Below are 576,716 nucleotides of genomic sequence, written 5' to 3'. Positions count from 1 at the left end.
GCTCCTCTTCAGCTTCCTGCCTTGTTGCATTTCGTTCATTTCTCGCTCGCTTGACGTCTTGTTCTCCCCCCCTGTCCACTGTAAACCTTTTGCTCCATCTGTATCTTTGCCATCTTTCTTGTCCTTCTCCTTCTTCTTCTTCTTCTTCTTCTTGACCCCAGTAGACGCTACACTCATTGTCCCACCACGAGGCGATCTCTTTCTTTCTCGCTGTTGTCCTACATGGGGAGAGTAACCATCGGATTTCTGTTTGGGCTTTGTCTTCTCCTCTTCTCCTTTGCTCAATTTCGCTCCTCTCTGTTTTTCCACTTCCTTGCTGCCAGTCTTTTCCCTGCATCCTTTCAATTTCCCATTTTTCTTCTCGACTGGTACTGTAGACTCTGCGGTGATTGAGACAGTATCGGACGCAGCATTTCCTTGTGTGTAGCCAGGCCTCTGCACTTGCAGACCATGCTGTGACGACCGTTGCATCATCATCAATATACACTGTGGCGCACAGAGTGGTGCACAACCTGCCCAGGAGCAACTTGTCTATCTGCAACACAGCTGAAACTCTCTTTGGATCGGGATCGCAGACCACCGGTGACGATTGGTAAGAATAGCCGCAACGCTGACACAACTCAGCCTTGTCTCGGTCACTCGGGAGTAGACGACCATCAACTCTCAACCTCGCTGATAGGTTGTTTAGCTCGCGTGACCAACGATCCAAAGCACCGCTACACAGAGCTGTGAGGATAACAGCCCAATAGGGAGCATGTATGACGTCTTTGGTACCCGTTCCTGCCGCCGACCTGGTCAACTCTAAACCTGCGCATGTTAGCCTCGCTTGCAACCACCGTTTGGAAACCGGGACGAGTGATACGTTGGCCTGTTGTTGGTTAACAGTTCTACGTGAGACAGTGCGTAGGTCAGAATCAAACTCCCATAAGACACACGTCCCCCACACTGTGTATCGCGGATCAGGTATCTTTTGAATCTCTTTGTTACCCCCCTGCTGACATTGCAAGCGCTCCAGGGTTAACCTGCTCTGCTCATGTAGGATCTTGAACGCAAGCGGAGCCCCAAGAATCGACAATGTGTTGCCTAACACTTCCAGGGCAAGAGTATCCCCCCCTTCTGTAGGGCCACATGTGTGTGACGAACATACAGCAAAGGTGTTGCGGACATGACGATTGAGACTGGCGTATAGCCTCGAGACAAGCATCTCAGGTTGGTAACTGCCGACCACGGTACCTGTGAATGATGGACGGGATCGGTGGTCAGCAGTTTCCATGAGAAGAGGTGTATACAACTTCACCCAGGCTAAAGGCGCTCTGGCCAGAACGCTGATCCTTTTCACCTTATGGCCCTTGCCGTCACAGTGTGTGTCTGAAAAGTGTTTTGCTGTAACAAGACCATAACTGTCACCACCTTGCGTGAATACAACCCGGAGGACAATACAAAACATGCTTGCAGTCACAGCTGACTGCACGGGTATTCGAAAGAGCCCATCAAACCCAGGCTTTGTTAGGGTTATAGACATTGGTATCCGTTTCTCTATATCATGCATTTGCACCCAGATGTACTCTACATGCATTATGTCATCTATGTTGTCAAACCTCACAGTCATGTGGCTTGTACAGCTCCAGTCACCTGTCTGGCAGGGTTCCATGTTGAACTGCTCTCTGTTAGAAGTAAGCCAGTGAGTGGACTTTTGTTTTTTGTTTTGTCTTTTTGGGAAATGAAACACAGACGGTACTTTTGTTTTAATTAAGAAACTTCTTTATTACTTTTGAGGAGAATGTCATAATCACGTCAATAATACTAGTACAATATAATATAATTTGGTGGTGAGATCAGTATAGACAACAGAGCCATGTCGCCTTGGTATGGGAAGCCTGAGGGTTTCGTTTTCCGGCCACAGACAGCCTCCTTGGTCCTCTCTCAGTGAGATAAAGAGTCTGTCAGATACCTTTGGAAGTGCATACTGCACAGCGTGAGTAGAGCGTCTCCATGTCAACTAGTACTTCGGAAAAGATAGGCTGCTTGCATTTCCTACAGGAGGAATACATCTGTTTCATCTCGGTGAACGTGCAAGTGTTGACAGCTGTGGTGCTGAGAGGTACATTTATCATGGTCGCGGCACAGCACGAAGATCCAAATTTCATTTGCTCAAAGTCAAATTCAACATTGATGTTTCTCGGATTACCTTTCACCTCGGACGAGTGGAAGGTTTGATTCTTGAGACACCTCGAGCATCTCAGGTCCCCCTCCATGCAAGGAGGCGGCAATGGGTTGGGTTGACCTGGCACGAGCAGTATCTGCTTGTGGTTGTGGTCAACCCAGTTGATGAGACAATTCAGCACGGCATACAGCAACATTTGACACTGCGGGCTCAGTTCCGTTTGCAGCCTCTGAAAATGTCCACCGTTGATGATGTCTACAGCTTGGCGCAGTTGAGGTAGACAGGCCACAGCCATCTCCAGTGGCTGATCTGTAGTGTATGCGACAGCTAGGCTGTAGAAACAGCTCAGACCCCATTCGGAATTTAGTGTAAGCATAGGGTAGCCTACGGTCTTCACCACTTGGAAGGCTCTTATCAGCTTGTCGTAGTATGATTTCCTACGCACAGAGAAACTTAATTTTGACCACTTTACTGAATCCACTTCCCCATGTTTGGCTTGTTCAACATACTGCTGTGTGTAGAGCTTCTTCTTACGCCGATTTTTCTTCTTCTTGGTCTTGATCTTCTTATTTGCGATCTTTTTCTTCTCTCCATTCTTATTCGTTTTCTTAAGTTCCCCTTTGTTACACTTGCTCCTACATGCAAAGGTCGATGGGGCAGCCTTTGGTGGATGCTTCTGCTGCGGCGGCGAATCACGGCTCAGCCTGGTTGCTATTGGGAGACTGAGCTCGGAGTGGGGGTGTGGCTCCTTCCCTATAAATCTCAACGCTTCTGCCCTGATGTTACACAACTTCTCGGTGCACTCTGTGTCATTCAAAGCCAGATCCTCTTTTTGGTACCTGTAAAAGTCAGCCAGGAGAGCAAGTCTGATGATCGCTTCACGTCCCTGCATGCGAGCTAACATTTCCTTGTTTGGAAGCACAGCACTGGAGTCTGTTGATTCTATTATCGCTGACGACAGTTCATCCCACAGCTCCAAGCAAAATCCGTAAGCATTGCCACAGTCCAGGATCTTTGCGTTAGACGTCAACATCTTGACCAATTGCGACTGCAGTGTTGACGTAGACCCGCAGCCTTTTTGTTTAGAATGGCACACGCTGTTAAGACACTCCAAGTAGGCCTGCAACAGGATGGATTTTGCGTGACAACGGGACCGCACGACTCTGTCTTCGACTACCCATACCCTGTCAAGCCATTCGCGCCGGTGCTTCTCGACTCTCCCGTGGTGCTGCATCTGCACTATCCCAACCTCTTTGGTGATGAGGTTTTGAAAGTGCACGCGGAACACCTTGGCTACTTCTTGGCTTTGCAGAGTGTGCCTCGGATAGACGAAGAGATTGAAAAAACACTCTTTCTGGGTCTGTGTAAATTGTTCAGTCGGGAGACGGTCCTCCCGCTGTACGAAAAGACCCTGACTGACGACGCTTTATGTGAAGACGTGGCAGATGTTGTGGCAGCTTCTTCGACAAAGGAGGGGGATTCTGATGCCTACCCACGTGTTTTTGTCAGCCCCCGCAAAGATAAAGTGGGTGAGATTCTGTCATTGCTGCAAAGACTGCTTGAGCTCTTTGACATTGATGAGTTTCGCAACAGCGATATAGCACACAAGCGTGGAGAAGAGCCTCAGCACATGCTGTTCCTCTACCTGATTCAGCTGCTTGCTATATTCGTAAGCAGCTGCATCCCGGAGAAGGACCTCGCTACCATCCTAAGCATCGCATCTGCCGTCTTTCTGGAGGCCAATTTTTGCAACCCCTTGTGCGCTGCAACTTTGCTGAAGCCCATGTTCATCCCCCACTATGATCAACAAGTGGGTAAGAGGAAGAGAAACCATGAATCCGACTCGAGCGAGCAGGATACCCCAGAGGCGAGGTTGAAATATTACAGGCTGTTCACTGGTTACGAACTGGACACAGCGGGCTCCGACGTCTCAAATGTGACAGATGTGAACCTCGGATGGACTGAGCACAGCCTACTGCAACGTATGCTGGGGTGCAACATTGTAGAAAGTAAAACTAAAAAGCTTTGGTTTGTGGCTCCCCAAATGGGCGATAGGATGCTCATGGTCAAGGGCTCTGGCTTGAAAATGATGGGTGGGGATACCGGAGATAGAGCGCTGAAGATCTGCTCCTACCTGATGTCGGATAACGTAATGGCATACATGCAGTGTGCCATTTTTGGTACAATCTCCAACATGTTGCCCTGTCACAACAACAGTGAGTTGACCGAGGCCGTCATGGCCACCATCAAAGGCTCGATGAGTGTGTTCTCGGATGTGATTCGTCACCAGAGCGCGAACCTGATGATGGAGCTGTGTAAACTTACAGAAAGTTGCCTCTACGCCAATGGGGTCGGGTTTATGGGACAGGACAAGGGTAACATGCTCTATTTTGGTAGAGTCTTCATAGGCCCTGAAGAAAAGAGACCCCCGCCTCCTACCCAGCCAAAGCCCGGTGTCTTCACTTCAGTGACACAGGGGTTTGTGAAGGACACCATGATCTACACTATGCTGACCAATGCCCTGATGGAAGACAAGCGCAACACTACACGCAGTATACTCGCCACGAGTTACAAGCCTGTGGGGGTTAGCAGGGTGACGACCAGTTCCTTCTTTTACGGTCGCTATCACTATTGGTTTAATGCAGGCGAATTTACAGAGGTGGCGTGCGTCAAACCCTGCTCAGACCCAAAATACAACAGCCTGCTCCACGAAGAGTCTCTGAGCGTAAACAGCAAGTATCAACTAACTCTGTCCAACGGAGCCTTGCCTATGTGTACGCTCACCCTGGCCATGACCATAAGACAGACTGTGATGATGGTCATGGGATTCATCTGCGCAGAGCTGGCCCATCTGATCTATACTCCGAGGGTGAATGACACAATTCTGTGCAAGCAAGTCATCTCGCTGTCTATGATCGGAAAGTTCAGACACCAAAAGGACGAAGAAGGCACCAATGTCTTCGACGCAACATATGGCGAGGTGCTGAAGCTAACAGGACCAGTCTTTGGTAACCAGGGCAATGGTGTTAACTCCTATGAGCTGGATACAATGGAGTGGCTGCAAGCGACCGACCCAAACATTCCTGATTATATATGCCAGTCGCTGAATAAGATCGGGGACACAAGAAAAAAGGTCGAAAAGATCATGGCAGAGAAGGGTGTCCCCTACAACAGGGTGCAGATGGTCGGCGAGGCGGGAAAGACGATGAAGTTTGCTTCTCTATTTGCTAATGAGAAGTTTATGATCCACGCGCCCCTGATGGTGATGTCTAACATCAGGGTGTTCTCAAGCAACAGCAACACTAACAACAAAAACTACGGCTGTCTCAAACTGTGTAGACAAGGTTGTTACTACTATGTGAAGGCTTTCAGCAACAGCTGTATCAACACAGAGCTCTTCAAGGGAAAGCGTCTTAGCTGTATCAAGGATGACAGTGAGACCAAAATTGAAGAAATGGTGGAGAGGATCAAGAGAAGTGCATCACGCGTGATGCCCAGGATTGATGTAAAACGCATCTACATGATGGCCCCTGAGCTGAATGAAGAGGACATGGGATTACTATTGTCACTTGTTAAAAAACAGAACATCGAGGTGATTGGCCAAGAGGAATCAACTCTGGCCTCGGCTTCGGCTTCATGTTCCACATCCTCAACAGGCAACGGCTCTAACAGAATGAAACGAGTCGGAGAGAAAATTGATGACCACCTCCCAGAAGAGAAGAAAGTTAAGGTTGATGGCGACTTGACAATATTTGACAGTGATATGGAAGTCATATTCGATGAGCCTGACTCTGATGCCTCTGAATGAGAGTGTAGTTTTGAATGCTTCACATCTACTTAATCTGGGTTTGCTGTGTGTAACCTGTGTAATTTCTGACATTTGTAAAGCAAACTGTTGAGACATTATACTGTATATATTTGTGCTCTTTGTAATCATCATTATTGTATTCAGCAACATGTGTGAATTGACCAAAATGTATGTAGTCAATCTTGATTTAACTGTGTACCCTGTGTATTTTACGCTGTTTGTAAAGCAAATTGTTGAGAGACGTTACATAGCTGTTATTATACTCAATATTTCATATGTGGACTGACAAAAATGTATTTACTTGCTTTGCAGTAGTCATTTAGTGTTTTAAAGAAATGAAGTAAATAAATGAAACATCAGAACCAAGAACATTCTCCGTTATATATTCTTTATTACACGTGCACACACCACACATTTTCCAAAAGGGGGGGGGGGGGTCACTTAACATAAACTACATTAAGAATATATGAAATGAAGCATGTTCAAGTGTAACAGTTCGACAATCACCATAATCTGCCTATAGGAACATCCAAGTGTGTGCAAGTCTTCCCTCACAGTGAACACAAATCTACTCTCAAGGCTGCCAATTGAACTCCCTAGGTTGCCCTTGTACACTTTTGGTACCCTCATTTTACTTCTGGCATTTAGTCTTACAAACTCCTCCGTGGCCCTGTGGTAGTCTGGCTCTCCACAGCGAGTGAGTTGTAGCTCCCCGCCGTCCTCAACCCGTGCGCTAATCAGCGGATTAATAATCCCGCTGACTGAGATGAGTCTATGGGAGTTTGAGTTAGAGTTGTCACCAGGACAAGTGATTTTGGTGAATTTGCAACTATGATGCTCCGAGGTCTGGTGTGGAACCCTAGTTATGTTGGGTGGGTCAAAGGAACACATTCCGTATATGTTCATGAAGTCAAAAGAGGCGGAGACAGTGCTCAGTTTTTCTACGTGTTCTCTCACCAGATTCCTTATGTCTGAGAGTGCTTTATTCCTCAATTCACAGTATAGGTGTCGATACTCAACATCGATGGAGTTACAGGGTTGCTCTCTGGGGACAGACTCCTTCCAGTCCTTCTTCTGTAATGCAAGTCGTTTAGCAGGTGGCAGCAAAAGGTCTTCATTCTCTGACCTCCCTGTCCGCTCACTCCATTCCTCCCAGCAAGGCAGTTTCCCGTAACACGCTTTTATGGCAGTGGCCACAAAGAACAGCTCGGGGATGCCTTTGCTTGACCCCACCGTAGGATGCCGTGGTCCGCATGTGGACATAATAAGGTATGATATTTTTCTTCAGTACCTGGTGGATGAGCTGGAGGATTCGGCCAACGTGACCGAGATCCGGCTTGCCAGTGAAGCCTTACTAGAGTGTCTGGTGAAGCACAGACAACTGATCTCAGGTCCCACAGTCTGGTCCCCTAGAGCTCGAGCCTATGTTAACTTTCAGCAGTCAATCCACGGAGGATTTGCAGTTTTAAAGCCTAAAGGCCCCACGATGGTTCGTTTTCTAGGAAAGTTATTACCCGTCTACTGCAGGCTGTGCTTATTGTCCGAGTGTCACGACCAAGCCAAGGCGGCAGCACAGGCGTTGCTCGTTAGGCTTACGAGTTGGACAAAGTCCAAGGATGAAGTTTATGAATTTGAAATCCAAACGCTCAACTTCCTGATAGACAACCTGTCGACGACACCTCCTTCTGAATGGGGGGAGGTGTGTCAATCGTCTGACGTTTCAGTCGAGATGAAGATCGCTGTTGAGCTACTGTGGACTCATTTGGTGACACTTTATGCTGGCAATCGAAAGCTCCTGCTGTGTAACCTGCAATTGTTCTTCACGAGACCACAGGACTCCCTCAACCTGTGTCCGAGCGTGCTCAGAGCTGCGCTGTTTGTACACGGTAAACATGACCCATTCGCTCACCGCAAAGGACGCCACCAGAAACAACGCTTTACAAGAAACAGTCCCGTGTCGTGGCCTGACTCAGACCCCACGTCTAACAGAAGCGATACGTCCAGAGCCACTGCTGTCAACCGCCTGTGTGAGTCTCGAATGTCCCGCCTTTGCTGGCTGGCGGCCCTCTGGATCCTCGACATCGATTGCAACAAGGACACACTTCACTGGGTTTACAAACCCGAACCACATCGTAGAGTGTAGCCGAAGAAGAAACGTGACTGGTAGACCCGAGCACGGGTCGCAGAGCAATGTATCCTCTCCCCACGCTCCAAATGAAATGTTAAGGGATGTAGGCAGCTGCGTGGTGGAGCTGGAAAACAATGTGCTCCTCCACGTGCTACAGGTGAACACTGTCGGCAATCAGAAATTCAGTGCCACCGTCTTCTCCAAAAGTCTTCGACAATATGCACAGATACAGTCAAACACCACTAAAACCAAGCTGATCAGCAGACTGAGGTTCGTCTCAGATAAGAAGAAGCTGTGCTCCCAACATGGCTATAAAAACACCCGCATAGAGTTCTCTTCCAAACCCAGTCGCAGTGCCAACTACACCTCTAACGCTAAGCACTTGCTACAGCCCTACTTCAGAGGGGTGTTCGAGACCATCGCCTTGTCACAGGGAATTTGCATGACATCCACTAAACCTTTTAGAGTCAGCAACGAAAACCTGACGTCTTACATATACGGAGTGGCCAACCCTTTGACTGTGGTGATGCGCATGAAGAACACAAAGAAATATTTTCACACGCCCTTCTTCTTCTCATCCGTCAATGTAACAGGAGAGGAAAGCAGGCACCAGTTGTTCTCGTCCATGTCCATCAACTCGCAAAAAGTGAGCAACGCCGCTGAGGAGCTACGAAAAGCGTTGGGTAAAGTGGCGACTCTGGTGGAGATGCACGCTCATCTCAACAGGCTGTGTTGCGAGCTGGCTCAGGAGCGGCGAGGAATGTTGACGTCGCAGGAGAAAATGTGCGTGGTGTACCTCACGGAGACGTTCTTCGTACATGTGAGAGACCGGAGCCATCCCAAGTATTGGCCTGATTACAGAGAGGCTGTCAGAAGTGCATTCGTCGAGCGTTACCGTAGCAATTTGTCTGCATTTCAGGATAAGATTCTCACCTATTACCATCTGAGGAACCCAGAGTTTATTCACTTGGTGCCCTGGCTGCTCGACAATCCATGCTCTCTAAATGAGAAACTGATTGGAGCACACGAAGCCTACCTTAGAGAGGAGGGTAAAGTGCATGCGAGAGTTGAGCTGATTGCCGCTGTTGCCATTCACGTCAACCGAAACCCCAACTGCTGCCCACCTCACGGATTCCCCAGTCTCAATGACATCGATTTCAAAGACCTCGGATACAGTGAAGAGATGTTGCATTACGCCTTGAGCAAATTGCTCTACTCCACTCACACACCCCAACAACCACTCTCTGATGGCAGCAAATGTAATAACAAACCAGCACCCAGTACAGCTACAGTGCTGTCATCTTAGAGTAGCTACATCTCACGAGAGACATATTTAAGAGATTTAGTGTGACACGTAGAGTAGAGCGTCTATGCTCTTTCACCAGCACCCATGTCAAGTGAATACTCAGACACACAAGAGGGGACAAGAGCATCCGCCTCGGCAGCTTCTAGAGAGTCAATTGTGATGAGAGTGTGGGATATAGTAAGCAGACATTTTGACACTCTACTAGAAACAGCCAACCGCTCCGCCACGAAGAGCAAGGCTGAGACCAACATAAACTCTCAGGTTAAGGAGCTGAGAGACATTCTGACATCGTGTAGCAGGCGAATGAAGATGATAGAAGATTACATATCGGAACTGCAGCATCAGGAGTCAATTGCTACCGACGTCAACTATCCGTCATGTCAGACGACTGACTCTTCAGAATTGTCAGGTGAATGGCATTTTCTTTACATGGAAAACAGCAACGTTTTTGGTTACATGAAGCTGATTCCAGAAACACTCTCGGTTACTAGCGAACATGGTCACAGTGAAGGAGTAGCCACTTCTCTCAAGAGAGCCGAATTTACTATCCCATCAGGAGTGCTGAGAGAGGTAAATGCTGGGTTGTCAGACGACGATTCCATTCAGCCAGACCATGGTTGCGACTACGTAGTGTGTCCCTGTTGTCACATATCGTTCACGACTTCCCACTTCTGGAGGCACGCGTTGTTTGAGATTGCAGAAAGAGGCAATAGAGTGCCAGCATGGCAGTCCCTGATTCGCTCAGAGACACCTAGGTGGATAGTGGATGGCAGTTCAGGATGGAGCACCCCTATTTACAGACCCCGAACTCTAGAGTACACATGTGAAATCGGGCAAAGTCTAACAGAGCTAAACCTGAAGCATTTTCTGTCTGACTACGAATTCTCTCAAGCTCTCGATGGTACATTTCGGTGTTTAGCTTTACAGCTGAGAACTTGAACCATGTTATCTTACTCGTACCAACCTCGCATGATGATGTTCTCTCCTTCCCCACCTCAACCTCATAAGCCTCCCCAATCTCAGCAGCAACCCGTTCAAGAATGCAACAATAGGATTTTGGAAACCATAGGAGAGGACGTGGTGATCCTCGACTACCTAGTCGGAGTAATGTTGACAGACCAGGACTACCGGTACTCCTTTGTGCAATACAGGCCCACTGAGAAACATAAAAAGTGTGCAGGGTTAAAGATTGACCCCGTTGAGCAGATCAACATGTTCATCCAGACGCTGCGAGACAACTCGATATCGATAGAGACATCCCTCTGTACGCTTATGCCAGCTATGAAAAAGTCTTTGTGGATAAGAGTGTCTTTAGATGGCCTGACAGAGCTTAGCTTGGAACCTCTCTGGATGATTAAAGGGAAAGTTCAGCTCTACTCAAAGGAGCAGTGGGTCACAATCATGATAGACGACAGTTCAATGGAGCCCTGCTTCCTCGACCCTCAGTCTCACCTCCTCCTCCTCCTCTCTGAACCTCATAGAAACAGGATGGATGAGTTACTCGGATTGTCAAAAGACGCTATTGTTGATGATAACGATGATGATGATGATGAAAGTAATGATCATGATGATAACGATGATGACATCCAGCGAGAGGAACGTCGTAAAGACAAATACAAGGAGGTGAGGGTTAAAGCCGTACAGAAGCGAAGGATGTGTAAAGTCAACAATGGTAATGGTGAGGGTGAAGGTTCTGTTCCATGTAAGAAACGTACACCAACAAGGGATTACACGAGCCGCAGCTGTGAACGAAACTACCAAGGGGACAGGGAAGACGGCAAAGAAAGACATGGTACAAAAAATGTTTTGTACACAAACTTTAATCGAGGAATGCAACAAACCAGGATGACATTGAGACAACGTGCTAAAAAAGGAATGCATGTCAATAAAACGGCGAGACGACTTCCTCGTGTCCACAATAAGTCAAAGTTGTTATGCTTGCCCAGTGAAGGCAGAGCAGAACACTCGCATCCGTTTCCCTCGTCCGAGGTGTGCCAACCGCCCAACCACCATCGATCATCACCGGCCGTTTTGGGGATCACGTCCCACCTTGAACCTTCTGCTGTTGCCTCTGCTTCTCTTGTTGACCATGGGACTGCGCCACGGAGTAACGAGGAGTCGCCAAGTGCTTGTGTCTCCGCTGCAATGGATCAAGAGGTGGATCATCAGGTAGATAACGTCGTTGATGGTCAAAAGAAGAGTCGCGGTTGCTTGCTGATGTAGCCAGGCCTTCCCCTACCACCCCCACTCCTCCTCCTCCGCTATAGTACCCCTGATCTTGGTTGTGGTGCTGGTCCTTTTCATCTTCACATTTCACATCGGAAGGCCTGAGACCAAGCTTGTTTGCCAGTAGTAAACCGTATGCAGTTGGATGCAGAGACTCCCTCGTGAGCATAATCTCGTTTACTGTTAGTGAATGATCTGGCTTTCTACCCGCTAGGCTATCTGCAAACGTTACACCTGATGTGTTGAGCAGTGTCACCAGCATACAGTGGAATATGTGCACAGGTGACCCAGATTCTAACTCGCTCACAGTGTCCCTGTTGTTATACTGGATAGTATTGTGTCTCCTGTTGAACTGACTGAACCCAGAAAGAGTGCTCCTCCAGAAGTTTGTCCACAAGCTCAAAGTCTCCTCGAGGTGGGCCACGCTAACAGAAGATGGGTAGCTACACACAAGTTTAACATCAGACCCCAGCTCTGTTATGGGCAAATGAGATTTCGCATCGCCACCACCTTCGCAAATCGCCGGTTCCAGCTGCCTGACAATGTTCTCAGCCATGTGTAACAACCCCCGATCATTACATTCAGTCTTTAGCTGGTCCAAGGCTGCACGAGGGTGCCTGATCACCTCCCCGAGAAACTGCCTCACAAGCAAAACCTCCTTGCCTTCGGAGATCATCGAAGCCATCATTTTACTAAGACTGTGTGAGACGTTGGCCGACTTGTGCTCCGAGACCGTAGTCCCAACTCCGGATCTGAGAAGTATCTGGGGCAGCTCCATCATGTTCAGCCCAAACATGTCTCGTTGCTGCTGGTCAGTGGCCAAGAAGCGCGATAGGTTGTCAACTAAAGGCTTGTCAAACGCATTGCCTGCGACCGAAAGCCCCACGTGTTGCTGCTCTCCGCGAGATGAAAGCATCACATCTGCCAAGTGTGTCAATGATGAGCGGTCTACGCCTGTGCTGGTGTACACGTGTCTCGTTGAAGCTGTGATCAGCCCCTGTGTGATCCTGTCGAAGAGAGTAGCCCAGTTCTTTACTGTTGGATGAGCCCTCTTGGCCAAGGAGGAGATCTTGGAACCCCAAGACAAGCAACTGTCGCAGACGGAGATATACCTGTAGAGGACCCCATCGACCACGGCTGTCACAAGATCTGTCTGTGTGTCGTAGAATGCAAGACAGGTGGAAGCTCTGCATTCGGGTATTACTGGACACCGGCCGTGTTCAAATGTCTTCATCACACCCCAGAGAGCCACAATTGCCATTTTAAGCTCCGTTTCCTTGGTGGGGTCTCGTCTGAGAGAAACATCCTGGTCAATCCAGTCACGAACGATCCTGCACACCACAGAGACCTGTGTCTCGGGGACCGAATTTTTCATCAGCAGTTTCAGCGTGTCTGGCAGCTGACCGAGCGGTACGTCCAATATCAAAGGTAGAGCACGCTCATGAGCTTCGCGTTCTTGCACTGCTTCAGACGCCGCATCGGGGGGGCTGAGGCCATTGCACACTGTCCTGAATAAAGGTTCACGCTGCTTGTGTGGCTCTCGGCCGCCAAGCTGAGACTGACCTAGTGCTGCGTTAGCAGACCTCCTCTGCTGTCTTTCACACCTCTTGGATTTCCTTCGTTTACTTGGATTAGACCTTTCTTCGTTATCACAACCCGATTTCCAGTGCGCATCCCTGTGGACTACCGGCTTGAAGGAGACCAAGTTTGTCACAGTTGCTTTCCCCGACAGCCCGAGGCTGAGGACTCTAAGTTTCTTCCATGGTAAGAAGACGCAGGGTACGAAACCTGCCAATACTGTCCAGCAGATCATGTTCCTCAGGGTCGTCTTGATGTGTTCGGAAATGTGATTTGTTGTGTAGTAGTTGATGAGGTACCGTACCAAGCAAGTGGCACTCTTGCTGTTACTCCCCAAGACGTTGTATAGCAGCAGCTCCACAGAGAGAGCCGGACTGAATGTGTTGACAATCTCCTCTATAGCTACGGCCAGCTGTGGATCCTCACTCACGTAGACCCAGGAGTCTACATCCCGATGGATAGGAATCAACCCGTGATGCTCATATTCAACATCGTCAGACTGACCCCGTTCCCGTTGACGAAACTTTCTTTTCCTGAAAATCTCTAATTCGTACGCATCCCCCCTGTCTTCCAAAGCGGCCTCAGCTAGCCGCCTCTCGCAAAGAAGAAACTCTTCTCTGGACGCACCACTCGTAGCAGCCTTCATTATCCAAGACCGTTGGGTAATACAAAGTGAGTGTTGGTTAACACCACCAACATGTTTTCTCTTGTACTTACAAATGTGTCCGGCTTAAGGGTTAAGTGTCCAAGATGTTGTTGATGCTGTTTAGAGCCTGCTGTTGTCTGTTAAGTAACAGACAGAGTCTGAGTGACGGTCCCTACCACCACCACCGGCAGCAGCAGCAGCAGCACCACCACCACAACCACCACAACCCCTACTACCAGTATGACAGTGACGACAGTGACGAAGAGGACGTGACCGATAATGAGGTGAAACGGGCCAGTGTGGCGCGGCTCTCGACTCTCAAACGCAATGCTATTGATGTGACAACAGATGTGGTTGTGGCGGAAAACCTGCTGAGACGACACGGCGATGATTCCAATTTACTAATGTACCACAAAAACTGCTCCAAAGAAATGAATCGAGCTCTCGATAAGCTTCCCATCGCATCCCACAGCGCGCAAGTCAAGTGGCCCTATAGGACATATCGTCATTGTGCCAGATACACTAGCAACATTGTGTAACCGGCAATGTGAAACCAAACACACGTCGTCCCCGTCCTTAGGTTTTTTTTTGTATTAGCATTCACTATTTGTAGATACAGTATAGTTCAAAACAGCTCCCCTCCTTCGCAGGTCTCGCCATCACACATTTCATGCATCATGAGTGTGGTAACCATGGAACCGAGCAGCTACATGCTGAAACCACTGGAGACGGTGGAGCTCTTAGTGAAAGCTCCTGCATTCCTTGCCGACCCGAGTAGCGCATTCGCAGAGTACATGATCGACAACATTATCCGACCCTCTGCTGTCAACAGTTCCATTTCAGCTAACGCGATTGTCGTGATATCGCAGGCTCACATGGGAGTTGCCCTGTTCAAACAACAGAGAGACACAAGTCGCTTACTCGCTGGCCTTGTATACAAGTTGTTGGTCCCCGATAAGACAGTGCCCATAGGTACTAGGTTCTGCAGGCGCTACAGGATTACAGACCAGCGTGAAGCTCAGCAGGGCCTCTATGATACGATAACCAACAGCGTTCAGACCAGGGATTATAGTCAAGTGTTTCACCACACGTCTAAGGTGGTCACGATGCAATTTGGTTGCCTCCTGGGCGTTACGGTACGCTCGGTGGCTATTGATCTGATTAGAAGAGAGTTGGAGCGGGTCAGCACTTCATGGGAGCTATCGAGGACCATCGATTTGTTAAGATATTGCGTTGCCCAACCAACTTTGACAGACAGAGTCGCGCAAAGGACCAAGACCGCCAATCGCGGTGAGAAATTGGACGCTATATTGCTCATGGCAGAACTCATGTGTGGCATGATCAACATACAACCCGACGCCTTCATCTGTGCTCTGGAAAACGCTCGAAGGGTACTCGGGAGCGATAAACCCGAGGTCTTGATCGTGGGCGACACCCTGTTCCGTGTAATCTCCCAGAGAAGCTCGCATGGTACGATATGGTCTCAGATCCTCAGTGAGGACACAACACTCACCCCCGAGTTCTCAGTCTACACCATGGCGAACGAGACCAATAGAGGCGGCGGAGACTATGAGTTCACCATGCAGCAGGTCACCCAGCAGGCCCTTGGTGACAAGGACCTAGCTTTCACAGATGACTCTGCCTTCCGTGACAGTTCGACCAACATGAAGGTAAACTACATTAGAGTCGGAGGAGGACCCACTGATAAGATCCCCATAGTACACATCGACGGGGTGCAGATGGAACACGGTAGCAATAGAGACACCTCCACTGAACACAAGGCCTTCTGCAACTCTGAAGGGTTCAAATGGGAGTATTTCACAGTTGGGTGCATGGCGCCTGCCTTGAGTCAGATCAACCCCTCGCATGTGCTTTCCACGACAAACTCTGAGGACATCAACTACAAGCAGCTTGCCCAGAGGTCACCTTCAATCTCCTACCTGCACCAATATGACGGGGCTGTTGCCAGTGTCACTCTTCGTAGCCTTCACGCTGCAGGTAACCCGAAAGAGCTGTTTACCCGTGAGCGTAGGAATAAACTGCAAAACGATTTGAACGTGCTGATGAGAGCAAATCCCAACGCCGTTCCTGTAGACAAACTGGCCTGTCTAGCACATAGCAAGGACTGGTACAGTAAGATAAAGAACCCCGCTTCCGTGCTTGAGTTTGACACCCGTTGCATGGCAGTACCTCGTCCACCAAACAGCGGTCCAAAGGGAGAACATGGTGGTGTTGTCGCCCCAGAGCGATGGGTGATTAGGCCGCGGGTGACTCTTTGGAACTCATCACCCATGAACAATATCGACAACGAGGTAGCGCAGATTGGCAGTGAGTTACTCACTCACTTTGGTGACACCGAACACGCCAAACACGTGGGAGAAAACTTGACATTCCTCGATCAAGCGCTCCATCACGAGCAGGGTCTACAATCAATGCAGGACATGAGAAACGCTATCTTTCGGGGAGATAAAACTCACAACAACGTGCTGGATAACGACAACTGGACCAAGGGAAGATTATTTTGGTCTTGGATAGCCGACCCCATATGCGCCGTAAACATACGCCGTGTTCTGGCAATCAAGGAGAGTACAGGTGTACTTGCCGCTCAGGAACGTACCGTCTTGATACAACTGGAGGGGTTGATGAACGGCATCATTTCGCTGTTCAAGGGCATAGTGGGGAATAGAAACAACTCTGTTATAGCATCAATGCCTGCAGTTTTCAGTGGACCCAGAGTCGATCCACCTACAGTGACCGACCATGGTTACCCTCATTCTTTCACCTTGGATGATGTTGACTATTGCAATCTCATGTACTGGATTATCCTCCCAGCTCTAGGAGCCCGTGTCTACCGAAGGGCTAAGGAAGGCCAATTGACCACTGCCCCCACCCCACTCCAATACAGAGAGCACGAGTTAAATTTGACCAACGAGTTAAACCTGCAGAACGACAGCGCTCTCACAGCGGCGTGTTTGCCCGCCGACTGTGTCTTCTCCAAGGTTGTGCCACAGGACTCTGTAGATGTGAGCGAACAGTTTGAGCCTACTGCGTCAACACACAAGTGTTGCACCGACGCTGGATTCAGTGATACGTCCGTCGTCACATACTTGTGGGCGATCAGACGGCAGAAACTGGCGTGCATCAGTAACAACCTGGCTAAGGTGTTACTGGGGATGCATTACAGCACCCTGTTGACCCACAATGTTATACATGATCACTATGACACAAAATACTATTCAGGTATGTCCTATCTGCTGTTCAGAGGTGTGCGTTTTACCGGATGTGGTGTCTCTCTCATGCAACAAAAGTCTGCTCTATACACACTGGGCACTGAAATCATCTGCAAACCCACGGCTCACAATACACATCAGGTGCACACGGTGAACCAATACTGTGAGTCTGCCGTGATACCAGACACACTAGAGTCTCCGGGAGTGTACATACCCAATCTCTACATGAAAGACGTACGAGGCGGGGATGTCACCATAGACACAGGTGACTGTTTTGATGTGGTGGTTGCAGAGGCGTTCAACGGGTTCTGTCCAGAGTCAGACAGCGCGAGCGGCTACCGCAGACCTCATATTTTCACGACCGGTCGCTCGGTGAGGCTCAACGGGTCGGTTACACGTGACCCTCTGATGCGAGTGGATGCCTACACATGTATGCCAACTCTACTCCATCCATTCAGCTCCGTACTCCGGGCTAAGAACAAGCCCAACAACGGAAGACACCGCCACAAAGAGGAAAGTAATCATAAACTCTTCTGCAACGCCCTTCACATGGGCGAGTTTGAGAAAGGTGTACTCGACCCCATCGGTGACCCATTCAAGGATACCGTGGAGAGAGTAAACGGTGATAAGCGTACCACAGACATAATGCAGCCAACTCTTGGAGTGGCCTTCTGTGGTACTTACAGCATAGGGTATACATCTGACAAGAAGCTCATGAGCGTCAGCGACGAAACGCGGGAATCTCTGGTCGATAGGCTAGCGCCCAGAATCAGCGGAACGGGCATATTTGCCTGCAACCCAATCCACACTACCTCTCGTTTGATCAACCCCATTTTCAACAGGATATTCGAAAGCACTCGATACTCCCGTGTCCTCCAGTGTTAAAGGAGGGAAGGGGCATACTATCACATACCGTGTTGTGTTGTTGATCGGAATCAACATGAACATGAACATGAACGTGGTGGTTCGTGTACCAACGTGGTGGGGAGGATGAACAACAGTAATGCATTCTCGCAAAACGTGACCAGGGGATTGTGCACCGTGACAGATTTCATACTCTCCTGCGGGGTTAACTTTTTCACCACACTGTTCATGCACCCTTTGGAACAAGAGAGCAACTTAACTCTGATCAGAAAGAAAGAAGAGGCTGAGGTGGACACGGCAATAAACACGGTTTCAAGATCCATAGCAAGCTTGGATGCTAGCATAGCTTTACTGAAGGAATCTATGCATACAATTACTGTGGAAACGGCCGAGTACAACAAATTCAAGAACGAACTGACTTCTACCCAGATGCAGAGAGCTGACTTGCGTTATTTACTTGGAGCACTTCGAGGAAGGTTGGATGTGCGCAGGTTGATTGGTGCGGTAAAGACTCTAGCTGACAATGCGGGACTACAACTGAATGCCTCTGCTTACATAAACAGGCAGGTGTTAACCCTGGCTGTGCAAAGAGACTTGGATGATAGGAGACAACCTGTTACTAAAGTCACAGTTGAAGATGCTTATGACGAATATAGGAGAATGAAACCTACAACTTTAGAGAATGTTGTTTAAAGAGTGGCGTTAAGCTGTCTAGCTGTCTTGGTGTGTGAATTTTGTCTTCTCGTGTATCATGATTTGGCTGCACTGTAAAATAAAAAATTGCATCCTGGTATACCTTGTCTGGTAGGTTAGGGAAAGAAAGAGAGAAAGAAAGATTATTGAAGGTGTATGCCAGCTGGACTGCTAATTCCCTTAACCTTTCTCATCTTGCTTGTGTACTATCTATAATTTGTAATAAATGTCCATGAACTAAAGTAGTTGTTACGTTATTATTTGTGTACATTCGATTAGTAACCATTCATGATGTGTGGAGTAATTCCTATAACCAAGACTGACAGTTTGGCCATTGATCCCTGATCTCAGGGTGGTGCCCCAAAATTGTTAGTTTGTTCCCCCTCTCTCTCTGCTCTGCTCTGTCCAAATCTCCTCCAACCCCAACTCCGTTATCAACCGAGCTACAATTTGTGGCTTCCTCACAACATCCTCCAAAGAAACATCCTCTTCCTTGGGTAACACTATCAGCTTGATCCTTCTTTGGCTTTCTGAACTGTTCTCGGGTCAAGTCAGCAACCACCAACACACCATCAACCATGTCTGATGCCATTACAATGGGTCAGAGAAAAAGACAAACGCCAGCCCTGCAACACACAGGTCTCCCTATGCTGTCCTGCCACTTCAACCCAGTTCACTGTCCTGAACTCAGCAAGGCATAACTGCCACTTCAACCCAGTTCACTGTCCTGAATTCAGCAAGGCATAGCTGCCATGGTTAGAGCTGTCGCTAATGGTAACTGACTCTGTTAATGAAAAGGTCCAGACTCACTCGGCCAATTTGAGACTAAATGTATACCCCTGTGACAAAGGGCTTTGGTTCCAAAAGTTGTGGGTTCAAACCTCAACTGGTGCAAAACGAACATTATAATGTCATCTGTCTTAACTTCCTATTCTCCTGTTTGTTGCTCAGAAATTTTGCCACAAATAGCCCGGACCTGACCCATTGCTCTGCAGCAGCTGAAATTGTTGGTTATATTTTCTGTGTGGATAACTATGGCTTCCAGGACCTATTTATTGCATATTTCAGTCACACTTTTTAAATTGATATAGATATATATCGCTGTATTTGCGATAGTGCTACTTTAACACGGTTATGATGATTCTTTTGGGACTTTTTTTTTCATCTCATTCATTGTTCAGTGTGATGGTGATGACACTACGCCCCAGGCTAGGAGAACAGAGGTGCAACATAAATGAGGCAGACAGGTGACTTTTGTAACAAGAAAAGCTGGAATTTATTGTTAACAGCTCAAGATGATCAATGGTCATGGTACAAATGTATGGACAAAGACAAAACAAAGTATAACAGAAAATAAAGTGAAGCTTCTCATCAGGGTAAACTAAGGCCAAAATAATAAACAAAAGAAACAATTTTCTCGACCAGTCTATCTAGCCCTGAGAGAAAACAAAAGAACAAACAAAATTACAATAACTAAATATATGCCATGATCGATCGAAAGTTGTGTCCGAGCCACCGCACACTTGGCCTGCCGGTACCCGTCAGCTGCCTTGGGAGTCCATCGAGCTTGCCCTGCTTGATAGGACTCCTTCTTCAGCTTGGCGGCATCCCTTACTTCCAGTGTCCACCACCGGGTTGGGAGATTGCCGCTGCAACAGGCGCCGGAGACCTTAGCTACGGCCACAGCTTAGGACGGCTGCGTCAACAATAGAAGTGGTGGAGAACATGGTCCACTCGGACTCAATGTCTCGAGCCTCCCTCAGAATATACAAAATGAAAACAAAGAAAATGATGTTGATACATGTAGTAATGATGAGTAACAAAAAAACAGTGTGGCTTTAAAACACAAACATCATGCAAATCGCTATCGCCAATCACTTTTATATAAAAGTTGCATTGGCTAGATCGATCGAAAGGTGTGTCGGTGGGATTGAGGAGATCCTCGAAGTATTCCTTCCGCCGCCCGACAATATCCCAAGTAGAGTTTAAAGGCTCCCCTCACCTCCACTGTAAACAGTGTTGGCGGAGCACTGCTTCCCCCTGGTGAGGCATCGGATGGTTTGCCAAAATTTCTGCGAGGCCGACCAGTAGTCCTCCTCAATGGAATCCCCCCCCGAACATTTCCCAGACCCGAGTTTATGCTTCCGCGACCGCCCGAGCCGCCGCACACTTGGCCTGCCGGTACCCATCAGCTGCCTTGGGAGTCCATCGAGCTTGCCCTGCTTGATAGGACTCCTTCTTCAGCTTGACGGCATCCCTTACTTCCAGTGTCCACCACCGGGTTGGGGGATTGCCGCTGCAACAGGCGCCAGAGACGTTAGCTACGGCCACAGCTTAGGACGGCCGCGTCAACAATGGAAGTGGTGGAGAACATTGTCCACTCGGACTCAATGTCTCGAGCCTCCCTCAGAATATACAAAATGAAAACAAAGAAAATGATACATGTAGTAATGATGAGTAACAAAAAAAACAGTGTGGCTTTAAAACACAAACATCATGCAAATCGCTATCGCCAATCACTTTTATATAAAAGTTGCATTGGCTAATACAATCACACAGCTGTAATGATATGCACTATACACGCTTGTGAAAAACTGAGGTGTACATTTCCATACTTTTAGGAGTAGCTGCATTGTGGTTGTTGTTGTTGTAGTAGTTGAACTCACTGACAATATTGATCAGGTTCTCTGTATCTTCAGGGGGGCATGTGAACAAACTGTTGGCCCTCTTGAGGTTAAGATTGTAGGTCATGTCATCTCTGACCCGACTGCGGATTGGATACTCTGTCACTTTTTCCGTGCCACATTTTGAGGCCACTAAAGCTATGAGGTGGACAAGACTAGAGCCCTCAGAAGGTTTGCAATCTAAAACCACTTTCAGCCGCCTGCCTTGTGGTGACACGTACTGAGCAGCGAACCACCTTGATAGATAAAACACCAGTCTTTTGAACTCTACGCATGTGGTAACATCTTTTAGCTCATTATCAACAAGTGTCACCTCCCTAGGCTGTCCATTCTCGAGCAATGAACTGCACCACATAGGCAAGATAATCTGTTTCTTCAACACAAAACAGCACCAGTGAAATCTGTAGTTATCAAGGTGCACGTTGAATAATTTTGTCAGATACTTGTCGGGACTGATCATCTTCTCAATGTTGGGCAGAGGCCGGGTTCCCACCAGAATGTGATCCCAAAAACCCGGTACGTGAGGGATGCAGACGTATCTGTGAGCCACCTCTTCTGGCATTGTTTCATTTTCCCAGTACTTGAAGGACATGCTGTCATTCATGTTGATGAGACGGTTAAAAGCTGAGTATAGAAGAAAACAGATGTCAGGCACTTGAACAAGTATTAGCTTTTACAACAAGATATGGATGGATGGATGGATGGATGGATGGATGGATGGATGGATGGATGGATGGATGGATGGATGGATGGATGGATGGATGGATGGATGGATGGATGGATGGATGGATCAATCTACTACATCTACCTTGTTGCAGGTTATCCTCGTGTAGGGCCATGTTCTGTATGGTTGAGTACACATGTTTGTCAACTTGTTCGTCACTCTTGAAATGGTCATTGGTCTCAACCTCCAAATCCCAGCCTCCTACATCCTCCAGATCAGGGCAACTCGCTATGTTGCTGATGGTTGTGTTAATAACCGCACGTGTGGACAATAGGTTGTGCACACGACAGCCTCCTTGTTCACAGTAACAAACTGTGCACATCACACAGCCACAAGCACATTGAACGGGTGTGTTCAGCTTCATCAAGTATTCGTGACAGATGACTGCCCTGTTGAAAGTCTTTTTACAGCTACAGCATATGATTGACTCTTTCAACAATGTCAGCAAATTACATGTCAACTGTGGTTGTGGAGGTGGTGGTAATTCTTGTGACTGTTGTAACACCATGTCCTCAGCAAGTGATTCAGCCCCTTGTTCTTGGGATGATGTCGTTATTTTCTGCTGGGGCTCGACAGGCACTTGTGAGCGCTGGGGCTCTTGGGTCTCTCTAACTTCAGGAGGTAAAGTGGTGTTCTCAAAATCACAAGAACTATCATAACCATAAGGATGTAGGTCTATAGGATTCATATCCGATCGTAGTAAATCTTCTACATTCACGGTAGTTACCCTGTAACAACAAACAAACAAAAAAAGGAAGAGGTCACCACCTTAACCTGACACAAATTATGTCATTTTGAATCATAAAATGTGTGAACGATACATACGGTGGGCTAGGTGGTGCAGACAAGGTCTTCATATCTGTAGAGTTATACCCCGGTGCATCAATCTCTGCTGCTGCGGTTGTAGAGAGCGACTCCCGCTCAAAGGACGCAGCTTGGGTCTCGGAGGAAGTGACCGTGACCGTTGTGTGAAAATCTCCAGACTCTGTTTGCTGCATAGTGGATGCAGCCTCCGTTTCCTCTCCATCGTGTGACTCGGGCTCAGATGACATTCCCTGATCATCGTCATTCTCATCATCATCACTTTTTGACTCGCTGGAGCTGTCCGAATTTGTTGAACTGTCCGAACTTGTTGAACTGTCCGAACTGCAGCTAGAGCTGCTTGAGCTTCTCCGCCTGTCGCCTGAGTGGTTTGAGATAGGGCTTATCCTGCCACTATCATCTTGAACATTTGTTTGTGGTGCATGTTCAACATTGTCATCAATAGAAGGCACAGACTGTAACTGAATGCATCTGGTGTTCACATGTCTAGTGTTTTTATTTGAAGTGTAACGTCTTACTGGTCGGGAGCTAATGTCAACACGATCCTCACGCGGCCTTCTTCCAGGCACGTTACAATGATTTACAGTGTTACATCTGCTCTCTCCATTGCTAGTGTTAGGTCTGCTCTCTCTGCTGCCACTTATGGGAGGATACTTGCTGCTGTTAGCGGTTTGTGATATGCTGCCGTTATTCCCATGTCTGTACATCTCACCTGTTTTAAGTGGCCATGCTTCTGGCCTACGACGTTTCACCTCTGTGATAGAAGAAGTGGGATGTGGCCTTCTTTTGTAACCCTGGGTCCGACCACAATGCTGAGACCTGCCCGTTGTGTTGGAAGCTGATCTATTGTCAAACAGTTGAGGTTTCCTCCAGTGCACAGCAGCATTCTGTCGAGGCCGACGATCTCCCCAACGTGAAGACTGAGTTATCTCCTCTTCTTCTTTGTATTGCCGATTGTGTTGAGCCAAATATTCTCCTTCATGCCGTATCCTCTTCTGTATGTTACGCAAAGGAGCGGGAGTCAAACCTCTCCTCTCTCTCCTCGCTGTGTTGTGTGAAGAATGATGTCCTCTGTCTGCCATGGCTCTCCTCTCTGCCATGTTGTTTGAAAAGTAATGTCCTCTGTGTGCCATACCTCTTGTCTTGTTATTCATTGCTTATTTTTATTTTCTGAAAATATGCTCCTCTACTAAAAACGGGCTATACAAATAAAATTGCCTTGCCTTGCCTTACTACTACCACTACTACTACCAAACCTCCTCCTTTCTGATCTCCAAACTAAAGCAGAAGCTACCTTTGTAGGGGTTGGTCTGGAATGTCCAAAGGTGATGTGACCAATCACTGCATCTGAGTTGCTCCTGGTGTCAGCACCCAACCATAAAACTATGACCCACTCACTGCATATGTATGAGGAGGGACTGGTTTTTGTCTACATTAATGGAATATGTAAAAATAAAAATAAAAATAAAAATAAAAATAAAAGCTCTTCAGCAACCTTGGGTTGAACAGACTGGTTTCTGTGTGTGAAACTTAATGGAAAGAGTCTAGTCTGTCAGTTTCTTCTCAAAAATGTGCCACTTAATTGAGGAGAAATTGGCAAAATGGGAATTGTACGACATTCTCCCATTACTCTCAGACACAGACACTGAGAAATTCCTGAAATTGGACGAACTGACGTGTGAAGAGTTGTGTGATAAGTATGGGAAAAGGGGTTTACTGTTAGCCAACAGAATCACAGGCTTGAAGAAGGAAATGGGCATCATCGAGAATTATCTGTTAGAATGGAGGTTTAGCCATCTCGTTTCACATTTCCGTGATAGATTAATTGACATGGAGACATTCTTGAATCTGTCATATTGTCACTACTTCAGTTTTCTGCGTGATCTGGGCGGGAAGATCGGCCCGGCTTCCAGGCAGAGGAAGCACATCCGAGATGTAAAGGAGGACATGATACAAAAAAGGTGAATTGTGTAGCCTATCGGTTATCTGAATTATGTGTAAACTTCATGTGAGATGTCTAACAGTTACTTTTTGACTCCTCACAGGTGCACTTCTTTCCGAATAGAACCCCCCAGGAGTTTGACAGAATACAACCCTACAGACCAGAGTGAGGGATCCTCTGCTACTGTGTGCTTAGGAAAAAGCAGGATGCAGAATCTACCTCCAGGCCTCCATGGTTGTATGAAGGTGACTGTAGGAACCGGTCCGATTGGAAATGTCTTCAGGTTGAAGTATCTGAAGGGACAAAGATACCAGTCTCCCTACATCAGGTTGACCTGTCTCAATGATGCCATACCCGAAGGTGAATATTGTCATGTCACAGATGCTTCAAATATGAAAATTCGAAAGGTGGTATGTATACCGGTTAGAGTGTTGGTGGATCTGATGCATATTATGCTTACTGGAGATCGAGGACTTGTGCCAGACAATGTGTACCACTTTGAAATGGATGACACTGATGGACTAGTGGGAAAAAACTACACCATGATACTGATAAACAGCAAAAAACTCGGACAGCCAAAGCCAAGACACCCTCTGATTGGTCCTGTGCATACTGCACATGCTGAGTGTCCACAAATATCAGGGCAATGGAGCATTTGCAGTTACCAGCGAGGAGGCCTGTTCATTTGTGCCCAAGAAGGTGTGTGTGACATATGGGAAGACATGTGGGCACACATATTCCCTCTGTGTCACAGCAAACAGGCAACTGTTGTGTTTGCAGCGGTTGACCACTGGCTCAAGGAGCGGTTTTACACCAGTGAGCTTTTATTGGAATGCCGTGTGCCCGAACAGATGACGCTGTTCCCTATGCCACGCCACAAGGACGGATATGTCTACACAGAGCACACATTGGAAGAGTTCTGGCCGACACTGTCTAATGAAGAAAATGAAAACCTGATGAAAGTAACGATAGGAGAGTGTTACGTCCCAGTAGACAACAATGAAGATCCCAACACAGACTTCACTCATGTTGAAAACTGCCAAAGTTATGAGGTAGATGACGACGATGTTGATGATTGTAGACAACCATGAGAGGATGAAGAAAGTGATGAAGAATTGTTGTGTGTTTTTTATCGAGGTGACATTTTACATTTTGGTTTGAAACCACTCAATAAAATGTGTTATGAACTTACTGTTGGCCTTGTGTGCTACTATCTATATGACATCCCGAAAAAGTTGAAAGAAATACATGGCACAGATGAAAACAAACAAACAAAACAATGTTGAGTTGTACGGGCAAGTTATCACACTTCAGAATCAGAATCAAAAGTCATGAGAGCTGGCCCTGAACTCTTTCACAATGTGATGGTCCAGTTTGGTAACAGCCCCATAACCAGCATTGTCATTGCAAGGGATCAGGGTGTGCTTTGTCCTATGATTGCAGAAAATATGACGTACTCTTTCGAAAGAAACAAAAACACAGATTTTTCGTTCACACAAAAGTTACTTTTTTATTTAGTTGAGGCAATAGTCTTCTTGTATACAGATGCAGAATTCTTTCATAGAAGTCACTAATGAATGCCATAACTGAGCTTTTTATATTTGAAAATGCAGTTTCAAAGCCAGAGTCTGAAAAAGGTTGTATTCAGAATCCTGTTGCTTCTTTCTTTCTTTCTTTGCATCTCATTCGCAGTCCACTGTGATGGTGACTCTTCTCGATGTTGACTGATAAAATCAGTAGCTCCATTGGCCTGTAGGAAACACTCTTGCTTTGGATGCAAGACACCATGGGATTGATTCCCAGTGTGAGTTTTACCATTTGATTGCCCCCTGCCCCCGCTGTACAGTCTCACAGTCATCGTTATTGTCTGAAACACACATGACTGTTATATAAAAATTGTAAATGTGTATAAGGCTTTCCAAGGTTTTTCAAACAAGAAGCAGAAGAAGACTCTATGGGGAAGGGGATTCAGTTCAACACACTGAACTTGTCTTCCCTGCGGGTCCTGAGTCAGGCTGCCAAACAGAGAGATGTAGGACATCTCTCACTTTTTCCTCACCACCAATCACTGAGGCATCTTTTGCATCAATGACATATTCATGGTGTTGGGGAAGGAGATTCAGTTCAACACACTGAACTTGTCTTCCCTGCGGGTCCTGAGTCAGGTTGCCAAACAGAGAGATGTAGGACATCTCTCACTTTTTCCTCACCACCAATCACTGAGGCATCTTTTGCATCAATGACATATTCATGGTGTTGGTTGATCACTTCATACTCTTTATCATCCAAGGCGCATGTTGTGGAACCATAAGCAGAGTTGAGGGATGGTAAATATATTGGCGAACACGGTCTGTACATATGGAACGATGACCGCTTGTTACAGATCCTGTAAATGATCAGTGTTAGCCCTAACACAATCATCACCGGAGCTGCTACTAAGGTGACTTTCAGCCAATTGTCCTGTTCGTAAATCCACCAGTAATTATTGTAGTAGTCGTTGTGGTCAACCATTGTTAAGTCAGACTGGTGGTCTTTGATCAGAGCTATCTGATATCACAAAAATGTGTCAGTGGTCTAGACGTAGAAACAAGTCATGTTACACTTTTCAGTACCCGGGGTAAGAATTTGACAACGGACACCCGGTTAATGGTATGATTACATGTTTTTCTTTATTGTACACATGAAACACAAATCATTCAGATAGATCAATACACATGTCATAACAGCGCGGGACCATTTTGGGTTTAGTATGTGGTTCGGCTGAGTTGTCTCGCCAGGTCGTCTCGCCCGATTTGAGTGAAGATCAGACTCGTCACATACAATGCGTGTGTAGTATACATGGAGATAATCCGCCGTGTGAGGACGTTGATGCTGATCACATCCATATGGTCGTAGCAGGAAATGCCATTAAAACCCTCGATGATCTCCCATGAGAGCAACAGTTTCACTCGTTTCACATCCACTTCACAGAGGTCCTTCAGTGCCTCTCGTAAGGGTCTCTTTAAGTTGGTATAGTTAAAGAATTCCACGCACTCTAAGCTGCTGTGCTCCTCCAGATCAGTCACTTTGATACGAGGGTCCTGGTGTTGAAGTAGATCAACTATGACGGTCCAAGCGACATCCCTTGTCAAGTAGGACCACATCATATCAATCAAACACTCAGGGTATTCCTCACACATGTTTGACCACTGATTCTTAACCATCTGGTCAATTTTGTGTGTCAGATCACTATTCAGAGGCAGTGTCCCGTATTCTTTTAGATCTGTGACCATCTTAACAAAGACTTCAAAATGTTTCCTTAGATAGTTGGCAAGTGTGGATTTCCGAGTTAGTTTCATTGTAACCTTGGATAGTCTTGTCTCTGTGATCACTGGGGTGGGGTGTTGTCTTATAGGAACTGTCCAGAGGGAGGAAGGGCTACTTTGTCATCTGCTCAAGGCTGCAAAGCAAACATTCGACCAACCAGAGGTGAAACAACCCACTGCTGTATCAGACCAGGTTGAGTTAAAGTATATAGCATATATATGTAGTCTAGAATTTCACACATTGTCTTACAACAACTTTAAACTTCTCATCTGGTTATTGGAATTACACACTAGCAAGACATGGCTGTACAGTCCTACCTGGTCATATGGAACCAATCTCATCTGAGTGACCGATTTAAAAATGTCAGCTTCGATAGGTTTCTGGCCATCCCACACAAACAGGCAATGGCTGCACACGGAGAAACCTTTGCAAAGCACCACCAAAACCTATGCGATACTCTAAGAAAGGCGCTAATGGGGAAACTCTTGATGGATCGGATGGATCTTAACCGCTCCCCTCCACCTGCTCCATGGAAAAAGAGAGCTTCTGACATAGACAAACTCGAGCTGAGCTTGAATAGACTTTCTATCAAGGATCGACTTGGTCCTCGGCGACGTCTCTTCAAGTCTACATCCCTTGCAAAAGAAGAACCACATGCCACTCACGGCTCCCACAAGGAGCAGTGTCGGGTGTCGGTAAAGGATCGGCTGGGTGGTCATGTGAGAGTGGCTTGTAAGAGGCGACAGAGAAGAGTCCGCGTCAGGATGGATAAACACAAGGAGTATCCCTACGTGGAGGGGGCCTTACATTGAGGCATTGCACTGCAGCTCTAACTCCAACTAACTTTTTTGGAGAAAATAAAGTGTAACTCTTCTGGAAAAAAATTCATGTCTACCCCCCAGGCCCCAGGTCTTCAGTCTATGTGACAAGCGTAACCCCGTTCCTCGGTTATGCCTTTAAAAAATAAAACATGAAAACTAAGATATTCTTTGTGTCTCTGTCTCTCTGTGTGTTGGTAGCACGTTGTTTTACACATGATAGAGGTTTATTCACCACACAGTCAGTGATTCCTAATTTAACTTTAGGCAAGGCAAGGCAATTTTATTTGTATAGCCCGTTTTTACAGTTTGTTGATGCAGGTGGCAGTTGGTGCAGCCTGATAGAGCTCAGATGGATCTGTGCAAACACAGACAGAGTGCAAGACACCATGGCCAAAGTACAAAGTGCAACAGACACATGATAATGACAGTTCAAAATGTGCTAAAGAGAGAGGAGAGGAGAGTAGAGGAGGAATGACATGCAGGAAAGGGCTGCTTGCTGCAGGATTTGAACTGGGGCTGCCTGCAGTGAGGACTGCAGCCTCAACACATGGGGAAGCTGCTCTACCAACTGTGCTTAACCAGAACCCTAAAATAATGATATCTTGATAACGCATTTACACATGATGGAATGGAAGTATAGAGTGCAAAACACAAAGTAATGACACATTCCAGAATAAGACTTAAGAGGTTTATTCTCGTAACACACATACACATAATAAAGGTATGTTCACAGCGCATTTGGTGCTTTATAACAAGACATAGAAGATTATACAGCAAAATACAAAGAAATAACACACTCCAGAATACAACTTTATGCTGATAATGCATTTACACATGATAGATGTTTATTCACTACACATTCATTCAGTGTTGTAAGAAATCGTTGAGTATACAGAAAGGAGAAAAAAAAGAAAAAAAAAAGCTATTTGTCAAAGACAGCCAATTCTTGGTCTTAACTTGTAAAGAGTCTGTAGGGCAAAAACATTTGTCTGCCTAACACAGCCCCAGTCCTTAGAACCAGATGGACAACATGGCTTGTACCATTTGCTCATGAAGGTCATTCTTCTCCTCCATGTTCTCAGCCTCTCTGACATCCCGTCCCCTATAAGGCCGAACAAACAGCGACTGTGGCTCAGCTCCCTCTAGCATCGTATTTCTGTAGAAGGGAGATGGCGGGCCACTCTTCTCTGATACCACCGCCTTGGCTGAAGTTTTCCCCTCCGGGGCCGACTTTCCCCTCGGAGGCCGATTTTCCTCTGGCAAGTCATGATTGTAGAAACACTTTGTGCCTAAAAGGCAGATTCCATGGCCTGCACGGAAGTTTCGACACGGTGTGTTCTTCATATAATCCCTATGGTTCTGAATCAGCTTCTGTTTGTAGTCTTTATCTACAATCCAGTACTTGCTAGAGATGTAGAAATCTGAAAATGTCTTACACACTGGACAACATTTCACAGTGTTGTCAGCTTGGTCCTTTACATTTCTCCATGCTTGGATGCACGTCAGACAGTAACAATGGTTACAGTTAGACAGAATGCCGAATAAGCGTTCTTTGGGATACTCCTTGTTAAACACCCGCTCTTTGCATGCACGACATATCATGTCTTTACTGCGCTGCCAGGCAAGCTGAAACCCTCCATGTCTCTCAATAGCCCTCTTCTCGCACAACAATCTTTGCAGGTCCATGGATTTCACTGCTGCTGTTGCCATTGTGGTGTTGAATACCTGATGACAGATGTGAAGACTATCACTGTTAGTCGTCTCTTTTATCTAGGTGAACCATCCAATCACAGACTGAGTATTTGAATATCAGACAACCCCTGGGCCAGTGGATGTAACTTATGTCATTTCAGTGGTGGGGGGGAGTGTGTGCGTGTGTGTGGGGGGGGTAGTAGTATTGTAGATTGTATTCTATTGCACCGAATAAAGAAATAATATCAGTAAATGTTAGGGGGGTGAAAAAAAAACGTATCCACTGTCCCATAGGACCGAGACAGGCAGTCCATTTCAACATTCAGAATCACTCTCAACATTTGATGTGTTACCTTTGCCTATGACATGCTTTGAAGTTGAAGTTTTGTGTCCCCCACTTTTGTTTTGTGCAATGAAATGTTAGATTTTGGCTGAGTAACTTCTGAAGATAATGACTGTTTTTTCTTCTGTTGCAACTGGAGCCGTTGCTGGGGCTGGGGCTGGTGTGACTCCGTTCCGTGAATGCTGCATTCCTGGCATTCCTGCTGTTTATGAGGCTGCCCGTGGTGGTGGTGTTGTTGTTCTTGTTGTGGCTGCTGCTGGGAGAAGCCACTCGCATTTCCTTTTTGCATAGGTGGAGCCGAAGGACAGATAGTAGACACTGTAGTCTCAAACCAGCTCCCAGGTACATCTAATAACAAAGTTGTAGCATATCTCCTCGGTGGCCACTGACACCTGCGGTTAAAGCAGTTATCCACAACTTCAGGACCCGCAGAGCTCATGCAGTAACGAAACAACAGATAGATGTAGTATCTGGATAGTTTGCGAGCATCCATGACTATCTGGTCGGGGATAGGTGCTTCATGACCCACCATCGCCGCCTTACATTCCATGCGGTGGAGAGACTCTAGATCTGCTTTGGGTACATACAACATATCGGCTCTCTGCCACATATCTCGCAAAAGTTGCAAGGTGATCTGAAGTTTACTTCCATCTTTGAACACTGTGTCACACAACAACCCTGTTGCTGGCCCACCTGCCACTATCAGACACTCGAAGAGCAGCACAGAGGCGTGTTCAGAAAACACAATCTCTCTACGAACACAAGCATTCATCTTGACTCTACTACCCACAGATGTGGTGGAGGAAGATAAACAGTTAGAAGAGTCAAGTAAAAATTAGAATGAGAAATGGAGCAGGTGAGGAAGGAAACCAGAAGCAGTGTTGTCGAAAGGTTGCTAAAAATGGTTATGGAGCATGATCTATATCACGTCAAGACTCTGCATTACGATGACTTGCGAGGAGTAACGGAGTGGCTTGGGGTAAAACACGACAACTTCCTGCTCCAACACGATGAAGACATTGTTACAGGACTCAAGATGTTTGTGGAAAAGTATAACCTCAAAAATGTAGGCGTGATGAGTATCAACGAACAACCTCAGATTACGGGGAAAAATCGCCTAGTGGTTTACATAAAAGAACCAGGGAGCAACAGCAGTAAAAGGGACTCCGTGGTCCTGTTCCTAGTGCTCAAATGTGGTGTGAAAGCACCCTACACCCAGGAGTCTATTCAGCTGATCAGGGAAACAAAGGAAATACTTGAAAATCCCATGACTGTGATATTTCCCTCCTTTGCAATTCATCCGCCAGAAGAAATACAACTCATTGCTCAGCAGGATCGGCCTGTAATAGACCTCTTCCTGCCCTCAACGTACAATACAACCAAAACCAGAATACCTGCAGTCACCGTAGACAACTTTAGGCGAAAATACGAGCCTCTGCAGTCTACCACTACTCCAAATCCATGGAGTATTTTCACTAACATCACAACAACAACAACAACACAAGGTGACTTGAAATGTGAATTGGATCTGGAAAAAATTATGACTGAGCCGTGCAAGATAATAGGGCGAGGAGGCTTCGGGGTAACCGTTAAAATCAACAAAAATCTTGTTGCAAAAACAAACCTCTTTCCAGAAATGGTCGACTGGAGCTTACCGTTCATAGACAATGAATTTGATCGCTATGCACACATTGCCTCGCAAATGGAAGAGCTCATGATAGGGACATCGATGAAGCACCCTAACATCCTGAGCACATTAGGTGGTTTCTGGTGTCACATCCCGGGCTATCAGCTTGGAGGTAGAGCCGTAATTATTATGGAACAAGCCTTGTTTTCGTTACAGGAGTTCATGTGGTATGTAGATACCTGTAACACCTCAGTTCTACCCGCCGTGGAACTGGACACCCTGCAAGGCTTGGATTACTTGCGATCCAGAACCATCCAACACAGGGATTTTACATGCAGGAACGTGTTGGTTTGTCACCAACCGGATAGAAAGCCCATACCCGTCACTTTCAAGATCAGTGACTTTGGAACATCTAGCAACTTCTCCACGCCAGATCATCCGCGGGGCAATCAGACTAACATGGCTCCTGAGACGCTGTGGTGCTTGGACACAGCCACCGGTAGTGACATTTTTAGCTGGTACTGTGTGATGTGGGAGTTGCACAGCAAGTCGCCCTTAGTGAAAAACCGGGGGTCTGATCAACACTTTTGTAAAAGCACATATGCTGAAAATCTATCCAGTCTTGTCGGGGTTTACAGCCCAGAGAATGAGGAAGCGTTCGAGCTGAGCTACATGAAAGCGTTCAACGCACGTGAGCTTCATGCTAAACATGAAAGCAAAAGGCCAAGCATCAGCACTATAATGAAAAGTCTGCAAGATCTCGGCTCAAATATAGCGGACCAAGAATTTATCACTATGGGGGTGCTCTGCATTACACTGTTCCCTCAGGAGAGATGGTCTCCTTCCAAACTCCTCAACCTCGTCCGATACCAGCACCTGAGTAAAGACATCGACGACGCTTCAAAGTTCCACATTTCCAAACAGATGCCGCTGGCCGTACGGGTAGGGGAGTATGAGCCGACTGACATAATAGTCAATGATAACTGTGTGCCAGAGCGACTTCAAAATCTGTTGAGCGATACATCCACTGCAGAATCCCCTGTTACGGTGATCAGATCAGATTCAAAAGTTTATTATGGTTTTGATTTTGTGAGACTGGCTCCTGGTCTTATCCAGCCTTATGACTGGTACTCAAAGAAGGTCAAAGATCTTGGAGACCTACACACCAGCAAGTACAAAAAACGTAAGGCTCCCGACACTGACAACCCCGTCGAGGCTAGACGAGGCAGACATGTGACTCTCAGGCCCTGTGAGGATGAAGAGGGTAACATCTCTGCTGCTGCTGCTGCTGCTGCTGCTGCTGCTGCTGCTGTTACTGTTACCAATAACTCTAACCTGACTTTAGACTTAGTAAGTGCCCAACAGGCTCCGCAACCGCCAAGCCAAATTGCCTACAAGGTGGGCCCGGACAAGGTGGTGAACAAGCTACAGGATAGGGTGATTTTACGAGTAAAGAAGACTGAAGGGGAGCTAGACACCATCATTGCCATTCTCAAAAGCAATGATGAGAAGGAAATTACACTTTTCAAAGAAAATGTAATCCTACTGTCACAAAAGTTGACCCGTATGTACCCTCTCATTTTTGCTGGTCCCTCTTATGATTTGTGCAAGTACTCCAGGCACACTGATATGTTCATGTTCCAGTATGCACAGCTATTTGCAGACTACAAGCAGGTGTCTAACTGGGACTTATCTGACTCACCTAACTCGGTTGAGGCCTTCCTGCTACAGATCTTTCTCACATTGAAGACAGCCTTAGATGTAAAGCTGTTACCCAGACACATGACAGACTGTAGAGATGTTTTCATTGATAACGGAGCAGTAATGATAAACGTTCTCACTTATCTCAGTAGGAACTTCAACAATAATGTAATGTTTGGTGAACAATGCAACAGTCTGCACAGTCTCTGTACTACTCTGGTGGCAAAACATTTACCCGAGTCGGATCTATGCACACGACTTAGCAATCTAAGCACTCGGTCGTCAGCCTCAGATGTGCTGAACAATGCAATTGAATGCTTGTCGTCGTCATCGTCAAATCCCAGGAGGACATTCCCACGCCTTTCAAAGCTAGAAGGTGAAGGATTTTCGCTCAGGGATTATTTCGTCGACATACCCAACTGGTTGAACCACATGGGTGAAAAGGAGGAATTGCATGATAGAAGCAGCGCAAAACTGCTGTGGTATGGAAAAGTAATGCCTTTCAGAGGCAACCAGACTGCAGAGAGTTTGGGCAATACCATGCTGAGTACAGTGGTGAAGAACATAGTGCTGAGAATGAGAGTCAAAATATTCAAAAACACTAGGGTAGAAGTGACAACTCTTGATTGCACACAGGGTTTGATAAAGGTGACTTTGAACAACTCAGCACTCGCTGGGATTTCTAACCTTGACAAACTAGACCAGGCAATGCTACTCAACGACAACTGCTGTTTCACACATGACGCTGCTTCACTGACAGAGTCAAGGTGGGCCCCTGTCATAATGGTTGCAAAAGTTAAGCGACTGGGTCCTCTGCAGGAGTTGACTGTTGAATATTACAGGATGACAATCCTCGTAGTTCTACTTAGCCCATGGGGATCTGTGACATCAGTCAGAGACTTATTCCAGAGCGTAAAGACTTTTGGCAGCACAACATACTAAATTCAAACCAATTCGTTCTCTCTGCTGTCTGTCAAGAACCCGATGTATGAATGCCTACTCTGTCAAGAAAAGTGTGTATGAAAATGCTGCATACCGTTTCAATGAAAACAAAACCAAAAAAAAACAGACATGACAGAAATGTTGTTACATTATTTTTTTATTTTATTGTAATGATTTTGTAAAAGTCACTTTTGTATTTAGTAGAGACGGCAGTCCTGTTGTACATGCCCAGACACCTCTTTTGTTGAACTATTGTGTGATGTTTCTTCTGCTGTCAATAAAATGTCCCATTGGTTCACATCCTCAGTTTCGTGTGGTATTCAACTTGAGGTTTTCATATAATTATGTGATGTTTCTTACACCATTTGAAACTGCTCAATATACTCTGTAATGAACTCGGCCAGTGTCATGCCTTTATCTTTTTTTTTTTAACTGGAGAGGTGTTGACTGTAGCTCGGTCAGAGGCAGACTGAGGACGCTTCTTGTGTGAAGCTGAAGAGGGGGCGTGGTTAAGACAACTATTCAGCCCACTTTTTTACACTCCTCCTCTTTTTTTGAACGGTCCAAATTTTTCTTTTTCTCTGAAAAACTACGCTGTATCTGTCTGCCAAACCCATCGCTCTCTCCGTTGTCAGTCAAGAATCCGATGCACAAATGGCAACTCTGTCATGAAACTTTGGGGAGTTTGAATGAAAATGTTGCATAGTGTTTTAATGAAAACAAAACCAAAAACACTGTCAAGGATTTTAGGACATGGGACATTATTTTACGTTTTATTGTTATTATTTTTTCCAACTTGAGGTTTTCATACAATTGTTGTGTGATGTTTCTTACACCATTTCAAACTGCTCAATAAACTCTGTAATGAACTTGCATTGTCTGTCAGTGTCTGCCTTTTTTGGAAATGGAGAGGTGTTGACTGTAGCTCGGTCAGAGACAGACTGAGGACGCTTCATGTGCAAAGCTGAAGAGGGGGTGTGGTTAAAGAAACTTTTCAGCCCACTTTTTTACACTTCTCCTCTTTCCAAGAGATTTTGTGAAATCCTTTTTTTCTAAAAAACTGCAGTGTATGTGGTTATGAAAGTCTGCCAAGTATGCCTACTCTGTCAAGAGATGGTGTGGTGTAGTGTGCTTGAAATGTTGCACACCTTCTCAAAGAAAACAAAACCTACACATAGTATTTCTGAAATGTTTCTTCTCATAATGATTTATTTTTACACAAGGATGACACATGCATACATGGGATTCACACTAAATACATGGATTTTCAACTTAATTTCTTCGCACAAAGATTAATAGTCACACAAGTATAACATTTCACCATTTCAGATACACATGTAATCATCATTTCTTCTTAGCAAAGTACCTATCCAGAGTATTCAAAACAGCATTAGATTTCTCTGCTTTATCAGCTGGATTCGAATATGTGGATGAGAGTGTCACAGCGAGGCAAGGTTGTTCTAACTGATTCATACACACACTGTTGGCCAAGCTCTCCAAATATTGTACCATACTGCCACTTTTGTGTCCAGCTACAGGCTTGTTTCTTTTCACCACATGGCAGGACATTATTCCATATATATCTCTTCACGTCCGTTGTGGTCTTGTTCGTCGTTTATGTCAGATTCCACGTTTGAATCCTCCTCAGACAAGTCTGTAGAAGATGTAAGTTTTGCAGGATGGTCGGTGTGATCTTTTTCATCTACCGGTTCCTTGTCATGCTCACAATCAACCTCTCCCTTCTGCACCTGTAACTGAGGACTAGATTTCCGAAGTGAAGATGTGGTATGGTTGTTGAGTTGTGGCTTCACTAGCCCGTGCTGCTTGCCTCCTTTTCCACTGCTTGGCAATCTTCTCTCCTCGTGTTCAGAATCATTGCCACTGGTGGTTGAGAAAGTGGGGTCTGCCTTTACAGAACCATTTCTCCTTCCACCTCCTCTGGTTTCCCTCTTCTGTTTGTAGTCACGATTTTCTGTATATGAGAACTTTCTGTCTGTAACGCTCCTGGGCAATCTTCTCTCCTCGTATTCAGAATCACTGCCACTGGTGGTTGAGACAGTGAGGTCTGGCTTTAAATAACAATGTCTCCTTCCCCCTCCCCCGAATTTTCTCTTCCGTTTGTACAGCTTACCTTTGTAATCAAGGGAGTGTTGTTTCTTGGAGGTGACTTTGTTTTTCTTTTTAGCATGAGTCTTTTCCTCTCTGTGAGAAAACTTGGCCATCCTACTACACTTGTCCTCGTCAGACCAAGAGTTTCCCTTCCTCTCTGACACTCTGACACGTTTTACATGGGGCTCAATTGAGTTGTGATCAGAGTCAGATAGTAATGTGCGCTTAAATCCCTCATTCTCCCCTCTTCCGCTTCCAACTGAATGAGAGACTTCATTGCCATCTTCAGACTCTGAATCCACCAAGCGTTGATGCTTGCGCACAGCCTTTTTTGTCTCACACTTGGCCTTTTCTGTCCTCCTTTTAAACTGTGAGCATGACTCTTTGTCCTCCTCCTCGTCACTGCTGCTATTTTCCGACTCAGTAGATTTGTAACTGCTGCCAGATTCCGGTGCAGTAGATTCGTCAGTGATGCTACATTCCTGCTTAACAGGTTTGTCGTTTATGAAGCCGTCATTGTAATCGTAGTCATCAGAACTCTCACATTCATCATGCTCCATAGTATCCGCCAAATTTTCACTAGGGATACCAATGTCATCAAAATCACCATCATCAGCAATGTTATCATAAGCATCATCACCATCATATCCTTCTTCCGCATCACTCCAGGGGTAGCAGTCGTCGTCGTCGTGATCATCAAAGTGTCTGTGGTGAAGTCCGAGTGCTCCAACATCACTTTTAGAGTGGGATGACTTGGAGGCCTCTGACTTAGAAACCAAGTGATCAACCTTATCCGCTTTGGCCTGCTGATAATGTGATGATTTTTTCATGGCACCAATGCGGTCGTCTTTGTAAAGCTGATTCCTTTTCTGACTTTGATCACCTCTCGTTTTATGTGGTTCATCCACCCACTGCTCCTCTGACCGTTTCCTGTGTTGATTCTGGATGTCTTGTAAATAAAACACTTTGTTTCGCCAGTTGTCTGTAGACTCCAAGCAATCAATGAGAGCTTTGCTAAGTCTGTCCTGCAAATGGTAGTTCTTGAGTGTGTTAACAACTGCTCGGTTGTCAATTACCCATTCCTTCAGGATTGTGGCGTTCTTTTGGTTTAGCAGAGTGTCATCTAATCCTAGTAGAAGACAAACAGCATCTCTCCTGAGATCATCATTGTTGGTCAACCAGGCTTGACTCAGCAGCAGGACCGACAAATTTTTTATCCAGGTCAAAATCGGAGTTGATTCTGGTATGATGATGGTCGAGGACAGACTATCCTCCTTAGCGTTGTCAGTGGTCACAACTTTGTCTTCCCTCCTCTGCTCACAATCTTTACCTTGCTCACGGGGAGTCGATTTAGCATCCAGGGACTTTGTGTTAGAGTGTGAAGAGGACGATCCCTTCTGACGGTTGCAGCTGGATCCTCTTCCTTCCCCCTTCAGCTGCCCTTTCTGCAATCTGTTGTGACAGGTGCGGCGGCGACTGTCTCCGCTCCCCACTTTCAGTCCTTTCTTTAATTTGCTGTGATAGGTGCGGAGTCTTAAAAAGAGCACCTTTACCATAGCATGCATCTCTATCAACTCCCTGTCCTTGATCTTTCTTGAATCGTGTTTGATCTCGTCGTGCCACTTCTTGTGTAGTGCATTTAGTGTGCCCAGGGTCTGAGGTTGGAACCATGCTCTGCAAGCTGTTGTCAATGCACTGTTTTCCCCAAATCGTTTTTTACAGTAGCTGGATGTGATTTCGGCCATCGCATCCCAGTCCTTTCTACCTTGCCGAGTCACCATGTTGATACGCAGCTTTCTCAAGGCTACGCTAACTCCGTTTTCAGAGTTGCATCGCTTCCACATCGCCACGTTCTTTTTCACCCTCTCAATTGGACAGTGTAACAGCTCAGCCACAGCAAAAGCATTGGGGATCTTACTGTCCATGAGTTTAATGCTCAATTCCAGCAGTTCCACCATGATAGGGTCACTACTGATCTTGCTCTCCAAGTGCTTTGGTAAATAATTGCACCAGTTGCTGGAATGTACACGCTTGATGAATGCTGTCAGTGCAGTGTGGTACAACTCCGGATACATGTCGGTGCCGGAGAGGAAGGTATTCCTCGTCATTTCATTTAGAGTGTCATTCCAGCAGCTCACTGGCTCCCCGTTACCCAGCATGCGACAGTGATGCACAGCCCTGCAAAATCTCAATGTGGTGGACGCGTACAGCTGAGGAGCCTGAGTCTGATCCCTTCTCAAAGCCATGACCGGGACCAGGTTCACCCGCTTGCCTCCCGACAGCTTACTGATGCTTCTGAGGTAGACAGTGCGTGTGTCACCGTTGTCGTAGTGGAAATGTCTCAAATCGCATCTCACTTGGCTCTCGGTGAAACAGTCCGAATTGGCTGCACACAACTTTTGAGCAGAGTTTATCACGCAACACATGGGGTTTACATCTTCCACGTCAGAGGCGAGTGCTTCCTTATTGTTACTCTGCGTAGAACGGTTATTGTCATCAGTGTGCAGTAACTGGAATGATTGGATTTGTCGAAAGGAAGGAGCAACAGCTGTTATGTGTGATGGCATTTCAAGGGCCATGTCCCAGAAGTCAAATTTGTTACTCGTGACCCTCTTCAGCAAGTTGAGGCTCTCCAGACCAGGGACAAACAGAATCTCTTGTAAAAAATAAGAGGTGCCAAAAGTTCCTCCCTTTGTTATCATAGCAACCGTGTAGGTGCCGATCATAGACCTGCTCTGATCACAGAATGCTAGGTTGGATTTGTCAAAGTACTGTGTGACCACGGGAATGATTTTCCTACCGTTGCCGCTTGTCAAGTCTTTACTCGGTATCGAAAAAAGTGTGTAGCTTCCGCTTGCTAGAAGCACATGTTTGACACCGGCTTTGTCTACACCAGTCATGGACTCAAGCTCGCCGCCCTCTTCAATGTCCACCAGGTCCATCAGGGCAAGGAGGAGCCCATGTGAAGGCTTTTGCTTTATGCTACCAGCAGTCTGGATCACTTTGTCCCTGAGAATCCTGTTGACGGTTTTAGGTTTGAATTTCCCCTGTACTCTGGACATTTCCTCTTGCTTGCATCTCATCAGATTCCACACTTCCTTGTACAGTCCTTTGTCGCTTTTACAACTGAAAACATCTTCGCTGCTGAAGAAATCATTTTGGTTACTGGTCGTGTACCAGGGAGGATGTTGAGTTACAATCACCGTAGGATTTTTATCGCCCATGTTGTTGTTGTTGTTAGTTGTAGTTGAGTTGTGAATCACTGAAGAAGCTCCCTTGGTTTCCAGAAGTGTTGTAGCTATGTTTAAGTCAAGGCTGAACTGAAGCGCCTCTTAAAGCCTCACTGGTGCTACCGTCAGTGTCGACTTGGGATTCGCTGACGTTGTTTGGAAAAAAAAACTCCCCTCCCCTCAACACAAATTTTTCCCCTCTCAACTAAATCTTGGTGGAAACATGACCTGAAAGCGGACAAGAGATGAAATGCAAGTTGTAACAGTGGCACTCCTTGCATTTGACATCAAATTGTGAATTCTGAGATACAGTTTGAGTCAGTTTAAGCACTGCCATTTGTAGAGGACAAAGGAGGGTAGCCTACTCTGTGTCAAAATATGAAAGCCCTATCATGAATACTCTACAAACTATGGGACCTGAAAAAATGAAATGAAGTATAATGTATAAAAACTCTGTCAGTGTTTTTTTGGGGTTTTTCATTTGTTTGTTTTCTCATTTAAGACACACTATAGCAGCACCATGATTTGAAAACAGGTCCAAGAGAGCGCGATTGTGCACCTAACTTCTGATTGGATAGAAGGAAATGTGGAGGGGAGGAGACAACAAAACCACGCCCACTGCAGGTCTCAGACACACTGATCTGTTTCAGTGTGTCTCAGGCCGGGGTCGAGTGAAGAGCTCCTGCAGCTGACATAATAGGGGAGAGGGGTGACAACAAATTGTGAATTCTGTGATGCAGTTTGAGCCGGTTAAGGCACTGTTGTTCATCTAACTTCTGATTGGATAGAAGGAAATGTGGAGGGGAGGAGACAACAAAACCACGCCCACTGCAGGTCTCAGACACACTGATCTGTTTCAGTGTGTCTCAGGCCGGGGTCGAGTGAAGAGCTCCTGCAGCTGACATAATAGGGGAGAGGGGTGACAACAAATTGTGAATTCTGTGATGCAGTTTGAGCCGGTTAAGGCACTGTTGTTCATCTAACTTCTGATTGGATAGAAGGAAATGTGGAGGGGAGGAGACAACAAAACCACGCCCACTGCAGGTCTCAGACACACTGATCTGTTTCAGTGTGTCTCAGGCCGGGGTCGAGTGAAGAGCTCCTGCAGCTGACATAATAGGGGAGAGGGGTGACAACAAATTGTGAATTCTGTGATGCAGTTTGAGCCGGTTAAGGCACTGTTGTTCATCTAACTTCTGATTGGATAGAAGGAAATGTGGAGGGGAGGAGACAACAAAACCACGCCCACTGCAGGTCTCAGACACACTGATCTGTTTCAGTGTGTCTCAGGCCGGGGTCAAGTGAAGAGCTCCTGAAGCTGACATAATAGGGGAGAGGGGTGACAACAAATTGTGAATTCTGTGATGCAGTTTGAGCCGGTTAAGGCACTGTTGTTCATCTAACTTCTGATTGGATAGAAGGAAATGTGGAGGGGAGGAGACAACAAAACCACACCCACTGCAGGTCTCAGACACACTGATCTGTTTCAGTGTGTCTCAGGCCGGGGTCGAGTGAAGAGCTCCTGAAGCTGACATAATAGGGTGACATCAAATACAGTTGGAGTCGGTTAGGACACTGCCATTTGTATAGGACGAAGGAGGGTAGCCTACTCTGTGTCACAATATGAGAGCCCTATCATGAACACTCTGCAAATTATCCCTTGTGCTGTCCTCTCATTAAACACACATCCTGTGTCTCCTTGGGTCACAGTGTCCCCAATGATTGATTTTTTTGTCCATGGGCAAAACTGACACCTCTTCCTTTTCCTCGCCGCCCCGGTGAGGTTATTTGCTTATCAGGGAATGCTTTTGAAAACATGTGTTGCAGGATGCCTAGAAAGCTAAATTCTTGACTAATGGCTACAGCTTTGTATTATGTTGTTGTTGTTATAATGTTTGCTGTATTAGGACTAGGACTGGTAGCAGTACAATGTTTCTTCCAATTAGCACGGCAAGGTGGCAACAAAACAAAAGTCAATTTTATTTGTAGCCTACAGCATTTTACAAGTATCGACCACAATGTGACAACTCCATCATCATCATCATCGTCATCATCATCATCATCATCACCACCATCATCACCGTCATCGTCATCGTCACCGTCACCGTCATCGTCATCGTCATCGTCATCATCATCACCATCGTCGTCGCCGTCACCGTCATCGTCGTCATCGTCGTCATCGATGTCATCGTCGTCATCGTCACCGTCACCGTCATCGTCATCGTCATCGTCGTCATCACCATCGTCGTCATCGTCGTCATCACCATCGTCACCGTCATCATCGTCATCGTCACCGTCACCGTCATCATCATCATCATCATCACCATCGTCATCGTCACCGTCATCATCGTCATCGTCGTCATCATCGTCATCGTCGTCATCGTCGTCATCGTCATCGTCATCGTCACCGTCATCGTCATCGTCATCATCATCATCATCATCATCATCATCACCACCATCATCACCGTCATCGTCATCGTCATCGTCATCGTCATCGTCATCGTCATCATCATCATCATCACCACATTCCACAATTTTCTGCCATGAATGTGTTCTGCTCTGTCACTGAACCAGGTGCAATCACTCATTAGCTCACCTTCCTGACTAAACTGCTGTGCTGATTGAACTCAACTGGTTTTGTGGATGAGGAGGAGAAGAAGAAGAACAAACTCATGGCATGGAGATGACTTGATGTCTCCACTTGAGCTTTATTTTACATGTTGAGACGGTCACTTCAATAATTGAGAGGAGAAAAGCAGTATCGGTATGTGTCTGTCTGTCTGTCCTTGCAGCTGGTTTGCGAATCACGAGTGAGTGGATCGAACGTGGATTTCATTTCAGTGCATGTTTTTGCACACAAACAACACACAGAGTGATTCCTCAAATCAGCAGATGCAGCAGTCACTGCCAACACTGTCTCGGGCAGTGAATATTTTTCCAGTTGACTTTTTTTTGGTAGGCTACGTCACTCAGATTTCTGTGAATCAGATCTCAGTGGAATGGTTTGAAAACATTTCCTCCATATATTTTTTTTCTTCCTTTTTTTTGTTAATTGCTACAAAGAGATGAATGAGTGAACGAAAAAAAAAAACACTGAGTGTTTTAGGAAAGGATATTGGTGTAAAAAAAATCATCACAAGAGTAGAGAAGAGTAAAACTTTATTCATCCCTGCAGAGAAGTTCAGGTGTCAGAGAGCTCACAAAACATATGACAACAGCCACACTACCAAATGCATATAGATGAGCACAGCCTAGCACAAAATGAAGACATCACAGTGGCAGGACAGAGCAACGAAAACTTGAAGCTACTGTATAATAACCTTGCACAGGAATCACACACTGTTATGGGCGTCTTCCCTGTATGGCTCCTAACATCTAAACTGTCCTGAGTAGACTCTCTGCTAAATTTGAAACTGATGTCATCAAAGGGATTAGGGACAAAGCAGTACCACATAACACAGGGTGAAAGCAAATCAGCATGTTATCAAAGACGATTCTATTCATAATGCACTTCTCATACATGCTACAAGCAACACTAAGTGCCTGACAGAGTCTGACCCCCATCCCTCCCTCTTACAGGTATGCTACAAGTCCATAGCAGTTGTGGCCCCAACTGCATGATCAACCCCTCACCACCGCTTCACAGACACAGATGGACACACACACACACACACACTAAAACTGCTGTCTGCCTGTGTGTTAGCAGCAGAGTTGTTTCAATAATGTAAAGATGTAACTGAAGGTATACGAGGAGAAGAAGGAAAAGAGAAGCGACCACACTGTTCATGTTGTGTTTTGCCAATCAACAGATTCAGCACACCTGGGTTTATTGTACACATAATCATCACTTCAAGTGTCCTATACAAAATAAGAACACTACCCAATAGAGAGTAAAGCCCTGGGGACATGTATTGTTGATCTGCATAATGTACTCCTGTTTGTCATCTGCTGTTTGTTGCTGTGCCATGGTTGTTGTTTGTGTGTCTTCTTTTTTACGCCATAACTGCTTGAACTGACCTGAACTGAACATAGACCAACAGGAGTCATGGGTTATGAGTTACAAATTTCTATCCACACTAGGGGGGGGGTGTTTCTGATCCACTGCTCGGGAATCATGACGGTTAGAAGTCTCATTCCAAACTCACTGGGTCTTTTCGACCCGCTGCTAGGGAATCATGACACTTAGAAGTCTCATTTCAGACTCACTGGGTCTTTTTGACCCGCTGCCAGGGAATCATGACGGTTAGAAGTCTCATTCCAAACTCACTGGGTCTTTTCGACCCGCTGCTAGGGAATCATGATCAAAAAATAAAATGAAAAATAATGAATAAAAACTCTGTCAGTGTTTTTTTTTCCCGTTTGTTTGTTTGTTTTCTCATTTCAGACACACTACAGCGGCTGACAATGCGATTTCATTGCAGAGTTTATTGAGCTGTTTCAAACGGTATAAGAAACATCACACAACAATTCTATGAAAATAGTCTGTGTGAAACAAAAATCAGTGTTCAGTGTTTTTTTGAGACTGTATGCAACATTTCAGATACACTACACATAGTTGACACACTTTATTATGTAGAACACAGAAATTACAGATCATATTTCCGTAGGTAGCTATTTCACACAACTTTTACATTTCATGAAATTTCATTCTGTTGAGTCCAGCAACAGTGAGTCACTGTTGCAGTCAAAGTGGACTTTGCCTTCATGCACAGAAAACCCATAGTCAGGTCCAGGACTCGGTCTCTTCAAATCCCATATTTCTAAAGCATATTTCATCGTCTTGACCATAAGTCCGCAATTCACCTCGGTCCAGTATTTAGACTGCGTCTTCATGGGGACCTTGGTAATACTGGCCAACTCCACACCCATCTTGTAAAGGTCACTGTCTCGAGGTGACTCAGTGTCCCACATGAGACTCTTCATCTGTTGGCACCAAGAGAAAAATGACTTGTAGTTGATCACCACCCCAGTCATCAATCTCATGACCCCCAGCCCCATGGGCACTATGTTGTAGTCACTCCCGCATAGTGCCATGAAAAACAGTTTTGTCATTCGCTCTGTCTCGTCTTGAATCACATTGAATTTTATGCGCATGAAAAGATGACGCCCTGCTTGACTCAACTTTAAAAAGCGGCCGTAGCTGCTCCTGGGCACCTTCCCATCCATGTAGGTCTTGCTTAACCTCTTGAGGCCGTTAAAGGTCTTAACCTCGTCTTTGCTTAGGACCACCTCGTCATCTCCACCGTCATCCAGGTCAAGCTCAGGCACACCAGCCTCTGAAAATGATCGCTTCTCACCAGTGCATGGATGACTGTTACCTTCTGACTCACTCTGCGGAGTCTTCTTGGATGTGGGGCACAGTGTTTCAAAAATGTAACGGACCGTGTTTTTTCCAGCAGAGTATATAGAAAGTCCCAGACCGTTCACTATCAGGTCTTGATGCTTTGACTCAAAGAACCTGGACATAAACAGGCGGTAGAGGGATCCCCTGATCCCGCCCAAGAACAGGTACCTAGCTACATCTTCCTTGAGATTGATTCTGCTGTGGTTATCCAGAATGTCTTCAAATGTGGAATGCTGCTCTCGAGTTAGCAGAAGCATGTGTTCCTCTTCTGCTGTGATATCGCAAAGCGCTCGGAACCTATTTTCACTTGAAGACAGGTCGAGGGCTGACGGCGTGGTTGAGTTGCCGGGAGGTGCAAATAGCAACTCACCAAAGGGAGACATGTGCATATCTCTCCCCTCGCGGTAGGTCTTGTTGTCCATCCTCATAGTGATGCTTTCGCGACCACAAGCTGTCAGCACCGCCACTATGTCAGAGTCTCCAGTGCAGATGGTCACACTGCCCTGCAAAGCATTTGCCAACTCTACCAGCAGCACATCAGCCTCTGTACCACTGCACCGCTGGCATATGTCATGCAAGATAGACACTTGGTGAGTCTCGGGGTCTGCAAAAGTCACCAGAAAGACACCGTCGACCCCCTCAGGTCTGATGGTTGAACCGGCGATGTAACTGTGATTTGACATGTCACACCCTGGCAGTTCCAGATTGACAAGTGCCTCTGTGTCATCATCATCGAACTCCTGGTAGTCCAGGTACTTCTGGTGGAATGACACCAAGTTACTGAACGAGCTTCCCTCGGTGAGCTTGTCTTCAGAGCAGTTTCCCTTTGCGCCGGTCACTAGAAACAACTTGTTTTTCATCCCCATGTCTGCCAACAGTTCCATCATCTTGTATTCTATGGCGTGCATATTATGCTTACAAAAGTCAATATGAGGTACAGGTGGACGTTTGTCTCTCATCTCCCTCACTGCTGGCTTTTGAGCCCCTTCGCCGTCCTTTACAAGCACTACACATCGGCTGCCTGCATTCTCCAATATGTATCCAGATGCCAGTGTTTTAGCCATGTTCACGATGGAAGCCTGCGGATCATCCTCTATGTAGTCACTCTTCTTGACTTTGTGGATTATCATAAGATGGTCTATCAAAGTCCAATCCTGACTCTCACATGGTTTGTCAATTAATTCGAACGGCGCCAGGTGAGGGTTTGCAAGCATAGCGTGGATAGCCTTGTGTTTCAAGCCCATTTTAACAAATCTCTTGGTCAAATTTACTGAGAGCAAAAGGGAGAGTGTAAATGAGTATATAGTGTCTGTATCCAGCCCCCCTTATATACTGTAGGCAGAGGCATGTTTCATAAATGTTTACGCTCGGCATGATTGGAAAATGCTACATGCATCACATCCAAGTTTCCTCCTCCTCCTCCTCCTCCCCCTCCTCCTCCTCCTCCACCTCACCATCATCATCATCATTCAGGTCTTCTGTAGCCCTCCTGAATTTCATTTTCTCCTGATTAAAAAGTGTGTTTCTGTAGCACAAATCCAGTGGGTCTAACCATGAGCCGGTTCCTTTTGTGGAGGATAGGTTAGTCTCCACTCTCATGTTCACGCACATAGGAGCCAGACAGTTAAGTACTTGGGGGCAAAAACAGTTCAACCATGGGAACTTGTTGCGTATGCGCCTGGAAATAGTTGGCCTTAGACAGCTACGTATGGTAACCTGGTTGGTCCCCGGCCTGATTATCACCAGGTAGGCAGCCGACCGCTCTGCCATGCTGGGGTAGGTGAGTGAAAACATCAGCCACGTCAGCCACAGCTGTGTATTATATCGCCACAAGGTTTCCCTGCTCAAAACGTCCTTGTTCCTGGTCTTCACCTCCAAAAGTGCCACGTTGTTCCTAACAGTATCGTGGGCCACAAGGTCAACCTCGGTGTAAAATCCCCACTTTTCCCTGATGGACGTGCAGCCCTGCTTACAATTATTGTGGTAGGTGTAGTGACGACCACTTGACATATCAGGTGTTGGAATGCTGGCCACTTTGAGCCCCGCACAAACAGGGGTCAGATTCAGAGCCTCGAGCTGTGTGAGAATGAGGCGAGAAACAGGACCTACATCCATTTTTGTCTTCCTTCCATTAAACACATCTTTGCACTGCATGTCAACTCTCGTACCGATACAGGTGGACATACGATTCCTGTCCCACAGGCGTCTGCAGGCTACTAGAGTCAGAGCTTTAGACCTGTGCAGTTTCAACAGTGCATCCTTCAATGCTGATGCTTTACTCTCAGCAGCATTCAGGTTGCTAACATAGCGGGTCACCCAATCCAGCTCACTGTCTGGGTTGGTGTGCAGGTCCTTCACCACCTTTGAGAACAGAGCCATGATTATCATATTTTGACCGGTTGGGCACTTCTTTTGGCACATGATAGAGTCTAGGTTTCTCGTAATACCCTGAACTTTATACCAACGGTGATCCGCTTTAGACCTTGCACTAAGCATTGCACCTGAACCGCGGAACTCAATCACCGGCTCCTGGAGCTTCATTGTATTAAACTTTGCGTTGCAACGTGGCTAGTGGGAAATCGTGGGAAGCCGATGACCTAGGCACCAGAGATATGAATCGCAAGAAAACAGTCCTCGGTGGCTTTGAGTCATTGATATCCACAAGCAAGGATATCTTTAATAACAACAGGATCTCGGCAGCAGCTTCTAATGTTAGCATCCTGAATGCTGCTCGGTACAAGGGCAAGCTGGGTGCTGCCATTGCTGTCATCACCTCTCTAATTGTGGGGTTTCTGATCATTCCAAACAACATTCTGTACCTCATTGACAACAAGCATGCTACAAGGACCGTAGAAGACCTCGCGTCATCGCCTCATCCTCCTGAGGTTAGACAAAATTATGACTATGCCTACATCCACGCTGGGATAGCGCTTGTTGTTCTCGGGTGCATGGCCATGGTGGTCAGCATAGTGCTCAGCTACTTCGCTGCCCAGAGTAAACGGAAAATGGATTACTCAGATATCTACAGGGGGCCGGAATCCCGAAAGACCACCAGGACCGTTCTAATGTGCCTCATCCTGATGAATATTGAGCTGTTCTTGGCCGTCCTGGCAGGCTGTATGGAGTTGCTGTACAGACCTCTAACCAGTAGCTCCCAGAGGTTGCATAATGTGGAGTGTGCAATTGCTGTGTTCAATATCATTATCTATATGATGTACGTGGTGAGCATGGTGCTTACTTCGACGGTCTTAAAGGGAAAACATGAGGGGATCCCGGTAGATGTAGAAGGAGATATCCCAGAAGTCGTTACTGCACTCTCCTCATCCTCCTCCTACAAGAGCAGAGGAGTCAACCCTTACACTTCACCATCTGGCTACATGTAAGGGACCCCTAGCTTCTCTTCTAAGAAGCTAGCTGCGTTCCATAATAGACACGGTGATCGCTGGCCAGTCAACTGCCAACTAAGGAGACTGTAACAGTGTTGAATAAGTTGCTGTGTGATTCAGTATTTCTTATGTTTTTGTAAGATGTATCTGAATAAAGAAAAAAGAACCAAGCTCTCAATATCAGTTTGTCTTTATTGCCGAACGTTCAACAGGAAAAAGTAATATCAAAAGCAGAGAAGTCATATAGAAACATCAACATGTTCAAGGCTGAAAACATACAGTACATGTCCAAACTCTCCATGTCGCTGCTCCACTTCATCATTGCAACCAGAGAGATTTTACAGATAGGGCAGGGGTACACTGCGTCCACATTATGGGCATTATTGTTGAAGAATGGGTGGATAAAGCAGACTGCCCGCCCAGCAACTCATGACTGAGATTCATGTTGTGACCTTCATAGTGGCAAAAACATCAGGTGCTCTGTGACACATGCCTCAATTATCGTGTTCACTTTTCTTCTTTTATTCCCTCTTTTGCTGGAATATATACTCTCAATTCAACAAAGGGAGACCGTAACAGTGTTGAATAAGTTGCTGTGTGATTCAGTATTTCCTTATATTTTTGTTGTATGTGGCCTACCCAAATAAATGACAAGTAAGCAAGCTCCAAGTCCATTTGTCTTTATTGACACACGTTCAAAAGGAAAGAAAATATCAAAGATGAAAGGTGATATAGAAGACATCAACAGGTTCAAGGTTGAAAAATGTATGTAGCTGCTCCACTTCATTGAGACCAGAGAGATGTTACAGATAGGGCAGTGGTAGACTTTTCCGGACTATCATCACCATTGCTGAAGAAAAAGTGAATGTAGGAGTCTGCCCAGCTCATCGCAGATAGTCATGCTGTTGCTGCCTTCATAGTGACAATATGATGTGATGATTATGAATGAAAAATACTAACCAAAATTACTAACGGAGCCTAGCAATTGCCATTGGTCAAGGGGGACACAGACCTGTGTAGTGTATTATACACCAACAAACTCCTTTTTTGAATACAAGCGAAGACGTGTCAGCGATGATCCCTTCTTTTCATCAACACATCAATATACCACACCTGCAGTCTACCAGGCGAGGATGAAATGGATGACAAGAATGAGAATGACAAAGGGGGAAGTAAGAAACGACAACAACACAATCGGGTAAAATTCAGAAAACCAATACACCAGATCCACTTGGTGTCAATGTCCAAAGATGCCAAGGATTCACGTAGGTCATATTGGATGCATCTCGCAGCCGACAACGCTCGGTTTCAAAAGCGGATAAGTCAGTTAGAGCCGATCATACAGAGATGTTTAGACCACGATCACCGGTGCCGCATGAGAAACTATATTGACAGCAAGCTGGAAAACTGAGCATCAACCGCACCTCCCCATAGTTACGAAAACTTTACGCCACTCATTATGCCCATGGACTGATTGATGCAATGAACTCGTGGTACGATTGCCTCCTCCTGAAAAACAGGACCCTGACGGAATTCCAAATGGAGCAATTGAACCGTGTCAATGTCACATGTCGCAGTAGCGAAAAAGGAGTTGGTGTGATGATAGGACCCAGGGATAGTTCTTTCGCCAGACCCATGTACATAGAGTCGACACACTACTACCATCTCAACGCCATAATAGCCATGGTTGCCTGCTACATTGACTCAACCATTGACAGCTTGTGTGACTACCCTGCGAGACATGTGCAATTTGCAGCAGCTCAGCAAGTCAGCTGCAAGCCGTGATCAGCTGTGGATTCCAGGCTTGAGAAGATGATGATGGCGATGACGATGATGATGATGATGATGCACACACACTGCTAGAGGGAGCCAGAGGTGTAAATATTGATGGTGGCACGGCCGCTGCTTGTGGTGCTGAAAGACTGGTTTGCAGTGTGAGTGATTGGCCAGTCACCTGTTACTAGGGTTGCCACCAGAACTGATACCACCCCGGTACCAAGTCGATGCAGATACACCAAAAATACGTAGGTACCTGCATTTTTCAGTACCCGACATGGTGACAATAGCAGTTCTCTCAAGTGGCTGTGTGTGCGTGTGTGACCCATTTCAGATTCTGACACTCTGCAACATAAAAGCATAAAAATATGGCAATGTAATATGGAAATGTAAGGTAGGTTCAAAGGCAGGGAAGCAATATCATCTGACTGAATCATCAGAAATATGTTTGGTTTCATGCATACTGTACCAATTAATACCAGCAGATGTCTGCAATACACCCGCCTGCCTCGACAAGTTACTATAACCCTTGTGCTGCCCAAGTGGGTCAAATGGACCCAGTCATTCATTACTGGGTCAGACAGACCCAGTCAGGGTGGATTGTGATTTGTAACCGTCATGATTCCCTAGCAGTGGGTCAAAAATACCCCCCTGGTGTGGATAGAATTTTTTTTTTTAACTCATAACCCACGACTTCTGATGTTCCAGCCTGGGTCAGACAGACCGATTGAGCGTGGATTGAGAATTCTAACCATCATGATTCCCTAGCAGCGGGTCAGAAATACCCCCCCCTGATGTGGATAGAAATCTGTAACTCATAACCCACGACTCCTGATGTTCCAGCCTGGGTCAGACAGACCCAGTCTGTATGGATTGAGAATTATACCTGGTGCTGCCCTAGCTGGTCAAATAGACCCAGTCAGTGTGGATTGAGAATTTTTAACCGTCATGTTTCCTTGGCAGGTCAAATAGACCCAGTCAGGGTGGATTGAAAATTATACCTGGTGCTGATCTAGCTGGTCAGACAGACCCAGTCAGTGTGGATTGAGAATTTTTATTCGTCATGTTTCCTTGGCAGGTCAAATAGACCCAGTCAGGGTGGATTGAGATTTTTAACCGTCATGATTCCCTAGCAGCGGGTCAGAAATACCCGCCTGATGTGGATAGAAATCTGTAACTCATAACCCGTGACTCCTGATGTTCCAGCCTGGGTCAAACAGACCCAGTCCGTATGGCTTGAGATTTTGTAACCGTCACGATTCCAGAGCAATGGGTCAGAAATACACCCTGGTGTGGATAGAATTTTTTGGCATGACTCCTGATCTACCAGCCTGGGTCAGAGAGACCCAGTCAAGGTGGATTGAGATTTTGTAACCGTCATGATTCCCTAGCAGCGGGTCAGAACTACCCCCCTGATGTGGTAAAAATCTGTAACTCATATCCCACGACTCCTGATGTTCCAGCCTGGGTCAGACAGACCCAGTGAGCATGGACTGAGATTTGTAACCATCATGATTCCTTAGCAGCGGGTCAAAAATACCCCCCTGGTGTGGGTAGAAAATTTTAGCATGACTCCTGATCTACCAGCCTGGGTCAGACAGACCCAGTGAGCATGGACTGAGATTTGTAACCATCATGATTCCTTAGCAGCGGGTCAAAAATACCCCCCTGGTGTGGGTAGAAATTTTTAGCATGACTCCTGATCTACCAGCCTGGGTCAGACAGACCCAGTCAGGGTGGATTGAGATTTTGAAACCGTCATGATTCCCTAGCAGCGGGTCAAATATACCCCCTGGTGTGGATAGAGATTTTTAGCATGACTCCTGATCTTCCAGCCTGGGTCAGACAGACCCAGTCAGGGTGGACTGAGATTTTGTAACCGTCATGATTCCCTAGCAGCGGGTCAGAAATACCCGCCTGATGTGGATAGAAATCTGTAACTCATAACCCACGACTCCTGATGTTCCAGCCTCGGTCAGACAGACCCAGTCTGTATGGATTGAGATTTTGTAACCGTCATGATTCCAGAGCAACGGGTCAGAAATACCCCCTGGTGTGGATAGAGATTTTTAGCATGACTCCTGATCTTCCAGCCTGGGTCAGACAGACCCAGTCAGGGTGGACTGAGATTTTTAACCACCATGATTCCCTAGCAGCGGGTCAGAACTACCCCCCTGATGTGGTAAAAATCTGTAACTCATATCCCACGACTCCTGATGTTCCAGCCTGGGTCAGACAGACCCAGTGAGCATGGACTGAGATTTGTAACCATCATGATTCCTTAGCAGCGGGTCAGAAATACCCCCTGGTGTGGATAGAAATTTTTAGCATGACTCCTGATCTACCAGCCTGGGTCAGACAGACCCAGTCAGGGTGGATTGAGATTTTGAAACCGTCATGATTCCCTAGCAGCGGGTCAAATATACCCCCTGGTGTGGATAGACATTTTTAGCATGACTCCTGATCTTCCAGCCTGGGTCAGACAGACCCAGTCAGGGTGGACTGAGATTTTGTAACCGTCATGATTCCCTAGCAGCGGGTCAGAACTACCCCCCTGATGTGGTAAAAATCTGTAACTCATATCCCACGACTCCTGATGTTCCAGCCTGGGTCAGACAGACCCAGTGAGCATGGACTGAGATTTGTAACCATCATGATTCCTTAGCAGCGGGTCAAAAATACCCCCCTGGTGTGGATAGAAATTTTTAGCATGACTCCTGATCTTCCAGCCTGGGTCAGACAGACCCAGTCAGGGTGGACTGAGATTTTGTAACCGTCATGATTCCCTAGCAGCGGGTCAGAAACACCCAGTCTGTATGGATTGAGAATTATACCTGGTGCTGCCCTAGCTGGTCAAATAGACCCAGTCAGTGTGGATTGAGATTTTGTAACCGTCACGATTCCCTAGCAGAAAGCATGTATCAGAAATACCCCCCTGGTGTGGATAGAAATTTGTAACTCATAACCCATGACTCATGAATCTGTTGATGTTGGCCAAACACAACGTGAACAGTGTGGTCACTTCTCTTTTCCTCCATCTCCCCAGCCAGACCATCAGTTACTTTTTTTTCTTTACATTATTGAAACAACAACTCTGCAGACGGTCACCTCATTCATACACTGGACCCATAACCTTTTAGCAGAGTGAAAGAGGACATTATAGCAATGTGGCAATGTTGAGTCACCAAGGCTTTTTGCCAAGGCTGATCCAGTTCCTGGATAGACTTTAGACTTATACTTTTATTGTCCCTCTAGTGTGCCTGTGATGCAGAGGTTCAACAAAGACCCCATGTCAAGCAGACATCAGGCCTGATGATGGTCGACACACGGGCGACTTCTCATCACATCATCAATCATCATCACAGACATTTCGAGATTCAAGAAGTTCCTCGACCATGACAACGTTTCGGTTTCAGTCATGCCGAGACTCACTTCATGGAGCTGGCTGATGAACTGATGAACGGAAATGCAGCGGGGTTGCAGAGCGCAGGGGAGATGCAGAGATGGTGCTGATTGATGACAGCAGGGGGGCAACGCCACAAAACTATACCTTGACATACAAAGGCGTTGGTAGCTACATCCCCACCTATCCACAGGGCATCTTCTCTGTGCAAGCTGTGACCACCACCGGAGGAGCCACCGTCGTCATCTTTCTCATAAAAACTTTCTCAAGTGCAAAGACGTCGGTACAAACTTCAACATATAGTATGTGTGTACAACAGTCTTTATTATTTGAACACTGTACATGATTGATGAGTGGTGGATGACCAGTGTAATGTGTGTTATGACATAAAAACATGGCATGAAGTCCTTGGCTTCACAAAGTTCTGTCCTCTTTTGTTGTTGTCGTTGTTGTTGTTGTTAGGGATGAATGTCTTCCACATTGTATCTCTACTGAGATGTCTGCGGTGGTGCCTCTATCTGGGGGCAGTGTCCTTCTATCTTAACTTAACTGTAACTTGACTTACCTTATTTTATGTTTATGTAACTTACTGTTTTATCACCTACGTCTGTTTTTTTAGTCCTGTCCTCCTCTCGCAAGTGCTTTCCAATGCAGATTTTTTTTTGCAAATGGCAAATAAATGACTCTGACTCTCTAACTGACTCTGTAATTATTATGATGATGTACTAAGGTTACAAAGTGTGGTTGAAGGAATGTAAATCAAAGGGAAAAACTGACAAATCTGTCTTGCATGCACTGTGATGCATGTAGCTACTGAAGGTAAATTTGTTCAAACCAGGAACAGGGAGCCAGATGCTAGAGCCAGATCGGTCTTAGAATTGGTTCATAGCTACTGATCTGCAAAAACACACATGTCAAAAAACACACCTATCAAAAAACATATCAAAAAACACAGGCAGGCTAGTTAAATGTGTGACCCGCAACCATTGCAGAGCACCAGACACAGACAGATATGTCTGCTGCTGCTGCTGCTGATGATGATGATGATGATGATTTTGAGGTTACTACTGAGGTGGGTTGATAGGACCAGATGAACTCTCCCCTAGCTCTTACGGACAGGACATGCGACACAGGAACAGAAGTCGTTCCCTTACAGTTGGGCCTCAGACTCAGAGAGGAAGGATAGAGAAGAGAAAAAGCTCAGTCACAGAGCTCACTCACAGAGCAAATTGCAGGCCCATGCACAGATAGGAACACAGACTCATTGCAGGCCCATGCACAGATAGGAACACAGACTCAGAGAGGAGGAATAGAGAAGAGAAAAAGCTCACAGACCCTGAGCTCACTCACTCAGCACACTGCAGGCACACGCACAGATATGGAGACAGACTCCGAGAGGAGGAATAGAGAAGAGAAAAAGCTTGCAGGCCCAGAGCTCACTCACAGAGCAAATTGCTGGCCCACGCACAGATTGGGAGACAGACTCAGAGAGGAGAGATAGAGAAGAGAAAAAGCTCACAGACCCAGAGCTCACTCACAGAGCAAATTGCTGGCCCACGCACAGATTGGGAGACAGACTCAGAGCGGAGAGATAGAGAAGAGAAAAAGCTCACAGACCCAGAGCTCACTCACAGAGCAAATTGCTGGCCCACGCACAGATTGGGAGACAGACTCAGAGCGGAGAGATAGAGAAGAGAAAAAGCTCACAGACCCAGAGCTCACTCACTCAGCACACTGGAGGTACACGCACAGATAGGGAGACAGACTCAGAGAGGAGAGACAGAGAAGAGAGAAAGCTCACAGGCCCTGAGCTCGCCTCACTCAGCAAACTGCAGACACACGCTCAGATAGGGAGACAGACTCAGAGAGGAGGAATGGAGAAGAGAGAAAGCTTGCAGGCACAGAGCTCGCCTCACTCAGCAAACTGCAGGAACACGCACAGATAGGAACACAGACTCAGAGAGGAGGAATGGAGAAGAGAAAAACCTTGCAGGCACAGAGCTCACTCACTCAGCACACTGGAGGCACACGCACAGATAGGGAGACAGACTCAGAGAGGAGGAATAGAGAAGAGAAAAAGCTTGCAGGCCCAGAGCTCGCCTCACTCAGCAAATACACGCACGGATAGGGACACAGACTCAGAGAGGAGAGACAGAGAAGAGAAAAAGCTCGCAGGCACAGAGCTCACTCACTCAGCACACTGCAGGCACACGCACAGATTGGTAGACAGACTCAGAGAGGAGGAATGGAGAAGAGAGAAAGCTTGCAGGCACAGAGCTCGCCTCACTCACAGAGCAAATTGCAGGCCCATGCAAAGATAGGAACACAGACTCAGAGAGGAGGAATAGAGAAGAGAAAAAGCTCACAGGCCCAGAGCTCACTCACTCAGCACGCTGCAGACACACGCTCAGATAGGGAGACAGACTCAGAGAGGAGGAATAGAGAAGAGAAAAAGCTCACAGGCCCAGAGCTCGCCTCACTCAGCAAACTGCAGACACACGCTCAGATAGGGAGACAGACTCAGAGAGGAGGAATGGAGAAGAGAGAAAGCTTGCAGGCACAGAGCTCACTCACAGAGCAAATTGCAGACCCATGCAAAGATAGGAACACAGACTCAGAGAGGAGGAATAGAGAAGAGAAAAAGCTCAGTCACAGAGCTCACTCACTCAGCACACTGCAGGCACACGCACAGATTGGGAGACAGACTCAGAGAGGAGGAATAGAGAAGAGAAAAAGCTCACAGACCCAGAGCTCACTCACTCAGCACACTGGAGGTACACGCACAGATAGGGAGACAGACTCAGAGAGGAGGAATAGAGAAGAGAAAAGGCTTGCAGGCACAGAGCTCACTCACTCACAGAGCACGCTGCAGGCCCATGCAAAGATAGGAACACAGACTCAGAGAGGAGGAATAGAGAAGAGAAAAAGCTCAGTCACAGAGCTCAGCTCACTCAGCACACACACGGATAGGGACACAGACTCAGAGAGGAAGGATAGAGAAGGGAGAAAGCTCACAGACCCAGAGCTCACTCACTCAGCAAACTGCAGACACACGCTCAGATAGGGAGACAGACTCAGAGAGGAGGAATGGAGAAGAGAGAAAGCTTGCAGGCACAGAGCTCGCCTCACTCAGCAAACTGCAGACACACGCTCAGATAGGGACACAGACTCAGAGAGGAGGAATGGAGAAGAGAGAAAGCTTGCAGGCACAGAGCTCACTCACAGAGCAAATTGCAGGCCCATGCAAAGACAGGAACACAGACTCAGAGAGGAGGAATAGAGAAGAGAAAAAGCTCACAGGCCCAGAGCTCACTCACTCAGCACGCTGCAGACACACGCTCAGATAGGGAGACAGACTCAGAGAGGAGGAATAGAGAAGAGAAAAAGCTTGCAGGCCCAGAGCTCGCCTCACTCAGCAAACTGCAGACACACGCTCAGATAGGGAGACAGACTCAGAGAGGAGGAATGGAGAAGAGAGAAAGCTTGCAGGCACAGAGCTCACTCACAGAGCAAATTGCAGACCCATGCAAAGATAGGAACACAGACTCAGAGAGGAGGAATAGAGAAGAGAAAAAGCTCAGTCACAGAGCTCAGCTCACTCAGCACACTGCAGGCACACGCACAGATTGGGAGACAGACTCAGAGAGGAGGAATAGAGAAGAGAAAAAGCTCACAGACCCAGAGCTCACTCACTCAGCACACTGGAGGTACACGCACAGATAGGGAGACAGACTCAGAGAGGAGGAATAGAGAAGAGAAAAGGCTTGCAGGCACAGAGCTCACTCACTCACAGAGCACGCTGCAGGCCCATGCAAAGATAGGAACACAGACTCAGAGAGGAGGAATAGAGAAGAGAAAAAGCTCAGTCACAGAGCTCAGCTCACTCAGCACACACACGGATAGGGACACAGACTCAGAGAGGAAGGATAGAGAAGGGAGAAAGCTCACAGACCCAGAGCTCACTCACTCAGCAAACTGCAGACACACGCTCAGATAGGGAGACAGACTCAGAGAGGAGGAATGGAGAAGAGAGAAAGCTTGCAGGCACAGAGCTCGCCTCACTCAGCAAACTGCAGACACACGCTCAGATAGGGAGACAGACTCAGAGAGGAGGAATGGAGAAGAGAGAAATCTTGCAGGCACAGAGCTCACTCACAGAGCAAATTGCAGGCCCATGCAAAGACAGGAACACAGACTCAGAGAGGAGGAATAGAGAAGAGAAAAAGCTCACAGGCCCTGAGCTCACTCACTCAGCAAATACACGCACGGATAGGGACACAGACTCAGAGAGGAGAGACAGAGAAGAGAAAAAGCTCGCAGGCCCAGAGCTCGCCTCACTCAGCAAACACACGCACAGATAGGGAGACAAACTCAGAGAAGAGAGACAGAGAAGAGAAAAAGCTTGCAGGTCCTGAGCTCACTCAGCAAACTGCAAACACACGCACAGATAGGGAGACAGACTCAGAGAGGAGGAATAGAGAAGAGAAAAAGCTCACAGGCCCTGAGCTCACTCACTCACAGAGCACGCTGCAGGCCCATGCAAAGATAGGAACACAGACTCAGAGAGGAGGAATAGAGAAGAGAAAAAGCTCAGTCACAGAGCTCAGCTCACTCAGCACACGCACGGATAGGGACACAGACTCAGAGAGGAAGGATGGAGAAGGGAGAAAGCTCACAGGCCCTGAGCTCGCCTCACTCAGCAAACTGCAGACACACGCACAGATATGGAGACAGACTCAGAGAGGAGGAATGGAGAAGAGAGAAAGCTTGCAGGCACAGAGCTCACTCACAGAGCAAACTGCAGGCCCATGCAAAGATAGGAACACAGACTCAGAGAGGAGAAATAGAGAAGAGAAAAAGCTCAGTCACAGAGCTCACTCAGTCAGCAAACTGCAGACACACACACAGATTGGGACACAGACTCAGAGAGGAGAAATAGAGAAGAGAGAAAGCTCACAGGCCCAGAGCTCACTCACTCAGCAAACACACGCACGGATAGGGAGACAGACTCAGAGAGGAGGAATACAGAAGAGAAAAAGCTTGCAGGCACAGAGCTCGCCTCACTCACTCAGCAAACTGCAGGCCCAGAGCTCACTCACAAAGCCAACTGTACAGCAACGGGCTACTGTAAAACATGTACTTAGATACTTAAAGAGCACACAGGAAAACTGTTATGTTACAAAAAAGAGTGACTTGGGTTGGAAGCATTCATGCAGTGATACAAACTGGGCAGAACATGAAACTGACCACAGACATAGTACTACAGGTTCTTGTGTCAGCTTAAGCCAATTCGGTCCCTCATGGAAAAGCAAAAGGCAAGCCACAGTAGCTCTTTCAACTTGTGAAGCTGAATACATGGCGTTCGCTGCAACTATACAAGAATGTACTGTATGTATTTGGTTCAATTGTTACAAGGTATTGATTGGTCTCATTACAGGCAGTCAAAGGTTTATGAAGACAGCCAAAGTGCTGCTGCTTGTATGTATGTAAAGTGCCATGTGAATAAAAATTGTTTTTGATTTTGACATGCTGATTTGCTTTCATCCTGTGTTATGTGGTACTACTTTGTGCGTAATCCCTTTGATGACAACAGTTTCAAATTCACCAGAGAGTCTACTCAGGACTGTTTAAATGTTAGGAGTCATGCAGAGAAGACTCCCATAACAGTGTGTGTGACTCCTGTGCAAGGGTATTATAGTTCTTTGTTCGTTCGTTTGTTCATTTTTATTTTCATGTAGTTTAGAGTTTAGAGTTTAGAATTACTACTTGCTACCCTGGTCATGTGGAGTTTTTTCCCCTGGTGTGTTGTGGGGTGGTGGGAAACCTAACCCACCCACCCATTACTTTATAGCTATAGAAATGTAAAAAAAAAAAATAGAGTTTCAGGTTTACTTACAAGGCATTACACTGCATGTAGAGAGAGACGAAGAATACTTAGGAGGATTAAAAACAAAAACAGTAAGTGCTCTAGGAAAGGATGCTGGTACTATCAACAAAATTCCATCACAAGAGTAGAGTAGAGTAAAACTTTATTCATCCCCACAGAGAAATTCAGGTGTCAGAGAGCTCACAAAACAGATAACAACAGCCACACTACCACATTCATTTACGTAGATGAGCACAGCCTAACACAAAATAAAGACAGCACAGTGGCAAGGCAAGTGGCCACTGTGCCACAGTTTGTCCCAAAGAGTTTTACATAGCATCATAATAACATCATCTGCCCTTAGACCCTCGACTCATCGACTGAGGAAAAAGTTGATCCAGGAAAGCCCTTTTAACTGGGGAAAAAAATCATCAGAGAAACCTCAGGGTGAGCAACAGAGGAGGGATCCCTCACCCAGGACAGGCAGACTTGCAACAGAGGTTCTATACAGACAAAAACAGTTTAAACATAACATATAATGTGCAGAACATGAAGTGGTTAATGGGAGCTGAAGAAGGCAGTTTCTGCTGGGAAGGAAGGATGCGATACAGGCGGCGGTTGGTGCAGAGGGACGAAGCTCTGGAGAATCAGTGGAAACACAGACAGAGAGAGAGAGACAGAGTGCGGGACACCAAGGCCAAACGACAAAGTGCAACAGATAATCATAATGACAATTCAGTCTGAATTAACACTGCAAAAGGAGAGGAGGGGAAGAGGAGGAGGAGAAGAGAAGACCATAGAGCTCTATGTACTATAACCACCAAATGTGGTCCACCAGCAACAGTCTAGGAGGCCTATAGCAGCATATGATTCAGAGCTATAGGCTACCTGAACCAGCCCTAACTATAAGCTCTGTCATAGATTTAGTTAGAGTGTTTGCCTCGCTGACCCATGGAGAGAGAGAAAGAGAGAGAGAGAGTGAAGTCAGCAGAAGGATTTTGAAGTCTATTCTGTAACCTACAGGAAGCCAGTGGAAAGAAGCTAAAGTGGGAGAGATGTGCTCTCTTTTACTAACTCCAGTCAATAACCTCACTTCAGCATTGTGGACCAGCTACAGAAGGCTGTGGAGATAGTGTCTGCTATAGCTCCCATTTTGTTTGCTGTGCCCCTCTCCACCACAGATTACAGTCTTCCCCAGCACTGAGCTCTTTTTTGGAGAACAATGAGGAAAGCAATGAATCTGTGGCACATTGAATGTTGCATTTTTTTTTTTGGTCTTCCTTGAAAAAAAAATAAACAAATAAAACAACCTGAAACATGTTGAGTTGGGTTTGTCTTTTTAGAGCTGTCAAAACATAGAGCTTCAGGTTTACTTACAAGGCATTACACTGCATGTAGAGACTAAGAATACTTCAGGGACTAAAAACAAAGTAGAGTAGAGTAAAACTTTATTCATCCCTGCAGAGAAATTCAGGTGTCAAAGAGCTCTCAAAACAGATAACAACAGCCACACTACCACATTCATATACGTAGATGAGCACAGCCTTAGACATTTTACTATTTTTCAGTTTCAACTCTCAGCTTCAGTGTTTTCTCAGTGTGTATAGGATGTGCCATATAATTTGTCTATTGGAACATGTTTGGGAAGTATAAAGACAATGAGCCTGATATACTGTAGCTATATATTTTACAAAAGCAATGAACCAGAGACACATTGAATGTTGTATTTTATTTTTTCTCCCTTGATGAAAAATAAATAAATGAGCAAACAAACAACCTGCAGCCAGGTCTGGCTGTCCTATTCTTATTCAGGAGTATAAAGCTTAAGCATACATGTGTGTGGGGTGACCTTCATTCATATAAGAATATATTTGGACAGTAGTATAGCTACAGCTAGCAAGATAGAGATGAGAATATAGAGCAAAAGTGTAAGTGGTGGAAGAAAACAGTGTGCCCTGGTTTACTGAAAAAAATGTTTTACTGTTCTGTACTGCGTTCACTGATAGTTTTACTGATAGTTTTTTAAAATTTTAATTTGTTTCTGCAGCCGGGTCTGGCGGCGTGGACAGCATGTGCATTCACTGTTCAAAGCCAGCCACCAGAGAAATGATTCAAAGAAAGAAGAGGAAAAGTTTGATGTAGTCTTGGGGGGCCAGCAGTAGCAAAGTGTGGTGGACACTGACAATTGCACCACTGTCTGAGCTGCAAACAGCCACTACTGTGCTGAGCAGCTATAGAACAGTACCTACAGTACATTGATTCACCGCCACTACTGTGCAAAAGCCAACTAACCCCAAGCTCCTTCAGCTTGTGAAGAAGGAGAAAAAAAGAACAACATTACAGGAACTCTCCTGCTGTATGAGATGCATCCAAAAGGGTGAGTGGTGGAAGGTTGGGAATTGTGGAGTCAACAAGTTGTCTTGACTTTATGACTCATGACACATATCCCACCAAACCCAAATCCACAAAGAGCTGAGGAAAAGTTTGATGGAGTCTTCATGGAGTCATGGTGGACAGTGTAACTCTGACTATTACAGGACAGGACAAAGCAGAGGAGCGCTCAGTGTAACCAGACACCTGCTACACCATGAAGTTTTATTACAGTGGGTGAAACCTGAGTAGTGGGCAGCGGTGATGGACAGGATTGGCTGCACTTGTCATAAAGAGGCACAAGGGCTGTAAATACCTTAGTCAGAGAAGTGTAGCTGAACACAAAACCAAAAAACTCAGCTTCCATCAGCAGCAGCCTGAAGAAGAAGAAGAAGAAGAAGAAGAAGAAGAAGAAGAAGAAGAAGAAGAAGAAGAAGAAGAAGAAGAAGAAGAAGAAGAAGAAGAAGAAGAAGAAGAAAAAGAAGCAGAAGAAGAAAAATGTTGATTTCAAACCATTGACTGACTGCAAACTGCCACTGCCGAGTGGTGAGCAGTGAGCAGAAAGAAGAGGAAAAAGTTTGTCCAGAAAGCAACACAGAGGAACAGAGAGGAAAAGAAGCAAACACAGGTATGTGTTTCTTTGTTTGTCTGTGTGTCTGTGTGTCTCTGCGTCTGCCTCTGTGCATATGTCTCAATTCAATTTCAATTTTCACAAGCTTTATTGGCATGACTGTCATTACAATATTGCCAAAGCATTACAAAAATGGTAAAATAACACATACAACATAGATAAATAAACAGATAATATAATAATAAAGATGATAGTAATGAACAAACAGTGTAGATATCATTTAGCAGGTAAAACTCAACAGGAGCAGCAGCAGCAGCTGCTCATATAGAGGAGCTCATGTTGAGCAGCTCTTCTCTCTTTTTGTGACAGGCACAAACATATTTTGCTGCTTCTAGAGCAGTGGCTCTTTGTTCTCCTAACAAATGACAGAATTTGTCCTGGTCTGAGAGTTGGGTGAAGTTGGGTGTTGTTAGTGTGATGTTAGTGTATGTCTGTGGCGGCCGCTCTCTAAGGCCAGGCTGTGGCCGCTGAGTCTGTACATAGTCAAGGTTTTCCTCAGTCTGGGGTCAGTTACTGAACTCAAGTAATCTGCCCTGGAGTATTCTCTGTTTAGGGCCAAATAGCATTGCAGTTTGCTTTGGGTTTTGGTTGTACATGTCCAATAGTTGATGTAATTGTCTTTTTGTTTTTCTATAATTTGGTGGGGCCGGATTGTGTGAGGGTGGTCTCTGTCTCTGTCTCTGTGTGTGTGTGTGTGTCTGTCTGTCTGTCCGGGCGTGGCCCTTGAAAGGCTGGTGGTTTACTGATAGTTTTCTTTAATTTGTTTCTGTCCAATTATTCAACAGTATAAAGCTTTGGGGTGACCTTCTTTCAGATATTGATATTTTTGGACAGTAGGCTAGTATAGCTACAGCTATCAAGATAGAGATGAGAATATAGAGCAGAGGTGGCAGTGGTGGAAGAAGAAGACAGTGTTGGCTGACCCAGCTCCATGGTGAAAGCACAGGGAAACAGGCAGGCCCTTGAAAGGCTGGTGGTGACCCAGGTCAAAAGATTTTTATTTTTTTTTATCAGTTTTGTTTTTGCACAAAGAGCTGAGGAAGTCTTCATGGAGTCATGGTGGACAGTGTAACTCTGACTATTACAGGACAGGACAGAGCATAGCAGAGCTCTATGTAACCAGACACCTGCTACACCATGAAGTTTTATTACAGTGGGTGAAACCTGAGTAGTGGGCAGCGGTGATGGACAGGATTGGCTGCACTTGTCATAAAGAGGCACAAGGGCTGTAAATACCTTAGTCAGAGAAGTGTAGCTGAACACAAAACCAAAAAACTCAGCTTCCATCAGCAGCAGCCTGAAGAAGAAGAAGAAGAAGAAGAAAAAGAAGCAGAAGAAGAAAAATGTTGATTTCAAACCATTGACTGACTGCAAACTGCCACTGCCGAGTGGTGAGCAGTGAGCAGAAAGAATTGGAAAAGGTTTGATGGAGTCTTGAGGACATCAGTGTGGAGTGTGGAGAACACCGCCATCAGTGACTATACTAACTAGGCAGCCCACAGTCCAGAAAGCAACAAAGATGAACAGAGAGGAAAATAAGCAAACAGTAAGAAGTATATGTTTGTTTGTTTGTCTGTGTGACTGTGTTCTCTGTGCGTCTCTGTGTCTGCCTCTGTGCATATGTCTCTGTCTCTGTCTCTCTGTGTGTGTGTGTGTGTGTGTGTGTGTGTGTGTGTGTGTGTGTGTGTGTGTGTGTGTGTGTGTGTGTGTGTGTGTGTCTGTCTGTCTGTCCGGGCGTGGCCCTTGAAAGGCTGGTGGTTTACTGATAGTTTTCTTTAATTTGTTTCTGCAGCCAGGTCTGGCTGTCCAATTATTCAGCAGTATAAAGATTTGGGGTGACCTTCTTTCATATATTGATATTTTTGGACAGTAGGCTAGTATAGCTACAGCTATCAAGATAGAGATGAGAATATAGAGCAGAAGTGGCAGTGGTGTAAGAAGAAGACAGTGTTGCCTGACCCAGCTCCATGGTGAAAGCACAGGGAAACAGGCAGGCCCTTGAAAGGCTGGTGGTGACCCAGGTCAAAAGATTTTTTTTTTTTTATCAGTTTTGTTTTTGCACAAAGAGCTGAGGAAAAGTTTGATGGAGTCTTCATGGAGTCATGGTGGACAGTGTAACTCTGACTATTACAGGACAGGACAGAGCATAGCAGAGCTCTATGTAACCAGACACCTGCTACACCATGAAGTTTTATTACAGTGGGTGAAACTTGAGTAGTGGGCAGCGGTGATGGACAGGATTGGCTGCACTTGGTTGTCATAAAGAGGCACAAGGGCTGTAAATACCTTAGTCAGAGAGGAGTAGCTGCACACTCAAGACACACAAAACCCAACTCAGCTTCCATCAGCAGCAGCCTGTGAAGAAGAAGAAGAAGAAGAAAACGAAGCAGAAGAAGAAAAATGTTGATTTCAAACCATTGACTGACTGCAAACTGCCACTGCCGAGTGGTGAGCAGTGAGCAGAAATAATAGGAAAAGGTTTGATGGAGTCTTGAGGACATCAGTGTGGAGTGTGGAGAACACCGCCATCAGTGACTATACTAACTAGGCAGCCCACAGTCCAGAAAGCAACAAAGATGAACAGAGAGGAAAATAAGCAAACAGTAAGAAGTATATGTTTGTTTGTTTGTCTGTGTGACTGTGTTCTCTGTGCGTCTCTGTGTCTGCCTCTGTGCATATGTCTCTGTCTCTCTCTCTCTCTCTGTGTGTGTGTGTGTGTGTGTGTCCGGGCGTGGTCCTTGAAAGGCTGGTGGTTTACTGATAGTTTTCTTTAATTTGTTTCTGTCCAATTATTCAACAGTATAAAGCTTTGGGGTGACCTTCTTTCAGATATTGATATTTTTGGACAGTAGGCTAGTATAGCTACAGCTATCAAGATAGAGATGAGAATATAGAGCAGAGGTGGCAGTGGTGTAAGAAGAAGACAGTGTTGCCTGACCCAGCTCCATGGTGAAAGCACAGGGAAACAGGCAGGCCCTTGAAAGGCTGGTGGTGACCCAGGTCAAAAGATTTTTTTTTTTTTTTAATCAGTTTTGTTTTTGCTCTCACGCCACAATAAATGGTTTACTGAAAAATGTTTTACTGTTTACTGTTCACTGATAGTTTTACTGATAGTTTTTCTTAAAATTTGTTTCTACAGCCGGGTCTGGCGGCGTGGACAGCACCTACATTCACTGTTCAAAGCCAGCTGAGAAACGATTGAAAGAAAGAAGAGGAGAAGTTTGATGTAGTCTTGGGGAGCCAGGACATTCACTATGCAAAAGCCAACTAAGCCTCAGCTCCTTCAGCTTGTGAAGAAAAAAAGAGAACATTAACTCCCCTGCTGTATGATATGCAACCAAAAATGGTGAGTGGTGGGAGGTGGGAATTGTGAAGTCAACAAGGTGTCTCCGTGCCATACATGTGTTCTCTTCATGCACTGAACCAGTTGCATTCACAGATTAGCTCACCTTCCTGACTAAACAATTGTGCTGATTGGACTTAGCTGGTTTATTGTGTGAGCAGAAAAAAAAATGTATGGCACAGAGATGGTTTTATGACTACACATATCCCACCTAACTCTAATCCACAAAGAGCTGAGGAAAAGTTTTATGGAGTCTTGAGGAGATCAGGCGTGTGGACAATGAAACTCTGACTACTGCTCTCTGAGCTGCAAACAGCCACTGTTGATCCACCCCACAGAGCTCGGCTTCTCTGGGCTCCTTTCCCCCCACAAACTCCTTGCTGGAAAGTCATTGCATAGAGCAAAAAAAGGGTGAGTATAGAAGTTGTGGAGTGAGCAAATCATCAAGTAACTGCACAGGCTGCAGTCAGAGTGGAGGGAAAGCAGCGCTTGGCTTCTCTGGGCTCCTTTCCCTGCACAAACTCCTCGCTGGAAAGTCATTGCATAGAGCAAAAAAAGGGTGAGTATAGAAGTTGTGGAGTGAGCAAGTCATCAAGTAACTGCACAGGCTGCAGGTAAGTGACAGGATCTGCTGAATGAAATTTCCATGTCATTTCATTGCAGTGCATGTTTTTGCACACAAACACAGAGCGATTCCTCAAATGGAGAGATACTACTTATTCTCCTCTCAACTATTGAAGCAAAACAACAAGGAATGGAACGGAATGGAATGGAGGAACAAACAGCTACCTGGATCTGTGGAGGAAGGAGTCTTACCTGGATCTGTGGAGGAAGGAGTCTTACCTGGATCTGTGGAGGAAAGAGACTTACCTGGATCTGTGGAGGAAGGAGTCTTACCTGGATCTGTGGAGGAAGGAGACTTATCTGGATCTGTGGAGGAAATTGACTCACCTGGATCTGTGGAGGAAATTGACTCACCTGGATCTGTGGATGAAAGGAACTCACCTGGATCTGTGGAGGAAATTGACTCACCTGGATCTGTGGAGGAAAGAGACTTACCTGGATCTGTGGAGGAAAGAGACTTACCTGGATCTGTGGAGGAAGGAGTCTTACCTGGATCTGTGGAGGAAGGAGACTTATCTGGATCTGTGGAGGAAATTGACTCACCTGGATCTGTGGAGGAAATTGACTCACCTGGATCTGTGGATGAAAGGAACTCACCTGGATCTGTGGAGGAAATTGACTCACCTGGATCTGTGGAGGAAAGAGACTTACCTGGATCTGTGGAGGAAGGAGTCTTACCTGGATCTGTGGAGGAAGGAGTCTTACCTGGATCTGTGGAGGAAAGAGACTTACCTGGATCTGTGGAGGAAGGAGTCTTACCTGGATCTGTGGAGGAAGGAGACTTATCTGGATCTGTGGAGGAAATTGACTCACCTGGATCTGTGGAGGAAATTGACTCACCTGGATCTGTGGATGAAAGGAACTCACCTGGATCTGTGGAGGAAATTGACTCACCTGGATCTGTGGAGGAAATTGACTCGCCTGGATCTGTGGATGAAAGGAACTCACCTGGATCTGTGGATGGAATGGAAATGGATGGCCCTGATGTACCCATCCCACCTGTTGATCCTGTTGATGCCCCAGTCGGGGTGGATAGTTCCACCCCGACCAATGAGGAATCGCTCTGTGTTTGTGTGCAAAAACATGCACTGCAATGAATTGACAACGGAAATAGGACAGACAGATAGATAGATAGATACATAGTACTTTTTCTCCTCTCAACTATTGAAGCAAAGCAACAAGGAATGGAACGGAATGGAATGGAGGAAGAAACAGCTCCAAGTCACAGGACTCTGAGCAGCGCACACAAACAAAATGGTGGTGATGATGATGATGGACTTGTCACATTGTGGTTGATACTTGTAAGTGCTGTACAAATAAAATTGACTTTTGTGTTTGTTGCCTCCTTGCCTTTCTTCACTGCCCGAGACAGTGTCGGCAGTGACTGCATCTACAGATTGAGGAATCACTCTGTGTTTGTGTGCAGAAACATGCACTGAAATGAAATGACAAAACAAAAACACAAACAAACAGAAATAGGAAGGACAGAGAAGAGGGGAAGCTCACAGGCACAGAGTTGGCCTCACTCACAAAGCAAACTGCAGACACAAGCACAGAAACAGCCACAGACTCAGCGAGGAAGGACAGAGAAGAGACAAAGTTTAGTCACAGAGCAAGCTTCTGACACAGGCACAGACTCAGACTCAGCGAGGAAGGACAAACAATAGAGAAAGTTCACAGTTAGAGAGCTCACTCACAGAGCAAACTGCAGACACAGACACAGATACGGACACAGATACAGAGAGGAGGGAAAGCTCACAGTTAGAGAACTCAATCACAGAGCAAACTGCAGACTCAGACACAGCGAGGAAGGACAGAGAGGAGAGAATGCTCACTCACAAAGCAAACTGCAGACACAAGCACAGATACAGCCACAGCGAGGAAGGATATAGAACAGAGAAAGTTCACAGTTACAAAGCTCACTCACAAAGCAAACTGTAGACAGAGGTACAGATACAAACATAGACTCGGAGAGGAAGGACAGAGAAGAGGGAAAGTTCACAGTTACAGAGGTCGCCTCACTCGAAGAGCAAACCGCGAACAAACGCACAGATAGGGACTCAGCGAGGAAGGACAGAGAGGAGGGAAAGCTCACAGTTACAGAACTCACTCACAGAGCAAACTGCAGACTCAGACTCAGCGAGAGAGGACAGAGAAGAGGGAAAGTTCAGAGTTACAGAGGTCGCCTCACTCGAAGAGCAAACCCCAAACATGCACAGATACAGACTCAGCGAGGAAGGACAGAGAGGAGGGAAATCTCACAGTTACAGAACTCACTCACAGAGCAAACTGCAGACTCAGCGAGGAAGGACAGAGAGGAGAGAATGCTCACTCACAAAGCAAACTGCAGACACAAGCACAGATACAGCCACAGCGAGGAAGGATTTAGAACAGAGAAAGTTCACAGTTACAAAGCTCACTCACAAAGCAAACTGTAGACAGAGGTGCAGATACAAACACAGACTCAGAGAGGAAGGACAGAGAAGAGGGAAAGTTCACAGTTACAGTGGTCGCGTCACTCAAAGAGCAAACCGCGAACACAGGCACAGATATGGACACAGACCCAGTGAGGAAGGACAGAGAATAGAGAAAGTTCACAGTTACAAAGCTCACTCACAAAGCAAACTGCAGACAGAGGCACAGATACGGACACAGATACAGAGAGGAAGGACAGAGAAGACAGAAAGTTCACAGTTACAGAACTCACTCACAGAGCAAACTGCAGACTCAGACTCAGCAAGGATGGACAGAGAAGAGAGAATGCTCACAGTTACAGAGGTCGCCTCACTCACTGAGCAAACCGCGAACACAGGCACAGATAGGGACTCGGCGAGGAAGGACAGAGAGGAGAGAAAGCTCACAGTTACAGAACTCACTCACAGAGCAAACTGCAGACTCAGACACAGCGAGGAAGGACAGAGAGGAGAGAATGCTCACTCACAAAGCAAACTGCAGACACAAGCACAGATACAGCCACAGCAAGGAAGGATATAGAACAGAGAAAGTTCACAGTTACAAAGCTCACTCACAAAGCAAACTGTAGACAGAGGTACAGATACAAACACAGACTCAGAGAGGAAGGACAGAGAAGAGGGAAAGTTCACAGTTACAGAGGTCGCCTCACTCAAAGAGCAAACCACGAACACATGCACAGATAGGGACTCAGCGAGGAAGGACAGAGAGGAGGGAAATCTCACAGTTACAGAACTCACTCACAGAGCAAACTGCAGACTCAACGAGGAAGGACAGAGAGGAGGGAAAGCTCACAGTTACAGAACTCACTCACAGAGCAAACTGCAGACTCAGACTCGGCGAGGAAGGACAGAGAAGAGAGAATGCTCACTCACAAAGCAACTGCAGACTCAGCGAGGAAGGATATAGAACAGAGAAAGTTCACAGTTACAAAGCTCACTCAAAAAGCAAACTGTAGACAGAGGTACAGATACAGACACAGACTCAGCGATGAAGGACAGAGAAGAGGGAAAGTTCACAGTCACAGAGGTCGCCTCACTCACTGAGCAAACCGCAAACACAGGCACATATCGAGCCACAGACTCAGCGAGGAAGGACAGAGAGGAGGGAAAGCTCACAGTTACAGAACTCACTCACAGAAGAAACTGCAGACAGAGGCACAGATACGGACACAGACTCAGCGATGAAGGACAGAGAAGACAGAAAGTTGACAGTCACAGAGGTCGCCTCATTCACTGAGCAAACCGCGAACACAGGCACAGATATGGACACAGACACAGCGAGGAAGGATATAGAACAGAGAAAGTTCACAGTTACAAAGCTCACTCAAAAAGCAAACTGTAGACAGAGGTACAGATACAGACACAGACTCAGAGAGGAAGGACAGAGAAGAGAGAATGCTCACAGTTACAGAGGTCGCCTCACTCACTGAGCAAACCGCAAACACACGCACAGATACGGACTCAGCGAGGAAGGACAGAGAGGAGGGAAAGCTGACAGTTACAGAACTCACTCACAGAAGAAACTGCAGACAGAGGCACAGATACAGACACAGACTCAGCGATGAAGGACAGAGAAGACAGAAAGTTCACAGTTACAAAGCTCACTCACAAAGCAAAGCGCAGACAGAGGCACAGATACAGAGAGGAAGGACAGAGAAGACAGAAAGTTCACAGTTACAGAGGTCTCCTCACTCACTGAGCAAACCGCAAACACAGGCACAGATAGAGTCACAGACTCAGCGAGGAAGAACACAGGAGGAGGGAAAGCTCACAGTTACAGAACTCACTCACAGAGCAAACTGCAGACTCAGACTCAGCAAGGAAGGACAGAGAAGAGAGAATGCTCAGTCACAGAGCAAACAGCAGGCCCACGCACAGATACAGGCACAGCGAGGAAGGATATAGAAGAGAGAAAGTTCACAATTACAAAACTCACTCACAAAACAAACTGCAGACAGAGGCTCAGATACAGACACAGACTCAGCGATGAAGGACAGAGAAGACAGAAAGTTCACAGTTACGGAGGTCGCCTCACTCACTGAGCAAACCGCAACCACAGGTACAGATATGGACACAGACCCAGCGATGAAGGACAGAGAAGACAGAAAGTTCAGTCACAGAGCTCACTCACAGAGCAAACTGCTGCACACGCACAGATAGGGACACAGACTCAGAGAGGAAGGACAGAGAACAGACAAAGCTTGCAGGCACAGAGCTCACTCACTGAGCAAACCTCAAACACAGGCACAGATATGGACACAGACCCAGCGAGGAAGGACAGAGAAGACAGAAAGTTCAGTCACAGAGCTCACTAACAGAGCAAACTGCTGCACACGCACAGATAGGGACACAGACTCAGAGAGGAAGGACAGAGAACAGACAAAGCTCGCAGGCACAGAGCTCACTCACTGAGCAAACCGCGAACACAGGCACAGATACGGACACAGACCCAGAGAGGAAGGACAGAGAGGAGGGAAAGCTCACTGTTACAGAACTCACTCACAGAGCAAACTGCAGACTCAGACTCTGCGAGGAAGGAAAGAGAAGAGAGAAAGTTGAAAGTTACAAAGCTCACTCACAAAGCAAACTGCAGACAGAGTCTCAGATAGAGACACAGATACAGAGAGGAAGGACAGATAAGACAGAAAGTTCACAGTTACAGAGGTCTCCTCACTCACTGAGCAAACCGCAAACACAGGCACAGATAGAGCCACAGACTCAGCGAGGAAGGACAGAGAAGACAGAAAGCTCACAGTTACAGAGGTTGCCTCACTCACAGAGCAAACTGCTGCACACGCACAGATAGGGACACAGACTCAGAGAGGAAGGACAGAGAACAGACAAAGCTTGCAGGCACAGAGCTCACACACTGAGCAAACCGCGAACACAGGCACAGATACGGACACAGACCCAGAGAGGAAGGACAGAGAGGAGGGAAAGCTCACTGTTACAGAACTCACTCACAGAGCAAACTGCAGACTCAGACTCAGACTCAGCGAGGAAGGAAAGAGAAGAGAGAAAGTTGAAAGTTACAAAGCTCACTCACAAGGCAAACTGCAGACAGAGGCTCAGATACAGACACAGATACTGAGAGAAAGGACAGAGAAGACAGAAAGTTCACAGTTACAGAACTCACTCACAGAGCAAACTGCAGACAGAGGCTCAGATACAGACACAGCGAGGAAGGATATAGATGAGAGAAAGTTCACAGTTACAAAGCTCACTCACAAAGCAAACTGCAGACAGAGGCTCAGATACAGACACAGATACAGAGAGGTAGGACAGAGAAGAGGGAAAGTTCACAGTTACAGAGGTTGCCTCACTCACAGAGCAAACTGGTGCACACAGGCACAGATACGGACACAGACTCAGAGTGGAAGGACAGAGAACAGACAAAGCTCGCAGGCACAGAGCTCACTCACTGAGCAAACCGCGAACACAGGCACAGATATGGACACAGACCCAGAGAGGAAGGACAGCGAAGACAGAAAGTTCAGTCACAGAGCTCACTCACAGAGCAAACAGCAGGCACATGCACAGATAGGGACACAGACGCAGAGAGAAAGGACAGAGAACAGACAAAGCTCGCAGGCACAGAGCTCACTCACAAAGCAAACTGCAGACATGGGCACAGATACGGACATAGACACAGAGAGGAAGGACAGAGAACAGAGAAAGCTCACAGACACACACAAGCAGACTCAGAGAGGAAGGACAGAGAAGAGGGAAAGTTCACAGTTACAGAGGTCGCCTCACTCACTGAGCAAACCGCAAACACAGCCACAGATACGGACACAGACCCAGCGAGGAAGGACAGAGAAGAGGGAAAGTTCACAGTTACAGAGGTCGCCTCACTCACAAAGCAAACTGCAGATACGGGCACAGATACGGACACAGACCCAGAGAGGAAGGACAGCGAAGACAGAAAGTTCACAGTTACAAAGGTTGCCTCACTCACTGAGCAAACCGCAAACACAGGCACAGATAGGGCCACAGACTTAGCGAGGAAGGACAGAGAGGAGGGAAAGTTCACAGTTACAGAACTCACTCACAGAGCAAACTGCAGACTCAGACTTAGAGAGGAAGGACAGAAAAGACGGAAAGTTCACAGTTACAGAGGTCGCCTCACTCACTGAGCAAACCGCGAACACAGGCACAGCTATGGACACAGACCCAGAGAGGAAGGACAGAGAAGACAGAAGGTTCAGACACAGAGCTCACACAGACTCAGAGAGGAAGGACAGAGAAGAGGGAAAGTTCACAGTCAAAGTTCAGGCACAGAGCTCACTCACAGAGCAAACTGCGGACACTGGCACAGATACGGACACAGCCACAGCGAGGAAGGAAAGAGAAGACAGAAAGTTCACAGTTACAGAGGTCACCTCACTCACTGAGCAAACCGCAAACACAGGCACAGATACAGACACAGATACAGAGAGGAAGGACAGAGAAGACAGAAAGTTCACAGTTACAGAGGTCACCTCACTCACTGAGCAAACTGCAGACAGAGGCACAGATACGGACACAGATACAGATAGGAAGGACAGACAAAGCTCACAGGCACAGAGCTCACTCACAGAGCAAACTGCGGACACAGGCACAGATCCAGACTCAGCGATGAAGAACAGAGAAGCGGGAAAGTTCACAGTTACACAGTTCACTCACAAAGCAAACTGCAGACAGAGGCACAGATACGGACACAGACACAGAGAGGAAGGGCAGAGAATAGAGAAAGCTCACAGTTTCAGAGCTCACTCACAGAGCAAACAGCAGACACTGGCACAGACTCACAGAGGAAGGACAAAGAAGAGAGAAACAATCCACTGAGATCTGCTTCACAGAAATCTGAGCACCACAATATCAACTGCCCCAAGAGCCACTGCAAAAATTATCACTGCTGAGACAGTGTCGGCAGTGACGGCATCTGCTGATTGAGGAAGCACTCTGTGTTTGTGTGGGTGTGCAGAAACATACACTGAAATTTAATGACAAGACAAAACAAACAAAACAGAAACAAATGTCTGTAGCTAGCTACAACTCTGTCAGTTGACTGCACAACAGACCAAAAAACTGCCGGGAGGGGGATGAGTATTGGAGTTTTGGAGTGCACAAAAAAAATTACAGAAGAACTGCTTTCAAACCACTCAACTGAGGTCTGATTCACAGAAATCTGATGTAAATCTCAGCATGTGAAATAAAGGTCTGTTGTGGGAAAAGGACAAGTGGAGACATCAAGTCATCTCCATGTCGTGAGTTTGTTCTTCTCCTCCTCCACTAAACCAGTTGAGTCCAATCAGCACAGCAGTTTAGTCAGGAAGGTGAGCTAATGAGTGATTGCACCTGGTTCAGTGACAGAGCAGAACAAATTCATGGCACAGAGAAGACTTGTCGACTCCACAATTCCCACCTCTAATGTCTCAAAAAAAAAAGCTGAGGAACAGTTTACTGATGTCTAGGGAGAAGAAGAATGTGGACTGTGATGATGATGATGATGTTGGATTTCTCACATTGTGCTTGAAACTTCTAAGTGCTGTACAAATAAAATTGGCTTTCTATATCCTATTGCCTTGTCTTGCCTTGCTAATGGGAAAAAAAGTTGTACTACTACAAGTCCTAGTCCTAATACAGCAAAACATTACAACAAAAACAACACCACCACAATACTGCGCTGTAGCCATGAGTGAAGAATTAGGCGCTCTAGGCCGTCTAAAACAGATGCTTTCAAATGCATGCCTTGATGATGATGATGGTGATGAACAAGTGGAGGATGTGTTTGAGGAAGAAGATTGTGATGAATGTAATCCAGAGCACAATATGTCATGGTCTGAAGGAGAGGAAAGTGGAGGATTGGAAGAAGACGTAAGAGTAGGAATAGAAGAACACAGTGAAGAAGAAGAAGAAGAAGACAGTGGTGAAGAAGAAGAAGAAGAAGAAGAAGAAGACGTAAGAGTAGGAATAGAAGAACACAGTGAAGAAGAAGAAGAAGAAGACAGTGGTGAAGAAGAAGAAGAAGAAGAAGAAGAAGAAGAAGAAGAAGAAGAAGAAGAAGAAGAAGAAGACAGTGAAGAAGAACACAGTGAAGAAGAACACAGTGAAAAAGAAGAAGACAGCGAAGAAGAAGGAGAAGACAGTGAAGAAGAAGAAAGTGAACTCGTGGAAAGAGAAGAAGAAGAAGAAGAAGAAGAAGAAGAAGAAGAAGAAGAAGAAGAAGAAGAAGAAGAAGAAGAAGAAGAAGAAGAACAAGAACAAGAACAAGAAGAACAAGAACAAGAAGAACAAGAACAAGAAGTGGACAGAGAAGAAGAAGGTTTTTTCTCAAAAAATGGCAAAATTAAATGGTCCTCCATAGCATACAATGAACGGCAGCAGGGTAGAAATGACGGGAGGGTGGAAAGCAACATTACACCGCCATCACCACCACCACCACTGCCAACAACTGGCCCACCGGGACCGACAGAATATTCACTCGCCCTCGCCCACGACATTGTCTCCACATTTCTCATGTTCATCACTCCGTTGATAGAAATTATAATCTTGAAGATGACAAATTTGGAGGGGCGTCGGAAATACGGAGACGACGGCTGGAAACCCATGGATGCCACCGATCTTCGCGCCTACGTAGGGCTGCTGCTCTTAGCGGGCGTTTACAGGTCCCGAGGTGAGGCCACGGCTAGTCTATGGGACGCAGAGAGCGGACGGGCCATCTTTCGTGCCACGATGCCGCTGAAAGTCTTTCACGTCTACTCCAGACTGCTGAGATTTGACGACCGCGAGTCGAGACCCGCGAGAAGTGCCACTGACAAACTGGCGGCCATAAGAGAGGTCTGGGACGAGTGGGTGGGTCGGTTGCCGTACTTCTACAACCCAGGGCCTGAGGTAACGGTGGACGAACAACTGGTTCCGTTCAAAGGCCGCTGTCCCTTTCGGCAGTATATGCCCAGCAAGCCTGCAAAATATGGGATCAAGTCATGGGTGGCGTGTGATGCAAAATCCAGTTACGCTTGGAAGATGCAAGTGTATACGGGGAAGGCCAGCGCCAGCGCCAGCACCAGCACCGCCGCCGCCGCCGCCGCCGCCGCCGCCGCCGCCGCCGCCTCCGCGGACACCACCGTCACCACCGGCGTAGGAGAACGAGGAAGAGGAAGAGGAAGAGGAAGAGGAAGAGGAAGAGGAAGAGGAAGAGAAGGTCCAGGTCCAGAAAAGAACCAGGGGATGCGGGTTGTGCTCGATGTCACGGAGGGACTGAGGGATCGCAATGTCACATGTGACAATTTCTTCACCTCTTATGAACTTGGACAGCAGTTGCTGAAAAGAAAGATGACCATGGTCGGCACCATTCGAAAAAACAAGCCCGAGCTTCCGCTTGAACTGCTCCAGGCGAAGGGAAGAGCTGTGTTCTCGTCGAAATTTGCCTTCACACCAACCACCGCTGTGGTTTCTTATGTGCCCAAGAAAAACAAAAACGTGATACTGGTCAGCACGAAGCACACGGAGGAGGCCGGAGTGAGCGATCGCCGTGACAGAAAGCCGGTCATCATACTAGACTACAACTGCAACAAAGGAGGTGTCGATAACCTCGACAAGGTGATTGGAACGTACAGCTGTAGAAGGATGACCGCTCGCTGGCCCTTGGTCATTTTCCACAACATAATCGACATTTCCGCCTACAACGCCTTCGTGATATGGAGAGAAATGAACCCTGACTGGATGTCTCAGAAGCGGAACAAGAGGAGGGTGTTTCTCGAGCAGCTGGGAAAGGCGCTGGTGAGTCCATTGATAGAAAGGAGGGAGCGTCTCCCCCGTACAACAGCATCAGCAGCAATCGTACGAGGGATTCGGATGGGGGCTAGATCTAGATTTTGCGATGGACGTGAGGATGCAGCAGCAGCAGCAGCAGCAGCAGCAGCAGCAGGAGCAGGAGCAGGAGCAGGAGCAGGAGCAGGAGCAGGAGCAGGAGCAGGAGCAGGAGCAGATAACCTCACCGGGGGGGCGAGGAAGAGGAAGAGGTGTCAGTTTTGCCCGCGGAAAAAGGACAACAAAACCTACACTTTGTGCTGCGGGTGTAAAAAATATATCTGCAAAAGCTGTTCGCTTCCATACTGCGGTGAGTGTGCTGCTGGGAATTTGGAACTTGATTGATTGATTGATTGATTGATTGGTGACCAGATTGATTGGTGACTAGAGTGATTGATTGGTGACCACTCTATCTATCTATCTATCTATCTATCTATCTATCTATCTATCTATCTATCTATCTATCTATCTATCTATCTATCTATCTATCTAAACATAACTTGTCATTGATCATGTTTCTGTGTAAGCTGTACAATAAAAATATGAGATAAAAAAAGATAAAGGTATGGGATATTTCTTATAATAATAATAATTTTTTGATTGATTGGTGACCAGATTGATTGATTGGTGATCTATCTATCTATCTATCTATCTATCTATCTATCTATCTATCTATCTATCTATCTATCTATCTATCTATCTATCTATCTATCTATCTATCTATCTATCTATCTATCTATCTATCTATCTATCTAAATGGTAAATGGTAAATGGCCTGTATTTATATAGCGCTTTACTATACCTGTAACGATACCCAAAGCGCTTTACAGTACATCACATTCACCCATTCACACACACATTCACACACTGACGGCGGAAGCTGCCATGCAAGGCGCTAACCACGACCCATCAGGAGCAAGGTGGGTAAGGTGTCTTGCCCAAGGACACTACGGCAGCAACCGGGACAGAGCGGGATTCGAACCGCCAACCCTCTGATCATTGGACGACCCGCTCTACCACCTGAGCCACTGCCGCCCCTATCTATCTATCAAATATATATGCAAAAGCTGTTCGCTTCCATACTGCGGTGAGTGTGCTGCTGGGAATTTGGAACTGGATTGATTGATTGATTGATTGATTGATTGGTGACCAGAGTGATTGATTGGTGACCACGTTATCTATCTATCTATCTATCTATCTATCTATCTATCTATCTATCTATCTATCTATCTATCTATCTATCTATCTATCTATCTATCAAATATATATGCAAAAGCTGTTCGCTTCCATACTGCGGTGAGTGTGCTGCTGGGAATTTGGAACTGGATTGATTGATTGATTGATTGGTGACCAGATTGATTGGTGACCAGAGTGATTGATTGGTGACCACGTTATCTATCTATCTATCTATCTATCTATCTATCTATCTATCTATCTATCTATCTATCTATCTATCTATCTATCTATCTATCTATCTATCCATCCATCTATCTATCTATCTATCCATATACACATAACTTGTAATTGGTCATGTTTCTGTGTAAGCTGTACAATATAAATATGAGATAATAAAGATAAAGGTATGGGATATTTTTTTATAATAGTAATAATTATAATAATATTTTTTTTATAATAATAATCCCCCCCCCCCCCCCCCCCCCCCCCGCCCCCCCCTCCCCTCCCGACCCCACGCGCGTGTATATCGGGATGAGCCCCTGCGTACGTTCCTGCATGCTTGTCTGTGTGTGTGTGTGTGGCAATCGTAATATCAGGACAGCGGGATCAATCATTGGGGACAATGTGACCCTAGGAGACAAGGGATGTCTGTTTAATGTGAGGACAACACAAGGGTTAACTCTACCGTTTAACTATTGTTTGGTTAAAATTCTCGCCAATTAGGGCGCGGAAACGTTGAGTGACAAGTTCAAGCAGGTCCGTGGACAGCTGCTTCGAGGCCAGTGGGCGGGTTCTCGGCCGGTAAATCCAACATGGCGCTGTTCAGGCCGCCATATCTGAGTCACAAAAACGACTCCCCAAAATCAATGGGTGACGTCACGGATGCTACGTCCATATTTTTTACAGTCTGATTGTAGCCTATGTTTGTGATGTTTTTTCTTTCATTCTTGAGGGAGCAACTTTAATGTAACTTCATTTTAATTGATGACAGTCCATTTATCTTTCTATTAATTGGTTTGAAGAAAGTTCATCCAAAATACCAAATAATCCTAGTCTTAAAGCCATTCAGAGGTTTGATTGTTGTGTCTTGTCCTCACAGTGCCTGTGGTGCTTTGCCACCAACAACTGCACAGATTATCCAGTGAGCTGGGTGCTGCCTCCAGCCTCAGTGTGCCAGCTGTCCCAGGCACGGTGGGGAGTGTGTTGGTGTGAGTACATCCGCCTGATTTTGATGTGAATCACCGTTCCTTCAGAATGGATCCTTTGTGATGACTAACATTTTTACTGGAGAGCGCTGTAGAGGGAAACAGCTGAAAGAAATACTGACCTGAGTAAATAGTGTCAGCAGTTCTGGTTATGAGTTTCAGGGAAACTGAGAGGTAATATAAGTTGATATGTTTCAGTCCTGTGAAGCGACTTCAACATGCAAAATTAACACAAGTTATATAAAGATAAATGCAAATTTGAAAAATAATTTATTAAATATATTTCACAGGTGGAAGCCCTAAAATAACCCACCTCTGTCAAATAGACATTGGTTTAAATTTAGGAGGCCAGTAGCTGAGGGCTATGATGATCTCATAGGTAATAAATACTGAATTGTTTTAACAGGGGGGGACAATTTGAAAAGATCCCTGATTGTATGAAAGTATTTGTCCAAAGCTTTCTGTTCCTCTTACCTCCTGTCGCATTGGTGTCACAGAGGTTTCACTCTACCTGTTTTCCTCTAAGGAGCAGTACCACATTACAGGCTTCAACACTATAAGAGCAGTGAACCACACACTCTTTTTTTACACACCAAAACATTGTCATTTGGTACAAAAGTAAAGGCGGTGGTGGGCATGGAGTCCCCCGACTTCACAAGTTGACAGTCAGAAGGGAAACAGCAACAACTTATGCCCTTCATCTGTGGTTATTTTCAACCAAATCAATAATCGAAGCTCAAACAGGTGTTACACATTTTTTCAAATACCCTGAAACTCATATTTCATACATGTTAACACAGAAAAGCAACCCTACATTTAAACATGGACCAAACCTGTCTGAGAAAATATTAAAATAGTGGAAGTAGATTTGGCTGCAAGTTAAAAATACTTGCCCTGACACTCTTTTACTTCTCTTGTTAGAAATGTTTAGACCGGATGAAGCATTTGACTTAACAGAGACCAAAGAGCCCTTGATGAGACAAGAGAGTCGGCCTAATTATCGTAGTATATAGAAATATAGAAATATGGTAATCCAGTCAAGCCAAGTATACAGTATTGTAACAGTAGGGTTGTAAACGAAGAATCAGGGAACATTTTGTTCTCTCTCTCATTGTTATGACCTGATTTCTACTGCTAGTGTTTTACAAGACAAAGAGATTAATATGTTACCAACCAGAACTGATAATGAAGCAGTAAATTTACTGCTGCTGGAAGACATTGAGCCTCAAGTCCCGTTTGATGTCTTAGTTATGTTTTCTGTGGAACTGAAAGTGCAGTGTCTAGTTTTAACGTCACGGTGTAATAACCTGCAATACCACAGAGAAATCAGCAGGTGGCACCATTGCCAAACAAGTTAAATGCATAGACTGTAAAAAACATGGACGTAGCATCCGTGACGTCACCCATTGGTTTTGGGGAGTCGTTTTTGTGACTCAAATATGGCGGCCTGAACAGCGCCATGTTGGATTGGCCGGCCGAGAACCCGCCCACTGGCCTCGAAGCAGCTGTCCACGGACCTGCTTGGACCTGTCACTCAACGTCTCCGCGCCCTAATTGGCCAGAATTTTAACCTAATAAGTGCCAGAGTGTGTGCGGGGGTAGAAACTATCGATTGAGACCAAAAAACTTTCTGACACCAGGCTTTTAACATGTTTATTGAGGATGTAAAGTCGGCGATTTTAACATGGGGGGGTCTATGGAGAATGCTGCTTTCTGACACCAGCCCCCAGAGGAAGCCGAGGGGATTGCAGTTTTTTGAACGCGGAAGTGAGCTTCACTTCTCAGACCGACAACTGCCCCCTTGGTTAAATGTTAAAGCTGTTGAAGTGAAGAGAACCCATTTAATCTATAACTGAAGTAGATATTATGAAAGAGTGAGGATACCAACTGTTTGTTCTTCTTTGTGATCAGTGAACTTTGAGGCCCTGATCATCGCCATGGCCGTGCTAGGTGGAACCATCCTCATCAGCATTGTTGTGTGCTGCTGCTGCGGCTGCTACTGCTGCTGCTGCAATGAGCAAAGGTGAGTTCAGTGATGCATCTTATGTCTCCCAGTGAAAATGGCTCAGAAAAGAGCTGTGACTTGTTTAGGTGTTAAAGCTTTTACTGCCACAGGTTGTCAACCTCCACCACCCAGACCAGTGGTGAAAATGAGCTGGGTGGAATCAACTTCATCAGCATTGGTGTGCGCTGCTGCTGCTGCTGCAATGAGCGTCCGTCAAGGTGAGTTCAGTGATGCCTCTTCTGTCTCCCAGTGAAAATGGCTCAGAAAAGAGCTGTGACTTGTTTAGGTGTTAAAGCTTTTACTGCCACAGTCAGTCATCCTCCACCAGCCAGACCTCAGATGTTATGTTAAAGCAGAAGTAAGCGATCCAGTCGTTTTGGCTAACTTCTTGTCAGCAGATGGAGTTAGCAGTCCCTGCCCTCGTCCCTACGTCACCACATTCACGCGCATCCCCTGGCTGCACACACAGAGAGGACCGGCCCTTTATGCCGTTCTCTCTCCTCATTGGATAGAGGTTGTAGGATACAAGGAAAGTTTTCTCCTCGGCTTACAGCAGAGCAGAGTGACTGACAGAACCGTGTTTCAGACCAAACACTCTATATAAGTGATTGCTGTCAGAAGATATAACTATTTAAGACTTATATTAAAGGGATAGTTCAACATTTTTGAAAATTAGTAGTAGCAGTAGGTTCGTTACCTTTAATTGTTGGTCCAAGCTGCTTTTAGATCGGGGGAGAAGAATACCGAGCGGCGCAGCTACACTACGGAGGCTAATGGAATTTCTTGGTTTTGCTCATCAAACTCAGCAAATACACAACCAAAAAACTCAAAAACGCTGTGGTGGACAAGTTGTGACCTGCACATTTACCACGCTATGAGATAATAGCGGAAAGTTAAGAGAAGTGAAGCAAATACTCGGAACTACTTTCTTCAGTGAACCACTGGTCGGAGGGACACAGTGTGCGCACCTCAGCCAGTGCCGTAGTATACGGACGTATCTGCAGTAAACAGGCGCTTTTGAAATCACTCCGCCGAGCAGCCGTCTAGAGTGTAAAGTCCGACTTTGCCTCTAAAACAACTCCATCTCGCAACTTTCCGCTATTATCTCATAGCGTGGTGAATGTGCAGGTCACAACTTGTCCACCACAGCGTTTTTGAGTTTTTTGGTTGTGTATTTGCTGAGTTTGATGAGCAAAACCAAGAAATTCCATTAGCCTCCGTAGTGTAGCTGCGCCGCTCGGTATTCTTCTTCCCCGATCTAAAAGCAGCTTGGACCAACAATTAAAGGTAACAAACCTACTGCTATTACTAGGGGGATCATGGCGATGGGCCAATTTTCAAAAATGTTGAACTATCCCTTTAACACAAATATTCCGCTTACTTTTAAAGGAGTATTATCGCAAATCCAAATCCTTAATTCGGCCACTAGATGGAGCCAGGCGGAGCTTATCAGATATAAACAAGTGGGCAGCTGTCAGAGAGAGAGAGCAGCCTCCTTTAGTCCTCCCCCTCCTCCCCTCCTCCTCCCTCACCAGGCTGAATGAACGTGCAATCGCGGGAAAAAGAAAACTCGCTAGTGGAAGCGGCAGCTCTACGTCGCGCACAACCACAACAACGACAACAACAGTTCTGCAACTTCCTCCTCCTTAATAACGCTGAGAGGACAGCTGAAGAAAGACATGGGACGTGGAGACAAAGTGTTCTACCAGCGATTCAGTGACTGTGAGCACCCTAACACTGCTACATTACTTACTGTTGCATATTTGTCCGGTTCGGGGGTCGGATTTGCGAGTTCCGAGTGCATTTTAACGCAGCAAGCGCCGGGCCGGCTTGGATCATAACAAAGACAAATGCTGCATTTGCCCCACGGACACTATACTGTTGGCGATTTTTTTTGTACATTTAGTTATGGCTCCCCCCGACCCATCTTTTGCATATTTCATCTTATTTTATGCCATTACTGCTGTATTTGCGATAATGCTCCTTTAAATACATGATTCTGAAATTAATTAGTTATTTGTTTATCCATACATCCATCCATCCACACACCCTTTCTTTCTTTCTTTCTTTCTTTCTTTCTTTCTTTCTTTCTTTCTTTCTTTCTTTCTCACACAACACATACCCCTGCCCAAATATGGACAAACACACACACACACACACACACACAAATAATTGTGGATAGACAGAGTAAAAATGATTATTTTAAAAACAAACAAAAAAACAACAACCATGTTTAGAAAAAATAAATAGGTGCAGTATAAATAAACAATAACAGAAAACCAAGACAAAAGAAAAGAGAGGTACTCAGAAATTATTGTTGTGGGTTTCTCATAATTTTTTCAACAACTTTATTATTTATGTCCCAAGGGGCATAGTTTTCTAGCATGAGAGGAACAGACACATAAAATGACACATACCCAAGTACAGAGGTCCAGAGATGGTGGTCAGCCATACAAGGAGACACAACCACAAATCAACAGCAAGGATGATGAATGACAATAAATGCATTAAATATAAAAGATATAAAGACATTTCATCCTCTTAGTCTTCATGGGTTAAATAGTCAGTTAATTTTATTATAATCACTGTAACCTACAGCTAGGTGCTTGATAAATGGTTTTTGCAGTCAGTGTTCTCTGCTGTCTGTCAGTCTGTCATCTTTCAGTTGATCGATGTAGTATTGGAAACACTTTCAATTCAACTGCACCATGCATTTCTAAACTTAAACAACATGCTTTTTAAAATGGTTAACAATGTCATCTAGTGTTCCACTGTTGGGCTTCTCCAATATTTAATAAATACTGCCCCCTATCAGTATGATGACAGAAAAGGAGATGCAGGCACTTTGATTGCTTCATTGACCAAGAATATATGGAGGAGTTATTATCAATCAATCAATCAATCAATCAATCAATCAATCAATCAATCAATCAATCAATCAATCAATCAATCAATCAATCAATCAATCAGGCTTTATTTGTATAGCACTTTTCATGCCCATGGCAGCTCAAAGTGCTTCACATGTTAAAAACAAGCAATATAGGGAACACATATTTGGAGACATAGGGAACACATGTTAGGGAGACACACATACATTCGCAAACACATACACAATAATTTTAGAACATTGGATTTTATCGGGGAAACACTATCTTACACTCAATCATTTGCAGTGGGGAAAACACTAGATCAAATGAAGTAAAATAAATAAAAATGAGAAGATGAGAAAGACACTAGATAAAATGAAGTAAAATAGATAGAATGAGAAGATGAGAGAGATACTAGATAAAATGAAGTACAATAGATAAAATGAGAAGACGAGAAAGACACTAGATAAAATGAAGTAAAATAGACCGGTGTAGTGGGATAAAATAGAAAGAAGAATGGAATATTACAAATATTGTGGTAATTTTTTGTTCTGTACCTTTACTTTGTAAATGAGAATTCATGTTTGTAGGATTCTTATATTAAAAAAGTGAATAGTAATATTACAAGTTTATAAAATGTAGAACCAGGTGTCTCCTTGTCCTGTGTGACAATGTTTTTCTGGACTCTGTGGATGTCATAGATGTGTGTGTAAGTGTGGGAATGATCCTCATTTCATTTCATCTATGTGCAGCCAGTTGTATTTTCTCATTTGCTGATTGGTCATTGGTTTCTGACACACTTTATTATACACCAAGTTCTTTTTCTCCAGCTGCAGACCTAATGAATGAATCATGAGCACGTGTATGAAGTGTAAAACATTTGTAGATTCATGTAATTCATCCCATGCAGGTGAGTATGGTTGCTCTTGGGCCTTACAGTCATAGTATTTCTGACAGTGTGACTGTGCCTCCTTGTGTCTTCAGGCCTGACAGAGATGAAGAGAGATTTGCCAGGAATGGAGAGGAGATCAAACAGCGCTCTGAACGGTAAGAGTTTCACCCCAGGCCCGAGTGAAATAAGCAGCAAATGATAGCCATGGTTATTTAGATAACAGCGTCACAGAGCAAGATGTTTCTCTGCAGTTAATAACTTCCTTTTATGAGAAGAGGTCTTTATCTGTCTTTTTATGTTTGGTAGCGTAGTGAGTAGAGTGCAGAGCAAAGCTACAAGGAGAGGGAATAATAGACAAACATAGGCGCGTTTCCACTGCAGGAACTTCGGGGTAATTTTAAAGTTAAAGTTAAAGATACTTTATTAATCCTTTGCAGGAAATTACAATGTTACCAGCAGCGGAAGACAACACAAGACCACAAACACGCATCATGCACAAAAAGGGGCCTGCCCCGTTGGTGTGTGTCTCCACTGCAGGAACCTCCCCCACAGGGCCATTTACAGGAACTTTTACGGGGGCCAACGGAGTACCTACAGTACTCCAGGTTAGGTACTCCGTTGGCCCTGAAAAGCTCCTGGGTGGGGCTCGAGGTTAACCCGGTTAACCCGACTCACTGATCATCAGGGAGCGGTGCATTGGGCTGGTTGAGGTGAACAGGATTTGCCCATTCCTCTCTGAACTCCTCACCGTGGCTCTCACACAGATTGTGGAGCACACAACATGTGATCACCATTGATTTGACCAAGTCTGTGTTACAGTCATTTCTTTTGAGAAGGCAGCACCACCTGCCCTTTAGCCGTCCAAAAGCATTTTCCACCACCACTCTAGCCCTGCTAACTCTGACATTGTAGTTTGTCTGTTCTGCTGTGAGGCGGCCATTGTCCATGAAGGGTTTCATGAGCCAGCTGGTCTGAGGATATGCAGCATCACCCAGTATATAGTAGCCCAAGTCATGTCCCTCAACAGCACGTGTTTGTCCTGAGAACCTGCCTTCAGTGTACAGCATATTCCAGAGTCCGGACCTGTGCATACTGTAACTCTGGTGTCGTGCATGCTGCCAGGGAGTCCTGCAAAAACATTCCAAAAGAGTCCTTTGCCATCCACCACAGCTAAGATGGGGATGTGTGATCCGTCTATGGCACCGACACATTGTGGCAGGCCCCATCTATTTTCAAAGTAATTTGACATTTCGAAGTGTGGCTGCATCTGGAAACTGGATAACTTCAGGCCACAGTACAGTATATTCTCTACAGCTGAACAAAAGGCCTTCAAACACTTGCAGGCAGTTGAGCGGCTGACTCCAAACAGGTGGGAGATGCTCCTGTAGTCTGCATTTGTTGCCAGCTTCCACACTGCTATAGCAACCCTTTGCTGGAGGGGCACACAGAGGCGAAAATTTGTGTCCTGCTTTTCCATCGCTGGTTGCACACGTTCACACAAATACCGGAAGGTTTCCTGTGACATCCTAAAGTTCTGCAACCACTGGTCATCAGAGAAGGTTGGCACCACATCTTTCCCCCATTCGTCACTTCTCTTGTGAGCCCAAACAATAGGAGCGGCACGTCGCGCGCATTGGAAAAGAATCTGTAACACGGTAAATTGCATTAAAGTTAATGATTGAAACTAAAGCAAAAACACGACTGTAGTTCAAACATGCGCTTGGTTTTGAATTAAACAAAAGTATCTTACCATTCGTCTTTGTGTGCGACGCCAAAATGCATCCTCAGTCAAGGAATGCTCCAACAAAGCAATTCTCCAAAGAATCCTTTGTCTCTTTTCTTCCCTTGCTCTCTCAGCTTTCCAAATCTTCTTCGAGACGCCTTCTTCTCTTGTTCATACCATCAACCGCCATGTGCACGAACACACAAACCAGAAATGCGGCTACTGCCTCAGCTCCTTCCATCCTTCTTCGTTGTTGTTGTGTTGTTGGCCGTTGTTGTTGTTATGGTTTTAGTGACCCGCCTGGGTGACGTCACAATCGAAACTGTCGCACAACGATTACGCGGCAATCGAAACTCATAACGTCGCCGAGGGGTCCTACTCTGCAGTGGAGACACGAACACTGAGAGGGCCGAGTGAGAGGACTGTTCCTGTAGAAGTTCCTACCCCCTCCTTTTACCAGGAACTCCTGCAGTGGAAACGTGGCTCACGACTCTGGGCTCCAGGCAACTTTTCAGCCTGGTCACACACAAGCTATAAACCTGGTGGCCATGCCTCAGCAGCTCCTGACCCTACTCTTCCAAATGTACTCAATAACTTTTATTCTAGATTCGATGTAATGAACTCTGTGGCTCCTGTTTTTACTCCTTCTAACCCCAGCGATCAGGGCCGTCTTATTGTGTCAGCAACTGAAGATCGCAAGGTTCTGTCCAGGACCAGGGTGAGGAAAGCTGCTGACCCATGACAGCATTCCTCCCCGGGTTGCTAGACTATGCTCTGAACAGCTTTGTTCTGTGCTCACAGACTTGTTCAACTTATCACTGGAGCTCCACTGTGTTCCTTGCAGTTTTAAGGAATCGATTATTATTCCAGTACCAAAAAAGTCACGAGTGACAATTCACAATGACTATAGACCAATTGCTCTCACTTCTGTACTTATGAAATGTTTTGAGCGGTTAGTACTGGACTATATTAAGAGCCAGATCCTTGTTTCTGTGGACCCACTTCAATATGCTTATCGGGAAAACAGATCTGTGGAGGATGCTATTTCTTTTGTTTTAAATTCTGTTTATGAACATCTAGATAAAAAAAATGTTTATGATAGAATGTTATTCATAGACTACAGTTCTGCTTTTAATTGTATCATTCCTTCTAACCTCATCGGCAAGCTCCAGCGTCTCAGTTTGTGTGATGCTGTGTGTGAGTGGATTTTTAGTTTTCTAACCTTGAGACCTCAATGGGTCAGAATTGGGGACTGTGTGTCTGACAAAGTTGTTTTAAGTACTGGCTCGCCACAAGGCTTAGTCCTTTGTTGTTTTCTGTTTGTACATGACTGCACTGCCTCTTTTCTGCCTCTTCCTCCAGCTGGGGATCTGTGTTTCACCTGTCTCTCATGTTTCCAGTCAGCTCTCTCTGTGGCAGTGAGAAAACCATGACCTAATACATGGCATTAATATCAGTGACTCCCAGTAGTAAAGGGACATTTTTACCTTTATGCTTAAAGGGATTCAAATGTCTCTGAAACAAAATGTGAACAAAATTAACTAAATAGATCATCATGTAGGGTTGCGTTGCACAAATCACTTTGAAACTTCAGGCAGTTTAGCACAGTGACCTACATAGAAGAGGTTTGTGTTTGTGTGTGGGAAGTTCAGAACAGACAGGACCCACTGTGGAAGTGGAGTGCAAGTCGACTCACCGAGGAACAGTCTGGAGGAATTGTCCTCAAATCCCACGGGGAATTGAACCCTTCATGTTTTTGTGTGCTAAGTGATGCAGTTTTCACCATTTCTGGCGTGGAAGGAAAGCATATTGAAACGATCACATTTATCAGAACAACATGGACAGCTTGAACACACACCTTTTTGCCGTGCCTCTCACAGACGTTTATAGAATTAGAGCTGTATTTATTTATTTATCCTTTATTTAACCAGGTAAAACTCATTGAGATTTAAAAACCTCTTTTACAAGAGTGACCTGGCTAAGAAAGCAGTGCGCAAAATAACACCACATAGAATTTTACAAACGGTAAACATTTACAAATTACAGAGGGCAGGCACAGGAGTCAATGGATCTTCATTCTCGATCCTTTAGGACGGATCTGAATTCCCCCAGGCCAATAAGTTCAGTCAGTCCTAGATCCCTCTGCAGATCGTTCCAGCTTGAGGGGGCAGAAAATTTAAATGCCTTTTTCCCCAACTCAGTCGTGACTATTGTGACCTGCATCTGTATGATGTTCTGGGATCGCCGACTGTAATGGCTACATGGTTTTACGCATGTATACTGTAGGCACAAATATGGGGGGAGAAGACCAAGTATAGATTTATATAAAATGTATGTTTAGAGGAGAGAGCTGCTGAAAGCCCAGCTCACACTGCTAAACCTGACAATCAAATGCACATCACTGAATAGATTGTTGCATTAACAGTGCACTTTAAAATGTAATTCAATCACAAACTTTAGTGGTTATGTAAGCACACAGGCTGAAACTGTCTTATCTGATCCCTGTAGCTGACCAGCTTCCTGTATCGACCACGTGACATAAGGGAAAAGAATGATGCACGGAGGCACGTTCAGGGTCTCACCAGGGCTAGGGTTAGAGAGTTCGGTAACACTTTACCTGAATTATCTTTATAAGTGTGTCATAACAGTGTCATAACACAGTCATAAAATGTGTCATAATCGTTTATGACTGTTGTCATTAAGTGTCATTCGGTTTTTGTAATTTTGTAATTTGTAACTTGACATAGTTTGGGTTGTCTTGATTATGACAACTTGACATTAATCAAAGTGACATTACCAGAAAATATCTTTGTCATGACAACTTTACATTAACGGAATATGCACCTATTTTTGTGTTTATGGCAAGTTGACATAATGATAATTAGATGTGCAAGGTTACAGACCATGATGTTTGACAGGATACCCAAAACTGTCATGACACCATTATGTGTAATGAAGATATTCTGCGACCTCAAGTAAAGTGGTAGCATTTTGATTGGTCATTAACATATCATGAAGAATAAACTGACTGTCACAACACAATTATGACAATATAATGAAGATATTCTGTGAACTCAAGTAAAGTGGTAGCATTTTGAGCTGTCATTAACATATCCTGACCTGACTGTAGGCCTGTGACAAGAACAAATTTTGCTGGACGGTATTGTCCCACAAATTATTGCAGATAAACGATATTATTGTCAACATTATTTAGACCAAATTAACCACTAAGTAATAATATTTCATAATAATGCAAAGTACACCCTTTCAAATGCAATACACTTTTATTTCTCATGAGTATTTCTTTTTACCACTTTTAAATATTCTAACAAACAAAAAACTATGTGAAGCTCATCTGTCCAATACACACCGGAAGCTCCACTTTTCATTCAAGCAAACTAATGTGACTGCCATAGTTGTTAGATTTCATCAATTAGACCAGCATTTATCTCCTAAAAAGTATTTAACCAACTGGTGGTAAACCTCTAAAAACCTGCCAATAAGTTACTCTGCTCGTTTTCTCCCCCGGGATGATGAAGAGGTTGACAGAATGGCCGCTGCTAACGTTAGGCAAGGCAAAGGAATTGTATTTGTATAGCCCATTTTTACAAACAGTTTGTCTCAAAGGGCTTTAGATGGCATCATAACAACATCCTCTGCCCTTAGACCCTCACATCGACTGAGGAAAAACTCCATGGAAAACCCTTTTAACAGGAAAAAAATCGGAGAAACCTCAGGGTGAGCAACAGAGGAGGGATCCCTCACCCAGGACGGACAGACGTTGTTGACAGATGTTGTTATAGACAAGAAAACAGTTTATAACAGAGAATGATAAAACATCACGGTTCATGCCGAGAAATCAGCAGTTTGTTGTAAAACTAATGTAAAATAAAATTCAGAAGAATCCGTAACCAGAAAAGACTGCAAGTGGCGTATGGCGCCCTTTCCCATGTCAGTTGGTGACGTATTTTTAGTGGGACACCAGATCTGTAGTCCGTAGAGCGTCTTAACACAAAATACATTCTTCTGTTGCTGTTTTACAACAAACTGCTGATTTCTCGGCATGAAACATGATGTTTTAAACAGGTAGAGGTCATATATTTTTCTCATGGCACATTTCAATGTTACAAAAATCGAATGACACTTAATGACAACAGTCATAAACGATTATGACATTGACATAATGTTTATGACACGTTCATGACTGTGTTATGACAGTGTTATGACACGCTTATAAAGATAATTCAAGTAAGCAGCAGGGCGGAGGGGACAGATGGCAGCCAGAGCTCAGCAAAAATTAATTATTGACATTTTGACAATTTTTGAAATCTGCTTCGACAACTGCTGCCTGGCCAGTGACTCCCTGAGTCTATTTGAGAAGCCACAAATGTGGTTCTTCGTGTCAGAGGTTGTGAGTTCAAACCTAGGCTGAGACAGAATGGACATTGTAATGTTGATGTTCTTGTTGTTTTTCTATTTTGTCTCTTGTTCCTCAGAATTGCCTACATTTTCCTAAAATTGCCCCAACCACTGCTGAGAAGCAGCTTTAATTTTCACCAGCAGTTTTAGTGACTCAGTCATTGTCATGATATTTTTTACATTTATTTGGTATTTTTACATACAAGTTGAGGTAGAGTCTGAGCTGTAGTTTGCTCCGTTCATATTGACTCATTGGTAACCTGTGATGGAGCACGACTCAGAGTCTGGGTTGCATCAGATCAACCATGTTACAGGTGAAAAGACAGATATGAAACATTGATCCTCCATCTGTTTTTCTTGATACGTGGTTTCATGGTACGTATGAACCCGAGTTTACATTATATCACTGTATGTTCTCCATTCAACCTCAGTTGACGACAGTGTGACACTGAGTACGTGGTGTCACTCACCATGATGCATGAGCCAGTGGACCTGCAGTCCAGCACAGTGCTGGATCCTGGATGTGAACCTCCTCCTCCTCTGCTCTCCTCAGACGCTTGTTTAACCACTTTAATTTTCCAGGACATTGTCATTGACTTTCATTTCCATACTCTGTGCCAGCAATGCATTATTCAACACTAAACGCAACTCCCCCAGCAAGGCAATGCAGGTCACATGTAGGTTACACCAACTCCTGTATGGTTAAATCAATGTGAGCATAATTATCATACTCTGGTGCCACATGTGAGACCTCTCATGACTATGAGCAGGACTTTACAGGTCACCGAAACAGCAGGATAAGGTCTGTCTCTGAACAAAGAACAGTTTTTTATTTATTTATCACTGGATGAGCTTTTGTTATCAGAGTCAGAGTCAGTTTGCTAGTTAAGATCTCAGTCCTTAACAAGAAACTCAAGCAGCCAGGGGAGAAGACAGGATGGAAACATGATGTGTACTGTTTCTAATAACTGTGTAAGAAGCACATCTACTGTGGGAGCAGTGATGTGCAGGCTGTGATAGATTCACCTTTACACCAGGTCACTTTAATCGCTGGCTCTGTTGAGCATCATTGAATTGGTTGAAGAAATGGTTTTTGGGTATTTCTGGTCAACGATCCCAACAAGTGAGAACATATCATGGGATTATTGGGCAACAATAAAACTGGTGGTGCAGAAATAGACTGTTGTTATAGTGTTAAGTTCAAGTGTGAGCAGTTTGCCAACTAGACGCTGCACTAAAATGAGAACGTTCATGACTCACAACAAAGTGTGTTCACTGTTTAAGGTTAGTATCTCCAGATACAGCAGCACAAAAATCAGAGCTGCTGATAGTATGAGGTTCAGGTCTCATTCTCAAAGGAAAAGAGTCATTGCAGAGGCAGTAGTGTTTAAATACAGGAGTATGTTTTTAGACTGTTCCTCACAATGTGAGGTCAAGGTGTCAGTTATCAAACATATGTGTGGAAATTAGGGATGTCACATTTACTAGATTTCACAATTAACCGCTGTATTAAACGCCACAATTAATTAATCATAAAGATTCCTAAATACCTTCACTTTCGAAAAAAGATTATACATCGGAACCATATAGGCAGATCAGTGTAACTTGCACGAATGAAAACAAAGTGACACAAAACAACCGCGTGTGTAACTTTGCACGCCAAAGTAAAGGTACATGCACAGTAACTGGGTTAAATTACGTTAATGTCAATTTACATAATGTACAAAAAAAGGGCAAGAAACCCGCACAGAATCACATCTGAAGATCTTCAGAACCAAAACGTTTAAATGTTGCCTGCTAAATATAAAATCATAGGGAGCCCCCGCAGTATGCAGATTTCTTGGAAAGTTTACACCTTTTAATCCTGCACCTACACACAGCCCTCTTTGGATGTTAGCACTCTTTGCCCTCAATGTACATAATGTATCAATGAGTTGGTACGAATGTAAATGTGTAATAAAAAATAAAAAACTTGAACATTTGGTATAGATGACAATTAATGACGTTAATATTTCAAACATAGTTCAATAATCGGTCATGCATTAGCAGATACTTGAAATATTTTGTGTGATTTGATTCGATTCATAGTGTTGTGAAATTAACTAATCCATAATAATCGTGATAATTGTAATACTGTCATTATTTCTATGGTAATAATCGTACTAAGAAAATGTATAATTGCGACATCGCTAGTGGAAATCTATGGGAAACATAAGGGATGTAAGAGGAATGCAGCTCATCACCATGTGCCATGTGTTTTCATGATGTCTCCACTCTCTGTAGGTGTGATTGTTCAGCCCCCCCATACAGAAGGTTTGAGAACGAGTGAAGCAGCTGTGCTGGAGCAGATCCACCATGTTGAGCTGCTCATCCTCTGGTTTTAGTTTGGAGCGTTGCCTCTTTCTCACACGAACCACAAACATGACAAACCACAGAACGCCGTCCCCGATCATTCAACCCTGACAACAGTCTTTATTACACTCTTTTCAAATCACAGTCCTGATTGAAGAAAATCTGACATTTATTGTTTTGCCTTGTCGTAACTGATGGATGCTGCACCTTGTTTAAAAACTTTATGCAATTTCATTTGTTTTCTGATGTTTAATGATGTGATTTTCTGGCTTTTTAGATGTTTCATATCAGCCTTTGCACTTCTTATGTACAGTATTGATTCATGAAATAAACAGTAGTGACTGTACTGATGATGTAGTGATGTGTCCTGACACATTAATTAAAATCTGTTTCTTTTATCACTGTGGTTTGGTTCATTTCTAGACATGAAGTGCAGACAACAGTCTGTCCTGAGGAGCTCTTAGACGTTCCATTGCAGAAACTTCACATCACTGCTGCGTCCTCCAGCAGCCACATGCTGACTCATAATGACAGCAGCACCCAGAGGACACACAGGGCAGGACAGTTCACCCTCAGTCCCAGGACCCACTGACAGCCTCACCTGTTTTAGGGTGTTTTCACACCTGCAGCGTTGGTGCGCACTAAATTTAGATCGCACTAAATTTGTGTGAAAGCACATCGCACTCTAATGCGCACCAAAACTAGTGCGGCCTGAGGAGGTGGTCTCGGTTCAGCTCCAGCTGAACTCTGGTGCGCACTAGTTGATGTGTGAAAGCAACCGCACTCTGGTGCGACCCAACTGCCAGGCGAACTCAACAACTTTGAGCTAAAGGGGCTCCCGTAGTCACTGACAACGGGTTAACGCAGCGGGGAGACAGCCCGGTTCCCTGGTCCTACGGAGCTCTGTCCCCACAAACGAAGCAGCAGCAGCAGCAGCCGGTCGGTGCGTGTCCGCTGAGTCCGCTCAGACACCGGACAGGTCGGCGGCTCCGTCCCTCGGGTCCACGGAGCAGCTGATTACCGAGCAGAAGAGCCCCGCCCGTGTTTAATGTTTAACCGGGAACTAATGGGACCGAGCTGGGTTATCGGATCTATCGTTTGCCAAGAGTTATAGGCTACAAACAATATAGAAATAAATGACCAGAGCTACTAAAAACCGGCTCTTGAGTCTCCATCATGAAAGTTTTATCAATCAGCGCTTCCAGATTTCAACCGGTAGTCATGGAGACATGACGCTCTCCAAGTTTGGTCCCGAGCAAGGAGGCAGTTGTCGGTCTGAGAAGTGAAGCTCACTTCCGCGTTCAAAAAACTGCAATCCCCTCGGATTCCTCTGGGGGCTGGTGTCAGAAGGGAGCATTCCCCATAGACCCCCATGTTAAAATCGCCGACTTTACATCCTCAGTAAACATGTTAAAAGCCTGGTGTCAGAACGTTTTTTCGTCTCAATCGATAGTTTCTACCCCCGCACACACTCTGAGGGGGGTGAATTTTTTTTTTAACTCTACCGTTTTACTGTTATAAGGTTAAAACTCTGGCCAATTAGGGCGCGGAAACGTTGAGTGACAGGTCCGAGCAGCTCCGTGGACAGCTGCTTCGAGGCCAGTGGGCGGGTTCTCGGCCGGCCAATCCAACATGGCGCTGTTCAGGCCGCCATATTTGAGTCACAAAAACGACTCCCCAAAACCAATGGGTGACGTCACGGACGATACGTCCATTCTTTTTACAGTCTATGGTCCCGAGTGACCAAAAGCAGGTGTGAAAGCAACCGCACTAACTGAAAAATGAAACAATGTATCATTTTAACATTTGGTGTGCACTAGGGTGCGCACTAAACATGTGTGAAAACACCCTTAGTGATGACTCCACAGTCTGTGCAGCATCTCCATTCTGCCTCTGGGGAACTGGAGGTGGTGGACGTGGAGGTCACTGTGCTCACATCCACATGTATTATTACTTACTAACACTAGTTCCAGATTAACATAAATGCCCACAGATTTGTTTTTGAGGACTTTGGTGTTATAATAGTTAACTTACATAACTTATTAACATGTTCTAGTACAGTATGTGTGTGTCGTTACTGTCAGTCTGCTGCCAGTGCTGATGAAACTGATTAATAAAACAGAACAAAATGTCACATCTTCACCAGCCCAGACTCTTGTAGCCATGAAGTAGCTTCACTTAACTCATTGGCTGCCAGCCATTTTCAGAACAGAGAGCCCCATACTGCCAGCCGTTTTAGAGCATTTTGAACGATCTTATAAGACCCACAGAATATTGTGTTATTGTATGTATGTAAACACCGAAACTACCAAGAGAAAGAGTAGACTCTCTTCGTTCAATAGGAAAAAAAAGTTTGTTTCTACCTTTTTCCGTTCTTTTGTAAACAGCAGTAGAACATAGGCTGGTTTCGCCAAAAACACCAGTTTTTGACCAAAACACTGAGAAAATAAGCTTTTTGTGGAAAGAAACGTGTCAAGCAGAACAGTGACTTTGACGTTGATATTTTTTGCTTTAGTGACACCTCACACATCTGAACAGTGTTCTCCTTCTATAAAACAACAAAAACAACACAGAGAAAGGACTTTTGATGGCAAAATAATAATTTATTTACAAATATCAGTAAAAATATTATAAAAAATAGCCTATATAAAAACTTTTTTGTACGTTTGTAGCTGTCACATGACCTCTGCCCCATGGTCGACCACTGCTTGATCCACGACCTGTAAATTATAGAAATATATATAATTACCATAAAAATACATCTCTTATAGTTGTAGTCAAGTGTGATGTGGAGTTTTTTTTTTTTAAGATTTCCGCCGGCGATCAAAGCGATCCGCCTTTCTAGCAGTAAAAGTTAGCTCGCTAGCAAGTTAGCTCGCTAGCAAGTTAGTTTATTTTATTTTTTTTACCATTGATGTATTATATTATTACCTTCATGTCTTTCTGGAGCGTGGGGACGAGTCTCTGCTGCTCCTGGTTGATCCGGACGGAACCGCTCATCTGACGAATCCGGGTCACCGAGCCGTCAGCTGCTGACTCTCTCACCGGCCGCTCGGCCCGGCTTGATCGCCGGTGTCCAGCGTCGGTGTCGGTCGTCGGTGTCTTTTTCAATGATCTCCGTCGTTTTCTCACGATCGCGACCCTCTTCCTCTCCGAACTACCGCGACACATACGGTACATTATGTGCCAACGTGCGGAACACATAGGCTCCGATAAGTTTCTTATATCTCTTGTCATCTCGCTTCTTCTCATAATCAATGCTGATCTCTCATCCAAAGAGGGCACTGCTGCCACCTACAGGACAGCTACACGTCTTTACACTAGTTTACAAGCCTGATATTGATGGACAAGCTCCACCAGACCATCCTCCAGCCCCTCCCGTTGAAAAACGCAATTGACGTCTATCGACGTCAATGGCAGTGAACGGTTGTAATTAGATTGACGTCTATAGACGTCAATGGCAGCCAATGAGTTAAACCAGATGGAGAAAACATCGACACTGACACTATAACAACTGGCATGAAACATTATCCACACACCTAAACAATACAGTCTGAAGAGTGTAGCTACTACAGAGCAGACTTGGCTGAAAATACATCACTAAAGGTTAGGTAAACCTCCTTAATATCGTCACATGTGGATTCCAGCGTGTTCCTTATAGAGAGCTCCTGTACAAAAGCAGTCGTTAAGTGATAAAGTAAGTGTAAGAGAGTAGAGCTGTCACCACTGATCACAGAGACTCTGCAGATCAAATTAAAATCTTTGTGTTTAACCAAAGTTTACAGTCATGAGTTATCAAACTGACGATTAATTACTTGATGTGTGGGTGAATGGGATGGATGGATGGATGGATGGATGGATGGATGGATGGATGCAGGGCTGGCCCTAGGATTTTGGTGGCCCTAAACAAGATTTTTGTTTGTGGCCCACTCTAAGCGCAAACAACAAATCACTGCTTAAAACTGAATACAGACATGTTTATCCCCTCTGAGGTTTGAGGCCATTTTCTCAACTTTTACATATTTTCTTAAATTTATCTTGTGTAACAATACTCAAGTGTTTTATGTCTAAATATTAGAACCTCCGCTCTAAGTAGCCTACACTGAGGCCAATTTGTCCTAGAACACTGTATAAAGAAATACATTTCTTTAACCCAAATGCTGGAAATTTGAGGTCTGCTTTTTGAAAAATTTCAAATCCCTTGTTGTTACGCCCCAGAACTTCGTTGGCCCAGAGGAGCATAACAATGGACCCAACAATGACCACAAACTAAACACAAAGACACTAAATTAACTAAAAGAGATTTAATACAAAACATAAAGGTACAAACAAGATAATCATAAGCTAACACAAACAAAAGCCATGATGGGAGGCAGACAAGCCCAGCAGTCCCCAGCACTGCCCCCGCTCTCTGGTGTCAGCTGCAGGGGTCTTAACTCAGTGGACCAGGTGAGCCTCGTTTCGCTGATGGGACCTGGGTGGAGCTGTGGGGGAACAAGGAGAAGGGAGGGAGAGACACACACACACACAAGGCCAAACCCCTATCAGCCGTAACCCCCCCCCTTATGACAATGAATAAATAGAATATCATACTGTCTATGCATTGACATTTCTAAACAAAAAGGACTACCGAACCTGGCCTCAACTAATAACACCAACAATACATTTATCAAAAGTAAACCCTGGGACTGCTGTCAGGACAAAACAAAGGGTCAAAGTGGATCCAACAAGATCAAAATACAAAAAGGCCAACCAACACACTGCCACTCGATTTAGAAGAGTGAGCAGCCAACAGTAGCCATGCAAGTGGGTGCCACTCCCACCAGAAAACAAAATGGCTACTACCATGAGGGAAACTACGAAACAAAGGTTAATTTACTCAAACACTGCAGGTGACCAAACACAAAATCGAGTACAGCCACAACCTAAAGGGCCACACAAGTTGCTATCTATCAACACACAAAGACCCGAACAAAGTGAACTGCCACTGCAACAACACAAAATGGCCACCAAGCAGTCTGCCATTAACCAACAAACACAGACCTTATAATTCACTAAGTCAACTCCATCACACAAAGATCCACTGATCTATGGAGTGACGTACACAAGGTCCAAACGAAGCCACAACTAAGCAACCAGTAACATACACAAGTGACTCAACCGAAAGTGGACTGCAACAGCACAACACAAGAAGTCACACAGTAGCCACTGCTACACAAAATGTTGCCAACTTGCACCTAAACTGCAACCGAACGACCCAACCAACGTACTGTGCAGGTACCACACAAAGTCACATCCCAAAAGTTACTGTTACTATTTTACACACAGAATCCAGACGAAACTAGAGGTAGAGTCAACCCACAAGAGATTGTGATATGCTGCTGTGCAACTCTGTAGAAGAGTAACGTTGTGGAGAGGCACCCTGTGATACGGTTAACCATCTAGTCTTCAGTGGCTTCCCAGGAGGCTTCTTTAAACGTTGAACTCTGCGAGTGAACAATGGACCAAGGCAAGGTCCACGGACACATTCACACACACAGCACAGCAACAGTTTTAATAACCAGTGCTGCTGGATCACAGTCTCATCTACTCCACAAGTGTCTCTATGCGCAAGATTCAGATCATAAATGTGTAAACCCAACTCGAAAAAATAAAAACATGAACAGAGCATGATGAATATAAAATATGACATTAAAAAGTCATAATTATGAGATGGAAAGTTAATTTCATTTTATTGAGATTAATTCAATCTCATTTCCTAAACGGGCTTGTGGCTGCCGATGACGGCGGACTTCACCGTGGTGCATTGTGGGATTTATACTTGGCCAAATACCGCTCGGATGCGGTCTTACCTTAAGTGTGGGTAAAGTGCAAATCAAGTGCGCTGCACTTTCGGTCGTTGGAAAAATGGGACACACTTGCACACTGACACTAAGCCCATGAACACGCACGCCAAGTGCCCAAGTGTGTAAGTGTGATCGAATGTGCATATTGGGACAGGCCCAGTCACACACACCACATACACACCTGCACACATCTACCAGATAACGACGGCAGTCGTAACACCCCACATCCCCAAGAGCTAGGCATTCACCCCTACGATGCCTAACTCTCAGAAACATCAGGGGTCCACACTTTCAGTCTTGAGAACGAACTGTTTTGGTGCTTGAAATAGGATATGAATACAGTAATAGATAGGAAAACAAGTCTAAAATGAAATTTTGTAAAATCGCTTTTTGAGCATAAATGTTGTCATTCTGCCATTCCATTTTCACCAAATGTCTCAAATGTGAGATAAAAGAAACTGACTTCACAAAAGCTTGTAGTGCACCCGTGCAGACCTCAGGATGTTTAAATGACTTGAATGAACCCCAGTACCTTTTCCGATCATGTGGCCCCACCTACAGCTGTGGCCCTAAACAACCGAATAGAGTGTTTATGCCAGCGGCCGGCCCTGGATGGATGGATGGATGGATGGATGGATGGATGGATGGATGGATGGATGGATGGATGGATGGATGGATGGATGTGTGGGTAGATAGATGGATGGATGGATGTGTGGGTAGATAGATGGATGGATGGATGGATGGATGGATGTGTGGGTGGATGGATGGATGTGGATGGAGGGATGTGTGGGTGGATGGATGGATGGATGGATGGATGGATGGATGTGTGGATGGAGGGATGGGTGGATGGATGGATGGATGGATGGATGGATGTGTGGATGGAGGGATGGGTGGGTGGATGGATGGATGGATGTGTGGGTGGATGGATGGATTGATGTGAGACCTCCAGCGTCTCCATCACCTGTCTTTTATTCCAGTGATGAATCTTTCACATTCTCTCAATATTTGAGTGAGAGGAACACAGACTGTGCAAAATCATATCGGTCCCTCTTCCATGGGAGACGTTTCAACATTTTGAAATCAAATAGTGAACCTCTCTTCTTGTATAGTATACAGTTAGTCAAATTAGTCACAGTGGAAAAAGCTACCAAATAAAACACAGTGACAGTTCATTCATAACACAGACTTGGAGTTTCACACACATCAGTTTTCTGGATGTGAAATGATGCAGAAAATGAAACCACTCTGCATCACCACATGTGTTTTGTTTCTACAGAGAGAGTGAGACCTGCTGGCTGACTCTGCACCGAGGACAGTACAACAGACCAGGCTGTAGGTGACAGTTGAGCGTGTCTTGTTTGAAGTGTGCAGTAGTGAAGCAGTAGTGAAGCACCTCTCCGGCATCCTGTCCCCTCTGGTGGGGAATACTCTACACCACATCCATAACTCCATAGATTTCACAAACAAGATCCAGAACCTGACGTTTGCACCAGATGAAACCATGGTCTTGTTCACCTGCATTCCCACCAATGAAGCAGTGGAGACGGTCAGAAAACGCCTACAAATGGACAGCTCTTTACACACCAGAACCAACTTTAGCCCAGACCAAATTTGAACCATTCTGCATCTCTGCCTTTCCACAACATATTTCAAATACAATGAAGTCTTCTACAGACAGAAACATGGGTTCTCCGTGTCTCCCATCGTGGCTAACCTCTACATTAGTAGGGGGGCCAACGTAGCCAGTATCATATAGCCGTCATTTTTTCTTGTTAATTTTTGGTGATTGTTATATCTTGATTCTTGGAGTTCCTAGCAAGACAAATAAAAGTGTCTCCATTTTTCTTCCTTTGGACTTAGTGGTAATAATTGTAGGTAAAATACAGATGTATTTTGGCCGAAAATCCTACCTTTCCTTATGGACATCTAAGGATATAATCCTGAAAATCCACAGAAGTACTACAAAATAATGCACAAAATAGATTCAATTTCATAAAATAATACTACTTATACCTATAATAATACTTCTGGGCTGATGACTGCTTCCTTTTCGCAAAATTATATGAATTGTGACATACTGATTTTATAAACCTAAAATGTTAAATCTGTACAAGGAAAATAATACTGGTTCATTATTATTCATCACTCATATGTTACAATACCCATTTATTTCCCATAGCCTATTTTTGAAATAACAAGAGTTGACAGGAATTATTTTCATTGCTTTTACCATTTCAAAACGGGCCATTTCTCATCTCATAGACTACACAGGTAGCCTAAGTTGCATACTGCCTGTACATTTTTTTCCACTACTAGTAGGGGGGCCAATGTAAAATGTAATTTTGGAATGTACATTTTTGGAGAGTGGTTGGAATGACTTCTTGGTGAAAATATGTCTCCATTTTTTCTGACTATTTTTTTTTAATACTTTTCTTTCAAAGTGTATATTTTGAACCTACTTACTACTTACTATTTTCATGAACAAAAATTAACACAAAGTCCTCTTTTTAGTTATGATTATATTTAATATTATTTGACAGATGCCATTACAAACAAACATTTTAATAAAGGACACAATAGCTATTGATCTTGCTGAAAAAAGAACAAAATTTGAAGTCAAGTCATATCATTTTTGACCTTTGCAAAATGTCAAAGTTATTAATATATTAAACAAACAAAAAAAACATGACACAATACAGTCTTCATGCTGTATACTCATCTTCATCAATACCCATCAGATGTCCTTGGCTGACATTTGCACAAACCTCTTCATCTGCTCCACACAGGGGCACATTTCGGTGCAGTTGAGATTTTGACACCTGCAAGAACAATGTGACGTGCAAAAGGTTTTCTTGCAGCCACATTTGATGATGGTGGCTGGGGCTGGGGGATCCTGTGTTGTGACTGGCACCAGTTTACCTCCCTCTGCCTCCCATCCATATCCCCCCCCCCCCCCTAATTAGTTGTTTCTCAAACTTTATGTTGTAAATCAGAATCAATGTTTACAGTTTGATGTGAGTGCACACAAGGGTTTTAGAGATTATTTTGCAGACTCCACTTTGGAGGCCATGAGCAGAAAACCAGTGCCCCCTGGTGGTGAATGTAGATGTGAGGCTGTGTGTGGGACTGAACGAATGAAGACTTTATTTGCAACATATGAAAATAACACAATAAAAGAAGAGTAAAAAAAACAAATCAAATAGTTCAGACAAGTGTTACAACAAATAAACCAAATCCAAAAAGAAAAGTGTGTGAATGTGTGAAAAGGAGCAGGAATTAGTTCCCAGGTCACCAATTAATCATCTGTTAAATTTGCTTTATTCATCAACTGCTCAAAATGTTTTGAGCCTACACATCCATAAAGAGCTTCTTTGCCTATGTTCATTTATAAAACAATAAATGATGTAATAAGGCAATGAATCAATAAAGTCAGAGAACAGCAGGTGACTGTCAGAGCCCTTCTTCCTCCCTGTACTTCATCAGCAACATGTTGCTCTTTGAATTGACTCATGCTTGGACATTGCTTTAGCTCTGCACTCAATCCGTTCCACAGCTTCACTCCATCCATACGGACACATCGATGTGTACGGACCCTTAGATTTTTACGTAACATTTACATTTTTACATGTATTTATTTTGTGCATGTTTTAGACTTGCAGCTTATTTTGTCGTCTATTATCACACCAAGAAACTTGTTTTAGTGAACTCTGAGTCAACACCGTCTGCCTGTATCTGTACTTGACTATTACATCATGTTAGTTATATTTAGGCTTAATGATCATTTGATCCCATATACTGTTCCAGTTTATTGATCAATATGTGATGATTCAGTGTGTTTAAAGCCTTTTGTGAGATCAGTGAATACTCCAGTTGGATACTGTTTGTGGTACAGTGACCAACATTGTCTATCCCCATGTAGTGCTACAACTTCAGTCCTCGGTGGTTCTAAGTAGAATAATTAAAAAGGAAATTACATCACGTGTAAATTTTTCTTGCTTCATATATTATAGAAAAATACATTCTTTTTCCAGGTTCAAATTTGACAAGGACAAATTTGATGACTGTGATTGGATTTGTAAACATAAGAAATGTGCACTGGAAGTTTGTGGGGAGTATAAAGCTACTTATGTAGTATTATGTACCTTTATAGTATTTAAGTGGAAGTTGCAAAGAAAACTAAAACCAATCATTTACAATCAATTGGAGGAAATTATTTTAAACACTTAAAAAAAGAAAAAGAAAAAGGAGGTTTAACATTTGGCTAAGCAGCGGCGTCCTGACATCAACATCACACGACGACTCTGATCTCCGTTACTCTGCGTTCAAACTGTCCGGAGAGTCCTGGCGGCGCTGGAGGAACCGGACCAGGACGCCGACGTGGTCGCCGAGACGGAGAAACTCAGAGGTTTTTTTTTTTTTTTTGTATATTTTTCGGCTTTTTGCCTTTATTTGATAGTGATGACAGTAGAGATAGACAGGAAATGGGGAGGCAGAGAGAGGGGGAATGACATGCAGGAAAGGTCTGCCCGACGCGGGATTCGAACCGGGGACGCCTGCGGTGAGGACTGTAGCCTCTACACGGGGCGGCCGCTCTACACACTGCGCCACGCACCGCCCCGAGAAACTCAGAGGTTTGATGGCATCTCTGCAGTTCCCTGACGTCTGGACGGCGCCCGAGGTGGAGGTGAAGGTGGCGGCGATCATCATCAGTCACCGTCTGGACGACTATCAAGATGTTGCTGCGTTATTCGGACGGACAGTGAGACAAGAGTCAGAGACAGTTTGCTCTGGCGGTGTCTGCAGGACGTGATCCAGAACAAATCGCTGTAGGCCGGCGAGAAGGAGCAGCTCCTCCAGTTCCTGAGTCTCCTGATGATGCCCGACGCCCAGGAGAAGGAGGAGGAGAATTAAATAATCATCTAACATTATGAGACGGAGTGGTTTTGGAGGTAAATGCAGACTGAACTGTCTGTTCAACAGTGAGAAGGTTTGTGTGAATCAGGTGACTCTGATTCACTCAACACAGAGACACTGAGGACTCAGAACAGAGAGTAAACCCGGGATACAGAGGTTGAGTGAAGGTGGTGTTGAAGGTGTAGAGGTGGATCAGTGAGTCAGAGGAGACTCTGTAGAAGGACAGAGAGCCAGCAGGACAGTCCACATACACTGCTACTCTGTTAGAGGCAGAGGAGATGGAGGAGGAGGAGGAGATGGAGGAGGAGGAGGAGAAGGAGGAGGAGAAGGAGGAGGAGGAGGAGGAGGAGGAGGAGGAGGAGAAGGAGGAGGAGGAGGAGGAGATACATGTCTCTCTGTTGTGGTGCCAGACACTGTAACCACCATCAGAGCAGTTCAGACTCCAGGACTGATCGTTCCCTCCAAACCAACAGTCTCCACTGCCTCCTTTCCTGCTGATTCCTCTGTAACTCACTGATATATTAACGTCTCCTCTCCACTTGACCTCCCAGTAGCAGCGACCAGTCAGACCAGTTGAACACAGCAGCTGAGACCACCGGTCAAATCTGTCTGGATGATCAGGATATGACTGATGCCTCTCCACATGTGTCGCCTTCCTGTTGTTGTCAGACAGTTTGATCTTTGTGTTCACTGTGTTTGTGTCGATTGTGAGTCGACAAGAATCTGATGGAGAGAACAAGACACAGCTGCAGTTATTGATCATGTGATCAGTTATTGACAGTTTGATGAAGACTCATGACGTCAGTGATGTGACAGTGTGAAGATGGTTGAATGTGCTGCTCAAAGTAAAAACACACTTACACTTCCTCGGACCTGGTGTCAAGAACTGGACTCCAGCAGGCTCCACCCTGAAAGGAGGAGGGGGGTCAGAGCAGCACGTTCTCTGTCAGCATGCACACATGGACATTACATGGCTCTCACACACACTTTGGTTTATCACTGTGTTCACATGGAGGTTGGTATGTATGGATGAACACTGAGCACAGAGAAGAAGGAGCTGGAGTCTTTATCTAGTGATGATACAGAGCAGGAGGAGACGAGGAGGAAACACTTCGCACATTTACATGTTTCTTATATGTACATTGATGTGCGCTGTCCCAGTCAAATAAACAAATAAAGTAAAAAGTAAAGCCACTCAGAATTAATTGCGTTAATTTTTCTAACGCGCTAATTTGCAGTGTAATTAATTAATCTAATTAACGCGTTAAACTGACAGCCCTAGTTTCTATTAGAGCTCCTTTATCCACTCACTGCTCGCAGCAAAATAAAAACAGAGTTAAAATTCATTTTTTCCGAACAACTTTTTCATGTTGTGGGCATGGTGTTGAGGCTACAGTCCTCACTGCAGGCTGCCCCGGTTCGAATCCCACATCAAACAAGAGATGTGCGACCAGGCAGACCGGTTAACATGGGCGCCGATCTGAAACTGCCTCCACTCCAGGGCGCTGCGCTTTGGTTCCTCACCTGGCCTAATTGGTTTGCTGGGATGTGCTTGACCATTTTCTTTTAAATTTCATTTATGAAACGCACTTCACCAATAAAAATGTGAATTTCAAATCTTCTCTTCTAAGTGTATTAAATTGATTAGTCATGCAATACAATTTTGTAACGTCCTAGAATTTGAATTCTTTATTTGGGTACCTTTAGCAGATATAAGATTAAAATGAGATTAATTAGATTAATTAATTACAAATTTTTATAATTAATTAGATTAATTTTTTTAATCGCCTGACAGCCCTAATAGAAACCATCTGATCACAGTGACAGGACGGATCAGGATCTCATGATCAATGACTCTGTTCTTCTCTGCTCTTCACAAAGGTCAGCTGCAACACACTGACTCACTGTGATCAGTCACATCATGTGGAATAAAGCAGCCGTCCTCAGGACCAGCCCTGAGCTCCATCAAACCTGTCCACACATTTTTACTGGACTTGAAGTCAGAGTCCAGAGGAAGCAGAGAAACTGTAGAGCAGAGAGAACCAGGCTCAGCTCAGAGCACATGGACTCAGACAGGAAGTGAAGCTCCAGCTGCCGGAGACTTTCTTTAAGGAGCCACTTTGTGGCTTCATCTGATCTGGAGTCAGACGTGTTTGAGCAGCACACACACAGTCTGAAAACAGCTGTTTGATCACACACACATTCAGCCACAAACACTGATTATTACACTGTTCACTACACTCACTTTCTTCTGATTGACAGCTCCAGGCCTCTGGACAGTGAGGACATCTGGATGTCACACTTGTGATTTACTGTCTCCTCAACACAACAACAGAGCTCATCAGGACAAGATCAGGATCTCAGAGAGTCTGAGCTGATTATTGATCAATATCTGACCAGACAGAGATATGATGGTGCCGCCTGATTTCTGTCACTTATTTCCTCCTTGGTTGGAGACGCTGGGAGACGCTGGGAGACGAATGTATTTGAGCAGTGGACATGGTTTGATTCTTGTTGCTGTGTTGTTATTAGTGTGTCCACACTCAACAGGTGTCTACAGTCTCTGGGACTGTTCAGGTCAAACAATCTGTTGGTTCAGGAGCAGTTCAACCAGCTGCAGCTGAAATGTTTCCTGATACACTCTGAAATAAAGACTGATCCAAACATCTGGAGAGACTCAGAGCACAGCTGCTGACAGCTGGTTTTATTATTATTATTGTGACTGATGAAAGCTGCACAGCTCATGTTTGAATCACTCTGAGATTTTGGCTTCAGTATAAACTGTGTTGGGACGAGTCAGACTGCGACAGAGGACGTCAGTGGAGTGGGCGGAGCTTCACTGTGGCCTAGACCACCTCTGGATATGGTCTGAGTGATGAGATCTGATGTCATCAATGCATCGATCACCTGAGACAGATGTTAATTCCAGGTGTGAACGGGGTCATAGAAAATGTTCCAGCTCCTCCTCCTCTATCACACAGTGTGTGTGGCTGCAGCAGCCTCTCCATACCTGAGAGAGTCCAGTCTCCAGTCTGGATCCTCCAGTCCAGCAGACAGCAGCTTCACTCCTGAGGCTCCTGGATGATTGTAGCTCAGGTCCAGCTCTCTCAGATGGGAGGGGTTGGAGCTCAGAGCTGAGGCCAGAGAAGCACAGCCTTCCTCTGTGATCAGACATCCTGACAGACTGAACACACACAACAACACACAGGAACCCTCTGTCAACACCTGCTGCTGTGTTCAAGTGTCATCAGATGGATGGATCCTCACCTGAGAGTCTCCAGTCTACAGTGTGGACTCTCCAGTCCACCAGACAGCAGCTTCACTCCTGAGTCCTGCAGATTGTTGTTACTCATGTCCAGGTGTCTCAGACTAGAGGACTGGGAGCTGAGGACTGAGGACAGAGCTTCACAGCTTCTCTTTGAGAGGTTACAGCTGCTCAGTCTGAAGAGATGATCATGAGGAATTAAAGAGAATAGAAGAGTTGAAAACACGTAACTGTCTTTCTATAATAATGAATAAATCCAACTATCTCAGGCTTAGAGATACTTTATTGATCCCAAGGGAAATTCAAGTATCTAGTAGTGCAGACATACAAATAATATAAGTGCATAAAAAAGCAATACTACACAGAGATAAGAAAAACACACTATATACAGTACGTCTATAAAATCTTTGTACATCCATATCTACACTTACAGAGCTTTGTTGGAGGCTTTGACCACTGGCAGCAGCGTCAGAAGAGCCTCCTCTGAAGCAGAGTATTTCTTCAGGTCAAACACATTCAGATGTTCTTCTGATGAAAGTAAGATGAAGACCAGAGCCGACCATTGAGCAGGAGACAGTTTATCTGTGGAGAGACGTCCTGATCTCAGGGACTGTTGGATCTCCTCCACTAGAGAACGATCATTCAGTTCATTCAGACAGTGGAACAGGTTGATGCTTTTCTCTGCAGAGGGAGTCTCTTCAATCTTCTTCTTGATGTAATGGACTGTTTTCTGATTGGACCGAGAGTCACTTCCTGTCTGAGTCATCAGACCTCGTAGGAGAGTCTGATTGGTCTCCAGTGAAAGACCCAGGAGGAAGCGGAGGAACAAGTCCAGGTGACCATTTGCACTCTGTAAGGCCTTGTCCACAGCGCTCTGATAGAAATGTGTTGATTTGTCTCCAAACACTTGAGACTGCCTTGATGTTGTTTGTTGTCGTGACATCAGGTTGAGTCCAGATTCGATGAAGGTCAGATGGACATGAAGAGCAGCCAGAAACTCCTGAACACTCAGATGGACGAAGCAGAACACCTTGTCCTGGTACAGGCCTCTCTCCTCTTTAAAGATCTGTGTGAACACTCCTGAGTACACTGAGGCTGCTCTGATATCGATGCCACACTCTGTCAGGTCTGATTCATAGAAGATCAGGTTTCCTTTCTGCAGCTGCTCAAAAGCCAGTTTTCCCAGAGACTCAATCATCTTCCTGCTCTCTGGACTCCAATGTGGATCTGTCTCAGCTCCTCCGTCATACTTGACCTTCTTCACTTTGGACTGAACCACCAGGAAGTGGATGTACATCTCAGTCAGGGTCTTGGGCAGCTCTCCTCCCTCTCTGGTCTTCAACAGCTCATCCAGAACTGTAGCAGTGATCCAGCAGAAGACTGGGATGTGGCACATGATGTGGAGGCTTCGTGATGTCTTGATGTGGGAGATGATCTTTCTGGCCTGCTCCTTATCTCTGAACCTCTTCTTGAAGTACTCCTCCTTCTGTGGGTCAGTGAACCCTCTGACCTCTGTCACCATGTCAACACACTCAGGAGGGATCTGATTGGCTGCTGCAGGTCGTGTGGTTATCCAGAGGCGAGCAGAGGGAAGCAGCTTCCCCCTGATGAGGTTGGTCAGCAGCACGTTGACTGAGGTGGACTCTGTCACATCAGTCAGGATCTCAGTGTTGTGGAAGTCCAGAGGAAGTCGACACTCGTCCAGACCGTCAAAGATGAAGACGACCTGGAACTGATCAAACCTGCAGATCCCTGCTTCTTTGGTTTCAGTGAAGAAGTGATGAACAAGTTCTACCAAGCTGAACTGTTTCTCTTTCAGCACATTCAGCTCTCTGAAAGTGAAGGGAAATGTGAAGTGTATGTCCTGGTTGTCTTTGTCTTCAGCCCAATCCAGAGTGAACTTCTGTGTTAAGACTGTTTTCCCAATGCCAGCCACTCCCTTTGTCATCACTGTTCTGATTGGTCGGTCTCTTCCAGGTGGGGCTTTAAAGATGTCTTCTTGTCTGATGGTTGTTTCTGGTCTGTCTGGTTTCCTGGACGCTGTCTCAATCTGTCTGACCTCATGTTCATCATTGACCTCTCCAGCCCCTCCCTCTGTGATGTAGAGCTCTGTGTAGATCTGGTTCAGAAGGGTTGGGTTTCCTGCTTTAGAGATCCCCTCAAACACACACTGGAACTTCTTCTTCAGGGCAGATTTGAGTTTACGTCCACAAACTGGAGCAGCATGTCCTGAATGAAAACACATGATCAATAAGAAAATATAACATTTTAATTCCTCTAAATAAAGACTATATGAACACGTTTTCCTCCATATGTTGATGCCAGTGAACGTCTCATTTGTCCATCATATTGAATCTTTAAAGAAATCATCTTACTGCTCTGCAGACACTCAGCCAGCTCCTCCTGCTTCATCCTCCTCAGGAAGTTCACTGTGATCTTCACTAATGCCTCTCTGGTGCTCCACCTCTGCTCTTCATCCTCACCGTCCAACACCTCCTCATCCTCCCTGTGACTCCCTGAGCATTCTGGGTAATCTGGACTCAGAAGCTTGTGTATCTTCTTCAACTCCTTCTTGACAAAAGTGACCATGTTCTCCTCCAGCAGCTGGAACAGAAACTCTATGAGTGACAGCATCAAACTAAAACCATGGAGCCAAACATCAGATCCATGTTGGACAGACTGACAATCCACTGGTGTCAGAGTGCAGCATGGAGATGATTGTGGACACCACAGATGTAACAGCAGCTGTTGGACATGTCCTCACCATAAATATGGAGTCCAACTGTGTTTGATGCTGCTGGGCAGACTGACCACTGGGAACCTCTGAGCTCTCCTGGTCCACTCTGTGGAGGAATCAGTGTCAAGTGAACATCAGTACAGAGAAATAATACAAGATGGACTTTATATGTCCCATGAGGACGTGTATGTACGTAAGTATGTATGTGTATATGTATCATGTATGTATCTGTATGCTTGTATATTAAAAAAAATGATAGGGACAGAGCACATGAGTTTTAAATCTACTGATCATTCTTTTGGTAAAATTAGTTGATTTGTTGTTTAAAATGGCACAGGCCTACATATTGTATTCATGTATAGTATTCATGCAATTGTGCTTTTTGGTTTTCTATGTCAGTTTTGATTGATTGTGCTCCCTATTTCTCAACATTTCCACACCCTTTTCACTATATTTCAATGAAAACTCAATATAAAATTCACAACTTATGTGTGAATAATTTTACATTTTCAAATGAATAATCTGCAAAGGTAGTATCAAGTTACAAATGTGAATGTGACAAATGTGCTCAGATTTTATAGAGAATCATTGAAAAAGCTTTGAAATTTAGGTTTGTCTTACATCTGATCAGCTGATCCACGTCCTACTTTAAAGTCAGCGCCTAAGCCCTTTGAGTAGTCGCTCTTTAAAGACAGACAGCTGGGTCCAGGAGAGTCTGGTCTCTGCTGCTGGATCCTGAAACATCAACACAACTGATAAATCTAAATGCTGGATAAAAAGCATGATGAAAAATATCTTATTAATAAACACAACAACTGACTTTTAGAGAGAAAAGTCTTTCTGACTGTTTTAAATTCTGACTTTTGACCTCTAGTCTGGCTCTGACGTCCCCCACACTCAATAAAAAAAAATCACAACTTACTGTATGTGTGAATAATTTTACATTTTCATAAGAATCATCTGCAAAGGTACTATCGAGTTACAAATGTGAATGATTTCCTTTTCTCAAATTGTTAAACAATCAAGCTGTTCTCTCTCCTCATTGGATAAAGGTTGTAGGATACAAGGAAAGTTTTCTCCTCGGCTTACAGCAGAGCAGAGTGACTGACAGACCCGTGTTTCGGACCAAACACTCTATATAAGTGATTGCTGTCTGAAGATATAACTATTTAAGACTTATATTAACACAAATATTCCGCTTACTTCTGCTTTAAATTGTTAAACAATCATCAAGTGCTGCACATCTTCAGAAAAAGGACAGTCTGAGCAAACTATTTAATAGTTCATATCCTAAATAAACAACAAGCCTTGATTTGTTCCTTTTTCCTGTAAAGAAAAGCTGTAAACTATAACAATGATGATTTCACCTCAGTAAATGTCATTTATCTGTGTGTTTTGTTCTATAGATGAGTTGAAGTTTCAGTCTTTATCTGAGTTTTGCTCGTTCTCTTTTTCAGTATTTATGGACGTTTGTTCGTCTGCTCCTGTAAAAGGCTGCTGCTTCAGCTCCTGTAACTGATGTGCTCCTCTGTCTCTGCTCTCTGTGTCTGACATCACTCTGAACTCAGAAACCACTAATCAGCCCCTCGTCCTGTTGCACACCTCAAAGCTGCCACCAGGAGGCGACTTGATGCAGCCAACATCACCATATTCTTTCTACCAGGTGGAAACAAGACCATGAACATTTAGTGCAAATGAAAGGATGATTTCAACCAAGTGGTTTCTTTCTGTTATAATTAGATGGTTCTGACATATTTCCTGTTGCTACTGGGCTGCACTGTGAGCATCACTGAATATTAACATGTGGATGTTCAGGCAGGGACTCTTTACTGCAGCTGGACAATGTGTGTCTGCTCAGATTTTATAGAGAATCATTGAAATTTGACTCCACAGGAAGAATGTTAAAAAGCTTTGAAATTTAGTTTTGTCTTACATCTGATCAGCTGATCCATGTCCTCCTTTAAAGTCAGCGCCTAAGCCCTTTGAGTAGTCGCTCTTTAAAGACAGACAGCTGGGTCCAGGAGAGTCTGGTCTCTGCTGCTGGATCCTGAAACATCAACACAACTGATAAATCTAAATGCTGGATAAAAAAGCATGATGAAAAATATCTTATTAATAAACACAACAACTGACTTTTAGATAGAAAAGTCTTTCTGACTGTTTTAAATTCTGACTTTTGACCTCTGGTCTGGCTCTGACGTTCCCCACACTCAATAAAAAATTCACAACTTATGTGTGAATAATTTTACATTTTCATAAGAATCATCTGCAAAGGTACTATCAAGTTACAAATGTGAATGATTTCCTTTTCTTAAATTGTTAAACAATCATCAAGTGCTGCACATCTTCAGAAAAAGGACAGTCTGAGCAAACTATTTAATAGTTCATAACCTAAATAAACAACAAGCCTTGAGTATTGCTCGTTCTCTCTCTCAGTATTTATGGACGTTTGTTCGTCTGCTCCTGTAAAAAGCTGCTGCTGAGATTCTGCTTCAGCTCCTGTAACTGATGTGATGCTCTGTGTCTGACATCACTCTGAACTCACTAGAAACCACTAATCAGCCCCTCGTCCTGTTGCACACCTCAAAGCACATTGTTTTTATATCTTAATTGTGTTGTTATTCTGCATGGTTTCTGTATTTTAACTGTCTTGTTATTCTGCATTGTTTCTGCATTTTAATTATGTCGCTATTTTAATATAAGCGTCCTTGAGCACCTGTAAAAGCGCGTTATAAATTAAATGTATTATTATTATTATTATTATTATTAAAGCTGCCACCAGGAGGCGACTTGATGCAGGCAACATCACCATGTTCCTTCTACCAGGTGGAAACAAGACCACGAACGTTTAGTGCAAATGAAAGGATGATTTTAACCCAGTGGTTTCTTCCTGTTTTAAGTAGATGGGGCTGACATATTTCCTGTTGCTACTGAGCTGCACTGTGTGCACAATGTGTGTCTGAGTTATAGCTCAGATTTTATAGAGAATCGTTGAAATTTGACTCCACAGGCAGAATGTTAAAAAGCTTTGAAATTTAGTTTTGTCTTACAACTGATCAGCTGATCCATGTCCTCCTTTAAAGTCAGCGCCTAAACCCTTTGAGTAGTTGCTCTTTAAAGACAGACAGCTGGGTCCAGGAGAGTCTGGTCTCTGCTGCTGGATCCTGAAACAACAACACAACTGATAAATCTGCATGCTGGATAAAATGAAATATATCTTAATAATAAACACAACAACTGACTTTTAGAGAGAAAAGTCTTTCTGACTGTTTTAAATTCTGACCTTTGACCTCTGGTCTGGCTCTGACGTTCCCCACACTCAATAAAAAATTCACAACTTATGTGTGAATAATTTTGGAAGACTGTGAACAGCTACCTTAAGTATGGTAGCCCAAGTGGAAGTCATTTTCTTTTTTTGTTTTTTGTATTTATATTTTATGTTTCTACATGTTTTTTTGGGTTTCAAAGGTTTCTCGAGGATGTACTAAATACTTTCTATATAAATAAGTCACTTAGGTTTACAGGATATATGTTGAATGAACTTGGTAGACTTAAAATACATGGATTTGGTAGATGTCCAACATATGAACTTGGTAGGCTTGAGGTACAAATAGTGGAAAACAGAATGTTATGTGTCCCTGTATGAATATTAATTTAATTTCATTTAATGTGAATGGACTGAACAAGCCAATTAAGAGGAGTAAAGTGCTTGCAGACATTGTATTCATGCAAGAAACACGTCTGTCCAAAATGGAACATGAGAAATTAGCTAAACTGTTCAAAGCTCAAGTCTTTCACTCATCTTACCACACAGCTAGAAGAGGTGTCACAATAATGATAAGGAACCATGTTCCTCTTGAGGTAGAGAATACAATATGTGATAAAGAGGGCAGATATGTTTTTGTGGTAGGGAAAATCGATGGAGAATATATTACACTATTAAACATATATAACCCCCCCGAAGAAGGGACAGGTTTAATTGAGAAAATTATTGATTTAATTACAGTGCAAAGTAAAGGGATAATTGTAGTAGGGGGAGACTTTAATTTACTTATGAATGAAAAGATGGACTCACAAAGTAGTAGAAAACACAAGGCGCAAAAAGACGCTCATTTGATGAGGAAATTTTCCAAAGACATGGGATTAATTGATGTATGGCGAACTTTAAATCCAACCCAAAGGGACTATACCTATTATTCCCCATCTACAGGAAACTACTCAAGGCTTGACTATTTTTTTATGTTCTCTAAAGACCTACCACTAGTTAAAAATATAAAAATTGGACATATACATCTTTCAGATCATGCCCCCTTACAGATGACAATAAAGAGTAGCATGGAGAAAAGTCCTGGTATCTGGAGGTTTAATAATTCTCTTATTTTGGAAAAGGAATTTAAAACAAAGATAAGAAGTGTGCTACAAGAATATATTAGACACAATGATACAGAGGATGTAAATCCATTAATATTATGGGAAGCAGCAAAAGTTGTCTTACGGGGGGAAATAATAGCATACGCCTCATTTAGAAAGAAACACAAAGAAAAGGAAAGGGTTTCACTTGAGAAGAAAATTGAGGAGTTAGAAAGAATACACAAAGCCTCTGGGGAAACATCAGTTTTGGAGAAACTTAAAGAAGCCAAAGGGGCAATGAATGATTTTTTAAATATGGAGATAGAAAAATCATTGTCCTTTCTGAGACAAAGGACATATGATGGAGGTCCCAGATCAGCCAAAGTGTTAGCCTATAAACTTAAAAAACAGCAAAAGAGAGTATCAGTAATGCAACTTAATTGCAAAAATACAAAAACAGTAATTAGAGGTCGAAATGAGATAGGGAATCAATTTGCAAAATATTATCAAGAATTGTATGATGCTGCCCAAAATCCGGTACATACAACAAATCTAAATAATTTTTTTCAGAAACTGAATTTACCTAAAGTGACCGAAGAACAGAATTCTACACTTGTAAAACCAATAACAGAGGAGGAAATTTATAATCATATTAAAAAATTTAAACTATATAAGTCACCTGGGAGTGACGGTTATACAAATGAGTTTTATAAAGAATTTCAGATGGAACTTGTCCCTCTGTTGTGCAAAGCATATAACTGGGCACTCGATAAAGAAAAATGGGCAACAACATGGAATTCTGCTATTATAACCGTGTTGCATAAGACAGGGAAAAATCCGGCAGAATGCTCATCTTATAGGCCAATTAGTCTATTAAATACAGACCATAAACTTCTATCTTCAATTCTAGCTACAAGATTAACACAAATTATTCCTCATCTTATAAATCCAGATCAGACTGGGTTCATCAGTCAAAGGCAGCTTGTCGATAACGTGAGGCGAACATTAAACCTCATCGAGATCGCACAGAAAAAGAATTTACATGTGGCATTAGTTACCTTAGACGCCGAAAAGGCTTTTGATAAGGTTCTATGGCCATATCTTTTTGAAACACTAAATAAGTTTGGTATACACAACATGTTTATAAGATGGTTGAAAGCTATGTACAAAGAGCCAAATGCCAGAGTTAAGGTTAATGGGGTTATTTCTAACTGGTTTAATATCCTTAAAGGTACGAGACAGGGAGATCCCTTATCCCCATTGATTTTTGCATTATGTATAGAACCACTGGCAGAACGCATTAGATTAGAGCAGAAAATAAAAGGTATAGCGATAGGAGGAGTTGTCCATAAATTGTCAATGTACGCAGACGATATAATAGTCTATCTGTCAGATCCTGAACAGTCAATGGAAGTATTGATGAATGTAATTGGGGAATTTGGAGCCATCTCGGGCTATGTATTGAATGTTAATAAATCAGAAGTAATGACCATGGGTGGCATAATTAGCAAGGAACTCAAACATAAGTATGCATTTCATTGGGAGGTGGAAAGGATAAAATATTTAGGGATTAATATAACAAAGAACCTTGATAATCTGTTTGCAAAGAATTTTGATGAATTAATAAACCAAATTAAGCAAGACCTAAACAGATGGTCTGTAATCCCATTCTCCTTATGGGAAAGAGTAAAAATTATACAGATGAATATTCTGCCAAGATTTTTGTTTCTTTTTAAAGCACTACCCATATATATTGTCTCTAGCATTTTCAAACAGTGGGATTCTATTATAAGGAAGTTTATATGGAATGGCAGGAAACCAAGAATTAAAATGAATTATCTCAAATTGTCAAAAGAAATGGGGGGCTTAGACCTTCCAAATCTGCAAGCTTATTACCAAGCAGCGCAAATTAGAAATGTCAAAATTTGGATGGGAGAATCTTCACTTACAAAATGGAGAGAGATGGAAATAAACTGTGGAGGTATACCATTAACAGTCCTCCCCTTTTCTAAATACAAAAAATCCTATGTTGATAATGTAGACAATAGGTGGGTAGTAGCTACACTCAAGGTTTGGAGGGAAGTCTGCCACAACTTAAAAATAAACGAGGATGTAATTTTTTTGAAAGAAATGGGGAGTGATCCAGACTTCTCTCCCAACAAAATGGACCAAACATTCAATATATGGGCATCCAAAGGTTTATGTAAATTTGGACAAATGTTTGGGGATAAAGAAATGAAATCCTTTGAACAGCTATCGGGGCAATATGGTTTACCAAAATCTCATTTATTTCGATTCTTCCAAGTGAGAAGTTATCTTTTTGATGCTGTGAAAAAGAAATCTATTCATGAAATAAATCCCCTCATAAAATGTATGCTTAAAATGTATGACTGTGGTACTGAAATAAAACTGTTAACAAAACTAGTCAAAATAATACAAGCTGAATATCAAGATAAACAAATGGATTACAATGTAAAAACCAAAACAGGCAAAATGCAGGCAAGTAACAAACAGGTGAAAATGATCTCTTTGATATCACGTGCTGCAAATACTCAATACAATACAATGGAGGAGTTTTGAGGGCACATTTCATGGCTGTAATATGAGAACTAGTTCAATGCTTTTGATTTCAAAAGGCAGCATGTGTGTCCCAGCCTGGTTCATCACTCTTTAATGTCCCTTAGAAACACTGTTTGCAGCAGGCTGTTTGTATATAGTCTACAGTGTTTGCAGTTGCATTGAGCTCAGAAATCACTGTTAAAGGGGATTTATTTTTTCTCAGTTTAATGAAAGCTTCTCAACAGGAAGAAATAAACTGCTCAGATAAAAAAAAAAAAAAAAATGTGTGAATAATTTTACATTTTCATAAGAATCATCTGCAAAGGTACTATCAAGTTACAAATGTGAATGATTTCCTTTTCTTAAATTGTTAAACAATCATCAAGTGCTGCACATCTTCAGAAAAAGGACAGTCTGAGCAAAAATAGTTCATAACCTAAATAAACAACAAGCCTTGATTTCTTCCTTTTTCCTGTAGAGAAAAGCTGTAAACCATAACAATGGTGATTTCACCTCAGTAAATGTCATTTATCTGTGTGTTTTGTTCTATAGATGAGCTGAAGTTTCTATCTTTACCTGAGTTTTGCTCGTTCTCTCTCTCAGTATTTATGGACGTTTGTTCGTCTGCTCCTGTAAAAAGCTGCTGCTGAGATTCTGCTTCAGCTCCTGTAACTGATGTGATGCTCTGTGTCTGACATCACTCTGAACTCACTAGAAACCACTAATCAGCCCCTCGTCCTGTTGCACACCTCAAAGCACATTGTTTTTATATCTTAATTGTGTTGTTATTCTGCATTGTTTCTGTATTTTAACTGTCTTGTTATTCTGCATTGTTTCTGCATTTTAATTATGTCGCTATTTTAATATAAGCGTCCTTGAGCACCTGTAAAAGCGCGTTATAAATTAAATGTATTATTATTATTATTATTAAAGCTGCCACCAGGAGGCGACTTGATGCAGCCAACATCACCATGTTCCTTCTACCAGGTGGAAACAAGACCACGAACGTTTAGTGCAAATGAAAGGATGATTTTAACCCAGTGGTTTCTTCCTGTTTTAAGGGGCTGACATATTTCCTGTTGCTACTGAGCTGCACTGTGTGCACAATGTGTGTCTGAGTTATAGCTCAGATTTTATAGAGAATCGTTGAAATTTGACTCAACAGGCAGAATGTTAAAAAGCTTTGAAATGTAGTTTTGTCTTACAACTGATCAGCTGATCCATGTCCTCCTTTAAAGTCAGCGCCTAAACCCTTTGAGTAGTTGCTCTTTAAAGACAGACAGCTGGGTCCAGGAGAGTCTGGTCTCTGCTGCTGGATCCTGAAACAACAACACAACTGATAAATCTGCATGCTGGATAAAATGAAATATATCTTAATAATAAACACAACAACTGACTTTTAGAGAGAAAAGTCTTTCTGACTGTTTTAAATTCTGACCTTTGACCTCTGGTCTGGCTCTGACGTCCCCCACACAGAGCGGTTTTAGAGGGAGGGGCTCCCTCCTCTCTGTCCTCACACTGATCCATGCTGCTGAGGTCACATCCACATCAGCTCACACACACTTTGTAGCTTCACCTGCAGAGGAAACACACATCATTCTGCTACAGCTGATTATTCAACACACAACAACTGGGCCTCAATTTATTTCACCTCACAGCTCCACTAACACAACATTCAGTCATTTCACTCACACTGGAAATTCAATGATAGAAAAAGACTCTACAGCTGCCACTGACGCTTATTGTCTCTGTCAATTCATTCATTGCCTGCTGCTCAAGTTCCTCTCAGTCTGAGGCCACGTCTTCAAATGTCTCATTTTGTCACAGCAACAATCACAGAGGCAAAAATACTCAGTTTACAGTCAAATCAAACTGAGAAATCAAGGAAATCTTTTTGATGCTGAACACTTTAACAGGCAAGTTAACAGAGTTGTGATACCATATCTGATGCGTGACTCAATTGACGCCCTATAAAACAACACGATTTCTTTGTTAACAGCCTGAGAGACTACGTAAAAAGTGCAGACGCTGATTTATTTTTGAGCATACATGCTCTACCTGATCTGTCCATCCGAGATGAGAATCATAGTACAGTCCTAAATATTTGAATGTGCTCACTTGTTCAACGTCCTCCTGGTTAATGAGCACAGGGCTGTGGTCGCCTACTGACCTGGGGTCGAAGAACAATAAGTTGTGTTCCTCACACCATTTAAAAATATCAGCTAATTCTGATCTGTAGATTGATATGTCTGAATCCCGGGTCAGTAGACTTAACAGGGCTGTGTCATCAGAGTATTTTATGATGTAATTACTAGGGCTGTCAGAGTTAACGCGTTAATCGCGATGCGATTAATTAAAAAAATTAACGCGATTAAATTTTTTAATCGCGGCCCATTTTGTCCTCTGTCTGCTGGACTGGAGGACTGGAGTGTGGGACCTCCAGTCCAGTAGGTGGCGGTAAGGCACCTTCAAGTTGGTTGCTACACAAATATACACAGTCTAACATATATCCACAGCTCCATCCATTGATTTTTTGACGGCTTTGTTGTAAACAAATGCACGTGGCCAGGCAGAGGTGTAGCAAAGTAACGGGCAATTTCCACTGGATGCAATTTGTTTCAATTCTGTGTGAGTTTCATGCATCATGTGTTATGATTAGGTACTAGGCCTACTAGGTCTGGTCTAAAAGTTGTTTGTCTAGAGATTATAACACTTTGGAGTGTTGAAAGTCCAAAGCGCCATATATAATATTTTTAATAGAGATTAATCGCGAGTTAACTATGGAAAAAATGCGATTAATCGCGATTAGAAAAATTAATCGTTTGACAGCCCTAGTAATTACATGAATGCTGGCTTCGACAATTATTTACAATGTAAATAGAAAAGCAGAACTTACACATCCTTGTTGGGCCCCTGTGTTTATTTCCAATGTGTTACAGAGGGTTGAATTTCTGCTTGATTGAACAACTGTTGCAGCTCTAAAAGAATCTTCAACAAAATATTGATGATTTTTTTCCCCAGTTACAGTGGGTACTAGTTTCATTTGGACGATTTCACGCGAGATTCACGCGAGAGTCACGGGAGACTCACGCGGATTTTTTGTGGAGGAGTAATTGTGTTTTCACCAGAAGCTGCAATGTGCCCAAACAACCGCCAGGTGGCATCTGTGAGCAGCAGGACGCCTCTATAAGACAGCAGCACGGAGCAGTGAGGATATCCTGAAATAACATCCCCTCGATATCCTGAAATAACATCCCCTCGATAGAAATATGCTACAAAGTTGATAGGTTTCATCCATGTTTTGACAGAAAACACAAACAGCCAGTGATAATGAGACCGGTGACACCGTCAGCCAGCCGGCCTGTACTGCGAAGGAGATCAACTCAGCTTCATGCTCTGTGCGAGTTCACATCGAAGGAGGTGTGTGTGTGTTTTATTGAAAGCGAGGCTGGGTGTGTGTATGAAAATCGCCTTGGACCACGGAACGCATCTTATTTCCAAGTACAGTATAAGGAAATAAAAGTAGCGAAGCTCCGGACAGAGTTGCGGTGATTGTATCCACTTTATGATAGGCATTATGAAAACACATATATATTCCAGATCAAATCCGTTGGATTATCAAGGTGATTATCCATACGAGAGGTAGGCTGCCGGTTCTCACGGCCCGGACTTCTGCCAATGGTTTTTTTTTTTTTGGAGGGTGTGTGTCAGCGGCGCCGGATTCATTTTAGAGGTGGGGGGGTCATGGAGTTTGGGTTGTTACGGGGCACAGATTTACATACTCACTGTCAGTGCAATAGTCATATTGTAGCGTGCGTAATAACAGCATAATACGTAATCCCCCCCCATGCCAGCGTTTCCCAGACCATCATGCCTACCGTAACTTCTCAAAAAAAAAAGAAGCTGTGCTGGTCTGGCTGCATGTTTGAGCAAATAAAATGTTGTGAATACACCTCTTAAAGCCCGTTTGAGCAGTTTCTATAAACTGCTAGGTTCTCAAAGACCCGACCCGGTCCGATCCAGGTGTTGAAGCCTGGACCTGATGCAGCCGGACTCACGAGCAGTCTCTCGGCTGGACCACGGCAAAAAAAAAAAAAAAAAAGATAAATAAAAGAACCCCGTGGTCCGACCTGACCCAATTTTTAATCAGAATTTTAATAATAGAAACACCATTTGTGAATTTGAGATCTCTAAAATATTAGTAATATTACTTTTACTATGCATTTAGTTTTTCTGTAGGTAAATTAATCATCATGGATCAAGCAGAAAATCAGCCTTTGCAAAAGCCGAAGTAACAGTTTATGAGCACTCAGGTCTGTGGCGCATCAGTCTGCAGCGGCTACTTTTCACCTCTTATTCTTGTCATTCATGTTTTAATAATAGGAACAATGCTTAAGGACAACGCCTGCTGACGTTTGGACTTTATGTAGCTAAATAACTTTGTCTCAGTCCGTGACTGTGCTCGCTTCATGTAGACCACACAGACCACTCGTCCAGCTGTGGTCACATGAGTTATTAGGCTACAATGTTTCCATTTTGTTGTTTTCGCGCGTCTCTTCTTTTTCTCACAAGTTATGGTTTTTACTGGCAAAACGAGCCAGTTAGAAATGAATAAAGGAAAAGAAAAAATAATATCCAGGAGACTTTTGTCCCGTCCTCAGGACGTGAGTGAGGGAGGATCAGCTGGTAGAGATGTCTGTCACTGTCAGCTGCACATCTGTCAGCAGGTCCGCTTGACCGCTCCACACTTCACAAACTTTAGGAATAAGCTAGATGTTGATTCTGTAAACAGACAGTGACATGCTGGAAATAAGCAGACACCATAGGCCTACTCGCCCTCGTTAATATTGATTATTGAATTACGTAACGTCATAAATCTCTCGCCGCTGTAGTCCGGTTCATCACCTGTCTCTGTGGGTGTGTAGGCTACGTCATCTCCAGGTGAAACAACTGTAACAACTGTAAAACAACTGGAATTGATAATAACTAAAGGCATATCACCAAAGCTGAAAGGCTATTAACACGTCCTAATCAGGTTAATTCATTTTTTCCTCGCATTTTTCAAAGTAAACTTCACTTGCTCACCGGCAGAGCAGAAGTTGCACTTTATGAGATGGTGCACTTGGTCCACAGTGTTTGTTGATGAAGCCTGAGAAGGTGACGAAGGTGAAGGTGACACTGATCGGACAATAATAAGCGGAGGGAGGACGACGGAAGCTGCAGAAGCTCTGCTCAGCTGTGCATTCACGTGGGCACCATATGGCCGGAGAGACTTGAATTGAGACTATTTACTGGGCTGCACTACAGGCAGAGCATTATATTTGATTTAAAATGAAAGATTATTCTATGTTTTACTGGTTTATTTCATTTGATGTGGGTGGGACCGGGGGAATTATTGAAACCGGGATAGCTTGTTGCAACTTTAGAAAATATAAGGGGAAATTACAAACATGGACCAAAACGGCTCAGTACGCACAAAAATCCAAAAGAAACGAAAAAGAACTAAACATCATGAAGTGGTCTCAATCTGTGTTTTATTTTATTTTATTAGGCTACATGAAACACAACGAAATTTCTTCTCTTTTTCCCATCGGCTTCTGTGTACATTTTTGTCCTCCGGCTTATGAAACTTATGAACTGAGAAGTGTGAGGAACCGGTTTTTCTGTTCAAAGCAAACAGCTGTGTGAAGTAGCCTACTGTGGGGGGCAGGACTTTTGTCTGACAATGTACTTGAGTGAAGTATCCACAAACACACCCATTGGTCAGAGATAAAGAGGATGCTAATGTGTTACAGTGTCCAGCTGTCGTCACAGCAAATATTACAAGCACATGATGCAGGTGCTAATGTGTCGCTAATGTGTTATAGACAGTTATAGACCCTTGTGTGGTCACAACAATTATTACAAGCACACCTATTGGTCAGAGATAATGGAGGTGCTAATATGTCGCTAATGTGTTATAGACGGTTATAGACCATTGTGTCCAGCTGTGGTCACAGCAATTATTACAAGCACACCTATTCGGTCAGAGATAATGGAGGTGCTAATATGTCTATTAAGCTCATTACTTTCAATAGAGCGAACATGGTTCGTTTGGAGCATTTGTTTTAAAAAAAGTAGTATTTTCTTCTTCTGGTTTTCATCTATTGATATTAGGTAGGCCTTCTGTTATGATGTCAGATGTTATGCTACATTTTAACACAAATATTTCTGATTTTAAAAAGAAATTAATATTATTCAATCTAGTTTTAGAGGCTGCATTTTTTTGATGAATAATGAATGATTTTGATGAAGTTATTACGTTACATCACGTTAATAAGATGTGTGGTATTGTTTCAGACTTCCCAAAAATATATATCTGTAGCCTTACTTTCTTCAAAACGTTTTATTTAAAAAAATTAAAAAAACATGTCACAGTACAGTAGACTACTGTATGCTATTTACAGCAAAATGAGTCCCTTGGATGACTTTCTCGGGGTGCGGAGACACTCATTGATCTTGTCAATGCAGTCTTTCAGTTCATGTATTTCCATCCCAGGAAATCTTTTCTTCAGGCTGTCCACCACAAAGTTCTTTACATTCTGTGGCAGTTCCTGCTTGCCCCTTGAACCATCCCAATTTGTGGTTTTACTCCAGGCTTTATAGTTGTCCTCAGAGATGATCCTTCTGAAGAGCAGGCATCCATATCGGCCCACTTGGCCGTAGCTCTGTTGGTGGAGTCGGGCATGTTCCTCTGGTGCGACCATACGCAAGCTCACGTCTGGGTGCTGGCGGCAAATCTGGACGCTGTCGTCCATGGTGGTCAAGGAAAGAGCCAACGGAGACATCTGTGCCTGTGAGGATTCTGGAGTAGAGGCGAATCTGGGGATTGGTCTCACAGGCGTAGCGAAGACCTGGGTTCTCTGTTCAAGAGCAGCTTGCAGTTGTCCAAACCCTGCTCTCACCTCTTCCACAATGGCTCCCTCTCTCTGTAGAAAAAGGCAGTCTGAATTCCAGTCACTACACATCTGAAACGAACGTGATGTAAAGTAATAACTTTTTTTTTTTTAAATGCAGCAAACCAGAAGAAGAAAATACTACTTTTTTAAAACAAATGCTCCAAACGAACCATGTTCGCTCTATTGAAAGTAATGAGCTTAATAGACATATTAGCACCTCCATTATCTCTGACCGAATAGGTGTGCTTGTAATAATTGCTGTGACCACAGCTGGACACAATGGTCTATAACCGTCTATAACACATTAGCGACATATTAGCACCTCCATTATCTCTGACCAATAGGTGTGCTTGTAATAATTGTTGTGACCACACAAGGGTCTATAACTGTCTATAACACATTAGCGACACATTAGCACCTGCATCATGTGCTTGTAATAATTGCTGTGACGACAGCTGGACACTGTAACACATTAGCATCCTCTTTATCTCTGACCAATGGGTGTGTTTGTGGATACTTCACTCAAGTACATTGTCAGACAAAAGTCCTGCCCCCCACAGTAGGCTACTTCACACAGCTGTTTGCTTTGAACAGAAAAACCGGTTCCTCACACTTCTCAGTTCATAAGTTTCATAAGCCGGAGGACAAAAATGTAGGGGAGAGCAGGGTCGAAAGTAACATTTTTCAAATAAATGTCATTTAAAAAGATAGTATTACAGAAAGAGACATTTTTTTGTTGTGATCACCATCTCATATGTGTTCTCTATCAGGTGTTATTTTGTAAAAATGTGAAACGACGTCGGTGTAATTTGACTTTGAAGAGAAGCTGCGCTTTGTGACTTTCGTCCCTCACGGCAGGTTTGTGAGGTGCAGGGAAAGGATCAGGCGGTTCTTTGGTTTCAAAAATACTCTTACTTTATTTACTACAAAAGATTAAAACTTTGGGGAAGGGGAAGAATAGGGTCGTGGTTCCTGGAGCGCGCTTGGCCGCGTCCACAGCTCGGCTTTAATTAAGGGGGGGACACCCCCCATTCAGGGAGTGACGACACATCCAGCTGAAGGTGATTCCCTCGTTAAGCCGCCGCTGCCAGTAGACGCAACAGCAGGACGAAAGTAACAGGGGGGTGGGTCAAAAGTAACACGACAATATAAACTGGACTTGTTCTTATTTTTCTTGTTTTTATTTAAAATGTCTGACAATGCTCTTGTTAATATGTGATTACAAACATATTGTGACCTTTATCTTATTTAAATTTTTTGGGGAGAGCCGGGTCGATTGATACACTTTTCATTTAAACGTCTTTTTCAAAGATGACGTTATGTACACAAACATTTTTATCATGTGATCAACAACTCACATGTGTATTCTCTTAGTTACAAGTGTAATTTAACACAAATGTTGGATGATCGCGCTGTTTTATAACTTTGAACGTAAGTTGACATTTGTCTCAAACGCCCCACCTATGCGGGTCGTTTGAGACACAGAGGAGGGACGGTTGAAACAGCATGTTTTAAACAGAAACTACTGTCATTACTCTCGTTTTTATGCAGCATATCAGACAACATACTAGTGTACTCGTCATTGCCAAAATGTCACATAATTTCTCACAATATAAATAGGTCAAATAAATATTTTTGTCCCGTGCGTAATTGTCAAGATCCGCATTTCGATTAAACTCACCTTTCTTCTTTTGTACGAGTTGTTGGACAACTGCATTTTCATTTCATTGACTTATTTCCCTGCCCTAAGTCATGTTTATGGATACACAGTTGAACATATTGTCATTTTACCCTCGGCATTTTCCCCTCACTTTGCTGAATATCTGTTGATTCATGTCATAAACACGAACATTAAAAATATGTGGTGTTTATTAAAAATACATGTTGTTCATTCAAATCGGTTGTTGTTCATTGCAAAACAGTTAGGCTATTAATTTGGTGATTTATATACAGATATTGATCGCGCAGTGTGACCACAGTCACTACGCACGGTGGCGTGAGGGACATTTGAAACAGCTGTATCAATCGTCCCTGCAGCGACTACTGACACTCCAACCTGTTTTGCCTCTAAACTTCAAAACTATGACATTTCATAATTTAGGACCTGTTTATGTACGAATTCATCTGTTGTTAGGTCATATTATTATTGCATGAAACACACAATACAACTTTTGATCACAAAAAACTACCGCACCTAACATTTTACTTTCCGTAGTCAAAAACCGGTTCGCGCTAATAACTTTTGAATGGCGTGACGTAATTTCACAAGCTTTCCCAGGATTGGTCGGTGTTGAGTGCTGAACACAGTGACAAAATCTGACGGCTCAAGCTTGTGTGGTTTTCGAGGAAATCGCTGTGTATCAATCGTCCCGTGTATCAATCGACCCGGCTCTCCCCCCTACATTTAATTTTTAGAACGAACGATCAATGACGCTCATTTGGATTTTTTTTTTAAACGTTTGTAGATCGCTTATTAGCATGCTCATTCTCTCAGCATTCTCAGTTCAAAAGTTTCATAAGCCGGAGGACAAAAATGTAGAAGCCGATGGGAAAAAGAGAAGAAATATCGTCGTGTTTCATGTAGGCTAATAAAATAAAACACCGATCCTGTGAGGAAGAAGAGAAAAAGCATGTGGTCCGACCTGACCCGAGTTATTGAATGTTTAGCCTACGTTTATTTAGAAGAAGTTTGATTAAACTTGTAAATGAATGCTGCTCTGGATCGATCAGATTCTTTCCTCATATTCTGATTATTTTTAAACTGTGGCCAAACAGTCTCGCTTTCAATAAAACACACTCGCATTCTATTACAATCAGTGAAATATATGAAAACAATATAAAACACAGTTTTTTGTTTGGATAAGCTTCATTTTTAAAAGCGCAATGTTCAACTGTCAGAAATTAAAAGCAGCCTCCTCTTGTTGTATTTGCAGCAACACTGTTGATTCAGGCTGTGATCAGCTTTTTTGTATGCTCGAGCCTAGGCTACTTTCCATTAAAACAACCTGCTGCTCTTGGCTGAAACAAAGTCACTGGTAACAAAATCAGCATCTAATCTGTCCCTTCAAATTGTGTGTTTGGAGCAGCTGCTGACAGATGTGCATTAATGCTTCGCTCTTGAGTCCAGCCGCATCGGGTCCAGGCTGCTGGCACGGACGAAGCAGCTTAGAAACTGTTAAACGAGCGATCGTCGGCTGAGTGGATTGTTACATTCACCAGAACTTGCAGAAAATAGATATGAGACAATTTAGCCTGCTCAAACTTGGAGCCAGACCCGGCCAGGAGAGATCAAAAATATGGAGGAGTCCAGGACCCCCATGAGAACCACTGATCCTGTTGAACGTAGGCTACAGACCACTGTGGTACAATATAAACAACACCATTGATCACCGGCGTAGCGGTCCCTCTCTCCATTCATTGTCTAGCTCTCTCGACCACAGCTGCAAATGAAGTACCTATGGCCTATGAACAGCGCCACTCTCCATTGCAGCTACGTTGTGGTCAAACGTGGAATTACCCCCAAAATCTTTTGAGCTGCATCTCAGTACGATGCTTCCACCTAGTGGCTACAATGTGACCTACAATTTCACGCAACGCGTGAATCACGCTTTCCGTGAGGGAAACGTCCAAATGAAACTAGTACCCACTGTATCAGTGACCCAGAGTGTTTGTGGGTGTTAGTTTTCTGCAGCTGAAAAGTGACCATTAGCTTCACCTACCCATGAGCTGCAGTACAAACAGGAAATAGGACAATAAGGAAATACTTAGGGAAAGTGTAGAAGCCAAAATATATTTTTGCCTGCCATTTTGCTTTAGGTTTTACATCATTGCGTTGAATGAGAGGGTGTGGTTATTTTCTTTACTTATTGTGTGTGGTGGTGGGAGTTTTGAACACAAAGAGAGAGAGAGAACTAGAAGTTCATATATTTTTGTTGACCGTCAATTCACCGTCATTTCACTTTACCATCTCACCATTATCATTATTATAATGTATTGAAAGGGCACGTGTCATTTTCCCTTTTGCTGCTTGTTGGCTCTTTTTGACTTTTGTTACAATAAACACTAAACTGATGGTGGACCCTTGGAGTTTTTTGGATGCGTCTCAACAGAGCTTTAAGTTCCTCAGCGGCTGAAGTTTGTTGAAAGACAGCCACAACATAAAGTAGCCTACCTCACAACTGTGTATTTGTAAAGCTGTTTGACCCACTGGATAAAAATATCTTAATAGGTGATAGGGACTCAAATTGCTCCGTTTTCATGGAATGACTCAGCTACTGCACTAAATGTACTCAGTTACTGTGAAGATGCTGAACATGGATCCACCACTGTCAAATCAATAATCACTAAAGTCTTAGGAAAACCCTGATAACAACATGAACTGTTAAGTAGGCTATTAATCAGTGATGGTTGACATTCAGTATCAGTAACTTTAGTAAGCTTCTGCTCTTCTACCGACAACATCCACACAACATGGCGGACACGGTTCTGTCGGTCCAGACTTTACAGTTACAGACTCAGCTACAGTAACATTATAATAACACAACAACAACAACAACAACAACAACAACAACACAACACAAGTTGACGGGCAGAGAACTCAGGTAACGGCAGGTGTTAACGAGGAAACATTAAAGGGTCATTCCATGAAAACTGTTAAGTTTGGGTCCCCAACATTCAAAGAGGTATAGGAGGCATAATAAAACTGTCAGTAATACTTTCAGTGTCTGAAGCCATTAATTAAAGTTTACTTTCTAGCATGAGGTAAAATAAAAGTAAATAATAAATATACAATTTGCACATATATAACTTTTTGTGTTAAACTACAGTCATTTTCTCATGTCCGCTCTGACCATTTTTCTCATTCATGTAATGTAAAACTTAAAAAATATCAAATAAATCTCAAACATTTATTGTTCTTATAGTTAGAAATACTTTCTTCTTAATAGGAAATATGTTAATTATATTAAAATGTCATATTTTTTTATTAAAATAGCATAATTTCTCCATGTCCATCAATTTCATATTCCACCCCGTCACACCAATGTAATTTTGCGCCAAAATGCAATAAACTTCCTGTAAGGAAACAGGAAACAGGGAGTGACATCATTCAAGAGTTTGAAGGAGGGAAGTGCAAACAATGATGAGTTCTGATTTTTCTTTTAGAACATTTTTGGCAAATTTTTCTTTCAAAACCTTCTCCGTTAAGCATAGCATATCCACCCCGTCACACACAAAAAGTGGGGAAAACAATTTTTAAATCAAAATTTCAAATTACATTTGTATAAATCCTTAATTTTACGATGTAATTCCATGCTAACTACAGTGTTAGCTTTTAGCACATCCAGGAATTCGGCCATATTGCTTTAGATTTTCCACCCCGTCACATTCCACCCCGTCACACACTAAAGTGACGGGGTGGAATCAATGGCACTGTTCTTCATATTGAATTAGTATAAAATATTTAAATCTCTATCACTTTCACACTTCCCTCCCCTGCAGCATCAAATTAAACACTTTGTTCTGTGTTATCAGTATGTTCTTAAATTTTGTCCATTCCACCCCGTCACAATATTCCACTCCGTCACACTATATTTCCACCCCGTCACAGAATGCTGTACATGAAATAAAAAGATTTTAAAAAAATAATTTAAACAAACTATTGGTGTTTTTGAACAAAAAGACAACTTCTGAAGTGAATAACTTTTTGTTTGTCTTATTTTAATCTAAAATTACTGTTCAATTTGTTAACCTTTATCCTGTGACGGGGTGGAAAAAGAAACTCTGATTTTGGGGTTTTAATGTGCTAAAAGACCGTCAGAAAAGGGTGTCTGAGCTTGAAAAATATGTTTTTTTGCAAGTGTTACATGTTCTGCATGCAATGAAACAAACAAAAAAAAAACCGTTGAGATCAAAAAACTCAAGTTTCCAAAGCCCAAATTTAACAGTTTTCATGGAATGACCCTAAAACTGTGTTCACCTTACCTTCACACGAGAATATAAACTGCGTCACTGTTGGTTCAAAGTGAAACTTAAAAAATTGCCACATCTGGGCGTGGACTTACCCGTATAAACATGCTCTAGTGCCCTTTGCTCCCTCCCCCCTCTCTCTCTCTCTGCATATTTATGAATGTCCTGAGCTCTGGGGGGGAACACAATTCAAGAGACACAATAAAACAACTAAACAGCTGCGGTTGAGTCTTGAAAAAAGATTTGTGACTATTTTTCCTTCACTTTAAACCGCTACATTAAAGCTTTTATTTTGTTACTTCCTTCTAAAATAGGCTATGGCTATGCATTACGCCTACGGACGTTTTATTTTGAAGTTCTTCCGGTAGTCGTAGCTCTTGTTTTGGAGCTTATTTTCGCGGGCAAAAAGACAAAGGGCAGTGATCAGATTTGACTCTGTGATAAAGTTCTTTATTATTTCCCAATTAAGCTCCTCGTTGTGAAGGGAATAAGGTATGTGTGATTTGATTTATTGTATTTTATTTGCAATATTTTATTTGCAATAAATGTGATTAGATCAATTAGCTGTTTTAATGCAGCGACATGTTAGCAGTGATTGTACTGATGTGCAGTGATTGTTAGCAGTGGATGTAGCTGATAAACTCTCTCTGCTCCTGTGTTCATGGCAAATGTCACATGTCTAATTAATGTGGGACAGAGTTAATAAGCATATTTGACTGTTTGTTAGCTCATTAATTAATTTCTGTGTCCTGTAAAAATGGCTAAAAGTAAATTAAATTTATGTTAAAATCAGGAGGCTTCTGGAAACATCAGTGTACTTCACCATGATCTGACTGGAGTTCTCCTTCATCCCACATCCTCCCATGTGTCACAGCTGATCTACAGTGATTGAGGCCGGCAGCGTTCACACAGACTCAACGCAAAGGTCAGATACATTCACATCCACCAATACTGATACACAACTGTGAGTATTGCCCTATAGAAAATCAGATAATCCATAATTGAAAAGTAAAGTAAAGAACCTGTAAATCTGCTGTCTGCAAATGAAAATGGAGGGGGGGGGGGTTGACATCAGATCATCATCACCTGATCATATTATCAATTAAACGTAGTGCCACCTAACAACCACAAGGGGTCAGGGCATGAACATGAATGAACTCTCATATGAAAGTGATGTGTTCAGGTAGAAGGTCACGATAATAAGCATATTTGACTGTTTGTTAGCTCATGGATTCATTTTTAGGTTTAACCTGTAAAAATGGCTAAAAGGAAATTAAATTTATGTTAAATTCAGGATGGCAGCTTCAGGAAACATATGTACTTCACCATGGTCTGACTGGAGTTCTCCTTCATCCCACATCCTCCCATGTGTTATAGCTGATCTACAGTGATTGAGGCCGGCAGCGTTCACACAGACTCAACGCAAAGGTCAGATACATTCACATCCACCAATACTGATACACAACTGTGAGTATTGCTCTAGTAATAGAAAATCAGATAATCCATAATTGAAAAGTAAAGTCAAGAACCAAATCTGCTATCTGCAAATAAAAATGGAAAAAAAAAATTGACATCAGAATCAAAATACACTCACTTGATCATATTATCAATGTAACGTAGTGCCACTAAATAACCACAGGGGGTCAGGGCATGAACATGAATGAACACTCATATGAAAGTGATGTGTTCAGGTAGAAGGTCATCATAATAAGCATATTTGACTGTTTGTTAGCTCATGGATTCATTTGTAGGTTTAACCTGTAAAAATGGCTAAAAGAAAATTAAATTTATGTTAAATTCAGGATGGCAGCTTCTGGAAACATCTATGTACTTCACCGTGGTCTGACTGGAGTTCTCCTTCATCCCACATCCTCCCATGTGTCATAGCTGATCTACAGTGAGGCAGGCAGCGTTCACACAGACTCAGCGCAAAGGTCAGATACACAACTGTGAGTATTGCTCTATTAATATAAAGTCAGATAATCCATAATTGAAAGGTAAAGTAAAGAACCTGTAAATCTGATGTCTGCATAAAAAAAAAAGACATCTGAATCAAAATACACTCACCTGATATTATCAATGTAACGTAGTGCCACCTAACAACCACAAAGGAAACAACAAATGAAACACATGAAAGTGATGTGTTCAGTGATTTCTGGCTCTAGTGTGAGCAACATGCCTGGGAACACAGTCAGTCCATTGTTGAATAACCATAATAAACTACATGAGTATAGTAGTTACATGATAACCTTATGGGTTGAGGTAGAAGCCAGCCAATCATCTTCAATCAAACACTACGTATGACAGCTAGTATCATATATCACCGTGACGACAGGACGTTCGATCTGATGTCAGAGAAGTGACATTGTCACCGACACACACGACTACAACAAAGGATGTAAGGAGCCAACAGAGCAGCAGAGAGAGGTGAGTTCACTATTCACTACTATTAATGATGCACAGTAGAGTCTGTTGAAGAGCAGCGTCCATGTCAGAGATTATAAGAGTTTTTATTATAACAACTATCAGAGCTGCTCGCCTGTCGCATTCACTGAAAAAGCTTCTGACTTTCGGCGTGACCTCCATGTTATGTGGCCTACTGAATATGACAGTAGTGTAACTCCCATCATGCCTCTGGCCTGAGCCAACGGAGTTCTGTATTTGCTGCTGCGTGTTGTTCATGAATGCTACGCTAATAAGACTTTTACAGGAACCACATGTGGCTTTGAACCATGGATTTTCATAAATGACAACACTGACAAACAACAAAGATAATGTTCAGTTAAGTCAGATGTGTTAAACCTTCAGTCACTGATGTTGTGGTTCATTTGTTTTAATCATAATCCGGAATCAGTGTTTAGTTGAAACAGTTTCCATTTTTACTAACACGTGAATATTGTATGTAACAGACTACAACTTGTTAGAAATTAATATGAAAGCCTCACTTTTTTATGTTGAAATATATATTCCCATAGTATGTCTGCTGACAGTGATATTTCCTCTACCACTGTGTAGACATCAGTCTATCACTGTTCTCCACAGTTATATGCTACATTCAGGATTAGCTAGAGATAAGTATTATAAACTCTTTCATATTTATTCTAACATTGTCATTGTATATAGTAGAATTAGTGTAAGAAATCCTTCAGTGTGTGTCCAGATGTACGAGACATCTCAGAAATACAAGTCAGTAAAAATCTGTTTCTAAGAAGTGATTTTTTTTCCACAGTCCAGGTGCATGATGGGAAAACAGACTCTTGACTGAGCTGCTGGACAACCTCAGACTGCAGTGTCGTGCATCAACACCTTCGGATTAGTTGTGAAGTTTACAGATGATGAACGAGAGCGTAGTGAAGGAGGCGGAGCTACAATCCTCAGGCTGTAGGAGATGAGTTTGATTGACAGGTTTGACTTTTTTTGTTTTTGATGTGATGATCAAAGGTGATTTCACATGTAGACGGATCGATGTAATTTATGATCAATGAGCATCAATGACAGTGAGGTGCTGCCAGTGCGGGCACCATGGTGATCCAGATGAGTTCTAAACCTCTGGTCTCTGTTTCCCAGGTCTTTAAAGGTGAATTTCAGCTCCCAGATTTCCTAAAAGAACAATCACAGGTACAGTAACTCTCCTGCCTGTTGCTGAGCTTCTTCTCTTCTCCACATTCAGCTTCTCATTTATTTAGTTTAGTTTTTTTTTTTTTGTTGAAACCAACTGTGGCTCGCTTCAAGGTCTCATTTCAGATTTCCATCTGCTCTCAATTCATGTCTTGATTTCCTTTCAGCCAGCCAGAGAGTCTGCCTCGGCGGACGGACACTCCGCGGCGGGCAGCTGTGGCATGACTGTGTGTGTCTCTTGCACCGCGGATGAGAGCGGGGCGACTAGTTTCTGCTCTGTCTGATCCCTCAGCGGGGGGTCAGACTCGGCTCATTTTGGTCAATGGGAAAGGGGCCAAATGCCGATTGTTAGCGGGTCGACCCGCGTTTAAAAAACCCGCGTCGACCCGCTAATTTTAGTGGGAAAACGGCTTCAGTGTTTTGTTCTGTTTGAGTGTGTTTGGCAGTGCTGCCCTCTGCTGGTCATTAGACGCACCTGTTTCCTCCATGTTTTTATTTACAGTAAACTCTTCTTAAGAGACTCTGCTTTGTGTTTGATCATACTGCACTTGTTGGGCCAGTGTGGGATCTTGATGGAACAGGTGTCACACTGATGTTTCCTGAGCAGATTTGACCTCTGACCTCTGTCCTCCTTCACAGATCCAAAAGTCTGCAAAGAAACCCAACCCCAGTTAGGAGCAGAGGGAGGAGGGGGGCATCACCTCAGCACACAGGTACGACTGGACATAACAATAACACATAAACATAAACAATAACTTAAAGGTTTACAGAAATGGCCGTTTGTCCTGTTTGTCGCGCCGAGTTGTCACGAGCTGCAACACGAGTTTACCCGAGTATGGAAAACGAATTTGATTGGTTGTTATCGAGCGGGCGGGATATTCAAAGCTTGGGGCGAGACCGAGCTCCCTGTGTGTGTGCGTGTCTCAGACGTGAATGACGGATTACGGATCCAATAGCAGTGGCTGGTGAATCGTGTACAGGCTGACGTATAATCCGTCCGCCTGCATTATCCAATGCGAAAAAAAAAATACACACTTTCATCCCGTATTTACTCAAAAATAGAATTTTGCACAAAGTTTGACCTACATCGTCTGAAAGATGAGTTATTACATTAATTTTATGATCCAGAGTGGGCTCAAATTCAATTTTCTTCTCTGTACACCTTTAAACATGGAGGATGGACATGTGGAACAACTAAACAACACAACTATATGTTATTTCAGTAAAACCTGAGGCCTGAGCCACACAGACAGTTACTGTAAACAAATCCAGGATATCTCTAATTTATCGGGGTTAACTGAACCTAACATTGACCCTCCTCATCACCTGTACCGTGATGCTGGTTGTCAGTTGGCTCAGGTGACTCTGGGTTTGCTCATTGTGACAAAACTCTATATCAGTGGTCCCCAACCCCCGGGCCCTGGACCAGTACCGGTCCGTGGGTTGTTAAGTACCGGGCCACACAGAAAGAATAAATAACTTACATTATTTCCGTTTTATTTATTATTCGAGTCTGAACACAACAATGTTCTGATTGACTGGGAGTGAATTGTGCCGGCGGTCCGTGCGGGTCCGGTTCGCCAGGTCCGGCAGTCCAGTATTGGTGAGTGACAGCGTATTATCATCATGCTGCCTTTATGGTGCTGGTCTGTGCATTCAACATGTTTATTTATTTTATTCAAAGGGAATTGTTATAGATTTAAGGCAGCGGGATAATTCACCTTTGTAATTAATTGAAATAGAAATCCGCTATTGTTGTGCTGGATCTCTATAGATGGTGAAGAGTGTCATAAGGTTGTTGTTGTCATGGAATGGATCTGTTTCCCTAACAGTCATGTGTGTGTCTCCGTTGTGGCCTTCAGTATTGAACTCTTTGCTGCTCCCTCCTTGTTCTCTCATTTGCTCTGAGTTTGGTTTTGTCACCTTATGTGGAATCTCAGCTTACATTCTTCATTTCGACTTGTGTGATTGCTACAATGCATGGAGCTCTGGGGTCCGTTTCACAAAGCAGGTTCAACAAACACTGAGTCTAATCCTGAATTCTGAGTTGATCTACTCGTAGATAGGAAACTCAGAGTTTCGAGTTTCAGAACAGGTGATAACAGATAGTTCATTCAACTCTGAGTAACTTGACCCTGAGTTATGGGGAGATGAAAAGCCCTCATCAATGGAACAAAGAGAACATGATTCACCATGGCAACCAGCAAAAAAAAAGCCTGGCCCCACCCACTTCTCACGGTGGAGTGACGTAGAATGCTGATGCAGAATCACGTACCCCCCCCCCCCCCACCCCCAAAAAAGATTCTGCAGCGCTGCAGCAGCAAATGGACGTGAGCTTGTTTTTCTTTTTTCTTTTCTTTTTTTACCGCGGGACAGTACGTGAGTATTAATCTAAAAAAAAGAAATCTCGAGAGTTATTCAACATTGTGTGTTTGAGCAGGTGCAACTCCAAATGTGTGTTTGATATGTTCAAGTTTGTGTCCATTATAACGTGACAGGGATGTGCGTGTAGTCATCAATCACACCTGGAAATAATCCAGAAGTGGATCGACCTACTACGAAAAAAATAAGAGAGACGTGCAGTTTTCTCTGAACTGCGTGCGTGTCCATGTCATTTCATGTGAGGGTTGTTCAGATAAAGCGACGGTGCAGAACAACGGGAACGATCAAACTAATCCTCATGGAGAATAAAACATCCAGCTGAGGTCTAATAATCCTCCTGATGGAGTTTACACGTCCTGTCAGCCGCTGCTTTCAGTCTGCAGCTTCAGATAAAAAGGAGAAACTCAGAGTTAGTTGGAGAAAACCTGCTCCCGACCAGGGGCCTCAAATTTATCATTGTGGATACACCTTTTTTTTTACACCCTTTCCCCCCCGTTTTGTGCATACGCACTTTTCTCCGCCAAATTTGGGATTTATCAAGCCAAAACCTGACGGGGAAAAGTGCGGACATTTACACCCATTTTGACCCTGGCGTACGCCTTTTTTGAGGAACAGGAGGAATTGGCGACACCGTTGCTGAGTCAGAGAACTACAGTGTGAGAGGGAGAGAGGAGCGGAGTACATTTAGAAGAGCACAGTAGGATTTTTTTGAAGTAATTGTGGTAGTGGTGGACCGTTGATGCTGGCAATCCAACCCGCCCTATAATAACACTAGGCTCTATGTTCATTGATAAACAGAGCGGATTGTGGATTTTGCTTTTTTGATTAGACTGTGTGACGTCCGACAAGGATCAAACCATCCAAGTTTAAAAACACACCAGCAGCAGCACACACTGATCTGCAGCTAAACTGTTATTAATCTGTCACCTGAGTTAAAGCAGATATCAGTGGAATGTTTTTGTTAATATAAGTCCTAAATAGTCATATTTTCCGTCAGCAATCACTTACATGAAGTATTTCAGCCTAAACACGAGTCTCTCCGTCACTCTGCTCTGCTGTAACCCGAGGAGAAAAATTTCCTTGTGGGATACAAGTGTTATCCAATGAGGAGAGAGAACGGCATGAAGGGCTGTGTGTGCAGCCAAGGGATGCGCGTGAATGTGGTGACGTAGCACGAGGACCAATTGATGCCTAACAAGGGCGGGGGCTGCTAACTCATGGTGCGTTCAAAGAAACTCGTACTTTGTGTTTTTCCTTCCTGTGAAGTCATACCAGTTCGATCTGGTACGAGTTCACGGGTCGGAAGTTACGAGTGGCCGTTATAGGGAACTTTCACAGACAACAGGATGGTAAAAACACGAGCTACGGGTTACCTGGAACGCTACCAAGTCGTAGTTGTGACTTGAAGCTGTAACTTACGGTTTCAAAAGCCTGCCTTGAACGCAGCATTAGCCGAAACGGCCGTGAAGCTGATATCTGCTTTAATTGATCTGTTGTTTGGCCACTGTTTGAAAATAACCCGAATTATGAGCAAATAATCTGATCCAGAGCAGCAGTCATAATCAGACTTCTTCTAAATAAACCTAAACATTCAATAACTGGGTCAGGTCGGACCATGGGATTCTTTTTTCTCTTCTTCTTCACAGGAGAAAATGAGGTGCGCTGCGCTCACGGACGCGTTGATGTTTTGTGATTTATCTGCTGCCTTGACTCTGCCCTTGACGTTATGTAAACAAACATTTTTATCATGTGATCAACAACTCACATGTGTGTGAAAGTTATTTTCTTTAGTTCATTTTCGTTTCTTTTGGATTTTTTTTACAACAATGTATCAATATAATATTGTTTTCGTTTCATTTCGTTATAAAAATCAATCCCTTTTCTTTGAAACAATGAGATTGAGCAGCTAAAAACCAGACCAGTTCAACTGTAGCGATTTTCATAACACTATCGCTCCGGATCAGAGGTACTAAGATGCTGATTATTAACTCAATAAACTCAACCATGGCTTGTCTTATTGTTAATCTGAACGCACATGTATAAAGGGCAGAGTCAAGGCAGCAGATAAATCACAAAACATCAACGCGTCCGTGAGCGCAGCGCACCTCCTCTTCTCCTGTGAAGAAGAAGAGAAAAAAGAATCCCATGGTCCGACCTGACCCAGTTATTGAATGTTTAGGTTTATTTAGAAGAAGTCTGATTATGACTGCTGCTCTGGATCAGATTATTTGCTCATAATTCGGGTTATTTTCAAACAGTGGCCAAACAACAGATCAATTAATTATTATAGACTATATTTTCCATTTTTGCTAAGCGGTTTGTTCTGAATTAAATAAAAGCCTGTCCCATACAGCCGCGTGTGTTACGCCATGTTTTGTTGATGCTATCATCTTTGCCTTGCGCAGATGATCCTTCATAATTTGTTTTTTTTTTAGATTTATATTTTTTATTTTCCAGCATTCTCATTCATAATAACAAAACAAGTGACAAACATCATTCACACACACAAAGATAATCATAAAAAGAAAGACAACCCACCCCCATCCCTCCCTCCCACCCACCCACCCCGAGGAGCCGTCCCACTAACACATTGGTCGCATACGCCTCTACCTACATAAATACCACATGGCTTGAGGCATATAAATAGAGAAAGAAAGAAAAAGAAGAAGACAAGAAAAGAGAGAGAAAATAAAAGGAGAAGCATTTCTATGTAATAATAAAAAAATATATATATATAAATGTATAGACACACATCCATGCAAAAAAAAAAAAAAATAATGGTGATAAGGTTAAAATAAACAAACTCCATTCAAAAAATAACTTATGATAATAAAATTAAATAAAGGTGGCAAGAAAATTGATGAAAATAAATAGGTAAATACATAATCAAAAAATATACAACAAAATAATGCTAAATTCATTTTGTGTCATTCATATACTCCAGATATTTTCCCCATTTCAAAAGGTACAGTTCCATTTCATCTTGTATCCTGTGTGTCATTTTTTCGTATGCTGCTATTTTTCCCAGTTCTACCATCCATGCCTGGAACGGAGGCTCTCCAGATTCTTTCCAGTTCCTCAGAATAATCTGTCGACCAATCATAATTGCAGTCTGTATCCACTGTTGAATAGGTTTAGGGAAGGCAGCAAGCCCCCCACCATCTCCTAATATGTACAGTTTCGGGCAAAATACAAAATCTTTTTTCACAACATTAACAATAGCACAATTAATCTTTTTCCAATATTCTTTAAGCTTAGGACAGGACCATAGCACATGTACCATTGTACCTTCTTCTTTCTCACATTTCCAACATGTAGGTGTGTCTTTTAAACCAAGTCTATACAGTCTATTTGGGGTCCAATAGAAACGGTGCAGTATTTTAAATTGCATGAGCCTGACTTTCAGGTCTCTTGACATAAATCTTGAATTACCACAGACCTTAATCCATTCTTGTTCATCATACACAACCCCCAGATCTCTTTCCCAGGCCCGTCTCAGGGCCATCACCCCGGCCTCACCATCACATTCAACTAGCATCCTGTAATACTTGGCTGCTTCATGACCTTTGCCCAATATCTGGAGAATTTCAGTAAGCTTATTTGCTGATTTTGGGGGATGAGAGCTCGACCCAAAAGTCTTCTGTAGTAGATGATGCAATTGGAAATATCGCCAGAGTTGATTTTGGGGTAGGTCATACTCTTGTCTAAGAGCATCAAATGTTTTAACTGTATTGTTATTATTATATAGATGCTCTAAATTAAAAATACCTCTTTCCACCCATTCTTTCCAGAAAAATGCATTCCTGCAATCCTTCATAATTTGTGATACATAATCATCAAGTCATAAAGCAAGACAGGCTTTATCATATTACAATAGTTTCTGTGATTTAGGCAGGGTATACAGTAGTTAGTTCTAGTTTAATAGCCTAGAGTTTAAGCTGTGGATTACTGCACAGATCACTGAGTCATCCGCCTGTCGTCCTCCATTCTCACAGATGCCACCTGGTGGTTGTTTTGGCACATTGAGGCTTTTCATTAAAACCTCTTGTCTCGCCAAAGAAAAAAAATGCCTGAGTCTTGTGCCGTCTCGCGTGGACCACGCGTGAAGTCTGCAATTTTGAACCAGTAACATCTGTATGTGGGTTATGTATTTGTAATTATTACTGGGGTAAGTGTAATAATTATGGGGCCGGAATGTAGATGCCAGGTAGTGTTTGGTGTGTGTGTGGGTGTGTCACATCCGGGGAGGAGTCAGGTGGGATGCACGTCACCAAGCATAGTAAAATCAGCTGTTCCTCACCTGGGGATGAATGAACTGAGAGGGTGAGGGGGGAAGGTCTTACTTTTTGCTGACCGCCAATTTACACTGTTTTTGGATGTTTTTAGGCTTATGTGGGGTTGTTTCACTGATATGTTTTTAGCTTAATAAACTTTTGTAAAACGACAACCTCTGGAGCTTAGTTTTATTGTTGAAGCGCGTCCGACAAGTAAAAACACACTTCCCTCGCTTAGTCTCTCGGCGACCATTAATTCCATCCATAGTCGCCCTAACACCACCTCTGCAGCTGATGTCAGTTAAGCCAGTGAGGGTTCAGGGCCTGAGTCTTCAGGGGGTGAAGTGGAACTGGGCCTCTGACTCTCAAGCTGCACAGCGATGAAGATACAAAAGGTGGTGCTAACCAGCCCAGGTGTCCCACATGGCACCAAGGAAGAAGAAGAAGAAGGATGCAGTGGATGTTCTTTGAACACAACTTGTTTGAAAAAAAAACTCCACAGGAAGCTGAAGAATGGGACTGTGAGCAGGTTTCCACAGGTGACACAGCAGAAATGACTGGATGAAGGAGCTCTAATAGAAACCATCTTATCACAGTGACAGGATGGATCAGGATCTCATGATCGGTGACGCTGTTCTTCTCTGCTCTCCCAGAGTGACACTGAGAAACTAGTGCATGCATTTATCACTTCTAGGCTGGACTACTGTAACTCTCTCCTGTCAGGATGTCCGAAAAACTCTCTAAAGAGTCTCCAGCTGGTCCAGAATGCCGCAGCGAGGGTTTTGACAGGAGTTAGGAAGAGAGAGCACATCTCTCCCACTTTAGCTTCTCTCCACTGGCTTCCTGTAGGATTTAGAATAGACTTCAAAATCCTTCTACTGACTTGTAAGGCTCTTAAAGCAGTACTAAAGAACTTTCAGTTTTGGTTGAGTTTGGCGGCGCCTGTGGACCAAAGCGGTAGTGTTTTGCCTGAAGGAAGACTCCATTTCCCATGAACACTAGCGTGAAGCCCTGTAAATATCCTGCATTAAAATTAACAGAAGACATCAAAACTAAGTTTGTGTTTCCAGTGGATCATTTCAAAGTGAAAACACAAACATAATCCATTGCTAAAGTGCCGTTTTGCCTGTTGCCTTGTTGTGACGGGTTCCTACCATGCTCCTCAAAGCTGCTTAGTGCCAGAGAAAGAGATACAGACCCCTTCAGACCACGACAGAGGTGTCATTCAACTTGTTGTAAGTCGATGTATCATCACAAAAGTTATGAAAATATTTTATGAAGGTTGAAAAGTTACTTAGTGCTGGTTTAATGATAAAGCTCCATCCTATCTGAAAGAACTAATCATTCCTTACTGTCCTACCAGAGCACTCCGCTCCCAGAATGCAGGTCTATTATGGCGCATTTCCACTAGCACGGTTCGGCTCGGTACGGCACGGCTCGGCGCGCTATTGCGTGTTTCCACTAGCACGCAGTACCTGCAACAGGGTACATTTTTGGTATCACCTCGGCCCTGGTTCCAAGCGAGCCGAAGCGTTACTAAAACGTGACGTCAGCCGACTGCCTTCCACTGATTGGCCGATGAGTGTCATCACTGGAAGCGACGACCGACAACAGAAATGTTCCTGCTGAAGCCTGAAGCCTGTTATTACCAGAGAATTTCTAATATTGAGACTGGCTCTGTTATTACGTGACTTTATTAAGTTTTAATATTTTTTCATGCGAGAAAGTAACTGTTTAGATCCCCATGTGCGGTTAGTTTATCCAAACGACGGCTGTTTAGAAGTTTGCCCCGATGTTTTTCGAGTGTGAAGCTCCAGGTCCGAGCAGCGACCGCGACATCACAGAGGCAGCAGCCCGGCTCCTGACGTGCTCCGCCGGCCAGCCTACCATCGTCACCCCGAGGAGAACAGACCGCTAATTAACTTCCCCGATGGCTTTTAGAGGTTTACCACCGGCTGGTTAAACTCTTAAATGTTGGTCTCATTGATGAAATCTAACAATTGTGGCTGTAGCAGAAGTTTGTTTGTGGTTAGACAGAAGAGCAGCACTGCCTTGGGGTCTGTACGCACAGAAAACACCACATTTACATCAATAAATAAATGTTTTACAATGAACCAGGCCGATCTCAGAGCTGGCAAGACTCTCCGGTAAGGCATATTGAACGGTTAAATGCCGTTAACGGGACGAGAGCATAGGAGTCAAAACGGCGGTTTAAAGCTAGCTACAGCGAGGGTAGGTTCACTTCCTGTTTTCAAAGTAAAAGCACCAATTCTATCGTAATGGCTTTCCTTATGATAAAAGGCAACGGGTATTTTATTTTGTGAAAATAACCGGAAGTGCGTTGCTCACTACGGCTAGCTTTAGTAACGCCGACTTCGTTGAAACAAAATTGTAAACAGCTGGTATTTTGTCAGATTTTCAACACGTTGGGGATCTAAACGACTACTTTCTCGCCTGAAAATGTTTCAAATGTTGCTAAAGTTATATATTTACAGAGTTTAGAGCGTTGCTCGGCGACGTGTAAATGACGTCACGGCGGTACTAGTGATACTCAGTTGTAATGGAAACACAACCAAACCGAGCCGAGCCGTGCCGTGCCGAGCCGTACCGAGCCGAGCCGTGCTAGTGGAAATGCGCCATTAGTGACTCCCAGTATCTCTAAAAACAGACTGGGAGGTAGAGCCTTCAGTTACCGGGCTCCTTTAGCCTGTGAAACCAGCTCTCTCCATGGGTCAAAGAGGGTCAAAGAGGCAGACACTCTAAATACATTTAAATCAGGCTTAAGACCTTCCTTTATGACAGAGCTTTTAATTAGGGCTGGTTCAGGTAGCTCTGAACCATTTTATAGATACGCTGCTATAGGCTTAGACTGCTGGGGGACACATCTGGTTACACAGAGCCCTCTCCTCTTCTCCCCTCTTCTCTTCTCCTCTCCTCTCCTCTCTGTACATTTTTGAACTGTCATTTTCTGTTGCACTTTGTAGTTTGGCCTTGGTGTCTCGCACTCTCTCTGTGTTTCCACAGATCCACCGGAGCTCCATCTCTCTGCACCAGCCACCGCCTGCATCGCCCCCCTCCTGCCCTTTCCTCTGTTGTTAAACCGGCCTGCCCTCCCTTCCCATGAACCAGTCTGCCATCTAGTCCTCCCCATTAAGCTGGCCAGCTCTGGCCATGGAGTTTTTCCTCAGTCAATGTGAGGGTCTAAGGGCAGAGGATGTTGTTGTGATGCCATGTAAAGCCCTTTGAGACCAACTGTTTGTAAAAACGGGCTATACAAATAAAATTGCCTTGCCTTGCCTTGACACAGATCAGCTGCAACACACTGACTCACTGTGATCAGTCACATCATGTGGAATAAAGCAGCCGTCCTCAGGACCAGTCCTGAGCTCCATCAAACCTGTCCACACATTTTTACTGGACAGAGTCCAGATGAAGCAGAGAAACTGTAGAGCAGAGAGAACCAGACTCAGCTCAGAGCACATGGACTCAGGCTGGAAGTGAAGCTCCAGCTGCTGGAGACTTTCATTAAGGAGCCACTTTGTGGCTTCATCTGATCTGAAGTCAGACGTGTTTGAGCAGCGCACACACAGAGTCTGAAAACAGCTGTTTGATCACACACACATTCAGCCACAAACACTGATTATTACACTGTTCACTACACTCACTTTCTTCTGATTGACAGCTCCAGGCCTCTGGACAGTGATGACATCTGGATGTCACACAGACAGTAAATTACAAGGATTTACTGTCTCCTCAACACAACAGCAGATCTCATCAGGACAATATCAGGATCTCAGAGAGACTGAGCTGATTATTAATCATCAATATCTGACCAGACAGAGACGTGATGGTGCCGCCTGATTTCTGTCTCTTATTTCCTCCTTGGTTGGAGACAAAATATCTCTGAGCAGTGGACATGGTTTGATTCTTGGTTCTGTGTTGTTATTAGTGTGTCCACACTCAACAGGTGTCGACAGTCATGAAGGCAAACATGTGAAATGGATTGCACGTGCAATTTTGCACATTTGAGAGACGCAATCCTCGGCGTGCCTGGTTAGTAGATCAGCTTCAGCATGTGTGCAGTCAAGTTTGCATACGTTTTTATAGACGCAATCCTTTAGTAGATCCTAGTGTGTGTGGCTGCAGCAGCCTCTCCATACCTGAGAGAGTCCAGTCTCCAGTCTGGATCCTCGAGTCCAGCAGACAGCCGCTTCACTCCAGAGGCTCCTGGATGATTGTAGCTCAGGTCCAGCTCTCTCAGATGGGAGGGGTTGGAGCTCAGAGCTGAGGCCAGAGAAGCACAGCCTTCGTCTGTGATCAGACATCCTGACAGACTGGACACACACAACAACACACAGGAACCCTCTGTCAACACCTGCTGCTGTGTCCAAGTGTCATCAGATACACAGCGTGATGGATCCTCACCTGAAAGTCTCCAGTCTACAGTGTGGACTCTCCAGTCCACCAGACAGCAGCTTCACTCTTGAGTCCTGCAGGTTGTTGTTACTCAGATCCAGGTGTCTCAGACTAGAGGACTGGGAACTGAGGACTGAGGACAGAGCTTCACAGCTTCTCTCTGAGAGGTCACAGCTGCTCAGGCTGAAGAGATGATCATGGGGAATTAAAGAGATGAAATGCCTTTATTTATTTCTATCCTGGTGAAAACACAGAAGTGTCTTTCTATAGTAACGGATAAATTCTGCTATCTTAGTCTTAGAAATACTTCTTTGATCCCAATGGAAATTCAAGGATCCAATTGTGCAGACACACAAATAATATGCGGGCATAAAAAAGCAATATAACACAGAGAAAAGAAAAAATACACTATCTACAGTTGTGTTCAAAATAATAGCAGTCCGACATCACTTGCAAGATAAATCACTGATTTTGTTAGAATTTCAACTTTTTTTTTTCAACTTTTTCTAGAAGGTTTAGTAAAGGTATAGAAAACCAACAGACCCAACAGGCATGACGTGCATGCTGCTGATTCTGTGAAACTGAATCATTTACTGAAAGGGGCGTGTTCAAAGAAATAGCAGTGCCAGGTTCAATTATTGAGGTCATTGATTATGTGAAAAAAATAGGTGTTAAACAGGTGGCCCTTATTCAAGGATCAAGGCAACTGATGCTGCATATGCTGGCTGTGCATTTGTCCTTGAAAAACAGAGTAAAATGGGTAGTTCAAGATACTGTTCAGAAGAAGAGCATTCTTTGATTAAGAAATTAATAAAAGAGGGGAAAACCTATAAAGAAGTGCAGAAAATGATAGGCTGTTCAGCTAAAATGATATCAAACGCTTTAAAATGGCAGCCAAAACCAAAAAGGCGAAGAAGAAAAAGAAAAACGACTATTCGAAGGGATCGGAGAGTAACCAAAATGGCAAAGGCTCAGCCAATGATCAGCTCCAGGAGGATCGAAGAAGATCTAAGATTGCCTGTGAGTACTGTAACAATCAGACAACGTCTATGTGAAGCCAAGCTACCGCCAAGAAGCCCCCGCAAAGTCCCATTGTTAAAAAAAATACATGTAATGAAGCGGTTACAATTTGCCAAGTAACACATTGACTGGCCTAAAAAGAAATGGCGTAATATTTTGTGGACTGATGAGAGTTCTTTTTGGGTCTAAGGGCCACAGACAGTTTGTCAGACGTCCTGCACTGAATTCAAGCCACAGTACACAGTACACCACCATGCTTCACCATAAGCATGGTGGTGCAAGCATCATGAATGGGGATGTTTCTCGTACTATGGTGTTGGTCCTATTTATCGCATACCAGGGATCATGGATCAGTTTGAGTACACCAGAATACTGGAAGAAGTCATGTTGCCGTATACTGAAGAGGAAATAACCCCAAACAAGACAATGACCCCAAACACACCAGCAAGCGTGTAAAGAAAGATGTCAACACTGCTATTTTTTTGAACATTATATTTCTTGACTATCTGTAAAATATTATCAAATTAAATAACTTTTTCCAATTTTCTTGGTTTGAAATAGAATGTGCAGTGTCCCCAATGCAGTTGTGTTCCTTAAAATACAATTTATTTGAAGAATTTTGAGGTTTACTCACCTTTTTAAACACACTGCTATTATTATGAACATAACTCTACATCTTTGTACATCCATCTGTACACTTACAGAGCTTTGTTGGAGGCTTTGACCACCGGCAGCAGCCTCAGAAGAGCCTCCTCTGAAGCAGAGTATTTCTTCAGGTCAAACTCGTCCAGATCTTCTTCTGATGACAGTAAGATGAAGACCAGAGCCGACCATTGAGCAGGAGACAGTTTTTCTTTGGAGAGACGTCCTGATCTCATGGATTGTTGGATCTCCTCCACTAGAGAACGATCATTCAGTTCATTCAGACAGTGGAACAGGTTGATGCTTTTCTCTGCAGAGGGAGTCTCTTCAATCTTCTTCTTGATGTACTGGGCTGCTTCCTGATAGGACCGTGAGTCACTTCCTGTCTGAGTCATCAGACCTCGTAGGAGAGTCTGATTAGCCCTCAGTGAAAGACCCAGGAGGAAGCGGAGGAACAAGTCCAGATGTCCATTTGGACCCTGTAAGGCCACGTCCACAGCACTCTGGTAGAAGTTTGTCTCTGCAGATTTGACTTCTGTTGTTTCAGTCCTCTTGGAGGTTGTTTGTTGTTGTGACATGAGGTTGAGCCCAGATTTGATGAAGGTCAGATGGACATGAAGAGCAGCCACAAACTCCTGAACACTCAGATGGACGAAGCAAAACACCTTGTCCTGGTACAGGCCTCTCTCCTCTCTAAAGATCTGTGTGAACACTCCTGAGTACACTGAGGCTGCTCTGATATCGATGCCACACTCTGTCAGCTCTGATTCATAGAAGATCAGGTTTCCTTTCTGCAGCTGCTCTAAAGCCAATTTTCCCAGAGACTCAATCATCTTCCTGCTATCTGGACTCCAGTGTGAATCTGTCTCAGCTCCTCCATCATACTTGACCTTTTTCACTTTGGCCTGTACCACCAGGAAGTGGATGTACATCTCAGTCAGGGTCTTGGGCAGCTCTCCTCCCTCTCTGGTCTTCAACAGCTCCTCCAGAACTGTAGCAGTGATCCAGCAGAAGACTGGGATGTGGCACATGATGTGGAGGCTTCGTGTTGTCTTGATGTGGGGGATGATCCTTCTGGCCTGATCCTTATTTCTGAACCTCTTCCTGAAGTACTCCTCCTTCTGTGGATCAGTGAACCCTCTGACCTCTGTCACCATGTCAACACACTGAGCAGGGATCTGATTGGCTGCTGCAGGTCGTGTTGTTATCCAGAGGCGAGCAGAGGGAAGCAGTTTACCCCTGATGAGGTTGGTCAGCAGCACGTTGACTGAGGTGGACTCTGTCACATCAGTCAGGATCTCAGTGTTGTGGAAGTCCAGAGGAAGTCGACACTCGTCCAGACCGTCAAAGATGAAGACCACCTGGAACTCATCAAACCTGCAGATTCCTGCTTCTTTGATTTCAGAGAAGAAGTGATGAACAAGTTCCATCAAGCTGAACTTTTTCTCTTTCAGCAGATTCAGCTCTCTGAAAGTGAAGGGAAATGTGAAGTGTATGTCCTGGTTGTCTTTGTCTTCAGCCCAGTCCAGAGTGAACTTCTGTGTTAAGACTGTTTTCCCAATGCCAGCCACTCCCTTTGTCATCACTGTTCTGATTGGTTGGTCTCTTCCAGGTGTGGCTTTAAAGATGTCTTCTTGTCTGATGGTTGTTTCTGGTGTGTCTGGTTTCCTGGATGCTGTTTCAATCTGTCTGACCTCATGTTCATCATTGACCTCTCCAGCCCCTCCCTCTGTGATGTAGAGCTCTGTGTAGATCTGGTTCAGAAGGGTTGGGTTTCCTGCTTTAGAGATCCCCTCAAACACATGCTGGAACTTCTTCTTCAGGGAAGATTTTAGTTTATGTCGACAAACTGGAGCAAAATGTTCTGAATGGAAACACAAGATCGATAAGAACATAACATTCTAACATTTTAATTTCCCCTTCAAGGGGGCGAAATTAAAATGTTAGATCAATAAAAAAATATAACATTTTAATTTCCCCTCCTTGAACCGCCACCTTACCGTGGTGGAGGGGTTTGAGCACCCGAATGATCCTAGGAGAGCTATGTTGTCCGGGGCTTAATGCCCCTGGTAGGTTCTCCCAAGGCAAACAGGTTCTAGGTGACGGGTCAGACTAAGAGCAGTTCAAAGCCCCTTATGAATAACCTACTACCAAGGAAGTTTACGTTGCCCGGACTGGCGTTACCGGGGCCCCGGTGAATGAGAGGGTCGCCTCTAGGGCTGTCCCGATGATCATATTTTGATAATCGAAGCTTCGCAGACGTAAAATTGATCAAAATCGAAGCTTTGACAGCCGTGGGGGTGCACGATGGGGGAAGGGGGGGGGGTTGCGCGTGATCATAGTGGAAATAATGAAAGTCATGGCAAACAAGCACTGCATATCTCCAAACTCAGGATGGAAAAAATCAGGAAAAAAATTGATTACCATGGCAACGAACAAAGCTTTGATTTTTTGGGGTCAGCCCTAGTCGCCTCCCTGCGCCTTTGGGTCAGGGATAGGTCTCTCACCGTTGGTTCGGCTTACGGGCCCGAACAGCAGTGCAGAGTACCCAGCCTTCTTGGGCTGCGTTCCAAAAGCGTGTTGAGTCGCCCTCAGCACTTGCCCTCAGCACTTGCCCTCGGGGAAATCCCCGCCGCCATCATAAGGGCTGTTCCATTTCTCTAAACAGCTGAAGTGAACTTGGTGAGATCGACCCTTGAGGGCTGAGTGATCAAGTCAACATCGATGGTCACTCCAGAGCTGTATATCACCCACAATGCATTGCAGTGGTGCACGAAAAATACGTCCATGCGGTGGCGATAATGAACCTCAAGCACCAGTTGTGTGTTTACCACCAAAGAAGAAAATAAATGAAAGGGGTCAGTAAATATTCAATTCAATAAACTAGTTTAGCAGTGACATGTCAGAACAAACAATTTACAAGTGGTAGGCTAGTAGAGATATATAATAGGCAAACTTATTTGTCACAAAGAAAACGTGTCTAAAGAGCCTTTTTAATCTGACGTTTCATATTCACATAGTTGCTGTGCCTGTGTTGATGTGTAGTTGAATAAGGAATTTTAATCAGGATTGGTCTGATGAAGCAGAGCTCATCATCAGTGACAGACAGAGAAAGAGTAGTATATATTGATATTATAGAGTATTGAATTCCCCCCCCCCCCCCCCCCTTAAGAGGCAGTACAGCGCTACACCTACGACATGTGGTCGACCAGTGATTGTCCCAGCTGTTAGTGAACGAGGGCAGGTGCGTTCCGTTTACCTCTTGTACTCCTCCCCCGCCCACTTTCCCTCCACTCTCCAAGTGGCCTCCGTGTGACGTCATAGCAAGGGCTGAGGGCCAGAGATGTTCACAAGTCTTTTTTTGCAAGTCCAAGTCAAGTCTCAAGTCTTTGGTCACGAGTCCAAGTCAAGTCTCAAGTCTTTGAGGGGTGAGACTTCATCAAGTCTCAAGTCTTTGGTCACGAGTCCAAGTCAAGTCTCAAGTCTCTAAAAAATAAAAGTCTCCTGTCTCTTCTGGTTGTAATGACCCTTCTATCATCTGCTGCTACCCGGTCTACTAAAGATACTGCACAGCTATATCTAAAAGATTCAAAGCATTTACTGTATTATTATCACTCCTTTATCTATACAGTATTGATTAGTTGTTTATTATATGATCACTTTAAACAGGATATTGCAATGCAATATGAAGAAAACACACAATGAAAGCTTTCCTTTAAAGGAAACTGTATTCTGAGTCAAGAAAGAATCAAGGCTGCTCTGCCCCTCTGCACTGGCCTTTTCTCTCTTTTTTTGCTTTGTTGAATTCAGAAAACCCAGATGAACAACATGGAAAATGATTTAGGCTGTTAATTATAGGTCATTAGATCTGGGTGGTACCTATAGCTCACATCTTTATGTGCAGCAAAACCTTTCTGGATCCGCATCGTTGTTATTATTTTTTTAATTAGCTCCGTCAACTCATGGGGGCGTGTCGACGCGTACAGACTTCCATACGAGCCTTCAGTCATATTTCGCAGCAAAAACATAAATAAACAGGAGGATTTAGCCTACAATAGCCTGATATGTGCCCGTTATTCAGCAGCTAGTCCCCGTGAAGGAAAGTTTCACAACAAACGGGCGTTGTGCATGTAGGCTACGGACGGTGCCGCTATTAAAAAGGAAAAAAAAGCCGGTTCACAGTCGCCTGTCACTCACCCGCAGCAGCTGACTGCGCTGTCAGAGGAGCTCTGCTGTTCCTCTCTCTTTAGACACTGGTGTTTGGCTGCACTCTGTAGGAGTTAAATATGAAGATCTAACCTCCATCTGAATAACGTTACCGGCCATGTGGCGCTGCTCCGCTACTGTGTGTTAACGGCAAAAAAAAAAAGAAAAAAAAAGGTCGTCGGTCGTCCTGTCAGGAGGGAGACACGAGCCAAAAAAAATAAAGATTGTTCACGAGTCTCAAAACACGAGTCCGAGTCGAGTCTGAAGTCTTTAGGGCACGAGTCCAAGTCAAGTCTGAAGTCTCTGTGGGTGCGACTTAAGTGCGACTCGAGTTCGAGTCGCAAACTCGAGTCCCCATCTCTGCTGAGGGCAAGTGAGCGAGGGAAACTCAACCTGTTTTTGGAACGCAGCCCAGGAGTCCCTGGGAGGGGTGCTGGAAAGTGCTCCAGCTGGGGACTCCATTGTTCTACTGCGGGACTTCAACGCTCACGTGGGCAGCCACAGTGTCACCTGGAGGGGTGTGATTGGGAGGAACGGCCTCCCCGATCTGGACTTCTGTGCTAGCCATAGTTTATCCATAACAAACACCATGTTCGAGCATAAGGGTGTCCATCAGTGCACGTGGCACCAGGACACCCTAGGCCGGAGGTCAATGATCGACTTTGTAGGGGCGGTGTGTGGCGCAGTGGTTAAAGCGGCCGCCCCATGTGGAGGCTACAGTCCTCACTGCAGGCGTCCCCGGTTCGAATCCCGCGTCAGGCAGACCTTTCCTGCATGTCATTACCCCTCTCTCTGCCTCCCCCTTTCCTGTCTATCTCTACTGTGTATTGAAAAAAGCCCCCCCAAAAAAAAAAAGATCGACTTTGTTGTCGTGTCATCTGACCTCCGGCCGTATGTCTTGGACACTCGGGTGAAGAGAGGGGCTGAGCCAGTGGCGAAAGTACCATTAATGCAAGTAATGCCGTTGCATTAGGGCCCGTGGCCAAAAAAGGCCCGCGGTGAACGGTAAAAAATAATAATAATAATAATAAAACATAAAAAAAAAAAAGTATCAATTGGTGGTATAGGCTACTGTATTAAATCATCTTGGCTTTTACATCATTACTGTAATTCATTAACGTTATTCTGGATTATGAACATGCGCGCGGGCATAGCCAGGTGACAGTTCTCCTGTTGTCGGCAGCGCGGTGGCGCAGCGCCGTCCTGACCGTCTCTCCCTGTCTCTTTCTCTCTGTGTCTCTCACGAGCAGTGACACGTTCAGCACCGAGACAGCGGACAGCGCTGTCACTCACTCAGGGCCCCGGTCCAGACGGATACGGCTTTTTTGAATCTGGATAAATACTTTATTAATACCCGTTTTCGGGGGGGTGAAAACGGTATTTTTTTAAACGTGTCCCAGAGTGGGAAAATCTGAAAACGCCGCTCCAGTCTGGACGCCCAAAACAGATTTATCTGAAACGATGATGTCATGCCCCCCACCACTCTACCTGTAACCTGAGACACACACACCGCTGCAGCAGGCGACACAGTCTATGGACGTAACAACAACGGCCGACTGCCGTCGGGTCGCTCAGACGCTGCGGCTGAATCACACCTGTTTAATCATCAGTGATATTTACTCTGACACAACTCCCTGTCAACATTTAATCCATGTTTGAGTTTGAATACAGCGGGGGACTTTCCGTCTTCTTCTCTGTCTTTAGTGTTTATGTGTGGCAGCGCTACAGCGCCACACACGCTCCACACAGGCCTGGAGTAGCCTACATACTACAGTCTAACACCCCCCCCCCCCCCCCCCCCCCGTTGTTATTATAGGGCCCGCAGATTTTTTTTGCATTAGGGCCCGTAGCAGACAACTTTCGCCACTGGGCTGAGCTGTCAACTGATCACCACCTGAGTTGGATTCGCTGGCAGGGTAGGAAACTGGACAGACTTGGCAGACCCAAGCATATCGTGAGGGTCTGTTGGGAATGTCTGGCAAACGTGAAATCTGGTGTTTATCGTGCGCTCCCTTTTCACACTCCTGCCCTCAATCTGCATAGAAGTTAATATTAGGCCTACTGTATATGAATACAACTAGTGAGGGGGAAAACAACTAGTGAGGGGGAAAAAACAGACACATGGACACTACAAAAATGAAACACTGTAACTCCTGTGACAGTGACTACAGCTGGCCACAGCTGGCCACGGTACTCCAGGTCAGCCCCACGTGTCAATCACGGGCTACAGAGGTTCAGTGCAACGTGTGGGCACGTGAATTAATATTATCATTGATGACGTTGCCAGGAAAGATCCGATTTGTCTGTTTAGACTGCAGACGCACTGGCAGATATCCGATTTGTATCTGATTTAGTTCCACATATAACGGGGGCCTGAATCTGATCTGACAATATCCGATTCCATGCGTATTTGTCCCGTTTACACATACAGTTCCGATCTGAGCCACTTGAGAGAAAAAATCGGAATTGGGCCACTTGAACCATGCAGTGTAAAGTCAGCCTAAGTCACCGGTTCTGTTCATTATCTTTATGGACAGAATTTCTAGGCGCAGCCGGAGGGGGTCCGGTTCAGGAGCCACCGGATTTCGTCTCTGCTTTTTGCGGATGGTGTCATCCTGTTGGCTCCCTCGAGCCAGGACCTTCAGCATGCACTGCGGCGGTTTGCAGCTGAGTGTGAAGCGGCTGGGATGAGAATCAGCACCTCCAAGTCCGAGGCCATGGTTCTCAACCGGAAAAAGGTGGCTTGCCCCCTCCAGGTCGGGGGAGAGTTCCTGCCTCGGGTGGAGAAGTTTGAGGCCTTGTCCACATGAGCCCGGGTATTTTTGAAACTGGAGTTTTGCTCCGCGTTTACACGAGTGGTGTAATAAAAGATTCTCCGTACACACGCAACCGTGGAATCCGCTACCAAGTGACGCAATGCACGTGTGGAAGGCTGTTTTAACCAATCAAAATACAGTGGAAACCGCTTATGGATCAAAAGGCTTGGGACGGAATCATTTCTATACAAATGCTGTTTAAATAATTCGTTATCAAGAAATCCGCTTATAGTGTTCATTTTTGGTCATTTTATGGATGAAAACATGCGCAAAAACAAAATTTAGTTTTGTCTTACATCTGATCAGCTGATCCATGTCCTCCTTTAAAGTCAGCGCCTAAGCCCTTTGAGTAGTCGCTCTTAAAAGACAGACAGCTGGGTCCAGGAGAGTCTGGTCTCTGCTGCTGGATCCTGAAACAACAACACAACTGATAAATCTGCATGTTGGATAAAAAAGCATGATGAAAAATATCTTATTAATAAACACAACAACTGACTTTGTTGAATGACCACACTCTATAAAAATCAACAACTTAAGTGTGAATAATTTTACATTTTCATAAGAATCATCTGCAAAGGTACTATCGAGTTACAAATGTGAATGATTTCCTTTTCTTAAAGCAGAAGTAAGCGATCCGGTCGTTTTGGCTAACTTCTTGTCAGCTGATGGAGTTAGCAGTCCCCGCCCTCGTCATGGATCTATTGGTCCTCATCCCTACGTCACCACATTCACGCGCATCCCTTGGCTGCACACACAGAGAGGACCGCCCCTTTATGCCGTTCTTTCTCCTTGTTGGATAAAGGTTGTAGGATACAAGGAAAGTTTTCTCCTCGGCTTACAGCAGAGCAGAGTGACTGACAGACCCGTGTTTCGGACCAAACACTCTATGTAAGTGATTGCTGTCGGAAGATAGAACTATTTAAGACTTATATTAACACAAATATTCCGCTTACTTCTGCTTTAAATTGTTAAACAATCATCAAGTGCTGCACATCTTCAGAAAAAGGACAGTCTGAGCAAACTATTTAATAGTTCATATCCTAAATAAACAACAAACCTTGATTTGTTCCTTTTTCCTGTAAAGAAAAGCTGTAAACTATAACAATGATGATTTCACCTCAGTAAATGTCATTTATCTGTGTGTTTTGTTCTATAGATGAGTTGAAGTTTCAGTCTTTATCTGAGTTTTGCTCGTTCTCTTTTTCAGTATTTATGGACGTTTGTTCGTCTGCTCCTGTAAAAGGCTGCTGCTTCATGTAACTGTGTGTAACTCATGTGATCCTCTGTCTCTGCTCTCTGTGTCTGACATCACTCTGAACTCACTAGAAACCACTCATCAGCCCCTCGTCCTGTTGCACACCTCAAAGCTGCCACCAGGAGGCGACTTGATGCAGCCAAAATCACCATATTCTTTCTACCAGGTGGAAACAAGACCACGAACATTTAGTGCAAATGAAAGGATCCCCCAATTCCAATCCGCCCACTAAAGACTCGAGCCCTGAACCCTCACTGACTAAAGTGACGTCAGCTCCAAGTGACAGAGTGTGAGAGTCTGTGAGGGTCCAGATGCTGTAAATATGAATGGAACAGCACTTACACATTCTCACAACACGTTACCTTGACAACAACATGTTGTTGACTCCGGTCTTGGGCCGATAATTTACCGTACTTTCAACACGCACAAGGTGTGTGAGGTGGACGGACTCAAAACAAAATGTTCCCGGATCAGATCTGCTCAAATCATCATCAATAATCACAAACTGCACACGTTAATACTGACAGTAAACTTATTCTTTTTTTTCTTTCTTTCTTTTTTTTGGTTGTTGCTCTTGTCCATTAACAATAAAGAGACAGCGGAGCTCTCTCTGACTACGTGTGGTTTACTTTTTTTTTTTTAACACTTGCGTTCCGACGGCATCTCATGTGTTTGACTCATGGATGTATTATTATTATATATATTTGACTTCACAACGCTATGAACTGTGGGTAATTCCCCTACCCAAAGTCAGCATCGGTGCTGACTTACGGTAAGGGGGCAGTAAGGCCTCATTCACTGACTCACTGACTTGATGATCTGACAATGGAACAGCCCTCACACACTCACGGACTTCCCGTGAACGCGCCTCTAAGTCAGTGAGTCCGTGAGGGGTCGGATTGGAATTGGGCTAAAGATTTCAACCCTGTGGTTTCTTCCTGTTTTAAGTAGATGGTTCTGACATATTTCCTGTTGCTACTGAGCTGCACTGTGTGCACAATGTGTGTCTGAGTTATAGCTCAGATTTTATAGAGAATCGTTGAAATTTGACTCCACAGGAAGAATGTTAAAAAGCTTTGAAATTTAGTTTTGTCTTACAGCTGATCAGTTGATCCACGTCCTCCTTTAAAGTCAGCGCCTAAGCCCTTTGAGTAGTTGCTCTTTAAAGACAGACAGCTGGGTTCAGGAGAGTCTGGTCTCTGCTGCTGGATCCTGAAACAACAACACAGTGATAAATCTGCATGCTGGATAAAATGAAATATATATTAATAATAAACACAACAACTGACTTTTAGAGAGAAAAGTCTTTCTGACTGTTTTAAATTCTGACCTTTGACCTCTGGTCTGGCTCTGATGCTCCCCACGCCGTTTCTTAGAGGGAAGGGCTCCCTCCTCTCTGTCCTCAGACTGATCCATGCTGCTGAGGTCACATCCACATCAGCTCACACACACTTTGTGGCTTCACCTGCAGAGGAAACACACATCATTCTGCTACAGCTGATTATTCAACACATAACAACTGGGCCTCAACTTATTTCACCTCACAGCTCCACTAACACAACATTCAGTCATTTCACTCACACTGGAAATTCAAAGATAGATTATAGCTGCTGTGCAGCAATGGGTCGGGTCTGGGCTAATTTTGGCAAATTCTGAGCAAAAAACAGGAGAATAGGAAGACAAGACAGTTGTCCTTATAATGTTCAATTTGCACCAGTTGAGGATTGAACCCACAACCCGTGGAATCAAAGACCGTTGTCTATCACACTGAGCTAATTGCCAAGTGGCAGTTCAACAGTGGCTTCACAAATTGAGTAAGCCATTCACTGTCGTGTAGGCAGATTTGAAACCACAGTAAAAAGAAAAATCAGTTTTTGAGGTAAAATTCTGATATGTATTTGACAAACATCTACTGTGACTCTAAGATGTTAGGAGCCTTCGCACATGGTCCAGTCCAAGCTATTTGGATTTTTAAATTTAGAGGCTTGCTGTGATGCCACCATCAGTACAACTGTCTTGTGTTTCGTGTTGAGGACATCTGACATTTTGATCTGTCATCATCATCATCACCCTTGCTGGGTCTCGAACTCACAATCTCTGACACCAAGAACCAGCTCTTAACTCGCTGAGCTAATTAGCTGGTAGTGAGACCTGCTGTGTAGCTTCATTTATCCACTCAGGGAGTCAATGCCCGGGCAGCTGTTGTGATGAAATGGTCAAAATGTCAGAAATTCAGTTATCTAAACAAAAATCTGATAATACATAAATTGCATCTTGACAGCATGGAAATGTTGGTGATTTGTTTTTAATGATACGTGTTTTGCTTCATAAGAGAAAATATGATGTTTAAAAATTCCAGTCTCACATTGACTGCAGTTGATCCCATGAGAGCAGAATTCAAAATGTTCTCAAAAATTCCTTTTTTGAGATAAAATTCTGATATTTGCTAAACTTCATCAACCATGACTCCAAAATATTCTCATTTTTTTAAGGAAGATTGAAAATGTATTTATCAAGAATTGGATGGTATATGTTTACAGTAGTGTTTACAGTCAAACGTTTTCATGCACTGTAGGCTCAATTTTTGCTTAATCAAAAATCCGAGAAACAAATTTTGTGGAGGACGGTCTGGAGATGCTCTGTAGCAAGTTTGGTGTCAATTGAGCAAAAACTGTGGGAGGAGATACATTTTAAAAGTTTTACAGTTATTGAAAAAAACAGAGTGATGGACTTCATAATTTGTAATGAGTTTAAGTGGACAAAAGTTTCAGCAGTATTGAGGCTACATTGTGGTGAAGTTTCAACACTGTAGCATCTACCGTTGGTTTGGTAGGAATTTTTAAAGTTTTTAAATTTAAACGCTTAGGGCACATGTCCTTGGAGTTGAGTGAATCTGGCATGGGGTCGGATGTTTCTGTTTGGTGAGTTTTCACCCATGGGAAGTATGACTTCCTTGGAAGAAGAAGAAGAAGAAGAAGAAGAAGAAGAAGAAGAAGAAGAAGAAGAAGAAGAAGAAGAAGAAGAAGAAGAAGAAGAAGAAAGAATTCCTAGGAATACAATAGGTTCCCGGCAGCTTAGCCTCAAATGTCAGAAAATACAGACAAATGACGCATTCAAGTTCCTCTCAGGCTGAGGCCACGTCTTCAAATGTCAATCAGAGAGACTAAAAAAAATTCAGTTTACAGTCAAATCAGAGTAAACAAAGAAATCTTTGGTCTTTGAAGCTGAAAACTGAAAATTTCTGTTTGTAAAATGTTGATTGAACAACTGTTGTTGTTCTAAATGATTATTCACAACAATATTGATCATTTTGATCCAATAATGAAAAACTTAATAAGTGTGGAAAAAAATACTCAAGGGAAGTACAAGTACTTCAAAACTGTACTGCAGTAAATGGCTTTGATTTGACAGTGTTCAGCATCAGTCTTCAATCATCAATAAAATCTCAGGAAAACACTGATTACAACATGAAGTGTTTGGTATTGATCAGTGATAGTCAACAACATTCAATATTGATCAATAAAAGTCAGCACTGATCAGACTAATATTAATCAATAGACTGTAGCTGTTGAAGCAGCAGCCTCTGACTCACTTGATGTGGTGTTCACTGCCACACTGAGTCCACATCAGTCCTGTAGTGTAAATCTAATGACAGACCACTCACCACAGACAAAGTCCCAGCTGTTCTCCAGCGGCTGTCCGGACGGGCTCAGGCCGCATTTAGTGGCTCAGACAGCGGGAGAGCAGCGGCTCATCTCCGCCTCCTCCACAGGCTGATTCAGGTGGTAAAGCTGCCTCCAGTCACCAGGAAGTGGAGCTGCACACAAAGAACCACTCTGTGTTCAACTACTGACCATCCACTAACTTCTGCTTTTCTACCGACAACATCCATACAACATGGAGGACACGGCTCTGTCGGTCCAGACTTTACAGTTACAGCTCTGACTCAGCTACAGTAACATTATAATAATATAATACAACAACAACACAACGACACAATGATAAGTTGAAGGGCAGAGAATAACGACAGTGTTATCGAGGAAAGCATTAAGACTTTTCACGTTACCTTCCCAGGAGAAAATAAACTGCGGCACAACCGCTGGGTCAAAAGTAAAAGTAAAAAGTAACAGGAAACTTAAGGCGACGAGGGGCGGGGGGACTGCACACAAGAGCAGAGACAAAAACAAATTAGTTGTTTCAAATTAGTTGTTTCTCAAACTTGACGTTATTAAATCAGAATCAATGTTTACAGTTTGATGTGTGTGCAGTGTGCACACAAGGGTTTTAGAGAATATTTTACAGGCTCCACATTGGAGGCCATGAGCAGAAAATGTCTTGTCTTTTTTTTCTTTTCTTTTTTCACATATCAAAGTTAAAAAAGATATAACATATAAAATCCAAAATAATGTGAAGGGGAAATGCCAAAAAACCCTCCAGGGTGGCATTCTCCGACTACAGTTCTAAGCTAATGAACATACATTTCTGAGGTACAAAAATCATTCATTCGTTCATACATAATAAATACAAACATGGTTTAACATGATTTAACATTGTACAATGCAATACAAAAGCTTGATAAACATATGATAAGAAATATAAAATAATCCCACTGCCCCCTGGTGGTGAATGTAGATGTGAGGCTGTGTGTAGGACTGAATGAATGAAGACGTTTGCAATTGCAACATATGAAAATAACACAATAAAAGAAGAGTAAAAAACAAATCAAATAGTTCAGACAAGTGTTACAACAAACAAAACAAACCCAAAAAGAAACACTGTGAAAAGGAGCAGGGAGAAGCAGAAGCTCATCTGACCCCTTCTCCACTGCTCAATAATTAGTTCCCAGGTCACCAATTAATCATCTGTTAAATTTGTCATATTCATCAACTGCTCAAAATGTTTGAGCCCACACACCCATAAAGAGCTTCTTTGCCTATGTTCATATTTATAAAACAATAAATTATGTAATGAATCAATAAAGTGAGAGAACAGCAGGTGACTGTCAGGGCCCTTCTTCCTCCCTGTACTTCATCAGCAACATGTTGCTCTTTGAATTGACTAATGCTTGGACATTGCTTTAGCTCTGCACTCAATCCGTTCCACAGCTTCACTCCATCCATACGGACACATCGATGTGTAGGGATAGCCTACTTGGATGTTTACAAAATATTTACATTTTTACATGTATTTGTTTTGTGCATGTTTTAGATTTGCAGCTTATTTTGTCGTCTATTATCACAAACTACCTAACTAACTATTATCACACCGAGAAACTTGTTTTCGTTAACTCTGAGTCAACACTGTCTATTGATCAATATGTAATGATTGAGTGTGTTTAAAGCAGAAGTAAGTGATATATTTGTGTTATAATATAAGTCTTAAATAGTTATATCTTCCGACAGCAATCACTTACATAGAGTGTTTGGACCGAAACACGGGTCTGTCAGTCACTCTGCTCTGCTCTGAGCCGAGGAGAAAACATTTATCGTATCCTACAGTTTTTATCCAATGAGGAGAGAGAACGGCATGCAGGGCTGTGTGTGCAGTCTAGTGCAGCCAAGGGACGCCGTGAATGTGGTGACGTAGGGACGAGGACTGTTATGGTGCGTTCAAGGAAACTCGTAACTCGTGACCTGTGAAGTCGTACCAGTTCGATCTGGTACGAGTTCACGGGTCGGAAGTTACGAGTGGCCGTTATAGTGCACTTTTCACAGGTAAAACAGGTCGGAAAAACACGAGTGGGTTGCCTGGAATGCTACAAAGTCGTAAGTTGTGACTTGAGGCTGTAATTTACGGTTTCAAAAGCCTGCCTGGAACGCAGCATTAGCCAAAACGACCGGATCGCTTACTTCTGCTTTAAAGCCTTTTGTGAGATCAGTGAATACTCCAGTTGCATACTGTTTGTGGTGCATTGACCAACGTTGTCTATCCCCAGCGCTACAACTTCAGTCCTTCTAAGTAGACTAATTAAAAAGAAAATTAAAAAGGAAATTACATAACGTGTACATTTTTCTTGCTTCATATATTATAGACAAATTAATTCTTTTTCCATTTTCACTCATTTTGATCAGGACAAATTTCATGACTTTGATTGGATTTGTAAACATAAGAAATGTGCACTGGAAGTTTGTGGGGAGTATGGTACTCATGTAGTACTATGTACCTTTATAGCATTTAAAGCAGAAGTGAGTGATATATTTGTGTTAATATAAGTCTTAAATAGTTATATCTTCCGACAGCAATCACTTACATAGAGTGTTTGGACTGAAACACGGGTCTCTCAGTCCCTCTGCTCTGCTCTGAGCCGAAGAGAAAACATTTATCGTATCCTACAGTTTTTATCCAATGAGGAGAGAGAACGGCATGCAGGGCTGTGTGTGCAGCCAAGGAACGCCGTGAATGTGGTGACGTAGCGACGAGGACTGTTATGGTGCGTTCAAGGAAACTCGTATTTTTCCGACCGTGAAGTGGTACCAGTTCGATCTGGTACGAGTTCACCGGTCGGAAGTTACGAGTGGCCGTTATAGTGACTTTCACCGGTAAAACAGGTCGGAAAAACACGAGTGGGTTGCCTGGAACGCTACAAAGTCGTAAGTTGTGACTTGAAGCTGTAATTTACGATTTCAAAAGCCTGCCTGGAACGCAGCATTAGCGAGAACGACCGGATCACTCACTTCTGCTTTAAGTGCAGTTAATTGTTTGTGTATTTAAATTATATAAACCTTACAATTGGTCGGCTATAAGAATTTATAACCACCAATAATCATGTAGCCAAATACAATAAAATATACTGTATTTATTTTGGTAATTTCACCTCTAATAGTGACAGGTTAATTTTCTGACATTTGTATCTTATGCAAGATAAATAACATTAATTATCAGTGTGTCATTTGTAGTCCCTGCTCATTTGTCAGCAAGTTATCACTTCTCAGCCTAAGAAATGACATGTGTGAGCATGAGACTTGAGAGCCCTGTCTAAAATATGACATTAAAGACAGTTTACAGTGTGTCTGGTACATAAATTAAATATAAAGTGTGTCCTAAATATGTTGTGTCACTAAAGTCGGTTAAAGACAGTACTAAATAAATGCCATGTTGCAGTTGCACCAAAAGTTTGCACATGGATTCATGTTGACGCCGTCAGTTCCCGGTTCGTCCTGCGGCGGCGCTGTGACGTCAGCTGGTTCCTCTTGTTTCCGGAGTCGTTGACCCGGAAGAGCGGAAGCGCTTTAATACGAACATGTTGACAGCAACATGCAGCTGCGGACTGAAGTAAAAACTGAGTCCAGCTGCTGAAATGTACTAAATTATGTTTATGTGGATTAACAGTTGTTTATTTGACTAAATTCTCTCTGCGGAGAAAATGATTAACATGAACCGGAAGTGAAAACAGGACTGAACTAAGCCCACGACTTTAATTTAGCTACTATTAGCGGCTAAACTGAGACATTAATGATGGACAAAGGTAAGTTGTACTTTTTATTTTCTCCTCCTACAACACTGTTTTTAAAGTATTGTTGTGTATTTCATGTGCGCTGTTTACTAATATATTAATGGGTCAAATAATTCAGTCACACAAATGATTCAGGTTTTATTATAATAATAATTTGAGTGGAAGTTGCAAAGAAAACTAAAGCCAATCATTTACAGTCAGTTGGAGGAAATTATTTTACATGCTTAAAAAAAGAAAAAGGAGGTTTAACATTAGACAACAACATTGAAACAGACTTTTTAGATATAATTTAGGTGGACTGTAGACTCTAATATACAAGTGTTAAGCTGAAATCCTGTCGACTTATCACCAATAATTAATAGTCAATTAATCATTTCAGTTACTGTGACATTTTGTGATTTCCACTGTGATTATTTTACTGTTTTTAAATTTGTCACATATCAGCCACTTTTAACAAGGCAATTTGTTGACACCAACTTTGGCGTATGGACAATATAATGATTATTTTTCTCTCTTTCTCATATTTTATAGGCAATATACTCGTCAGATTCAGATGATTCAGTTCATTATTCAGTTATGGGGGCGGGACTAGATAAGCTTTTGCTTCTCCCGCTTTCCCTTTCGGCCATGTATTGACATGCCCGAAATAAACAAATTGATTGATTGATTCATCAATAATGAAAATGATTAGTTAAACTGTTCAGATCTTATCATAGAATTAAAGACTAGATGACTGCATGAAATAAAAATTGTCGGTTTCTTTGTCTTACAGTGGGGAAATACTCTAAACTAAGTCATTAGGAACTAGAGAGATTTATAGTAAAAGCACAAACAAATTAAAGCAGAAGTAAGCGATCCGGTCATTTTGGCTAATGCTGCGTTCCAGGCAGGCTTTTGAAACCGTAAATTACAGCTTCAAGTCACGACTTACGACTTTGTAGCGTTCCAGGCAACCCACTCGTGTTTTTCTGACCTGTTTTACCTGTGAAAGTCACTATAACGGCCACTCGTAACTTCCGACCCGTGAACTCGATCGAACTGGTACGACTTCACAGGTCGGAAAAACACGAGTTACGGGTTGCCTCGAACGCACCATAACTTCTTGTCAGCCGATGGAGTTAGCAGGCCCCGCCCTCGTCATGGATCTATTGGTCCTCGTCCCTACGTCACCACATTCATGCGCATCCCTTGGCTACACACACAGCCCTGCATGCCGTTCTCTCTCCTCATTGGATAAAAACTGTAGGATACGAGAAAAGTTTTCTCCTCGGCTCAGAGCAGAGTAGAGTGACTGAGAGACCCGTGTTTCGGTCCAAACACTCTATGTAAGTGATTGCTGTCGGAAGATATAACTATTTAAAGCAGATATCAGTGGAATGTTTTTGTTAATATAATTCCTAAATAGTCCTATTTTCCGTCAGCAATCACTTACATGAAGTATTTAAGCCTAAACACGAGTCTCTCCGTCACTCTGCTCTGCTGTAACCCGAGGAGAAAATTTTCCTTGTGGGATACAAGTGTTATCCAATGAGGAGAGAGAACGGCATGAAGGGCTGTGTGTGCAGCCAAGGGATGCGCGTGAATGTGGTGACGTAGCACGAGGACCAATTGATGCCTGACAAGGGCGGGGGCTGCTAACTCATGGTGCGTTCAAAGAAACTCGTACTTTGTGTTTTTCCTTCCTGTGAAGTCATACCAGTTCGATCTGGTACGAGTTCACGGGTCGGAAGTTACGAGTGGCCGTTATAGGGAACTTTCACAGACAACAGGATGGTAAAAACACGAGCTACGGGTTACCTGGAACGCTACCAAGTCGTAGTTGTGACTTGAAGCTGTAACTTACGGTTTCAAAAGCCTGCCTTGAACGCAGCATTAGCCGAAACGGCCGTGAAGCTGATATCTGCTTTAAGACTTATATTAACACAAAAATATCACTTACTTCTGCTTTAACAAAGACAATAATATGTTAAACAAAGTAATGACATTTGTAATATACACACATGAAAGCAGCAGTATTGTTGGGGATATAATGAGAAATATTTTTCCTTTTTTCTTTTTTGTGTTTTCAGACTCAGCAGTTCTCCATGGCGCCTTCCTCTCGGCCAATCAGCTGTGCCGTTCCTCCTCCTCCTCCCTGTCGTCCCTTCAGAAAGCCGACTGGAGCAGCGTGGGCCGTCCGGTCCTGGAGGCCGTGACAGAGATCTGCGGTCGGGATGCGACCGGCTGCTGGAGGTCGAAGGTCGTCTGTGCCGTGTGGCTGAAGCTGCTGAGCGGAGAAGCCGAGGAGGACGACGACGTGGAGACGGCGTGGAGGGAAAACCCATTCTTCGCTCTGGTGAACGGCCTGCCCGACCTCAACCGCGTCGTCCTGCTGGAGCTGGTGAAGTCGACGGCGGCCGCGGACGTTTTCGCCGGTTTCCTGCTGCGGCTCCCTCGGCCTCAGATCTGCGCGGAGCTGGAGCGGCTGGTTCGGTTCGTGGCGAGCAGCCCGGTCCGAGAGGAGGACGTGCAGCTGCTTCTGGACGTGTGGTGGGAGCTGTGGAAGGGAAGAAGAGAAAACAGAGACCAGAAACCAGGAGGAGGAGGAGAAAGCATCGAGCTGGCGTTTGCCGCCCAGTTTGCTCGTCTGTCGTCTCAGTCTCCTCCTCGTCAGGCCGCCAAGAGGTTAAAGCTGGACACGACGTCGACGACAGATCAACCGACCGGCGCCGACGACGTCCTGCAGCTTCTCCTCCGGGCGCTTGGAGACGTGAAAGATCACGTGACCTCAGCGGATCTCCGCCTGCGAGCCGTCGCCGTCGCCCTCGATTCGCTCTACACAACCTCGCTCATCGACAAACAGGTGCTGAACATATTAACACTTTTTGGCATTTTTCTAGATGTCTTGGTAGTGTTCGTTGTTGTTGTTGTTGTTGTTTTTTTTATTCTTCCTGTGTTTGTGTGCTTGTTTGTTTACTGTTTTCAGCGTTGTGTTTTTGTTTTTAAAGGGACAACGAGGAGTTTTGGAAAAGCGAAGCGTTTTCTCACTACATTTATGAGCCTCCGCGCACCGTGAAATTCTTTGACCGGCGCAAGACAGACTCATGTTTTCATTCATCAAGAATTAAAGTCAGAGGTTCGAAGACGATCACATACCGTCGTAGTTCCGACCATAAACGGCGATTCGGCGGCGTTATTCTCATGACTCGCCACGAAACCGAAAGTAAAGAAATGCTGGTCGGCTCGCCCAGCATTTCCGCCACCACTAATAATAACAAAATAACGATAGAGACAGAACGATATATTTATTGAAAATGGGCCCATTAACAAGTGTGGGTAGCGGAGATTCATCCACAATAACGTGAGACTTTTTTATAACCAAATAGAAACTCCTCGTTGTCCCTTTAATTGTTTTTCTTGTGTACTTGTTTGTTGTGTTTATTTTCGATTGACTTTTTAATATAATAAAAAAATATAATTGACAAACAGGTGACGCTTCCGACTAAAGAGAAGATGCTCGTGTTGTCTAAAGCCGTCGGCCTCAGAGAGAAGAAGAAGAAGAACGGCGAGAAGCTGAGCCCCAAACTCGTCCTGGAGGCTCAGAGAGACCTGCACGCCGCTTGCACGCCGTCTCAGTTTCAGCCCAGCAGCGTGAAGCCGGCTGAGGCCTTGAAGCTGATCGCAGAGCTGACGCAGGTTTGGCTCGGCGGCGGCGGCGTCCTGACATCAACATCACACGACGACTCTGATCTCCGTTACTCTGCGTTCAAACTGCAGCAGAGTCTCCGGAGAGTCCTGGCGGCGCTGGAGGAACCGGACCAGGACGCCGACGTGGTCGCAGAGACGGAGAAACTCAGAGGTTTGACGACGTCTCTGCAGTTCCCTGACGTCCGGACGGCGCCCGAGGCGGAGGTGAAGGTGGCGGCGATCATCATCAGTCACCGTCTGGACGACTATCAGGACGTCGCTGCGTTATTCGCTGGCGAGACGAGCTGGGCCGCCGCCGCCGGTGACGAGCGCTGGTTGGACTGCGTGGAAAAGAACCAGGCGGCGTTCCGGCAGCACGCCACGCTGCTGCGCCTCGTCTCCACCCTCATGAGTCAGCTGCACAGCGGCGGCGGCTCGGACGTGGACGTGAGCCGCTGCAGGAAGCTGATGAAAGTCGCCGCAGACATTTTCTCGGCTCTGTCGTTAGACGACAAGAACAAGTTGCTGGCGGCCATGTTGGCGTTGTCCCCCCAGGGTTTCTGCGGGCGCTCCGTCCCCTCGGCCGTGACCGACGGGTTCCAGCAGGAGCTCAACATGGCGTTCAACTGCATCATCCAGGGAGGGGGCGGAGCCTCGGCAGCTCTGTCGCAGGGTAACCTCAACACAGCCGCCGCTTTGGTGGCTCGAGTGGCGTTTCAGAACCCGGAGGCGGCGCTCAGGTCGTGTTGTCACTCCGCCGTTTTCAACAAGGGGGCGTTCGCTCTGATGGCGAAGATCCTGCAGCTGCTGCCGGGACTCGGAGGACGGACAGTGAGACAAGACGCCGACGAAGGAGAAGACAGTTTGCTCTGCCGGTGTCTGCAGGACGTGATCCAGAACAAACCGCTGTCGGCCGGCGAGAAGGAGCAGCTCCTCCGGTTCCTGAGTCTCCTCATGACGCCCGGCGCCCAGGAGGAGGAGGAGGAGGAGGAGAAGGAGGAGGAGGAAGGTGACGAGAGGAGGCGGAGCTTCCTGTCGCCTCAGGAGGTCGTGAACACGTTCGTCCTGCCGAACCTCTGCAGCACGAGTGAGTGAGCGAGCTGTGACGTCATCACTGTGGTGGTTAATGTAAACACAAAACACTGATGCTGCTCTGTTGTCCTGCAGGAAACGTGTCCTGTGACTCGGAGCTGAGCGTCCAGCTGCTCCACGCCGCTCTGAGCGTTGACGTCCAGGACGCAGCGTCGTCTCCTCACTGGGTGATGAGCTGCTCTCCCTTCCCTTTGCTCTACGTCCTGGCGGAGCTGCACAGTCAGACGCTCAGGTTGGTTTCAGCCTCAGACGGTCAGGCAGGAAACTAGTGACGTGATAAACAATTGATAAAATAATTGAATATAATTCAACAAAGTGCATAAAGGAGATAACCGATATAGCATACTATATATACTGTATATATAAACAAGTGTGTGTCAAGACTTTGCCAATATAAACTGTGATTTTTCTTTCAAAAAGTTTATTTGTATAAAAACTCTGAATAAAAAGAACACACTGTTTATTTTTTACACTTTTAGAGTCAGAACAGTTATAATGGCAAGGCAAGTTTATTTGTACTGCCCATTTTTACAGTTTGCCTCTTGTAATAAATAATAATAAACTTTACTTATGTAGTCCTTTTTTAACAAAGTTACAAAGTGCTGTACAGGTAAAATAAAATAAGATAATTAAAACAGACAAATGGCGATTCATCCAATGAAAAATTACATGTAAAATCCTTTGGCTCATGGTATTTAAAACTGGAAAAGAAAATACTGTATAAAGTCCCCAAAAATAAGTTGCACCAAGATTTGTATTTCACACTTCCTATAATATCATACATCATTGCAAAATATAATAATAATATTTTCCTCATCATGTTTGTATCTGTAGGTTCGGCGAGCAGCCACCAGGGAGCGCTGTCCACCACTGGTCCATGGACACCACGGAGCTGCTGGTGCTGGTTCTGTCCAGACTGGGTCGGGTGGTGGGGGCGGCGGTGGCGTCGGCCCCTAGCCGCTGGTCCAGAGCTCTGTTCTGGATCTACAACAAGACGGAGGATCTGGACTGGACGGTCCGGTTCCACCTGAAGCCCGTCTGGGGTGACCACTTCAAGAACGAGGTCCCTTCGTCTCTGCTGGACGTGTGTGATTTACCTGAGCAGGTAAAAACCTCATGTCAGGTTTATTCTGGGATATGTCTACAAAATAAAAGCTTTTCACAATATTATACATGGATGCAAACAGCGCGCCGAAAAGCGAAACTCGCTTTTTTCATGACCAATTAGGTGACTTGTGTGAATCGTTCAGATCCGAAGAGTTTTTGTTTTTGGGAGGGGGGGGGGGTCTCAGCGTCTCATTAAAGCGGCGTGTATCCGCATACATCGGTGCGACGGCGACGCCGTTTTTCCCCCCGTGCATGTGGAGCTGTGCGCCGCGGACATGCACGGTTCCCTACGTTGCTGTGTCAGGCAGGTGTTTCCACGGAGCTCTGCCCCGTTTCAGAGGTGAAGGAAGCCCTAAAGACGTCGCCTCCGCGATGTAGAATGTGTTCAATTAAAGTGAAACTAACACATTATATAGGCCTATATGTCCATTACACACTGAATGAAACATCACATGTCTTTATTTATTCAGTTTATTTTAATAGTAATAATTATGACTAACATTCAGTGAAGACCTAAAAATCAGTATCTCCAAAATAGAAATGGAATTTTGTAAGCATTTTTAATATAGAAATGTTGACCTTCTGGAAAACTATGTCTATATGCACTCAATACTTGGTTGGGGTTGAACTACTGGAAATTGCCTTTCCGTGATATTGTAATGTACTTATTTGTTAATGGTGAGTTCAGCGTGAGAATTTGCCTCATTAAAAACGTTCGAACGTCAGTTTCCACCTTCGAATGTTCTCATTTTGACTAACATTCGAATTGTATTCGAATAGCGAAGTTCGTTCTGACAGCCCTAGCGGTCAGTGTGATGAGTATTTTATAATGAGTGCACCTGCTTGGTTATCAATGAAAATGTATGGCTCACTAATAATCTATGAATATAATTATTTCTTAATTCATATATAGAAACTGTATATCAAGTATATAGTAAATATAGAAACAGTCGATCCATCCATCCATCCATCTTGTTCCATTCATCCGGTCCCGGGTCGCGGGGGCAGCAGCCTGAGCAGGGACACCCAGACTTCCCTCTCCCCAGACACTTCCTCCAGCTCTTCCGGGAGGTTCCCTAGATGTTCCCAGGCCAGCCGGGTGACATAGTCACTCCAGCGTGTCCTGGGACTTCCCAGGGGTCTCCGACCGGCGGAACATGCCCGGAACACCTCCCGAGGGAGGCGTCCAGGAGGCATCCGATACAGATGCCCAAGGCACCTCATCTGGCTCCACTCGATGTGGAGGAGCAGCGGCTCTACTCCGAGTTCCTCCCGGGTGACAGAGCTCCTCACCCTATCTCTAAGGGAGCGCCCCACCACCCTGCGGAGGAAGTCATTTCGGCCGCTTGTATCCGAGATCTTGTTCTTTTGGTCATGACCCAGAGTTCATGACCATAGATGAGTGTGGGAACGTAGATCGACCGGTAAATCGAGAGCTTTGCCTTTCGGCTCAGCTCCTTCTTCACCACGACGGACCGATACAATGGCCGCATTACTGCGGCCACTGCACTGATCCGCCTGTCAATCTCATTCTCCATCCTCCACCTGAGGCAGGAACTCTCCTCCGACCTGGAGGGTGCAAGCAACCTTTTTACGGTAGAGAACCATGGCCTCGGACTTGGAGGTGCTGATTCCCATCCCAGCTGCAAACCGCCCCAGTGCATGCTGAAGGTCCTGGCTCGAAAGAACCAACAGAACAACATCATCTGCAAAAAGCAGAGATGAGATCTAGTGGCTCCCGAACCAGACCCCCTCCAGCCCTTGGCTGCGCCTAGAAATTCTGTCCATAAAGATAATGAACAGAACCGGTGACAAAGGGCAGCCCTACTGGAGTCCAACATGCACTGGGAACAGGTCTAACTTACTGCTGGCCATGCGAACCAAGCTCCTGCTCCGGTCGTACAGGGACTGTACAGCCCTTAGCAGAGGGCCTCCGACCCCATTCTCCCAGAGCACCTCAGAATGCCACGAGGGACACAGTTGAATGCCTTCTCCCAAGTCCACAAAGGACATGTGGACTGGCTGGGCAAACTCCACTAACCCTCAAGCACCCTGTGGAGGGTGTAGAGCTGGTCTAGTGTTCCATGGCCAGGACGAAAACCTGCTTCCGAAAACGAGCTTCCGAACTACCTCAGTGACTTCAGCTTGGGTGATGAATGAATCAACCTCTGGGTCCTCCGCCTCTGCTTCCTCTACGGAAGGTGTGACAGTGGGATTGAGGAGATCCTTATTCCTTCCACCGCCCAACAATGTCCCCAGTCGAGGTCTACAGCTCCTCACCTCCACTGTAAACAGTGTTGGCGGAGCACTGCTTCCTCCTCCTGAGGCGTCGGATGGTTTGCCAGAATTTCTTTGCGGCCGACCGGTAGTCTTCCTCTATGGTCTCCCCGAACTTCTCCCAGACCCAAGTTTTTGCTTCCACAACCACCCGAGCTGCAGCACGCCTGGCTTGCCATTACCCGTCAGCTGCCTCAGGAGTCCTTTGAGTCAACCAGACTCGATAGGACTCCTTCAGCTTGACGACATCCCTTACTTCCGGTGTCCACCACCGAGTTCGGGGATTGCTGCCGCGACAGGCGCCGGAGACCTTACGGCCACAGCTCCGAGCGGCTGCGTCAACAATGGAAGTGGAGAACATGGTCCACTCGGACTCAGTGTCTCCAGCCTCCCTCGGAATCCGGTCAAAGCTCCCCCGGAGGTGGGAGTTGAAGACCTCCCTGACAGGGGATTCTGCCAGACGTTCCCAGCAGACCCTCACGATACGCTTGGGTCTTCCAGGTCTGACCAGCTTCCTCCCCTGCCAGCGGATCCAACTCACCACCAGGTGGTGATCAGTTGACAGCTCAGCCCCTCTCTTCACCCGAGTGTCCAAGACATACGGCCGGAGGTCAGATGACACGACTACAAAGTCGATCATTGACCTCCGTCCTAGGGTGTCCTGGTGCCACGTGCACTGATGGACACCCTTATGCTCGAACATGGTGTTTGTTATGGACAGACTGTGACTAGCACAGAAGTCCAACAGCAAAGCACCACTCGGATTCATATTGGGGAGGCCGTTCCTCCCAATCACACCTCTCCAGGTAACACTGTCGCTGCCCACGTGAGCGTTGAAGTCCCCCAGCAGAACGATGGAGTCCCCGGTTGGAGCACTTTCCAGCACCCCTCCCAAGGCCTCCAAGAAGGCCGGGTACTCTGCACTGCTGTTCGGCCTGTAGGCCAAAACAACAGTCAGAGACCTATCCCCGACCCGAAGGCGCAGGGAGGCGACCCTCTCATTCAGCGGGGAGAACTCCAACACATGGCGGCTGAGCTGGGGAGCCACACCAGCTCGCCGCCTCTCACCATGGGCAACTCCAGAGTGGAAGAGAGTCCAACCTCTCTCAAGGAGTTGGGTACCGGAGCCCAGGCTGTGCGTGGAGGTGAGCCTGACTATCTCTAGCCGATACCTCTCAACCTCCCGCACGAGCTCAGGCTCTTTCTCCCCCAGCGAGGTGACATTCTATGTCCCTAGAGCCAGAGTCGTTGTCCGGGCATTGGGTCAGCGGGGCCCCCGCCCACGACTGCCACCCAGAAGACATCGCACCGACCCCTTATGATCCTTCCGTCACTCCTTTGGGCTGCACCCAGCCGGATCCCGTGGGCAGAGACCCGGCCACCAGACGCTCGCCTGCGAGCCCCAACCCCAGGCCTGGCTCCAGGGTGGGGGCCCGGTGATGCCAATCTGGGCGACGTGCACTTCCTTGATACTTTCTTCTTCATAGGGCTTTGGAACTGCTCTTAGTCTGATCCGTCACCTAGGACTGTTTGCCTTGGGAGACCCTACCAGGGGCATTAAGCCCCGGACAACATAGCTCCCAGGATCATTCAGGTGCTCAAACTCATCCACCACGATAAGGTGGCAGTTCAAGGAGGAGAGAACAGTCAATATTTTGCAAAAATATGTAAATAAGTCCAAGTAAATCGCTTAGTCCAATAGTACCACTAACAATACAATAACATAAAATAGTTGAAGTTTTACCTTTTTATATTTTCTTTCTTAAGGTTTCTTTTTTCTTAATTTGTTCCTGATTGTAATACATTTTTAATGTTTTTATTTGTAAGTTTTTAATCTCTGTGGAGCTCTTTGTGTTGCACTCTGAATGAAAAGTGCTATATAAATAAAAAAGTCTTTAAATATCAGTGTTTTCCATGTTTATGACTGACGTCTCACTCTCTCTCTCTGCAGGACTGGTCCGGTCTGGACCTGCCTCAGTACGGACCCGGTACCGGCCTCCTGGCCTGGATGGAGTGCTGCTCCGTATCGGACGCTCTCCGCTCCACCATGTTGTCCCGCCTCTCACTGGACCGGCGCCGTGCCGACCACGTCAACATGTTCAGCAAAGGGCTGCTGGTGGCTCTGACCCAGACTCTGCCCTGCTGCTCCCCGGCCCAGTGGACGCGGCTCCTCGGCGCCCTGAGGGAGCTCGTCTCCTCCGGCCGCCTCCACGTGCCCTTCTCCCTGGAGTACGTGGACTTCCTGCCGCTGCTGGACCTGCGGCGGTTCTCCTGCGAGCTGCGCGTGTCCGTCCTGCTGCTGCGCGTCCTGCAGCTGCTCTGCGGCTCCAGCTGCTCCCACTGGCTGCCGGCGGACGGCTGGGCGCACGTCGGCCGGCTGTACGCCCTCGCCGTGAGGGAGACCATGAGCTCGGTCAGAACCAAGCTGCCTCTGCCGTCTCCTCCCGGCGCGTGGACCGCCTCGGCTTCGTCATCGCCTCCTAAAGCGGCGGTGGCGGCGGCGGCATCCAGAGACCCGGCTCATCCTCCTCCTCCTCCTCCCTGCGGCTCGGTCCTCATCTCTAAAACGTCTCCGGTAGGGCTGGGACGATATGCTTTTCTCCCGATTCGATTCCTCTACGATTTATTGTATGCCGATTCGATTTAAATTGCGATTCTACGATATTGCTGATTCTCTCGATTTTTAGTCTGCAATTTTAACATTTATCTGCACACAAATACTGTAGGAGCCTATAAATTAACATACTCCATTATAAAGTGAACTTAAACCCTTTTCAAAACCTGGACTCTCTGTATGTAAAAAAGGCTAACAAATGCACATTGCACAATATTTTTGAAAAAAAATTGATTTAAAAATCGTCAAAAAAGATATCGCGATATTTATGTGAATCGATTTTTCTCCCACCCCTAGTCTCCGGTGAAATCAGAGGAGACGCAGATGAAGCAGGAGTTGGAGACGGACCTCAGCCAGGAGGTTCTGTTTGTCCTCAGCCAGTTGTTCTGCCACGTCCAACACGTCCAGGTGAGAATACGTATCAATGACACTGGATTCTGATTGGCTGGAAGCTGTGGACTGACGTAACATTCGTGAACGACACAACACTGGCGTTTTCTTCCTGCAACTTTAGTCATTTCTAGCAAATAATAAAATTCACGCTCTCCAGCAGCTGAAGTTTACTCTGCTGAACTGAACAGGACACATTTTTATCTTCAATTCAGTTTAGTTTTACATTATTTATTGTAGTTTTTATTTATTTATTTGTTTTTTAAATAAGTTTTCTTTTTTTACATATTGTTTGGGGCTTTTTGCCTTTTAATTGATAGGACAGTTGACAGTTGAGGACAGGAAACAAGCTGTGATTGGCTGTTCCTCCTGCTCCCTCTACCTGACTGGTGGAGAATCTTCGGTCTGCTGTGGATTTTGGCAAATACGATTACAGGCTGTAGGTGGAGCCAGAGGAGTCGGATTTTGTCCTAAATTACCCATTTAATGTCTGACCATCAGAATATAGTGACAGTTCCAGCAAATATGACTGAATAATTGTTATCAACTGAAGCTTTAACTGCTAGTTTTAGTTTTAGTATTAGTTTTAATAACCCTGATACATCACCCCCTCATCTGTTCCTAACAACAGAGCAGCTAGAGGTAGACATATACAAACACCACAACTAAACTGCAATAATTCACTGTCTGCATCACAATCTACAAAGTTGTTGAACAAAGCTGTCAGACAATTAGACATGAAAATATGTAAAATTTCAGGACTGTCGTGGGACAACAATGTCAAGTCAAGTCACAGTTCATTTTTCATAAAGCACATTTAAAGGGACAACGAGGAGTTTTGGAAAAGCGAAGCGTTTTCACACAACATTTATGAGCCTCCACGCGCACCGTGAAATTCTTTGACCAGCGCAAGACAGACTCATGTTTTCATTCATCAAGAATTAAAGTCAGAGGGTCGAATACGATCACATACCGTCGTAGTTCCGACCATAAATAGCGATTCAGCGGCGTTATTCTCATAACTCGCCACGAAACCGAAAGTAAAGAAACGCTGGTCGGCTCGACCAGCGTTTCCGCCACCACTAATAATAACAAAATAACGATAGAGACAAAACGATGTATTTATCAAAAATGGGCCCGTTAACAAGTGTGGGTAGCGGAGATTCATCCACATTAACGTGAGACTTTTTTATTGTCGTGGAATTTTTCGTTCTGCCGACGGAGAAACTCCTCGTTGTCCCTTTTAATAAACAACCTCAGTTGACTGAAGTGTTGTACAGTTATACAAAATTACAATATTTAGTCTGACTCATATCTCTCTCTCCCTCCCTCTCTCTCTCTCAGGTGATGATGCCTGGCGGTGAGTGCGAGCCGCTCTTCCTGTCCAGTCTGGAGATCCTCAGCCACTACGAAGCCGTCATGGCCGCCTTCCCCGACAGCAGCAGCGCGTTGGAGAGCGACAACACCCGGCACTTCTTCAGCACCATCACCGACAACCTGCAGAACCTGGAGATGAAGCTGGTGCTGCAGCAGAAGATCTCACAGCTGGTGTCGGCAGAAACACAGTGATCCTCACATTTTGTTTCAGTGTTTTCAGTCAAATCAAAGAGTTTTTCTTTTCAAAATAATGTGTTGGAATAAAAACCCACATTTTCACAGCAAATATCTTTTTATGCCTCTGATTTATTTCTACTCTAAAAGTTAAACTGTTACAGTTAATTGAGTTTAACATAAACATCACCACAGATAAAGACGAAATAAAATAAATATGTGACACTGCAGCGTTGAGGTCAGCTGGTCCTTTATGTTCATGTGTCTCCTTAAATGATAAGATATCTTTATATACGTGCCACGGTGTCGAAACTCACAATAACAAATAATAAAACCTATAAAAAGGAGTTTACGGTGCTGAGTTCAAGTGTTCTTAGGAAATGTGTGACTTCCCATTCAGTTAACCAAAGTCACAGAAAGAAACAACACACTAATCCTCAAACCAAATAACATACACCAGAAGGAAAATAATTTATAATAAAAAAAATACATATAATGTGCAGTTTTTTTGTTTTTGTTTTTAGTTTTGCAATTCTTTTTTTTTTCTATTTTCTGTGGAAACTTCCCACTTGCACACTTTGCCCTGTTTTTCACCCAGTTGGCTTGTTTCCTAAATAAGTTGCAACTCTTTTTGACTTCACATCAAACCAACACAGAACAACCTCACTGCTCTGTATAAGCTGCAAAGTAAAACTATTTCACCTTTGTCCTCAGGCTGAAATGTTTGAAATCTAATCCCCCTCTAAAATGTTGAAATCCTTCTTTTCCACAGTGAATTGTTTGTGAGGAACAACGACTGCTTGTGTGAACACAAACTGTGATGGGAATAATAAATTGTAGTCTCAGGCAGCAGGTATAATTTAAGTTTTATTAATCAACACACGAAAAAAATAATACAAAAATATTCTCTTAAAAGTTGCAAAGCATCAACAATGTCATTTCACACAATGTTGTAATTCACACATAAGAAACCACAAAAATGTAGTGCAAAGAATAAACACTGAGAATAAAAAACAAACATTTATGAGGAAAAAAAAGTCAGAAACTGAGAAAAAATTTAGTGTTTCACAACAATGTACTTGTAATAGTTGTAATAAAGAATGCTATTTTTTCACGTGAAAAAGCTAAGAATTGAGTAAAACAACTGTTTGTTTTTTTTGTGTTGACTGTGAAAAAAGTTTTTCTAGGAAAACAAGTTATTTTAGGATTCAAAAAAGATGAAAATTTGAGAAAAAAGATTTAGCTTTGAGAAATACAAAAATGTGTATTCTGTAAAAACAATCATCAACTCAAAATATTTCAGAGGAAGTGTAAAAATGTCTTTAAAAAACTTTTAATTAAAAATATAAATCAGGTCTAAAATTTTACCACTCTTTTCTCACAGTTTCTGACTTTTTCCTTCATTAATTAAAAAACATACTTTCATTTTTTTCCTCATAAAAGATTCTCAGCGCGTCAGAGCAGCGTTTCTAACAAACATCAGACCACTTCCTGTTTGTGGTCAGTTTGTCTTCAGTCCGTCTTTGTCTTTGTCTCCGTCTGGTCCTCGTCTCCTCTGTCTCAGGTAAAGTCTCCTCGCCTTCTTCAGCAGCAGCGTGAACCAGTACAGCTGTGGGGCCAGGATCACCAGATTACCCACGTTGCAGTGCAGCGGCAGGTGGGAGGGCACCCGGTGCAGCGAGAGGCCAAACTGGCGTCCGTACATCCAGTACATGAACGGGAAGATCAGGATGCGACAGGTGAAGAAGCTCAGGAGGACGACGAGGCCGTTGAGCTGGTGAAGCCTGGAGCTGTCGAGGCCGAGCTGGACGACAAGTCAACATGACGCAACACGTTGGATTTAGTAGTTCAATCTTACAATCTAAGATAATAATTGAATAGTTTTATTAATAAAAGCAGAAGAGTATACACAAACACATCCTCCTAAATAATAAAGCAACAATGTGTTATGTGATGTCATAATTCACAGATAAAAAGGCACACAATCACGTAGAGCAATGAAATAAACTCTAAGAATGAAAACAAACATTTATAGGGGGAAAAAAGTTGTAATATATGAAGATGAAGATAAAATGTGAAACTCTGAGAATCTCTGTGAATTTTGAAGAAAAAAAATACCATCAATTTTGAGAAAACTGCAGGATTTAAAAGCAAAAAAAAGTTGAACATTTACAAGAAAAAAAGTCGAGATTTGAGAGAGAAAAATCTGTATTTTAAAGGGATAGTTCAACATTTTTGAAAATTGGCCCATCGCCATGATCCCCCTAGTAATAGCAGTAGGTTCGTTACCTTTAATTGTTGGTCCAAGCTGCTTTTAGATCGGGGGAGAAGAATACCGAGCGGCGCAGCTACACTACGGAGGCTAATGGAATTTCTTGGTTTTGCTCATCAAACTCAGCAAATACACAACCAAAAAACTCAAAAACGCTGTGGTGGACAAGTTGTGACCTGCACATTCACCACGCTATGAGATAATAGCGGAAAGTTGCGAGATGGAGTTGTTTTAGAGGCAAAGTCGGACTTTACACTCTAGACGGCTGCTCGGCGGAGTGATTTCAAAAGCGCCTGTTTACTGCAGATACGTCCGTATACTACAGCACTGGCACACTGTCCCTCCGACCAGTGGTTCACTGAAGAAAGTAGTTCCGAGTATTTGCTTCACTTCTCTTAACTTTCCGCTATTATCTCATAGCGTGGTAAATGTGCAGGTCACAACTTGTCCACCACAGCGTTTTTGAGTTTTTTGGTTGTGTATTTGCTGAGTTTGATGAGCAAAACCAAGAAATTCCATTAGCCTCCGTAGTGTAGCTGCGCCGCTCGGTATTCTTCTCCCCCGATCTAAAAGCAGCTTGGACCAACAATTAAAGGTAACGAACCTACTGCTATTACTAGGGGGATCATGGCGATGGGCCAATTTTCAAAAATGTTGAACTATCCCTTTAAGAAAACGTCAAAACATTTAAAGTCAGTATTAATAAAGATAAGTATTTTAGAAAAAAGTTGGGGAAAAAAACTACAAAAAGGGTTTCAGGACAAACCTCAAAGTTTGCAGTTATAGCTCGGAAAAAATGCTATTAATTTGATAACAATTTGTAATTGATTTAACATTTTTAAGCAATTTTATGAGAAAAAAACAAAATGTGAAAAGAATTGTAGTATTTTAAGAGTTGATACAGGAATAATGACAAAAATATTAAGAGTGAAATTCTGAGACAGTCTATGATCTTTAGATGAAGTTATATCTCAAAGATTTATGATTGTATGATTGATCCAACTCCAAATAAAGCCTCCGTTTTCTACTTTTTATTCCACGTTTTACATCTTCTCATCAAGACCCTTTGGCCCTGAGGTCACTGAGGTCATAACCTCAAATGTTTTGGTCTTTTTAAGCCTCATTGCAGCTTTTTATTTATTTATTTATTTTTTAATCTTTTTAACACAAAAATGAAGAAGAAAGAAGAAAGTCCAATGTAACATAAAGTTAATTGTTTACCTGGATCAGGATCTTCCCTACAGAGACGAACGGCGTGCTGAACTCTGTGATGAACATGCAGCCGATGAAGAAATCACCAAGACCTCTCCTGAAGAACTGGAAACACGCACACACAATCAGTCATGCTGCAGGGAAGTATGTGTGTGTGTGTGTGTGTGTGTGTGTGTGTGTGTGTGTGTGTGTGTGTGTGTGTGTGTGTGTGTGTGTGTGTGTGTGTGTGTGTGTGTGTGTGTGTGTGTTTCATGTACAGATATTGATCCGACCAATCACAGTGACCGTACCAGAGTGATGGGCATGAAGACGAGCAGCAGCGTCAGGTGATGCAGGATCAACATGGCGTCCTTGCGGAGGAACGACGTCACCGTCTTCAGGGAGTGGCCGTCGTGTTCGCCGATCTGACCTCTGACCTTCTGACCGTAGAAGTAGCTCAGGTACATGGCGAAGATGTCGTAGGCCATGTACGGAGCTCCGAACACGGTGAAGCCGTTCACCAACCAGTGACTGCGATGAGACGAGAGGCAGCGTCACCGATTAACATGAACCAGCCACTATGGGATGTTTTAGTACGGTGGCCTTGAAGGTTCAACTCACTGCATAGGGATAGTCCAACATTTTGGCAAATTGGCCCATTGCCATAATCCCTATAGTCATAGCAGTAGGTTTGTTACCTTTAATTGTCGGTGCAAGCTATTTTTAGAACGGCGGAGCAGAGCCGCGAGCTGCTCAGAGCTACGCTACGGAGGCTAATGGGATTTCTTGGTTTCCCTCATCCAACTCATCAAATACACAATCCAACAACTCCACAACGCTCTGGTGGACAAGTTGTGACCTGCACATTCACCACGCTATGAGATAATAACACAACGTTACCAGACAGAGTTGTTTTAGAGGGAAATGCAGAGACTGTTTGATGAAAAACCGACCCTGAAGGCAACGTGCATCAGTGGTTTTGCATGAATTTCCCTCTAAAACAACTCTACTACTATGACTATAGGGATTATGGCAATGGGCCAATTTGCCAAAAGACATGCAAAAGACACAAATGTGCAACAACTCGATCAGTTGTGAGTTTTTGCAGCATGAGTTGAGCCTTCAGGGCCACCGTATTTCAGTGACATAAATACTTCAAACTTTGCTCAACCTGTGTCACACCTGTTTATGACACTGACCGAACAAACCGGTTTTTATGGTTAGTGTGTGTGTGTGTGTGTGTGTGTGTGTGTGTGTGTGTGTGTGTGTGTGTGTGTGTGTGTGTGTGTGTGTGTGTGTGTGTGTGTGTGTGTGTGTGTGTCATTATCGCACCTGTCCGTCATGACATCACTGCATGACGTCACCACCCTCACTCCAGCTGCAGTGGCCAAAGATGCATGAATGGCAGAAACAAGCCTGAAGAAAACAAAGAGTAAATATAATAAATAATACAATAAATGGCTATTATTTATATGCCTTTATTATTTATTTATGACATATTATGATTTATTGTCGCCCCTTTATGCATTTGAAAGAGATACATGTCTTTTGCTTTATAATAACTTAATTAAAAGGATCAATTGGGTCGTTATATCAGAGCCGAATTGACTAACTCTGCATAATAATCCATATAACAGTCAGTAATAATCGATAATCTGACCTCTCGCTGACACACACCACGTCCGCTTCAGTCCAGTGAGTGAACCACGACCTGAGGATTTTCCTGAAGCTGAAGAACAAACCCGGAAATACCGCAGCTCCACAGGTCAGCGCCGCCAGCATCATAACAACACACACACAGAGAAACACACACAGATACACAATGCACACAACAAATAACCGATCAGAACCGATCGATAACAAAGACTCCTGAAGCCCCGGGAGGACGCAGCATAACGGAGAGAGAGAGGAGTGACAGCGGCTTCAGCCCATTCAGCCTTGTTGCTTAACTTCCTCGTGTTGAGGTTAAGTTTCATTTGCAGGGCTCTGATTGGTCGGAGGAGACGAGCTGTGAACCAATAGGAACGATCGACCTCAAATCACCTCTGAATGAGTTCATATCAAACACATGGACTGTAAAACCCCAAATTATCAACACCATGTAAACACAGACTGTGAATAATGAGCAGAGATGTTTTTATTCATATTTTTTATGTTTTTATAAACAAAAAGTACAATGTAGCCTATATAAAACTAAATCACATTATATTACATTTATTTACATTTCATGTTCATAAACTGGAACAAATATTACATATTTAGCTATTATGGGTGTTATAAATATAAATACATTATTATTATGAAATTTTATATAAATTATATATATATATAATTATTATTTAAACCTTTACATTAATGTTAATACAATTATTATTAACATTATTGTTGTTATATTTGTACTGTATATATGTAGACAGACAGACAGACAGACAGACAGACAGATAGACAGATAGATAGATAGATAGATAGATAGATAGATAGATAGATAGATAGATTTTATATACATTTTTATATATGATTTGCATAATTGTTGATCTTGATCATCACATTTTAATATAAATACAGCATCATTATTACATTTATATTATTTTAGAGACTAACATGACATACTTATATAAATAACATTGTGTTATGTATATATAATACACTGTTGCCCATCAATTTGGAATAAAATATATACATTTCTTTACCTCTTCTCATGAAATGTTTGTGATAATGTGATTTTTTGTTAATAGATATAGTCTATATGTATATATCTTCTTAAAACTTTATTGACCAACCTTTTCCAAACATGTCACTGTGAAAATTAAACCACAATTAACCTTTATAATAGGGATAAAAAGAGGAATGTGTCTGAAAACTAAATAATTTATGGGCAACTGTGTCTATAAAATATAATATACAAACATAAACTGAACCTCATGTGTAAAATATATTTACACATACATATCCCTCGTCCTCGTGTCTCTTCATGTTTCCTGTTCCGTCTCTTCACAATCTCCACTAGGGATGCCACGATTACTTGTTTTCACAATTAATCGCGGTATTAAACACGCCACAATTAATTAATCGTAAAGATTCCTAAATACCGTTACTCTCTGGAAAAGATTATGTCAGAACCGTATCGGCAGATGTGCGCAAAAATGAAGGTAAATGCACCGATACTGGTCCATTTAACTAATGTAACATTGAATTGGTAGGAATTTAAATGTTAGCATGTCATTTTTTATTAAAAACAACAACAAAACAAAACAAAAAACGATTAAAATAAACGTTTAGTATTCGTATGACAATTTATGACCTGAATATTTCAAACACTTCCTCTGGGGATTAATAATTGGCCATATATTAATAGATACTTGAAATATTTTGTGTAAACAATGAGTAATGTAATTATATTTTGACAATATTTGATTTTACACATTCATAGTGTTGTGAAATCAGAGATGGACAGAGTACTCGACCCCAGTACTTGAGTAAGAGTACAAATACTACTGGTCAAAATTTACTCCATTACAAGTAAAAGTAGCTCAGTCAACATGTTACTCGAGTAAGAGTAAAAAAGTACTTGCTTTTAAAGGTACTTAAGTATCCAAAAGTACATGCTTTTACATTTACTTTAAGTAAAAGTAAGAGTAAGAGTGAATTTCTTATTTTACACATCAGTGATTTACTATAATTTTTTCTAAATGAATTTAAGGACCTTTTAATTCTTGTTTCTGAGAATTAACTCTTTGAAACCAGCTGCACTGATGTGCTGCTTTTAGGGGTTATAGGGTTTCCTTCTTTGACTAACAATGGTATTTTAGAAAAGGAAAAAAAAGAGCAGACCTGAAAGTAACGAGTACTTTTCAGCCTTCCTAGAAATCAACTCGAGTAAAAGTAAAAATATTTGTCTTGGAAATGTATTCAAGTAGGAGTAATAAGTAGGCTACCAAAGAAATCTAATACTCAAGTTAAGTACAAATCCTCTGGATATGTAGCTACAGTACTCAAGTACATTTACTTCGTTACTGTCCACCACTGTGTGAAATTAATTAATTAATACATTTTAATTAATGCATAGGCTAATAATCATGATAATCGTAATACCGTGATTATTTCTCTGACAATAATCTTACCAGGAAATGTATTTATAATCGTGACATCCCTAGTCTCCATGGTTACAGTCTGTCCACCGTCTCCAGCAGCTGTTGGACTTCGGCTGCGTCTCCGGTCAGAAACACGTGATGTCGTCGTCCACATCTGTCCAGCAGCCGCCGCAGAGGCCCCTCCCCCTCCCCTTCCCCCTGCCGCTCCAGCTGCGTCTCCACCGACCGGCCCCTCAGCGCGTCCCCGTAGGTGAACACCGCCACCGTGCTGCTCCACGCCTCCTCCCCCAGGACGCCGCCCAGGTTCGACTCCGCCGCCCGCCGCTCCCTGTCGGAGAACGAGTCCAGGGGGACGACCAGCAGGAAGACCACCCTGCTGCCGCGCGGACACAGCTGGGGGCTGCGTCTGATCTCCGTCCTCACCTGCTCCGGCCGCGACAGCCCGAAGAGGCTCCAGCCGGGCGTGTCCACCACGGACACCGACCGCCCCGACACCATCGCCACGGCCGCCGCATGGCAGCCGCTCGTCCTCACGCCGGCCTCAAACTCCTCCCGGTCCAGGATCAAGTTCCCCACCGAGCTCTTCCCCGACTTCCTCCGTCCCAGTAAAACCAGACCCAGGGGGGGTCGGACAGCGACGCCGACTGGGAACCGCAGAGCAGATTTCATTTCATTTCATTTATTAAGGACTGCACAACAAGTCGGCAGAATTTGCTTTCGGCACAGCATACGTAGTAGCAACACATAGTACTGTGTGGTAGGGCTGGGACGATATGCTTTTCTCCCGATTCGATTCTTCTACGATTTTTTTGGATGGCGATTCGATTTAAATTGTGATTCCACGATATTGCCGATTCTCTCGATTTTTAGTCTGCATTTTTAACATTTATCTGCATACAAATACTGTAGGAGCCTATAAATTAACATACTCCATTATAAAGTGAACTTAAACCCTTTTCAAAACCTGTACTCTCTGTATGTAAAAAAAAAAAGGCTAACAAATGCACATTGCACAATATTTTAAAAAAACATTTAAAGGGATAGTTCACTCAAATTTGAAATTTCATTATCTACTCACCCTCATGTCGACTAAGGGCTGGGAGAAGTTTCAGAGTCCTCCGTACCTTCTCTGAGTTACAGCGGGGCTCCGTGCAGCAGTATTTGTCCATATGACGGTTGCGAACAGGGCTCACTTTTCTTCATCCAAAAAGACACACCAAATACCTCCATACTGCTCGTCTGTAATGTCCTTCTTGTATTGAAGCCCCAACATGAGAAATTGTTCCAAAAAAAATTAAGTAAGTCTATGTTTCAAGCTTGTTTGTGGCGGAAGCTCCCAGTGTCTCAGTTCACTGCTTTGCCCAGTTCACGGCTCCACAAATCGCGCAAGATTTCGGCAGAGCAACACTGGGAGCTTCCGCTACAAACAAGCTTAAAATATAGACTTACTTAATTTTTTTTGGAACAATTTCTCATGTTGGGGCTTCAATACAAGAGGGACATTACAGACGAGCACTATGGAGGTATGGAGGGTGAGTAGATAATGAGTGAAATTTCAATTTTGAGTGAACTATCCCTTTAAACTACATAAACAAACATCAACATCAGACCAGACATTTTACATACAGACTATACATTTAACACAGACGGAGTTTGGAGATGAGTGGAGTTCAGTAGCCTGATGGCAGTGGGAAAAAAGCTGTTTTTGAACCGGGTTGTTTTGTTGATATGGACCTAAAGCGCCTGCCAGAGGGCAACAGTCGAAACAGGCGGTTGGATCAGAGATTATCTTATGTGCTTTGTGCGTTTATGGTGAAGTGAGTCAAGTGATGGGTGTTTGTGATAAAAGATGATTTTTTTATGATACGTTGGAGTTCAGTTTGCTGCGTGAGTGAGTGTCCAGACTGCCGTACCAAACTGTGATGGATGCTGTGAGGATGCTTAGATAGATATATATTTATTTGTGAACAAAGTTGGGCCACATAATCAGAGACGACCTGTGATGATGATGATGACGTTCAAACTCTATGCACAAGACAATATGCTTGCATGGGAATACAATAAGTGTACTGAGGATGTTAAGACAGCTTTTTTTTTTTTTAGATCATATTGTACTTATACATATTGATAGCTTAAGTGCAGTTAAAAAAAGATGACAAATAAATAACTGGGCAACAAATTGAATCGAAGGCAGCTGGACTTGTATTAGTATAAGGAAGATGTTTCGCCTCTTATCCAAGGAGCTTCATCAGTTCGCAACGCATCGGTCTGACTAGTCCTCTCTAGTCTGGCTAGTAAAATAACTCAACATATTCACTTCACTACAGAACAAATGCTGACAGATGGCCTCCTCTTACCCATAAGCCCCAACTTTTTTTAAGGTCATTGTGTTCTGATGCTTTGTAAACTAAACAAAAACCAAACCCCGCCTACCTCTGGACGTCTGCTGCTGTGTTGAGGAAACGTGCCACCCGGGTCTCGTCCTCCTCCCATCATGCACGTCGTCGCCCATCACCGTCATCTCTGTCTCCTGTTGCCTCCCCCTCCACCTCCTCTCCTCCTCCCTCGTGCTCACCTCCCGCCGCAGCCGGGCGTACAGCCTCGCCTGCACCTCCGGGGGGCGTCGGTTCCCCTCCATCATCCTCTGGATCTTCTCAAACAGCTCCGTGATCTGAGCCCTGGAGGCTCCTGAGGGTCCTGAGAGTCCTGAGGGTCTCGAGGGTCCTGAGGGTCCTGAGGGTCCTGAGGGTCCGGGGAGGTTGGACACGACCTGGTACCGGTTCCCACATCGCTCCAGCAGCCAGTGCAGAGTCCGGCCTTGGCGCCTGATGTGCTCCTGGATGGACACGCCGCCTAAAGGATGAGATGGACGAGATCTATGTCAGTGGATGGAGATATTAAAGCAGAAGTAAGCGATCCGGTCATTAATTTTTGAGAAGGAACTCAAACAATACTTAACAACTATTCAATATTCATCAAACAAAAAAGCTATTAAAACCACTGAGTTATGCATTTTATATAATATTTTATTGGATTAATAGCAATGTTTTGTATACTATTTTGAATACTGCGACCCCCTGGCATTGTATTGTTCTTTCTTTTTATGTTTTACTAAATTTAATACCTTACATTTTGACATAACATTTTATTTTACTAATGACATTTTGATATAACATGTTACAATAGGTAGTATACAGAGCTGAAGTTTAGCTCTAGACAGTACAGATTACGTGTGTGTGTCATTCCGCTTACTTATGCTTTAAATTCCTACATAATCCAGTTATCTTAATGGTATTCACACCAGGAAAGTCTGATTGTTCATAGGTGGTAGTAGAGGAAGAAGGCTAACAGCAGAAGTATGGTAGTAGTAGTAGTAGTAGTACACATAGAATTAGTACAAAGAGTACACGTAGTAGTATAAGTAAAAGTAGGCTAGTTGTAGTAAAAGTAGTTTTTTAGGGTGGTTGGACCAATAATGGAGGACTCACCTGGAGATGCTAAGTTCTTATATACTCCAGTTATCTTAGGGCAAACTCACACCAGACTTGTTTAGTTCACTGGAAACTGACTTATTCCTCAGTGCGGACCTTTTGGGTCGGTGTGAATAAAAACTGGACTCTGGTGCGGACCAAACAAGTGAACTGAGACCACCTCTTCATCTGGGGCTTGGTTCACTTGTTTGGTCTGCACCAGAGTCCGAAAATAATCCTGGTGGTACGATTTGTTTGTGGTGTGAATGCAATTCAAACCTTTTCTGAACCAAATGCAAAATCCAAGCGCCTTTTTTGGGGGGGTTCAACAGCCTTCAGTTGTTGTTGTTAGAAAATACAGAAATCATCTCTTTTTAGAAACGTGCCAGCCAAAATGAGCCGTGGGGTCAAAATTTGGTCCACACCAAAGCAAGTTAACTATAGGACTTTCCTGGTGTAATACTGTAATACTTTATATACCGTTTTTATTTTTATTTTAATGATTCTATTGATTCTTGACTTTACCGTTTGTGTTTAGCAACATTAGGTTCAATCCTTTTAATTTCATTGTAGGCCTACATGTTCCAATGACAATTATATTCTATTCTATTCTACCTGTACTACTACTTCTTCGATTTCTTGTTGCCTACTACCACTTCTACTAGTCTACTTGCTCTTCCACTACTACTACTACTTCTTCTTCTATCTGTGTTTTATGTTATTGTTTTTCCCCCCAGTTCTTACTGTTAAATGTTTTGTTTTTATGTAAAGCACATTGAGCTGCCCCTTGGTATGAAATGTGCTATATAAATAAAGCTGCCATTCCTTGCTTTTTACTTCTACATCTACTACCTCACCCACATCATTTGACTCACTGAGGAATGAGGAACCGTCGTTTATTTACCTAACTTGTCTCCGTGTGTGAACAGCACGATGGCTCTCTGCCAGATGTTGGTCTGCAGCAGCTGGAGCTGCAGCTGCATGTGTCCCCACCGCTCTGGGCTGAAGGTGGCGGTGGCCGGCAGCACCAGCAGCAGGACGTCCGGCTGCGGCCGACAGAGGCCCAGACCTCGGACCAGCTCCTGGGACACCTGGTGCGGGGCGGCGGAGAGGGACGGCCAGCCGGGGGTGTCGACCACCGTCACCTGGGGGACGAGACACAGCAGATACCGTCAGAACACACTCAGGTTTGATGATGAGTTAAAGGGATAGTTCAACATTTTTGGCAAATTGGCCCATTGCCATAATCCCTAGCAGTAGGTTTGTTACCTTTAATTGTCGGTGCAAGCTATTTTTAGAACGGCGGAGCAGAGCCATGAGCTGCTCAGAGCTACGCTACGGAGGCTCATGGGATTTCTTGGTTTCCCTCATCAAACTCATCAAATACACAATCCAACAACTCCACAACGCTCTGGTGGACAAGTTGTGACCTGCACATTCACCACGCTATGAGATAATAACACAACGTTACCACACAGAGTTGTTGTAGAGGGAAATTCAGAGACTGCTTGATGAAAAACTGTCCCTGAATGCAATGCACATCAGCAATTTTGCATGAATTTCCCTCTAAAACAACTCTGTCTGGTAACTTTGTGTTATTATCTCATAGCGTGGTGAATGTGCAGGTCACAACTTGTCCACCAGAGCATTTTGGAGTTGTTGGATTGTGTATTTGATGAGTTTGATGAGGGAAACCAAGAAATCCCATTAGCCTTCGTAGCGTAGCTCTGAGTAGCTTGCGGCTCTGCTCTGCCGTTCTAAAAATAGCTTGCACCGACAATTAAAGGTAACGAACCTACTGCTATGACTATAGGGATTATGGCAATGGGCCAATATGCCAAAAATGTTGTGTGAAACCTGTGTATCCGTCACCTGTTTCCCAAAGATAATCCCGGTCTCCCTGGAGCTGTGGGTCGTTTTATTGTGAAAAGCCGGGCGGCCCAGGATGGCATTTCCTGCTGAGCTCTTCCCACTCAGCCTCTCGCCCAGTAACAGAAGAACCACAGAGGACGGGGACGACCGTGGACCTGGAAGACATTTATATACAGTATATAGTCCCATCCACACACACTCGAACACACCTGTCTGTGTGGATCAGTCACAACAACAACAACAACAACATACCATGTGAGGCGGCCATCCCTTCTTCTCCTTCTCCTTCTCCTTCTCCTCCTGTTATTCCAGCTCTGACTCTACGTCCCGCACACTGAAGGTCCACATGTACCGCCGCGGCTGCGTCAGGTCGAACGTCACACGTCAGGCTCAAAGTTCACAGCCTGAGGAGTTCCTGAGAAGTGGTGTGGCTCGGGTCAATAAATGACTCACACACACACACACACACATACACAGTGACACAGAGTATCACAGTAGTTCTGTGGCTTTAGTGTTTTCTGATTATACGTAAACATGTCAAATAATAAAGTAATAAAACAACAATAAAATCATAAAAATGTTAAGAATAAATAAACGTGTAAATGTGGAGCTAAAGTCTGATGTTAGATTACAGATGTTATATTACAATGCATGCGTGCACTGCACTTGCCTTGTTTTTTTGTGTGGGCAATCGTTTGGTTTTCTTGTTATTGTGCAGTGCATGCCTACATATACGTATGTAGGCATGCATTGCACCTGTTTTTTCTTTTTTCTTTTTTTTTGAATTTTCATCACTTTATTACAGTAAATAAATCCATATCATACATACATACACACACACACACACACACACATACAGAACAGGCAGAGACAGGTTTGTGTTTGTCTCTCTCTCAGACCAACGTTCACAGCATCGGAGTAGAAATAAATAAAACAAAGGTGTTATAGACTGTCTTATTTTTTCTATAGGGGAGAGTGGGGTAAGATGAGCCAGTGGGTAAGTTGACCCACCCCTTGTTTCTAGGAAACTATGGGAAAAAGTTAGCATGTGACCAAATATTTGGGAGGCAGGCATCATTTCATGGAGTCTGTGAAGATTAGAACCACGTGAGTAAAGTGGTTTAACATTAATGACCAAAAAATCATTTTTCACTCTCGAGAGTGAATTTTGTCGATCATAAGTTTCATGAGAATTGTGTTTAGACCAAAAGAGATGATTGCAAATTTGTTTTATACATGGGTTGTGGTATCTATGAACTACAACATGAGGTAGTAAACCTAGCATGAAACTGCACCATTTTATCTGTGAGAGCAATAAACCCAAGCTAAGGTAGCTGTGGGGTAAGTTGAGCCACCTATCGTATACACTTAGTGAATATATTTTGGCTGTATATGTCCAAATGATTAAATCAAGATTCTGTATGTTTGTGATTACAGTAAGTATGTTCCTATAAACAGGAAAAGTTGTTTATAGTGAGGCCAAACTTTACTTTCAAAGAAAAATCTCTGGGATTCTTCCCAAGATGCCACGTAATTGCAAAACTCCCCAAATCTCAGTGAGTTGGTGGCTCAGCAGGAAGTCCCTGCAGTTTGAGTTCACCTGTAACCCTGGACAGATGAAATATTAAGTGAAGGGGGAGGTAGGAGATGGATGGAAGGAAAGAAGGGGGGGTTGATCAATTTACCCCACTCCTATGGTCAACTTACCCCAAGACCACTTTTTTTGAACATGCTATATTTTAAAAACAGTTATATTTACACTCATTCTGTTAATTTGTAGGGATGCAAAACATCCTGAAATATATGCAGATGTGTTAATTAGCAACAAAACTATAATTGTCTTGATGTAGTGATCCTGAATACAAAAAGTGGCTCAACTTACCCCACTCTCCCCTACTGCACGTTGTCCTTGTAAGTATGTGTGTGAATGGGACTTACACACCTGCTGCTACTGTAGTCTCCAATGTCTTGGTCCACCCCAAGCGGCCATCACATCTGGATCCATCCCTTTAGACATGCACTTTATCTATTTAAACTTGCACTTGCACTTTAAAAACTGGCACTTTATACCCGGCACTTTATAGAGCTCAGACTGACATGCATTTTATGTATATGTATGAATGTTTATATGATGTGAATCACTGTATAATTAGGGTCCGGGCAGCGCAGCTGACAGGACACTATTGTATTCCTAGGAATTCTTCTTCTTCTTCTTTCTTTCTTTCTTTCTTTCTTTCTTTCTTTCTTTCTTTCTTTCTTTCTTTCTTTCTTTCTTCTTCCAAGGAAGTCATACTTCCCATGGGCGAAAACTCACCAAACTTTGCACAAAGGTTCAGTCCCATGCCAGATTCACTCAACTCCAAGGACATGTGCCCCCCCCTCCTAGGGGGGGCACAATAAGCGTTTAAATTTAAAAACTTTAAAAATTCCTACCAAACCAACGGTAGATGCTACAGTGTTGAAACTTCACCACAATGTAGCCTCAATACTGCTGAAACTTTTGTCCACTTAAACTTATTACAAATTATGAAGTCCATCACTCTGTTTTTTTCAATAACTGTAAAACTTTTAAAATGTATCTCCTCCCACAATTTTTGCTCAATTGACACCAAACTTGCTACAGAGCATCTCCAGTCTCCTCCACAAAACTTGTTTCTCGGATTTTTGATTAAGCAAAAATTGAGCCTACAGTGCATGAAAACGTTTGACTGCAAACAGTACTGTAAACATATACCATCAAATTCTTGATAAATACATTTTCAATCTTCCTGAAAAAAAATGACAATATTCTGGAGTCATGGTTGATGAAGTTTGGCAAATATCAGAATTTTAACTCAAAAACTGAATTTTTGAGAACATTTTGAATTCTGCTCTCATGGGAACAACTGCAGTCAATGTGAGAGTGGAATTTATAAACATCAGATTTTCTCTTATGAAGCAAAACACTTATCATTAAAAACAAATCACCAACATTTCCATGCTGTCAAGATGCAATTTATGTATTATCAGATTTTTGTTTAGATGACTGAATTATTGACATTTTGACCATTTCATCACAACAGCTGCCCGGGCACTGGCTCACCTGAGTGGATAAATGAAGCTACACAGCAGGTCTCGCTACCAGCCAATTAGCTCAGTGAGTTAGGAGCTGGTTCTTGGTGTCAGAGATTGTGAGTTCGAGACCCAGCAAGGGTGATGATGATGATGATGACGGATCAAAATGTCACATGTCCTTAAGCTGTTTTGCTGTCTAAATGCAATTTATGTATTAACAGATTTTTGTTTAGATAATAGAATTTCTGACTTTCTGAAATCTGCCTTGACAACAGCTGCCTGGGCATTGACTCCCTGAGTGGATAAATGAAGCTACACAGCAGGTCTCACTACCAGCCAATTAGCTCAGCGAGTTAGGAGCTGGTTCTTGGTGTCAGAGGTTGTGAGTTCGAGACCCAGCAAGGGTGATGGTGATGATGACAGATCAAAATGTCAGTAGACCTCAATATGAAACAGAAGACAATTGTCCTAATGGTGGCATCACAGCAAGCCTCTAAATTAAAAAACAACAACAAATAGCTTGGACTGGTCCATGCGCGAAGGCTCCTAACATCTTAGACTCATAGTAGATGTTTGACAAATATCATTATTTTACCTCAAAAACTGATTTTTCTTTTTACTGTGGTTTCAAATCTGCCTACACGACAGTGAATGGCTTAGTCAATTTGTGAAGCCACTGTTGAACTGCAACTTGTCAATTAGCTCAGTGTGATAGCCAACGGTCTTTGGTTCCCGAGGTTGTGGGTTCAATCCTCAACTGATGCAAATTGGACATTATAAGGACAACTGTCTTGTCTTCCTATTCTCCTGTTTGTTGCTCAGAATTGCCTAAATTTGCCCAAAAGTAGCCCGGACCCGACCCATTGCTGCGCAGCAGCTATAATTCTTTGTGTATTTTCTGTCTGTTTGTTTATTACCTGCCAAGGGACTGCGGATGCAAATTAGCAGGCTGCTAACTCTGACGCATTTACATCTGTAGTACACCCGTACTGATGTTCATTAATGTGTAAAAAAAAAAAATAATAAGTAAAATAAAAAAAATAAGATTTAAAAAATCAAAGTGAGTAAAGTTTTAGATTTTCTTGCAGGTTCATGTTGCAGCTGCACAATAAGAAAAACTGGAATTTGAAATAATTATAAAATATTTTTTTCTCGGATGAAAACACAAACTCATCAGGGTGATCTCACCATGAACCTGTAGTTACCACTGGCGGCCACTGAGGGCGCTGTTGGGCACAAACTAACTAACTAACATTGGCCACAGATTACTGAAGTGTCCAGATTATTCTTCAATCTGAACTCTGACTCGTCTCGTGATATAAACCCAGACTCACACACAGTGACACAGAGTATCACAGTAGTTCTGTAGCTTTAGCGTTATCTGATTATACATAAACATTTCAAATAATTAAGTAATAAAACAACAATAAAATCACAAAAACATAAAGAATAAATAAACTCCTTACGTAAAAGAAAATATGGAGCTAAAGTCTGATGTTGTTACAGATTTAGAGAATCAAAGTGAGTAAAGTTTTAGATTTTTTTCTTGCAGGTTCATGTTGCAAATGCACAATGAGAAAAACTGGAACAGTTTGTGTTTTCATCCTAGAAAAAACTCTTTTATAATTATTTAAAATTCCAGTTTTTCATCACACAATGAACCTGTAGTTACCACTGGCGGCCACTGAGGGCGCTGTTGGGCACAAACTAACTAACTAACTAACATTGGCCACAGATTATTGAAGAGTCCAGATTATTCCTCATTCTGAACTCTGACTCGTGTCGTTATCTAAACCCAGACTCACACGGTGAGAAACAGAAACTGAGCTCATTGTTTGTTCTACATTTCAGGATTAAACTCTGCTCTGTCTCCGTCTCCATCAGATGACGACGACATGATGATGGATGCTCGTCCTCCCGGAAGCAGCAGCTAATCCTGTCAAGATGATGGATCACTGTGTGGACGGAGGATCAGGTTCATCATCATGTTATGATCTTTATGGTCTGTAGGTCTATTCCTGTCTGCTGCTGCTGCTGCTGCTGCTGAGGCTCGGACCTCAGGAATAAAATAGGCCACGCAGGGATAATGGAGCAGCAGGAAGTAGGCCAGGCCGACACACACACACCTCCATAACCATCAGCTGATCAGAGAGCTGTGTGTGTGTGTGTGTGTGTGTGACATGAATTATAGCACTTAACAAGTGTGACTTCAGCCCAGGTCTGTAAAGACTCAGCTGGCAGATGGACGCGTTATTCAACCAGATTAAGACTTTTTTTCCCTTTTTTTTTATGTCATGGTCAGAAGAAACTTCATCAGTTTTATCACTGTGAAACTCCTTATGAATAAAATCTAAGAAAACACTTGTATTGTATTATTTCAACATTATGGAGAAATATTTGTTATGGCAAAGTTGTGTAATGTTTGCCTTTCTTTGATTTTAGTATTGTAAGGTGCGAGTAGCAGCTGATACGTTCTGTTACTGCCAGTTATAGCAGGACAAAAGTTATAAATTATTTTAGCGTATCTGTACGCCGGAGTATTAGGGCCACATTGACAAATTAAAAAAATCACAAACTTCGAGAATAAAGTCGTAAATTTACGTCTTTATTCTCGTAATGTTATGACTTTTCTTGTAGGAAATGTACGACTTTATATTTATGACTATATTCTCGAAGTCTGAGGGTTTTTTTTCCCTCATTGTGGCCCTAATACTCCATCGTATATCTGATCTGTGTAATGCTGCTTTATGTTTCCTTTGAAAAATCAATAAAAAAGTGAATTACAAAAAACAAAAAAAAACTCACACTGTCTAAAAACTTCACCATCTCCTGTCAGTCAATACGGACGTGCAGTTCCTCACCTGTCCACTAGTCTCCACTGTTGTTTCCTCCTTTAAACATCTTTACATGCTGATAAGAGTGAAGCCAAAAAAAAAAGACAGAGTCGAAGTAAAACCACCATTTTGTTGACTTTTATTCATATATATATATATATATTTATATTTATATATATATTTATGTACTCATGTGTTTGACTGCCACTGTTAAAAAGTGTGACTCATCACATTATCACCTGTAAGCATAAATAATAACTTTTTTTTCTCTCTTGAAACCTGGTAAATAAACCAACTGAAAACAGTTATGGGTCATTTTCAGCACCATTGAATAGTACATTCTCTATATTGCATCAGAATATAAAAATATACAGATATAGTGTTTTTTTTTTTGTTTTTTTTTAAATTCTTTAAAACATTCTTTCCGTGTTGTTCAATGGCATGAAACAAGAGAGGAAGAAAAGACCCCGACCTGACGACGAGGATTGTTACCGTTATTATCGACGTCTAGTTAATTCATTAACCCTTAGCGAGCGGATCGGCGCTGGGACCGACCGCTCATCCACTCATTCACAGCACTTTTTTTTTTTTTAAAACATCAGTAGCAGCCACACGTGGGAGAAACAAAAAAAAAAAAATTAAATTAAACACAAGTTAAGAGGGGTTTCGTCCTCTGAAAACAGGTAACGCTCACAGTGCCAATGGCCTCCCCCCGATGAGGACCACGCAGAGAAAAAAACAAAGAGGAGGTGAAGAAGATGCCGTCGACGGAGACGTGGGAGTGTCATGGTGCAGAGGAGGAGGAGGAGGAGGAGGAGGAGGTGTAAGCTCCTCCCACCTGGACCAGGTCTGAGCAGTTTATTCACAGTCCAGAGTGGAAGTGGAGGAGGTGACGATGATCGAGAGTCTCATGATGATGATGATCCTCCTCCTCCTCCTCCCTTCCCCCCCCAAAAAACAAACGAAAAAAATAAAAACAAAAACAAAAAAACCCCATAAAAACGACATAAATTCAAAGCAGAAAAAAGTCACAAAAAAAATGCAACATGTCAGTTTTAATGGTTCGAGGCAAAAAAAACGAGAAGAGAAGAGAAAAGAAAGAAGAAGCGAAGGCGCAGTCAGGAGAGTTCGGTTTGCAGTGCATAGAGAGGGAGACGGATTCACCGGCTGGTCGCTCAGACGGGATTATTGCCCTGTGGTGTCAGCCTCGCACACTTACACACGCACGCACGCACGCACACACACACACACACAAACACACATACACACAGTGAACACACACACACACACACACACACACACACACACACAGTGAACACACACCTCCACCCAGAGTTGAGACAGACAGAGACAGAGAGAGAGAGCAGCGCCGGTCGATCAGGTTCCCGTGGCGTCCAGAGTCTCTAAGAAGCAGCCTCCAGGTGTGTGTGTGTGTGTGAGAGAGTGTGTTCGTGTGTGTGTGTGTGATTTATGTCCAAGTACAAGTCCACAACAGGCCTGGCTCCACCGTCACTCTCATTTTCCCTCCATCTGTCCGTCCGTCAGTCAGCGTGGTGCTGCGCCCGTCGTCCTCGGCGACGCTTCACATCCGCGAGGAGGAGGCGAGCTCGTAGAACAAGACGTAGGCGTCGCTGCTGCGCACTTGGCTGGAGGACATTGGCGTTACTCTGGACGGACGGACAGAGGAGACAGACAGAGGAGACGGGTCAGAGCTACTGCATGTCGTTATTGATATTTTCAAAATAAAATCACAGTGGATGCTACAAAACTGTATTTTTAAACCCTTACAATCTTGTTCTGTGTGTTTGCTGTGTACGTATCACCACTGTGCAGCGTTAGCAGTTAGAAAACACTAAACTGACTGAAATAGATTCATTACTAATATTTCTAATAAATATCTTATTGAATTATTTCATCTAGATTTTTCCGGAGCTTTTTCTTTCAGCTCAGTTTCATTTGTCTTCCTCCAGCCTCTGAGTGTTGCATTGTGGGAGAATAGCTCTGTATAAGTCTGATGAACAGAGATGGAATAAAGGCATTGTAAATAAATTGCGCTACTTTTTTCAGTAACAAGTAATCAAAAAAGTTACTGTTTCCCCTGTTACAACACTGTTACTGTTGCTGACAATAAAACTTGCCGTTACTTGGCTCAAGAACTCTCGTTCATGAGAGTCACAAAATCATCATCACAAAAAATGAATACACCTGTTATATCTATGCTTTTCTTTCAGTCCATCAACTTGTCAGAAAAACGTGGAGTTAGGGGGCAGAGTCCGAGTAATTTGACATATTTGACCATTTTATAAAAAAGTAACGCAATAGTTACTTTTCCTGGTAATTAGTTACTTTTATAATGTGGTACCTAAGTTATTCTTTGGGGGAGAAAGTAACGAGTAACTATAACTAATTACTTTGAAAATGAATCTGGGATCAGCTCTGTCCTCGTTGGCGGAGCTACTTTTAAAATCAACTCAAATCAAGTTTCAGTTTTCAAAGCAGGTTTTGTGACGTCATCGTGACGTAACCATGGGAACAGCCTCGTCAGTTAAAAAAAAAAAGCCCACCTGGAGTCATTGAAGGTGTACCATTCCCCCGAGTTGGGGTTGCGACAGTAAGCTGTGTAGTGGCCGCCCATCGTGGTGCCTGAGTGGTTGGACACTGCGTACAGGTTGTAGACGGCGTTTACTGCAGGAACGGGAACCGGAACAGACCAGTTAGACACGGATTCATGAAAACAACAGAGGTTTAAACTGAAGCAGCTGGTTGTTTTAAATAATACTGCAACATTTATAAAGACACTGTTGTAACATCTTACTGCTGTTTTCGGAGGCGAACTCCCGCAGGTCGAGGTCCTTCATGGGGAAGTTGACGAAGGTGGACAGTTTGCTGGTTCTTCGTGCCTCGGAGAAACGTTTCAGGTCTGGACGGGACGAGGAGTCAAGGACAAATGACAAAATGCTCCCTGACGTTAAATCAACGCTTTGTACGACTACACACAGACAACAACACGTCCTCACAGGTCACTGAGGTCACAGAGTCACTGAGATGCCATCAAAGCTGAGTTTTCCTAGCCATGTTTCCATCCACACGTTTTTTTTTGCTCATTAAAGAGGAACTGAACAGGATTTCCACCTTAACTCTTCTCCATTTTCACCTTAATTAACCAGCGATATCTGCAACACCAGACCAGGATGTATTTGAGATATTAGTTTATTATTCTCTGTTTGAGAAAAAGATGACAAGCTGTTATTGATACAGTTTCTTTAAAGGGGAAGTATGCAGGATTTCCACCTTAACTCAGCTCCATGTGTCCCTCAGCTCCCAGCTCCAGAGTCCTAGTGCTGGTTAAATCAATGAGTTGTAACTAGCTCCAGGGAGAATGGAGGCTCTCTGCCTTCCACCTAGCGTCTCTTGGCTGAAAACCAACCTTGTAAGAACAGAGCCTCCGACCCGGTGTCCCACCTCTCGTCTCCATGGCAACACCGCCACACAAACATAACGCGCCCCGTAACCCGTAATCTCTTGTTTATGACAGATACGACCACACAGATATACACATGGTAACATGGTAGATGATAAATAATGTTATCCACCGCTCCATGGATTGATTTCTCACCGGCTTTGTTGTAAACAAATGCACGTGGAGAAGAGGAGGGTTAGAGACACAGAGGAGGAGACACCAGACCTGGAGAGTTCAGATTTGAATTATATCAAATAAATGGTAAAATTTGATTAAATGTCATAAATATTAACAAAAAGTTTGAGCTGTCGATCTCAACTGGAAACAGTTCAAATGTTGCCTCGGTCCTAAAACGCCTCAACCACAGGCTTTCCCTCAACTTTCGTTCAACCGTGATCTCCGAGAACTGTTTGAGTGCTGCTGTTTGCTCCCAAACCACTGGTCGCCTCCGGTGTCCTGTAGCATTTAAACTACCACTAGGTGTTTTCACGCCGCTGTCTTCTGGCAACAGCTCGGTATGTTGCAGTTCATTGGCGCTTAAACACTGTTACACATTATAACTTGTGCAATATTTACCCTTTGTTACCCGTTGTTGAAATTGCAAGAAATCTATCCGATACACCAGTTTGATTGCAAAACAGCGTGCAGACTATTACACACAGATTTTTGTTTGTTGTAAAGCTCTAAATGGAAACACACTTTCACCGTTTTTTTTCACATTAATTATATTGTGATCTTCAGATAATTCAAAGTGGATGGAAACATGGCTACTGACTGTTTTCATACTGTAGAAGCAGCAGGTTCAAGATGCCACCACTCAACTGCGTCATTTAGATTCTGTGTGTGTGTTCGTTGGTGTGAGCCGACGTTTCCACTTTAAACTGATTCACATCCGACTGTTACTTTATAATCCAATAGAAAATAATGCACAGTATTAATGTCCCACTAAGTCTCACAGTGATTCTTGAACTGCAGCAAATCCATAATCCACACACACATTATCCCTCTGACACAGACAGTAACAACCCCCCCCCCCCACCCTGTGAATTAATCCTGTGTTTCATTCTGAGCTTTGGACAAAAGGATACGCAGCACTAATATCTTGGGGAACTTCTGTATCGTGAACTTCTTTGTGCATCTTCTCCGAGCTTTACACCTGTAGCAGGTCTGAGGACGAGGAGACAGGAGACAGGAAACAAGGAGACAAGGAGACAGGAGACAAGATGCTTCGGTCAGTGTGTGGACTGTGGAGCTGCTGTCAACCAAACACCACAGCTCCTCTGTCAGCGAAATGTAGAACTGACACCAAAAATTTTAACTAACAGATATCACCATGAAACCTCCTAGGTTTATCACTTACATGTAAGACAGTTATTTTTTGTATTACAAGTTTTGTCAATTTTTATCTTTAAATAAAATGAGGCAATATCTAATGAAATATGCGCTAATTTGCATATATTTCCAAACCAGAAATCTGAACAATGGATAAAACCACTTTTAAGATTCTTGTTATATTTTGTTGACACATTAGAGACAGAAGTTTTAACAGAGGGGGATTTTGGATATCTAAGAAAATACTGTCACCAGCCCTAAAAGAAATCAAATTTCTCCATGTTTTCAGGAATAAAATGTTGTATAAATCAGGCTGTGAATAATATACCAACAAACCCCTCTGTAAAAACCCTCAGAATATAGAAAGGGGTCAAACTGCTGTGCTGACTAAAGGAAACAGTAGATTGCATAGTTCATTTTAATATAACCTGATTTGTAGGCAAGGCAAGGTAGGGAAAATAAGCTCAGCTTCAGCCTACACCTAAATGTCTATCGTACACTTTCTTTATTTACTTATTGTTTGCGTATTTTCGGTTTTCTTAGACCTTGTCCAGCTGCTGTATTTATGTTGGGCTGTAATTTCTTTTGTACAATGAGGCAACGTGTCAAGACCCAAATAAACTAAACTAAACTAAACTAAACTAAACTAAAGGTCATGAATAAAACCCAGGAACCTACCGGCTTCTCGTCCCCGTCCAGGACGTCCTCTTTGGTGAAGAGTCGCACACAGTCCATCAGGCTGACCTCGCCGTGGCCCTTCTGGACACAAACATAGATGCAATGACATTAGCACGCACACACAAACACACACATAAACATACACACAATAACAACACACAAACACAGAGCAAAGCACAGATAGAGACAGGGAGGAAACGGAGAAGCTCGTGTTAAGAGCTGTGAAGAAGGAAACAAAGAGAAAGGAAACTTCTGACGTGTGAAGGTGTCGGACAAGAACTTAATCTGTGTGTGTGTGTGTGTGGTTACCTTGGCGATGGGTAGAGAGAGATCCCAGAAGGGGTCGAAGACGGTGGAGCAGAAGCCGCAGTGGCTGCAGGTCAGAGAGCTCTTCAGCTGCCCCACGAACAGATCTGAGGAAGAGACGCAGGTAAATAGATCAATAATGTATCAATATATTAACTGTTGTCATCTTCTTAGTGTCTAGATCAGCTTTCCAACCTGTGGACTGGTGCCCACTGGTGGACAACAGAGGGTCTTACAAGTGGGCTGACAAATGTGTAAGACAGCTTCTAGTGGAAACGTGTAAAAACTAAACATAAATCATGTTTCTTGAAAAAAAAACCCATCTTTAACACATTAAAGGTGATTAAAAACTAACTTTATACCAGGTGATAAGACATTTCTGTCTGCACTTTTCAAGGTAATTTAAAACTGTGCATAATCTGTCACGATGCACACTGGGAGATGCAGAGATTTTCAATTTGATACTCCCTTGAAATTTGAAATTTAGTAATTGTGTATATTCTGCCACTTTTGCACATGACGATCTCCCCTGTTATTGTCCCTGTGTTGCCCACTGTTTGTATTTTATTGTTTCGCAAATGTCTGTTTCTGTCCAATGTGTTTGGGTTTTTTAGGCTGCATTAAACAATAAAGATTTACTGCTACTGATAGGAACTCTGCTGCTGTCTCCAGTCGGACGACGTCATGTTTTAGGTTGTTATCTTGTCTCAGGATTAAAGAATCAGTGTGAAAGCTGATTTTTGTTTCATCTTCACTTAAAAAAATTATAATCTATAACTGATGATTTGATGTTTGTTGGATCTTTTACCAAACAAACATCTTTGTGATTTTGTTCACACTGTGATTATGTCCATGGTAAAAACAGGAGGGTCACTCCATTAACAACTTTTGTCTCCAAAAACAATCCCAGCAACAAATGCTGGAGGAACTGTGGCCTGGTCGGCGACCATACTTATATATTCTGGGACTGCCCGAAAATACTAATATTTTGGAAAAATGTCAAAGAAGAACTGGAAAAAATCTTTTGGCAATGAACCTTCCCATGGACTCTCTGTTATTTTTTATTAGATGTGTTTCCTGACCAGCTGTTTACCACAGTATTATGTTATATATTACATGTTTTGTTGATGATTGCAAGGAAAATTATTACTATTAACTGGATGAAACCGAACCCTTAGACTCTTATACCTCAAAACTTCAATTGTATTTAAATAACTATTGTTATTATTAACATTTTACTTATTTTTAATCATTTATTGTTTTAAATATCCCTTTTTTGAGTTACAGAACTAGATAAGGTATACATGCCCTACATTTATACAGCGATATCTTTCCCAGGCTCAAGATGATTAATTATTAAAGGCAATAAAGTTAAAAAAAAAAAACTAAAGGATCACAATAAAGAGGTTTTTATAAAACATTAAAACAAACAAAAAAATCTCTGGGAGTTGTCTTCGTCCTCTGTGTTGTCCCAGCGTTGGATGTGGGCCACCAGCGTTTCTGAGATTTTCCAAGTGGGTCACGACTTAAAAAAGCTCAGAAACCACTGTTCTAGATTTTAAACCTGGCTGGAAAACGTCGTTCTGACACTCGAGGCTAAAATATTCTTTACATCCGTCTGGTCTGTGAATCTATTTCAAGACGTGGGGGTGGGGGTGGGGAATGTTTATTTGGTGATTTTTTTTGTTGGTACTCACCGACGACCTTACTGTCCTCTCTCTCCAGGTATTTACTCCACATCTTCTTCCCTTTCTCTTCGTCCCTGCACACAGAGCGATCAGAGAGACCAGACGTTAGACTGTTTAGTTTTTCATTCATAAATCCAGAGGGACAGAGACAGAGAGGAAGAGCCGGGACAGAGGAGGACACGCCGGTGACACGGTAAATGGACGGACGGTGTGATGGATTATGGACCTGACCTACTTTATTTAAACATCCAGGAGACTCAGTGTCACATTAATGGGCTTATAAAGACACTTTCCTGCCCTTAAAACACATTTCCAACCTGGAAATCAACGTTTTGGGTTTTTTGTGTTTGTTTTTTTTTGTTCTCCATTGTTCCCTCTGTTGGACCTGTTATGAGGGTAAATGCTGAAATTTGCAGAGATTAACCGTGACCCTTAAAACAAGCTGCTGTTAGATAACTGATAATTATAACCAAGAAGAACTGGAGCATCCAGCTGATCCGGGCCACACACACACACACACACACACACACACACACTTAAATTAAGGCTTAATGATGAAGCCTTAACGACGTGGCTCTGTTTACATCTCTACACCAGCAACTTGTGTAACTGCCGGTGTTGTGAAGACTTTAACTACAGAGCTTCACTACAATTTGCTGGAACTTGCTGGTCGTTAAACCACATTCATATTTGTGCTGCATCAAGTATTTGAACTACTTTTTGGGTCATTTTTTGTAGTTTAACTACTTAGTTCACAAACTACAATTTTGGCCAATAACATGAATTATTTTTTATTAAAAAAAAGATCTATATAATATAATTTTTATTTTACCAATATTGTACCATTATTGAGAATATGTCGACCTCTTTGTATTTCTTTTATTGGGGTAGGATTTTCATTTTCTCTTTTTATTACCCAACATGTCTATGGGGAACCTACAGTATGTTGACCAACGTCAGCTTTTTTTCTTTAAACAAATAAAACTGAGTGTAGAGGCATATTTCTGCTAGCATGTAAATATTTTGTAGGCTATTATATTTTGTTTCACATACACCACATGTTGATTTATTTAACACTGAGTTAAATGAGTATAATGAGTGTATGTACTTGCTAAAAGCTACTTTTTTTCCAGCTGTAATTTTACAAACTAACATTTTCCAAGGGTAGAAATGTAGTTTGTTCAAACGACTGTCAGGCTGAACTACATGTAGTTTTACAGGCTACGCTTGCAAAGTAGATTCCCCAACACTGGTAACATCGCTCTTGGTGCAGCGAGAACAAACGTCCCCGTCAGGATGAACTCCTATTATATATAATGGTATATAAAGCAAAAAAATTGACTTTTACCTAAGTATTTCGCTTAAGTTTCACAAGATGTCAGTCATAGAAGAACATTTAATTTCAAGTATCAAATGGCGAGGACCAAGTTAAAACAATGTGTATTTCTGTGGTGGGGGTTGAGCTGCGTTAACAGTCTAAGAGAAAAATTGTTCAAATGTTTTTTAGTTTAAGAGGGTAGATAAGAAAAGGTGGTGAATGTTTATATAAACATGTTGTGATGGGAGGTTCTGGTTGTGGATTTTATTTCTCTTTGTGTATTGTTCACTGTTAATCTGCATTTCATCTGATGTAAGTGTTCTGTTCTTTTGTTTCAAGAAAGGAGCAGAGCAGGTGTTGTAAGTTTCCTTCATCCTGCTCATTTCCGATTCCTGGGATTGGAACGAATAATAAAAGGTATGAAATTAAAATGAAATGATGTCTGTGGAGGTCTGCTAATCCTGTTCACACACCTACACACACACACATACACAAATACACACCTACACACACAACTCGTCTGTGAGGCTGATTACTTACGGCAAGTGGTCGAAGTCCTCCACCGTGCCTCTCGGCCTGACGGTGACCCTGTTGACCTCGTTGTGCAGCCCGTCCAGGAGGAAACGCAGGAACTCCTGAGCGTCCTGTTGGCTGCAGGACACACACACACACACACACACACACACACACAAACACACACAGTCAGAGCTGGAAACACTTTGAGCTCTCAGGTAAAAGCAACATTCAGACCAACTCTTTATAAGCGCTGAGCTTTTTTTTTTTTCAGCAACTGAAGATACAAACTCTCAAAGAGGATAATTACAATACCGGTAATACATAACAGGTGAAAAAACAAATGCAATACAAAAGTGCAAAAACAAAACATTGCAGAGCAGTGAAATAATAATAAAATAAAAAGAGTTATAAATTAGAATAACAAAAGGCGTGCAAAGTTCAGGCTTAATTTCTTGCCACATTTGTTTTCTATCTTTTTGAGAGACATAAAATAACTTAAAGTCGTTAAGAAACCCAGGGAAGGAAGTCTTGCAGTTCCTCCAAGTGAAACTTACTTGTATCCTACAAATCTGGGAGCGTATCTCTGGATCTGAGTCTTGAACTCTGACGGGCTGACGGCCTCGCTGCTGGACGACGTCCACATGGTCTGGATCAGCTTGGCAAATTCTGTTGACACAAACCGACACTCGTTTGGTTTAGACAGATTCTTACGGCTTCAATGAATCTACATGCGTTTGTTTGTTTTTTTAATCATTTCAGCGTTTCGTCCAGACGGAAACAGCGTTTTCCGGAGCGGGAGGGTGGGAATGCCGTTTTTTTGGAAATAGATCCCCGATAGTGTTGGGCACGTTACTTTAAAAAAGTAATTAGTAATAAGTTAGTAAAAAATAAGTTACAGTTACTCGTTACTTCTCCCAAAACACAAGTGAGTTAGTAACTGAATTACTGCTCAAATTACTTGACTTGCCCCCCCAGCGTTTTCGTGTAGAGACCCAAAAGGGATCTTTTGTGAAACAATGATGTCATACGTCCCACCGCTCTCACCTGTAACCTGAGACACACTTCTAGATGTTACAGTCTATGAACGTAACGTAATGTAACAACAACAGTGGACTACTGTCGCTCCCTCGGACATTGCGGCTGAATCTCGCCCGTTAAATCATCATCGATCGTCATATTTGCTCTGACACGACTCCCAGTCAACATTTAATCCACTTCTGATGTTTGGAGTTTTTGAGTCGTTTTCAGTGGATCCATGTGAACGCAGACATTTCTTGAAATGATGGCGTGTTTGCGAAGATTTTTTTCAAAAGGTTTGTCTCCTCTGTCAATTAAAGGACCTGAGGAAACGTGTCGTCACCTTCAGACCTGCTGTCCGCGATCAGAACCAGTTTGTGTCTGTTTTTTAAGCCGAGTCGAGGGAAGAGGAGGGGGAGTGTGTGTCGTGTGTGTCCGGTCTGGTCTCTCACCTTCCATGAGGGCTGTGTTGGTGCGGCTGTTGTTGTTAAGGTCTCTGCGGTGCGAGTTGTGCAGGCAGTAGTCTCTCAGGCTGTGTGTGTTGCTGAGACACTGCAGGATACTGTTCATGAAACACTGAGAGGAAAAACAACAACACACACACACGTTAAATCAGAGCACAGGGAATAAAACACCTGGTTCATTTCTCCTTCACTGACTCATCTACAGCCACGTTATATATAATACATACTGTTTCTGTGAATCAATTACACTGTTGTGTCTTTACAATCTACTTCATATATTCCTCACCTGCTGATCTGAGTCCACACTGAAGTTAGTTCGACATATATACTTTCCTTCCAAGAGATCGATAAGTACATGTACATATGTGAATTATTATTATTTTATTTTCTATTTATTCTTATTCTATTTTATTCTGCTTTTTATTTTAGTCATAATATTTGATTTACCTGTGTTGATTTTTCTTACAATTCAGGAGTTTGTAACAAAGAAAAATAAAGTAAATCTGAATCTGAATCTGAATGAGGAAACTCACATCTGTAAACTGAAACTGAAACAGCTGGTTGGTTTAGTTTAGTTTAGTTTAACAGAGAGACGGCAGCAGCAGGGGGAGACAGTTATCTCCTCTTTGTTGTCGTCTCGTTGCTCTGTACAAGAGCAACAACACGTGACGGACTGAATCTTGTCTGGGATCAGTGACTTCCTCGAGTCTCGGCCGGTTGCCTGGCAACATCACAGCGACGACAAGAAAACTCGTGGGAAGTTAAGTCAGTGCGACAGTCCAAGAAATAGTCCAAACTCTTTCATTTCTGTTTTGTGTTGAGGTTTTCTGAGTGTTTATAACAGGCTAAGCTGATCAGCCTGGTTCATGCTGAACGTCCAGATGTGAACGTGTCACTGATTTTATTCATTTTTGGATAAGAAAGTGAATAAACGTGTTTCCCAAACCTGATCTAACAAACTAAACACCTGCTGCTGTTGCTGCACCTCGTTGTGAACATGTTGTGTGTCACCTCAACACATCTGCTCTGATAAACCTGAAACACATCAATGACTGATCGATCCAGATGTTTCCTCAGCTCTGCCTCTAGAACATATCAACATTCAGCCTCAGACGGCGCCGAGTCTCTGGGCTGGAAATGTGAGTTCATACATTCACCATTAACCACTGGGTTTGTACACATACACTCTGTCCGTGTGTGTGTGTGTGTCTGTCTGTGTGTGTGTGTGTGTGTGTGTGTGTTTGTGTCTCCTATCACGTGTCCACACACCAGGCACGTGGAGGTTGGTGAGATCAAACCAGTCAGAGAGAGAGAGAGAGAGAGAGAGAGAGAGAGAGAGAGACTGGTCCATAGTTCAGAGCTCTGATTAGATTACACCACACACACACACACACACACACACACACTGACAGCCTGTGTGTGTCACCAGGTCCCAACAAACTGCTGTCACTCTGACGCTAGCACGAGGTGTGTGTGTGTGTGTGTCCAGATGTGCAGCAGCAGCTGTCACTCACAGTGTTTCCCAGGTTCTTCAGTCCCACCAGGCCTTGGGCACTCTTTGAATTCTGAAACACAGAAACAGAAACAGAAACCATCAGATCAAACCCACACAACTTCTCATCATCTCTCATTGTTTTTCTTTTTTTTTTCTTTTTTTACATTCATTCACTCAGGAACAGAGAGACGTCGTCGTAGCGTCGGCCGTGTTTTCACCGCCACAGAGGAAACGTTCAGATATCCAGAGACTGGTCTGACCGACACAGACAATCAAAGATGAATTTACACTGAACGGTCATTTTATTTATACAGTATCTATTTGAAAATGTTGAGCGTATTGAAACTAAACAGGAGACAAAAAGTTTTTTTCCTTTTCCCTCTCGTAGTTTGAGATTTCCTACATTTCCCAAACTGTGTGTCAGACTGACTGGGCTCAGTGATATCCATAAAAAACTATTCAATATTGTGATTATTCTGTATATCACTTATACAGGTTGGATATTACGACGGAGTATTAGGGCCACATTGAGAAACTTTTTTTTTCACAGACTGTCATAATATCACGGTTTTTCTCATGATATTTTGACTTTATTCTGGTAAAACTATTGTAATTTTATGAGAATACAGTCGAAAATTTCAAATTATGAAACTATGGCTTTATTCTCGAAGTCTGTGATTTTTCTTTTTCTCAATGTGGCTCTAATACTCCCTCGTAGGATATTGCACTTTTTGCAATTGCAATAAATATTCAGATTGAACGTTCAGCTTCCTTTCCTTCCTTCATCAGCTGTTTTTAACATTTCCATGTTTCTCACATTCTCTGTTGTAAACTGTTTTCTTGTCTATAACAACATCTATTGCACGTCTGCCCGTGGGATCCCTCCTCTGTTGCTCACCTTGAGGTTTCTCCAATTTTTCCCTGTTAAATGGGTTTTCCATTGGGTTTTTCCTCAGTCGATGTGAGGGTCTAAGGGCAGAGGATGTTGTTGTGATGCCATGTGAAGCCCTTTGAGACAAACTGTTTGTAAAAACGGGCTATACAAATAAAATGGCCTTGCCTTGCCTTCAGCTCAGGTTGTAGTATTTGTAGCTTTTCCCCCTTTAAAAGCTTGTGAAGTGAAACATCCGAGCCTCGTAAATAAAATAATGTTTGATGAAGATCACACAGGGAGAAGAAAAAGACTCTGATGTCTCATGAAGCTGTCAGTTTACACACACACACACTCATCCACTGTTTACTTCACCACCAGCTGTTCTCTGTGTGTTTCAGGCAGGTGTGTGTAGCGTAATGACTTCTACCTCAGTGAGTGTGTGTGAGTGTGTCGAGGAACGACAGGCAGACAGAGGAGGCAGCAGCTTTGTTCCTGGTGAGCGTTATCTCTGCTGAGGAACTTGTTTTTGTTATCTCTCTGGGTAATCGCTCCCAGATGGCAGAGATCTGATCAGCGGCAGCCCATAACGCACCTTCAGGATTATCTCCACCGCTGTCCACTACACGTTTTAGCCACGACGACCGAACACAAACACAAACAGATGGCGGAAGAATTTTATTGAGCTTTACCCAAAATCTTAAAATGGTACAAAACGGCGCGCGGGAAGCTTGAACTTATGTCACCACTCGCCGCGGTTAACTTGCGTTACATAAGCCGAGCGGTTGGTTATATAATCGAGCGGCTGGAGGAAGAAGAAACGGAGGAGACGGGGGCGGATGAGGAGAAACGCTGCGCTGCCCCTCGAATAAGAAGCAGAGGCAGCAGAAACAATTACACTTTAAGAAAAAAAACACACATTTATATCTGCTAGAGTCACTGAAGCTGAAATTCAACTGTAATTGTCTGTAATTTTTGAGAAAACACAGCGACTTTAAAGAGGGAGAGACAGGATTTAGTCAATCGATTCAGTCCGGTATCGAGATATTTCAGTTTTGATACCAATTTTGCTTCTTTATGGAGGAGATTTTCACGGAACTAATGCTGCAAATGGACAAAGATGGAAATTTTTAGGCTTTAGGTGTTTTGGTTATAACAAGTTGTTATAACCAAAACACCTAAAGCCTAAAAACACAACACCTAGTAATTGACATCCAAATGGTTCCACTACTGGTTATTTATGTTTAGCTTTTTATTGTTGTGCTATGTTGTGAGAGCAGTTGAACATCTGAATTTCCCTCAGGATGAATAAAGTACATATCTATCATTAAGTACATATCAAAAATGGTATGTTTTTTTATGTTTTTTTGGTTTCCAATTCTTACTGTTAAATGTCTTTTTTTATGTGAAGCACATTAAGTTGCCCCTTGGTATGAAATGCGCTATCTATCTATCTATCTATCTATCTATCTATCTATCTATCTATCTATCTATCTATCTATCTATCTATCTATCCTGGTGCATTATTAAAAATATTAATGTTTGCATTCTAAATTGACCTAAAATCAATTACATGAATGCATATTTATTCAACATGACCCACTCCAGACATTAAAAGTGCAACTCTTCAGTACAATAGGCTATATGCCGCTGGCTGAAATCCAGGAAGTACCACTACTTCCTGGATTTCAGCCAGCGGCATATAGCCTATTGTGGGTGAATTCAAGTTCTTCAATCAATGATCTCATCCTGTTCGTCTCGCGATCTAATGACGGTCTGAGGATCGATAACAGATCTTTCAAATGAAGATCGATATGAGTCGGAAAATCTTATTTATTTATTTTTTAAACCCAGTGGCAGAGAAACAGAAACGGGCCTGGAAACTGGAGCCTGTGTTTTCTAGGCAGAGTCCAGCAGCTTAACACACCAGTCACCTGATCTCTCTGCCAGTCAGAGGTAAATCTATCTCAGCCAGCAGCACCTGTGGTGACGCTGGAGCCCGTTGTGCACGCCACATCAGGACCGCCGAGGAGAGACCACACAGGCGCTACCACCGCTTAACTGTTTAGTGTCGAGGACCAGAAATAGATTTTAAAGCCTTAATTTAAAGATGAACTCTCCAGGTCTGGTCTCTGCTCCTCTGTGTCTCTACCCTCCTCTCCTCCATGTGCATTTGTTTACAACGAAGCCGGTGAGAAATCAATCCATGGAGTTTATTTTGTTAGTTAAAGTTAAGGGTTGTTTTGGTGTTAATTCTGAGTATTATTTAGTTTATGTCATTATTTTAATAGCTGGTCCCGTGATTGTGGGCGGAGTCTAGAACTTGTGATGTTATATATTAGATTGCCGTACTTTTTCGTTGATCACTGTGATCACTTTGGTTATATTTTGTTCACTATATTATGAGTTAATCTCTTTTTTTGTTTTGTTAATAAACACTTTGATCGTTAGTCTTGAAATTGCAGTGAGATTTTTGTCGCAACAGTTACGATGTGTAGGCTATATTATTTTGTGTAGTCTTATCTGTCATAAACAAGAGATTACGGGTAGCAGGGCGTTTGTATGGCGGCGCCGCATAGACGAGAGCTGGGTCGGAGGCTCTGATCTTACAAGGTTGGTTTTCAGCCGAGAGACGCTAGGTGGAAGGCAGAGAGCCTCCATTCTCCCTGGAAATAGTTACTAGTCATTGATTTAACCAGCACTAGGACTCTGAAGCTGTTTAATTAAGGTGAAAATGTAGCAAAGTTAAGGTAGAAATCCTGCATAGTTCCTCTTTAAAGAAACTGTATCCATAACAGCTTATCTTTTCCTCAAACAGAGAATAATAAACTAATATCTCAAATACATCCTGGTCTGTGTGGTGTTGCAGATATCGATCCTGGAGGAGGCTCACACTGACGAGCACCGCGGGTCAAAAGGACAGCGTGGTGGACTCCTTTGCATACAGGACTGACCATGTGGTTTGACCTCGTTGACCTCGCATGTGTCACTTATTATCTTCTGATAATCCATCCTTAATCCATTCACTGTGATGTAGAAAACAGAGAGCGGACAAATTTCACACTTGGCCACTTTGAACCGGCTCTTTTCTTTCACTTAAAGCTGCTTTAATGTTTTTTTTCCAGCTTCTGAAGGAGAAATCTGTCTCTGCTGCTGAACGCTGCTCTGGGCTCAGCAGCTCACTGTCAACTCTGCCTCTCTCTCGCTCTCTCTGTGTTTGGTGCAGCCGAGGTTTGTTTTGTTTTTTAGGAAAAAACACTCAATTAGGACGTGACAGATGAAGATTTTTTTTTTTTTTGTTAGTTTGTTTTTGCAGGACTGAGGTGAAGCTGTTGTGTAATCCTTTTCAGCCTGGTTGCTGTGCAGGTTTACAGAGGAAAGCCGAGGTGAAAGCGAGTGAGCGAGCGGCCGGTCCTGTCCTGTCCTGTCCTCAGCTCCTTCTGGACGTTTGCACGATGCCGGGGAAGCGTGTTCGTGTGTTCGCCGGTAACGTGAGCCCCGAGGCTTATCTAGTTATGATGAGCACTGATACAGGAAAGGCTTTTTTTCTCCTTTTTTTTTTACTATTACATAAATAACCTCGACCATCTGTCTGGAATTCAGCAGAAAGGCAGCGTCAGTACACGAGAAACACACACACACACACATCTACAGTTCAATTATCTATAGCTTTTCTAAATCCTCTGCAGTGGAGTGAATGCAGCTCTTTATTGGCCACGTAACACACACACACACACACACACACACACACAAGCACACACACACACACACACACACACACACACACACACACACACACACACACACACACACACACACACACACACACACACACACACACACACACACACACACACACACACACACACTTTACAGCTTTACAGGATAAATCCTCTCTGGTCACCTCCAATTTTCTTTTCATAACACACACACAAATACAAACACAAACACACACTCTTCCCCCCCTTAACTGCTGGAATGTATATGTGTGTGTGTGTCTTTGCTGCACTCTGCTGAGTAATGCCACGGCTGCTCCCAAAAATAGCAGCTTTGCATTTACATGTAATAACCCCGGCCGCTGCCTGTCCACTCGCCATTGGCTGCTCCTCCGGCCGTCGTCCGCCAGACGTCACCGCCACGACAACCACTACACATCCCTGGCTCTGTCTCCGTAGCAACGCTATCCTTGTATATATATATATATATATATATATATTTTTTTTTTTTTTTTGCGGGATGGATAAAAGGAGGCAGAGGACACGGTGACATCACGGTGACGTGGATGGAGCAGATGTGACTTTAATGCTGAGGCTGAAAACAGACGCTATTTTGTCCTGATGTTCCCTCGTTTCATCCAACAACAACAACAACATCAAGGATTCGGTTTAAAAAAAACAAAACAATTTTCTGATTCATATCAATCTCCATTTGAAAGATCTGATATCGCTTCATAAAATCCTTCTATCGATCTCTTAGTCTACGTTATTTCTTGAGATCACAGAGCAGCGTGAGATCTGTTCTTGTTGTGTCCATTGTGGATCATATTAAACAAATGTGCATCAATGTAACTGCTTTTGGGTCAGTTTTTGTTGTAAACATTAACATTTTTCATAATATACCAGGTTACAAATCAACAGCGATACCCAGCTTCCTGCAGAAACCCACTGATGACTGATTATTTTTAGTGTTTTGCAGCTTTTACAAACTGCTGAGGAAAAACAGACACGAATTGAAAGGAAATAACAACATGGTTTCATCACCGCTGTGTAAATGCACTGATTACTCTGCTATTGAACCGTTCTACGTCTGTTCAGTCGACAGACACCGTGTCGAATCCAGGTCTCAAAGCGGTGTGTCAAACAGGCTCCTGTAATACTGTATGTGTGTGTGTGATGATCCATGAATCCCTGGCTCGAGCAGTGATCGCAGCCTGTAGCATGACTGACTGTAACATAACGACGGCTCGCTGAGTTATGCAAATCCTGCTGGGGCCCGGCGGCGTCCACGTGAGCGGTTGGACATTAAGTTTAACATTAAAACAAAACGGTGACACGTTCAGTTAAAAGCTCGTTGTTGGAGACGTGTGTTGACTCACAATCAGCTTCTTACTGTAGGCAACAGTCTCATACATCAATGTAATATCTACTGCCTCAGTGACTTCAATCTTCATGTAAAAGTTCCTTACATAATGTTTTTGTAATTTCACAGTAAAAGTAAAGTAAAACAGAAATGGAGGCTTATTTTGAGTTTTCATTTCTATTTCTATTTTTCATTTTTCATAATGAAGAACATTCCTGTCTGAGATATTTCATAATCTGATTATTTGGTCACTCTCAATCACATGAGATCAAACACACACTCATGTTCATTGTTCCTTATTGTCATAAAGTTTCCAGGAGCTTTTAACTCTTTTCACACACTGATTCTGAAAAAAACGGACAGAACTTGAACTTCTCACAGCAGCAACGTCAGCGTCGTCCACCTCCATCGTAATAATGTTGTTTTAACTGAGCGTACACCGTTCACACACCACCGCCGGGACTCGGACCCCATGACTTCAGGATCACATGCCGCTCTCTCTCACACACACACGTTGCCAACAACCAAACACCTGCAGGATCGCTGCTGCTGCTGCACCACTGGACGCCTCACATGTGTCCGTGTGTGGGATGAAACTGCAACCAAACTTCTGATCCAAACTATGCAGGATTTTTACCTTAACTCTGCTACATTTTCACCTTAATTAACCAGCTCCAGAGTCCTAGTGCTGGTTAAATCAATGACTTGTAACTAGTTCCAGGGAGAATGGAGGCTCTCTGCCTTCCACCTAGCGTCTCTTGGCTGAAAACCAACCTTGTAAGAACAGAGCCTCCGACCCGGTGTCCCAGCTCTCGTCTCTGCAGCACCGCCACTCAAACGTAACGCGCCCCGTAACCGATAATCTCCTGTTTATGACAGATAAGACTACACAGATATACACATGGTAACATGGTAGATGATAAATAACGTTATCCACCGCTCCATGGGTTGATTTCTCACCGGCTTCGTTGAAAACAAACGCACATGGAAGAGAGGAGAGTTAGAGACACAGAGGAGGAGACACCAGACCTGGAGAGTTCCTGTTAAAAGGTTTTACACCTTATAATAGTACACACTATTAAGCTTTCGTTCAACATTAATAAATAAGGAATTCTTCATTTATAACGCATGAATACTCATTAGCATATAGTTTATAGACACAGTTAGTGCTTAAAGTAAAACATTTTAACTCTATACTAAATGAGTATTAATTGATTAATTCAGTATTTAATGCTTAACTAATGCTTAACAGTGTGTACTTGTTATAAAGTTTTACCAAAAGTTTTATAGATGGAGAGATGAAAGGATGAGGGGAATAAAGAGGAAAGGGGAGGGGGTAAATGAAACCATAGTCACATGAGGGAACATACATCCAACGTTTCCAGTTGTCCCATGTGAGTTCAGGGAGACGTACTGTACACAAAAGAGGCGGCCCTGAGGAAAGGGGGGGGGGGGGGGGGGGGGCGTTTGTGTATAAATGCTCCATTCATAAATGTCAGAGGAAGCTGGTGAGCTACTTTTTGAAACTCTACTCCTTCGAGGCTAAAAAGCATCGCGGATGAAGAGAGGGCCACGATAAAAAGCATTCCTGCCGCCTCCTAAACCCGGGGAATTAGAGACAGAGGAAATGTGTCTTTGGCCGGCGACCAGCTCGGTGGAAGTAAAAAAAAAAGAAAACTTTGTCAAAGATGCTGGACTCCTGGCCTTAGGGGTGGAGGAGGAGGAGGAGGAGGAGGAGGAGGAGGAGGAGGAGGAGGAGGAGGAGGAGGAGGAAATGGGTCAAAGCAAGGTGAGAAGAAATAATCCCCGACACTGGCACGCTCTGGTTTCCGGGGCGACTTAATGGCAAAACAGAGGGGAAACAACAACAACGGCCACAACCACACACAACGAGGATAAAAGACAGGAAGATTATTTCAATTGTGCAATCTTCATCTCACCACTCTGTGAACTCGGGCCCACACAGCGGAGAGGGAGATTAAACTGTCTAACACGCACTCTCTGTGTGTGTGTGTGTGTGTGTGTGTGTGTGTGTGTGTGTGTGTGTGTGTGTGTGTGTGTGTGTGTGTGTGTGTGTGTTTACGTCAAGCTTTAATCTAAGGAATCCAGCGCGGCGGATGCCTGACATGCCTCCAGTTACTGTCGCACATCAGCTGATAGCGATCACCGAACGGCCAGTAGAAGGACGCTGACGGGTGTTACCACAGTGTTCTGGGTGGGAATAATGGGCTGACAGTTAAAGGGATAGTTTGACATCTTGGCAAATTGGCCCATTGCCATAATCCCTATAGTCATAGCAGTAGGTTCATTACTTATTTGTCGGTGCAAGCTATTTTTAGAACGGCGGAGCAGAGTAGTGAGCTGCTCAGAGCTACGCTACGGCTAGGCTAATGGGATTTCTTGCAAATCTGGTTGGACAAATTGCGTAGCTCTGAGCAGCTCGCGGCTCTGCTCCACCGTTCGAAAAATAGCTTGCAAGGTAACAAATCTACTGCTATGACTATAGGGGTTATGGCAATGGGCCAATTTGTCAAAACGTTGAACTATCCCTTCATAGACACTGTTGATAAAAAGCCTGGATCTTCTTTAAAGAATACAAAAAATAAATAAATAAACATGAATGCACTGTGAATTTTTTCTTTTTCCTTGTTTGAGGCTTTTCAAAGACGCAGCAGCAGCAGCAGCAGCTCCGTCGCCCCGCTCACACCTGTCGCTGCGGTTTAGTAATCCAAACCTGGTGCAGGCTGAAGACGATGTGGGAAAATAACAAGCTCAGAGTACGAGTGATACGGTCTAATGAAACCCCAGAGGGAAGATTACGGTGTACTAATGAGCGCCCAGGAGCAAGCTGGAAATCTGCTCTCAGGTTCAGCTTCCTCTTCCAAAAATAACAAATAAAGTTTTTTTATGAATGTGCAGCTGCTGTTGATACTGTTTTTTGTTATCACTGGTGGTCATGATGCGTGTAATCTCACAGCACAATATCTACTGTGTATATACAGTGGGATATAAAACTATTTAGCTACTGTATGGCTCAAACAACGAGCTAATAAATGTTTGAATCCGTTCAATCACAGTGGTGCAAATATCATTAAAGATAATATAATATTTCCATGATTTACTGGTTTACAACACAGATCACTATGACTTAATACAAACTGAGATATTAAATGGCAAAATCAAACATGGTCAACAAACACACCTGGATAAAGCCACTGCAATCTGATACAAGAGGAACGATGTAAGTGAAAAAGAAAGAGTTTCGGAGTCGTATTTTCACTGCTGTAAAAACTCACAGCTAACCCTCTAGACCAGGTCGAAATCACAAATATTGAGTAAAAGTTGGCAAATAGACTTTTTTTTCTTGGGGTATTCTTTCTGCTGAATCCATTTTTGCTGTTTGCCAAGCCGTGTCTCTTATGCGCAACTCAGTGGAGTGCAAAATCCAAGATGGCCGCCTCATACGCCAAAACGAGCAAAACTTCTCAGCACTGGCTCAAAGATAAACTGTTTAAACTGTGATATAACTAACGTTTATTGGGTACAGGAAACAAACTTTATTCAAAACAGGTTAGTAATACTGTCTTTAAATAAACAAAGGTATGACAAGATTCTCCAATATGATCCTTACATTACTCCTCCCGGCCGTGTGTGGTTGTTTTTGACGAAACTGGCGAGATGGGCAATCCGTAACGTTAACAAGACATTATGGATTACGGGAGTGTTTGTGTCATAAAACAGTCCATGATTCTCGTGGGACAAGATCTGGTAAACCGGGTCGGAGGCTCAGATCTTACAAGGTTGGTCAGGGCTCTAGACTGCCCTAAAATCTGAGCCACTGCAAGTACGTTTTTCATCTACTTGCGCAGGTGCAACAAGCAAATTTGTAGTTTTTTTTAACACTGGTGAAACATGGAAGGGGCGATAATTTTATTACATTCTTGTAAATAACTATATATATATATATACAGGTAATACTCAGAAAATTAGAATATCGTGAAAACGTTCATTCATTTAAGTAATTCAACTTAAAAGGTGAAATGAATATATTATTTAGACTCATAACAGGCATTGCAAGATATTTCAAGCTTTTATTTGTTAGAATTTTGATTATTATGGCTTACAGCTTATGAAAACCCCAAAATCAGAATCTCAAAAAATTTGAATATCGTGAAAAAGTTCAATGTTGTAGCTCAAATTGTCAGCCAATTAATCCAAAACACCTGCAAAGGGTTCCTGAGCCTTTAAAAGCTCTCTGTCTGGTTCAGTACAGTTCGCAATCATGGGGAAGTGAATGAACTTTTTCACGATATTCTAATTTTCTGAGTATTACCTGTATATTCCTGAAACATTTTGGTACATAACTATATGTTTTTCTTACATTGTTTTTATATCTCTTTTATATTTGCATATTCTTCTCATTTTTACAAATGCTCCTGTAACAACCAAAATCTCCCATGTGTGGGATTAATAAACAGTTTTATGACTCATAGATATATTGGTATCTGTCATTACAGGACTGAATGAAAAGAAAATGTGAATATTTGCTTTACAAGTCGATTTACAGTGTGCACCACTAAATTTTCTTTTAGTTATCAGTTAGGAGGCAACTGTGCTCCTGGTAAAAAAAAATGTTAGTCTGAAGGCAGAGAGACTCCATTCTCCCTGGAACAAGTCATTTAACCATCACAATTACTCCAAAGCTGTTCAATTAAAGTAAAAAAAATGTGCATAGTGCCTCTTTAAAACAGAAATAAATCCTCTGTTGTGACCATTTTGGACGCAGAGCTCTGTGATGCGTTACAGCAACAGGTGTTTCTGTAGTTTAACCTGCGCTGATTGATGCGAGTGACATCGTTTACATATCACATCATCCTTCAGTGTCCTCAGCGCCACAGGGGAGAACAACAAGTATCGTGATGATGGACACGGTACATTCATTCACGCACGTCGGCACCAGGAGAGCAAACTGCTAAATGAAAATCAATGAGGATGACTATATAACGTCTAATAGCGGTTTCGGCTGTAGAGCTGTAACAACAACAACAAGACGCCACCAAACCAATAACAAGTGCCACCGTCTCTGGGGCCGTAAACTGAACTTCACACCAGCAGCAGCAGCAGCAGCAGCAGCAGGATGCCTGGGTCCACCTGGCAGTGCCCGGCGCCAACTGCTGATTGGCTGGCGATGCAGCGAGAGAGAGAGAGCGAGCTGCAGAACAGTCTGTTCTGACCTGTCTCTGTGTTTGGCAAAACATCATAAACAATCTCTCTCTCTTTCTCTCTTTCACTCGCTCTCTGATTTTCCACTCTTCCTCCTCGCTGCCACCGAGTTGCTCCCATGAGGGAATAAAGTGACATGTTCACACGCACACTACTTTGTGTTTGTGTGTGCGTGTGAATGTTGATACAGAGGTATTTATTTCTCCTGACGATGAAGCAGCACAGACGGTGAAATCAGTCACCAGAGCCTGTTGAGTTAGTGTCCGGTGACGTGCACACACACACACACACACACACACGCAAACAAGTAAACAGTGAGATCGTCTTACTGAGAAATACTAATAAATATAGCCTATACGATCCGATGATGAACCCAGTTGCCTTGGTTGCGTTTTGTTATATCACACACACACACATACACAGCGTGCTGATAACAGCCAGAGAGCATGTGGACATAAAGCGCTGTCTCCTTATGTAACAGCTCTGCTCATCTTCACACGTCTCCGCGGGGAGGAATTTCTCTGCCAGGGAAGAAAAACGCAGCCGGAGCCGTAGAAACGTTACGTTACTACAACAAGCCAGCGTTACTGGTGTTTACATGACAGCAAACCCTCCCCTCCGGGCCCCCTCTCTGTGTGACCACATACTCCGTCACGGTGCCTTACACCTCTGAGTTTTTATCCTGTTAAGAAAATAGCACACATGATATCCTGAGAGATCTGCAGCCCAGGTTTTTTTTTTTTTTTTTCCCACCGAGGTGAAAAACCAACGTGAGGCTCTGAGATGAAGCCTCACGTGGAGACGCTGTGTTTGTCTTTGGACTGAAAAAAAAAAAAAAAAATCAATGAGGATAACATCACATCTCTGAAAGGAATCACAGACCGCTGAGGTGAATAAGTTAATTTTAACCGATGTGAACTGACGGCTGTGAGAAACCCGGCGAATCTGGTTGGACAAACAAGAATTAATGATTATCGCAGTTTAACTTGTAGATCATTTTTAGAGCCCAAACAGACATCTTTATCATTCACTGATTTTACGATACAATCATACATCTTTATAGAAACCACACTACGTTACGTTTTTAGCTACATTCTGTCGAAGAAAGTCATTATTTCAAGCCCATCAACCCATCAACCAGTCAATCATATCTATTACATCCGGTTTGCCTGTCCACCTGCTGGCTTATACCAACATCACTTGCCTTTTCTTTCAGTTTTTAGTATGTTTTTATTTGAACTTGTATTAGAAGTATTTTAAACTATGTATTTCACCCTGCACTTTCTTTCTTTCTCTACTCTTTGATATGTTTGCCTTTGTTACTGTTTTAGTGTATGTTATGTACTGTGTATGTATGGGATGTACAAGACAGCTGTTACAACTCCCTTGCCCAAGACAAATTCCCCCTTGAAAGACAAATAAAGGTCATTTGATTCTGATGATTGAAGCCAAATGTGATCAAGAAATGTGACTTTTTTGTCAACATAATGTATGACAACGTAAGATAACAGATTGCTGCAGGGAAGAGTTGATTGTTTTAAATGTGAATGAATATACTGTGACATTAATTTCAATGTCAACTGTCAACAACTCAAAACCCTAAAAACTATATTCAGTGTACTTTGGTAACAGAAAACAAAGCTGGAGCAATCACCAATCAGTGATCAATCGGTTACTGTATTAAAATCACTGGAGATTCAGTTTTTCCACCTTATTGTGCGCTCTCTATGGCATTTCTTATGTTTTTATGTGTATTTTTGTATGTGGTTGATGGGTCTGGCGGCATTGTGCCCAAGCCAAATTTCCCCCCAGGGGGACAATAAAGTATCTATCTATCTATCTATCTATCTATCTATCTATCTATCTATCTATCTATCTATCTATCTGTCTGTCTGTCTGTCTGTCTGTCTGTCTGTCTGTCTGTCTGTCTGTCTATCTATCTATCTATCTATCTTTTTTGTTTCCATTTATCAGACATGTGCGGGCGATAAATCTTTATCAATGTTGGCAGAAAAAGAAAAAGCTGACATCATGGAAGAAATATCACATTATGATGGGATACATGTCATCAAATATCAATTAATCAGTTGTTTCTGAATTGATTTTTCTTTTTAAAGAGGACGAGTAAATAGTAGATAGAAACCATTAACCTTACAACTGTGAGCCTGGTGCCCTCTCATAACTAATGACTCTCTGACACACACAACCACACACACAGATAGATGGAGCATGATTCCCTGGCGTGTGTGTGTGTGTGTGTGTGTGTGTGTGTGTGTGTGTGTGTGTGTGTGTGTGTGTGTGTGTGTGTGTGTGTGTGTGTGTGTGTGTGTGTGGTGGGCTGTAGAGATGATGAGCGAGAGCGGGCGGACAAGGACAGGACGGGAGGAGCAGGTGGATGATGATGATGATGATGATGACAACAACAAAACCAGAGCTCGTGCCAAGCGTCCAGGCCTCTGTGTATTCTAATGTGATTTCTCATTACATAACAGAATCTGGCACACAGCAGCTCGACAACACACACACACACACACACACACACACACACACACACACACACACACACACACACACACACACACACACACACACACACAAAAGACACACGTTAAAATATATAAATAAATGAATAAAAATGACAGCAGCAGCAGAAGCACGGCCGTAACAAAAGTCATTCCTCTTCTCCTTCTCCTGTCAGGAAGAATAAACAGCTGACAGGTCGGCTTTTAAATCTCACTTTATGTAATTTCAACCTCCATTTATCTACACAACGTGCGACGGCCTGAAGGCGAACTTAAGAATAAGAATACACATCAGAATATATTCTCTGTGTGTTGGTTTTTGCAGCAATGAGTCGTCTACTTACTAACTGGATGTGGGCAAATCACTTGTGTTTTCATTTGTGTGGTGAATGTCACAGATGAGATCAGTGCGGGAGGACTCGTCATCAGCATCGAACCTGCTGTTAAAGTCTCCTTTTACTTTCTGGCAGCTCGTCGTAGGGAATGTTAACTTAACGTCCTGTGTTTTCATCTACAGTATAGAAGCTTTTAAAGAAAAGTTGCAAGGGTGGTGGGTGGGAGGGGAGGTTACTGAGTCTCTATCTTCAACATCTGGAACTTGAAAACTGTGGAAAATGTGAAATAATTCAAACCAACAGAGAACACGAAAAGCAACTTTCAGCTAATAGCGTATTTGCCATAACTCATTTGTCTGGAGGTCATAATGCTTTAAAAGCCACTGGTTATTGTTGTACATGATGTACTCGGGTCATACGTCTGTGCCCATATGGAAACAGCCAGAGGCAACACACACACACACACGCATACACACATACAAAGGCCCCGTCACAGTGGGTTAGCTATATGTCTTTATTTATTTCCATTATGGGCCCATACGCGGTGGGAGACATAAGAGCAGTGTAGTAAGAGCAGCTGTAAAGTATGTGGGGGATTAAACGTCGGTTATGTAAGCGGTGACCTGCCAGTGCAGCCATGCAGGCCTACTGATCCTGGCACAGCGGAGCACAGCGGCTTAAGAGAGCGGCTTATACCTCTGCAAATGACTCACTGCTCCGTTCAACTCACATCATCCCAACACAGAAATGCAGAAGATCAACATCTCTGTGTAAAGACTAAAAATTAAATGATAAAAAAAATAAAAAATGAAAATAAATGTTGATTTCATTTGATTTGTGCCCCGTGAGGAGCGTCACTCTCCTGCAGAGATGCGACGTGACGACCATTGTTGCGTTCACGGACATCAGCGTGAAGTCAACGAGCCTTTAATTAATAATAAAGCCGGTGTGATAACGAAGCAGCTTTTATTCTTACTGTACTGCGACCCACCGCGGAGGATCTGGGTGACATCAGATAATGGATACCACACACGCTCACACACATACACTCACACACCAGTCGTCTCCTTATATATTATATAAGCTTCACTCCGTCAGCACCAGCCATTCACAAAGCGAGTTGTAACGTTACAGTAGCTAGTAGACTGAGGATGATGATATGAAATGAATATAAATTAAATTGCCTGGCGGTGGTGGGTGGTTCCTGTCTTGAACACACTCCGGTGGTGTTACTGTTACTGTTACGTTCACGGTCTCTTTCTTACCTTGGCTTGGTTTATCAGCAGCCCCACGAAAGTTGACACCAGCACCGAGCCGGACATGCTGCCTTTCCTCCGCATCTCCTGCTTCAGGAACGGGAAAGCTGCGGCCGGCGGCTCCTCGGGCACCGTCACCGTGTAGGACTGTCGCATGCTCGGCATGGTGAAGCCGTCTACCGGTGCGCGTCAATCAGATAGCAAAGCGTTGGTTTGGCTGTTTTTTTTTCTTGTATTTTTTTCCTCTGTGCGCCTCCGGTTGCAGGTCGACAGGTTTCACTCCGGCTCCCAAAAGCTCCGTGTCTGTTGTCATTCATTCATTCATTCATTCATTCATTCATATAACGGGACCGAGCTCGCCGACCAGACCACCACGAAAAGACAGAGACCTGTAGCTGTAGCTGTTTCCCCCCCAGTTAGAAGAGCTGATGCAGGTGAGACGGATCACGCGGACCTGTGATAAACCATAGTAATACGCAGGTTGTGAGCGCGCGGTCTGGTCTGGGAATGGAAATAAATGTTAAACTGCGCTCCCATTCCGTTTTACAGCACCGGAGCTCCGCCCCCTCCCCTCCGGTCAGCCTCCTCCTCCTCCTCCTCCTCCTCCTCCTCCTCCTCCTCCTCCAACGCACGTCAGCGACCGTCCGCCTCCGGGCTCGCGCTGCCTACGTCAGAGCTCATCCTCCTGCACGCTGCCGTGACAGTGTGAAGGTCTGTCAGTGCTGCTACAAGGAGAAAACTCACCCCATAATAATAATAATAATAGTAGTAATGATGACAGCAGCACATGAACCTACGGTGCACATAGGCCGAGCCCGGTCCTCACCTCCAGGCCACCGTAGTCTGAACCACAACGTCTATATTTAGGACGCGCGGTTTAAAAAAAAAAAGGCTCTGAGGTTCCGGTGATTCAACACAACGAGCTGCGGTTGGTTTACTACACTGTTTGACTCACAGTAAAAGGCTGAGGGGAAAGTTAAAGACAGTTTGTGGTGTCACGATCATCTGATGAAACATCAACAAAAGGATATTAATGAGCAGAGAATGAGATTTAAAGCCAGTTTTGATCAACTCCTGCTTGACTGATTAATAAAACTCAGGATATGTTGTGTGAACCAAGAAAAGTTTGTACAGCTTGAAACATCTTAGCAAACATTGTGATATCATATAATATACAGTATAACCCTTTAATATACAGGCTGCTACATGATAATGTCAAGAAATAACAAGTAATTGCATTGTAATGTCAAGAAATAGCCTAGAAATAACAGTCAATTTAATTAATATCATGTTTTTCATAAAAGCAAATGATTACACATGTTTGTCATGCTTTGAATTTTTTGGGAAAGGCCAGAATTTGCAATTGACCGTTACTTCTAGGCTATTTCTGATGCAATTTATAGTTATTTCTTGACATTATCACGTAAATTAAAGGGTAACCAATATCTCATCTATGCCAGAGGAGAGCAACAGTACATCAGTGTCACAACCTTTATACGTTAATATGAGCATTAGGATGTGCAGTTGTTTATTTACACATCCAGCAAACTACAGAGCAACGTCATTGTTGTTAATATTTTTACTTTTATACTTTTAGCTCTGTTTTGGTCTCCTCCGCCTAACTCCGGCTCCATGCTCCATCTTTGCTGTGTAACGGTGGGCAGATGGAGTAAAACTTTAAAGTTGTAGGCCAGAAAAAAACCCAAAACAACTTAAAGACCGGGTAAACCAAGAATAAATATGTGTTTTAAGTTTATAATACCACAGGAAAACATATCATTAACCACTCTGTCAAATTTGGAGGACTAAAAAAGTCGTTAAGTATATAAAATTCTGCATCAAAGTTGTCAATAAATGAGCAGTTTTCTCTGGTTCAGAACGGTGGGGGCGTGTCGCGATGTGGTCGTGCTGCAGGCAAAGAAACCACGCCCCATGGCAGGAGAGCTGGACTTCACTTGCTGAACATAGCTGATACACAACCTACACATGTACACGTCGTCATGAAATAAAGACGGGAAAGTGACCTCAAACACACTCCACTACACACCCCAGTCCTCAGCACCGACACAGCTGATAAACCTTCAGGAAATATTCTTACCTTCACTCTTGGTAACAGTCCCAGCAGCAGCAGTCATCCAGCTGCAACAGGTTATAATCCACCATGCTGCTCCCGTTTACATCTCGTTACCGGTCAGCGTGTTGCATCCATTTGCATTGTGTGAAAAAAATAAAGTTTTTAGCTAACGTTAGCTTAGCTTTAGCTTAGCTTTAGCTTCAAGTGTCGTGACAGGAGAAGCAGTAGCAGAGACGGTGAATTATCTCTGGACCTGGCACCGAGTCCAGACCCGGTCCAAACAGCCCGGCGCCCGGTGGGAGGAGACCGGGGGAAACAACACAGTGGAGCCGGGAGGCTACGGCTGCTACCGCGGCTAAAAACTTTTTTTTTCTTTCACACAATGCAAACGGAGGAAACGGGCAGACCGCGAGTAACGATCAAAACAGGAATAATATCGATCGGTGGATTAATAAACTGTTGGTGCTGGATGACTACTGATGCTGCTGCCTGTTTTAGACACCAGAGTGAAGGTAAGAAATGGTTTGATCAGCTGTGTGTCCGCTCGGACGTGTGGTGGACTGAGACCACGGCGGAGTTTTTTTCTTTTTACGGTGTTTTCCGTCCGTGATTGTACAGTATGGCTGGTCTGGTCTCCCGTGTGTGTGGATGAGTGGAGGCTGTTTGGTCGGACAGTGTGTTAATGAGGGAGACTCTGGTCAAAAGACAGTGTTGTTGTTGCTGCTGCTGCTGTGTGTGTGTGTGTAACGTTGCGAGGGGTGTGTGACCGGGGGAGTCAGCCTCTCTCCCTGCGGTGGCGGCTGTTTATCACGGTGTGAATACGTTAACGTTAGTGCTGTAAACTCGTTACATGAAGGAACAAGACAGTGGTGGTCTCCCCTGTGTGTGAACATGAGCTACGTTTAGTTAGCTGGCTGTTTCACGTGTTTCAGCTAGACTGAAGAGCAAGTGGGACAGAAAACCTCTGAAGTCAGTTGGCTGAATGTATTTATATGTAGAGCAGAGCAGGGGGCGGGTTTATGTAAGTATGGCCGCTTTACGTAAAGCGCGCCCATTCAAGCCCGCCCATTCAAAACCTGCACACAGAACAGTCTCTGAGGCCTAGCTCCTCAAGGAAATGATGAATGGGAAAAATACTTTTTACATGTTTTGAGGGACACATTTAAGGCCTAATTAATATGATAAGAAGAAAATTACTGAATTTGGTTTACCCGGTCTTTAAAAGCTGAACTGCAGCCATTTGATCTGTTGTTGAACATTAGGGGATAATAATGATGAATATTGGAAAGAACTTAACATAGACCCGCAGCATTAATCAGAATAACAGAGCTGAGCTGTGCAGCAGCAGCAGTGACGTGTTGACTGGCTTCACCTTCTCTGAGTTTCTATAAATACTTTTTGTTGATTGCTGGGGCTCGAATTGTAATTTTCATAAACATGCAGCAGGCGTTGCATCAGTGTTGTTTCAGCTCAGTCTGGTGATGATGCACAAAAGTGTGATTAAATGTGACCGAGCCAGGAGGACTTGGCGCGGCGGTGGTGGGGTGGGGTTAACGGCAGTTTTTTAGTAAATGAGGGCGATGTTTGAACGGCTCGGGCCGGCCCAGAATAGAGCAGCTGTTTGTCGTGAGAAAGAGTTGTTGAGGAAACATCGGGTGTGAGGAGGCCGCAGTTACACAAGGCTGTTGACTACAAGGACCCAGCGGACGGTTTGAGGCCGGACACATGAAGCTTGAACCAGGAAACGGATCAATAACAAGGAGGACAGACAGACTGTGCTGTTGACAGCTCACAGCCACAGACAGGACAGTTTGGTACAGGAAGTCACCAAAACACCAACAGGAAAAACACCTGTGAAGGTGAAGACAGCTCTGCTTCACAGTGGCACCATGCAAAGGTTTGAGCACATCTGGTCAAAATCTCTGTTAACGTGAACAGTTTATCATCCTTTTGCAGTATTTTAAAGCGATAATTCAACATTTTGGGAAATTCTCCTATCGCTATAATCCCTATGGTCTTAGAGGTAGGTTTGTTACCTTTAATTATCGGTGCAAGCTGTTTTTAGAGCCACGGGGCAGAGACGCAAGCTGTTCAGCTAACAAAAGGGAGGGGCGTGTTACAAGTTTCGTCTTTCCCTCGTCAAACTCATCAAATACACAATCCAAAAACTCCACAACGCTCTGGTGGACAAGTTGTGACCTGCACATTCACCACGCTATCAGATAATCATGAAGCAAATACTGTCTGGAAAGTAGTTCCCGGCTGTATTTCCCTCTAAAACAACTCTGTCTGGTAACGTTCTGTTATTATCTCATAGCGTGGTGAATGTGCAGGTCACAACTTGTCCACCAGAGCGTTTTGGAGTTGTTGGATTGTGTATTTGATGAGTTTGACGAGGGACAGGGGACCTGTACCGTTCACCTCCGTTGTGTTCACTAAGCAGCTCACGTCTCTGCCCCACTGATCTCAAAACAACATGCACCGATAATTAAAGGTGATGAACCTACTGCTATGACTATAGGGATTATGGCGATAGGAGGATCTGACAAAATGTTGAACTATCCCTTTAATCAATATCAGTGTATTATTTTTTGTTTCTTACCGTTTTAGAGTGAAAAAGGTAAACAAAGCAGCAGCCTGCGACAGAATGGGAGACCGCAGAGACTTTTAGATAATTTTGACCAAGGTATCAGACAATTACTATTTACAGGCTGTGATTCTGTCATTTTGAAAATGTAAAAGATGAAAAAAATATATTGTTTAAAATGTAAAGAGAATGTGTCATCTGTAACTTTATGTCTTTTGGAGAGCATTTCATCTTCCACTTGCTGAACTGTTTTCACATTAACAGACATCTTGACCAGGGGTGCCGAATCCTTTGCATGCGACTGAATGAACCACGGCTCTTTGTCTCCATTCAGATTCAGCTGCCCCACACACACACACACACACACACACACACACACACACACACACACACACACACACACACACACACACACACACACACACACACACACACACACACACACACACACATTTCCTGACTTACTGTATAACTGTGAGAGTTATAATTCACACTGTGCCCATTTTAGCTGAAGTGACGTCTGGAGTGACAGACGTGCATCATGTTCCCAGCAATAATCTCATGACCCGTGCTCGAGTCGAGTGTGTGTGTGTGTGTGTTTGTGTACACAACAAATAAGCGAGGAGTACATTCCATCAGCGGGCTCAACATGAAGTGTCTGTGTGTGTGTGAACGTCTAAATCCTCCAGGTGGAAAACTACACTGTGCAGCGGAGGAGAGGGAGGAGGAGGAGGCGCAGAGAGTCAATGTTTGTGTTCTGGTGTCTGATGCAAAGAGGTGAGAAGAAGAAGGAGAAGAAATGGGACAAAGCAGAGCGGTATCTAGGAGAAGTCGGAGCACAACTACCAAGGGATGTAGCTCTTCTATTCCCTCGGCTAAATCAGGCACATAGTCAGACACTTTGTTCACATGTTTAAAGGGATAGTTCAATATTTTTTATTTTATTCTCCTCTCACCATAATCCCTATAGTCGTAGCAGTTACAGGTTCATCACCTTTAATTATCGGTGCATGTTGTTTTGAGATCGGCGGGGCAGAGACATGAGCTGCTCAGTGAATACGATGGAGGTGAATAGTACAGCTATGAAATAATCATGTATCATTATGTAACATTACGACACATGAAGCAAATACTCAGAAGTACTTTCTCTTTTGAAATCAATCCGCCCAGCAGCCGTGTCTGGAAAGTAGTTCTGGCTGCAATTTACCTAAAACAACTCTGTCTCGTAACGTTCTGTTATTATCTCATAGCGTGGTGAATGTGCAGGTCACAACTTGTCCACCAGAGCGTTGTGGAGTTGTTGTGTTATTGTGTATTTGATGAGTTTGATGAGGGACAGGGGGACCTGTACCGTTCACCTCCATTGTGTTCACTGAGCAGCTCACGTCTCTGCCCCGCCAACCTCAAAACAACATGCACCGATAATTAAAGGTGATGAACCTACTGCCTTGACTATAGGGATTATGGTGAGAGGAGGATCTGACTAAATGTTTAACTATCCCTTTAAATGTAACCTGGGTAAAACATACCGCTTCGGAGCGAGGACAGAGAAAACAATTCACTGTGGCTGACGGGAGGAACTTGGGCTCGTCGTTATCTTACATTCCTACAAGGTACATAGCATTCTTCGGCTTGATAGCGCTAATGTTGTTGCCTGAATTGCCTCGTGCAGAGTGTGTGTGTGTGTGTGTGTGTGTGTGTGTGTGTGTGTGTGTGTGTGTGTGTGTGTGTGTGTGTGTGTGTGTGTGTGTGTGTGTGTGTGTGTGTTCGTTCGTTCGTTCAGGAGAGTGTGTGTGTGGGAGAGAGAGCTGCGGGACAGGATGAGGTGTTCAATGTCACTGCTCCAGAACAGGACGAAGTCTCCTGTACTGTTTCTGTGGAGCTGGATGTCAGATAAAGCCTCAGGTTGGCTACAAAATCATTACACAAGAAGAAAAAGGAGAAGAAAAAAAAACGACCAAGCTGTTATCAGGTCTGACTGACCTTTTTTTTTTTTTAGTCAATTAGACCGGGTGGTTTTCTGCTGACACCTAACACCTTCGACACCCCCAGAGTGCAGATTTAAAGTTGTGAAATTGTTTTTTCTACAGTGTATAGGCTATCTACAGATTTCCAACACCGTGCAAATATCAGAGGCCACAGAGGAAAGTGTCAATGCTTCAGGAATAATAAGAGCCACATTCATGTGATTTTATGCAGTCTAGACAGATTAACATAAACAGAAAGCATATTAAAGCTAAAGAAGGAAGTAATTCTTTGTTTTTAGTGTAAAAAAAATCCATAACCACATTTAATCTCATTGTAATTCAAGTGGGTTTAGAGCAAAGTAAGGCTACACAGTGTCCTTATAGGCTGTTGTATGCAGATGTGTGTGAACGACTTGTGTTGATGCGGGTGAAGCTTTTTCAGGGCAGGAGGGAACTTTCTGTACTGGTCAGGTAACACGGTTCATCCTGTACAAATGGTTCAGTAGATTTACCATTAAAGCAGGTGACCAATGGCTACGTCGAATGTTGCTATTAATTAGCCCTCTACTAATTGATTTAGATTACTAGTGTCTACCCCTGTTTTAATGACATTTCTTTGAACTAGTATTATCTTTTTGCTCTAAATTCTGGAAGAAAATGTACTATGATCTGAAAAATGTAAACAGGAAGTAATATATTGCTATGTAGCCAGTTCGTTAGCTGTAAAGTCTTTTTAGTTTATACTTGTTTACCTTTATGCAAACTGGCACCATTAAAATAGGCTGATTTAGTTGCTAGCAATGCGTATTGTAATGTCGCCATGCGTGTGTACAGACTCTCATCACTGAATGACTTTAACGCTGAAGGAAACAGATCTGGAGTTATTAACAGTGTTGTTATTTCCTGTGATTATTGATGCCTGACATCAGAGATGTGGTGTGAGAAGAAGAAGTCTCACTGCATTTAGAAATATCTGTTTTCATCTCTGTGTGTTGTTGAGACTCTGCCGTGACTCAGAGGACAGTCGTCAGTCGGGCGACACTGCTCCAGCTGCTCCAGCTGCTGACTGTATTGATAAGTGGGCCACATCATAAAAATAACTAATTCCCATTGTTTTTAGAGCAGTGGCTCACACCTGTCTCTTTAACCTCACACAGCATACAGCTCACACACACACACACACTGAAAAAATAATTATAACTCCAGTTAAATGTGGTGTAGGTTGCTTATGACAACTGAACAAAGTCTGGCTTGAACTAAGATTAAACGATTCTTTCTAAGGTCAAGACTGATCTTAAATAACACACACGTGACTGGGCTCAGTGTATATTCACTTCTAGTCTTCATCAACCCTCAGCCACAATAATGAGCTTTGGGTGGTGACCAAGAGTGGCCGAGATATATAAAAAAAAAAATCCTAAGCTGCTGGCTAGACTCGCTGTGCATAAAGTGGCTGAAGATTTATGCAATTTGAGAGAAACCTGGTGGAGTGATGCATCGGGTGAACGAGTGCATTTCTTTCTTTTTTTGTAGGTGGTTTCAGTGGCTGATAATCAGGTCGAACAGGCACGAATGACCAGACAGCACACGGTGATTTCCTCGCTGCTGTTTAAGGAGAGACAGAGAAACTGAAAATGAACATCTGGGCTGCTGCTGCTGCTGCGCACCCCGCTGCCTCCCTGACCCTGACCTAGAAAATATCTGGACCACGGACAGATGCTATATAACTGACTTTAAAGCAGCAGCGTTGCTCTTTGTGTTAAAAAAAGACTTGAAGGATTTTAAAGTAAACCCAATGATAAGGATTCGAGGACAATGGTGCAATATTGATTGTGGTCCATTGATACAATGGTACGGTCCTGTATCAATGGACACCAGCCTGCGTGTAAAGTGAAAATATCTGCCCTGATAGACCACACACACCACACACTGACCCTAAAACCCTCGCAGCCAAGGAAACCCATAATAACAGCTTACAGCTGCTAAAGTGCTGGCCCTTATTTGCCAAATAACAAAGTACAGCTCCAACTCATACAGACTGTTTTTTTTTTTTGTTTTTTTTTACAAACCATAAGCTGTCGGACCAAGGTGGCAAACTGAGAGCCAGACGGTCTAAAAATACTGTTGACTCAACAAAGGGTCTAGACACAAAGACTGAGCAGAATACATTCTGGCACAATCAAGGTAGTTTTCGGTCAAGCATGCCAACCTGCGCTGGATGTTTGTCTGCAGGAGTGAGAGGTTGTTACCGCCTTTAAATGTGAGGTGAGGTAACAGCCGACCTTGTTTGGACAAGAGTGAACAGGGTTCGAGTGAAGTTGTACAATACAGTGATTTGTAGCCGTCAGAGTTCACACAGTGAGACTAGACTTTACATAAAAATGTGTTATAATGTTACTGCTTGTGCTTGTGCACTGTTAGCAGCTGTGATATCTCAGCAATTATTATCACGACTGATAGGAATCCAGGCCAGAGCTAAAAAAAATATTATGTTGTAATAAACCACAGGTTAAGGACAGTGTGTGCACTTGGATTAATCTTTTTTTTTTTTTATGTGTGCACCAGATTTAGCAGGAAGCTACTTTCCATCTGTACTGTAGTCTTCACATAAAACATAAAACACAGACAACGTTGTATATACATGATACATTCCTGTCACAGAGACACGCAACACACAATATCCTATATTTTTTAAACAGTACTCCTAATAAACTGTGAATTATAGCAGCAGGTCTAGCCCAATAAAAACATAAAAATTGCACTAGTACAAGTATGATTATTAGAAAGGGACATTGGTTATAAAGTGCCTGTATCTCCAGGGCTCCAGACTAACTTTATTTACTAGGAGCACAGTGGCCCTTAACTTAAAATTTTAGGAGTGCAAGCTGAAAATTTGGGAGTGCACACTGTAAATCGACTTGGAAAGCAAATATTCACATTTTGTTTTCATTCATGGTCCTCACACACATTGACCTGCTGACACCTGTAATGACAGATAACAGATTCTTTGAGTCCATGTTTCATCAGTGTTAAAGGAGACATATTATGCCCCTTTTCCACAAATGTCTGTGACATGCTTCAGTCTAGAAAACGCCAAGGACCAAACATCACAGCTCTGTTCAGAACGGCTGGTTTCAGTGCCTGTCCCTTTAAATGCAAATGAACCACAGCTTGCCCCGCCACTTCTACCGCGAGCCTCAAAAAAGTGGTACTTCCATAATAAATCCCCTTAAAAAAAGAAAAAAAATACTGGTTTTACATGCACAAGTTGATAAACCCACTCAGGGGCAGACTTGAGCCTTGATATGAGTAACAACAGCAGCAATTAACACCAAAAAAAAAAAAGTAAAAGAAGGCGAGAAGCCGTATAAATAGAGGGTGACCCAGTTTATGCCAATACTAAAACTTGTTGTAGCTAGCCAACTCAAATAAATGCTAATTAACCACTGATGTAAAAGGCCTGGACATTGTCTGTCTATTGGCAGTAGACCCAACCCCAAATACTAATCTGAGCTTCCAGCAGTGCGTCAGTCAACAAGTTGTACCTAATTCGTTTATTGTATAAAGTGAGATTTCAATTCAATACTTAATGTTCTTTGTCATAATAACTCAGTTATCCATGGCAACGAGATGCTGTTGAAGCATTTTAAGTACTGGCATAGAAGCATTGAAGTGCAAAAGTGCCCCCCAATTTTCTAAAGTATGTACAGTGTGCTATCATAAAGCAGGTCTGGGAGCTGTGTGAATACTATATTTATAGCAAAACACCAAACAATCATTGCGTCACTGAGCTCGCAAACTAAAAGACGGAGATGCTGCGTCATTATCGGCGGTGAAGGAGCAAATATAACATTTTTCAGGTTTCTCTTCTCATATGAGACGCCAGCGGCTGAAGCCCGGTCAGTCTCATGCTGCAGGTGAGTGATTTAAATGTTACATCATATGTTTATCACATGTGCCGGTCAGATTTGAATATTATGCATGAGGAAGAGGAGAAAAAACAACAAGGCTGATGCTGCTGCTGATGATGATGATGACAGTCATGCTAACCAGCCTGCCTTACTCATAAACATGGCAACAAGACGGAGCGGACCATGAGGCACCGGCAGCTGCTATTTCTGTGCCGTCAGCTTCTGAGAAACTATCAGGATTGGGTTCAACCCGACTTTGCCAGCGCTATTTCAAGACACATTTCAACACTGGCATAGTTTGAAACATTTCGTATTAAAAACAAGAGGAGAGTGAGAATGAATTGATGTTGTTGTAGTCGTTCTGTTAAGACTGGAGTCAAAACATTCACTGGGAGACTGAGGGGAAAAACCCGCACATTAATCTCTGGTTACTAGATAAAGTGGGAGAGTACCTGCTGTAAATCTGCTGCGCTGGGTTCGATAAAAGTTTGGAAGGAGAATAAAGAAGTGGTTATCTTCGGTGGAAAACAGAGGGGAGCTGATCAATGTGGGGTTAGAGGGATACAGAGTTGTTTATAGACTAAACATGACCAGTGACCAGACGGCTGGACTTAAGGTTGAGCAATAAAACCTGTCACTGCTCGTGGGGAGTTCAATGCACAAACTTGTGGAGAGCACATTAGTTTTTTAGCTGTAAATGTTTTTGGATCAATGTGTTGACTTTAACGTCTGTGACACAATATAAAAGGGAAATAATGTAAACGCTGCTCACTCTGGATGTGTCACAATGACCGCTTCCTCACAGTTCACACTCACACCAACGAAACAGGAAGTGACACCCACTGTAATAAAGTCAAATTATTGAACTGGGCCTTGAGAATACTAAAGTTACTGTTATCAATTACAATCAGTGTGTTTAAGACTGTTAGTTTTATTTCTAAAGCCTGGAAAAAGGAGACAGGAAATTTGTTTAATTAATTTCTGATGATTTCCCTTGAACCCTGGCATTGTTTTCCTTTTCTTTTTTCGGATAATGGTTTTGAACCCCAGTTTGTTTTCTTATTTCTTTGATGTGTTGATGATGTGCTCTGGTCCCAGTTTGTTTTCTTGGTGTCTTGTAAGCCCATGCTGGGTGGGCATACAGAAGTACTGTATGACACAATAATAAAAGTAATTCATTCAATCATTCATTCATTCACTCACTCAACATTCATACAACATAGTAATTGCAAATTGGATTCTATACATCTGGAAAACAACAACCCTAAATTCAAAATGTGATAAATACATCTTTATCTTATTATCAGATCACAGAGAAACAGTTTTTACAACCAATAAACTGTCCTTTTATAAGAAAAACAATAAAATTATCTTGTGCCATCTTGTCACTTGTGAATAATTAATCTCTATGTGTGTTAGTAAACTAAATCTCTTTGGGTTTTGGACTGTGTTTCAGACTAAACAGGACATTTTAAAGTGTAAAAAGAAACGTGTGTAATTATTTTCTGGCATCATGTGGACAGTGTTAAAATAAGTAGATAAGTAGATTAATCAATAATAATGCCCCTAATAATAAGACTCTCTATGCACCGAGGCATTAAAATATGGACTGGTTTAAAGAATTACCTACTGGCACACAACACCAGTCCCTCTATAAATAGACCATGGTTCAGTTTTCACTCTTTTTGTCCCATTTTATTCATTTAGCTTCAGTGGCTATAGCTGCTGTTTTACTTATTGTTTCTGGAGCTGTATCAAAGGTTTTTACTTCTGTTTGTTTTTGTTGTTAATTTCTTGTTACCTTTGTTGTGAAGATTATTATTTTTGAACCACACATCATATGTTTATGTTTAACAGTGTGGCTGATAGAGAGAGATCCACATGAGCAAAATAAGGATAAATCTGAGTTCATGCTACAGTGTTGGACTCTTCAGCTTGCAGGGTCTCTGCGGGTTTCACCAGCTCAAATTTAAGACTTTTTAAGACCATTATGGATTAAATTTAAGACCTATATAAGTTGCGTGTTAGGCTTGTTTGTAGTTGAAAATACATTCAATAAAGCACAATGAAGTGTCGCAGGAGCATTTTATTGAGCATTTGCGGTAGCGAGGGCTCTACGATAACAGTTTTCCCAAGGAGCACGCCTAAAGTAAACTATTTTGGGGCACAAAAAGAAATTGGGGAGCGAAATTAAAAATGTTTATTTATTTAATTCACTGTGGCAACCAACAGGCAGATGGCTTTAAGCCTTGAATAATGTTAAGGGTCAAACGTGACCCATTTTTACATTGGAGATGCGCAAATTTTAGACTTTTTTAGACTTTTTAAGACCCCATGGATACCCTGGCTTCCCTACTGTTACCCTCATCAGCTTGAGTGTGTCAGGAAAACAAAGCAGAGCTACAACATGAGACGTGACATGAGGAGGGTTCACCATGTGGTCAGTGTTGAGCTGTTGCGGTGATGACGCTCGTCACGGGAGGAGATCAGTCGTAATGTTTTCCCCTCAAAATGTGTCAGACCTCAGACACACCCACAGCTCACACACACACACTCATCGGATCACTGTCACACACACACACACACACACACTGTCAGGATCTCTAATGTGTGGCACAACTTACACACACGCACACATCTTTAACTTAGCCTCACTATCGCTCAAAAAACCCAACAATACACTTGATTACTGTTCGGATTAATGGTTCTTTAGACTGAGAAATATTTTTTAAAATATAATAAAAAATGCAAAATGCAAGACGGAGAGGTACAGGAGGTCTTTTCTGCCAAGTTGCGGCCATAAGGCTTTTTAACGATCAGTAGTGTGCAATAATTTGTTCTTATCCCCCGTTGTGCGATCATTTAAGTCTGTTTTATTTAATGGTTGTTGTTTTTTTGTGAGACTGTGACACTACAATCTCCTTTATTATGGATTGATTTAAGTATCTTGATCTTAAATAATGAGACATAATGTTTAGTAAGTTGAGAAGCGTGACAGCGGCCTCACGTCTGTATGTTAAACATGTAGCCGGAGCCGGTTTAGCATAAAGACTGGAAACAGCTCAGTCTGCCTGCCAACTGCTCCCCGTCTACAAATAGTCTCTCTGCCGTGTTAGTTACCCAGCCTGAAATGATGCCGACGAATGCTCGATTACAAAAACAACACGGCATTTTTACGTCAATCAATGATGAGATTTTTTTTTTTTTTTTAAATAAATAAGATATCACACGTTCCTCCTCTGATTCATAACAACAAGATACACGTTCTCAGTTTCGCTGGTACAAACCTGATCAGGATCTGGCCTCAGCAGATGTCTGCAAATGTCAGACGCAGCACACCTTTCAAACAAAACATGTTCCTGTGAACAGGACATGACTGAGTTGCTGGAAGACTTGTATTTTTCTTCTCCTCTTCTGCTACAGTAAACTGAATTTACCATTTTCTACAAAAGTCGCTCAGTTTGTCTTCAACAGTTTCTGCTCGGCACATTAGCCCTGAGGACCGGGTCTAACATTCCTCCTGTGCTATACATTAATATTATATTCTGCTATCATTGAGCTAATATTTTCACCTACATCTGACCTAATTATTGATAACAAATACTAATTATTTTTTTTAAAGATTTTAAACCTTTGAATGCCAGGTTTTTGTCAGGATGCACTCACACCGCTAAGCTACAAAAAGCTAAAATACAGTTTTCATAAAGTAGCTCTAAAAAACGATGACACATTGATATTATTTCCAACATTTCTTAGGCTTAATTTTTAAACCAACGTCTGTCCTAATCATACACATCAAATGTTCACTGATTTTTGAAGGTTTTAACCCTTTGAATGCCAGGTTTTTCAGATAAAACACTCAGGGTTAAAGCTTATAGGGGAGAGGGAGGGGGATATTGTGACAGCAGCACTAGTACTCTGAAGCTGTTTAATGGGCTTTATGCACAGCTCCACTACTTCCTGAAATAAGCCAGCTCCTTTATTTCCTGTCTTACATTATTGGACCAACTGATTAATCCAGGTGTGTCTGACCATTGTTGTGAGGTCTTCAGACACACCTGGATTAATCAGTTGGTCCAATAATGTAAGACACAAATGTAGTATAGTTATATACTTATAGTATAGTTAAGCTAAAAATCCTGTATAGTTCCTCTTTAATGGAAGTGAGATAAAAAAAAATTTAAAAGACTGCAGTTTGAATGTGTCTCAATGGGGTTGAACAGTATGAGTGTAACACTAGACTTACAGTAGGAACTGAGCGGGAATTAAACAAGATCAAATCTTGCCAAAATTCATGCCATAGGTATGCATGAACACAGCCAAAATTATCAAAAACCAAAATGAAAAAGGCGCGGAAAATGTGCACAACCGTCCCTAAGCATTATTAATGTGGAAACACAGCACAATCTCAAACTGCGGAGCTTCTCTGAGGTTTATTTCAGCCTCAGTGTTCGGGGCTGTATGAGCGCAGACGCCCAGCCCTGGGGGGTTGGAGGGGAGGGAAGGTGATTAAATGTGCCTGGACTAACGGAGGCCTGGGGTTAATTAACAGAACAAACGGGCCAGCTGGTGACATCCAGCCACGGACTCACTCCGCGTCCGTGCCTGATGGATAAGTGTTGATTACGTGATGGGTTGAAACTTGTCTGTTCCACCGCAGGAAGCCACGATCAGCTGCGTTCAGTGACACATCCGCTCGTAGGTCTGTGATTATGTGGAGCATTAACAGCCCCCTCCGCCCCCCATACCCCCCCCCCCCCCCTCCCCCTGAGGCATCACATGTGTAACGTACACATTCAAATGAATCCTTCTGGCAATAAACAAGGAATGCCTTTTTATCTTAGAGTTCTGATTTGTAGTTTTCTAGCACAACACGTGCTTTGTTATTCGCTCGGTCATCCAGCGGTCTTGTGGCAGAGCCGGGGAGTTTGTGTAAATGTGCAGCTCGTGTTGTTGGGTCACATTAATCCGTTTGTGTACGGGCTAAACGGGAGCACCTGACTAATGAGAAAACGTACGGCCGACACAAGACCGGTTCATCTATAGTGTCAGACCGCCGGTGCACTCCATATGTTGGAGTCAGCTGACTGAGTAACAGCGAGAGGTGACCATGACAGTGATGACATCATCGAACGCTAAAACTGACTGATGAACAGAGTCAGACTGAGATAATTTTCACAATTATTACGTTACGAGTCATTTCTGCATTTTCAATGAGAAAATATAAAAACGATGATGATGTGAGTCTTGTTGGGGTTTGTGCCAAATATACATGTTCCTTTACGTCTGGAGAACATGATCCATGTCTCTGTAGCAGCGTTTATAGTGTGTATTTAAAAAAAAAAAGACCTCCTATTAGGCAATTATTGGAAATATCCCTATTTTAATTAAATATCTATTTGTTGTTCCACCCTATAATAAAGTAGTAAAGTCAAACGTACACTAATGCATCTACAGGGTGTTTCTCAGCCAACGCAGCCACAGTGAACTCACACAGCTGATTTGAATTCATTTGCCTGATTAGACCTCGCCAGGACCGTGTGTGTGTGTGTGTGTGTGTGTGTATGTAAACTCATTAGTACAGTGTGTGGTGACCTCATGTAACTCTCCGTATATCTTTGGTGCTGTTGTTTAGGGCTGTAATCAGCAATTATTTTTTTCTTATCACTAAATTATTTCTCATTTTCTTCTTCCTGTTCGCCTGGTGAATTTGTGTCGTCTATCAAATGTCATAAAATAATTAAAGAGTGAGCGGTGATTCCTTTAATGTCTCATTTATGTGACAAATAAAAGTAAAACTCAAAAATATCCACTATGACATGTCAATGAACTCATTGGAAAAATATTGCTGATGAATTTTCTCTCAATTTAGTTTCAGTTGTAAGTAATGCTGTTGTTCGTCATTCATCATGTTGCTGTTTTATGGGGTTACATCACTAGTCTATCTATAAATACACTACCACACACACTGTTTATGTTGAATATAAACACACCTGTTCTTTTGTAAAGGGAACAGGTTTTACTTTTAATTTAATAGCCAAGCAGAAAAATCTATGAATATAACAATGTATGTGTGTATGTTTGATCCCATGTATCGATGGTAGTTGTATGTGGAGTGTATAAGGCACTTTATACTCATGCTTGGTGGTTATTGTGACTACTGTTGTTATTTATTATGCCCATGTATGGTTGTATTTTATTGATTGTCTCTGCCTGACATGGATTGGTTTGTCTGCCTTTTTTTCCCTTTTTCTTTCTTCTGTCTTTTGTCTTTTAATGAAAACTGAGTATTCTGCTAAACTGAATTGCCCCTCTGGGATAAATAAAATCGTCTGAAGTCTGAACGTTTCAAAATTATATAAAAAACGACCTGAAATAAGCAGAAAAGCCTCTTCAAGCTAAAATTAACCACACACTCTCTCCCTGACTCCCCCCTGCCTCCTCCCCCCGTGGTAACAGGTTATATGGACTAATCCAGAGGGGAACTGGGTCACTTGTGTTTTCTGACCTGCATGGACGCAGCTCGGTTCATTAAAACTAACCTGAGAGATGAGACCGGTGACCTGCAGCCCCGGCTCGCCACGGCCCCGCGGCTCCTTCACACAGGTGTCACCTGACTAATTACTGGGTCGGGGGGGTCAGGTGTCCACACGAGGAGCTAATTTGTTGAAAAGAAGCGTGTAAACTACTAATATACACAGAAAAAATGGGCTCCAGTCTGGATTTGATAGGATGGCGGTTTCTAATTGTGTTTGGAAAAAACAATACAATCATTTCACTGAAGAGCTCCGTCTGATAGAGAGAGTGTTACTGAGTGTGACACACCTGGTGCATGATTGTACAACAGGACTTCAAACGCACAGAGGAATTAATTTGAGCAACAGCGCCCCCGTTTGGTAGGAAACGGTTCTCTCAGAGGGAACAGAGCTGTGTGAGCTGTGCAATTACACGTTCAGTTGGGCCAGATTTACAAAACAAGACATTTATCTGGGCAAGACATCTTCAGCGGGTTGTGGTTTTTAACACAAATTATGTATATCGAAAAAGAAGTACAGTTTTAGTCATTGTTTCCCTTTAAAAATTGGTCACATTTGACACAGGCGCATCAAACAGTGCATAAAAACAACGACAAAAGCTTGAACTGAACAGAAACTGAGGTCGCTGCAATACTTAACTCCACTTTTGAAATAAAAAAACAAACATCTTGATCATATCTGAACCCAGGCATCAATCAAAGTGCATAAAAAAACAAAAAAAAGTGGCGAGTAATTGCAATGACTTGCTTCCGTTATGAATTAAAATAAACATCACCTCAGGCACACCTCAAAGTGCGTTAAGAAGAAAAACAGGAGGATTTTGTGAAGGCTCATGGTTTATGTGAGGAACTGGAGAAATGAGACGAGTGTGCAAAAGATTTTAAAGGACAATTCCAGGCAAATTCAACCCGGGGCTCTAATATTTTAGGTCTAAAAGAAGAATCTGAAGATTTTCTTTTTAATGTCTCCTGTTCTACAGTTGTTCTGTCTGTCCCCGCACCGCCACGGCAGTGTATCTTCTATCTGTTTACATCCCATAAAAAAATGCTTTTTTTTCCACAGACAGCGTCAGGTGGCTTCAAATATTCACCGAGGGGTTTGTTTACTTCAAGAAAGCGAACATGTTTGTAAACACAGCTGTAATACAAAGTCTCGTGTGATCTCGTGAAGTCTCGTGCGAGGGTCAAGTTGACGGCTAACTGTGTTTACAGGTCGTCTGAAGCTCCCGTTTGTTTTTATCAAAAAAGGAATGTCAACTCAGAGCCACAACGTCTTCGTAGCAGTCAAAGTAAATCTGGATGTTGTTTATTCTACCTGTAAACTTACTGAACACGTCAACTTTCGCGCGAGACTTTGTATTACAGCTCCGTTTATAAACATGTCCTCTCTTGAAGTTAACAAACTCCTCGGTGTTTGTTTGAAGCCATCTGACGCTGTTTGTGGAGAAAAAAATTGCGGTTTTGAGGGATGTAAACAGCCTAAGATCGCAGGGACAGACAGAACTACTGCAGAACAGGAGACATTAAAAAGAAAAACCTTCAGATTTCTTCTTTTAGACCTAAAATATTAGGAAACTCCGGATTGAATTAGCCTGTTACTGTCCTTTAAAGCAGCACGTTGTGCAGGAACAAAGTGGGTTGTCTTACCGTGGCGTCCCTGGTGGGGGAGCTGGACAGCCGGCTGCTGCTGGGCTCCCATGTGGAGGAGCTGAACGCTCTGCTGCTGCTGCTGCTGAAGGCCTCCTGGGTGGAGCTGCGCGACAGGCCCGAGTAGCCGCCGGCGCGCGAGCTGCTGCCGTAGGAGTCGGACACGTCGCTGGTCCGACTGCGGTAGCTCCGCAGGGCACTGGTGGAAGAGGACGGGGTGGAGGAGGACGAGGAGCTGTCGTTGAAGCCCAGAGAGGCCAGATCCCTGCTCAAGTCGCTCTGAGACACGGATTTCCGCCGGTTGAGCGAGATGCTGGAGGCCGCCGGTGAAGAGGAGAGGTAGCTGGACTGGGCCGAGGACGAGGAGTAGGAGCTGTAGCCGCCGGTGTAGGCCGACCCGCCGCTCAGCCCCGACCCTCCGTAGCTCTTGACGGGCGTCCGGCTGAGGCTCTCGCTCCGCCGGCTGCTGCTGCTGCCGAGGCCGCTGATGCTGCTGCTCCCGAGGATGTCGCTGCGCGGGATGGTTCGGCCCCGGTCGCGGTCGGGGTCCGAGGAGGTGCTGTAGTTGCGGCTGCGGGCGGCGGAGCTGCTCAGATAGCTGGACGAGGAGTAACCTGAGGAAGAGACGGAGGAGGAGGCCGGGGACCGGTAGGAGGACAGCCTGTCCCGCTCGCCGTACGAGCTAAGGCCCGGCGTCAGCGAGGAGCTGTAGGAGCTGTAGTGGCTGGTGTAGGAGGGGCCAGCGTAGCGCTTGGCGGTGGAGGAGACGCGGGACATGATGATGCTGCTGCTGCTGCTGGTTTCTCAGCCACAGGGAGGCAGGGCCTCTGGAAGACTGCATCGACTACGGACACAAAACAGAGACACAGCAACCAGACCGTCAGAAACAATCACATTTATATCTATCTGGAAATATCTACAGCCCGGATCCGTAACGCAAAACAGCAAAATGTTTTATCTTGGCAAATTAAAGCCACTGCAAAGATGAACTCAAAATGAATACACCTTGTAGCAACTAACCTCGTCCAGTTCTAATTCATTGATTTAACCCCCCACTTTTGTTTATTACGGAAGCGTATTGCATTAACTTGAAAAAAAAAGCTCTGTTTTTTGGGGTAATTTTTTTCTTTTTTCTGGAGTAAATTTTTTTTTCCCCCTGTTTTTCGGAGTAATTTATTTTTTTACAAGTAATGTAAGGACTGATTTCAAAATAAAGGTGCTCCACCAGACTGCTCTGATATTTTCTGAGTTATACTCTCTGAGGTGGTGTTCAATATCAACCTGAATTTACAGGGAACACAGTGAAAGTAAGAAAGATTACTGTGCTTTTTCTTTGAAAATCTACATCACCTTGCAAACTATGCAACTGAACCTTTATTAACCTTTATTTCTTAGCAATTTTGCCTGGTTAAATAAAGTTTAATGATGATGATGATGAATACTGTAGTATATATAGGTACATGTAGCACAAAACAATGCAAAATTGCTCATAAAAACAGGGGAAAAAAATATTACCCAGAAAAACAGGAAAATAAATTATTATTTACAGTACTTTTACTATTATCAATATATTTTTTCTTTCTTTGTTATGATTTGTTTTCATCAGATGGATAAGGTCCAAGGGGGGAAATATATAGGCTAATGTTTGTTTGACATAAATGTTGATGCCACTGCTGCGAAAAAATAAAATATAAATAAAAAACATTTGATCACAAAAAAGAAACAATCGCATCCACACATTACATCAAAGGTTAAACATCCGCCTTCACTGGTTTGAAGACAGGAAATGACATCACTGACAATAACACAATAACATGAAAACTTAAAACCTTAAGTGAAACGACCAGTAAGCCAGTCGCCACAAATCACATCACTTTGACCTTCAAAATGTGCTCTAATGTATTTTTCATGACTTGAGTGAACATTATGTCTTGTTTAACTGTCATTTATCTTTCATCATTATTACTTTGGGGCCTTTTTTATGCTGTTAATGATAGTTGCAGTGGAGAGAGACAGGAAATGAGGCGAGAGAGAAAGAGAGAGAGCGGGGAGCTGAACATGCAGAACATGGTCAGCCTGGTCCCGAGTCAAACCAGCGACCTCCCGCTAAGAGCTCAATATGTCCATATGGTCGACTCCACTTAGCCACCAGAGCAGCCTGACTGTTATTTCTATGTTGTAGTCCAACCAAAACAAGTATTATGTTACACTGACAGCCTGAGATTATTAAATCAATATCAACTTAAAATCGGACACCCAAAATTATGGCTACATTTGGCGCTACACAGTAAAACACTCAGATAAATGCTGGAGGAACTGGTCCACACTTTGGCAATCATCAGACCCACGTATTTTGGTTATGCCCGAAACTGGAAACGTCTTGGGAAGAAGTGTTTTCAAACACTTAAATATGTATTTGGTGGAAATATAAAAAAAATAAATAAAAAAAATAAAAAATCAAGCAACTGTTATTGTTTGTGCTGTTTCTCAAAGTCTGCTATTGCATGTTTTTGTAATGCCCGCTATTGTTGGTGCTAATGTCATAGCTCTATGTGCTATTTTACATGTGTTTCTAGCTGCAATTTGTTTATCTTCATGTTATGTCTGCAAGCCAGTGCTGCTTTGTGTCACCTGCTATCATGAGCTGTCGTTATGCCATTATACATTTTATGTCTTATTTGTTTTTATGAGCTTTTATCAGGTAAATTCATATGTACAATAAGTTGTATTTAATGCATTACTTAATTGTTGCCCCTATTTGGAAACTTGCATTTTCTTTTAAATACTGTTGATTAGTGTTGCATTGCCCCTGTTAAATAAACCAATAAATAAACTCAAAACTGATTGAGTGTTCCTTTGAATAAGCGAGTCAGTGTAAATCTGTGATATAAAAACCCTGTATCTATCTGTGGCTGGTTACAGAGCTACAGTGCAACATGGACTATTCTACCATGAACCTGTATAACACATAATAACACGTAACTGTGATACACTTTGCTGGGTGGACGGATCTGTGGGGACGACGATAGCAGGCGCACGCTGCTGCTGCTGCTGATGCACTATTCAGGTGTGATGTAATGCTGGAGGACGGCGCAGCAGCTTCTTCTTCTTCTTCTTCTTCTTCTTCTTCTTCTTCAGGGCTTTAAATCCCACTCACGTGGAAAACACACAGGAACTGGACCCCCCCACCCCCTCCTTAAAAATCAAGAAGGTAAATAAATAGACTCCCTCCGTGTTGTTTTGTCGTCTCAGATTACAAACTCTCTCTCTCTCTCCTTCCCAGTGTGAGTCTCCGCGGCCTGGTCTGGTGTGGTGTGTGAGGTGAAGTCAGCAGCACAGCGTGTTCCTGTGGCTCCTGTTCACATACACAGCAGCGTTTGAATAAATAAAAGTATCTGGTGTTGCTGATCCGTGTTGAGTTTAGAAGAGGAGGCTCCTATTTCTTTAATCTCTCTCTCTCTCTCTTCTTCCTCAGCCCCTACTTCTCCTCCTCCTCCTCCTCCTCCTCCTCCTCCTTCTGGGTCTCTACTGCTTTCTCTCTCTCTCTCTGTGACCACGGGTTTATCAATAATTCAGAGTATGGATCTGGAGTCGGCAGACAGGCAGCATGCTGAAGACAGGCAAACAGGCCGGGCAGCTGTGGCCCGGCCCGGCCAAAGCCTCGCTCTGACTCCGAGTCGGCCGGTACATGTTTCGAGGTTTGTTTGTTTCCTTCGTCCGTCTGGCAGCTGGAGGATTATTTTAATGTTTGGGGGGGCTCTGTGGTGACCATGGCAACGGTTAAACACGGCCGACCTCACCAATTAGTTTTCTGACGGGATGAAAAACTGGTTCTGGACACACTCTCCAGTCTCCACCACCACCGTGTTAGTTAGTTACCACACTGAGACATTTCTAATTCAAGCTATACCATTGTCATCTTTAAAGGGATAGTTCAACATTTTGGGCAAATTCAATCCCTACATACGTCATAGCAGTAGGTTGAGGTTCATTCCCTTTAATTATCGGTACATGTTGTGTTGAGATCGGCGGGGCAGAGACGTGAGCTACTCAGTGAACACAATGGAGGTGAACGGTACAGGTCCCCTGTCCCTCATCAAACTCATCAAATACACAATCCAACAACTCCACAACGCTCTGGTGGACAAGTTGTGACCTGCACGTTCACCACGCTATGAAATAATCATGTAACATTATGCAACATTACGACACATGAAGCAAATACTCTGAACTACTTGCGCTTTTGAAATCAAGTGTCTGAATGTAGTTCCGGCTGCATTTGCCTCTAAAACAACTCTCCCTGACTATCTCATAGCGTGGTGAATGTGCAGGTCACAACTTGTCCACCAGAGTGTTGTGGAGTTGTTGTGTTATTGTGTATTTGATGAGTTTGATGAGGGACAGGGGACCTGTACCGTTCACCTCCATTGTGTTCACTGAGCAGCTCACGTCTCTGTCCTGCGGATCTCAAAACAACATGCACCAATAATTAAAGGTAACGAACCTCAACCTACTGCCATGACTGTAGGGATTATGGTGAGAGGAGGAGCTGACTAAATGTTGAACTATCCCTTTAAGCCAGTGGAGATGATAAAAACGTACACAAATAATCAGATCTTTAAGCCTGAGTCAGTAGCTCTCTGCACCAACAACCGACTGTGAGTCCAGCTTTCATATCCAGTATTTCACTTACAGCTACAAACTTGAGAACCTGCTGTAATAACTCCGCTGATAACCGATATTGGTTGCTGAGCTCCGCTAAGCTCTGACTTGATTCCCACTGCTCGCACGCAGATCCAGGATCAGACTGAACTCGCTGAAACATGGCAGCAAAAATCAAGTCACAACATCCAGTGATGTGATTGCTTAGATTAAAAATCTCCAAAAACCTATTTTCTCCATCAGCTTCTTCCCAGACTGACGTGGCCACACACAGCTGCACCATTTTCTGCCAAGATTACTTTTCTTTTTTGGTCATGTGTCAGGATGATTATTCAAATCAAGTCGTTTCACATCAGTACTCAGACACTTTCATTTTAGAGTCTGGGAGATTGGGATGAACTTCACTGAGCATTAAAACAGATAATCTAGAAAATGATGGGCAGATTCATTGTTAAGGAAAATGATTTCGAGTTGGAGCCTCAGTGTTTTTATTGGAAACAATTTTCACATTGCCTTTAAAGGGGAACTATGCAAGTCTGGTCTGGTCGCTTTTCTGCTGTTTTGCTAGCCATGTGCATTTGTTTCCAACGAAGAAGCCGGTGAGAAATCAATCCATGGAGTGGTGGATAACATTATTTATCATCTACCATGTTACCATGTGTATATCTGTGTAGTCGTATCTGTCGTAAACAAGAGATTACGGGTTACGGGGCGCATGGAGCAGAGTTAAAGGTTATAACTACAACTTTTTCATCAAAAGGATACATTTTTCAAAAATAATGCATCCACAGAATGTCTAGAGGGGTGCAGAATAAAAGTATTAATTTTACAGAATTTTTTTTAATAGTATATAAATAATTGTTTAATAAATTTTGGTGGGTCCGAAATATATAAATATTTACATCTGGTTACATTGGCAACGTCGGCATGGAATGATCTCTGTGGCAACAGCATTAGAATGTTGATGTCATGTGTAACTGGCAACCAGTAAAACAGAAGGTTGGAGCGAGAGCAGGCAGTGTGAGTTCTACACCTACTGGCCAGGAGGAATTAAACTTGTAGCTATCACCTTTAAGGTAAAAATCCTGCATAGTTCCTCTTTAACATTCAGATTTCCTTGATCCAATGTTTATGTAGATGTTTACGCAGTATATTTGGGGAAAATGTGTTAAATCAAAGAGGTTGGGTGCACATCTTCTCACCAAACATCATTTTCAAAGTTTGCGTCACTGACTTTGACTGAGATTAAACGTATTCATCAGTGCAAACTCCTCCATCTCACAAGGCTGCAGCTGTGGAGCCCCTTCCTCATCCCCATCCTCATCCTCATCCTCATCCTTATATGACTCCAGTCCTCACACTGTTTAGCCACAGAGATAAAACTACAGTTAAGAAAAAAATTAACCTGTGTGATCTGTGCTGCTTCAGACATCGAGCTGTGTTTTCTCTCCAACGCCCACTGTCTAAACACGGCTCTCTAATGAAAGCGCCGTAATAATCCAAAGACAAATTCTTATCAAATGAGTTCTCTCTCTGGTTTCCTTGTTCATTATTATGTGTAACATGTTGGACCGTCCACCGAGGCGCCACCTGCACCTGCACCTGCACCTCTGAGCTCTCACAGCTGTAGCGCAGCCAGCGACCCGGCGGCGGCGAGCTCGGGGCCGGGCCTGGTGGGCGAGCTGCTGCTTGCTGAGAGTGAAGTGCAAACAGCGAGTCACACACCCGTGGGAGTTAAACGGCCGCACAAACACAGGAACGCGCGCAATAGATTGATAAGGTGATGGCAAAAAAAAAAAAAAAAAACTATGGATCTGGCTTCTGCGAGGGCGATGTCTCCACGGAAACAACAAACGCACAAGCACAAGAATGTGCAACACACACACACACACACACACACACACACACACACACACACACATAAACACACACACACTCTGGCAACTCTGCATTTTCGGCCTCCCCTGAGGTTGTGCTAACCAGCAGTTGCCATGGCGACCGTGGCAACAAGCCGCATTTGTTTGCTTCCTAGCGAGGCATTAAGAGCTTTAAAAGTAGCACTAGGACGTTTTTCCTCCACAGCCAATTTACACTTTACACCGGCAGAGCTGCAGTGCAACGCTCTGTCGCTCCCTGCTCTGCTTCACACAACCACCAAGGAGATGAAATGAAAAAAAAAAAAAAAAAAAAAAAAGAAAACCTCCCTAACAAGCCCCTGTGCTGCTGCAGAATGGATAAAGCAGGATCAGACAGAATCAAACATGAAACGTCTGGAGGTGAAGATGAAAAACAAACGGTGTTATGATGATGAATGGGTTTGGTTTTGTCGTTCCACTGGACTCGTACTAACTCTGTATTAAGAAAGCTGTCAACGCGGCGGCACAAGGGGCTGCGTGAGCTCAGCGGACGCCGGGAAGACTTCAGCAGCTGACTGCTGGTAATTCTTGGCAAAGGGGGCGGCAGAGATGAGGTTTCACTTACTGGGCAGGTTTCAGGAAACCAAGCTAAAGCCCAGCAGGAGCCGCACGTTCATTACCTGGAACTGGACTCAGGAAACAACTTGGAGACAAAGACGAGGGACATAAAACTAAAGCACTGAAGAAACAGCCACCACTGCTAGAAACTACTTTACTTAACACCTGCACACAACCGGAGCTCACTTTTGATTTTAATGGGGACTTATTATGGAAATATATTACTTTTTGAAGGCTCTTTAACATATATTTGGGTGTTTGTCTTGTCTTCCGGCCCCAAAAATGTGAGAATTGACAAAAAAATCTGTAATTTTCAGGCTCCCTATAGTTGAAATTCATGTGCATTTCTTCCAGTGATGTAACTAGCTTTTGAATTTGCATAATACCACCCCTACCCGGGACCGGTAGAAGGGCGGGGCAAGCAGTGGTTCATTTGCATTTAAAGGGACAGGCACTGAAACCAGCCGTTCTGAACAGGGCTGTTTTGAGAGGATGAAAAGAGCTGTGATGTTTCATCCCCGGGGTATTTTGACCAAAGCATGTCACAGACATGTCTTTAAGACACCTCGGAACTATTTTAATTTGTGGGGGCAGAATATGTCTCCTTTAAAGCCACAGAGTTCAGTCAGATAAAATAATGACTTGTGACCCTGGTTTCATCCTGAGTGTCCTTTAAACCCAGTGTGGGTGGGTGTAAGAATCAGGGAACATGGGGCGGCTTGGGTGGAAACACAGATATAATGATTTAAACGCTCACCAATACAGTATGTTGGTTAAAGAGGAAATATACAAGTCTGGCCTCTCCTCCTCAGTGTCTCTAACCCTCCTCTCCTCCATGTGTGTTTTTTTTCAATGAAGCCGGTGAGAAATCAATCCATGGAGCAGTGGATAACGTTATTTATCATCATCTTGTATGGTATGGTAAGTTTTAACAGGACCTGATTGATAAGGGACTTTGGGGACGGATGAAAATTCACTTGTGACAAATCTGTATTGGGGCCTCAACATTTTACTGGTAGATGGTAGATGGCCTCAGTGCAGAACTGCATGAAACTCTTGCAAAATATAAATAAAGATCAGCAGAAACAGGGTGAAAAGTCTCTAATTCACCTGCAAAGTTTGAAGTCTTCATGTCGGTTCTTATCACTGACCCTGACTCTTCAGACTGAAACTTCAGAGCTTCTCAAGCCAAACTGCTGAAACTCACAGATCCATCTCACGTTGAGCTCTATAAACATTTCGCCAACTTTCAGCTCATTTCACAGACAATAACTTCATTGTTCTGGATCTTCTCCCTCTCTCATCCTACTGAGCCAAAAAAGTAATAACATGTAATCTGAAACTACAGATAAATAAATCCCATCCAACGACAGAAGAGAGATGACGAGACAGAGTTTCTAAGACACATTTTCCCAGCGGTTTTTATCGATATTACTGACTCGGTCTATTATGTCCCTGAGTTGCGCCTCTCTGTTGTTGATAATCCATTATTGTAATCAGGCAGTGAGTCAGATCTCTAGCAGCACATATCGTCCTCCCAGGTCTCCGATGGCCCATTAGAGAGCAGCGTCGGTCTGGAGTGCGCTCAGAAGAGGATGTGTGATGACGCAGGAAGTGGCGGGCCGCCGTACTCTGGGGGTGACACCGCATTAATCTGACATCAGCCTGGACGCTCTCTTGAAATTTGGAGTGAGAGCGTGTGTGTGTGTGTGTGTGTGTGTGTGTGTGTGTGTGTGTGTGTGTGTGTGTGTGTGTGTATGTGTGTGTGTGTGTGAAGTAAACTGTTAGCTCGGTCTCTTGTTGAGTCAGTGCAGTTTAGATGCGTGAGAGTGATGCACAGCTGTTACCGTGGCGACAGAGACGTGTACACAAGGAACACGTGTCGTTACATACATGTTGGACGAGTGGCTTCAGATCCCGTGTAACTAAATTACTCAGGTTGTCCATGATACAGGAGACAGAGAGGGTTATTGATCACTGATATTTCACTGACAGTGATTCGTCCAGTTAAAGGGATAGTTCAACATTTTGGCAAATTGGCCCATTGCCATAATCGCTACAGTCATAGCAGTAGGTTTGTTACCGTTGGTGCAAGCTATTTTTAGAACGGCGGAGCAGAGCCGTGAGCTGCTCAGAGCTACGCTACGGAGGCTCATGGGATTTCTTGGTTTCCCTCATCAAACTCATCAAATACACAATCCAACAACTCCACAACGCTCTGGTGGACAAGTTGTGACCTGCACATTCACCACGCTATGAGATAATAACAGAACGTTACCAGACAGAGTTGTTTTCAAGGTAAATACAGAGACTACTTGCTGAAAAACTGTTCCTGAATGCAACATTCATCAGCGTTTTTGCATGAATTTCCCTCTAAAACAACTCTGTCTGGTAACGTTCTGTTATTATCTCATAGCGTGGTGAATGTGCAGGTCACAACTTGTCCACAAGAGCGTTGTGGAGTTGTTGGATTGTGTATTTGATGAGTTTGACGAGGGAAACCAAGAAATCCCATGAGCCTCCATAGCGTAGCTCTGAGCAGCTCGTGGCTCTGCTCCACTGTTCTAAAAATTGCTTGCACCGACAATTAAAGGTAACTAACCTACTGCTATGACTATAGGGATTATGGCAATGGGCCAATTTGCCAAAATGTTGAACTATCCCTTTAACAGTAACAGAGCACGAAGTCTGAGGAGCAGGTTGGTTGTCCGGACCAACCAGTAGTGAGTCGTACACCTGGTCACATGCAGTAGATCTGAGGAGCTCTAAATGTTTTTATACCAATCAGGAGAAATGTTTGTTTTTTTAAGTCAATCTATATAAACAACAATATCTATATCAGGAGTCTTTATTCTGTTTTCCTCTGAGAGCTTATTTTACAAAATGAAAATGGCAGAGAACAACTCGTGTTTTGTATCATTCATACTTTCAGTCTTGCGTAAATGCGTGAAACAAATAGTATGGTTTTAGTCTCTATCATCCCGATAGCCGTCCCCAACGTATCGCTCTCAGACAGCGAGCGACCTTCACCTTTGACCTCTGACTGCCAAAGTGTACTTCCTTGAATTTAAGTGGATAAACACCAAATTTGCAGACGTTCATCCATAACATCATAATCCTTAAAGTTACGACAATTGCTGACATGGAGACTTAAAAATGCACAAAAATGACAAGAAGCTGGGATGATATAGAGCAGGGGTCTCCCACGCAAGTAGCTCATCAAAGGGTTCATGAATCATACATACATTTGAAAACCTGATAGGTCACCCTGCACCAACCAGGATTTTCCCTGCCTATGGTGACTTGTATCATTAGAACAGACATGTCCTGTGATTTTCAGCCTCCTTTCATTTTAAATAAAGGAGAGACAATATCTGACAATATCTTTCAGCTTTCAGCCGTTATACCTGAGGAACACCTGGTTCCTTCGCTCCACTGTTTGTACCAGTAACAAACTGTTGCTGGTTTTAGTTTGGTGTCGGGGAGTGAGTGCAGCAGATATAACTGTCTGGAGGTTTATCTTTTCAAGTGACCTCTTCAATATCTTATTCATAAATACAAAAATATTGATTAATTCAGCTTTAAGTCAAGTTACAATTGGTGAATGACTCTTATCAGCATCAGAACTGACTTGCTGGAACTTTTTTTTAGTGTACGAATTGCAATTATGTGAACTCACTTTGATTTGGCAGCTGTAACGGCTTCGGTCTACCTATGAAAAAATGTACAAGTCACCTCAGTATAAACCAAAATAAATGTACTGGCTCAGATTAAAAAGACAGAGACAGGGGGGCTGCCTGCATGAGGAATAATATGAGGAATGAACTCGGGGGCTTCTGGGCTTGGCTTGGTCTTACAGGTGGCTATATATACTCTGAAATGTGAGCAGATAAGAGGCGGCCGATGTCCTGAGGGCCACGCTGACGCCTCTGCCCCCCCCACCCTCCCCCATCCTCTCCCCTACAAACAGCACAGCGACTCTGCCTGTTGCCAAGCATATTAAAATTAGGCCGGACTCCTTCTTAAATCTGACGAGCCATAGTTGGACCTTCCCCCAGGCTCTCCAGAGATAAGTGGTGAAACTCCACTCAACGCGTCTGGTGTGTTACAGTACAGTACGGTACAATACTGTATATAGTTACAGGCGGATATATAAGAGACGAGGAGGGGCTGGGAGCGCAGGAATGCACCGTGCTGGAGCGCAAAAATGAAACCACAGAATTAAAGTGGCATCCAAGAAACATCTGGTTCATAAAAATGCTCTGAAAGCAGCGATTTAATATCAGTATGGGTTTTTTTTCCTGGTCCTCGTGCCCCGTGGCCGTGTCTCCTAAATCTCAGGAGGCTCTCTCTGTCTGAAACAGCTCAGTCACCTTTCATTTTCCATCCGTGAACATACTTTATTAAACTCTCCGAAATAGGTCACATCCCCAAACTCGGAGGGGGAGGAAGATTTATTATTTTTCATATTTCATATTTTGCCGTTCCCTTCCAGCACACACACACACAGACACACTCGTTATGATCCCTCACTACAAAAACCAAGTTTCTAATCTATAATGTGAAAACCAATTAGCATTTATTATTAGCGCCACCATCTGTTGGCTGAGTCACGGGAGAGGCCGGGGCGGCAGCAGGAAGCTCAGAGAGCGGTGAATGAGCTCCGGCCACGGTGATTGATGCTCCGGTCCGCGCAGCTGCGGCCGCTCTAATTCCTTATTCATTGCAGTAATCATTTGGTCAATTAGACACATTATCATTTCAAACACCTATCAATCTCCGCCGGTCCACCGAGCGACGCCGAGGGAGGCCTCGGCTGCACCGACCTGACGTGGAGCATTACTTCACACCGGTGGAATAGTTTCTGTATGTTCGATCGGCACCAGCTCCACTCATAAACTCAGTCATCTTTGTATTTAAAGGGCAACTATTATTCTTTTTTTCCTCGTTGTCAGTGTGTGAAACGTGGCCAAAGTTTCAGATCCCGGTGGGCCTGAAGCTCAGGTGTCGCCGCAACTTTCCAACAGTTTGTTCAACTTCTGCACAGCTCGCTCTCCCCAAAAAACAATCAACTCGATCACTATTATAAGCATTTCATTTACTGCATGACACAAACAAACAACCATCAGTTCAGGATTATTGTTTGCCAACTGCGGAATAACATTTTCCACTTCTGTTTGAATTTCAGGTAACCCTTTCATTTACAGGCCATTAAATAGGTGATAATGTCAAGAAACAGCCAAGAAATAACAATTAATTGCATCATAATGTCTAGAAACAGCCTATAAATAACGGCCAATTTCATAGTATTGTCATGTTTTTCATCAAGGCAAAAGATTACACATGCTTTTCATGCTTTGAATTTTTTGGGAAAGGCCAGAATTTCAAAGTCCTTGCAATTGACTGTTATTTCTAGGCTATTTCTAGACATTATGATGCACTTAATTGTTGTTTCTTTGCTATTTCTTGACATGATCATGTAATTAACGGCCTGTAAATTAAAGGGTTACCGAATTTTACTGCATTTTCCAACTATAATCAGAGGTTATATGGAATATTTCCTATAAAAAAAAGAGACTGAAGGACTAAATCCAACTTTGTCACATAATGAGCAGGTAGTGGGTGTAATATTAACAGAGCAGAGACATCCAGCTCTAATCTTTCTTTGTTTCTGTGGATGTTTACGTTCTCATGTTCTGAACCAGATCTGGGCTCGAACACCTACTTATTCCCACAGTGAGACAGCAAAGCCAGACACCTGTTGTTATAGTAACAATCTCACAGTGTAGTGGAGACTCTCCAGAGACGAGATCTCACAGAATCTTGCGCGATCAAACGTGACTCGAGAAGAAAAACAAACAAACATGGGAGGACAGGGTGACGTGGTGGTTCTGGCCGTGCCACCAAAACCTCTCCGTCTCCATAGGGGATTGTGTTCCTTTGTCCAAGGGTTATTACAGTTCACTAAAACTAAGACTAGCAGTGAAAAAAATATTTAGTAAACTGAAATAAAAATGACAATTTTTCCAAAAACGAGAACTAAATAAAAAACTACAATGAACAAAACTAACTAAAACTAAAGAAAACGCCACAGCTCAATGTGGGACGACTTGAAGTACGACCCACAGGTAGATAATAGTGAATGTAACTTGATGAGGACTGATGGGAAAATTATGGGATGCAACTAAAAGGGAAAAATCCCACAAACTTGGAAGTTCATCTTCAGAGGTCTGACAGAGGCTTTCTCCTAAAAACCTGAAAAACTAAAACTAAGACTAAACTAAAACTGCTTATACACTTGTAACTAACTAAAACTAACCTGCAATAAAAAAGCAAATTAAAAAACTAAATAGAAATAAAGACTAATGAAAATTTTAAAACTATAATAACCTTGCTCTGTAGGGTAACAAAACGTCACTTTGATCGCTCTCCTCCACGTTATTATCACTGCCTCTGTTTTATAGCCACGACTCTGTGGAGCAGATTCATTTCAGAGCGAAAGCAAAACAATTAATCCAGAGACTGTGCAGTCACACACACAGTGAGTCAGGTTTCATTGCTGAAAACATTAAACCTGAAAAAGTCTAACGGCATCTTGTGATTACGTCGTGCCAAACTAAATTTTAAGCTCCATGAGAAATTGTCCGCTTGGCGCCGCTTCCAGCTTCACCTCTCTGACTTAGTCATCTGAGTGAGTCACTGGTGAGCTCAGACTTAACTTCATCTGCTTCGTAACTTTTCCCCAACTCTCTCTCATAAAGGGAACCTGCTGCTGTGATACACCTGAGACACGCACACTGATGCAAAACCGTCTGTACTCTGGGACACTTAAGCCCTTAGACTGTGTGTGTTTGTGTGTCTCTGTGTGTGTGGTTACCTGCCGTAGTTGTAGCTGTGTGTCAGTCCCTGCAGACTGCGATGGGTCTGGGGCGGCTCATCCTATTGTTGCTACCCCACCACAGTGCGCACACACACACACATATACACACACACAGGCGTTGCGAGTTTGCAGCACTGGATACTCCTGTAGAAACACACAAACACAAACACACACACACACAGAGGTTACATGTCATACCACTCAACAACAGCTACCAAACAATCTAATTGGTCAGGAAATCCCTGCCTGTGGATAGAAAGTAACCGCAGCGCAGAAGAATATTGCTGCCCAAACGTAGGGCAAAGATTTTACGATTATATCCATCTTCATTTGAAACTAAGATCTGATATTGATTCATAAATCCTTCGATCGATCTTTTAATGAACACCATTGCACTGTTTACTTCTGGAGTGGGTCATTTTAAATAAATGTGCATAATGTAACTTGTGCTTTTTTGGCCAATTTAATATAAACATGAGTATTTTTAATAATACACCAGGTTAGAGTTCCTGTTTGTTTTTTTGTTTTGTTTTGTTTCTTCTCCTTTCTTTTCTGTTAAGATGACACTCGTGATTGTATGTATTTAAATGTTTAGCGTCCACAAAACATGAGCATGACACTCAAATGAAACAAATCAATCAATCAAAATCCATCTTTGTACAATTTGCAACATTAGTTTTGTGAATAACCAAGCAAAATTGGTATTAAAACTGAAATATCTCCAAATGAATCAATATCAAATCAAATCGGGACCTTGTGAATCAGAATCAAATAGCCCAACGACCTACATAATTTGTTCTGTGACAGGTCACATGTTGATATGAACTCTGGAGAAGTTGCTCCGTAATAAAGCTCAGGTAAAGATCTTTCAAAGCTTCATTATGCAAACTTTTTTTTCCAACCACAACCTGCTGCTGCTGCTGTTTGTTTGTTTGTTTGTATGTTCACGACAACAACCACAGGATTCATGCATTTCAACCGGTGTCAGGCTCCGACTCTGAGACGCTCGGCTGTGCTGTCCCTCTACTACTCATGCTACAAAAATCCCGAGCTCTCTGAAACGTTATCCCCTATCCTCTATCACCGTCTCCTCGGGAAGACGAACCCTACGGGCGCTGAGGACAAGCAGGTACCTAAGAGGAGAGAGAGAGAAAAAAAAAGGAAGGAATTGCGGTGGTTAAGTCGGTTCGTAAAAGAAGAAGAAGAAGCTCACCCTTTTGTTGATTCAGAGCGACCGGGGGAGCACCGGTTAAGACGGAAAGAGAGAAAGCAACGGGGGTGCTACTTGGGAGGCTGTGGCCCCAGAGTGCGAGAGGATAGCATGAGCACAGCGAACCAGAATGCCACAGATCAGGTTACAGGGCCGGTAAATATAGCAGACGCCTATGACCTCCACAGGTCACTCAACACTCAGCGGCGTTCCAACGCGCTCTTAAAGGACGAGCGTTAAGGCTTTTTATAAGCATCAGGTCCAACAGGCTGCTGCAGAAAACACATAGATAGATAGATAGATAGATAGATAGATAGATAGATAGATAGATAGATAGATAGATAGATAGATAGATAGATAGATCTTTTTGCCTTCACATGCCCAACCAATCTTTCCAATCTCTTTGCATCTCTGTGCAATTTTTTCAAGTATATGTTCACAAAGTAAACATAAAAAATTAATGAAAACAAACAAAACAAACAGGCAAACTGAGTTGATAATTTATACAGGTGCCTCTCAGTGAATTAGAGCATCATGGAAACGTTTATTTATGTCAGTAATTCAATTCAAAAAGTGAAACTAATACATATATCCATTACAAGCAGAATGAAACATTTCATGTCTTCATTTATTTAATTTCTTTTAATTGTAGTGATTATGGCTTACATTTACAACTAACATTCAGTATCTCAAAACTCAAATCTCTCAAATACTTCTGAAAAGTATGTCCATCTATATGCATTCAATGTTTGGTTGTGGCTATTTGACTAGAACTACTGTAATGGAAATTGACTTTTCCATGCTATTCTACTATATTGAGATGCACCTGTAGTTGTGTAAAGGTAAACTAAAAATCACAGTGTGTCATATGATGTTACTGCAATACTCAGAAAAATAATGAAATAATATCATATTGTGGCTAGAGTATCATAATAAATGACTGAATAGCATATCATGAGGCCCAATCAGCAGTTTCTAATGAATGTAGGCTATATCATATATAGTTGCAAATATGTTGTGAGACAGTCATAAATCCAGAGTAAATAACCAAACTGAATGCACAGTGAATGGTTTGAGGTATGTGTGCAGGACAATGGAAAAAAAGAGAGACTTGGTGCTGTGGTGGAGCTCTCTCTCTCTCTCTCTCTCTGTCTCTCTCTCTGTGAGGGGTATAGCATTACATGACACTGAGAGGAGCAGCCTGGGACGACACCAGCACAGAAGAAGCCATGGTTGATGCACTGCAGCAAAGTGCATACCGTACATGTATATATATATATATATATATGATTATGGCCTGTATCTGCGAGGTAGCAGCTTGTGAGGCGAACACCAAAGCGGTTGTATTTTCCATAACGTTGTTGAACCACACGTGATTAGATAACCAGTCAGACCCCCCCACGGAGAAGCAATGAAAAGGGGGCAGGTTTGTTTGACAGCGCACTGTCCGCGAAGGGGGCGGAGTAGATTGAAGAAGCAGCAGGGAAATTTTAAGCCGAAGCCGAAGCTCCCACTATTCGCGACGATATCGCCGAATGCCGCGTCGCTCACATTGAGAATACATTGTGCCGCGCCGCGAAAGCGAAGGCGACACCGTTCGCTGCGCTAAGCATGCTGGGATAGCCAATGTAATCTCAATGTGAGCGACGCGGCATTCGGCGATGTCGTCGCGTCTAGTTATTGAAAGGCTTCACCTTTCACTGTCCCTCCGTGCGTCCTCAAGTCGGCGAAGCGAACCGCGAAGTTAACAACGCATCAACGTTTATTATCAACACGGTTGTTGTTCGTTTCGTCCGTGTAACGTTAATGCTAACCTCGGTGAACATCCCGCATCGGTTACCAGTTAAAACTTGCTACCTAGCTAGCTAATTCAGCTGTATGTTTGTGTGTAGCCAAGACAGCAGCAGCAGCGCGTTCACTGACCGCCCCAACGCCAACAAACTGTGGTGTAAGCAAATTGTGTGGCACTGCTTCACCGACAAACAGTGCACATTTTTTATTTCGACGAGGACCTTTTGTACAGTACATGCCAGGTCAACATTTTACTCTACCAGATATAGTTATAATCGATGAAATAAGCGACACTTAATTCGACAAAAAAACACCAACTTTTGGCCGTTGGTTGATTTGGTTCAGCCGTTAAAGTCTCCCCATCTCTCTTTCTCTCTCGAGCAGCTTAACGGTTTTCGAATGTACGTTAAGAATATGAGTTTGTGCTCGTATCCATGGGAGACGCACACACACACACACATATCGGTGTAAGGTAGCTGCATTCACTCACCCCACAGTTGGAGATCACCTCGGAGCCGAGCGGACGGAGAAACGCCCCCCCTCAAAAAAAAAAGTGTCTCTCTGGCCGGTTTGCGCTGCTTCAAGTTGTTGCGAAGGACAACCGACGGTACCACTGACTCGCCACGGCGCTTTTTTTTTTTCTTTAATCAAGACTCCGCTGGTGGTATTCATTCAGCCATATTTCCTCTGTCTTCTGCAACAACCGCCTTTGCAGTTGTAGAGTTTCAGCCAGCCCAGCGAGCCGAAGCCGAGCCGAGCAGCAACCGAGTAACGGTTCTTTTCGCTTTAACGCTGACGTCAGTTCGGTAACCGAGCTGAATATCTGATTGGCTCTCGCCTTCTCCGCGAGCGTCACCAAAGCCAGCGCAGTGGACCGCCTCCCTACACCGTCGTCATGGCGATGAACGTAAACATCAGTTATGGCTTTCATTGAAAAAAAAATGCTACGTTCAGGCCCGTGGGAAAGAAGGAAACATGCAGTTTTTCACCCCCAGTTCTCTGGTTTTATAGGGTCGATGCTGTTGTATTAAAAATACTAGATGATGATAGACATTTTTATTCATACATACATAATATTTGTAGACAAATATGGTTCTGTATGATTGAACGATAGATGTAAAAAGAAAATAATCAATTTTATATTATTTATGATGGCTGGTGAAGTATGCAGATTAATAAATATATATTTTTTTACTGATAGCAGTAATTATAATGATGAATTTCAATTATCAATAAATACTAATGACATTTTCCAAAATTTGGAATAAAGATAATAATGTATTTTGTTATTTTTTGGCCAATTTGATAGATTTGACCAATGTTGGTGCCAAAAATGGACTTCTGTGCTGTTTTTACTCTATTTGATACCTTAATGACATCCAGTATGGACATGGTTTTCTCACTCTCATGACTCCAGTTCATTATGAGGACATGTTTTTTTCTGTATTAATGGTTGGTTGGGTGGGTTAAACATTGAAGGAGATCTGTTAATACGTTCTGTCTTCAGACTAGTTCCATGTTTCTGCACTTGACTAGTCATTCATGCTGGAGTGTGTGAGCATCTGCATCAGAGTGAATGAGTCATATACTCACACTGCAGTATAAACGCCTCAACCATGAACCACATCCAGACCCCTGATCCAAGGCTGATGCTGCTGCTGCCGCTGCTGCTGCTGTGAATGAAACAGACTGTCACACGCTGAGGAGGGAGACCGCCCTTTATTACCATCTGATGATGCATCTTTCTCGATATAGTATATATATATTAACACAAGAGAGATGACTCATTCTGATCCATTTAATACTTCATATAGGTTTCTACAAATAAAAGAGAAAGAAAGAAAGAAAAGATTATGCCTTAACAGATTATGAACAGTCCCATGTTACATATAGGTGAATGAACATATTAGCTTAAATACTCGTAAGACTGAGCAGGGGTGAGACCTCGGGCATCCTGCACTTTTAGTCCAACAAAAAAAAATCTATAACACTATAATCAAAGACAAATATAACCCTCTAAGATCCACCTGAGCTCTTGATGCACTACTTTTAGAGGCAGATGATGACTCAAGCAGTGTATTTACGGATATATCCAGAGTAGCAGTGTCTATTTAGATTCATAGGTTTGCCATTCAAACAGGATGTGGAGAACTAAAACGGCCAGATGTCTGGTGTTATGCGTTGTCTATTTAATTTTTTTTTTTTTTAAAGAAACACAAATCTTTTCAAGGTATTAATTATTTTCTGACAGAAGAGTGAATGAGAGAGGTTCCTTACAAATCTTTTCAAGGTATTAATTATTTTCTGACAGAAGAGTGAATGAGAGAGGTTCCTTATACAGTAGGTGTAAGAGACATTTTCGGTTTCTCATTCGCTCAGTCGCTCCCTCTAATATGAACAGATGACGGTGGTTTAGAGGATGACACGATGAGTTATACCTGACTGAATTTAAAGGAGAGTTGTTTTTTTTTGTCCAGGCTACTTAATTAGTGATTTATTCTAATTTTTTAAGTGACATAACTTAGATAAGACTGATACCACTACTGCTGTGCTAAATATAAAGCTTAGTTTAGCATTAAAGCTACAAACAGCTCTTCTAGCCCGACTCTGTCTGAAACAAATAAAGTTAACTCTCAATTTTAATTAATTAGCATGTTTTGTTACATTTGGACAGAGCCAAGCAAGTTGTTTTCAGTCTTTATGCTAAAATAATCTAACTAGTACACAAACATGACGGTGGTGTTGACTTTCTCGTCCATCTTTTTCTGTTTTCCCCAAAAAAGTTCTCATCTAAACGTCGTATTCATCCTTAGATTAGATATAAATTGTCAGAAAGCCACAAGAGAGATTGTGATGATCACAGAGGACTCCATCTGAACTGCACTCTTATACTCTCGTCCATTGAAGCTACTGCTGGTGGAATAACTGCCTCAGAAAATGAGAAAAATGAGAGTCTCCCTGAAGGACTGACAGGTTTAAGGCGGCTCTTGAACGCATCACAGTTTGACTTCCTTTGACGACACGACCTGACGCTCACTGCTGATGGTTCAGCCAACATCTGAATATGATGCGACCAAAAACACAACACAATAAACAAAGACAAAAAAGTGTTTAAGGTGGAATTTCCCTTTAAAGGTCCTGGAAAACCTGTTTTTGTCAATCAGCTTCTTCTTCAATTCACGTGAAACCACACTCACACAGTCCACAGGAAGCTGATTATAGATAATAAATAGTAAATACTGATGTTTTTTTTTTTTAAATCTAACTTTAACTTTGTTGCTTTATTAGTCATCAATCTTCAAGGTTACAGAGAAATACTTAAAAATCTGAAATTAAAATAAAATTTTCAGGAGCTTTAAGGGCTGCAAGATGGCTTAGCCAACTTTTTTTTTTCTTTTTTCTTTTTTGGCTTGTAGCAGTAAGCAAGAGAGACACAATAAATAACATAACACAATGACATAATGTTCCTCAACATGAAAACGAATAAACAAATAAATAAATAAATAAAATTCCCTTTGTCTCAATTGTAAAACAAAAGAGCACATTAAATAAAAAAATTTAAAAAATCACACATCCCTGCAAACGAACCGCACACTGATCAGCACGGACACGACAACTCAACACCTCGGTCCAGAATCAGATATATGTCCAGCACTGCACCTCCTCCTCCTCCTCTTCCTCCCTGTGCTGGTGTCTATGGCTGTGGTTCATGCTATGCTAACGGGATGAACTGAAAGCAACAGGCTTCAGTATTATGGCTCCTGCTCGTTGCTTCCACCTGCACATTCACTCCTATTGTCTATCATCATATCACCTCCTTTTAAGCAGTTACAGCAGTGGTGCAACACTAGTCGATAATAATAATGATAATATTGTGGGAAATATTTAAGCTGCAGCTCGGACACTTGGTTTTTGTGTCTCGTCTGATGAGCTGCTTCTAACACTGAGCAGCTATACTGTAGGTAGGAAATAAATAAATAAATGAATAATAAAACAAAACAAAACAAAACAATAGCACCAAACATCTAACAATCAATGCTCCGACCTCTTCTACAAGTTGGAGGCTGCATATTATTATAATCAATCAATACTGAACTGTATGTGTTCCACGTCATCACAACAACGACCATCTCCTCTCCAGCTATCTTTGTCTTTGGTGAGTGTTTCTGTGCAGAACCGACTGAAATGTAAAATACATGTGTGTGTGTCTGCAGTGTGTGTGTGTGTGTATATATGTGTATGTGAGGGGGTTGAAAGACTAACAGAAGAATAATGTGCAGTTTAAATGGATGGACCCTCCAGCTACTTCCTTATAGCGTCGGGGTCAGAGGGTCGGGTCAACATTTTAAAAACAGCAGAGTCTCAGATTCTTCTCACATATTCAGCCTCGAATGTGGGTCGAATGATTCCCACAGTTTCTTTCCCACAATGCAACTGGATAGCATAGAAAACTGCATCTTTTATAAGATGCTCTACTTCTTCTAACGCAGGCTTGGAAAAAAAATACTGCACATGAACACACTCGGCATCTGTTCAAGTAGGATCTGATTTTGGATCGCATGCTGCACAAGTCAGAGTTTAAATGTCTGAAAATAATTAAAGAGATACAACAACGGTTGGTCCAGCTCATATTGCACTGAATCATAAATGCAAAAAAAATTAAAAATAGTAATAATCTGAAACAAAACATGTAAAGATACATCACTGTGCTTTAAATCAAAAGGAACTTCAGAAACACTGTGCGACCGTGTTTCATTAAAACGAACATAAACACACACAAGTGGATGGAAAACTCACACACTCTGAACATTAACAACAATGACAGTGTATTTTATACTTTTATACTTCTGCTGTGGAAAACCTGCACCAAGAGATTGTCTTTTAGGGACCCAGATGTGTGTGTGTCTGTGTGTGTGTATAACTGTATGAGTAACACTGGATCTTGCTTAGTAATGAAAAACAACCTGCAGCAGGGGGCAGCACACAACATGACAACAGCTGCTTTGTGGTAACCATTGTGTGTGTGTGTGTACAGGTGAGTGTGTGTGTGTGTGTACACTACAGTGGCCCCGAGGTGCAAATCACAACGGCAAATCAGAAAACACAACAACAAAAGAGAAAACACAACGACAAAAAGAGAAAACACAACGGCAAATGACTAAACACAGTAGTAATTTGTCGTTGTGTTTTCTCTTTTTGTGTTGTGTTTTCTCTTTTGCTGTTGTGTTTTCTCTTTTTGTGTTGTGTTTTCTCTTTTTGTGTTGTGTTTTCTCTTTTGCTGTTGTGTTTTCTCTTTTGGTCGTTGTGTTTTCTCTTTTGGTCGTTGTGTTTTCTCTTTTGCCGTTGTTTTTTCTCTTTTTGTGTTGTGTTTTCTCTTTTGCTGTTGTGTTTTCTCTTTTTGTGTTGTGTTTTCTCTTTTGCTGTTGTGTTTTCTCTTTTGGTCGTTGTGTTTTCTCTTTTGCCGTTGTGTTTTCTCTTTTTGTGTTGTGTTTTCTCTTTTGCCATTGTGTTTTCTCTTTTTGTGTTGTGTTTTCTCTTTTGCTGTTGTGTTTTCTCTTTTTGTGTTGTGTTTTCTCTTTTGTTGTTGTGTTTTCTCTTTTGCCATTGTGTTTTCTCTTTTGGTCGTTGTGTTTTCTCTTTTGCCGTTGTGTTTTCTCTTTTTGCCATTGTGTTTTCTCTTTTTGTGTTGTGTTTTCTCTTTTGTTGTTGTGTTTTCTCTTTTGCCATTGTGTTTTCTCTTTTGGTCGTTGTGTTTTCTCTTTTGCCGTTGTGTTTTCTCTTTTTGCCATTGTGTTTTCTCTTTTTGTGTTGTGTTTTCTCTTTTGTTGTTGTGTTTTCTCTTTTGCTGTAGTGTTTTCTGATTTGCCGTTGTGAGTTGCACCTCAGGGGCCACCGTAGTTTACTGTATGAGTAACACTGGATCTTGCTTAGTGATTAAAGGACCTATATCTAAACATTAATCTGACATATCCTCAGTTTTAATTCTTCCTCCACTCAGTTTTGTGTTTTTTTTTAACTTTTTGTTTCTTGACTAAAAGATGTTTGACCTTCTCTGTGCAGAGTGAGTATTTTATTTTATTTTTCCCATCCTCTGACGGTGCAACAACATTTTCTCTGAGCTCCCGTGTTCACGTTGCTGAGCACATGATTTTGTGACATCACAACCGGCTCAGGTCAGGAACCAATCACGGTGCAGCGTTCGTGAACACATGTAGGAGACGTTTTTTTCCATCCAGTTCAGAGTGAACAGTGTTTTGCATATTCATTAATGTTTGATTTTTAAGACAGTCAATATCAGACATGTTGGTGTTTAAAGCAAAAGTATATATATATATATATATATATATATAGTATACTATATATCATGTCTGCACACATGTCTGGAGGAAACCAACTATAAAGACAGTGGTTCTCAAACTGTGGGGGCGACACAGGGCGTGTGTGTGTGGAGTAAGTTAATGTAATTTGTGCAGGGGGAAAATAAACAAGCGAGCGAACGAGTTTCCTGCTTCATCAGAAAACTGTGCTTCTGTCTGAACCACACACATGCAGAATAAATCCTGAACTGTGCTGCGTAAAATAAAATAAAAAAACAGTCCCACAGTGTGCTGGCATCATGTCGACTTTGTTTGGCTCAGTGTGAACAAACAAAGGCAGCACGATGAGGCGTTTCTTCTTAACCGGGATCTCACTGTCATCTGTTGTTATTTTAAAGGGATAGTTCAACATTTTGGCAAATTGGCCCATTGGCCCATTGCCATAATCACTATAGTCATAGCAGTAGGTTTGTTACCTTTAATTGTCGGTGCAAGCTATTTTTAGAACGGCGGAGCGGAGCGGCAAGCTGCTCAGAGCTACGCTACGGAGGCTCATGGGATTTCTTCCCTTTCCCTCATCAAACTCATCAAATACACAATCCAACAACTCCAAAACGCTCTGGTGGACAAGTTGTGACCTGCACATTCACCACGCTATGAGATAATAACAGAACGTTACCAGACAGAGTTGTTTTTTCTCTTCATTTCCCTCTAAAACACCTCTGTCTGGTAACGTTCTGTTATTATCTCATAGCGTGGTGAATGTGCAGGTCACAACTTGTCCACCAGAGCGTTTTGGAGTTGTTGGATTGTGTATTTGATGAGTTTGATGAAGGAAACCAAGAAATCCCATGAGCCTCCGTAGCGTAGCTCTGAGCAGCTCACGGCTCTGCTCCGCCGTTCTAAAAATAGCTTGCACCGACAAGTAAAGGTAACAAACCTACTGCTATGACTATAGGGATTATGGCAATGCCAAATGTTGAACTATCCCTTTAAGTTTCTGAAGGGGGGGGTGAGTTTGAGAACCACTGCTATGAAGATTTTAAAAACTGATAAATGTCGAGACAGACTCCCTGCCTCCTCTTCGTCTACTCAATATTGTGCCCAACGCTTGAAAATGTGACGTTATCGTCTTCTGTTGTCGCCAATCATCCACAGAAACACAAAAGGAAAACACCAACTCACAATAAAGTAGACACTGAACACTGCTTCCCCTCCCTCCTCCCTCCTCCCCTCCTTCCCAGCGTCCACATGTCAGGATGTTTCCTCGATCAGACGCTGCTCTCCCAGTCGCCTCTGCTTCACCACCGACCAGCGCGGCTCTCGCAGCGAGCCGACGGGCCGCCGGCGTCGGGTGGTGCTGTACTTGCCTATGCAGGTGCTATGGTACAAGCCGTGTACTAAGAAGAGACGGGTCTGCAGCGAAGCTTTTGGTTGCTCTCTCCTTCTCTCTCTCTCTCCCTCTTGCGGCCCATTACTGTTTCTCCACTGTGACAGGTTTGTGCATTAGCTCCAGTGGGTTCCCTTCAGATAAAGCTGAAATAAATAAAGACAACACTCTCCGGACCGACTTTTCCCCCCCCCTTTTTAACTTTTCTCTTATTGTTTCACTCTCTCCCTCTCTCCACTTCAATAACTGGGCCGCTGATGCGTTTTCCAATAATTTTTTTTGCAATGTCAGTTAACCAATAAATAAATAATCCAATGAATCAATCAACCAATCAATCAATCAAGGAGTCACTCTAAATCAGCCAGTTCGATACCCGCTGTTCATTTGGTCTTAGGCACCACCAGTAGTTCGTCTCCGTCCTGGATGCTGTAGGAGTGCAGGGCCCGGGTGTTGTACTTCATCTCCTCCGGGCCGAAGGCGCTGCACTTGTCGATGTAGTAGAGCCTCATGCTGTTGGTGGAGAGCTGCACCACGGTCGTCAGCTGCTTCTTCAGCTCCGCCACCGTCTGGTCCAGACGGATGTTCACCTGGGACAAAGAGAGAAACCGTCTGAGGATCATCTCGCTCTGATCTCTGTGCGAATGGTTGATACAGTAGCTCGATATGTTATCTACACATTGTCTATCGCTTATCTGTGCAGGGTCACCGACCGGGATGCTAAGTTCTAACTCTTATTAAAGAGGAACTAAGCAGGATTTCTCTCGTGGCTATTCCACATTTTTACCTTAATTAAAAAGGTCTGGAGTAATTATGATGGTTGTAAACAAATGCACATGGCCGAGGGCAAAACAGCGGAAAAGCGACCGGATTTGCATAGTTTCCCTTTAACTGGGCGTTCACACCAAAAGCGGCTTGAGCAACCACGGCGACCAGCTGCCATTCATTTTCAATGTACGCTGGCGACGAGGAGCAACGAGGAGCGACCGGCGGCGGTGAGCGTTGTGTGAGTGACCCGTGAGTGTTGAAGACCTGACCCGACGTCTGTCTAATAGTGATCATTCTCTGATTAAACCCGGCTGAAAAATAAAAGAAAACAGGAAGCTTTCTTGGTTTTGCTCATCAAACTCATCAAATACACAATCCAACAACTCCACAACACTCTGGTGGACAAGTTGTGACCTGCACATTCACCACGCTATGAGATAATAACACAACGTTACCAGACAGAGTTGTTTAAGAGGTAAATACAGAGACTGCTTGATGAAAAACTGCCCTCGATGGGAACGCGCATCAGCAGTTTTGTATGAATTTACCTCTAGAACAGGTGGGAGAAGGCCGGATTTGGACGAGCCATCAAACTGGGACAGGCCTTGTTGTCATGGCGCTGTGATGTAATCGACCTTTGAATGCGTCCTCTGAAGGATGAAGCCAATGAACTGAGACACAGCTTACGACTCACCTGCTCCACTTTCTCTTCACAGTGAACCTCCACCTGGGCGCGGCAGCGAGGTCGGAGGTCGATCTCGGCGAGCGGCTCCAGCTTCCCGTACTTGGTCACCAGGGAGTGATATCTGAAGAAGGGAGAGGGAGAGAGAGAGCTCGTCGTCGCGCTTTCTCAGTTTAAGCAAAACAAGCGAACAAGCATGACGTCGGAGGAGAGACGGAGCGGCTGCGTCCGTACCTGTAAGGCAGCTCCTCCTCCGGATAGTCCAGGTGGTAACGGATGAAGAACCTCTCGGCGTCCTCTCTCTCGCTGTCGCACACGACGCTGCCGTTCAGCAGCGATATCGCAGGAAGCCTGAGGAGAAGAGACAGAGGTTAGAGACACGGTCACACCAAACTGGTTGAGAGCCAGTGTCAGATTTAGCACCGGTTCTTTGCTTATCCACCAATAAGCACCGAAACAAGCACGCACCAACTCCAGAGCTAAGAACCAATGACGTGAGGGGCTGGGGGCGGGGTTGGTAACGCCACATTTTGTAATAAGTTGTTACATAAAGGCAAGCACCAAATTATTACATTTTCTTCACACACAAAAAATGCAACACCTACATTTTGTAATAATTTGGTGCATTATGTAACAACTTGAATTTTATTACAAAATGTGGCAGATTATTACAAGATGTCTCATTATTACATAATGAGGTGAAAATCTATTACAATATTACATAATGTGACTGTGATGTTCCATGTGTTTTATTATGTAAAGAGGAATGCAGCATTTTTTACAGTATTTTAGATGTTTGCATTTTCATTGGTTGTTCAGGTCACATGATTAGTAGTAGGTAAAAAAAAAAAAACTAGAGGGCCGCATGGGTTAAGATTTTCTCTTTTTTTTCTCATCTGACTGTGCAGAGCTTGGAGCAGCTTTGTGTGTGAGTAGGATAATTAATCTGTGTTTATAAAAAATATTTCTGCTCATATTGCATTGTATTTCATAAAATGTATTTACATTATTTCATTGCTATTTTGTGTTGGTTTATTTACAGATTAAAAACGCTGTACCTATAATAAATGGAGTTCATCTCGACAGCTCACGTCTTGCCTACTCATCATTGAAGCTACCTAGCTACTTCAGTCAAGTTAAAATGTTTAGCTGTCTGATGATGTGTGCCTCGCTACGCTCTCAGGTGCCAGAACAGCGGCGTTATTACATAATGTGGCGTTACAGGGTTACCTGACCGAACAGGAACAGCGGAAACAACGAGCGAGTCAGTTGCATCGACTAAAAAGAGAGAAATGTTCTAATAGTAAGGGCATTTTAGCAGATATTTGACCAATCTGGGAACTAAATCCTTACCAAGAAATTTCTTCACAATTGTCTTTAGGAACGTGCGTAGTATCATGTCTTAAAATGTTGAAATTGAACTCCCGTGGGAAACCCCCTAAAAAACGACTCAAAGTTGGGGTACCCGTAACTGGATTTTTGAACATTCCGAAATGTTAAATTTGGCCTTAAGAAACTTGTGAGGGGTCAAACTAGGGGTTTTTCATGATTCTGAGTTGATCGCAAACATTAGTTTTACACCCAAAACACTCCTTGGTGGAGAAAAAAACAGCCACACCCACTTTTCTTGATCATTGGAACCCCCACTACCACCAATAGAATGTTGGTGCAGAGAAGCCATTCCATTCATTATCATTGCAGAGGTTGTGTCACATAATACTACTAAATACTCAATATAATATAACTTTTATTCTACCCTTTTTTCTATAGGACATTATACAGACCCTCCAGGATTTTGTGGTGTTGCTAAATTTATTAAAAAAGTTATTATAAATGTAATTTATTATGCAGATCGGTAGCAAGCGGCGAGAGAGAAAAGACAGAGTGGACATGCACCAGATTTCACATACCAGCAACAACTGAAACAAGTTTGTTCGAAATGAAGATAGGAAAAGCACAAAAAATACACAGTGGTGCTACATTGATTGCAAACATGATAATGTTAATCTGCACACACACTGAGCATCAATCTCCACCGAGCATCCAGGCTCTAAGAGGTCGTTTTTGAAGAATGGAAAAAGATGTTGCAGTGTGTCACAAACTTGTTCATTCCAGCTTGGGCCTATTGCTTGGTCATGACCGTGGTAGCTGTTGTAGTGTATTATGGGATTTGTAATGTGAGTAATGTGAATGCTATATTGGTGGGCCATTATTACATAACATAATATTTTTCTTGAAGGCCATATAAAAGTGTATCGCAGGACGGATCTGGCCCCAGGTTTTTGACATGACATTGACGTGTGTGCTAGATTAATGTCCAACAATGTAAAAAGGTAGAATATAGTTATATTAAGTATTCAGTAGTAATAGTAGAAGTTTTTTTGTGACATTAAAGAAAACCTCTGTCATGCACAGGAATAGCTTACTGTATCTCTAATGTATTCTATTAAGTATAGTAGATCACCGCCTAAACCTAACTGCAAAAATCCTCGTGATGACAATAGGCCTATACCATGTTTTCCTAGTTTGATAGCTAATGGAGCAGTCAGCTAGCATTTAGGAAAATAAAATGGTCAGATGGTCATCAGATTCAGTCGCACATAGGAGTTGGCTAACTAACCATATTAATTGTTAGCCAACTAACAACCATTTTGGTAAGACTTTGATGCCTATCTCTATAATGCATTATAACCATACTTATAATGAGTTCAATGTGGTTATAGCATTGTATAACTATAATTATAAACATTCATAAATGATCATAATACTTTATAACAATAATCATAACACACTATAAAGCATTTTATTGTGACTTAGGTATAATACGTTAAGCTTGTTAGTAACTCGCTGACAATGCCCATATCGATAATACATTATAAATATAGTTATGATGTGTTATAATTGTCTTATAAAAGTGTATAACCATCATTATAAATACTCATAAATGATCATAAGGCTTTATAACATTTAGCATAACACATTATAGAGCATTTTATAATGGCTTAAGGTCAAGTATTATAATAGAGTTATAATGCTCTATGATGTGTTATGCTTATTGTTATAAAGCCTTATGATCATTTATGAGTGTTTATTATGATAGTTATACATGTTTATAAGCCAATTGTAACACATTATAACTATATTTATAATGTATTATCGATGTGGTCATTGTCGATGAGTTACTAACAATTATAACATAATACCTGACCTTATAAGTCATGATAAAATGCTTTATAGTGTGTTATGATTATTGTTGTTATAAAGCATTATGATCATTTATGAGTGTTTATAACTATAGTTATACAGTGTTATAACTGCATTATAACTCATTATAAGTATGATAATAATGCATTATAGAGATAGGCAGGTGTGTGTGTGTGTGTGTGGAAAATGGAAACACTGTGGCCACAGCTGATCACAGCTAGCCACAGCGGTCTATGATAACAAATTTGCTGAAAAGTTGCAGTGGCAAGGCCAAAGAATTCATGATTGAATTTGCAATAGTTGCAATCGTGACATCATAAAATCCTGGAGGGTCTGTATAATGTCCTATAGAAAAAAGGGTAGAATAAAAGTTATATTATATTGAGTATTTAGTAGTATTATGTAACACAACCTCTGCAATGATAATGAATGGAATGGCTTCTCTGCACCAACATTCTATTGGTGGTAGTAGGGTTTCCGATGAACAAGAAAAGTGGGTGTGGCTGTTTTTTTCTCCACCAAGGAGTGTTTTGGGCGATCAACTCAGAATCATGAAAAACCCCTAGTTTGACCCCCTCACAAGTTTCTTAAGGCCAAATTTAACATTTCGGAATGTTCAAAAATCCAGTTACGGGTACCCCAACTTTGAGTAGTTTTTTAGGGGGTTTCCCACGGGAGTTCAATTTCAACATTTTAAGACATGATACTACACACGTTCCTTAAGACAATTGTGAAGAAATTTCTTGGTAAGGATTTAGTTCCCAGATTTTCATATGTTGCCCTTACTATAAAAACAAGCAGCAGCGGACTGAGGAAGAGACCCAGCGCTTCCTGGCACTGAGGTACAAAACCAGTTGGAGGTGCATATTATTTTCAAGCATATTGGGAAAGTATTTTTGATACCCCACTCCCTTGGTTGAATTAAAAAAAAAAAAAGTACAAATCTTTGTTCTACATATTTATGGATGTTTCAGTTAAAAAATATTCTATAAGATATTACCAACAAGGAAGATGCTTAAAATATGGAGAATAACAGACAATGATAAATGTAGATTTTGTGGGGATGAGGAAGAAGACATTATGCATTTGTTTTGGTATTGTCCAGAAGTTGCTCTTTTTTGGCACAACGTGGCAATTTGGTTATGTGACCAAGGACTTGTTTTGTTATTATCTCCCATTAATATTATTTGGGGTTTTCATGAAGAACAAAACATGCTGTTAAATACTATTGTTCTGCTTGGGAAAGCTTTTATTTTTAAAAATCAAGGAGAGCTTAATTTGAGATATTTTATATTATTTATTAAACATCATTATTTACTAACAAAGATATTGCCAAAAAACAAGAAAAATAGTGCAGAGAGAAAAACATGGGAAATCATCGCCATAACAAAAACTTGGGATGAAGATTCAATATAGGCTAGTTTATTGTTTTGTATGTTTTTGTTTTTGGGATTGTTGTTGTTCCTTTTTATGGTGGCTGTAGAGTGAATTACTTTATCTTTTATTTATTGAGTTATGAAAAAAAAAGTTGGAGGTGAGCCTCCCGGACAAAGCGAGTGCCACAAGGTCACGCGATGATGTTTTTACGCTGACGTAACGACGCGGCTCTGACTCGGCTCCTTGCTTGTGGAGAAGCAAACTGGTTCTTTGGAGGCACCAGGCTGGAACTGGCTCTAGCACTGAACTAGGACCAGGTTCTTCTCGGTGGAAAATGAGGCACGTGGGAACAAACTACGGTAAACATGTTCATTCGTCCTCACTGACGGGACTCACTGTGCGATCATGAGGCTGCGTCGCTCCACGTTGGTGTAGGTCTGCAGCAGGGGGATGCCCTGCAGCCGCACCTCCTCCAACTTGGGGAAGAAGTTCAGCTTCTCGATGTCTTCCCACCGGTTTAGACCTGACAGATGACACACACACACACACAAAAAAAGTTATTTTAATTCCCATCGAAGTTCAAAAACCGTCTGTTTATTTTAAACATGATTTTAAAATGTTGCAGCGACGCCTGAAGCGTGTGGAGCGTTGTTGTTGTTGTTGCTGTTGGTGTCGTACTGTGACTCAAACTGAGAGGAGGTGATCGATAAACAGACGCACCACTTCACCTAAAAACAACTTTCTAATTCAATTTCCTTCCTTTCCTTCAGTGATTCACACACAGAGAAGTGAAGAGTCAGTCTAAGAGATTAAACTCTGTGTAAATGTTTAAAACATAAAGCAAGTATTCAACCTCTGCTGCCTCATTATTTCCCGCCTCGTCTAAAAGCCCATGAACCGGTGGAATGGGACTTGTTTTAATGAAAAATAATCAGAGACAGAAGGAGTGATGACGTTTTTCCGAGGCATTGAAGTCAGCGTGAGCACATCGTGCCTGTTCGCTCCACTCCCAACAGGACTCTGGAAATAGATTTACCGCTGATAAAGAGTCCGAAATAGAAACAATTCCTGAGATAAAAGCTGAGCTGGGATCAGTTGTAATAATCTACACACAACAGAAAGCTTTGAAGACGCAGCGGCATGTTTTCCTGGTGCTAATTTTATCCGCTGTCACATATTCAAGCTCAGACTGTAACTCAGGACGGTTTCCTGTGCGCTGAAGGAACCAGAAACAATCCAGAGTTTCTTCCCGATGTTAAAGGGATAGTTCACCCAAAATTCAAATTTCACTCATTATCTACTCACCCTCATGTCGACTAAGGGCTGGGAGAAGTTTCAGAGTCCTCCGTGGCTTCTCTGAGTTACGGGGAGGTCCGCACAGCAGTATTTGTCCATATAATGGTTGTCAATGGATACCAACTTTCTTCGTCCAAAAAGACACACCAAAAAACATCCAAAGGGCCCATTCACATGGAGCGTCTTTTGTGCGAGCGTTTCCATTGTTTTTTGCACGCGCAAAATCCGAAGTGACGCCGACGCGCCGCGCATGCGGTGCGACGCGCCTTTTTTTTCGTGCGCGTCCGAGGCGCACCGAGATAAAAATTTCTCAACTTTTTCGAATGCCGCACGCGCACCGCGTGTCATGTGATCAGAATCAGCTGCACGGACCTGCTTCACCAGCAGCAACAAGCAGCCCGGCTCTCAGTGCTTGCTGCTTTCAGCAGCTCCCTCTCCCCCTCCCACTCCATAGCTGCCGTAGCAGCAGTGTGATACCAGTACATTTAACCGCATTTTTAACTTTTATTAGACACAAGGTAGGGAGTTCACGTCTCGCCTGCCTCCCTCCTCTCCACACGGCGGTGAGTCCTCCGTTCAAACTGACAGGTAGATCGAGCAGTGAAGCTGCTGAGAGGGATTCACGGTGCTTGAAATCTGATCAGCTCTGTGTTTACTCAATTCCTGGTTAAATGACAGAAGCACACGTAAAAATGTGACAGGTTCTTTTGGTTGCTTAGTAACGGCAGACGCGACCATAGACGCGAGCTCAGAAGCGCTTTGAAAAAACGCGTGCAAAACGCCCCAGTTGGCGTTTTGCACGCGTTTTCAAGCGCTCCATGTGAATGGGGCCAAATACCTCCATACTGCTCGTCTGTAATGTCCCTCTTGTATTGAAGCCCCGACATGAGAAATTGTTCCTGTGTCAGTGCAAATCACGCGAGATTTGCACTGACACAGGAAGAGCAGTGAACCGAGACACCGCTACAAACAAGCTTGAAATATAGACTTATTTAATTTTTTTCGGAACAATTTCTCATGTTGGGGCTTCAATACAAGAGGGACATTACAGACGAGCACTATGGAGGTATTTGGATGTTTTTTGGTGTGTCTTTTTGGACGAAGAAAGTTGGTATCCATTGACAACCATTATATGGACAAATACTGCTGCGCCGAGCCCCGCTGTAACTCAGAGAAGGAACGGAGGACTCTGAAACTTCTCCCAGCCCTTAGTCGACATGAGGGCGAGTAGATAATGAGTGAAATTTGAATTTTGGGTGAACTATCCCTTTAAAACTCTGACCTGAGTTGTGCAGGTTGATGCTGCGGAGGTTGGGGAAGAGCCGCTGCAGGATGTCTTTGCTGTCCTGAATGGAAGCCAGGCTGTTGTTGGCCATGACCAGCGTGTGCAGGCCGGGGAACATGGAGCCGACCTTGCGGACCTCGGCCCAGTCCTGCAGGCCGTTGTCGGTGATGTGAAGCAGGCGCAGGGTGGGGAAGGCCACGCTGGAGGCACTCACAGTACTGTACTCGTTAAGGCACAGGAACAACTCCTCCAGCCTGCAGGACAACAACATGTCATTATTAACCCTTTAAAGCAGAAGTTAGCGATCCGGTCGTTTGGGCTAATGCTGCGTTCCAGGCAGGCTTTTGAAACCGTAAGTTACAGCTTCAAGTCACAACTTACGACTTTGTAGCGCTTCAGGCAACCCGTAACTCGTGTTTTTCCGACCTGTTGCACCTGTTTTACCTGTGAAAGTCACTATAACGGCCACTCGTAACTTCCGACCCGTGAACTCGTACCAGATCGAACTGGTACGACTTCACAGGTCGGAAAAACACGAGTTATGGGTTGCCTTGAACGCACCATAACTTCTTGTCAGCCGATGGAGTTAGCAGCCCCCGCCCTCGTCATGGATCTATTGGTCCTCGTCCCTACGTCACCACATTCAGGCGCATCCCTTGGCTGCACACACAGCCCTTCATGCCGTTCTCTCTCCTCATTGGATAAAACTTGTAGGATACGAGAAAAGTTTTCTCCTCGGCTCAGAGCAGAGCAGAGTGACTGACAGACCCGTGTTTCAGACCAAACACTCCATGTAAGTGATTGCTGTCGGAAGATATAACTATTTAAGACTTATATTAACACAAAAATATTGCTTACTTCTGCTTTAATCACTATGTTTTATGGTGATAAACCCACGTATTGTAAATATTTTAATAGAAGCCTGGGCTTTTATTTGCTTCGAACTGAACCATCTTATATTTGAGACAAATGTCTATATGGGACGGGCTTTTAATTCATTTCGCACAAATCTTTTGCTCAGCAAAGACGGGAATATAAATATGATCAAATTCATTGTTTTAAACTTAAGTAAGAACATTACATTAGTTGTTTTAGAGGTAAATGCAGAGACTGCTTGCTGAAAAACTGCCCCCAACGGGAACGCGCATCAACGGTTTTGCATGAGTTTACCTCTAAAACAACTCTGTCTGGTAATGTAACATTATTATCTCATAGCTCGTCCAAATCCGGCGTTCTCTCACCTGTTCTAGAGGTAAATTCATGCAAAACCGCTGATTTGCGTTCCCATTAAGGGCAGTATTTCATCAAGCAGTCTCTGCATTTACCTCTAAAACAACTCAAACTGTATTTGATGAGTTTGATGAGGGAAACCAAGAAATCCCATGAGCCTCCATAGCGTAGCTCTGAGCAGCACACAGCTCTGCTCCGCCGTTCTAAAAACAGCTTGCACCGACAATTAAAGGTAACGAACCTACTGCTACGACTATAGGGATTATGGCAATGGGCCAATTTGCCAAAATGTTGAACTATCCCTTTAACAAGTTGCCCACACAAGTAAAAAAAAAAAAAAAAGTACAAATACGGTGTTAATTATCACAAATTGAAATTACAAACAAAACAAGCCGGTAGATGTGTTGATGGGAGACAATAGTAGTCCAAAAATGAAGAAGATGTTGGGAACCATTGTGATCGTTAGTTTCGGTAAGCGCACAATGACAGTATTCAATTTGATACGACACTAACTTTTAAAATCTGCGCACTACAGAATCTAAGTACATAGTGTAGACAGTATAATTACATGACAGTGTGCTCATGGAAGTATTTGAATTGAGAGACCCTAAAGGACCAGTTTTTTTCTTCACACCCAACTGAATGACTGAATTGTGGCGAATCTAAGCGATGTAATGATACTTCATATCGACCAAAGTTTTAACAGAAGCCTATAACAGTGGCGCCAATGGGAAAAAAGAGCAATTTAAGCAGTGCTGTCTAACTATTACATGCACGGATTAAGCATCTTAGAAACTGCTCAAACAGGACGTCTAGTGGGCTGTGAGAGGTTTTGTGCGTTCACAAAAACTTGTACAGAAAATAGAAGTAGACCCGGCTTCTAATTGAGATCAATGTACTGGTTTGAGCAAATAAAAGCCGGGTGTATTTCTATCTGAGTCTATCTCTGCTTTTATATGAGAATTTACGTTTATATTTCAGAGATTTTTCTTTCTGGGATTAGAGTCAACTTCGTCTACACAGTCTCTACAGTCTTACTCAGGTATCTCCCTGGTGAGCACCAGCACAGTGTCCCAGGACACCTGAGTGTTGTTGAGGACGAGGCGTCGGACCCGGGAAAAGGCTTCGGCACATCGCGGCTCCAGGGTCGTTCCTGCCAGAGGGTTGGAGCTCAGGTTCAGGAACTCCAGGTTCGGGATGTTGGACACGATTTTACTGATCTGGAAAAACAAGACGAGAACGTGTGTTTTTTTTTATTTTTTACTTTTTATCCTTTATGAGGTCCGTACAGAGTCTGAGGGCGGACGACAAGTGAATATGAATCTCACTGTTAACAATAAAACGATAGAACAACCTGCACTGTTTCTGTTTGTATCTGTTTGGATTATTTTCTCAGTTGCACTGACAGAAAAGTGTGAAACCAACTCTCTCTCTCTCTCTGACAGCCGTGACCTCTCTGTGACTCCCTGTTCCAACCACTGAAGACATTAATCTTTAAAAACAGCTCAGTAATTGCACTGCTGCTTTTAACAGCCGCCACTCAGACGGGAGGAAGTGGTGTTTTAGTTCGGGAACTATTTTAAGCTGCGGACTGATACATATTTAGTGCACTGGTGAGCATATCTGGCAGCAGGTACAGATTAAATTATGAGGGAACATGTAACCCAGTTAAAAAAAAGTACAACAGGCAGATTTCTAAAGGTGTTGAAGCTCAGAGTTAGTGGAGCTCGGACTTCAGTGCACATCGTGGTAAACATACGCTCAGTCGCTCACCCACCTGTCACTCAAAGAGACCACGCCCCAAATTATGCAAAGCTTTAAAGTGGAAATTGCAAGTCTGGTCTCTCCTCCTCTGTGTCTCTAACCCTCCTCTCCTCCATGTGCATTTGTTTCCAACAAAGCCGGTGAGAAATCAATCCATGGAGCGGTGGATAAGGTTATTTATCATCTACCATGTTACCATGTGTATCTGTGTAGTCTTATCTGTCCTTTGGTGAAAACGTAGCATAGTTCCTCTTTAAAGGGCATTTCCAATCGTAATCAATGTTTACCTCAGATATTAAGTCACCTATGATCAGTTCATTTCATACCATCCATACTCCCAACTGCAGCGTGTGGACGTTTATAATCGTTTTTGTTCAAGAATCTATTGTTTTTTGGTAGGTACGAATTTTGATTTAATTTAATTTAATTTTTTCATTATTATTAATAATACGAGAGCTCACCTCGTGCCAGTCCTGCAGCTTGTTGTGGGACAGGTCCAGCTCCATGACGTGGGCGCAGAAGGCGGCGATCTCGGCCTGGTCTCCTGCTCTGCTGATGCCACAGCAGTTCAACACCAGCACACTGGGCAGGTTCAGGCGGTCTGCAGAGGGGAGCGGGGAGTCGGGACAGAGGAGGACGGTCATTACGACGTGTAATGCAGGCTAGGCTCTGGTCACTATTTTAGTAAAATGATAAATGTCTGGATGAGTTACTCAATAAAATGGTCTTTTATCGTTTTAAGTTCCCGTTGCAATTACACCAAGTGCCACTAGGGGTCGAGTACCGCTGGTTGAGAAACACTAGACTAGAGGAGCTGCGGCTTCAGACTATCTATCATCACTCTCCAAACTTCCTGGGCTCATGTCTTCTCACTGCAATGCATTATGGTCTTTTTATGGTGGGAAAATTGGACCCATAAATACAAGTTCACATCCTGTCGTCTCCAACCGGACTTCACTGTGGTGCCAGGAGTTTCTGTTTGTTCTGGGAACCTGCTCTCATCGTGTTTTGACTCTGACTTCCTGTTGTTTGTAGCTTTGAAAGACGACTGTAATAATTTAGATTAGTGAAATTTCCTCTTTTGATAAATCACAGCTTTATTTGTCTCATTGTATTTAATATTTATTTAATATTTAAGACTGTTTCAGTGGACAGTCTACATTAATTTTCTTAACTGGGCTTTTATTGTGAAATATCGCACAGGAAATTGATGTGAAACTCACTATGTTCAGTGTATTGCGACTTTTGAAATCGCATCTTGCAATGATGGAATTAGAAAGGCTATTTCTATTTCTATCAAATTGGTTTGGGACTTTTTTGTTCCCCCACCCCATCACTACCCAGGTGTGAAGTGCTGGGGGCCTCCACTGGGTCAACATAACCACAGTGAGGAGGTTGTAGATATGATAATAGGCAAGGCAAGGCAATTTTATTTTTTATAGCCCGTTTTTACAAACAGTTTGTTTTAAAGGGCTTTACATGGCATCATAGCAACATCCTGCCCTTAGACCAGTGTTTTTCAACCTTGGAGTCAGGACCCCACGAGGGGTCGCTTGGAATTTAAATGGGGTCGCCTGAAATGTCTACTCTAGATATTAATATAATTAAATATAAACATAATTTTTAAACTCATTATTACTCTTTTTGAAATTATGATTAAAAACACCACACACAATCTTAAACAACTGTATTATATACTTTCACTTTCTCGAATATAAATCGAGTTCAAATAAAATGCAGCATAAATATCTGAGCTGGCACATCTTGATTTATGGGGTTGCCAGAAATTTGTGACGTCAAAATGGGATCACAAGCCAAAAAAGGTTGGGAACCACTGCCTTAGACCCTCACATCGACTGAGGAAAAACTCCATAGAAAACCCTTTTAACAGGGAAAAATTGGAGAACCCCAGGACGGGCAGACGTGCAATAGATGTTGTATACAATATACATAATACAGAGCTTATAGAAACCAGAGAAGCTTCCAGGTCACTGATTATGTTGACGAGCATAAAGTATGTACAGGAAGTGACGGCGTCCGAACGCAGCCTCACCTTTCATGGGGGAGCCCTGAGGGATCGGCACCACCACCACCCCCACACCGGGCCCCCGGCGGTACGGGAAGTTCTCTGGACTGTACTTCTCATTGATCACCTCCACAAAGCTGCGACCGTCCTTGTACTCTGGAGGCTCCATGGCTCCGTCCTGATGAACTGCCTCCACCTCCGCTGGAAAGAGAGAGAGAGAGAGAGAGACAGAGAGAGAGGAGAGATCAATCATCAATCAATCTACTGATCATCTCCTCCAGTAATGTGAAACAGTTAAAGCAGAAGTAAGTGATATATTTGTGTTAATATAAGTCTTAAATAGTTATATCTTCCGACAGCAATCACTTACATAGAGTGTTTGGACCGAAACACGGGTCTGTCAGTCACTCTGCTCTGCTCTGAGTCGAGGAGAAAACATTTATCGTATCCTACAGTTTTTATCCAATGAGGAGAGAGAACGGCATGAAGGGCTGTGTGTGCAGCCAAGGGACGCCGTGAATGTGGCGACGTAGGGACAAGGACTGTTATGGTGCGTTCAAGGCAGCCCGTAACTCGTGTTTTTCCGACCTGTGAAGTGGTACCAGTTCGATCTGGTACGAGTTCACGGGTCGGAAGTTACGAGTGGCAGTTATAGTGACTTTCACAGGTAAAACAGGTCGGAAAAACACGAGTGGGTTGCCTGAAACGCTACAAAATCATAAGCTGTGACTTGAAGCTGTAATTTACGATTTCAAAAGCCTGCCTGGAACGCAGCATTAGCGAAAACGACCGGAGCGCTTACTTCTGCTTTAATACTGAGAAACTTCCTCATCACAAACACTTAGGCTACTTCTGTGCCAATAAACAAATCAATATCCTACGTTTTCTTTCTTGAATTGAGTTTAAATGACTTAAGGTGAAATTACACTGTAAAAATAAACTTCATTTTGACAGTTTTTACACCAATCAAATACATAAAAGAGTCACTGTCTGCAAAGAAAAACCCAACAACATTAAACCAACTGACCTACATTATTGATTGGGAGGTAGAGACTGAAATTGACTGAAGGTTTATTACTCACAGTTCTTATGTTTTCTTTCAAAACAGATGAGATCAAAACCAAAATGATCACATTTAACAAGAAGCAATAAAACATTTGTGATTATTTATTATATGAAATAATGAAGATAACTTAAAACACATTTTTAAAAAAGGTTTCCGAGTTGTTGTTTTTTGAGTTTGTAAAGCTTTTTGAAAACAAATAAACATGCAATAAACAGCTTTGTCAGCTTTACTGAAAAATAAAACTATAAATATTAAACTTTAACTTTGTGGAGTTAAAAAACCTACCTGATCTCACCAGACCTGCTCCTGGAGTTTGCACAGAGAGGTTTTAGTTAGATTAGCTGCTGCTTAGCACAACTCTCCTGAGTGTCAGCAGCAGAATGGAATTATGGGTAATGGAGGCAAAAAGGTTTTGACAACAAAGACGAACATGAGAAAAAATAATGATGTTTTTTCGTTTTGTTCGTTTTTTTTCTGTCGATCGTGTGAGGAGTGTGATGTTAAATCAAATTCATCTCACTTTATTCTTCATTATTTTCATTCATAAATCCATCTAGCCTATTCGTTTTTTTTTTGATTGATCGCTTAAAATGTTAGAAATAAACGAGCGGCTCAGGTGTGACGTCAAGAAAACAGAAGCATCAAATCCTCACAATAAACAGGCTGAAACCAAACCAGACGCCTTTTGCCCGTCTCTGCTGCACGACGACGAACCTTCAACCAATTAATCCACGGTGGTTAATTCATTATAAAACCACATTTCATTAATAAACAACTTCATTTTCTCTCTTCTACCTTGGACAAATCAGTCTTCTAGACAAGAACACGTGTTTCCACTCAGGACAGAGGAGGAGCCACGAAGCTCATAAATGTCTGAGTGTGTTTTTAGGAGGAGGAGGAGGAGGAGAGGGAAGTGTCCTCAGCTCTTTATCACGCACCAAAGAGACACCGTCCACAGTTAAAGGTCGAGTCTGTAGGATTTTCCCTTAAAAAACAAAATACAGATTTATACAACAGAAATCCTGCTTCCTCGTCACCTATTGGACTTCTATTCGTGTGTCGTTATTTTGATGTTTTGGTGTAGTCGGGACGTTTCTGGGTGTGTTGAGCGTGTGGCGCAGTGGGCTTCTATAGAAACTACCACAAAGATAAAGACTGGGGGAACTGGTGGATGGATACACACTTACTGTAGCAGCAAAGAAAAGGAAATAGAGTGTGCGCTGTTTAGCTAAAAAAAAACAGAAAAAAAAGAAAAGGAAATACAGTCTGAGTGAGTTTGATAGTTGTGTTTACAAGCTGCGACGAACAAACCTACAGACTCGACCTTTAAAGATCATTTTTTTAAAGAGAAACACGACGAATGATCTGAAAAGAAGAAGGTCTTTATGTTGTGACTTTAACACTTAGGCTAAGTTTCTATGTTTAACATGACGAGTGTCTACGAGTGAGTGAGTGAGTCGGAGGGCAGACCAGAGCCTCGCTGAGGAATCTGCTGCAGGGAAACATTAATTATGTAGTGGTTTGTGCAGAAAAAAAAAAAAAAGGGATCTGGTTACAATATCTTTATTTGGCAGAAATGGGCTGCAGTAAATTGTGGTCAAGTATGAAAAACGATTTGTTATTCGTCGAATGAATCCAGTTAGTTGCTTTGAAGCTGTTGTTATTTTTAGACACATGTCAGGTGTGTGTGTGTGTGTGTGTGTGTGTGTGTGTGTGTGTGTGTGTGTGTGTGTGTGTGTGTGTGTGTGTGTGTGTGTGTGTGTGTGTGTGTGTGTGTGTGTGTGTGTGTGTGTTTTACCTGAAGAGACGTCTCCCTGGATGTGACCACGATCACAGCTCACTGTCCTCTCTGTCTGTGCTGCTGCTGATTCTGCTGATGGCGGCGGCCTGTCAAAGACACGAGGAGCGGTCTGTGACCCACTGATCATTTCATTTCAAAAGTCATAACGTCTGTGTGATAGTCAGAGTGAGTGTCGTCTTGTCTTACTCCAGAGTGGCTGCTCGGCCTCACAGACGTCTCCACAGAAGAAGCAAGAAGAAGAAGAGGAAGAGGAGGAAATGCTGGTGTGTGTTGGGTCAGTTGTCAGGATTTGGTCGGTGCAGGCCGGGAGAGGCAGGAGCATGTGACACTGCAGAACAAAACAAGGTCAAAGATCAGTTTCTGCTTTGTTTTTCAGTGTCAATAAAGCTGAGCGATCATGGACACACAACTGAGCTCACACACACACACACACACACACACACACACACACACACACACACACACACACACACACACACACACACACACACACACACACACACAAATCAAACAACTCAACTTTAAACTTTATTGTCCCCAAAGGGAAATTCATGTTGCAGAAGGGCAAAAAACACAGAACATATAGAGCACATCCACACAAACTCTACACAACATTGAACAACATTGAATGGCAGTACCCCAGAGGGCAAACTGGGAGCTGGCCTGTTCCATACAATCGAGGTAAAAAAAAAAAAAAAAAAAAAGTTTCCATATAAAGCTTTTAACCATATGAGACTTTGATCTCTCAATGTTAATATAGATATGATCAATGAACTGAACTCCACTAAGAAATCTGCCAATTTCTTCACTCGTGGTTAAAGCAGAAGTAAGCGATCCGGTCGTTTTGGCTAATGCTGCGTTCCAGGTAGGCTTTTGAAACCGTAAATTACAGCTTCAAGTCACGACTTACGACTTTGTAGCGTTTCAGGCAACCCACTCGTGTTTTTCCGACCTGTTTTACCTGTGAAAGTCACTATAACTGCCACTCGTAACTTCCGACCCGTGAACTCGTACCAGATCGAACTGGTACGACTTCACAGGTCGGAAAAACACGAGTTACGAGTTTCCTTGAACGCACCATAACAGTCCTCGTCCCTACGTCACCACATTCACGGCGTCCCTTGGCTGCACACACAGCCCTGCATGCCGTTCTCTCTCCTCATTGGATAAAAACTGTAGGATACGATAAATGTTTTCTCCTCGGCTCAGAGCAGAGCAGAGTGACTGACAGACCCGTGTTTCGGTCCAAACACTCTATGTAAGTGATTGTTGTCGGAAGATATAACTATTTAAGACTTATATTAACACAAATATATCACTTACTTCTGCTTTAAATAAACATGTGACATAGTGGAAAACCACTGTGCAGGACGTCCACATGGAAATTATGGAAACAAGAGAGGAGACGATTTTAAAGTGCAGCTGCTTTAGCAAAACTATTATCGATTCCTAAAAGATATTATAAGTGGTATTGTATCATTATATAGCAACTTATATGGCTCAGGTGCCTGCACAGTGACACAGTATGGAGCCAGTGGAGTAGTAGTGTGTCTCTATGAGGAGTCTGCATTGGAAGATTTCATCTTGTGCTCATCAATCAATGAACAGATCAATATATATTTGTAAATCACGTTTTAATGGGATTCAGTATCAAGTTAGTATAATAGATTCGACTTGTGAGGTTTTAACAAAGTAAAACCTATTTTTTCTTTTTGTTTCTATTATACTGTAACTTTTGTTGCTCCAGCAGGTACAGTAACATGGAGCTGATTGATGACAACAACAAAACCAACACAACAACAGACAGAGCTGCTGGTGTGTGAGTAAAGTTCATATTCAACATTTACAGCTTCTGGTTCTTCTCTGAGGTTCAAGCCGAATTAACGTGCAGCTGTCAGTGAGCTGGAAAAGCCTCACAGTGATGCTGCAACATCACACACAGGCCGGCGAGACACAAAAAGCGCTCAGTTTACACACCGGCCAATGGACGCTGGTTGTTTTTTATTTTCATTATTATCATTATTATGATTATTATTATTATAGGAAATGTTATTATTCAGAGCGTGCGGAGCCAAACCCGCGCACACAACAACCACAACACAACCCATCCCAGCTGCAGCCACAGATAAATAACTCTTTATAATCTGTGCAGTAGTAGCCTAGTCTGTGAGTGTAAACTGCGTCCAGTCCAGAGACTCTGACCCTCCAGCAGCAGCGGCGGCAGCAGCAGCAGCAGCTCGATGCAGCCGGACATGATCTCAGACGGCAGCGGTATAAAAAAAAACAAATAATAAATAAAACCACCGGTGGCCGGTGACAGCACAGCAGCAACACACCGACCCACTACCCGGTCGTTAAACAGTACGCTGTCTCTCTCTTAGGCTACATACCTTCAATGTCTACTTTGAATTTCCCTTGTTGATGAAAACAACCAGCTGTCATTTTGCTCACCCCTACATCCCGGAAGTGACGTCGCTTGAGCTGAAATCGAGTTTACCCCTTTTATTATAAAAAAAAAAAAAAAAAACTTCAAGTCGCAAATATATTTTATTCAACTTACATCCAATTATTTTTTTCTGAGCCTGTTTTATTAAAACTGTTCACTAATAATAATGATGATAATAATAAAAGACAATGGAGGAGGAGGAACCCCTGGAGAGGAAAAGCCCATGACGTCATTGTGCTGATGATGGAGAAGATGATTTGTCTGATCCGACCTTGCAGATCACTTTAGTCCTCGTTAGGAACTTGATATATAAACCTTCTCTCTCTGTGACACGTGAGATAATGTGTGATATAAACCACAGACAGTAATGGTGACATTGCCATAACAACAGTGTCACTGTGATGTCATAACATCTTTAGTGACACCTGTGTGGTGATAAACCTGAATGAATGAATGAGTTTATTTATTTCGGTATATCAAGCTTATATAACCGAAAGGGTGTAGGTTGAAGCCAAAGCTTATATGCCCTACCCCTTTTACCTTAAAAAATTAAAATAAAATAAAAAAAATATATATATACGCATTAATACAATAGGATCAGATCACAGACATTTGAAATTAATTAGTACACTTACATTTCTAATCACAACAAAATAAAGAATTGTACAGCGCATAACCCAAAATAGTACAAAATCATTTAACTTCATTTTCCATACTGTAAATTTTGAAAATTTACAAAATAAATAGGATAGCCCCTTATGAACCAGTCTACCACCCAGTCCTCCCATTAAGCTGGCCTGCTCTCCCTGCCTCGCTTGCCTATCAGAAGCTTCCTCCTTCAGCTGTTGTTAACATTTCCATATTTCTCACATTCTCTGTTATAAACTGTTTTCTTGTCTGTTACAACATCTATTGCACGTCTGTCCGTCCTGGGTGAGGGATCCCTCCTCTGTTGCTCACCCTGAGGTTTCGCCGAATTTTTCCCTGCTAAAAGGGTTTTCCATGGAGTTTTTCCTCAGTGGATGTGAGGGTTTAAGGACAGAGGATGTTGTTATGATGCCATGTAAAGCCCTTTGAGACAAACTGTTTGTAAAAACGGACTATACAAATAAAATTGCCTTGCCTTGCCTTGAGATGTGCATCTCATTTTCAAAGGGGTCCTTATTAACAACAAAAATACAAAACAAGAGTTCAGTCATCAAGGGTTCATAAATATTATATGATTAACATGATAACATAAAATGGTGATGTAATACACAGCAATAAAATGTCTGACAATCAATCAGATTTTGCTTAATTATTGTCTAAACTCAGTTTTTTTTTTTTTTTTTTTTTTTTTTAAGTTTGTACTATTTCCAGAAGCCATTTGATAATAATCTGACATGTGCCATGTGATCATCTGAAAATGGATTTGTTGGACATATGGACTTTAATCGTTAATACATTCCAGAAATTTACAATAAATAAAATAAATGAATCATAATAATTTTAAAAAAATCATTTGTTTGTTTATCACATATTAGAAATCAGGAAGTGATGGTGTCTATCTATTTGGAATAATAAAGTTGACGATAAGAAAAGGCCAACAGCAGCACTCACAGAAACTAAACCTTCATCAACCGCACATAAAATAAAATAAAATAAAATAAAAAATAATCATTATATAAAACTATATTGCAAAGATTGGAATATAATCTGACTTTATGATGAAATATTCATGATCATCACTCAGCTCCACGTTACTCTGTGCTCCAGAGCCATCTAGTGGCCACAAGAGGAAATTTTTACTCTTCAGTACCTAAAAAACACTTCTTTTTTTTCTTCTTCAACTTCTGTTTCATCTTTCACTCAGATTCAGTTTTGTCTTTGTAAACGTCATCTTTGCTGATCTGGCCACATTATTAGGAACACCACAGTAACACAGAGCAGCCGGCCTCTCTTCTTCATGTTGTTGGAAATTCAGTCCTGTGAGATTCTGCTGACTACATCCCACACCCCCCCATCCCATAATTTCTGCAGGTCTGTCAGCTGCACATCATTAACAGTGTTTATCTTGTACTTTAAACCACAGCTCTGTTGCTGTTGCAGTGTGGGTCAGTGTCCAGGTGGGGGCAGCATTGGTTCACAGTCACATTAGGCTCTGTGAGGAGGTCAAATAGAGCGTGTATTATCCGGAATCCGGTAATTATTGATTATTGATTGTGTCCTATAGCGGGGATGTTTATTTCTCCTTTCTCTTGACAGATGTTGAACTGCAACTTTTAACTTTAACTTCCTCCAGGTGAGTTCAGTTTGTGTTCAAAGCTTTGACAAAAAAAATGGTGCAAATAATTTAGCAAACCTGCCTCAGCCATCTTAACAAGCTGCTATGTCTAACCCATTAGCAAACATCTTCATTGGTGTTCTTGCTGCAAATGTCCAGTCTGAGAGGCTAATCAATAACAGATCAGATGACTGAGTTTGACGTGAAAAACACGACATGCTGGAGCCAGCATCACGTGGCTGACAGTAGTTAGTAGCGAGCAGCCTGTAGCAGCCGAGGGGGCAGTTGTCGGTCTGAGAAGTGAAGCTCACTTCCGCGTTCAAAAAACTGCAATCCCCTCGGCTTCCTCTGGGGGCAGGTGTCAGAAAGCAGCATTCTCCATAGACCCCCATGTTAAAATCGTCTCAATAAACATGTTAAAAGCCTGGTGTCAGAACGTTTTTTGGCCTCAATCGATAGTTTCTACCCCTGCACACACTCTGAGGGGGGTGAATTTTTTTTTAACTCTACCGTTTTACTGTTATTAGGTTAAAACTCTCAAACGTTGAGTGACAGGTCCGGAGCAGTCTGGAGACAGGCTGCTTCGAGGCCAGTGGGCGGGTTCTCGGCCGGCCAATCCAACATGGCGCTGTTCAGGCCGCCATATTTGAGTCACTAAAACAACTCCCCAAAACCAATGGGGGACGTCATGGATGCTACGTCCATTCTTTTTACAGACTATGGTAGCAGCAGAACAACCAAGAAAGGAGTGAACACCGGAGTTACCTTTCATTATCCCATTGAGTCAATAGACTCAAGACCTGCTGCTGGTGGTGGTCTCCTAAAGGGGGCGGAGTCACGGTCTGCTGGTCTCCTAAAGGGGGCGGAGTCATGGTCTGCTGGTCTCCTAAAGGGGGCGGAGTCATGGTCTGCTGGTCTCCTAAAGGGGGCGGAGTCACGATCTGCTGGTCTCCTAAAGGGGGCGGAGTCACGGTCTGCTGGTCTCTTGTCTCTGCTAGTCTGACCTCTGACATCTGAGTCCTCAGCTGTCACAGGAGAACAGGAGCAGGAACTCATGTCTCCTGAACCATCAGACCTGGACCTGGACGTCTCCAGAGTTTCCTGTAACTCCCTGACAGGTGTGAAGAGCCGAGTTCTGCTGCTGGAGAGAGGACACGGTGCTCAGAGTCAGAGTCAGAGCAGGAGGAGGAACAAGGAGACGTTACAGGGTTAATGACGGCCAATGGGGAAACTCCAACTCAGTCACATGGTGTTTGGCTGACAAGTGACGGAATAATAATTACCCACTCAGTCAGCCAATCATCCATTAGCCAAAAACAACAGCTACTTTAACTTACAGTAACAGGATAATATTTTAAGTAGGGCAAAAATTTATCGAATTAATTAGAGGCTTTGTAATTAATTAATCACAATTAATCGCATTTAATCGCATATAAATATTTGACCTGAGAACAGTGAGAAGCATTTTTTTTTTTCACATGGATTTTAGTATACCATTGAATGACTGAATACATAAGCTTAAGCATTCAAGGTGGTACTTAACCAAGACCAACAGACTAGGGATGCAAATTATCGATTAATTCATTAATCGATATTTGATACATACAGATTAAATGGTCTTTCCTTCCAATACACTATGATGATTACTGTAGTATTTAACTAGGCTACTTAAATCACAGTAGCATAAACTGATTTGTTGAACTCAGCCTGATGTAAACATTAATAAAACTCAGTAACCAATCACACAGGCAGCTCCATGTTGTCTCTGTGTGATGTTCAGGGACAGGTCAGGACAGTCTGAAGACAGACAGCTCTGAGGGTGAAGTCCTATCATAATGAGATGAGATGCAAAGATATAGCGCTGCAGCTGAGCAATTAGCGCTATATAGCGCATTTAGCGTGCGCCCGTGTCTGTGTATCTATGTGCAGGCAGAGATCAGAGATGGTGTTTTAAATAACCATGCTAGCGTTTCACCAGCTCTCATCTCTGTCAGTCAGCCTCTCAAACTGCCGCCTCTCTCGCGTGCGGGCGCACTGCACGTAGACACACGTGAAAAAAAAAAAAAAAAAAAAATAAAAAAAATCATTTTTTAAAATATGTTTTGTAATATGTAATATTGTTGTAATATATTTTTAACGCGTTAATTTTTGTGTAATTAATTAATCGTAATTAACGCGTTAAAGTCCCGGCCCTAATTTTAAGCTTTTCACTCTTCATAAGTAAATGTCATTAGTTGCCTGACAGTTAAAACAGGTGTTAGAATTTTGTCAGTGAAGTTGAAGATATTCAACAGAAACTCCAGTCATGCAATAATGGTCTTGAAACTGCGTGGGCTGTTACATAAATACAAACAGCGATTACCATGACTGATAAACTACAAGTTGATTGTATTCCAATAAATAAACGTGTTCCTCAAACAAGGATGAGATGTTTCTTGTGACATAGAACGCCCACAACTGTTCAATATTTGTGTATTGCTGCCCTCACTGAGACAACAGACGCCTGTTAGTGGGCAGGAACGTTGACATAAGGGACAGAAAACAAACCATCCACTCAGAGGAAGTGGCCTGTGTGCATTATTTGTCTGCATACTGTATGTCGGCCCTTTATTATTGTGCATTAGTTTGAGACACATTTAGACATATACAGTAGTTACACAGTGAAATGTGTTGAGCAAGGGGTACACAGGGTACACAAAATATATCTTTAATAAAATGCAGGTGTTTAAAAATATACTGGTAACCACGTCAACCCGAGGATTGACCACACTTCTCTCTTCAAGCTGCAAAAGAACAAAAAGATAAAATCCAATATGAGGACTACATGGACTTTGTACTTTGTGTTTATGTACATGAGTGATGAATAATTTCAGACATTATTGTCTTTTGTTGTTTAAGATTTTCAGCCACAAATAAGTTTCGTAAGAAATCTTTTAATAGTATAATTAATAATCAATAAGAATCAATACCTTCAGCACAAGGGTAGATATACTGTGTCTCAGCCTCGTCACCTGAGAGACAAAAGAATAGGAATAGGAATAAAACATTCAATTTAAAACTTTCCTCATGTGTCCAACATTTCAAACTTGTAGTATTCATCATTGCAATTCTGACAACTGTTCTGTAACAGGGTTTATGGTGTGTGTAGGTGTGAGTATGAGTTTTACTTGGCTGGTAGTAGTCATAGATCTTGACCACAGCTGGCTTTAGGTTCTGCACTGAGAGCTCCTGTATGAGCTGTAAGCTGTGGTTGATGGCCGTGTCCTTTGGTAACTGTTGGAGGAAAAACAGACAATAGGATCAGTAACACATCTGGAGAGCGTCCTCCATTGATCTCCACCGTGAATCCCTCTCACCTCCCGAATGTAGACCATTACGTGGTCTTGCTTTTCTTCCACACCGTCCACCAGCAGGGCACCTTGGAGCTGTAATTAGACGACACTCAGCTTCGTCAACACATGAAAACTCATCAGTTTCTACTGAGCTCAAAGTTTTGTCTAATATCTCACCCGTTTCAGAGACTCTGGGTCTGGGACAAAACCAGAGAGCATCTTGATGTCCAGGATCACCATGTTGGTGGTGGTCTCCTCTCCACTATATCTGTAACAGAACCATGACAACCTGAGTTCCTCACAACAGTAGTATTGCAGTTGCATCAGTAGAGACTCTTGTTTTAATTTGAGGTTTGCTGCTATAGTTGATGATAGTTGTGGTAGCTTCAGAGCATCACTTGCAGCATTCCTCTGTGACTTAAGGTGCACCTGTTGATTGGTTACTTACAAGGAGCTGAAGTCCAGAGTGAGTTTTGGTCTATGAAATGTTCTGATGCAGTTTGCCTCTGGTTTCACTTTGACACTCAGAGTGTTGACATCAGTAGGAGTTGGGATGTTGTAGAGAAGAGAAACCTGCGAACAAGTTTTAATATCAAAGGTAAATAAGAAGTTGCATAAGTTGAATGAAACTGAAATATAGTTCAGTTCAGTTCAGTTCAGAAAACTTTATTATCCCCCGAGGGGACAATTTGTTGTGCGACAGGCAGAGCAACACCAAAACACAAACAAGTCAAATACAAAACAAAACAAATGCATTTCAATCACAAACATTAAGACTCCGGGCACCAGTGCCTCGGGGGGGAAGGGGGGGCAGGCTCACAGTGGCTGATTTATAAAACCAATAGTAATTGGCACAAAAGTATTCTTGAATCTATTTGTTCTTAGCCTGGGTACCATGTACCGGCGGCCAGACGGCAGGAGCCTATAATGGGAGGCCAGCGGGTGAACAGGGTCGGACAGGATCATCTTAGCTTTCCTAGTCGCCCTGGCTCTGTACAAAACAGAGAGCTCCTCCAAGCTTGTCCCTGCAATCTTGCCACACATCCTCACTATGCTACTGAGCCTATTTTTATCTTTAGCAGTGAGGGACCCAAACCAACAGATAAAAGAGAAGGTTAAAATAGACTCGATAAAACAAGAATAAAATATCTTCATAAAAGTGGTGTCTACCTTAAAACTTCTCAGCTTTCGATAAAAATACATGCGTTGGTGGGCCTTTGTGCAGATGGCATCAGTGTTCGCCTCAAATGAGAGGTTGCTGTCAATGATAGTGCCCAGGTACTTGTACTGTTGAACAGTGTCAACTGCCTGACCATCTGACTGACCATATACTTAAACTACCTGTCAGTCCTCCCAGGTTCAGAAACAATCCAGAACCTAATATTATGTCCACTGACCTGCATTGAAACACATGCAGTGCCCTTCACCTCCAGGCTGTACTTTCCTGTCACGTCGGACAGAATCTTCTCCTGGTAGAGCAACTTGTTGTTGTGGTTCACATCAAATGTGAGCTGACCACTGGGGGACTGGATCGTCACTGTGCTCGAACCCTCTGGACTGAAGACCAGAGTGGCGTACAGAGCCAGAGCTTGAAGAGCCACCACTGTGTCCTACAACAAGGAGATGTAGGTAAGAGATAGTGCGAGGTGATGACTAATGTTGTTTCCATCGTAATTGTCCAGGAAGTATAAAACAGAAGAGTCCAGCTTTATGCTGTTTGGGCCATACCTGTGTGGAGGAGAAGCCTCCATATTGGTTCTGCTGGCCCGTCAACCATCTGACGATGCCAGAGACGTAGCCCAGGTCTTCAGTAGAGGGGGAGGCACTGAGTTTAGCCAGCATAACGTAGGAGCTGATCTCCACAGACAGAGAGGCTGAAGTATCTGCTGCTGTCTGAGACCAGTGGAGGAGACTCCCTAAAAACAGCCGTCCACATCAAACAGGTATGAGAGGAGCTGCATTCACAGGGAGTGAGGCCAGAATGATCTCCTGTAGGAGGAAGCTCACCTTGTTTCACTGCCACTGTGTCCAAGTGCTGCAGAAGATGACCACGGGTCTCCATGTCTCCTGCCAGGGTGAAGACGTACGCCAGCAGAGCTGTAGTATAGGTGTTGCTAAGGTCACCAATGGACTCTTTGAGGCAGGACAGACTTTTCCTCATCACATCTTCCTGTAACAGGAAACATCTCTCATTATAATCTCTGGATTCTCCTGGCATTCATTCCCTGTGTTCCAGCATTTGTGCCTTTGTGTTGCTGCCTGCGTGTTCTTTTTTGTTCCCTGCAAGTTTAACAAATCTTTTTTTTTCTCACCATACCGGTTTTCTTGAGTCTTGTCTGTGAATTTGGGTCCTGTTCAAAACCAACATCTTGACCAAAAGATGGATCCAGCAGATCAGTTAACTCCCTGGATGATGACTCTCTCAATTTTTTGCATGGCAGGATGAAGGAGGGCCCGAGCGGGGTTTGAACCCGAGTCTCCCAGTTAAGAGTCATGCATGCTGATCACTTTGGGCAAATGGTAAGCACACATGACTCTCACCCGGGAGATTGGGGTTCAAACCCTGCCCGGGCCCTCCTTCGTCCTTCCACACGTATCAGGCAACTTTGATTGCTAATAATAGCAGGCCTTCCATCAGCAGCCCAATCCTCATCTCTAGACTGGACCTTGGCAGCCCACCTACCCAGCAAGGCCCCAGTCTTGTCCTGGACTCCAGCTGCTGCATCAACCCTGCTAAGCCCCAGCCTTGATGCTCTCTGACTAGGCCATAGCCTTGATCTTTTCCAGCTTGGCTGAAGCCTCCACATCCATATTCAGCTGGGTGACCCAGCTTCCCACAGATGCCATTCCTGTTTTGGGGACAGGGGTGCCAGTGGACACGAATCCTGCCTCTGCGCCTGGGGTCCAGGAAGACACCTCTCCAATCCCTGTTCTGGCTGGACCGCAGTGTACACTCTATGCTCTTGATGGATAGCAACAGGCTAGACCACAGCCTACCAGTTCCATCCCAGGTTGCATGGCTGTAGCACCCAACTCAGAGATGGTGGTCAGAGCAGCAGGGAGGAAACGCAAGAGATGAAGATGCCAATCCCCTGCACTTCCCCAGCTCTGATGGGCCTTGTTTTGTGGTGTCCTGTCCCCATCCTAATGTCTAGCTGTTCAAGGTTAACGGTACCCTGCATGGAGTCTCACTGACCCTCTCTCCAGTTTTCAGCCGGTGGTTTGTCTGTCTCCCCTCACCATGGTCCAATATGGTCTCCAGTTGGTGGGCCACTTGCAGCATCATCCTGTAGCCCTACCTCTGGAGAGGACCTTCCAATGGCATCGGCCTTCAGAGGAGACTTGCCAGTGGTGTACGCCTCCTAGCTGGATTTCAAAGTCTCTGAGCCTGTCTGCCTGGCCTCCTGGCAGATCCCAAAAATCTTCATGCCCTCCCTCCTGAATCTTCGTTCCCAACCTCCCAACTTTCTTGTTGTCCAGCCCCAGTAGTAGGCCATGTAGGGTGATCTTCAACTTTCAGACACTTCAACAAACATTGGGCAGCTCACTTCAACCAACTGACAAAACATCTTCTTTTTTTTAAGTAAATGTTCTGGGCTTTTTGTCTGTAATTCATAGAATAGTTTAGAGAGATAGGAAATGGGGAAGCAGAGCGAAGGGAAATGATGGGATTCAAACTGGGGCCAGCTGCAGCAAGGATTTGGCCTCTGCATATGGGCTATACAGCGTCCCGACATAACATCTTCTTAATAAGGGGGGAGTCTACACATAGTGCAGAAGGTGATGTTACACACAGACAGTGCTGTGCGATATTACAATCGTAGTACAATATAAAAATGTCTTCTTTCTTTTCTTTGATCCCCTTGCACGTGACGTGGTTAGAGCCAACCAGATTGATCCCGAGCAAAGTGTCAGGCTTCTTCCAGGGACACGTTACAGGCCATTAGGTCCTGGGCCATAGTGACGATCCATTTGGTGCGTGTGGCGCCTCTGGTGTGTCTCCAGCTGGCCTGGTGGGGGTCAAAGTCCAAGATGGCATGTGTCTGGTGTTAGGTGGGTGACATGTCCGATCCAGTGCACTCTAGCCGGGATGCCAGGATGTTGCTCAGAGGCCATTACTGCAGGTCACAGGACATGTTTGTTCCGGTGATACAAGTCAGCAGTGTAAAACCCAAGGATGTGGGACTTTTTTTGTGGTGGCCGCCAACACTAAATTCTCTATGCAGGAAAAACCCAATGAAAAAATACTATATTCCAATATATATATGTCCTTATCGGGATTATAATAGTTTGTCCATACTGCTCTGTACACACAGGTGTGATTCTATCTGGTACAAGACTCCAAATCAAATAGTCACAGGTAACTGGAAAGAGTCTACTCACATTAACCGACATGTTCATCTCCAAGAAGGAAGCAGTGATGTAAGCACTGAGAGTGACTTCATCAGACACTCCTCCCTGTGGAGAAGAAGCATCATTCAGACATCATCATCATCATCATCATCATCATCATCATCATCATCATCATCATCATCATCATCATCATCACTCAACGCTAGTTATCACAGAGCTGTGAAGATTGCCATTTAAGTGAACAAAATGTCACTCAAGTTTTTTTTCAAGTCATTTTTAACACCCTGATCTGTATGTTCACTTCCTCAGGGTCATACTGAGTGCACAGGTACCGTCAGCTCACCTTCATTCTGTTGTTAAAGAGATTTCCTGACTTTTGGAAACAACCATTTGTTTGTTGTTTCCTCAGCAGCCAGGTCTTTGACTGTTGGATCTTTGCTGGGTCGATGTAGATGAAAGACTGAGCTTTGGCCAAACATCTCATCACAAAAGCCGTCAGCCTGAAGAAATCACAACAAGGTTTCATAAAGTAACTGTATGTACAGTTACTTAGAAAAGAAATCTTTGAATGCCAATTTGACAAATTCTCATGTATTTGTGTTTTTTTATATACATCATTACGAATTATCGAGTGCAGATTAAAATAAATTAAATCAATTTAATGCATAAAATGTATTCTGTGTAAAAAATAGGACTGTTCTCACCAAGTGTTTCCCACTCCTATGCCAAATGTGCTGTAGGCACCATCACTGTGTTTGTAGTTCAGCTGTCTCTGGTAGCCTGTGTAACAATCAACATTTTTATTCCAGCTGTGATCTGACAACTTTTGGAAACATAAAGTTCCTAATGATCAGAACCAATCTTTGAGTTTCTTTGTTTTTCTTCAACGTGAAGCTGACACAGACACTCACCACTGCTCAGGAAGTTGGTGGCCTTCTCCAGGATGGCTGGGGTCAGCTGCTGTGTGTTTTTCAGGTACTGGATGATGTAGATGTTGGGAGCCAGGAGCGCCATGTTCTGCTCCCCACATCCATACGGCATCCGCAGCAGCCCATCCAGGTTCTTCAGGGCTCGGCCCAAGATGTCGCCTGCACAAAATCACTGACTCATTCAGACTGAACATGAAAACAAAACTGATTTTAAATCTCAAAGACACAGGACACAAAGACAATCAGTGACAGAGTGATTTACCCAGGACTGATAGTGAAGCACGGGCAGATCCATCAATCACATTCTCAGGGAGCTCTAAGTCTATTTCCTCTGTCAAAGCCTCTCCTGTGTACAGACGGAGAAGAGGGGCTCAAACAGCACTCAGTACCAAAACAAAGACATCATTTAGATTTTACAGAGGATCATGACTGGAAGTAAAGATCAGTGCCATCAAAATTTGGTGTGGGCCAGTTCTTCCATAATATTTTGTTGATAAAATGTACGAAAATATTCTCATTGGATTTTGGATACACACTGTAATCCACTCCTTATAACTAACAGCATCTGTCATTGGTCCAAATGTCTGGTCTTAACCAAACCCACCTTTCGGACAGAGCAGCCAGTTGTGAGTCTTTGTCAGCTCAGTTCCTTCAGCCTGAATGAGAAGGAGGGAGGGAACAGTGTGAGTTACCAACTCCTCAATACCAAAATCACAAACAATGTTTTTGTTTTTAACTTTGTCTCCATCATGTCGTCTTCTGTATGAGGCACCAACCTTTACAATGAGAGATCGTGTGACCACGTCAATACGACCTCTGTCCGGCACACTCACAATCTCATTGCCACATAAAACTTGAGAAGCCATAGCCTCAGCAGACACAGTCACATTCACAGCCCCTAAAAAGGTCAGCAAATGCACACACACACTCTTTATGCTCATAACATTGGTTGACTGAACGAGTAAATATAAAAAATATATGCAATATCTAATGATCATTACAGCCAAAATGACGGTGGGATTTATTGTAGAGCTGTATGTATTGTTGTGGACTGCATTAGTTTTGGCAAGATGTACCTAATAAGCTGCAACAGAGAAAAGAAGAGGACCTAGTATGAAGCTCTGAGGTACCCCATTGTATGATGCTGAATTTAGTGACAAAAACAACTAGGATCAGTGACAACAATTAGATTATATATTATCAGCAAATAATCTGAATTGAAGTCTGTAAACCTTATATCTGACATCATCAATAAAGTTTGTCCCTCACCTAAGGACGAGGGGACCATCGTCCATCTGAGGGTCTTACGCTCACTGCCACACAAACAGGATGTGTACTGGTCACTAGAGAGCGGGGTGAGGGTGTAATCTAAGGAGGGCACTGGAGTCACAGTCACCTGTTCAACCAAGACAACATTATAGTTTATAACTGAAGATTCAACCCAGATAACTCAAAATGTTAATTCATTCCAAAGCCTGTTCATTAAAATGTATTTGTTTTTAGCTTAAAGCCAAAGAAGACTGAAGGTAATTATTTGTAAAGAACAAGATATTTGTTTCATTTGTGTTACCATGATGCAACTGGACAGGTAGTTGAAGACGGTGGCCTTCAGTTCAAAGCGCTCCCCCCTGATGATGGAGTAGGGCAGGGTGAGCTCCAGGAAGAAAGGCTGGAAGACAGTGATCTCTTTACGAGGCGCCAAGCCAAAACCCTGAGGGGACAAACAGAAAGTCTCCGTCTCCCAGGTGGTGATGGTGTCTGGGACGGTGAAGGACACGTCCTTTGTTCCAGATTCTCTGGGTTAAAAGATATACACACAGGTACATGATGTCAGAAAACTATTGTTTAGGTGTTATTCGTCATAAGAACCAAGATAAATTACACTGCTGAGAAAATCTAAATTTTAACAACTGATTTCTAATCAACAGGGAGTGGATAATCCTTTCATTCACTTCATTTGTTGGAGACAATGGAACATGTAAACACAACACTGGCATATTATCACCCAACCAGCTGAGTAGAAATACAGCTACAGTTAAAACGACTCATGATCAAACATGTGGCTCTTGTGCAGTTTAATAATTCACAGCAGGTTTTCTTTTGTTTGGTGCCTCTTTAAGATGCATGTACAGTAATATTTTTAGATGTGAGTGTTGTGTTGTTTGTTTGCTTACAATCGAACAGTAAAGTTGTTCCATGTTTTGGAAATACTGGTCTGAACAACTGTACCGTTTTTAGCTTGTGTGTGGACAGACTGTGTGCTGTCTATGTTGTTTGTCTATGTTTCTTTGTTTATGTCAATTATTGGACTTGGAGTCTGTAAAATAAAGCTATATAGTAAAATCAAAATTTTAAACTGCTGTGTGCAGGTGAGGGAAACTGCAGAGTTTGGTGATGACTTTCTGCAGGTTCATCTTTAGAAACGAGCCAATTCACAATGTACACAGTGATTTAGTCAATTAACATGAAAAACCTGATAAGTAGAGCTTCAAACTAGTTAGAGTTGCTATGAAAGTTTCACATTGAAGTAACCACGACATTCCCGGTAATATACTGAATTGGTGGAGGAATCATTTCATTGTCATTTCCCTTTTGTAATCTGTACAGTGACATAAAGATAACAGCACTTAAAAGCAAAATACCTCAGATATTGTATGACTAAAAATAAGCTCATTCTGGTTCAAATGGTAGAACGTGTGTGCAAATCTACAAATAATGTGACAGATGCTCACCCAACATCTACCAGGTCCCATATCCAGGTCTCAGGGAAAAAAGTGCGAACTGTTTGGATTGGGGGAGGGGGAGGCGGAGGTGGAGGCGAGACACGCCTAGACAGGAAATTTAAATTACCACTAATAGGTCTAACAGATCTAGGCCCAAGACCATCCATGCCACCTGAAAAGACACAAAAGAGACCACCAGATATTCAACCAGAGGCAAAGGCAAAAATTACAGTGAAATGAATTATACAAAAAATATTAGCATGATAGAGAAGAAAAAACCTTACGCTGGGGTATTCGTCTGGGGCACTCTGACTTTTTATTCAACAAATTAGTAGCCATCTGCAGTCCAACACTCTAGAAAACCCAACAACACAAAAAAACTGAATCACATCACTGAAAGTTCACTCACACGATCAATGTGTGTTGTTATCCTTTGATATTGAAAATATTGTGTAAGAATTACCTGGAAAACATTAAAAGGGTCGTGATTCTTGCCATGAAGTAGACCAAATAACTCTCGCCCCCACGTCGGGCATGTTGGATGATCTTGAACCTCACGTGGAACAGAGGATGATTTTGTGACAGGCAACAGGCCAAATATCTAAGAGGAAAGCAGAGATTCTAGATATAAACTGATGAAAGATTATTTTATCAAGTGGCTACAGTTGGGATGCTTTTGGCTCTGTCTTGTGTTGCCAAAGTGGAGTCATAACAGTAGTAAGCAGCTGTATAAGAGTTTGGAGAACTGGTGATAGAATTAAACAGAGATGAAATACATCCTCTGTCAGTGGGACTTAGCCGTTGTTTCCCAACTGTTGACAAGGATTAGAGAGCAGCAGTTACCCTGTCAGCAGTCTTCCCCGGCTCTTTGAGGAGGACGCTCTGGTCCACAGCGCTCACCCCACATAGAGAGTTTGGTTGGGCCGTCAGCTGCAAGGTGGTCTCCTCTCCTGGGACGGCTGAGGATGGAGAAAACTCCAGAGACACCTGACACAGACAAATCCATCTCGTCAATGTGACAATAATGTGTATCATGCTTCAGCTTAGTCTTCTTTCTCTCTTTCTTTTGAGTTAGCACTAGAGAGATGACAGGAAATGAGGCAGCAGTAAAAAGGTCCAAATCCAGACAAAGGACAGTGCAATCGCAGTTAGTGTTCCAACCTCAAGTCAAAAAAGTGATGCAAAGGCTTCGACTAAAAACCTCTTTTCCATTTTTCCACTGACCTTATGATTGAAGCACTTCTTAGTGTTGAAGTCGGCACTGCCAGTTATCAATTTTCCACTGGGGAGGATGGCATAAATCACAACCTGGATGACTGGAGCCGTCTCTGGAGACACTTCCAACTGAAAGGTCAATGTGCCCTCAGTCACTGCAATAACAGACCAGCTGTTACGAACATTCATCAACCACAGACCTCCATATATCAATGAATCAGTGCAAATCCCGTCAATTAAATACAGTTTTGTTTATTTTCAAGTCAATTTAAGTAAATCAGCTACAAAAGTTGGGTCCTTCATTGATTACTTTCTTTAAAATCATTTATCTGTCTTTATTTCTTGCACCACGATATTGCCAGTTCTGTAGCAGCCAATATAGCAGATAGATATAGTACCGTATCTGAAATCCACAACATGGCCGGCCTTTGCTCACCTGAATTATCTTGCAGTTCGACCTTTTCAAATCCTTGCATGACAATGGCTCCTCTGGACAAGACCTGGAGGATTTGAGAGACAACAACTGTACTGTTCCTGCACAGATTACAAAGAACATGTGTGTATGTTTTTGTCACAAAACATGTGTATGGTCCACTGGGACATGGTTCACCCATCACTCACCAGATAGATGACGTCCACAGAGCCCTGTTTCTCTCCCACTACTGTGTACTGGATGGAAATGCCTTCTCCTCTGCCACAGGGAAGTGGTTGATCCTTTTGCTTCACCTCCAGGGAGCTGTGTGTTTTGATATCCCTGGTAGAACGATCGGCCGAAGACAATGTATGACTTCCATACTGATAATAAGGAATTTGAAAGCGATGACTTTCTTGCTGTGGTGTGCTTCTCACCTAGCATGTAAAAAAACAGAGAGAACATCTGTTAATCTGACTTCATGTTTCAGATATCTGCATGAAACTGAACCAAGGCCAGTGTTTTTAATCATTTAGAAAACAAGAAACGAAATGGGGAAGAAATGTGCCAGCATTTACAGGAAGTGTAGTATCACTATAGCGCCACTAGATGGCGCCTCCTTGTTTTGATGATTTGTACCTGAGTTGACAGATGTTTAGCGCTGCCATAAAGATCCACAGGTGAGAAACGTCCTCATTCAGTGACTGTTGATGCATGTTGCTGTCTATGTTCTACTTCCCATGTGTGAATATAGCAACATGGAAGTGGTCAGTGTCAATACTGCAGAATAAGGTCACAGAGTGGAAATCTCCACTGTGGTTCTCAGTTGTCAACTGGAAGTCCAGTTGCATTGAATTCAGCATCTAAAGAATTGCTGGTAGTCGTCTCCACCTACTCAGACTTTAACAGTGTTACTTTATCATTACATTTATCTGCTTACATTACATCATTTTGTCTTTAAAAGGGACTTTTAATTTTATTACTGTCATTGACATTTTGTGACATTTGAGGGAACCGTGTTTTTATAATCTCCTCATAATAAAGACTACTTACATATAGTAGGATGTCCCATTTATGGTTGGTTGTGTTGAATGAAAAAGCAGCAATACCATCACGATCAGTTGTGACTCTCTGCACTAGACGTACTGGTCTGTATTTACCCTCAGATATGTAGAGCACCATGTCAGGAATGGGTACTTTATTGTAGTTTACTGCTTTAACCTGTTGGAAACCCAAAGTCTGTGTTACTGCAAATGCACATGGCTTGAGATTCACTATGGACAACACAGCACTAAGTAAGGTCGAAAACATTTTACACTTACTTTTCCCTCCACAACCGAGCCACTGTTATAGAACTTAGGTGTGTCTATGAAGATCAGTTTCCCAACTTGATAAGAAAGCTGTGAAGTCTTTTCTTGTGAGAGTGAGATACCTGTAAGAAGGCCTTATTGTTATTGTCCTATAAACAAAATGATCACTTGGAAAGATATTGTCCACACACTTACCAGTCCCCTCCTCCTCTGCTTTGGCAAAGAAATCCAATGTGTTTCTCCTCGTGTTTCTCCTCGTGTGTTGTAACAAGTTTGTGAGAGTGGACATGCCCAGAGTATAAGTGGCACAGCCTGTCTTGTCAGTCTATAAGATAATACTTACATGATTACAAATTTCAACCAATTCAAACAATAAAAACCAATATAGAAATGTGTATGTACAGACTATCTATCTATCTATCTATCTATCTATCTATCTATCTATCTATCTATCTATCTATCTATCTATCTATCTATCTATCTATCTATCTATCTATCTATCTATCTATCTATAAGCAAAGTGTGTATCAGCATACTAGCATACTAATACTCTAGTACTTTTACCTAACCTTAAGGGAGGCAGATGAGACTCTTGAGATAATAACTGCACCTCTTTTGTCTCCTCATAGCACTGGGCCTCGTTCTCTCTCTCATGGCGCTCAAGAGGTCGGCAGATCTTCAATTCAACAATACCTGGCACAGGTTGTCCATATGTATACCTGATTAGATGCAAATGAAATTAGTTTCATTGGGGTCATGTGATCGTCTTCGAACCTCTGACTTTAATTCTTGATGAATGAAAACATGAGTCTGTCTTGCGCCGGTCAAAGAAATGTATGGTGCGTGCGGGAACATCTGACCCTTTTTGGGAAACCGGGGAACATAGGACCTGGGGAACATACTGTAGGACCTGGGGAACATAGGTGAGCTCCCGTTTCATTCAATTAAAAAAATCATGGATCCATCAAATTGAGGGTAACCTGTCATTTGTTGAAACAGGTACTTACTTCAGACACACTTCTGCTTTGAATTCCTCCTGTCCAATGTTTACTTCATCAGGTACTTTAATTTTCATGTCAAATTTAGGCAAAACTGGGAAAAAATTGTTGTTGTCAGTATTCTTCCTTAAATCCAAATCATGAGCGATAAAAACTAAACAGTAACTTACCATATTTCTCCACCTTGAAGCTGTGAGATGTTTTCTGTCCGTCAACTGACACAACAATGTGATAAGTTCCTTCACGGGCCTCAGAGTTTAAGGAGTAAGACAGTTGCAATATTTTACCATTCGAGTTTTCATTTAGCCACTGTCCAATCCTGTTGTCACTACAGTCCTGTTCAATAAAGAAAATGCATGTATGACATTTACATTATGAATCTACAAACAACAGGCATCTTGCCCCCTCTTTGTGAACATGTTAATGAGGCCAAATGGAGCCCAAACCCAAAGCAAGTCTTGGCATGAAGCAGCTCTGATAAACAATGTAGTCATGATTTCACAGTAAGAAAATATTACCAATATTTAGATCACATCCTCAGAATGAGAATATGATGATAACTCTTACCTTCATTTCGATGACATTGTACTGAAAAAAAAGGAAAGATCTGTTAAGGAACAAACTAGCTTTTGTTTGACCCACCACTCAGTCTCCTGATGAATCCAGGTTTGAAATGAAAAACTTTAAAATATGTTTTTTAAAATTAGAAATCACCAATATATTTGCTTTGAGCCACCTCTGCTCGGATTTCATTCTACATCTATTTAAAACGTGCAGGACAGTGAAGACTGAAGAGTATCTGTCTTGCTAAGGAATGTTTTTATCCAAAAAAACACAAGTAAATTTCACTCATGCTGCACCAAATCATAACCTTGACACACTCATAAGAAGTTGTCTAAGGCCCAACGTTTCCCACGAGTAAGCACTTTGGTGTCAGTTGCAAGGTTCAGTTTAGTAGTTTTGAGTCTGTACTGCAGATTGAGTAACTAGTCTGGATAACGGTCAATACATTTAACATAATGTCCTAGATCTTGGACTATTGACCCAAACACCCATGAGCTGATAGTCCAGTTAACTGGGGCATGAACTAAAACCTGCATTGTTATAATACAGTAACACAGTGATTTGTTAAGTGAAGTCAAAAAGAAAGGAGAGACTGTTCCAACACTCACCAGCTGACTGACAGCTCTAAACCTTGTGTCCAATGTAATGACTCTGAAATGTACTGAGAAAAACCCAAGGAGATTAAATTCAGTTTTTACATTTTCTTTTCTAGTTACCTTCTTTTAACTTTAGAAATAAAACCAATGTGACTGAACAGCTAACACGAAGATACCTGTTTGTCCAGGGAGGTAGATTGGTTTATCTGTTTGAATAAACGTCATTGGTTTGTAGACTTTGATCATGACTTTCCTGACTTCTTTAGAGTAAAATGTGTCGCCTCGTACCTCCACCTCAAACTTCTGTATGTCTTGATTCTGCACTACAGGAGCCTGTGAGAGAAAAGTACTTAGACTTTAGGAAAACAAACATTAACAGAAGAAATCCCCAAACTGATAATCAAAGCCTTCCTCGGGAACTGACCTTAAAGTGGGTACAGGCATGAAACTCTTCACTGGATGTTTGTTTAAGAAGGGTCGTGTTCTTCATTTCAGACATCAGTGTGACGGTCATGACCACGGTCTCGTTGGGCTGCAGGAGACTCGCACAGAATTTGGTTTCAGCTCCAGCTTCAATAACTGCAGGAACAGCCACCATGTAGTGCCTGTAGACACAGAGACATTCAGCCAACAGCACAATCTAATACTTACTGAAATATGTTGTTACCGACATCTCTCCCAGTCCAGGTAAACTTACAGCTCTGCCATCGACCAACCCACACACATCCAACTCAGGCAGATCAACAGTCTCCATGTCTTTATCTGTGTCCCAGCGAGACCCATGACTGACTGAGATGAGCTCAGAGCCTCTGTTAACCAGCAGAGCCATCCAACTCTTTTTTATGTGTCGATCAAGTCAATCATTTACAGACCAAAACAACTCAGTGGGGATGTCACATCCAGAAGGATGGCACTGGAATTGGCAGATCCTCTTGTCATCTGCACCTCCCCACACAAGGCCTACATCAGACTGGGCATAAAAATAGTCATTGATTGTGGCCCAAGTCCGATATAGAGATAAGATATAGCTTAATATGTTTTGCTAGTTTCATTTTAAGCATAGTAACAACAGAAACACTGAGACAGTATGTTTACAGCAGCACGTCAGTACAGCAATGGAAGTCAGAAACTCAAGGTTTCTGCTCATTAAAACGGCAGAGAGCTTTTAATTTGTGTAAAAATTGTAAAAATGTGTTTGTAAAAATGAATGACACATGAAGATCAACTACTACACTTCCTAAAGAAATAACACTTTGACCAATAATACATATCAAATAGGCTACAGAGAATTAGAAATTACCTTCAAAAAAGTCTTCAAAGTTACAAATGTGCGGCAGCTGGTTTTAAAAGAGCAACAGCCAATAGGGAAACTCCAACTCAGTCACATGGTGTTTGGCTGACAAGTGACAGAAATATAATCACCCACTCAGTCAGTCAATCAACCATTAGCCAAAAACTACAGCTACTTTAACTTAACAGGATTTTACTTGATGCTTTTCAGTTAAAGCAGAAGTAAGCGATCCGGTCGTTTTGGTTAATGCTGCGTTCCAGGCAGGCTTTTGAAACCGTAAATTACAGCTTCAAGTCACAACTTACGACTTTGTAGCGTTCCAGGCAACCCACTCGTGTTTTTCCGACCTGTTTTACCTGTGAAAGTCACTATAACGGCCACTCGTAACTTCTGACCCGTGAAGTCGTACCAGATCGAACTGGTACGACTTCACAGGTACTGGTACGACTTCACAGGTACAGGTACTTTGAGTAGTAAACATTAATTAACTGCTTACTAATAGGCTACATTAATTAATGTGTTTCCTAATCCTAAGCAATACATAATAATGATTGTTAATATATCTGTAAACAGTTAATTAATGCTTAATAATGTACTAACTAACATTAATTAAGGGACGCTTACTGTAAAGTGTTACCAAGAACTCTTCATTAGTAAAAGTCAGAGATGGGACACACATGTGCAAGTCTCAAGTAGGTCTCAAGTCTTAACCTTCAAGTCTCAAGTAAGTCCCAAGACATTTTTCTTTGGGCAAGTCAAGTCAAGTCACAGGTTATGTCAATGTAAATAAAGTGAAGACAATATATCAGAATAGAATAGAACATCTATTATGTCTTCTGTCTTATCATGTCTTATAATGCATTAATGAGCCTCTTCATACCTGATCTGATCACAAAAGGTTAACTCCTACTACATCAATAGAATAGAATAGAAAATCTATTAATCTATATTCTATCATGACAACACCATTCTCAGCCTGCACTCATACCAAGTAGTTAGATATTGATTTGATATTTTATATTCAAAAGTCAAAGAATGTGGAACATTGAAAAATTCCTGGATGCTATGAGTGACAGGCAAACAGCTGTGTAGTCACTGTGAATAATAATAGCTATGTTACAAAATGACATGTGCATAACAGGATGTACCAGAAAGAGCAGAACTGAGAGTCACCATGACTTTAAGATAACTACACACAGAATTTCACTACACATAGATCATGTGACCATAGGCCTGCACATCAGCACACGTCAGAGCTCACATAGACCCATCACAGTAGTACACGCCTTGCCCACTGGGAGGGACCAAACCCACAGTGTGTAAGGCTGAACAGAAACATACACAGATCAGATCGTTCTCAGCTCTTCCTGGTAACACTGTCTTTGTGTGCTGTATGATCTCCGCTCTCTGCAGACTGCGATTAAATACTTATCTGATTCAACCTTCGCCTCCTCCACTTTGTGTCTTGCCTCCCGACCTGGGTGAGATCCACACGAGCGGATCTCAACAAATGGGGGCTCGTCCGTGCTAAAGGGGGAGCAAGACAGGTGGATGGACCATTCGACCTAAAAGCTTTTCTTCATGGACAGAGGATAAGGACACAAGCCGGCACATAAAAGGTACGCAGAAAACCTGTTATAACGAATTCTGCACATTGACTATCACTAGAACTGTGTCCTGTCCAATGTACATGTAAGTAAAGTAGCAAAAGAATCAGAAAAGTATTTTAAAACTTAAAGACAAAGGTAAAGAAAATAGAGACATAAAACAGCAGACGATAAAACCTCGAGAGTGGCGTAACTCCACCTGACGACCCGACGGGGTCCAGGAGCGGTTGATACCGCGGCTGGGTTGGAGTCCCGGGGGTGAGGTCCCCTAAGTATACTTGTTGATATCATTCTTGGAGAATTATTAACATTTAAAAGTAGGTTGAAGGCCTTAATATCTTGGAGATATTTAAATTATCTATTGGTTAAATTATTGCGGTAAGGGTGAAAGGCCCGGGGAGGAAGAACAGGCTTCCAAACCAAGCACGTCTGTCTGTCTAAAATTAAAGGGTGCGAGGCCCGTAGGAAAAACAAAATAATTCTTACAAATACTTCTGAAGCATGCACAGTTTGATATGACTTTGTGAAAGCGCTGAAATTTATTTTTTTTCTATGAAAAAGTTCTAACTTGTCTGTGTTGTTGGAGTTATTGTGAGCAATATATGGGTGGGGAAGAATAAGACTCTGAGAAAACTCGTTGTGTGAATATCCATTTCGCTTAGCGTCAGCAGTGTATGGTCTCAGTGGCGGGGTAACCTAGCGGTGTTAACAAACGCCACCAGTTCACTGTTGTTTAGGGCAGCGAGTGCGTAAAAGCCACTCTGCAGCCCAGCTGTGCGCTTTGGAGGCTAAAACACCCAGTTGATAAACGGTGTGGGGTACGAGTGTAAACTTTGCAAAATCCTTGTGATTAGAACACCCAGAGTGAGACCGGGTCACTATAGAGTGATCTAGAAGCTTGTCTCCTGAGGATTTGCAAGGGGCTAACGCAGCTATCACTTCATTCCCTGCAAACGTACCAGCTGTGGAGCTCAGAGTCTAGACAAAATATGGATGGAGAATTTGATACAGAAATGAATGACAGTGGTTGGGGTCCCTGGCAGACCCTCTTAGTCCAAGTAGACACCACTGCAGACGCCCTAGGCGCCCTCACAAAACAGGGCAGTAGAGAAAAGAAGGTTGAAAAAGCCAAACAAAAGATGCATACATTAATCACTGATATGGGGAAAACATTGCAACATGCAGAACCTTTACATACTCTCTTAGTAGCTAAAGTAAAAGCAGCAACAGAAAAAAAGAAAGAGGCTGTAGAGCAGGGAAAGACAGCAAATTGGTTTCACAGGAATGGGTGGAAAAAGGAGGAGGACGCGTGGGAGGAGGAGTGTCGAGGTTGGTCTGAGTTGGCTATCTGCTGGCAAGGGATGAAACACAAACACAGGAGTCCAACTCCCTCCAAAATGGTAACTGCACCTGACACCCTCTCATGCTCGCCCACATGTCCACCTCCATATGCACTAAACCCACCTGGCATGTTTCCCACATATAGGATTGGTAAAGGTACCATGCATATTATGCCCGCAGGTGGGCCCACATTAGAAGACGAGTTAGATGACGCCGACCAACAACGCACGGGGACGGCCCAGTTATACCCCACTGCTGAGTTGCATGCACACCAGGCCGTACACACTAACCCCTTCACGTCCGCCCATTCACCGGCTGCGCCATTACACACGCAGTCGGCTCCGCCCTCCGTCTTTACCTCCGCCTTTAACTCGTCTCCACCGTCCATCACCGCGTCGGCTGCACCCACCGCCGTCTACCCAGCATCGATTGCACCCTCCCAGGCGTCATCAGCCGGTTCACAGCCCCCACCGTTTCAAGATAGGGTAGACAGAGCAGAAGTAGAACGAGAGCAGAAGGTGCTATTGGAGGCAGAACAGACAGAACACTATGAAATGCTGATGGAACACGCAGCTAAGCTACAGGCTACGACTTCAGAGCTGTTAGAAAGAGAGGTTGAGGGAGCTAGCCTAAGGACCCTTTCAGGAGCAGCTTCAGGGCAGTTAGCTAGCCAGTTCTCCCCCTCAGCCCGCAGACCAGTCGAGGAACTATCCCCTAACGGTAAGAGGAGTGTTTGGAGGTCACAGCCAGCTCAGGAAAAGGCACCTGGTGTACCCCACACAATCACAATGGCAGCCGAAGTCCAGAGAGATGACGACCCTAACGAGTTCGGCATGCTCCTTGAATTAGAAGCTGAATACTCAAAATTAGAAGCGGAATCGGAAAATGACTTCGAGGCCCGTGATTACTTTGAAAAATTACTGATAAAAGACCATCAAAACGTACGACGGGCTAATGAATGCCTTGATGCTCAGCGGTTAGAGCGTCAAGCTGTAAGAGAGAAATTAATGAAGTCCCTGTCCCCCGCCAGAGATAGAATATTGCAATATGTTCCCGATACCCAGCGCAGCGCTACGCGTTCAGGTAGGCTCTATACCCTACCCCCTCCTCCTCATACCATTCTTCCTTTAACCACGGTCCCGGGGAGTCAACAACCAAAATACAAGTCGTTCTCGTTCGGTGACCTTCAGGCTCTGGTCGACAAACTGCCCCCTGTTACAGATGGAGGCAGTTTGTGGCTCAGCAAATTGGACTCCCTGACAGCAGGACAAACATTGGCCTTAGGTGATTTCCGCGCGGTTGCCGGTAGATGCATGACCTTAAGTAACAAACGAGACATAGAAATGGACGCTCAAACCATCAGGCTCCCAGACGACTCCCCACTCACCAACCACATAAATAGCATAGGCACAGCTATGCGCGCGCAATTCCCTCTGCCTAACTCTACAGCTATGCCCAAAATTCGTTGGGATCCTAAACAAAATCCACGTCAATTCCTGAACGCCGCTAAAGACATGTGGACGAACCAGACAGGACATTGTCCTAAGAATTCGGGCTCCCAAACTGAGTGGTACCGACACGTTGTGTTAGGATGTGACTCTTCCACGTGGGAGAAGCACCTCGTGCACCACCTCACTATCTTTCAAGATAAAACACAGAAAGAGGAGGAAGAACATTCTGACCTCCAAGCTCAGCTACTTAAACTGCAAGGCCAGGGATGACGTCAATGATAAGAAAAAGAAAAAGGAGCAAGTTAAAGTAATGATGCAGTCAGCACAGGGACCGGAATGGGATGATCATCTTGTTTTTCCTGACATGAATCCTACTCCCCCGTGGGAGTCACAGCCGCACCATAGGGGAGGTAATAACATGCGTAGGGGAAGGGGAGGCTCACGGGGTGGGGGCCTGAGAGGAGCTTACAGGGGGAGGTCACAGAGAAGAAGCCTTGCTTGTTTCCTATGTGGAGATCCGTCCCACTGGGCGAGGGAATGTCCACAAAACAATGACAACCAGCAAAGGGGCGGCCGTCAGCAGAGGGGAGGCTTTCAAAACAGAGGAGGCAGGGGTAGACAAGATCCCCAACCCACCACAGGGGGAGCTACTGGGCAGTTCCCCCAGCTATTCGAAGAGTGACACACCCCACAGAGAAGTCCTGAGCAACACTTAACGGCAGAACCAGTGTTGCCAGTGGCGGTCAACCACGACACGCTGCCATTTTTAGTGGATACAGGTGCTACTATCTCCACTATACAGACTGTACAAAAGAACTTGCTCTCATCTGAAGTCATCACAGTCATGGGTTTCTCTGGGGTTCCTACTACTCTGCCATATACCAAGCCTCTCACCACGCAGCTGGGGAACCAGACTGTGCTGCACCCCTTCGTGGTCTCTCCTGATGTCCCTTCAAACCTACTGGGCCGAGATTTGTTGACCAGACTGGGAGCTAACATTCTATGCTCCCCTGATGGTCTAACTGTCTCGTTCCCTGATGGTACCCAGATGAACTGTAACAGCACCAACACAGCACGGTCTGGACAATACCTCATGTCTCCTGTAGTGGACATGTCGGCAGACATCTACTGGGGCTTACTACATAGTGAAACACGAGAGCATGGCGGGATCCTGTCGGCCTACCTACAATGGAAGCCCTGGATAGCCCAGCTACACCCCTACGTGGCCCCTCCTGATCCTCCGCATGTTACATTGTTTTATGATAGACAAAACACAGAGTGGTATGAAGAACAGTTCAGCAGTCAGATAGAAGGTACTGATTGGAGTATAGCCACAGACAGCATCTATGTTGCTCCCATAGGTGTAGTAGCCAGTGTTAACCTACTACCTGCACAGTTACAATGGTACATGATGGAGGATGAGGCAGCACCACATGTCTCCCTCGCTCTCCATCCTGACCACCAAGCTAAAGAATTAGGTTCTATTGTAAAAACTGCAAAACAACAGACAGATTGGAAACAGCTGACGCCACAAATAATGTATTCCTCTACTGCTAAAACATATAAAATACAGGTTTCTTGCACAGATCAGGCACTCATGGAACATGTTCAGATCTCCCGCCACCACGGCCGTGAAAAGACAGATCACCCAGATTCCGCCGCCATGTTGGACTCTCTCCCAAACTCTCTGTGGGCCACTGGTCCCACTGATGTGGGTTTGGTAGACTGCCCACCTGTCACATTTTCTTTGAACACCACGGATCCAATCTGGCTTCCTCAATATCCGCATAAACTACAGGCCGAACTCGGTATTGCAGACACCATTGAGGGGTTGTACAAAAAGGGGGTGTTGATTGACTCACACTCTCAATGGAACACACCCATCTTACCTACGGAAAAGAAAGGTACCGGCAAATATCGGATGGTTCAAGACCTGCGTTCCATTAATAGTGCATTACGTACCGCTACGACACCGGTCCCAAACCCCTACGTTGCTCTCACCAATCTTGACCCCCGGCACCAGTGGTTCACCTGCATTGACCTGGCTAATGCCTTTTTCTGTCTTCCTCTAGCTGAAGATTGCAGAGACATCTTCTCATTCACCTATTGCGGTAGACAGCTGACGTACTCGCGTATGCCCCAAGGTTTTGCCCTCTCCCCAGGTCTGTTCAATCAAGTGCTCAAAGACATACTGTCAGAATGTACCCTGCCACCACACACCACCTTAGTGCAGTACGTTGATGACTTGCTATTAGCAGCACCCACGGCAGCTGTGTGCCTCCAAGCTACCAAACAGATCCTACTACATCTGTCTCAGAAAGGCTTCAAGGTTAGTAAATCTAAGCTGCAGTTAGCCAGAAGAGCCGTCTCTTTCCTAGGCAGACAGATATCTCAGAGTGGCTCTAGCCTCTCCCCTCAACACAGAGACACCATCCTGCACCACCCAAAACCTCATCTGGTCAAGGAAATGCTTTCTTTCCTTGGCCTCACGGGGTTCAGCAGGAATTACGTCGCTGACTACACCTCTCTCACCACGCCCCTTCATGACCTCATTCGTGAACATGGCATGCGTAAATTAACAGCTCCACTAACATGGACCACAGAGGCAGACAAAGCCTTCATTGATCTGAAACAAAGGTTATCCACGGCCGCCGAACTCGCGGTTCCCGACTACTCCAGCACTTTCTACCTTGATGTTTCTGGAACACCACACTGTGTTAACGGGGGGAAAAAAGGGGGAGAGAGGAAAGTATTAATGTACATAGTATGATGATGATCTGTCCAGAGAAAGACATTGACACAGACACAAATGAACATGCTGAAATCGAACATATAAAAACTGAGCAAAGAAAAGCCTCACCACAAGAGAAATCTATGTGGAAAAGTAGGGGTTGTACAGAAACAGAAGGTTTGTGGCGAGGTCCTGATGGAAGGATCATTTTACCGCCAGGAATCAGAGAAATAGCACTAAAAGAAGCACATGGGGTGGGACATGTCGGAACAGCACAGATGGTGAGAAATTTGGAAAATTGGTGGCACCCTTTTATGAAACAAATGTGTAAATATCATGTAAATACTTGTCCTGAATGTACGATGTACAACGCCAGACCAACGGTCAGACCCCACCCTGGACGTTACCCTCTGGAAACAAAAGCAGGAAGAGAAATTATCATAGACTACACAGATATGATAAACTCGGTTCAAGGTTGCAGGTATATGTTGGTATGTGTTGATGCATATACAGGTTGGCCAGAGGTTCTTCCCACAAGGAGGGAAGACAGTAAGACGGTGATAAAGTTCCTCATTAATCAGTACATTCCAAGACATGGTTTTCCGGAACGAATTAGGTCTGACAATGGCACACACTTTAAAAACCATGATCTGCAGAAGGTGGAGGAGGTACTGGGACTCAAACACAAATTTGGGTCTGTATATCATCCCCAGTCTCAGGGAAAGGTTGAAAGGATGAATCAGACCCTTAAAAGTAAGATAGCTAAAATCTGTGCCCAGACCAAGATGAACTGGCTGGATGCACTCCCACTGGCACTTATGTCGGTACGTAGCTCAGTGAATCAGAGTACAAGGTTCACCCCATTCGAGTTATCTACTGGAAGAATGTTTCCAGGGCCACAAACAAAGCTCGTGGGGTTAACTTTGAATGATCAGTCTCTAACCCCAAAACAGTACTTTCATGCTCTGCAGACTCTTGTTTCAGAATACGCAAAGCAGGTTGGTGAAAACAATGGAGGAGAAACAACAACAACTCCCGACTCCGAGTGGGTACTGCTGAAAGTGACCAAGAGAAAGTGGACAGAGCCACGCTGGACAGGTCCGTTCCAGGTAAAGGAGCGCACCTCACACGCCGTTCGGCTGAACGGCAAAGGAGACACGTGGTTCCACTGGAGCCAATGTGCAGCAGCTGAAGCCCCCGCCAGAACCCTGGGGGAAATCCGAGAAACACTGCGCGAGCAGAACAAAGAAGCAAAGTCCACCGATCAACAAGGGGCAGAATAATCCCCTGGTGGCGAAAGGGTGAGGTAGTCTAACCAATACCCCTAGGGAGGAAGTGAAATAGCGTTCCTCTCCAACAGTGGTGTGCCAAACCACCAACCAGGATCGTCGAGGCGCCCAGAAGAACATGCCGCTCACCTCATTCATCATCTGTTGGTTTGTGGTAATGTTGGTTTTTGCTTGGAGTCTCCACCACCTGTACACCACAGGAACAACTACATTATAATACCTATAGCATTACATCTTGATGGGTACATTTTATCTTCTTGTCATATTTTACCTTATTATGTTTTAAAAGTACTGCGCATATTGCTAAAGAGTTGTGTGATACACTTTATTGTGTTGAAAAGAAAATAATGAAGCTTACTCTACTCATCATTTGTTGGTTTGTAGTGATTGCGACATTTCTTTGGGCTCTTCTACACCTGCTAGTCACAGGAACAACAAAACTGTGATTTACAATCTTTTATACTTACCTTTGTCAATTGTGCAGTTGCTAAAAGAGTTGTGTGACTGAGATACATAGAGAGTTTGAATCTGTCTTGGGAGTAACCCTGCCCTGGACTACTTGTTGGAAAATTCTCATCACTGAAGGTTTTTACTGCTTGCTAAAATGTTACAATATGGGAAATGGAAACCTCTGTTGGTGGTGTACAATTAACAAAAACGTTGACCGCATTAATTACGTCCATTACAATATCCAGCGTCTAGGTAATCAAACGGAAGAAGGATTTAAAGCTGTCCACGAGCAACTTAAAGCTACCTCCCTTATGACTTTCCAAAATAGAATTGCTGTTGACATGCTCCTAGCCGAGAAAGGAGGTGTCTGTGCTATCTTCGGTGACCAATGTTGTACTTTTATCCCCAACAACACAGCCCCCGACGGTAGGCTAACTAAAGCAATTGAAGGTCTAAGGTCCCTCAACAAGAAAATGAAGGATCACTCAGGTGTAGACACCTCCATGTGGGATAACTGGATGGAGGCCTTCGGAAAATACAGGTCTCTGGTGTCATCATTGTTGGTATCAGTGGCTGTGTTTGCCTCCATCCTGACCCTATGTGGTTGTTGCTGCATCCCTTGCATTCGCTCCCTAGCCAGTCGCGTCATCACCACAGCTATAGAAGGTAAACCGCCCGCACACCTCACGATGCCTCTACTCACGGTAACTGACGTTCCCTCTGATTGTGAACACGAAGATACTGACCTTTCCATGTTTCACGTTTGAGAAGGAGGTGTGACTCCTTACTCAAATCTTTCACACTATTTTTGCACTTAAGTCTTTCTCACTGTTTTTTGCTATTATGCCAAAGTAACTAGACGTACATGCAACCGCACTGCCTTATTTTGTTCATGATAATTATGTTGGTGCTAGCCACCCTCACAGATAGCATGTGCGGCTCTACCAAGGGGTCTGTGATATATCTGACTGGAATAATAAAGTGAATGAGTGTTGACTTTTTGCTTACAGCTCAGTTTCACAGAGTGCCTTATATGTGGTGTTGGTTTTGAGGTTGTTTGAGATGTTTTTCTTTTCATTTGTGTGATCTCTGTTCAGAGATCAAAAGGGGGATTGTGAATAATAATAGCTATGTTACAAAATGACATGTGCATAACAGGATGTACCAGAAAGAGCAGAACTGAGAGTCACCATGACTTTAAGATAACTACACACAGAATTTCACTACACATAGATCATGTGACCATAGGCCTGCACATCAGCACACGTCAGAGCTCACATAGACCCATCACAGTAGTACACGCCTTGCCCACTGGGAGGGACCAAACCCACAGTGTGTAAGGCTGAACAGAAACATACACAGATCAGATCGTTCTCAGCTCTTCCTGGTAACACTGTCTTTGTGTGCTGTATGATCTCCGCTCTCTGCAGACTGCGATTAAATACTTATCTGATTCAACCTTCGCCTCCTCCACTTTGTGTCTTGCCTCCCGACCTGGGTGAGATCCACACGAGCGGATCTCAACATCACTGCAGATTCTGCAGCAGTGAGAACGTGAGGCTGAAGGAGAGGAGATTTTTTTATTTTTAAAAAGGACACGTTAGCTTCTCGCTATGGTAACGCTGGTAACAGGTGACTGATAGGTCTATTGGTTACTGTGCGTTTGTCCCGACTCTGAACAGCGGCGGCGACGCAGCGTTAATGAAGCAGCGTCAGGCAGGCCGCTCACCGTCACTGAAACTCCGGATGAAATCTCCGTTTAAAAACACTAAGCTGCGAGCGATGCGATCCATGTAGCACGCCCGCTGCAGCGACCCTGGAGGCCCCTCCGTACCAAACCCCCCTCTCACTCTCTCCCCCTCCCTCTCTCTCTCCAGCGGTCCTTTCAAAATAAGTGCATAAAAAGTCCGGGGGAGAAAAAAAAAAAAACACCAACTGAGCTGGTGCCGTGCCGGTGAAAAATTCAACGGTGGCGGCTGGTCATTCAAGTCATCGTGTCTCAAGTCAAGTCAAGTCCCGAGTCTTTAACCTTCAAGTCCGAGTCAAGTCGCAAGTCTTATTTTTTTTGTCAAGTCAAGTCAGGTCGCATCAAAATAGCGACTCGAGTCCAAGTCACAGTGACTCGAGCCCCCATCTCTGGTAAAAGTCATTAGTTGCTTGACTGACAGTTAGTACAGGTATTAGAATTTGAAGTTGAAGATATTCAACAGTAACTCCAGTTATGCAATAGTGGTCTTTAAACTGCGTGGGCTGTTATATAAATATAAACAGTGTTTACAGTGACTGATAAACTACAAGTTGATTGTAATTCCAGTAAACAAACATGTTCCTAAAAACAAGGATGGGATGTTACAAGACACTTCTTGTAAAGTAGAACACCCACAACTGTGCAATATTTGTGTATTGCTGCCCTCACAGAGAAAACAGACACCTGTTAGTGGGCAGGAACGTTGACATAAGGGACAGAAAACAAACCATCCACTCAGAGGAAGTGGCCTGTGTGCATTGTTTGTCTGTATATGTCAGCCCTTTACTATTCATTGTGCATCAGTTTGAGACACAGACACATACAGTAGTTACATAGTGAATGTGTTGAGCAAGTGTTTGTGTAGACGAGCGTGTGCAAACCACCAGCAAACAGACATGGACTTTCACAGGGTACACAAAATGTATCTTTAATAAAATGCAGGTGTTTAAAAATATACTTGTAACCACGGCAACCCAAGGACTGACCACACTTCTCTCTTCAAGCTGCAAAAGAACAAAAAGATAAAATCCAACATGAGGGCTCATTACATATGTAATTTGTACTTTGTGTTTATGTACATGAGTGATGAATAATTTGTTGTTTAAGATTTTCAGCCATAAATAAGTTTCCTAAGAAATATTAAAGTAATCTTCTTTCAATAAGAATCAATACCTGCAGCACAAGGGTAGATATACTGTGTCTCAGCCTCGTCACCTGAGAGACAAAAGAATAGGAACGGACATAGATTAAAACATTCAATTTAAAACTTTCCTCATGTGTCCAACATTTCAAACTTGTAGTATTCATCATTGCAATTCTGACAACTGTTCTGTAACAGGGTTTATGGAGTGTGTAGGTGTGAGTATGAGTTTTACTTGGCTGGTAGTAGTCATAGATCTTGACCACAGCTGGCTTCAGGTTCTGCACTGAGAGCTCCTGTATGAGCTGTAAGCTGTGGTTGATGGCCGTGTCCTTTGGTAACTGTTGGAGGAAAAACAGACAACAGGATCAGTAACACATCTGGAGAGCGTCCTCCATTGATCCCCACCGTGAATCCCTCTCACCTCCCGAATGTAGACCATAACGTGGTCTTGCTTTTGTTCCACACGGTCCACCAGCAGGGCACCTTGGAGCTGTAATTAGACGACACTCAGCTTCAACACATGAAAACCTATCAGTTCTGCTGAGCTCACAGTTTTGTCTAATATCTCACCTGTTTCAGAGACTCTGGGTCTGGGACAAAACCAGAGAGCATCTTGATATCCAGGATCACCATGTTGGTGGTGGTCTCCTCTCCACTATATCTGTAACATAACCATGACAACCTGGGTTCCTCACAACAGTAGTATTACAGTTGTATCAGTAGAGACTCTTGTTTTAATTTGAGGTTTGCTGTTATAGTTGATGATAGTTGTGGTAGCTTCAGAGCATCACTTGCAGCATTCCTCTGTGACTTAAGGTGCACCTGTTGATTGGTTACTTACAAGGAGCTGAAGTCCAGAGTGAGTTTTGGTCTATGAGATGTTCTGATGCAGTTTGCCTCTGGTTTCACTTTGACACTCAGAGTGTTGACATCAGTAGGAGTTGGGATGTTGTAGTGAAGAGAAACCTGCGAACAAGTTTTAATATCAAAGGTGAACTAGAAAAAGAATCTCAAGAACTTGTTTTAGTGTGTTGGTGACTGTCCTTGTGTGTTGCTTTCTCTAACACCAGAAGTCGCCTGAAGCGTCGAGTTGAATGAAAATAAAATATCATTAAACTACCTGTCAGTGGAAGGATCAGTCTTCCTGAGGTTCCCAGTGAACATCTGACCTCAAACATCAATAAAATCCAAAACAAGCCTAAACATACTATTATGTCCACTGACCTGCATTGAAGCACATGCAGTTCCCTTCACCTCCAGGCTGTACTTTCCTGTCACGTCAGGCAGAGTCTTCTCCTGGTAGAGCAGCTTGTTGTTGTGGTTTACATCAAATGTCAGCTGACCACTGGGGGACTGGACCGTCACTGTGCTCGAACCCTCTGGACTGAAGACCAGAGTGGAGTACAGAGCCAGAGCCTGAAGAGCCACCACTGTGTCCTACAACAAGGAGATAAGTAAGAGATGGTGCGAGGTGATGACTAATGTTGTTTCCGTCATACTAGTCAAGAAAAGTCCAGCTTTATGCTGTTTGGGCCGTACCTGTGTAGAGGAGAAGCCTCCATATTGGTTCTGCTGGCCTGTCAACCATCTGACGATGCCAGAGACGTAGCCCAGGTCTTCAGTAGAGGGGGAGACACTGAGTTTAGCCAGTATAACGTAGGAGCTGATCTCCACAGACAGAGAGGCTGAAGTATCTGCTGCTGTCTGAGACCAGTGGAGGAGACCCCCTAAAAACAGCCATTCACATCAAACAGGTATGAGAGGAGCTGCATTCACAGGGAGTGAGGCCAGAATGATCTCCTGTAGGAGGATGCTCACCTTGTTTCACTGCCACTGTGTCCAAGTGCTGCAGAAGGTGACCACGGGTCTCCATGTCTCCTGCCAGAGTGAAGACGTACGCCAGCAAAGCTGTAGCGTAGGTGTTGCTAAGGTCACCAATGGACTCTTTGAGGCAGGACAGGCTTTTCCTCATCACATCTTCCTGTAACAGGAAACATCTCTCATTATAATCTCTGGATTCTCCTGGCATTCATTCCCTGTGTTCCAGCATTCGTGCCTTAGTGTTGTTGCCTGCATGTTCTTTTTTGTTCGCTGCAAGTTTAACAAATCTTTTTTTTTCTCACCATACCGGTTTTCTTGAGTCTTGTCTGTTAATTTGGGTCCTGTTCAAAACCAACATCTTGACCAAAAGATGGATCCAGCAGATAAGTTACCTCCCTGGATGATGACTCTCTCAATTTTTTGCATATGTGGCAGGATGAAGGAGGACCCAAGCGGGGTTTGAGTCTCCCAGTTAAGAGTCATGCGTGCTGATCCCTTTGGGCGAAAGGTAAGCACACATGACTCTTACCCGGGAGATTGAGGTTCAAACCTCCTTCGTCCTGCCACACGTATCAGGCAGCTTTGATTGCCGATACTAGCAGGCCTTCCATCTGCAGCCCAATCCTCATCTTTAGACTGGACCTTGGCAGCCCACCTACCCAGCGAGGCCCCAGCCCCAGCCTTGTCCTGGACTCCAGCTGCTGCATCAACCCTGCCAAGCCCCAGCCTTGATGCTCTCTGACTAGGCCATAGCCTTTATCTTTTCCAGCTTGGCTGCAGCCTCCACATCCCTATTCAGCTGGGCTCCAACCACTTCCAGTCCCTACTCCAGTTGGTGGAAGCCACCTCCAGAAACTTCTCCAGCTGGGTTTCAGGCACCTCATGTCCCCTCTCTAGTCATTCCTGTCTTGGGGACAGGGGTGCCAGTGGACACGAATCCTGCCTCTGCGCCTGGGGTCCAGGAAGACACCTCTCCAATCCCTGTTCTGGCTGGACCGCAGTGTTCACTCTATGCTCTGGATGGATAGCAACAGGCTAGTCCACAGCCTACCAGTTCCATCCCAGGTTGCATGGCTGTAGCACCCAACTCAGAGATGGTGGTCAGAGCAGCAGGGAGGAAACACAATAGATGACGATGCCAATCCCCTGCACTTCCCCAGCTCTGATGGGTCTTGGTTTATGGTGTCCTGTCCCCATCCTAATGCCTAGCTGTTCAAGGTCTCTCCAGTTTTCAGCCGGTGGTTTGTCCGTCTCCCCTCACCATGGTCCAATGTGGTCTCCAGCTGGCGGGCCACTTGCAGCGTCATCCTGCAGCCCTACCTCTGGAGAGGACCTTCCAATGGCATCGGCCTTCAGAGGGGACTTGCCAGTGGTGTACGCCTCCTGGCTGGATTTCTAATGGCGCGTTTCCACTAGCGCGCTTCGGCTCGGCGCGCTATTTGCGTGTTTCTGCTAGCACGCAGTACCTGAAACCAGGTACACTTTTGGTATCACCTCAGCCCTGGTTCCAAGCGAGCCGAAGCGTTACTGTGACGTCAGCCGACTGCCTTCCACTGATTGGCCGATGAGTGTCGTCACTGGAAGCGTCATAACCGCGTGACGACCGACTAGAATGTAAATAAAAAAAAGACTCAAGACAAGACACCACTTTTTACTGCTTCAGTTTGTACTGCTGTTTGACTTCGAACACGAGATGGCTTCTCAGAAGAAATCCACTCCTTGGTTGTTCGAGGAGGTACAGACGTTCCTGACTCTGGTTGCCGAAGAAAGGATTCAGAGGGAGCTCGACGGCACCACACAGAGCGAAAGGGTTTCGGTTCCGTGTTATGACGACCCCGCCCACGTCGAGGAGGCACCCAAGTGATACTCAGTTGTAATGGAAACACAACCAAACCGAGCCGAGCCGTGCTAGTGGAAATGCACCAAAAGTCTCTGAGCCTGTCTGCCTGGCCTCCTGGCAGATCCCAAAAATCTTCATGCCCTCCCTCCTGAATCTTCGTGCCCAACCTCCCAACTTTCTTGTTGTTCAGCCCCAGTCATTGGCCATGTAGGGTGATCTCCAACTATCAGACACCTCAACAAGCAGAGGGTAGCTCACTTCAACCAACTGACAAAACATCTTCTTTTTTTAAAGTAAATGTTCTGGGCTTTTTGTCTGTAATTCATAGAATAGTTTAGAGAGACAGGAAATGGGGAGGCAGAGAGGGGGAAATGCTGGGCCACCAGATTCGGGATTAAAACCGGGGCCAGCTGCAGCAAGGATTTGGCCTCTGCATATGGGCTATACAGCGTCCCGACATAACACCTTCTTAATAAGGGGGATGTAGAGAGGCTGAGTCTACACATAGTGCAGAAGGTGATATTACACACAGGCAGTGCTGTGCAATATTAAGATTGTAGTACAATATAAAAATGTCTTCTTTCTTTTCCTTGATCCTCTTGCACGTGACGCTTAGAGCCAACCAGATTAATCCAGAGCAAAGTGTCAGGCTTCTTCCAGGGACACGTTACAGGCCATTAGGTCCTGGGCCACGGTGACGATCCATTGGGTGTGTGTGGCGCCTCTGGTGTGTCTCCAGCTGGCCTCGTGGGGGTCAAAGTCCAAGATGGCATGTGTCTGGTGTTAGGCGGGTGACATGTCCGAACCAGTGCACTCTTTTTGGGATGCAGGGAGGTGTTTTGTCCGTTCTGGAATCCCATTGTTCGTGACATGATGGAACCATTTCACTCCCTTGATCCTCCGCAGGGCTCAGATGTCAAAGCTGTCAGAGGCCATTACTGCAGGTCACAGGACATGTTTATTCCGGTGATACAAGTCAGCAGTGTAACACCCAAGGATGTGGGACTTTTTTTGTGGTGGCCGCCAACACTAAATTCTCTATGCAAGAAAAACCCCATTAAAAAATACTATATTCTGATATATATCCTTATCGGGATATAAACATTTGTCCATACTGCACAGTACTACACACAGGTGTGATTCTATCTGGTACAAGACTCCAAATCAAATAGTCACAGGTAACTGGAAAGAGTCTACTCACATTAACTGACATGTTCATCTCCAAGAAGGAAGCAGTGATGTAGGCACTGAGAGTGACTTCATCAGACACTCCTCCCTGTGGAGAAGAAGCATCATTCAGACATCATCATCATCACTCAACGCTAGTTATCACAGAGCTGTGAAGATTGCCATTTAAGTGAACAAAATGTCACTCAAGTTTTTTTTCAAGTCATTTTTAACACCCTGATCTGTATGTTCACTTCCTCAGGGTCATACTGAGTGCACAGGTACCGTCAGCTCACCTTCATTCTGTTGTTAAAGAGATTTCCTGACTTTTGGAAACAGCCATTTGTTTGTTGTTTCCTCAGCAGCCAGGTCTTTGACTGTTGGATCTTTTCTGGGTCGATGTAGATGAAAGACTGAGCTTTGGCAAAACATCTCATCACAAAAGCCGTCAGCCTGAAGAAATCACAACAAGGTTTCATAACAGCAACACAGTGAGACAGAAACCCTAACCATCACCATACGAGCCTTTGGTGTCAGAACTGGTTTAAAGTTGAACATTGACAACACCACGTCGATTTTGTTCATTATCAGGTCATATTGTCCTTTCATTATAAAGTATTCCACAAAGTAACTGTATGTACAGTTACTTAGAAAAGAAATCTTTGAATGCCAATTTGACAAATTCTCATGTATTTGTGTTTTTTTATATATATCATTACGAATTATCGAGTGCAGATTAAAATAAATTAAATCAATTTAATGCATAAAATGTATTCTGTGTAAAAAAATAGGACTTTTCTCACCAAGTGTTTCCTGCTCCTGTGCCAAATGTGCTGTATGCACCATCACTGTGTTTGTAGTTCAGCTGTCTCTGGTAGCCTGTGTAACAATCAACATGTTTATTCCAGCTGTGCTCTGATAACTTTTGGAAACATAAAGTTCCTCATCAGAACCAATCTTTGAGTTTCTCTCTTTTTCTTCAATATGAAGCTGACACAGACACTCACCACTGCTCAGGAAGTTGGTGGCCTTCTCCAGGATGGCTGGGGTCAGCTGCTGTGTGTTTTTCAGGTACTGGAGGATGTAGATGTTGGGAGCCAGGAGCGCCATGTTCTGCTCCCCACATCCATACGGCATCCGCAGCAGCCCATCCACGTTTTCCAGGGCTCGGCCCAAGATGTCGCCTGCACAAAATCACTGACTCATTCAGACTGAACATGAAAACAAAACTGATTTTAAATCTCAAAGACACAGGACACAAAGACAATCAGTGACAGAGTGATTTACCCAGGACTGATAGTGAAGCACGGGCAGATCCATCAATCACATTCTCAGGGAGCTCTAAGTCTATTTCCTCTGTCAAAGCCTCTCCTGTGTACAGACGGAGAAGAGGAGCTCAAACAGCACTCAGTACCAAAACAAAGACATAATTTAGATTTTACAGAGGATCATGACTGGAAGTTAAGACCAGTGCCATCAAAACTTGGTGTGGGTAAGTTCTCCCATTATATTTTGTTGATAAAATGTACGAAAATATCCTCATTGGATTTTGGATACACGCTGTAATCCACTCCTTATAACTAACAGCATCCGTCATTGGTCCAAATGTCTGGTCTTAACCAAACCCACCTTTCGGACAGAGCAGCCAGTTGTGAGTCTTTGTCAGCTCAGTTCCTTCAGCCTGAATGAGAAGGAGGGAGGGAACAGTGTGAGTTACCAACTCCTCAATGCCAAAATTACAAACTATGTTTTTGTTTTTAACTTTGTCTCCATCGTGTTGTCTTCTGTATGAGGCACCAACCTTTACAATGAGAGATTGTGTGACCACGTCAATACGACCTCTGTCCGGCACACTCACAATCTCATTGCCACATAAAACTTGAGAAGCCACAGCCTCAGCAGACACAGTCACATTCACAGCCCCTAAAAAGATCAGCAAATGCACACACACACACACACACACACACACACACACACACACACACACACACACACACACACACACACACACACACACACACAGTGACAACAATTAGATATAGATAGATTATATATTATCAGCAAATAATCTGAATTGAAGTCTGTAAACCTTATATCTGACATCATCAATAAAGTTTGTCCCTCACCTAAGGACGAGGGGACCATCGTCCATCTGAGGGTCTTACGCTCACTGCCACACAAACAGGATGTGTACTGGCCACTAGAGAGCGGGGTGAGGGTGTAATCTAAGGAGGGCACTGGAGTCACAGTCACCTGTTCAACCAAGACAACATTATAGTTTATAACTGAAGATTCAACCCAGATAACTCAAAATGTTAATTCATTCCAAAGCCTGTTCATTGAAATATATTTGTTTTTAGCTTGAAGCCAAAGAGGACTGAAGGTGATTATTTTTAAAGAACAAGATATTTGACTCATTTGTGTTACCATGATGCAACTGGACAGGTAGTTGAAGACGGTGGCCTTCAGTTCAAAGTGCTCCCCCCTGATGATGGAGTAGGGCAGGGTGAGCTCCAGGAAGAAAGGCTGGAAGACGGTGATTTCTTTACGAGGGGCCAAGCCAAAACCCTCAGGGGACAAACAGAAAGCCTCTGTCTCCCAGGTGGTGATGGTGTCTGGGACGGTGAAGGACACGTCCTTTGTTCCAGATTCTCTGGATCAACAGATATACACACAGGTACATGATGTCAGAAAATTATTGTTTATCTCAGGCATTATATGACGTAGTTAATTAACAACCATAACATTCCTGGTTATATACTGTATTTGTTAAAAGGATTATTTCATTGTCATTTCCCTTTTGTAATCTGTAAAGTCACATAAAGATAACACTTAAAAGCAAAATACCTCCGAAATTGCATGACTAAAAAATAACTTCCTTCTGTTTCAAATGGTAGAACATGTGTCTGCAAATCTACAAATAATATCCTGGCAAAAGGTTTGACAGATGCTCACCCAACGTCTACCAGGTCCCATATCCAGGTCTCAGGGAAAAAAGTGCGAACTGTTTGGATTGGAGGAGGCGGAGGGGGAGGTGGAGGCGGGTCACGCTCTGACTTAAACATTAAACTGGAACCAACACGTATAGGTCCATATCCACTCAGTGGCAGACTTAAGTATCTAACACCTGACATAAGAGAGACCACCAGATATTCAACCAGAGGCAAAGGCAAAAATTACAGTGAAATGAATTATACAAAAAATATTAGCATGATAGAGAAGAAAAAACCTTACGCTGGTGTTTTAGTCTAGACCAGGGGCACTCTGACTTTTTATTCAACAAATTAGTAGCCATCTGCAGTCCAACACTCTAGAAAACCCAACAACACAAAAAAACTGAATCACATCACTGAAAGTTCACTCACACGATCAATGTGTGTTATTATCCTTTGATATTGAAAATGTTGTGTAAGAATTACCTGGAAAACATTAAAAGGGTCGTGATTCTTGCCATGAAGTAGACCAAATAACTCTCGCCCCCACATCGGGCATGTTCGATGATCTTGAACCTCACGTGGAACAGAGGATGATTTTGTGACAGGCAACAGGCCAAATATCTAAGAGGAAAGCAGAGATTCTAGATATAAACTGATGAAAGATTATTTCATCTAGTGGCTACAGTTGGGATGCTTTTGGCTCGGTCTTGTGTTCTTGCCAAAGTAGAGTCATAGCAGTAGTGAACAGCTGTATAACAGTTTGGAGAACTGTTATACAGCTGATATAATCAAACAGAGATGAAATACATCCTCTGTCAGTGGGACTTAGCCGTTGTTTCCCAACTGTTGACAAGGATTAGAGAGCAGCAGTTACCCTGTCAGCAGTCAGAGTCTTCCCCGGCTCTTTGAGGAGGACGCTCTGGTCCACAGCGCTCACCCCACATAGAGAGTTTGGTTGGGCCGTCAGCTGCAAGGTGGTCTCCTCTCCTGGGACGGCTGAGGACGGAGAAAACTCCAGAGACACCTGACACAGACAAATCCATCTGGTCAATGTGACAATAATGTGTATCATGCTTCAGTTTAGTCTTCTTTCTCTCTTTCTTTTGAGTTAGCGCTAGAGAGATGACAGGAAATGAGGCAGCAGTAAAAAGGTCCAAATCCAGACAAAGGACAGTGCAATCGCAGTTAGTGTCTCAACCTCAAGTCAAAAAAGTGATGCAAAGGCTTCGACTAAAAACCTCTTTTCCATTTTTCCACTGACCTTATGATTGAAGCACTTCTTAGTGTTGAAGTCGGCACTGCCAGTTAACAATTTTCCACTGGGGAGGACGGCATAAATCACAACCTGGATGACTGGAGCCGTCTCTGGAGACACTTCCAACTGAAAGGTCAATGTGCCCTCAGTCACTGCAATAACAGACCAGCTGTTACGAACATTCATCAACCACAGACCTCCATATATCAATGAATCAGTGCAAATCCTGTCAATTAAATACAGTTTTGTTTATTTTCAAGCCAATTTAAGTAAATCAGCTACAAAAGTTGGGTCCTTCATTGATTACTTTCTTTAAAATCATTTGTCTGTCTTTATTTCTTGCACCACGATATTGCCAGTTCTGTAGCAGCCAATATAGGAGATAGATATAGTACCGTATCTGAAATTCACAACATGGCCCGCCTTTGCTCACCTGAATTATCTTGCAGTTCGACCTTTTCAAATCCTTGCATGACAATGGCTCCTCTGGACAAGACCTGGAGGATTTGAGAGAAAACAACTGTACTGTTCCTGCACAGATTACAAAGAACATGTGTGTATGTTTTTGTCACAAAACATGTGTATGGTCCACTGGGACATGGTTCACCCATCACTATGTGAAGCCTTCAAGGCGCAGTTAAAAACGTACCTGTTTCGACAGGCTTTTGAACTGCATGGCACTTAATTACTGTTGTTGCTTTATTCTTTGCTGCTCTTCATCTATGTATATACTGCATTGTCTTATTATGTTTCATGAAGGACTCTGCTGCTCTTGTTGTGTTGTTTTATTATGTTTTGTGAAGCACTTTGTGACTTTGTGCTGCGAAAAGTGCTATATAAATAAAGAATTATTATTATTATTATTATTATTATTATTATCACTCACCAGATAGATGACGTCCACAGAGCCCTGTTTCTCTCCCACTACTGTGTACTGGATGGAAATGCCTTCTCCTCTGCCACAGGGAAGTGGTTGATCCTTTTGCTTCACCTCCAGGGAGCTGTGTGTTTTGATATCCCTGGTAGAACGATCGGCCGAAGACAATGTATGACTTCCATACTGATAATAAGGAATTTGAGAGCGATGACTTTCTTGCTGTGGTGTGCTTCTCACCTAGCATGTAAAAAAACAGAGAGAACATCTGTTAATCTGACTTCATGTTTCAGATATCTGCATGAAACTGAACCAAGGCCAGTGTTTTTAATCATTTAGAAAACAAGAAACGAAATGGGGAAGAAATGTGCCAGCATTTACAGGAAGTGTAGTATCACTATAGCGCCACTAGATGGCGCCTCCTTGTTTTGATGATTTGTACCTGAGTTGACAGATGTTTAGCGCTGCCATAAAGATCCACAGGTGAGAAACGTCCTCATTCAGTGACTGTTGATGCATGTTGCTGTCTATGTTCTACTTCCCATGTGTGAATATAGCAACATGGAAGTGGTCAGTGTCAATACTGCAGAATAAGGTCACAGAGTGGAAATCTCCACTGTGGTTCTCAGTTGTCAACTGGAAGTCCAGTTGCATTGAATTCAGCATCTAAAGAATTGCTGGTAGTCGTCTCCACCTACTCAGACTTTAACAGTGTTACTTTATCATTACATTTATCTGCTTACATTACATCATTTTGTCTTTAAAAGGGACTTTTAATTTTATTACTGTCATTGACATTTTGTGACATTTGAGGGAACCGTGTTTTTATAATCTCCTCATAATAAAGACTACTTACATATAGTAGGATGTCCCATTTATGGTTGGTTGTGTTGAATGAAAAAGCAGCAATACCATCACGATCAGTTGTGACTCTCTGCACTAGACGTACTGGTCTGTATTTACCCTCAGATATGTAGAGCACCATGTCAGGAATGGGTACTTTATTGTAGTTTACTGCTTTAACCTGTTGGAAACCCAAAGTCTGTGTTACTGCAAATGCACATGGCTTGAGATTCACTATGGACAACACAGCACTAAGTAAGGTCGAAAACATTTTACACTTACTTTTCCCTCCACAACCGAGCCACTGTTATAGAACTTAGGTGTGTCTATGAAGATCAGTTTCCCAACTTGATAAGAAAGCTGTGAAGTCTTTTCTTGTGAGAGTGAGATACCTGTAAGAAGGCCTTATTGTTATTGTCCTATAAACAAAATGATCACTTGGAAAGATATTGTCCACACACTTACCAGTCCCCTCCTCCTCTGCTTTGGCAAAGAAATCCAATGTGTTTCTCCTTGTGTGTTGTAACAAGTTTGTGAGAGTGGACATGCCCAGAGTATAAGTGGCACAGCCTGTCTTGTCAGTCTATAAGATAATACTTACATGATTACAAATTTCAACCAATTCAAACAATAAAAACCAATATAGAAATGTGTATGTACAGACTATCTATCTATCTATCTATCTATCTATCTATCTATCTATCTATCTATCTATCTATCTATCTATCTATCTATCTATCTATCTATCTATCTATCTATCTATCTATCTAAAAGCAAAGTGTGTATCAGCATACTAGCATACTAATACTCTAGTACTTTTAGCTAACCTTAACCCTAGGGAGGCAGATGAGACTCTTGAGATAGTAACTGCACCTCTTTTGTCTCCTCATAGCACTGGGCCTCGTTCTTTCTCTCATGGCGCTCAAGAGGTCGGCAGATCTTCAATTCAACAATACCTGGCACAGGTTGTCCATATGTATACCTGATTAGATGCAAATGAAATTAGTTTCATTGGGGTCATGTGATCATCTTCGAACCTCTGACTTTAATTCTTGATGAATGAAAACATGAGTCTGTCTTGCGCCGGTCAAAGAAATGTATGGTGCGCGCGGAGGCTCATAAATGTAGTGTGAAAACGCTTCGCTTTTCCAAAACTGCTCGTTGTCCCTTTAAGTTTAGTAAAAAGACCAGGTAGAGGCTAGACAGGCCAGATAGATAGAGAGAGTCCAGATAAGTAGAGAGAGTCCATCGACCGACAACAGCGGGGAACCCCAGAATGAATTGCGACCAGGGAACATCGGACCCTTTTTGGGAAACCGGGGAACATAAGACCTGGGGAACATAGGTACTCCCGTTTCATTCAATTAAAAAATCATGGATCCATCAAATTGAGGGTAACCTGTCATTTGTTGAAACAGGTACTTACTTCAGACACACTTCTGCTTTGAATTCCTCCTGTCCAATGTTTACTTCATCAGGTACTTTCATTTTCATGTCAAATTTAGGCAAAACTGGGAAAAAATTGTTGTTGTCAGCATTCTTCCTTAAATCCAAATCATGAGCGATAAAAACTAAACAGTAACTTACCATATTTCTCCACCTTGAAGCTGTGAGATGTTTTCTGTCCGTCAACTGACACAACAATGTGATAAGTTCCTTCACGGGCCTCAGAGTTTAAGGAGTAAGACAGTTGCAATATTTTACCATTCGAGTTTTCATTTAGCCACTGTCCAATCCTGTTGTCACTACAGTCCTGTTAAATAAAGAAAATGCATGTATGACATTTACATTATGAATCTACAAACAACAGGCATCTTGCCCCCTCTTTGTGAACATGTTAATGAGGCCAAATGGAGCCCAAACCCAAAGCAAGTCTTGGCATGAAGCAGCTCTGATAAACAATGTAGTCATGATTTCACAGTAAGAAAATATTACCAATATTTAGATCACATCCTCAGAATGAGAATATGATGATAACTCTTACCTTCATTTCGATGACATTGTACTGAAAAAAAGGAAAGATCTGTTAAGGAACAGGCTAGCTTTTGTTTGACCCACCACTCAGTCTCCTGATGAATCCAGGTTTGAAATGAAAAACTTTAAAATATGTTTTTTAAAATTAGAAATCAGCAATATATTTGCTTTGAGCCACCTCTGCTCGGATTTCATTCTACATCTATTTAAAACGTGCAGGACAGTGAAGACTGAAGAGTATCTGTCTTGCTAAGGAATGTTTTTATCCCAAAAAACACAAGTAAATTTAACTCATGTTGCACCAAATCATAACCTTGACACACTCATAAGAAGTTGTCTAAGGCCCAACGTTTCCCACGAGTAAGCACTTTGGTGTCAGTTGCAAGGTTCAGTTTAGTAGTTTTGAGTCTGTACTGCAGATTGAGTAACTAGTTTGGATAACGGTCAATACATTTAACATAATGTCCTAGATCTTGGACTATTGACCCAAACACCCATGAGCTGATAGTCCAGTTAACTGGGGCATGAACTAAAACCTGCATTGTTATAATACAGTAACACAGTGATTTGTTAAGTGAAGTCAAAAAGAAAGGAGAGACTGTTCCAACACTCACCAGCTGACTGACAGCTCTAAACCTTGTGTCCAATGTAATGACTCTGAAATGTACTGAGAAAAACCCAAGGAGATTAAATTCAGTTTTTACATCTTCTTTTCTAGATACATTTTTTCTAAACTTTTTTTTTTAAGCTTTAGAAATAAAACCAATGTGACTGAACAGCTAACATGACAGCTAACAACAAGTTACCTGTTTGTCCAGGGAGGTAGATTGGTTTATCTGTTTGAACAAACATCATTGGTTTGTAGACTTTGATCATGACTTTCCTTACTTCTTTAGAGTAAAATGTGTCGCCTCGTACCTCCACCTCAAACTTCTGTATGTCTTGATTCTGCACTACAGGAGCCTGTGAGAGAAAAGTACTTAGACTTTAGGAAAACAAACATTAACAGAAGAAATCCCCAAACTGATAATCAAAGCCTTCCTCGGGAACTGACCTTAAAGTGGGTACAGGCATGAAACTCTTCACTGGATGTTTGTTTAAGAAGGGTCGTGTTCTTCATTTCAGACATCAGTGTGATGGTCATGACCACAGTCTCGTTGGGCTGCAGGAGACTCGCACAGAATTTGGTTTCAGCTCCAGCTTCAATAACTGCAGGAACAGCCACCATGTAACGCCTGTAGACACAGAGACATTCAGCCAACAGCACAATCTAATACTTACTGAAATATGTTGTTACCGACATCTCTCCCAGTCCAGGTAAACTTACAGCTCTGCCATCGTCCAACCCACACACATCCAACTCAGGCAGATCAACAGTCTCCATGTCTTTATCTGTGTCCCAGCGAGACCCATGACTGACTGAGATGAGCTCAGAGCCTCTGGTAACCAACAGAGCCATCCTCCTCTTTTTTATGTATCTATCAAGTCAATCATTTACAGACCAAAACAACTCAGTGGGGATGTCACATCCAGAAGGATGGCAATGGAATTGGCAGATCCTCTTGTCATCTGCACCTCCCCACAAAAGGCCTACATCAGACCGGGCATAAAAATAGTCATTGATTGTGGCCCAAGTCCGTTGATTTGATAAGATATAGCTTAATATGTTTTGCTAGTTTCATTTTAAGCATAGTAACAACAGATTTTACTTTATGCTTTTCAGTTAAGAACTCGGTATCACTTTACAATAAGGGTCCCTTAATTAACGTTAGTTAGTACATTATTAAGCATTAATATATTAACTAATGTGTTAATTAATGCTGAGTAATGCATACATAATGATAACAAATTACATTATTCAACTTTTATTATTACTTAATAATTTATTAACTAACTAACTAACTAACTAACTAACATTAACTGCTTACTAATAGGCTACAGTAATTAATGTGTTTCCTAATCCTAAGTAATACATAATAATGATTGTTAAAGCAGAAGTGAGTGATCCGGTCGTTTTCGCTAATGCTGCGTTCCAGGTACAGTAGGCTTTTGAAATCATAAATTACAGCTTCAAGTCACAATTTACGACTTTGTAGCGTTCCAGGCAACCCACTCGTGTTTTTCCGACCTGTTTTACCGGTGAAAGTCACTATAACGGCCACTCGTAACTTCCGACCCGTGAAATCGTACCAGTACGTCTTTTTGTACAGTCTATGTACCAGATCGAACTGGTACGACTTCACAGGTCGGAAAAAAACGAGTTTCCTTGAACGCACCATAACAGTCCTCGTCCCTACATCGCCACATTCACGGCGTCCCTTGGCTGCACACACAGCCCTGCATGCCGTTCTCTCTCCTCATTGGATAAAAACTGTAGGATACGATAAATGTTTTCTCTTCGACTCAGAGCAGAGCAGAGTGACTGACAGACCCGTGTTTCAGACCAAACACTCTATGTAAGTGATTGCTGTCGGAAGATATAACTATTTAAGACTTATATTAACACAAATATATCACTTACTTCTGCTTTAATATATCTGTAAACAGTTAATTAATGCTTAATAATGTACTAACATTAACATAACATTAACACTAACATTAAGGGGCCCTTATTGTAAAGTGTTACCAAGAACTCTTCTTTAGTAAAAGTCATTAGTTGCTTGACTGACAGTTAGTACAGGTATTAGAATTTGAAGTTGAAGATATTCAACAGTAACTCCAGTTATGCAATAGTGGTCTTTAAACTGCGTGGGCTGTTATATAAATATAAACAGTGTTTACCGTGACTGATAAACTACAAGTTGATTGTAATTCCAGTAAACAAACGTGTTCCTCAAACAAGGATGAGATGTTACAAGACACTTCTTGTAAAGTAGAACGCCCACAACTGTGCAATATTTGTGTATTGCTGCCCTCACAGAGAAAACAGACACCTGTTAGCGGGCAGGAACGTTGACATAAGGGACAGAAAACAAACCATCCACTCAGAGGAAGTGGCCTGTGTGCATTATTTGTCTGTATATTTGTCTGTATATGTCAGCCCTTTACTATTCATTGTGCATCAGTTTGAGACATAGTTACATAGTGAATGTGTTGAGCAAGTGTTTGTGTAGACGAGCATGTGCAAACCACCAGCAAACAGACATGGACTTTCACAGGGTACACAAAATGTATCTTTAATAAAAATGCAGGTGTTTAAAAATATACTTGTAACCACGGCAACCCGAGGACTGACCACACTTCTCTCTTCAAGCTGCAAAAGAACAAAAAGATAAAATCCAACATGAGGACTCATTACATATGTAATTTGTACTCTGTGTTTATGTACACGAGTGATGAATAATTTGTTGTTTAAGATTTTCAACCATAAATAAGTTTCCTAAGAAATATTAAAGTAATCTTCTTTCAATAAGAATCAATACCTGCAGCACAAGGGTAGATATACTGTGTGTCAGCCTGGTCGCCTGAGAGACAAAAGAAAATGACCAGACATAGATTAAAACATTGAATTTAAAACTTTCTTCATGTGTCCAACATTTCAAACTTGTAGTATTCATCATTGCAATTCTGACAACTGTTCTGTAACAGGGTTTATGGAGTGTGTAGGTGTGAGTATGAGTTTTACTTGGCTGGTAGTAGTCATAGATCTTGACCACAGCTGGCTTTAGGTTCTGCACTGGCAGCTCCTGTATGAGCTGTAAGCTGTGGTTGATGGCCGTGTCCTTTGGTAACTGTTGGAGGAAAAACAACAGGATCAGTAACACATCTGGAGAGCGTCCTCCATTGATCCCCACCGTGAATCCCTCTCACCTTCTGAATGTAGACCATTACGTGGTCTTGCTTTTGTTCCACACGGTCCACCAGCAGGGCACCTCGGAGCTGTGAGGAGACGACACTCAGCTTCATCAACACATGAAAACTCATCAGTTTCTACTGAGCTCAAAGTTTTGTCTAATATCTCACCCGTTTCAGAGACTCTGGGTCTGGGACAAAACCAGAGAGCATCTTGATATCCAGGATCACCATGTTGGTGGTGGTCTCCTCTCCACTATATCTGCAACAGAACCATAAAAACCCAGTCCTTCATAGGTCTACTAACGCTAGTAAACATGATCTATTTAAATCTAACACCTTGGTAACCGTTTGGATGTTTGAGCTAGGCAGGAACTTTTCCTTCAGCACACACTGTACTGTATTGTTTGTTTAAAAATTCATAATCACTTACAGTGACTTAAACTTTAAAGTGAGTTTGGGTCTTTGTGATCTGCTGGTGCACACGGCCTCGGGTTGGACTTCAACACTTAAGGTTGTGATGTCAGTTGGAGTTGGGATGTTGTAGTGAAGAGAAATCTGGAAAACAGACATGAAAGGAAGGTTCAACCAAAAAACTAAACTAAATCTGATTAATTTCCTACATTGAATTAGGTTCAAATTTATCCTGCATTAAAATGTATTCTTTGAGAAACACCATGTTGCTGTGGAAGGGGTCTCATCTTCACAAGTTTGTTTTAGGTTGCTGCATTTGGATTAATTATAATTTCACTTTTCTGTATCACTCCAGTGCCTTCAACTTGAGGACAGTGTCCTATGGAAGATCGAGGATGTACATCAAAGAGAAATAAAACAGTTGGAGCTCCAGTGCTGACTGACCTGCATTGAAGCACATGCAGTGCCCTTCACCTCCAGGCTGTACCTTCCTGTCACGTCAGGCAGAGTCTTCTCCTGGTAGAGCAGCTTGTTGTTGTGGTTCACATCAAATGTCAGCTGACCACTGGGGGACTGGATCGTCACTGTGCTCGAACCCTCTGGACTGAAGACCAGAGTGGCGTACAGAGCCAGAGCCTGAAGAGCCACCACTGTGTCCTACAACAAGGAGATGTAGGTAAGAGATAGTGCGAGGTGATGACTAATGTTGTTTCCATCCTACTTGTCCAGAAAAGTCGAGCTTTATGCTTTATATGGGCCGTACCTGTGTGGAGGAGAAGCCTCCATATTGGTTCTGCTGGCCTGTCAACCATCTGACGATGCCAGAGACGTAGCCCAGGTCTTCAGTAGAGGGGGAGGCACTGAGTTTAGCCAGTATAACGTAGGAGCTGATCTCCACAGACAGAGAGGCTGAAGTATCTGCTGCTGTCTGAGACCAGTGGAGGAGACCCCCTAAAAACAGCCATCCACATCAAACAGGTATGAGAGGAGCTGCATTCACAGGGAGTGAGGCCAGAATGATCTCCTGTTGGAGGACGCTCACCTTGTTTCACTGCCACTGTGTCCAAGTGCTGCAGAAGGTGACCACGGGTCTCCATGTCTCCTGCCAGGGTGAAGACGTACGCCAGCAGAGCTGTAGTATAGGTGTTGCTAAGGTCACCGATGGACTCTTTGAGGCAGGACAGGCTCTTCCTCATCACATCTTCCTGTAACAGATTACAAAGAATACTTTGAGGAACCAGTGAACACAGCTCACACATCCTCTGTGGAGGAGGCAGAGTCTTAGGACTTGGGGGGAAGTCTCATCTATAACCCTGGCAGAGGTTGGTAGAGGTCAAGAACAGGGCCGGTTCTAGGCAGGCATATATGAGGGGGCAGTCAGAAATGTGAAGGAGGCATCATGTGAACACATCATGCTCCAGCACTTTTTTTTTCTCCGTGCTTATAGTAACTTCATTGAATTGGGTTGTTGGCTGTGTGTCCAACCCCAACCTGGAGAAGTGGATTGCACTTTGTCAGGCCTCTACCTTCAGACCTGTCCAACTAGGGGCTGGGGTGGCCAACCAGGGTCTTAGAGCCCAAATTTTTTACTGACGTAATGCAAAGAGCCACATTATATGGGGGGTTAGGGGTGCATATACCTGAAGATGCATTGCAAACCCAGAGGGGGCGAAAAAGGTGAGTAGCTAAACCCCTGTGGGGGGATCTGGGGGCATCTCCCCCAGAATATTTTTGTGATTTTAAAATGTGAGTGAAGCATTCTAGTGTAGGCTACTCTGAGAAGAGGTGGGCGGGGGGGGGGGTCTACTATGGTCAAGATTTCCAAACTGAAAGGTAGTCTTATGAATACAAAAAAAAAGAGAAAAAAAGAACAGAACATTTTAGAAAAGAACAGTGCTACTGCAGATAATTTTGTCAACTTGTAATATACACATTTTTTGAGTATATAAAAATGTGCTTTCTCAACTTCTAAAATTTGGATTTGAGGGGGCAAGACATTTATTTTCAAGAAGCTCCTTGGTTGCGAGGCGCCAGGTGTGGATGAGATGTTCCATTAGATTGACATGATTTGTGTCTTGTTCCCGGTTTATGTGCTGTTTTTTTGAAGTTCCATGTCTGGTCTTCCTGTACTTACCTCATGTGTCTCAGCTGTGTTTGATTGACTCATCTACGTCTCATTTCTCAGGTATTTGACCTTGGTGTATTCCCGTTGCCCTTTGTTGGTTGGTCTTTGTTTGTGTGACCAATGTTGTCTGGCCTGCCCTGAGTGGGTTTCGAACCTGGGTCTCCCGCACCGCGGGGTCAATGACCACTTGGCAAGTGGATTAGCACGTCTTTTATGGGAGAGTGAGTTTAACTTCAGTACCGCTAACTGCCACACGCCGTCACTTCTCCTTACTGGTACCTCGTGACTGTGACTAGACCCGCGGACCTCCGTTAAGCCTAGTTTATGCTTCCGCGTTGCTTCGACGGCGTACCTACGGCGTAGACCCGATGCCGTCGTTGAGCATGCAAAGTTCTGTGTTGAGGGAACGCGTTGCTTCCCGTCACAGTAAACAGTGGCAACTGAAAAACAAACGCTTTTATTGCAAATGTTGAAGCGCAGGCGAGACGTTTGCAGAGGTGGTCTGTCCAACCAGTCGAGGCTGAACGGGTGAATTTACCACACTGATGTTCTGAGCGAACCAATCACAGTCCTTGCGGTTTGTGTCGCGACGCATAGTCAGGATTCTTTGGAGGTGCACGTCAGTCTACGGCGTAGGGTCCGCGTAAGGGTCCGTGGCGATGGTGACGCAGAAGCATAAACCAGGCTTTACACTCACCCCCCTAAACTCACTCCACCCACGGCATCCGGGTCACGGCACCAATGTGACCGATGTTGTCTAACCTGCCTTGAGTGGGTTTCAAACCCGGGTCTCCCGCACCGCGAGCGACGATACTAACCGTTTCGCCAAGAGGTCAAGGACTACTTGGCAAGTGGGTTAGCACGTCTTTTATGGGAGAGTGAGTTTCACTTCTCCTCACTGGTACCTTGTGACTGTGACTATACCCGCGGACCTCCGTTACATTTGTACTCGGTGTTCCTGCATTCATTACATGTTTTCCTGCATTCATGCTCAGTGTTGCCTTTGTGTTCTTGACCACGTGTTAATTTGTGTTCCCTTGTTCAAAACCTACATCCTGACAGTAGGAACCAACCAAAATATGGATCCAGCAGACAAGCCACCTCCGCGAAAGATGACTCTTTGAATGTTTTGCGTATCAGGCAACTGAGACTGCTCAGAGGGAATCATCAGTCCCAGAATCGCTTTCTGGAAGGCCTTCCAGAAAGGATTTGCCACCCATCTACCCTGCCAAGCCCCAGCCTCGATCTCTCTGGCTAGGTCACAGCTTCAATCTTCTCCGGCTGGGTCACAGCCTTGATCCTCTTCCTCCTGACCCTTCTCTGGCTGCCCAATGGTGTCGGCCTCCAGAGGAGACCTACCAGTGACGAACACCCTCCTAGCTGGCCTCAGGTCCCCATGTTCTTGTTGTCCAGCCCTAGTAGTAGACCCTGTAGGGTGATCTCCAACAATCAGACAACTCAACAAGCAGAGGGCAGCTCACTTCAACCAACTGACCCTACTAAAGGGGGATGTAGAGAGGCCGAGCGTACACACAATATGCAGAGGGTGATATTATACACAGCTGCATTACATTAGGGTACAAGGCTCCAAATCAAATAGTCACAGGTAACTGGAAAGAGTCTACTCACATTAACCGACATGTTCATCTCCAAGAAGGAAGCAGTGATATAAGCACTGAGAGTGACTTCATCAGACACTCCTCCCTGTGGAGAAGAAGCATCATTCAGACATGATGATTATCATTATCAGTTATTACAGAGCTTTGAAAGAATTGCCATTTCACTGAAGAACAAAACATCACTCAGTGAAAGTTATTATTTTGAACCTCCTGATGTGATCTTCATGTTCTTTAGGGTCACATTGCGTCCGTCAGCTCACCTTCATTCTGTTGTTAAAGAGATTTCCTGACTTTTGGAAACAGCCATTTGTTTGTTGTTTACTCAGCAGCCAAGTCTTTGACTGTTGGATCTTTGCTGGGTCGATGTAGGTGAAAGACTGAGCTTTGGCAAAACATCTCATCACAAAAGCCGTCAGCCTGAAGAAATCATAACAAGGTTTTATAACGAGTGTCACAGTGTGACAGTAACCATGGACCAATAATTTTTTTATTTTGGCATTATGAATTATTGAAGAAAATTAATCAATTTAATGTATTTTCCACTTAAAATAGGACTTTTCTCACCAAGTGTTTCCTGCTCCTGTGCCAAATGTGCTGTAGGCACCGTCAATGTGTTTGTAGTTCAGCTGTCTCTGGTAGCCTGTGTAACAATCAACATGTTTATTCCAGCTGTGATCTGATAACTTTTGGAAACATAAAGTTCCTCATGAGAACCAATCTTTGAGTTTCTCTCTTTTTCTTCAACGTGTAGCTGACACAGACACTCACCACTGCTCAGGAAGTTGGTGGCCTTCTCCAGGATGGCTGGGGTCAGCTGCTGTGTGTTTTTCAGGTACTGGAGGATGTAGATGTTGGGAGCCAGGAGCGCCATGTTCTGCTCCCCACATCCATACGGCATCCGCAGCAGCCCATCCAGGTTCTTCAGGGCTCGGCCCAAGATGTCGCCTGCACAAAATCACTGACTCATTCAGACTGAACATGAAAACAAAACTGATTTTAAATCTCAAAGACACAGTGAGAATAGTTTACCCAGGACTGATAGTGAAGCACGGGCAGATCCATCAATCACATTCTCAGGGAGCTCTAAGTCTATTTCCTCTGTCAAAGCCTCTCCTGTGTACAGACGGAGAAGAGGAGCTCAAACAGCACTTTTTTTTTTTTTTTTGTACCAAAACAAAGACATCATTTAGAGAGAGATCATTTTACAGAGGATCATGACTGGAAGTAAAGACCAGTGCCATCAAAACTTGGTGTGGGCCAGTTCTTCCATAATATTTTATTGATGTAGGAAAATATGTATGAAAATATTCTCATTGGATTTTAGATACACATTGTAATCCACTCCTTATAACTAACAGCATCTGTCATTGGTTCAAATGTCTGGTCTAAACCAAACCCACCTTTAGGACAGAGCAGCCAGTTGTGAGTCTTTGTCAGCTCAGTTCCTTCAGCCTGAATGAGAAGGAGGGAGGGAACAGTGTGAGTTACCAACTCCTCCTCTTGAATCAATGCCACTACTACTACTACTACTACTACTACTACTACTACTACTACTAATAATAATGATAGGGCACCAACCTTTACAATGAGAGATCGTGTGACCACATCAATACGACCTCTGTCCGGCACACTCACGATCTCATTGCCACATGAAATGTCAGAGGCCACAGCCTCCGCAGACACAGTCACATTCACAGTGCCTAAAAAAAGATCACAAACCCAATAAATTAGTAAAGTTTTCTAACCAGGATTTCATAGACAGAGAAGTTAAGCTGCAGTTGAAGCAGATCCCTCATGGATGAACTCCTCACCCAGGACTGAAGGGGTCATGGTCCAGCTGAGGGTCTTGCGGTCATGGCCACACAAACAGGATTTGTACTGGTCATCAGAGAGTGGAGTGAGGGTGTAATCTAAGGAGGGTATTGGATTGACAGTGACCTGGTCAAGAGACACAACAGTATACTTAAAAAGTGAAGATATACAAAAAAAAAAAAAAGGTCAAAGAGATAAAGTGTCAAGATAAAAGTGGGAATGGACCAAATGGACACCACCATCACACACGTCAATTAAAAAAAATGTTTGCTCTTCAGAAAGAGAAAAATAACTTCTTCTTCCTTAAAGCAGATATCAGCTTCACGGCCGTTTCGGCTAATGCTGCGTTCAAGGCAGGCTTTTGAAACCGTAAGTTACAGCTTCAAGTCACAACTACGACTTGGTAGCGTTCCAGGTAACCCGTAGCTCGTGTTTTTACCATCCTGTTGTCTGTGAAAGTTCCCTATAACGGCCACTCGTAACTTCCGACCCGTGAACTCGTACCAGATCGAACTGGTATGACTTCACAGGAAGGAAAAACACAAAGTACGAGTTTCTTTGAACGCACCATGAGTTAGCAGCCCCCGCCCTTGTCAGGCATCAATTGGTCCTCGTGCTACGTCACCACATTCACGCGCATCCCTTGGCTGCACACACAGCCCTTCATGCCGTTCTCTCTCCTCATTGGATAACACTTGTATCCCACAAGGAAAATTTTCTCCTCGGGTTACAGCAGAGCAGAGTGACGGAGAGACTCGTGTTTAGGCTGAAATACTTCATGTAAGTGATTGCTGACGGAAAATAGGACTATTTAGGACTTATATTAACAAAAACATTCCACTGATATCTGCTTTAAATAAAAGCAGATCAAATCATCTGGTAGTTTATGGAGGAGGTCTATTTTACTTTACTTTGTGTTGCTTATTCTCCAAGTTAAAGGCACTTTGTGTTTCACTCAGCAGGAAAACTGTGATAGACATACAACCATGTGACGGCATGTTTGGGCTTCCCAAAGACCTGTGGAATATTGTTTAATCACCAGAGGTGGGAAGTACAAATACTTTTACCTAAACGCTGCCTGTGTGAAAACAACACTTTGTCTGTTTATTAATTGCTTTTAATTCATTTGGAACTGCTTCTGAACCGCCCATGCCTTGGCCGGACATCTCCCTCTCTTGTGTTTACCTGTGTGAAATTAATAGCAAAAATTCATTTTTACTTTTCACTTAAAGCAGATATCAGTGGAATGTTTTTGTTAATATAAGTCCTAAATAGTCCTATTTTCCGTCAGCAATCACTTACATGAAGTATTTCAGCCTAAACACGAGTCTCTCCGTCACTCTGCTCTGCTGTAACCCGAGGAGAAAATTTTCCTTGTGGGATACAAGTGTTATCCAATGAGGAGAGAGAACGGCATGAAGGGCTGTGTGTGCAGCCAAGGGATGCGCGTGAATGTGGTGACGTAGCACGAGGACCAATTGATGCCTGACAAGGGCGGGGGCTGCTAACTCATGGTGCGTTCAAAGAAACTCGTACTTTGTGTTTTTCCTTCCTGTGAAGTCATACCAGTTCGATCTGGTACGAGTTCACGGGTCGGAAGTTACGAGTGGCCGTTATAGGGAACTTTCACAGACAACAGGATGGTAAAAACACGAGCTACGGGTTACCTGGAACGCTACCAAGTCGTAGTTGTGACTTGAAGCTGTAACTTACGGTTTCAAAAGCCTGCCTTGAACGCAGCATTAGCCGAAACGGCCGTGAAGCTGATATCTGCTTTAAGTACATTTCTGAGCCTATACTCTCTTACTTTTAGTTGAGTAAAGGAGTTGAATCAGTACACCTTCTTTTACCAGAGTCTTGTTTACATGGTATCTGTACTTCTACTCAAGTACAGAATGTGAATAGCTCTGTTTACACAAATAATCACTACAGCAAATAAGTGCATCAATGTTGGATTTTATCTCGATAAATTCATCCACCACACGATACATTTCAACAAATTTGCTGACCTTGCTCATCAGAAGTCCAAATGTGTTCTTATTCATGTATGCATATTCATTACCATGATGCACTTGGAGAGGTAGTTGAAGACGGTGGCCTTCAGTTCAAAGTGCTCCCCCCTGATGATGGAGTAGGGCAGGGTGAGCTCCAGGAAGAAAGGCTGGAAGACGGTGATCTCTTTACGAGGCGCCAAGCCAAAACCCTGAGGGGACAAACAGAAAGCCTCTGTCTCCCAGGTGGTGATGGTGTCTGGGACCGTGATGGGAACGTCCTTTTCCCCAGTCTCTCTGGACAGACAGATACAAAAACACAGACACTTGTTGAAATTGAAAAAAAAGTGCTTTGACAGACACCAGATCAGTCACAGAAAAACAGTTCAGTACACCTGATGTGTATAGCTGTGGGCTGTTTTTAGAGTTCACTCTTAATTTGTAATTTGAAGTATTTTTCATGGCTTCATGGTTCAACTCAGATATAAACCGATCAGTTGCAACAATAACTGTAGCTGTATCAAATTATGTCCATGCACTAAACTAACTCTCCCCTTGGCAACAGAAACGCACCCCACTTCCACCAGGTCCCATATCCAGGTCTCTGGGAAGAAAGTGCGGACGGTCTCTATTATTGGAGGATCAGGATAGTTTGCGCCAATGCCTCCTGCATAGCCCCTTTCACCTGGGGAAGAAAACAGGAAGTCTTTTACCAGAGACAGAGGACAGCAGTGACACCACGAGCCAGCAATTCATTTGTTCACACTACTTCACACTACTCTGAAAAGCATGTGTGTATCTGTCTGTGGGGTGAAGCTGTGGAACAAGTTAACTGATGAGATCAAAAAAAGTAAAAATCTGGTGCAATTTAAAAATAAGTTAAAAATGTTCATTTTGGAAAGATACAGTCTTGAAGGTGGGGAATGATTTAAATGTAGGTAGGAATGATTTGACAAATGTTAAAGCAGTACTTAAAGCAGAAGTAAGTGATATATTTGTGTTAATATAAGTCTTAAATAGTTATATCTTCCGACAGCAATCACTTACATAGAGTGTTTGGACCGAAACACGGGTCTGTCAGTCCCTCTGCTCTGCTCTGAGCCGAGGAGAAAACATTTATCGTATCCTACAGTTTTTATCCAATGAGGAGAGAGAACGGCATGCAGGGCTGTGTGTGCAGCCAAGGGATGCCGTGAATGTGGTGACGTAGGGACGAGGACTGTTATGGTGCGTTCAAGGAAACTCGTAACTCATGTTTTTCCGACCTGTGAAGTCGTACCAGTTCGATCTGGTAGAAGGTTGAAAAGTTCCTTAGTGTTGGTTTAAATGTCTATTTTTTGCTTGTTATTTGCTGAGTATGTACATGTAGGTGTGTGTATATGTGTGTAGATCACATGTATGCTTGTTTGTTTATATAAAGGTACTGTATACATATATGGTGTAAAATATAACAGTATAAAATATGTCCTCTACCTGTTTAAAACATCACGCTTCATGCCGAGAAATCATCAGTTTATCATAAAGCGGCAACAGAAGAATGTATTTTGTGTGATGACGCTCTACTACGGACTACAAATCTGGTGTCCCACAAAAAATACGTCACCAACTGACGCGGGAAAGGGCGGCATTTGGTGTGTGACGTCACCTACGCGACTTGTAGTCTTTCTGGTTACGGATTCTACTGAATTTTATTTTACAATAGTTTTACAACAAACTGCTGATTTCTCGGCATGAAACGTGATGTTTTAAACAGGTAGAGGACATATTTTTTTCTCATGGCACAATTCAATCGGATCACGAAATAAAACTTTCAGTCCCGTTCATTTGTATGGCGAGTTTTTCAGAGTTGAGGTCCCATGGTGACCGTTACTTCCTGCTTCCGCTTAGGCTCTCTATAAGCTTGTAGCCCTGACCCTTTCGATCAGCCATGCAGCCCTGCTTTTAGAGGGATGTGTAACTGTTTTTTTGCGGTTCTATTTATTTATTCATTTTTTGCTGATCGAAATAAACTCAAACTCAAACTCAGAAAAAGATCAGTTACCTTGGGCACCTGGGGATCCTACATAGACCCTTTCACCTGGGGAAGAAAACAAGAAGTATTTTACCAGAGACAGAGGACAGAGGCAGTGACACCACGAACCAGCAATTCAGAAAAAGATCAGTTACCTCTGTGGTATGTGATTCCTCTGAACATGAGGCATGAAGGGTTCCGCATGATCAAGTTTGTCGCCATCTTCATACCTATTTTCTTGTTAATCCAACAACACATGACCAGAAAGGTCGGAGAGTTATACAGCGATAATATTGTGAGTACAACAAATAATTATATAAGTTCTTTATAAGTCACTGTCTTGGACGTACCTCAAACACTCTGTAAGCATCATCACTTCGAGAAGGATGATACGAAATGTACCTTCTTGGTCTCACATGCAAGCATTCAACGGGATCCTGCACCTCATATGGGGTATGAGATCCTTTGGTGACAGGCAGCAACATAAATATCTGTATAGAAAACAGGATTTCAAACTACAAAATGTTTCTCCCCCCATGTCAATCAACATGACAACATGAGCTCATCTTTAGATGTGAGGTGGACGAAGTATCAAACACCAACTTCTTATGGTTAAGTTGTACAGAGGGATATGAAGTGTATATAAAATGTACTATACAATTGGTAACAAAATACAACTGGAGAGAGAAAAAGCTAAAAAAAAATCTGAACAGATGGAAATCACAGCAGAGTAAACTGTAACCTCTGGGGGACTAATGATGTTTGTGCTTATGGAGGAAACTAAAACTTAAGGATGTGAGCCTCTGTTTTGTGGTCGACTGCAGCAGTTACCTTCTCAGTAGTCAGAGTCTTCCCCGGCTCCTTGATGAGGACGCTCTGGTCCACAGCGCTCACCCCACAAAGAGAGTTTGGTTGGGCCGTCAGCTGCATGGAGGTCTCCTCTCCTGGGACGGCTGAGGACGGAGAAAACTCCAGAGACACCTGAAAAACAAACGTCACCTGTAAGCAGTGTCCATGTGACATTAAAGGGATTCGCCAACATTCTGTCTTGCCTCACTCCCGAGTCCATGATAAGCAGATAGACACCATCCTTTCAACTGTGCGTGCAGTAACAAGGGAGATAAAGCCGTATCGCCCGTAATTAGCTTAGTGTATGGGTACTGTTAGCCTGCCTCCACCTGAAGTCATCAGAGACACTCTTCAGCAACTCTAAACGGAAACCGGCGGGCCGATCTTCGTCTCGAACTGACAAAACTCTCCGGTAAGGCATCTTGAGCGGTCAAATGCCGGTAACGGGACGAGATCGGTCAAAACGGAGGGTTCAAGCAAAGACGGTTTATTTTGGTTCAAGCTAGCTACATCGAGGGTAGGTTAGCTTCCTATTTCAAAGTAAAAGCACAAATTCTATCGTCATGGTTTTCTGTATGTAAAGGGAAACAGGTGTTTTATTTTGTGAAAGTAACCGGAAGTGCGTTTGTCACAACGGCTAGCTTGAGTAGCGCCAAATTCGTCCGAACAAAATTGTAAATAGCTGGTATTTAGACAAATTAACGACACACTGCTGATCTAAACGGCTACTTTCTCGCCTAAAAATGTTTGAAATGTCGATAAAGTGATATATTTACGGTGTTTAGAGCTAAAATGAAATCAGCTTATGACTGCTGATTTTGGCTTGGGTAGGAGGCAGGCTAACGCTACCTATGCACTTCCAGTGTTTGAGCTAAGCTAATTACGGGCGATACAGCTCTATCTCTGCACGCACAGTTGAAAGGATGGTGTCTATCTGCTTATCATGGACTCGGGAGTGAGGCAAGACATGAAAAAATGTTGGTGTATCCCTTTAACGTCCATTTCTTTACATGAGAGGCGGTGAATGGGTAAGACATGTTCCACACATTCACACTGGAGAACATGATAATGACTCAAACCCTTTACAGATGGGCTGATGATTAAATTAGAAAATCATGTGGACCTGTGTTGTGAAACTACTGTATAAACATGCCTTTCATGGGGGGCAACCGCCATTCCGACATACCACCGGTCCGACATAGGCCTCTAATTGTCTAAATGGCAACCCTTAATTTTCTATAAAATGTCCCATCATTCCGACAATTCTTGCCTCCTTTTTTCTTTTTTTAAACATCCTGCCTTTCCGACAATTCCTTTAATAGCATATTTTTTTCCCAAAAGATTTTGGACTGGTTGGGTTTAGGCAATGATGAAAGGAGTTGGAGTTTAGTAAAAAGACCAGGTAGAGGCTAGACAGGCAGACTAGTCCCTGTCTGCTGCATATTTACGCACAACCATGTGGGCATTCCTCTATCAGCATGTCAGTCACCTGTCACCTGTTGAGTAACACACATTTCCTTATATTGAAAGCCTTGTCCGAATGATGAGACGTTCACACGTCGGAATAGCGGTATGTTGGAATGGTGGGATGTCGGAATGACAGCATGTAACCGCCTTTAATACCAAGCAGTCAATTCAAGTTATTACAATTGTGAGAGAGACAGATGACCTGCAGGTCAGACTTGAACTTCATCCTGGGATTTAAAGGTCCAGTGTGTAATAATCGTCAAGGTTTATTGGCAAAATCTGAATATACTACCCATGAATATATTTGTATAAGTGTATAATTGCTATAAAATAAAATCAGTTTGGTTTTTGTAGCCTTATAATTATTCGTATACAGCAAAGGTCTTGCTTTAAGGAGTGTCGCCATCTTGCACCGCTATGTTTGTACGGCAGCCCGTACAGAAAGTCCATCCAGTCAGAGAGCGCGTTTCAAGGGTTTCACATTCATAAACCAATGAAGAAGGCGGCGGAGGAAACAGCAGACATACTGTAAAATGGTTTAGATCTTCACCTCATCGCTCCATGCTCCTGAAACACTCCCAGTCGTGGTAAACAAGTTTTTTTGTCCTCAGAGGCCACCGTCACTTTGCCGACGGGAGGTGTGAGTGCGGAGTGAGCGCTGCAAACTAGAATCTGAACGCTAGATATTTAAAGGGGAACTATGCAAGTCCACTCCCTTTTCTGCTGTTTGGTTACGCTCCTCTCGCCCATGTGTATTTGTTTACAACGAAGCTGGCGAAAAATCAATAAATGGAGCGGTGGATAACGTTACATAACATATACGATGTTACGGCGTGTGTGTTTGTGTAGTCTTGATCGTCATAAACAAAACATTACGGGTTACGGAGCGCGTTTGTGTCGCGGTGCCGCAGAGACGAGAGCTGGGACACCAGGGCGGCGACCGAGTAACTACACTGATGTTACAAGGTTGGTTTTCAGCCATGAGACGCCATGTGGAGGTAGCCTCGTAAACCAGCCTCTCGCGGAAATGCATTTCATTTCATTCCGAGGGAGAGTCTGGCCTCATCCCCCCTCTAAGCGTTTGGGGTGGGCAGGAGCTGGGCAGGAGTAGTAGCAAAGACGGTTTAATATCTTTGGTAGTAGTGTTGACAGACAACCCCATTCAGTCAATCAGCAAGTTGGTGTAGTGACGGGGCTTTGCACTAGTCGGTCCCTGATTGGCCAACGTGCTGTGTCAATCACAGCGGGCGACGCTGATTGGCTCGGCCTTCTGAGGGTTTCAGGCCAAACGCTTAGAATGGGGATGAGGCCAGACTCTCCCTCAGAATGAAATGAAATGCACTTCCGCGAGAAGCTGGTTTACGAGGCTAATGTGGAGGCAGAGAGCCTCCGTTGTCACAAGTCATGTAGTTAACAATCACAATTACTCCGGAGCTTTTTAATTAAGGTAAAAATGTAGCATAGCCACGGGAGAAATCCTGCTTAGTTCCTCTTTAAGTTATTGCTGTGCTGAGGACTGTAACTTGTACATTGTTCTGTATCAACAACTATCATACACTTTGATTTCACACCTTCATGTCTTGTTCTTCTTCTTACACTGACCTTGTGACCAAAGCATTTCTCTGTGGAGAAGTCGGCACGGTGGGCGATCACAATCTCACTGGGCAGGGCGGCGTAAGCCAGAACCTGGATTTCTGGTGTTGAGTCTGGACTCACGGTCAACTTAAAGGACACCTCGCCCTCATTCACTGAAACAACAAACCAACTGTTAGTTTCATTCAGACACCCTCATGCATTGATAACACAGCTGTTTAGACAACATCTGGCTATGACTGAACCCATTTCAGGGGTCACCTGAGTGGTGCTGTGGGGAGAACTTAAGGCGCCCATGAATTGGCTCAGGTGTTGAAGAAGGGTCGTATTTTTTTTTAACACAGGCTGGTGGTGTTTTTTTTTTTTGAATGTGTGTTTAATCTTTCAGTTTTTTATTAAGTATTAAATAGATTGACCTATCCAACCACAAGTGTTACCAAGTTTGATAAAAACTGCCAGAGCCAACAAGGAATACTACACCAGAGCCAAGAGTAGCCTACATAAAAAAAAATGGAGGGTGCATCAACAGCCAGGCTTTACTCACCTGGCTGGTCTTTAACTTCAATCTGTTTAAATCCTTGCATTACAATGGCTCCTCTAGATAGGACCTGGAGGATTTCAGAGAAGATCACACAAATGTATGTAAAAGTATAAAGTAATTCCATTTATCATCAGATCACAGCATCGTTGATCTTCACTTACCAGATACATCACGTGCACAGAGCCCTGTTTCTCTCCTACTACTGTGTATTGGATGACGATTTCCTCTTCTCTGTCACAGGGAAGTGGATCATCCTTCTTCTTCACCTCCAGGGAGCTGACTGATTTAGTATCGACAGTAGAAGCCTGGGCCAAGGACACTGTCAGATGTCCAGTCTCATAGAATGGAGTCCTATGACCTCTGTAGCCCAAGGTCGGTTCATTGTGAACCTTGGTTGCAGAAAAGAAACATTATAAATGAATCTCACGCTGGTTGAGATGGAGGAAGAACTTGGTCACTAGCTACGATAGTTGAACCTTGGTGACTCGCAGCATATTCAGAAACCATGGAATCTTACAGAGAGACGAACGTCGCCTTTGAAGCTTTCTGTGTTGAGTGAGAAACTGGCAACGCCGTTTCTGTCGGTGGTGAGGTTGTACAACAGACGTTTCGACGACCAGAGTCCCTCTAACAAGTAGAACTTCATGTCAGCAATGGGTGTGTTGTTGTGGTGAACTGATTTGATCTGTTGGACACACAGGAAGTAGAAGTTTTTTTTTATTTTGTTTTTTTATTTTGTTTTTTGATTAATGGCAAAATCAATAACTAAAACAGGTCCAAAAATACCAGGGGGGTAACACTACATCCTTATTATAAAGATGCCATTTTGTCCATTTTACAGCATATAGCTCTGTTTTAATCCATAGGCTGTAGGTCATTTGTTCCATTGATCATATTTCTTCAACAATGTCCAGCCAGTGGCTCAGTCCAGTTGGGTCCATTTTCATCCATTAAGAGATAGAATTCTAAAAAGGAATATGTCATCTTTACCCATTATTTCCTTTGGTATCAGTCTTAGATATGTTAACCGGGGATCATTAGGAATGTTATGTCCCAAAATGTTCACCTTGGCTCTTAGAAACTCATTCCAAAATGTCTGCTTTTGCATACATGACCTAAGTATATTACCCCTTTCCCACTGGCCAAAAAACCCGTTTAAACCCGCTAACAATCGGCTTTTGGTGGCAGTGGGAAAGGCGCACCGAGCCGCGTCGACCCGCGTTGACGCGGGTCAAACGACTCGGCAAGCGACGCGGGTTAAAATCGCCTTTAATCGGCTCGGCTCCGAACGGCTTGCAGTGGGAACGCCAGACCCGCGTCAACCCGCTAATTTACGTGATGACACTGAACGTTACGTGACGCTACGTCATCGCGCCGGTCGCGTCTCATATCACGTACCAAAACAAAGCTCTGCTCCGCTCTGCTCTCATCCGAGACTGGGATCAAAACATCAGAGAACACTGACCAAAAACGATAGAAAAAAAGAAAAGAAAAGAAGCGACAGTCTGTTTAACTGACGTGTTGTGCCGCGGACGTCCGTCATCCGGCCGCAGCAGACTCTCTGTCCTCCGCGGTCCTGGTGCTGCAGGTCAGCCAGCCAGAGAGTCTGCCTCGGCGGACGGACACTCCGCGGCGGGCGGCTGTGGCATGACTGTGTGTGTGTCTCTTGCACCGCGGATGAGAGCGGGGCGACTGGTTTATGCTCTGTCTGATCCCTCAGCGGGGGGTCAGACTCGGCTCATTTTGGTCAATGGGAAAGGGGCCAAATGCCGATTGTTAGCGGGTCGACCCGCATTTAAAAAACCCGCGTCGACCCGCTAATTTTAGTGGGAAAACGGCTTATGAGAGTGGTTGGCAGTCAAGTCTGATGTGTGCTGGGTATATGGAGTGCCAATTGACCCTTCGCCAACTCCTCCCACAAACGGCTATTGTCCAATCCTACGTTAGCAACCGTAACTATAGGCCTGGCAAGCTTTCCGCAGTGAGTCATTACGTTTGCTTTTGTGGACACATTTTGAGACTAGGACGAAAAACATTTGTTTGTAGAGAAGGATGTTGTTGTTGCTGCTGCTACTACGGCGGTGGCGGCGGCGGCAGCAGCAATATAGAGATGTTCAGATACGAGCTGACTTTTTTTTCGACTTGAGCAAGTGTAAATATGGGGATAACCATATGTTCACCTCCGAAATGACAGCTGTACTTTTAGGGCTTTTACCTGGGCTTTTAGGCGAGGGATCCTCCAGGCAGGGACTGCTTTCACTGACTGATACAGCGGTGGGAGAAAAAAAAACAGCAGCGAAAGCTGTATGTGGTTCACAATCGCCCAAAAACTTGCAGTTTGACAACGTTTCATGACCAGTGAGATGACCTAAGTCTTCGTGGGTTGATAGACGGTAAAATTACCGGTCCTTGCTGCTGCTCTGTACATTGTCCAGTCGTGTCGTTGAACAGATGTTTTATCCTCCTGCGCGAGTCACGTCACTGAAAACTATGAATGATCTTTGTGACTTGTTCTCTCTATTATCTCAGAACAGTTTATCCAGAAATTTGCTGATATTTCCTTTGAAATCGATACCAAATACTGCAAGGAGCATGGCTGGGAGTGAAAGCTTGCCCGCCGTAGCAACAGTAACCAAGGGGGCAGGGCTTACGCGAAGGGTCAATTAGACAACTCAACGTTAATTCCCCCCCCCCCCCATTCACTTACATTGTATTTCTTCCCTGTTGCTTCAGTAAACATCTATACAGTTTAGTGACAAGTTTTGAATTAATTTGCTTGTAAGCACCTCTGACAGCACGTTAGTCACATCATTCCCTTCCAATGAGATTTCCTACTTAAAGGAGTCATCACCCGGAAATCACATGTTTCCTTGTTATAACATGTATACTGGTGTTGGACCTCAGTGGAAACTTGCCTGAAAACCTGGGGTTTGAAAGTGGCTGAGTTTTTTCGTTTGGGCTCTTTGTTTAAGCCAGAGTAGTTCATGAGGCTGCACACCACCAAATTACGAGATTTTGATTCTGCTCCTACGGTGACGTCACCGTAGGAGACTGCTTTCATAAACACACCTCTCTTCCACCACCCCGACTTCTGCCGCGCCGCCATTACGTGTTGTTTTATTTCCCACTGTAGCGCTGTTATTTCGTCACTTTATTAAGTTTAAATAATTTTTCATGCGAGAAAGTAAGGGTTTAGATCCCGAATATGTGGTTAGTTTATCCAAATGACGGCTGTTTAGAAGTTTTCTCCGCGTTGGGAGAAGTGAAGCTCCAGCGAGCACCAGAGGAGCGGAGAAGTGACTGTCAGCAACCCGCCCTGCAGTGCTCGTTTAGCCGGCCGAACGACATCGTCATGCCGCCGGAGGAAACGGTCGTTAATTTATTAAGTTTTAATATTTTTTCGTGCGAGAAAGTAAGGGTTTAGATCCCCATTGTGCGGTTAGTTTATCCAAATGACGACTTAGAAGTTTGCTCCGCGTTGGGAGAAGAGAGGTGCAGCCAGCTGCAGCCAGCACCAGAGGAGCGGAGGAGTGACTCCTCAACCCGCCTGCAGTGCTCATTTAGCCGGCCGATAACAACGTCGTCATGCCGCCGGAGGAAACGATCGTTAATTTATTAAGTTTTAATATTTTTTCATGCGAGAAAGTAAGGGTTTAGATCCCCAATGTGCGGTTAGTTTATCCAAATGACGGCTTAGAAGTTTGCTTCGTGTTGGGAGAAGTGAAGCTCCAGCGAGGCAGAGGAGCGGAGAGTGACTCGTCAGCAACCCGCCTGCAGCTGCTCGTTAACCGGTCAAACTACGTTGTCATGCCCGCGGAGGAAACGGTTGTTAATTAACTTACCCACAGGTTTGTAGAGGTTTACCGCCGACTGGTTAAATTCTTTTTAGGAGGTAAATGTTGGTCTCATTGATGAAATCTAACAATTGTGGCAGTCGTAGTTTGTTTGAATGAAAAGTGAAACTTCACACAGAGCAGCAGCAGCTCTGCCCCGGGGCTCTGTAGCCTACGTACAGAAATCACCACATTTGCATCAATAAATACATGTTTTACAATGAACCGATTCAATTTTGTTTTATTTTATGAAGTTATATAGCATGGTTGCGGTATAGAGAGCAGCATAGTATGCGGTTTCCAATACTGCCTGCATGTAACCCACTGGGCCAGCCACCATTCCGGCTCTGTCCTTCCTGCGTCCAATCAATGCGCGCCTCATTACATATTAATACAATAAACATCCGGACCAGTCAAAACCTCGTGCTTACTCTCACGAGAGAAAGTTGCCGTATGAAAAAGTGTCAGAACAAGCTCTATGTTTGAATTTAAAAAAAAAAAATGTTTCCAATAAGTTTTAAGAACTGATTCAAAGCTATTTAACTCATTGAGTGCCAACCACGTAATTTCTCGTTTTTCGTTCCCATGCGTTGAGTGCCGAAAACGTAATTTTACGTTTTTTGCTTTTTTTTTAAATTATGAAAATAGACACTTTAATACACATTATATGTAAATTTGGGGACTCTACGACGAGGAGAACTGAAATAGATGACGATCAAAGTCACATGACAGCTCATGATCTGGAAGTTTTTATCATAACCCGGCTTCTGCAAACGAGTTCTGCATGCAGATGCAGCGCAGCTGCTCTGCTCTCACCCGCGCTGCTGCTCCAGCTGCTCGAGCTGCTCGGAGCTGAACCAGGAAGCTCTCAGCCGACAGTCCGCCCGGTCTTCAGCTGGAGCAACACCGTGTCCTCCCCAAAGTCCTCCCGCGGTAAAATCTGATGGTCTCTGGACCAAAGCAGACCGCCGTCACCGACCCGTACCACAGAAGGACCGCGACCACCGGCGGGACCGGTCTTCCCGAGCCGCGGTGGCCGACTGACCCTCACGCTCCGCGGGGAGAAGCTGTGACACGGCACGGTGCGTCTGTGTTATTGTTGTTTAGTGGCGCCCCCCCCGCCCCCGATGGTGGTTTTGTGAATAGAACAACAACTGTTGTATATATTTATCTTATACGAGCCCTTTGATCCAGAAATGCGAGTGTCAGAAGAGCGACAGACACAAACAGCGCACCTTTCATAAAAGACGCTGTATCTCCTTTTCTAGAAAAAAAGGAGGGATTTTGGTGAAACCCAGCCATGTTTAGCTTGACTTTTCTCAGGAACAGAGGCACGTAGAAACAAACGGTTTGTGGCCACTTGAAGCATTAAGGTAAACCTTTCAATTGAGCCACAGTATGTGTTGGTGGCAATAATATAGAATACACTGTGGCTCTACATAAAAAGTCAAAAATGGTCTAAATTGCCGGTACACTTGACTAAAACTTTGGAAAGGAGCGCGGCACTCAATGAGTTAAGGGGGATTGGATACATAAGAAACCAGGTGATGACTCCTTTAACTTCTGTATCGTAGAGATGTCTTAATTGTAAATATCTGTATGGATGTCAACTTTCCAATCCAAACTCATTTTTGAGTTGTCTAAATCAGTCATTCCCAAACTGTGGGCCGCGGCCCCCTGGTGGGCCGCAACGGTATTGCAAGTGGGCCGCCAAATCATTTTCAAAATAGTATGATTTTTGTGGAAACATTAAAAATATATATATTATATGTAATAGGCCTGGGCGATAAAACAATCTCCAATCTGGACCGCGATTACGATTATCGGCTATGGACATTGATCACATGGCAGAAATAATTATGCGACAGCAGCCTGTCAGTCTGCCGTCGGGGCTGTGAACGCGCTCGAGCGAGTAGAGCGAGTATTTTACTCACACCCGGTGTGAACGCTGTCGTTTGAGCTGCAGCAGCTAAAGCTAAAGTGAAGAAGGAAACGGTGAAAGTTGGAAAAGAGTGGAAGTGGAGCAACTAGAAGTGGAAACTAAAGTGACGAACGTGTGGAGCGGTTCAGTCCGACCCGCCGTCCATTCGCCTGTGTCGGGTCGTCATGCGTTTTAAGCCTCGAACCGGCGACCCAGCAAAGTACCGTAGGCTACGCCTGCTTTCATTAGTGTCGGAGGCGGAGGGTTGAGTGTCCAGTAGAGCAGCGGGCCAATGAGGAGGCAGAGGAGGCTCCAGCAGCTTCATGTTGCTGCTGTGAGGAGCAGCGTGCAGTCAGAGCAACGCGATGATACTCCGGTAAGAAAGTGGAGGAAAAAACTCCGACTTTGGAAACACGGAGCTGCTCGTGTCGTTTATTCTGCGGTAACCCGTTTCATACTGTATGCTGACTGGTCAACGGCGTGAAGAACAGGCTCTTGTAGGCTAGATACAGGGTTTGTGTGTGTATGTCAGCGCTGTATACAGACACGCCCACACACGGGAGCGTCGGCAGTGAAGTGAAACAATAACCTGCTGATCACCTGAGCTGACGTGAGCTTTGAGTCAGAGCACTAAAACTTTCAGAGTAAAAAAGCTAAATATTCATCAAGATCCATAGAAGGAGATCCTATTTTACCAAAATAACAGTAGTAGATGTAGCCTACAGCTGCCTATCCCTCTCACTGCAGGTAGCCTAGTCCTAACTAATGCAGTCTAACATTGAACAGAGAGGCATGAACGTCTTTATAATGAAAATATTATAATACAAAAAATATGATAAAAAAATAAATAAAATAGGCCTATTAATATTCTTTAAAATGAAATGGACAGAATGGTGTTTCTGGAGAGTTATAGGAAAACAACAACAATGTAAATCAAACCAAACTGTGGTCCGTCTCACTCTCAGTGAACATGAAAGTGAACTCATGTCATCCTCCCAAACTGAAGCCTTCTCTGTTATTCAGGATTTAGTCAGGATGCTCCTCCAACTGGCAGCATCAGCTGTGTTACAGTAGTGACTGTGGAGCTTCCTACATGCCCCCTGCTTTCAGTTCAGTCCTCAATCTTTATCATTCAATTAAAAAAAAAAAAAAAAAGCTCTGAGAATGCATCATATTTGGTCGATTTAGAGATGAAGGTGGGCCTCGAAAATTTTTTAGATTGTCAAGTGGGCCCTGAGTTGGAAAAGTTTGGGAACCCCTGGTCTAAATGATTTAAGATCTTGCTTATGTATAAGTGTACATGTAGCTGTTATTCCCTTGTCTCTCCACTTTTCAAAATTCTTTTCAAAACACTCCTGGTCTGCCAGGAGGCCAGATCAACAGTTCAATACCATATTTCAAATGTTTTTCTCATAATTTTCACCCTCAAAATCCATATGTTCTTTTCCACTTGATCATGACTGTGAAGGAATGCGACCCAGGCTCCTTTCAATGTCCTTCCATCTGGTTTGATAACTTGGAGAGCACCAATATGCAATGTATCTAATCTGTGCAGCATAATAGTATTGTTGAAAATCTGGCAACACCAATCCTCCATTTTCTTTGTCTAGTTGAAGGGTCTTGAGTCTTACCCTGGGCCTGGCTTCCGCCCATATGAGCCTTAATCTGGTATTCTAACTGGGAGGGATAGAAAAATATATAACAACCTCGGCAAGAGGTTCATCTTGATCACATCAATTCTTGAATTTAAATCCAATACTAGTGTTGACCACTTTGCCACATATCTTTGTATTATATTGTTTATTAGTTTGTCTTGTAAATTCTGTCAAATTCCTGAGTTATTATCACTACTCAGTATTTTATTGACTTACCATTTAAAAGTGTTTGACATATTCAATTTGTAGCTGGACATCAATTCACATTCTTACACAATTTCTACTAATTTGGTAAACATTGTATTTAGGTCCTACAGGAATTCTTAGTAGGAGTAGGTGTTACAGTCTCTAATGATTCAACTCGATGCTTAGCTGGGTTGGGTTGAGCTTGGTGATGACCACTTAGTGATGTTTGTTCCACTGTGGCACATCTTCAGTGGTGTACCCCAAGGAAGGTTAATTATATCGTCAACATAGACCTGTCTTGTGCTATATTGGATATATGAATAGATTATAATCTACATTCAGAATCAAGGACAAATACTTTTACTTACTTTCCCCTCTAGATTCACTCCTTGGTGATAAATCTTGGGTGTGTCAATGAAGGACAGCTTTCCAATAGCATATGTAATCTCGATCCTCTTCTCCTGCAGGCGTGAAACACCTACACAAGAAGTCTCCATGTTATAACACTGTGTGTGCCATATTGTTATGATACTTGATAATACAAAAACTATAATAGAGTAAGACTTGCCTGTCCCTTCCTCTTCCATTGTGGCTTTGACGTGCAGGTGATCTCGCACTGGTTTTTCTGTTATATTTGTGAAAGTCGACATCGGAATAGTAAAAGTGGCACAGATGTTTCTGTCCATCTAAGAATCAGAATAAAATAAGATTAGATAAAAAAAAAACATCAAAACTTGCACAGAAAAAACACAGAACATTTTCAAGGCCGTGAATTAAATCAAATGCATTCAGAGCAAAAACAGACACACAATACTTTGGTATTCAGAAACAATGAGGGTGATTTCTGTAACCACATCAACGGCCAAAGAGGCAGGAGTTTAAAAATGGTAACTCCTTTAACTATTCACATGACTATGTTGTTAACTTATTAACATTTCCTACTGTAGGTTCACTACTACATTGGTGGCCTAACATTACAAAAACAGGTCTGAAACAAAGATGTACCATAATGGACAGACGGAAAAGAAATTCTCTGATAATCATGTGTATGATTCTATTTTTAATGTGTTGATATGATCGTGTATGTGTTTGTGGGATGAGAGTATGGCGTGAAATGAATGATGTCACCTAAATGTACATGTAGACATAATATAATGAGAATATGAATGGAAAACAAAAACTTTATTTATGCAATCAATGTAGTAATATAGCTTATGACAAAAAATGAGAACATAAACAATTATATATTATTATATCTCAAAATTATTGTGATTGTTGTATAATAAAATTTAAGTTTATTCCTTTAACATAGCAAACTGAAGAGTGAGAGGAGGTTTATTCCAGTAAATTTGAGTTTAATTACTATTTCCATATTTTCATGCTCCTCCTGACAAGATACAACAATATTTAGTATCTTTTCTGATGTGGTGTTATATGTGTCCGGTCTGTGACATGTATGGCACATATGCTTTCTGTATGGACAGATGGTCTACCTCGACAAGAACCTTGGTTCTCAGTGCAGGCATTGTACCTGCTTTGTCTCCTTGAAGCATGGCGCTGGCATCTCAATGACTCCTGGTCCTGAGATGACCCAATGGTGAATGTTGCGCTCAAGAGGACGGCACAACTCAACTTCAACATTACCTGGCACAGGCTGTCCATATGTGTACCTAATTGGATAAAAAAACAAAAAAACATGTGATTTTTCAAGAGGAGTCATGCGGCAAATTGGATGCACATTATTTAAGAGTGTGTTTAAGTAGCCTCTATATTTTATAGAACAAACAAACCAACTGCTCAGTGATGGCTGTCAGAGCCTGAAAACGATATGGGAGAGGGACCTGGGATGTCTGATGGATGAGGAGGAATGGATGAGAATCATATCTAACAAGGGGAAATTAATTAGGGAAGCTAAAGGGAAATTTACACAATACAAAATAACACATAGGTACTACTGGACTCCACAAAGACTAAATAGAGCCGGCATAATGAACAATAACTTGTGTTGGAAATGCCAGAAAGACATAGGTACTCTGTTACATTGTATCTGGGAGTGCCCTGTCATTCAGCCTTTTTGGAAAACAGTCCTGGACAATTTGAGCAAATGGCTGGGAAGTGACATACCCTTATCTCCCAGGTTATGTCTATTAGGAGACAGAAGCCAAATAGTAAACATATCAAGTGGAGAGTTCTCTGTAATCATGGCAGGGACTACGACGGCTGCCAGGGCAATACTTAAACTGTGGAAAACACCTAAAGCCCCTGAACTAAAAGAGTGGATAAACATCATGGTTAAAACAGCTTTGTGGTGACTATTCAAAAAACAAAACTTGTCACCTGATGGTGGTTTGGGATGGTTCTTAACTCGATTCCAGAGTGAATAAAAAGAAAGGTTGCGAAGGTTATGATGTCTTTGGGTGAGGTTCCCGTTTATTTCAACAAAAAGGATAAGGCAAGTTGACAAACAAAAAGCTTCTATTGATTCTCTGGCTGTCGTGTAAAAACTGTGTCTCTCCCACCACCACTCAACTCAAACTAATCAGCTCTCCTGATCTCCAACAGCTGGGGCAGCTGCTGGGGTAAAAGAAAGGAACTGAAACAATACTGCACCCTTGTGGCAAAGTAAATACCTACACAACATAAAAAGTGGCTCCTACACACCGGCCCCATAATTGTGTTGGTGTGCACTACAATTATATAAACATATTTCAAAAAGGAGCCAAAAAGAGTGTGTGTGTGTGCAAATCTTCTTCGTCTTCTTCTTTCAGAAGTCAGTGTCCATAAATCAAATCTTCTTTCTTTCATAAGTCAATCCATAAATCAAATCTTCTTTCTTTCAGAAGTCAATCCATATTTTAGTCTTTAATACAATCTTTATGTTTCCAATAGCATGCAGAGCTTGGTGACAGGCCTCTCCAGAAAGCCTGTTTTGGTCTTCAGCTGAACTGACCGGACAACACCTCTCCTGTCTGGAAAGGTTTTGGTCACTTTACCCATCAGCCATGAACTTCTTGGAGCAGAAGGGTCCATGATAACAACAACGTCGTCCACAGAAAAATTCCTTCGTGGCTTTGTCCACTTTTGTCTTTCTTGGAGCAGTGGAAGATACTCCCTTACCCACCGCTTCCAAAATAAATCTGACAGATACTGTACCTGTCTCCATCTTCGTTTGATGTATATATCACTATCATCAAAAAGTCCAGGAGGAAGAAGGGGTTTGGCCTTCAACAGAAGAATGTGGTTGGGTGTAAGTGTTTCCAGGTCATTAGGGTCATCGGATAGTTTGGTTATTGGGCGACTGTTGAGAATGGCTTCAATTTCACAAAGAATAGTGCAAAAGCTCTCATCATCCATGGTTTGCTGTTTGACAATGGAATACAGCACCTTTCTTATGAGGCGAATGATCCGCTCCCATGTTCCACCGTAGTGAGATCCAGCAGGAGGGTTGAATGTCCATGCTATTCCTCTTTTTGCCAAAGCACTTTGAATTTTGTTGTGATCCAGGGCTCTAAGAGCTTCCCTTAGCTCTCTTTCAGCTCCAACAAAATTGGTGCCGTTGTCTGACCTGAGGTTGGAGATTTGCCCACGTCGACACATGAACCGTCGGATGGCATTTATGCATGAATCTGTTGTTAGTGAGTGGGCTGCTTCAAGGTGTACTGCCCGGCTGGTCATGCATGTGAAGATTACGCCATACCTTTTGACCATGCTGCGACCTCTTTTGATGTCAATAGGGCCGAAATAATCCACGCCTGTATTAGTAAACGGTGGCAAGTCTGGCAGGAGTCTTTCAGCTGGAAGGTCAGACATTTTCTGTTCTCCAACTCTCCCTTGAAGACGACGACAGGTAACACAATCAGCAATGATTTTCCTGCAGGCTGAGTTTGCATTTGTTATCCAGTAGGTTTTGCGAAGTGTAGATATCATATGATTACGTCCAGCGTGACCCACTTGCTTGTGAATATGTTGTAAGATAAGTTTGGATATATGTTGATCTTTAGACAGAATTATTGGATGTTTTACTGTTTCAGGCATGGATGCTTTTCTCAGGCGGCCTCCTACTCTCAACAGCCCATCTTGGAGTATGGGATCCAACCTGTAGATGTCACTGTTGGTTGGCACAGATGATGCTCCTTTCTCCAAGAGGGAGATTTCCCTGTGAAATCTTTGCTGTTGGCAGAGGCGTGCAATTTCCAGTTCTGCATTATGTAAGTCATCCCGTGTCAATGGTTGAACATTTATCTTTGCTTTGTGTTGATGTCCTTTGTTGCATGTTTTACCTTTTTTCCTTAGCTGTTGAAGCAGGTCTTTAAACTTCAAAAACCAGGCGACTGAAGTTTTGAGTTTTTCCCAGTCTGAAAAATAGGTCAGAAGCTTGTTCATAGTATTGGATGCATCATCAACAACACAAGCATTAACTGTGAGGTCTTGTTTGACCTCGGGGTCATCCAAGCTGACGGCAGGTTTGTTTACCTCCTGTTTTGGCCAGGTCCTTTCCTCAGTCAGCAGAAACTCTGGTCCTTTGAGCCAACGTTCACATTTCAGAAAATCATCAGCTGACAGTCCTCTTGAAGCCTCATCAGCGGGGTTCTGTTTAGAGCCTATGTACCTCCACTGGGCCACCTCTGTTGCTTCTTTTATGACAGCCACTCTGTTCGCTACAAATGTGTGGAATCTCTTTGTTTCACTTGAAATGTAATTAAGCACAGTCGTGCTGTCGGTCCAGAACACTGACTGGTCCAATTCCAGTTGAAGCTCCTTTGTAATCATCTTGTCCAGTCGGACAGCTAATACAGCAGCTGTGAGTTCAAGCCTTGGTATTGTGGTTTGTTTCATGGGGGCGACTCTGGACTTTCCAACCATGAAAGCAATGTTAACTTCATCCGAGATGCCTTTCAATCTCAGATAAGAAACAGCGCCTCACTAGCATCTGAGAAGTGATGCAGTTGTGCATTGCTTACCTTTCCAAAGTTCTTCGGCTTGATACACCGTTCCACCTTTAACAGTGACAATTTATGCAGATTTGTCAGCCACTGTGTCCACTTCTGCAGAAAGGTTTGTGGTATTGTGTCATCCCAACTAATTTTTCTTTTGCACAGCTCTTGTAGCATCAGCTTGGGAGGCAGTGTGAATGGTGACAAAAAACCAAGAGGGTCATAGATAGAATTAACCACTGACAAGATCCCACGGCGGGTACATGGACGATTTTCCAGTGCAATCTTGAACATGAACATGTCTGTTTCTGCACACCAGTGCAATCCAAGAGCTCTTTCAACAGGTAAGTTGTCTTTATCCAAATTGAGCTCTTTGGTTGCTTTGGAACGATTTTCTTCAGGGATGCTGGCAAGAACTGCTCGACTGTTGCTCATCCACTTTGAGAGCCGAAAGCCTCCTTTGGCACATGCAGCAGTGAGATCTTGTACCATTTGCAAAGCTTCCTCTTCTGAAGACACAGACTTTAAACAATCGTCCACGTAAAAATTTTGCTTGATGGTCTGTAACACTTTGTCACTGTAATGAGCCGTGTTGTCATCAGCAACTCTCTTTAACGCATAATTGGCGCAGCTCGGTGATGAAGTTGCTCCAAATATATGAACTTTCATTCTGAAGTCCACCAACGGTTGCATTACATTTCCATTATGCCACCACAAAAATCTGAGAAAATCAACATGTTTCTGAGAAACTTGGACTTGGTGAAACATAGCTTGAACATCAGTCATGATGGCAACTGCTTCTTGCCTAAATCTCAGAAGAACACCAAAGAGGGAATTTGTGAGGTCAGGACCTTGTAACAGCTGGCTGTTCAAAGATGTGCCTTTGAAACTTGCTCCACAGTCGAATACAACTCTCAGGGTTTTCTTCTTGGGATGATACACCCCATGATGTGGTATGTACCAGATTTTACCTTCAGTTCCGTTCAGTTGCTGTTGAGGCACCTGCTCCGCATAACCACTTTTAATAACATCATTAAGGAAGTGCACATACTCCTGATGATACTCTTTGTTCCTCTGAAACTTTCTTTTCAAACTCATGACTCGTTGTTCAGCAATGCATCGATTGTTTGGCATTATGACATCATCAACCTTAAAAGGTAAATCAACACAATAATGGTTGTTTTCAAGACGAATTGTTTTTTCCATAATGTGGAGAAACCTCATATCTTCTCTTGACATTAAAGTGTTATCACATGACCTTTCATTGAAGTCTTGGTTGTATTGTGTGATTAACAACTGTTCCACTTTATCAATGGAGATCCTATTGACAGTGACAGTAGGGCAGCCATTCTTCCCTGTATCACTTCCACTTCCTTTAAGTGGGCCGTTCACCACCCACCCCAATAGGGTCCGAACAGCATAGGGTCCATCATTACAGCTGTTAATGATTTCCCAAGGCTCCAAAAGCTTTGAGGCATTTGTGCCAATCAATAAATCCACTCCAACTTCAAGCTCAGGAACTTTAATCTTTCGCAGGTAACGCCATCTTCTGAGATCCTTTTCTGTCGCAATATTGTTTCTTGTAACTGGCATGGTTTGTTGAGTGTAAACCTCAGGTAGGTCTAGAAACCTGTTGTCATCATAACCAGCTACTTCCAGTCCAGTCAGAACATGAGTCTTTACAGTATGTGCTTGTCCCATAGTTCGTAGGAAGATGTGAGTTTGGATACTGTCCATGTTCAGCTGTCTCATCAGGCGTTCTGTACAAAAGGTAGCTGAGCTTCCTGGATCAAGGAAAGCGTAAGTGGTCAAAATTTAGTTTCCATTCTTAACCTTTACAGGTACAATTGAGAGAACACACTTCTGTGTACCGGCCCCAGTGTGAGCACAGGTCTGCTGAGGGACAACAGTGTTGTTTGACTGTTCAAATGTTCTGAATTTAGCTGGATTGTGAAGCATTGTAGGATGTCTGAAGTTACATACATCACATGTTAGACGTTTTTTGCAGCTCTTGCTGATATGACCTGGTTTTAGACAACCAAAACAAACACCACTTTGCCTTAAAAGATCAAGTTTCTCACGATGCACTTTGTTCTTAAGATGTACACAATCTTCTATTGCGTGATCCTCTTTACATATGCAACATGATTTAGTCTTGCTTTTTGATTGAGAAAAGGCATGGTAGAGCGGTGTTTCTGCAGACCTTATACCTGCTGAAGTGCTTACAGCTGCCACAGTTGCTGGATTTTTATTCCTGGGTGGAAATCTTGGGGGAGCTTTTCCTTTAAGTGTAGCAGTTTGTGTGTCTTGTAGGTTACCAAAGACAGGATCAGAGAGAATTTTGATCTGATGTTCCAGAAAGTTGACCAAATCAGAGAACAAAACTCTACTTCCACGTCTCTCCTGTAGGTCACAAACAGCTGCTCTCCATCTTTCTTTTAATTTGTAGGGCAGTTTCATCACAAGCTGTTTCAGGTTTGATGGTACATTCATTTCTGCCATATACTGTAGACTTTCCATCATGTTACAACATCCTCTCAAAAACAACATGTATGTTTGAAGAGCGCCAACATCTTCAGCTTTTATTGGTGGCCAACTTAAAGCTTTTTCCATGTAAGCTGCCCCAATCTTCATTTCATTGCCGAAGTGTTCCTTTAACAAATACTTGGCTCTGTGATAGCCTTGATCATTTGGCATGTCATAGCAGCTTCTGACCAGTTCTCTAGGCTGCCCCCTGGTGTGCTGTTCTAGGTAGTACAAGCAGTCCTGGAGATTATTGACTTTTCTTTCAACCCCCTGCTCAAAGGCCATGATAAAAGATCCATACTGTAGAGGGTCACCATCAAATATGGGTATTGCTCGAGGTGGAAGAGATGCTGAGTGTTGTTGTTGAACCAGCTGAGCAGTGATTTCTGTTTGTCGCTGCATAATGTTGCCAATGTCCTGTATTTTATTTTCATTTGTGTTAATTTGTGGTGTGGTACAAACATTGCTTGACCTGTGACCTTGCAGTGAATTGAAGACAGTTGTATGGCCTCCTGGTGGTCTTTGTAGGGATTGCATGGGTTGTAGTGAAGTGAGGTTTTCCCATGGTTGTGTTTGGGCAGATTATCTTTCCTTAGGGCGTGCATCATGCAGGTGTGAGGGTGGTTGCTGCACTGGTTCTGACATTGACCTTTGTGACATTTCCATTTTTGATTTTGTGGCTTTATTGAAATATGAGTTCATTCCATCGGATGGTGTAGAACCACTTCCCACCACACTGCTTTCCAGTATGGCTATTTTAGCTGTAGCAGCAGCTAGTTGGGTTTCCATTTCCAGTTGTTCCTTCTGTCTTTTCAATCTTTCCTGTTCTGCATGCAGCTTTTCCTCTTGAGCCTCCAGTGCATGTTTCTTCTCCAGAGCAGCCATGTGTTGGATTAGTGCTGCCTTTTCAGCTTTTGCTCGTAAGCATGCAGAACTTGTGATGGAAGATTTAGACAAAGATTTAGACTTAGATGAGACCCATATTTTTCCAAGGGGGGAAACATTTGAAATACTATCATTGGGTTGAATCTCATCTTCCTGGTCAGCATTTGGTTGAATCTCATCCTCCTGAATTACAGACTCTTTGTCACAATCCTTCAACCATTTATACACATCACACATGAACTTTTCATTTGCTTTAAATTTCTGTTCAAACCATGTTTTCTGCCTTTTCCATTCTTCTTCAGGCAGTGGCATTTCCATCAATGCATCATGAGTTTCAGCAGCAGCATCACACAGCTTATTAAACTCCTTTACAAGGTTTTCAACATTGCTCAAAGAATCAGTTGTTATTTTGACAGATAACAGATCATCGATCTGCAACTTGATTTTGGATGCTTGATTCAAGGTTAACTTCCGGTTCTTTTGTAGGTTTTCGATTAGAAATGAAACACCTTTTGCAGTTAATTTTCTCTCTCTTTTTGCAACATCACTTTTTACAGCACGTTCAAGTTTTGCAACATCACTTTTTGCAGTTGCAACATCACTTTTTGCAACACACTCCTCAAGAATAACATTTTCAACATCAGCATTTTTCTCCATTTCCACACTGTCAGTATGTCAACATGTGACGTCAGCAGGACAATAGCAGTCATTCACAGGTGATGATCATTTTCCTCCATTTTCCAATTAGCTTTCCATTTTCATTACTTTTTCCATTCATCAACATCCATGACATCCAGTTCCAAAATCCAATGCATCAACACAGTCCAGTTCCATTAAATCACTCAAACAGGCTCAGTTTCTTTGTTCGTGCAGTTTTATTGTCTGCTGTTTCCTTTACTTTTCTCATCTGGCTCTGTCTGGTGAAGACGGGGGAGGGGTTGCAAGCTCCATGGCCTCCTCTTGATCCACACAGCAGCCTCTTTCCATCCAAGGCAAAGCTCTTTACTTGTCCTCCATCCAGGGCAAACAGTTTTTACTTGTGTGGTGACTATTCAAAAAACAAAACTTGTCACCTGATGGTGGTTTGGGATGGTTCTTAACTCGATTCCAGAGTGAATAAAAAGAAAGGTTGCGAAGGTTATGATGTCTTTGGGTGAGGTTCCCGTTTATTTCAACAAAAAGGATAAGGCAAGTTGACAAACAAAAAGCTTCTATTGATTCTCTGGCTGTCGTGTAAAAACTGTGTCTCTCCCACCACCACTCAACTCAAACTAATCAGCTCTCCTGATCTCCAACAGCTGGGGCAGCTGCTGGGGTAAAAGAAAGGAACTGAAACAATACTGCACCCTTGTGGCAAAGTAAATACCTACACAACATAAAAAATGGCTCCTACAAGCTTCATATGAAGTTATGCTCGACAAGATGAATAACAAGAATAAGGTCAAGGCACCAGTCTGGGACTTGTTTTGGACTCACATCACTATGACTGATGATCCTACAGCTTGAACACCGTTTTCTGAGTGTATCCAACATGTATGTATCCACCTGTTGTATGTATATGTTTTCCAGCTATGTGAATGCATCAATATGTCCCCTATACATCATTACATCATCGCATCATTTATATCATTTACATTGTTGATGTGGTATTCTTATTTTATTTTTGTTTTGCTATGCATAAGACGTCTGAAAATGTAAAATGTTCTACTGTCATACACCAGAGATAAAAGAAATAAAAACTTGAATTACAAAAAAAAGAGTGTGTTTAAGTTTTCATTTTCGTAGAGCTTTGTTGCCATATCTGTCTCCTAACTCTTTAATATGGTTGAAATTTTGGCTTCTAAAAGGGCACTTTAGCATGTATTTTTCAACAATTGGGCCACAAAGGGGGGCGATCCCCCCTCCCCCCATGCACACCGCTGGCCAAAAGGGTTTGGATAGTCGCCAGATTTAGCGAGAAAGTCGGCAAGTTGCATGCAAGTGAGTGTCACGACTTCCTGTATCTAGCCCTTCAAATTAAAATCGCTATAGCCTTTCATACACAGTTCAGTCATATTGATTTTAACTTAATTTAGTCAAGACACGGCTCCAAAAGTTTGTTTTTTCTTCATGCGACCAATCGACCAATGAAATTTGGTCGACCAATTACTTTTTGGTCGACTAATTCTTGGTCAACTATTTGGCGGCAGCCGGTCCACCCAGCTGCTGCCGATGAGACTGGCCTGAAGAGCGGCCACCACAGAATGATGAAGCCGCTAACCCAAGCCGTTGCCTTGTGGGTTGTACACTGTGGTGTAAAGGAAGGATGGTGGACGGATAATGGAAAAACCTTTGGCCACCAGGTGTTCCTGTCCACCATGGTGATCACCATACAGTCTTAGAGGTACATACAATAAGCCACCCGGATGTAGAAGTTCCCCATACTGAGGATCTCCTGCTTTCACCATGTCCAGGTGTGGAAACCTGGCAACAGCATCCAGTTTACCATGCAGGGCGGTCGCTCATTGCTCAAGGAAGTCAATTGTGGAATGATTCCTCCTTCATGGATCACCGAAAAGGGTGATGTTATCACTTAAAATACGCCGACCGTGTGGGTATGCAAAACATGACTTTCTGGATGAGTGTGTCGATCACCTGGTCAAACTCCTTGCGTTTCTGATGCACCTACACAGGGAGGTCCTGATGAATGGTGAGTTTAGCTTTACCTTCTTGCCTTGGTGTCTTCTTTGCAGCTTGTAGTATCAGACATCTATCTCTGAGCCATAAGAAATGGATCAGGACTGGTCTTGGTGGTTTTCCTGCCTCAGGTAGGGTTCAACAAGAAAACATGGCTTGTTTCTAGTTCCCTATGGTTTATCCATAGGGAGTTTGAGCCAGCTGGGTAACTTCTGTTGAATATAATTGGAGCGTGGTTGATCATGTTCTGATTTTTCTGGGAGAACCAGCAAAACCAAGCTCTTCATTCTCTCTTTATTTGATAGTACATCCACTTTGATTTCCAGTGTTTGTATCACCTTTTCTGTTAGGTGCAGCTTGCAGAGTGTCTTGTAATGATATCATGTCTTCTGCTGCGTCCATGCGTTGCTTTTGTTTCTTGAGTGCTTGCTTAGTTTTTTCAGCCTGTCTTAAATTGTTGATACTTGCGTAGTCACATCTTCCAAGTGTGTTTTGATCCAGAATCTTGGAGCCTTGAGATTTTGGTTCGCACATTACCTCGTCTAGTGAAGGTTCTGCTTCTCGTTTTCTGGCATCTGGTTCAATTGTTTGGTCATCGTTGGTTTGTTTGTTGCCATTCTGCAATCCGCTGTTATTCTTTTCTTGTACTTTTACCTCTAAGTTAGAGTTAAAGCAGAAGTAAGCGGAATATTTGTGTTAATATAAGTCTTAAAGGGACAACGAGGAGTTTTGGAAAAGCGAAGCGTTTTCACACTACATTTATGAGCCTCCGCGCGCACCGTACATTTCTTTGACCGGGCGCAAGACGGACTCATGTTTTCATTCATCAATAATTAAAGTCAGAGGTTCAAAGAGGTTCACATACCACCGTAGTTCCGACCATAAACGGCGATGCGGCTGCGTTATTCTCATGATTCGCAACGAAGGAAACGCTGGTCGGCTCGACCAGCACTTCCGCCACCACTAATAATAACAAAATAACGATAGAGACAGAACGATATATTTATCGAAAATGGGCCCATTAACAAGTGTGGGTAGCGGAGATTCATCCACATTAACGTGAGACTTTTTTTATAACCGAATAGAAACTCCTCGTTGTCCCTTTAAATAGTTAGGCTATATCTTCCGACGGCAATCACTTACATAGAGTGTTTGGTCTGAAACACAGTGTGTTATGATCGCGATCGCCACCAATTAGCGATTTAGCGCGTTTAGCATTTATTAGCGCTCCAGCGCGACCTGTACAGCAGCAGGAGGAGGAGGAGGAGGAGGAGGAGGAGGAGGAGGAGGGGATGTGTTTCGGTGAGAGCCCAAACCAGACTGTGGCAGGACAGGACACCTCTGCCTCTGTTTCACTTTATGTTGCTGGTAACTAATGTGGTTGTAAAAGTTGTAGGCTAAAGTTAAAGCAGAAGTGAGTGATCCGGTCGTTTTCGCTAATGCTGCGTTCCAGGCAGGCTTTTGAAATCATAAATTACAGCTTCAAGTCACAACTTACGACTTTGTAGCGTTCCAGGCAACCCACTCATGTTTTTCCGACCTGTTTTACCGGTGAAAGTCACTATAACGGCCACTCATAACTTCCGACCCGTGAAATCGTACCAGCACGTCTTTTTGTACAGTCTATGTACCAGATCGAACTGGTACGACTTCACAGGTCGGAAAAAAACGAGTTTCCTTGAACGCACCATAACAGTCCTCGTCCCTACGTCACCACATTCACGGCGTCCCTTGGCTGCACACACAGCCCTGCATGCCGTTCTCTCTCCTCATTGGATAAAAACTGTAGGATACGATAAATGTTTTCTCCTCGACTCAGAGCAGAGCAGAGGGACTGACAGACCCGTGATTCAGACCAAACACTCTATGTAAGTGATTGCTGTCGGAAGATATAACTATTAAAGACTTATATTAACACAAATATATCACTTACTTCTGCTTTAAATTATTTTGTATGCACTAATTCAAGGGGCAGAGCATAAGAGACATTTTTGCTTTTTATATTTTATAAGATATATTTTTTGTAAGAACCACAATTAATATAGATATTTCAGTGATTAACTAATTGTTTTTAGCATTTGTTAGATAACTTTCTTTGCCCAATAAATTAAAATCATGTTGGAACTAACCGATTATTTCTTTCTTGAAACAGGATGTAGGACAACCTGAGTAGTACTGGGTGGGTGGGACGGGGTGGGTCAGGGAGGGAGTTATTATTTATTTATTTCATAAATGTATTATTTACTTATTTTTGTATATTTCTTATTTTTCTCCCATCTATTGTTTTTCATTTATTTACTTATTCGTAGGACACCTTTGTTACTTATATTACAAAATATTGAAGCATTGCATAAACCAAGATGGATGTATATGTGATATACTGTCTGCTTCACAATAAAAACATTTGAAACCAACTAAAATCATGTTGGAACTATTAATGTCTCCTCTCTTGCAGCCAGATTTTCACCTACTTTTAACCTCAGACTGTCACAATGATGTATCAGATGTCAGACTGCCTCATTCTTTCAGTTTTAACTGAAGACATGATTGATTTTCCCAATGATCAACGTATACCGAACCAAACCAAAAAGCGTGACCACAAAACCGTGAACCGAACTGAACCGTGGATTTTGTGAACTGTTCCACCCCTAGTAGTAAATATGTCACGCCTGTTATGTAAAAATGAGTTGTTTAAAGTGATGCTTAAGTCACTTTAAACAACAATGTTTAAAGTGATGTTTAAAGATGCTTCTTCTGTATCTGAAAACATTTTGAGTTCTTATTCTATAATTGTATTACATTATGTATATGAATTACACTTGCTGATGTTACTGTGTAAGTGATGAGCTGCATTAATTGTCCTCTGTAGAGGTGACGGGCATTTTTAGGGTGTGCTACAACTCTCTAGTCCTGTGCGGTCCTCTCTGTGTGTGCAGCCAAGGGATGCGCGTGAATGTGGTGACGTAGGGATGAGGGCGGGGACTGCTAACTCCATCGGCTGACAAGAAGTTAGCCAAAACGACCGGATCGCTTACTTCTGCTGTAAAGTAGAATACGATTTTTCACTAAGGTAAGGTGGAGGTTGAGGTAAAAAATGAAAATGATCACAGAGCTCTCAGCTCACGCGACCATCTAGTTTCCTCCATTTCAATTAGAAGAACAGATTATGTGATGAAGAGCTTCTACTTACTTGGCACATACTTCAACCTTGACTTGTTCCTCCATGATACTTACTTCATCAGATGCTTCTATTTTCACGTCAAATTTTGGCAAAACTAAAGGACAAAATGTGGTTGTTATCATTCTTGCTTCATGAAAATAGAGGGAAATGCAGTGTGATACACACAGAGAAAAACATGACTTACCATATTTCTCCACCTTGAAGCTGTGATAAACTTTAACTTTACCGAATGACACAATGATCTGGTAGGGTCCCTCACGGGCCTCGGAGTTCAAGGAGTAAGACAGCTGCAAGATTTTACTCTTGGATGTTTCATTCTGCCACTGTCCAATCAGGTTAGAGTTAACATCCTGTTGAGTTAAATTGAAGGAGAGGAACAAGGGTAAAGGACACAAGGAGAAAAGATCATGTGTGAAGAATAGAGGAACGGAATACTGTGTCTTTCTAAGGTACAGTATGTAGATAAAATATTTCTTCTCACATTATTTTTAAACTATTCTCTAAAGTTTATTAGTGGCCATTTACAAACAGTGTACACATAGGAGAGTGTTGAAAGCCCCAGAAAACAATAAACTATAATAACTTTATTTAAGACAGGAAAGGGATATAGCAGCTTTTAAATCAAGAGATCAAGATGCTCAGGACTCACTGGGCTCTATTTTCCTAGACTAGGTGCAGGCGTGGCGGATGAGCCCTGCGCCTCGCCTTCGCTTCGCCAACGAGGCGTGTCCACGAGCAGTTTGCAATTTTCCTTCGAAGCGCAGCGGGGCGCATCCCGCCTACTTCCCTCCCACCGGCGCAAATGGCATAGAGGGAGGAGAGAAGGTGTGGAGTGGGTTTGACACCGCCGAATCAGATCTTCACCAATCAAATGAGCTCCTCTCCTCGCCTTTAAATCCGCCGCGCGCGCCTTTGATTTCACCGTGGAAGAGGGAGGCAATTGACTTGGTGTGCACACGTCACCAAGACCTCACAGGCAGGTTTCCACAGTTCCAGGCACATTTAAATGCAATTAATAATCACAATAATCCCTATTGTAACTATCTGAATCAGCACATACACGTATATCTATATCGATTGTCCCTCACACTGATGACAGATCAAAGGCTGTCGGCATGCGTAATGGAAACTCAACCTGACTGAATTAACACAGATGAAAGATGAGGATGGATTACTGCTGTGTTGACACTACACACTGTGCCGTTGCGATGATCTGCTATATTTATTTATTTACTTATTGATTTATTGAGCCTCATCGTCACGCGACCATAACAAATAAAACTGAAAACAAATAAACTATCATCTCTCACAGCAAGTGAGACGGGAGGAAACTGATGTTCTGGTCCGGTCCAAGCTGGCAGTGTCCGGTCGCGCGAACAGACCTCACGGGCTGATGATGCAAAAGTAGTCTGGGAGGGAGGAGGTTATGATGTTATCCAGGTTTGCTCTGACATATTGAGAGCTGTTGCCCAGTAAAAAAAAAAAAAAAACAACCTACTATTTAAACCCGTGTGCACAGATCACAACATAAACAAACAGCTGTGCGTAAAGGAGGCATCACGGAGCGTCTCTCTTTTTCTTTTTTCTTTAGAAATTACCTGAGAGGGGAGATGTGAATATCTGCTCACTATGATGCCGAGGCTGATTGTGGTTTGCTGTGAGAGATGATAGTTTATTTGTTTTCAGTTTTATTTGTTATGGTCGCGTGACAATGCGGCCGCTGCCCTCTAATAAATCAATAAGTAAATAAATAAATATAGGGATCATCGCAACGGCACAGTGTGTAGTGTCAACACCTGCTCTTGGGACATTCACGGCTGCTTTTTTGTCCCAGTCCCTCCCTGGTTTCATCTGTGTTAATTCAGTCAGGCTGAGTGTCCATTACGCATGCCGACAGCCTTTGATCTGTCATCAGTGTGACGGGACAATCTATATAGATACGTGTATGTGCTGATTCAGATACAATAAATAGGGGTTATTGTGATGATTATTATTATTATTAATTGCATTTAAATGTGCCTGGAACTGTGGAAACCTGCCTGTGAGGTCTTGGTGACGTGGGCGCACTGCGAGCTGGGCAGTCAAAATACCAGTCCGCTGGCTGCGCTTCGCCTTGCGCTGAGAGTAGCCCAGGTTGGAGCTGGCGAGCTTTCGGCGCACTCTCCGCACGGTCTATCGGCAACAAATTGTCACTGCGCCAAGGTGAATCTGTCGACACCTCCCCCTGCTGCGCGACCACTCCCATCTCGGCGCACAGCAGTCTGCTAATTTACCGAATCCGCTGCGCAAGTTGTTGCACTGGAGGAAAATGCCACTGCGCCAGCTGCGCCAGGGCTCGCCTCGCTGCGCCCCCCTGAGTTGCGCCAGGAAAATAGGGCCCCTTATCTCTAAATGTTTTTTTTCAAAAATAAATGACTCCTAATGTTCCCATGTAAACCTTTGTGCATTAATGAAGCCAACAAGTTGAGGTAAGGACCAAAATCTTTTGTTTATGTTAAAATATACCCAGATTTTTTCAATTTGAAATACTGACATCAGAAAGTTCACAGAGATTGGACAATACACTCAGTGCTGACACAGCTGTTTGTTTAGGAACTACTTGATGTGTCTAGATGTCCAAGATGAATAGTTTAAAAGACAGAAGAAACTCTCTACTTTTTCCTATCTGTATGTGAGTTTAATGTGAAGTGTAAATATTGTGATTCTTACCTGAATATGAATTGAATTGTACTGCAAAAGAAAGAAAGGGAAAAAACAGAGGTTTGGAGGTTTCTTAAGAATCCAGCTGGTTCATGTTGTTCTTGTCACTGGTGTCCTAATGAGCCTGGACTCGACACTGACTTCATTTATGGACTCAATAACACTTCAGTTATATGTGTTATACCAATGCTGTTTAGTTCATGTAGACTTCAGCTTTTAAAAAATATAATATACAAGTTACATTACTAGGGGAAACCTTGGTGTTATATGATTATATAATGATGTCATGGTGAGTCAATGTAATTCTTTCCAAATATAGCTATCCAAGTCATCTGGTAAAAATTCTTGTATTTTTTATGATCTCAATATATATTGCAGAAAATATCACAATGTCAGTTTTTGGTTTACAGAAGAAGCAGTGACAGGTGAAACACTCACCCGCCGACTGGCAGGTCTAAAGTGGTTGTCAAGTGTGATGACTCTGAAATGTACTGAGAGAAATTCAAAGACATTAAATGAAGCTCTTCCACAGAATCGACTTCTTCTGTTTGCTCCTAAATTTGGTAGCCTACTGTCAATCTCACAGCGAGATCAGGTTAGAACAAGAGATGATTCATGATGTATTGTACATGGTTATCTTGCAGATTTTCTCTCTAAATCAGCTTAACAAACTTATCTGGTGTGGGCAACATCACATAAAATAAAATAAAAATATACGTCCCATGTTGGCCTATGTCATTTCCTGAGTCTCTCTCCCTGCTCGTCCTGTCTCTCTACACTGTCTTATCACATAAAGGCCAAAAAAATGCCCAAACAATATCTTTTAAAAAAGAAGACGGAAACACACAACTTTTGATTGATGGAATTACCTGTTTGTCCGGGGAGGTAGATTGGTTTATCTGTTTGAACAAACGTCATTGGTTTGTAGACTTTGATCATGACTTTCCTGACTGCTTTAGAGTAAAACGTGTCGCCTCGTACCTCCACCTCAAACTTCTGTATGTCTTGATTCTTCACTACAGGAGCCTGTGTGTGTGAGAGAGAAAAAAAAACATCTTATAGTCGCTGTAACAAACTGAAAAATGGAAAAGAAGGGGAAATATAATCTTAGGAGTTGACCTTAAAGTGGGTACAGGCATGAAACTCTTCACTGGATGTTTGTTTAAGAAGGGTTGTGTTCTTCATTTCAGACATCAGTGTGACGGTCATGACCACGGTCTCGTTGGGCTGCAGGAGACTCGCACAGAATTTGGTTTCAGCTCCAGCTTCAATAACTGCAGGAACAGCCACCATGTAGTGCCTGTAGACACAGAGACATTCAGCCAACAGCACAATCTAATACTTACTGAAATATGTTGGAAATTACATCTCTTCCAGTCGAGGTAAACTTACAGCTCTGCCATCGTCCAACCCACGCACATCCAACTCAGGCAGATCAACAGTCTCCATGTCTTTATCTGTGTCCCAGCGAGACCCATGACTGACTGAGATGAGCTCAGAGCCTCTGGTAACCAACAGAGCCATCCAACTCTTTTTTATGTGTCGATCAAGTCAATCATTTACAGAAAAAAATAAATTTCGAGGCCCAGGGTCAGGGATTGGCAAATTCTTGTTTGAGCTGTACCACCACAAGACCAATATCAGACTGGGGCACAGTCAATGTATTTGGAACACACTCTGTATTTATTATGTGTTGCCACGACAACGGCAGCAGCGGCAGCGACCGTGTAATGTTTAACGGTTAGCACAATCCGACACAATTAAAGCAGAAGTAAGTGATCCGGTCGTTTGGGCTAATGCTGCGTTCCAGGAAGGCTTTTGAAACCATAAATTACAGCTTCAAGTCACGACTTACGACTTTGTGGCGTTCCAGGCAACCCACTCGTGTTTTTCCGACCTGTTTTACCTGTCAAAGTCACTATAACGGCCACTCGTAACTTCCGACCCGTGAACTCGTACCAGATCAAAATGGTACGACTTCACAGGTCGGAAAAACACGGGTTACGGGCTGCCTTGAACGCACCACAACGTCTTGTCAGCCGATGGAGTTAGCAGCCCCCGCCCTCGTCATGGATCTATTGGTCCTCGTCCCTACGTCACCACATTCACTCGCATCCCTTGGCTGCACACACAGCCCTTCATGCCGTTCTCTCTCCTCATTGGATAAAAATTGTAGGATACGAGAAAAGTTTTCTCCTCGGCTCAGAGCAGAGCAGAGGGACTGAGAGACCCGTGTTTCGGTCCAAACACTCTATGTAAGTGATTGCTGTCGGAAGATATAACTATTTAAGACTTATATTAACACAAATATATCACTTACTTCTGATTTAACACAATATAAACACTACAAAACAACTATACATTTACAGTGTCGACATATTGACAACATACTAACAATAACAACGGTCGCTAACCGCCGCTACCGAACTCTCACTAACAGTTAGGCTAGCCTAACACATTTAACAAGTAAACACAGTAACACCACCGCGATTAAACAGAAAATAGCGAATACACAGAAAACATCTAAACATATGGGTGCTTGTGTAGACTAACGTTAGACTCACCTGAAAAGACAAACAGATAACTACAAACAAACAAACTACTAAGCTACAACTGTTGCGGCTGGACTTCCTCTCAGCTGACACTTGTTGCCACGACAACGGGGGGCGTTGCTACCTTACGCCAGTAGGTTGTTATGGTGCGTTCCAGGCAACCCGTAACTCGTATTTTTCCGACCTGTTCCTATGGTTACCAGTTAGAACGTACAGTCAAACTCGTAACTTCCCACCTGTGAACTCGTACTAGATCGATCTGCTCCCAGTTCCCAGTTCGTAACTCGTAACTTGCCTGGAACGCTACAAACTCGTAACTGGTGACTTGAAGTCGTGACTTACGGGTTAAAAAGCCTGCCTGGAACGCACCATTAGTCCAGCCTGTATCAGGTAATCTGTCTACACACAAATAAATAAACTGATTAAAATGATCAGGGTGCCACATATTGATTTGTTCAAAGACCATATGTTTTGCTAGTTTTATTTAAACTTTATTTTTTGTGACTTAGGGTGTATTCACACCTGCAGTGTTAGTGCGCACTAAATCTGGTGCGCACTAAATTTGGTCCAGTTTGGGTTGGTGTGAAAGCAAATCGCACTCTAATGCGCACCAAAACTAGTGCGGCCTGAGGAGGTGGTCTCGGTTCGGCTCCAGCCGAACTCTGGTGCGCACTAGTTTAGGTGTGAAAGCAACCGCACTCTGGCGAGCCAACTGCCAGGCGAACTCAACAAGTTTGAGCTAAAAGGGCTCCCGTAGTCACTGACAACGGGTTAACGCAGCGGGGAGACCGCCCGGTGCTCCGGTGCTGCGGAGCTCTGTCCCCACAAACGGAGCAGCAGCAGCGGGGCAGCCGGTTGGTGCGTGTCCGCTGAGTCCGCTCAGGTCGGCGGGTCCGTCCCTCGGGTCCGCGGAGCAGCTGATTACCGAGCAGCGGAGGTCCGTGTTTAACGTTTAACCGGGAACTAACGGGACCGAGCTGGGTGAACGCAACCGGAAACCAGCCGGAAGTACCAAACAGAGTTATACATGCAAACAATATAGAAATAAATGACCAGAGCTACTAACAACCGGCCCTACTGGAGTCTCCATCATGAAAGTTTTATCAATCAGCGCTTCTAGATTCCAACCGGTAGTCATGGAGACGTGACGTTCTCCAAGTTTGGTCCCGAGTGATAAAAAGCAGGTGTGAACGCAACCGCACTAACTGAAAAATGAAACAATGTATCATTTTAACATTTGGTGCGCACCAGGGTGCGCACTAAACAGGTGTGAATACACCCTTAAATTGTAATTCTGATGTGATTGAGTATGTTTCTTAAAAGTCCCCTTCTTCCACCCACTGGTAATTCTTCTTTTTCTACCATCAACAAGAACCATACTCACCCAGATAACTTTGGTGACATTAGCCTACAAGTCGTTCGACGAAATTAGATCCAGCCGAGAGCTGCCTATATCCATAAGTCTACAGGGCAGCGGAATGCAGCCTCTAACACCTTATCTGCAGAGAAATGTGTTCATTTGGGAGCGTGCCTATGTTCCCACAGCCCTATGTTCCCTCTGGACTCTCTCTACGGACTCTATCTATCTGGCCTGTCTAACCTCTACCTGGTCTTTTTACTAAACTTAACCAACTCCTTTCTTCATTGCCTAAACCCAACCAATGGTGGGACCAAAGGGCTGAGAGAACATAGGGCCTAATTTTCAGTGACAACAAAAGTTAGAAATGAGGGAACATAGGGCTGAGGGAACATAGGGCTGTGGGAACATAGGAATGACCCCGTTCATTTCACCAATATTTTGTTATGATATGCTAGTGCTATTCCCCTCCGTGTCCGGGGTTACCTGTTATCAACATCCGGGGTCTGTAGCTCATTCTGATAATAATCATTCCACTTCGGCATTTGGGTCCATTTTTATCTCAACTAGCCGGAGCTTTAGTGAGTCCAGGTTGAGGAGAGGAAGCCTGTGGAAGCTGAACTTCATCCAGTTGCTCATTTTGTTCTGACAAGTCGGAAACACTCAGAAACGAACCGTAGCATTAGCGGTAGCAACAAGCCGCACTGCGCGTCGCTCAGAGATGACATCATCCAAGTCAGGTCAGAGGTCAGAGGTTAGTAGATCAACCTACAGACCCCGGATGTTGATAACAGGTCACGCCACCAGCGCAGAGGTCTTCAACAGGGGGTCCGTGGAGGTGCTGCATGGGGGTTGTGAAATTTTTGGTTGAGTGGACAATGTTTTATATCTTTTAGTTTCCACATTTATATTTCAAATAAAAACGTCAATTTGAATAGCTTAAGCTATTCAAAGTCTGCATGATTATCATCAAAGACGGTATCTTTGTTATCATGCAGTTGACAGATCAGCATTGGTATCAGTTAACAAGGTATGTTTTTAAATGGCAGTAGCAGCCACCCTACCTGTACACATGTAGAAAAAACATTAATATGAACCTGTGTATTATTTGAATAGCTTAGTATTGCATGAACAATAACAAGGTATGTTTATTCATGGCACTAGGCCCAGTTTAAAATAAAATATAGTAGGGGTCCCTGCTCCATGTCTCCATCAGTTTGGGGGTCCTTGGCCTGAAAAACATTGAAGACCCCTGCACTAGCGTATCATAACAAAATATTGGTGAAATGAACAAGTTTCGGGGCAGATAATGTGTTATTTAGAGGCTGCATTCTGCTGCCCTGTAGACTCGCATTATGGATATACGCGGCTCTCGACTGGAGCTAATTTCGTCGGAAGGACTGATGACACCAAAGTTATCTAGATGAGTAAAATATCGTATTTTATGCTAGAAATAAGGTCCAGGTTGTAGAAAAAGGCAATTCCCTTTTAAATGCTTATTGTCCCCCCCGGAATATTACCATGTGCTTGGAGTTGGTGGTTTTTCATGGTTTTCCTAGGAAGAATAATAATACTGGTGAAAACAATAGGTTCCCTGGCCCCTAATTATACTTTAACTGAATACTACAGGGACATTTAAAATATATTTCTCGACTGATTTGATTTAAAAACAGACTTTAAGCTGTTTGGTTGTTTTGAAATCACCTGTTCTCCCCACCTCCACAGCAATGTGAGCTATTATCTCACTGGAAATGAAATTACTTCAGTAAAATCTGTTTGTTATGGTTTAAAAAAAAAAAAGCTTTTGGCTCCATGTATTTTCACTTTACTCGTGAAGGACACACAGAGAGGACACACATCTGTCGAGTTTCTTCTTAGAAAATCTTTCTGTATTTACAGGTTTTTGAACAGACAAGCAGATACAGACAAAGAGTGCTTATATACAGAGCAGCACAAGATGTTAAAATGAGTGCTAAAACAATGTGGTATTTACAGATGAACTACAGCGGAAAATACAGACTAGGAACAAGTTTTATCACAAAACTTCTGGTACTCTACACAGTATCACAAAGTCCATGAACTGTACAGTTAAAAACCAAAAAATGGTAAATCTACATGAAATCCAATGTTTCTCCAATTGAGAGGCACTGAATTATATATATTTACATTATATATACATTTCATAGTGTATAAGCATGTATGTTTTCATACATATAGCTACCTGTGGTGCAAAAGCAGCAAAAGAAATTAGAATGTATGGAATTCAATCCTACAAAATAAAGGGTTTGTGCTAAATGGGGTGACTGACAGAGTAATGTTACACCATACATAACTAATATACTGGCAAAAAAGAAAAAGTGAGCAAAGCTAAATAATGTTGCTCAAAGTCCTAACAGTCTGAAGTGAACAGAGGGTTAACTGTCAGTCAGTCAAAAAACAGAAGAGATTGTCAATAATACTTCAAGTTCATGCAAATATATAAACCATTAAAAATGAAAAAATAAACTTTTCCCTGTTGACCAACCAGCTGTGCAGCTTTCCCTTCATTGTGACTCATTGGAAGGTGCAAAACAAAAGGAGGGAGGGGGCTTCCTGTGCGGGTTATGGAACAGAGTTGGAGTGCAGAACGGGCACTTGGTGGGGGGGAGGGGGGACAGTCTCAGCGTCGGCCTCGTCCTGGCTGGAGGGGCTGCTCGCTGTGGCAGTGTTGGGCAGTGGTGGTGGTGGTGGTGGAGCGAAGGTCGGGGCGTTGGTGGCGTTGGTAGTGGTGCTGGCTGCATTACTGCTGCTGCTGCTGCTGCTGCTGGTGGTGGCGGGCGTGGCGTTCTGCTCCTCTTTGGGCTGCTTGCTGGCGAACTCGGTGATGCTGAAGACGAACTGGAGGCAGCCCAGTTTGATGTAGCTGCCGTGGTGCAGCAGCGCCGTGCCCTCCCACCCGGCCCCGCTGCCCCCGATCAGGCTGGAGCTGCTCGCCTTGCAGGTGCACGGGGGCTCGGCGCCGCCCTGAGGCTGGCTGCTCATCACGCCGCCCGCCGGCAACAGACCCACCACCGATGAGCTGGGACCCTCGCCGCCCTCCTCGCGCTTCTTACTGCGACCTGCGATCGGAGGGAAAGATAAGATAAGATAACACTTTATTGTCAGATCACTCTGAAATTTGTCTTGCGTCCCATGACGTCCAAAGTTTCACACAAATAATAACAAAATACCAAAAACATACATTTACAAAAAAGCATAAATGTTACCCTCAAAGGTCACATTTAAAGAAAAACACAAACTACTTCCTAACTCCATTCACAACATACTGTAAATCCAACATTACAATGTGTCTTTGGTGCAACAACCAGTGCTCAGTCTGTACATGAACCCTAGGGTCTACTTAGAGCCCAAACAAAAGAGGCGTTAAACGTCATCGTTACAATTTACAGGGTTCCTACACATTAGAAATTTTGGTAACACTTTACTTGAATAGGTATTCATAAGATTGACATAACACTGGCATAACCATGACATAACAGCTGTCATAAACATCAATGAATACTTATGACAGCTGTCGTTAAGTGTCATTCGGTAAGTTATGTCACTTTTAATGCAAAGTTGACATTGTTTGAGATGTTTTTGCTCTGACAACTTGACATAAAGACAATTTAAACTGTCATAGCAGACCTCATTGCCAAACTTTAAAAGTTATGTCAAGTTCTCATGTCGGCACCGAATAACGACTTAATGTTTCGACTCTGCAAACTGTGCATCATGGTTGTAATTAATGGTTTCACTGTGGTTATTAATGTGAGCTGAGCTGCTGGCAGCCTTTAAAAATGGCTGTTATATTTTCATTTGTTGTCACAGTCGGCGGTGGTCGCTGCTACTTCACTCCACTAGAGCTGCAACAATTCATCGATTAATCGAACAATAATCAATTATTAAATTTATCGTCAACCATTTTGATAATCGAATAATCAGTTTGAATAGTTTTTTTAAAGAAAAAAGTCAAAATTCTCTGATTTCAGCTTCTTAAAATGTGAATATTTCTGGTTTCTTTGTTCCTTTATGACAATAAACTGAGTATCTCTTTGGTTTGTGGACAAGACGAGACATTTGAGGACGCCATCTTGTGGTTTGGGAAACACTGATTGACACTTTTCAACATTTTATTGACCAAACAACTAATCAATTAATAATTTAGATAATCAACAAATTAATTGATAATGAAAATAATCGTTAATTGCAGCTTTACACTCCACCCAGCCTTCCTCCATAAGTTAGATTGTCTAACTCCACAGAAGCAGCTGGTGAAGCCTCCTCCCCATGTTGCCCCACAGAGCTGCTGTCTGTGGCTGAACGGTTAAAGTTGTGATATATATTATTGAAACTGTACGATGCAATAAGTGCAGGATAAAAACCATAAATGAAATATTGTGACGTCCATGACAACAAATCATCTTCTCCAGGTTTAAAGAAACATGATTGTTTGGTGTAAGACCTACACAAACACCGACAGAGTGAAACTGAGAGTGAGTCTGTGACTGTTTGATTGAATTTGGTTTATTTTGTTTTTCTTTATTATGGAATGATGGAGTAGTTATTAAGGGGTGGGGGCTGATAAGCTCGGCTTCTTCCTGCTCCTTTTCCAGCATTCTTTGTTTACCGATCTAAATAATGGACTCGTTCTTTGGGACTTTATAATGTGTTACTTATTTGAGTAGTAGTAGTAGTAAACCAGGCAAGAATTGCTAGGAATACATTCTTATTAAGGCAATGGCCTGGTAGGAGGTGAAAGACCTCCTAAGGGGAGTGAATACTAACTCGTTTTATAGGACTTTTTCTCTCTCTCTCTTTTTAATATTTTCAAAATAAAGAATAATCAATCAAAAAACATAAATGTCAAACTGGCCATTCAACTAAAACTCCGATTCATCTCAAAACCTGCCAAAAATAATAGCAATATTCCTTTTGGGAGCTGGTGCTGCCAGTCCATCAGAGTCAGAACAGCTTTTGCTGCCAAGTAAAAATATTTGGTGGATTTGTGCAAAAACAGGAGAGAAGATAATTTAGATATGTTCAAACTAGGGGTGTGACTGTGTACACGTGTAAACGTTTACACGGAATGAAACTGTAAACGTTTAGTAAAAAATCCCTAAACGATACACGCAATTATTATTTTTTTATTTTTTATTTTTTTACATAGCGTAGCCTACATTTTGGGGGGCTGGGTGAAAAATAGTCCCTCACACTGTCTTAATTTAGAGAAAACTATGATTTAATAAAAATGATGCTGTGACGCGCTTCCCTCCTCCAGACAAAATGTGCGTGAGTGAGTTTTTTTTTTCCTTTCTTTTTTTTTTTTTTGCGAGCGAGTGTGATGGCGCCGCCACCGAGTAAACGCCCATCCGAAATAAACGCCGGGTCAGACATTGCTTTTCTGGTTGCCAAAAAATATTCTATGCAAATATAGCCTCCCTAAACACAAACAAATAACCTTAAACGGATTGAAAGGGGTGTCTAGACATTGAAGAGGGCCGAGGACTGACGAGACGCCTCTGGGCTGGTTGCTCCTGCCCGGTCCGTCCACTCCTCTCATCCGCACTTCAGCACCTGTCCAGGGCTGCACAGTGTCGGCTCGGCTCGCTCCTCGTTTTAAATGACTTACTCCTTTTAAAAGTAGCGTAAACAATTTACTGTTCTGATCACTCATACGTGTGTATGGTTAGGCAGTACGGTGCATTATTATTAGTTATACTTCAAAAATAAAGGACGGTGGAGCGAGCCAAGCTGTAGCCCAGGACAGGTGCTTGAAGGGGGACAGCTCTCCATTCCGACACACCTCCGCTTCGACACCCCGCTGTTCCGAAATACCCCCACTTCGAAACACCGCTACTCCGACACCCTCCCCCCGCAGCTGTCCAAGGTGCTGAACCGCGTGACGTTGTTTACATTCTGCTTTGTGGCTTGTCTGTGAAACGTGCGCTGCTCAGGGACTGGGCAGATCTGTCCCACTTGCTTTCTCCCCGACTCCGTTGTTGGAGATCTCCCACACAGTAAAAGAAATACCGGTACACTTTTTTTCTTTTTCTCCCCCCCTGCTCTGCTCGAGCGCGGCTGAACCCGGCTTGAGCTCACACGGGCGCGAGGCTGCTGCAGCCGCCGCTCGCACTGACAGCTGACTGAGGGAGATGCTTTGGTTGGGCTTAGGCAATGAAGAAAGGAGTTGGTTAAGTTTAATAAAAAGACCAGGTAGAGGCTAGACAGGCTAGAAGCATAATGAACATTATATGTCATTAATATGAAGTAGCCTATTTGCTTGTTTTGCAGTTAATTATGCACATGATCCGTTTGACCCCAAAAAGGAAAAAAGGATCAATGCGCACTGCGCACTGGGGTTTTCCCCCAATAGCCTTTTCGGAGTAGCGGGGTCTTTAGAAAAAATAGAAAACCCCGCTATTACGATGAATGGAAGTCTATTGTCGGAAAGGCGGGGCTTCGGAAAGGCGGGGTGTAACCGTGCTGAAGTGTGGGAGAGGAGGGGAGAGACTGGTCTCCACGGGGCTCTGGCAACTTGCAGCGGATCAGGAAGGGTGGAGGTCAGCGAGACCGGGGGGCGAGTTACGGTGCGGTGCGTGTCGGGGGGGAGGGGGGCGGGACGAATCCGTCGTCCGGTCTCCTCCGCTCCGGTGTAACACCGGCACGGTGGCTGCAGTGTCACCGGCTGCGCATATCAGACTAAACAAAAATAAGGCTATAGCAACCTATAGCGGTCCTGAAGCGTGTACATGTGTACACGAAAAAAAATGCACAGTGTACACGTGTACATATTTTCGTACACGTTCACATCCCTAGTTCAAACTGACAATAAACTGAAAGAAAGAAACAATATTACGTACACATTAAATAAAGAGCTCTGTCTATTGTTCCTCTGAACTGAGGTAGAAGAATGAGGCTTGCGCCCTCTAGAGGCAGAGCGGGGAGTTGGTATCACTCCTGTTGCACAGTAATCCTGCTTCTCTATCCAGGGTTCCTACAGCTTAAGCCAAGTTAAATTTAAGACTTTTTTAAAGCCACTTGAAAAGACCGACTTCATAATAAACACAAATGCAGAAAAAAGAAAGAAAAAAAAACACCACATCAATTGCATAGGGTTAGGCTTGACAATTTTACCCACTTTCCTATGTGATCCAAGGTAAAGTAACTGCTACATGAACATTGGATGGTGTCTCTTTCCAGCTGTCCTTTCAAAATAAATGCATAAAAAGTCTGAAAAAAAAACTGGTGGCGGTGAGAAATTTAGCGTTGACGGCCGCCACTAACTTCTCTATGTCAGATTGTTACCAATTATTTTGAGATTTGAGACTAATTACAATCATAAAATCCCACTTACCATGTGTTAACATTATTAAGACTTTTGAAAAATTGATTTAAGACATTTTAATGCCAATTAAGGCCTTGATTTTAGATGCGCGCTCTGTCCTTCTGTGTCGCTACACGAACTGTAAACAGCTGGAAGTTTCAGTGAGAGAGCGAGAGGAGGAACTCACGGATGATGCCTTGGACTTTGGCCACGAGGCCGCTGGGTACAGACGGCGACGCCTTCTCGGAGAAGTCGCACGAGTAGAGGACGTTGTCGACCGTGGTGCCGTGCTCGCTGTAGTTGAGCAGCTCGTAATGTTTGGTATTCTGCACAAAGGACAAACACAACACGTCATTCATATTAATATTTACACCGTATAGCAGCAGTTAGACGGTCCATGTGTTGGACAGACGGAGGAGGAGGTGGAGGCTGCAGGCGTTACCTCGTCGTAGAAAATACAGGCGTGTTTCCCCGATATGAAGTTGCAGTGACCGTAGTTTGTAAGGCACACGTCCATGTCAGCACCTTCACACAGGAAACACACAAAATCACACATTATGAGATGAAGGAAAATCAATAATGATCATCAATGTTTTCCTCCTCTGATGTTGTTGTGAGTAAAATCCACAGTCAACACCTGGAGGTCAAGCATGACATTTGTTTTTCCTCTTTAAGTTAAAAAAAAGTTGAAGTTAAATCAGTGCAGAAACTAAAACTATCAAGAGTCTTTGAGACAAGTTTGTCTTCGAATGTCCTCAGATCCTCCTCTCAGTTACAGTTATGAACAATGATCATCATCATTATTGTTGTTGTTGTTGTTGTAGTAGTAAGGCCTGGTTCAGGTTTAACACTTTGTAAAACATGAATGAATACAGCAAAAAGAAAGACATTTGACTTTCTTTGTCTAGTTTTGAGTCAGACACAACACATTTAAATCTAGATCTAGGAATAAAGAACAATTCCTTTAAAAAGAACTGCTAAAAAATTACACATGGATTCATTTTTCAGCTCGTACGGTTCACATTCACACCCGTTTGTTTTCGCTCTGGTCCAGATACTGCATTATGCAGAGCGTTATGTTTCCATGGCAATGTTTGCATGGGTCTCGATTTGAAAAAAAAATGAAACTCTTGAGAAGCAATGCCAAACTTTTACAATGGAGACAGTACCAAGAAGTCATGAGTCAACCTAAATTTCAGTGGTTGATTGGTCACAGAAAAACAACAAAAAGCAACATTTGGAGCTGCGTCTTGTCAAAATTAAGTTAAAATCTATACGACTGAACTGTGTAGGAAAGACTAGAGGGCTTTTAATTTGAAGGGCCAGATACAGGAAGTTGTGACACTCACTGACTCTTCAGTTTTGGGTTTTTTTTCACAGCAGGTCGCTGCGATATGGCGGTTGCGAGACAGTTTTAATGGGCTCTATGCACAGCTCCACTACTTCCTGAACTTAATGCTGCTCCTTTATTCAGGAAGTAGTGGAGCTGTGCGTAGAGCCCATTTAAGTTATGAATATCAACTGTCAGTCTGAGCTAAAGCAGCTCTGCGATTGGACGACTGGTCTCAGGTCAGCGGAGCCACCAGCTCCACTTTATTCACCATGTGTTTGTTGTCACTTGATGATGAAGTCAGATGAAGCCTCACCAGATCCGATGTAGAGCGTCCTGTAGCACATGCTGACGGCTCCCCCCTTTCCTGTCAGCGGGTAGAAGACGGCTCGGGCCTGCACCTTCTTCTGAGCTGCTGGGGGGACACGGACACGTTGTTAAGGCCAGACAGTTTGGGCTATTTTTCTTCCTGAACATATATTCTTTCAGAAAAGTCGAAAGAAATGGTAGAAAATCCACATTAAGGTGGTTATTTAACTTAATTTTGTCTCTTTCGTCTGTAGATTTCTCCTAAATTCACCATAAAAGTTAGTCTGATGTCAGGTGTCAAAAATTGTTATTGCCTCTGTATCAGTAACCAATCGTAAAAGTGTGATTTACATTAACACTCTATGGAATTTTACAGTACAAGTCTTTAAAGGCCGTTTTCTGAAAAAGAGTTTTTCCTCAGACTCTGAGCTAGAAATCTCCACTTCAGCAGCACTTACAGACACCAAACCTTCCAGTTTTATTCCTGTCTATATTCTGAAGGTTTTTACAGAGGGGATTGTTGATATATCATTCACAGCCTGATTTATACAACATTTTATTCCTAAAAACAGCGCGAAATTAGATTTTTTAGGGCTGGTGACAGTATTTTCTCATTTACAGAGTGATAAAAACCAAAATCCACTCTGTAAAAACTTCTGACTCTCATATGTGAACAAAATTAAACAAGAATTTTGAAAGGGGCTTTATCCATTGTTCAGATTTCGGTTCTGGAAATATATGCAAAATAGCGCATATTTCATTAGATATTACCTAATTTACATATTTAAACACAAAATTTGACAAAACTTGTAATACAAAAAAACATTTGTCTTAATGTAAGTGATAAACTTGGGAAGTTTCATGGTGATATCTGTTAGTTAATTTTTTTTCCCCTATACACCTGTAGTGTCTCCCCTTAAAAACACAATAAAATCACTGCAAAGGAAACGAAGAAAAGATCTAGTAAAGATCTAGAAGGTCCGGAGGAGGCGGGGTCTTACTGTCGGGGTGGGGCGATGGGGTTTTGGGGGCGTCGCTGGTCGCCGGGGGAAGCGGTGCGCTGGGGGCTTTGGGGGGGAAAAGCTGCTGGATCCTCTGCCACGCCAAGAGCTTGATCATGTCGGCGTCCAGTTTGTCCAGCTCGATCGCTGCGCACACACACAGACACACACATGACCATTAGAAGCCAGCTCTACCGTTACAGCCGCACGCTCTCCGCACAGAGACCACACCCACCTCCGTCCTCGTCCTTCCCGTCCTTCATGCAGCTGGACAGGTTGGCGATGGAGGACAGAGCGCCGGGCAGCAGCGAGTCCATCAGGCCAGCTCCAGTCTTCACGTCTGGGAGGGACAAGAAAAAAAAGATGTTTCTCTGGTTTCACCATTTATAGGTTTGTGTTTGAGGAAAATGTAACATTTAGTTTTATTCTATTAACTACTGACAACATTTATCCCAAAATTGAAATTAAAATATTGCCATTTAGAGCGTTTATTGGCAGAAAATTACAACTGGTCAAAGTAAAAAAAAAAGATGAAGTCTATTTAGACCTTAAAGCAGAAGTAAGTGGTCCGGTCGTTTTCGCTAATGCTGCGTTCCAGGCAGGCTTTTGAAATCGTAAATTACAGCTTCAAGTCACAACTTACGACTTTGTAGCGTTCCAGGCAACCCACTCGTGTTTTTCCGACCTGTTTTACCGGTGAAAGTCACGATAACGGCCACTCGTAACTTCCGACCGGTGAACTCGTACCAGATCAAACTGATACGACTTCACGGTCGGGAAAATACGAGTTTCCTTGAACGCACCATAACAGTCCTCGTCCCTACGTCGCCACATTCACGGCGTCCCTTGGCTGCACACACAGCCCTGCATGCCGTTCTCTCTCCTCATTGGATAAAAACTGTAGGATACGATAAAAGTTTTCTCCTCGGCTCAGAGCAGAGCAGAGTGACTGACAGACCCGTGTTTCAGACCAAACACTCTATGTAAGTGATTGCTGTCGGAAGATATAACTATTTAAGACTTATATTAACACAAATATATCACTTACTTCTGCTTTAAATAATGCAAATAAAACATGACAACAAACAAAACATGAATATTTTAACTTATTAAGAGTTTATAAATCGATTCTGGCAATTTGGGATGAAGTAAATGTTTAATCCAGCAGTGGTTTTTATAATCTTCCTATAAAACCAGATGTGGTTCAGGTGATGACCTCACCGGTGTCTCATTAAGTACAATGAGTTGTGTTTGTTTGTTGGTATTTAAAAAAAGATGCTTTTTAAGAAACATTTATCAAAGTGGTCTCTTAATTTTTTGGCGGTTGTTCAATGTACTTTTACCATTTAGCTGTGTTTTTGTCCCAGTGCATTTTGTACCAGCGGGGACAGTGAGTGTCCAGCAGAGGGAGCTGCTGCCCAGACAAAATCATTCATCCATCCATCTATCCATCTATCTATCTATCTATCTATCTCCAGCAGGTCAGACTGACCAAAAATACATGAATCAATCATGAGTTATTATTAGGGGCCGTGTCCACCAGACGCGTTTTCAGCGCTCTGGGCGTCTATTTTACATTCAAACCCTATTGAGTTGGGCGCTCACAGCTCTCAGCGCCCTCGGCGGTAAAACGCCCTGGGCGCTTGCTTCTTTTTGTCGCGGCGCTCAGAGCGCTTCGAGTTGAAATCTGTTCAACTTTTAGAACAGCGCCACGCTCGTCAATGTCACTTTTCACCGCACTGACCAATCAGAATCAAGAAGGGGCGGGACATACGTTACCGACAGCAACACAACCGGAGACGTGGCTCGGTTTATATCATGACCCACACTTGTATTGAAGGTAGGCCGACCTCAGGGTCCATGTCAAAAGCTGCCGCTAATGCTGTTGTGTATTTCTGACACTCGTTGTAGTGTTTACATTAAACAAGGCCGGAACACGGAAGTGTCAGAGGACTCGTTTTGTAACCTAGCAACAGCGGCATTCTGACGAGGGAGAGAGAGAGCGCTAAGCGCTGGGAAAGCAGCGCTGAGAGCGCTGTCAGAGCTGAAAACGCGTCTGGTGGACACGGCCCCTTATTCATCTGCTGTGGTGTTTAAAGGGATAGTTCAACATTTTGACAAATTGGCCCATTGCCATAATTCCTATAGTCATAGCAGTAGGTTTGTTACCTTTAATTGTCGGTGCAAGCTGCTCAGAGCTATGCTACAGAGGCTAATGGGATTTGTTGGTTTCCCTCATCAAACTCATCAAATACACAATCCAACAACTCCAAATTGCTACGGTGGACAAGTTGTGACCTGCACATTCACCACGCTATGAGATAATAACAGAACGTTACCAGACGGAGTTGTTTTAGAGGGAAATTCATGCAAAACCGCTGATGCGCGTTGCCTTAAGGGACAGTTTTTCATCAAGCAGTCTCTGTATTTACCTCTATAACAACTCTGTCTGGTAACGTTCTGTCATTATCTCATAGCGTGGTGAATGTGCAGGTCACAATTTGTACACCAGAGCGTTTTGGAGTTGTTGGATTATGGCAACGGGCCAGTTTCCCTCAGAGGAACCCAGGGTGGGAGGGGTCTAATACCTGGAGCGGGCGACGACGACGCCTCCGTCTTGGTGGCCTCCTGGCTGCCTCTAGGGGGCGCGTCTGAGCGGGCACTGCTGGTGATGGCGTGGGGGCGGGGGGGTCCCGTCGGGGTGCGGTGGTTCTGCTGGGCACCGTGGGGCTGGGGGGGCGGGAGGAGGGGCCGTATCGTCGGGGCGGTGGGGCAGATCTTCTGGGCGCAGCAGGGCTCTGCGGTGCTTTCGGGCTCCTTCTTAACCGTTTCGGGGCCTATGTGGTTGACCAGAGCGGCGACGGTCGGCGTGGGCGTTGGCGTGGGCGTTGCCATCGGCGTAGGTGTTGTCGTGGGCGTGGGCGTTGCCGTGGCACCGGCCTTCGCTCTGCACTGCAGCGGCTCCCCCACCTGCCTGCAGGCGTCGACGGGGCCGTTGGCTTTGGGAGGGGGCCGGCGCTCCTCGGCCAGAGGTCCGTTGGGTTTCCTGCAGTTCTGACACGACGACGTGCTGCATTTACAGAGCGACGCCCCCCGGGGGTCGTCGGGCGCGCTGCTGCTGCTGCGGGGTTTGGAGCAGGGCTCGGGGGGGGAAGTCCGTCCTAACGAGCCCTGAGTTTTCATGTCCTCCGACGACGTCACGCACGACTTGCCGCCGGCTTTCTTCTCCGACTCCGCCGACGACAGCGCCGTGGAGGTCTTCTGCTTGATGGACAGGTGTCGCATGATGCTGCACTGGAGGGCGATGACGTCCTGGAGCCACTGTTCAACACAACCAGAGACAAAACATCAATCTTTGTCTAATTCCCAGTTTTTAATGTTAGGTTCAATGATCACATTAGCCACTTTTTTTGAAGGCATCTGCACTAACATTTTTTGACTTGGTAAAATTTAAAACTGCATTAATCATTTATAAAGCAAAAAATAATCTTCTTCCTTGTATAATCCAAAAATTATTTCATGAGAGGGAAGGTTGTAAAAGATATGACTTAAGAGGAGAACTCAAACTGCAACAGCAAAGTGTAAGATCGACTCTTAAAAGTATGTGTATTTCTGTCGGAGGGGTTATTCTATGGAATAGCTTGGTGTAGAGATTAAACTCAGCAAAAGTGTTAATCAATTTAAAAGTAAGTTTAGAAAAGGAGTGTTTGAAATGTATAACAGGGAGGAGGAGAGATAAATGATGTAAACTAATGTGATGACTGGACTACTAAAACTAGATCTAATTCAAAGTCTCGCGTAAGACCCAAGTTGATGCTTGGTGTGTTCATGTGCAGTCGGAAGCTCCCGTTTGTGTCATAAACACAGGAATATCAACTCTTGACTTGCTTGAAGTAAATACACTTAACTGGAATGGTTTTTCAGAGTAGAGGTCTTTACTGTAGCTACTTTCATAAAAAGTGCTTTAAAATTAAGAAAGAATGAATTATTTGTGTTAACTTGAAATGTACAATCTATGTGGTTTGTACTCTGCTGATTATGTTTGCCAGCTGTTGAGTATAAAATGTGTCTTGTAAGCTCTTACAGGCTTGGATCCTTCACTGGTGTTTGACACATAAATAAAATAACATTCAATTCAGATTCAAAATTCCTGCCTATGAATAACACAGTTAAACTGATGTGTTTAATCACCCGTGTGTGTGTGTGTGTGTGTGTGTGATATGTCGGGGATGTGATGAAGCGCTGCCAGGCTCCACTCTCACTAACGAGCCTCATTCCACATTAATTATGACTTCTGTGCAGCATCAGTTACTGTAAACCTGCCAAACTCATTAACATAATCCCCACTAACGGCTGCCTATCATCAGCCTGATTTAATATGACAAGTTGGACGGACTGTGTCTCTAAAGGGCGACTCCACCCTAAAATCCTGCTACAGCAGCATTTCGGACGGAGCTGCAGCTGATCTCCATCTCCTGTGAACATTGGTGTTGTTCATCACAATTAAAGGGATAGTTCACCCAAACTTAAAATTCTTAAAAGTCCTCTGTGCCTTCTCTGAGTTACAGCGGGGCTCCGTGCAGCAGTGCATGTCCATATGACGGTTGCGAACGGAGCTTCTTCGTCCAAAAAGACACACCAAAAAACATCCAAATACCTCCATGCTGCTCGTCTGTAATGCCCCTCTTGTATTGAAGCCCTAACATGAGAAATTGTTCCGAAAAAAATTAAATAAATCTATATTTTAAGCTTGTTTGTAGCGGAAGCTCCCAGCACTGCTCTCCCTGGTCCGTCCAAATCTCGCGTGATTTGCACTGGCACCCAGTTCACGGCTCCGCAAATCGCACGAGATTCCGGCAGAGCAACACTGGGAGCTTCCGCTACAAACAAGCTTAAAATATAGATTTATTAAATTTTTTTCGGAACAATTTCTCATGTTGGGGCTTCAATACAAGAGGGACATTACAGACGAGCACTATGGAGGTATTTGGATGTTTTTTGGTGTGTCTTTTTGGACGAAGAAAAGTGAGCTCCGTTCGCTACCGTCATATGGACATGCAGTGCAGCACGGAGCCCCGCTGTAACTCAGAGAAGGCACAGAGGACTCTGAAACTTCTCCCAGCCCTTAGTCGACATGAGGGTGAGTAGAAAATGAGAAATGAAATTTGAATTTTGGGTGAACTATCCCTTTAACATGACTGGTTATCAGCTTGAATCATCTTCTTTTTTTCCCTTTTTAAGCTCTGAATGCAGCCCGGTTATCAGCCGGCACACGGGCGGCGTTTCCTGTCACTGCAGAGACACGAGTCATGTTCTTACTCATCCGGTTCGTTGATGCAGCTGTGTGGTCGGCCACTAGGGGGCGCTAGCTACCTCGCAACCTTGCCACTCTGAGTCTGAGCTGTCTGGTTCCTCGTGGTAACGGATGATGTTCAGTTAGACTTGATTCAGCAACACAAGGTGTGTGAGGGACAGACTCAAAACAGCTGTTCCTGGATTAGATCTGATCAAATCATCGATAACCACAAACTACACACAGCTATGACGAGCAGCGTTAATACTGACAGTAAACTCCTGTCTTTTCTTTCTTTTTTCTCTCTCCGTCCATTAACCTGGGAGCTTTTTCTGTCTACGTTTGTTTATTTAACGTTTTTCTTCCTTTTTTTAAACTCTTGCGCTTTGACGGCATCCCATGTCTTTGACTTCACAACGCTGTTCTTGTTTGTCTTTTTATTCACATTTTATTGTATTTTTAATTTGTTTGCTCTTTTATGGCTCCTTATTTTTTTTATTCCTTCTTATTCTTTTAAAATTATTATTATTTTTTTTAAACTTTTTTAACTTTCTTTCTCCGTCTTGTCTGCAAATCACCGTGCAGCACTTTGGTAAACTTTGATGTTTGGAAATGTGCTCTATAAATAAACTTTTTAAAAATAATATGTTTATACTTTATTGCAGGATTGCACAAGTCGTTAGTTCATGTTCCATTACACATCTTTTTAGCCATTGAAGCATTCCTACAAAATGTATGCAATTTGTAGTGAAAGACATCAAAATAAATAAATAAACTTGACTTGATGATCTGACAGTGGATCAGCCCTCACAGACTTCCCGTGAACGCGCCTCTAAGTCGTGAGTCCGTTAACGGGACGGGTTTGAACTGGGCATTAAAATCCCGGTACAAGCTGAACGTCCTCCTCAGGTTAAAAGGTGTGTGTGTGTGTGTGTTCTACCTCCTGCTGCTCGGTCTCGGTGGTGAGGTGCTTCGAGGGCTGGTGGTCAGGAACACCGCTACAGACCAGCTCCAGCTGGTGCGCGACTGCAGGATGCAGCATGGGGGGAGGATTCTGGTACTGGGACTTGATGGCATCCGGCACCTGAGCCCAAACAGAGACTGTTAAAATGAACTCAGTACATGATGAAGCAGAATAACACAAGATTTAAAAACTAGGGCTGGTTAATCGAGGTCTTGATTCAATTACCAACCGATTTTCAATTATTAAAGCAGAAGTAAGCAGAATATTTGTGTTAATATAAGTCTTAAATAGTTATATCTTCCGACGGCAATCACTTATATAGAGTGTTTGGTCTGAAACACGGGTCTGTCAGTCACTCTGCTCTGCTGTAAGCCGAGGAGAAAACTTTCCTTGTATCCTACAACCTTTATCCAATGAGGAGAGAGAACGGCATAAAGGGGCGGTCCCCTCTGTGTGTGCAGCCAAGGGATGCGCGTGAATGTGGTGACGTAGGGACGAGGGCGGGGACTGCTAACTCCATCGGCTGACAGGAAGTTGGCCAAAACGACCGGATCGCTTACTTCTGCTTTAACGATTATTGATTCAATTTCCGATCACTGTTTTTCCATTTGACAGTAACAGTAAACCAAATTACACCACAAACGTATTGCAACATTTAAAAAAAAATAGACGGCTGCTGAATTACTTCACTTCTCTTTCATTGTGTTTGACCTCAAAGCACCTTCAATTTGTGTAGTGTAGTAACTTCCAAATTATATATATTTTTTAATTCATTTAATTTTATATATTTACCGGTATTGATTTTAATATGTATTCTTCACAGTTCATTCATTCATTCATTTTGATTTATTCCATTCATGGTATACATACTACGCATGGTTGCACATATTTACATAATGTACACATAGTCACCATGAATGAAAAGGAGCAGGATGAAGAAAAACTTTTAGTACCTGCCACTCTCTATAGTTATAATTGCATTGGCTTACTATCAACACCAATATTATACTCTATTTCAAAAAATTAAAGATGATTAAACATATAATAATAACAAGAAAACACTTGTCTGTCTAGCTTTTCTATTTTCAGTCAAAAATAAATAAATAAATATATACACATCCATAGTTTGAGTTTTTTCCCAACAAAACAAAGACGCAGCTGTGGAGCTTTAAAAATGTAACACAATAAAACCCTCTGTTTGTCAACATGAGTCTGTTGTGGTTTGTGTGTCTTCTTTCTACCTTGAGGGTTTTCTTGTGGTGCTGGAGGGGCGAGCGCCGGTTCGGTGCGTTCTGCCGATGGACTCTGCGCAGGAAGTCCAACTTGACGGCGTGCTGCGACATCCGGTCCTGGAACTGGTCGAACAGCTGGCAGCGGCTGGACAGGCTCAGCGTCTTCTGGTTCAGCTGCAGCGGGGGGGGGACACGGATGTTAGAAATGAATCAAAATAAATAAATAAATAAATCTGTGCATGAGAATAAATAAGAAAATAAAGATTAAACAGTTGTTTTTGTTGCTCCTTACCACTAAGTGCTCTACGTGGTTTGGACACATCCATTTCCCAGCCGGTAGAGCCGTGAGGGGGGGGTCCAGGCAGTCCATGTGGAACAGGAGGGGACAGTAATCACACTGGATCAGCGGAGCCAACCGGCAACTCCTGCAAGAAGACACACAGTCATGATAATAATAATAATAATGTCAGTTAGCAGCATAGGTTTGTTACCTTTAAGTGTTGGTGCAAGCTATTTTTAGAACGGCGGAGCAGAGCCGTGAGCTGCTCAGAGCTACGCTACGAAGGCTCATGGGATTTCTTGGTTTCCCTCATCAAACTCATCAAATACACAACCCAACAACTCCAAAACGCTCTGGTGGACAAGTTGTGACCTGCACATTCACCACGCTATGAGATAATAACACAACGTTACCAGACAGAGTTGTTTTGGAGGTAAATTCAGAGACTGCTTGATGAAAAACTGTCCCTGAAGGCAACGCGCATCAGTGGTTTTGCATGAATTTACCTCTCAAACAACTCTGTCTGGTAACGTTGTGTTATTATCTCATAGCGTGGTGAATGTGCAGGTCACAACTTGTCCACCAGAGCGTTTTGGAGTTGTTGGATTGTGTATTTGATGAGTTTGATGAGGGAAACCCAAGAAATCCCATTAGCCTCCGTAGTGTAGCTCTGAGAAGCTCACGGCTCTGCTCCGCCGTTCTAAAAATAGCTTGCACCGACAATTACAGGTAGCGAACCTACTGCTGTGACTATAGGGATTATGGCAATGGGCCAATTTGCCCAAAAAAATGTTGAACTATCCCTTTAAAGATGTGAAACCAGTGCATTATCACTGTGCTCTGCTCGGCACCGACCTGTTGCAGGAGAAGCAGACTTTAACGGGCAGGGGGACGAGGCCGTTTGGGTCCAGCTCGTGCTGCGGCCTCCTGAACGGTTTCCCCAGCAGCTCCTCTTTCCTCCTCCGTTTACTGCTGCCTGGAGACAGAGAGAGAGAGAGAACATCCCATATCAACAACCAGCCTCGATATCCTTCTACAATGATCTCTTAACAATGATCTGTATTCGCCCAGCACTTCTCTAAAACGTTCATTACAGGACGCAGCCAACAAAACCAAGTTAAAGCCCCTGTACAGACTTTTCATTTAGTGTTGATTTTGGCGGCCCCTGTGGACGAAAGCGGCAGAATGAAGACTGCATTTCCCACTGTCATGAAGATGTTTGTCTGGCCGGCGTGTGTAGATTTGTTTTGGAAACATCGGAAAGAAGACAGGGCAGGACAGCTTAAAAAGCTCAGTACAGGGGCTTTAAACTCTTGGATTAAAGTATGTTTCAGAAGAAGATTCAAAGCCGGGGTCACTCGACCTGACTTCCTCAGGCAGCTCGATCCGAAGCTTCAGGGCTCTGACTGTGAATCATCTGTCACCTGGAGTTACGCTCTGGTGTATCAAAGCTCGGAGTTTGCTCGGTGCACTCCAGGACACAGGCTTTTTCTTTCTGCATCTACTTCTATTCCCCCCTGTAACTTGCTTCATCTACTTCTGGTTTCTGACTGAATGTCAAAGTTTCCCACAAGAAAAGAGACATTCGCTGCGTTTCTCAAAGTCACAATTTATCACCATCACAGTGCGTTCACACCGGGCGCGAGTAAAATATTCGCCTCGCTCTACTCGCGGCATTCGCGTCGAACAGGCGAATTTTGCGTGTTCGCTTCATTCGCGTCGCGTCATTCGCGCTGCCGGCACAAATTTGCGTCCATTCACGTCTGTACATTGACTTTGTATGTAATCTTATCGTGCAAAAAAATTTGCCTTGCGCCCGGCGTGAACATGCTGTCAGGACAAACTGGCAGTGACGCCGACTTAAAACTTAAAACACCAGGTCAGAGCTTTCAAAAAGGTCTAATTTTCACAAAACTGTATATTTACACTGATGTTCTTCAACTGAGGATGGTCATTCAAAAGCTCAGCTTCATCCATCCCATTTCAGACCAGGTATTGTTATTGTTCATTGTTTGTTTGGTTGCTCTTGTTGGCTGTACTGTGATTTGTTTTGTTCTAATCGTGTGTCTTTTGTATGTGAATATGTTATTCTGGTCTGGTTTGAAATATATTATGAAAACAGGATGGACTATCTGGGCTTTAATTATTCAAATGCATCCCCCCCCCCCAACTTAAAAGTTTAGGAGTGTAAGCAGAAAACTTAGGGGTACACACTGTAAATTGACTTGCAGAGCAAATATTTAAATTTCCTTTTCATTCATGATCGTCACACACACTGGTCTGTAACCTGTAATGACAGAATCCAGATTCTCGGAGTCGTCCTTTCCATGGTTCACCAGTGTTTAATAAAAAAAAAAAAACAACAACTGCAAATTTCCTGGTTGCACATGAGCAACTAGATGAAAAATTAACTCGCCCCGTCTTTATGGGCCGCCTGGAGCCACACAGCCTCACGGTGTAAACCACAGCAGAGAAGAGAAAACAACACAACACCCATCTTCCTCACCACACCCAGACGTTTTCTCAGCTGCTTTTTTTTTTTCTTCACTTGTTCAAACTCGGGCTGTCAACCCCCCCCACAAATCAGATTCTAATGTCTAATGCTTCTCATCTTAAATATTAAATTTTTAAAATGTTTTTTGGTTGTTTTTTTTAGCCCATTCACACCTACGGCAGCTTATTATTACATCCCACGTCCACTAAAGGGCATTCCAACCAAATCTGTTATGTAACATTTGCAACACACTTAAGTTTTACCAAGTCAATATAAAACTTCAAGAAGGTAAATCTAAATATTATAAGTGGTGCAACAGATCACAGTTGATCCATGATCAGCACACAAGCAGTCCACGGATTAATTGATAAAAAGAAAAAAACAATGTGTGCGTGTGATGTGGGTACACGTAGTCACACCGCTCCAGCTCAATAAATGGGCGTTTAAAACAACTCTGCAGCTCTACATTGCGCACAACAACAACAAAATAGTTTGTTTTATCAGCATGTTTACTTCCCCGAACGTTGCGACCCATGACGTTAATTTGCGTCGTTGCAGAAGGAACACGTTCAACCGTAAGTTTCCACCTTCAAATGTTCCAGGGATGCAAACGGGTCAGGACCAAAAAAGAGAGGAATTTCCCGGGGAGGGGGGAGTCAATTTCCAGTAGTTCAAGCCCAACCAAGTATTGAGTGCATATAGATGGACATAGTTTTCAGAAGTCCAACATTGCTATATTAAAAATGCTTATGCAATATTTCCATTTCGGAGATACTGATTTTTAGGTCTTCACTGAATGTTACTCATAATTATTACTATTAAAATAAACTGAATAAACAAAGTAACACCGGAAACCGTGGGGGCGGTGTTGCTGTCACTACCCGATGCGTAGCCTAGATCCAGTGTGAGACAGAAGAAAAAGAAGAAGGCTGGCTAAACTTTTCGAGGAGAAACTGTGCAAGTTGGTGAGGAACTACCACCATATTTTCGATGTCGGTTCACCGGGACACAGAGACAAACAATTACTCCAAAACAGCTGGGAGGAAATGGGAAAAGAATTAAATGTAACGTGGACGAAGAAAAAAATTCTCTGCCCTCCAGCAGCGATGAATTTAACGGCCTTACCGACCGATCTTACAACAAGTCTGTTTTCTTCTTTTATTTATGACGTACATTATCAAGATCTCCTCCATAGTCGCCATGTTTGTTGTCATAAACTTTTGACTCTGAGCTGCCTCCTGGTGGATGTATTGGTTAACATCCATGCCAACGTAAAGGACGCATGAAAGTATGTGGGCAACGCCTGAAACGGACGCATACAATTTTGTCCGTACGTGGAGCATAAATGAGCCTTTAGTTGAAACGTATTATTATGTATTCCCCCGTGACGGCTGTTCCTCTGGCCGACTCACCTGGCAGCGCCGTGGTGCAGGTGAGCTCGCTGGGCAGCTGGAACTGTGTGGGGTTTCTCTCCATAGCAGCGGCGATCAGCAGCTGGAACGGCCTCTTGAGGAGCCGCGGCGTCGGGGCCGAGACCGCGGTCGCCGCGGCAGCAGCGACGCCGTCCAGCTCCATCGCCTGGACCTCGTCCTCGGGCTCCGCCACCTCCTCCTCGGCCTCGTTCTGCTCCTCCGAGGGCGTCGGCGTGGACGAGGTGTTGGAGGTGGGCGTCCCGGGCCGGCTGCTCGGCCTGCTGCTCGTCCGGCGGTCCAGGAGTCGAACCTGGGCCACCCGCAGCCCGGGTCCCGCCGCGCCGGCTCCCGGGGGCAGGCCGTCGAGCCGCAGCGGGCCACCGGCGTTGAGCTCCAGCTCCACGGCCGGCGACGTGGAGCGCTTCGAGGAGGAGCGCTCCGGCAGCCCGTTGGTCTGTTCTGACTTCTGCTCGCGTTTCTGATGGAAACAAAGACAGAAAACACAGATTGATCCGTCTGTTTGTTTTTCCAGCTCCTCTGGATGTGAACAGAGAGGAGGGACAGAGCGGTGCAGAAGACAGGGTTCCCACTCTTTTCTTGAAATCATTTTCCAGGACATTTTCAGCTGCTTCAGTCTTACGGACATCCCGCCAACACATCCTCCGTCCCATTCAGGCTTTGGAGAAGTCTTTTCGACAGTTGTAGCTTATTTTGTACATTTAACCAGTTTGTTTCTATGTTTATTCCCCTCTCTATTATTCTCTCTCCCAGAAGTCTGATTTAAAGATGTGCAGTCTATGGCTTGAACTTATCTAGGACATAATATCTTACATGCTTAGAAATTAAGACAATTTTATCATAGAACAACGCAAAAACATGTTATTTTTGTTTTTAAACCACACCTACAACAGTTCTCTGTCGCTATCTATCTGTCCTTCATCAGAGAAGACAACAGGTCCAATACTGGAAACACTCATCAACGTAATGTCGACAGTTTTCTCGCTAGAATAGGACTGGGAAAGAAATCCTTGGTGGGGCCTGAAAAAGTCAAACTGAGCTCTGGCAGCTGGTGTCATGGTGTGATAAATAATTTTCCAGACAACTCAAAGCTTTTCCAGGATATTTGACTATTTTTCTTAATTTCCATGTGTTTTCCATGACTAGAAAATTGGTCAACCATTTTCCAGGTTTTCCAGGAAGCGTGGGAACCCTGGAAGAGACCTGCCTCTCACCTTTTTCCGTACATTGCAGCGATGACACATCCATTCTCCTGGAGGAAGCATTTCTTCACTTAGAGGCGGGTTACTGAGACAGAAAGACAAAACACAAGTGACCAGGTCAATAATTAATGCAAGAAAAGTAACGATCTAATGAAAAACTTTCAAACTCTAGATTATTTTTTAACAACCTTTAATTTTTTTCTCATTATTTTCCAACAGTCAGCAGTCATTCAACACTCACACTACGCTTCAAGGGCCCCTACAACTGTGAGGTGAAGGAAAGTGAACTTTACTGTCCCTCAAGGGGAAATTTGTTATGGGCAGTGCTACATCGCTTCAAATTGTTAAAAAAAAAAGAAAAAAAAAGAAAAGAAAAAAAGACAAAACTTTGTCCTTAAAAAGAGAAAACAACACAGATTATCTCAACAACACTAACACACAAGATACTTGTTTACGTTTGGTTACGTTAATAAGTTAAGGCTGCACATTGCTCTATTGCACTAGAGTTTATTCTCGTTCAACAGCTTAATGGAGGCTGGAGCAAATGATAACTTAAAGCAGATTGATTTACATTTTGGATTTCAAAATCTTATCCTTTTGTATTCTGGAAACAGGGGATGCATTGAGTGAGATGAGATTTTGTAGCTTGTATCATTGATATAGAAACTCTCTATGGACTCATCATGTTTCATGCCAATTATCTTCATTGCTACTGTATAGTGTTAGCACTTAGTTAGCCTGTAAACTCATTCTATGTACTGGACTCTAATTACACTATAATAATAATTTAAAAAAACAGATGTGCAAATGAATCACAAAGCAGGCCAGATGAGACCTGACCAGAAACAATAAACCTACAAAATAAAGTTCATTCAGGAATAACTAATTGTAACATGAATACTGTAGTAGGATGTTAAGTATTCACGTGTAAAAACAATAATGATTCATTTCGCCTAATCAACAATAATACTTTTTTTTAAAGTTATTGAAAGGATAAACACATTAAATGCACATGAAGTTTCCTCAGGGTGTGCGCTGAAGTGTGATAATTAAAACCCGTGCTCAGGTCTGAGCGTTTCCTACAGAGAGTCTGAACTCAACCCATCCACATGCCAACGTGAGAGAGAGAAAAAAAACCCGTGCAAGCAGCTGTTTAACGGAGAACCGAGCCGAGCCGAGCGGCACCGGGAGAGACGAGGCTCAGTCTCTGCGACACGTCCGCAACAAACACTGCTGCTGCTGCTCCTCTCCATCTCCACCGATAGCACAGAAAACCACAGTTGGGGAGTTGTCCTTGTTTAGTTTTGGTTTAGTTTTTTAAATCACGAAGCGTCCTCTTGTTTTCCCAACACAAAGCTTATTTTTTTTGTTAAAAAGGTAAGGGTAAAATGGCGGTTGAATAGAGAGAGAGAAGAAAAAAGAGCAGGGAGGTCGCCATATTGTAAACAGAGGCAGAGTCGACTCCATTTTTAGCAGCAGCAGCAGCAGCAGCGGCTCCACCGAGCTGCAGCCACAACAGGAGGGGAGGACCGACTGCACCGGGGATTACACCACTTGTTCCTTATTAACGTGCTTTTTTTAAATTGTGAAATGTTTGCATTATTTTTGCCCTGCAGCTATAAAACTAAACAATGAACGGGGCAGATGCCACACGCACACGCGTACATACTCCCCCCAAAGCCTCGGCTTAACATAACATAACGGTGAAGCTGCTGCTGCAAGTTACTCGACACCAAACTCCATTCAATACAGCTCCAGTTTAATGAGGTTGGACCGTGGTTGCATCTAACATAGGGGAGTTTAATTTGTCGATATAGCATTGGAGACGTTCACAAAGTAAAACATGCATATTAGTAATTACCGAAGCAACGGTCTGGAGTAAAAAAATCAACTTTTTATGAAGTGCTACACAACCACAGGGCTCTCTGTCGCCCTCCTCGGTTCACTTGTTTCTGCCTGCATAGCTGGAGTGAAAATGAGGGGAACCACCTTTGAATTTCACTAAAATCAGTAAAATAAATAAATAAATAAATAAATAATCGCGGTTTTATGGAGCTCATGTGCGCTCTTTTATTTCATTAGTCAACTTATTTCCAGTGACATTTCTCATGCTCATCCCATCCGTGCAGCACCAGAAATAACACAATGTAACTTGAAGAAGCATTAAAGCACATTCTTGTGTGTTTGCAGCTAACAGAGACACAGAGCATGCATGCAACTGTAACTGTACTGTCTGTCTTTTTTTGTATTAATATGAACTGTAGTGAAGAAGACCACCTAAACCGAGACCAAGACCAGAGCAGACCAAGACCAAGACAAGACCGAGTCCACATCGAGACCAAACCAATACCAGACCATTTTCAAGACTTTTACTAGTGCATTCAGTGCCAATACTCATAGTAATCATGTGGCATGATATTTACATTATTCCCCAGCTAAAAGGAAAAGATAATTGTATATAACAAACCATAGTTAACTGAAACAAAGTTTGGACTGAACAGAAGAACACAGTGCAGAACTTGCTGAAGTCTCCTCCCACTTCTAACTCTGGTGCAGCCAAGTTTTTCAGGAGGTTAAACACAAGGATATAACCATTTTAATGATCTTAAAGTTGTTGAATGACATGACATAAACCTACATAAGTGAGAAAGTGACAGAGAAACACTTGCAGTTAAAAAGAGATGCCACTGCAGCTGTGGTCTTTACAGGTCTTGAGAAAAAATCATTTAGGACCTTGAAAATGTGGTGTACTACTCCCAACATTAATAAACTGTGGCTCACCAGCACTGGAGGTGGAAAGCAGCCGGGCAGTGGTCGCAGCAGAGCAGGTCTCCCCCCTCCCGGCAGCTGTCGCAGGTGTCGTGGTTGGTGGCCCTGCCGCTCCTTCGGACGTCTCTCACCAACTTCCGATTCCTCTTCTCCACCTCCTCGGACTTCGGAGGCGCCAGCAGTGTTTGGATTTGCTGCAACAACAAAAAAAGAAGAAGAGGAAAAACATAAATAAAAGTTGCATGAGACCTCCCGTGTCCAGTCTGTCCAGTCTTTTGTTATGTTGTTTTAAGTTTCAGAGTTGGAAAATAATATGCAGCAGCAGCAGATCTCATGCTGCTAAGCTTGGGTAATGTTAAACCAGTGGCCTCCTCCATTATAACCAGCCCTGAAAACTACTGAGTTAGCTTGCAGGCTACAGCGGGTCTGGATGTAAACCTCGATCAACCAATCAATACCATAGAGAAAAAACAAATAAACAGAGATTTATGACACATAATCACCGGTAATCACGGTCCTTTCGAGTAAAAGAGCAACAACCTCACTCACTCACCTCCATTAAGCCCCCAGAGGTATCCAAATCGTACACAATCGTCGGGGTCTCCATTTTGTCCCACATTCATCCAGAGGCAGACAGTTACCAAAAAAAAAAAAAAAGGATTTGCAACACAAGTGCCACGCAACGGGCACACAGCGACGAGAGTAAAAAGATCCTACAATAAATGTCCTTTTCCTTAATGTTTTATGTATATTTGGAGCAGCGGATGATGATGATGATGGCTGGTCAAAGCGATGCTAGGCTAAGCTAACGTTAGCCGGCGGCTAAAGCTAAAGGAGCTAACTACGAAGGCAACAAGACGTCAACCAGTCAAGGTTGTGGTAGCTAGCGGGCTAACTAGCTAGCTGCTGCTGTTGTTGCCCCCCTCAACGAAAAGAAGACAAGAAAAAACAACGATAAGTGTGTGATTAAAACGCCACTTTTCTAAGGTAGTGCCGAACCTACACACACAGTATTTTTTTCTTTGAATCAACAGACTTGTTGCTGCTGCTGGCTACAAAATCCCTCCGCGGCCTAGCTCTAGCTGGCCAGCCATGATTCCTCTTGTTTCTGCTCCGGCAATAAGGAGCCTTGTACATTTGCAAACCCCTCCGCTCCCATTGTCAACAGAAGGACGTAACCCAAGAAAAAGACAAAAAGGAAGTTAATCCAATGCGCGGCTTCCGATAGCGTTCAGAAAATATAATAATCCTTTAAATCGGGTACGTGGAGATGCAAATTTTGTGTTGGTGGTGTTATTGTTGTGAAAAAGCCTGTGCATCTACAGTACTGGCTGCTAGCAACATCCTCTACCAATTGGCGCAACCGCGAACCGCGAAGCGCGCATGCGCAGTGGAACGGAAATAGGCAGCCAGTAGATACAACAAGAGGGAGCGAGGGGCGGCTAGCTGAGCTAACTGTAGCTAGCTACTCTTTATTTTTATTTTATTTTGTATTGAGCAATTGGAAATACAAACTCTCTCTCAACGAGGATAGTTATAATAATAGAGGTGAAAAATAAGTGCAACATAAAAGTGCAGAAAACCAAACATTAGGGGACTCGTGAAGGAAAGGAAAAAAGCTAGCTCGCTAACGTTAGCTACACTGTATCCCATAGCTGTATCCAACTACTGCTGTGCTACACATAGACATATATATGTCTATGGTGCTACAGTCACGGCGTAGATACCGTTGCTAACGTCGGTCTACTTCGGGCCTACCAACTGTTACTAGGTTACCGTTGCTATTAGTGCTGTTACTGGACTGCTGCTTGTGTCGGACATAGGCTTTACTGGTACCTTCTCAGTCTATTAGCGATCAGCTGGTGCTTATGTGTCATATCTGGACACTAAAAGTAGGCTATTGCACAAATTCCAAACCTTTAAAGACAAAAGCCTTATGTAATGAGTTTGACTTGTATTATTGTATTTTTATTTTTTCTCTCTATCGCTCTCTTCATTTGATTTCTGCAGTCTTATTATGTTTTTGTTTTGTTTATCTCCAAGACTGCATTACCTCGAGCATCCCTTCTTTCCTGTTATTGCTGTTGACAATTACCTTGTACACTGCATTGTGTAATTAAAATAAAAAACAAACAAACACTGCTGCTGCTGTTATGTAGTTTGGACTCTTATCGCAGCGCTAAAGTTAATGTGTATTTTCATTACTTTGAGCTACAATCACTAGTGTTAGACAGATCTACCCACAACTATTGTTACCATTGTTGCACCCATAGACTGTATAAAAAAGAGAGTTGCACCCCAGTAATAACCACCGGCACCATAAAGTTAGGGGTTAGGCCTGATACTGTAGATAAGTTACTGATATTTTTAGTAAGGTATTGGCAGTTCAATAATCAGGGATTCATTAAATTGATAACAAAGCAGATTGGGGGTATATATTATTAGGCTAATAGGGTGTGTGTCTATATTCAATTATAATAGCAAAAATAAGAGGGAAAAAATGGATATTTAAATCCAGATGTGGAATTAAAATATGCCCTTTAGATGGCTACATCTGGGCCATGGTGTTAGGCCTGTACTGAGCCAGAGGAAAACAAACATATAGACAGCCTACTAGTGTAACAGTATCATACAAAATAGAGAGTTGACTGGCTGTTGTAATGAACAGTAAATATGTAAGTTTATGTTATTTATTTCCTCTTATTGCACTGTTCTATTTGGTTTTATTCTTTTTTCGACTAATCAACATTATTAACCTGCAGTTCTTGATGATAAACTGCATCACTGTATCAGCATCACTGCTGCTCTGTATGATCCAGGAGACTGAGATAAAGGTCAACATTTTATTGCCAGGTTGTTTGAGGTGATAATGCAGCCACATCCCTGCCCCAGAGGATGATGGGTAATAATGAGCCCTTTCCACCAGAGGGAGTCAGTGCTCTGTTAGAGGAGGTGGCCAAATTGATTATCATCATTGGATTAAACAATTTGAATATGACCCTCATAGGGAAGTTTACGCAAGTAATTGTGTATCATAACAGCAGTTTAACGTTCAGCTACTCTAAAGTAATTGATCTTCATTGTTCATTGATTCTGTCTGTGACAATTGTATTGCATGATCTATCTTTATCAAAGACACATCATGGGCTGTCTGCTTGTGGTTAGACAGCTGATTGAGGAATGCTAGATTTAATTTAACTATCATATTAAAAGCAAAGCATCATGTCTGAGAATCATAATTTTTTTTAACTCCATACCTGTGTTTCTTCTGTCGGTGGCCTTCATGGTTTCGATCAGGACTTCATTCAGGTCGTCGTTTGGTTTTAAGAGATGTCAGATTTGGGTTCAGGTTGAGGGAACAAACAAAAAAGTCCTCGGGAAACAAATTTCAACACAGCACCAGTCTGGATTCTGGTTTTGCAGCTTGCGTAATCACAGTTAATATAATCTAATTATCATCCAACATATTTTACAAAGTTGTATCTTAAATATAGTAGCTAAACCAGCCTCTCCCGGAAATACATTTCATTTCATTCCTCCCTGAGAAATGAAATGAAATGCATTTCCGGGAGAGGCTGGTTTACGAGGCCATCTTGAATACCCCCCCTCGCGCCACAGTTTCCTAAAAAATCTGTGGGAAACACTGCACTCCCACTGTAGAGTAGATACTGCAGCCTTGGCAGATATACGGTAATACATAAAGTTGAGCAGCAGATGCGTTGCAGTTTTCTTCACGTCATGACTTTGTTACATAGCTAATTATCACATTTAATGGGACTATTTTCATTCCTTCATTACCACTACACAGTGTTTCTGCAGACACAGACGAGGCCCAGTGAAAGTTAATGCAGTGAGAGGCAGCGATCGCTTCACATTCAGCTCCGACTAAATGGAATTGCTTTTAGTGCGACTGCAGTTGTTGCAGTGTTGTAAAGAAGAAGTGCAAGTAAAGTGATGGTTTGCTTTAATTAAATTCAAAGGATGTTTCTGCTGACTGATCAAGTCTGTGACATCCTGGGCCGACCTGCAGAGGAACAATTGGTTGAAACAACGGGGCCAAACAGCGTTTTGTTTCTTTCTTCAAAGGCCTCGATATCGGAATCTCACCTGTGGAAACACGTTTGCAGTTATAGACTTGGACACAAGTTCGCATTTTCACACCAGATTTAAATTTTCAGTACAAGTTATGCTCTGTTTTAGCTAAATATGAGAAAACCACATGCACATGTTCAATGGGACGCAGGAAAAACTCATTGGAGTCGTTAATCTGCAGGTCAAAGTTCAGGAGGCTACGTTCAAAGATTCAAAAGTTTGTTATAAAGTTTTGACTTTACAACAATGACATTAAAAGCACATTTGTCAGTGTACAGCTCTCCTCTACTCTGCAGTCACATTTTATTTCTCTTATCTTTAACTCTACTTTACGAATATAAATACAAAATCATTACAGAGATATGTTTGAGATATCTGCGTTTTTAATTTAAAATCAACTGGCCTCAATTTCTGTAAAGTCGCCGTTTTCTTTAGGAACTTTGTCTTTTTCAAAAATGTATTTATTAATTTACATTTACATTATGTTTATTTGGTCACAGTTTTAGCGACGAGGAACATGACTAAAAGGTTCATGTAGTATCATAATAACTAGCAATTTTAGCATGTTACAGAATGCGTCACAGAAAATAAAAGACAAGGCCAAAGAGTGTGAACATGTAAGAGGAAGTAAGAGTAACTACATCTATAGAAAGAACACTTTGATCTCATTAAGCAGAAAACATGTATTTGTCCTTTTATTTGTTTAATTTTTCTGTTGTTTTGCTTCATGTCACCTGTCAAGGGACTTTGGATGTAAATTAGCATTTTTGCTACAGTCTGGCATGTATAACACTTTACATTTTGTACTGATGTCAATTAAAAAGCAGTGACTGTCAAATATACAAATAAATAAACATTGGTTCAGTGAGTGCAAGGAGATCAAGCAAACAAAAGCATAATAAGGCATGTTAGGATGTTCAAGGTTAAACATTCACTCACAAAACAAACAAGAAGCAAATGAGACGCTCAGACAATCCATTGTTTTTCTGAACAATATCTTTTATTGAAGATGTTTGTGAAGTTGCTTGATCGGTACTTTATGTACATTGAATCAAAAATAGGTAAATTATTATCATTGTCATCACACCAGCTTGCATGGACACATACTGTATTCTCATAGGACAATATATACTGTATGTTTGGACGACGGTAACGATCTAAATTTAGACATAATCTCCAGACAGGCAATGGCAACATGGACGACAGCCGACCTCGGTGTGTGTTCACTTTCCTCTCGCTTTACAGAAACCTGAACGCATGGGATGTCCACTCAAAGTGTTTTATACTCATGGTGATACACCAAGTAGAAACCAAAGTGTCCTCGTCCTCAAGGCTGCATGTTACAGACAGTATGAAGCTGTAATGATTCCCACAGGAGTTGGATGTTGTTTATGGGGGGAAATTCATTGACAATTTGATATACTATACTGTAATCTTGGTTTACGCGCTGACGCTGCTGTATAAAGAAATGGTTCAACATTATGGGAAATGTGTTTGTTTGCCTTTTTTTTCTGAGGGTAAAATGGGAAGATTTCCATTTTTGTCCCGTCCACTGAGTTCACAGCTGTAGCGGGTTTCACCGAGATACAGTAGCCTATTTCAGACTGGTGTGTGGTGTTGGTTCCAATTTCCTTTGTCTTATTTCAGACATAATTTTAAGCCAAAAAACAAACAAACACACAAAAATGAGATACTTTAACCCAAGGCTAGCTCAGGCTTAAAGGGACAACGAGGAGTTTTGGAAAAGCGAAGCGTTTTCACACTACATTTATGAGCCTCCGCGCGCACCGTAAAATTCTTTGACCGGCGCAAGACGGACTCATGTTTTCATTCATCAAGAATTAAAGTCAGAGGTTCAAAGACGATCACATACCGTCGTAGTTCCGACCATAAACGGCGATTTGGCGGCGTTATTCTCATTCTCATTCTCGCCACGAAGGAAACACTGGTCAGCTCGACCAGGATTTCCGCCACCACTAATAATAACAAAATAACAATAGAGACAGAACGATATATTTATCGAAAATGTGCCCATTAACAAGTGTGGGTAGCGGAGATTCATCCACATTAACGTGAGACTTTTTTATAACCAAATAGAAACTCCTCGTTGTCCCTTTAAGGCCAATGTTACAATGGTAACAGCCTAGGACACCTACGTTTACCAGTAGCTCGAATAACAATCCGTACAAATGTTGAGTTCTTCCAAAAGACAAAACTGTGGGGTATTTGGACACCCTTTTTTTTTTTTTTCTTAATTTACTCATAATTCATAGTACTACCACAATCCATTTTAAGACAGTAAAAGTTTTGATTTGTAACATCTAAGCCACAGTCAATCTGTATTTGTGAAACCAGATTTGAAGTTATCTTAGCTTAGCTTATCTTAGCTTAGCTCAGTTTAGTAGGGGCGACAGCTAGCCTCGCTGTGTTTGCTGACAATCCACTGGAAAGAAACTGTGAGCATCAGAGCTAATGAACACTTTAGGAAAACAGGAACCTCAGAAACTGCATTGATATTGATCTATTCTCTGCCTCATCAGGTAAAGGCTAAACTTCCTGTAACACACCTGAACTACTTTCTCTTTTCGGGAAAGCCCTGTGGGGCATCCGGTGTCACCTTCATTCACCTGGAACTGCACAATATACAACTGTCATACTGGACGGATGAATGTTTTTCTAAGAGACAGATGCAACCTCTGATTCTGATGTTTATGCTATAGGCTAACTGCATCCAGTTCTGAGCTCTGTATGTACTGACATAATTAATCTTTACATCTCACCCTCAGAAACAGGGCTCTGCCTTCAATGGCCTTTAATTTAAGGCACAGTCTAATTTCTCATCTTATATATTTGGGAAACGTCCAATAAAATCAAAAGCTGCTGTTGTTGTTCTGTGACATTTAATCAGAGGAATTTTACTCTTAATGAGACAATTATGAAACATCCCTTAAATCCAGAAGCATTGATCTTTACATGATGTCAGGAGACAGAGAGTGTATAATGTACATAATACAACGTAACATCTGTGGTTATATGCACTTAATGGCACTAGCTTCGCATCGATTCCTTCCTTCTGCTCTCTGAGACGATACTTTGCGCTGAAAGTCCTCAGGATGCAAGCGCGGGATTAAAAACTGTACAAACTGCTGCTGCTGCTGCTGGACTTTTACTGTCGAAGAGCTAGAAAAATAATCCAGTGGCCCAGCCTTTCAGGGAGGGAGGGGCAGGGGTGGTCGTGAGGAGGGGCAGGGGGCGGGGTAGAGGGGGCAAAGGGGGCGGTGAGGTGTCCTCTGTTGGGTAAATAAAGGGAGGCTCGTATTCAGTGTGTACAGAGAACAGGGTGGAGGCGTCAGAAGGAGTCACCTACAGGTGTGAGTCTGACGGACGTTGAAAAGGCCGGAGGGCGTCTTGTCTTGTCGTCCAAACGGAAACACACCCACCGGCATCTTCAGATCGAAACCTCGTATTCTCTTGTTTCCTGTGAGGAGAAACCAACACATACACGTCACCAGGGTTCCTGATAACAGCAGCAGATTCACACGTTTCCTCTCTGCAGCCTAAAATTCATTGTGAAACTCAATTATTACCGTACTTTCCAGACTATAAGCCGCTACTTTTTTCATCCCGCCCCGGTGTCCCAGCTCTTGTCTCTGCAGCACCGCGACACAAACGCACTCCGTAACTCATAATCTTTTGTTTATGATGGTTAAGACTACACAAACACACGCGCCGTAACATCATATACAGTATGTAACGGTATCCACCGCTCCACTTATTGATTTTTCGCCGGCTTTGTTGTAAACAAATGTAAATGGGCGAGAGGAGCGTAACCAAAACAGCGGAAAAGCGAACGGACTTGCACAGTTCCCTACTGTCTTTCTGTGTAAATATCTCATGTTACAACATGAAAACCTGAGGCTTATATTCAAATGTGACCTATATATGTATTTTCTTTTCAAATTTAGCTGGTGCGGTTTATACTCAGGTGTGCTCTATAGTCCGGAAAGTACGGTATTTATTTTGCAAAGGACAATCACAGTCCTTATTGGAACCATATTGGATAGTGGGCGAACACACTATCATTAATTAGAGAGATTATTTCTTACATACCTGGTGTTAGAGCACTGGAATAAGAGAGTAACGACACGCATTGGTTCAATGGAAGCGCCTCCTGATGGCGGAATATGGGTATTGCAAAAGCGCCCAAGAAATTACATCTCTGCATTGTTGGTGAATGAGCAAGTGCGGTATTTTCAATAATTTAAGGACATTTCTAGATCACCCACGTTAATAGCAGCATTGAGGACCCTTTACAGATAAATATTAACACATAGGCGAGTAAAAAAACAAAAACAAAAAAAAAACAGTTTTCTACATGAATGTTTCAATCTACCTTTTATAATAAACAAATTATAAGTATAATTTGATATGACCAAGACACCTAAAAACAAAAAAAAAGGCAGTTTTCATCAATTTAGAAGCAAGTGGGCAACACACCTACATTGGAGTGAATGAGTTTTCTGGGCGCTTTTGCAATACCCATATCCTGCCACTCGGGGCGCAAAACCCTTACCACGGGAGTCAATGGACGTGTCGTTACTCTCTTTTCCAGTGCTCTGTGTCAACTTCATGTTTTTTTTTTTTTTTTTTAATGTTTAGCTTGTAGTTATTTCTGGCAAGTTCTGGGTTTTTTTTTTTTTTGTTCTCTCTTTATTATGTAAATTTATGCAAAAAGATTCTCCCAAACCTTATCTGCTCAACAGGAGGTGTGAATATGAAGTGATGAAGGGACAGTGTGTCGCAGCGATAAACCCTCTTTTCCTTCAAAAATTAGCAGATACAAGCAGTTTTTTTTTTTTACGTGGCTGACTGACTCTGTTTCCACTGTGTCGAGTTTAACTCCCATCTCAGACAAGAGGGCACACACAACTACAAGGAGTGATGTCATCAGCATCAAACACTGACACTGTGTGGAGAGAGAGAGTGAGCGAGCTGCTAGTTGCCAATACAGATCCGTCACGTCTTATTCGTCTCCTGTCAGAGGGACGCTTCAAAACTTATTTCAGGGCTGCAGCTCAGTTTTCTGTCCCTGTGGTGTCGCAGCACTGAGCTGGACAGGTGGCAGGTGTGTTTACGGTGTGTGTGTGTGTGTGTGTGTGTGTGTCCTCCTTAGAGCTTGAAAAAGGGCTGACGATCAGCAGCCAGGTGTTGGCGACTAGTTATGTGACCCAGTTGGTCTCTTTTTCCACTGCTGATAAAAACCTGATGTTGTTGACTGTTTTTTTTTTTTACCAATGTAAAAGAGGCCACATTTTATGGTATAAGAAAATCATTTTGACTGTGAAGTTTGGATCAACTCACCTCATTGTTCTTCAGCATGCATGGAAGAAAAAGAAGAAAAAGAAGAAAAATAATCTTTCAATTGGGGTTATGGTTATGGTTATTTGATAATAACTGATGTTTATTCCCAGTTTTAAATGATAAATGGAAAACGTAATACAAGTAATTTTGTGGAGAATTATTTTCCACTTGAGCTGATTTAAAGGGATAGTTCATCATTTTGGCAAATTGGCCCATTGCCATAATCCCTATAGTCATAGCAGTAGGTTTGTTACCGTTAATTGTCGGTGCAAGCTGTTTTTAGAACGGCGGAGCAGAGCCATGAGCTGCTCAGAGCTACAGAGGCTCATGGGATTTCTTGGTTTCCTGCATCAAATACACAATCCAACAACTCCAAAACGCTCTGGTGGACAAGTTGTGACCTGCACATTCACCACGCTATGAGATAATAACAGAACGTTACCAGACAGAGTTGTTTTAGAGGTAAATTCATGCAAAACCGCTGATGCGTGTTGCCTTCAGGAACTGTTTTTCAGCAAGCAGTCTCTGCATTTACCTCTAAAACAACTCTGTCTGGTAACGTTGTGTTATTATCTCATAGCGTGGTGAATGTGCAGGTCACAACTTGTCCACCAGAGCGTTTTGGAGTTGTTGGATTGTGTATTTGATGAGTTTGATGAGGGAAACCAAGAAATCCCATGAGCCTCCGTAGCGCAGCTCTGAGCAGCTCACGGCTCTGCTCCGCCGTTCTAAAAATAGCTTGCACCGACAATTAAAGGTAACGAACCTACTGCTATGACTATAGGGATTATAGCAATGGGCCAATTTGCCAAAATGTTGAACTATCCTTTAAGAGCAGGCTTTTAAAAACAGGAAAAAAGCTAATTATCCTCCACACAGGTTGTTCAACATGGTTAACAGAACAGAAGAAGCATTAAACTAGACATCAAAAGCAGAAAAGGTAGAAAAAAAGACAAACACACATTATAAAACAGATCATATCTAATTGAAATGTGAGATTAAAGACTAAATGGAGACACACAAACATCCAGCAGCTGCTCCACAGTCTCAACCGCTGTTGACTCACCGTCGTCTCGTAGACGGAGCTGTCGAGCGTCGACTCTCCGGAGATGTTTTCGTACGGTAAGCTGGAGGACAGGGAGAGCTGTAGTGACTTCCTCTGAACCCTGAGCACCGACACACAGAGAACACACTCATGACAAATGTAGGTTTTTTTTTTGTTTTGTTTTGTTTTAAAAAGGTCGGTCTTCATGATCGCATCTGTGCGTTGTACAGTATGTTCTTGTTGTGAAGCGCTTTTAATGTCGCTGTGCGCTGAAAACCCTTGATCTCCATCCTGTGACAGATATATATATATTTTTTAATGTTCTCTGGCTAAATATAGTTACATTTTGCCTCTTTCTTTGAGTTAATCCCTGTCAGGATGAAGCCGTCTCTCTTCCCCTCTCTCTCACATCTGGAGTCTAATTATTAAACACTTCAAAAGTCCGTCTGCCTCTTTCCTGTAACGTCGATAAAGCCGCGTGTACGCCTCTCACCCTTTGACTTCTGCACCTGCTTTAATTGGCCTGGTTTTGTCTGAAGTCTCTCATATTTAATAATAAAACTCCTCTGTTTTATTACAGAGTCAACTTCCCCGGTGCAGCTCAGCTCAGGTTTGTGTCTTGTGGGCTAATAAGGGTCTGGTGAGGTGAGGTGGGGGCTGCTGTGGGTCTGGATTCTGTGGTGAAGGGTGTTGGACCTCATTAGTGTTGGAAGTGACAGTTCAGTATAGCAGCAAAAACCTGCACGTGTTGACAGCCAATCAGAGGAAGCAGCAGAAGCAGACCCACGCCACGACAGGACACGACCACAGCATCACTGAAGAGTCTGAAGCTGATTCGCTGGTTCCTCTGCAACGGACTGGAAGAACCTCGGCCTCTATCAAACTGCTGCTGCTGGACTCGTTTATTGATGGGTTTATTATTATCTAATCATCCGGGTTTATAAATTAATTTCAACTTTTAACCCGGGTTTATTCTGATTCCACTTTATTATTTATTGAATTTAGAGTTTTTATTAAATGCTGTGCTGTTAACTATTAGGCCTTTTACTGGTGGAGCCTTGAGCACTTTTTAGCATTGGTTTCTAGGTTTGTAATGCTGTATAGTTGTGTACAGTAGGCTCTAAAGAGAGCAATTTTAACATCCTTTGAGCACATGTGAAATGTGCGAGCAATCAAGTTTGCTTTGGCATACAGTTTACAGCATTGCCGTTGCACATCATCATCATCACAGAGATCATCTCGAATAATATGCCCCAGGTATTTAACCTTGGTGACAACACTGAGTGATTGCTCAGACAGACAAAAAGAGGGAAACTTTCGCTTTTGGTCCTCCTTAGTTCTAGCTATCATAACCACACTCTTCTTGGGATTAAATTTAATATCATATTGCACACCATATTCAGTACACACTCTCAATAGTTGCTGTAGGCCAGCACTATAGGGTGACAGAACAACTGAATTGTCCGCATACATCATATGATTGATGAGCCTATTCCCCAACCATACATCCAGTCTTGCATTTTTGTAATCTCTGTGACAGACCATCTATATACAGATTAAAAAGGAACTGAATAAAGTAAATAAGTCATAAAGTAACCTGAACCTGAACTCTAATATGCTAAACCTTAATAAAGCAGGGCAAAGTGCAATAAATACCAAGGCTCTTTAGCATTTCTAATTATTCAGATTTCATTGTAATGTTGTGTTGTCATTGTGAGATGAATAGTTGTTGATGTTTTTTAATCTTACCTCCTTGTGAAGCTACAAAGTGTAGAAAGGTGCCCAGGACATATTTCCCCTAAGTTAATTAGTTAGTTCCTCTGACTCTTCCTGTTGCTCTAGCTAACACGTTAGCATTTACTGTTGCAACAACATTCACATTTATTTAATATCTGTATTAATCACATGTTCCACTTTCTTCACCTGCTGACTATTACCTGTTCTTTACTGCTGCAGGTTGCATACTGTGTTTATACGTTTGTGCAGTGTTAGCATTTGTATTTTAAATCATAATGATTATTAAATCATAATAATATGGATCATTTGATCCATTTACAGTTAAATCAGCAACATAATTAAATGAGATGGGGTCTGAATACTTTCTGGACCGATGTTGTAGTTAGTGTTTTCTATCTATTTTCCATTTATTCATAACTTTTTCATAATTTTAATGTTTTTTATGTCTTAATTGCCTGAGGTTACTTTTTTAAATCACTTTGAGGCAGAATAATTTCTAAATCATTAGCTATTATGTATTTAATTGTTTGGCTACTTGTTCACATAAAGAATAAATGACTGTTTTACAAAGAGAACTAAAAAGACATAATTCCCAGTCCCGAGCTGTCACTCACTTTAGTTTGTTCCCCTATTTTTAATATAAATCAGAGACACAAAGAACCTGCGGTGAAACCAACTCTTATTAAAATGTGAAAAAGAAAATTCTCTGGCCGTGATGTGAACGCACTTTGAGAAGTAGAGGTAGATCCCGATCACGAGGATGAGGAGCAGAGTGACAGGGATGAAGACAGCGAACGCAACCTGGGCTCCCTCCAGTCGGGGGTCTGCAGTCGACACTGGAGCAGAAACAGAGTCACAAAATCAAGTCAAACAAACTCTTAAAAAAACCCAGGTCATCAGTTTAACAATTATTTTAAATAAAAGCAGAAGGAATTCAGATTGGAACAACTTTAACAACATCAATTGTCCTCAGGAATGTTTCAAATAGACTGAAGACGTGGAGGTGAAATCAAACTTACCGTCCAGTCTGCGCTCGTTGTCTGCAGGATGAGCTGAGGAGAACATGACAGAGGAGATGGTTCAACAAGACGAAACTTAATTAGAAAAAAAATACATGAAATAAATGCAACTTATTCTGTCATCAGATCTGAACTGAGAGACACAGATTAACAAAAAACTTGATAATGAAGGAAGAGATTGACCTGGAGGAGTTCTTATTCAGCATGACAAAATATTTTTGTAGTTAGTACAAGTACTGTTGTTGACAATGTGTTTTTTATGTATATTGCCCTATTTATGTATTTATTGTCCTACTTATTGTACTTTTTATCTTACCTGATCTTAATTTGCACTGTCTCGCACTTTCCTCCTCACTTGTATGTATGCTCGTGTAAATTAATGTTGTGCAATGGTCAACTGTAGAGACAGAATTGCCCTATGGGATAAATAAAGTAATCTCAACTCAACTCAACTCAACTCAACTCAACTCAACTCAACTCAACTCAACTCAACTCAACAGATTTTCCACAAGAACAATATTATTATTAACATGCAAAGAATATATTTGCTCAGCCAGTCAGCACTGGTAAGAAGTTTAGATTGATTATATATTATAGTACCCTAACTAGTCAGGTTACCTCCTCAGACCTGAACCTGGAACAAACTTTCTGAAACATACAGAGCCACAGAAATAACGATAAAAACATGAACTTGAAACACTTTCAAAACGGCCAGGACAGGACTGTTCTGCTGTTTGTGTTACAGTGATCTCAAGCACATGTCATTGGGAAACATGGGATGTGCATTTGTTAACTATGATTATGTATCAACATAAATATAAGTCTTGGTTTTAATTGCATTCGGGACCTTTAAGGGGTAGTTCAACATTTTGGCAAATTGGCCCATTGCCATAATCCCTATAGTTTTAGCAGAGGCAAATTCAAGCAAAACCGCTGATGCACGTTGCCTTGAGGGACAGTTTTTCATCAAGCAGTCTCTGCATTTACCTCTAAAACAACTCTGTCTCATAACGTTCTGTTATTATCTCATAGTGTGGTGAATGTGCAGGTCACAACTTGTCCACCAGAGCGTTTTGGAGTTGTTGGATTGTGTATTTGACGAGCTTGATGAGGGAAACCAAGAAATCCCATCAGCCTCCGTAGCGTAGCTCTGAGCAGCTCGCGGCTCTGCTCCGCCGTTCTAAAAATAGCTTGCACCGACAATTAAAGGTAACGAACCTACTGCTAAAAACTATAGGGGTTATGGCAATGGGCCAATTTTCCAAAATGTTGAACTATACCTTTAAGAAGAATAACTGATGTTACAGTATCAGCTACTAATGGGATCCTAAAAATAAACAAATACTGACATATAGTACCTGTAATAATACTAATACTAATACTAATATAAACATATTTTCACATGCTGATTTAATTTCACATGTGCATCATTTTTGTTTTTGCATGAATCAATAAATGCTGTTACACAGAGGAGCTGAATCACAGGTCAGAGCTGCAGAGCTGAGAGGAAACAAAAACAACCTGCAGCAAAAAAATACAAAAGATGTGAAGTCACAGGTGAGAGAGAGAGAGAGCGGGGGAGAGAGGGCGACATTATATAATAACATTATGAGAGAGAGAGAGAGTTAATGTTATCAGTGGAGCACAGGCTGAGGGACAGCTGGATCAACACGAGTATATTTAGCTTGATTTTATGAGGCGTGTTATTTTACGTGGAGAATAAAAACCCGACACGTTGATGCTTCTGTCACAGTAATGGAGTTTACGACCTGTTGGATATTAGCACTTAATTAAACACTCGATTATTCTCATTTAAAAAACAGAGCCAGAGCTGCAACGAACTAAACCATCTCTGATTTAGTTTGATTTAACTTTATTAAAGACAGTTTTAAAAGAAGTGTAGATTATTATAATACGATTTATTTAAAACCACCTGAGGTTTTACACAATTTAAACAAATGTACCCTTTAAATTCAAAGGTATTTGAATGTTATATAGAAAAATATTTCAATTTAAAATCTACAATCCAGTCCCCATCCAGATAGAAGTCCTAGTCTGTGGACATCATTTTTCCTTAAATGCTGTGAAGTTAGAGTCAGTTTTTTTTTTAAATCCCTTATTAAAATGTGAAACTTTAAATATAATTAAATTTCATCTAATTTTCCCTCAGGGTCAATAAAGTGTCTGTCGTTTCTGATGGGGATGAGTTGTTTTGAAGCCTGAAATGAGTTTAACAAAGTAGTAACGTCTCTAGAATAGTGACTCAGGACTAAAAAAGTAGATAAATGTATAATAATATATCTAAAATTAAATATTGTAATATCATTTTGAGTCACATATAATATGAGCTTGTTGAGTATATGGACCAGAGGGTGGAGAGTTCACAGATTTCTGAGCTGCATTATTATGAAGATATTAACAGAAACATCACACACAGCTGGAAATTCATAAAACCAGCGATGTGACTAATACTGTAAAAAGATAATTACATGTTGGTGAGATGAGTCGCTCCCAGCGCTGAACTACTGAATCAGAATCAAAATTACAGCTGCTCATCCAGCAAATAGAAATATTAAGTGGTTTATAAGTATAAATTAATATAAATAAAGGTCAATATATATAAAAGATAAAATATACTATAGGAAAACAAAAAAATATATGTGAGTAATATGAGCTTTAAAATTGCACCAATAACAAGCTGATAGGAGACAAACAGCCAATCAGAAGCTGCGTCTTCCATGTTTCTAGGTGGTCAAAGTCAAACGACATTAGAGTTGAAACATAACGTGCTATTTTGCACTTACGTGGATTTTAGCAAATGAGTAAAATGCATTTATTATGGATAAATAATAATAGTAGTTGAATGAAAATGCATTAGACCTGTTTCTACTATGAGTACAGGAAACTGGTCCAGTCCAGTTCTGTGTCTCTTGCAGCTGCTTCGACTTGAACTAAAGGCCACTCTGGTGTTATTTCAGCCTCTAGACTGGAACAACCTTCTTCAAAGTGTCAGGACAACACAATCCACAGCTTTAAACAACAACAACCCCACAAACACTTCTCCTCTCTGCAGCCTTTCACTGTGATTGATGTGTTGTTCCTGTTTTTGTGAAACCGGCTCTTTGTTCAGCCAGTTTCTTGTTTTCTCTAAGTGTCGTTCAATCGGTCTGCTCATGAAATAACTGTAAGTTTTGAGGAGACTCCTGACACAGAGTTCACTTTTAATTCACTGTTCGCCTTTCTCACACACACACACACACACACACACACACACACACACACACACACACACACACACACACACACACACACACACACACACACACACACACACACACACACACACACACACACACACGGTGTGTGCGTCTTTACATATACATGGCTCTGAGCCTCTCTTCTGATTGGCTAACTGTTTTCTGAGTGATCCAATAAAATAGCATAAAATAGAGCAGATTTCAGATTAAAACGCTCAGAGAAACCAAATCCTGTAAATTGCTGGATGGTGAGGGGGCGGGGCTTTGGGTGACTGTTCAGTTGTGACATCACAAAGTGACAGGAAGTCCTGACGGCTGGTTTTAAGGCTCAGTTTCTGAATACAGGCTGTGTGCATTTCTCTGTGGACTGAGGCTTTGATACTTTCACAGTATTAATATAGAACCTAGAGCTGCTTTATAATCACACTACACATGGACATCTACCTTTATACTGTATGGAGCTTTAATACAAACATCTACCTTTATACCGTATGGAGCTTTAACACAAACATCTACCTTTATACTGTATGGAGCTTTAATACAAACATCTACCTTTATACTGTATGGAGCTTTAACACAAACATCTACCTTTATACCGTATGGAGCTTTAACTGTGAACATAAAAATGTAGAATAATTAATAAAACAAGACTTAATCTCATCTACTAGACTTTGATATCAGATCTGAAAATGTAAAATCAGTGCTGCAACATCTCAGCTCCAGAGACTTGGAGGCTGCTAGAAGGAAAAACTAGTACTCTCTTCTCTTCAGTCCCAAGTGTGAGGTCAGAGGTCACTGCAGCAGCGAGCACAGGCAGCTCTGAGAGCAGAGTCCTCTATGAAATATGAAACATGAAATAAATGGTCTGCTTTATGGAGTTGACAACAGGAAGTGAACCTCAGTGTTTGTCAGTATGTTTTTCATTGTCATAGTCGCCTTTTTGTCTTTTTGTGTTGTCTACATTATGTGTACTGTTACTCCAGATGGAAATGAGCACCTTGCTACAATCCGGCACATTTACATGTTTTTTTGTCCATTAAGGTGCACTGTTCCAATCAAATAAACAACAAAAAAGGGCACTGACAGCCTGAACGACAGGATGAAGACACTGGAGACATTGAAAAGATGAAATCTGAATATAGTAAAAAAGAAAATTTAAAAAAAAGTGACTATTTCCACTGACACTTTAATTTGATCATGTGACTTGAAACAGTCAGTACAGTGAGATTTCAGCAGCTGAGCAATGACAATAATTGGATTCTGCTGGTATATATATATATATTTTTTTTTTGGTATTTATTTATTTATTTTATTGGTGATGTGAAAAACAAGGTGACATGAAGGACAAATACGTTACAAATACATGGACAAACATACAAACAGTCAACATTGGTACAAACGACAACAGGAAATGACTTTACGAATGTATGTATTATGTATGTAGTATACGAATGTAGTATTAAGTGTGTGTGTATGCTTGTGTATGCGTGTGTATGGATGAAAGGTAAGTGGAGTGCTATTGCTTGTAAGTAAGTGTAAGTAATAATAATAATAATATTAGTAATAATAGAGAAAATAACAAAATCAGCAAATAATAGTAATATTAGGGATAATGAGTAGGTAATAAGAGAAAAAAATACATATACGTATATAATAATGAAATACAACTTTGAAATTAAATAGTAATAATAATAATAATAATAATAATAATAATAATAATAATAATAATAATAATAATAATAATAATAATAATAATAATAGAAAAAAAAATAAAAAGAATAAAAAGGAGGAGAAAAAAAACTAATAAAAGAAGTGTGTGTAATTATTTTCATTTTTTCATTTGGTATTTATATTTGTTGTACTCTCAGGACCTTTGTGCACTACTATACTGTGTGAATCCGGCTGCAGTTCCTCACCTTTGCAGACAGGTGGCAGCCCACTCCACTGGGACGGGCGGCCGGGGACACAGTGGAGAACGGGCTCGCCCAGCAGCTGGTGGCCGCTCAGGCAGGAGTAGTGGAGGGTGTCTCCTGGCTGGAAGCTGGGCTGGTTGGAGCTGGGAATGCCATAGGTGGGCGTTCCCGGGTGACTGCAGGGCTCGAAGGTGTCGGCTGGAGGAGGGAGGGGGTGGTGGTGGGGCAAAAGACGTCACGACAGGTTGTGTGTGAATATTCAAAACATTTCTACTTCTAACAATAACACGTCTCTCTACTGAAGCAGAAAGGAAAATTGTGGGAGGAAGGACTTTCAATTGTCCAGTTGAATTAATTATATTAAAGGGATAGTTCACCCAAAATTGACATTATCTACTCACCCTCATGTCGACTAAGGGCTGGGAGAAGTTTCAGAGTTATCCGTGCCTTCTCTGAGTTACAGGGCGTCTCGGCGTAGCAGCGCATGTCCATATGACCGTTGCAAAAATGCGAAATTGTCCTGAAAAATATTAAATATGTCTATATTTCAAGCTTGTTTGTAGCAGAAGCTGTAGCAGAGCTCCTCTTCCCTCCTCTTCCCAGTTCGTCCAAATTTGACGAACCAGGAAGAGGAGCTTCGAGAAGCTTCCACTACAAAACAAGCTTGAAATATAGACTTATTTAATTTTTTTCGGGACAATTTCACGTTTTGAGGCTTCAATACAAGACGGACATTACATACGAGCAGCATGGAGGTATTTGGATGTTTTTTGGTGTGTCTTTTTGTTACGAAGACAGTTGGTACATGCACTGCTACGCCGGACCCCCTGTAACTCAGAGAAGCCACGGAGGACTCTGAAACTTCTCCCAGCCCTTAGTCGACATGAGGGTGAGTAGATAATGAGTGAAATTTCAATTTTGGGTGAACTATCCCTTTAATTATATTAAGTCAGAACCAGTGTGCAGTTTGTCTCCACCTAGAAACTAGGTGAGGTGTGAGCGTGTGTGTGTGTGTGTGTGTGTGTGTGTGAGACATTTCATGCAAATGAGATTAATGGCCTCAAGGGGGAATTATATTTTAATCACAGTGACGCACTGCGAGCTCGCCAGCTCTGTCAGAGACAAGTGTCAGGAGGTCGAGGCAGATGGTGGATGTTGGTGGTTACATTAACATCAATCACAGTCGCTAATTAAAAAAAATATGAGAGAGAGCCCCAACAGATAAGTTTGAACAATGTTCAGTAAAAAGCTCTATTTAAAAAAATAAAATAAAGATAAAAAACTATATATTTAGACCGGATCAGAAGAAATGGGCCTGTGCACAGTGACATAAATAACTATATATAACTATATAATATAGTTCGCCCATGCCACTTTGAAGACTCTGTATGGAGACTTATTTAGGTCGTCATGAGACACAAAAACCCTTAATTCAGAACCAGGCTAATTAACTTCTTTTAATGGTGGTGGGAGAGAAACTGTGATACATTAAAACCTGAACCAGAACAAAAGTCCAAACCTCCAGAGGCGACCATGTTTCCAAGAGGGGAGAGTTGTCAGGGAGTCAAACCATGGGACCGTGCAGGAAAGCTTTAATCTAAGAGCCGACACTTGATGTTTGGAAAAACATTTCAAAGCCTGAGGTTGTGTAAAATTTTATGTTTATGTTGTATCTTCATTGTGAGGTTCCACAAAGAGGCTGAAACTGCCTTTCACAGCGTCTGAGTGCAGATTCAAAGCGTTTTCTGAAAAGTCAGTGCTCGGTCTCAACACTCAACAAGTTACAGATGAATAAAGGTACAAGTTCTGGCTGCAAAAACAGATTTTACTGAAGCTTTTTGCAACCTGAGATATTTATTTATCTCTTAGCTTGTAGTAGTCGGATGAACAAAAACTGTTCATCTCCACATCTCAATTTTCAAAACACATTTCAGGCATTGAAACAGTTTCTTTTCTCCATGTTTGAGACAGAAATTCCAAACCATTGACGACTCCACTGATGTTAGATGATCATACAAACACTTCTGGGGAAATTATAGTCATGAAATGAAATTCAGTGACTCATAATTTGAACTCTGGTACGTACGCAGACATGTCGGCAGCTTCTGGTTCCACTTGGGGCCTGACGATCCTCTGTTGAAGCAGGTGAGCAGGCTGTTTCCAGACAGCGTGAAGCCCTTGTTGCAGACGTACTGGATGGTGGAGCCCACGGTGAAATGAGGACCTGACAGCACTCGTCTGCTGTGGTCCACCTTCCCCGGGTCGGCACAAGACACGACTGGACGGACAGAGGAAGGGAGGAAGGAAGGAAGGAAGGAAGGAAGGAAGGAAGAAGGTCAATCAGTTCCCAACGAGTCCTCCATTGTCAAGTCCACTGCACATCTAACTCTCTTGTTTACCAACTCGCCGACAAGTGGAACCGAAGGGATTAGAGACTTTAAGATGAACCAGAGGGGAAGAAACATGTTGAGCATTATGATGGAACAATCCAGAAACTGCAAACAAGCCGGAAGCCTCGGTGGTGGTGATGTGGCCACAGGGGGAAAAAAAACAACAACTCTGGGTCGGGTTGTAAACAAAACCGCCAGCAGCTAATGTTCACGTTGGACTAAACAGGAACTACCACATCTTGAACAACTGCTGTGTTTACTATAGTTTGGACCTCAGGATGATTGATGGAGATAATCTTAAATTGACGTTTAGTTACTGTTGAAAACTATGGAACAGTTTGTGGGGTTAAAAGAATGTCCAAACATAATCCAGTTCAAAAAGAAATACAAAGAAATTATTTTCAGTATGTACAGAAATGAGGGTGTCTGACAACCACAAGGTGCTTATTATTATTTATTTGGGTATTATTTACCGACTTAGTTTATTTGTTGCTCTGTTCGTTGTCTTTGTATGTATGAATGTGTTTGTATATGTTTTTATATATATATGACTACATAGAGAGATAAAGACTAATCATATGTTAGAATAAATTTATATAAATATAATAATATATTAGAATAAATCCAGTTAAATAAACTCATAAATTAATTTATTGTATAGACTATAATGACTAGATAACTTGATAGATAATTTATGAATAAGGGGTGGGAGTAAATAAGTTTGACTTCTTCGCACTCCTTTTCAGATATGAAAAATACAAACAAACAAACAAAAACAAAAAAATCAAATTATCTTTATTTTCAATTATTTTATTTTATTTTGTTCATATGTTGTCTTCGCAAAGTTTTTATTTGTTATGTCTGTCCATTTCTGTATTATGTTTTATTTCTTTTAACACGTCCGAAATAAACTAAAACTAACTAACTAACTAACTAACTAACTAACTAACTAAAATATTTCTACGTGAACAGCATTGATCACCAATGTTGGGTAGAAAAAAGGAAACAACTCAGACAATAGAGGAATTAGAAGGGAGGAGTGAGTGCAGGTGCTCATGTTGCAAGTATACGTAACAGGTGGCCAGTGGAGTAAACTGCTGGAAAGTAGGCTACCAAAGCAGCGGTTTCAACTAATATATCTCACTAATTGACATGTTTAACCAATGTATCAAAAATAATTGATGTTTTTATTACATTTTTAAAAAACAACCTAAGTTTGGCCCAAGAAATAATGGAGTCAGCATTAAGTCAGGAAAGTGATGTAATGCGGCACATGGAAGGTAAACGTGACACGATTATCTTCGAGAATAGGCCCAACCTGGTTGGGGACGGGCCTTTTTGAGAGACAGATTACACCATTATTTTTGGACAAATATTATTAGATTTAAAGGGGACATATTATGCTCATTTCTGCTTCTTGACATGGTACCTTGATGTCTAAAAGTAATGTTAGTAACATGCTTTGGCCAGAAAAACCAACAGATTGAGCACAGCTGAGTTCTCTACACACCAGTTTCACAGCCCTGCTCTAAACGGTCGGTTTAGAACCTTCGCTCTGGTAGCCGAGGTAACCATGGTAACCATGGGAGCGAGGGCTTGAATGTTCACATCACCCGGCTTGTGATGTAATAAGCCGGGTAAAATTAAAACAGCTTGTTAAGAGACACATTTTCTTACTATGGCAGTTCAAAACTGACGTTTATGGGGTGAGGAGGCACTCTGGATACGCAAATACACATACTAAAACAATGAAAAAGTGAGTTTTGCATAATATGTCCCCTTTAAAAGAAATATAGGAGGAGAACCCCCCAATTTGAATACAAGGTAGTGCTTTCTGTAAAGCTGCGTTCACACCGGACCTTTTGTTTTTAGGACGAGCGACGAGTTTACATGTTAAGTCAATGCAAACGAGCGGTGGAGCGTTTAATCGCCCAGGCGAAAAAACGCTGGGGCTCGGAGCGACGGAGCGACGGAGCGTTTTTTCGCTCGAGTCGCTCCCTTAATCTCCAGGTTAGGGTGAGGATTTATTATACACATACATTATAGAGAGCCTAAGCGGAAGCAGGAAGTAACGGTCACCATGGGACCTCAACTCTGAAAAACTCGCCATTCAAATGAACGGGACTGAAAATTTTATTTCGTGATCCATTTGAATTGTGCCATGAGAAAAAAATATGTCCTCTACCTGTTTAAAACATCACGTTTCATCCCGAGAAATCAGCAGTTTGTTGTAAACCTATTGTAAAATAAAATTCAGAAGAATCTGTAAGCAGAAAGACTACAAGTCGCGTAGGTGACGTCACACTCCAAATGCTGCCCTTTCCCGTGTCAGTTGGTGACGTATTTTTTGTGGGACACAGATCTGTAGTCCGTGGAGCGGTCTTCACACAAAATACATTCTTCTGTTGCCGTTGTATGATAAACGGCTGATTTCTCGGCATGAAACGTGATGTTTTAAACAGGTAGAGGTCATATTTTTTTCTCATGGCGCAATTCAATCGGATCACGAAATAAAACTTTCAGTCTCATTCATTTGAATGGCGAGTTTTTCAGAGTTGAGGTCCCATGGCGCCGTTACTTCCTGCTTCCGCTTAGGCTCTCTATAGATCAGGGGTCTTCAACATTTTTCAGGCCAAGGACCCCCAAACTGATGGAGAGATGGAGCAGTTTTATAATAAACTGGACCCAAATGCACCTTGTTATTGTATATTCAATACTCAGCTATTCAAATAATACACAGGTTCATATTAATGTTTTTTTATTTTAAACATGTACAAGGCACAGTGAGGAGGGGGCAGTGCCACTGGTATATACTGGAACAGCCTGCCAGGAGCCATTAGAAAAGCTGACTCTGTTGAGGCTTTCAAGAAGCTCCTTAAGACCCATTTCTATGTTTTTGCTTTTAATTAGCACTTCATCTGTTTTTTCAATAACCCTGGGATTTAATAATTTTGATCTCTTCTTGTGATTAATTGAAGTGTACGATGATGTTGTTGCATTATATTGATGTTGGTTTATGCCTATGTGACCTGTTGACTGTGAAGCACTTTGGTGCAAATACTCTTTGCTTTTAAGGTGCTATATAAATAAATTAAACTTAAACTTAAACTTAAACATATAACTGATACCCATGCCAATATCATCAGTGTCTGTCGATTGCATGATAATCATGCATACAGGCTGTTCCTGATGTTTTTATTTTTAACATAATTGTGGAAACTAAACAATTTTGAGGAAATTGTCTAAATAACCAACAATTTGGCAATCCCCCTGTGGTACCTCAGCGGACCCCCTAGGGATCACGGACCACCTGTTGAAGACCTCTGCTATAGATAATTGGCCTTTCTTTTTGGATTTATTTATATTCACCAATCTATCAATACAACACCAATATTACATCCTCAGTCTGACTCTTGTATTTCTTTAACGATGTTGACAACTCTTCCTGTCTCCAGGGTTTGATGCATTATAGTCGTTGTGGGTTCAGTTGCGTTTGTGAACTCACTTCTTTCACAGCTCGGTATGTCTCCGCTCCAGGTGAGGTCCCACTGACACATGAGCAGCTCCGCCCCCGCCACCTGGTAACCGGGGTAACACTGGTAGGTGACCACGGTGCCCTGGACCAGCTCGGGGTGGGACGTACTCTTCCACCCGTTAGCGATCTCTGGCAGCTCGGGGCAGGTGTCGTTACGAGCCACTTCTGCAGGAGCGAGAGGGGAAATTCATTTAATATAATAAAATATATCTATCACCGTCAAGATAACAAAATCCCCAATCATTCATGCTCCTCATGATCCCATTACCGCAGATATTTATAGAGAGATTTATAGATTATAACTAGGGTCACGCTTACATGTGTAAAGTCTAGAGCCACCTGGTGGATAAATAGTGCAACTGCAGCAGTAGTTTCTTTTTTCTATGCATTGTATTAGCTTCAGCAAAATAACCTTAAAGGGATAATTCAACATTTTGGCAAATTGGCCCATTGCCATAATCCCTATAGTCATAGTAGTAGGTTCATTACCTTTAATTGTTGCTGCAAGCTATTTTTAGAACGGCGGAGCAGAGCCGCGAGCTGCTCAGAGCTACGCTACGGAGGCTAATGGGATTTCTTGGTTTGCCTCATCAAACTCATCAAATACATAATCCAACAACTCCAAAACGCTCTGGTGGACAAGTTGTGACCTGCACATTCACCACGCTATGAGATAATAACACAACATTACAGACAAGAGTTGTTTTAGACGTAAATTCATGCAAAACCGCTGATGCGCGATTCTTTCGGGGGCAGTTTTTCATCAAGCAGTCTCTGCATTAACCTCTGTTGGATTGTGTATTTGATGAGTTGGATGAGGGAAACCAAGAAATCCCGTTAGCCTCCGTAGCGTAGCTCTGAACAGCTCACAGCTCTGCTCCGCCGTTCTAAAAATAGCTTGCACCGACAATTAAAGGTAATGAACCTACTGCTATGACTATAGGGATTATGGCAATGGGCCAATTTGCCAAAATGTTGAACTATCCCTTTAAATGATGGCACTAGTAACATAATATTATGGACTTAAAGTAGCAGTTAAAGTTGTTAAAGAGATGCTAGTTAGCTTTAGCTAGGCTCCTGTATTATAGACACTTTGGGAAACATCCACAATAGATCTACAGAAGCACAGCATCCATTACAGCTGAACGGTGACAAATGTCCTTTCTAGTTCTCAGGTCATTCATGTTTTGGTTTGTACTTTGTTAAAAATTGCTCCTAAATTTCCTGACAGTCTCCTTGAAGCAGCCCTGGTCCACAGGGACGTTATCTCTGCTGCATGGTTCCTGGACACACAGCTGCAGGTTTGGATTTTGTGTTTACAAGTCTAATTTGGACAAACACAGCAAAGTAATTGCGCCCGGGCTCGACTCTCCAACACCGTCCCACCGAGCGCTGGTGTGTTTACATTCGGCCGATGAGATTCATGAGGAGACAGTAATAAAAGCTTCCCTCCCGTCGTCCCTCTTTGTAGATCATCTGTATTCTGTGGCCGCTCCTTCCCTCTGAATTCATTAGCTTTAATCAGATATAGTGAGGAGGCTGCGGCCGAGTGCTGCACCGAGGGGAGGCCTTGACAACCTGGGACCGGGGACTATTGTCCAGGGATCAGAGTCCAGAGACCAGAGACCACAGACCAGAAAAGTGGAGGGACATTCAAATTTGTGACCTTAAGGGGATAGTTCACCCAAAATTGAAATTTCACTCATTATCTACTCACCCTCGTGTCGACTAAGGGCTGGGAGAAGTTTCAGAGTCTTCCGTGGCTTCTCTGAGTTACAGGGGGTCTCGGCGTAGCAGTGCATGTCCATATAACGGTTGCAAATGGATACCAACTGTCTTCGTAACAAAAAGACACACCAAAAAACATCCAAATACCTCCATGCTGCTCGTATGTAATGTCCGTCTTGTATTGAAGCCCCGAAACGCGAAAATGTCCCGAAAAAAATTAAATAAGTCTATATTTCAAACTTGTTTGTAGCGGAAGCTCCTCTTCCCAGTTCGTCCAAATTTGACGAACCGGGAAGAGGAGCTTTGAGAAGCTTCCGCTACAAAACAAGCATGAAATATAGACTTGTTTAATTTTTTTTGGGACAATTTCGCATTTCGGGGCTTCAATACAAGAGGGACATTACATACGAGCAGCATGGAGGTATTTGGATGTTTTTTGGTGTGTCTTTTTGTTACGAAGACAGTTGGTATCCATTTGCAACCGTTATATGGACATGCACTGCTACGCCGAGACCCCCTGTAACTCAGAGAAGCCACGGAGGACTCTGAAACTTCTCCCAGCCCTTAGTCGACACGAGGGTGAGTAGATAACGAGTGAAATTTCAATTTTGGGTGAACTATCCCTTTAAATATCAGTTTATGTCCAAACAAAATCTTCATCTGGCTCAGTCAGCGTAAGAGACTGAACACCTATCTGTTGTGGGTTGGTGCTTCAACCTGTGGCTGATCAATACTCTGTTCTTCTTGGATCCTGCATTACAAACCATTACAACAACTAATAGCTGCAGAGTGTCAGATAATCTGCACAGCACCCTGTTATTACTCCTCTGTATTATAAACTTTCACTTTTCTCTCTGATCCAGCCTCAAATTGCTTCATAATTGTTAGAATTAGTCGACTCTGCAGTTCTGAGGCATTTCAGTGACATTTCCTGATGCTCTCTGACTTATAAAGCACTGAAATATTACAATTCTAACTACATCTAATGTTGATGTTTTGACAGAATCTGCCCAGTGACGACCAGACTAACGCTTCGTGGTCACAGAGCATAAATATGGTCACAGTTAAGGCAAATTACGGTCATCAGACAAATATTGTAGTACACTTAATAAAAAAACACTAACATTAGTTGATGGTTTGTGGTGCAATATTAACTCCAGTCAACTGCATGAAAGCCAGGAAGGATGCATGACTTCCTGTATTGACACTGGATATAAATCATGTTGAATTGTTCAATATGGACATAACTACGATATGACACCATATCATACGATTCAAAATGATACCATACCATACCATACCATACCATACCATATCATAACATACCATACCATACCATACGCTTCAATACGATACGATACGATATATGATATGATACGATACGATACAATGATATACGATGTGATTCAAAATGCTACGATGCAATACAATACGATACAATACAAAACGATATGATACCATACCATACGATTCAAAATGATACGATACGATATGATACGATACAATACGATACAATACGATACGATACGATACGTACGAAGTTTACGCAGTAGCCTCTACATAAACAAAATTATGTATATTAGCATTACATCAATCAATGGACTTCCTGAACTTCTCGGGTTGACAAGTTGGATGGTCGTGGTTGAACTTCGCAACCTTTTCTTTCCTTCACGATCACTTCTAATGAGTCTGGGGGTCTAGTCAATAACTCCCAGGGACAGGACTATGACGTAGGGGATGTAAACTGTTGGTGTTGGTATAAAACTGCCAACAGTGTGATTCCCTCTACACTATGGAAAACAACAACCACCAGTTTTACTTTACACTATTTTGCAGCATAACCGCCAATGATCCTGAGTTTAGAGATGGTTGTGATTGGTTTTAGAAATACAAACATGCTTGTTATGTTTTCCCCGCTCCGCTTGAATGGGAATGGCTGCAAACTACAGTAAACACGATAGATGCTGTAGGTCAGACTCCAGTGTCACTATATGGTCAGTGCCGCCCTTACTTACTGGGAGAAAAATGTCAAGAACTATTCGTACCGATCCAAACTCCTCCTCTGTGATTTTTCACTCAGCTCTGGTTTGACTCACCGAAGAAGCGGACGATGAAGCCGTTGTTGTAGCCGTAGATGTTGGTGGCGGGGTCGGACTGGAACTGGATGGTGACGTCGGCGGTGGAGGTGTAGAGCTTGAAGTGTGGCTTGGACCCTCCGTACTGACCCAACACTTTGGCGTTCAGGTCGTCCCCGTCATAAAAGGTCACCAGGTCGTTCTTACCGATGTTCAGCCTGAAACAGGAGAAACAGTTGGTTTAAAATCTGGAGTCCAGCTTTTTCCTTTTGGGTTTTTAATGTGTGTAAAAAAAAAAAGAAGGAAGGAAGGAAAAAGAAACACTCTGCTCTCACTGACCTCACACACTCATACCGAACTCTTTTGCCCATGAGACAAATCAGACAGAGCGGGATGTTAATGGTACAGCTCGCTGCATTTTAACAGTAATTGCACAAAGACATCCACGACAACCGCAGGTCAAACCAAGGTCAGAGAAACTCTTACATCATTCATGACAGGCAGCGAGGCTCCTGCTGCCTGAACATTGTCAGGATAATAATGTGACTATCGACCAGGTGAGATCTTATGGTTCACATCATTTTATACAGAAGGAAATAAACCGTGTTTGTCCTCCTTCTTTTATCCTTTTACATATTTTTCTATCCATTAAAACCAGCGGTCATGAAAACGATTTGCCCCGAACCTTTGCTGCAGAGATTAAGTACAGATATTATATAACATAATAATGATTATGGATCTTCAGCTGTATGAGGTTAGTAAGAAAAACCTCCTACAGCTTTACAAAAACCTTCAGTTCAACAGAAATTAGCATAAAACACATTTTTAACCCACAGTATGTGCTCATCATTAACAATCATCACAACCTTCCTGCATAACAAATACTTTTACTTTTCACTTTTAGTTCCCCTGCAGAGCCTCAGAGGACTCCACGCAACTGTACTGACTATAATAAGTAAACTAATCTTCATTTGTGAAATCAGTGGAGCGGCACCTTTACAACGAAATTTGTTCAATGAGATTTTTTTTTTTCGGAGAGTTGTTTAAGCCTCGTTCTCTTTCCCAAGTTCATGTCTCCAAAATCTGACTCACACAAGAGTTCAGTTAAATGTTAAATCATCATAAAAAACAAGCACCAGCATGAAACGATGGCCAAGTCCTGATGTATCATAACATGGGACTGATGTAACTTTGAGTTGAAGCATGAAGCTTTAAATTGAATTGAAGTTTTCAATCAAATTACTAATGATAAACAGTTGATTGTTAAAGGGATAGTTCAACATTTTGGCAAATTGGCCCATTGCCATAATCCCTATAGTTTTAGCAGTAGGTTCGTTACTTTTAATTGTCGGTGCAAGCTATTTTTAGAACGGCGGAGCAGAGCGGTGAGCTGCTCAGAGCTACGCTACCGAGGCTCATGGGATTTCTTGGTTTCCCTCATCAAACTCATCAAATACACAATCCAACAACTCCACAACGCTCTGGTGGACAAGTTGTGACCTTCACCACGCTATGAGATAATAACAGAACGTTACCAGACAGAGTTGTTTTAGAGGGAAATGCAGCCGGAACTACTTTCCAGACACGGCTGCTGGGCGGAGGGATTTCAAAAGGGAAAGTACAGTAGTTCTGATTATTTGCTTCATGTGTCGTAATGTTACATGATTCTCTCATAGTGTGGCGAATGTGCAGGTCACAACTTGTCCACCAGAGCGTTGTGGAGTTGTTGGATTGTGTATTTGATGAGTTTGATGAGGGAAACCAAGAAATCCCTTGAGCCTCCATAGCGTAGCTCTGAGCAGCTCGCGGCTCTGCTCCACCGTTCTAAAAACAGCTTGCACCGACAATTAAAGGTAACGAAACCTACTGCTATGACTATAGGGATTATGGCAATGGGCCAATTTGCCAAAATGTTGAACTATCCCTTTAAAAGTTGCCTTTAAGTAGTTTGCCTATCACAAACAGAGCAATGTGTGGAGGCTTTTATAATCAGAGACACTAATCAATTTAAATCTCTTTTGATTGATTTGGGCACAGTGGGTGCATGTGTTGTGCACTTTTGTCTACACTATTTTTATACATGTCTTGTTATATATAATGTGTTTTTGTCATTTATACGTAATGTAATCAGGACGAGATCCTGCTCTCAATGGCCTTCTCTGTTTGAATAAAGGGTTATATAAAAGCTAGAATAAATAAAACAGGACATGAGCAATAAACACTGAGCAGCTTTGGTGAAAAGATGTGATTATAAAAAATATATATATATAAAAAATGTTTTTAAATGAGACGGATGTTTCAGCTCAGCCCTGAATGATTGACCTTTTTAATGATCTTTCAAGTGAGCTGTGAGTTAAAGCTGCACAAGCACAAACTCCCCCGGTCACAGTTTAATTGTTGTGTCGTCGTGTGGTTATGCGTCTGCGGCCTGTGGAGCTGTAACTCTGCTCCGAGCCGTCACCTGAGTCTGAGCCGAGAGCAGATGCAACGTGGAGGAGGGAACCGGCTCAGCCAGAATAAAGCGGTGACGCGCTCTTTGCTGTTGCTAATTAATCACCAGCGGCTCCTGATAAAACTCATTAGCCGGCCTGAGATTGAGCCATTAATCACTATGGGAATGCTGGAAAATCAAAAGGTCCAACTGACACGGAGCGAATCGACATCTGGAGACGCCTGATGACATGAAATGTTTATATTCATAATTTTTCTTTTATTTGTTGTTTTTCTTTTTTTGTCTTTTGCCAAAAAAACTGTGAAAAAAATCAGACAAGTGTGTTTGTCTTTCCACAGGCGGGAACATTTGTCTTCAGTCGGCTGTACACACACACACAAACACACACAGTCGTATTCATACATTTATAAGGACTCTGACTATAACCTAACACACGTGAATCAGGCCCAGACTGTTTTATCCCCCTCAGTCTTTCCTCAGGTGGACCCAGCAGGTTGGACATAATCAACGTGTTCTTTAACCAGAGGTTGTTTGTCTCTAAACCTCTAGTCTGACCTGACGGAAGTGTGTTTCTGCGATTAGCCCTCTGATTGGCCGGAACGAGCCACCCGGCGGAAGTCCCGCCTTCCTGTCGCAGTTTTTTCACTGCAAAAACTCAAAATCTTTCCAAGAATATTTGTCTTATTTCTTGTCAAAATGTCTCATTTCTAGTCAAAATTAATCTCATTATACTTAAAATAAGACTCATCGCCTAAAAATTAACTTGTTTTTAAATAATTTTCACGTGTTTTAAACAAATTTTCACTTGAAATAAGTATAAAAATCTGCTCCACTATCAGATTTTTCTCCTTATTTCAAGTGAAAATAAGCTTGAAAGAAGTAAAAAGTGTCTAAAAACAAGCTACTTTTGATGCGATGAGTCTTATTTTAAGTATTATTAGATTTGTTTTGACTAGAAATAACATTTTTACTAGAAATAAGACAAATATTCTTGGTAAGATTTTGAATTTTTGTGGAAACATCAGCAGGAACCATGGATATTTCAATATGACTGTAAAGATATTCAAAGCTATGTTTAGACCACTTGCTGTCCAAGAAGGATGTTCTGGCTTGTTTGCCGACTGGCTACGGCAAAAGTTTTATCTATCAAGCTTGGCTCATTGCCATTAGTGAGCTAATGAGGCTAATGCCATACCCCACCAGCAATATTTTGCAAGATTACCGTTATGGCAAAAAATGATTGGTTGAAAGAAATCCAACCACCTGGGGCGCTTTTGTCTCCGATCGCAGAATCACAGGCCGACCAGCCAGACCTTTCTTCACTGGAGGAGGGTCTGGCGAGCGAGACAAGTATCCACAAGTTTCTGAACATCATCTATGGTCAAAACCAGAAGCCGGTTTTGCATTTCCGGTGGAATTGTACGTTTACGTTTCCATGGCTTTCAGTCGTTCCATGGTTTTCAGTCGTTGTCATAGTTGCGGTAAACTACTTTAATGTGAATCCGGAGCCTTAGGGTGTATTCACACCTGCAGTGTTAGTGCGCACTAAATCTGGTGCGCACTAAATTTGGTCCAGTTTGGGTTGGTGTGAAAGCACATCGCACTCTAATGCGCACCAAAACTAGTGCGGCCTGAGGAGGTGGTCTCGGTTCGGCTCCAGCCGAACTCTGGTGCGCACTAGTTTAGGTGTGAAAGCAACCGCACTCTGGTGCGAGCCTACTGCCAGGCGAACTCAACAAGTTTGAGCTAAAAGGGCTCCCGTAGTCACTGACAACGGGTTAACGCAGCGGGGAGACCGCCCGGTGCTCCGGTGCTGCGGAGCTCTGTCCCCACAAACGAAGCAGCAGCAGCGGGGCAGCCGGTCGGTGCGTGTCCGCTGAGTCGCTCAGACACCGGACAGGTCGGCGGGTCTGTCCCTCGGGTCCGCGGAGCAGCTGGTTACCGAGCTGCAGCAGCAGAGGTCCGCCGTGTTTAACGTTTAACTGGGAACTAACGGGACCGAGCTGGGTGAACGCAACCGGAAACCAGCCGGAAGTACCAAACAGAGTTATACATGCAAACAATATAGAAATAAATGACCAGAGCTACTAACAACCGGCCCTACTGGAGTCTCCATCATGAAAGTTTTATCAATCAGCGCGTCCAGATTCCAACCGGTAGTCATGGAGACGTGACGTTCTCCAAGTTTGGTCCCGAGTGACAAAAAGCAGGTGTGAACGCAACCGCACTAACTGAAAAATGAAACAATGTATCATTTTAACATTTGGTGCGCACCAGGGTGCGCACTAAACAGGTGTGAATACACCCTTAGTCCTGTTGTTTCTATTTTGTAATGTATTTTATCTCTGTTGCTGTGTGATTTCTGTGTGTCTAATTGTTGCAACTTTTCTATGCTGCTGTCTTGGCCAGGATTCCCTTGAAATAGAGGTCATTGTGTCTCAACGGGACCGACCTGGTTAAATAAAGGCAAAATAAAAAATAAAAATAAAAAAAACGCATGGATCTATTAACGCCGGCTTTTAACACGGATGTCAATTTATGTGATATCCATTGTTAAGAGCTGGTGTGAGGATCCATGCGTTTCACAGATTTTAATTGAAAAAAAAAAAAATCCATGCATTTACCGCGACTACCGAAACCATGGAAACGTAAGCATAAAATTCCACCGGAAGAGCAAAATCGGCTTACGTTTTCGACGTTCAGAAAAAGATGGATAGTATGTAAAGATTTTCAAATCAAATCAAATAGATGTGGTCTGATGAGGGCGCTGTAACAACACTATGAACATAATTTCTGTCATTCTCACTATGGCCACTAGATGTCGCCTAGCAGCAGAATTTAACTATGAGCTGCTGCACAGACGACTCATTTGTACGAACAGTTTTGAAATAGACATTTTTCCTTTTAGAGTCAAACTGTGGTTTTTGTTCTGACAAAGTGCTGAGATTTGTTTTGTTTTTATGTTTTTATTCTAAACCTGAGTCGAACACAAACGTCCTCTATAATTTCCAAAATGCACCAAAGTGCAGCCCTGTCACCACTTCACTTCAGCCGAGCCAAACATCCAGCAGGGAGCTCATTCCCTCGGTTGTGTTCAGTATTTCTTTTTTTTTTTTTTTTCCATTAAACCCGTCTGTTGGTGGTTTTAATGTGTTGATTTCACACCATCAGGCAGCAGCTACAGGAGGTTATTATTTAAATTCCTTCTCACCCTCAGACAATTTCCTTTTAGATTATCCTTTAAAAACATCTCATCTCATTTCCAGCTCTGATTAAAAATATTCCCACCTCATAATTTCAGGTATATTAGAAAATCAAACGGATAAACTCTAGCTGTAAAATCTAACCTTGAAACATCTTGAACATGATGCGAGACCTGATAAACAGTAAAACATTCACGGCGTCCTCGCGGCGCTGTGGGTTTATTTGACGGATGAAACCTCTGGAGGACGGGACGACGGGTTGAGAAATATTTTCAGCTGGTGTCAAATTTGCAGTGATTAAGCCAAACAAGGCTTTCTGTGGCTCGGCGGCACATCTGTAGAGAAAAATCAATGGCCGCCTCCGTTCCCTGACACTAATTTGATTTGGTTCAATTTGTAAAAAAGCAGGTTTTGAGTTTGGCCCCCGGCCCCCAGGAGCAGCTGCCAACACATTTCACCTCAGCCGTTCACTTCACGATCCGTTCGTCTCTTCGTCTCTTCCACAGACGGAGATACAGAAGGAAACGGTTTGAACTGAAGATGAAATGAGCTGAAATCTATCACAGTATTGATTCTCAGGCTTTAAACCAATCAGTGATCTCCACTGTTTTCAACCTGAGTCCTGATATTTAACTTGCAAATTGCATCGTCAGCAATAAAGAAATAAAAGTGATTATTCTCAAACACATGGAACAGATTTAACTAAATGAGCCATCACTGGCAGAAGGATTATCATGTATTGATCAGAGCTCTTTCATAGTTGACTGGGCCTGATTGACATTTCCCTCTGTAAGATTTTAGGTCTTTACAACTCACATGTTTATCAGTGTCACCGCTGCATGAAGACAATTTGTATATTTGTGTTTCCTACTGTGATTCTCAGTTTTATACAGTTTATCAATAAACAGAACACTGCATATGAAATAGGATATCAATGAAGTTCCAAACTATGAAGTATATCCAGGTGAACATTTGTCTCTTTGAGGGATTCCCATGGAGATGTTCCCTTTGGGCCAAACTCATGTTTTATGAGGTTACCATGACCAAACTGTAACCAGTCCATCCTTGTGTCCTAGTGACTTAGCCCGGATAAAGTCAGACCAAGTCTCAACCTCATTGGAGACTAAGGCTGTCTTTACACTATATGGTTCAAGTGGCCCAATTCCGATTCTTTTCCACTCAAGTGGCACAGATCGGATCTGTTAAAGGGACAACGAGGAGTTTCTATTCGGTTATAAAAAAGTGTGGATGAATCTCCGCTACCCACACTTGTTAATGGGTCCATTTTCGATAAATATATCGTTCTGTCTCTATCGTTATTTTGTTATTATTAGTGGTGGCGGAGATGCTGGTCGAGCCGACCAGCGTTTTTTACTTTCGGTTTCGCAACGAATCATGAGAATAACGCAGCTGAATCGCCGTTTATGGTCGGAACTACGACGGTATGTGAACCTCTTTGAACCTCTGACTTTAATTCTTGATGAATGAAAACATGAGTCTGTCTTGCGCCGGTCAAAAGAATTTTACGGTGCGCGCAGAGGCTCATAAATGTAGTGTGAAAACGCTTCGCTTTTCCAAAACTCCTTGTTGTCCCTTTAAATGAATGTGTAAATGGAAAAAAAACGTATGGAATCGGATATTGTCAGATCGGATTCAGGCCCCTGTCATATGTGGCCTATACCTGCCAATATGTCTGTAGTCTAAACAGACAGATTTAATCTTGCCTGGCAATGCCTGTCGTACGTTATCAACAGGCATTGATCAAACTCTGTATTTTAACCTATTTATTGCACTCACTACACTTTCTTTCTTTTTTTTGTGTATGCCTGTCATTGATACTGTTGTATATTCTGGTGTGTATGTATGTAATGTATGAACAAGGCAGTTGTTTCTTCCTGCGCTACTTGCCCAAGACAAATTTCGCTTGTGGGACAAATACAGTTTATTTGATTTGATTTAATAATAATATTAATTCCCGTGCCCACACGTTTCGCTGAACCTCAGTAGCCTGTGATTGACAAGTGGTGCTGACCTGGACTCTGTCACTGTTGCATAGCTCTGAGCAGCTCACGGCTCTGCTCCACCGTTCTAAAAATAGCTTGCACCAGCAATTAAAGGTAACAAACCTACTAGGGATTATGGCAATGGGCCAATTTGCCAAAAATGTTGAACTATCCCTTTTATGTTATCATAAGAAAATACAAGTGGCTCACTTTCTCTACCGTCAGCACTTATAAAACCACACACACATTCACAACATGAGGTGGGGGGACGGGTCACCACGCGCACTTAGGAGACAGGAAGTGTCGCTGTACCATTTCATATCATTGCCGCAGCTTGTAATGAGCCATCCAATCATATCAGACGATCTTTGGTGTCGCAAACATGGAATGTGATAATACACACTACTTTGAATGTCCAGCAGGGGGCAGCAGCACAAACTAAACAGGGATCAGGGGGAAACTGAGAAAATCTGCATGTTATGTTGATCTTGACTTTGTTGCTCCACTTATGAAAAACACTGGTTAAAAGTCCTGGGAAATGTAGAAGATCGTCATCAAGAAAAAAAAATCAAAGCGAAAATAAAAACTAGTGTGTGAAGGTATTCATCACCTCAGCCTGACATCATGTGACAGTTTTGAGTGTCTTCTCTGTGTGCTGGATTGTTTCTCTAATAATAATGCAGCTAATTAGCACTTGAGCAGCGAGTGGCATTTGTAAAAAAAAGGCGACGACGCCTCTGATTTCAGTCCAGCGGCGGTCGGTCGGACACTGGTCTGTAATTTGAGCGAGAGAGGCAGCGATTTCACTTCCCTCGCTCTCCCTTTAATCACACCTTTCACTCCCTCCTCTTTCATTTGAAGGCCATCTATAAAAGTCATTTGATACAGCCCGGTGATAATGTCCCTTCTGCCATTACGCAGATGGAGCAGGAGATATGTATATGTGACCGTCGTGTGCATAGGTGTGTGTGTGTGTGTGTGGAGTGTGAGGAACCAATTCCCAGGGACCTTGTTATAGGCCTCATATATCTCTGTACACGGTCTAACCCCCAAGAGCTCGGGGAGAACAGCTGCTGCTGATAAGCTTCATATAAACGCTCAGACACCTGTTAGACATACGCTCCGGCAGCGAGCGAGCTGGCTGGCTTTGTGCTGGATTAGAAGTTTCTCTCCATGGAAATCTCTCTTCTCTGCTCTGCTCAACTCCCATGAGCACCTGGGAAACTGGACCACGGCGACGTGCTGACACCTCAAGTTTAGTTTCACACTTTTAGAAGTGAATCCTCTCACACAAAGACACATACAGACACACAGTGAAAGAAAGCCCCACCAGCAGCTCCTAGAAGCTCAGATGTCTCAGGACTTCTCCCTTCCACCTGCCGACCTCATAAATGAGTCTGGTGGAGGACGAGAACGCAGGTCCAGCACCCAGGTCATGGTGACTGGAAGAATTTACAGTTTTAGGAAGAACGTTAAAGGGATAGTTCAACATTCTGGCAAATTGGCCCATTGCCATAATCCCTACAGTCATAGCAGTAGATTCGTTACCTTTAATTGTCGGTGCAAGCTGTTTTTAGAACGGCGGAGCAGAGCCGTGAGCTGCTCAGAGCTACGCTACGGAGGCTAATGGGATTTCTTGGTTTCCCTCATCAAACTCATCAAATACACAATCCAACAACTCCAAAACGCTCTGGTGGACAAGTTGTGACCTGCACATTCACCACGCTATGAGATAATAACAGAACGATACCAGACAGAGTTGTTTTAGAGGTGAATTCATGTTTTGCATGAATTCAGGGACAGTTTTTAAAAAAAATGTGTTTATTTGGGTGGGACAGTGCACATCAATGTACATATTAAAAACATGTAAATCAAGCAGTCTCTGTATTTCCCTCTAAAACAACTCTGTCTGGTAACGTTCTGTTATTATCTCATAGCGTGGTGAATGTGCAGGTCACAACTTGTCCACCAGAGCGTTGTGGAGTTGTTGGATTGTGTATTTGATGAGTTTGATGAGGGAAACCAAGAAATCCCATGAGCCTCCGTAGCGTAGCTCTGAGCAGCTCGCAGCTCTGCTCCGCCGTTCTAAAAATAGCTTGCATCAACAATTAAAGGTAACGAACCTACTGCTATGACTATATGGCAATGGGCCAATCTGCCAAAATGTTGAACTATCCCTTTAACATTCTAGATATTCATTTTAATTGGATGCAAAAGTATGATGAGCGCAGGAGGAGTCATCAAATGTCTGAATTCGTTTTAAAGGAAGAGAAAATTTGATGTAAAATACTCAAATTACTTTTTTCTCTCTTGACACGAATTTGGTTTATATCAACAGATAAATTAACAATTAACGTGGATACAGGATTAAAGCTTTTTTATTTCATGGGCTAATTAAAGCTCCACATGTTCCTCTTCTCCTGTCTTTTATTTTGAAGTGCTGAACCATAAGAAGATATTAAAAAAAAAACATCACAGTGTCGTTTCACGTATCTAAATTGTAAAACTGTAAACGTCCAGTTAAATTAACGTAAAGAAAGGTAAAAGATTATTTTCACATAAGCTAAAACAGGTTGCGGGACGAGTTTTTTTTTTTTTTTTTTGGTCGTCGTTGTTGTAATGTGTAAATGTTTTCACTGGTACCTTCACCTGCACTAAAATCACCTGCGCTGCCAAATGCACAGCAGCAATTACTTATGTTGACAGACTTCCTTTCAAAAACTGGAGGAAGCCATTAATCAGTGCTTCTCAAAACACAACAGGAGCACAGGTGGTGCTCAGAGAGAGAGAGAGAGAGAAGGAGGGAGAAGGAGGGAGGGAGGGAGGGAGAGAAAGAAAAACAGAGCTTAAGATGCAACCGATGCAAATGAGCCCTCCTTAATTTGCTTGCACACGGTGAATGATTTTCGATGCCTGACTGACTCACGGGGCTGCGACACGGCGGGACGCGTTGTTCGGTGTCTTCACCTTGGCACTGCAATCGCACACAGCAGCCATGACAGGAGTGGGAGGAGGAGGAGGAGGAGGAGGAGGAGGAGGAGGAGGAGGAGGAGGAGGAAGAGGAGGAGGTGTGTGTGGTGTGTATGGGGGGAGGAGGGGGACTCCCAAACGAAACTTCCTGATATAATTAGCTTTCTCTGCTGCACCTAATTAACCTTTGTCTGCGTGGCACTTAGGCGTCGTATTCATTAACAGCTCGTTGTGTTTTCTCTTTCCTCGTGTTTCACCCGTCACGCTGAGGCGGCTCTTCATCATCATCATCATCATCCACACAACTCAACTCGTCCGTGGCTCCAGATGAAGTTTCAGATTAGATTCAGAAGAGGAAAGGTGGGTGTAGTAGTGTAGTAGTGATAAATGTTGTGTTGCCGTGTATGTATAGGCTACGAGGTGAGGAGGTAGGAGGAGGTGGATCTAACTACATGTGCGGAGGGATACGTTACGTACACTTGAATGTCCAGCATGATCCTCTTGTCCTCCTCCACGTGGATCCCCCAGATACAGTCCTGGCCTTTATCGTAGGCTTCGGGCCAGTTAGGAGAGAGCACCACGCCGGCTGAATCAGTGATCTCACCACTGCACACGGCTGGAACACACACACACACACACAGACAGAGAGCAACAGGACTGGGCGTTAAAAATTGCTGATGCGCTTCCCTGGATTGCAGGGTCCAATTCAGAAACACAACGTTTTGATGTCTTACTCTGAGAAACTCTGAGCTGTTGTTTTTTTTCTTCTTTCTTCTACAGTATATAAAAAAAAGCAGAAACCTTCAAATGTTGAAAATAAACAGTCAAAAAGTGATTTAACGATTAAAATGAGCAGCGTCCGATGAAGGTAACAGATGCACAGTTTGTTGTATGAGGTCTTTATGTGTCTTAATGATGATCAGACCTCAAGTGTCACTAATTGTTAGTTAATTAGTTCATTTCTAATGCTTTGTCCCTCCTTCCTGTTTTAGCAAAAGTAGATGCAAACAATAAATTAACCTACAATATGGCTCTTACAAGCTCTTATAAAAAGAAAATAAAGTGTATAGTCTAGGCTACATGTTATCCTTATTAAGAGTTTATTATTTCGTCGACTGTGTTCACAATAAATACAGTCATTGATTTATAAAAAGCTTGTTGCTTTGTCAGCGCTGAGAGCTCAGATCAATAACAACCCTGTAAACATGTAAAGAAGAAAGGTTAAAGGGATTCATTGTCAGTTGAAGTTTACTGTTGGAGGTGATTGTGACATTGAGTTATAACACGTTGCCTGCACGGCACGGCTACATCTACAGGACAGACTGGGCTAGCTGGTTAGCATGCTAACTGAAAGACGTGACAGAGACATCAGTGGTTGTTTCCACGTATGGAGAAATTTGACACTGAACTCACGACATTTCTTAAAAACCGATACGCAAATATCTGTCAATGCTAATGTTAGCTATGTAGCAATAGCAAAACTTACAAACAGCTCCTTTAAAGCAGAAGTAAGCGGAATATTTGTGTTAATATAAGTCTTAAATAGTTATATCTTCCGACAGCAATCACTTATATAGAGTGTTTGGTCCGAAACACGGGTCTATCAGTCACTCTGCTCTTCCGTAAGCCGAGGAGAAAACTTTCCTTGTATCCTACAACCTTTATCCAATGAGGAGAGAGAACGGCATAAAGGGGCGGTCCTCTCTGTGTGTGCAGCCAAGGGATGCGCGTGAATGTGGTGACGTAGGGACGAGGGCGGAGACTGCTAACTCCATCGGCTGACAGGAAGTTAGCCAAAACCACCGGATCGCTTACTTCTGCTTTAAGAAAAACACAATACACACTTTATAGGTATTCTTGCAGGACACCGACAATCTTAGGAGTTTCGCTCCAAGGTGCTGAATTAAAAAAAAAAAAATACAATCTTTTTTAAAGACTGAAGTAATTTGTACAATCAATTTTTTAATCATAGTTCTGACTCTGAGTGGAGTCGAACCAGAGAGCCGAGCTGCACTGGACCTGAAACAGGTGAATGTGAAAAAGACTAATCGATGCTCTTTTACTATTTATGGATTATTTCAAGCCAGTAATTTGTTGCATTTTCACTTGACTGAAACTGCAGCATGAGTTGAACCCCGGTCCTCCCACACTGAATAAAATCATTCTCTGAATTTATGTTTTTTTTTACAGACTGGATAACTCATTGTAAGTGAAGATATATGTGTAATGTTGTATGCATTAAGTCCAGACAAGTCACAGAGATGCACAGACCTCTGCAGGCCGGCTCCGTCTCATTCCACTGGGGGTTGTTGGGGTCCATACATTCGATGGTGACCGACCCCTGCTCCAGCGTGTAGCCGGGGTCGCAGGCGAACTCCACCACGGTGCCCACGGCCCAGCTGCTGTCGCTGCTGGTCAGGTTACCGTACTTCACAAAGGGCTCGTAGCAGTGGCCGGCCGCGAAGGCTGTGGAGAGAAGATGAGAGAGGAAAATAATGGAGGAAATAATGTTACCGCATGCACAATTCAGTTAATTCAACTCTTTACATTGGTGTAATGAAAATGGATTGTATGGGGTTATTTCCTATCTTAATTCAAGAGCATATTATGTTGATTTGAGAGCAGTACTTATTGATTTCACGTTTACATTTTGTGATATTGTCTCTCAACACTCTGCTCTCGCACTCAGATTGGCTCTGCTCGTGCTCAAACTGTGTGTGCTCGCACTCAGTTATATTGGTGCTCGCACAGATTTTTTGTGCATCAACGCTGTCAACCAATAGAAGGCCGGCTAATGTTGACCAATCAAATTATCCGTGCTTCTTTGCGGGTGCGTTCGCTGTACTTCAAGGAGCTTCGCATATGGGTGGGCAACTGAGTGCGAGCACACGGTTTGAGCACGAGCAGAGCAAATTTGAGTGCGAGAGCAGAGTTTGGAGAGACAATATCACAAAATGTGAATGTGAAATCAATAAATAATGCTGTCAAATTAACATAATATGCTATTGAATTAAGGTAGGAAATAAACCCCATAGGATTGGAGATATTAGAGGTTCTGGTGAATGATGCTGGTCGATTCACACACTGAACTATCCTCAAAAGTTTGGACAGATTGAGTTTCATTTTGGTAAAGACACTTTAGGTATTGAGACAAGCTATTTCAAAGCTTCGATCTGATATTGAAACCTCTCCAAACTCCTGGTCAGGAGACGCCTTGGTCCAAAAACTGTGTGTTTCCAGGTTGACCTCTGCTCAATGGAGAGTGAGGAATAAAGTGGCCTCTGCCTGATGGGCGTTGCTCACTCTCTCTACACATCCTGTGGGTTAAAGGTCTGCCGAGGAACCTCCACCAGCATCTGCTCCATCTCACCATGATGGCTCAGATCTGATGGTATAACCTCAAAGCCGACCATCGATCACAGTGTCTGGGAAACACCTGCTTGAAACGTGTAACGGCCAATCAATGGCTGATGGGGAAGTCCAACTACAAAACCAACAACTGGGTTCAAATCAGGTCGACCGTCTCTCAGGTTTCATCTGAACGTTGAAGAACTACAGAAACTCTGGGTCATATACGTTCAGGGACTCTTAATGCAATAAAACCGATGCATAATCAATGAATTCCAAATTCTGTGTGATGTGCATGTACTTCTGAGGGTGAGGCAGAAAGACACCAGAGAGAAAGAAGCAGTGGGGAGCAGCTAAACGAGCGCTCATGGCCTGATGTTATCTCCTCACCACCAGCGTGGGAATGGTTTATAAGGATAAAGTAGCGACTATCAAATCTGTTGGAGACAAGCTGAACAGCATTACGTCCTGTTAATGGCCGTAATGAGGTCCGCTGGAATTATGCATGGCTGCTCCCTTTGGACTTAATCCCATTTGTAGCAGTGAAGCGGCCGCCTAAGCAGATTACACTGATTGTATTTCCAAGTGGTCCTCGTGGACCGGAGACAAGCTGCTTATCTGATGGCGAGAGCTGAGACAAATGCGAGGACGAAGGATAAGAGAAGCTCACTGATATCTCACCTTGACGCCGTCGCTTGAAACTCACCATAAAAAAAAAAGAAAAGAAAACATCATATGGATTCTGAGGCTGAAAATTAATATTGCGCACCTGAAAGATTTGCCCTTGATTCCTGTTTTCTCCGGCGCCGTTAAATTGCTGCAGAGGCAACTAACGTAAAAGAAAAATCAATAAAGAGAGGGGCCGTTCAACAGTTAAGGAAGCATTTAACTGCACCCAATAATGTGTTTATTGCCAAGATTATTGCCAGCAATGAAGGCAGTAATGAAAGTGAAACATTTCTTTTGATTATCCAGACGGTGTGTTTTAGTAATGGGGCTTTTGTTCTGACAAAATGTTTTTTTTTCCTCTGCGGCGTCTAAACTAACGGTTTATAGTGAATTGTGTTTCATGGCGTCGCTCTCACTCTGTCACACTCGTCCTCTCTCCTCGGCTTCGTCCAGCATCCTCCCTTTGGACCAAATTAGGATTTTAAGCAATGCCCATGGCGACGCTCCAGGGAATGAGGCTGCTGTCAGTGGGCCAGTCTGTTGTTGTCGTTGTGTTGGACCGTCCCTTTTGGTTCAGACTGAAATATCTCCACAACTGTTTCCTGGTCCTGAGAGAATAAACTCCTCCATTTGATCGACTTTTGTGTCACTCCTTTAAAAATCTCCTGACAACTATTGGATGGATTATTGTGCTAGTGACTTTTCCCACTAATGCCACTTCTACATTGACATTTCAACAAAGCAGTAAGATGGATGGTTGTGAAACAAATTTACTACACACCGTCCTGCACCTGTCAGAGTGACATTTAAAGCTAATTAACAAGTAGGTAAAAATGTGAAACTTTATAACGTACTACCAGGGCCGTTTTATTATTGCTCTACCTTTTGTAATAATTAACATATCTGTAAAGTTCTTGGAGAAATTTATTGGACTGTTTTTCAGTCACATGATAAACTAACTGAAAGCTTCTTACCAGTTCTCTGATCTTGCAACTTAATCTGAGTCTTAATTCACACTAAATGAGACTCAAAGGAATATTTGCAGACACTTCTCCTGGTGCTTTTGGACAGATTTCTGGTTCCATCTGCTGCCTATTATGATTTAAATGATGTTCTGCTCTCGACAAAAATCACAGGAGATAAAAGCAGAAAGTTCCTGTTGCATGTCTGCTCTGATGTGTGTGTTAATATGTAAATGCTGTGAGCTGTTCCCGTGTCCTTTGACATGTAGAGAGGTCTTAATCATGGGACTAATATGGATGTAAACACAGTTTATGACCCTGTAAAATCTCACTAAGATCAATTCAAACAGTAAAGTCTTGACTTTCAGGTATAACAGCAGGTCTGTATGATATTTAATTTTCATGCAGCAGAATCCTATACAAACGTCATGTATAGTGTGAATATTCAATTAGGGATGTAACAGTGGCTCCCTTAGGGTGAAGTGGGTGGTCAGGGTTAAAGCCGTAATTGTGGTTGACAGCTCTGTGGTTGAAACTGACCTTTAAAATGGGATGATTTTATGGAGGCAAAGGACGCTCTAAGATTATAAGGAATAATTGTGACACTTCACAACTGTTACAAATGTAGTGTGGAAATGTTAAAGGTCCCATATGTTACACTTCTTGTGTTTTATCTCAAGTTTTTAATCAATGAGAAGATCTAAAATAAAAAAATAAAAAAACCTCTCTCAGCTTCTCTCTGGAGCTCTAGCAACAACAGTTCAATGTCAGCCAATCAGAAGAGAGGAGGCTCTGAGCCTGATTGGCTGACTGTTTTCTGAGTGATCCAATAAGAATGGAGCAGATTTCAGGTAAAATCAGTCAGAGAAACCAAATCCTCCCAAAGTGTTGGATGGATGGGTCCAGGAGGGAGGGGCTTGGGAAAAGCTTTGTTGTGACATCACAAAGTCACAGGAAGTCTCGTTTTAAGGCTCAGTTCTTTTACACTGTATAGAGCTTTAATACAAACATCCAGCATTTACATTGTATTATTGATTAAAAACCACTTGTCCTGTATCTTAACCTTAAGCCTAAAGAAAAAACACAATTTTCTATTTAAATTTGAGATAAAACTCAAATTATTTTGCCGCTTTTCTTTGCTTTCCATTTAACCAAATTTTGAGATAATGGGAAATTAAAAACACTTTATTTAGAGTGCAGGTTTAAACACAACAGCATCATTTAATGTTGTTCATAATAACTCTTCCAACCATCATCAAACAAAACCCAAGGTTTCTAATTAATTTTCTAACATTAGACCATTTTATTTATAATAAATCGAAGAGCTCCATTCACACATCTATAGAAAGTCTCCTTTCATTAGGGCAGCGGTTTCACCTTTCAGAAACCTGAAAGGTTTTCTTCAGGCCACGTCTTCATACTCCTCTCACCTCATTTTTTCTTTCCACCATCTGAAAGGAGCCTTTCACTGCTTTCACACAGTCCAGTGGTGCAGCACTCGCATCGGCCTTGATTACATGAATTTCATCATCACTAGAATTCCTGACCTCCATTCACCAGTCGGCATCTGAGGCTTTCATGCTGCACCCTGCTGAAGGTCTTTGTTAATTATATCTCTAAATCGATAATCAGCGCAGATTCACAGCAGGTCAAAGTTTCTCACTGATGCTAACTCGGCCTCGGCCTCTGGGAGCTGCTGAGCTCACATCTCTCCGTGCTGAATGTGTTTTCTGCAGCGTTTTCCTCCGTGTTTGGCTCTAAATCTTACCTTGGTACCTGATGGCGACGCCGGTGGACGTGCCCGAAGCGTCGGTCGTCAGCTCGATGAAGAGGTGCCTGGACGAGCTGAGTAAACCCTCATTAGGCAGATACTCCACCTCGTATGAGTCATACAGAGCTGCTGCGTCGATGCTGTTTCCATTCTTGATCAGCAGCCTGCAAGATAGAAACAGAGTGAACCATCAGATTCCTGTCACTCTGTCTCTGTCTCCTGTCGTCCTCCACCCGTCCACCAGATGTCCCCAGGCTGTCCACATTTACATATTTTGATGGTTTCTCCCTTTCATTTGTCTTTTTAACACTCCTGTTGTCCTCCTGGGTCAAGGAAGGAAGGATGAAGGGTAGGAAGGAAGGATGAAGGGAAAGAAGGAAGGAAGGACAAAGGGAATGGGAGGAAAGAAGGAAGGGAAAAATGAAGAAAAGATAGATGGAGGGAGGGAACAGATTGGGTCAAAAAGGAAGGAAGAAGTAAGGACAAAGGGAAAGAAGGGAGGAAGGAAGGAAGTATTGTGGAAAGAAGGAAGGAAAGAAAGATGGAGGGGGGAACAGATTGGTTCAAGGAAGGAAGGAAGGAAGGAAGGAAGGGGAGAAAAATTGTGGAAAGAAGGAAGGGAGAAAGGAAGGAAAGAGGGAAGGGTGGAGGAAGGGAGCAGATTAGGTCAGTTTGACCCAGAAGGACAACAGGACGGTTAAATTCCTTGCATTTCACCGCTACAACAAACTCAACACTTCCTGTGGACGTTTCAGTGGACAGTCTTTATTAATTTCTTAATTGGGCTCCCAAACCAATTGTACAGAAATAAAAATAGCCTTAACTGTATCATTACATATTTATTAACAGTTCTGAAGGCACATATGTGATTTGCACATTAGTGAGTTGGCTCAGGGGTTGCTAAAAAATATGCAGGTGGTCCAGTGGCAGCTACAGCTGCACGGCAGTAGGAAACTTACATGTAGCTCATTTTAAAAGTGGTTTCATTACTAATTACTTTATTACTTTTTACTTAAAGGTATATTGAGTAGGAATTCCTCCCATCTAGCGTTGTGGTTGTATATCGCAAGCAACTCAATCGTATTTTTCATGTTGCATTCACGTGAAATTGGGCAGACGGCAGACGGACGACAGCCGCTGCAGGTAACGGCATAAACAAGCCTCTATGTAAACAAGTGGTCCGTCAGCACGAGGAAAAACAATACACGTGACAATATGTTGTCATGGCGATGTCGTATTGTTTACCTGACCCACGTTTTACCGGCTTTCTCTGGACTTCTGTGACTAAAATGACATCTGGTTTGTTACCGACGGCCGTCTGCCCGACTGCAGGTGAATGCAGCATCAGTGTAACGCTCCATTCCTCCTCACTGCGTTACCACGGTGACTGTTCACAGACGCCACCTCCACCTGAGCCGACAGCTCCGGTGTCTCCGCTGAGTTTCCGTGGTTTCCTACCGTCACGCTGCCACTGAACATAAAAACATGGAGACACCACATGGCAGCAGCACCGAGCTTACCCGCTCCATGGAGATATGAATGATATGAACGGCAAATTCAGAGCTGAAAGGAACACTTCAGTTTGTTGATGGGGGGATTACTGATTAATGAAAAACATACTTTTGAATGAAATAATCGATTTTCGTGAATAGATAACAGGAGAAGTTACACAATGTCCCTTTAACAATGAATGTATATGAAGCTGCATTTTTCTTCAATGAACAATTTGATTATGATTATTTATGGTTCATGTTTTTTCCCTTAAATTAACCTGTTTTTGATCATTATATTAGGTTTTATACTCATGTAAACCTTCCCAGCAGACAGCAGTGACCCAGCTGATGCTTGGTGTTGAGTCTATTGAAGCAGCTCCACCTCAGTGTGTCACAGCTCCTCCTCCTCCTCCTCCTCCTCCTCCTCCACCCGTTCCTCTGAGGTTCCCCTGCATTGATCTCTCCCCGCTCTGCCTTTGATGGCTGAAATTATTCCTCTCAGGTAGCAGCAGCAGCAGCGTTACAGCACAACAGAGTCTCCAACTCCACGTCAACCTAAAATCTATATTTGCATTTATTCTTTATGTTTCTATTCACACAGACTGAACTGAGCTGAGCTGAAGAGAGGAGGGGAAATTCTTTGGTTTCATTTCTCTGAGGTGATGAACAGCTTGAGTTCCTCACCCGTTCAGTTACGAAGCAAAAGTCCATGTGATCCGTCTTAAAAAGGTCCAACAACAGAGTCGATGAAACAGCTTCCTGCTACTGTGGCTGCATACAAGTCCACATTACACCTCTATGACGACGAGGCGGAGACAACACAAGGGCTGCTGGAAAAGGATGCTGCATCTACTGGTGGAGCCAGAAATCCATCAAAGACCTGCTGATTATTGCACTTCTCTTCATCTGAGCGTGGCATTGTGTGGAAAAACCAAAGGAGCAGATGGCTGAAGCTGGGCATAGCTACACTGTACGATGTTTGAAAATCTTGTTGTTAATACTACTACACAATGTACGAGTGAATTGTCTATGATGCACGGCCAAAGCTAATGATACTCACACTGTATCATCAAACACGACTACAGAGCTCACACTGTACGGGTGAAAACGACCCATCGACCTCTGCTGACTGTCCTGCCTATTGACAGCTATATGAATGAATGAATGAATATTTTATTTTCGTGTCATGCCACCACTGTGGCCCATCCCATATGGGATTACAAGACACAATAACAAATACAAAAAAACAAAAACTAGACAGTCCTTCCTGTTGGTGTTACCTGCCACACAGGTGTGACATAAATAAACAATTTCAGATTACTTTCAGTACTCAACAATATATCGCTCTTCGTCTCATTGCCCAAGCCTCTTCAAGAAACAAAGAAAATGCAAAAATATTCAAATAAAAAAGAAGTTTTAGCTTCTCAGCATCGTCCAACCACACAAATTCATTATTTGGATCTACTTTACTAAATAATTTTTGTCTTATAGAGTCATAGAAAGGACAATAGAACACAAAATGCATTTCATTCTCCACTTCTCGGATGTCACATAAGTTACAAATTCTATCATCTTCTGCTGTGCCGACATATCTGCCTGTCTCGATATGAAGACCAAGAATACCAGCTCTCAATTGAGCACACAGGGATCTTTTCTTTTTAGACAAATTATACAAAACATAGTTTTCTGGGCCAAATACCTGTTTTATTTCACAGTAAGTACGCAGCTTTGGTTTACCCCAGATATCAAATGCCCATCTATCTTTACTTTGTTGAAAAATAATTTCTTTTAATACGTTAATCTCAACTTTCTCTTTGTTATAATAATGGTCTTCATATCCAGCTCTCAGCAAGATGTCATATATGTCCCTATCCCAAGCCCCATTGGTCAGAGTGTCCCACTCAAAGATTTTTCTTGCAATCCTGTTACGATTTAATCCTAGTATCCTATTCCATAAACGCACCATATATACACTCCACCGTACCTCATTGGGTTCCCAGCCCATATCTCCCATAACGGCTAGTGTTGGTGTGAATTTATGTACGCCAAGAAAATACCGCATGGCTCTGTTTTGCACAGCCTCACATTTAGGGTACTGTTTGAATCCCCATACTCCTACTACATAATCTAACACTGGACACACACAACTCTGATATAATTTGGAGTAGGTGGAGTACCCAACATCCCTCAGAGTCTTTATTTTAGCTATAACACCCCCTAGTGCCCGATTTGCTGACTCCGCCAGTAGCGATGATCCCTTCATGAAAGTCATATGTTCATCCAAATAGAGACCCAAATATTTGTAGCTTCTTGAATAGTTCAATTTTGACTCTCCAAAATGAAATTGGAAATCACTTGTTTGCTTAACAGGGTTCTTAAAATGCATAATTTCTGTTTTCTTTTCATTTATCAAGAGTCTCCACTTTTTACACCAATCACTTGCACATGTCAACATTCTTTGTAAATCAACCTCTGTTTCTGCCATCAAAATAATGTCATCCGCATATAATAAAATACTAACTTCCTCTCCTCCACATTTTACTCCACAATGCAGATGTTTGATTTGCTCGGCTAGATCGTTAATGTACACAGCAAATAAAGTAGGAGACAGTGCATCTCCTTGCTTGACTCCTGATAGTGTGGGGAACCAGTTGGTATAGGTGTTGTTTACCTTCACACAGGCCTGGGGTGCACTGTAGAGAGAGCAAATGGCCTGATAGAACTTCCCATCTATCCCTATTTTAGCCAGTTTATATGCAAGGAGGTCTCTGTTGATGAAATCAAAGGCTTTCTGAAAGTCAATGAAACATGCATATGTTGATTTGTTTTCCTTAAGTCTATTCCTTACAATAGTGCATACTATATAAATATGATCAATACAAGCTCTGGCTTTACGGAACCCATTCTGCTCCTCTACCAATAATTGTTCTCTTTCCAAATATTCCATTAATCTCTCATTGAGTAAAGATGAATATAATTTATAGACTGTGCTCATTAGACTAATCCCCCTATAATTAAGTGGGACTCTGGGGTCTGTTTTCTGTGATTTTGGTATGGGGCTTATGATGGACTTAAGCCAAACTGATGGTATTATGCTATGTTCAAAACAGTGATAAAATAAATTAAACAAAATTTGAGCTAACTTAGGTGATTTCAACAATTCATTTGGTAAATCATCTATACCTGTAGCTTTGCCTGCCTTTGCCTTATCAATAGCCATCCCCACTTCCCCCATATCAATCTCCACGTTAAGTTCACTATTACTTTGAAAATTAACTTCTAGCATGTCTTTTTCCAGACTACCTTTTAATAAACACATATCTTGTAGGAATCCTTCATCAAATCCTTCCGCGTCATTTTCAAATAAACTAGCAAAATCCTTCTCCCATTTAACCAACACTTGTGTTGTCTCTCTAATTAAATGATCTCCTTCACCCCATATTTCCATTGGGATACATTTTTTACGTTTTGGCCCTAATTTATTTATTTCGCTCCAAAAACGCTGTGGATTTGATGATTGAATTTCCTCCAGATATAGTAGTTGTCCTCTTTGATATCTCCTTTTATACAACCGTAACCTCTTATCAAAAACATGCTGACATTGTCTGAATTTCTCTAGAAGTTGCTGCTTGTCTCCTCTGGCTCCTTTACATCTTAAAAACAACTTTTCTGAGTTATGCATAGAATACCATAAGTCCTGTAACTCCTTGTTCCAATAAGGTTTGCTGTTTTTATATTTTCTCTCTGTTCTCTTATTATAATGCTTGTTCTGTGAGTGTTTTCCCATTTCATCATACACCAACTGACAAAAATCTTCATACCATCCATCTAATAATTCTTGTGTTTCAAAACATAGGTTCTGCTTATCTGCCAGAGCCATCAGCTCCCTGTGACTCTTATCAGAACAAAAAAAATCATTTGGTAATTTTCTGCTTATCCCTCTTTTACATTGTTTTGGTTGATCACTCCCCCTCTCTACATCTAACCTAATCCCTTCCCCAACAGTGAAATTCAATTTTAACAGAGAGTGGTCAGGCAATTTACTACGTTCTCCCACAAGGTCCATACAACCTATTACTTCTACCATTTGGTTCGCTGTTATCACTTCAAACATGTTGCATGTTCTCAAACATTCATAAGAAGTTGCTATATAATCTACAACTGCCTTACCCCTTCTAGATACCGAGGTATAGTTATCATTAAGTGGACATATTCTCCCATTTACGAGACACATTTTAGAATCTTTAAGAAATTCTATAAATGCTTCTCCATGTTTATTTACCACCTCTTCTAGGGCGGCTCTCCTTGGTACCTCATCTATTTCCATAACATAATCTTCTAAATTACCCACCCTACTGTTTACATCTCCACATAGATATATAGCATCCACAGCTGAATATAAATAAATCAAACTCAGTAAATAACCAAAAAAGCTGGATGCATCTCTTCCCCATGTAGATGTCTCAGGTGGGAGGTAACATGAGAAAATAATAAAACAATATTGTGAAGACAAACTAGTAAACTGTAGTCCAAGGATTCCGTCCACATCTTTACTTATTACTTTTATTTCATAGAGAGTTAGTAAGTCACACTTGACACAAATACCTACGCCCCCTGAGCCCCTGGGTGCTTTAACATGCTTCTCTCTGTTGTTACCATACCAGATGTACCCCTCAATGTCAATAGAACCCTCTCCAATCAGATGTGTTTCATTCAGTGAGATTACATCTGGTTTTAGGTGATTTAAAATCACAGTTCTCAACTCACAGTTGTTTTCAGTCCATCCGTTGACATTCCAGTGAATTAAAGATAGATTTAAGTCAACCTGTGTAGTTGTGGATGCAGCTCAGTCCTCTCCTCCTCTCTCCTCCTCTCGGTGCCTGCCGCTGTGTCCTCCGCCCGCTGCAACACGTTCCGAATCCCGTCTCACCAGTCGGCCGTTCCCTGTAATGAAGAAGTCTTTTCCAGAAGGCATCTCTCCCAGGATGGTTTTGAAGTTGAGATCGATCAGGCGCTCCGTGTGTGATTTAGCGGATCTAATATAGACCCCGCGGAACATCTCACTATGCTTCAGCTCCTTCTTTTGCCTCAGCACTGTCACCTTCTCCTTTGTTGTGTTCAGTTCCACCTTTATCAGCCCCGGGCCCCGTCCTCTCGGTGCTAGGCGCTGCACAGCCACGGCTGTCGGTACCGGGTCGCATTTCAGTCCCTCTGCCAGCAGCCGTCTCACTCGCCGCATCAAGTCCTCGCCGTCTTCAAAGGGGAGGCCCGAGATAATGATGGAAACATCAGGGTCAAACTCGGCCCGTTTAACTTTCTTGTTGAAGTTGGTTTCCATTCTGTCGATTCTCGCTGTCACATGTCCTATTTCCGTATCCACGTTGGCCAGAATTTCCGAGTGCCTCCTTTGCAACTCTGCTTTCATGTCCGCTTGATTTTGCGTAATCAGTTCAACCATTGAGTCTCGCATATTGTTGATTTTACCAACCATCGAGTCCCGCATGCTGTTGATTCTGCCATCCAGCTGTTTTTCCAGAGATGAATGCATCTTCTCTATTCGGTCTCTGAATGTTTTCTCCAAGGAGCAACGCGTCTCCTCCATTTTCTCATTGAGTTTTTTCAACTCTTCCATGACCGACGTCTCAGAAGTTTTTGCGCTCCTAAGTTCTCTACTGTTGTCCGTCATGCTTGGCGCTTAGTTAGACGTCAATTTAGTTTTGCTTTCTCAATTTATCTTAATTTGTTGTCTCAATTTGTTTGGAGCACGCCGCGAGGTGTGTCTCCCTCTCACCCGGAACAGGAAGTCCTCTCCGGAACAGGAAGTCCTATAAATAAAGATTCATTTGAAGGCTCTGGCGCCAGTTTGTTTATTAGCAACCAAGCTAACGAAGCAGAAGAAGGTTGTTCTGTTGATTGCACTGTGCGTAAGCCTTTGTTGGCCGACCAAAATTTTGGACATGCACTGCAAAAACTCAAAATCTTACCATGAATATTTGTCTTATTTCAAGCACACTTGCAAACTGGTCACTTTTTGGCTATACAGTCACATTTTTTTTATGTCAACCAGGGTAGTAGAAGTGAATGAAGAGGGTTTTAGTTTTGTATGTTGTCACCTTTTTCACTTCTCCAGAGTTTGTAGGTCTGTCTAGTCAAAACAAATCTCATAATACCTAAAATAAGACTCATCACATTTTTAGACACTTTTTTTTAAAAACGTATTTTTCACTTGAAATAAGTAGAAAAATCTGATAGTGGAGCAAGTTTTTCTTTCTTATTACAAGCACAAAAAACTTGCTTTCACTGGCAGATTTTTCTACTTATTTCAAGTGAAAATTTGTTTGAAACAAGTGAAAATGTCTTGTTTTAAGTGGAAAGAGATTAGTTCTGACTAGAAATGAGACATTTTGACAAGAAATAAGAGATAAGACAGTGTGTCAGAATTCATCAGACCGTATGACGATAAGGTCGGACTAAACAAAACACAACTCCGCCCACACCAGTACATCTTTCCCAGAATGAGGGAATAAATTAGTTCCATAAAATGCTTCTTTATAAAAGAAAAATAGATACGTGTATTTATATCACTGTACACCTTATCAACAATTTTAGCCCAATTTTGACCTGATTTCTGAGAAATAGTCTCAAAAATTAGGGTAAAGTCATACAGTGTAGCCGTCTTTACAAAAGCTCCTCCATCAGACCTCATTATTACACCACCATGTTTACGCCCGTGCCAATCGTCTGTCTTCACCCCATCGTCTCCTCTTCCTGATCTCCTCAGCTGTCCAGATGTCTCCTTGTATCTCTGAGGTCTATATCTGTAGCATGAGAGCATGAGAGCTGCCCGGAGCAGCGATTGGCTGCTATACAAAATGGATTATTCAGCTAATTTCCCCCCCTGTGGCTCTTCTGTTCAGGCCTCTCTTATGAGAGCTCCATGCTGTTTAAATGACACTGTAGCTACCGCCACCACTAAGAGCTGCACTCTCACAGCCGCTTGTTACCTCGAGCAGCTGCCGAAAAAAAAGAAAAAAAAAAAACTCCAACTGGGAGAAACCAGAAAGTACAAGACCCGACAGAACAGGAAGGCAAAACAGGACACAGAGGTCACACTGACCTTTACCTGACTCACTGGTTCTGACCTTCTTTTTTTAAAAGCTTCATCAATTTAAAGCATTTATCAAAAAAGGAGTAAATTTAGATTACTGACAACTCAAGTAGCATTAAACCTCACTGCAGATCATTTTCCAGAACTTTCATCTATCCGTGCATTTCTTTGTTAATGTGAACATCTTCAAACCTCATTGTCTGTGCAGCAGCAGTTAATCATGTCTGTATTATTGTAACCATGACAACACACTGAGATGCTCTTGCTTTTAATTCAATCTTACTCTTATATAATTTTTTGTATTTTGTATTTTATCTTATCACCATTATCGTATGATTTTTTTTTTTTATCTTCAAGGGATATTTCAACATTTTGACAATTTGGCCTATTGCCATAATCCCTATAGTCATATCAGTAGGTTTGTTACCTTTAATTGTCGGTGAAAGCTATTTTTAGAACGGCAGAGCAGAGCCGCGAGCTGCTCAGAGCGACGCTACGGAGGCTCGTGGGATTTCTCTCATCAAACTCATCAAATACACAATCCAACAACTCCACAACACTCTGGTGGACAAGTTGTGACCTGCACATTCACCACGCTATGAGATAATAACACAACGTTACCAGACAGAGTTGTTTTAGAGGGAAATACAGAGACTGCTTGATGAAAAACTGTCCTTGAAGACAACGCGCATCAGCTGTTTTGCAGGAATCTGCCTCTAAAACAACTCTGTGTGGTAACGTTGTGTTATTATCTCATAGCGTGGTGAATGTGCAGGTCACAACTTGTCCACCAGAGTGTTTGGAGTTGTTGGATTGTGTATTTGATGAGTTTGATGAGGGAAACCAAGAAATCCCACGAGCCTCCGTAGCATAGCTCTGAGCAGCTCACGGCTCTGCTCCGCCGTTCTAAAAATAGCTTGCAGCAACAATTAAAGGTACATTTCTGCTACTTGGTGTTAGCATAAAAAAAACAGAAACAACATTAGAAATGTTGTGGGTGTTCCTTACAAAGAGAGCTACTACACTGCGCTCCACAAACAAACAAACAAACAGCTGTATGTCCTGCTCACCGGTCATCGTCCTCGGCCAGCGCCACCTTCTCGAAGTGAACGTGGAGCCTCTGGCCCTCGGGGGCCTCCAGGAGCCAGTGGCAGGTCAAGTTGTTGCTGTAGTTGCTGGGGAAACCAGGAGAGATGAGTCGACCGACTGTGACGTTCCTGATCAAACCACCGCAGGCCGCTGGGAAGAAACCAAATAACACTGTGAGCTTTTTTTTAATTCACACTCAATTTCAGTTCAATCACATTCACAAACTAGTGTGAGAGCGTCCCGTCAGCGCCGGCCTGCTGATCACAGTGGAAGCTTATTTACCTGAATTAAACTGGAAGACGAAGAGGAAATAACCTGTTCGCTGCTTTAAAACGTGTAATTACAGACTCTGAACTGTTTTTTATTTGATGTAATTCTTCAAATTGGATGAATATCACATTAATTTGACTCTAAGTGGGTCTGAGGGACTCGGAGATTCAATTCAAGACGTTTGGTTTTAAATCTTAAAGAGTGGAAAAGGTCAAAACAATCATCTGTTTATTTTTCATGAAGAGAACAAAGAAATGAAACATTGCAGATACGGCCAGGGAAATGTATCTACAACTACAAGAAGGTGTGTGTGTGTGTGTGTGTGTGTGTGTGTGTGTTTCCCAGCTGATCAGGTCAAGGTTACTCATGCAGACAAAGCTTAATTAAAGCAGAACAGGAAGAGTAAACCCAGTGGCATCCTGCCCAGCCTTCAGTAATCACACCTCAATACACCTGCTTTACGCTCTGACACACACAAACACACACACAAACACACATACAATCAAGATGGCAGAGATACAGACGCACAGCCGCACAAACTCAGTCTTAGAAATTGCTTTCAGAGGCACATTCTCCCTGCGCTGCCTGCGATCTGAGTGGTCAGGAGCGAAATTGTCACTTTTTATTCATCAGCCGACCTCGTGGGAGCAGATAAAGAAAAGAAAAAACATCTATCATCCACACTCGCGCGCCGGCCCGAGTCCAGGTCCGTCTGTCTCTGTGGCTGTCATGCAAAGGACCTGAGGGTCCAACAGATAAGTCCTGGCTGCTGCAGGAACGTTGTTACTATTGATGGGAACCGTGTGAAAAACTGAAGCTGAGAGAAAAAAAACCCCTATAGAAATATGAAAAAAAAAGCTTTAAAGGCTGGGTTTGCTACAACTATGGTTCACCAATGCTAACAGCTAATAATGCTAATATTTTAAATAATTAAAAAAGTAAATATGTAATTTTAGACACATCATTTACCCAAGAATAATATCAAAGCATACTCATATAATACGATCAATACCTATGCTGGAGATAATGCTAATGCATAAAAGAGATAAGACATTCTGTGGTTTTTAATTCATTTGATTTAATTGAAAAACAACCAATTCTAATTATGTGAGTGGTGTTTATGCTAATAATGAAGGTTAATGGTTTAATAATTTCATCTTCTGATTATTATTAAATGCATTAACCAGTATAAGGCAAGGCAATTTTATTTGTATAGGCCATTTTTACAAACAGTTTGTCCTAAAGGGCTTTACATGGCATCATAACAACATCCTCTGCCCTTAGACCCTCACATCGACTGAGGAAAAACTCATGATCAAATAATAATCATTTAAGAATAATTGTTATTAGCATTATTAGTAACTGGAATGAAAAATAATCACTTATTTTATGTCTTTTTATAAATAACCATACAATATATTTGGCCCCTAGACTTTGTTATTATAGCAGAGCATTAATATTTGATTTGTAATATCATAGTAACGTGAAGTAGAAAGTTTTAGTTGGTGTATTAGTCTGATTCAAAGGATTTAATTTTTCTTCTCTCATTATTTAGGATATTTCATAAAAAGATACGTTTAATAATGAACAATATCATGATAAATATTAAATGCAGATTACAAATGTTTTGACCTGAACTGTATCTAAATGAGAAAAGATAATTAAAGAATTTGATTAACAGACTGTGTAGGAACATTATCATTATAATTATTATTAATATTAATATCATCATTATTATTAGAGAGGACGTTCCTGAGGAGGTTCTGCTCACCGAGGCAGTGCGGCTCCTTCCCGCTCCAGTAGGGGGTGCTGGCATTGCGGCAGCTCAGCACGCCGGTGCCTTGGAGCTGGTAGCCGGTCAGACAGGAGAAGAAGGCCTCGCCGCCCGAGTGCAGACTGGTGACGGACACGTCGCCGTAGAGAGGACGCTGGGGGAAGACGCAGCTGAGGACGAAGACTGTGGAGACACAGAGGGAAGTGACGTGAGTTTAAGGAGGAACTTGTTTTGTTTTTTGTTTTTCGGGTCAAAGGTCAAAGTGACAGAAGCGGCTCCTCCTCATGATTTTACTGTGAGAGAGTGAGACCAGAACGGAATTAAATAAATTAAATAACCAAAGAATAACAAAGGAAACTGCCTGAAAAAAACACACAACCTGTTCTGGATCGACTTCCTTGGTTAATGAAGTAAAATGCGGAAAAAGGATCAAGTTTTCATTCACTAATTATGTTAATACAACTGTTTACATCACATCCTCTATATACACACTCACAAAAATATTCAAGAAAGAAAAACATACAAACAAAAAGTAAAACCCCCCCAAAAAACGTTTTATTCACTATAATCCAACACTCAAACACTCTCTCTATAAAAACTACATTATAAGGCATTAGTCAACCATAAATGTATATTATTTACTATGTAAATATTTTACACATTTATACATTTTTAACTCTGGATTTTTAATTAGGAAACTCATCAATAATGTGTTTAACTATCATTATGTGATATCAAAGACAAAGGACTTATTTAAAAGATGTCAGACATGTACTAATGGTCAGCCAGTCAATCAATAGATATTGTATTATAGATGAGCTTATTATTCCAGAGTTAAACATTTATTACTGTGTCAATACATTTATGGAAAGAGCTCTCTTCTGATTGGCTGATTGAGTGATGCAATAAAAATAGAGCAGATTTCAGAATAAAACATTCAGCGAAACCAAAATCTGCAAAGTGTTGGATGTATGGTGGGTCCAGGTGGTGGGCGGAGCTTTGTTGTGACATCACAAAGTGACAGGAAGTCCTGACGGCTGGTTTTAAGGCTCAGTTTCTGAATACAGGCTGTGTGCATTTCTCTGTGGACTGAGGCTTTGATACTTTCACAGTATTAATATAGAACCTAGAGCTGCTTTATAATCACACTACACATGGACATCTACCTTTATACTGTATGGAGCTTTAATACAAACATCTACCTTTGTACCGTATGGAGCTTTAATACAAACATCTACCTTTATACTGTATGGAGCTTTAACACAAACATCTACCTTTATACTGTATGGAGCCTTTATAACTTGTATGTCCGTGATCTAGAACCTAGAGCTAACCAATAATCAAAAAGGAAATCCCACTTTATACACTACTTGACCTTTAAATGTTGAATCTTGGACCTTATTTTTCTGCCACTGTCAGATAATACAGTATATATACAGTATATATGTATATACATATATATTTGATGATATTCAATATTGAATGAAGCCGTCTGCCTCAACAGAGGTAAAAAAAAAAACAACAACAACAAATGTCGAGTGGAAAATACACAGTGACATTTAGTGTGTCGGTCGGTGTCCCCCTGTGGATACCACCTGCAGGATCTGTGAGGTAACAGTTACAAACACACAAAATCTCATACACTCTCACACACACGTAGACAAAAACCTGTCACATCGGTGTGTGGGTGTGTAGATGTGTGTGTGCGCGCGTGTGTGTGTGTGTGTGTGTGTGTGTGTGTGTGTGTGTGTGGGACGAGTCCAAGCTGCGTCTCGGGTGACCGGTTAACTAACTGACGTATTTTTTATTGCCAATGATCCGTCTTGCCTCGGCCTCCTGGTGTTGGGCCAAACAAATTAATAATATATTTCTGCTAAAGTCTCTGATCCATCTCGCTGTAATTGTCCCAGTTTTATTGTGAGTCCGTGCGTGGCTGGCTGCTATCGATTCTGTCTGTTGGGGACGGCAGCGCAGCGCCGAGGCCTCAGGCGGGGAAATATGTAGGGAGATTAAACAGGCCAATAAATGACAACCTCTGACCCAACGCTCTGTTAGTGTTGAGGGATGATGCCGGCGCTGCAGTGTCTCAGGCAAATAGAGATAAGAAGAGCAGCGTTGGTCTTTATAGTATTTCTCATTAGAGCATCATCTTGGACTCATGGTGCCGTCGTCGTCGCCGCTACAGCAGCCGGAGCCGGAGATGCGTCCGATCGCTCCCTGAGCTGGTCATTACCATGCTCTGCTGTAGCTATTAATATCCAGGCCAACCAAAAAAAAAAAACACGATGAAACTCACATGCAGGCGGCTCGCTGGAGACCAGAGAGGAGATAAAAGAGCCATCATGGTAAAGTAGCATTGTGGTATCATAGCACTGTGAGCGCTAACAGGGAGTTTTCACAGTGACAAATTGCCTCGGAGCGGAAAAATGCCGCTTTGTGCTGCATCACTTTGTCTTGTCTTCTCGGACCTCGTGGCCATTTATCAAGTTTTGGTTTTAATGAAAGGTTATTGATAAGCTCTGCAGTTGTTTCTCTCTTTCTCTTTCTTTCTCAGAGTCTGGAGGAGACCGGGGGCCAACCTCGCTCTGGTCCGGTCCGTTGTTGTTGTGTTGAGAGATGAAATATAAAAGCTGAAGACGAACACAATGAACAGAAGTGAATGAAGATATAAAAATAACCCCGGTGAACCGGCGCTGACTGTCGCAGTAATTGGAGCCGAGGTTCAACAACAGGGTTCCTCTTCTACCAGATCTAACGGTGGCTCCTCCTGACGCAACAAATATCAAAGTGAGGAGGAGAAGTACGGTGGCCCGGAGAGGCCAACACAAAACACATGCAAACAAACAAACAAATTCAGGAAACGTCTTCATCGCCCTGACGACACATGAGCTGCAAAAATCAAAAACGCCAGACACACAGGAAGTGTTTCCAGGGGAACCTGAGGAGTCATGAACCAACTCACTGAGGGAGTTTTGAACCAAACATCTTTGTGTCCCCTTTGTGTTTAGACTATTTACAGCTTGTGTGTTGTTGTTGTCAAACTCTGGGCCACCGTAGGAAACACACAGACAGAAGTGTGCTCCTGTGTGTGTGAGAGGGGAAATAACAAAAGAAAACAGAAACGTTACATCAAACTTCATGTTCAACCTCACATGACCTTTTTATTCATTTTTCATTCTTTAATTTTAGCTTTTGTAAATTGATTATTGAGATTATTCTCTACGTGCAGCTGAATCCAAACTGTTTAAATCTGGACCAGAACTCCGTCTCATCCGTCCGTTCATAATCCTGACATCAGCAGGTCTGACCAATCAGCCGTCTGGAGCCAGAAAAACAAACAGAGATTTGACTGCCCATCATAATTTAAAGGGATAGTTCAACATTTTAGCAAATTGGCCCATTGTCATAATCCCTATAGTTGTACAGAGTTGTTTTAGAGGTTTTTCATCAAGCAGTCTCTGTATTTCCCTCTAAAACAACTCAGTCTGGTAACGTTGTGTTATTATCTCATAGCGTGGTGAATGTGCAGGTCACAACTTGTCCACCAGAGCGTTTTGGAGTTGTTGGATTGTGTATTTGATGAGTTTGATGAGGGAAACCAAGAAATCCCATTAGCCTCCGTAGCGTAGCTCTGAGCAGCTCACGGCTCTGCTCCGCCGTTCTAAAAATAGCTTGCACCGACAATTAAAGGTAACAAACCTACTGCTATGACTATAGGGATTATGGCGATGTTTTATCTTTTGTAAAAGATTGTTTCTCATCAGTGCAGAGCATTAAAACAGGTGCAAATTAACACAATGACTTTAAATCTAAAATACAAGAACTGAAACTCAAATAAGCGATCCCAAACTTTCATCAAAGTGCAGCAGGTGCCCGTTCACAGGCAGATCGGACTAAAAACTGAGTCACTTGACAGGTGAAGAACTGTCTGGTCCTGAGTATCGATCTGAATCTGTCAGTAAATGATCCAAACTGTGCAGCCACAGTCGCTGCTGCAGCGTGAACATGAGGTTTAACGTCCTGCAGGTCTGAGCTCTGTTGACAGACGAGCTGGAGACGATCCATCAGCAACATTAATCTCATTAGGACATTATGTGTTGAAAACTGAGTTAGCTGCTTGATGGGCGACACAAATTAAAACTCCAGTTACTTCTAAAGAGTTCACAGTGCATGATTCAACAGATCAACGTCTGTTAAAGGTGTCAGAGCGAAGTGAGTCACATATCCAACACAACACGATGTGTCAGCGACGCCTCGAGGAACTGCTTCAAACAGGGAACAGACAGGTCAAAGGTCAGAGTCAGAATGACTGACGTGACCGCCTCCAGTCACAAACATTCACTCAACGATGAACTGATTTTAATTTGGTGGTAAAAGGTTGAAGGTTAAGGTCACTGTGAACTCAGAAAACACACGTTGGACCATAACTCACAGATTCATACAATATTCATGATGCACTGTGACTCAAACGTCAATGAAGAGAAACGCACAGAGCCTGCAGCCGCCAGGACTTCCTGTGACTTTGTGATGTCACAACGAAGCAGCCACCGCCCACAAACCGGCCACAAACGGCAGAAGAGTAAAACACTGGATCTTTTAGTGTCAGATTTATCTTTCTGTTTTAATTTGTGGATTTTACCCGCTGCTGCCTGAGCCGTAACATCTCTGCGGTTCTCATCAGCGCTTCAGGAGGATGAACGACTGTTTCATCTGCTGCTCCTGAGCCGCTAAACCAACACGAGCCCCAGACCGGCCGTAATCCAGCTCTGTACGACCGCTGTGAGGAAAACGCCGGCCTCCGCTGCCTCTAATCAGACCTCGTGGACGCGAGCCCGGATCACACACGGGGCGTTTGATGGTTTCCCTGTAGCAATAGCCGATGCAAATTGAATAATATTTATTCCGCGGCCGCATTGTGATGCAGCTTTCATGTGGAATTGCTCTGCGAGGATCAAACTTCATCTTTAATCTCATTCGGTCCCTGGAAGTATTTATTTCTGCTGACCGTTGGAGTGGCGTTGGCTGCGCCGAGTCGACAGAGTCTGCAGAGATTAATGCAGTTCCGGCATCCGGCTTCAGGACTTCGCTCCGGAGCAGCTGCACGGCAAAAGACCTCAGGCTTATTCTGACTGTATCATGCTTCATTTATGGTACATATGCTATAATTGTCTGAGAAGGTCACTGAGTCACAGAGGCAAATGTCACACTATATATATAAATATATAAAGATAAATATATATATATGGGCTGCATTAGAAATTTTGCTGGATGGTCGAGGTGAAACCTTTGGTGACCCCAACTGAGCTTTTATTTTGAAATGCTATTGATGCAGACTTCCCCAATGCACCATGGGAATTTACTTCACACATAGAATGGTGACAGAGAATGTTTGTTTTACTTGTCGGGACAAGTCGGCCATGGTTTTATGCGATCTGTCAGAAAACAGTCACCCAATCAGAAGAGAGGATCAGAGCCTCCTCCTCCTCCTCCTCTTCTGATTGGCTGACACCGATCTCCAGAGAGAAGCTGAGAGAGGAGATAGGAAACTACGCTGAGATGGTTTTTAGATCTTCTCAAGGATCAATCCTTCAAAATAAAAGCTAAATATCCGATCTTTGAAATAGCTGTTACTACTACAACACACATGTAGCTTAACGTGCACATGACCTTTAATTGTTTTAGTGAGGATGTTAATGTAAAACAAGGCGTCATGTTTGTTCCTGTTTGGATAAAAGTGAAGTCTGAATTTTTGATTTGACCTTGTCATCAAGATATTAAAGGGATAGTTCACCCAAAATTCAAATTTCACTCATTATCTACTCACCCTCATGTCGACTAAGGGCTGGGAAATCCGTTCCTTCTCTGAGTTACGGGGGGGTCCGCGTAGCAGTATTTGTCCATAATGGTTGTGAATGGTGCTCACTTTTCTTCGTCCAAAAAGACACACCAAAAAACATCCAAATACCTCCATGCTGCTCGTCTGTAATGTCCCTCTTGTATTGAAGCCCCTACATGAGAAATTGTTCCGCCGGTCGACACAGGAAGAGCAGTGAACTGAGACACTGGGAGCTTCCGCTACAAACAAGCTTAAAATATAGACTAGGGACATTACAGACGAGCAGTATGGAGGTATTTTGATGTTTTTTGGTGTGTCTTTTTGGACGAAGAAAAGTGAGCCCCATTCACAATCATTATATGGACAAATACTGCTGCGTGGACCCCCCCCCCCCCCCCCCCCCCCCCCCCCCCCCGTAACTCAGAGAAGGCACGAAGGACTCTGAAAATTCTCCCAGCCCTTAGTCGACATGAAAGTGAGTAGATAATGAGTGAAATTTGAATTTTGGGTGAACTATCCCTTTAAACAAAAACATCAAATTACTTTCATTTTAATCTCTAGGCAATTGAATCAAGTCAACTGGACCTAGTTTTGCACTAAGACTAGACTAACCAGTCTAGACTTAGACTTGGATAAGGGGTGAAACGCCCTCAAAGACAAAAACTAAGTCCAGTTGACTTGATTCAGTTGCCTAGAGATACCTTTGACCTGGACAAATGAGATCTGCACAGATAAACCTTCTATAGTTGGATCATTTCGTCTGACAGACCTGCTCCTCCAAGCAGGAGCTGCCGACATTATATCAGAGTTGGTTTCAAACCAAACTGATTCTCTCCTGGTTTCCCGTTTCATGTGGCTCCAACACATTTTCAGCTTTGTCCTAATTTCAGTTGTGCTCAGCGGGGAAAAGAGTCGGTGTCTCAACGGAGAGACACAAAACAAACACAAAGTTGGAGAAGCTGCAGCTCGGAGGAGACACTGCGCCCCGCTTCCCTCCGTCCTCCAGAGGCCGTCAGCCATGATAAACAACCAGAGGGCGGAGGCTCAGAGACATCAGACGCTGAGCTGAGGACCACGGGACGATGCGGGATGAGGCCGACACACAACACAACCAGGGAGGAAACAGATTGCAAGGCGGACTCAGACCGGTCTCATCTGTGTTGCAGCTCTTTTTCTTTCTTCGTCCCCTCGCTGGGAGTCAGTGAACACAACCCCCGCCTCCACCTTCACCCCTCTGCCCCTGCAATTCGTTTTATTTATGCTCCTTATTGCAGCAGGCTCCGGGCCCAGCGGGGGGCCTGTGGCTGTGGGACGTGGACGTGATCACCCCGCCGTTTGTCTTTCAATTAGCCGAGCGGCGCGGTGCGGAGGACCGGACCTCCCGCCCAGAGCTAAATCACCCTCAGCAACCCTCTGATGGCCGCTCACAGAACATATGGGCTTCGTAACGACGGCAACCAATCGTGATGCTGCACCATGTTTCTTCTGCAGCTCAACGCCGTCGACTCTGGAATCAAACAGTGAATATTTTACACCGACGTCCAGATTTTTTCTGTTTCAGGCCTGATAACATGAGAATGAGTCAGAGAAGCACACACACACACACAGCACATGTGATGAGATGTTCCCTGAACGCCTCACATGCTCACTGTGTTACACAACAATATACAGTACAGATGTTCCCTAAATGTCCATCGCTGCACTGATGAAAAATGAAAACAGCACATGAATCATCTGCTCCTGCATTTGAGCAGATCTATGAGAGATAAAGAGGAAGTGCTGAGTCTGCATCAACAGCAGATCAAACGAAAAGGATGGAAACAAATATTAAATCTCATTAAAAAAAGATGAAATATACCGAATGTGACGTGATGTAAACCTTTAGAGACAGGAGGTCTGAGATACGCTGATGTTTCCTCTGCACCTTGAACTCACCAGGTCAAAACCTGATAATTAATCTGGTCCATGATCAGATTTCTCAGAAACTAATAATCAGATTAAATCAAAATGAGCTCTGTTCAAAACGTTTCCACATTACAGCTTCATTGTCTTCAGGATCCAGGTCGTGCTCTGCAGCTTTTTTTTTTTCTATTTTCTATTTTTATCATATTTACTGTGGATTTGTGGAAAAATAAGTGAAGCAGAGCCGCTTAAAGAGATGACGAGGAGATTTGGAAAGCGAAGTGTTTTCACACTACATTTCCCATGAGCCTCCGCGCGCACGGTGAAATTCTTGGACCGGTGCAAGACGGACGAAAGCGAAAACATTTGCCAAGAATGTTTTCATTCATCAAGAATGAAAGTCAGAGGTTCAAAGACGATCAGATACCGTCATAGTTCCGACCATAAACGGCGATTCGGCGGCGTTATTCTCATGACTCGCCGGGCAGCAGAAGTAGGAAATGCTGGGCGAGTCCACCACTAATAATAATAACAAAATAACGATTAGACAAAACGATATATTTATCTAAAATGGACCCATTAACAAGTGGGTAACGTAGATTCATTCACATTAAAGGGACAACGAGGAGTTTAGTGTTTTCACACTACTACTACCGCGCACCGTAGAATTCTTCGACTCGACTCATGTTTTCATTCATCAAGAATTCAAGTCAGAGGTTCAAAGAGGTTCAGTTACCGTCGTAGTCCCGACCATAAACGGCGATTCGGCGGCGTTATTCTCATGAGCGTCCGCGAAACCGAAAGTAAGGAAACTCTGGTCGGCTCGACCAGCATCTCCGCCACCACTAATAATAACAAAATAACGATAGAGACAAAACGATATATTTATCGAAAATGGGCCCATTAACAAGTGTGGGTAGCGTAGATTCATCCACATTAACGTGCGACTTTTTTATTTCAATGTTAATGCAGGTTGTGTTTTAGCTCGTTCCTACACATGCATGTAAAACGAGGAACGTGGCAGGAAATGAAATGCAAATTTGTATGAATGGCCACTGAAACTAATTTATACTTGCTGCTGCTGATTGAGAGGAAATTGGCTCTGTGAGCGAGAGAGAGACAGAGAGAGAGGGAGAGATTTTGGTCTCTTATTACCAACGTTTCATTAATAACTATATTACAAAGGGAAGCACTTCAGCGCAGCAGGATCCAGAGGACGGCCGCAAATTAAAAGCTGCTAAAAAGTAATTTTACAGGAGTTCTCTCTCCACAAGCAGCACAAGACAAAGGAGCAGCTATGCAATAAGAGCAGAGCTGTGTTATCATCCACATAATGTGCTCCCACCTTCCTCCTCCTCCTCCTCATCCTCCTCCTCCTCCTCATCCTGCTGCTGCTGCTGCTGGCCGCTTCACCTCACTGGGCTTTTACAGCTTTTTAAAAAACGACCTCCTGCAGCGGCACAAAAACGACGCGAGTGGAGCTCAACAGTCGAGTCGCAGGTCGGACGATAACTCTGCTGGTTCGTCACCACGATTGAACCCTCTCACACTGTAAAAACAAACAAAGAAAAAATATTGATTTCAGCCACTTAAATGCAGAGAAATTAACCAAAACACTGAAGTGAACTTTGTGTTGAACACAGCTGGATCGGTTTCCAGCAGGAGCCTTTTTAAATAAACACAAAAATATTCATTCATTCGTCGTGAAGCTTTCATGTTTATATCTGCGGGAAGGTCTTGTCTGTTTTGTTCTTTCCAGTCACACAAAACGAAAAGTCCAGACTGAGCGACATGAGTGCATCCCAATTCACATCAATATAAAATTCTGCACCTCTATTGTCTGGAATAAAAGAACAGAAAAGAAAAGAAAAGAAAAGAAAAGAAAAAAAGAAATGAAATTAAAAGAAAAGAAAAGAAATGAAATTAAAAGAAAAGAAAAGAAAAGAAATTCATCTGCAAATAGTCTGGAATAAAAGAAAAGAAAAGGAAAGAAAAAAAAGAAAAGAAAAGAAAAGAAAAGAAAAACACGTCCTATGCAATTAATTCAGAACATCTTGGACTGGAACCAGTACCTTAATCAAAAACGTCCACATTGATGGAGTTTACTTAGTTGCTATGGCGACAGATACAGTATGTACTGTAGTACAGTATGGGTTACAGGAAGTGTTTATTGTGTTCATTCACTGACGACGACGCCATCTGTTTGATGAAGACCATGTCCTGCTCTTCTTTTAATTGACAAGAGCCGTGTTTCCACTGCAGGAGTTCCTGGTAAAGGGAGGGGGTAGGAACTTCTACAGGAACCGTCCTCTCACTCGGCCCTCTCGGTGGCCGTGTCTCCACTGCAGAGTCGGACCCCGCGGCGACGTCATGAGTTTCGATCACATGCACAAAAATCATAACAACAACGGAGAAGGATGGAAGGAGCTGAGGCGGTAGCCGCGGTTCTGGTTTGTGTGTTTGTGCACATGGCGGTTGATTGTAATCCTGCTTGAGGTTATTTATTTATTTTTTTTAAACTTTTCACGGCGTTGTTTTGCGTGATGGATCCCCAGTGTGTCAAGGTGCGCTGATATTTTCATTTCGCCGCGATGACTCAAACCCCCTCTGAATCTGAATGAGGTTCCTGCAGTGGAAACACGCACCAACGCTCCATCTCTACGACAACCAAAAAGGCTACACTACACCTGCTGATGGAGACCAAAGCTTTGTCTCACTTCTAATACTTCCATACTTACACTAACTGTTTTGAGTGTGTAAGTGCGTTCACACTGACAATATGGCAGAACACAGTGTACTACTGTAAGTAGTTCACTCAAAACGGTCAAAAAGTTGAGTGTGGAACGATGCACACTCATCGATCGCCTTCTTGGTTATATAGCAAAATATAATATCTATGTAAATCAACATACTGGTAGGCCAATGGTTTCCACCAGTAAGAGAAGCTGACTGACATGTAATCTCCAACTCGCATTAAAGGGAAACTTCATCAAAACTCTTTAGGAGTTCCAGGGGGGGTCCGGCTGGCAACGGATTTTCATATAATGGCGGCGGATGGAGTTCACTTTTGAATCATCCAAAACACACACTATGAAACATCCAGATACCTCCATACTGCTCGTCCATACTACTGACCCAAGTGTCCTGAAGCCGCCACTTGAAAAAGTTGTTGGGAAAAATTAATTTGATCTCTGTTCTTCATCATTGCTAATTGAAACTACACACAAAACAAGCCAGTAGATGTGTCGATGGACAATAATAGTGGTCCATGAAAAAGAAGACGTTGCGATAGTTGGCTCCGGTAAGTACACAACAACAGTATTCGAGACAACACTACCTGGTAAAATTCGCAAACTACATAAGTAAGTAGATCAGAGGCTGACATTTTCTCGGAATTCGGGAGTCAATTTATTTTTAGTCACGTGATTGGGACGTGACTGGGAAAAATGTAAACGGGAGTGAACGGGAGCGGGAGTTAACGTGCGACATTCAAAGAAGCACAAGTCAGGCAGTCTACATTAAGAAACCGGATGCTCAAAACGGTCCAAAAGTTGAGTGTGTGTGGACCGATGCACACTTTACACCCTCAATGATCACTGTCGTGGCTACGTAGCGGTGTATAACCTGTAAATCAACATACCGGTAGGCAAACGTTTTCTGCCGGTTAGAGGAGTCAGCTGACGCGATGGCGGCGTAATCTCCACCTCGCATTAAACAGCTGATGCACACAAGCAAAAAAGAAAGAAAGAAAAAGAGAGAGAGGGAGAGGGAAAGGACGAGTAGGGCGTTCATTATTGCTAATTGAAATAACAAAACAAGACATCTACCGGCTTGTTTTGTCTGTCATTCAGCCTGCAATGTGCTGTTTAATTGTTTACATGATAACTGTGTTCTAAAATAGGACGGGAAAACGGGAACAGGACCGGATCGGGAGTGATTTATTCGGAATTGGAATGGGACAGGATTATTTTTTGACTTTGTCACGGGACCAGGATGGGACGGGAATGTTTTTGCGGGAGCGGGACGGGACGGGATTGAAAAAACACTCCCGTGTCAGCCTCTAGTGTAGATAGTATACAACATGACAGTGTACTCATGGATGTATGGAACTGAGACACAGGTGAAAGCTCTGGAACAATGTGAAGGACAGGGAGCGGGGGGCATTTACAGCAAACAGGGAGGGAATAAACAAAAGCTGTGTGTGATGTGCATTGTGGGAAATGTAGGAGGTTGACCTTCAACTCAGGACCAGAAGTCAGGATATTTTTTGCTTCAGTTCATCTGTGAGTCCTTCGGCTTCACGCAGGTGGAGCAGTGACTTCCTGACATAGCTCGTTAATCAACCTCCTCCTGGTGTTTTACAGCAAACACACAACAGCATCACAACACTGTACTCGTGTACATTAAGTTTCCTACTTGAAGGACTCTGTGTTTTAAAGCTTCAGCTTCCTTTGTTAATGCAGACGCTCTGTTTTATAGTCCAAGGGACAGACGCTCCATTAGCAGAGCTGCACTTTACGTGGACTGATGAAAAATAGAAACATCTCCCTCCGTGTGCGGACATCAATAAAGGAAGATACAGAGGAGATTCATTCACGCCTCGCTCATCCAAGCTCATTGAAAATAATTGGGCGTGACAGGTTCCAACAAGACAGAACACTGTGGGTGGGAAATATCCTTCAGTGATGAGATTCAATTTCACACAATGTCACAACCTCTGCTGCCGTGTCGGACCGAGCTCGGCTCTGAGATCTATTAACTGAGCCGTGCAGGGTTTTAAGACCATGTGTCGGAGGTTCAGCGTTGGATTCAGAAGGAAATACGAGGAAACACATCGTTCTGCTGAGAGATTCGTCTTCATTTCGGTTGCCGTGACAGCTCGTCCGGATCAGAGTGGGGGATGGACGAGGGCCCTGATGATGGGGATGAATTTCATCATTTTCAAAATAATCAGATTATGAAGCGTGAAGGGCTTGTGGTGTGAACTGAACCATGTCGGCAAAAGAAAGTCTTCAGCCCCCTCCAATCACCTCAACGTACATTTAAAAAGCATGAAAGACAAAGTCGCCATTTGCTTTTAGAAATCAATGATTTAAATCTCTAATTCCTGAAAGTATTCAGACCCCCCAGTCTCATGATTGTGTCCAGGTTCTTCCTCTTTGCTTTAACTACCCTTGAGGCTTAATCGTCCACCTCAACTGACTGGACCTAGTTTATAAAAGCTCAAACCAGGACACAAACCAAACCATTAAGTCCTGGGGACTCTCTGTGGACCTCTGTTAACTGTGGTGAGGTTTTAAATCAAGAGTATGACCCTATTAGTGAAGTTAAGTTCTTCTAGCTTGGATTTTGCCACAAGGACACTCATCACATGTAGGACCAATCAGCAGGAGTCTGACTGTCCTCCAGTCAAAGCTCAGACTTGAACGTCTGTGGAGAGACCTGGAGACACTTCCCTCCCGTCTGAAGAGTCTGAGGTTAGCAGAGCTCGAGTTCGACCCCGGAAGACTCGAACCTGTGATCACCGCCAGATGGACGTCTACTGAGAACTGAGTTCAGGCTCTGAATGTTTTCTAAACTGTAGAAAAGGTTTCTAAATAGTTTATGAAGTTTCTGTATTTACCCATGAGACAAACTCCATATTAGTCCAACAATTCTTCCAGGAAAAGTCTTTGGCTGTTGATCCATGATGGAGCTAAATTCCAGGTTTAAACTCCGGTTCTCTTCATCATCATCGTCATCATCATCATCATCATCATCATCATCATCATCATCATCATCATCATCATCATCATCATTCCTTCAAACAGAGCAGATGCTCAAACAGGCAGCAGCCTATAAATAACAGCAGCTGATGACTGCTGTCACATCTAGTCTCCCAGTTCCCCACCAGCTAATTAAAGATCAGAAACAGTTACATTTCAAAATGTCACTCTGCGACGCCGCTGCTGCTTTTTTCAAAAGGGCAAGAGGAAGTGTGTCGGCTCAGGTCGCAGCGACAAAAACACTTTCTACAGAAGCTTCAAGTGCCTCAGTGTTTACGTCAAGCCCTCAGCAGCAAAAAGAGTGGAAAAAGTAAGAAAATCATATATATCAATCTGAACTATCAGTGCTTTTTCCTGGAGTTGTTGGAGACCAAACCAGAGTTATATAACCCTATTAACACTAGACTAACATTCATGAAGAGGGCCAGAGGAACAACCATAGATTAAGGCTAACATTGCTAAAAGTTACTAAAAGTTGCTTAACGTTTATCACACTAGGATTATACTGTAATATGGATATCCATATTAGTTTAAACTAAACTAATATGGATAACACCAATTTTCTGTGACTCACAAATCCAGAACAAAATGTTTACAGCCTGGTTTTATTCATTTCTTCAACCCTACTGAAATGGCGCGCTTACGTAAAGGATGCTAGTTGGTGCTATGATAAACACACAAACTACATAACATAGTATATCTACTAAAGATGGTGGAATAAATTGATACAGCATAGTATCGCAATATTTTGCATGGCAACATTGTATGGACATACCCACGTCAAGTATGGATCTAGACAGACTAAGAAGTTAAAAACGTAAGTTTTTATTTGCAGCTGAAACAAGCTAATAAATGGCTATATATTGCAGCGTATTGCGATATTTTTGATACTGAAATAATACTGTACCAAGACACAAATATTATGATCACATTGTATCGCAGGGCCTCTGGTGTAGCTATGGTTACTATTAGGGCTGTCACTTTTTAGAAAAATTAGGTTCAACGAATATCAAATGACCCGTAATTCGTTCACAACAACCTCACCTCTTATCTGTTCCTGCGGTAATCACTACGACGGCCACTAGATGTCGCCTGGCAATAAAATGTAATTATAGACCATAATGACGTGCAGTACAAACGACCCAGGATTGTTTTATTATTGTTCCCTGATAATTCTTCAGTTATTAATCTGAATATTATTGACTTCATGCATTAAAACATCCAAAGGAACAAAGTTGTGCTATCGAAACTCGCAGCTCATCAGCTTTATAACAAAACAAGTCACGGCCGTTGGATGGTGCATCACTACACATGTTGTAGATACAAAAGAAGCTCAGTCAAGTGAAAGTAAAGTTTCCAAAAACACAGCCAGCGATACAAACGCTTGTGTTTCCTCGCCTCTGCAGCTCAACACTGTGTAATTGTCACTGAGGAGATCACCCCATGTCTTTTTTATGCTTGACAGACTCAATTGAATCCCTGCCTGTTTGTGGGTGCTGTGAGATTCATGCTAATTTTTGATATGGCAGTAATTTAATGCAGGAGGGGGAAAAAAAACTATTTGACTTCCCCCCCAAAATTAATTAATGGAAGAATCCTGTTGCAATTACATCTTCATAATGACTAAAAGAATATTAGATACATGCCCTTTCAAATTAATTTGTCAGCATGTCAATGGTTTATAATTATCTAAGGAACAGAATGAGCTGGCCCATCCACCGCTCAGCGTTTAGCTCAATATCCCGGCACCACGGCGCTAATGCAGGAGTCAGATGGAGGATTACAATCATTGTTTTCAATCAAGTGATTAGATGAAGCATGAAGCTCTTAAATTCACTTCACCTCATCTACATCAGTTGTTTTGTGTTCTAATTAAGGCTCTCAGGGGGTTCAAACTGAGATGTTGACACCAGTGATTTTTAAAATCCAGCAGTCCGTCGTTCAACGTTTTAAGATTTTAATGCAAAGTATATTTGATCAGATCAGCAGCGTTAGATTTAATAAAGATCTTGATTTGGGTCAGAATAGGTACTTTAACATTAAGTATTTTCCAAATGCTACAAAATTGTAGAATATTTCAAACTATTTCAAATAAAGGCGAAATACGTTAAAATACAGCAAAGGCTTGGAAATTCCTACTACACGACTTTAATGTGTTTTCATTTGTGTCTACTCAGCTATTTCTTGGTTATTTCAGTTGTTTTAAAGTTGCTATTTGCAAGTTTTAGCTTCTGCTACGTGGCTAACATTAGCATTAACAAATGTTTACTCACCAGTCTGAAAGAAATATTTTGAGCTCAGCTTTCAAACTTTACCCCGTTACTCACCAACATCTGTCTCCAGAGGTAGACAACAAAGACAATGTCAACTCTTTTTTTTTTTACTTCCTGCTCCCAAAGTTAGCATGCTAACCAGCTAGCCCTGGTTCATCTCAAGTGTGACTCATTCATCCACTTCCCTTCCTTCTTTGCTGCAAATATGTTAACTTCTGCTGTAAAGTTGGACAGTTTAAAGAGGAACTAAGCAGGATTTCCGCAGCTATGCTACATTTTTACCTCAATTAAAAAGCTCCGGACTAGTTGTGATAGTTAACAACATGACTTGTGACTTGTTACGAGTGAAAATGGAGGCTCTCTGCCTTCCACCTGGCGTTTCACGGCTGAAAACCAACCCTGCAACATCAGTGTAGTTACTCGGTCGCCGCCCCGGTGTCCCAGCTCTCGTCTCTGCAGCACCGCAATACAATCCATAACCCGTAATCTTTTGTTTACGACGGTTAAGACTACACAAACACACATGCCGTAACATCGTATATGTTATGTAACGTTATCCACCGCTCCATTTATTGATTTTTCACCAGCTTTGTAAACACATGCACATGGCCGAGAGGAGGGTTACTAAAACAGCGGAAAAGCGACCGGACTTGCATAGTTCCCCTTTGACATGGGAGTCAACGGGGACCAACTCACTCTAGTGGTCAGGGGAGGAACTGCAGCTTTCAGAGGCTGATGCTTAGTTCTAATAACATGCACCAACAGACCACCAATGGAGTCAATTTATATATGAGTCTACATTATGTCACTTTGTTAAAGGTGAACAAAAGGCAAGATTGACTCCTCTGGGCCACACATTTATAATAATATTAGATCTGTATGGCTGCCTTCCTCTGAGCTCTAAAGTGGCCTCCTGATGAGGAGAACATTGGCTCGGGATGAGGTTAGACTCTCCAGGAGGATGTTGTTTGCATGTCGGCATTAACGTATTCAACCATGAATACAATCAAATATCTGACTGTGGCACTTGTCTGTCACCGTCCTCCTCCTCCTCCTCCTCCTTCACCTCTTCCTTCCTCCCTCCTCCGTCTGGCCGCTTTTTATTGCCTGGGAACAATGAGTGGCAGCAGCAACTCAGTGTGATGAATCCTATCGCACCCAACACATGCGCTCCTTCACCGCTCGAGCTACTGCAATCCACTGTATTGATCAGTCACCTTTGTTTCAGTATTTCAGACAGAAAGCCAGGCAGGGAGGGAGGGAGGGAGGGAGGAAGGGGGCGCAGCTGCTTCTGGAGGGAATTGAATGGTGAAGCAGAAAATATAGAGTTTTTTGTGGACAGTCTCAGCTGGAGCTGCAGGAGCTTTAACTCGCCTGCAGTCAAACTGATGGGTCAGTGCAAAGGCAAATATCAAGGAGCAGATTATTGCTCTTAAAGCTTCTCTTTAAGCTCCAACACCAATCCTAAATATCCTTTATAATTAAGTCTTAGAAGTTTCTGAAACTTCCCAAGAGCCTGCGAGTCCTAGGCTGAACTGTGAGTGTCACTTCAACAAGGTCGGAGGATAGTTAGCACCGTATATGGGCCACGTGTGGTGTGTGTGTGTGTGTGTCGTTTAAAGGCTGCAGCTTTTTTTAATGCTGATCCAGCAAAGAAGATATCGTCTCAGAGGAGAGGAGTTAATAAACCAATGTGCAAAAGAAAAAAGACACAAAATACTCAACAAGCAGCGTCACTAGACTCTGCACCAGTGCTCAGTCACCTCATCAGTACATTAGTCAGTATTATCTTCCTATTAAAGACCTCATTAATCTGCATTTATTATCTTTAAGGTTTAATATTATAGTCTATAACATGCTGATGGTCATCGCCTCCCTGGGAAGCCACTGCAGTCTGAATGTTCAAGAATATGTTCAATTAATTCCTGGTTTCAGCTCAAAGATCAAAGATGGACCATTACCACCGACGAACCCTGGAGACGCTCTGTTTTGTTTCAGTCTGGAGGCGGACGGAGGTTCAGGGTCTGGTCAACACGTCTCACTAATCAAACCAGACAATGTGGACTTTGAAGCCAGATTGAGACGAGCTCTACCTGGACGGGTAGTTGAAGCCTCCAGTCGGTCTGAGATCCTCTTGGACTGATGAACCCCACGGAAAGGAGCTCAGGTGACAGACCAGCCTGGTTCTCTGGGTGTGTTCTGCTTGTTATTAGCTGCCAAAATATGTTCAGGAACTACTTACATACTCATTGGTGAATATTACTGAAGGCAGAGATGTTTATATTTTAATATTGTTAATATTGTTATTGTTAATGTTTATATCATTCTGGCTTTTTCCATAAATTTCGGGCCCAGATGTTAAATGTGACGTCAACCTTGGCTGAATCTCTGCATTTTTTAGATTTTCTTTGTTAGACTGACTTTATATTGTGTGTAAAAATCCCTTCATGTCCAATAGCAGGATATTTGCCCTTTGGTCTTTTATTTATTTAGCTTTTATTTAACCCTCTTGTTGTCCTCTGGGTCAAGGGAGGAAGGACGAAAGGAGAAAGATGGAGGGAAGGAACAGATTGGGCCAAGGAAGGAAGAAGAATTAAGGATGAAGGGAAAGATGGAAGGAAGGAAGGAAGGAAGGAAGGAAGGAAGGAAGGAAGGAAGGAAGGAAGGAAGGAAGGAAGGAAGGAAGGAAAGGATTGTGGAAAGAAGGAAGGGAAAAGGGAAGTAAAGATGGAAGAGGGGAACAGATTGGGTCAAAAAGGAAGGAATGAAGGGAAAAAGGATTGTGGAAAGAAGGAAGGTGGAAAGGAAGAAAAGAAGAATGGAGGGAAGGAACAGATTGGGTCAAAGAAGAAGAAGTAAGGATGAAGGGAAGAAGGGAGGAAGGAAAGAAAGAAGGAAGGAAGGCAAAATGGATTGTGGAAAGAAGGAAGGGAAAAAGGAAGTAAAGATGTAAGAGGGGAACAGATTGGGTCAAAAAGGAAGGAATGAAGGGAAAAGGGATTGTGGAAAGGAAGGAAGGTGGAAAGGAAGAAAAGAAGAATGGAGGGAAGGAACAGATTGGGTCAAAGAAGAAGAAGTAGGGACAAAGGGAAGGAAGGAAGGAAGGAAGGAAGGAAGGAAGGAAGGAAGGAAGGAAGGAAGGAAGGAAGGAAGGACAGAAGGGGAAAATGATGATGGAAGGAAGGAAGGGAGAAACGAAGAAAAGAAGAATGGACGGAAAGAACAGATTGGAAGGACCAGCAGCAACACAGTTACAATACAACAATCAGACAACGCACAATTTAGTAAAAATATAAAAGGTGCTAATGTAAAACACCTGCACACAGACCGCCTGCAGTCCAGAGTGCACTGACTAGTGTTTTAAATCCAGTCAGGGGTACGAGCCGAGGTTTTGAAGTCGGAGTTCAGATTGTAAATGGCTCTGAGCATCAAGAGCTGAAAACCTAAAAGCTTCCTTTCCCACTTAGGGAACAACAAATTGCAAAATGTCCAACAGAGCAAAGATTGTGACCTTCTTGTTTCACTTACAAAAGAGAATATAAGTAAAAGGAAGTTTGAAGATAACGCTCTTATAACAAGGAGTCTGTTCATGCCAAAGGTCTTCAACATGTTCTGGAAGTTTGAAATCACAAAACCATCCAAAAAAAAAAAAAAAAAATAGTGATGAAGCCAAATGAAGCTATATGAGGCGTACCAGACCGACTCTAACTATGAAAGTACTTTATAATTTGGTTGAAGTTAAACAGCCACACATAGATTATGGAAACCTTGCTTCACAGCTCAACACTCATGTCTGGGGTTTGTCGACAAGCTGCAATGCCTTCTGGGATACAGCTAAAGCGTCATGTGACCACAAGGTTTCAGGTTAAACACTTGGTTTTTATTCTTGATTATGAAGTTAACCAGTCACAGAAACATCCTTCGGCTCTTAACTGAGGCTGGAAGTAAGTGAGTGTTCTGGGATCAGTGTAAACCACCTGCAGACGCTTTTAAGCTGCAGCTTTTGTCCACAATTTAACAACTGGGAGTCTTTTACATTCACAGTCAGTCACACCCTTGCATTTGAAAGCCGGCTGGTGTTTTATGTGTGTGTGTGTTATGCACAGCATCCACGACCTGCAGTCACATACTCTGTAATAATAAAGTCCTGCTGCTCCGTCCCACACAGTTGATCCTGCTGAGCCTCCTCACCAATTACACGTCTCTGTGCCCGAAGCCTCCTGCCTGCACTTCACAAAGGTTTTGACTTTAAACAATGTGTCTGCCTGTTCTGGAAAATGCCAAACCTCATCTATCTGCACTGACTGATGTCCTTTTAAAACCAAACTCAGACACCTGACAGAGCTCTTGTTACCACTGGGTCTATACCAGGAGGCCAGGGTGGTGCAGACCTCTGGAGGTGCTTCGCTTCAAGTCAATCAAAATCTCTTTCATTATGGTTCGTCTAATGGACTGTCTTTATGCACACTTGGCTGGAGTCAGGTTGCGATGGAAACAGGCTCAGCTTCACCTCAACACTGTTTGCCAACTCCTTTTTAGGAGTCTTACCCAGGTCTACCCTGGTAAGAGGGGGTCCTACCAGCTGGATGTTCTCAGACTTCCTCCAAAGGAAGAAGCCTAAAAAGCCTCCTGTTCTTCGTGGATGGAGAATTTGTTGATTTGCACAGACAAACCATAATGACAAAATGACCCTGTGTTGTGTGGCAGAGCCACGTCAGCGTTGGGGTCCAGGATTTTACTGCCCTGGACCACTGTGACCAAACTTTGTCCACTTCCAATACATTCAAGTGTGTTAAAGGGATAGTTCAATATTTTGGCAAATTGACCCATTGCCATAATACCCATCCCTATAGTCATAGCAGTAGGTTTGTTACCTTTTGGTGCAAGCTATTTTTAGAACGGTGGAGCAGAGCCACGAGCTGCTCAGAGCTACGCTACGGAGGCTCATGGGATTTCTTGGTTTCCCTCATCAAACTCATCAAATACACAATCCAACAACTCCAAAACGCTCTGGTGGACAAGTTGTGGTTGTGACCTGCACATTCACCACACTATGAGATAATAAGGGAACGTTATTTTAGAGGTAAATACAGAGACTGCTTGCCGAAAAACTGCCCCCAACGGGAACGCGCATCAGCTGTTTTACATGAATTTACCTCGAAAACAACTCTGTCTCGTAACGTCCTGTTACCAAGAAATCCCATGAGCCTCCGTAGCGTAGTTCTGAGCAGCTCACAGCTCGGCTCAGCCGACAATTCAAGGTAACAAACCTACTCCTAAAACTATAGGGATTATGGCAATGGGCCAATTTGCCAAAAAATGTTGAACTATCCCTTTAAAGAGGAACTATGCCCAAAAAAATCCTTAATTAAACAGCTTTGGAGTAATTGTGATTGTTGAATGGCTAGTTCCAGGGAGAATGGAGGCTCTCTGCCTTCCACCTAGCGTCTCTTGGCTGCAAACCAACTTTGTAAGATCAGAGCCTCCGACCCGGTGTCCCAGCTCTCGTCTCTGCGGCACCGCCACTCAAACGTAACGCGCCCCGTAACTCGTAATCTCTTGTTTATGATGGATAAGACTACACAAATATACACATGGTAACATCGTGTATGATATATAATGTTATCCATCACACTGAAGGCAACCGGACTTGCATCGTTCCCCTTTAACCCGACCTCATGCAGGTGGAACAGGCGGTTCTGTGATCCAGACTTACATTGGTATCTGAGCAGGACGGATCCGGCCTGAGGCCTGGGGCTGTGGAAGCGGATGGAGATCTGGTTGCTGTGGCTCCGTACCACCAGGCCCCTCATCAGGATGGACTCGTTGGCCAACATGGTGTTCTCCCTGTGGCCCACGTCTTCAAACACCACCTTGTCGCCCTCCGAAAGATTCACATTCATCACCTGGCAGAAAACAGAGGAGAGGTTTGATCAATAATCCATCACATAAACGACAAAGTATCAAGACTCTGGGATCTGGAGCCTCTCAGGACCTGAAGCAGAGCAGAGACTCCACGGGAGCTGATGGTCCCGTGCTGGCAGCAGTTTATTCTTGGTTCATTAATGATCCTCTTATTTTGAAACAGACTAATGAGGCCTTGAGTTTCAGTTTTGCAAACTTCTAACAACAATAAGAAGTAGAAGAAGAGGACAAAGAAGAAGAAGAAGAAGTTTTGGTATCTGAAACCTCCTCAAATAGCTCCTCAACTGATTTAATCCACTGATCTGAGTCTCAGTGATAAGAACCCATGTTCAGGCTTTTTTTGTGTCTTCAAACTCTGCAGGTGAACTACAAATAATGTTAGTGTAGTGGTTTTAATCTAATTTATTTTTGCACTGTAGGCCTGACTAGGACTGTTTCTACTGATTGTGCTGCACTGAGGCCATTTTGAATAATTAAAGTTATTTGTTGTTAAACAGTCAAATATTGAGCGTCCACTACAGATTAGTTTGAACCGTATTTGAGGGATTACTGCAAAAAAAAAGAAAAAGTGTGTTTATGTAATTTTAACACCCTGACATTGTCAACATTGATCCCAAAAATCCCATCTCAATTGAGTCAAACTCCTTAAAAGGATAGTTCAACATTTTGACAAATTGGCCCATTGCCATAATCCCTATAGTCATAGCAGTAGGTTTGTTACCTTTAATTGTCGGTGCAAGCTATTTTAACGGCGGAGCAGAGCCATGAGCTGCTCAGAGCTACGCTACGGAGGCTCATGGGATTTCTTGGTTTATAGCGTTGTTGAATTGTGTATTTGATGAGTTTGATGAGGGAAACCAAGAAATCCCATTGGCCTCCAGTGTAGCTCTGAGCAGCTCACGGCTCTGTTACGCCGTTCTAAAAATAGCTTGCACCGACAATTAAAGGTAACAAACCTACTCCTAAAACTATAGGGATTATGGCAATGGGCCAATTTGCCAAAATGTTGAACTATCCCTTTAATCAGTCACTGAAAGTCCTGTCTATGATGTATCCTACAGTAATGAGGATGTGGATGTTTTTGCAACATACTAAGTGCCGAGGAAGACAGTGCGATGTGGCTAAAAAGGGCAGGAAAAATATAAAAACACTGTGTTTAAATGTTCTACTTCTGTGTAAAACTTAATGAGCAATGAATGAAATAATTTAATTGGTTTGTGCAGGGACAAATTAGAAAACCAGAAGTGACCACGTCTGAGAGTCACGCTGTTTACAAAACCACAGAAAATGAGCGGAGAGCTGTCAGGGCCGTGCATATGTAAATCATATGTAAATTCCACTATTTACATAATATGAATTTGCAGTCAGGGCCATTCACGTCAAAAATGCATCCAACTCGCTAACACTTAGCAGCAGCAGCAGCAGCAGCTCCCCGCATTATTCAGGATCGTTTTAAAAGAGGTGTAAAGGCTTTGCACAGAGTTTATCCTTTCAGAGTGGCAGCCATTACTGTCGCCATCATCAGCCGGTGACACAGCAAAGAGAGAGTTTTCCAATTTCAGATCAGATAATGAAATGCTCCTCTTAAGAAAAGAGCTTCGGGGCACAGGAGTGCCAGCCTTCATGGATTAATTTTACTTCTGAAGCTGTTTGCACTTACAACTTGTGATGAAGGACTGAGCAGTCGCACAGTTCAAGGGCTTGTTTGTACTTAAACTCGCATGAAATTTCTTAGTGGGGGTAAAAAAAACTGAAAGAAAAAAAAAGGGAAAAGTAAGCACTCAGCAGCTGAAGTGGAGGAATTTGACCCGACTCAGTAGGTGACTGTGACCTCTGTGGTTGGAGCCCCGTCTGTGACAAGTGTATTTTATCATTAACACATCAGCGTGTGTCGTAGGAGCCGCCCTGTGAAGTCTCTGCTCTGCATATCACTTGGACACAAATCACAAGTAAAGGAATATGGGGAAAAGGCGACGGGACGACGCGGAGCTCAGCGATTACACAGCAGATAGGCCTGATAATTGTCAGCTTGTCTTCTTCTCTGACGGCACATCTGCTCAGAAACGTTGCTTTTATCTGCTTTCATCACAGCAGGTACGTCTTCATCCAGGCGTCGGGGAAAGGAAGAAAGAAGGCCGTCTCGTCTCGTCTCGTCGCCGTCGTCCACCACGTGGGCCTCGACAGATCGTATCAACGGCGCCCTATATTGCACCGAGCCGGGAGATTAATCCACGGAGAGCAGCGGGGAGAGGGAGTCTGTGGTGCCAACATTATATCATTGTGAATATATGAACTGGACTTCACACAGGGGCGGCTGAAGATCATGAACATACAAGTTATAAAGGCCCATATAGAGTATAAAGGTAGATGTTTGTATTAAAGCTCCATACAGTATAAAGGTAGATGTTTGTATTAAAGCTCCATACAGTATAAAGGTAGATGTCCATGTGTAGTGTGATTATAAAGCAGCTCTAGGTTCTATATTAATACTGTGAAAGTATCAAAGCCTCAGTCCACAGAAAAATGCACACAGCCTGTATTCAGAAACTGAGCCTTAAATGGATACGCCAACATTTTTTTTTTTACGTGTCTTGCCTCACTCCCGAGTCCATGACAAGCAGATAGACACCATCCTTTCGACTGTGCGTGCAGTAACAGGGGAGATAGAGCCGTATCGACCTTAATTAGCTTAGCTCAAATGCTGGAAGTGTATCGGTGATGGTAGCCTGCCTTCACCTAAAGTCATCATTGACACTCTTCAGCAACTCTAAACGGACCGATCTTCGTCTCAGAGCTGACAAAACTCTCCGGTAAGGCATCTTGAGCGGTCAAATGCCGGTAACGGGTCGAGATCGGTCAAAACGGAGGGTTCAAGCAAAGACGGTTTATTTTGGTTCAAGCTAGCTACATCAAGGGTAGGTTAGCTTCCTATTTCAAAGTAAAAGCACTAATTCTATCGTCATGGTTTTCTGTATGTAAAGGGCAACGGGTGTTTTATTTTGTGAAAGTAACCGGAAGTGCGTTGGTCACAACGGCTAGCTTGAGTAGCGCCGAATTCGTCCGAACAAAATTGTAAACAGCTGGTATTTAGACAAATTAACGACACACTGCTGATCTAAACGGCTACTTTCTCGCCTAAAAATGTTTGAAATGTTGATAAAGTGATATATTTACAGAGTTTGGAGCTAAGATGAAATCAGCTTCTGACTTCTGATTTCGGCTCGGGTAGGAGGCAGGCTAACACTACCTATGCACTTCCAGCATTTGAGCTAAGCTAATTACGGGCGATACAGGCTCTACCTCCCTTGTTACTGCACGCACAGTCGAAAGGATGGTGTCTATCTGCTTGTCATGGACTTGGGAGTGAGGCAAGACACGGAAAGGGTTAAAAATGTTGGCGTATCCCTTTAAAACCAGCTGTCAGGACTTCCTGTCACTTTGTGATGTTTGTGATGAAAGCAGTCACCCAAAGCCCCGCCCTCACATAGACTCTCCAGAACCTTGCAGGATTTGGTTTCTCTGAGTGTTTTATTCTGAAATCTGCTCTATTTTTTTTTCTTTACTTGCTCACTCAGCCTCTAAACTTCTGTCAGTGTGTGATGCTTCATTAATCTTGTTCAAACAGCTGCAGCAGCTGGTGTCAGGATTTTACAGGAAGCAAAAAGACGTCCTGTCTGACAAAACAGTGTCACTGCAGAGAAGCAGTGTTGTGTTATTTTGAGGAGACTCCGTGTCGGTCGACGTTACTGATTCTTTTTTCTACAGAGTTTTATCTCCAGACTGATCGAGTGAAATTGTGCAGAGAAACTTCCACAGACAATTTCTTTTTTTGCCGGATTTCTACAGGGAGGGAGCTGATGATGAAGATACAGGGTCGGACAGGGACGATGGTTTAACCTCGAACCGACCCCCCAAGTGTAAAGAAAGCACACACACAAAGTCGGCAGCAGGAAAATCATCTGTGAACAGTGAAGCTCACAGCTGCTCCTCTCTGTGAATGGGGCACATTGTTGTAATCCCTGCATTTACATCTGTGATTTGACGACTCTTCAACCATGTGAATATTTTCTCTTTCATATCTAATCACATACTTCTTGAAGAGTTTACCCCCAAAAATCTTACACCCCATCGTCTATTTTTGCAGAAACGTCTTCAATCACAGATTATTTGAAAAAGAGAGTTTGTGTAGAGAAGAAAAAAGTGTGGAGACACTTCTCTTGTCCAAACCTCAAAAACCTGAAATATAAAATAACAGGGATGACAAAACATCAACTTTCTCTTGTGACGATGTGAATGAAAACAGAATTTCATGAATGAAACCACAGCGTTTTGTCTCAAACCATCGTTAGCCTTTAAACCGAGGTTTGGCGTGAAGATCAAGACGTCGGACTGCAGCGCAGCACTGACCTTTAGCTGTGTGTGATCTTTAAACTCCACATGTCCACACACTCGTGTCTAATAAACTTGACGAAGAGCTCAGTTTACGTGGGTTTGAAAACTGGGAGAAAAATCACAGTTGTTACTGATATTAATCACTGTTCAGCCGAATCAGGGTGAAACTGACCTCTGGTTTGCTGCTGCATTAAAACGAATGACTTCCTGTCGTGTTTAGAGAACGAACCGGTTCCTTCGCCTCATTTCCTCCAGTCTGACTGAGACCAGATGAGACGAAGCCGTACTCTGCTCGGCATCGATGTGGACGATTCACCAAAACTTCACTGATGCCTCGTCCCGTCACACATCAAAATTTAGTTGATGATTAATTGCCATACAGATCATTACGATTGACGATTTAATTTTCATCCCCACTGCAATAAATATCTTGAACTCTGTACACTGTGGAACAAGCATGGCCCTATGAGTTGTAATTGCATGTTTGTCTATACATGTTATATGTTTGGAACCTGTACCAATTAAGCTGTACTGGAAGCAAATTCCACCAGCCTGGCTGTGTGGTCATTAAAAGAATCAATCAATCAATTATTTATTTTTTTCTGATCATTTTATGCAGCTATTTTAGTATAACCCTAAACATACATATACCTTATGAGGAAGAACATTGGAACATAGAAATAAAACATTTCTAAATCCAATATGCTGATGTCAATAGATGCTCATTGAAATTCGGTCGTCACGTATTAGAAGCGTCGGCAGATAAACAGTTTGTGGCGCTCCATTCATATGCAACTAAGCCACAGAAGAAGAAGAAGAAAGAGAAGGGGCGCAACTTGATGATGTCATTAAAAGAGGACCAGTCAAACCTCAAATGGTGGATAACGACAAGGAAATATGAAGTTTCTGTTTGTTTCATCCAGCTGTTTCTACACAGATGAATGGAAACCATTTTAATGATTATGCAAAAATGATTGTGATTAGCTCAAATAATTGCGATCAGGCGATGATGTAATAACTGTGACAGGCCTACTGATACCTGACGAGGTTTGATTCCATCATCTGACAAATGGACGCTCTGATGGTTACAGCTGATTTAGGTCAGAATTAAAAAATATAATGAACCACTTCTCAATGACTTTTAGATGAAGACCATTAGCTGGTTGAAAGCTCTGGGAAAATGAAGCTGATGAGTGGATTGTTCGGTTCGTGGTCGTATCTTCCTCTCTTCACAGTCTGCCATGGTTTCAGATACAAAACAGGGAGGAATTGATGCTATCACCCACTTGTTCTCCACTTACATAACTCACTGTACGTATTCAATTACAGTGCACTTGTTTAAAGAGAAACTTTACTTTCAGCCCACGTAGCCTACGGTGCGGTGGGTCGCCTGAACGCAACGTGACTGACTCACACTGACTGCACGGCGCTCGCTCGGCTTGTGTATAACAAGTCATAATGTGGCGTTAATGAAGTCGCGGACGCCGCATCAGGATAATAGTGAGTAGCCGAACAAAGGGCATCACCAAGTAATCACATTATGCCTCCAGCTCAGGGATAATAAAACACTTGAGGGAACGTTGGGAGACGTAATCCAATTTGCCCTGGCACCGGTCCAGCCTGTGTATGGCTGTACCTCACAAACATAATCACAAGGGGCGACCCCACCGCCCCCTCCCCTCCCCTCCCCCGTCCAGAGAGAAGAGTTATTGCTCCGACAACATAATGGATTAAGACGCACTTTGAAATCTGAATCGGCTGCAGCCGTTGTGTATGTTGCTGCTTGAGATCAGAGTGTGATTAGCGAGCCGATCACCGTGGACACGTCGTCCGCTGATAGCACACACACAGTCCTTAACTCGTCTTCCTCGGAGATCGTCAATTCCACTTTCCACAGTTCATTAGCTTCGCCCCCGTAGAAGAAAAAAAACAAAACAAGCACGAGCAAGCAACAGGGACAAAAGCTGGGAAATGCACACACACATGCACATGAGCTAATTGGCTGTTTTGAGACACTAAAACAAAGAATGATCTCAAGAAGAGAAAGAGGAGGAGGAGGAGGAGGAGGAGGAGGAGGAGGAGGAAGCAGCTCTGTTAAACACAGCAGAGCTCGGAGCTAACAGCTGACGTTCAGCAGGTACAATGTTCAACATCTTCACCGGCTTAGTGCGGCGTGTTTGCTCATTAGCGCCAAGTACAAAGTGAAAGTGGCGCCGACGAGGCTCATGGGAATTTTTTATTACAGTTTTACAGATATTGGACAAATGGAGAATTTATCTCAAATTAGGAGTGAGCACTGAGAGAGGTTCACGAACGAGACGATGAGTTACGTTAGAGATTTTATGGAAAATCAAAAACATCAATGAGCTGTTGACAAAACTCAGTCCTCAACCAGAATCTGTTTTATTCTTACCGTCTCTGTCTTTATGTTGTTTACATCATATATACAGTTGGATAAATAACTATTCCTCTTTTATAAAGAAACATTTTATGGAGCTAATTAATTCGATAGACTTGAGTGGGGAGAGTTGTATCCTGTTTTGGTTCTGAAACGGGTCAAGGAAACGTTGCTGCTGGTCTTCACCATTAGTGTGTGATGATGAACTGGTGCCATACAGATAAAAGTGGATTGAATTAATCTAATAGAAATTTACATCTGGAGCAAAGTGGTGGAACGGCCGACGCTGCCAGCACTGAACCCACCACTAGAGGGCAGCGGGCGGACCAAGAGGGACTCTATGTTCGATGACCACGGTCAAAGTTTTTTCATTAGTTGAATTTTCATTGATCAGACTTTGGCCTTGTCCACTTATTCATTTGAAAAAAATCTCCGTGAACACGGCATCGTTTCAACAAATATCTGCGTACACACCAATCCACTGAAAACAATTCTAAACGCTGTAACGCTGCTACACATAAACACCAGAAACAGAGAAAAAGAAAAGTTCCTCCACTGTGTTCAAACTTCAAACATTATAAGTGGATTAAATGTTGACAGGGAGTCGTGTCAGAGCAAATATGACGATCGATGATGATTAAACAGACACGATTCAGCCGCAACCATTATTGTTGTTGTTACGTCCATAGACTGTAACATAGCGGTGTGGTTCACGTTACAGGAGAGAGCGGTTGGGGGTGTGAGATCGTCGTTTCACAAAAGATCTGTTTTGGGCGTCTACACGAAAACACTGGGGCGGCGGTTTCAGATTTTCCCACTCTGGCACCGAAAAATACCATTTTCACCCCCCTGAAATGCCGTTTTCATCTGGACGATACGCCAAAACGATAAAAAAGAAACGTACTTCCCATGGGTTTATGACTCAAAGACTCTGTGTATCTAAGGCTGATGTTGTGGTTTTTAAGGCCACAGTGATCTTGACCTTTGAGCAGCAAACTGTAATGGCTTCATCCTCGAGTCCTTCTGGATATTTGTACCACATGTGAAGGAATTTCCTCAAGCTGTGGCTGAGATATCGAGTGTAAAGGAAGACACCAAGCCTCCGACTCCGACATGAACTCTTTATCTAAATTCAACCAGATCCACCGAAACATCGACCGTCTGTCGACCGAACCTCAGACCAAACCCTCCTCTTCCTTCTCTTTCTCCTCTTCATGACCTCGTCTTTATTCCATCACGTCACCAACTTACTTAAACACTGAAAAACTAAATCCTCATGCGAAAAAGAACAACAACAACAACAACAACCCTGTCTGATGCAGAATAGAGAGCGCTGAGCTCTGTGGTATAAAGAGAAAAGTCTCTCTGACATCCATTTACTTTATAAAAGCAACAAATGACAGCTGAATAATTCAACTGACACTCCCTCATTAAGTATAAGCTGACAACTGTGGGGGACAGCATGGAGGATGAGAGCAAAACAGGGACAGATGGAACCCTGGGATATGGTGTTGACTAATGGATCAAAGTCTGTGCACGTGTGTGTGTGTGTGCGTGCGTGCACGTTTGTGTGTGTGATATGTGTGAAAACAAACGCAGCAACACAAAGACAGAGATGGAGAGGAATGAGGGGGAGATCCAGTGTAATGCAGAATCATGTTGAACGCTGTCGACTGTATTCCTGTGTTTTAGATTTTTACTCTTTGTTGATCTTCTTCATCTTCATCCTCTTCTTCGGTGCGACCGAGCGCCGGCCGCGCCCCTGCTGAGAATAAGACGACTGTTTATCTCTAATTGCTCCGTCGTCCTCCGAACATCACACCTTCTCCCTTCATCCGTAATTAGAGCTCCGCAAACGCGACACTCAAACGGACCGTATACTGTATCCCATTAATATCACACATGCAGTAAGGTTGATGTGGGTTCCTATAAGGAGCTCGCTCTGCATGTGTGTGTGTGTGTGTGTGTGTGTGTGTGTGTGTGTGTGCTAATTAACGGCAGTAATTAAGAGGGAGGTGAGTAAATGATGTGGTTGTCTAGGGAGCATCTGTTCCAGCAGGAGAAGTGGGTCGCGGTGAGAGACGACGGAGACAGACTGAGACTTTCCAGGCAGTGCAGGCCACTGAGGAGGATGATGATGATGATGATGATGAAAATCCAGGTTGATCTGAACTCTAATAAAATATGAATTTGGCCCACGCTCTAATTAACCCCCTTAATTTAATAAAGATGGTTATGAGCTCATCATATATCAGACGGCAACCTTCATAAGAGTTAGTGTGCTGCTGTTTGTGTTTGTGTGTTTTCTATATTAAGGAGGCTCCACTTGGTCGACACAACCGCCTCCTCCTGACCAACATGTCAAGACGTCTCTGCCCTGTGATTGACTGACGCCCTGTTACTGGTTAGCTCCGCCCCTCGCCCCCCGATGAAGGATGTCAAACGGGATTAGCCCCGACCCACGGATACATGGCTTTGTAAAGTTATATTTAGATTAATATTTGTATTAAAGCTCCATACAGTATAAAGGTAGATGTTTGTGTTAAAGCTCCATACAGTATAAAGGTAGATGTTTGTGTTAAAGCTCCATACAGTATAAAGGTAGATGTTTGTGTTAAAGCTCCATACAGTATAAAGGTAGATGTCCATGTGTAGTGTGATTATAAAGCAGCTCTAGGTTCTATATTAATACTGTGAAAGTATCAAAGCCTCAGTCCACAGAGAAATGCACACAGCCTGTATTCAGAAACTGAGCCTTAAAACCAGCCGTCAGGACTTCCTGTCACTTTGTGATGTCACAACTAAGCCCCGCTGAGTGTTTTATTCTGAAATCTGCTCTATTTTTATTGGATCACTCAAAAAACAGTCAGCCAATCAGTAGAGAGGGCTCGGAGCCTTCTCTCTTCTGATTGGCTGTCACCAACCTGTTACCAGAGCGCTAAAAGAGGACTTTGGTGCATCTTGCTCTTATAGTTCAACACTGAAATGAAAACCCTGCAACCAGTGCGCTACTTGAGTATGAATCCTCAGCTGAAAATAGTCCTGCTCCTTCTCCTAAAGCGAAACTACTGAGACTTGTGTACATTTGGAAACTGTTTTCCAAAGACTTACATGTTAAGTTGATGTAAATCTCAGAACTGAAATCCTCAGACATACAGTGTAAAGTAACGATCGACCAATATTGTTGATTCTGGTCTGTATGTGGGATTTGACCAATCACAGAAGATTAAAAACGGCTTTAACTCTGGTTGGCATCAGTGTTTATAATAACAGAAATTACTTTATGTCCACAAAGAATTATTTATGCACTGAGACATGGCTTAGCGATCTGTTCTAATAGATATTAAGTCAGATTATTTCTAAAACCTATGATAAACAAAAACGCTGTTTTCAAACAAATGAGTCAATGGATATAAAACAACAGCAGGAAAAACCACTTGGCTGTCCACGACGATTTAACTGACGACATCTTGTTCATCGTCAATATGATCGTTCATACTGTGCCAAAATGGCAACTAATGCGACTGACAATGAAAAAACTGTAGCAACTCGCTGACACTAGTGGACAGTTCACTTATTTTTAATAATGGATCAACTTTTCAAATTAAGAGCACAAGAGTTTGTTTCATCATTTTTCCCCGGAGTGACTGAGGCAATAGATGAAACTCATGTGTTTCAGCTGCTGATGAGTAAGTGCAGAGATCTCTGACTGTCGGTGTGGACAGTCTAATCCGCTAAAACAGCAGCACTGTTACCTAATATTCATATCTCATTTGTTTCTCATTTCCCATATAAAGCTCATACTTACTGTAATACATTAAAACTGCCACCACCAAAGCCAGAATCAGTCTGGTTTTTCTTTGCTTTTAAAGGCTCAGTCAGTTTCTTGCACCGCCATGAACAGACTACTGATCATCAGTCCTGGTTATATCACAGTATCTTTGTTTTCTAAGTGTCTTTCTTGCAGGTGTTTTTTTTTTATACTTTATTTACAGTTTTTAACTTTACAAAACTGTACAAAACATAACACAGTAAAGGAACAGTCACACATAAAAGAAAACAGAAGAAAAGAAAAAGAAAAAAGGGGCTGCCAGACATTTGTAAATCTACCTTTTACATAAATAGACTCACAGAAAGAAAAACATAGTTGCAGTTGTTAAAGTAAAGCAAGTAAGTACCATGTGAAAGTTTAAGTCAGGTATCACACCTGACATTGGGTCAGGAAGGGTCCCCAAATTCTCTCGAATCTGTTCTGTTCATTGGGTTTGTGCAGGCGCAGTCTTTCTTTCTTGCAGGTGTTAAGTGGGACTCTCATTCACTCTATATCTTTTTATCAGATATCCTGTTGTTGTATAACTGCGGCACAACTGTATGTGTGAAAATGTGGCGCTGACTAAAACTGATGACCTGTGTGCATTGTTCCTCTGCTCAACTAGTTCAACAAAACTTCATTTATAAAACATCTGTTCACTGCTGAGATCCACTGGCCTGCAGGTAATCTAATGCTGCTGACATGAACATTGTTAACATGTGTCCACCATCGTGACCCTAACCCACTTTAATCTCATTAGTCATGAAAATCCAGTGCTCTGTGCACTCAACACCTCCACTCTGGACAAAAGACATCTACAAGGCATCATTATAGGTGGTAATAATGATAATATCTGATTAAACTGTTTATGTTTTTCACTTTCTTGCTTGCAAAAGTCAATACATCTCTATAAAAATATTGAGCCCTCTTACAGTCATGGTTGAACAGACTTTGTGCAAAGAGCAAAAGAAAGTGCAATAACATGGAATATAGTTTAGAGGCTGTGATAGCCAATCACGTAACTTCTCTCTGGCAGCTCTGAAACAGCAGAGCCAATCAGCGAACAGAGACTTGTTCAGGCCATTTGTTTCCTACGTTGCACACTGACATCAATGTAGTGACAGTGGCTCAGGAGGAAGAGTGGGTCGTCCAATAACTGGAGGGTTGGAGGTTATTGGACGACCTTGGGCAGGTCACCTTACCCACCTTGTCGTATGAACGTGTATGAATGTCTGGTGGTGGTCAGAGGCAGCCAGGCTTCGATTGTGGTATGAATGAATAACTGTTTATGTGTGCAATGAAAATCTCTATATAAATTCAAGCCTTTATCACTTGATATAGTTTATATTTGGAGTTTTGCATGATGGATTTAGTGGCTAAGACATGATAGCTAAGACACATCTCCCACATAAAAGGCAGATCTGTGAGAGGAGTTTGTCGTCTGCATAGAGTTTAACTCACAGTTGCATGTTTATCAGCGTGCTGCCTTCAGACGGCTGCATGGGTCCAATGATCTGAACAGAAGCTTCTCACACAGAATAAAGCAGCTGTGGGACAGATTTATGTTTTTAAGCTTTATCCCACAATTTACTTCAAATATTGATTTTGTTTTCGTTGGTAAAATCACCAGAGTGACGTCAGAAAAGTGGCTGAGTGAATTAAACGATTTGGCAGAGCATTAAAAACATGGTCTCCTTGTTTACTAATGGGGCTGCAAGAGCTTTCATGTTGTGGGGGTCTTTGTACTCAACGCACAGGGCTGATGGAGAAGCAACACAGTCAGCTCAAGATGAACATGTCTTTCCTTTTGTGCATCAAAAGAAAAGTACTGAAAAAAATAAAACATCCAGCCTTCTTTGACGGCCTCGTCCTTGAGTCGCCCTGTGGTCTCTGCAAAAACAAGCTCCTCTCGCACAAGAGGCTCGGCTACAAACACAAAGCAGCGGAGCTCCAGATTAGTCTGGATGTTTGAAAGGAAATTGAACATTGTGCCACAACAACCAGAAAAGAAGGGGCCTCTGTCTCTCTCTTTTATTCCTTTCTCCCTCGGGACAGCCAGGTAATCGTTGTTTCATGGACAGTATGAATGCAGATCGGCAGAAGGTCACCTGAACACTGAGCGTCACACCTGGGAACAGTGCAAAGTTTGTCTTCACAAAGATGACAGCAGCCTCACTTCAGTGCACCAATAAAAGGAGATATACTGTATATATATATAAAAAAGTAACTTTCCAGTTTTAACTTGTGGTATTTTGGGATGTAAATGTCCGTTATGCTGCACTGCACATGAAGCCAGGATTGTAGGAAACTGGATTGACTGTTAAAGTACATTTGTGGTACTGTGATATATAATTATCACTGAGCACTTTACTAGGTACAGCTGTGCAATCATCCAATCGACCAATCACGTGGCAGCAGTGTAATATTTATTTTAGTTTATATTTTTTTTCTTTCTTTTCTTTTCTTCTTTCTCTATTTCTTCTTTTTCTCTGTGTGTAAAGCACTTTGTGTTACATGTCCAAGTAGGAAAAGTGCTCTATAAAGTTTGATTTGATTTGATAATATATAAACTTTTTTCTTTTTTTAAACTCATTGTGATTGACATCTGCCAACTACTGTATAATCTCGTGTCACAGTAACATGTTGCTTTGATTAACAGAAAAAATCTAGTATATTTACACGTGCGCTATGTAAGATCTAATCATATATAGTACATACTGTAGTACAGATCCAGTGCTAGAGTTCAGCTAAAAATCAGACATGTATCACTTATTCTGCTAAAAATACAAAGGAAAATGGGCAGATGAGGTAGTGCAGCCAGACAGAACAGAGAATAAGATGAAACCTGATCATTTTAAAGTGAATATTCCTACACAAAAAACCCTCAGATACAAGATGTCACAGTGCCGATCGACTGTGAAGTGATTACGCGGAAGAGAAGCAATACTGTGATGGAGGCTGAGGCTGTTTGAGCCGACCAGCCCTCCAACCTCAACGACCGCACGGCTTGTTTTTCTGACACTCGGAGAGGAGAGTCTCTTCAATAACACACCTCCTTAAAGAATCACAGCAGCTCCAGACGGAAGAGGAGCTCAACACTTGTTTATATACCGTGTCTCTTTACATTCACTTTATGTATGGAAGTGGGAGAAGGGGGAAAAAAATCCTCATTTTCCAAAGCAACAGGGCATTCACTCACTTTATACATCTGCACTTGTGTTGTTTTAACATTCGTTGTGCCTGTTGCTGTTTCATTATTTCCACAATCCCTGCACGCCTGTCACAAAATTGGTTTTATCCAATATGCCCGAATGAGGGCTGGAAAATAGTAATACAATAAAAAAACATAGAAAAAGAAATGATGAGCACGTCAGGTGAAGGTGGAAATAGTAAAAGAAAAAAAAAAGAAAACGGATATTCAGATGCACTGCATTGTAGTGTATGTATGGACACAAACAGGATAGGATTTATATTCTGGGGCCTGTTTGTCATTGGAAGTGGTGCTGAGGAGAATAAATTACACAGAGGGAAATAAAATATGTATTTTCCTTTCCCAGAACCGCATGCAGAAATTGGACTCTGGGGTATCAATATTAAGCAGACCTGAGGAACCGGGGAGATGGTAACGATAACACCAGGACTGTTCCCGGAGCCACACTGAGGACGACGCTCTCACGGTACAAAACAATATTCGGAGGAAACCGAGCACTGATAATTGTCTTTCCAAACATCTCTTTATGTCTCAGGCGGAAAGGCGTCGTCCCACAGAGGGAGGGGGATTACGTCCCTGTGTCGCTAATCATAAGTATAAGTTGGTGACACTCAGCAGCGTGATACACAAATACTGTCAGAGTCTAGTGAACCAATAGGAAAAGAGCCGATCAGTGGTGTGCACAGACTTTTTGAAGGGCAGGGGCGAAAAGGAAAAAAAGGGGCACCTAATAGCGCGTCCTCGCCACTGAAGAGGGCACTTTAGCACATGTTTTGGCTCCTAGATGTGGCTCCTAGAGGGCACTTTCAGGGCTGCCAAGTTTCAGAAAATGACAAGAGTGAGACCGACATGGTGCGCGAAAACTTTTTGGCCTTTTTTAACATCGATTTGGCCTGTTTTAATATCGATACCTTAAGACTAAAAAAACGTCGATTTGGCCTGTTTTAACACGTGTTTTGGCCCCCAAGAGGGCACTTTAGCACACGTTTTGGCTCCTAGAGAGCACTTTAGCACGCATTTTGGCTTCCAAGAGGGCACTTTAACACGTGTTTTGGCTCCCAAGAGGGCACTTTAGCACACGTTTTGTTTCCTAGATGTGGCTCCTAGAGGGCACTTTCAGGGCTGCCAAGTTTCAGAAAATGACAAGAGTGAGACTGTAGCGGCATGGTGCGTTTGGCCGGCGACCACAGGTCGGCGGCGAAAAAAATTTGGCCTTTTTAAACGTTGATTTGGCCTGTTTTATAATATCAATACCTTAAGACTAAAGAACATCGATGTGGCCTGTTTTAACACGTGTTTTGGCTCCCAAGAGGGCACTTTAGCACACGTTTTGGCTTCCAAGGGCACTTTAACATGTGTTTTGGCTTCCAAGAGGGCACTTTAACATGTGTTTTGGCTCCTAGAGGGCACTTTAGCACACGTTTTGGCTACCATGAGGGCACTTTAGCACACGTTTTGGCTCCTAGAGGGCACTTAAGCACGTGTTTTGGCTCCCAAGAGGGCACTTAAGCACACGTTTCAGCTCCTAGAGGGCACTTTAGCACGCATTGTGGCTCCTAGAGGGCTCTTTAGCACACGTTTTGGCTACCATGAGGGCACTTTAGCACACGTTTTGGCTCCTAGAGGGCACTTAAGCACGTGTTTTGGCTCCCAAGAGGGCACTTAAGCACACGTTTCAGCTCCTAGAGGGCACTTTAGCACGCATTGTGGCTCCTAGAGGGCACTTTAACACACGTTTCAGCTCCTAGAGGGCACTTTAGCACGCATTGTGGCTCCTAGAGGGCTCTTTAGCACAAGTTTTGGCTCCTAGAGGGCACTTTAGCACACGTTTTGGCTCCTAGAGGGCACTTAAGCACGTGTTTTGGCTCCCAAGAGGGCACTTGAGCACACGTTTTAGCTCCTAGAGGGCACTTTAACACACGTTTTGCCCCCATGAGGACACTTTAGCACGTGTTTTGGCTTCCAAGAGGGCACTTTAACGCGCGTTTTGGCTCCCAGGGGGCACTTTAGCACGCGTTTTTCAACAATTGGGCCACGAGGGGGGGCGACCGCCCCCCCTGCCCCCCCCCTGTGCACGCCACTGGAGCCGATTGATATGAGTAACGATGATAAAGAATTTATAATGATTATTATTGTTGGTATGTAATGTAAGTAGATCTAATTTTTGAGGCACTTTATCACTCGTTCATAATGATTAATGAAAGACTGGATGATTTAAAGCTGCATTTATCAATACTTTAAAGGGATAGTTCAACATGTTCAACTCTGTCTGGTAACGTTCTGTTATTATCTCATACAGTGTTTCCCCCAGAAAATGTGTTAGTTAAGGTGGTGTCTGTCCTGTTGGCGGGGGGGGGTGCGCGAGCGGATCGATCGATCGTCCGGGGGGGGGCGGGGGGTTGGGCGTGCCGTATTAACTCATTGAGTGCCGCGCTCCTTTCCAAAGTTTTAGTCAAGTGTACCGGCAATTTAGACCATTTTTGACTTTTTATGTAGAGCCACAGTGTATTCTATATTATTGCCACCAACACATACTGTGGCTCAATTGAAAGGTTTACCTTAATGCTTCAAGTGGCCACAAACCGTTTGTTTCTACGTGCCTCTGTTCCTGAGAAAAGTCAAGCTAAACATGGCTGGGTTTCACCAAAATCCCTCCTTTTTTTCTAGAAAAGGAGATAGAGCGTCTTTTATGAAAGGTGCGCTGTTTGTGTCTGTCGCTCTTCTGACACTCGCATTTCTGGATCAAAGGGCTCGTATAAGATAAATATATACAACAGTTGTTGTTCTATTCACAAAACCACCATCGGGGGCGGGGGGGGGCGCCACTAAACAACAATAACACAGACGCACCGTGCCGTGTCACAGCTTCTCCCCGCGGAGCGTGAGGGTCAGTCGGCCACCGCGGCTCGGGAAAACCGGTCCCGCCGGTGGTCGCGGTCCTTCTGTGGTACGGGTCGGTGATGCCGGTCTGCTTTGGCCCAGAGACCATCAGATTTTACCGCGGGAGGACTTTGGGGAGGACACGGTGTTGCTCCAGATGAAGACCGGGCGGACTGTCGGCTGAGAGCTTCCTGGTTCAGCTCCGAGCAGCTCGAGCAGCTGGAGCAGCAGCGCGGGTGAGAGCAGAGCAGCTGCAGAGCAGCTGCGCTGCATCTGCATGCAGAACTCGTTTGCAGAAGCCCAGTTATGATAAAAACTTCCAGATCATGAGCTGTCATGTGACTTTGATCGTCATCTATTTCAGTTCTCCTCGTCGTAGAGTCCCCAAATTTACATATAATGTGTATTAAAGTGTCTATTTTCATAATTTAAAAAAAAAGCAAAAAACGTAAAATTACGTTTTCGGCACTCAACGCATGGGAACGAAAACGAGAAATTACGTGGTTGGCACTCAATGAGTTAAGTTTCACCACGCGCGCTGCTGTTATGCATGCGCGCTTCTCTGTGGTGTGTATGTGTGTGAGAGGATGCGGAGATGAATGAAGGCGCTCGTCCGACGGGGGGGGGGGGGGGGGCGCTACATTTTAATTTTTTTAAAGACGTTAGTTTAGGCGGCAGCTCATTGTTGTTAAGGCGGCCGCCTTAACAGGAAAGCGCAGCGGGAAACCCTGTCATAGTATGGTGAATGTGCAGGTCACAACTTGTCCACCAGAGCGTTGTGGAGTTGTTGGATTGTGTATTTCATGAGTTTGATGAAGGAAACCAAGAAATCCCATCAGCCTCCGTAGCGTAGCTCTGAGCAGCTCACGGCTCTGCTCCGCCATTCTAAAAATAGATTGCACCGACAATTAAAGGTAACAAACCTACTGCTATGACTATAGGGATTATGGCAAAGGGCCATTTTGCCAAAATGTTGAACTATCCCTTTAAACAGAATTGTCTCATTGAAGCTTCTTTCTGCTAATTAGCACCATCGTCTCAGCAAATAAGCATCGACCCTCTGGTACTCAGCAGTGTCAGTGAGCCAATCAGCATGCAGAGCGCTTGGGATGTAATGATGCTGGTGATTGGCTGTTCATTAACAAAAACACAAGAGACAGAATCTGAAACTGAAAATACGCACTAGGATTTTATCTGTGTTCAAATTGATATGATAAAATCATTAAAGTCATTAAAGGCTGGAGGTGTAGGAGCCGTTTTAGAGTTATGGTTAGGTCGTGGATATTGATGCCAAAAAAAAAGAAAAGTGGTGAAAAGTGGTTTTTGTGTCAACGAAGGTTTGAAATTGTTTCACAAGAAGAGAAAATACTTTAAACATCAAAATACTCCGATATTGAATGCGGAGATACGGGAGTAAAGCTGGGAGGACTAAAGAATCAGCCCTGAGGTCACAGTAACAGAGATCAGAGGTAAAGACGAGTCTGTGATTTCATTTACACTTCTCACAAAAAGTCAGGGATATTCGACTTTAGGGCGAAGTGAAGTTTAGAGAAGGTCGAACTAAGTTCACCTGTAAAGGTTATAGTGCATTTTAGGTGTGTTGTGAAATTTTATCCGAAAGCCCAACATCCCTAACTTTTTGTGAGTCGTGTAAATATCAGCGTGTAAACAGAGAAACAGGCAGCAGATCATTGGTCCTTTGAGTTTTATTGTTGCAGGAGAGGCGGCGTTCTGCTGATCCAGGAACACGTTTACAGCTCCACATTATGAATTCATGAGGTTATTTTAATGATCGGCTCTAGATGTGATTAGAAAAGGAGAAGCAGAAGTGCTTGTTGACCATGAGACATCGTCCACTTTACAGACTTGACTGATGTTCTTTTATATTTTCTGTGACGTCTCTGAATCTTATTCCAGTTAATTTCCAAAACAGCACTGGAGCTCTTCCAGAGGAACGTCCCTTTGTTCTGCTGTTCGCTCGTTCTTCTTCTCCTCTCAGTGTTTCTGGGAGGTTAGGCCAGCTGCCATATCTTTCACGCTGTGTCAATAAAATGTTAACACGAGGCGAGCTCTAATCGATCCAACACCTGGCAGCAGAGAGGAGCCTGCAGGTAGCTTTATTAACACCGCGCTGCCGGCTCAGCCCCCGACTGGACCGCTGCGCTCTGACAATCCAACTCTCTGTCTTTTGTGTTCTATTAAAGGTATAGTTCAACATTTTGGCAGATTGGCCCATTGTCATAATCCCTATAGTCTTAGCAGTAGGTTCATTACCTTTTTGTCGGTGCAAGCTGTTTTTAGAACGGCGGAGCAGAGCCGTGAGCTGCTCAGAGCTACGCTACGGAGGCTAATGGAATTTCTTGGTTTCCCTCATCAAACTCATCAAATACACAATCCAACAACTCCAAAACGCTCTGGTGGACAAGCTGTGACCTGCACATTCACCACGCTATGAGATAATAACACAACGTTACCAGACAAGGCAACACGCATCAGCGGTTTTGCATGAATTTGCCTCAAACAACTCTGTCTGGTAACATTCTGTCATTATCTCATAGCGTGGTGAATGTGCAGGTCACAACTTGTCCACCAGAGCGTTTTGGAGTTGTTGGATTGTGTATTTGATGAGTTTGATGAGGGAAACCAAGAAATTCCATTAGCCTCCGTAGCGTAGCTCTGAGCAGCTCACTGCTCTGCTCCGCCGTTCTAGAAATACCTTGCACCGACAAATAATAAATAATAATAAACTTTATTTATATAGCACCTTTCAAAAACAAGTTACAAGGTGCTGTACAATAACAACAGAAATAAAACAGGTCAAATACAATTTCCTGGCAACAACATAATAAAACTTTATAAAATTATAAAATCACCCACCCACAACAAAGTAATCATACAATAATGGTAAAACAAAATTAAAACAAAATTAAGAGAAGGCTAATCGATAAAAGTGAGTTTTAAGAAGAGATTTAAAAGAAGCCACTGAGCTCGCCTGCCTGAGATCGCCGGGCAGGGTGTTCCACAGCTGTGGAGCATGGACAGCAAAGGCCCGGTCACCTTTGGTGACAAGACGGGACCTTGGAACTGTAAGCAGGGCAGCACCGGCGGATCTCAGGCAGCGGTCAGGCTCGTATGGTAAAAGCAAATCACGGATGTAGGCAGGGGCCTGACCATTCAGGGCTTTAAAAACAATTAGTAAAATCTTAAAATCAATTCTAAAACTCACGGGCAGCCAGTGGAGAGTGGCAAGGGTTGGAGTTATGTGGTCACTTCTCTTACTACCTGTTAAAAGCCTGGCAGCTGCATTCTGAATGAGTTGCAGTCTGCGGATGTTTCCCTTACTGATCCCAGCATATAGAGCGTTACAGTAGTCAAGTCTAGACGATATAAAAGCATGGACAACTTTCTCCAGGTCAGCGGGACAGAGGAAGGAGCGGATCCTCGTTAGCTGTCTTAGCTGCCCGAAACAGGATTGTACTACCTTGGTTACTTGTGAGTCAAATGATAACTGTGAGTCAAAAATGACACCAAGGTTGCGAGCCTCATTCTGGATACAGAGAGTAGAGGGGAGACTGTCGGGAATGGAGGTGCTAGAGCTGGATGGAGTGAAAAGGATTACTTCTGTTTTTGATTCATTTAGCTGGAGAAAGTTGTTTGACATCCATGTCTTTACGTCTGTTAGGCATGAGAGAATGTGGGAAAGATCTGAAGAGCCAGGTTTTAGTGGAACATATAACTGGGTGTCATCCGCATATAAATGAAAGTTTATGTTGTGCCTTTGAATGATTCTCCCCAGGGGAAGCATGTAAACAGAAAAAAGCAAGGGCCCCAGAATTGACCCCTGGGGGACCCCACAAAACAGGGGAGCATGCGAGGAACAGACATCACCAAGAGTCACAGAGAAGGACCTGTTTGATAAATAAGACTTGAACCAGTCAAGCGCCACACCACTGATGCCGATAAAATGTTCCAGACGGTTTATTAAAATATCATGGTCCACCGTATCAAAGGCTGAGCTGAGGTCAAGTAAAATTAAGACTGAACAGAGCCCTGAATCAGCTGCAAGCAACAGGTCATTTGTGACCTTAATAAGAGCAGTTTCAGTACTGTGCCGTGAGCGAAAGCCTGATTGGAACTTTTCAAACAAGTCATTATTATCTAAAAAGGCGAGCAGCTGTGTAGAGACAACTTTTTCTAAAACCTTTGATAAAAATGGCAACTTGGAGATCGGTCTAAAATTGTTTAAAACTGAGGCATCCAAAGTGGGCCTTTTTAAAAGTGGATAGACCAGGGCATGTTTAAAACAGGATGGAAAAATGCCAGTTGACAGAGATAGGTTAACAATGGCTAAGACATCGGGACCAACCGTCTGAAACACATATTTTAAAAACCAGGTGGGCAAACAGTCTGAGAGGCAAATAAAGGAATGACGAACCTACTGCTATGGCAATGGGCCAATTTGCCAAAATGTTGAACTATCCCTTTAAGTATTAAATCTCTGTAGTGTGTGTTTGTAGGTATAAAGGATTCAACAGGAGGTTTCAGGAGGGATGGAGTTTCCAAAAAAGCAAATATGAAAAGTCAAGGGCGAGAGGAAGGAGACTGTTGTCAAAGGTGTGCACACGGGCACAGAAGCGCACATGAATATATATATATGCATGCGTGTGCAAGCAAGCATGAGTGTGTGTGTGTGTGTGTGTGTGTGTGTGTGTGTGTGTGTCTTCGAGTGGTGAATCAAAAGCCTTATGTGCAGGGCTGCAAAGAGCTGATAGCTGACCCATCAAGCGAAGCGTGGCTCACCTAAAGCAGAATGAAGAAAAAAGAAAAAAAAAACACCCACATCAGAAAAAGCCCCAGCGGAGAGAATTTCTAAAGTGCAGCGCTGCACTGTGCACATCTAAAAGGCCTACCTCAGCCACAAACACACGCCTCAAATCCTCAGCCAACAATGGGCGCTCACAAAGAGGTGGAGCTGAGGGCAAAGACAGAGAGAGAGAGAGAGAGAGAGAGACAGGCGGGTGTCCTTCACTGTTCACTCTTCAGGCTTCTTGCTGGAGCCGATAGCAACACACTGGTGCGTGAACACGGTGTCTGTAGTCGAGGCCAGAGTCCCCGCTGCCAGATCTGTGAAGATCAGATGGATCCAGAAGAGAAAGCCACCACAGCGTTGGACCTGAGACTCGGTCCTCAGTCTTAAAATGTCCTAAAAACATCTAAAAACTCAAAGCCACGTTTGCACCAATGGCCGTTCACCTTCACGCATCTCCACTGGGGTTTCTAAGAGCAAACAAAGCTAACAACAACAACAACAACAACCGATTGAGTTGAGCCGGTTTACAAAACCATCACAGCTCCATGACTCCAGCAGAGTCAGGAAGATGTTTGGTCACAGTTCAGGATCAAAGCACCACGATGGGACAGGATTTACTGAGCAAAGAGACTCTGTGCTCGATCTGAGTGAGAATTCATCCAAACATCACATCAAATATCAACGACTATGTTTATACGCACAACAACGACGTTAACCTGAATATGAATGATTATATTCTGAATAAAAAAAGCATGTCCATTGCCAGTTCAACTCCCTGCTTTCCTGTCTCTCTACCCCAGTGTTTTTCAACCTTGGGGTCGGGACCCCACGTGGGGTCGCCTGGAATTCAAATGGGGTCGCCTGAAATGTCTAGTAATTTGTTTTTTTTAAACTAATTATTCTTTTAAAATTATGATTAAAAACACCACACAGTCCTAAACAACTGTATCTATACTTTTCACTTTCTTGAATATAAATTGAGTTCAAATAAAATGCAGCATATAAAACTATCTGAGCTGGCGCATCTTGATTGACGACCATGATCACATGACTGCATGTGATGGCGGGGTCGCCAGAAACACTGCACTACTCTGTCCGATCTGATAAATTTGTAAATATTTCCCAAATACAGAGCAAAGAGTTTTCAACACACAGCTTTTTCAAACATCATAGTTGTATTTTGGATGCTTGCTTTAATTTATTTTCCACACAGAAACAAAATTATTTCACAAAAAACAAAAACTGCAGGGTCAAAATTATTAGCCCCCCTGATGCAAATAGTCAGTTGTGTATCATTTTTGCTGAATAACAGCAAACAGTCGTTTGTTTTAGTTTTCAACAAGTATCTGACATGTCTCCTGGAATCTCTCAAGCTCCTCCAGATTTGATGGACCGTCGTCTAAAAATTCTTTGCTCTGTTTAACAGCATTTGGGAAATATTTACAAAAAAGTGAAATTTTCATAGGGGGGGGGGTAATAATTTAATGGAAAAAAAAATCAAATGCCTGAAAGTTTGATTTAGTTTTTAAGTGTACATACAGTACTGTATAACTAGGCCTGTCACAGTTATCACATTATCGCCTGATCGCCACAAACTGTTTATCTCAAGAAGCTTTACTAAGTAAGTGATCCGGTGGTTTTGGCTAACTTCCTGTCAGCCGACGGAGTTAGCAGTCCCCGCCCTCGTCCCTACGTCACCACATTCACGCGCATCCCTTGGCTGCACACACAGAGAGGACCGCCCCTTTATGCCGTTCTCTCTCCTCATTGGATAAAGGTTGTAGGATACAAGGAAAGTTTTCTCCTCGGCTTACAGCAGAACAGAGTGACTGACAGACCCGTGTTTCAGACCAAACACTCTAAGTGATTGCTGTCGGAAGATATAACTATTTAAGACTTATATTAACACAAATATTCTGCTTACTTCTGCTTTAAAATCTTCAATTAACATCTATTGACATTGGCATCATGGATTCAGTTGCAAAGCAATAAATGGCTCTTATGTATATCAAACTATGTTTAGGCCTATACTTAACTTGCATTTCATGATTGTGACAGCCCTTCCTGGGGGTTGAGACTTTAGGGTAGGATCAGACTTGGGTTAAGTTTCTGTTTTGATTTGAAAAGCTAAGCTAAAGTTCGAGGGGATGGATGAAGTCTTCACAGTGAATCTGCAGAAACACGACTTTGTTATCTATTGGTTCTTCTTCATAGTGTTGTTTCAGAGCTCTGGCTGTGACACTGAGCTGTACAGGCTTTTCACTGGGATGTGATGCTGTTAGCCGTTAGCCTCCCAGTCCTCCCAATATCCCCACCGGCCGTCACTGATCATCTCTGTCACTGGGACTCAACTGAATTGAACTGAACTGAACTGAACTGGAGCACAGCACTGATGAAAATATAGCAGACTGTTTTTTCTTTTTTTCACATCCAGCTCCACTTGCTGTTTTTTTTTTTGCTGCCTCTTTCTAGAGAGCGGAGAACAACCCCAATCAGTGTCACTGCACGTTTTTCACACCATCGCCCAGGTCGACGGCAGCAGGAACAATCACAGCCAGATGATACAGTCACCACTCCCCCGTTGCCAAATTAAGTGCAACTGCATGTTCCTCTGCCCCCCCCACCCCCACCGCCCCCCACGGTGAAGTTAAGTGAGGCTTCATATGGAAATCCTATAATTGAACTGCTCTCAGGTCTTTTCTGAGGACGACGTTGGAGGAGAATAAAAACAGAGATCGCTCTTCTCTCTGGAGAGGTTCAAATTTAATTCATATTTAATTCTCAATACAAAAGAAGAAGAAGAAGAGAGCATCATGTATCATGTCAGAGCTGCAGAGCAGATAATGACCAGCAGAGTGCTGCGCTACAAACACTGAGCTGATGAGAGGGACATTATGAGGATGATAGAGGAGAAAATAGTAGTTGGTGAGCGAGCGTTGTGCAAATTCTCTGAATGTGAAATTCTTGTCTGTTAAGCGGTTTTCAATCCGCTGTGGGTCCATGTTTAATGTGATCAGAGCAGTTTTCTTATGATTCTGATTCCTTTTATCGATAAATGTCTTCACAAACTGTGACATCATCGGCCAACTGATAATATCGGTCCAATATTAGCATAAAAATGTAATATCTGTCCATATCATTATTGGTTTTTCTGCCGATAATGCAAACCCGATAACGTAATGCTTAGATTTCCTAGTGAATTGAGTAGCGGCAGACCGTCGCTGTTCTGTTGTAAACAAACACACATGGCGATAGCCAGATCGTCGCCATCGAGCGCACTGTAGCTGTAGCAATGCAGCAACCCCATTCAAGTCAATCAGCGTGCGCTGCGGTACAACGCACAACGTTTGCAGCTGGTGATGGTTTAGTCCGTCAGTCAGAGCGCTTTGAGTGTGTGTCTGTGTAGCCGATGTTAATCTGGCCCTCTGCGTTTTTTTTGTACGGACTAAACAATGTTAATTTGTGGAATGCATCCAGTGGGGCATCACAATAAAAGTAGACTTCCAGTAATGTGTTCATTTCTGACAGGAGATATGTTAATAATTTTCACGGGAGAAAAACAGAAACAATATTAATTTGTTGAGGCATTTCAAGTGGGCTGATAGAGTAAATACTTTAATTATGATCATATAAATTTAATTACAGACTAATTTAATCGCTGTCAAATTAAAAAATAAATAAATAAGGAGGTCATTTCTGTAGTAGCCCGTTGCTAACGAACAGATAGCAGCAGCAGAATTAAACCGGGAGTCACAACAGGTTTTTTTTTTTCGAAATGGAAGTGAAAAGAAAAGATAAAGGAGGAGATGATTGTGTATGAAAGAAAGAGGGAGAGAGAGAGAGAGCTGCAGTCAGCAGCAGAGGAGTCGGAGGTTGTTTTATTAAACGCTGCTGTGTATGAAGTTGTTTGACTGCTGGTCATTGAGCCGCTCGCCGTCTGAGCGTAAACACGGCAGCTCTTCCCTCACATGAAAGGCAGATTGGCCTGGTTCAGTGTGGGCCGATGCATCATGGGAGTTTGAACAGATACAGTATTCTGCAGCGGTGAAGCCTCGTCAATCTGGAGGTGGGAGCCTGTCAAGGGTCTCTGTAGCAGCTGGTGATGTAATAAAGTGGAGGTCATGTGAGACTGCAGCAGGTCGCGGTGATTGTAGTTTCATGGAGTCAGGCGTCTCGCTGCGACGGATAGTTTCATGAATAAAACCGCCGGCCGGCTCGGACTGGCCCGACGTCAACGATGCTGATTGATCCGCGGTGATTTCACTTCGCCCCCGGGTCGATCCCGTCCTGAGAGAATTCAAAATGCATCTAGTGGTTTCGGCCCGCCTGCTGTCCAGGAGACAGAGCTGCAGCTGATTGGTGTTATCACTTCAAAATAAAAGCGCTTGGGAAAAAGGGAAAAAGAGACGAGAGCAGAACTGAAAACTAATACGGAAGAAAAAAAAGGAACAAAATGTGTTTGAAATAACTTCACTTTTGACTTTTAATAAAAACTCTTTCTCAGAAATCAGCTTTAAAATGCGGACGGAGCCTCAAACTGTGTTGGTAGACCAGAATTACCTGTGGGCTACTATGTGACATTTACCAAAATATTCTGTAAAGTCCAAATTGCAGCGATGTTGCTTTGCTGTTTTTTCTCCCATTATTAATCTACTGTCAATGAAAACTCAATATTTCCTGCACAGGTGTTTCATATCAACGAGCCATGGACACCATATGAGAGACGACACTTCCTTTACTTTTTGAACAATAAAAAACTAGGACTGTCAAACAATTAAAAAAATTAACTTGATTAATCACATTACTGTTCTGTGATTAATTACAATTACAATACCAAATATTATATATAAGAGGATGGAAATACGGGACAATCCCCCGTCCTGTGTTGATGCACTATTTAATCCTCAAATGTGGGAAATAACTGTATTTGAAGGGACGGGTGACAAACCCAGTGGCGACACAGACAAAGACCACAGACTGTTCACACAGAAAGGCTCTACCTAAGTCATATAACCTGATTAATCGTACATTAATTCCATTTTAACGCGTTATTGTTTCCAGATTAATCGCATGAGTTCACACGTTAACTTTGACAGTCCTAATAAAAACTATTTTAATCTCACCCATGATAAAGTTATTATAGACGACGTTTTTGCAACAGTCGTAGTTACACAGATCAGAACTATTTCTATGATATTTTTAAACTGCAGAACAACACCACTCACACAGCAAAGTACAGTTAACACAAATGCGCATGACTGCATAAACGTAGAAGGTCAAGTATAAAGTAAATAAAATATTAGAAGTGTAAGCAGATATCAAGGTTTTATAGGTTATATAATTACAGTTTTTCCCCTTTATAGATTTTCAATTATTTACTGTAGGAGTCTCACGGTCACATGTTTGTCTGTTTAACCTTCAACAACCAGCGTCACTGTCAACTTGAGACGCTGTGAATTATAAATATTCTCCAATGAATTATTTACGTCACATGATATCAAACAAAAACAACAGGAACAAAACAATTCAAATACATACAGGAGGCAAGAAACCAGTTATTAACTATTATTTAAACAATAAGAATTAACACCAGCAGCTCAACAACACTGAGGTCTCATCATCAGACACTTGAACCGTCTTGAAGCGAGGATCATTTCCTTTCTCTGATGAATGTGAGAAGTTTGTAAAGTGTGAATAATGAGTAAGATAATAAGTAGATATTCATACAGTGGGGCTATGTGCCGCCGCCGCCACCGCCACCTCACACTGTATCCTTCCCCCTTGGTCAATGAGATCTTGACAGACTGCTGCAATCTAATCAACTCCTCCACCGTTTTAATCCCGCGACCCAATCTATCGCCTTCTCCAATTTCCTCCCCTCTGAAAGGCAATCACAGAGTGTGGGGCATTTTAATAGCTATTTGGCAGAATGCATTTGAAGGCACCACGGGCTCAGTACAAGGATCTTTCATTAGGATGTCATCTTTGAGTGATGCGAAGCACTCAGGACGGCACCGGGCACAAGGGCGGGGGAGCGGGGGAGGGGGGAGGGGGAGGGGAAGGAAGGTGGAGCCGTGACCTTGCTCTTATGATATCGCTGCAGATGGAGAAGAACGGCGGCGACGGTGACGGACGCATCGTCCTCTGTGATCGGGGAGCGCGGTTTGTGACGCTGCTCGTTTGGCTGCAGATGATCAACTCGGTGTGAAGTCGACAACAACAACAACAACTATCATGGTGGCTGATGTTTGCAGCTGGAAATGAATAATAATCATTGATTTCACTCTGAATATTTATGGTTCATAGTTGTGTGTGTTTGTGTTCAGACCAAATATTGCAATATACATAAGGCTAGGGCAATTTATTCATTCATCAATATTTCATATTGTTGTATTTTAGGGCTCCACGATTATTGGAAATGTCCCCACAGTGGGACTAATAAAGGAACGTCTTCTCTTCTCAGTTCACATTGTGATTACGATCCATTGGTCAATAACCAACTCACCGGGACTGCAGTGTATTTTGTTTGTTTGATAAAGGTAAAAATGTGTCACCAGCACAATAATCTTGGCCATTACATAACTCTGTGTTTTTGTTTTTATACAGTTTAAAAAAAAAGTTTTGTCTTTTTGTAAAGCACATTGAGTTGCCTTGGTATGAAATGCGCTGTATAAATAAAGATGCCTTGCCTTATATTGTCAGAAACATACTGTATGTATCATTATATACCATTTAATCACATAATGATGTTATGAATATGTTAGATATCGTGCAGCTTCTTTTTCATCTTTATCATCAACGTTCTCCACGGATCCAAAGACCTGTACATTTGGATAACATATGTTGTTGGAAGTGTTTTACAGTACAATGTGATTATTGGCGGATGGATTCAGGAGTTTTTCATCAAATATAATTATTACATTACTGTATTTTATGTTTCAGTTTTTCTTCAGTTGTTTTTTTTGTTATTTTTACTATTTATTGTATCTTCCAGACATTTTTATAATATATAATTATTATAATGGTGTATTTTTGTCTGTATTTTCAGTCCCTTTTTTAGAATAATATACAATCATATTATTACAATAAGCTTTAAGTGTTTTGTTTTTTGTTTTTTTTATAAAATATGAATGCATTATTGTATGTTTTGGTAATTTTTGTAATCATCATATTTCATGTTCCAAGTGTTGTTGTTTTTTAATAGTATATAATTATATCATTGTATTGTATGTTGAAGGTATAAATGATGCTGACACTAAACAGGAGTCCAGAGTTTAAATTGTTCTTGTCCTACTTCAGTTTAACCCTCCTGTTGTCCTTCAATCTGTTCCCTTCCTCCAGCCTTCCTTCTTTCCACAATCCTTTTTCTCTTCCTTCATTCGTTTCTTCATCCTTCCTGTCTGCCTTCCTTCCTTTTTTCCCCTTAATTCATCCATCCCTACTTCTTCTTCCTTCTTCTTTTGATCTAATTGACCCAATCTATTCCCTCCCTCCATCTTTCTTTCCTTCCTTTTCCATTCCTTCTTTCTACAATCCTTTTTCCCTTCCTTCCTTCTTTTCCCTTAATTCATCCTTCCTTCCTTCCTTCTTTCCCTTCGTCCTCCCTGCCTGCCTTCCTTCCTTTTTCCCTTCGTCCTTCCTTCCTTTCTTCCTTCTTTCCCATCGTCCGTCCTTCCTTCCTTCTTTGACCCAGGAGGACAACAGGAGGGTTAAAGTAAGTAAAAGCAGTGAAAATATCACAGTATTCAATATCATTGAACATCGAGCCAAGTCTAAACTCATATCAATCAATAATCATCCATTCATTTATTCTACACAAGAGTTTCACACACAATTTTCCCACTTTCTGAGCACACACCCCGTCATCATCGTACCACAACATTAGCGTCTCTCCCTGAGCCTCTCTGTAAACCTTGTTATCCACGCTGCTGAATGAGCGCTCACTCACTCCACGTCCTGTGAAAGTGACCTCAGATAATACCGATGGCCAGAGGAAACTGATCTAAACCTCAGTTCTGATCTGTCGTTGAGCTGGACGTCCTTCACTGCTGCCATCCAGAAAAAATAAGACCAATCTGATGTAGAATTTCAGAATAAAAGCCCTCTGAACTTGCATATTTTGAAGTATTTTGTGTACATTTGTAGTGTCGTAGTTGAGGACTGGGCTGCTGCTGCTGGTGGGAAAATGGCGTTGCCACTATACAGTAAAAGCTGCCGATGACTTAACAGCTTTGCTTTTCACGACTGGCTGCTCTGCTGTTCACACAGACACACGGCCACAGAACGAATGGAAAGGAGATAAAGAGTGGCCTTTACTCTGCTGCACATGTAGTTTAGCCCGTGGCCTCCGTCCTGTGAATCTGTGTAACCGCTGCAATTAACTGTTTAAAGGAACGACCACGTCTGACGGTGCACAAAGTAAAGATGGAGCCAAAGGCTGGAGATGCACATGTTTATGGTAATGAAGCTGATGGTGTTGAATGAATTATCCTCTCCTTCAGGTGTCCTTCACAACTCTGTCATTATTATTAGTCTGGTTGACAACACAACACCACAAACCTCCAGGAAACAGACTGCAGAAGAGAGTTTTACAGCAACGACACACTATCACAGCTCATTATAACCGAACCACCACGAGGCAGAAGAAAACTGCACGAATTTGAAATGAGCAGGGAAATACAGGCTCGTCTCAATAAATGAGAATATGATGGAGGTCAGCAGTTTCCCCCATGAGAGTAGAAACTGAACCAGACTGAGACCATTTAAAGGCTCAGCAGCAGCAGCAGCAGCAGCAGCAGAGGAGATTGGCTCTGCCTCCTCTAAAATGTCCAAAAACAACTGGTCAGATATGAACTGTTGTGTTTATGTTACATTGACTAAAAATGCATTAGAACATGTTAAAGAGTTTGTTCAGAATCAGCTTCTTAACGCAGGTCGACTGACGGGAGTTTCTTCTCATATCTTCCTGCAACGTCTCAGCATTAAACCTGTTGAACGGTCATTGGATAAATGCTGTGATGTTGTCAGCGTCTCTGGGAGTGAATGGAGCGGTGGGCGGGGCCTGGACGCTGGGCTTCTGCATGATGATTGGAGGATCTGTCTAAAGGCCGAATCCCGTTTTGATTGATTTTTGAAACATACAACGGCATCAAAAGGATTGTGGAATTCAGTCCGATTGCGGATTTTGCAATTTAAAGAAATTAAGACAAAATATCTGTTAGTCTGTGTGTAATAAATCTATACAGTATATGAGTTTTGAGTTGATTTTAATAACATAAAAATAGCATACCCTAACCCTATTGATTGATTGATTATATTATATTTTTTAAATCTACTACCAACCTCTTTCTATTTTAAATATCCTTCTCTTTTTCTTCTTTTATTTTTCATGTATCTCTATTTATGTTATGCAAATGAGCAAAGGTACATCAGAATTTCACTGTAATTACTTGTAATTATATGTGATAATAAAATAAACTTGAACTTGGATTTGAGTTTAACTATTTGGATTGAACTACTGAAATAAATTAACTTTTCGACGATACTCTAATTCATTGGGATGCACCTGTACCTGTGCCTGTCCTATTCACTCTTACATCAGGCACTTTAACAACAAGCACTTTATTATAGACACTGCCTTGTTAGCACTTTAACATCAGCACTTTTTACCTTGTTAGCACAGTTTATTTTATTGAAATGTGTATGCGTATGTGATACTGAACAGTTTTTACATCTGCAGTATAGGTTTTATGTTTTCTTTTATGTCTAGGCGTCTACTGGGACTACGGATGGAAATCAGCAGTAGTGCTAAATCTGGTGTATTTACAACAATCCTGTGTTGTATACGTTGATTAAAATGCCCAGTCTCGTTGAAATAAACAAAGTGAGTAAAGGAGCGAAGGAGCAGCTGCTTCCACAGGACGAGGACGTTACCTATTCCTCACAGGAAACTGTCTCAGCATTGACGAATGCCCCCCCCCCCCCCCCAATCAATCTCTGCCATCAGTTCAGACGGGGACTGGAGATAGAACTGTGCTTTATTGAGCCGAGGCGGAGTCTGGCTCAGCTAAAGCAGTCGAGAGCATCGATCCTGCAGTCGATACGCTGCACTATCCGTGGCCAAACCTTTGCTGACTGTTGTTTGTATCTGCTCTCCGGCTCTCTGCGGGGAGATCGCTGTTTGGCCTTGGCTCTCATCTTTATACGGTCAGCTGGGGATTCGTGCTCACACACACACACACACACACACACACTGGGAAGACTCTCATTAAACAGGAAGACTGTCAGAGTAATCACAACACACAGTGCCAAAGCTCACAGCGCTATCAATAGTGAAGCCAATTGACCTATAGACACATTGGAAAACCACACACGTGCTGCACGGAGAAGACTCTCACATAACTACGGTTCATAAACTCAGTAAAAACAAACTGTACGTGATGTAACGGGCCGAAGCTAAAAGATGTTGTGACTGACATCAGGAGGAAACACTAGAGTCAGAGTCACTGTGATCGCAGGTCTGAGTAACTTTAAAGATTTAGACCTGAGGTGTAGAAGGAAAAATAAAAAAATAATTCATCCATCATCTGTTATGGACGTTTTTAAAACTCTGCATTCTGGGAAACAGGAGCTGTAGGCGGAGGTTTCGGTTGGTCAGGGTCCGGTTTGTTCCGACCCTCTGACACGACCCACACCGGTGTCTCCTGAAATAGCTCGTTTATAGGAGTAGAGGACCTCGGTTGTCATGGTTTCAATAATAAAAAAAACACAGGTTGCATCAATGACAACAATAATTTCCAACAATAATGGTTTTGTTGATGCAACCTCCCTTTTTTTGGTTCTGGTACAATCATAACCAGCTGTACATGTAGTAGATATATATCGATATATATGTAGATATAACTGAGATACTCAGATGAGTACCATACTCTCTAAATAATAAAATACTCTTTTTTTAGTTTTTTTATTCTCTATTCCTGCATTTTAATGTTATTTTATTGTTGTGTATTTTAATTATTATATTTATTATATATTTATTGATAGGCACATTGTGTTTTTCTTTTCTTCCATTATAAAACACACACGCTGCTACAGCTGTGCAGCGCCACTTCCACTGTTTCTTGATCAGCTGATCGGCGCTCAGATGGAAGTTAGATCTTCACATCTTCAACTCTCTTTATACAAAGTGCAGCTAAACACCAGGCTGAAGAGAGAGGAGCAGCAGAGCGGTTCTCTGACCGTCCGGCTCAGCTGCTGGTGAGACGACTGGAGAGCAGCGCTGCCCTTTTTTTTCTTTTTTTTTTACGCAACTCTCAGGTACGCAAAGATCGTGACGTTACGCCTTCCTAATTTATGGAGGCAACGGCTTGGAGTCTCCTTTGACAGCCACGTCAACCATTGGTAAATGGGACGGTCTAGTCTTTAGAGCATTTCCTGATCCTGCATCCAAACAAAATCAACGTCAAACGAGAAGCCACTTCAACATTATGATAGTTAGCATGCTAGGTGGCTAGTAATTAACAGCGCGCAAACAATCTTGGGATACGTCAGGCCACGAAGGGAAGGTGTGGTGTGTCCTCCTAGAACAGAACCTTCAAACTGGGACAGGTCTTGTTACGCTGTGACGTAATCAGCCTTTAAATGCATCCTCCGAAGGATGAAGCCCTGGTTGTTGATGTTTTCTGTGACTGGCCTTTCAGAGAGAGAGTTGTTTTTGGCTCCAACAGCTCAGTTGGTGTGACAAGCACCCACTTCATGTTTAATTAAACATATTTGTCTTAACTCTGAGTTTATGACGTAGGCTGTTGACTTGGTAACCTTCCATAGACAACACACCGTTACAACAATGCAACTGATGAGTCTTTGTTTCCATTGTTAGCAATATGAATGGAAACACAAGCTTTACACTGGTTCCACTTGTGTTTCCAGTGGGACACGGACTACCTGTGTATTTTTTTTGTGTGTAAAAGTAGATTTACTTGTGCAGCTAATGGATTAATCTTGTGTACGGTAATGAAAGCACATGAACATTTAAATGGCCCATCCCTGGGTTTGGTCAAAGATCGATGCACTATTAGTCTTGCAGTCGCAGATTTTTATTATTACAATGTGTTTTCGTGTGACATATTAACCCATAAGAACCCAGACCCATTTATACTTGAAGGAAAATTAAGTGGGGTGAAACACAGACCAAGTGGAATGCATGGAACACATTTTTGAAGTTTTTTTTTAAATAGCGCCACCTATTGTCAGAGATCTGGAATGTTACATATATGTCACATCGGGCGTTTTTGGTAACTTAAATTTTCACTTGAAAATAAATGGGCTTGACATTTTCTTTTGCTCTGTAACACAAATTTGACCTTTTATTTGCATTTCCATAACATATATCAAAATTACAAATGTGCTGGTTACTATTAACACCTTTTTAAGACAAGTTTCACAACAAAAAAGGGCAAACACTATAGAAATGTGAATATTGCCTCATATTGAAGGCTTTAACCAGTTACTGAAGCCTTAAAAGCTGTGCAACCACAATTTTCTTTCCAACTACAAATACCTTGGCATCTGGATGGTCAGTTGTCTTAATTTTAAGCACCATATCACCACCCTCATTGCTAAACTAAGAACAATACTTGGCTTTCTATACAGAAATAAGCACCGTTTTCCTACTCACCACAGGAAAAAAATTGGAGACACTATTTTTTCTCTGTTTTAGACTATGGATATGCCATCTATGGAAGAGCTGCTAGTTCCACTTTGATTCCCCTGGATGCTGTTTACCACTCAGCCTTACATTTCATTTCCAATGCTTCATATAATACTCATCACGGCACTCTTTATCAAAATGTCGGCTGGTCATTTCTGACAGTAAGGGGAAAACAGCATTGGTTTTTATGCATTTTTAAAGCCCTGTCACAGTTATGTCTCCTTATTTATAATCTCTGTTAACTATGAAATCACAAAACATTGGTACCCACTCACAGAACTGATAGTTGGGTCATATTCCATTCGTCAGAACTGAGCTGGGTAAAACGTCCTTCTCTCACAATGCACCACATGGGACCCTCTCTCCCATCAGTACAGCAGTCCAGAACCATTGTCTCAAACCTGGTTCATTACTGTTTGACTGTGTTAACTTTTCTTATTTGTTTCCTAATATTTTCTTATGTAAACTCTCATTCTTCTTTGCTGTATTTGTTGTTCTGTATACAACATCTATTGCACGTCTGATGATCGTCAGTACATCCTGAACACTGTATCCTATTTTATTACAAAAAATACAGCAAAAAAGCATAATTACATTAATATGGGACCAGCATGGGATACTAAAATCTTGTTCATTTACTGAGAAGAGTGTCTCTGCTAAATCTGTGGTTCAATTTCCGGACTGATATATCATTTTATTAAATATTGATTGAATTTGACATTATTTTTATGTTAACATTTTTAAATTATGTTTTAAATTGAACAACATAGAGTATATTAATTCAAATTACCTGAATCACCTAATTTAATTGAGCAGTTCTTTCCCATTTTTCTCATTGTGACATAGGCGTCACATGGTATTTTTTCTGACTTTTTTAAGGCTAAGGCCCGATGTGACGTATATGTCACAGCAATATTTTCTTAAGTTGTTTTATATGAGTTTCTTCAAAAAATTAGGTCAGAACAGGTTAAATACAACAAGGGACATGTTATAAAAGGATTTGCATTGTGAAATGGGTGGTGGCTTATTTTATTGACAGAAAGCAAGCTTTTCAAAAGTAGCTGCCTCTGTGAAATTTGCCAACTCTGCTGGCCACCATCTTGGAAATGTTGTCATGGATAGAGAGATTCACAGAGAGTCATGTGACTGCACCAGGATGTTGAGTAGATGTCACTTAGGGACTTCATGAGTTAAAAGTTCTACATCAATATGTGTAAGGGGCTTTCCAGGACACTTGAAGGCAGTGTGACACCTGTGTCACCGTGGGTCCTTATGGGTTAATGTGTTTATATATTCATTCTCCATTGTTAGAAGCTGGTGGCTTCACGCGCTGGAACATTTGGTCGTTGTTAATTGACGTGTCGGAATAATTCCACAGGGTCAGAGACAGATAGAGACGTGAAAATGGAGTTATCTCTTCATTCATATCAGATGGATGGTTATTAAAGGGATAGTTCACCCAAAATTGAAATTTCACTCATTATCTACTCACCCTCATTTCGACTAAGAGCTGGGAGAAATTTCAGAGTCCTCCGTGACTTCTCTGAGTTACAGCGGGGCTCCGTGCAGCACTGCATGTCCATATAACGGTTGCAAATGGATACCAACTGTCTTTGTAACAAAAAGACACACCAAAAAACATCCAAATACCTCCATGCTGCTCGTATGTAATGTCCGTCTTGTATTGAAGCCCCAAAATGCGAAATTCATTCATTCATTAAATACGTCTATATTTCAAGCTTATTTGTAGCGGAAGCTTCTCAAAGCTCCTCTTCCCGGTTCGTCTTCCGCTACAAACAAGCTTGAAATATAGACGTATTTAATTTTTTTCGGGACAATTTCGCACTTCGGGGCTTCAATACAAGACGGACATTACATATGAGCAGCATGGAGGTATTTGGATGTTTTTTGGTGTGTCTTTTTGTTACAAAGACTGTTGGTATCCATTTGCAACCGTCATATGGACATGCACTGCTATGCTGAGACCCCCTGTAACTCAGAGAAGGCACGGATAACTCTTAGTCGACATGAGGGTGAGTAGATAATGAGTGAAATTTCAATTTTGGGTGAACTATCCCTTTAATAAGTGTACAGGATTAGTACAGTGTGTGTGTTGTGTTGTGTGTTGCACGTCTCAGCTATCAGATGTGTTGTGGCTCTTTGTAGCCGTGAGGTGTTATTATGTCCTCAGATAAGAGGCGTGACCCTGGAACTCTCTTTTCTCCCTTCGCCGACGGCAGCTCCTCACGGATTCTGTGTGCAGATTCTCACACTGAGAGTTCAGCACATCAGACCCCGAGGACCTGGACCTGCACCGGCCGCACGCACGGGAGGCACGCACACCAGTTTACTGGAATAGAAAATTACACTTCAGCAGAGACAGGACGGAGCTGCAGCCTATCACACACTGACACACGCTGACACACACGTCCGGGCCGGTGAAGAACGAGTCAAACGCCGAGTCAACAAGATGCCGACTGTCGGTTAAAGACAACAACATGGTGTCTCTTACAGCAGGAGACCGACTGCTGGAAGATCCGTCTCTGAGTTTCATGAAGACGTCGAGGCCTCCAGCTCTGATGATACAGGAACAGGTGGCAGCTCAAGAAACCACTGTTATTTCTTTATTTAACTCAAGGTCGGTTTTTCTCTTCACCACAGTCGCTCCGTCTTCATCCGACCTCAGCGTTAGCTTCAACACGTCTCACAGCTTTTATTTCCTTCTCCAAGCTCTCTAACTCTTCTTTAATAACTGATGATGTCATCTCTCCCAGTGAAGAGACGATATCAGCTTTGATTGTTGATCTGTCAGGACTCTTTGTCGAGGAGGTTTTAGGCCTCGAGGCGGACCGGCCTTCGTATTTGTACTCTCTTAGATTTGATGCCATCAATGCTCTAATCCACTGAGCTCGCCAAGAGATATCAGTTACACAGTTTCCACATTTTGTGTTGTGTTTGAGAGTAGATGTCATTCAATGTTAATAACAGCAAATTGGCAGGTAGCTATCCCCCCCCCAGTCACTTCTTCTTAAAGGGATAGTTCAACATTTTTGGCAAATTGGCCCATTGCCATAATCACTATAGTCATAGCAGTAGGTTTGTTACCTTTAATTGTCGGTGCAAGCTATTTTTAGAACGGCGGAGCAGAGCCGTGAGCTGCTCAGAGCTACGCTACGGAGGCTCATGGGATTTCTTGGTTTCCCTCATCAAAATCATCAAATACACAATCCAACAACTCCAAAACGCTCTGGTGGACAAGTTGTAACCTGCACATTCACCACGCTATGAGATAATAACACAACGTTACCAGACAGAGTTGTTTTAGAGGTAAATTCAATGAAAACCGCTGATGCGCGTTCCCGTCGGGGGCAGTTTTTCGGCGAGCAGTCTCTGTATTTACCTCTAAAACAATTCTCATGAATGTTCAGGTCCACCAGAGCGTTTTGGAGTTGTTGGATTGTGTATTTGATGAGTTTGTTGAGGGAAACCAAGAAATCCCACTAGCCTCTGTTGCATAGCTCTGAGCAGCTCGCGGCTCTGCTCCGCCGTTCTAAAAAATAGCTTGCACCGACAATTAAAGGTAGCGAACCTACTGCTATGACTATAAGGATTATGGCAATGGGCCAATTTGCCAAAATGTTGAACTATCCCTTTAAATATATAAAAAAGAAGCAGTATTTCTGTCTACACAAGAATGTGAACATGGTTTTGGAGATTTTTCAGCAACTATGTAAAAACTCCTCAAGGTCAGTGACATTAAATCCCGATGTCTCATCCACAGCTTTGAATAATTCATGAAGGTTTCCAGCTGTGCCAGCTGTGCCAGCCGATGCTGGACAGGTGTGAGTGGGCGTCGCAGAGTTGTGTTTGTGCAGCGCGTTTTCCTCCTCCACATGCAGCAGTGACCTTTGACCTTGCCTCCCGTCTCACCATCATGAACATGAACTTTTCACTGGTCTCTGCCCAGAAGCAGCAGCAGCAGCTCTGCACCCACAGCGTAGTTAATCACATAATGTGTAAACCAAAACAATAAAAACAGCTGGAGTTGGTGACTTTGTGAAGTTGAAAGGGATCATGGGAGTTTTTGTCTTCACTTCCTGTTCCTGATTTTGTTTGGATCCATCTCAGTGGTAAACTTCCCTGTAGGAGCCCCAGTCAGGGGACTCATGGGTCGACTGAATTGGATGCAAAGTTATTGACTTGACTGGTTTATATTGGTTCTTATAATTGATATTTTCGAAATTACAAGGTTTATAAAATTCTACAAATTTCACAATCACATTTTGTTCCTGAATCCAGCCGACTGCCGGGATCAGAATCATCCACATTTTTTGGATCAAAGTGATTACGTGATCTAATCCGATTTCAGAATCCATTTTCAGTTTTGAACAACCCATTTTCAAGATTTGATCCAATCCATTAACCAAAATCTGATCAGATTTCTTTTGAACGACTGGGATTAAGTCCATAATTAAAAATCCAACACAAAGGAAGTCTCAGGGTTTTGTTCAGCTTGTTTATGTGATGAGTTATAAAATTTGGACTTTCCAGTCTGATGTTTTAAAAAAAATAATAATAATAAAGCAAGGATCAGGTTTATAATTTGATTTCTGAGATAAAAACCCAAACAGAAACAATCCTGAACCTCGGACCTCAGATCACAGACTACACTTCCATCAGATCTTTCAGGTTTTCAGGATCCTGAACAACAAAAAGGTCCAAACTCACACCAATAATCCGTTTTTATCAAAGTCCAGCATCTGGTTAAAATCTGTCTTATCTTGTAGGAGCGGACAATCAAATTAGGTGGCTGTGATTCATCAGCACTAATAAAGAGCTCTGAAGTAGATTAATGAGGGCGATTTCCTGATAAGACTAATTAAAATCCTAGTGCATGAAACGCTGGGACTGACCCCTCGGTCCCACCTGACGTCGTCTTTGATGCTGCTCCAACATTATCTGAATCCCGTGTTTCCTCAGGTCCGTCTGTCTCCGGTGGAGCGAGGCCTTTCAATTTAGGTAATAGAAGCTGATGGACATTTTAAGCGAGGAGCTTTTAAAGAGGTCCGTACACAAACAATGGGAGAGGACAGATAATCCATGAGCAATTAATTAGCCGGCGCAGCTCAGCCACATCCGGACACTGGAGTCACTTTTAATAATGAAAGTAAACAGGAGACGAGAGAACTGCATTCATTTTATCTCAGGTGTTGTCCTGCTTATCTCCTCCTCTTCTTTGTTTTCCTTATCTCTTCTTTCCCGCTCCATCTAATTCTCTCCTTCTCTTCTGGTTTGTTTTAATTTTCTTCCTCTCTCTCTCTTTCCTCTGCTGTCTATAGTTTTTAAACAACGCCTTAAAACTCACTTTTATAGGATGGCCTATTCTTAAAGGGCATTTCCAGTGGTAATCAATGTTTACCTCAGATATCAGGTCATCTACCATGATCAGTTCATTTCATACCATCCATACTCCCAACTGCAGCGTGTGGACGTTTATATTCGTTTTTTCAGTGATCAATAATGGGCTCTAGACTATTCTTAAAATTGTTCATTATTTTAACATTTTATATGCCTTACAAGAACACTTTGCATTGTTCCTTTATATATATAAATTCATTTGTACTTTTCACTGTCTTTGTGGGTACAGTGCTGCTTTAGTCTGGGGCCGTTCACTTGCTGTTTTGTTAAGCAACCGGAACCAGGGCGAGATAGACAGGCCTTTCTCTTCAAAATAAAAGCACCAAGCTACTGTAATAAAAATGCTGTGAAACTTTTTTTTAATTTAAAGAATACAATTTACAAGAAAGTCCACTAGACATTAAGTTAACCTTTTTTCTTTTATTGTATTTAACTGTATTACAAGTTATTGTCTATTTTATAAGTTTTATTTTGGCGAACACTTTTACTTTGGTGAATTTGGTGATTTCCAGATCTCTAAAATTCAGAGTGAACGGAAACCAGGCTCTTCTCTTCTCTGTATGAAGAGCCTAGCGAGGCTACTGCTGCTTTGATTGTGGAGGGGGGGTTTATGTTTTGTTTTGTTTTTGGTTTATGGGGATTTCTTCCTCTTTTATTCTTTTTCTGTAATGTTTTATCTGTAAAGCACTTCTTGCTTTTTCTCGAAAAGTGCCATATAAATAAAATCATTATTATTATTTCTGTGACGATGAATTCCTCTCCTTTTATTGTATAATCCAGGCTCGGTCTTTCTTGTGGCCTGATGATCAAGATCCAGACGACACTTTGTTTCACCTCATTCCTTCGGCCATGTTTTCCCACCGTGCATGCTCCCAGAGATGCCGTAACCACGGTGATCAACCATGGTAATTGTACATCAGCCTATGTCCAATTGGGACGCCACTAAAGAAGAATGTGTCCTGGTTTATGGACATTTAAAAAATGTGTTAATGAATCTCAGACGTCATATTGTGGACGTAGCCGTCGGTGGCTAAGCTAAGTGTTGCAGCTGGAGGAACACGTCTCCCACGTCTGGTTTGGTTTCTCTCTGCTCTTCCTGTGCAGCCGTCTCTGAATTGATAAAACGCTGATAGTGTCGCCTCGGTTGTTAGCGTGTTGTGTGCGCGCGCGGCGGTCGACACCTATCAGCACTTTTTCCGCCCCAGATTTCATCTACCGATTTCAGGCGTCAGGTCGGGGGCCTGCGGGCGCTCTGACAGGAAGCTCTTCAGACACGAGGTTAATCTGCTCAAAATGTTCCCTGTTCCAGTTCCTCTGGAGGACAAGACTGACCCTGTGTCTCTCCTCTTTTAGTCGCTATCAGACGTTCAACCGTGCGTGCACGAGACACGATCGCCGCCCGCACCGACCCCGAGCCGAGTGGAAGCTCCTGTTATTGGACGTCGTGGTTTCGGGTCTGCTCCTCCTCGGCCTCAGCGGGGAGCTGGTAATCAGCACGCAGGCATCAAACACCAACCAGCCCCTGTGAGGAGAGCGTTTCAAGTCCCTCATGTTCTGAACAAACTCCTGCTATTCACAGTTTGGCTTTTTTTTTTTGGTTTTGTTTCTGTTTTCTCTCTGAAAATAAACCCCCACACACACTCATCCTATCGTTTCTTTCCCACCTTTCCTTCCTCCTTTCCTCCCTTCTTTCCTTTCCTCTCCCCATCAGTGACAGGAAGCAGCTGGGAGACATCATTGACAATGATTTGCAACCACATATTCATTTTTTATCCTAAATATATTAGGCCAGGCATCTGGAGGTTCAGCGGCGTAATGGCCATTGTATATTTTATGAGCAGCAGGAAGCAAAGCTCTTGGAGTTAATCATGTGAATGAAGGTGGAGGTGGTGGAGAGGGGAAGGGGAGGGGGGAGGGGGAGCTCAGGTGCAGACAAGGGCACTACTTAAATCATCACATAAGCCTCTCCCCCCCAAAAAGGTCAGACGCTTCAAAGCGACAGCGAACGCCCCGGAGTGGGCGGAGTGGCTGTAATCATCGGGAGCGCCCGCTGTTGTCCATGGGCCAAACACATTTGTGGAGGTGACATTGGACGTCGTGGACGCTGCAGCTGCAGCTGCAGCTGCGAGCCACCGACTTCACACCACGTCACTTCTCTGCTCACACTGTGACGGAGATCTCACTTTAACCCTGTAATGTTCACTGTCTGGAACAAATATACAATAACAACAAAAACTGAAAAACTGCCCGAAAGATCAGAAAAAGGAAGAGAAGATTTGACGTTTAACTCCCTGTGGTGGTTTGAGATAAGTCAACTGTAACGAGATGTGTTACTGTCACATACGGTATGATCGTCCTCTGGTTATATGGAGGTACAGGTTTGTATCATAAGTTTGCAACATGCTTAACACATGTGAAATATCTACAGTAAAATTCATACGCACATCTTAAAATACCAATATGATCATTGTTTATATCAGTGGTTCCCAACCTTTTTTGGCTCGTGACCCATTTTGACATCATAAATTTCTGGCAACCCCTGTCAATCAAGATATTTTTATAGACTGCATTTTATTTGAACTCGATTTATATTTGAGAAAGTTAAAGTATAGAACACAGTTGTTTAAGATTGTGTGTGGTGTTTTAATCATAATTTTAAAAAGAAGAATAATTAGTTAAAAAATATTTTTTTTAATCAATTACTAGATATTCCAGGCGACCCCATTTGAATTCCAGGCGACCCCAAGTGGCGTCCCAACCCCAAGGTTGAAACACACTGGTTTATATAGTTACAACCATATATTTGAACATATAGATAAAAAGTCTGTATGTTTTTCCAACTTCGGGACCCTGTTGTATATTATATAATTATACATGGACGGGCTTTGGGATGTTTATATGTTTATGTATATATATTATTTATATATTCATATTAAGAATGTATGCATATGTGATAAACATACATAATGTCTGTGTGGCCTTAACTATCTCATAATGTATGAAATTGAATTGAATATATAAACATATATTACATTTCTGTATTAGATACAAACTTTATTTGAGTGCAACTTTAACCACCCATTTGTTTTTCTAATAAACTCACGATATACGTTAGAGACTTTCATGAATGTTGTTTATCTAGAAATTGTTAATCTTCATTATGTTTGAACTGATATCGTCACAGTTATTGTCTTATTATTTATTTCATCATCTTATCATCTTTACATTTTAATGTCTCATTAAATACAATATAAGCTGTGAATCAAATACAGGTATTAACAAGAACAGAGAGAGTGTTTTAGTCACTGTGAAATACATCTAAAAATGTCTTTATAAGATGAGATTTATAATAATAAGATCAAACTGACCTGAACATAATATACAGGGCTGTGTGTGTGTGTGTGGGAGAGTGCTGCAGTGTGAAATATCAATTCATTCCTTTTTCTTCTCCATGTTTTCTCCTCAGAAAAGAAGTCGAGGCCATGGAGTCTCACTCGGAGACCGATGAGCTGTGTGTGTCTCAATAGAGTCAAAGACAACAGCCACGATTCACGTACCGTGTGAATGCAGATTGGTTTTTTATAACCGAGCCACTCAAGGCTTCATGAAATGAAGCGTCTGACGGACAGATATTAATCTAAACAACTTTATATTCAACTTATAAACCGGGGGCTTTTTATCTTGTGCAGATAAGCTGCTCCTTAGAGAAGGTGGGAGCAGAGCAGCAGCATGTTTCAGGTCTGTCTGCCGGCTGAAATCCTCTTATGAATTCCAGACATGTAGCAGGAGGGAGTGGAGATATAATGGAGCTGTATTTTAGCAGTGAACAGTGAGCTGCCCTCCTGTCAGAGCAGCTGCTACATAAACTGTACGTCTCATCGGCGCCGGCCCGGAGACGGCCCGAGAACCATCTCTGATGAAAAATGAAAATGCTAATTGAAGCCATCCGTCTGAGAACATGCCGAGCAACGCACGCGCTATTTCAACTGTTACATTAGGGACAATAGCGTGGACACGAAGGGACGGCGTCGGCCCAGAAACACAGTACATTGGTACATTAGTAGATTGTCGTCACATATATTGTTTGTTGTTTATTGATCATAAGTGTATTAGTTGTTAAAGGCTCCTGCTAATTTGACGGTTTGATTTTTACAGTGCACTGATGAAACCATGACGCTGTCCGTGGTGCTGAAGTTTTTTTTTTCAAACTCCACATCTGATATTAAATGGTCTTTTACATGTAACATGTAATTGTTTTGTGTTATTAAAGAGATAGTTCAACATTTAGTCAGATCCTCCTCTCACCATAACCCCTATAGTCATAGCAGTAGGTTCATTACCTTTAATTATCGGTGCATGTTGTTTTGAGATCGGCGGGGCAGAGACGTGAGCTGCTCAGTGAACACAATGGAGGTGAACGGTACAGGTCCCCTGTCCCTCATCAAACTCATCAAATACACAACCCAACAACTCCACAACGCTCTGGTGGACAAGTTGTGACCTGCACATTCACCACGCTATGAGATAATCATGTAACATTATGTAACATTACGACACAGGAAGCAAATTCTCTGAACTACTTTAGTTTTTGAAATTAAAACAACTCGTAATGTTACATTATTATTTCAGTCGAGCAAATATGTATTTTTTTTAATTCCCAGATTGTTTCTCCTTTATTCCTAAACGTTGCTTCTTGTTCACTTGAAGTCAGAAGTGTGTATCAATATGTGCTTTTCCGGCACAGCGTGAATTCCGTTGTCTAACTGGAGTCTCTGGTCTGTCCACGACGAATTTCTCCCAAGGGAGACAATAAAGACAAACTAAACTAAACTCAGGAGAACATGTGGAGAACATCAGGAGAAGGTGGTGTGTGTGGTTCGTACCTGGACCTCCACTCCGTAGCCCATGTAGACAGTGATGATGTAGCTGCAGTCGACGGTGGAGTGAAAGGCGGAGCTGGACTGAGGTGGAGCTTCGATGTAGCCCTCTGGTCCGGTCAGGTTCAGCTGACAGGGAACTGCAGGGACACACAAACACAGCAGCATGGGAGTCATTCATTCATGGAAACAAAGAAAGTTTCCTGAACTCGGATCAAGACCAAAACCACCAAGAACTGTTCTCGTGTCCAAACCTGAACCTTCATCTGATCTTAGATTGAAGCTGATGCAGCTGAGTATGTGTGTGTCTGTGTGTTTGGGGACAGACTTTATTTAAATCCTTTGCAATTAGTTTCTAACAACAGGAAAAAGGTGACAGCGTGTTATCTCCAGTTGGTGTTTGATATTTGTTGGGTGTGTGTTGCCACTAATTGGGATTTGGAGGTTCAGGCTCCTGTTTGATATGAATCTGGATCTGGGGCTTTGCATTAATGTCTGGGGTTTACTAAGTGTCTGATGGCGCTCTGATCAGATCTGAACATGCAAATTAGGGAGTGAAAGAAGGCAGAAGTAGAGCGACGTAAAGTAAAACTGTTTGGAAACTAAAACAAACTCTGTCACATGACTGTTCACACACACACAGGAAGCAGATTGTCTCCGCTGTAGTTGATTAGCTGCATGAACGAGGAGCAGTAAAGGCAGTTGAAGCTTTAAAACATGTCCTCTGTGTCTGTAACCCTCCTCTCCTCCATGTGCATTTGTTTCCAATTAAGCCGGTGAGAAATCAATCCATGGATAACGTTATCTATCATCTACCATGTTACCATGTGTATATCTGTGTAGTCTTATCTGTCATAAATAAGAGAGTCATTGATTTAACCATCACTATTACGCCGAAGCTGTTTAATTAAGGTAAAAATGGAGAAGAGTTAAGGTGGAAATCCTGCATACTGTAGTTCCCCTTTAAACCCAGTCAGGAGGAGAAAGGTGAGAAAAATCAGTGTGGCTGTGGCCTGAGAGTCCCATGAAAAACACCTGGGAATTACTCCTCATAGCTAAAAGTAAAAAAAAATATTGTAAGAACATAATGTAGGTCCCAGATAATATGAGTTATACAAGTTACAAGTTTACTGTTGTTATTTCTGTTCCCTCAATTGACCCTTTGTTGGCCTTCTGATTGGTCTGCTAATCCACCAATCAGAGCGCTTCTCCCTATGTCACGAGTTGTGCAACATTCTAAGGTTGGACAACCCTGGGATGAAACCCTACGAAACAAGAAAGGTAGACAGCATTTTTTTCGGCAAAAACTACTTTTTAATTTTTCAATATGGTTAAAATGTGTGCCTGGGGTTCCTGCAATTGACCCCTTGCACGTGACGTCACGTTCCACTCGCGGTAGCTCCGGACGCCATGATGGACGGCAAAAGAACAGTGAACGTCAATGTAATTGAATGGGCGCGTTATAGTTTTGTGACATACCGGGGTTGTAGGGTTTCCCCTCCTTTTCCACTGAACTGGTTCCAGTGCTGGTTCGGAGCCAGAGCCTGACTAGCACCGGTTCTTTGCTTTTCCACCGCTTAAAAACCGGTTATTGGTCCTTAAAAGGGTCATTCCAGAATTGGAGGACATTTAAGGACTGAAACACCTCAAAATTTTACTATTTATTTGATAATTTTCTGCTATATATTTAAGAAATACAGGTAATTAATCATCAAATAATTATGTTTGGCCAGCTCAGGACTCAAAGTGACACTTTTTATTAGATATTTTATATATTGTGTGTGCTGCTTGGTGCAACCCTGTTACCAATACTCAGGAACCTGTAAAGGTATTTATCTATAAATATTTGCCAAAATACATAATAAATATAATCATACACACTACCAAAATGACAATAGGATAAACCCTCATGAGCTGATACAGTCATTTAAGATAATTTTAAGATAAATTACACAGTAACAGGGTTGAAATTAGAGTAACAGGGTTGAACAAAGTAACAGGGTTGAATAGATTCATTACTTTTGATTGTAGATTATGACATAAATCGCAACCCTGTTACTCTGAAGTAACAGGGTTGCAAGTAACAGGGTTGCAAATCAATGCTTATGTCAGCTGTTTAGCAGAAGAAAGATGCTAGTTATGGAATGTAATGTTACTGTAAGGTTGAGAACAAACTTAGTTATTTAAAGGAACAAAGAAAACTTTGAAAATATTTTGCCTTATTCTGGTAATATGAGTAACAGGGTTGCATTGGTTAGAGTGACGCACTCAATCAGGGCAGACGAAATATGAAAAATATGAAAAATAGAAGAGAGGACTTACCTTGTGTCTACCCATGCTATTATCTAACAGTTTGATAATACTAATTATTTTGTGTCATGTGTCTCATACTTCTTTTTCTTCTTCTTCTCTGCTAAAAAGGTTTTGGTAACAGGGTTGCGTGGATGTTGAGGGACACAACTTTAGTGCAAAATTACTTTTATTTAAAATATGTTTATGATTAAACTAAGTGTTTTTACACTTACAAAAGACATAAATCAACAAAATCATACAAAAAAATTAAAATTTTGAACTTATTTTAAACGCTTTATTTGACATGCAAGTTGGCCATTAAGAGGGTGGGACAAGAGAAAAAGGCCATTTTAGGGGGTGCTTAGAGTTATTTTGTATTTTAAATAATATTTTGGAACCAGTTTTTGTATAACTATATTTATATTTTGTCTCAGAGTAATTATAATTTTCACCACAAATGCAAGTTTTGGAATTTCATGCATGATTTATTGAAAATGAATGGGTGGGACATGAAATGTCCTCCAATTCTGGAATGACCCAAAACTGGTCTGAAGCACCAACTCCTTGCTGGTCTAGAGCTAAGAACCGGGGGCTGGCCACTGGCGGCGGGGTTACATGAGCAACAGGACCAGTGCGAAGATATACAGACACATTATCAATGCCATTATAAGTTAGTTTATCTACAGTGTATAGTCGATGTAAACACAGTTGAAGCTAACTAGCTGAGCTACATGCTGTGGCTAACAACAGCTAACGCTCGTATTAACAGAGAATTTCAATGTCAATAGACTGGCTCTGGTATTAAACATAGCACCGTCACAACGTAGTTGCCGCCGTCGGATCGCGGCGATTACAACGAAGACGGCTCCCTGTTTTCTTTTATTTGTCAGCCGGGTAAAAAAAAAAAAAAAATTGTCAGCCGGGTTTAATCAGAGAATGATCACTAATTATACAGACGTCGGGTCAGGTCTTCAACACCCACGGGTCGGACCAGGTTTTAATTTCCAGGTCCGTTAACTGTAGTTAGCAGCAGCAAAGACAGGAGCAGCTGCTGTATGGGGAGTGTGGCACTGACTGACGTTAGCTCCTTAGCAGTGGAAAAAGCACAGAAAACTGAGATATTCTACGGCGAATAACAAAAAAACAAACATATATTGCAACGGATGAGTAGATATTCTATTTTAAATAAGTGATAATGCTGTGAGGTTGTAGTGTGAAGTAGGGGTTGCACGACTTCAGATTTTTAAAAGTCGACTCTAATGTTATGAAAGTCAAGTCGACGTCGACTAGTCGCTGATGACGTCATTCATATTTTTCCCATCATAAATCACAGGAGGAGGGAAATGCTTTGCAACAATCTGTATTCACTGACAGACGCTCATGCACAGAAATTAGTCCACAGAACAGCAGCTTTATAAACAACAAGCTGTAAATCAGTTTGTTTTTTTGTAATATGCACTCCTATACAAGTGCAAAAGATAATAGGCTACTGTAGTTACTGTCCGTTAAACAATTAGGGAGGAAAACGACACACAGGCCTCGTCACCATCACAGTCCTGCTCACTCACAGTTTCACTCACAGCTTTTTTTCTGGTTGGTTGTTGCTGTTGTTGGTTGTTGTTGTGCGCGACGTAAAGCTGTCGATATGAGCGGAGTTTTTTTTAAATTGCCGGCAGCCCGGACACACTGGCCGCGGAAGCGCAGCGCCTCACAGGCGCTTGGCGTCTCGCAGGCAGCAGCTTCTCCTGCTCTCTCCGCGCCGGTCAAACATCGACCCGTCTGTAGGCTGCTCGGTTTTCCACAGGTCTGTCTCTAGCGCTGTATGTATGGATGTGTGTCTTGTGTGTAGACGCAAACAAATATCTAAACGGACAAGCAAACTTAATCATCATTTATTTTATTTTGAAAATTGACCGGATTCTCTCGCCTTTTCTGTGCCCGACTTCCTGTCTGGTACGATCTCGTTCTATCCAGCTTGACGGCGCTCGTATTTTTTTCATTCAGCGCACTCAGCTGTTGTTGCCGCTACTCTTGTACTGTCACATGATCAGCGACTAGTCGACGTCAAGCTGAAAACGTCATTGTGGAGCAGTAAAGTCGACTAGTCGATTAGTCGACTAGTCTGTGCAACCCCTAGTGTGAAGTGATCGAGCCACATTGTTGGACGGCACCCATACACAGTACATTATCACTGAGCACTTTCTGCCGTCCGTCATGGTGTCGCCTCTCGCGTCACGTTCTAATTATGACGTAGCTGCAAGGGGTCAATAGCGACTCACAATATCTGGAACGTATTTCTGGACTCATTTTTATCCCATTCCCCAAACAGACATCAACAAACAAAGGGTAGCCTACTTATAACCTATATTACGTTAAAGGTGCCATATGTAAGAATGTGGCCAAAAATGGTTACTGCAGTCAAATTCAAAACACAGTGATCTGTTTTTTTCTCCCAGCCGTAGCGGCAGCTCAGTGGAAGCAGACCGGAGGCTGAAATGCCACTGATGCCGCCGTGACTGGGAGAGAGGGCTAGGTGGCGCAACATGCCAACACGTAAATTCAAAACATAAACATGATTTGCAGTCTGCAAAAAAAGATTTTTAATGCGAATACTCTGGCTGTACTATTGTTGTTGGTGAGTTCATCATGTTATATGAACATTATTCCTGAGTCCCTGTGACATATTAGGAGGATTTTACGGCCAGTTGTTTTAGATTTCTTAAATATTAACATTACCGCTGCTCAGTGGCGGACTGGGACAGAAAATAGGCCCTGGCATTTTTGACAGAGAGAGGCCACACATTATATATATATATATATATATATATATATATATATATATATATATATATATATAGCTTGAAATAACAGCAATATGAATGGAAAGCATAAGGAACATCCAGATCTGGACGTTTCTTATGCTTTCCCTTCATGGTATTTAAAAATCAGCTGACAGAGGGAGAGCAGCCTCGTTTGGTGATAAGAAAAACAGGTTCTTTAGGAACATGAGGAAAAAAATGCAGGTTTTCTGTACCATTATAAGACTGCGCCACCCCTCCTCCCCCTCTCATCTCCCTACCCAGGCTGAATGAACAGGCGATTGGGGAAAAAAACAATTGCTAGTCGAAGCGGTAAAAGCGTTAAAAGCATTTTGCGTTAACGCGTTAACTTTGACAGAGTGATCATAATGATGGGGACAGAAAATGGATTATCCAAACTCAGACGGTTATGGAGGGATTCGATCCCACACAGGAGCAAGAGTTTTGAACTCAAAGCTAGGTGCACTACCAGTTGAGCTACACATTACACTCACTTTTCAAAGCAAGCTTGTGAATCTATGTGCCTGCAGGCGTTGTTGCCACCTATTGGTCTGGGCATGGAACAACAGTAGATGATACGCAAGAGAAAAAAAAAAACTGGGACGGCTGCGCAGCGGCCGGCGGCGGCCGTCCTGGTATTCTCCAGAACGTCCAGATGGCCAGTCCGCCCCTGCCGCTGCTAATGTCTTTTGAACTTTGTGAAGTTACGAGGAGAAACGGGAGATCGGCGGAGATTAAGCGTTAGCTAGTAGCTAACGTTATCTAGCGTGGTTAGCTAGCTAGCTAGTGAGTGACCAAAACAATGATTTTTCACCACTTTTCGGAAAAGTCACGTACTGCCCATTCAGTTGCTCTTTAGCCACGTCTGTCTTCTATCACGGACACCATTTTTCTCATAGATAAGCTAATTCAAATTTTCCAAGTTAAATCTGCTTAATTTTCAATGGTTTCCAATGGGAGTTAACCATTGTTTGTCCAACCTAGCAACAGTAACTGTGGAGGGCGGGACTTGACAAAGGGTCAATTAACTAATTTCCTCTTCTTGAACACTGTCAGCGCCACTGTATCCTCCGCCACTGTATCCGTGTGACGACTAACTCTCCATCCACATAGTAGCCTATATGCAGGACCAAAAAATAAACAGAGCACAGCAGCCTGGATTATATATCACCATTAAACCTGAACAAGCTCAGAAGTTTTGAGCATCTCCGGATGTAGTGTTGGATGTTTGTAGGATGAGGCTGTGAGGAGGTGAGGAGGGTGAGGAGAGAGGGAGAAACAGATGAAGATGCGACTGATTTAAGATTTGAAGAAAAAGATGAAGGAGGGAGAGAGACAGAATCTGGCTGAGAAGCGGCCCAGGAGTCAGACGGTAATGAGACAGGTAAGGTACAAACTCTGAGCAGCAGGAGCTCCGACAACATCCCAAACACAAGATCAGACGCTGCTGCTGTAAAATGATTGACAGATGCTCCGGTCTGTGTCAAACTCACTTCGATTAATTAAACACATTAATTCTGCATCTGTCAAGTTTGTTATGAGTTTTACACAGATCTGTAATAAAGTTTGAGGTGGAGAAGCTGAAGACGAGGAAAGGTTAACCCTGCTGAACCAGCTCTGTTCATTTTTATAGTTTTCCGTCTCCTCTCTCAGCTTCTCTCTCTGAAGCTCGAGTAACAACAGGTCGGTGTCAGCCAATCAGAAGAGAGGAGGAGGCTCTGAAAGCTCTTTCATCCATTTGATCTCTATTTGCTCTGTCACTTCCGCTTTCACCAGACCAATCATCTTTCTGCCTCCGTTCTTCAGTCCACCAATCACTGGATGTTAAATACTGAATTCATCATTTATAACACATGAATACTCATTAGTGTATACAGGTAATACTCAGAAAATTAGAATATCGTGAAAACGTTCATTCATTTAAGTAATTCAACTTAAAAGGTGAAATGAATATATTATTTAGACTCATAACAGGCATTGCAAGATATTTCAAGCTTTTATTTGTTAGAATTTTGATTATTATGGCTTACAGCTTATGAAAACCCCAGAATCAGAATCTCAAAAAATTTGAATATCGTGAAAAAGTTCAATGTTGTAGCTCAAATTGTCAGCCAATTAATCCAAAACACCTGCAAAGGGTTCCTGAGCCTTTAAAAGCTCTCTGTCTGGTTCAGTACAGTTCGCAATCATGGGGAAGTGAATGAACTTTTTCACAATATTCTAATTTTCTGAGTATTACCTGTATATGTTTATATATAGTTTATCAACACAGTTAAAAATGTTTTACTCATCATTGATAAGCACTAACTACATACTAATGAGTATTCATGCGTTATAAATGATGAATTCAGTATTTATTAACTAAAGCTTAATAGTGTGTACTTATTATAAAGTGTTACCAGTTTAACATTTTATATTTATTTCAACTCTAAGAAAGCAAGCATGCAGAAACCGCAGGTTGCCTATAATGATGCATGAGACCTCCATGGCTTGGTGTGAGCAAAATGTTTGTAAATGCACATGTCAACACCCTTAACAGGTGTGTCCTGTCCTGACATTTTGAGGACCGTTCCAATGCATTTCCTATGGGACAAAAAAAAAAGTTTAATATTTGAAAAAAAGTACAAAGAGTATAAAAAAATGCATGTCCAGAAGAAGCTGTTTGATGTTTTAATTGTTGAAGTAGCAGAAAGTATACAGGACTAGTTGGACTGCAAAAAATGCCGGAAGATGTGAGAATTACTAGAAAGAGCATTTCCATAAAGAAAATGCGTGTGAATGCTGAAAGCCATAGCTGAAGCCATGCTGAATTAGCAGAAGAAATTGACAAAGAGAGGAAATTTAGGAATGAGGGTCAGCGTCAGAAGCTGTGGAGACGTTGTGGATACTCGTGGATGGAGTGAGGATGACGGCTACAGATTTCTCTTCTTCTACTATTTTTTTCTTTTTTCTATTTTGATTTACCAGTGCAAACATGTGATCGGACCTCAACGTAGACATGGAGATGCACGTTCCCTTCAGGGACAGTTTTTCATCAAGCAGTCTCTGTATTTAGCTCTAAAACAACTCTGTCTTGTAATGCTCCATTATTATCTCATAGTGTGGTGAATGTGCAGGTCACAACTTGTCCACAAGAGCGTTTTGGAGTTGTTGGATTGTGTATTTCATGAGTTTGATGAGGGAAACCAAGAAATCCCATGAGCCTCCGTATAGCGTAGCTCTGAGCAGCTTGCGGCTCTGCTCCGCCATTCTAAAAATAGCTTGCACCGACAGTTAAAGATAACAAACCTACTGCTATGACTATAGCGATTATGGCAATGGGCCAATTTGCCAAAATGTTGAAATATTACTTTAATGCCAGGTAGGAGAACCTGGAAGAGCTAGCATGAGCAAAACCATCAAACTGACAAAATCCCTCCCACAGCTGGAGATGATAACCACCAAAAAAACAAACGAATAAGTTAATTTGCTGTCAACACAAACACAGCCACCACTGTGTCACCTTTTAATCACAACTTTAGCTGTTAGCACATCGGTAGCTAAGTGGTAGGTTGACGGGCAGGTCGGTTTGTCCAATCATCACAGCTATTACTGAGGTCAAACTTTTTCTTTTTCTGTTTACCATCAGAGCTTTTTAATTTATTCATTGCCATCAGGATGTTTAGATGTTACCTCTCCCGGCTTTAATGAAGACGCTTCACATCGATGGAGTCTAATCACCGACACTGTGCTGCTTATTCACTCCTCCTTATTGAACTGTGACATACACAACACAGGATGAATGATAACGCACCGCGGCTGCAGTAATAATGCCGGAGTGGACTCTCCCTGAGGTGAAGCGCCGAGGGGACACTGAGAGGATGTTCTTCTTCATGAGGAAGCACTTGTGCAAAAGTTTACTTTTCAGCTCGGAGAGAGGTGAAGGTGGAGGAACAGAAAACCCCCGAAGGCCACAAGGAGATATTCTGTCCTCCTCAGCTGTCACAGACCTGAGCTGCTTAAAAAGACAGGAAGCTCTCAAACAAACTCAGACACCGTCTCTATGTGATTATACCTGCACCGGCACTGTATGTGTAACAGTGTTAACATTGATTTTCTCACCTCAGCTTAAGACTTACACCCCATTCACACCCACTGTTATTGACCTGTGGTGTTAAACTCCATACAGTATAAAGGTAGATGTCCATGTGTAGTGTGATTATAAAGCAGCTCTAGGTTCTATATTAATAAAGTATCAAAGCCTCAGTCCACAGAGAAATGCACACAGCCTGTATTCAGAAACTGAGCCTTAAAACCAGCTGTCAGGACTTCCTGTCACTTTGTGATGTCACAACAAAGCCCCGCCCCCTCACCACCTGGACCCACCATCCATCCATCCAACAACAACTTGCAGGATTTGGTTTCTCTGCGTGTTTTATTCTGAAATCTGCTCTATATTTTATTGGATCGCTCAGAAAAAAACAGCCAGCCAATCAGAAGAGAGGCTCAACAGTTCGACTCTGTGAAAGTGAAACTACTTCATTATGAATTCAGGACACAGGAGAGGATCTGTCATTGAAAATAAAAGTATTTTTTCTACATCAAGGATGATTAAACTATTTATAGCTTATTGGGATGGATGACATGAGGCCCAGAGAGGGAGGGAGGGGGGGAGGGAGGGAGGGCTGGAGGCCGTTGAAGGCCTGGGGAGGGGATTAGACGTCGGCCTTGGGTGAAGGCTGGAGACAGAGACGTCAACATGGGACAGAGGAGCGAAGGTGGGAAAGCTAAGGGAGCAGGACGAGGATCGACACTGACTGACATGTGAACAGAGAGTGTGTTTTCTCCAGTGGTGGACAGTAACGGAGTAAATTTATTTGAGTACTGTACTTAAGTACATATCCAGAGGATTTGTACTTTACTTGAGTATTAGATTTCTTTGGTACTTATTACTCTTACTTGAATACATTTCCAAGACAAATATTTTTACTTTTACTCTAGGAAGGCTGAAAAGTACTCGTTACTTTCAGGTCTGCTCTTTTTTTCTTTTTCTTTTTTTTTTTCTAAAATACCATTGAACACAAGCTGTGTTTGTCAAAGAAGGAAACCCTAACCCCTAAAAGCAGCAGATCAGTGCAGGTGGTTTCAAAGAGTTAATTTTCAGAAACAAGAGTTAAAAGCTCCTTAAATTCATCTAGAAAAAAGTATAGTAATTCATTGATGTGAAAAATAAGAAATTTACTCTTACTCTTATTTTTACTTGAAGTACATTTAAAGCATGTACTTTTGGATACTTAAGTACCTTTAAAAGCAAGTACTTTTTTACTCTTACTCGAGTAACATGTCGACTGAGCTACTTTTACTTGTAACAGAGTAAATTTTGACCAGTAGTATTTGTACTCTTACTCAAGTACTGGGGTCGAGTACTCTGTCCATCTCTGGTTTTCTCCTCCTCCTTCATCACCACATCACCTGACTTCCTCCCCTGCTCCCGTCATTATGGCTCCAGATGCTGGAGGTCACCTGACAATAAAAGCTAACTGCAGGTCGTAAGCTGCTGCCACAGATAACATCTGGGGACGTTTGTTTTACAGGAGGACAGTCCCGTGGGGGCAACACACAGGGGGCAACACAGGCCTTTTATTTTATATATATATAACATCTGCTGTGTGTGTGTGTGTGTGGCTACTAATAATAGGAAACAATGCAAAGTCAGCGTAATGTAGATGTCTGCAGCAAATTACACAAATTAAAGACAAGTGGTAAAGATGGAGGAAATGCTGAGTTTGCAATTGTAAACAAACTGGCCAAAGTAAAAGAGGGTCAACTCTGACTATACAGACCAGTGACCAGTTATATGAAGGTTGCTATGAGAAACAACCTCACAACAAAATGTATTTCCCAGCTTTAATACTGTTTCCACGTGTTCATTGTTCATTTAACACTTGATAAAAACCAAATTCATGTAAAAAAAAAAATAAATAAAAAAATCTACATAAGAATTAATGCATTTTCTCTTACTGTAAAACAAGAGATGTGCTAAATCCTGATTGTTTGGGTTCTGCTAGATACTGAATCCAGTATTTAAGAAATCGGCTGAATCCAAACTGAATACTGAATCCTACTCCTATCGACATCGGCCCATACAGAAAATAGATTTTAAATGCAGTGAACATCACACTGTGTTTTATTCTAACTGTAAAAAGCAATGGGCAATAACTTTCACCATTATTTTGCATTGAACAGAACAGAATGGTTTGGTTTGGTTTGGTTGATGTTCTAAGATTCGACAGAAACTGAATCCCATCAAAAAGCCCAAATTTCAGCCAATCCGAAATCGAATCTTGAATTTGGTACATAAAACTAATTCAGATGTTTGATGACTCCTTCTGCACTCGTCCTAATTTTGCATCCAATTAAAATCAATTTCTCAAACATTTACATTCCTCCTTAAACTGTAATTCACCTTGGCAACCTTGCTGCTGGACCTGCTAGCTAGTTTGAGAGTAACTATGGGCCAACTTTCTGTTGTGAGTGTGAAGGTGTGGCACCTGTAAACAAACGTTACCCATTGTATTTCAACGACCTTCGCAATACGTTTATCGTGCGTGTTGACATCGCGATAATGATGGAAAACACGATTAAAGTTTTAAGTGTGCGATGTGTTCATCTCTGTGTCGTAGCTGTTTACCTGGACTCTGCATGGTGGTGATGATGGTAGTCGTGGTGATGGTGGTGGTGGTCGTCTCCTCCTCGTCCCCTCCCGGCCTCTCGCTCGGCCTCGGTCCGAGCTGATCGATGCTCATCGCTGCCTCTTTCTCCTTTGCAGCAGCAGCAGCAGAGAGGATCATGGGAGGTGGACGACGATGATCCGGATCATTTAAAATGGCCGCGGTGGATGGGACGGGGGTGCTGGAGTGAGAAGCGGCCGCTGGTTGGTGCGTGACGAAGGTGGTGACCTGCACGTCGGAGCGTGAGCTGGATCCTCCGCTGTCTTCAAAGTAGTTGGGCTGGCCGTGGGGGCCGAGCGGCGCGCGGTGCTGCGGCGGCTTCCTGTAGAGGGGGTGGTGGTTGGGGACGTTGAGCGGCGGGGCGGTGGTGACCACGGGAAGCCTCCGCTCCGTGTCCCGCGTGGTGGAGTATAAGCTGGCTCCGTTGTCCGGAGGCCCCCCCGGGGTGATGGATAGAGCGCCCCCCGAGGCTGTGGAGGATCAGACAGAATAAAACATGTGGTTAGAAAAACATCCCTTCACACCAGAGATGTTGGGTTTTTGTTTTCCCGCCTGTTCTCTGCTACGAACTCAGACGATTAACACTTTTGATTGGTTAATGATGGAGAAGAGGAACCAGAACAAAAACATCATGAGCCACAACTGGTTTATTCACCTCTATTTACTCAACACCTGTTTTACTTCAAAGTCAAAATTCATGTATTCTTTTCTTCTTATTGGATGGGAAAAAGCTGTGAAATAAAACATGTGGCCAATCTTTATACTTTTTACAATTTAATGTCAAAATCTGACAATAACTTTTTAATTTCAATTCCTTCTGATGATAAAACCGCTTCTATTAAAGCTCCATACAGTATAAAGGTACTAGATGTTTGTGTTAAAGCTCCATACGGTATGTTTATATTAAAGCTCCATACGGTATAAAGGTAGATGTTTGTATTAAAGCTCCATACGGTATAAAGGTAGATGTTTGTATTAAAGCTCCATACAGTATAAAGGTAAACTTGTATTAAAGCTCCATACGGTATAAAGGTAGACGTTTGTGTTAAAGCTCCATACGGTATAAAGGTAGATGTTTGTATTAAAGCTCCATACAGTATAAAGGTAAACTTGTATTAAAGCTCCATACGGTATAAAGGTAGATGTTTGTATTAAAGCTCCATACAGTATAAAGGTAAACTTGTATTAAAGCTCCATACGGTATAAAGGTAGACGTTTGTGTTAAAGCTCCATACGGTATAAAGGTAGATGTTTGTATTAAAGCTCCATACAGTATAAAGGTAAACTTGTATTAAAGCTCCATACGGTATAAAGGTAGACGTTTGTGTTAAAGCTCCATACAGTATAAAGGTAGATGTTTGTATTAAAGCTCCATACAGTATAACGGTAGATGTCCATGTGTAGAGTGATTATAAAGCAGCTCTAGGTTCTATATTAATACTGTGAAAGTATCAAAGCCTCAGTCCACAGAGAAATGCACACAGCCTGTATTCAGAAACTGAGCCTTAAAACCAGCCGTCAGGACTTCCTGTCACTTTGTGATGTCACAACAAAGCCCTGCCCCCTCGCCACCTGGACCCACCATCCATCCAACAACTTTGCAGGTTTTCTCTGGTTTCTCTGAGTGTTTTATTTTGAAATCTGCTCTACTTTTATTGGATCAGTCAAAAAACAGTCAGCCAATCAAAGAGAGGCTCAGAGCCTGCTCTCTTCTGATTGGCTGACAGCGACCTGTTGTTACGAGAGAGGAGAGGACGCTCTGAGCCTTTGACAGTTGTGAATTATTGTATTTTTCCACTGGAGTTCTTCTACAGTAAACAGACTTTGCAGCTGTGTGTTTAGTGTTTACTTCCGTCCGCATGTACATTATCAGCAATAAACAGTTTGTGCTGAAGAGAGAGAGGAGCCATTGAGTTTCACACATTAAATAAAGCAGCTCTCACACAGCGTGTCAGTGACTTATCAGTCTTGAAGTTTGATTTCTCTGAGCTGCGGCGGCTTTGACAGCATAAAGTACAACTTCATAGGCAGAGAATAAATCTGGGATTCAGTCACCCTCTTTATCTCCCCCTGTTCCCCGCTCGGCTTCACTCCACTTCAGGCTGACTGAACTCGTCTCTTGCCTCTGGACGCTCAAACACACACACACACACACACTCTATAAAACTGTCTTCCTGTTGTTCAGAGCTGCATTTTTTTTTTCCTTGTTTCCTTTCGTCAATGGTGCGTCAGTGCTGTTGCACCACTGTGTCAAGTGGCGCGCTGAACGCCTCTTGTAAAATGCCAAACGGTTGCAATCCAAACAATTCAGCTAAATTGCTCACATCAATGGCTTCTTCCCTCCCCATCCTCCTCCTCCTCCTCCTCCTCCTCCTCCTCCTCGTAATAAGACTTAATATTCATTCCTGAGGAGAGATCTGATGAGCCGCTATAATTCTCCCAGCGTAATGATCAGCGCTCCCCCTCCCAAGTGCACCTGCGAGATCTAATCTGAGCCCCCTTCAGGAGGCTATCATCCACCCAGGGAAGTCTTATGTTTCTTTAACAATGCTTCATTTCCACCATAATAGCTCCCACTCTCTGCCGGCTAATAGCTATCTGCTTCAAACAATCAGGGTTTATTGTAGCCGTGCCACTTCGCACCCGGCAACGCATCTCTCAGACACAACCACACACACAAACACACACACAGAGACATGTGACGATTTACGCAGGATCAGGAAAATCTACGAGAGACGGAGCGAACGAAGCAGAAACTCAAAATCAGAGCGGAGGTCTGAAGCTGTGACAGGTGGTGTAGCTACACGATAAGGGAACAGTGTGTTTTGTCAGTTCCTGTTAGTTTATAGTCGGTGTGATGTGTGTGTGTGTGTGTGTGTGTGTGTGTGTGTGTGTGTGTGTGTGTGTGTGTGTGTGTGTGTGTGTGTGTATGCATGGGAACGTGAGGGGTGGTGGTGATGGTGGTGAAGGGGGCACAGCTTTCAGAGCTCAAAGGTTAAAGGTGCAGGTTTCATTGATGAGTGTCACAAAGATATTTATGTGGATGCCGCTCAATCAGTTGATTAGTTGAGTAGTTTTTGTAATAACAACATTAAACATGTTATTAAGGGGGGGGGGGGGGGGGGCTGCAGATCAGGAGGTGAAGTGAGTCGGTGGTTTGACCCCCGGCTCCTCCTCCAGTCCACATGCTGAGTGGGAGTGAGTGAGTCTAGCCATTTTGGTGCCCTAGGTGAGATTACTCCCAGGTGCCAGTGTAGAAAACAAGTTAAAATAAAAAATTTTGAAATCGCTTTTTGAGCATAAATGTTATCTGTCATTCTATTTTCACCAAATGTCTCAAATGTGAGATAAAAGAAGCTAAATATTGACTTCACAGTACATTTCAAACTTCATGAGATGTGCGTAGCCCTAAATGAGATTTAGCTTTTTTTTTGTCCAAACAAAACATCAACTAAACAGACAAATGACCAATTATTGATTTGTTTAATTGGTAGATAAAATATCTAATTAATAATTTGTAATAGTTTTCCATGTAAATGTAGTAAAATTGGGCCAACAAATTCCTCTAGTTGTTGTTTTGATTCAACACTGATCCAAAAAAAAGGCAAAACTGGCAGATTCAGATTTAACATTCACGAAAATAATTGGCAGTTGCCTCGCAATATTTAAATATATATATATTTTTTAAATCAGAGCACAGAAAGATCTCAAAATGTTTCTATCACAGTGAAATGTTCTTTAGTGTTGTGTGTGTGAGGAAACACTGAACGTTTGATGGGACTTGGAAGATTTCTCCAGACTCTGCACAGCGCAGTGTGACGACTCGTCCTTGTCTCCGTCTTGTGTTTCAGTTTGTCTCCATTAATATGCACAGTGATGCATCAAGGTCTCCCACTATCTAATCAGATCATCTTACACCTGTAATGTTCAACGCTCTGGTGCATATTGTTCTGAAGTTAATGTTGAGGAGGATGAGCCTGCACACACACACACACACTGCCATCATAACGCTTCTGCTGCATACAGCGACAAGATGAAAGACTGAGGTAAAGAAGTGGAGATGTAGAGAGTTAGAGATTCGTTCTCTGTCAGTTTTGTCTGTTTCAGTTGTTCAGTTACACATTTTGGAAACCTCTTATTCTTAAAATCCACAGAACTCTATCATTTAAACTAATTACCAACAGTGCAGGGTTGTAACTATCAGATTTCACAGTTTTATTACATTTTCCTTGCAGCTCTTTGGTTGATCTTGTCAGATCTCATAGGAAGAACTCCTGTTTCTTGGTTTAATGCAGAAAATCTGTGGTGGAAGCATCAGAAATCTCCCCAGGTCTGAAGAAAACACTGAATCTGGCATCGACAAGTACTTGAATCTAGTACCACGTTTAAGTAGCTTCTAATAGTTTGACCAAAATACAATTATCTGATTTGATGCGATATAGACAATGTTATTTTTCTAAACTGTGGCTTCATTTTAACAAAAACACAAAATGAATTGGTATTTACTCCTGGACTGATTTAGTTCTAAAGTTTCTGCTGTGCCTTCTTTTTTACACTCTACTGTTTATTTGTTCTTCGTTCTGTTTCTTTAAAGCTCTTTATTTTCAGTCAGTTGTTCCTTCTCTGCATTTATTCTTCAAAGGGGTTTAACTTAAGCCAGGCCAAATAGCTATTATATAAGTTTTTTTTTTTTTAAGCACTGGTATTGGGTTGGTTAGAGTTAGGGACTTGGTCTTGGTCGGTCTGTTAAAGGAGAACTGTGCAAGATTTTCACCTTAAAGCAGATATCAGCTTCACGGCCGTTTCGGCTAATGCTGCGTTCAAGGCAGGCTTTTGAAACCGTAAGTTACAGCTTCAAGTCACAACTACGACTTGGTAGCGTTCCAGGTAACCCGTAGCTCGTGTTTTTACCATCCTGTTGTCTGTGAAAGTTCCCTATAACGGCCACTCGTAACTTCCGACCCGTGAACTGGTAGCAGATCGAACTGGTATGACTTCACAGGAAGGAAAAACACAAAGTACGAGTTTCTTTGAACGCACCATGAGTTAGCAGCCCCCGCCCTTGTCAGGCATCAATTGGTCCTCGTGCTACGTCACCACATTCACGCGCATCCCTTGGCTGCACACACAGCCCTTCATGCCGTTCTCTCTCCTCATTGGATAACACTTGTATCCCACAAGGAAAATTTTCTCCTCGGGTCACAGCAGAGCAGAGTGACGGAGAGACTCGTGTTTAGGCTGAAATACTTCATGTAAGTGATTGCTGACGGAAAATAGGACTATTTAGGACTTATATTAACAAAAACATTCCACTGATATCTGCTTTAATTAAACAGCTCCGGAGTCCTAGTGCTGGTTAAATCAATGACTTGTAACTTGTTCCAGGGAGAATGGAGGCTCTCTGCCTTCCACCTAGCGTCTCTTGGCTGAAAACCATCAGAGCCTCCGACCCGGTGTCCCAGCTCTCGTCTCACAAGAAACATGAACTGCTTTACGGCAAGACAACACCAACACGCGCCGTAATCTGTAATCTCTAGCTCTTGTCATGGATCTTTCTTGAAGCTCTTATTGATAAGTTTTGCTGATGCTACACAGCCAACGTCTGAGCAGCTTCTTCTACAGCACTGACTCGGTATCGGAAAATGACAAGACAATCCAACCAGGCCGAGGCCATTCTCCGCTCTCCCCAATGACTTCCACCTGGTCGAGTGGACATCCAAGGACAGAGCTGGTCTCTTCCTGTCCACAGCTGAGATGCTGCTACTCCAGAAGACCACTCCATGAAAGATGTCTGATGCCACCATGTTATAGAAGGTCTTAAGGGCCATGTCCACCAAATGCGCTTTTTACCCTCAGCCTTACTTACTAAGAAACGGCAGAGTTCAACATCGACCTTGAGGTCGGCCTTCCTTCAAAACGAGTTCAGGTGCATCATATAAACCAAGCCATGTCTCCAGTTGTGTTGTTGTTGGTAACGTATATGTTACGTGTATGTCCTGGCCCTTCTTGTATTTCGATTGATCAGTGTGGAGAAAAGTGACATTGACGTGTGCTGCGCTGTTCTTAAAGTTCTAAAAGATTTTTTCTTAAAAGGTCACTGCCGAGAGTGTTTTTTCTGAATGCCAAACTTCATAGGATCTGAAGAGAAAGTCGACGATGCAAGTGCCAAAAACATATCTGGTGGACACTTAAGGAGTGCCCCCTTCAGGCCAAAAGACCTCCTGAGCAGATAGAGTCAGCTCTGAGCCTTCTTGTTGTTCAGATGAACACCCATGTACGTGAGCTTCTGGCCATCTCAATGTCCCCTCCCTGAATGTTCACCGGTGAAGGAGGTGGGTGTGGAAATCCAGCTCTTTAGTGTTCCCCACATTGATCTGGAGGTGATTCCTCAGGCCCCAGTCTACAAAGTACCCAGTCAGTCGTCGGAGATGGCAGAGTCATGTCTGAGTGCTGCTAAAACCTCAAACTGGAGCCTGGATGTAAAAAAACCCCCCACAAAAATCTTCCTCCTTTTGGCCTCTGGAGCTTTATTCACTTAAAAAAAATGTAATAAAATGTTGTGCCCTGAACTTAATCCAGACAGTGATTACATTTGTCATGACAACAATTTATTAATACTATACTCATGTGTCCTCTAGCTGGAGCAGCGAAGTCATGAACTGATATTTATATTACAATCAGTCAACATCGAGTCAAACAAGCGTTGAAATTATTAAAATAATCCTTTAAGCCACAGAGCTGCTGCTGCTGCTCCGGAGCCAAAGGCGAAAGATATTTAACAGTTTAATAATTTATATCAAAGCAGCACATTAAGACGGAGTTCAGGCCCGAGTCCGTGTTCGACACCAGACTCCACAAAGGGACACGGTTTGTGCTTTTTCTCTCTCCGAGTGGTGAGAGGTGATGAAGAAGAGGGCAAAGCACCTTAAGGGACACTTTGATGTTTCCCCTCTCCCCGCCCCCCATCCGTCCTCCCACCGGGAAACCGTCAAAGAGCCACAACACAATTTAAGCCTCCCCCTCGAATAAACCGCCAAGCCAATACAAATCCCAATCATTAAAGTTCAGAGGAGTTGACAGTCGGAGAGACGGAGTGGGGCCGGGATGAAAGGATCCGGCGTCCGGGTCCAGAGCCTGATCACTGGATTATTTTTAAACTCTCTTTATGGATCGAGTAGAAAACCCACAGTTTATAAAACACATCAGCATCTACTGTACATGAAGGGAAAAAAAGAAAAGCGAATCCGACTGTGTCCTCTTTACATAGACATAAATATTTTAACAACCGACATCAATGCACCGGGGACGGCTGATTTTTATTTTTCTGCCTGTGGACTCTTCACTTTCATTTGTCTCCCAAATGAATGAATAGAGCTTTTATTCAGTATGTGTGTGCGTGTGCATTTGTGTGTGTGTGTGTGTGTGTGTGTGTGTGTGTGTGGCAAGCGGCTCCTGGATCAAGCAGTTGTCTTGCTGCGAACGAACTAAAAAGCAGAGATAAAAGGGGAAATAAAAGGCAGTCGGAGCCTTTTCATAGGATTTCTTTGATTTGACTATTTTCAGCCAGATGCAGCACTTAATGTGTGAGAGAGGACGTTGGACGCAGTGAAAGGACACCAGCAGGAGACGGGTGTGTGTGTTTGTAACTGCAGCGGTGACAGGGTCAAGAGCCAGTGTGTGTGTGTGTTTCTGTGTGTGGTTGTGTACTTTTAAAGCTAACGTGGGCTGACACATAACATCTACATCGACTGAGTTTGTCCCAATAAAAGCAGCAGCGACGACACCACAGCTCTGAGCTCAGTCGCTGCAGCAACACGTCCACATGATATTTTATTCATCCACTGATATTTTTAATTAAATCCACAGTAAATTTAAACACTTCCTGCTTCCTTTGTGTGTTTCACAGTAAAAGCCTTAAAAGGAGCGAGGAGGGGATTCAGCCTCTGGAAACACTAAAGGGACATCACATCCAGTCTCACTGTTACATGTAACATGAATTAAAACAATAAATAAAGATTTGACTGAATTACCATGCGAGAGCCAAAGGGGATGACATCACCCCCACCTCAGCGCCTGCACCAACACACGGCTCAGTTTACAGGATTTACTGATTAAAATAAAATATATATTCACTAACTGATGCACTAATATGTTATACTGTATATATTATATACATCACCACTAGTTTTCATTCATAAAGACCTCCTGCAGCCTTCACTTTCTCTGCTCCTTCACCTGTGGAACTCACCTGTTTAATCTTAACCATGTTCGACTCTGCTTGTTTTGAATGTGTTTTAAAGGTGTACAGAAAAGAAAATTGAATTTGAGCCCACTTTGGGTGATAAAATTAATGTAATAACTCATCTTTCAGACGTTGTAGGCCAAACTTTGTGCAAAATTCTATTTTTGAGTAAATCCGGGATGAAAGTGTGTATTTTTTTTTTCGCATTGGATAATGCAGGCGCACGGATTATACGTCAGCCTGTACACGATTCACCAGCCACTGATATTGGATCCGTCATCCGTCATTCAACGTCTGAGACACGCACACACACACGGAGCTCGGGCTCGCCCCAAGCTTTGAATATCCCGCCCGCTCGATAACGACCAATCAAATTCGTTTTCCTCACTCGGGTAAACTCGTGTTGCAGCTCGTGACAACTCGGCGCGACAAACAGGACAAACGGCCATTTCTGTACACCTTTAATGTAGGCCTAATTAAAGGTCCAGTGTGTAATATTTGTCAAGGTTTACTGGCACAATCTGAATATAGCCTACTACCAATGAATATATTTGTATAAGTGTATATTCGCAATAAAATTAAATCTGTTTGGTTTTCATAGCCTTATAATTCTTTGTTTTTATATACATATACAGTAGCAAGGGTCTTAGAGAGTGTCGCCATCTTGCGCCGCCATGTTGTACGGGATGGAAAATCCAGCCAATCAGAGAGCACGTTTCAAGAGTTTCACGTTCATAAATAAACAATAGAATTATTTAATAGATAAATGACAAGAATGCTAGATGTCACTGTTTTCCCCTCATTTTACACACTGGACCTTTAACTGCCTTGTGTTTCACTGGGGCTTTATAAATAAACCTGCTTTTCTTTACTCATCTTTTTTTTGTACCCTTTTCCTAGGATGACGTGTTTTGAGGAAAATATTGATCATAAATAAATTATATATATATATTGGTTAAATCTTTTAAAATTCAAAAAGAAGAAAGATGTGAAGAATATTTTCCAGCCTTGTGTCTTCCATTTTGTCGTCCTCTGAGGTATAAAAGTGCCTGAAATTCAAAATCCAGGGCAAAATAAAGTCCAGGAGGGTTTTTCTAATTAATCTTGATTGTGTATTTGCGTCAACAGCGAATGTTGTGATTAATTACAGCTGTGATAAATATTGATGAGTGTTTTCAGAAGCTGCTACTCACTCACTCACTGACGGGAAAATAAAATCTGACTTCCTGTTTTTGTGGCCATGCAGGCGCAGCTGATTCGTATGTGCAGCATGTTTTGGATTCTTCTATGAGGCCGAATTGATCGCGGAGCCACCGTCTTGCTCTTTCCTGAACGCGAGCCAGACTCTTAATCCAGTGTTGCCTGTAGCAAAATGTTCCCCACTTTAAAATTTCCCTCTACGTATTGATCCCGCAGCCGAGGACACTAATTCATGCAGCTTTAGCAGGTGTGGGCCGCCGCCTTTATATCCACACAGGAGCCGTTCGGCCTCCCCGACGACGACCAACGACCACAAACTCTGAATCCCTCTGGGTCCAAACACAGACAAATAAAATGTGAAACGTTTTCTGCTGCTTCATGTTGTTACTCGACCTTGTTTAAATAAATAGTAAAAGCCTTAAAACATTCAATCAGACTGGAAGGTTCTGTGTTCTTACATGTTTAAAACTCACTGATGAATTATAGAGTCATGTCAATGAACCTGGGCCGTTCTGTGTATTTTAATACACATCACTGATAAAATTTCTATATTTTTGACAGTTTTAAATGTGAATATAAAACCTTAAATGATAATTAAATTATATTTTTTGTCCATTAGTTTCACTGTTTTATGCTTGTTCTAACAGTTGTAATACAATAACAATGACACACCTGTATGCATTACCTCACTGCTTAATTTATAACATTACAACTACAATCCTTCCTCTAAGAAACATTCTCTAATTTTAAAATGTTATTGTATATACAGTATAAAAATAAATTAAAAAATAAAAAGTATCACTAACTATTATTAGTATTAGTATCTAAGTCTCTATCTACTGTATGTAGCACATTGTTGAGACCTATAGTTAAATTTTGTAGCTAGGCGACATCTAGTGGTCGTAGTAATAATGACAGGAACAAAGGGAAAGATGTGGTGACAAAGTTGGGATGTTGGGTTCAAGTCCTGTATGAAAGTAGCATTTTGTGTCGTTTTTACTGTTTGTATCCCTTCAACAATCTTCAACAGTGTTAAACGAAATCACAGTCACTTCCTAAACGTAACTGAGCCGTGACCACAACACAAAGCCACTGTCATCATTTCATCACTATTGATAAAATCAGCCAGTAAAATATTGATACATTATCACCTCATAAACTCCATGCTGGTCCAGAGCCAAGAACCAATTACGTCTCGCCTCGCAGTCAGCAGTTAATACCAATCTCTAAAGATATACACACCGTAATTCTCGAACAGATGCCAGGCTTTTATTTGCTTCAACTGACTTATATTTGAGACAGGCATCTACATGGGACAGGCTTTTATTTAATTTTGAACAAATCTTATGCACAGCAAAGATGGAAAATCCTCTCAAATTGTTCTATTACTGTAGCCTGGCTAGATTGAGATGAGCTCTGGGAACCACCCGTTCAATTTTTCGTATTTGAGGTGTGGTTTACTGTTGAGATGCATTATGGCCTGTTTATTTATTCATTTTTGTCACGGTGGTCTGGTGTGTGTGGGACATGTGCCAGAGAGGGCAGTAGAGGGGCTGAGTGTTCACTTTCAGGGAGTGAGTGAGAAGCACCAGGGTGATAAGGCTTGGGAGAACACCTGGGCAGCCTTTTGTCTGCCCTGGGTGCAGTGTGAATGGAGGGAGCACAGAGACGCAATTGGTATGTATGGTTATTTCATTCATTACAGTCATTTAATTTATGTCCCTCTTAAAAGATGAAATTGTAAGGTTAATTTGAAGATATGGATATAAGTTTAGTTAAAAAGAACTGATAATGTGCATGACCCTGATTATAATTTACAATGCTGAAACTGAAACTAATTTCTGTTTATTACTGTTCTTCTCTTTTTGTGGTTATCAACTGTCGAGTTATTTGACTCTGCGTCCTCTGTGCCAAGCCTGGTCGAGTTCAGGCAGATCCAAATAACTCGACATTTACGAAAGACCAGAGCTGTTTATTGGGCGCTACGAATGTCTATCAAATGCGTCTGTACGTAGCTTATAGCCAATCGTATCAATCATACTTGATGACGTATGTAGAGCCGCTCTCTAGTTCAAAATCAATTTGCGGTCTAAACAACTTAAAACACTTTCTAACGCTGCATCGAAAGGTAAAGCGCCGTCTGCCGCCATGTTGGATCGACGAGCTATCAACAAATCCTTCGGTGTGTCGTCATCGTCTTGATTGGCTCCCTCGTTGAGGGAAAAATTGGGTCCATGGTTTCCAGGCTGACTTACAGAGCGAATAAAATCGCGCGCAAGGCATCATCGGTAAACCCAGGCTACTATTACTGTTTAAGAGAGTGAGAATTGAAGTAAAGAGATGGATCCGGAGCACGGATTAATTTAATCGATGTAAGCATATTCGAAAGCTAAGTAGCCGAGCTACAGGCTATGGCTAACAACAACGGCTGACGTTCATCTAAGAATCAAAACATCTTTTATAGGGACATCTCTCCTCAAACGTAGTCGCAGTTCTCTGCAATTACAAAGAAGAAAGGTAGACACTAGACAGCAATAGTTACATTTTCCGGCTCGGGATCGCAATGTATGCTTCAAGGACAGGAGCAGCCAGAGGTAAAGCAGTGGAAAAGGGTGAAGGCAGGACTTAAACAGAGGTTGTATCTTCCTATATATACGGTGCCCACGGGCCTGATTCTCCTGAAAGCTGTTAAAAAGTCTCCTTTCCACTCTGACACCTCTGGAAAAGGTCACCTGCCTCCTCGGCGTAATGACGGAGGACAAGGACGAGGCGGAGTGGATCAATAGGCGGCTCGGGCTCGTATCAGTGCAGATGCATTGATCTGCGGCTCAGAGAGAAGACGTGTGATGCTCTGTGCCAGGAGACAGCTGCAGCCCGGCCGGTTTTTCTAGCTGCAGACGAGCACATGCGAACCTCTGCAGCTCGATACCACACAGCTGTACAGTCTGCAGAGAGGACAGCAAGATAATATTGGTGCAATTACTACTGTATTGATAAATATAATCAATCTTTCATCATTTCTGTGAGCAGTGTTTAGTTTTATGGCAGGGGCGATGAAAGGGCAGCTCGAGTTTCTCATCGTTTAGTAAATATTCCACTTTTTCAAATTTTATTTTTAAGCTTTAAAATATTAAGCGAATTGGCCACAAATGGGGAAACTCATCAATAACATGTGGAGGAAAGAGTGTAGGCCTGTTTACAGCACTTCAACCATCAGTTATTCAATTTTATTTTATTTTTTAAACAAACAAACGCAGACTTTGAAAAAGGAGCGCTGAAGTGTCTTCTTAAAAACAAATGAATCTCTACTTTTATCAATACGTTTGATAAAAGTTTACTCATAAAAGCTTCTCGAAATCAAGCCAAATTATTACAATGACCAAATTAGCATGAATATCCTTGGATATATTTGATGTAGATCCTTATCGATCAATCAAACTTTATTTGTGTCAAACTTTTCATACAAACAATGCAAAACTAACCCTTTACAGAATAAAGGCCGTATTTTTTGTGCGGGTAATTTGCACGTGAATACTTTTTTGTGAGCTGCTGCTGTGTTGGAGGTCGTAGTAACAAGACGACAGTGGCAGGTTTGGCTAACGTAAAAACAAACTATAGTGTTAAATACAAGGAGGCAAAGAACGACCCGACATGAAGCGAAACTTTGGTTTATAATTGAAGCGTCTGTCACGTATTTGCATCGCCACCGGTATAAATGGATTTAATGCAAAATATTCATCATATTTCACATTTTCGTGTCTTTTATTTGTCATGTCCCTCGTGTGCAAGGGGCTTTTACGAGCGAAATACCAACTAAACACCAAACTCCGCCTCCTCACATGCATATACAGAATAATTAATGACCAAGTGTTAAATAAAAGTAATAGAATTGAGATAATCACAAGAGGAACTGAGGGAACTCTCTCATAAAAATGTCTTATAAAACGTCATAATTAAATTGAAACATTATCTTCTTTTTTTTTACCGTCTAAGTTCAGTTCGACTCTCGTCAACAGTAAAGACAATGAAGCGATCTGCCAGCAGCTAATTGAAACAAGTTGGTATCTCTGTCTCTATCTCCGCTGCTCCAGCCCTCCATCCTGAGACGCCTCCTTCTCTCTCTCCCTTTTCCGCCGCCGCCGCACTTTACATCTCTGCTCGTTTCGTCACAAACATTCACCCTTGAGCTACAGATTAGCAATGCCAGCTCTTTGTGCGGCTACACAAAGCCCGAGCAATTAAAGGTTCTTCTCTCGCTTAACAAGCTCTAATCCAGACATGCTTTTATTGCATTTGATTTTGCTCGCTGCTTGTGCCAGAAAACGCTGAGAGACAGGGACCCTGTTCTTGCTCTAAGTGTAGCAATAATCAGTGAGGATTCAGACTCGGCTCCGGTTCTGGCGGCTGTCACTTTCCCAGCCACGGTTGGCAAACAAATTAATGTAAAAAACAACACAAAAAACAACAAAACACAACCCTAGAGAGAAGCCTGGATCCACCTATCAAACAACAGCAAATGGAAATTGTTTGGCAGCGTCACACTTGAGCAATGCCAGGAATTGTGATTTAGAGGAGAAAGTACTTGCTGAGACACGACAAAGCGGCGCTCTCTACGCCGGATATCTCTGACCTGAGCAGACATTTCATTCAGACCTGTATGGAAATGACTGGATGCTAACTGGGCACGGGGTGATAACGGGGCGTTCACAGTGTTGTTGCCGAGGTAAAATAGAAGTGGCCACTGCCAGTGTGTCTGTGTGCAGAGATAAAAACGAGCGTGGAGGAATTCACCTGCCAGTTTGTTTACGCCTCTGCAAAGTCATACACTCAATATCTAACTCCATGTTTATATGCATTCAATAAGAGACAGTCCATTCAGAAAACAGCAGCAGAGTTATTGAAATGATGAACTCAGATATTCCTACACTGTAAAAACTCAAAATCTTAGTAGAATATTTGTCTTATTTCTTGTCAAAATGTCTCATTTCTAGTCAAAACTAATCTCTAATCTCTTTGCACTTAAAATAAGACTCATCACCAAAAAATTAACTTGTTTTTAGATCATTTTCACTTGTTTCAAACTAATTTTCACTTGAAATAAGTAGAAAAATCTGCCAGTGAAAGCAAGATTGTTGTGCTTGTAATAAGAAAGAAAAACTTGCTCCACTATCAGATTTTTCTACTTATTTCAAGTGAAAATATCCATGAAAGAAGTAAAAAGTGTCTAAAAACAAGCTACGTTTTAATGTGATGAGTCTTATTTTAAGTATAATGAGATTTGTTTTGACTTGATATGACATTTTCACTAGAATTAAGACAAATATTCTTGGTAAGATTTTGAGTTTTTGCAGTGTATGTTCCCATTTGCTTTAAATTATATAAACATCGAGTCTGACCTGGCTGACTTTGGGTTTAAAAAAGGTTCAGACTTGTGTAGAAAAGCTCCCCCGCCCACACACAGAACATGTCAGGACAAAAACCAAAGCATGAAGTCCAGGCAGCTCTCTGTGGACATCTGAGAGAAAGGTCAGAGCATGAAAAAACCACCTCTAAACCTTCGGGGAGATGATTCACCTTTCTGCACAATAACCTGAAGCAAACAGCCAAGACGACGCTGGAGAGGATTCAACACTCATCACCGAGAGGACGAGCCAAAGATTTAAAGGTCCCAAGTCTCACACTTTCTCCTGTATTTTTATTTTGAAGTGCTGATCCAAAAAAAAACCCATCTCAATGTAGTTTTTGAATCTCCTCTGTCATGACAGGAAGTCCTGACGGCTGGTTTTAAGGCTCAGTTTCTGAATACAGGCTGTGTGCATTTCTCTGTGGACTGAGGCTTTGATACTTTTACAGTATTAATATAGAACCTAGAGCTGCTTTATAATCACACTACACATGGACATCTACCTTTATACTGTATGGAGCTTTAACACAAACATCTACCTTTATACTGTATGGAGCTTTAACACAAACATCTACCTTTATACTGTATGGAGCTTTAACACAAACATCTACCTTTATACTGTATGGAGCTTTAACACAAACATCTACCTTTATACTGTATGGAGCTTTAACACAAACATCTACCTTTGTACTGTATGGAGCAACCCTCTATTGCATAGTGTTGCCATATGGCAACAATTACTTTATCTTAATTTTTCTAAAAAGCTATGATTTATTTTTTGTTTTTACAGTTAGATGTGAAAATGGGGCTTTTACTCTTAAGGACATACAATTTATGAGGTTTCTCAGACATTTTAGATAACTGTTGAAATTATACAATGTTTTTATTGTATAAATGTTTGTTTGTTAGTTTTGGTTGAGTATGAGATGGATTTGTTGAGTGTTGCTTTAAATAAAATTAGTTTTTGGTCAAAAATGTTGATTTTATGGGACTTTCCACGATTGCATATTGTTGCCATATGGCAACAATTTACCAACAACCCCCCTTTAAAAAAAATTCAGATTTTTAATAAAAATATTTCTGTTATTTAGACAATTTTAAGTAATAAAAACATGCAAACATTTTTTACCATGCCTAAGCAATATTTCCGTATGGAGCTTTAACACAAACATCTACCTTTATATACGGGACCTTTAAATCTGTGCAGACACTTGAGGTAACATTCACAGATGCTTCTCATCCAAACTGACTGACTTTGAGAGGATCTGTCAGGTTGATAAAAAAAAACTTGTTGTGAAACTTTACCTAAACTAAAAGATCACGGTCAGGGCTAAAAGCAGCACTTCTTTTAGGTTGAAGGACTTTCATCGTCATGTTTACAATAACAAACAAGTGGTTAACAGCATGAACCTGAGACTCAGAAATGTTTTGAAAAGCTGTAGTTATTTATTCTAAGTCCAAAGAGCAAAGAGCTGTTTTTTATTTCTTTTTTCTGAGGGAGACCAGGCAGAGGTGGAACACAATTACAACAAAAAAAAAAACGTATTGCCTCGTTTCAAAAAGCTTTTCAAGGCGGCTGGTGTCAGGGACGGCCCGCGGGGTCTAAAACGGGGCAGCTTGGTATTTTGGAAGTTTCAATGAAAGTGAAAGATAAACATTTAAAAGGAAATGTTTGTTGTAAAGATCCGAGTCCTTCGTCGCTCAGAAATCTATACAGCTCCAGCTCAGCCTTCTGTGGATGTGCATGATTTCTCGTTTCCTCTCGGCGACGACCTTTTGAAAACAGATTTTAACTTCATCTCTGAATTATTGTCCTACACTTTGCAGGTTTTAGAGGATCTTATTCTTCACTTAAAGCAGATATCAGCTTCACGGCCGTTTCGGCTAATGCTGCGTTCAAGGCAGGCTTTTGAAACCGTAAGTTACAGCTTCAAGTCACAACTACGACTTGGTAGCGTTCCAGGTAACCCGTAGCTCGTGTTTTTACCATCCTGTTGTCTGTGAAAGTTCCCTATAACGGCCACTCGTAACTTCTGACCCGTGAACTCGTACCAGATCGAACTGGTATGACTTCACAGGAAGGAAAAACACAAAGTACGAGTTTCCTTGAACGCACCATGAGTTAGCAGCCCCCGCCCTTGTCAGGCATCAATTGGTCCTCGTGCTACGTCACCACATTCACGCGCATCCCTTGGCTGCACACACAGCCCTTCATGCCGTTCTCTCTCCTCATTGGATAACACTTGTATCCCAGAAGAAATGTTTTCTCCTCGGGTTACAGCAGAGCAGAGTGACGGAGAGACTCGTGTTCCGGTCGAAACACTCTATGTAAGTGATTGCTGACGGAAAATATGACTAATTAGGACTTATATTAACAAAAACATTTCACTGATATCTCCTTTAACAAGATACTGACAAGCTTTTGACCACATCATAGGGTTTTCATCAGCAGAAACTGTTTGCTCAGTGGTTGATTTCCATTTGTTTATCTATTTATTACTATAAAAAAGGGGTGGGAATCACCAGCCCCATATACAGTGTCATGCAAAAGATTGGGCACCCCTGGTCGATGTGAACAGTTCAGCAAGTGGAATATGAAATGATCTTCAAAAGACATAAAGTTACAGACGACACATTCCTTTTACATTTTAAACGATATAATTTGTTTTTTATTTTCATCTTTTACATTTTCAACTAGTAGCCCCGCCCCCTTTGGAAACTATCACAGTGTGTAAAAAGTAAATATCTTGTCTGATACCTTGGTCAAAGTTATCTGAGAGCTCAAGTCTCTTTGGTTTCCCATTCTTTTGCTTTGTTTTTCACTCTGAAACAGTAGAAAATTGATTAAAATATTGAAAAAGAGTGTTTCATGTTTAACTTCGTGTATTTTGGAGATCATTTCATCTTCCACTTGAACTGTTAACATTAACATAAATTTTGACCATGCATGTCACTGTATATCATTTTTAGTCATGATATTTGCAGCAGAGGGCTTTCTGGATGATTTGTCACAAATTGAAATTAAAAAAACAATATATCTGTGTGTCTTTGTGCGATTTATTTCTATGTCAACATAAAGAGACGTCAACTTCAACTGTAGTTTTTGCTCAGACGAACTTCGGATCCAGAGTTTTAATATAACCCCCCCCCCCCCCTCAGTCTGGAGTCTGGTGTCTGCTGCCAGTCTCTCAGCTGCCAGTGTCCAACAGCTTCAGTCCATCTGTCACCTTGGATCTGTCCACCTACTGTCTGCATCCGTCCCCTGACCGAGTCACACAGACTTTGACTTTGACTTTTGACTTCGTCTGGGGGGCTGGAGGGAACGGAGGAAGAAGAAGTGGAGCAAAAACAAAACAAAACAAAAGTAAAAAAAAAAAAAAAAAAGTAAATAAATACAGACAAAAGAGTGAGACGCAAGAAGGAGACAAATACGAATGGATGGGGAAAAATTTTGGGAGCGGAGTCATTACTTAGGCTGTGTCAGGGAGCCGCGAGCTAAATAATTAGCGGCAGAATGCTGTAAACGTGGAGGAGGAGGAGGAGGAGGAGGAGGAGGAGGGAGGTCGTATATAAATGAGACGCTGGCAAGAAGCTGCAATCCAATTAGATGAAGAAATATGAGGGGAGGTGGGACGCGGGACGTGTCAGCAGCTGGAGGCTTCAGGGGAGGATCGGGCGCCTCAGCACCTTTACTACTCAGCTGCTTAGTGTCAGTGCACGTGATGGATCACCTGACGTGCACACGCTCGCCGCAACACATATCATCCACCGTGTTAGCATGCTAACCTTTGCTAACATGCTTATCACAGTTATCACAGGCGACTGTTGAATTTCCAGTATCTGCTAAAAAACGTGGTTTTAAACATGATTTATCCCTAATGTGACGTATTAAGTTTTTCCTTGTATGGAGTCAGAGTTGTGTCAAAACTAATTGAAGAAACTGCTCAAAATTCAAACAAACAAACACAAAAACAAAAATGTAATAAATTACAAGTGAAATTTTTGAAAATAAACTTTTCTTTTTTTAAATTTCCTGACACTTTTTGCAGTTTCAACGTCAATTGTTTTGTTTAAAAATAAAAGTATTATCCAGTGACCGCAGGAAGATGTGACACTATTTATCTTCTGTCTGTATAATTCAATGAGAGTATTATGGGATATATGGCTGAGCTGTAGCACCAACATTAGCCAGTTAGCTTCCACAGTAACACAGAAACTGTCCTTGTAAAGTTTTATATATTTTAGGTCATTTTCTCATTTCAAATTGTCCTCGTTCACCTTGAATTATTTATCAATTTAATGTTATTTATATTTTTTTGACATTTTCTTTAATCAGTTTTGACATGTGGGCCCCCCGTGGTTAGCCCATTGGGGTTCCCCCCAAATTGAACAGGTGGTAAATGGTTCCACTACGAAACTCCTCCGTTTCCTCACAGAACATGATGAATTAAAATCAATCACAGAGTTTAAGACAACAGCTGGTGAAACCACGAGACCGCGCAGAGCCCTTTGATATGAAGGTGGTCCGTCCATCTTTTATATTACGGTCAGACGCTGGAGCCTGGAGGGATCCGTTTGCTCCGTCTGTGAGAAATAACTGATTTCAATAGATTTTATAAGTGCAGAAACTAAAACAACAACAACAAACTCTCCATCCACATCCTTAAAGGGATAGTTCAACATTTTGGCAAATTGGCCCATTGCCATAATCCCTATAGTCATAGCAGTAGGTTCCTTACCTTTAATTGTCAGTGCAAGCTGTTTTTAGAACGGCGGAGCAGAGCCGTGAGCTGCTCAGAGCTACGCTACGGAGGCTCATGGGATTTCTTAGTTTCCCTCATCAAAATCATCAAATACACAATCCAACAACTCCAAAACGCTCTGGTGGACAAGTTGTGACCTGCACATTCACCACGCTATGAGATAATAACAGAACGTAACCAGACAGAGTTGTTTTTTCAGGGGCAGTTTTTCAGCAAGCAGTCTCTGTATTTCCCTCTAAAACCACTCTGTTTGGAAACATTGTGTTATTATCTCATAGCGTGGTGAATGTGCAGGTCACAACTTGTCCACCAGAGCGTTGTGGAGTTGTTGGATTGTGTATTTGATGAGTTTGATGAGGGAAACCAAGAAATCCCATTAGCCTCCGTAGCGTAGCTCTGAGCAGCTCGCGGCTCTGCTCCACCGTTCTAAAAAATAGCTTGCACCGATAATGAACCTACTGCTATGACTATAGGGATTATGGCAATGGGCCAATTTGCCAAAATGTTGAATATATTACGACACTGAGAACAGCCTCGAGTTCTTCAACCTCTTCTGAATCTGGACAGAGACCTTATTAGGTGACATCGTCCTCCCTCCCTCCTCCCTCTCTCATGTCTTTCCAGCATCCGTCATAAAATAATAAACAATCTCCAGGACAAAAATAAAAAAAAGGATTTGCGGATGTGGGGTTTTTGAAAACAGAGAATGGAGAAGGACACGACTGTGTACAGTGAGATAAACCCTGCCAACTTGTTCCAAAGAGAAACACAAGAGAAATCCATTCGGGGTTCGACACAGTAATCCCCCCCACCCCCCACCACCTCCTTTTCATTCGAAGCCCCCCCACCGCCTCTCCACCCTCCGGTCCATAGCATGATAGAGCTACTGTCATTAATTCTGTAGAATGGAGTGAAGATGAGAAAGGCAGCAAAGTCCCAATCTTCACAGGCACATATATGGAGCCCGGCCTCCTTTCATCTCCCCCCCACACAAAAACACAAAGATCCTATCTGCTTTGCCTGAAACCCATTTCTCTGTACCATTAGGAGCTGAGATGGGCTCCTTTAGAGGACCCGTGGGCCTGCAGCCATCAAAGCCTATATGTTACTGAGTGATTCACCTGCCTGAGTGCTCTCTGCTCGTAATCTGCCTGAGAACCAGCCAGTGGAAACGACACGGATTAGCAAACCAGTGAATGGGACTGGTGTGTTGACACGAGACAATAAAAGGTTTTATCTTCCTCTGTGTGTGTGTTTTTTTTTTTTTGTGGGGGGGGGGGGGGGGGGGGGGGGGGGTTGTAAGGAAAGTATTTGAAATATCAATATTTGAGATAAGAAATCCATATGATTAGTAATTACATAACATTTTAGGGATGAACTAGGATTCGGTTTCAGATTCAGACGAATTTTGGGTTTTTGATGGGGGTTAGGTATCTGCCAAACTTTAGATCATCAACCAAACCCCTACGCATAAATGTAATCACATGCCAACGATTATGGGAAGGTTAACGAATGATATTCTGCCCTCCCTGAATGACAAAGTTGAAAGCACTCTGAGGACAGCCAGCATCACTGTCATTATCACAAACTAAATAGAAATAAACAGAAATTAACATCACTTTCCCTGTCATTTTAAACCAACAGACAGCTGTTATTTTAACATAAACATGTAAATGGCATGGCATAATAACACATAAAATAATACGTACAGATATATATATATATATATATATATATGAACATATTTTCTCTGCTCTGTGGAAATAATCTCAATGATTTGTCTTTTTCTTTCTTGTTTTGAATGAGAAAAAAATACAGACTTTATCCTGAATGACTTGAAGCTAAAATGTTTGGTGATGTTTTCGTGACGTGGTTGGATATCAACGCTGCGATTGGATGTCACGCAATGTCGCTTGAAAAGTTAAAATTTTTCAACTTCAAGCGACACACGTGATGAGGCGATGCTTCATTATATCGCGTCATTTACATTGATTTTGAATGGAAGCTTGTGGCGTTCATCGCCTCCATTGTGTTTGGTGTGAACACACGGTAAACCTTGAACTCTGAGGGACACAAGCAACATTCAGATGTGAACAACTACATCACCTCTTGTCAAAGAGGTGAGTTTTTTTTCAGCCACGGGTTCTGTTTCTATGGCAACAATATATTATCAACATACCTACAGAAGACCAGAACAAGCCAGCGTTTTCTAGTCTGCACAAAATAAAAACCAAACACTGAGAGCAGTGTGTTTTCTCTGGCGGCTGCACAACAACATTATGGGGTTAATGAAACCAGTAAGAAAATTCTGCATTTCAATTTCTTAGGAAAAAAACATTAATTTTAACCTCAGTGAGTTATTAAACTGGAAAATGCTCCGAAGGTCGCTGCTTCGTTATTAAACATCTCTCATTTCCATTGAGAAAAGGTCACAAGATTCATTAAATTTATGTTTGTCTAGTAAAGTTTTTTCTTTTCTTTTTTATTCCATTCTGACTTTTTTCTAAAGCAGGTGAATCGTCTGTCTGCAAGTTTCTGGCTGGATTTTGTGTTTCCACTGAAGGAGTTAGTGTTGATTCCTCTGGTAGCATCCATGGATCAAAAAAAAAGAAGAAGTGAGGGGGGGAAATAGAGGAGGAGGTACAGAAGTGATGATTCAGCAGATCTGAATCATAAGTGATCGCAACACAAATAACTTTTCTATTATTTAATATCTTTTTGTTGCAGTTTTGAGGTTTTCACCCATAAAATTCCTGTTATTGTGTGTTGTTTGTGTGATTGGCTGTAGATTTCTACAGGTGCAGCTCACTGTTGTGTCTTTATACTGCATGTGTGTGAGGGGACAGACGCAATGAGAAAACAGTATGAATACTATAATATGTTTCTCCACGCGGGCACAGCCCATATAGACGTGCGCTCTCGAAGCAGAGCAGAGAGAAAACATACCAAAATAAGCTCTAAATCAATATGTGGCAGGTTTAGAAGCAATAACATGGTTCCCAGGGAGAGAGAGAGAGGGAGAAGAGGAGAGAAGAGAAGAGAAGAGGAAGAGAGCGATTCTCGCAGCCTCGGCTCTATTTCCACTGCTGGGAGACGCTGCTGATGCTGCGGTGTGTTCCACATGGCTGCACGCCCTCGCCAAACTGACAGCCACAAAAATGAGTGTTTACTGCTCTCCGACGGAGCAAGATAAGCCCACAGATGGGCCTCTCCACTCCAACAGGTCGAGAGAAGAGCCGCCTCGGAGTGGCAGAGGGCTGGATGGAGGAGATGAAGGAGGGGGGAGGAGGGGTTGGTACGGGATCAGTGTGACATGGAAGATATTATGTGTGAAGACAACATCTTCATTGGGACAGATGTGTTTTTTCTGTCTTCTATTATCTTTATCACATGGTGTAGTTTGGTAGATTTTTTTTTTTCATTAGAAATACAGTGGTTGCACTCTTGCCTTCTTAAAGGGATAGTTCAACATTTTTGACAAACTGGCCCATTGCCATAATCCCTATAGTCATAGCAGTAGGTTCGTTACCTTTAATTGTCGGTGCAAGCTGTTTTTAGAACGGCGGAGCAGAGCTGTGAGCTGCTCAGAGCTACGCTACAGAGGCTCATGGGATTTCTTGGTTTCCCTCATCAAACACACATCAAATACACAATCCAACAACGTTACGAGACAGATTTGTTTTAGAGGGAAATTCATGCAAAACTGCTGACGCACGTTCTCGTCAGGGGCAGTTTTTCGGCAAGCAGTCTCTGCATTTGTCTCGAAAACAACAAGAAGAGAAAAGGTGGTGCCTTGTTCTCTTGTTCATATTAATTGTGATTGAAGTAGGACGAAACATAACAGACACAGCAGCTGTTGCCACAGCAACACCGACCTGACCTCCATATTTCCCCATATGTCCAGCGTTGCGTCTTCATGGTGTTTTCAGACTCTGATGTTTGAGAATCGACTTGGGGATCTGCTTCAGCTGTGAGAACCCGACGTCGGCCGTCCAACGTTTAAAAATGTATCCGACCGATCAGTCCTCGCTGCTGAACGCTGCTCGACAAACAGCGCTGGACGAAGCCGAAATTCATCCAAACTCTAAGATGAGTCATGCGGCTCAGAAAATCCTCCACCGTAGCCTAAACTTACACACACAAAAAGACTGTTCTGACACTGGGATCATTTTGAGAATAAGATGAAATAATAGGATATTAAATAATTAATAATGTGGTTGGTTCTCACTCCTCTCTAACTCTGAGAGTCCATTGACATCCAGTCTCTTGTTCTAACAGCGTTGTCTGACCTGTTGTATGTAAAAACCTCTATAGAGAGCCACTTGGTTACGGGTTGAGTATCTATTGTGGTCATGGTTACATTGATTGCCGTTGAACAATGGCCTCTTGTGTCAGAGCTGCATGTTTTATTGACCCGACCTCCTCCGGTGGAAACAGCAGCCAACGGACGTTGGATCAGCGGAGGCTCGTCGATGTGAAGTGTGAGTCAGTCTGGGTGTTTGTGCTCCAGGTGTTACACTATATGACGCCTGCATCGGGGCCGAGCTGCCTGATCGCTGGAACTGCTTCCTGCCCGTTAGCTGCATGACTAAAGCTACACTCACACTAATTTATCACAGCACCACTCCAGAGTTTGTGTTGTTGTTTTTTTGTTTTTTGTTTTTCTATTTTAAGGCCCCAAGATATTGAGACTTTTTTCAAACACTGGTTAGTGGCCTGGTTTTATTCAGCATTTAAAGGAGACATATTCTGCCCCTTTTTCCACAAATTAAAGTAGTTCCCAGGTGTCTTAAAGGCATGTCTGTGACATGCTTCGGTCAAAATACCCCAAGGATCAAACATCACAGCTCTTTTTATCTGCTCATAACAGCCATGTTCAGAACGGCTGGTTTCAGAGCCTGTCCCTTTAAATGCAAATGAACCACTGCTTGCCCCTTCTACTGGTCCCAGGTAGGGGTGGGGTTATGCAAATGTATTTATTCTGCTACTGAGCAGCTTCCTGTTTACACCGGCTCACACACACACACACACACACACACACACACACACACACACACACACACACACACACACACACACACACACACACACACACACACACACACACACACTGTGTGAATGTACACGATGGGTCATGTGATGTGTGCTCTCAGTATGGACAGAGATTATTTCTGATTGCTGAGCTAAAACGCCTTGTTTTCATTTTTAAACTGTGTTATAGTGTGAACGTAGCCTAAACAGCTGCTGCTTCAACACCCCGACATCACAAAACAATGTACAGAATTATGCTTTTTTGTTCTTTACAATGCTACACAATGTGAGGATGCAGATGTTCAGTGTGATATATTTCAATTGTTTCAAGACCCTTTTTTTATGTGTGAATACCATCTGTCATTTCTCTATTCGCACATTTTCTACATATCTTTATAAATGCAAGGACTTGTGATGTAGCTACATACCATTTCTTGTATGGTTTATTTGTTATTTTTCTACTTTATACAATTGTTTGTATGTGTTTTTTGTTTCCTACATTGTATAAACATCCAGATTTCTCCCAGCGTGGCATCAATAAAGGTTTATTCTTATCATAACCGTTCCATCTCCTGTCACTGACTGTTTGAGTTATTTTTTGCTGCTTCATGGTTTGTCATTCTTTTGTATATATGTGAACTCTGCTGCAAAACTCATTTCCCCTTGAGAACAAGTACAATAACCTAACCATACATACCTAATACATTACCAGACAATGTATCCTCAGATTTTATAAATAAATCAAATAATGATGCTACTGTAGCTGAAATCACAGTATGGCCAAGATGCAAATGCAAAGCCACAATTAACATCCTCTATTCAATGCCTTTAAGTGTAAATGACCACTCACAGCTGTGATATCTGCCCATATGATCACAACATGATGTTTTTTTGCACATCAATTAGCCCTTGCTATATTGATCCATATAATTACGCCCAATAGGAACGGACTACAGTACAAGCCTTCAGGGGATCAAACCTCTGATCATATATTTTCACACTAGTGGGAGATCCTTGATCAAGACATTTTGCCTGTTTTATTCATTTAAAAATATGCACATTTAAAAAATGGATGAGCGGGAGGTGGAACCCATTGTGACCAGTTCTTGCTTTAACCTGGAGCCATCAAAGCACAGAGGGGAAGCCCGGGGGAAAGGAGTTGGGGGCTGGTAACACTCAGATGTGCCTGAAGCTGTGTGAGGAAATCACGCTGCCTTGGCAAGTGTGAAATGTGAGTGAAGCCAGTGGAGTGGAAGGCGGCGGTGGCAGCGGCAGTGGCGGCGGACTGTGGACAGCCGGCCAGCCAGCGCCTAACGGAGCTCAGGGAGCCTCAGATGAAACACTGGCACTGTGAAGACCTTTGAACTGGAGATGGAAGGGGGGACGGCGGCCCCAACGAGGGCGCTCGACGGGAAAATAAGCCATACGCTGATGTCTTACAAGGTTCCAGTCGTGTTTCACCAGCCTGAATGGAGGCGATCCCTGATTTCCCAAGTGCAATTTTTAATCACTGAAGTGTGAGCGAAGGATAGCTGCAGGGATTAATCCTCCCGCAAAAAAAAACAAACAAGCAAAAAGCCGGTTGTATGTTTAGGGGTGAATTTAACCACCGTGTTGAACGGTGAGACAATTAGAGCAGGGATGCTTAGAAGTGGAATGAAAAGAGGAAGTATCGCAGTCTGGTGTGATTAAAATACTCTCCCACTAAGCAATCTGCATATCAGTGCAGTGACCAGAATAATTCAAATATTTGAAGTAGGCGCAAAGAGTGGGCGGCATGTGGAAATTGCTTTTGAATTATCAGGAGCAGAGAAGGAGGAAGGAGGGAGGCCTCATTTGCCTTTTGTCTAAGAGGAAGCCATCTGTGGCAGGATCAAGTGCACCGCTTCCTGTCGGCGTTATCGGACACGTCAGACGCAAAAAAAAAAAAAAAGCACTCACCTGGTGATTCCCCACGACACACAGGGAGATAACTGACAGCAGACAACCGCTGATTCAATCGCCAGGCCGGGTGCCGGGCACGCAATCTTGCCCCCGCGAGTCCCTCATCTGGCTTTGCGACAGGCAGATAACAAGGAAGTGAGAGCGGAGCCGAGGGAAGCCCTGCCGCAGCCCGCAACCGATACGCTTCCTCTCAGTGGTCGTTTGCAGTTTAATCAGACATGGGAGAAGTTGTGGATGAAACAACAAAAGAAGAGAAAAAGCCAGAGGAGGAGGAGGAGGTGGAGAGAAGACGATGGTGTGACAGCTGCACGCGCCACGACAACTTGTACAGATACAGGATCAAAACAAAAGACGACATGAAGTGGAGACTGGAGACCGGCTGCTGCGACCTGGTGTCCCAGGATCTTCTGTTTTTACAGTGTGGAGGACCAAAGCACTTCCTCAAGGCAGTGTTTAAAAAAAGGCACCAAAAACAGAATTGTAAAGAAAGTTAATAGACCAATGAATAATTCTGTAAAGAGGAACTAGCAGGATCTTTACTGTATACGATGCTACATTTGTACCTTAATGAACCAGCTTCAGAGTCCTAGTGCTGGTTAAAGTTAAGTTGGTAAGTTGACGAAAATGAGAGTAAACTCCACGACTTGGTCGGAAATTTCAAGACAATGCACCGTCAGGTCCCTTTATGAACATTGTCAATTTACTACGACGTGTAGGAGCGGCGATTCCCTGCTCCTCCTGCTCCCTCTACTTGACTGGTGGAGAATCTCCAGTCGCGGTGGATTTCGGCAAATACGATTACAGGCTGTAGGTGGAGCCAGAGGGGTTGGATTTTGTCTTAATGTCCGACAATCAGAATATAGTGACAGTTCCAGCAAATATGACTGAATAATTGTTACCAACTGAAGCTTTAAATCAATGACTTGTAACTAGTTCCAGGGAGAATGGAGGCTCTCTGATTTCTCACCGGCTTCATTGAAAACAAATGCAAATGGAGGAGAGGAGGGTTAGAGACACAGAGGAGGGGAGTTCCTCTTTAATAAATACGCAAAATCCAATTAATTAATCAGTTAGACCTTCTTCTGATTGGCTGGAGATGTAGGAGAATGATTTTTGGTTCTTAAAGCCACCTATATCTATATATAAGGATCAATAATTGAAAGTAAATATGATTGACAGCTATGTCTGTCTGATTGGCCTGTGTATTGAGGTGCAACCAATGCAATCTGCTGCTGCCGACTGAGGAGCATCACTGTGTCCTGGCCCTGTGTGACTCACTCATTTTACTGCTGTTCCTATTGTTTTTTGAAGCAGGACTGTTTGTTTTCTACATGTGTCATTCCGACTTCATCGAGACCTTTTTGTTATTTACTCCCTTTGTCGTTGTTTCCCACTTGGCTGAGACGGAGCAGCAGCAGCAGCAGCAGAACAAATAACACTGCAGCGACAACGTCCCTAATTCATGCCAACAAAGTTTTGGGTCTAGCTCAAGAAAGCAAACACAATTACCAAATCAATTATGTTCTGCTGATTAGTCTTGATTTATAATTACCGAGCTTGGAGGCCCCCGCTCTGCTTTTTAACATTAATTCAATAAGCTTGTTTGTGCGCGGCGCTGCAGCAGATTGGCAGTTGGCAGGCTGTGCAGGTGCAGGTCCTCGGCCTGACAAACAGGCTTGTTACACAGAGTCGCAGCGAGGGGACGGTCAATGTGAGGGACCTCAGGGGTTTCCCTGTGGGACACGGCGACCTGCAGGGGCGGCAGTGAGACGTACTGTAGATGACAAAACTTATACTTTACTTTCCGCCAACTCCTAATGAGCAGAGACTGATCGATAGTATAAGCTTCAGTTAACATAGGCTGGTGAAATTCAGTATCGATATTATATAATGGCAGTATTGATATTCAGAGTACATTAGAGTCTATATTTAATATCCTGAAATCTTCATAACCCAAAACCTCTGACACAGCGTTCAGTCCCACAGCCAGTCTCTGAGGATCAGCAGCACTATACAGTTTCATATCTTCTTAATATGGTTTCAGGTGGATCTCCAAGAAGCCATATTGTACATCCCATTGCCATCAGGAACGTTTGAACATGGAAATCCATTGTTGACCTTTGCCGACAGTAGTAATAGTTATATTGTGTTGCCTTGCTTTGCCTATAGTACATATTTCTGCAGTTTTTCTTCTATATAATATGAGTTATGTGTTTTCTCTCATCCAGACTCTCCCTGGGTTCTTCTCAGGGTCTTATCTTAAAAATAATTGTCTTACTCTTTCTTTTATAGCCTATTTGCCTTTTATATATACATGCATGTCCTGTATTGGCAGTTATGCACATTAAAAATACAGTGTTTTTTGTTTGTTACATGTTTCAATGATGTAATCTCAGTGTGTGTTCTGATTGGCCCATGTGGCTCACTAAAGATGACGCCCTGAGTCCACACCATAATATTACCCCCAAGTCCCTGAGACCAAAACGGTGTATGCAAGTGAAGACAGTGTTTATTGTACTTCATTGGCCATTTGGTCCTCTCCTACACACCTTTCTACCTCTAGAAGTGTGCAGAAGTTTTAAGTGTTCAGTTTGTGCAACAGAATAATTTTCAAAGTATGTTGAGGAAAAAAAATGTTTTTATAAACTCTTTTATATCATGGGATATAATGAAGCTGCACTAGACGCAGTGCTTCTCAACCTTTTTTGGGCACTAGACCCCCCAGCCTACATATTTTTTTAGCAACCCTGAGGACCCATAATTTGAAAAGAACACAGATAGAAGGTGTTGAATTTGTAGTAACGGTGTAATGTAAAGAGAATTTAAAAAGAGAGTGAATCAAAACCATCAAAATGCATCTTTTCAATTAAATGTGAAAAATTTACCATTAAAAGATATGGGATTAGGAAAAATGCCTTAGCTTAGCTTCCTCTGGTCACTAATTTTGTAAAATGATTAATGTTTGTAAAGGTCACTCAATAAAATTAACCCCTACTAATTACTAATCACACCAAGTACCACCAAGGTAGAGTACCCCTAGTTAAGAAACACTGTACTAGAGGAGGGCCTTAAGATAATTTGTTTAATTTAGCTCTTTGATTCATTTCAGGGTAAAGGTTGGCTCTGCCAAGATGGCGACCATGGAGCTCACTCTCAGCCTTGAAACCAATGGCTACGTCCATCTTTATTTAAAGTCTGGAAATGACAGAGGGAACTTTGTCAGGGCCATGAATAAAGTCTAAGGACAAAAGTAAGAGTCAGACCTGAGACCTTCAGGATGAATGATCCATGTAAGACTGTCCCCGAACCACTGATGGATTATGTCTCTGGTAAATTATTGAATGTCAGCCTTCCTCTTTAGATGAAAAAAAGAAGACGAGGCCCGAGCCAAACTGAAAATAACAGAGGCAGTGAAGCCGCCGTGGAGAGAACATTTGGCTGAGTTGTCGCCCAAATGTTCAGCCTGCTTCGTTTTTCCTGCAGCTACGGGAGGAATGAAAAAACAGCTGGACAAGAGTGCGTGTGGCTTCATCCATTATGCAAGGCTGTTCAAAACCTGGGCTGTTTTCACCTGCATAGCTCAGACTAAAATTAGGTCGGAAAACGAGTTTACAACCAGGAAATGTCGGACGACTGAATGAAGAAGAGTTCAAAAGAAACCTCCTTACACCATGCTCATTCACAAATATACCTCATGTCTACAGTATATTCATTCATTAGCAAAACATTGTTTAGATGGATAAAATCTATTAAAGTCTATTCAATCCTCAGTATAAAAAAACATGAACAGCATCCAAACACATTAAACTGCAAAAGAAAAAAAAAATCACATTGCAACATTAAATGGACTCCAGTGTCCAATAATATGCGATATCACAAACCTTGAGCCAGTTTATTAAAGGCATAAAACTAAAATCAGCATCCTAAATCACATTACTTTCAAATTTCAATTTGATTCTGGATTAATCCGGTTACTGCTGCATCGTGTTGTGTTTTAAATTGGAACAACTAGGCTACATGTCCAAGCACTTGTTCACCAGCCTTTTCCCCATTTAAAATCTAACTTTCACCCAAACAAAGAACAAAGAGACTTGGCGGCTCGTCCAGTCCAACAAAACCAGGTCCGAACAGAGGCGCAGTTTGTGAACAGGCAAGGCAGGCAACTGCTTGGGGCCCCGAGCCAATAGGGGGCCCCCGAGGGTCGGGGCCAGAGGGCAGTTTTATCGACAGAAATATCTCAAAATGCGCTACCCGCAGTGACCGCACCCCCCTCCCCGTATCGTCGTATAGCGTCGATTTGCAATGACATCTCAGTGGGAAACCCCCCTAACGGGGCCCCATGTCATTCTCCGGACCTGATCCCATCTAACGTCAACCTGTATGATGCACCAGCACCTTATCACCCGGAGTTTCTAAAGAAGCCGAGGGAAAAAGAAGAGTCCACCTGGGAGAAGAAAAAAGAGGCTGAAGTAAAAAAGAATACAAGACAGTGGTGGTAAGTGGAGCAGAGTATAATGTGAACAGCATGCTAATAGTCTAACTGGGAGACACTTTAATAGCAGCTAATGTTAGCTTCAGACCAGTGGTGACCAGTTAGTTAACGTATAGCGAGTGGGACTGCACTGGAGTCGGTCCGACTGACCACCGGACTGAGGGTCTCGGTGCGTGCGGTTCTGGTGCTCCACTCGGTTACGGTCGTTAAGTGACAAAAAAAAAAAAAAAAAGCAAGGTAACTTAGAGTTATCTGCTGGTCTCCTTGGCAGCAAGTAACAACACTATTAACTTAATAGCTAGCAAGCAGACATAGTAAAGTTATGTTACAGTATTGAAGTGAGTAGCCTATTATTAATATAATAATATGAAAGTGTAAAAGTTAACAAGCTATTGGTGCTATGAAAACTATGCCCAAGGAAAACATTTAAAAATCACTCTCTTATCTCTCCTCAGGATTATTATTTAGGTTTCTGACAGCAGCAAAACAGAAGGACAAAGTGCCCCCTCCCAGTGCTGACAGTGAAAACTGTAAGTGTAGGCTATATTGTCATAAATAATCTTTAGAGGGCATGGCATATGTTATCAATTAAAGTAAAACTGTCTTTTGTTTTTTTGTCATATCAGTTGAACGTACACCTCCAGCGAGACAGCAACACCTGCCTATCATGAAGACGACATGTCACCAGCTTACACCATAACTGGACATTTAGAATAAAAAAAGTTTAAATTTCATACATTTTTTGTTGGTGTTCGATTATTTATAAAATGATGGCGATAAACACTGGTTGGAGGGCCCCCTGGGGATTTTTGCTTAGGGCCCCAGCAGACTCTAAAATCGCCTCTGTGGATAGACAGCTCCATGTAAGTACAATGGCCCACCTGTTCACCATCACAGTTTAACTCCTGTAGTTCCCACCAGTAGCCTTCAGTGAGAACTGTTTCCTCTGTATCTTTTTTCATACCACAGGAACAAGTGTGATGTCTATTGAAGCTGTGCACAAGTGTAAATCCATAAAAGTCTTCAGAAACTGGTGCTTTGGTTGAGTTGTGTCCCGAGACAATGATAAAACTCAACATACGGTGGCCCAGGGAGCTCAAAGCACTGAAGCTGCTGTAAAAACATAAAAAGACAATAACAGACTACAAATGCAGAATTTGACAACACACGCGCTGCAAAAACTCACAATGGAGGCGTTTCTGTGACGTACACGACTGTTTGTTTGGTTTATTTCATAGCATCAATATCACATGATTGAGAAAGTGTAAATATGTCTAAACCATAAGAGGATACATCAGCCAATCAGAAGAGAGGAAGCTCTGTGCCTATCTATTGATTGGCTGGCTGTTTCAGGGAAAACACAAGCAGGGCTTAGGGTTAAGACTGAGGTCAGTGACTCAGCTAAAAGAAAAAATGATTTAATATCAAATCTAATCCATATTTAATTGAAACAAAGCTTGGATTGAACATAATAATCTGCTTAAGTGTCCTCCAACTTCTGACTCTGGTGCAACCAAGTTTTTCAGATGGTCACACAAGCAGATACTTTACATAGTAGAACAATTTCAATCATCTTAAAGTCATTGAATTACATTAGATAAACCAAAGTGAGTAAGCGACATTTGTGGCTAAAAAAAAAAAAGATGTCAGTGCAGCTGTGGTCTTGACTAATCTTGAGAAAAAATCCAGAGTCCAACTCGACCGAGACAAAACCGAGTAAAAATGTAGTCAATCCTGAGACAAGACCAAGACCTTGAACATGAAAAAACAACTCCACTTAAAACCTACTTTATGTGTCTTACAATGTGGGACCTTTAAGTGATCTAACCCCCAACAATCAGAGCAGACACGTCCTGCTCAGTTACTCCCTCCTGTCTACGGCTTCAATGTGCATATAAACAAACACAAAACTAGGCCAAACACTGTTGACTTAAGCATCGACTCCAAGAACTAATGCTGTTCATGTCGCCGCTCAATGAGAATGTGAAATGAAAACTATGAAACACAAACCGTTCCCTTCAATGACAAGTCACAGGAGAAGGACGGAGGCACATCCCGGTGTGAAAGAAGAACAATAGATCTGTTAAAGGCTGAATAAATAATTCAGATTGCAGCATCAGCAAAGCACCTTTTTTTTCCTATGGAGCCGCAGAGAGCAAGGTGACACCTGCGAGGAAAAACAGCTCCGTCTCCTTTTGCTTATGGAGAAAAAGTTAAGTTCAAATAGCTGAATATTTCCACTGCCAAAAATAATAATAACACACAAAGTCAAAACGAGGTCATAAGCACCGAAAGGACAACGAATGTCACACGGAAACGAGACGGACTGGGCGTCATGGAGGGAGCGGAGGGATCAGATCAAACAGAGAGATGAGGAGGAGGGGGGAGGGAGAGCTGATGAGCTGATTGATTCGGAGAGATAACTCGACTGAGCGATGACCTACAGCGATGAGACACTCATACAAAGAACCTGTTGGCTTTCGACAGCTTTAGTCACAGCATAAAGACTCAACTGTGATTCACAGGGTGGGTTGTATTTGAGTCTGAGATGACCCGGTTACACTGAGGTACTTAAACGTCTCGCAGCTCATCAGCGAAGAGGCCTCGACCCGTCACATCCTGACAACTCTCACATGTAATTAAGTCAATTTATATTTAACCCACACTGAAAATTGGAGTTATCACAATTTTAAACAGCTCATTCACTCATTTAGCGGCTTCACACTCCAGAGGGAGGAAGCAGCGGCAGCATTTTCAAAGTAAACTCTGAGCAACGAAGGTCCATGTTGTTACCAGTCTGTATGAAGATCAGTAAACCAAACTATTATGTCCAACCTTCTAAAGTTCAAGGTGGTATAAACCAAGAGTACAAAGTGGACCTACAGCAAAGTGGACAACGTCTGTCCACGTCGTTCCCATTGCTGGAGTTTTTACATATTTTTAAGACTGTTTAGGATCATTTCATTTATAATACTGGGGCTGTCAATCAATCCAAATATTTAACCACAATCGTGAGTTAATCACAATTAATTCCACATTTTTGATTTCTTCTTAATATAGCCTGTCTTAAGAGGATGTTTGTCAGGTTTTTATGAACGGTTACGGAAAAATATCCTGTTTAATGCAAATATTACATTTACCTACAGTAAAACTATAAGCAGAGACTGTTTAGCAAACTACCAGTCCCTCCAGAAAAACAGCATTATGCCATGCAGGGTTGGGGGGGGGGGGGGAGGGCGCATTTTTTTCAAAGACGCTGCACTTTGAAAATCACCCAATTTTTGTGCAAAATGCTAGAAAATATGCTGGGCTTGCATGACTTCATCATCTCTGCATTTCCGTAGAAAAAACGTCATATATATATCTTCACAGAGGGTTGAAAAATGTTGCATGTTCAGCCATTTTCCCCCCTGTTGCCTTGGGAACATTATGAAGTCACATAATTACGCAAAACACATTTGGCCTTGCGTGACAAGTTATGAAAGACATAAGCCTGCCCAAAAGATACAGAAGTGATAACACTACTCTTTTATTCGTATTTATCAAATCACGTTTTTTGCCAGCTCCTGCAATTTATGCAAATTTATGCAATTTCATCCTATAAAATTGCTTAAATACCCATTGCATAATACATTGCATTTTTTAGGAAAAACCTGCCACATTATTAAGACTTTTTAGCCGTAACAATCACAAAAAAACCTCACATTTTTCTGGAAGGAATCACGTAAACATTGACAGCCCTAATAATAACTCCTTGTCGGCCCTCTAAACACCTTTGTCCCACAGGTTGGGAGCCGCTGCCAACACTAGTGATGTGTTATTGATGAAAGAACTAGTCGGTAAATACCATGTCAATCTGCCCATGAAATTGCAGCTAAGAGGCACCAACACCAACAACGTCAGGATTAATCCTCTTTGCACCATTAACATGATGTCCATGTAATCATTAGTGATCCATATCTGGATCAGGACCCAGATTATATGTGAAACAACTACAAACAAATGAACCAATGCCTTTTTTTCTACAGCTATTGTACATACATGAGAGTATTTCACCATGTCCTCCATTATCTGGGTATCAGCTGTGTCTTCTTTCTCCTCCTTTCTTATTTCTCCTTGAATGAATAGATTTAGTCCTTGGAGGGAAATACCACTTGTCTGCCATGCACCTGCGGGGTGCGATTTTTATTTCCTGCCTTTTAGGATTTTAATTCCTCAGTGATTTACACATCATTTAACTGATACCCATGAACGGAGAGCCGCATTTCTCTAAAAGGCAAAGTTAACATTTAAAAAGTAGGAGAGGGGGTTCAGACGTCTGCATGGCCGCCTCCTTCCCCAGCCCCGTGGAGCATGTCGGTTTTAGAATAAGAAGGCACACTTACAGCTTCAGCCACACTGCTATACGCTATACACATACACACACTCCGAGGTAATGGAGGCATTACTGTGAGTGATGGGCCACGCCGGACTCCCCCACTCTATCACCTGCCTATCTCCAAGACATTTCCATTTGCTCACCACACCTCACAGTCGCAGAGGAAACAGAGAAACTACAGTACAGTGTTGTTGTGATTCCACACCTCCGCTCGGCCCACCACATAACATGCGCTCCGTCATATTTCTGAGCCGTCCGGTCCTATGATGTCGCTCTGATCTAATATCATCTCAATCCATCAGCCGTGTGCTCGATGCCACGAGCAGCAGGGCTTTGAGCTTCATTAGTTACCTGAGTGACGGGTTCAGACGTGTAACACACCACTGCTTTTTCTGCTGCTCTGGTCAGATGAGAGGCTACACACACACGCACGCACGCACACACGCACACACGCACACACACACACACACACACACACACACACACACACACACACACACACACACACACACACACACACACACACACACACACACACACACACACACACACACACACACACACACACACACACACACACACCTCCAGTTTATCTGAAGCCTGGTAACATTATGAACTGCCCGGCCACATCTGTATAGAGACTTTGAGCTCTGAAACACTCCATGAAGATGACGCTAATTGTTCATACTTGATGATTAATTGGACGTTTCAATGTTTTCCAGAGTTTTATTCAAGTTTTAATGTCAATTAAAAACTAGTATTTAAAGTATTTTAATGTAGCTGCTGAAAAATGAACTAGAACAAGAAGCTTCAGTTCCTCTCCTGACCACTAGAGTGAGTCTCCAACAGTGAGTCAATCCCCATAAACTCCCATGTTAAAACTTGACAACACACGACGTATACACTACTTTACAGCAGCATGTTTACATCCTGATGCCTGTTTCGACAGATACTTTCCTCCTTCATAACAACTTCGTGTCCCTTCTTTTTTTTTGGCCAATTTGTGAATTAGAAAGGATAAAAGGGGGCGGAGTCAGACACAACCAAGATGGCGGCTAAGTTTCCTGAAACTGTGGGTCTTTGTCCATCTTTATTTATAGTCTATGAACTGGAACCTGTTTCCCAGCAACAAAGAAATATGCTCCTTAGAGGTGAAATAAACAAGAAAATATATGGGAGATTTCCAGTAGACACTAGGTGCAGTTTCATTGTGACATCACAAAGTGACAGGAAGTCCTGATGGCTGGTTTTAAGGCTCAGTTTCTGAATACAGGCTGTGTGCATTTCTCTGTGGACTGAGGCTTTGATACTTTCACATATAGAACCTAGAGCTGCTTTATAATCACACTACACATGGACATCTACCTTTATACTGTATGGAGCTTTAACACAAACATCTACCTTTATACTGTGTGGAGCTTTAAGAGATTATGTCCAAACAGTATAGGTTTTAAATCGACTTATTATCTCAGTAACTGATCTAATTTGCTAAATGAATCCTAATGATTTCACAGTTGGGATCAAATTGTCCATTTACACCAGAATCGCAAATCAAAATCTAGCTGATTACAGAAGAACAACAGCCTTCGTGCTCCTCATAGACTCTTTTCTCCAAGAATAGTGAGACCATTAATATGTTGTTTGCTGCCTCCAACACTTTTGTTTGCAGAGACGACAATCACTCTGGTTAGGCAGCTGCACACATTTGGCGAGGGGGTTAATGTTTTTCTGAATGGGTGAAGCTACAAAGTCTAATTTCCTGCTGGGGGAATATTGTACCGCTCTCTCTCTCTCACTCTCTCTCTCCTGCTGAAAACAGCATTTTAAGACATTTGAGCTTCAATCATTTCAAATTTAGAAACAGCAGAGTGAATCAACAGAATACTGCAGCATTAGCACTTCCAGGGTGGAAAAATAATCCACCAGGTATGGTGACGATGTGCTCTATTTATAATGCATCGCATAGGCACTTACAGTAATGGGGGCCGGCACAATGCCTGATGACCAGGCTTAATAATGTGCTGATATGTCAGAGCATGGAAAGTGCACGCCTAGAACATGCAGGTGGTATTTCTTATTAATGCTCCTCAGGATTAAATATATATGTGTACTGGTATGTATGTGTGTTGTGGGAAGTTGTTTCCAAAAATAGTGTTTCATAGAGTGAAGAGGAAAGTTGGGATTGGATTTGATTTCTCTATCATGGTAGAAAAGGGGCCTGGGTGCCAGCAGGTAATCAACAGTTCCTATCTTTTCGCAGCCGTACAGGAAACCCAGCACTCCAAACAGGAGGGGCATTAAGTAAGGCTTGCTGTTTTGTCTCAGTAAACACAAGAGGCTTAATGGGATTTCACGATTATCCTCCAAGGCTAGATACAGCAAATCTTCCTCACATCCCCGCATGCAGGTGGAGAATATTAATGAAAACTGAAGGTAGCACTGTGAAAAACATTCGCTGCAGATCTGGTCAAATATTCTGACTGCAGACTTTGCCAGAGGGGCGGGACGTCCGTGGCCACTGAGCCGGGACTGACCGACTGACGGAGAGAGAGAGAGAGAGAGCCTGAGGTGTGAGTGACAAGTAGTTTACCGAAAATTACAAATCACTTGGACAGCATCCAGGTTTTTAGATTCAATGTTAACAGAACAAATAAACATCATACACAGCAGCCACACTGATTAACATGTGACAGTAGGTTATATCAGGCTTGGGTGGAATTCAGTACCTTGATACAGTCCTGGACAAATATGCATATATTACTCTTATGTTACTATATTACTGTATAGATTAGATATTTTACTTCATGTTTCAGACATAGGCCTATAGGTGTTTATTTATATTAAGTGGCGGCTTAGTGAAATTGGTTGGGTGGGCTAACAAATAAATTACACCCAGTAAATATTTAACACAGCAGTAAAATTTACATCCCATCCAAATGAAACAAAATTATAGCAACCATTGTGCATTAAGTACAAACAAACGCTGCTTAAAGGGATATTCCAGGATAATTTAACCCATGGTCCAACGCACCGTGACATCGACTGCTTGCCAATGGCTGCTGAAACTGAATGTTTGTGCTGCCAGTCGGACTCGGACGTGTGTTGTCAGTGCCTGGACTCTATGCTGGACGCAGAAAGTTGCTGCATAACGTAAAACGGGAGGAGAGTGGGTGAGTTGTTTTTGTCTCTTTTCAATAGAAACCAGGCAAAGCTAACAGATGTTTGATGCCTCGTATTACTGTATGTGCTGGGACCCTGTTTGTACTGTTGATGAAGTTTGGTGCTGTTCTGAGCATTATTTGTGGCTATGAGTGGCTTTTTGATCGCGGTTTGCACGTGGATCAATACACTGCGCTGTTTGTTATGGTGCGGTCTTTGCTAAAGTTGCTACAACTAGAGAAGCTAGCGGTTAACAGACTTCATCTCCTGAGGGGGGTCTAACTCTGTGTCATGGTGCGTTGGACCATAGTTTAAATTTACGCCGGACTATCCCTTTAACACAAAGAACGACTGAATGATGCATGACGATGGGTCTAAACTCAATCATGTAGCTACACTGTCAGAAAATGGTCCAATGGGGATGCAGTACAACTCCAACTAACAACCAGCCTTCTGCAGGGGTTTACCTCAGCCACTTAGCAACATTTTGTGCCAAATATGTCCTGAATAAATAAAACAATCAACAACAGCAGAACTTCCACTCGATAGACACCCTGCCGGTGCGTTTAGAAAGTAAATACTCCACCTCGTTAATGCTAGCAAGTAGAGTATCTTCGATGCTAGCAGTTTTCTGCTAACTGCATTTTTCTGCTGCTGATTGGTCAGAACTGATCGGTCTTTGGGCTGAATTAATTTAGCCCAAATGATCAGCAAATAACAAGGGTGGGACATGATAGGCTACTTGTCAATCATTTACACTCGGGACATAAATAAGAGCAGATATGATGCACTCAGGCTGCATAAAATTAGCCCAGATTTCCTGTGTTTTTCTCATAACTATTTGGTGCTGCTGCCACGTTAGGTTTCACAAAAACTTTTAGTTAAGTTAAGTTGACTTTATTGTCACATATAATTACAAGTAATTACAGTGAAACTCTTATGTACCTTTGGTCATTTGGATAACATAAATAACAATCTTTTGTATGTTATTTAATAACCTTATCTTTATTGTATGCATGTTTTAGGTTGAAGTGATGAAGATAACAGCTCACACGTTGAGGTTTTCATTTACTTATCTAGAAAATGATGCATATATTGCAATAATCAATATTATCGAAGATCAGCCCAAGTTTAGGTCAATAATAAAGATACAAATCAAAACATGGTGTGAACTTTACAAACTCTGTTGGAAAGTCAAGGCAGAAAACTCCGAGGTGTGACAGGTCAACTCAAGTTGGATTTCCAGATTAATCTGTGTAATTAATCTGATTAATCTGATACTTGGCTGCTCTAATTCCTTGAAGCCATAATTAACAGATGATTCACACTATGAGCAGTTTGAGCAGTTGACCTTCAGCAGCAGGTTTAAGATATTCTGCTACGTCCTCACCTACTTCCAGGCTGCACGGAGAAGAAGAAGAGGAGGAGGTAACGACTCCAACAGGCCCTGTACTATAAAGAACGTCTTTATTATTAACGAGGCACAGATGGAGGTGTTGGCAGAGGGTTTGAGGGGGGGGGGGCAGATTCACGACCTGGAGACGGTTTGTTCTTCAATGAATTCTTCACTTTTACTGAACCACAGATCAGAAAATCCTAAATATAAACCGAGGTGTCTTCACACGGTTTTGCAGCATTTCATCTGTGCATCTATGTGCAGGTAAATTTGGCAGATGTGACATCATCATATTCATCATCACCAAAGCCGGGGTCAGCCCCCTCCCCCTGAGTTATTTTCCGATAATCTGGGTTCAGAGGGATTAA

The 576,716-nt window shown here is 42.8% G+C and overlaps 9 protein-coding genes and 2 long non-coding RNA genes across 26 annotated transcripts; 2 read left to right on the top strand and 9 right to left on the bottom strand.

Annotated features, from left to right (window-relative positions):
* Positions 1-105,075: 105,075 nt before the first annotated feature.
* On the bottom strand, positions 105,076-159,221 carry LOC310996441 (uncharacterized protein). 3 transcript variants are annotated; one of them, XM_083985840.1, is made up of 15 exons: positions 159,106-159,221; positions 156,772-156,906; positions 156,540-156,653; positions 154,483-154,596; positions 119,113-119,226; positions 114,049-114,162; positions 112,932-113,045; positions 111,620-111,733; positions 111,026-111,104; positions 110,637-110,865; positions 108,693-110,490; positions 108,264-108,437; positions 108,007-108,180; positions 105,852-105,904; positions 105,076-105,719 (listed from the first exon to the last, which is right to left on the bottom strand). In XM_083985840.1, the coding sequence occupies exons 2-15, from the start codon at positions 156,855-156,857 to the stop codon at positions 105,100-105,102; spliced, it is 3,897 nt and encodes a 1,298-aa protein (XP_083841966.1). In that variant the 5' UTR covers positions 156,858-156,906; positions 159,106-159,221; the 3' UTR covers positions 105,076-105,099. The 3 variants fall into 3 exon arrangements, with proteins under 3 accessions (XP_083841966.1, XP_083841967.1, XP_083841968.1); XM_083985841.1 differs by having other exon boundaries at positions 105,858-105,904; XM_083985842.1 differs by lacking the exons at positions 154,483-154,596; positions 156,540-156,653; positions 156,772-156,906; positions 159,106-159,221 and adding an exon at positions 119,346-119,493 and having other exon boundaries at positions 105,858-105,904.
* Positions 159,222-162,676: 3,455 nt separating this feature from the next.
* Positions 162,677-175,649, top strand: gemin4 (gem (nuclear organelle) associated protein 4). 2 transcript variants are annotated; one of them, XM_083985390.1, is made up of 9 exons: positions 162,692-162,713; positions 162,865-162,906; positions 164,964-165,736; positions 166,363-167,647; positions 167,728-167,884; positions 168,487-168,757; positions 172,988-173,611; positions 173,948-174,058; positions 175,385-175,649. In XM_083985390.1, exons 2-9 carry the CDS (start codon positions 162,894-162,896, stop codon positions 175,607-175,609), a joined length of 3,459 nt encoding a protein of 1,152 aa, XP_083841516.1. In that variant the 5' UTR covers positions 162,692-162,713; positions 162,865-162,893; the 3' UTR covers positions 175,610-175,649. The 2 variants fall into 2 exon arrangements, with proteins under 2 accessions (XP_083841515.1, XP_083841516.1); XM_083985389.1 differs by having other exon boundaries at positions 162,677-162,906.
* Positions 175,650-176,692: 1,043 nt separating this feature from the next.
* On the bottom strand, positions 176,693-180,978 carry LOC310996449 (TLC domain-containing protein 3A-like). Its single transcript, XM_083985852.1, has 5 exons — positions 180,715-180,978; positions 180,387-180,470; positions 179,366-179,585; positions 179,085-179,180; positions 176,693-177,395 (listed from the first exon to the last, which is right to left on the bottom strand). The coding sequence occupies exons 1-5, from the start codon at positions 180,837-180,839 to the stop codon at positions 177,093-177,095; spliced, it is 828 nt and encodes a 275-aa protein (XP_083841978.1). The 5' UTR covers positions 180,840-180,978; the 3' UTR covers positions 176,693-177,092.
* Positions 180,979-194,501: 13,523 nt separating this feature from the next.
* usp2a (ubiquitin specific peptidase 2a) lies at positions 194,502-258,440 on the bottom strand. Of its 7 annotated transcripts, none has more exons than XM_083985432.1 (14): positions 258,164-258,440; positions 254,670-254,816; positions 240,657-241,500; positions 206,669-206,719; positions 205,143-205,266; positions 204,228-204,339; positions 203,698-203,808; positions 201,849-201,913; positions 200,155-200,258; positions 199,846-199,926; positions 198,924-199,002; positions 197,191-197,295; positions 196,940-197,060; positions 194,502-196,042 (listed from the first exon to the last, which is right to left on the bottom strand). In XM_083985432.1, exons 3-14 carry the CDS (start codon positions 241,431-241,433, stop codon positions 195,958-195,960), a joined length of 1,815 nt encoding a protein of 604 aa, XP_083841558.1. In that variant the 5' UTR covers positions 241,434-241,500; positions 254,670-254,816; positions 258,164-258,440; the 3' UTR covers positions 194,502-195,957. The 7 variants fall into 7 exon arrangements, with proteins under 7 accessions (XP_083841558.1, XP_083841559.1, XP_083841556.1 ...); XM_083985433.1 differs by having other exon boundaries at positions 254,674-254,816; XM_083985430.1 differs by lacking the exon at positions 258,164-258,440 and adding an exon at positions 255,886-256,171.
* A 492-nt stretch (positions 258,441-258,932) lies between these two features.
* LOC310996031 lies at positions 258,933-262,339 on the top strand. The gene is made up of 2 exons (XR_014595876.1): positions 258,933-259,941; positions 260,002-262,339. It is a non-coding gene; the product is annotated as an uncharacterized lncRNA (long non-coding RNA).
* Positions 262,340-264,855: 2,516 nt separating this feature from the next.
* tbcela (tubulin folding cofactor E-like a) lies at positions 264,856-287,863 on the bottom strand. 3 transcript variants are annotated; one of them, XM_083985490.1, is made up of 11 exons: positions 287,351-287,863; positions 282,063-282,204; positions 281,874-281,962; positions 279,037-279,210; positions 277,445-277,584; positions 276,258-276,439; positions 273,987-274,243; positions 271,805-271,931; positions 267,062-267,178; positions 266,840-266,951; positions 264,856-265,967 (listed from the first exon to the last, which is right to left on the bottom strand). In XM_083985490.1, exons 4-11 carry the CDS (start codon positions 279,176-279,178, stop codon positions 265,761-265,763), a joined length of 1,284 nt encoding a protein of 427 aa, XP_083841616.1. In that variant the 5' UTR covers positions 279,179-279,210; positions 281,874-281,962; positions 282,063-282,204; positions 287,351-287,863; the 3' UTR covers positions 264,856-265,760. The 3 variants fall into 3 exon arrangements, with proteins under 3 accessions (XP_083841616.1, XP_083841615.1, XP_083841614.1); XM_083985489.1 differs by lacking the exon at positions 287,351-287,863 and adding an exon at positions 284,267-284,323; XM_083985488.1 differs by lacking the exons at positions 281,874-281,962; positions 282,063-282,204; positions 287,351-287,863 and having other exon boundaries at positions 279,037-279,444.
* Positions 287,864-289,139: 1,276 nt separating this feature from the next.
* LOC310996140 (alpha-2-macroglobulin-like) lies at positions 289,140-330,236 on the bottom strand. Of its 3 annotated transcripts, none has more exons than XM_083985486.1 (36): positions 330,106-330,236; positions 329,833-330,013; positions 329,585-329,741; positions 329,393-329,445; positions 328,789-328,809; positions 328,392-328,557; positions 328,231-328,315; positions 327,678-327,786; positions 327,270-327,387; positions 327,087-327,196; positions 326,818-326,985; positions 325,974-326,201; positions 325,521-325,584; positions 325,094-325,239; positions 324,707-324,856; positions 324,316-324,453; positions 324,131-324,206; positions 323,852-324,023; positions 323,324-323,549; positions 323,023-323,149; positions 322,698-322,819; positions 322,526-322,577; positions 322,184-322,267; positions 321,904-322,080; positions 321,700-321,775; positions 321,193-321,349; positions 320,931-321,005; positions 317,887-318,049; positions 317,608-317,795; positions 317,293-317,505; positions 316,910-317,034; positions 316,639-316,729; positions 289,942-290,010; positions 289,753-289,858; positions 289,555-289,596; positions 289,140-289,368 (listed from the first exon to the last, which is right to left on the bottom strand). In XM_083985486.1, the coding sequence occupies exons 1-36, from the start codon at positions 330,189-330,191 to the stop codon at positions 289,364-289,366; spliced, it is 4,326 nt and encodes a 1,441-aa protein (XP_083841612.1). In that variant the 5' UTR covers positions 330,192-330,236; the 3' UTR covers positions 289,140-289,363. The 3 variants fall into 3 exon arrangements, with proteins under 3 accessions (XP_083841612.1, XP_083841613.1, XP_083841611.1); XM_083985487.1 differs by lacking the exons at positions 316,639-316,729; positions 316,910-317,034; positions 317,293-317,505; positions 317,608-317,795 and adding exons at positions 290,095-290,185; positions 290,366-290,490; positions 291,315-291,527; positions 291,646-291,833; XM_083985485.1 differs by lacking the exons at positions 289,140-289,368; positions 289,555-289,596; positions 289,753-289,858; positions 289,942-290,010 and adding exons at positions 315,819-315,928; positions 316,098-316,139; positions 316,301-316,406; positions 316,490-316,558.
* LOC310996142 lies at positions 298,205-298,778 on the bottom strand. Its single transcript, XR_014595887.1, has 3 exons — positions 298,766-298,778; positions 298,386-298,523; positions 298,205-298,276 (listed from the first exon to the last, which is right to left on the bottom strand). It is a non-coding gene; the product is annotated as an uncharacterized lncRNA (long non-coding RNA).
* Positions 330,237-331,928: 1,692 nt separating the features above from the next.
* LOC310995771 (alpha-2-macroglobulin-like) lies at positions 331,929-372,992 on the bottom strand. The gene is made up of 37 exons (XM_083984895.1): positions 372,882-372,992; positions 372,609-372,789; positions 372,359-372,515; positions 371,928-371,980; positions 371,499-371,519; positions 368,974-369,139; positions 368,799-368,883; positions 356,119-356,257; positions 355,156-355,273; positions 354,956-355,065; positions 347,510-347,677; positions 347,154-347,381; positions 346,996-347,059; positions 346,461-346,606; positions 343,374-343,523; positions 342,893-343,033; positions 342,698-342,779; positions 342,573-342,608; positions 341,105-341,216; positions 340,603-340,828; positions 338,540-338,666; positions 338,307-338,428; positions 338,129-338,180; positions 337,758-337,841; positions 337,497-337,673; positions 337,293-337,368; positions 336,989-337,145; positions 336,739-336,813; positions 334,027-334,189; positions 333,748-333,935; positions 333,429-333,641; positions 333,004-333,128; positions 332,742-332,832; positions 332,589-332,657; positions 332,404-332,509; positions 332,201-332,242; positions 331,929-332,031 (listed from the first exon to the last, which is right to left on the bottom strand). The coding sequence occupies exons 1-37, from the start codon at positions 372,965-372,967 to the stop codon at positions 332,027-332,029; spliced, it is 4,341 nt and encodes a 1,446-aa protein (XP_083841021.1). The 5' UTR covers positions 372,968-372,992; the 3' UTR covers positions 331,929-332,026.
* Positions 372,993-377,260: 4,268 nt separating this feature from the next.
* Positions 377,261-402,369, bottom strand: phf12b (PHD finger protein 12b). Of its 3 annotated transcripts, none has more exons than XM_083984622.1 (15): positions 401,601-402,369; positions 401,060-401,241; positions 398,291-398,363; positions 397,059-397,536; positions 394,008-394,128; positions 393,165-393,297; positions 392,882-393,046; positions 391,617-391,760; positions 387,972-388,704; positions 385,619-385,723; positions 385,384-385,530; positions 384,390-384,488; positions 383,186-383,268; positions 382,931-383,069; positions 377,261-378,496 (listed from the first exon to the last, which is right to left on the bottom strand). In XM_083984622.1, the coding sequence occupies exons 1-15, from the start codon at positions 401,664-401,666 to the stop codon at positions 378,000-378,002; spliced, it is 3,165 nt and encodes a 1,054-aa protein (XP_083840748.1). In that variant the 5' UTR covers positions 401,667-402,369; the 3' UTR covers positions 377,261-377,999. The 3 variants fall into 3 exon arrangements, with proteins under 3 accessions (XP_083840748.1, XP_083840749.1, XP_083840750.1); XM_083984623.1 differs by having other exon boundaries at positions 384,390-384,485; XM_083984624.1 differs by having other exon boundaries at positions 398,303-398,363.
* Positions 402,370-408,587: 6,218 nt separating this feature from the next.
* sez6b (seizure related 6 homolog b) lies at positions 408,588-536,372 on the bottom strand (the record flags this gene model as incomplete). The annotated part of the gene is made up of 16 exons (XM_083984894.1): positions 536,300-536,372; positions 524,525-524,658; positions 479,804-479,993; positions 458,309-458,494; positions 456,249-456,417; positions 446,575-446,741; positions 442,099-442,293; positions 440,305-440,443; positions 429,221-429,417; positions 425,367-425,561; positions 421,558-421,749; positions 419,475-419,669; positions 414,302-414,334; positions 414,010-414,118; positions 411,567-411,666; positions 408,588-408,617 (listed from the first exon to the last, which is right to left on the bottom strand). Exons 1-16 carry the CDS (start codon positions 536,310-536,312, stop codon positions 408,588-408,590), a joined length of 2,244 nt encoding a protein of 747 aa, XP_083841020.1. The 5' UTR covers positions 536,313-536,372.
* Between the last annotated feature and the right edge of the window lie 40,344 nt (positions 536,373-576,716).

The sequence above is a fragment of the Trachurus trachurus genome, assembly GCF_905171665.1.
Source record: "Trachurus trachurus genome assembly, chromosome: 13".
NCBI lineage: Eukaryota > Metazoa > Chordata > Actinopteri > Carangiformes > Carangidae > Trachurus > Trachurus trachurus.
Note: the sequence above shows the minus strand (reverse complement) of the source record. Positions and strands in the feature narration are given on the sequence as shown.

Bases quoted from the DNA above. Each gene is read 5' to 3' on its own strand.
- LOC310996441 (XM_083985840.1), bottom strand. From the start codon at position 156,857: ATGGATCAGTCTGAGGACAGAGAGGAGGGAGCCCTTCCCTCTAAGAAA. The intron at 114,163-119,112 runs GTAAGACAAAAC...TTGTTGTTTCAG, and splicing joins CATGGATCAGCTGATCAGTT to GATCCAGCAGCAGAGACCAG. The intron at 105,905-108,006 runs GTATGGAGAGGC...TCCTCCTTTCAG, and splicing joins TGGAGACTGGACTCTCTCAG to GGTGGAGCCTGCTGGAGTCC.
- gemin4 (XM_083985389.1), top strand. The intron at 165,737-166,362 runs GTGCTGAACATA...ATTGACAAACAG, and splicing joins CCTCGCTCATCGACAAACAG to GTGACGCTTCCGACTAAAGA. The intron at 167,885-168,486 runs GTTGGTTTCAGC...TTGTATCTGTAG, and splicing joins CTGCACAGTCAGACGCTCAG to GTTCGGCGAGCAGCCACCAG.
- LOC310996449 (XM_083985852.1), bottom strand. From the start codon at position 180,839: ATGATGCTGGCGGCGCTGACCTGTGGAGCTGCGGTATTTCCGGGTTTG. The intron at 179,181-179,365 runs GTACGGTCACTG...GCGTGTTTCCAG, and splicing joins TCTTCATGCCCATCACTCTG to TTCTTCAGGAGAGGTCTTGG. The intron at 177,396-179,084 runs GTAAACAATTAA...CTTGTCGTCCAG, and splicing joins TAGGGAAGATCCTGATCCAG to CTCGGCCTCGACAGCTCCAG.
- usp2a (XM_083985432.1), bottom strand. From the start codon at position 241,433: ATGTCCCGCGTCTCCTCCACCGCCAAGCGCTACGCTGGCCCCTCCTAC. The intron at 205,267-206,668 runs GTGAGTGACAGC...TTTTCCTCTCAG, and splicing joins TGAAGAACCTGGGAAACACT to TGTTTCATGAACAGTATCCT. The intron at 204,340-205,142 runs GTGAGAGACCAG...TTGTGTCAACAG, and splicing joins CAACACAGCCCTCATGGAAG to AATTTGCCAAGCTGATCCAG.
- tbcela (XM_083985488.1), bottom strand. From the start codon at position 279,262: ATGATTGATCTCTCCTCTCTCTCTGTCTCTCTCTCTCTCTCTCTCTTT. The intron at 274,244-276,257 runs GTAAGACTGTAG...GTTGTCCTGCAG, and splicing joins CTCACCAGGGAGATACCTGA to GCTGGAGGAGTTGTTCCTGT. The intron at 267,179-271,804 runs GTGAGTCCCGTC...TCTTCTCCTCAG, and splicing joins CGCAGCCTCATGATCGCACA to GCTTCCTGCGATATCGCTGC.
- LOC310996140 (XM_083985486.1), bottom strand. From the start codon at position 330,191: ATGGGTCTCGCTGGGACACAGATAAAGACATGGAGACTGTTGATCTGC. The intron at 322,578-322,697 runs GTTGGTGCCTCA...CTTCTCATTCAG, and splicing joins CACAATCTCTCATTGTAAAG to GCTGAAGGAACTGAGCTGAC. The intron at 318,050-320,930 runs GTGAGTAGACTC...TTCCTGTTACAG, and splicing joins AGATGAACATGTCAGTTAAT to GAAGATGTGATGAGGAAAAG.
- LOC310995771 (XM_083984895.1), bottom strand. From the start codon at position 372,967: ATGGGTCTCGCTGGGACACAGATAAAGACATGGAGACTGTTGATCTGC. The intron at 342,780-342,892 runs GTACGTCCAAGA...TGGATTAACAAG, and splicing joins ATGCTTACAGAGTGTTTGAG to AAAATAGGTATGAAGATGGC. The intron at 332,243-332,403 runs GTAAAACTCATA...TTTGTCTCTCAG, and splicing joins CTATGACTACTACCAGCCAA to GCGACCAGGCTGACACACAG.
- phf12b (XM_083984622.1), bottom strand. From the start codon at position 401,666: ATGTGGGACAAAATGGAGACCCCGACGATTGTGTACGATTTGGATACC. The intron at 391,761-392,881 runs GTAGAAAGAAGA...GTTTGGGCTCAG, and splicing joins ACCACAAGAAAACCCTCAAG to GTGCCGGATGCCATCAAGTC. The intron at 384,489-385,383 runs GTAAGACCCCGC...GTGTCCCCCCAG, and splicing joins CCCATCGCCCCACCCCGACA to CAGCTCAGAAGAAGGTGCAG.